Below are 502255 nucleotides of genomic sequence, written 5' to 3' on the forward strand. Positions count from 1 at the left end.
ATTCAACCAAGGCATCTGGCTCCTTACAGCCCATTGTGAACCAGTTTGCTCTCTCACTGTTATCTTTCAAAGCAGCCTAGTTCAGTTAAGACATTGTTGAAAGAATACAATTTTTCATTCCCTAGGATCTACTAAAATATTCAATTTCTAATAATTATATTTTAAGCTTTATGTAGAGAAAGAAAGGTACCATTCTAGAAATGTAAAAAGGCAGGAAGAGGAAGCAAATAGATTAAACCATTGAGTTTAATTCAATAATTTTATTTCCATATTCTATCCTAACAAACACTTTTTTGTTTGCATTTTTTAAAACAAGAGACTATCAGCAAATTTATTTGGTCTGGATTTAAAGCAGGTCAACAAGAAATAGCCTGCTGAATGAACTTCTTAACAGAAAGCTTCCCTGAATAGGAAAAGTTTCAAAACACTAATAAAACAGAAAACGTAATGGGGACAAAGAATTTTTAAAAAATCACACCTTTCAAGGACATTGTGAAGTATATCCTTGCTGGCTATTTACATTAGCTATGTAAAGAAAATACAAGCAAATAAATATTCACAACACATGTTAAGAATTAAGCAAATACTTTTGAAATGACTGATCAAAGAAACAAAACTTGTTCAATGGAATAAGGATCAGTAAGTAACAGCATCAGTAATTTATTCTAAGCAACACGCAATTCTTGTAAAGTATGAAAGAGGAATGTACGTAATACAATGAGTGAATGCCACTTTCTGTTGTTAGATCGTATTCTCTATTAGTGCATTAACAGGACTGACTACATTCTATTCACATAGTGAACACATACTAAGCTAAGCAAAATCTAGCTTAATCATATACAATAAATATATTTTTTATATTTGTTATTTACAAACTCAAATATTCAACAATTCATAATTTATACATTTTCCTCTATTAACATTTACTAAAATAAACTGTTTCAAACTATAGTTTCTTCATTATTATTTAGAAGTTGCAATCAAGTTGCATTGATAAGTTGCAAGGTGCAGTAAAAGAAATTGGAAAATATCTAGATTTTACCTTAAAATTAAGAATGTAATTACAAAAGCAATTTTGGAATCCATGTTTAAAAATAAGTGAAATCTATCACCTAGTTTGAAGTGGCTGTCAGTAAATAATGACAGACACATACTTCAATTTAAAATAAGGCTGATGCATATAAATGATTCCCTTCCAAACTCTGACCCACAGTTTAAAAGCACACTTAAAAAAAATATTCTGCCAATTTCCCAAGGACAGCTTCTTGCAACACACCAACGACTCTAATTCTTAAATCTCAAATGCCATGTATTAAACAGATACTTCATTTGAAATCTAATCCATAAAAGCAGAATTTACATTTTGAGATACATGAAATTTGTTGTTTGTTGCTTTTTATGCTTACACTGCAATAAATAAATATTCATGAATTTATTAATAATGTAAACAAACTTAGAATCTTAAGTTATAAAAGCAAGTTCACAAATTCGATGTCAGACTTCAATCTTTGAAATGAGTTTGTGGAATCCTGAGATCATTTTGGAATCTGCTTAAACAACAGAATTGCCGTTGCCTTTTTCGGAAGAAAGCATTTCTATTCCTCTTGCAAAAAGTCTTAACAGCTGGCAGTGAACTCTGTAAACAAAGAAAATCGAGTTATTAAGAACATGTTCATTACCTTTCAACAAGATTAGTGAGGAAATGTGAAAATGACAAAAGGGAAAATAGTTAATGATAAGGACCATTGACTATAACACCTTTCACTGAAGCAAGTGTTTCCTTTTAGTGTCATGGATATCAAATTAGCTCCAATATGGCATTTGATGCAAGTACTATGTTCTTCATAAATTGTAACATTGGTGTCATATTGTTAGCAGGCAACTTTCAGAGCTGGCAAAGGCAGTCTGTAGTTTCAGTGTGCAACACACATCTGATGCACATAAATACTGTCAAACTCGAATGTTCAGCAACAGGAGGGGATCACCAATGATCAGCATAGTGATGCTGCCTCAATTGCTACTCATTATTACTGCCATTCTGACAATTGTTGATGGTTTGTAGATTTCTTTTATGCTGCAGATTTTTACAGGAAAGAGCATGGCAGATGCTGATACAGCATCACTACAGATGCTGTACAGACCTCATAGGATTTGCAGAACTGAGACATTCCTAAGGATGGGTGCTTTTGGAGGCGTTCCCTTAATGAGAAGTGTGATATGTTATAACAAATTAAAGAAATGGAAAAGGGAGGGGTAGAGGGGAAGAATGCCACATCTCAGCCTGCTCAGAGAGCAACATTACTATCTGCAAGTCTTCAAGGAATAAAACGTATGCTTCCTATGTCTCAGCAAGCAAGTCCTCACTGGATTTATATTACTTTATTGTCATGTACACCAACATACAATGAAATTCCTCACTCACATGAACAGAGTAAGCAGTATTAATAGTAATAATAAATGCAATTAATAAAATCACAAGCACAAAACAGCAGAATGGTGCAAAGATTATATTGCATAAGCTGCAGAAATGCTGAAGTGACAATAACAGAATAAAAACAAAGTAGAATTCAAGAGTACAAGAATGTGGCAGTATTACTGGGAAAGGGATGAGAAGGAAGTGATTGTTTCGGAGATGTGATAGCAGTGGGGAAGAAACTACTCTTCAGTCTGGAGGTCTGGGATTTCAAGCCTCTATCTTCTCCCAGAAGGGGAAGAGTGGCAGACAACTTCGACAATACTATCAGCCTTCCCAAAGCAAGGCACTGCAAAGTGGACTGAATGGAAGGAAGTGATGAGTTTGTAAAGGACTGGATCGCGTTACTATTCTCTTCAGGTTCTATCAGTTCAGGGCCGGGCAGCTGCCATACAAGGCAGACGTGCAACCTGTCAAGATAACTTCTGGAGTGCAGCTAGAGAAGTTCAAGAAAAATCATCAAGGATATTCTGAATCTTTGGAGCCACCCAAGAAAGTAAACCAGCCCCCACCCCAGCTTCTTGACAATTCCTTAACAACTAATTTCCCTCACCTTGCTGACGTTTTGGGCTGGGTTGCTGTCCTGACACCACAACAAAAGGTTCTCTTCTAAAATTTATAACTACTCCAGTCACAAATGCAATTTCAAATTAGGTGGGGCTAAATTGTCAAGGGCTGTTAAGCACAGTGAACAATTATACATTGGTTTGCTTCCAGGCTAAAGTTGAAAAAACATCTGTATATTCTTGTAATGTGTGTACTGGGCGTTGCTGCTGCTTTCTTTTCAAAGACAGCCGATCATATTTCATTTCCTCTTCTGAGTAGGCAGGTGATTGGCATTGCACAAAGTTCTGAAATGATAACTGCCTTACTATGTTACACAATGCCACAGAACACAGTTAGCATCCTGAAATACATTACAAAAATAGGGATTCCAGTCCCATACATGACCTTCCTATAACACATTGTGCAGTGTTTCAACAACATTCATGATCCCTTTCTTTTGTTGCAATATATTTGAGTCACCAACCAAATCAGCTACGAGGGTTGGCTTCTCATGATTCAAGATTTATGCGCCTGCATGCACACACATATGCATACCAAGGGATTGTCCTCACAAAATACAGGTCTATTATGTTGAAGCAATCCTGCACTTCGAAAAACATTGAAGGATTGAATAAACTGCGTTTCAAGATTTGTAGAGGTCTGCTGCATTCTAAAAAATCTTACCATGCAAGTAAGGACAGGACAAAGGAGACATTCAGACAGCAACATTCTGCCACGATTGACAGTGAAACACTAATCTGATGACAATCTCGTGAAAAATGTCAATTCCTGTAAACTTTTACTGAAATCAAAAGAAATTTTGCAGAAATCATCTGCTTCTCTTCTTCGGCTGTCCATCAATTTTCAATGTTGACTGAGGCTTGGGCAAGGTTGTATGGAAGACTGGCAGTTGCCCATGCTGCAAGTCTCCCCTCTCCACGCCACTGATGTTGTCTAAGGGAAGGGGACTAGGACCCATACAGCTTGGCACCGGTGTCGTCGCAGAGCAATGTGTGGTTAAGTGCCTTGCTCAAGGACAGCCTCAGCTGAGGCTCCAACTAGCGACCTTCAGATCACTAGACCGACACTTTAACCACTTGGCCATGTGCCACACAGCAATCTTTAAATATTTTTAAATGCCACCGTACATCAGGAACACACAAAATAAAACTGTCTCTTATCAGCTGCCTTTGGGGTGGGCTGTAGCAATATGCCTCTTGGTGCTGCCCAGACGTTGAGTGCTCAGGGGGGGGCAGGGGGCTTTCATATCTACTCCAATTGAGTATAGGGACAAGAAACAAGACAGACAAGAAAAGTAAATTAATTGTGTTCATGCATTTGCCTGGAGCCTTGTCTTCTGTTCTCCTCCTTCCCCCCTCCCCCATTGAATCACTCCTAGGAAATTATGTCTTAGAAGCTAGAATCCAGAAAGTAGAAGGATGCTATCCATTATTGAAAGCTGCAGACAATCTTGGAGGAAAATGTCAAGAAACCAGGCTTAGAAGGCATAACTTTGTACCTTATCATCAGCTAACATGAAGAACGAACAACATATTTGTATTCAACCCTCTCAGGAATATGTCTCAGCAATTCCAGTAATCTGATGAAAGACAGATTACTGGTATTCTAAGACATCTTCAAGTCATAAGACATGCTGATAGCCAAAGCTTTAATGGAGCAATCTGCATCTTCAGGGCAATACACGTGCTACTCAAGCAATGGGAGGCTTGATTGTACTACATTACAAGATGAAATGCAATGCTGCATGATCTAATATCCATGTTAATGGAATTGGCCACCAGCTCCATACCGGAAAGCGTGGTTTCCAAGTGCTGTAATTATCTCTGCACAGTTGACACTAGGCCTAAATGTCCCTTAACACTGCATTACGTTTTTCCGCCAGGCTTGCCAATTCACTGGGCATTTCATTGTGCATACTCTATCTTTCTCTTGTAGGTTGTTCTTTCAAAATGTTTGATACTCTTGCAGTGGAACTCTTCAGTAACCCTGGTCTGGCAGAATTTGACATCAATATTCTCCTTTCCCTTTGCCACATTTGAATGAATTCATGGCACAAACCTCAAAATTTGCAATACATCCTATAAGCCCACTTCAAAATTATCTTATCTAGCCAATATCTTAGCTGGTATAAATTGCTGTTATACTGACAAATGATGACATTTTTAATGCAACTGTCATTTTGTTCCTTTACCAATGCTTGGTCAGTGTGCTGTTCTTAATGGGGAAAGAGTCACGAACACAACAGGTGCAAGCAGGAAAGATGTCAATAAGATTGAAGATGTAGAGAAAATTTACAAGGTGTTGCCAGGATTTGAGGACTTGAATAATAGAGAAAAGTTGAGTAGGTTAATACTTCAGTGTAGAAGAATGATGGGAGATTTGGTAGAGGTGCATAAATAGGGTAAATATAAGCAGGCTTTTTCCACTGAAGTTGGGCAAGACTAGAACTAGAGGCCTGGGTTAACGATGAAAGGTGAAATGTTTAAGGGGAACACAAGGGGCAGCTTCTTCATTCAGCATTGTAAGACTGTTGAACGAGCTGCCAATGTAAATAGTGGATGCAGGATCAATTTCAAGATTTGAGAGAAATTAATATAGCTGTCTGCAAGGAGTTTTTATATTCTCCTCGTGACTGTGGGTGTTTCCTCCCACAGTCCACAGATGTACCAGTTGGTAGGTTAGCTGGTCATTGTAAATTGTCCTGTGATTAGGCTAGGATTGAATTGAGCAAATACTGGGAGACGTGGCTATTTGGCACCTATATCAATAAATAACATTTGGATGGGGACATGGATGGGAGGGGCATGGTCCCGGTGTAGGTCAAAGGGACCTAGGTAGATTAGCAGTTTGATGCAGACTAGATGGGCTGAAGGGCCTGTTTCTGTGCTGTAGTGTTCTATAACTCTATGACTGAGTGGAGAGATGATAGCAAGTAATAAAACACGTTTACACTACAGTACTTGCAATTTGTACTGTACATTACTAGAAATTGTGGTAGAAATGTAAAAAAATGCTTTCACTTTGAGAATGCCAGACCTTCCTATGGCTTTAGTCCATAATTAAAGGTATCATATCCTATGCTTTGAACTCAACAACCAGTTGGTCTTGGTAAAGGTCATTCTATTAATTGAGCCCGTAGTTGAGCCCACACACCCTCTCCAGTTCTGTATCTATTTCTCCCCTTGCTAGTGAGGAGAAAGTATGCCCCTGAGTATTGATTAATTATATAAATCACTAAATAGCTAACAATGTGTGCAAGCTGTGAGATGTGAGGGGAAACCTACAGTTGAATTAGATGTATGACTATACACTATACTATATTACACACACACACAAAACAGGTAATGAATGATGGCAACAACTGTTGTTGGGATTCTGCCAGCATGTCTGAGACCTAAGGGGCAATTGTGAAGAAACTGGATTTGAAGATGAACTCAATGACATTGAGCACAGGATAAGGTCACTGAGATGAGTGCAGGTCTTTCTTCTCAGTTTGGCTTTGAACCCCATTAATACATGCCATTGCAGTACTTAACTGAGAATATTCTGGTTCCCTGGAGTTAAAACCTCTCTTTCCTACTTTGCACCACCTCCAAAATACCTCCAGGGTAGCACTGGTAAACCACTCATGTGTTGCATCAGGATTACAGCTTTTCGATGTTGATTAGTTTATCAATGACTCCAGCACTTATTCAATGCATCACAGCTTCCCTTAAGCGTTGCTAGTCATTCAAGATGCAGGTATACAGTATGAAGTGTATAAATTGGGCAGTAAGCACTGGCTGCTTAAATAAATTATTCAAAAAAGAACAGACATGAATTTGACATGCTACCTGCATCAGAAGCAATAGCTGTGGCTTAACTGAGTTTTGGAATTCCCCAATCCCATTTTCAGGGATTGTTGAATTTAATCTCAGGGCATAATATCCTTTTATGATTAGTAATATGTGCAAATATATGAGAAGCTTTCCAAACAAGTACTGAGCAACCAGTGCTTGCTTATAGATGAGAAACACTGGGTTGCTATCTCCTATTATATACTTTCAAGTTCTCCCATAAATGCACCAAAGTCTGCGTGCACCAAATTGTAATGTAAATGTGAACATGCAAACAAATCACATACAAGTGAATGATCAAAACAGGCAGGTACAGTCAGTACTGTAGAAAGAGCTTTCAGTACACTTCTCGGTTACACTAGTGTTCAAAGACACTAATTTGGTTGTTACAGTGCAGTTTAATAATGCTATCTTTGATGAGAAAACAAATTGCTAGGCAATAATTAATTTCAAAGGAACAAAAAAAATCAAAGACAAAATGCATCAGCTTACCTATTCTAAAACCAGTAGAGAGAAATGGAAATAAATAAATGAATCATAAGCAAGTTAAAGCATCTCAAAGTGTAACCTTATGTCCTCATCCTGAGAGGTGGAAATGGATAAGGCTGGCCAATAGGCCTTTGGTGAAGCTGTATAGGCTGATGTCATGTACAGTGGATACAATGAATTGAAGAAACTTGATCTCCAACCATACCATTGACTTTGTACAACGAAGATGGGAGGTCATTAATGGCCTTTGCTCCACTAGGAGCCAAGGGCCCAAGAAGAAGAAATAAGTTAAGATACATTATAATAGCTTTTTAAACTGCAGAACAACACATGGAAACAGGAAAGGGGCTGCAAGACTTGGTCCTTTCCAACCAATTTTAATGGCTTTATAAATCACATAATAAAGTGTAGGCAATCAGTACTATATTCCACAGCAGCTGAACAAATACAATATATGTGGATTTATCATTGATTTGAAAATTAAAAGAGATGAGCAGATGGGTTTTTGCATCTGTTAGTCTTGTCACATAGTATGCAAATAAATTCACTCCAAGTGCATTATACAGTATTTCTCAGAAATCATGGTTGAGGGCAGTGTGCTCACTTCACCATTTACATCTAGCTCATAGGCTCGCAGTGATAATTTAGGCACAAGAATAACTCAGTTATTCAGATTATGAAAGGTGAAATCAAATTTATGAAGACATGAAATATGTACTGCATTGATTTAAGTCAAACATCACACATTAATGAATAGTACCACAAAGTCAACAATTTCTCATGAAGACAACAATCAGGTGGTTGGCTGACAAAACTGACAATATATTAGGAAATAAGCGAATAGCCTACCTCACTTCAATGGCTGCATGCTCAATTATCTCTCCATCACAATCCCAACAGCTAGTAAGCTGCACACAGCTACAGGTGGGATGATCTCTACAGAAATGTCCAAAGAGATTTTTGCTAACTTCCTGGATATCACTGTCCTCCTCATCACAGTATTTTGGAGTAAATTTGAATCTCTTCACTCTGTATACCTCGACAAAAGCAAGGTCAAACTGAAAATATCAAAAGAACTGTGTTCAGCATGTTAAGACTTTATAATAAACAGGCATCTCAAAATATACCACAAATATTTAAGTGAAATATTGATTTAAAAAGTCTGAATAGAAAGAGTTTCTATAGTAGTTTTTCCACCTCATTATAACTGTACTTGAGTATCACCCAATTCACTTGACCCAGTTGTCTCTTCACTTACACAAAACCAACTTCTATCTTTCCTTCCTTTACCATTATTTTCCCCTATTTTCCCCAACTTGGAAGTATTTAGGCCTGCAAAGTGTCACATGTGTCTAATATACAAATACAGAGGAGCTTATGGATGCACACTGGTGCATAAAAACAGGCATGTGGATGCCTTTTTCATGATTTTGTTCCAAGTGCATCTGGCTACATATGCAGAAGGAGGTTTTCATAATACCTGCAGGACCTGCTTTGCCATTTGTTAAAAGGGGTTGATTCTCAAGTCAGTCTTAAACGTTAGCCTGCAAGCAACTCCAGCGCGATCCTTCGCTCTTCCCCATCTCCATCACTAAATAAACCCTCTCTACAATACACCACCTTTACCAAAGCTCTACCTGACCTTTGTACTGGTTGTACCTTTCTAATGTCTTGGCCTATCCTTTTACTACCTTCTAGGACATGAACTTTGGCCAGCCTCTTCAACTACCCCCACCCACCCAATAAACATTACCCCTTTGACCTACCCTTATTTGGTCTCCATAACACAGCAATTCCTCACACCAACCTCAAAACTAACTCTCTATGTGGTCAGGCATGGCAGGGAGAGTTTTCTTCCTTCTCCCATCTGTGTGAGATGTGGGACTTTCGAGAGACTTTGAACTTTTTTTTTTACTGTGCCCATGGCCTGTTCTTCATCAAGTTATGGTCTTGTTGCACTGTTATAACTATATGTTATAATTATGTGGTTTTTGTTAGTTTTTCCAGTCTTAGTCTGTCCTGTGTTTCTGTGATATCACACCGGAGGAATATTGTATTATTTCTTAATGCATGCATTACTAAATGGCAATAAAAGAGGACTGCGTGTCCTCATAATCTAATCTAAAAGAAACATTGAACAAGATATAAAACTCAGCTGGTCAGGTAGCATCGGTGGAATGGAATAGCCGACATAGAAAGGAAGGGGGCAGAAGCCCTGGATCCCTTCCCTCCACTTATGAGCACAAACTTCACCATCCCTATTAGGTGAAGGTATTCCCGCACCCTACCTTCCTAACATTAATGATTCCACTTGATCCAATCTCACCGTTGTAGAAGTGTCTGCCTTTGGGCTCTCAGCTAATGCTGTCTAAACTGCTAGGTACTTCCAGCATTTTGTTTTTTAATTTCAGATTTCCAGCATCTATAGTTACTTATTTTTCCCACCTTTCCTTCAAATTCTGTTATTGCACAATGCAGGAGTCAAAAGATGCTCAGATGTGCTGCAAGGCCTACTCAGTATTGTACGATTTTTTTTAAAGTAGAAAGTGTCATCTTTCAAAAAAGCGTTCATGAACTACATTTACTCCTATTTTATTTACTTATTTTTTAAACACTTTATACACTTTCTAGGTTTTAAACTTAAATTTCTTAAACATTAAAACATATTACAAGGTAACAGACTCTATTGCAACAGAAACTTCCCTACAATGGAAAAAAAACAATAGTTTGTCGAAATACTGAATGTACGCAGCATGTCTTTCAGCAGCCAATTCCCCAAACCGTTAAACCTTTCCTCTGTATTGATTAAATTACCTAGAGTCTCAGATACCAGCTCAGGAAAGCTTTGTTTCAATTGGTTAAATTGCAGCTTGTAAATTCTATCAAAACAGTATCAACTCCTTCCTAATATGACAACATGGAGGCAAGTTTTCATAAGGATTAGAAGTGCTTACCATAAAATATTCAATGTTTACTGCATTTCACAGTCAATTTTATAAAACTTTTTGAATTTCATATTGTGAGGAACATAATACTAAAAGAAAAATTCAATACATCTCTACCTGATCATTGCTGGTTGTGTGCCTAATGAGATACCTGAGGAAACTGAGCCTTGAACATTTGCGAACTACAATGAGGTCCATGGTCCCATCAGCTAAGTGTGCAGCAGGCGAAAGACCCTTTGGAGATTTTGGACATGCACAACTTATATTTGCTGAATTTATAGCTAGGAACTTTCCTTTAATCACTTTCCATTGCTGGTGATCATCTAAATCAAAGAAACAAATTTTCACATGAACTACCAAGTTGCAGATTACAATCTCTATAGCCATTGTTGCATCAGGCCATTTTATTTTATAGAAAGACACCATGTAACCAAAAAGGTATTAGATAATAAGAACTTCATTACTGCAAATGCTAGTGTTGCAAGAATGATCAGAAACAAGTAATTTTCGGTAAAAATAGAGATTTAAAAATGATTAAACAATGTTATCCATGATCCAGAACACTGGACAACAAAGATTTTGCTTCCTGTATACTTTTGGGTGTAGCTTACAGATTTTGGGCTGCTGATCCTAAAAATCACCAAGAAATTTCCCAATCATGCACAATTTTTTTTGGAATTGCCTATATTTGTTATTTCAAATCATAATTCAAGTCAATTAAAATGTTACCTATAATGCAAGCTGAAAAGTTTTCTATCTTGTACAGGCATGCCTAGGCAGAGCAGATGCTGCATGGCAGGATAGGCTTTAGAAAGGCTATAAAAACGCCATGCACACACTGTTCTGTGCATTGCGCTTACATGTATATTGGTTTGTGACCACATTGATGCACATGCTCTACACGCAGAGCATATTGTGTGCACTCATCATAATACAATAATTGTATTTTCAAGAGCTTTTGTGATAGCAAAATGTTTTGCCAATGTTGCAACAGCTGTGATGCTTAAATCTCAAAGACAGAGCATGACTCCCCTTATTAAAAACTACCAGCTCTACTTTAGGTGTAAAATTGGTGACCAAGACAAAGCCTGGGCTCTTCACATTTGTTGCTGAACATACAATTTGATCTTAGAGCTTGGCTCAGTGGTACTTGGAAGTCAATGCTGTTCGCTGTCCTGATGATATGAAGAGAACAGAAGGATTATGTGACAGACTGCTACTTCTGTCTGACAAGTGTCTTTTGTTTCTCTGCTAAAAACAAGAAAACCATGGAATACCCCAATCTCCCTTCAGCCATGAGACCTATGCCGCATGACCATAGTCTTCCAATACCGAAGCCACCAGAGATACAGGAGTCTAACAAAGGCTGATAAAGATGCCATGATGCACAAATCACAAATGAAAAACAACAATAACACTAAGAGGTTTTGATTCCCTTGTGTTAAGTGAGCTTCATGTGCTAACTGAATTGAGTTAAATGACTTGGGTTTGTCAAAGGGAAAAGCAAAATTTATTGGGTTCAAGACTGCAGGGATGAAATCTGCTGTCACCAGGCACAAAAATTTCTGTGAAGAACTTCGATATTTGAGACAGATGTTTCCCAGAATAAATGATGTCAAGATTAAGGAAAACATTTGTTGGTCCACAAATCAAACAGGTCATCAATGATAGGCAATTCCAAGAACTTATCATGGGACTGGAGAAAATTGCATGGAAAGCATTCAAGAATGTTGTTGAAATCTTTTTTGGCAACTACAGAGCACCAAACTATGTGCAGCTGGTTGACAACATGCTTCAGGCATACAAGTAGTCTGAAATTATATTTGTGTTCAGCTTTAAGCGGTCTATCATAACCACATAAGATTTCTGAGGAAGCAACATTTTCGTAAAAAAATTGTTGCCTAGTATTGTTATAGACAACCCCCATTTCTCAGTAATGTGAGGCCCCTTTTCCTACCGAATCCCATGTTATAAAAAGAGATGCGTTCTTATGCGATGTTTTCTCCCAACAGCAATGACTCCTCAGGTGTGAGGTTTAAAACCAATGGAATTATGAAACTCTTAAATTGCAGTAATTTTTTCCTAGCTTAGTTCAACCAAGAAAATGGAAATATACACTTTGATGTATATTAAAATAAAGCAGTTCTTTCTGTGGTTGGTAACCCATCTGTACAGTAATCTCCAGCCAGGGGATCAGCAGGATTGTTTTAATTTAATGTATTGAAATTTATTTTATTCTGTGAAGTACACCCCACTTCATGGAAAGACTGACAAGAAAAATACAGGAAGTAGAAAATAAACAGAAAAACAATATGAAAAAAGTCCGAATTCCTGAAACAATGTTTATAAACAACCTGGTTAGAAATTGTGTTATTGAAACATAGGACTGATCTAGATTGGTAGATCAAAGCACAGTTTGACTTACAGGCAAAAATTGAAGAGCAGTGATGCAATGGATTATAACAAATGAACTGGAGTTCACATAGTCATTTACAAGCAGATTATCAGTGCTCTTGGAAAAGACCTCCACAACTGAATCAGTATTCCTCAAAATTCATAGAGGCCTCAATCTACATTTTCATGAAAACTAACAAGATGCAATCACATCAAATACTTAAAGTAAGGAATTTGAACAATACATAAGGCATCCAAATTGAATGTAGGCTGAAGAGAAAGGGTATGGCTTTGATTAATTAGAAAGTATTAATAAAAAAAGATTGCCTTGTCTGTTTCTAAAGCAAAACTCTTAAGTGGACTCCTGTTTAACCTGCACCTGTGGTATTTACAGAAATGGATCTGTTTGATTACTGCTGAGAAGTTTTAGGTATATATGTTTTTTTTTCTATACAAGTTCCATGGAAATTTGTATTCCATCTCTCAGAATTTTTGATGGGGATGTGTGAATTTCTTTCTACCTAAGATGATGTAACACAATGGTTGTCTGTATTGCCATTATAACAGATTTAAAGTCATACAACATGGACACAGGTCCTTCAGCCTGCTATGTCTTACCAACCATCAAGATTAAGATAGTAATTCAATTTTCCAGTCATGGCATTTCTGTACTTAACTAAATATTTCTTAAATGCTGTGAGTGTATCTGCCTCCATCATCACTCTTAGGTTGTGTATTAAGGATCTGAACTATCCACTGAGTGAAAAAAAACCTCTTCCTTTAAAATTTCCTACATGTTACTTATACACTCCCATTATAGTACACATTTGCTAACGTAAAACACTTTCCTTCTGTATCCTAGCCATGCTCCTCGTAGTTCTATATTCATCAGAAAGACATCAGCCTTTTCTGGTCTAGAGAGAAACAAAGCCAGCCTATCCAGCCCCACCTCATCGCTGAAACCCTCCATCCCACTGGATACATTTTGGTGAATCTCCTTTCCACCCTCTCTAGGGTAATCACATCTATCTGATAGTGTTTTGACTAGCATGAGACACTATTCCAAATGTAGTCCAACTGATGTACCGTATGACTGCACCATGATTTTCTAGATTTTATATTCTAGTCATAATTAACTGTGTGTCTTTTAATCACCACATCTAGCACAGCAGTTAGTGTAATGCTTTACAGTGCCAGTGATCCGGGTTTAATTCCCACCACTGTCTGTAAGGAGTTTGTATTTTCTCCTCATGACTGTTGTATTTCCTTCAGGTGCTCTGGTTTCCTGTCAAAGTCCAAAGACAAATGGTTAGTCTTAGTAAGTCCTGAGCAGGCTATGTTGGCACTGGAAGCATGGGACACTTGCAGTTGACCCAACACATTCTCAGAGTGTGTTAGTCATTGACGCAAACAAAGCACTTCACTGCATAATTCAATGTATATGTGACAAATTTACTTATCTAATTTACCCTTGTTTATATATGTAGAGTCTTGTTTTGTTTTTTTTTAATTTTCTAGGGCCCTAGTCCATTATTCCTCCAAAAATGGAGACTCTCACATTTTTCAGGATTAAATTCCATCTACTATTTCACTTCACATCTTCTCAATGTGTCAATATCATTCTGTAGGGCCAAAATCTATCCTTACTATCAATATCACCAATCTTCGTGTCATCTACAAAGCTACACTGACATCCAAGTCATTAGAGTATGTGACAATAACCAAGGGCCCTATCACTCAACAACATTTTACACCAGTGGTCATAGGCTTCTAACCAGAAAGTCAACCCTTGACCATCACCTTCTGCTTTATATCATTAAAATAATTCTGAATCTCAGACACCACTTGCCCTGGATCCCATGAGCTCTTAATGTTTGGACCAGCTTTCCATGTTGAACACTGTCAACAGTTTGACTGCAGTTCATCTGAACTACATCAATCATACTGTCCTCATTGACACACACACAAAATGCTGGAGGAAATCAGCAGGCCAGGTAGCATCTACGGAAAAAGTACAGTTGACATTTCATGCCGAAACCCTTCAGCAGGATTGGAGAATAAAGGCTGAGGAGTAGATTTTAAAGGCCTGCTGAATTCCTCCAGCATTTTGTGTGTTGCTCGGATTTCCAGCATCTGCAGGTTTTCTCTTGTTCGTGATACTCATTGACATATTTAGTCATCTCCTCAAAAAAAAATTCAAACAAGTTTATCAGATATGAATTTGAAACAGTAAAGCCATTGTGACTATCCCTGCAGAACCTTTGCCTGTCCAGGGTTGGATTAATCCTATCCCTCAGAACTTATTCCACTAATCTCCTTTTCATTGATGTTAGAATTACCAGCTTATAATTATATGGCTTATTCATGCTGCCAGAAAAAATATTACATTCACTGTGCTCTAGTCATCTGGATTTGAAAAATTCTGTCATTTTCCCACAATCTTCTCGCTTGCCTCTTGGAATACATCTCATTGTGCCCTGGGGATTTATCATGCTTTAACCTGTTAAGACATGTAACAGTTCTACTTCACTGGCAATTTGTTCTAGAATTGCACTGCCTCACTCCCAATATTGTTTTCTATAGTGAATAAAGATGAGCAATATTCATTTAAGACTTCACCTGTATCATCACCTACTGGACTGTAGTCGGGGATTCTTGTAGGCAGAAAAAGAACTAAGATGAATTGATTCCTTAAATTCATTTTATATAGTACAAAAGGTCTGTGGACTCAACACGGTTATCAGGCTTAATGTTATCAACTGTCATAGACCTATCCATAGCACGTGCTGGTAACAAGATTTGAGAGTGCATGGATAAGCCTATTAGCTACTTCATGTGACCAGAGAAGTTTGTAATCTTACCACTATTAAGAAATTTGAATTCCCTTTCTTTTTTTGATGCCTTCAGTTGCTCTCCACTGTGCTGACAGATACGACATCTAAAAGAAGAGCATCCAATATTAAGGTCAGAATTATGTTTTCATATACTGGCATGCAAGAACATACATTGGAGCAAGCTGGATATGGAGTTCATGGTAGTCTCATTATGCATTTCTATCAATACACCGATACAAGGATGTAAATCTGGTAGGATTTGGGATTCCAAACAATTGTAACAGTAGAAAATTTTTTTTAATATCCAAATGGCCTGGTTTCATAAAATGTTTCATTACATTGGTGTTGCATTAAGAACGAATTTTCATAGACCATAGTGTGCAAAAGCTTGGGGGGGGGGTGGGGGTGTGTGTGTGTGTGTGTGTGTGTGTGAGAGAGAGCAAGCGCACGCGCGCGCACACACATACGTACACACACACACACACACAACACTTATATACGCAAGAGAGCAAGGGTGCCCAAGACTTCTGCATGGCATTTGTCAATGTGGAGCAGAGAGCGAGTTTATAAATCTGGTGGGAGCAAAGGATGTTGGGAATGCCGAGGGTGGGGCACCATGGGAGGAGTGCCAGGGGAGGGGGGTGGCACATGTGCAACCACATCCAGCCTTGAGACACCAAACAAGGTTATTTGATTCCAAATAATTAGTTTATTGATCATTGTGGAATGTCTCTCTACTGCTTCCCACTCTGTCCCCTCTCCCTTACCCTTTTCCCAACCACAATTCCTCACTCCCTGCCCCCTTCCCACTCAGACGCAATAGAGACCCATATCACAATCAGTCACATCATGAAGTGTGTTTTTTTTTGGTGGCAGCATTACAGTGCAATACATAAATTACAGCATTGTGCAAAGTTGTAATATTTACTACTTGAACATAAATTACTTTCCACTCAAGTACATTATGTCTTAATTACTTACAAACAACTTGACTGGCACTGGATAATTACTTACTATGCCTCTGGTTCTAATTATTGTTTATGATTCAACTTCTGATAGTCTCTTTGTTTTATATTTTTCTATCATATTTCATTCCACCTTACATTATTTTCTATTAATAAATTCACTTATATGGTTTAAATTTCACATTTCCTGATAGAAAAAAATTGCAGGTTGCAAAACAATTGTTCTCACAATCACTCTTGATTCAGGATTACAACACAAAACGTGAACTATCCCTTTGCCTCCACAGATGCTGCTTGACCCACTGAGTTCCTCTAGCAGTTAGCTTTGCACAACAAACTGTTCATTCCATCCACAGGTCCCAGATCCCCTACAGATGTCGGCTACTGCTTTCTCTGATAACCGCAAATCAAAGAACAAGTAGCTAGTGTCACTTGTCTGACATTGATCAGACCATTTTATACTACTGCTGACTTTAGAAAAAGATAACTGAGAAGCACCAAATTAATGTTTAAGATTTCACCTTTTGTTTGAAGTAATTACTCCAAAACAATCTAAAGTTACATATATTTAAGAATGCAATTTGTTTTTAGAATGCAGTAACCTTCTCAACCATGTAACCTTTTGACAGGTTTGTTAGTTAGCAGAAAGCAATTCATTGATGAGATCTCAGCAAAAATATACAATTTAAAAAAATGGGCAAGATACATGTTTATTAGTCGGGAAAAAAGTTTGGCAGGGAGAACAAGGTAAGACTACTCACCCAGCTGCACATGGTCTCTGATCTCTTGGACTACCAAGCGTTTCAGTTGCTGGTAAATAAGAAATTACTCCTTCATAGCACTGGTGAGTTAGAAAAGCCTTAAAACCTACATGGAAAAATAAGTTAAACTGTGATAACTTGGGTTTTGGGACTGTAGATTTTAAATCACAAATTGATGTGAATGAATACAGAGCATTCACACCAGGACCACCAGACTTCAGAAATAGTTACTTTCCCCCAGCAATAAGACTAATCAAAACCTCCAACCACTAATCCCCCCTCCACATCCTCAACTGCCACTACTTTATAATTTTCTGTCAGTCACCTTATGTACAGATGGTTCTGTAACTAGTGTTACTTTATGGACATACAATTAATGTAGGCTCATATTTACATATCTCATTTAAAACAAAATCATTATTGCTTTCTTTATCTTGTGCTTTTTGGAGCCGAAGTAAAATTCATAAGCCATACATTTCACTTCTTTTGCCTTTTATATTTGTTTTTCGCCTTGGATATGATTCGGGAACTATTGGAACCTGTGATTTGTTGTTTAGAGATTGTTTGGGTCTTCCAGTGCTCTGTAGTCTCTGAGAGGATTCCAGGAGAGGCAGCATGCACGACCCTCTAGGTGGGCAGGCTGTGGGATGGGGTGCCAGCCAATGTTTGACTCCATTTCGCCAATTAAAGCTTCCACTGAGCGCTGATTAAAGCAAAAAGGGAAGCTGAGGCATTGAGGCGGGTTCAGAGGGTGAGCACTGGCTACCTGTGTTCTGATCAATCTGCTACCAGAGAGGAGACAGTCTGCCACTGTAACTGGAGAGCATTGCCCAGGTTTTCTGCACTTTGGATGTGGACTTGCACTAGACTTTATATTCAGTCTTAAGTTTTTTTTTAAATATTGTGCTTTTTTTTTTAACCCGATCTTTCTTGTTTTTTTTTTGCGCAGGAGGGGAATTTGGGGGTTGATAAACCTGTTTCATTTTCTTTGTTTTTTTCCTTCAGGAAGATGGGATTTGGGAATTGATGATCATGCTGCCTTTCTTTTCTTCCTTGGTTTCATGGCTACCCGGAGAAAAAGAATTTCAGAGTTGTATACTTTGATAATAAATTAACCTTTATTTCATTCATCTTTCCTGTTGTGTACTGGAAATAATATACAATCATGCATCTAAATTCCATTTTCCTTCCTTGTCATAGGCTTTTCCACTGGCAAAAAATTGTTATTGCATTTAACACAGCAAAATAACCCAAATTAGAAGGGAAAATAGATAACAAACCAAAAGAGCTGAAAAACTGTTCTGAAGTTTGGTGAAATATGAAACAGAAATTGAGAGTTAAACAAGGAGGGAAAAAAAAGAGGAAATTCAGAGAAGGGACAGCTGATAACAGTATCAGCATAGTGCAAAATGGAAGGGATGGAAAAGTGGACAGTTCAGGTAAAGATTAAGAGATGGAGTAAGTTACAAAAATAAAGAAGGGCAAGACCATGAAGCAATATGGAAACAGGAGTGAGAATCTGTAAAATAGCAATTTTCCACACTCAGACTAATGCAAGTTAGCAAGCACAGATTAATAGGATTTCATGAAAAGGTATATACACTGAAGTTTTGGACGGACACCCGCTTTTAGGATGTAAAAGTGGGCAGAGTGGAGAACTTACTGATAGTTGACTCCAGAGGTTACAAAAGAACCGATATCTTCAGCAACAAGTTTATTTAGGTAATGACTGAGAATATATCCTCGACATCAACAAGCAATAAATATACTAAACAGGAAGTAGATGATGTTTTAGAGCAGAAAACTGCACAAAAGCCACTTTTAGTCACAAGTAGAACTGAAGGAAACAGAAATGATACAATCATGACAGTTCTTTCAGAGGTGCACAATGTTACAACTAACACAAACTGGCATCTAGAGCAAGAAAAAAAAATGTCATATCAAATGTAATTACCAGAAAAATCGTATCTTGATGGACCCATCCAACGATTCTTTTCACTGTCTGATACTGTATCACCATAAAATCCATATCCTAATAGAGATACTGAGTATTTCAAAAACATATTTTTATGATGTACTGAACTGACATCAATGGGTTGTGAATCACCTGTGGGGAAAACAATAACAAAGTACAAGAATTATCTCAAAGAAACCTTTCAACTCCAGAAAGAACAAACATTATGTTGTTAAATTTGGCTGTATTTGTCTTTAATGTGGTTCCACATTGCACTAAATCTGACAATTGAACAATCCGTTAAAAGATTAGAAATATTAAGAACAAATTAAAAGTGGGGATAAGCTGAAATATTTTTACTACTGTAGGAATGAGATTATTCTAAAGAAAATGTGATAGGCACTTTTAGAAGTTTAACTGCAAGCTGGCTGTTATTCAGATCTACATATGCCAATATAAAGGATTTTCACAAGAAAGCTATGCTATTGATGAAAAGGTGATCAGATCATGGGAATACATTAAGGAGAAGTGAGAGGATGCTAATGTTTGGGAGGAGCCATCTTTCAACTACCTGATGGTAATGTAGTGGCAGTGGGATGCATCATTTCCTTCAAATTTTCTGCAATCTCAATGTCTTCAACCTATGCTATAGTTTCATACACTGGCAGCTGAAGCAGTTAAATCAATACATTTTAGAGTACATTTTTGAATTTTTTAAGCACAAAATGTATTAAAATCAACAAGATAGGACACTCAAAATTTAGAGATTAGTAGTGAATGAAAATTAGAAAATAATCTGGAAGGAACAGAACATTTTGCAACTAGTTTTAATATGAATATAATGTCAAGCAAAAGGAGCAATGTTAATTAAAGCCTTGCATTTAAAACAGTGACATTCAAGGGGATGGAAAATAACTTGTTCACAATACATTATTAATTGGCAAATCTACATAAAATACAGTACAAAACCAAACATGAAAGGAAAATCTTCTTGGTAAAACAAAAAGCCTCAATAAAATGTGACAGAACTGAAAATCTAACACATTGTTAAAACTATATAACCAACAAAAACATACAAGAAAAATTACAAATAGAAAGCATGAAAGGAAAATGCTGACCCAACAGCCAAAGATGCAAATGGGAATCTGAGTGATAATATAGTACGACATTCAACTAAAGACAAATGTCATTCATACTATAGTAATTAGATATAACATGAAAATATATGTTCACAGTAGAGGACAACATTAAAATAAAAATAGAACAGGGAAAATAAAATTAATTCAAGGAAAGGAACCTTGTGAATTCAGTAATGCAAGAAAATAGAAAAAAGAAAATAACAAGACTTCAGAGAAAAATATAAAGTGCTTGATGGGAATGATAGGCTAACATTAACTGACTTCCTCTCTAGGAGGTGAGTACTGCCACAATATATTGTTAACTACCGACGAATGTTGCTTATGTGAATATTTGATTAAGACATTTGAACAAGTCTGCTTTCTGAAAAGCAAAAATAAATGGTATTTGCAGGCAAGCTTGTGATATGGACTGGTATTTAGTGGGGAGGTTGGAGAAGTAGTACCACAAATTAAATATCATCAAACTGGTGGAAATTTCTTCAAAGATTTACCCAGGTATGGCACTTTTTCCAATCATTGACTTTAACATGTTGGCAAGTACCCTTTCGCACACTATTTCTATGCCGATCATCTATATTAATCCCACTTGCCTAAATCAATTCAATATCCATCTATGACTTGCTTATTCAAGGACTTGTCCAGATACATTTTAAATCCAAAATATATAGCATTCATTTGTCAAGGTAAGCCCAGTAATTTAAAGTTATTTTCAGGAAAATGGACCTTTCATAAAACTTTTTAAAAAGCTGATCTGTATTTTCTGGCTATTTGCATTTCAGATTACATCTAACATCAAGATACCAACCTACAATGATGTGTAAGGCAGAAGTTACTGGATCATTTGTTCCAACTGTTGCATAGCAGATGCAGTCTGTAGAACCTGGAATAGACAACACGTCTTAGTTTAATTTTCCATTTCTTTTATTTTGCTGTCATGATTATAATAACAGAAGTTTTAAAACTCAGGATTTTTGTCAAAGTGAGATGATGTTGCTCTAACTTAAATTAAGGTGGCGAAGTAATTACATCAAAACAACTTCCTTGATTGGCATTATTCAAACCAACGAGGAAGAAATTAATGTCAGATCTGATTCTTGGAAAGGAGGTGGGTCAAATGGACCAAGGTAGGATAGTGGTTAGCATAATGCTTTATAGTACCGGCAACCTGGGTTCATTTCTCATCACTGTCTGTAAGGTGTTTGTACATTCTCCCCGAGACCGCATGGGTTTCCTCTGCATGCTCCAGTTTCCACCCCCAGTCCAAAATGCACTTGTTGGTAAGTTAATTGGTCATTGTAAATTGTCCAGTGATTAGACTAGGATTAAATTGAGGGGTTGCTGGGCAGCTCAGCTCGAAGGTCCACACTGTATCTCAAAAGAAAAGTGTCAGTGGAAGAATATTTGGAAAATAGTAACCATCAGATCAAAATGTTTAGATGAATAGTAGAGACTAGAAAGCAGAAAATAGCAGAATAACATAACTGAAGGGCTAAGTTCAAAGGGATGTGACCAGCATAAAGTGGAACCAAATTAACAATAAATAAATATGAAGTAGACAACTTTAAAGATGAAATGCTTCAAACAGTGGCTAGATTTATATTACTGTGCAAAAGTCTTAGAGAGATATGATCTGCACAGTACTGTTACTGTAAAAATAAACAAATTTAATGACATATCTGAGTGAAGATAAACCTGATTCTGATGTGGGTCTCTATTCTGGATGAGTGGGACAGGGCAGGGAGAGCAGAATTATGTTTGGGAAAAGGGGAAGGAGAGGGAAGTATTACAATGACATTCTAATAACCAATGAACCAATTACTTAGAATCAAATAACACTGCTTGATGTCTCACGGCTGGGTGTGTCTGCATCTGGGCCACACCCCACCCCTGGCACACCTTCTCTGCCACCTGTCCCACAACTCTCCCGTGGCACTCCATCTTCATCATTCTCAACATCCTTTGCTTCTGCTAGATTTACAAACTCGCTCTCTGCGCCACATTGACAAATACAGTACTGTACAAAAGTCTTAGGCACCCTAACTATAAACTCATTTGTCTAAAACTTTTACACAGTACCCAAGGTTAATGGATAACAAAATCAAAGCCAGACCTGAGTGGGCAAGATTTGATTGCTGTCAGTCTGTATTTATTTAAAAGGCGAATAACTCCTTTGAGATCCAGACTCAATACTGAAAGCTGAGAGTCCAAATCAAAGAACATCTGGGGCTAGCAGAAAGTGAATGAGAACTAAAACTAACATAAACAAGAGCCAAAAATCATCCTTAATAGGCAAGTAAATACAAGTGGACAGTAAGTAAAAGCTCGAGGCCAATTAAAAAATGTGATCTATGCACAGAGGCAGAGGCATAACTAGAATATTAAATGAGTTCTAATGGCAGAGGATGCTGCCAAAAATCTCAGAAGTGATAGTGATAATGGACCAGATGTGGTGAAAATTTTTTGAACAGGAACAGCACTGATTGGCATTGTTTTAAGTAAGGTTGCTGAGGAAGATGAACACAAGCTTACCATAATTATCTTTCCCATGAAACTTACCAACGAGATGAAAAATGGCAACCATGTTCAGAAAATGGGTAACAAAATCCCTAGACCTGTTTAAGCTAAGATGTGAGGAGGAACAATCAGGGAACAAATAAATAAGCACTTGAAGTTTAAGCAAATAAGAGCCAGAATTGAGTTTTTAAAAATGACAAATCCATGTTTGACTACCATAACTGAATATTCAGCTAGCATAACTGTTAAGGTGATTAGAGGAATGTGGTCATTGCCATGCACATAATTTTTAGAAAATCTTTGATAAAGTATAACATACAAGGCTTACTAGAAAAAAATGAGGGTTGTGGTATTCAAGGATCGAGAGCAGCATTGATCAGAAATTAGCAGAAAGCAGAGTTATGACAAACAGCTGTTTTTAAACAGGAGATGGCAATGAAATGCTGTTCCACAGAAGCCAGTGCTGGGATCAGAGGTTTTGCATCACTCCCATACAGAATGCAAAGGGCAGCAATTACAAGTTTGCAGATGACATGCAGAAGGCAGCGAGGAACACAATATCATTCACTGACAGGCTGGTAGAATGAACATGTATTAGATTAAATTTAGAACCGTTAAATACTTCCAGGACCTAACGATCCTGCTTTCATTCATCCTGCCAAAGTATAAGTGCAGAGAATTTTCTAAGCACGGTACAGCAAGTGCAGCATATGGTATTCTGAGATTCAGAGGTACAGCCTATAAAATCAAGGAAAAAATGTTGAACCTAGTTAAACTACCACTGCAATACTACATCTGAAACTGGTATCTTACATTAAGGAGGTTGTGAAGAGCCTAAAGAGGTGCAGAAAGGGTTTACTAGAATGATGGACGCACTGTAATTTTGAAGGTGGGCTTTTCCTGTTGAGCAAAGAAGCGAGTGCTGGGATTTGATTGAGCTGTGGAGGGAAATTTGAATGCGAACAGCATCATGGCTGGTGTAAACAGAGGGAAACCAAATAAGATGGGACTCCTATTAGAAATCAAATAGCAGCCTGAGTGTGGAGGAAAACATTAAAATGTCCTCCTGCTCAATCATTAACAGTTTCCTCTTTCAGCAGATGTCACTGAAACCTTTTTCAACTACATCCTAATTCAGATTGTCTCGTTCAATCATTGACATCGACTCTTGAAAAAGCAACAGCGTTTAAGAAATTTAAAAAGTTTCACTCTTTTTGGCTCAACCAGCTCTGCACTAAACTGGGAAATCTTCCCTTTAACATTTCTTATGATCCACCTTGAACAGCCATAACTTTAAACTCTGCAATTCACTCATTAAACACTTCCTTCTCTCAAGTTCTCTGCCCTCCTTTAAGAATGCAGAAAGGGAAGATTCATGTGGTACATTGTCCCTTGTTTCCTAGATTATGATTGAATTGTACAATAATATATGGAAGATAAAAGCACAAATTTATAGATGTTATATATTCTACATTGTGTTTTTAAAGGAAATGTTGACCTTTTGTGCTGTTTTTTTTATATAAGAAATACTTCTCACCTGCTGGGATAATTCCAATCCTCAAATCGCATGGAACTAGTTCAGCATTGGGATGATTTTGATTAATGCATGCATTCTTCTGTGTCCGACCAATCACACCATGCATTACCTCACTGAACATACCATCTCCACCGACAGAAACAATCCTGGCAAAAAGACAAAAGTCAAAGAATACTCAGGTCAAAATTTGATTAATATGCCCAATATATTTCAAATGCACTTGAGTTTTTCCAGGAACACATTAGCCTTACTAAACTACTCATTATCAAATTAAGCCAAGATCACCACTGGTTATTTTAACAGTGAAATAGTGGACAGAAAAAAAATTGAGAGAGTAGAAAGGAATGAGAGAAAAAACTAATCTGGTGCTTGCATTAGAACTGAGTGATGCAGAGTAAAACAAAATACAAGATACACAAGACTATTTATGGTTGTTATTTTGAGCTTGCTAGCTAAAACACATTATTTTGAAAGGCCTTGGATTACATCTTTTTTTCTAAAATGGTGGTTCAGTCATTTGTAAGTGAACACTCACCCATCATATTTCTCTAGATCAGCTTCCAACAGATAGTCTCTGGCATGGTTAGCACATTCAGTAACTGGAAACAATAAGAAAAATTGCTCAAAAGTTTTAAAACTACATTCACAATAAACTGAAAATTTTTGTTCAAGTTTTTCCAGCACAAGCTGTTCCACCAATAAGTTTCAAAGGAACAACAAAGGCCCATAATTCAAACACATTCCACCAAAGCTCTGAACTGACCATAGAAGTGAAGAAAGTTTGTACGAGGGTAGCGCATTGAGAATTATAGCAATGCCCTTGAAAGAATGTTAGTCTTAAATGATGACAGCAACCTTGCATTCTGGTAAACATGGCTCCACACAATACCTGGACTATTCTACCTGGTTTGGTTTCACCAGGGTTCCTTTTTGTTTTAAAACAGCAGCCAAATCTTCCATTCCACTTCACTGACAAGCTCAATTTGTGGTTGTCAAATGGAGCTAGCCAGCTCAATATTAATGAGGGTTGTGGTACAATATCAGTTGTTTCTGATCATTCACTCTTTTCAAGTGATTGGTCAAAGACACACCTGATATTGGACCTGGGATCTCACCAGCACTCAAGGTGTGTTCCCAGGAATTAGAACACTAATTAATTGCACTAAAAGAGGTCACATTACTCATATTGTTATGTTTTACTTCCAATAGTACAAGAGGCCATTCAGCCCAACAAGATTATGCTGTTAGTTTTCCCTGAGTCCTATTCCTCTACTTATTTCCTGGCCCTAAGCACACTCACGTGCCAATGAACTCCCTTGATGTCCCTGCCATCTACACATATCAAGAGCAATTTTTAGTACAAAATTAACTTAGCAACCATTATCACTGAGGGATGTGAGATGACGGTGGAGAACGTGAGGAAAATCAGGGAGAAAATCAGGCAGAAAATCAGGCGCAAAATCCACCTAAAACCCCAGATTGCAGCACTAATTGCTGGCTCATTGCACCACTCGAGACATTATAGTATCTTATCGCAGTGCTCAGTTGCTGCACCTGCTACCCTAGCCTGCTTAACACTAGTCCACAGAGGCAGCTTCACTACATTGAGTTACTATTCTAGCCTTCACACCCAGATTCCCAGAACACAACAGCATGCAAGGTGGAGCAGATAGAGGGTTGCACCAGATTTCCGGTGCAGCAGTGCAGGTCCTGAACATATCTTTTGTTTTACAACATGAGGAGTTTATACATTAGTGTTTGGATGTATTATAGTAAATGAACAATCTGCACAGCAATTCTAATCTAGATATCAGTATAATCAAACTAAATCACACTTAACAAACTGATTGCTATTCCATCATTCCCTGATGCAATTTACTCTACTCAAGCAAACATTCAGCACAGTGGGGCAAAGATACTATTTTGTCCTGTTCTAACCCAGCAAAAAGTCAATTCAGTAGCTCTATAGCTGGTTTAAAAAAAACAAATAATGTTTATTAATATATATTGAAAGATGAATAATGAATAGATGGATAATAAACTAACTGGATTATATTATCTAACTACTAGTTGCTGCAATAAATGTTATTACTTATATGATATACTATATAAAAATTTGTATATAGGACATGCACATTTACACAAGCATAATAGGCCTGCTTCCAAAATCAAATCCCTGATGATTAATGAAAAAAAAGGTTAAAATATACCAGTAAGCAAAAGCTGTCATTTTACTAGCCTAATTTAAGATTAACAAAGAGTAGGTCATGGTTTCCTTCAAATTTTGTGAACTTGCAAACCTAATTGTTTTTTAGGTTAATTATGAGGACACTCAGTCCTCGTTTATTGTCATTTAGAAATGCATGCATACATTAAGAAATAAAAACAATGTTCCTCCAGAGTGATATCACAAAAAAAAGGACAAACCAAAGACTAACACTGACAAGACAACACAACATAATTATATATAGTTACAGCAGTGCAAAGCAATACCATAACTTGATAAAGAGCAGACCATGGGAATGGTAAAAAAAAGTCTCAAAGTTCCAATCGACTCCCGATAGTCCCCGATAGCAGGCGGCAGAAGGGAGAAACTCTCTCTGCCATAAACCTCCAGGCACCAACAACTGTTGATGCATTGGAAGCACCCAACCACAGCCGACTCTGAGTCCATTCAAAAACTTCGAGCTCCGACCAGCCCTTCAACACCAAGCACCATCTCTGCCGAGCATTTCGACCCTGCCCCGGCCGCCGAGCAACAAGCAAAGCTGAGGATTCGGGGCCTACCCCTCCGGAGATTCAGGATCACACAGTAACAGCGGCAGCGAAAGAGGCATTTCAGAAGTTTCTCCAGCTGTTCCTCTGTTCTCTCATGTCTGTCTCCATCAAATCAGAATTGTGCATGGCACCCTACTTGACAGATTACAGATATCATTCACCGGAGTGGCCGCGCAAGCTGCGTCACGTCGCCATCTTCTCCTCTGTAGAAGATGGGCTGTACGTTTTAAATTTGTCTGGGTTTTGTGTAATCCAGCATTTTTAAACATGTAAAAAAAATTCTAAAAGGCAGATGAGTAAAATAAATAGCTAACTAGAAATGGATTCATTTAAAAATTAATAAAACAAATTAATATCAATGTTAAACAAGTGGACTTGAACATATGAAAACAAGTATTGATATGGAAAGCAGAGTTGGTGAACAACAAAGAGATCCTCAGAGACCACATCCTCAGTAAATAACCTCATCCGCAGGAGCTTTCATTCAGAGTTACTGAGCTGGAGTCAGAGATACAGATCCTATGATGGATCCCCAGGCAGTTACAAAGCTCACAATACTCACTTGAATTTGGCAAAGAGAGAGAACAGTGAGACAATAAGTCCAACTGATTTGGGACTCATGGATATGGTGATGCAGGAGCCTCAGCTTTTTATCCAATTTAACAAGTATAAGGCAATCATCACATAATAGTAAAGATGACACAAGAGATATTACAGATGCTGGAAATCTACAGCAATACAAATAATGTGCTGGAGGAGCCCAACAGGTCAAGCAGCATCTATGAATGGGAATAAACAGTCGATGTTTTGGACTGAGACCCTTCATCAGGTAGAGATAGCTATTTTGACTACAGTATATGACTAAGTAAGGGAATTAAAAAGGAATATGGTAGTGGTAGGGGCAGTACAGTCAGGCAGATAAATGCTCTGATGCCCAAGTCTTGAAGACTGTGCTTGTTGCATTTCTGGTTCTGGAGTGTAGGACATCTCCTCTGGGCTGCAGATAAATGGTTCGCAAGTGGAATTTCTGGTTACCATGGCACAAATAGATGATGTAGGTAGGACCAAAGAACAGGTTTAATGAGGACCCAGAGGAAACTGGGTCAATTTACATCCACAACCACAAAGGTAATGATCTCTAGATTACTTTTGAGCCTCACAAAGATTGACATAGGTAAACGGATCAAAGAAATGAAAATGAGGAGCAGAAATTCATGAGAGAAAGGATTTTGATCCATGGGGCATAGGTATCAAGAAGTACTAAGGAGAGGGAGCAAAAAGGTGGGAGCAGATGTCATGAAAGGAGGAGAAATTCAAACATCGGTTCTCTGCCGCTCGGCTGACAGCCCAAGACATGACATCGGACACTTAGGAGCCATAACTAAACATTTCAAGCACAAAATCACTGCACCATAGGTAAAACCAACAAAAGTTTAAGATCACGCATCCACACCTTGCCAAAACCAATGCGAGAGTGGTGGGAGACTGTGAAGCGTGCGCACCTGACTTGTATTGGCGGGAAAGCGGTGCATCTCATCCCAACAGTGAGACCGTGAAGCTAGTGCACCTGACTTGTATTGGCAGGAAGGCAGTGCTGCTCGCATAACTGTGAATTTTGGACGCATATAACAGGACGATGGTAGAAATAGGTTCCTCGCATAACTGTGAATCCCCATAGTCTGAAGACGCATATAACGAGGATAGGGTGTAGTTGTTATAAAGCAAACAGGATAGGGAATTAAAAATTCCAGGGTACTTGACAAGTTAGAGACAATATTAACAGAAAAGGCAGCAGGAAAAGGTAAATCTACTAACAAAGGGTTACTTCCAACAGGTTTCAGGAAGGGCTCACTGCAGATCAGAATTATCTTGGATGCTGATACAGAATAACAAAAGGTTAGAAAAGCCTGATGTAATTTATTGACTGAGGCTGATGTGATCTTAATTCAAGAGAGAAGACAATGAAGGCAGAATAGTTCCCATTTATTCCATTGATTAACTTTTGTGGAAACTTAAGAGGTGGGACATAATGTTACAGTAAGGAAGGGAGTTGGCTTTGTCACAGCTTTGCTTGGACCTGGATCACTGGTTAGAAGAGTAAGTTATTCATTGTGATATACTGGGGTAGATCAAAAACCCCAAACGCATTGAAATCAATCAAAGTCCAAGACTTTGCTATCAGTTTAATTTATTTCCATATATGTACGTACCTATATGCACAGACAAAATGATAAACTTACTTGCAGTAGCATCACAGGCACATGGTGTCATACAGTACTAATTACAAGACAAAGTTATCACAATTGATTTTAAAATATTTTATGCTTTATAAATTAAAAAGTATTTTATCAATTTACATCGTAACAGAACAAACTTTACAATGTGCATCACTCTTCAAGACTTCCTCACAAACCAAACAGTATACCCCACAATGCAAACCAACATGGAATGCATGCACAATTGGAATTGGTGGACCATGTCACCACCAAATATCCCCAAAGACCCATCTCCCTACTCACTCCCTAGCATGGCTCCAAGAACTTCTTATCATCCCAAGTCAGGAGATCAAACCTAGTATTTTGCTGGCCAGATACTTGTACTACCATGGCACACAAGTAGACTGAGAATATTTTGAGTACAAGATTCAATGATTCCTTCGGTGAAGCTTTTCAAAAAGACACCAGACTTCTATATTAGTTTCAATGAAGGACAAATTATGTGATTCCAGTTGCAAATCCATGCATGCCCTCCAAAACTGCCGTTGATAATCAAAAGTCATATCAGGATACCACTTAAGTCTCTGCCCTAACCATTAAAAGCAGTAGCTCCTTCATATTCAATGCCAAACTCAGAGGATTTTGCCGGTATTTGATCACCAACTGTTGTTATTACCATTTCAACACCAAACTGATTCCTTTTGCTCTGGGTACACATATGGATTAAGTAACTCTTATATAGCACTAAACACTGACTTGCTAGCCTAATACCATAGGCACAGACAGTAGCAGCTATACTTTGGTGCTTGATCTGGGAAACATTTGTTCTAGACAGGCTTCCAACTTACAGGAGGCAAGTGCCGCAGCACTTTGTGGACAGCATATGATAGAGGAAATATCTGGACACACCAATGCTATCTACAAAAGATGGCTCCAATTTGTGCATGATATTTTATTGTACACCTAGGATTCTTCGATATGACTGTACCAACACAAGCTCTGTCCAACCATTGCATTACCTTATGCTAATCCCAAATGAACATGACGTTCTATACACTTACAATGACATAATGCTAAAGTTCAAATTCCATGCAAAACTTGTACTAAGTCCAAGACCAGAGCTTCTGCTGCATTGATGTGATAACTAGCAGTTTTCCACAATCATTTAAAAGATCATTAATAAGTGACCAAATGCCAAAACTTTGTTTATATTGGCAGGTCTCATTTGTTCCACAGTGCAGGCCTGCTATTAATACTTATACTAATTTCAGGAATGACTCCAATTGCCTTCCAGTTATGGTGGGAGTGTTGCAACAGACTAGGTTGCACTAATGCAACACTAACTAAATGTCAAATGCAACTTCTAGCTGAACAATCTTGAATCAAAAAAAGAATTCAAATGTGAAATTATTACCACATCAAATCAATATTCCAGAACTGTTGATAAATGACAGAAGTCAACGCAAGCTAGAGAATGGCATCACAGCCAGACAATGGAAAAGTTGTTAGTACAATTAAACTGACCATGTTAGTTGCACAAAATAATTAAAGAAACTAAATATAACAATGGTTCGATGGGAGGAGAAAAAGATGTTTGTTTCAATTCATTAAAAACTTCCAAAGAAGCTACCTGCTCAGTATGTATCAGTTTCCTCATTTACACATCCAAAAGGTGATTCCCACCTCAATCAGAACAAAAGATAGATGAGAGCTTCCAGTCTAGGATTTATCTGGTTGGGGGATGAAGTCAGATAAGAGATATGTGCATGCTCACTCCCACTCCCCTCATAACCCAAGAATTATCACTCCTGAAACAACAGTCCAACTTCCTCAAAATGCTCCAAAGCAGCATTAATCACAAAAGAACTTTTTTTATATTAGTCACACACTGTATTGTGAGTGGAAGAGACAAACAAGTCTAGAATATCTGGTAAAATTCCTGACATGGAATGATTTTACTTCATAATGCTCACAATCAAGCAAATTAGTATATAGTGCTGGAAAAAGGAAAATAAAAATATTCATATACTTTTGTCCAGTAAATTTAAACAACCTTCTAATGGCAACATTTATTATTAATGCAAAAGGGATAAGACTAGATACAGTTGTTGGCTTTATGCCTTGTTGTACAATGGAAACCATGTTTTCTTCCGCAATGTATAATTTATCTCATAGCAAAATGGGAATGACACAAACTAGTATTTTCAGCAATCTTACAATTCCAGTCACTCCCCATCAAACTCTCTTCACATTGCTAGCGCATGCTGTCTAAAATACTTCGTGGCAAGGTAGGAAGTCAGAAGCGTATCAAGTACTAGGAGTCACAATGAGAATCACTTATTCTAGCAGTGATGATCTTTTATAATCATTGCAAATGAGCAGTAAGAGAATACATAGAAAATATGCACAAATGATTCAATTCATTCTTATAGAAATATTAAGTCACCATTATCAGGCATTAAGAATATCCATGAAAAGCTTGCAGGAGCCCACCAAGTAGCACTCAGTGTTACACTACCATTCAATAAGATCATGACTGATAGTTTCCTTCAGCATCACACTGTACTAATCCAATTTTCCTCGATTTAACTTAAAACAAAATCTATTGATTTCTGCCTTGAATATTTAGGGGGAACGTAACTCCAATGCCCTCCAGATTCTTAATTATTCTCCATATGATGGAATTTCTTTTCAATTTTGTGAGATTCCTCATTCTAAACCCTGCTTCTGGACACTTTAGTCCCAAATTTACCTCAATTTATTTTATATATTTTTTTAAAATATAAATTTCAATAAGATCACCCCTCATTCTAAACTCGAGAATATTGTAGATCCAGTCTCATTAATATCTCCTCACATAAACCTGCTACCCCAGGAATCAATCTGATAAGCTTTTGCTAATGTCCTCTATGGTTAATACATTCATACTTCCTTTCGTGGTGAGTTTAGGCACACACGCAATATTTCTGAAGTCCTCATCAGGGCACTTTATAACTGAAGCAAGACATACTAAAATCCTCTTGCACCAATGCCAAGCTCACCACTTTTCTTCTCAACTGCATCATGCACAAAATAAAGCTCCTTTGAAAAAGCAGAGCTGTTTCAAAAAATAAAACCTGCATATTCTGGTAATTTAAAATTAGAAAATGCCAGAGAAACTCAGGTTAGGCCACATCTCTGGGGAGAGAAGTACAATTAATGTTTCAGTTTGAAGATTGTTCAGTAGAATGAAGAAATTTTTTGGTATGCATTTGTATAATATCTGATGGTTCAGGATGAAATTCATTATTAACCTGGTTTGTCCACTTACCATCGTAAACTAGTATTTAAATGCTCAACATGTAGACAGTAACTTACCAATCACATCTGCAGTAATGGAAGCCAATTGAAACAGAGGAGACACCTTCTCATCATAGATTTGCTTTCCAAGTCGCTTCCCTCCAAAAGGATTAATAAATACAATTAAGTTCTTTGGTCTCATAGCTACAAAAGGAAAAACAAAGTGCAACTTTAGGAATCATTAGTTAACTATAAAAAAAGCTACAATAACTTGAAATTTAATTTACTTGTCAAATCAAAGTGAAAGCATTGGTTATTGGCATTTCTTGTCAGGATCTCAAATCTTTAGATTTTTGTTTTAGTATTAACATAATTTATTGCTGGGTAACAGAGAAATTAGTAAATTGCAACAAAAACATGACAGTCAACCTAATATATCGTGAACAATATTTCTGATGAAAAGACTGAGCAAGTCAAACATAACAAAAAGCAAAGTATTCATTTAGCAATGTGTTGAATCAAGTAAAAGACAGGAAACATATACAGGAAGTCACCCATTTGGAGAGGTGCTCTGCAAACATCTTTGACTACAGTAAATCAATAAAATGCTGATGTGATGCCATTTGCTTTCATTTCCTGACAGCAATTATGTTGTTTTGGCTGTAAATACATTTTGGCATTTTATAACAAAACAAGCTATTATCATTGTTTAGATTAGAGATACAATTGATTTTGAATGTTTTGTTGCCAGCAAACAAAAAAGGCATCTACCGTATGAGGCTAACACAAATTGAAATTTGTCTTTATTTTGAATTCATGTTAATCTGAAGAGCCTATTTAGTGGCTATCTGATTCATTATGCCTGATGAACATTATGAAGGTGCAAAAACATGAGTCTACTCACACTCTCCCTTCTAGATGAATGGATCAAATTTGTAAGGAAAAAAGGAAAACAGACCGTGACAGGAAACTTGAAGGCACGAAATAATGTGGGAAATGCTCAGTGGAAATGAAATCTATTCATCTATTGGATGAAATAACCTGTACAGCCTGATGCAAAAGACCAACAAACACAACGAATGTGGAAGGATATGTGAAATGCTACAGTACAGAGCTACATATTTTCTATAAACACACTCTGCTTTTAAATAATTTGAAGAAGGAAAAATATATCCAATTAAAGTAGTCACTGGCAGCCACGAATTCAACCCTGACAAAGATGTGGTTGCAAATATCATTGAAACAGTTATGGATCGTGGGTTGGAATGGAATCTGGAGAATTTATTTCGCGATACAGCATGGAAAAGGCCCTTCAAGCCACACCGTCCAGCAACCCCAATTAACCCTAACAACCTAATCATGGGACAATTTAGAATCACCAATTAACCTACCCAGTAGGTCTTTGGAATGTGGGAGGAAACCCAAGCATCCAGGAAAATTCCATGCACTCCACGGGGAGGACGGTCAGAGACTCCTCACAGAACAGTGCTGGAATTGAACTTTGGAATACCATGAGCTGTAATCGTGTCATGCTAAGCACTACGCTATCATAGCTACCAATTTTTAACAAACCAAATGCTGTGTACAAATATCAGACCATGCTAGCAAGAGAGAAATAATGCAGTTGAAGAGAATTGGAATCCAAATTAAAAACAAATCTCATCAATACTCCATAAAGGCAAGGAGCCACCCTAGCAAATGTCTTCCTCAATATCTTTGAACATTAGCACTCTGACTGCCAGAATTTAATCTGACATTCACAAGCTAACTTCATGGATCTTAGCAAATTACTTGTCATTTAGGTGTGCATAATTATATTCAACTTTAACATGTGAATTGATGGAATCCAGTTGCCCTGATACCTTTTCTCCATGAACACAATGGTCTGGTGAAGCCTTTTACCATGGTCATCACTGACAGAACCAAGATTTGCAGAGAACAAATCTAAATGGGAATGTAGGAAATGAATCTTTCATGACATGCTGTTTTTCATAATTTTGTATGATTGAAGCATGCTGTCAACCAGCTGCACGGAGCTTGTGTGTAGTTGCCAAGAAAATTTTCAATAACATCCTTGAATGCCTTCCATCTGATTTTCTCTCATCCCCTTCTAGAAGTTCTTCTAATTGCCTGTCAGTGATGGCTTGTTTGATTTGTTGACCAACAAAAAAAATGTTTTCCTTAATCCTAGCATTAGTTATTCTGGGAAACATCTGTCTCAAATATCAAAATCCTTCACGGAAACGTTTACGCCTAGTGACAGCAGATTCCATCCTTGCAGAGTTAAACCCAGTAAATTCTGCTTTTGCCTTTGACAAACCCAAGTCTCTGACCAGGTCATTTATCTCAGATTGAGTTGTCAGATGAGGCACACTCAACATAAATAGTTCAAAAACTGTATCAGTTATCGGTGTCATTTTCCATTCTTGGCTCGTGCATCACGGCATCTTTGCCTGCCTCCCCTAGACTCCATGTGCTGTTTTTCTAAACCCAGTCCTGCTGTGCAGTATCTGCAGATGCTGGAAATCTAAAGCAACATGCACAAAATGCTCGAGGAACTCAGCAGGCCAGTCAGCATCTATGGAAAAGGGTAAACAGTTGATGTTTTAAGCTGAAACCCTTCATCAGAATTGGAAAGGATAGGAAAATGTCAGAATAAGAAAGAGGGGATGAAGGGTAGAAGTAGTACAAAGTGTTTGGTGATACATGAAACCAGGTGAGGGGTTGGAGTCAAGTAAACAGCTGGAAAGTTAATTGGTAAAAGAAATAAAGGGCTGAAGAAGCAGGAATCTGAGAGGAGAGGATAGAAGACCATGCAAGGAAAAGGAGGAGGAGCACCAGAGAGAGGTGATGGACAAGTAACGAGCAAAGGCAAGGGAGGGAAACAGGAATGGTGGAGGAGAGGCAATTACCAGAAGTTCGAGAAATCGATGTTCATGCCATCAGACAGAATAAATATAAGGTGTCGTTATCCCAACCTGAACGTGGCCTCATCCTGGCAACAGAGGAAGCCATGGACTGACATGTCAGAATGGGAATGGGAAGTAGAATTGAAATGGGTAGTCACCAGGAGATCCCACCTTTTCAGGCAGACAGATCGTAGATGCTCAGCAAAGCAGTCTCTTAATGTATGTCGGGTCTCACTGATATATAGGAGGCCACACCAGAAGCACCGGATACAGTAGATCACCCCAATAGACTCACAGGTAAAGTGTCACCTCACTCCAGTAGGACCATTTGAGGCCCTGAATGGTAGTGAGGGAGGAGGGGTAAGGGCAGGTGTTGTACTTGTTCTGCTTGTAGAAATAAGCACCGAGATGAAGATCAATAGGGAAGGACGAGTGGACAAGGGAGCTGCGTAGAGAGCGATCCATGCAGAAAGTGGGGGTTGGGGAGGGGAATAAAGATGGAAAGATGCACTTAGTGGTGGGATCTTGTTGGAGATGGCTGACGTTATGGAGAATTATGTGCTGGACACAGGCTAGTAGGGTGGAAGGTGAGGATAAGAGGACCGTTATCCCTGGTGTGGCAGTAGGAGGATGGGGGAGGATGCGCGCTATGGAAGAGATGCGACGAAAGCAACATTGATGGTGGAGGAAGGGAAACCCCTTTCTTTGAAGGAGGTCATGTCTGTAGTTCTGGAGTAATCCTTTTCCCAAGAGCAGATACAACAGAGATGAATGGATTGAGAGAAGAGGATGGCATTTTTACAAGAGACAGGGTGGGAAGAGGTATAGTCCAGGTAGCTGTGAGAATCAGTGGGTTTATAGAAGATATCAGTAGCTACTATCTCCAGAGATGAAGACAGAGAGAGATCCAGAAAGGGGAGGAAGGTGTCAGAAATAGAAAACTCTTCAACTTACAGTGTGTGCATCGATTTAAATAATGAAATGAAATACAATACAATACCAAATATAGGCATTTTCAAAACAGTAGTGCCTGATAAGGAAATGTTGTGGCAAGATTCATGATCAGCAGCCCCAAATCCACAAGATACACCGAAAAGTATTCAGAAAGCAAACTTCATTATCCAGAGTAGTTCACTGAGGCATGTTCATTTTTCTTTAGCATGAAATCCCATTTAATAAAGTTGTTAAAACATTTAGGATTTGAATTATACAAGAATGTGACAGTAGTATAAAACATAAAATGGAGTTGAAAAACATTGGCCTTAATTGTAATTACAAAGTGACATTGACAGAAACTACTGCGTTCTGCTGGCACGTGGTAAACTCAGGTATCCAGAGGTGCTGTTGTTAACCGCCCATCTGGTGCACTATGAAAGTCCTTACAGATTGAAATCTTAATTAAATTTGAACGGCAGAGCCCCTGTATGGGGATGAATGGCCGCCCTTAACCCTTGTTCTTAGGCTCACTGAACTGAATTAACCAATTTTTCACAGTGAAACTCTTGAACAAGTTGAGCCTTGTTGAAAGATTTGTAACTGAAAAGTGACTTTGACATTAAATTTGACTACTGCACTGCAGCTCCAGGGTTTCAAACTCAGGTGTTATCTGCTTGGAGCTTGCACTTGTTCCAAGACCATATGGATTTCTTCAGGGTGCTTTGGTTTCCTCCCACATTACCATATGGGGTAACATATGGCCACAACCGAGTTAGCCAGTGTACCTTATGTTACTCTAGAAAGACAAGTATAAAGCAAAAAGAATGAAACTGGAAGTTAATGAGCATATGTAAGAGAACAAGCCACCAGAATACAGGGAAAATAAGGAGTGGAAATAGGACTAACGGGATTGATTCACAGGATCTGGCACAAGGCTCATGTTGAATAGCTGTCTTCTTTCTAATTAAAAGGTGCAAGGTAACACCACAGCTTCTATGCTGATTTCATTGGAATGTTCCACTCTTTACTTTGGTCAATTGAAAGTGTTTAAAGATTTCAATTCAAAATTACAGCTACTCATTTCCTGGTTTGCTGACTGTAAAAATACTTTTAAGTCTTCCATTAGTCCCCTAAAGCCAACAGCAAAATTAAAGCAATGCTAGGGAATGACATATCCGCGTCACTAAGACAGATGCATCATGCACACCATTGAAGGCAACTACAAATGCTGTTGAGTAGAAAATCTATGCAGCGCTTACAGTGGAAAAAGTAACATTTCAGATTTATATAACTTCTGCAAAGCCAAAAGATGGAGTAACTTTACACAATTTGTAAAATAAAAGGCATTTGACAATTTTATCATTATTCCACAAAAACACAGTACCTTGTAAATCCAACTGTTCCTCAACAACTTGTATCCATTGACTACAGAGTTGGCGATCACTGCTGCTAAAGGTTACCTCACTATACAACCAGTGGTGCTCTTTTGATCTCTTCACATGATATACTAAAACATGAACACAGAAAAATGCTATGATCTCACCTGTAGACATTCCAATCAAGCTGAAAGATAATTTTGTACAAATACTTCTATGACTGGTTAGATGAGGGACCCTTTGGTTTATGGTAGGAATCCATGGCATTAAAAAAAAAGGTTGGGGGCTCCTGGGTTAGGTATTTTCAAAACAATGCCGGTAATCAAACTTTCATTTTAAAATTATGAATATTCAATGAATTCATACTTCTACACAAAAGAAACATGAAACAATATTAAGACAGAGGCACAAGAGTCTGCAGATATTAAAAACCTGGAGTAACACACAAAATGCTGGAGGAACTCAGCAGGTCAAGCAGTATCTATGGAGGGAAATGGACAGTTAACATTTTAGGCCTAGACCTTATATCAGGGCAGGTAAGAAAGAAGGGAAAAAAGTTTAAAGAGGGGAAGAGATTGGAACAGAAGCTGGTAGGTGAAGGTGGATCGAGGTGAGGGGTGATAGGCAGATGAGGGAGTGATAGAAGGAATATGATAAAGAGCTCGGAGGTGCCAAATGAAGTGACAGAGGGGTAGAATCTGATGGGTGAGGATAGTGGACCATAGGATCAAGGGAAGGAAGAGAGGAGGTGATAAAAAGGAAGAATATATTGGTGATGGACGGATTGAGAGGGTGGGGGTGAGGGGAAGATGGAGTGAGGGGACCAGTGGAATAAAGGGGATGAAAAACGAAACAATGGGGAGTGTGAGTAACCTGAAGTTAAAGAGACTAAGTTAGAAAAGTTAGAGAAGACCATAAGACAGAGGAGCAGAAGTAGGCCATTCGGCCCATTGAGTCTGCTCCGCCATTTTATCATGAGCTGATCCATTTTATCCTATTTAGTCCCACTGCCCCGCCTTCTCACCATAACCTTTGATGCCCTGGCTGCTCAGATACCTATCAATCTCTGCCTTAAATACGCCCAATGACTTGGCCTCCACTGCTGCCCGTGGCAACAAATTCCATAGATTCACCACCCTCTCACTAAAAAAATTTCTTCGCATTTCTGTTCTGAAAGGGTGCCCTTCAATCCTGAAGTCATGCCCTCTCGTACTAGACTCCCCCATCATGGGAAACAACTTTGCCACATCCACTCTGTCCATGTCTTTTAACATTTGAAATGTTTCTATGAGGTCTCCCCTCATTCTTCTAAACTCCAAGGAATACAATCCAAGAGCGGACAAACATTCCTCATATGTTAACCCTCTCATTCCCGGAATCATTCTAGTGAATCTTCTCTGTACCCTCTCCAACGTCAGCACATCCTTTCTTAAATAAGGAGACCAAAACTGCCCACAGTACTCCAAGTGAGGTCTCACCAGCACCTTATAGAGCCTCAACATCACATCCCTGCTCCTATACTCTATTCCTCTAGAAATGAATGCCAACATTGCATTCGCCTTCTTCACTACTGACTCAACCTGGAGGTTAACTTTAAGGGAATCCTGTACGAGGACTCCCAAGTCCCATTGCATCTCAGAACTTTGAATTCTTTCCCCATTTAAATAATAGTCTGCCCGTTTATTTTTTCTGCCAAAGTGCATAACCATACACTTTCCAACATTGTACTTCATTTGCCACTTCTCTGCCCATTCTTCCAATCTATCCAAGTCTCTCTGCAGACTCTCCGTTTCCTCAGCACTACCGGCCCCTCCACCTATCTTCGTATCGTCAGCAAACTTAACCACAAAACCATTTATTCCATAATCCAGATCGTTGATGTACAATGTAAAAAGAAGCGGCCCCAACACTGATCCCTGTGGAACACCACTGGTAACCGGCAGCCAACCAGAATAGGATCCCTTTATTCCCACTCTCTGTTTCCTGCCAATCAGCCAACGCTCTATCCACGTATGTAACTAGTAGTAGTCAGAGACTACAAAACCAGAATATGCCAAATTGATGCTAGGTACAGATTAAGTGTGGTTCCTCTGATCTATGTCTAGTCTCAATTTGGCAATAGAGGCAGCAGTGGACAGACATTTTGGTGTGGGAATGGGAAGCAGAATTAAAATGGCTGAACATTGGAAGATCCTGGCTGGCACAGCAGTCTGAATGAAGGTGTGCTCGACAGAGTAATATAACCTCAAGATGTGAACACTTATAATGAGGGAAGATCTTTAACTGAAGTAGCAGCATTCCTATTGGCTTCGCTCTAGAAAACAATTCCAGGAATGCTCAAGTGACCATGATACCTCTGGACAAATCCGGTTTGTCCACTGAAATCATTGGGAAGAAGCAGAAAAACAAGTAGACTTTTAAAAACTTAATGAAGTCAGATTGAGTAAATTTAATTGTTTCAAGAATGCACAAATGTTATTAATGGGAAGAAATAAAGAGCTGTGCACAGTTGTGATTGTAAATTGCACTGTTGCATTTGAACAGTAAAACTTAGAGATCCAGTCTTACTCAACTCCACAGACCCTATATTAGTTGGGAGTTACTGATATCATATCATACATATTTATCATCACTCCTCAAGTATTAACATATCCAATATATCGTTCTTAAGTCAAAGGTTACTTACAGTGGTTAAGGGGGTTTGCCAGATCATCTCCTATAATGTGCTTCAAGTCGAAAAAAAGTAAACACAATTGGTGCCATATATGCAAGTTGCAAATAATTAAAAATGTTAAGCCTGTTTAAAGTTGAAAGTTAAATAAAAATCAAATAATCCTTTTTCACCACTCTCTTCAACCCACACAAAAAGAAGAATGTTAAGTAGTAAATAGATAAATTAGAGACCAACATCTTTTAAATAAAGTGAACAAGATTTTTAAGGCAGATAAGAGATGTGTCACTTTTCTTGATCTATTATCAGAGAAATGTCTGGAAAATGGACACGCTAGGCACAGAACCAGGGTTACAAAGAGCAAATTTGCAATAAACATTATGATTGTGAAATTAGGTGGAAGAATGGAATTAAAAATATCAAGTCTTGAAGTTACAACTGAATTATCTGGAAGTATACAACTATATAATCATTTGTATTGATATAGATGTATCTTCACAGAATCTTGCTTAAAATATTTAAACAGAATGCGAGTCAAAATACAGCAGGAAGTTTAATTTTAGATTTTTGCCCAGGCCTCGATTTTCAAACAGCTCTGTGTACTATCATTGAAGGATTTTCCCCACCTCAAAATGGGAAATAGTGAAACTAGACAAATGTATTGATTGAAATATGGACAGATGTACCTGTGAAAGCATGGAACATTTTCTCATTGGAAACAGAAGGCATTTTTTGCCATCGTCTGCATTCTTTATTTATCACATCTACTTCAGTTTCACGAACAGCGATGATCTCAGGTACAGGCACAGAACATTTTTCTGCATGAAAAGAGATTACATTTTGTTAACATGCTTTTCTACAATATCATTGTATGATCAAATGTACACCACCAACTGCAATTAAATTTTGCTGAAGTCATTGATTTCTGAACATGCAACAAACAGAGAATCTGCCATCAGGGCATCAAAGTCCCGAAGCTACCAGATGATCAGACTTCTATTGTATTTCATGTACTCCATTTAAAGCTGTGGGCCACAAAAAAGTGTTTGATTTCTTCATCATTTTCTGCCATCAGGAAACAACTAAAATTATTGTTATTTTAGTTACATATCCTGAAAGAGGTCCACCATGTTTATGAATAAAAACAAAATAAACTTTGTTCTCATCCTCTCCTTGGCAGATAGACTGAAGGTAGCTGTTTTCTTGAATTAATGGTGCAGAAGACTCCAATTGCATTGTTATGTGTCCAGAAGTTAATAATGCATTTATACCCCATCCATAATTTGGAGAGAGAAGAAATAAAGGCTCTTCCTGATAAAGAAATTGCTACCTTGGTTAACATAATGGCTGCTAGCATTGATAGAACAACTGCAGAGTCTACAAATACTAAATGGAAACATCAGATTAACAATGTGACAGATATCAGATTTCAAGGCACATCAGCAATGCCTAAATAATAAATGCAAATTATCAATTTGAAACTCAAAATGCAGGAAATAATGTATAAGTATTCTAAATAAAAATAAATAAAACTTGGATGTGGTGACAGAATATAAAAACCACACCAAAAGCAACTGAGGTAGTTCAGTTCGAGTGAATGCCATGGGCTGCCCTCAGTCTGTCCACATTGGTTCCCTTGTTTACTGCAAGAACTCCCATAGTATTTTTAAGCTCCAAGGTGAACATTAACCCAAATCTGATGAAAGGTCATGGAAGTGAAATATTAACTCTCTCCACCATACATGCCGTTTATGATACTGAGTACAGTGAATTCTGGTCAACTGGGACACATCGGAACTTGAACAATTCGGCCCATATCTGTCAGTGCCTCAATTAGCAAAAATTTCATGGATATATTTAAAAAGACAAACCACTGTTTAACTGAGTAACAAATTATGTATTTAAATGAAATGCAGAGCAAATTAGAACACTATCAATACTACTACAGCAGCGGTCCCCAACCACCGGGCCGCAAGGCATGCGCTACCAGGCCGCGAGGAAACGATATGATTTGGCGATAGGAGTCAGCTGCACCTTTCCTCATTCCCTGTCACGCCCACTATTGAGCCATTATGCATGCGAGGTCAACCCGCGCGTCATCCATTTCAGCGCGGGAAGGAGATCAACTCGAGCTTGCAAATGATGACGGGTTGAAAAGTATGTTTGACATAACATCTCTGCCGGCATTCTGGATCAAAGTCAAGGCTAAATATCCTGAGATAGTCAGGAAAGCACTGAAAACGTTGCTTCCATTTCCAACATATCTCTGCAATGAATGCAACGAAAACTAAATTGTGGAATAGAGTGGACATAAGGAACCCCCTTCGAGCATCGCTGTCTCCCATCACCCCTCGATAGGACCGTGTTGTTGCAGGAAAACAAGTATTCAGCCCAGGGCTCCCACTGATTCAGCGATATTGGTGTGTAGTAATGATTTTATATGTTCATACGAGGAAAATATGCGCTGTGTTTAATATCCAAACGTTACTTAAAATGTTATGATGCTATTATAAGTGACTTATATAACCATATAACAATTACAGCATGGAAACAGGCCATCTCTGCCCTTCTTGTCCGTGCCGAACGCTACTCTCACCTCGTCCCACCGACCTGCTCTCAGCCCATAACCCTCCATTCCTTTCCTGTCCATATACCTATCCACTTTAACTTTAAATGATAATATTGAACCTGCCTCTACCACTTCTACTGGAAGTTCGTTCAACACTTAGTACAAGCTCCCCTGTCCTCCCCTAATAATTGTCTTATCGCTATATTCATGCGAGGAAAATATGCACTGTGTATTTAATATTAAATTCGTTAGATAAACCCTTTTAGAAAGGAAATTGAGTGTATTAGCCACTTATCACCTATACTCCGGTCGTGATTAACACCACCCCCCCCGAACAGAATCGGCAAAAACGATTTAAAAAAAACTGGCGCGTACACGCATGCACAAGTTACGCATGCGTACTGGTGCCCGCGCAAGGCTTCATGGTCATTGTAGTCTTTCTCGGGGTAAACCCAACATATTTGACTGCTACTCTTGTATGTTGGCAACCCTACCCCCGCCGGTCGGCCGGTCCGCAAGAATATTGTCAATATTAAACCGGTCCGCAGAGCGAAAAAGGTTGGGGACTCCTGTACTACAGTACTGTAAAACTGTATTAGTTCCGAAGTTATCGATGAAGGAATTCATCCAATGCACGGCTGCACATTTTTTTTGATGATTGTAAATGGGGGTGGGGGTCGACCCAGACTCCTATTACAGGTAATGGACTGCCTTTATGTGAAGGTTGCATCCTCCAAATCTTCATTTTCCTTCTAACATTCAAGTTGATTGTCAAAACCTTCAAATTCTTCCTAATTCACAATAATGAACTCATTTCTATTTCACTCCTGACCATTTCCGGCTTTTCCAGGATCGAATGCTTGAATCTGCAGTGTGCAAATCAATTCTGAATTGCCAAATATCAGTGACAGGAATTACTGCTTTTTGAACACAAACCCACACAAATGACATTTAATAACTGTTCACTTTAAGCACAGTGTAGTATCTAACAGCCACACGAGTGCATGAAACGGATCGTTAGAAACTGTTCAGCAACAGTCTCCTGTCCCAATTAAGGAGCACAATGTCACAAATAAACAAAGGAAATTCCGCGGAACAAGTGCTACACATGTCCTTACACTTCCTCCCTTACCACCATTCAGGGCCCCAAACAGTCCTTCCAGGTGAGGCATCACTTCACCTGTGAGTCGACTGGGGTGATATACTGCGTCCGGTGCTCCCGATGTGGCCTTTTATATATTGGTGAGACCCGACGCAGACTGGGAGACCGCTTTGCTGAACATCTACGCTCTGTCCGCCAGAGAAAGCAGGATCTCCCAGTGGCCACACATTTTAATTCCACATCCCATTCCCATTCTGACATGTCTATCCACGGCCTCCTCTACTGTAAAGGTGAAGCCACACTCAGGTTGGAGGAACAACACCTTATATTCCGTCTGGGTAGCCTCCAACCTGATGGCATGAACATCGACTTCTCTAACTTCCGCTAAGGCCCCACCTCCCCCTCGAACCCCATCTGTTACTCATTTTTATGCACACATTCTTTCTCTCACTCTCCTTTTTCTCCCTCTGTCCCTCTGAATATACCTCTTGCCCATCCTCTGGGTCACCCCCCCTTGTCTTTCTTCCCGGACCTCCTGTCCCATGATCCTCTCGTATCCCCTTTTGCCTATCACCTGTCCAGCTCTCGGCTCTATCCCTCCCCCTCCTGTCTTCTCCTATCATTTTGCATCTCCCCCTCCCCCTCCAGCTTTCAAATCCCTTACTCACTCTTCCTTCAGTTAGTCCTGACGAAGGGTCTCAGCCTGAAACGTCGACTGTGCCTCTTCCTATAGATGCTGCTTGGCCTGCTGCGTTCACCAGCAACTTTGATGTATGTTGGTTAAAGGAAATTCCGGCTATTTTCTCATTAGATTTTTGTTCTTTAAGAGTTGCGTCAAATAAGCAGTTGCCCTAACTAACCAAAGGCCCACTTAACCAGAATTCACTGTATTTTAACATTTGCTTCAATTTACAATTTCCACTATAAAAAGAGCATTTTGCTAAATCATTATTCATCAATATGTTCTCTACATGAGAGTAACTAGTATGTAATGAACTTTAATTTCTTCTATTTAATTTCTTCTCATTAATGGATGCAAACACATTGGAGGGGTGAGTTGTGCAGCATGCTACTGTACTAATCAAAAATTCTGAAAGCACAAATGACTGAACAGTTCAAACATGGTGTTTTTGGACGGCAAAAACAACTGTTGATAGAACATTTAAAAAAAACCAAAGGAATCAGTCATCACCCAAACATGCCAGACTCTTCCAATCCAATCAATTCAATCTCATATCTCTGCTCTACATCTGCAGCCATATTTATCCTGATATCTGTTCAAGCCCAAATGACTGCTTCCACACCCTTGCAGGCAGCAAGTCCCAGATCATAGCTTGTAAAGAGCAGAATAGTAGAGAATAAAATTGCAGTCAAAATCTGCTGATGTTTGCATAATGGTATACTAGAACTGCAAAAACTAAATGCAAGCCTTTTGCTAAGCATCCTACACCAGTAACAATATATTTCAGGCCAAACAATATATTTTCAACTCCTCCCCCCCCCCCCCCCCCCCGGGCAAATAGGAACCTCCTTTACTACCAAAAATATTAAAAGCCATTTTTACAACAGGGAATATAATTAAAATACTTAAACCACTACAATACTTCTTACAGATTATAGCTACTTTGTCTCAATAAGAATTCTAAGCGATAACTGAATAACAGAACATTAATGGCCAGTTTAAAAAAAACAGGATGTCCACAATATTTTAACCAGTAAGTACTTTAAATAAATGAATTATAAACTGATTAGTCAGCTTAACTACTGCTTTCATCTATGCAGAAAAAAATAAGTGGAGCTTTTATCTAAAAACATGCCAACTAAAACAACCTAATGAAGACTTAAGCTTCTTTGAAAATGTTGGTTGAGGGAATCAAAATTGTTTTAAACATTGGAGATAACTCCTTGCTCTTTTTCTTGTAAAAGTGCCTTAGGATATTTTGCATCCTCTGGGAAAGCAAACAATCTCTTTTTAATGTCATGCACAAAATATGGCAATGTTTCAAGTGTATCAAACATACATAGTGAATTAGCAGAGTTTTTGATAGAGTCTCCTCCAAGATGACTACAACCTTGTTGTGCTTTGGAGGTTTGCATGCCTCAATGATCTAGAGAGCTACATTGGGTGGAGTCAGGGTTTTGAGCTTTGGCTCTTGGTCAGGTCACCCAAGCCAAACAGCTCAAAGGTTAGAGGGCAGATTAAGAATGGCCCACTGATCTTCCAAGTTCTGGGGATCAGCTCAAGGCTAACAACTCTGACCTTGATTGGTAAAACAAAATTGTTACAGGAACAGCAATGTAGAATTTTTCTACATCTGAGTGCGACAGTATTCCTGAGTCTCCACCCGGGAATTGCCACGACTGACAGTAGTGAAAACCAAGAGGAAACTGCTGGCGTGATGAAGAATGCTCTGAATGTCAATGAAGATGGAGGACCTTCATTGCTGCCCTAAACACCAGTGGTGATAACAGGCAGCAAGTTGATTGAGACTCTAGAATGGGCATTTAAATATCCTACTGGGCAAAAATATGCTTAACTGTGCTACAGTTGACAAAAGGTATTTCACAATATTTTACAACCAGAAGGTCTGTTCTTTACCTGCAAACTTATAATGCACCTATGTACAAAATAGACTGTGGGATACCTTAAACCTGAAATAAGGGAAGTTTATTAATCCCACACAAAACATTAATTCATAGAAAAGTAATAAATCAAAATGTTTTCATAATCATGTTTATTCAGGCAAGCATTCTATCAAATGCAGTATGTTCTAGTTTAGTGCAGAAGTATAGCTTGTATGTACTGCAGGAAGGTTTTGCATACCCAAATTTATGAAACCAATAAAATAATTTACTGTATTGTTTAATTGATCTAGTGCCTTCAGAAGTGTATTTATTAGGGGCAGGTGGTGAACAGGACACTGAGCTGCAGGTGGTTTTTTGCCTAGATTCCATGATAGCTTATTGCAAATCATTGTACATGGCTAAAATATGTTTGTAAAAGTAATTGCTTTAACCTACACAATATAAATAACATAAAGTAGTTGCCTTTTTGTAGTATTCATGCATTATTGAACTTTTGGCAAATTAATTTTTCACAACATACAATGTGAATATAAACTGTACAAGGTTTAAAATGTGGACTCAGCCACTTACAGATTGTTCACATGAAATGAAATAACGTCCAAAAAGCATTCTTATTCACAGTGGAGTGTTAGTTATTTGGAGCAAATGTAAAATTTTTATTATTATTGTAATTGATCTTCATAAAACTTAACTGGACAATGTGCTGACAAAAGTAGATTGATAAACTGAATATTTAAACTCTTGATGTATTTGGGCCAGTCAGTACCCAAACACCAGAAACATTCATCAACTCTACAAGTCACGTTGCAATGATTTGCCTGGGTTACTACACTTCCCAATGCCACAACTTCAGTCCAGTGGGAATACCACTGCCAGCAGGTTCCCCTTCAAGATGCACACCATCTTGAAATAGAAATGCTATCCTGACTTTGCTACTGGGTTTAATTTCTTGGAATTTCCTACTGACCTTTTCAAACCAATAAATACCACAGCATTCTAGATAAACATTGTAGTTCTTCTATTTTAGATTGGAATTAATGTCAGGACATGATAATGCATACTTAGAAATGTCACCAATTTATCTCAGTGGATCAAAGAGAAAATATTTCTGAATAAAACTTGCATCTTGCAAATAACTGCAGAACAAATGAAGTGAATTCAAGCAAATTAGTTGTGGAAATTTGGTGTGAATTTCTGCATTAAATTATGGTCAAAATAGGTAGTTCTCCTTCCTTTATTTCAAATGTTTACTTCTTTAAAAAATCTTTCTCCTTGTCCCTCTCTCTCTCCCACCCAGCCACACACAAAATATTGCCTGACAATTTATTTTTTCAGGCAGAGGCTTCTCAGTGGTTTGCTACTTCCACCTTGCACTTCTCCATTAGAGTTACATTAGAGACAATAATGAGCCACTTTACATAAACTGTCTGGAAAACAAATCTAGGGCCTTAATGGATTAAATGGCCCAGTATGCTGAATTACTGAGAGAGCTTTTAGTCTTTTCCGGAGTAGAATCCGATGATTCATCCAAGTTAGCCAACATTAAAATATTTTGTATAAAACATTTTAAGGTCATGAAATACAATTTAGAAACTAAAAAAGTTCAGTTTTCATTTACGAAACATTCATACCAATATGAAGTCAAAATCCCCTTATGCTCATGCAATATATAGATCAAATGGCAACCATTCAGAGCCAAACATATTCTGATAATTAAAACATTTATTTTTATCTACTGGTTTTGATCATTGGCAACACTTCGTTTAGGGGATGAAAAATACCAAGTGTTGGGTGTACTTGGTAGATCAAAGCGTTAATTATCTCGTTTTTATTTATAATCATTAATCTGCTTTGCAAAGTGTAGAAAGCTATGCAGACAGCATGGGAAGCTAAAACAAAGGGAAACATGAAAGAGCATTTTAGATTGTATCAATGTATTCATTGTTAAGTAGAAAATTTTGGAAATTAATGCAAACAAATGTGGAAAATACAGCTGATATTTGCACTGACGTGAACTTCTTTGAAGCGCCTAAAGTTTCCTAAGCTGTTATCTAAGTATACAGTGAGAACAAAAGCAATTGTGAAGTGTCATTTTGGGTTCACGAGAGAGCACTGAACCCAAAAAGCGCAACTGAAGCAGAAACTTGAGGAAGTTGGAGCGTACTCAAAAGTTCATGGAATAAAGTCCAGTTATATTTATTGCCCACTTTAAAAACACCAACTTTACTGCTTGATGATGGGGATTTTGAAGCTTAACACTTAACTACAGGACATTCCAGGCATCTCCATCCATTTTTGTTTGTTCTCCACAGAAAGTTGACATGGAGCTTCAGCCGATTTTCCCGCTTCCCACAGGGATCAAACATATTGACTCCCGGTCGCTTGCACTTATTAATAAAATGAAACACTACTTCTTTTGATTATAAACAAGTCGCCAACAGCAACCCCGCTCTCCCCACACCCCAAACCTTCCCAATCGAGTAACAGCTGCTCAACGTTCCCCTGCCGTCCCGTCGCCGATAGGCACCGATACCTACGAGGGTGGGAGCTCAGTGGCATCGGCGGCTGGTGACTCACCTCCTCCCGCTGACGAAGGCTTCCTCGGCCGCAGCGGCTGCCAGGAGAACACGGACTTGGTTAAGGTGACTTGGAATGGTCGGTCATTGACCAACAAGTGCGAGAGCAGCAGCGGGGGGCACCCATCCATGGCTCGCCGGCAACGATCGTCACAGTTTACGACCGATGGCAGTGACCTTGTGGAAAGGGTGCGAGGCACCGGCTTGCTTTCACTGTCAAGAAGCGATCATCGCGAAACTGATTCCGCCGTCGCTCCCGTTGCCCTCAAGCCGTTCTTCCAGCGGTTTTCCACACCGTCCTCGCCAGATCCGTTGGCGACGGCCACACGTCATCACGCAGACCCGTAAATGAGCACGCGCTTGGCTAACTGCCTTCGGAGGAGGGGCTTGATTTGGAGGCGGAGCTTGAACTGAAGACGAGTCTGATCCTCAAACAACCTTGGAGGTGGAACTGGAGGTGTACCTGAACCCCAGCTAGTTGGGTTCTCTTGCTAAGGGACGGGTTGCAATGTGGGTAACCTGTCAGCTAATCATCATCAGGTGCCGTGCCCAGTTTGAGCTTTAACTGCCATGGCCCACACACTCCTGTTTCGGGTCAAGTGGATCAATTCATTGGTATTCATTTCCAATTCTCTGGCTGCTGTCTCCATCATCATTTGTCTTTTCTTCCTCTTGCTTTCTTCCCTTCAATTTTTCCCATAATTACCATGCATTCTAACTCCTCTTTCCTAATCACATGTCCAATGAAGTTATGTTGCCTTTTCATGATCTCATACATTATTTCTCTTTTTGTGTTTGCTCTGTTCATGACATCCTCATTAGATATTCGTTTCGTCCATGATATTCTTTGCATCCTCCTCAAAAGCCACACCATTGCAGCTACAATTCATTTCCCATGTTACTAGATATTGTCCAACATTCTGAGCCATATAACATAACTGGATAAATGTAACATTTCAGTACACTGAGGCGGGTTGTCATGCCTAGTTTAGTATTGGTCAGTATACTCTTCATTCTTGTAGAGGTGTCTTTTGCTATCCCTATTTTTCTTTTGATGCCCAAGTCGCACCTGCCATCTGATGTCACCCAGCTTCCTAAGTAGTAAAAGTTCTTTACTTGTTTTATGTCTTCCCTGTTTATTCTCAGCCTGCAGATAGAATTCTCCTTCTTTTTGGATATCACCATACATTCTGTCTTTTTGAAATTGATAGATAGGCCCATTTTTGCACTTTCTTCAACAACTATATCAACTAAGTTTTGTAGTTCTTCCTCTGTACTTGCAATTAACACAGTGTCATCTGCATATTGGAAAATATTGATGTTTTCACCGCCAACTTTGATTCCCAAGATGGCTCTTATTTTTTGTGATATTGTTTCACTGTACACATTAAATAAATCGGGGAGAAAACGCACACTTGTCTAACGCCTCTCTCGATTTTCGTGAACTGACTCACTTCTCCATCTATTCTTACAGCGGCAGTTTGTTCCCAGTACAGATTTCTGATTAGGTGGAGGTCTTTCGAATCTAGACCTAGAGTTTTCTGTAATATTTCAAATAACTTATTGTGCTTCACTTTATCAAATGCTTTTGTGTAGTTGATAAAACAAACAAATCTTTTTGCACTTGAATAGCTTGTTCTGATAGTATCCTTAACATCAATATTGCGTTTCTTGTACCTTTATCTTTCACAAAACCACATTGTTCTTTGCCTATTTCAGCTTGTATCTTACTTTTAGCTCTTGTCATCAAAATTCTTAAAATGTCAGCTGATAGGAAAGTTTATTTTGCAGTCAAAAATACCCTAACCACCATCATTTATGTCTGCTTGTTACTAAGTGCAGCTTCTATCTTAAAGTTCAGCAGGTCAGGCGGCATCTGTGGAGCAGAAGACAAAATCATTGAAAGCTCCAAAATCTAATCTGGCAAGTCATGAATAGTCTCCTCATTCACCCACTTCTGGATTTGCAAAACTATTGTAATTGTGCCTGCAGTGGTTTGGTGAAATGGCTTTTATCAAGACCAAATATCAGTTTTAAGATACCAACTCATTACCTTTCTCTGAACCATGACCCCAACAATGAACATAAGGCTGTTGTCTTCCAGAGAGTAACTGAATTCAATTTTTTCCTCATTTTCCAGTGTCTCAATTCCTTTTGTGCCACGTCCCCAAACATACCTTTTCTCCCACCACCCCAAGATTTACAATACTGTCTCAATGGATCCAGTATTTCATCACTCTGTTGTGCTACATAACTACACCAATGCAGAGGAGGCTGCATCGGGAGCACTGGACAGGATAGAAGTCTCTAGCAGATTCGCTGGTGAACTGTTGCTTCACCCGGAAGGACTGTTTGGGGCCCTGAATGGAGGTGAATGGGCAGGTGTCGCACTGAGACTGCTTGCAGGGGTAAGTGCTGGGGGCGGCGGGGCGGGGTGGTTAGTGAGTAGGGGTGAGTGGATGTGGGAATCATGGAGGAACTATCCCTGCAGAAAGCAAAGAGAGCAGGTGAAGTGATGATATATTTGTTGGTAGTACTCCTTTGGAGATGGTGAAGTTGTGCAGGATGATGTGTTGGATGGGATGCCCCCTCTCTGAACTGGTACAACTAGTATATTGATGACAGCATTGACTTGATTCACGAATTTGGCAGCTCCAAATTCGATGTGTCACCTGAATAGTCGTGGTCTCTGTCTGATCCAGACAGCCCATTTATTCTCTCCATCCTTTCCGTCTCTGCAATTTAACATATTTCCTCAGTGTAACTGATCCAGTGAAGGAAATGAAATGTTAATTCTAATTCTGTCTCCACAGATGCTCTCTGTCTTGCTGGGTATCTACATCAGTTTTTGTAACAATCATTTACCTTTGTTGATAAAAGCTATTGTGTGCAATTATGGTCACCCAATTACAGGAAGGAATTTGGGGATTTGGAGAGAGTGCAGAAGCTGCGGCCGGATGAGGCAACACTTCACCAGTGAATCTGCTAGAGTTGTCTATTGTGTTCAGAGCTCCCAGTGTGGTTTCCTGTACATTGGTGAGACCCACCATTGAGGAAGTGTTTCAGCCCAAAACGTCAGCTGTTTATTCATTTCCATTTATTTCCATCTGTAAGAGAGAGTGGACAAACTTGGGTTGTTTTCTCTGGAGCAGCAGAGACTTGGGGGAGATTTCATAGAGGTTTATAAGATTATGGATGGCATCGATTGAGTAGATAGACAGAATCTTTTTCCCAGGTTTGAAATGTCTAAGACAAGAGGGCATGCACTTAAGGGTATCAACATCTCTGAAGATCTATCCTGGGTTCAACATTTTGATACATTATGAAGAAGGCATGTCAGTGGCTATATTTCATTAGGAATTTAAAATTTGGAATGTCACCAAAGACTCTAGCAAGTACTTACAGATGTACCATGGGGACCATGGTCTGGTAAGGAAGCATTAGTACACATGACTGGAAAAATACTGCAGAGGGCTGTAAACTCACTAGTTCCAATGTTGGCACTAGTGACCCCACCATTGAGGACAATTTCAATTGGTGATACCTCAAGAAGTTGGCATCGAACATTAAGGACCTTCACCATCCAGCACATACTCCCTTCTCATTGTACTATCAGGGAGGAGGTACTGGAGCCTGAAGACACACACTCAATGTTTTAGGAACAGCTGCTTCCCCTCTGCCATCTGATTTCTGAATGGACCATGAACCCATGTGCACTGCTTCACTTTTTGCCCTCTTTTTACACAGCTTATTTATTTTTAAAAGTATTTCTTATTGTAACTTATAGTAATTATTTTGTATTGTATTGCTGCCGCAAAACAACAAATTTCACAACATATGTCAGTGATAATAAATCTAGTCCTGATTCTGATTCTGATAACCAGGTTTTTATAGAGCTGCAACATTACCTCATGGCTCTAGAACTCAATCCCACAACTAATGAATGCTATGTTCCTTCTTAACCACCCTACAATCTGCACAGCAACTTAGAGAAATCTGTGGGTATTGTCTCAAGATCCCTTTGTTCCTCCAGACTGCTACGAATCCTGCCATTAACCCTGTTATCTGCCTTTAAGTTTGACCTTCCAAAGTCCAGTTCTGCATCCTGTCAATGTCCTGTTGTAACCTTTTACAACCTTCTACACTATCCACATCACCTCTAACCTTCACGTAATTACCATCGTTCTCTGTAAAAAGCCTACTGTACGTCTGGCATCCCCCTCCCCCCATACTTTCCTCCAGTCACCTTAAAATTATGCCCTCCCGTATTAGCCATTGCCCTCCTTAGTAACCCACCCTTCCACTTCACCATCTGTCATTTATAAAATTCACAAAGAGCAGGTGTCTTGAAACAGATTTCTGCGGAACACCAGCAGTCATGGTATTCATGCAGGCAAAATACTTTCCATCTACTACAGCCCTCTGCCTTCTGTGAGCAAGTCAATTCTGAATCTGCCAGCCAAATTTCTATGGATCCCATGCCTCCTGACTTTCTGAATGAGGCTATCATGGAGAATCTTGTCAAACAGTGTACAATAAAATCCATATACACCACATCCACTTCCCTACCTTCATCAAATTGTCTTGTCACTCCATTGAAGTATTCACTCAGGCTCATGAGGCATGACCTGTCCAATGCTGACTATCCCTGTTCAGACTATACATCCACAAATGCTTATAAATCCTGTCTCGAGGAATCCTCTCCAATATTTTTTCCGCCACTGATAAAAGGCTCGCCAATCTAATTCCCAGAATTACCCCTATTATCTTTCTTGAACAAAGGAATAACATTTGCCATCCTCCAGTCTTCTGACACTACCGCTGTGGCCAGTGAGGATGCAAAGGTCATTAAGTTCTTCCCTCGCTTTCTGTAGTAGCCTGTGATATATCCCATCCAGAATATGGAACTTATCTATCTGAATGTTGTAGAAAAGTTCCAGCACATCCTCTATCTTAATGTCAACATGTTCCAGCATGTTCTACACTGTCTTCACAACTGTTAACATCCCTCTCACTGGTGAATACTGAAGCAAAGTATTCATTAAGGACGTCGCCTGCTTCTTCCAATTCCAGGCACAGATATCCTTTTTTGTTCCTGATGGTCACTCTAGTCATTCTCCTGTTCTTCATGTATATGTAGAATACCTTAGGATTTTCTTTAATCCTACTCAGCATGGCTTTCTCATGTCCCTTTCTATCTCTCCTAAATCCCTTCTTAAGCTCCTTTTTAGAGCCCTGTTTGATCTTTGCTTCATAAACCTTTAGTACTCTTCCTTCTTCCTCATGAGGAGGTCCAATGAGCTGATTATCCCGCTCCTGCTTCTGATTTGTATCTTCTTATGTTCAAGACCCATTAACACCATTGATTAGAATTAATGCATACTGTGGGAAACTGTGGACTAGAATGAGATGAGTGAACATAAGAACCTCATTAAACCACATAGACCATGGAGCTCTCACCACTTAATTAGATACCTCTCCTCTCTGTTTTCTTAACCCTCAGCCCATTTACAGACTAAACATCCATCTAGCGTTGCTGTGAAATATGTTTAATGAATTGGTCTTAACAGTTTCGTGAACTGAAGAATGCAGAGGTTTACAATCCTCCGAGAGAAGAATTTCATCCCTGTCACCATCTTAAATGGATGATCCCTTAACTACATTTGCTCTCTAGTTATAGATTCTCTTGTGAGATGAAACATTTGATTGCCATCTATAGTATCCCGCATGTATGCTCAAAATATTATGTTTCAAAAAGATCACCTCTGAAAGCTGCACAGGTTGGTAGGATGGTATTGAAGTCAATTCAGATGAGCAACAACATCTCCTCCACTATTCCCCTCAGCACAAGCACACTACAAGGCTGCTTGCTTAGCCCTCTGCTCTACTTGCTTTGTGCTTATGACTGTGCGGCTAAGCACTCCTTCAATGTCATATTTAAGTATGCGGTCAACACCACTATTATAGGCTGAAACAGAGATGGTGACGAATATGCATTTGGGGGGAAATTGGAAATCTGGCTGAGTGGTGCCACAACAACAAACTCTTACTCAATATCAGCAAGACCAAGAAGCTGAATATGGACTTTAGGAGGAGGAAGCCAGAGGTCCATGAGCCAGCCGTCATCAGGAGAGGTTCAGCAGCGTTAAATGCTTTGGTGTTATCATTTCAGAGGATCTGTCTTGGATCCGGCATGTATATGGCATTACAAAGAAAGCACAGGTTTCTGTAGGATGCTCCAGTTTCCTCCCACATTCTAAAGATATACTGGTTGGTAGGCTAGTTGGTCATTATAAATTGTCCCATGATTAGACTAGGTTGAATAGGGGGTTGTGGGTGGCGTGGCTTGAAGGCACTGGAAGGGCCTGTTTTGTGCTTTGTCTCAATAACATAATAAATAAATTAGCACAGTATCATAGAAATTTACTGCATCGACAGAGAATTCTGAAGGGTTTCGGCCCAAAATATTGACTGTACTCTTTTCCATAGATGCTACCTGGCCTGCTGAGTTCCTCCAGCAGTTTGTGTGTTCTGCTTATACATTCTTGACTACATTAGGCAGATCTTGCCTTTCACATGTCCAACAGGAATACACAGGACTGACAGCCTGTTCTGAGTTCTGTCATGGGGAGATGTTATCAAGTGAACAAAGGAAAAGATTCAAGGATATACTCAAACCTTTATTGAAAAATATACAACATCTCCACAAACACTTGGGAATCTCTGGCCCTTGATCACCCAAGGAGAAGGAGCATTCATGATGATGTTGTGAAGCTTGTAGGCGTTCATCAGGTGCATACAGAAATCCTGCATATGCAGTGGAAAGAACAGACCACCACAAAAACTATCCATCTATATGTCCCATTGTCTCTGATTCCAAGATTGGTGGAAGCAGTTATGTTTCCTGCATTGGTCATACTAGCTTCCTCAGTGGTTAGAAAACTGGGGTGAAAGTCAGTCATTATTGATCCTGAGGGATTGCTTAAGAAAATAAAAGTATAATGAAGACATTTGAGATTACAGATACTGGAAACTAGGCAAAGAACAAACCATAGGAGGAACTCAATAGGTCAAGTGGCATATGTGGAGGAAAAGAAAAAGTGGTCCATACTTTGGCTTGAAAACCTAAATCAGTATTGAGGGTGTTGAGGGAAGTTAGCCCGTACAAAGAGATGAGACTGATCTGTCTGGTAGGTTATAGGTGGAACCAAGTAGGATGAGGGATGATGGGCAGATAGAGGCAGGTGGCAAAGACACAGAAGGGAGAGTTTTAAGATGGTGGCTGCCTAGTAATAGTTGGAAATGGATGGGGTCATGGAACCTGATGGTTCAGGAGAGAGGAAAAGTATGCCAAGGGAGAAGTTTTTATAAGAGAGATAGGGACAGGTTATCACCATCAGTATGTGCCTTGTCATATGATGTAGGGGATCATGGTCTTGCCATAACCATGGTTGTTCTTGGCAATTCTTTTCCACAGAAGAGGTTGGTTGTTGCCTTTTTTTCGGCAGTGACTTTATAAGACGTGTGATTGCAGCCATTATCAATACCCTTCAGCGATTGTCTGCCTGGTGTCAGTGGTCACACAACCAGGACTTGTGATATGCACCAGCTGCTTATACAACCATCCATCACCTATTCCCTTAGCTTCTCGTGATCCTGATTGGGGTGGGGGGGGGGGTGGCTAAACAGGTGTACACCTTGCCCAAGGATGGTCTGCAGGGGGAAGAAGCGCCTTACACCTCCTTTGTTGGAGATGTATCTCCATGCCAGAGGTATGGGTGGTTTTCGCTGAAGAAGGTATCAAAATATTTCACCTCATCCTCAGCAAACTAACTCTTGCAGATAGTATTCGTAGAAATGACTGCAGCACTGAATTTGTGGAGAACACAATCCTATCTTCCCACCAATGACCCTGTTATACTCTATGCTGAATCAGATGGACTCTGGAGAGATCTGGCTTGTCAGAAATAAGCAGTAGAAAGGTATACTCCTGCAGTCTATATCCTCACAGCCTGCCCTATTTCCCTCACAGGAATTACAATTGAGCCAGGGAATTAACAACCATTCAATGTGGAGTCCAGAAGAGCATGCCATGAGCTGCACCTAGAAATGAGGAACCAATGTGGTAACACTGTAGCTTTGGACTACATGCATGCTAAGCAGCAGGACAGCATGCAATGGGCAGAGTGAGATGATCCAATGATCAGCAAATTGGCTCCAAGTTCTGGGACCTTGCCACATCTAGTTGCGAATGTTGGTGGGCAATTAAACCATTAATGTGAGTGGGAGGTTCTGGGAACATCTTCAACAATGGCATATGCCAGCATGTGAGTTCCAAAGGTGAGGCTTAAGCATTTACAACCATGTTTCCCCAGAAATGCCAATTGGATGATCACCACCACAAAGCATCTCCTGAGATCACCACCACCACAGCAGACCCTCTTCAGCCAATTCAAACAATTTCATATTATATTAAGACAAGATTGAGAGAACAGGATATTGGAAAGGCTGCAGGTTGAGACAACGTCCTGGCTGTAGTACTAAAGACCTCAGTGCCTCTAGCCAAAATACAAACTGGCAGCTATCTAACAATGTGCAACATTGTGTGACAACATACAGCTCCTGATAACCAGGACAAATCCAATCTAGCTAATTACCTCCCAATAAATTTACTCTCAATCATGAGCAGAATATCATGTGCTTCCATTTGCCTATCACACATGACAATATAAGAAGTAGAACCACAAATGGTCATCCAGCCTGTGAGCCTCCTCTGCCATTCATTAGCATCATAGCTGATCTTATACAACAGTACTTCATGTAATTCTTAATTCCTTTAAAGTTGAAAAGTCTATCAATCTCTTTGAATGAACACAATGATCAAACCATCTTCAAAGTTCGAAGTAAGTTTATTATCAAAATACACATATGCCATCATATGCTCCCCGGGATTCATTTTCTCACGGGCATTCACAGTATCTGCAATATGTGGACCCAGGCCCTAAACTCCTCAGCCATGGGAAACATCTTCCCTGAATTAAGTCTCAAAAACTTTAACAACATTTGTAAATTTCAATGAGATCTCTTCTCTTTCTTCTAAACTACTGGTTTTCTCAGTCTCTCCTTACATGGTAAACTTGCTTTCCTGGAACTGGGGGAATGAACTTTTACTACTCCCCTGGGAAAGGAGACCAAAACCGTGCATAATAATTCTGGTGAGTTTTACAAAATCAAATGAGACATCTTTGTTCCTGTATTCAAATCATTTCACAGTAAAGACAGCCATTGCATTTGCTATTAATTGTTTAATGTACCTGTGCTTTGGCCATGGCACTTGAGTGGGATGGAGAGGGAGAAATTGATGTTGTTGTGGAACATTAAATTCATAAAATCAGATTACAAGCCTTCCCAGTTTGATTCTGAATTGGTCAATTCCAAACTAACCTGTGAATGTTAAGGGTACATGGAATTCAGAAGAATGAAGGGGGATATCATTGAAACTTATCGAATGTTGAAAGGCTTCAGTAGAGTGGATGTGGAGAGGATGTTTCCTCTGGTGGGTTAGTCTAGGAACAGAGAACATTGCTTCAGAATAGAGGTACGTCCATTTAGAATGGAGATGAGGGAGAATTTCCTCAGCCAGAGAGTGGTGAATCTGTGGAATTCGTTGCTACAGGCGGCTGTGGAGGCCAATTCATTGGGTATATTTAAGACAGAGCTTGATAGATTCTTGATTAGTCAGGGCTTGAAGTGATACGGGGAGAAGGCAGGAGATTGAGGCTGAGAGGGAAATGAATCAGCTATGAAGAAATGGTGGAGCAGACTCAATGGGCCAATTTGCCTAATTCTGCTCCTATATCTTATGATCTTATGGTCTTATGTTTGAGTAGCAAAACTGGAGTTTCAGTTCATTAATGCTTCAAGGCGGGTATTTGACTTGGGGCCTGTTTATTTCTCTGTGGGTGCTTCACAATTGCCTGCGTGTTTCCAACACTTTCTTTCTATGGTTCAGATTTTCAGCATCTGTATTTTCTATCTCTTTACAATCCTTGGCCAGTTCTGATGTCATTATTTGTTTGTGTCTCCACAGATGCTCACTGACTTACGGTGCTTTCCCAACATTTTCTTGCTTTCAGGTTTACTGTAACTGCTGTGCTGCACAGATCACAGATTGCAGCATTTTTTTTATTTAGGCTTTTTATATGTGTTGACTCCCTACTTATCTCCTCCAGAGAGATTAGCTCCCATCAACATTGACATTCCCTTTGTCCTCTTCACCTCCTTCCCCTTCTCCACAACTTAAAACATACTTATTTTCTATTTTTATTTTATACTGTAGAAGAGTTGCTTGGGGAGGTCTCTCTGCAGCATGTCCTAGATAGACTGTCACACTGAGTCCTGCATTTGGAGCAGGTTGAGAAAGCTGCCGTTATCATCAGATCAGAAAGACATGTGAAGGAGAAAGGATAAAAGAAATGAGAGCCATATCAGAACAACGCCCTGGTATATCAATAATTTTGCTTATTTTCTTGAATCTGAGACGGAGAATACACTGATTGGGGTCTTCAGTTATATTTTTCCTCACTCTGACTATCTCACATCAGGAATACATGGACATTTCTGACGGCGAAGTTTCTAATGCTGCATGGGACCAAGCTGCATAATAAAATGGCATTCTGATATAATCCAAGCATAATTAATATCTCCTGTTTAATTCTTACCTGGACGGCTAACTGAGAGTTATTTTCTTTGAAGTTAATTTAAAAATCATTTCAAAATGTGCACCCCAAGATGTTGTGAACAGCACTGGTGGAAAACTGCGAAGCTCATGCAGAGATCTTTAAAATACCCATATATGGTGTTATCTGAGTAGTTCAGCCTATGAGAGCTTTCCTGAAGGCTGTGGTACTTAGCATTTTGTAAATACAGTCTGGCTTAATTTCCTTACTGAAATTATAGTGAGTATTATTATAACAGATAACTGTCCAAATATGCTGACATTCTTATCTAGAATGGCACGGTATTGTAGTGGTTAGCACGACGCTTTACAGTACCAGTGACCCAGGTTCAGTTCCTCTGCTCTTTGTAAAGAGTTTGCATGTTCTCGTGGGTTTCTTCTGGGTGCTCTGTTTACCTCCCACAGTCCAAAGACATACCAGTTGGTAAGTTATTAATTGTTCTGTGATTAGGCTAGGGTTAAGTCAGCGGTCAGCGGTTGCTGGGTGGCGAAGCTCGAAGGGCCGGAAGGGCCTGTTCCGTGCTGTATCTGAATGAATGAAAGAAAGAAAAAATAAATAAATAAACAAATAGATTAATAAGCACGGCATCATAGAAATTTAATGCACATATGCAGATAATTCAGCCCATTATTCATGTTTTTGCTGAAAATCAGCAATCGTGTCTTAGTCTCCGCCTCTGTGGCCACTTTATTAGGTATACCTGTACACCTTGTTAATGCAAATATCTAATCAGCCAATCTTGTGACAGCAACTCAATGCATAAAAGCATGCAGGCATGGTCAAGAAGTTTAGTTGCTGTTCAGACCAAATGTCAGAATGGTGAAGAAATGTCAACTGAGTGACCTTGACTGCGGAATTGTTGTTGGTGCTAGATGGAGTTGTTGTGTGTTTAATATTTCCAGTCCAAAAAAAGGTAGCGAAATCCATGAGTTCATAAAAAGTAAGTACCAGATGATAATAATAATAATAAAAAACAGAAATGGCTGTCTATGTTGGAAAGATAGATGCCTTTGATTGCACAACAGACAACTGGGTGATATATACTAAATGAATTGAGCAAAGTCATTGCTCCCGGTTGCCAAGAAGAATGGGTCTGACATGATCTGTGGTGATTTTAACGTCACAATCAACCCAGTACTGAAAGTAGTTCAATACCCTTTGCCCAGGATAGAGGATATCTTTGCAAACCTTTCTGGAGGGTAACTTCAGCAAAGTGGATTTATCTCACCATAAACATTCACAAAGGGCTTTATTGCTGTAATAAGCTTATTTTTGGAGTACCACTTGCACCTGCATTCTGGCAGAAAGCTATGGAACAGGGGCTACAAGGCTGCCCAGACACTCAGTATTACCTGGATGTTACTGATAAGGATGACTAGGAACATCTCCAAAATCTCAAGACAGTGTTTAAAAAAATAGAGGATTATATGCAATAGGTGTGAATTCTTCAAACCAAGCATCACTTATTGTAGTCACACCACTGATACGCAGGAATTACAAGTGTGCTGAGAAAATTCAAGCAGTGATGGATGCCCCAAGGCCAAAGGATGTGTCATGGTTTGGATTTCTCAATCACTGTAACAGGTTCCTGCCAAACCTGGCTACTGTGCTCCACTCCTTGAAATCATTACTACAGATCTGGAAGAAATGGCAATGGATGAAGCAATGTGAGTTGGCTTCCCAAAAGGCAAAGGAAATTACACTGTCAGTTATTGTACTCTCACATTGTAATCCATATCGTTCAGTGAAGTTTGCCTGTGATGCCCTGCCTTGTGGTCCAGGTGCAGTCACGTCACATGTAATGAGTGATAAAGTGACCGGACGAGATGTACCCCAGGCTACTGTGGGAAGTGGGGGAGGAGATTGCTGAGCCTCTGATGATGATCTTTTCATCATCAATAAGGATGGGAAAAGTACTGGAGGACTGGAGGGTTGCAAATGTTGTTCCTTTGTTCATGAAAGGGAGTAGAGACAACCCAGGAAACTATAGATCAATGAGTCTTACTGTAGTGGTTGGAGAAGGTCCTAAGGGGCGGGATTTATGAGGATTTGGACAGACATCATCTGATTAGGGATAGTCAACATGGTTTTGTCAAGGGCCGGTCATGCCTTACGAGCCTGATTGAATTCTTTGAGGATGTAACAAAACACATTGATGAAGGTAGAGCAGTGGATGGACTTTGTCATGGTGAGCACTAGCAACGACTGAACCCAGATGAGGAGGAACGTCAGAGTCTGTCACGGTGGGCACTGGCAATGACTGAGCCCAGGTGTGGAGGAACGGCAGACTCCCCTGCAGAGCCAAAAAACAAGAAGTGATACATGGGAATTCCAACAGAGGATCAGACGCATGACTGAGTGACACTGTGAGAAAATGATCATTCTCAACACAAGGTCTCCGCAACAAGTGCTAAACGGGAAGCTGCATTAAATAATCATAGAAAGTGGAAAACCTGTGCTGCTCACAATTAACTCGACAAAATTACACATAAAGCACAAGGGCTTAACGGTGCTTGATCAGACTGAATTAGTAAATACAGGTGCTCGAGAAACCTGGGAGCCCAATGCTCTATGGCATGCCACTGAGGTCTGTAGGGCTCATGACACTAACTAAAGTAACTGGTAATTTCATGAAGAAATGACCACATCAGCATGGGTTATATCAAGCTAATGGATGAGATATGAACACTATCTGCGTCAGAATTCATTCATGTTCATTCCTCATAAGGCATAAATCAGAATTGCAATATATGTCAGAAACACTGTATTGTAATCATTAACCCTTTCACCAAAGAATTTTTTTCCAACAAAATACAAGGTCAAATTTAAATGCATATTGCCATGAAGAACCATAGGGTAGTTACTTAGATAGTTAATTACCAAAAATACATTATATTTCTTTGCTGCCAATCTTTAAAGGTGTGTCATCTGGCCAGAGTTGTAATATTCTACTTTTACAAGAAGCATAGTACCTTTTGGTGCTTGTTGCAGGTCAGAATCGTAATGTACTGCTTTTAAACTTGAAGGCTTAAGTACTGTGTGTTGTTCTGTTGCGTTGTTCTGATGTAACACTAACTGAAGAAACAAAAAAAAAAGCATCAACCTAATATTACAAGTAGATTTTATTTCATGTTATTCGCACTACTTCCACATTCAGCTTTATTTCTCACCCAGAAGGGAATCCCTAAGTGGCCCTCCCTTAATATCGGACCGAAGAGTTAACATGAATTTTGAGCTAATCTCTTGGTGTTACCTTGCATTGTGAAATTCACTGACCAATGAATTTCAGACTTAATTTATATTATTAAAAACATACGTAAAATGAAACAAAGCTCCTCAGTGAGTTCATTTACAATATTTTTCTTTCTTGAATCATATAATGAAAATAACAATTTTTTACAAAATAAGAAAATATTGGTTAAACATAAATATAGCCATCAAATCAAAAATATTTTTCCTCATCCATTTGGAAAGAAGCACTTTTACATCAAAACGTAATGAAAATATTTTGTTTTTTTATGCTTGGCCTATGGACTACAATGACCTAGTTGTAGTTCTCAAGGGCTTCATTATCAAAGCATTGCATTTCTCCTTAGAATACGGAGCACTTCAGAACTTCAGAATCTTTAATTCAAAAGATATGAAATATTACTGCTGATCTGTGGTGCTGAATTGTTTGCAGTTATATATATCTGGTGAGTGGATTAACTTTTATTTATTTTGTTATCTTTTACTTTCTCGCTTAGCAATATCTCGATATGGTTTTGAGCTTCTCAATGCTGCTTTGTCCATTTTCCATGTTTGTAAGGCAAACTCTCACTGGGAAAATGTATTGGAATGGTATACCTTACAGTTCTGGCTCTTAAAGTAGTCCAGATGAAAAAAATGTTCTATTGCTCCCAAGGATACAATGGAAGTCATAAAATCTTTTGCAGCAAATTAATCTGGCTAACAGAGAAGGTGGGGAAGGGGGAATAGGCGTAACAAAGGTAAATGCCCTATCTGAGACATTGCCTTTGTTATACCTATCCTCTCCCACTTACTCTGCTACTGCTATAAATTTGTTTTACCTCCTTCCGATTACGAATGTTGAGTCCAGGAACTGAAATGTTAACTGCTTCTGTTCCAGCAGAACTTGCTCACTGCTTCTAGCATTTTCTGCAGCTTACTGCATGGGTACAATGAGGCCAAAGAAAGCTTAAGGAATACCCACATCATCTTCTGTCAGGCCATTTTGCAGCCTTCCAGACTCAGTATCAAATTGTCTAATTTCAAATAAGTTATATTCTTTGCCCATTTCAGTATTGTCCATTTTTGTTTCAAATCATCCAGCTGTAATATTGGCTTAATTTTACTCACAACGACTTCCATGAGATTTTCAGGGCTCATGATTCTTTGTCACCACTTGATTGTTGGTGTTGTCAGGGGAGCTCCAAATCCTGACTCACTTGTGAAATCACCCTGAGTCCTAGGCAGCAATGATGATTCCCAGTCGAGGGGTGAACTCCAAAGAACTGAGTGCAAGGCACCCCAATAAATATGAATTTCACAAGCACAGAGAGACACACAGAGACAGACAAACGTTATGATCTTTTATTTTCGTGCCATTATCTCAGCATGGTTTCTTCCATTCAAACAATACATGCATTCTTTAACACAGTGTTCAGCGTACCCTTATAAACCAATTAGACACTTTAATGGCCACTCCTTATCTATCAGTCCACCTATGTTTTTGACTTAACATTCTTACAGTTACAAAAGAAATTAATATTACACATAAATAAGCTCAAATCCAAAAAAAAGAATCTATCAAGCCAACTTGACAGACACTAAGAAAGTATCCATCAAACTAGCTCTCAAAGTGAACAAGTCATTAACAGTCATGCTCATGTTAATGGTGCCTGAGACTAAGAAAGAATCCAGCTGCTATCAGCAAACATTAGACATTAACAAGCCCACAGTGTTTCCCTAGCACAGGCACACTATATACTGTGAGCACACAAAGAGTTAAACTGTCATTTTGAACTGTCCAGAGATTCTTCCAGTTATTGACAGAATTTAATACAACACAAAAGGTGTATAAAATCACAAGAGCCTAGATAGAGTGAATGTATTCAGTCTTTTTCCTTGAATTAGGGAATCAAGAGCTAGTGGGCATAGGTTTAAGGTGAGAGGAGAATAGTTTAAGAGGAACTTGAGGGGCAATTTTTTTTTGCACAATGAGTGGTATTGATGAGGAATCAACTGGCAGACAAAGTGGATGGGACAGGTACAATAACAACTTTTACAGACAATTCAGCAATTCCATGGATTGGAACGGTTTAGAAATTGTAGCCCAATGCTGGCAAATAGGACTCGCGTGGGTGGAGCATCTTGGTCAGCATGAACCATTTTGGGTCAAAGGGCCTGTTTCTCTGCTGCCTGACTCTGTGCTTCTGTGAATCTGTTTTAAGTATTTTTGTTCTATATAGTAAGAAGTGTCCTCATTTTGCACATAGTCCATATTTTGTGATCAGTGGCAAACTGCATCACACAGCGTGGGAAACAAAACCAGTCATTGTGGTGAGGGCTTCCACATTGACAAGGCATTATGTTGAGATGGTGTAGTGAGATGGAAGATGCAGTGCTGCACGTGGGGACAGGACAAGTCCTCCTCATGAACAGCTGAGAAAGATCCTACCGTCGATTAAGCTGTTCCCACGATTAGCTGGCTGTCAAAGCTGCCTTTATTGTACATTCCCATTTCTGACTTGATTTCTTCCCCACCACATAGTTAGTTACTACTCCAGTCTCAATTCTATTTGCCATTTTTTGCCCACTTCAGTGTTCCGTGAACTCCCAGATTTCAGAATATGATAACATATGGAATGAGCAGGTGAAAAAATTCATGGATGTGCTCAAAGCTTCCTCAAAGAGGTTTGACTTCCCCATTAACTCCTGGGAACCTGAAATGGAGGAGGAGTATTCAGGATGCCACTGAGAAAGTCAATATCATGCATCATGAGCACAAAGAATCTATTCATTTGTATTAGAAGGAAACCACTGCTGTGGAAACAAGGGTTCAGATTTCTGGACCTTTGGGATCTCTTCTGGGGAAGGTACAATGTGTACGAAAGGGATGGGGTGCACCAGAACCCCAGGAGAACCAATATTCTCGTGGGCAGGTTTGCTAGAGCTATTCATGAGTGTTTAAACTTATTTAGCAGAGGGATGGGAACCGAAGTGATAGGGTTGAGGATGGGGTAGTTAGTATACAAACAGAGGCAATGTGTAGGGAACAACAGGAATTCTTCAGATGCTGGAAATTCAAGCAACACACATCAAAGTTGCAGGTGAACGCAGCAGGCCAGGCAGCATCTCTAGGAAGAGGTACAGTCGACGTTTCAGGCCGAGACCCTTCGTCAGGACTAACTGAAGGAAGAGTTAGTAAGAGATTTGAAATCTTTGATTTGAGATTTGTGATCTTTCAAATCTCTTACTAACTCTTCCTTCAGTTAGTCCTGATGAAGGGTCTCGGCCTGAAACGTCGACTGTACCTCTTCCTAGAGATACTGCCTGGCCTGCTGAGTTCACCAGCAACTTGCAATGTGTAGGGAGACTGGTAGCAGGGAGAAGCTGAAGATAGGGCAAAATTGCAGTCAATGGGATGAGTTGCATTGTTAAAGGGGGACTAAATCAAAAAGGGTGATGAATGCAAGACTGAAGGTGTTTTGTTTGAATGCATGTCGTATACAGAATAAGGTAGATGAACTTGTAGCACAGTTATAGATTGGCATGTATGACATTTTGGGCATCATGGCTGAAGGAAGATTATAGCTGGATATTTAACGTCCAAGGATACACATTGGGTCAAAGGCAGAGACAGGCAGGCAGAAGGGGTGGTATGGCTGTATTGGGAAAAAATGAAATCAAATCATTAGAAGGAGCTGACATAGGACTGGAAGGTGTAGAACCACTGTGGCTACAGGTAAGAGACTGCAAGGGTATAAAGACCCTGATGGGAGTTATATGCAGACCTCTAAACAGTAGCAAAGATGTAGTCTATGAATTACAACTTACTCACTTGTTGCCCATTACATTGCTGGCGTTTGGGGCAGCAATAAAGTCCTCTATTTCTGTCTGTCCTTGACTATCTTTCCTATTGTACTCTAGATGTGGGTTCAGCATCCTCAGTCACACTCAGATGTAGAAGGATTCTACATTGCAGTTAGTGCAACAATATTTTTTGACTAGTCAGGATTGTTATCCCTGAGCTGGATCCCAAACCTCAAGAACCAGTGGGCCACTGTTTGTCTGTCCTCTACCCTTTGACCTTTAAGGCATGGGTGACCCTACCAAGAACCAAAAGTACAAGGTGCAAAATTGCAGCTAACATAGCTCTCCATGTCACTGAGGCACACAAGCATCCAAACCCTAGACCAAGTTTGTGGTCCTCTTGGAGGATAAATTGAAATGGGAGATAGGAAGTTTATGCCAAAAGGGCAATGTTACAATAGTCATGGGAGATTTCAATATGCGCGTCGATTGGGAAAATATGGCTTTTTGGAACAGCTCATAGTAGAGCCCACTAGGAGCTCAGCTATTCTGGACTGGATTTTGCAGAATGAACTGGAATTGATTACAGAACTTAAGGTAAAGCTACCCTGAGGCGAAGTAATCATAATATGATATGACAGAATTCACCCTGCAGTTTGAGAAGGAGAAGCCAAATTAGATGTATCAGTACCTCCAGTTGTACAGTACTGTCAGTACCCAGAACCAGCTGGAGTCCATGTTCAGGGCAGTGGAGTCAGCAGTGAGGATGCGGAGGACGGGGTGGCAGAAGCAGTTACAGAATGTTGGTGGGTGCTCTGGGACAGCTGGAGTGATTGAATCTGGGCCACATGATTGGCTACATTGGCAGAAAGCAACTCCACTGCCCTGAACACGGTTCTGGCTGTCAGGGCGCTAGAGCAGGGACCCAATCACAGACCAAGTGCTGAGCACACTGTGATATTTATTGAGTAACATATCCAGAGGGGCAACAAAGTTGGCATCAAAGTTCAGGATTTAAAAAAAAAATCCAGAGAAATCCAAGAATCAGAATCAGGAAACAGGCAGAGTCAAAAACCGGAACAATCAAGATAAACAGGCAAAATCAGGATCAGCAGACAGGCAGGGTCAATACTCAGAAGGACAGAGTTCCGATATGAATGCTGGAAAGGCTCAGGAAAACTCTCTGGCACAATCTGCCAAAACACAGGACTAAAATACACTGAGAAATAAACAGAGAGGCAGATGATAGGTGGAGCGCAATGAGACACAGGTGGCAGCAATACAGGTAATAATGGGAAATAGGTGAGAGGTAGAGTAATCAGTGATACAGGGGCCAGAGTAGGGCATGGGCAGGGACAGGAGCACATGGCAATATGAAAATACAGAATGACGGCTGGGGGAACGCACAAAAAGACAGAGTTCAACTGGAGGTACTGACACAGTGATACAATGGAGTAAAGGGGATTACGGAGGCACGAGGGAGGAGGCCTGGCCAAAGTTAATTGGAAGGAAGCACTAGCAGGGATGATCACAGAACAACAATGGTTGGATTTCTGGGGCAATTGGGAAGGTGCAGATACATTCCAAGGAATAACAAGTATTCTAAAGGCAAGGTGACGTAACCATGGCTGATAAGAGATATCAAAGTCAACATAAAAGCCAAAAAGAGGGTATATAATAGAGCAAAAATAAGTGGGAAGTTAGAGGATTAGGAAGCTTTTAAAACCAATCGAAGACAACTAACAAGTTATAAAGAAGGAAGAGATGGAATATGAAGGTAAACTAGTCAAAAATAGTAAAGAGGACACCAAAAGTTATTTCAGATATATAAAGTGTGAAAGAGAGATGACAATTGATAACGGACTGCTGGAAAATCATGCTGGAGAGATAGTATTGGGGGAATAAGGAAATGGTGGATGAATCAAATAAGTATTTAGTGTAAGTATTCACTGTGGAAAACACAAGCACTATACCAAGCAACACACATAAAACTTGCTGGTGAACGCAGCAGGTCAGGAAGCATCTATAGGAAGACGTACAGTTGACGTTTTGGGCCGAGATCTAGCACTATACCGGTAGTTTGAGAGTGTCAGGAGGCAGAAGTGAGTGATGTTGTCATTACTAGGGAGAAGTGCTTGGGAAACTCAAAGATCTGAAGGCAGATAAGTCACCTGGACCTGATGGTCTACACCCAAAGGTTCTAAAAGAGAAAGCTGTAGAAACTGTAGAGGCATTAGTAATGATCTTTCAAGAATCAATGGATCCTGACCTGGTTCTGGAGGACTGGGAAATTGCAATTGACACTCCATTCTTCAAGAAGGGAGAGAGGCAGAAGAAAGGAAACTATAGGCTAGTTAGTCCGACCTGAGTGGTAGGGAGGATGTTGGAGTCAATTGTTAGGGATATGGTTTCAGAGTACTTGGAGGCACATAATAGGTTGTAGTCTGCATGATTTCCTTAAGGGAAAATCTTGCCTGACATATCTGTTGGAAGCAACAAGCAGGATAGACAAAGGAGAATTGGTGGATGTTGTGTACTTGAATTTTCAGATGGCCACTGACAAGGTGCCAGACATGAGCCTGTTTAACAAGTTAAGAGCCCATGGTGTTAAAGGAAAGATACTAGGTAGAGCATTAGCTGATCAGAGGGAGGCAAAGAGTGGGAATAAATGAAGCCTTTTCTGGTTGGCTGCTGGTGACTAGTGGTGTTTCTCAGGGGTCTGTGTTAGCACACTTTTTTTTATGTTATATGACAATGATTTGGATGACAGAATTGATGGCTCTGTGGCCAAGTTTGCGGATGACACTAAGACAGGTAGAGGGGCAGGTAGTTCTGAGGAAGCAGAGAGGCTACAGAAAGAGTTAGAAAGATTAGAAGAATGGACAAAGAAGTGGTATATGGAATACATTGTTGGGAAGTGTATGGTAATGTACATTGGTAGAAGAAATTAAGATTATTTACTCAACAGCGAGAAAATTTGAAAATCTGAGGCACAAAAAGACTTGGGAGTCCTTGTGTGGGATTCCCTATAGGTTGCTTTACAGGTTGAATCTGTGGTGAGAAATGCAAATACATTGTAAGCATTCATTTTGAGAGGACTAGAATATAAAAGCAAAGATGTAATATCGCAGCTTTATAAGATACTGGTGAGCCCTCACTTGGGGTATTGTGAGCAGTTTTGGGCCCCTTTTCTAAGAAAAGATTTGCTGACATTGGAAATGGTTCAAAGGAGGTTCACAAAAATGAATCCAAAAATGAAGGCTTATCATATTTGGAGTGTTTGATGGCTCTGGGCCTGTACTTGCTGGAATACAGAAGAATGAGTGGGATCGCATTGAAAGCTATCGAATGTTGTAAGACCTCAATAGAGTGGATATTTCCTATGGTCTAAGGCCTGAGGTCGCAGCCTCAGATTAGAGTGATGTCCATTTAGAACAGAGGTGAAGAGGAATTTCTTTAGCCAGAGAGTGGTGTATCTGTGGAATTCCTTGCCACAGGCATCTGAGGAGGCCAAGTCTTTGGGCATATTTAAGGCAGTGGTTGACAGATTCTTGACTAGTCAGGGCATGAAGGGATATGGGGAGAAGGCAGGAGATTGGGGCTGAGAGGGAAATAGATCAGCTGTGATGAAATGATGGAGCAGACTCGCTAGACCACTTGGCCTAATTCTGCTCCTCTATCTTACGGTCTCATAGAAACCACTGACATCAGAATTGTTTGATGGATGCATTGTTTCAACTTAAAACAATGACAGTTCCATTTCACCCACAGATTGTGCTTGACCTGCTGAATTCTTCCAGCAAACTGATGCTCTCAATTCCAGGATCTCCAGTGTCTTATTTTCCATCTGTGGAAGAATCTGGCATTTGCCATTGCTCTTAATGCACCACACTGCCCACAAAACTGGAATGGAATCAAGTCTTCCTGAATCCACAGTATGATGGATATTCATTCCTTGGCAGTGGGCCTCTTGGTTGTTTGCTAATCTTGGCTTTCTGAACACAGCATCTGTGACTTGTAAGATGAAACACAGATGTAAATAAACTTCCAACAAGTTTGTTTAGTTCCTGGTCGTAAATGGGAGTCAGTCATCAATAGAAATTACTAATCAGCTTGAAGTTAAAAACACAACTTTGCAAACAAACTTTGTAGCTAGAAGACACTCTTTGTTGGAAAAGTAAGATGCTTGCTCCCAGCATCCTTTCTTACTGGTCATGTGTAGAGTACAAAACAATGGGTTTTTAAATTGGTGTTGTTTCAAACAGAAAAATTGACTTAAATTGCTTAGTTCAAGGGAGTTTGCAGAATAGATGGCTATATCATTTAGCACATCAATAACTGATGTTATAGCTGTAAGGTTTTATGTAATCAAGGAAGTTAGCTTTACTTAAGTTAGATAGTGGAATCAAAGGTTATGGGGATAAGGCAGGAACTGGATACTGATAGTGGATGATCAGCCATGATCACAGTGAATGGCGGTGCTGGCTCGAAGGGCCGAATGGCCTACTCCTGCACCTATTGTCTATTGTCTATTTACAGCATTTATGAAGTCATCCAATTGGGAGAAAAAGGGTATAAATGTAGAAAGCAGTTCAGGCTTATCCGAATTGAGGTAAGAAACATCAAGAAGAAACCTGGAAGAAACATAGGGTGAACTAGAATTCATTCCTCCAGCTTCAGTTTCCGCAACAGATGACTTATTCATCTGCATCATGGTATGTCTTTTCAGTTTATAGGAATTATACCTGTATTCGTAAGGCCAGTGATGTTGTGGGGATGGAACTGGACTCTCTCACGGTGGTGTCTGAAAAGAGGATGCCGTCTAAGTTGCATGCCATCTCGGACAATGTCTCCCATCCACTACATAATGTACTGGGTGGGCACAGGAGTACATTCAGCCAGAGACTCATTCCACCGAGATGCAACACAGAGCGTCATAGGAAGTCATTCCTGCCTGTGGCCATCAAACTTTACAACTCCTCCTTTGGAGGGTCAGACACCCTGAGCCAATAGGCTGGTCCTGGACTTATTTCATAATTTACTGGCATAATTTACATATTACTATTTAATTATTTATGGTTTTATTACTATTTATTATTTATGGTGCAACTGTAACAAAAACCAATTTCCCACAGGATCAATAAACTATGACTATGACTATTATGGACATCCTTAATCCTTTGTGCTTTATGTTTTTAGAAATTATTTGTGTTTTGGAAATGGTTTTTGTGTCAGAAATAGCTTGTAATTTGGAAATGTTTAAGATAGAAATCCACTATGAGTTTTAAATGTGTTTCAAGATTGTTGTTGAATTTAAACATGTATCGCTGAGAACAAATGAACTGTGTTTTAAATCACTTTGTTCACTGGAAGTAAACTTCTGCTTGTTTGGGAGAGGACCTACCACTTGCATTGTGGGTATTGGCAATGAAACTCACTGTGGTGAACAAACAGGGAAGTGAAATTTTCTTTTTAACATTGGGTAGTTACAATATAATTTCCCTTTAGTGAGAGTACTTGTGGCTATTTATATCCAATAGGGCTTACGGTCTTTGTTTGAGTTTAGAATTTCATGGTCTGCAAACCCAATACCACCACATCAGTGGCTATCAATGAAGAAAGTTATATTATTGTTCAATTTGCACAAACCCATCAAAAGATTCAGAAAGCACTCATTAAATCATCAGCAAAATCGGCTTCAGCTTTGGACCTTTTGCACTCGTGTCTATGTGGACTAGCAGAAATGGAGACACAAGAGACTGCAGATGCTGAAATCTGGAGCAATACACAAAATTGTAGGGAACTCAGCAGGTCAGGGCAGCATCTCTGAGAGAGAAATCGTCGACGTTTCAGGTCGAGACCCTACACTCTCTTTACAGACTACAGATGCTGTCTGACCCGCTGAGTTCATGCAACGTTTCGTATGTGCTGAAGTTGGACGCCTAGTTGTAGTATTACTCAACATTGCGGAAACGAAATTAATGACAGCAGTTTGTCAATAAAGACAAACGTACCGGGAACCTTGAAAAGCTACATTCCCACTGACGTCACGAATCGGGCCGCCCACTTTGTGACATCACCGATCGTAGATGGGAACATTGACAGAAGGCAGCGTCTAATTGGTGCGGCGGTTACCTTGGAAATTCAAGCCAATAGAAAAGATGTTTCTTGGGAATGGAACATGGCGCTCTTGTAGCCGTGAGCCAAGCGGCTGTAGACTGGAGTAAATGTGAATGGTCGTTGTCAGGGGACAGCTGCGCCTGTGTCCGGCACTTGGTGGGACTGGACGCTTCTTCCAATGGCAAAGATGACAAGTGACGGCGGAAAGAAGCAGTTTTGGAAGCGGAATGTTTCCAAAGTTCCAGGCAGGTCAGTGACGTGTTTAGTGGATGACCGGGCCGGACTGAAGCGAGTGGTCCCACGGACTGTGTCGCTGGTCAGCGGTCCAGCCGATCTTCGGTACCAGGCTTCAGGTGCACTGCCTTAAGGGTGATCGTGTTGGGCGACTTTTAAGTTTTGTGGCGCTGCTTGGAAAGTGGCTAAAGTTTTAAAAATCATCAAGTCAGAGCACCTCGAAACTTAAGCATAGATCTATCAAAATTTAGTAGATCGTGTGTCAGTTAAGCACCGTGTGCTGTGTATTTTCCGTGGCCAAAAATGAAAGAAAGGCAGAGGTTAGGCTACTTGTCTGTGGGTTTATAGAAAGGATTTCGGAAGTGAAAGTTGGAAAGTGGAAGCTAGTCATTTAATGTTCTTCAAACTCTCATGGAAACATAACAATTACTTATATTTATGCGATTACTTTCTATAGTTAACGAGGCTATAGGTAATTGGCTCGTTCAGTGTCAAGATCAGTTTAAAGATGAATTTCGTGAAGAAATATTGATGAAGTTTACCTGAAGATGCAAACGTTTTTGGAGTAATAAAATGTATATTAATTCCAAAAGTTTTGGGTAGTAGTTTGTGAAGTCATGATTGTCATTTGGTGAAACAAATTGTGGATTCTGAAGGCTTTGGAGTTGGAGAATCTGGATGTAGTTTGGGGGATGCAAACTGCTCATTAGTTTGTCAAATCAGTCATCCAGTGGTCATTAATGTCAGATGAAGAATGCAGGTGCTCATGAGTTTTTATCCTTTTTTTTCAGACTCCTTTCCATTATTCTAGTTAAAAGTTGTTAATGGTTTTCCATGATGCAAATTTAACATATGCTCAAGTATTTTCTCTATTCCTCGCAGTGAAGAGAATCTCCATTAAGTAACAAATACATTCCTTTTATATAGTGGATATTCAAGTGTTAGTCAGGGGAGATGTGCTCTCTAGCTTTAATTTCCTTGACCATGTTATTACACAAGGACCTGACATAGGAGCAGGTATATGCTCTTTCATGCCTTCTCTGCCACTTTGTAAGACTGATATTGGTCTCCTTAATTTGTGCATGGGCACCAGAAACATTTGAATTTCATAAGATCTAATTTGGTTTTGAAAATAGTAAATAACCTGTTCTGGGAATGAGAGGAGAAATCCATCCTTGTCTTATTCTTGAGAGAGTGACACTTCATCCAGTAACAGTAACCTCCAGTTCCAAATTCCTCCACCAGCAGACATGCCCTTGCAGCGCCTACTCTATCAACCCCTGTAAGAAGTTTGCATTTGCTGATGAAATTGCCTGATGCTTTTATACACTCTGGATGATGTAGGCCTTGTCTACATGATGTATGACTCCTCAGAAAATAAGACTTTAATTCCTGGAGTCAAACAAGTGAAACTTCAGTATGCTACAAGTTTCAGGAGCCTAATGTCAGGATATCTTTTATGACGGTGAATCCTTGCAAAGTGTCAGACCCCAATTTGACGTGGTAGGTTAGTGAAAATTGGTGTCAAGTAACTGGCTGTAGTGTTCAAGGCCATTTTCAATCTCTTGCTGTAGTTGGAGATTCTCACCTGCTTTGAAAGGTCAACAATTGTGCCAGTGCCCAAGGAGACCGGGATGAGCTGCCTCAAAGACTGCTGCCCAGCAGTACTCAGATATACTGTGATGAATCGCAGTGACAAGTTGGTCATGGTTAAAATTGACTCCTGCCCGAGCAATGATCATACAGTTTACCTACTGCCACAACAATAGACAATAGGTGCAGGAGTGGGCCATTTGGCCCTTCGAGCCAGCACTGCCATTCACTGTGATCATGGCTGATCATCCACAGTCAGTATCCAGTTCCTGCCTTATCCTCATAACCTTTGATTCTGCTATCTTTGAGAGCTCTATCCATCTCTTTCTTGAAAGCATCCAGAGACTTGGCCTCCACAGCCTTCTGGGGCACAGCATTCCATACATCCACCACTCTCTGGGAGAAAAAGTTTTTCCTCAACTCCGTTCTAAATGGCCTACCCCTTATTCTTAAACTGTGGCCTCTGGTTCTGGACTCACCCATCAGTGGGAACATGCTTCCTGCCTCCAGCGTGTCCAATCCCTTAATAATCTTATATGTTTCAATAAGATCCCCTCTCAGCCTTCTAAATTCCAGAGTATACAAGCCCAGTCACTCCAATCTTTCGACATATGACAGTCCCGCCGTCCCGGGAATTAACCTTGTGAACCTATGCTGCACTCCCTCAATAGCAAGAATGTCCTTCCTCAAATTTGGAGACCAAAACTGCACACAGTACTCCAGGTGTGGTCTCACCAGGGCCCTGTACAGCTGCAGAAGGACCTCTTCGCTCTTATACTCAATTCCCTTTGTTATGAAGGCCAGCATGCCATTAGCTTTCTTCACAGCCTGCTGTACTTGCATGCTTGCTTTCAGTGACTGATGTACAAGAACACCTAGATCTTGTTCTACTTCCCTTTTTCCTAACTTGACTCCATTTGGATAATAATCTGCCTTCCTGTTCTTACCACCAAAGTGGATAACCTCACATTTATCCACATTAAACTGCATCTGCCATGCATCTACCCACTCACCCAGCCTGTCCAAGTCACCTTGCATTCTCATAACATCCTCCTCACATTTCACATTGCCACGCAGCTTTGTGTCATTGGCAAATTTGCTAATGTTACTTTTAATTCCCTCATCTAAATCATTAATATATATTGTAAACAGCTGCGGTCCCAGCACTGAACCCTGCGGTTACCTCCCCGAGTCACCCACAGGCCTACAGTGGGTGGAACTTCTGGTTTCCCACTCTGCTTTGAAGCATTTAGGTGACATGTCAGACTGTTGTTTATCAGTTACAGCTCAACATTCAACACCATCGCCCCCCTCAATACTAACCAACAAGCTTCAAAATCTGTGCCTCTGCAACTTGATCCTCGAACTCCTTTCCAGAAGCTACAGTCAGATTGGTAATTACAATTTGGGTGTTCAACCAATGTGCGATAGACAACAAACTGTGCAAATAGAAAAAGAAGGAAGTGATAATAATAAACAAATAAGCAATAAATAGCAAGAACATGAGATGAAGAGTATTTGAAAGTGAGTCCGTGGGTTATGGGAACATTTTAATGAAGTTATCCTTTCTGGTTCAAGAGCCTGATGATTAGGCGTAATAACTTTTCCTGAACCTGGTGGTGTGAGTTTTGAGGCACTTGCACCTTCTTCCGGATGGCAACGGCAAGAAGAGAGCATGTCTTGGGTTGTGGGGGTCCCTGATGATGATGGATGATGCTTTCCTGTGACAACGTTTTGTGTAGATGTGCTAAGTGGTGGGGAGGACTTAACCGTAATGGACTGGGCCGTATCCACTAATTTTTGAAGGATTTTCTGTTTAAGGACATTGGTGTATCTATACCAATCTGTGATATAGACAGTCAGTTTACTTTCCACTGCACATCTATAGAAGTTTGGGAAAGTTTGCATGTCATGCCAAACCTTTGCAGACTCATGAGGAATTAGAGGTGCTGGGCCCAGGACAGGCAGGTCCTCTGAAATAATAACACTGAGGAATTTAAAGTTATTGACACTCTCTATCCTCGGTGTTTATTTTTGTAACTTCAAGTAACTTTTGTTCTGCACTGTATTTTTACTACGAAACAACAAATTTCACAACAAATGTCAGTGTCAATGAATCTGATTTTGATTCTGTGTTTGATCTTGCCATTTTTTTGTGCATTTTTGTCACAGTTACTTAATTTTTGTATTCCATCCTATTTGCAATAAAGACCAACATCCCATTGAAGTTCCTGGTTACTTGGTGTTACTTTTCGATGATTTTAAGTTACACTTCTCCTGCTCTTAAACTTTTCGATTATTTTAAGTTCCCTGGCCCCCACCGCTTTATTTTCACCATGAATGTCCAGTCCCTATATACTTCCATCCCCCATCAGGAAGGTCTCAAAGCTCTCCGCTTCTTTTTGGATTCCAGACCCAATCAGTTCCCCTCTACCACCACTCTGCTCCGTCTAGCGGAATTAGTCCTTACTCTTAATAATTTCTCCTTTGGCTCCTCCCACTTCCTCCAAACTAAAGATGTAGCTATGGGCACCTGTATGGGTCCTAGCTACGCCTGCCTTTTCGTTGGCTTTGTGGAACAATCTATGTTCTGTGCCTATTCTGGTATCTGTCCCCCACTTTTCCTTCGCTACATCGACGACTGCATTGGCGCTGCTTCCTGCACGCATGCTGAGCTCGTTGACTTTATTAACTTTGCCTCCAACTTTCACCCTGCCCTCAAGTTTACCTGGTCCATTTCCGACACCTCCCTCCCCTTTCTAGATCTTTCTGTCTCTGTCTCTGGAGACAGCTTATCCAATGATGTCTACTATAAGCCTACTGACTCTCACAGCTATCTGGACTATTCCTCTTCTCACCCTGTCTCTTGCAAAAATGCCATCCCCTTCTTGCAATTCCTCCGTCTCCGCCGCATCTGCTCTCAGGATGAGGCTTTTCATTTCAGGACGAGGGAGATGTCCTCCTTTTTTAAAGAAAGGGGCTTGCCTTCCTCCACCATCAACTCTGCTCTCAAACACATCTCCCCCATTTCACGTACATCTGCTCTCACTCCATCCTCCCGCCACCCCACTAGGAATAGGGTTCCCCTGGTCCTCACCCACCACCCCATCAGCCTCCGGGTCCAACATATTATTCTCCGTAACTTCTGCCACCTCCAACGGGATCCCACCACTAAGCACATCTTTCCCTCCCCCCCCCCCGCTTTCCGCAGGGATCGCTCCCTATGTGACTCCCTTGTCCATTCGTTCCCCCCCCATCCCTCCCCACTGATCTCCCTCCTGGCACTTATCCTTGTAAGCGGAACAAGTGCTACACATGCCCTTACACTTCCTCCCTTACCACCATTCAGGGCCCCAGACAGTCCTTCCAGGTGAGGCGACACTTCACCTGTGGGTCGGCTGGGGTGATGTACTGCGTCCGGTGCTTCCGATGTGTCCTTCTATATATTGGCGAGACCGGACGCAGACTGGGAGACCGCTTTGCTGAACACCTATGCTCTGTCTGCCAGAGAAAACAGGATCTCCTAGTGGCCACACATTTTAATTCCACATCCCATTCCCATTCTGACATGTCTATCCACGGCCTCCTCTACTGTAAAGATGAAGCCACACTCAGGTTGGAGGAACAACACCTTATATTCCGTCTGGGTAGCCTCCAACCTGATGGCATGAACATCGACTTCTCTAACTTCTGCTAATGCCCCACCTCCCCCTCGTACCCCATCTGTTACTTATTTTTATACACACATTCTTTCTCTCACTCCTTTTTCTCCCTCTGGCCCTCTGACTATACCCCTGACCCATCCCCTGGGTTCCCCCCCGCTTGTCTTTTTTCCCGGACCTCCTGTCCCATAATCCTCTCATATCCCTTTTGCCTATCACCTGTCCAGCTCTTGGCTCCATCCCTCCCCCTCCTGTCTTCTCCTATCATTTTGGATCTCCCCCTCCCCCTTCCACTTTCAAATCTCTTACTAACTCTTCCTTCAGTTAGTCCTGACGAATGGTCTCAGCCTGAAATGTCGACTGCACCTCTTCCTAGAGATGCTGCCTGGCCTGCTGCGTTCACCAGCAACTTTGATGTGTGTTGCTTGAATTTCCAGCATCTGCAGAATTCCTATTGTTTACTTGGTGTAGCTTTGTTTTCTTGATATAAGGGATAAACAACATCAAATAATCTAGTACCATTTAAATAATTTGTTTTTCTGTTTTGCATATTGCAGTAGAAACCCAATGTTATTATGCATTACCTGTTATGACCCAATCACTTAACCTATTTATACCCTTTGCAAATCCTGTGTCCTCTTCACAATTTGCTTTCCTGTGACTTGTTTATGTCAGCCAATCTTTATACAAAACATCCAGTCCCTTCATCAAATCACCGGTTATGGATTGCTTGTGTGAACATCACTTCATCTTATGGGCAGCACAGTAGTGTAGCAGTTAACAGCAGCGATACAGGTTCAAGTTATTTATTGAGATATGGTGTGGAATAGGCTCTTATGGCCCTTTGAGCCACGCCACCCAGCAATTCCCCGATTTAATCCCAGCCTAATCATGGGACTGTTTACAATGACCAATTAAACTGCCAGCTGGTATGTCTTTGGACTGTGGGAGGAAACCGGAGCACCTGGAGGAAATGCATGCAATCATGGGGAGAACATACAGGTAGCTGTGGGATTGAACCTGGATTGCCTGTACTGTAAGGCATTGTGCTAACCACTATGCTAGCTGCCCCTTCCTTGTTTATAAGGAACTTGTACATCCTTGCCATGACTGCTTGGGTTTTCTCCAGCTGTTTCTGTTTCCTCCCACATTCCAAAGACGTATTGGTTCCTAGGTTAATTGTTCACATGGGTGTAGTTGGGTAGTGTGAGCTCACTGGGGCAGAAGTGTCTGTTACTGTTTTATATCTTTAAATTTAAAAACAATTCTGCTTTTCTTCAGTTAAGCAGTCCTTTAAGCTAGGAAATTATCCTAAGTAATTTTTTAAAAAAGGATAACTTTGGTGTTTAGAAGTCCAAAAACAGCCATTGATTTCCTGATGTCCACTTGCTAGTTCCAACCTTGAGGAATGCAGTTAAATACAATTACCCTTTCATAAATCCATGTTGACTTAAGCTGATGCGATCACGATTTTGAAAGTATTGTTACAACCTTGGCAATATATTGTAGTATTGTTGTTAATGTCAAATGGTAGGCACACTATCTACATGATCCCTTGCGCCTTTACCAAATGTGTTCTTTTATGATGATTGGACTTTTTCTTGTCAAGATCTTGAGGAAGACGAGAACTAGTATGTTCACCATATCTGTGACCACTTCCTTGAGAACCTTGGGATGGAGGCCATTGTTCGAAGTTCAAGATACACATATTATCAAAGTATGTATACATTATACAACCTTGAGATTAATCTCCTGACAGGCAGGCATGAAACAAAGAAACCCAGAAGAACTCATTTTTTAAGAAAAAGATCGACAAACATGGAGGGGAAGAAAAACAAATCATGCATATAGTGTTCTGAACTGAAGTCCACAAAGAGAGTCTGCCCGTAGTCCCTTAGTTTAGTGCAGAGTTGAGCAGTGAGCTGATCCAGCTCAGGCCATGACACCCTGACCTTTGAAATCTAGCCTGGCACCTAAACTGATGTACAGTCATCAGGTCAATACACATTGGGACCTGGGTCCCGCTGCCTCAATTCAGCCGGGACTTGGCCTTTTCAATTCGGCCTGGCACTTTAATCGATCAAATCTCAAGTCTTTCTCACTCTCGGCGACCGCCCTGTTGCATTGCCTCACCTCACCTCGGCTGTACCACATTGAAATGCCTCCAAGTCCAAAGGGAAGTACAGACTATTGCTTGCAATTGTTTGCAAGAAAAAGTGTGGTTAACAAAGTTGGTTGTTTTCTTTGATTTTAGCCACCAGCCAGAAGTCGCTGAGGTTCACTGGATGTCCAGTGGACTTACATCAGCTCAACTAATTTGCTGGGTACCTCTTCTCTCAAGAATGGTTGTTCTTCATTCTCCTTTTGATTTCCTATTTTTTTTGTAATTTTTGTCTTCTACTGTGAAGATGGCTATGAATTATTTTACATATTTGTCATTTCTTTATTTTCCTTTTTAAAAAAATTATCCTCTCACACTTCCTTCTCACAAAATCAATACATGTGCACACTTGGGATGTACTCCTTGTGTAATCACTGTGTGCTGCAGTCTTCTGGTTTTGTCATGTTGGCTTGGGTACTCAAAGGGCTCAGTCAAGTCCAAGGCATATGAGGATAAGATAGGGCAACTCGGGGTGTATGGTGAAATTTGTCAGTGTATTAATAATGCTTTTGGCATAATAAATAAGGGGCATGGTGAGAAAGGAGTTTGATGTGATTGGTGGGTGGAAGAGGAGTGTAAGATGACTGGTTGTGCCAGGTATGGTGAAGCTGGGAGGCTTTGGCAGGTGAATGACAGATGGAGGTAGATAAAGATGGTGGGGTGGGGGAAGAGGGACAGAGACAGCAAGGTGGTGGAGGTACAAAGAAGTGTAAGGTGGAGACAGTTGCTGGAGGAAGATGAGTAGAAACACAAGAGTTACCACTGCTGGGCTCTAAAGGACATAATGCTTGCTTTTGGGTGGACTGAACCTTTGGGTCCGACTGAAGTGGCAGGTCCCGAATCTGAAAGCCAACAATGAATTGATGTTTGGCTGATTTAAGTGCTGAGCCGGATTAAAAAGATTATGGTGTCGAGGCCGAGGGTGGCGGACTAACCAGTGTTCAGCTCATTATGCGAGGCTTTGCTTGCTTCAGTGCTGAACTGACTTTGCAGCTGTAAACTGCAGTCATCGGCGTTCACTTCAGAGCTGAACCTGGCTCTGGCGGTAGCCTGCAGACATCAGGCTCCTGGACTGGCCACAGTGCTAAACTGGCTATGTGGCTTTGGACTTGCTTTCAGGGACTCTACGATTCATGTTCTGTGGATTGTTTGTTTGCTTGTTTTGATTTGTTTGCACAATTTGTTCTTTCTTGAATATTGGATGTATGACTGTCTTTGTGATGTGGGGTATTTTGTAAATTGTATTGTGTTTGTGATTTGTGGCTGCCTGAAAGAAGACTAATCTCAAGGTTGTATATGGTGTACGGTAGTGGTCACCAACCTTTTTAAGCCCAAGATCCCCGACCTTGACCTTAGTGAAAGGCAAGATCTATCTACTAAATCGTTTAGAGAAAAAAAACAGCTCAGATTGTTCTTCCAATTTGAGGTCTTTTATTTGGGTCAATTGTATTTGAATTACACAAAATACTTTTGTCAAACTTTCAAATTAATTCAAACAAGAAAACACTGTAACTAGCATATCAAGCAGGCCATAGCTGTCTTTCTTTAAGAATATTACAATACTTCACACCTTGAATTCTAAGTTTCATTATTTAATTTTATTTCAACAAGAAAAATAAATGAATAAAAATTGACTGTTGCACTCAGTGTGATGACTGGGGCTGAATACTTTCTGCTAGTTCCCTGAAATTTGGCTCATAACTACAGATAGCCAGTCTGAGACAGTCTGTGAGGTGTCTGTCAGTATAACAGCTCCCATACTTATATTTAATAATTTTCCTCTGTGAAGATGCAATTTCACATAGATAAGTTGACCTGTGTCGTTTTTGTTTTTAAAGTCATTAAAAACAGTCTCTGCGGTAATGGCCATTGCTCCCTTGAATAAATCACCATCTGTAAAAGGCTTCTTGTGTTTAGCCAAAAGGTGACTTATACGAAATGATGCTTCAATAGCAGCCTTATTTTGAGCAGCAGGTTTTGTGAAAAACGATTGCTGGGCCTTCAACCCTGATTTCAGCTCCTCAACTTTCCTGGCACGAATTGCGCTCTTTGGGGGGTAGGTGTCTTTAAATTTCTGGTGGTTGGTGTTGAGGTGCCACTCCAGATTCCCTCTTTTAGTCAGTGCTTGTGTTTGGTGGCACAACATACATACACACTTGTCTTTCACCAAGGTAAATAGAAATTCCTCTTCCTATTCTGGATGGAATTTGTACATTTTCGCCTTCTTTCGTGGAGCCTCCGCCATGCAGTCAGGACTTCACGAGTGAGTGCTGTATATTGATGTTTGCGACAGTCTGTACTCTTATCTAATCTGATTGGTCATTTTGATGCAGCACAGGCTACGCTGAAAACGCAGTTCATGGTGGGGGAGCTACACACATGCGCACTGGGCAGAAAGAACGGAACTAAACCCCCGCAACCCGGAAACAATCTCTCTTTACAAACAGCTTTCAGTAGCGAAAGTATTGCTATATTACCATTATCCTAATTAGTATTACTTATTTTTATAATGCTCACATTAGAACAGTATTTGTGTATTTAATTTTGATTTTTTTCGGGATCTACTGGGAAAGTCTTAAAGATCGACCGGTCAATCGCAATCGATGGGTTGGCCACCACTAGTGTACGTACTTTGATAATCAATGTACTTTGAAAAATTGGAATCTCTAGGCAATTTCTCCCTATAGATGATGCCTGACTTTCTGAGTCCCTCTGGCATCTTGTGTGATGCTTCTGGATTATTGATTTGTTTGCAGCTTCTTAAACTGTTAAGTATTTAGAGTGAGATGTTAAATGAAGTACTAAATATGATGAGTTGGGAATGTGCTATTCAGTTTGTCTTTAAAACAGGGAACAGTCTAAGGGAATTGTAGGAAGTCAGTTCTGAGAGGTGAAAGCTGGGGACACTAACTAAAATTTAAAAATAATGTAACGGGATGCTAACTTTATGGATGGTTGGCTGAGATCTGTTGTTGTGATTCCTGTGTTACAGGGGAACTCGGAGTTCAGTGTCCTGGGGATCACCAGTTTTTAAAAAAACATAAGATATAGCAGAATTAGGCCACTTGACCCATTGACTCTTCTCCGCCATTTCATCATAACTGATTTATTCTTCCTCTCAACTCCCTTCTTCTGCCTTCTCCCTGTAACCTTTAGATGTCCTAATTAATCAAGAACCTATCAACCTCTGCTTTAAATTTACCCAGTGGACTGACCTGATCAATTGTCCGTGGCAATGAATTCCTCAGATTAAACACCTTCTCGTTAAAGAAATTCCTCATCATCTCTGTCCTAAATGGGCGTCCTTCAGTTATCAGGCTGTGCCCTCTCATCCTAGTCTCCCTCACTATAGGCAGCATCCTCTCCACATCGACTATGTCTTAGCCTTTCAATATTTGATAAATTTTAATGAGATTCCCCCCCCCACCACCACCAATTCTTCTAAACTCCAGTGAGTACAGCCCCAGAGCCATCAAACACGTCTCATACATTCACACTTTCATTCAGAATCGGTTTTATTATCACCGGCAAGTGATGTTAAATTTGTTAACTTAGCAGCAGCAGTTTAATGCAATACATAATCTAGCAGAAAAAAAATAATAAATACAATAAAATTAATAATAAGAAATAAAGATTTATGTTGAGTAGATTAAAAAAAGTGCAAAAACATAAATACTGTATATTTAAAAAAAAGTGAGGTGGTGTCCAAAGATTCAATGTCCATTTTGGAATCGGATGGCAGAAAGGAAGAAGCTGTTCCTGAATTGTTGAGTGTGTGCCCTCAGGCTTCTGTACCTCCTACCTGAAGGTAACAGTGAGAAAAGGGCATGCCCTGGGATTGTTCTGGTGAACCTCCTTTGGACCCTCTCCAATGCCTGCACATCTTTTCTTAGATAAGCGGCCCAGAACTGCTCACAATATTCCAAGTGCAGTCTGCTGAATGCCTTCTAAAGCCTCAGCATCAACTCCCTGCTCTTGTATTTTAGTTCTCTTGAAATGAATGTTAACATTGTCTTTCCCTTCCTTACCACTGACTCAACCTGCAAGTTCACCTTGAGGGAATCCTGCATGAGGTCTCCCAAGTCCCTTTGACTTTTCAATTTTCTCCCTGTTTGGAAAATAGTCTATACTTTTGTTCCTTCTATCAAAGAGCATGACCATACACTTCCCTACACTATATAGGTGTACCCTGCTTTTTGAACGTTCGCTTTATGAAACCTCGCTGTTACGAAAGACCTACATTAGTTACCTGTTTTTGCTAACAGAAGGTGTTTTCACTGTTACAAAAAAAGGCAGTGCGCGCCCCGAGCAGCTAAACTCCTCCCTCGGAACTGCGTTCTTGCTGGCATTGCTTAAATACGTGCCTGAGGTGCAAGGTTAGCAAGGTGAGTTCTCTTTCTTTTTAAATCTTTTTATTGAATAAGTATACAAAAGGGTAAGCCATATAGGCACTAATACACTGTTAGAATATAATAAAATTACAGGAGATATTAATACAGAAAAGAAAGTGATACAAACAATGTAATTTAAACATAACATACTAAGGTAACATAATAGTATAATAGAAAAAAAAACCCACCGTGCAACTAAATTAAAAGCAAAGCAAAGCAATGGGCTAACTTGGAACCAAATAGAGTTAAAGAACTTAAAATCACGTCCTCAAACCCGACCTCCATTAAAAACAGTAAAAAAAAAAGAAGGGTATATAAATATGGAGCAAAAAAGAGAAGAAAAAAAAATTACATTAAATGAAAATATTGAATAAAAGATCTCCAGGTCTGTTCAAATTTAAGTGAGGAATCATGAAGATTGCTTCTAATTTTCTCCAAATTCAAGCATAATATCGTCTGAGAAAACCAAAAAAAGGTGGTTGGAGCGTTAAGCTCTTTCCAATATTGTAAGATACATCTTTTCGCCATTAAAGTAAGAAATGCAATCATTCTACGGGCTGAAGGAGAAAGATTACTGGAAATTTTAGGTAGTCCAAAGATAGCAGTAATAGGGTGAGGAGAGATATCTATATTCAATACCTTCGAAATAATATTAAAAATGTCTCTCCAAAAAGTTTCCAAAGTAGGACAAGACCAAAACATATGAGTTAAAGAGGCTATCTGCCCCGGACATCTATCACAAAAAGGATTAATATGAGAATAAAAGCGAGCTAATTTATCTTTGGACATATGTGCTCTATGAACAACTTTAAATTGAATTAGGGAATGTTTAGCACAGATAGAGGAAGTATTGACTAATTGTAGAATCTGCCCCCAGTCATCCACGGAAATAATAGACACCAATTCCTGTTCCCAATCTACCCTAATCTTATCAAATGGAGCTTTCCTAAGTTTCATAGTAATATTATAAATCATAGCTGATGCACCTTTCTGACATGGATTAAGGTTAATTATAGTATCTAAAATGTATGTAGGAGGAAGCATTGGAAAAGAAGAAAGTATAGTACTTAGGAAATTTCTAACTTGTAGATATCTAAAAAAATGTATTCTTGATAAATTATATTTATTAGATAATTGTTCAAAAGACGTAAGGGAACCATCCAAAAACCGTGAAATACCCTTAGTCTTCCAAATTTGAAAAGCACGATCCATAAAAGAGGGAGGAAAAAATATGTTACCTAAAATAGGAATCGCTAGCCCAAATTGGTTAAGATCAAAAAATTTTCTGAATTGGAACCAAATACGTAAGGTATATTTAACTATCGGGTTAGATACCTGTTTATGGCGTTTCAAATCAAAAGGAAGAGAGGAACCTAAAATAGAGCCAAGTGTATAGCCCTGAACAGATTGTAATTCCAATGCTACCCATTTAGGAATGGATAGTATATCCTGGTCAAGTAACCAAAATTTCATATGTCGAATATTGATTGCCCAATAATAGAATCTAAAGTTAGGTAATGCTAAACCTCTATCTCTCTTAGCTTTCTGTAAATGTATTTTACCGAGTCTCGGGTTTTTATTTTGCCAAATAAATGAAGAAATTTTTGAGTCAACTTTATCAAAAAAGATTTTGGAACAAAAGTCGGTAATGCCTGAAATATATATAGAAATTTTGGCAGAAGAAACATCTTAATTGCATTAATACGACCAATCAAAGTTAAATATAAAGGAAACCATTTAGATGAAAGTTGAATAATATGGTCAATTAAGGGTAAAAAGTTAATCTTAAATAAATCTTTGTGTTTACAAGTAATTTTAATCCCAAGATATGAAAAATAATTATTAATCAATTTAAACGGAAAGTTATGATATAAGGGAAGTTGTTTATTAATCGGGAAAAGTTCACTCTTACTAAGATTTAATTCATAACCTGAAAAGAGACTAAATTGTGCTAATAACTCTAAAACAGCAGGGATGGATTTTTGAGGATTAGAAATATATAAAAGTAAGTCATCAGTGTAGAGTGATATTTTATGGGACTTTAAGCCCCGAGTTATCCCAGTAATATTTGGAGATTCTCGAATGGGAATTGCAAGAGGTTCTAATGCAATATCAAATAATAAAGGACTAAGAGGACAACCTTGTCGAGTGCCTTGAAAAAGAGGGAAAAAGGTGAGCTTAGAGAGTTAGTACGGACCGAGGCCACAGGAGAATGATATAACAGTTTGATCCAGGATATAAATTTCGAGCTAAAATTAAACATTTCAAGCACCTTAAATAAGTAAGGCCATTCTACTCTATCAAAAGCTTTCTCAGCATCTAAAGAGATAACACACTCAGGAACATTTTGTGAGGGAGTATAAACAATATTTAACAGTGTGCGAATGTTATAAAAAGAGTAACGACCTTTAATAAAACCCGTTTGGTCTTCCGAAATAATATAAGGAAGTACTTTTTCTAATCTGTTTGCTAATAACTTAGAACAAATTTTAGAGTCAACATTTAATAAAGATATTGGTCTGTAAGATGCACATTGAGCAGGATCTTTATCCTTCTTTAATATTAGAGAGATTGACGCTCTATTGAAAGATTCGGGAAGTTTACCAAGATTTAATGAAGCGTCGAAAACCCTACAGAACCAAGGGATTAATGAAGATGCAAAACATTTATAAAATTCTATGGTAAACCCATCAGGGCCAGGAGCTTTCCCCAGGTTCATAGAGGAGATAACATTCTTAATCTCATCAGTAGTAATGGGAGTATCTAGCATAGAAGACATATCCTGTGAAATCTCAGGGAAGTCTAGGTTATCTAAAAAATCATTCATATATTTAGAGTCTCGAGGAGACTCTGATTGATATAAGGAAGAATAAAAATCAAAGAAAGTTTGATTAATCCCCGCATGATCAAGTATCAGTCGATCATTTTGATTATAAATCTGATTAATTTGAGATTTAGCATAATTAGACTTCAATTGGTTAGCCAACAGTTTGCCAACTTTGTCACTGTGTACATAAAATTCACTTCTTGTTTTCTTTAATTGGTTTACAATCGAGGACGAAAGTAATAAACTGTGTTCCATTTGAAGTTCAGTTCTTTGTTTATATAACTCCTCAGAGGGAGCTGTAACATATTTCTTATCAATTTCCTTAATCATATCCACAATTACCAACTCCTCCTGCTTCAGCTTCTTCCTCAAAGCAGCAGAATACGAGATAATCTGACCGCAAATATAAGCTTTAAACGTATCCCAAAGAATATTCACAGAAATGTCCTCTGTATAGTTGATTGTAAAAAAAAGATCAATCTGTTCATTCATAAAGTTAACAAAGTCCGAGTCCTGAAGCAACAGCGAATTAAAACGCCATTGTCTATTATTTTGTGTATTGGCCTGAATTTTAATAGAAAGCTTAAGTGGAGCATGATCCGAAATGGTTATAGAGTCATAATCACATTTAATCACTGAAGAAATAAGACAAGAGTCAATAAAGAAATAATCAATTCTTGAATAGGAATGGTGAACATGTGAAAAAAAAGAAAAATCTTTTTCCTGAGGATGCAGAAAACGCCAAATGTCCGTCGACCCAGAATCAGAGAGGAATGAATTAATCAAAGTTGCAGATTTATTAGGTAAGGTCCGTAGAGGAGCCGAACGGTCCAAAGCTGGAGATAAACAGGTATTAAGATCTCCGCCCCAGATCAATGAAAACTCATTCAAATTCGGGAACTGATTAAATAATGATTTATAAAATTCCGGACAGTCCATATTGGGAGCCTAAACATTAACCAAAACTACCTTTTTATTAAATAGTAGACCACTAACCTGTAGAAATCTACCATTCGGATCAGAAATAATATCTTGTTGTATAAAAGTAACTGAGGAATCTATAAAAATAGAGACACCTCGAATCTTAGCGTTAGAGTTCGAATGGATCTGTTGTTCCTTCCAGGATTTAAAAAAAACGTAGTCTGCCCCCCCTCCACACATGGGTCTCTTGTAAAAATAAAATTTGTGCTTTAAGTCTCCGGAACACTTTAAAAACTTTTTTCCTTTTAATAGGATGGTTAAGACCATTAGTATTCCAGGAGACGAAATTAATAATAGACTCCATAAACCCTAAAGTCAACCTGCAACAAGGAGGATTGACGATAGGCTCGACCCACGAACCCGGAAAGGGAACAGAACAAGCAAGAGATACCGGGAAGGAGAACACAACCAATACTTCAATAGTATACATAGCCCAAGAAGAAAAAAACTAAAACGTGAAGCCCCTCCCACCACCCTCCACCCCATGACCTCAAGGCTAAATCGAACACAGACCAGCCAGAAAGAAGCAAGCACTAAAACTACCCCCATGACTTCCGATAGACGCTCCCTAAAAAAAAGTGTAAATATAAAAAAGATCAGCTAGTTATAAAACAGTAAAAGAATAAAAAAAATTAAGTCAGTTAAAACAAACACTTAATATAACAGAGAAAAAGACAGAAAATATAAAAAAAACTGCAACAAACCCCAGACCCTATGAATAAACAAAAAAAGAAATAAAATTATTAACATAAACTAGTTATGAAAACCTACAAAAAAAAATTTAAAAACTACAAAATTTAAGGCTTCAAAGGAAATACGTAGAATGACGCTGAGGGAATAACCACCCAGAATCCCCTGGGAAAAAGAAAGGAATGACGCAGATAGAAAGAAAGTTTAGCAACCATATTAATTAATCAAAAATAAACTTTTCTGCCCATATAAGGCAAAAAAAAATTAAGGCCGACAGATTCACAACCTCCGATCAAACGGAGATAGTTAAAAATTACGATTAAGATGTTGAAGGTGAAAATTGATCCAGATAACTCTGGGCATCCGATGGAGATTCAAAAAAACGAAGGGCTCCATCCAACGTACGAATCTTTAAACGTGCTGGGTAAAGCAGCGCTGGTTTTAAATCCATCTTGCAGAGTTCCGACATCACAGATCTGTAACAAATCCGTTGATCCCGAATTGGTTTACTGAAATCCTCCACGAATCGGAACTTAAGATCCAAAAAATCAATGTAACCTTTAGGTCGAACGAAACGAAACAGTTTCTCCTTGTCTTGAAAGTAATGAAAACGTAAGATGACATGTCGAGGTTTATCTGACTTAGAAGAGTATGATGGAACTCTGTGAACACGATCCAATAACGGTGGTTGGTCAGGAAATACAGTAGGAAATGCGTCTTTTAAAAGTTAAGAAAAATACTTCCTAGGGTTATCAGATTCGACAGTTTCACGCACCCCAATCATTCGAAGATTCTGCCGTCGCATTCTGGATTCTAAGTCAGAATTTTTAAAAGTCAGAAAGTCAAGTTTCTTCTTCATTACCTTAATTGTTTCTTTGATTTTCTCCATCTTGAGTTCATTTTGTTGCGTGGATTTTTGAAGATCAGATATAACCGACTGACGTTCCGTAATAGATGTTTGAATCTTATCGATTGAATCGGCAATTTTCTGGAAATTAATTGAAATTTCCGCACGAATCAGCTCCGTAATAGAGGTTGAAATTTCCCTTTGAATTAGATCCGATATAGCTTTCAAAGTCACCGGTGGTTCAGTCGAAGGAAAATCGGTACCTTTTGGTCTAACCGGAGGTTTGCCGTCCTTCCCGTTTTTTCCATTCTTTGACGTAGCAGACCTTAAAAGCATCCGATTATCAAAGAGCCCAATTTATTTCAAAATATTGTAAAAGTCGGTGCCTTAATGGTTAATTAAAATATAGCTGATCATAAGAAAAAAAACTCAGAGGTAATGGAGTGAGTCAAGAACACGACTTCACTCCATGAGCTCTACCGGAAGTCCCCAGCAAGGTGAGTTCTAAGGTATCGGAAAAGCCTAAAAGAGCTCATAAGGGTGTTGCACTTAGCGTAAAACTAGACATAATTAAGCGTTTTGATCGTGGTGAATGAAGTAAGGACAAAGTGAGTTTGGCTTGTGGAAGTTGTCGAAAATGATGTTGAAGAGGTTTTGGCATCCCATGACCAAGAGCTGATGCAATTGGAAGAGGAAAGGATAACAATCGAAACCAAATGCAGTAGCGAACAGACCGAAAGTGAAGTCATCCAGGAACTGAACGTGAAGCAACTGCGTGAGATGATAGAAAAATGCGTGAGGATAAGCAGCCAAGCATACTGTCGTTTTTCAAGCCTTCCACATCAGCCACAGCAGATGATGAACCTCGACCTTCGACATGTGCTGGGTGTGTCCCAGCTACCACTGTACCGCTGCATTCTTTGTGCATCGGTATTGTTTGGTGGCCTGGAGGTTGGGGACCACTGCACCACCCCAACCTCCGACGACTCAGCCTAACACACTATCATCAGTGTGCTCGACGCTGTCTTCCCGATTCCAGTAAGTGATACTACACTGTACATACATTATTTCTACTTTATATAGGCTGTGTATTTTTATGTGTTATTTTGTATGATTTGGCAGCTTGATAGCTTAAAGGTTACGGAGAGAGTGTTTCTGCCAACAGCGCTTGCGTGAATTTTCGCTATGGAGAACAGTGCGGCAATGATTGTAGAAAAGTATTTCTACTTTATTTAGGCTGTGTACTTATCATATCATTCCTGCTTTTATTATATGTTACTGTTATTTTAGGTTTTATGTGTTATTTGGCATAATTCGGTAGGTTATTTTTTGGGTCTGCGAACGCTCACAAATTTTTCCCATATAAATAAATGGTAATTGCTTCTTCACTTTACGACATTCTGGCTTACGAACCGTTTCATAGGAACGCTCTACCTTCGGATGGCGGGGGAGACCTGTATTCCATCTGCCGCTTCTTTGCCCATTCCCTCAATCAGTCCAAGTCCTTCTGCAGACACCCTGCTTTCTCACACTATCTTCTGCTCCACCTTTCTTCATATCATCCACAAAGCCATCAAATTCTTTATCCAAATTATTGACATATACTGTGAAGAGAAACGATCCCAACACCAGCACACCCCTAGTCACCGGCAGTTAAACAGGAAAGGCCCTCTTTATTCCAACTCTTGGCCTCCTGCCAATCAACCAAATTCTATCCATGCTTGTATCTTTCCTGTATTACCATAGGCTCTTATCGTGTTAAACGGCTTCATATGCCGCACCTTGTTAAAGGCCTCCTGAAAATCCAAGTACACAACATTCACTGACTCTCCTTTGTCTATCCTGCTGGTTATTTACTCAAAGGAGCCCAACAGTTCAGTCAGGCAAGTTTTCCCCTCGAGAAAACTATACTATTTTATCATGTGCTTCCAAGCATCTGGAAACCTCTTTGTTAATAGTAGACCCTACCATCTTTCTAACCACTGAAATCAGGCTGACTGGCCTATAATTTCTTTTCTACTCCCTGCTCACTTCTTGAAGAGTGGAGTAACATTTACAATTTTCCAGTCCTCCAGAAGCATTCCAGAATGTAGTGATTCTTGAAAGAGCATTACTAATGCCTTCACAATCACTTTATCTGCCTCTTTGAGACCCCTTGAATATAGTCCATCAGGTCCAGGTGACTTATCTACCTTCGGTCCTTTCAGCTTCCCACGCACCTTCTTCTTAGTAATAGCAAAAACACTAACTTTTGCCCCCCTGACACTGTTGCATTCCTGGAAATCCGCTAATGTCTTCCACAGTGAAGACTGATATAAAATTTTCAAGTTCCTCTGCCATTTTTTTCACCCCCATTACATTCCATCATTATTTTTCAGTGGCCCAATATCCACTCTTTTACTCTTTATATATCGGAAAAACTTTTTGTATCCTTTTTTATATTATTAGGTAGCTTAGATTCATATTTTATCTTTTTGCTCCTTATGGTTTTTTTAGTTGCCTTCTGTTGATTTGCTGTTGAACTTCCCAACCCTCCAACTTCCCACTAATTTTTGTTCTATTATATGCCCTCTCTTTTGCTTTTGTTAGCTTTGACTTCCCTTGTCAGCCAAGGTTGCCTCATCCTTTAGGAAATTACTTCTTTGGGATGTATCTATCCTGCACCTTTCGAATTGCTCCCAGAGACTCTAACCTTTGCTATTCTGCTATATTCCCTATTAGTGTCCGTTTCCAGTTAACTTTGGTCAGCTCCTCGTTTGTGCCTCTGGAGTTCCCTTTACTCCACTGTAATAATGATGCAAACTGCAGGGTGAACTCTATCATACTGTGATCACTGCCTTGTAAGGGTCCCTTTATCACATCTGGGTCTTTACATAGCACCCAATCCAGAATTGCCATTCCCCTGATGGCCTCAACCACAAGCTGCTTGAGAAAGCTAATTTATAGGCATTCTACAAACTACCCCTCTTGGCATCCAGCACCAACCTGATTTTCCCCATCTTCCTTCATATTGAAATCCTCCATGACTATCGCAACATTGCACTTTTCACTTTGCCTTTTCTGTCTCCTGTTGTAATTTGTAGCCCACATCCTGGCTACTGTTAGCCCTATATATCAGGTTCTTTTACTCTTTCAGTTTCTAAACTCTACCCGAAAGATTCTGTATATTTCAATCCCATGTCACCTCTTTCTGAGGATTTGATTTAATTTTTCCCAACCGAGCTACCCCATCCCCTCTGCCCACCTGCCTATCCTTTTGATATGATGTGTATCCGTGGATGCTAAGCCCCCAACTGTGATCTTCCTTCAGCCACGACTCAGCGATGCCCGCAACATCATACCTGCCAACCTCTATCTGTACTACAAGATCATTTACTGATTTTTGTATAATGGTGGCAGCCATTATGTTTTCCTATTCCTGTCCCCACACTGACCTGTCAAGTCCAATGTCTTCTGCACTATCAATACCAATGTGAGGTCAATCACCAACTTGAACAGCACTTCATAGACATATTCTTCAGTGTTTTACAGTCCAATGGTATGAACATTGTAATTTCCCATTCAAACTAACTCACTCTACCTATACTCCTTTCTTTGTGCTTCTCATGTCATTCCACCAACCCTACCCCTGCTCCCCCCAATGTCAATTAGTTTATTCCTTCCTCTCACCATAAACCTCTGCCTTTGCCTTTTTAATTGGGAGGCAAGGTGGAGATGCATCTTTAGCAAAGGAGGTGTAAGGTGCTCCTTCCCTCTGCTAGCCTGCAGGTCACACCTGCCTAACACCATCTCCACGCCCCCCCCCCCAATCAGGGTCACGTAAAGCAGTGGGAGCAGGTAGTGGATGGTCGTATGAACAGCTGCTGCATATCACAAGTCCTGGTTATGTGACCACTGACGCCAGGCAGACAATCTCAGAAGAGTGTTGATGATGGCTGGGGTCACCCATCTTATACAGGCACTGTCTCTTAGAAGGCAATGGTACACCACTTCCATAGAAAAATTTGCCAAGAACAATCATGGTCAAGATCATGCTTGGCCATGTTTTACGGCACGGCACATAATGACTGAATGCACCATGGGGAAAAACATTTTGGCTGTCTCCCTTATCTATGACCCTCAAACTGTAGATCATAAGAATTCATGTATCCCATAGGGAGATTCACCAAGGTACTCGAAGTTGACAGCAAAGCTTGCTCTGAGGAAGGTGAATCAACTACCTTGTTTGTTGAACTGGCTCCCTTGGTAATAAAACTTAGAACAAGACAGGAACTGGCCTTTTGGTTCACCATGTGTATCATATGTCCATGTTAATTTGAACAAATCTCATTTGCCTGCATATGGTCTACATACTTTTTATGTACTTGTTTAAAAGCCTCTTAAGCATTCCTTTTAGATCTGCTTCCACCAGCATTGCTATCGGATGTATTTCTCTCACTACCCCCTAAATATCAGAGTTCACAACTGATATTCAATGTATCACGAGGGAAGATAATGCCATGACTGATTACCTTTCACTGCCAGTCCCATATTCAGAGGTTGACTATGCCAGTATGGCAACAGACCAAACTACTGACCCAGAGCTCCAGGCTTACTGAACAGCAGTCATGGCCTGCGGACAGCTGACATTAAGTTTGGGGAACCTGCGGTTCTCTCTTATGCGATGTCTCAACTGGGCAGCCTTGCCCCATAGTGCCTGCAAACTGGAGGTGACGGCTTATGACTCCATACAATGGCCTCTTGCATTCAGGGTGGAAGGCCTCACAGAAACTGGTTGCACTAAAATTCGTGTGGCACCACCTTAGAAAGAACATGTGTGGTTGGATTGCAGTCTGTGTGGATGCCGGCAGGCAAAAATTAGCCATCATACTCCAGGTGCCCTTGGCACCTTTGAGTTCCTGAGCAATGGTTTGACCATGTCAGTGTGGACCTTGTTGGTCCTCTTTTCCTCCTCCTGACATTTCACATGCCTCCTTACCACGGTGGCCGGAGGTCGTTTCTCTAGCTTTGACAATGTTCACAGGCATGGCTCAGGCATTCATCAGCACCCGGGTTGCTCAGTTTGGCACCCATCTGATATTTCTTCTGACCATGGTCCCCAATTCATATCAGATCTCTGGGCTGCATTGGTCTAAAACCTTGGCATTAGACTACATCACTGCCCAATGAGTATCACCCGTGGTCCAATGGCTGATGTGAGTTGTTTCACTGCTCCTTAAAGACTGCTGTCAGGGCTTCCCTGTCTGATGAGTGTTGGCATGAGCGTCTCAAATGGGTCCTGCTGGGACTCAGAACTGGTCCAAAACAGGACCTGCCGTTGTTTGTGGCTGAGTTGGTATATGGGCAACCGTTATGAGTGCCAGGTGATTTTATTCCTGATGTCATGACCGCCTGTTTGGCCTCTAAACAATGTTCCATCCTCCTCAGTAAAGTCAGTTACGCTTGACCAAAGTGCAACCCCTCTCACTTGCATTAATTAAACACTATATGCTATTTTTCTAACTAAATTTCCAACTGATCTAAATTGAACTAAATCCTTTGATAACTTTCTCACTATCCACAACACTGGCAATTTCATGTCATCTACAAACCTACTATTCTGTCAACTTGAAATTTTGTTCAAATCATTGCATGTTACCTCACAAACTGAGGTCCCAGCATGGATCTCTGCAGAACGGCACTGTTTGCAGGTCTTGAGTCAGAATAACATCACTTTTCTAGTACCCTCTGTCTTCAGTAGCCAAGCCAATTTTGTATGCAATCTATCAAGTAACCATGAATCCCATTTGCCTTAATCTTTTGCGTCAGTCTGCAATGATGTCAATGTTAAAGTGTCTGAATTGTTGTGCTGTAATAGCTGGATGTAGCTTAAAGTTGGAGCTGTGCATCTTGGTGCAAATGTTTCAAGCTTGAGCTTTCAGAATGGTGATTGGCCCTTTTAATCTGGTATTGCATTTGCACATGAACTATTGGTGGTCTTGATTCAGAGATGAGCGACCAGAATGTTAGACAATAAGTTCTCTATGATATCGGTATTCATGGGTGTCTTTAAGCATATCTCTTTGAGCGTTCTTGTTAAGTGCCCTCCTAACTTTCTAGTTGAACTTCCTATTATTCTGCCTGTTTAAAAAGTTGGGAGATATCTCTAAAACTGCAGCATTCTTGGAATTTGTTTTCAGGAAGGTTTGCATGTACACAATTAGAGACTTCAAATGAGAGGAAACCAAAGGTTTAAACTGTATACAGGTTTTTTTTAAAAAACAGAAATTATGTTTTTGGTGCTGCATGGTTATGCTTTGATTGAACCAAACAAATTATTCTGCAGTAGTTAACAGTGAGTCTATTGTGTGTGCTACTGTGCTAGGCTGTGCCAGGAAAATGAGGTAAAGCTGAAGGGGGAGGGGGACAAATAAATTGGACTTTTTAAATTGATGTTTTTAATATAAGTGCACTTATTAACATATTTAAAAATACTTAATAAATGTACAGTAAGAGAGCTGTATTTTCTTAAATCACGGTATTAATAGAGTAATTCTAAAATTTTAAAAATTTAATTAAGCTATTCAGAGCTCCATGAATAGCATCAGGAATAAGGGTAAAATATTTCTCACATTTTCTTTCTGATATTTTAGAAAATAATGTTTGGAATCTGTGGTAAAACATGTACTGAGGGACAGTGAAAAGCTTGTCTTGCATGCTTTTCATACAGATCAGATCATTACACACTGTATTTAGGTAGTACAAGGTAAAACAACAGAATGTAGAATAACATGTAACAGCTATGAAGTGCAGTGTCGGTAGACAATGAAGCATGAGCTCATAGTGAGGTAAATTGAGAAGTTAGGAGCTCATCTTATTGTACTAGGAACCATTCAGTAGTCTTATTCAGTGAGATAAAGCTGTCCTTGAGTCTAGTGCTATGTGCTTTCAGGCACTTCTGCCTGGAATGTGAGGGTCACTTCCCGAGGCCAGCATTTAATATCTGTTTTTTTCGCGTGTGCTGCCTGCATGTGTGCGCATCTGCGTGTGCGTGCGTGTGTCCGTGCGTCTGTGATGATGTCTTTTTCATGGCTTTTTACAAGGCGCAGAGAGAGAGAGAGAGAGATATATACATATACATACATACATACATACATACACACACACACACACACACACACACCCACGCCACTCCTCACACAAACATTTTCGCAGTATTTTTCCCTTTATTGTACGAGGTCCAGTTGCGATCTTGACACTCAACCTGGCACGGTTGGAAAGCGTACTCGGGAGTGGACCCGACTGCTTTCGAACCCGGGAACCTCCGCTCCCAGGTCCGGCGCCGATGTCATTGCACCACCAGCCAGCCCTTAATATCTGTTTCTAATGATCCTTGGGAAAATGGAGCTCGCCTGTTGTAGTGTTAACATTCTTTTGACGAAGGTATTTATATCGTGCTGATTGGTAGGGATTTCTGTGAGTCAGACCCTGAAGGAACAGTCATGTATTTCCAGGTTAGCATGGTGTGTGATTTGATGAAGAACAAGTAGATTCTCATGTTTGTGTGTCTGTTGACCACGTCTTCCTGAACACCTTGGAAATGTGGCTGAAGCAACCTTGATGAAAAATTGTAGATTTTTTTTTGCAAATGATGCATGCATGTTTCTGCTATTTAAAATATTCATGGGGAGGCTGAATGTTTAGGGTGCCTTTTTCAGATGCCTTTTTCTTGGGCAGTGCCTATGGAATTTCATATGCTTCCAACTTGTGCAGTGTCGATGGTAGAAAGGCTTTGAAGGTTGAAAGTTGTTACCTGCTGCAGGAAATCTAAGCTCTGGATTATGTGAAATAAATATTTGTGTAGTTTGTTCAAGGTAGCTTGCTGTTTGATTTCCAGTTCTTTGGTCTCACTTTTGGGGAAACGAAGGCATTTTGCATTTCCATTGCACATTTTTGTTGGCCTTTGAAGATACATATATGTTGATGATTTGACTGACGAGACCCAGGGAATTGAAAATTGAACTAGTTTCCAACAATTTTGTTACATCCATTTTAAAATTTGACTTTTGTATGTAGAGTTAATTTAAAGAATAACATTACATCATGCATTATTTTTTTAAAATATGTACCAAATTGATCTCAAAACATGGATGAGTGAAGCTTTCTGGATGGTCTGAGTGTTAAGGACAAGAAGACAAATATATCTGTTGTGAGGAAGGAAGAAAGTCATTGTGAAATTTTAGCAGGGATAAGAATGTCAATATGCTTTGAGGAAGGGAAAAGAGGTGCCATTATGTGTTGGGTGGGTGTACAGAATGTTTTATTACCGGGCTGTTGGGAAAAGAAAAATGAATACATATATAGTTGATAATATTACCTGAAAGACTATCGTATAACCATGGTTTGTTGTTTAATTTCCTGTGACATTGCACTGATCCTATCACTTTTACTTTGCAGTATACAACATGTTTATGGAGCTCAGCATCCTCCAATAGATCCTCTGTTGCATTCAAAGTAGGTGTGAATTTTAAATTTTAAATTATTTTAAAATTGAAAATATATATAGGACTGCATAGCCGGATACAATGCTTGCCTAGACTCATTTGTTTAGATATCTGTTTCTTTTAAAGACTTGAAAAACAAACAAGGCATTGGGGGAAAACTCGGAAGGGCTTAAACAAGAAATTAGGAAGGCTAAAAGAGACCATAATGTCCAAGGCAAGTAGAATACATAGGTGTTTTACATTTAGATTAGGAGCAAAGTGTACATCACTCAGAGACAAGTTGTGTGTGGGTTTGGAGAAAGTGATTGAAGTCCTTAAATGGTATATTGTATCTCTAGTCGCTAAAGGGGACAGTATAGATGATGGTGAGTCTATGTGGCTATCTTGCATTTTAGAACATTGTCACCATTAAAGAAGAGGAGGTAGGGAAATACGAAGGTGGTTAAGTCCCCAGTACCTGATGGGATTTATCCAAGGATACTGAGATAAGCAAGGCTAGAGCGTGCTGCAGTCACAATAGAGAACTTTGGAATCCTGTTAAACCACAGGCAAGGTGCCAGAATACTGAAAAATACACAATGTTGTTCTAATGTTTAAGAAGAACAGCCGGGCAAACCAGGATTTTGTATGCCAGTGTGCCTTAAATCAGTGGTAGTGAAGAGTAAGGCATAATATTCTTTGGGACTGGATTTACAAGCATCTTAAAAAGCATGAACTTAATGAGGGACAGTCAGTATGACAGTGTGCAATGTCCTCTCTCACAAACTTGAATGTTTCGAGGATTATCAAATGATTAAGGAAAGTAGGGCTGTAGATGTTGTCAACATGGACTTCAGTAAAAGATATGACAAAGTCCTCATGGTAGGTTGATCCAAAATATTGACAAATTTTTGTTTATTGGATTGGTCATGGAAAACGGTAGTGGGAGAAGACTGAAGGTCTGTGACCAGTAATATTCCACAATGATCAGTGCTGGGACTTGTTGATTGTTCCACATATTAATGATTTGAATGAAAATGTGAATAGTATGACTTGTAAGCCTGCAGTAACCACAAATTGATGGTGTTAAGGCTTGTAAGGAATCTTGACAAAGGATGCAGCAGGGTATAGGCCAGCTGGAAATGTGAATGGAAATGTAACAGATGAAGTCTAATCTAGACAAGTGTGAAGTGTTGTACTGTTAGAAGTCAAATGTTGGAGGAAAGCATATAGTAAACGGCAGGATATTTGGAACTTTTGATGTACAGCAGGGTCTTTTGGTGTCTCTAAAAGAGGCAACACAAGTGAATAGGGTGGTAAAAGTGGCTACACCATGCTTGCCTTCATCGATTATGCATTCATTCATTCATTCATTTTGTGCCATGCCGTATGATATGGGTGATCGTAGTCTTGACCATGATTGTGGGCAAATTTTTCTACAGAAGTGCTTTGCCATTGCCACCTTCTGGGCAGTGTCTTTACAAGCTATGGAGCTATGAGGGAGGAGCTGGCCAAAGTTCAATGGAACAATACCCTAGCAGGGATGACAGTGGAACAACAATGGCAGGTATTTCTGGGAATAATGCAGAAGGTGCGGGATCAGTTCTTCCCAAAGAGGAAGAAAGATCCTAAGGGGAGGCCGTGGCTGACAAGGGAAGTAAAGGACAGTAGAAAAATAAAAGAGAAGTAGTATAACATAGCAAAGATGAGTGGGAAGCCGGAGGACTGGGAAACTTTTAAAGAGCAACAGAAGATAACTAAAAAGGCAATACGCGGAGAAAAAATGAGGTATGAAGGTAAACTAGCCAAGAATATAAAGGAGGATAGTAAAAGCTTCTTTAGGTATGTGAAAAGGAAAAAAATAGTTAAGACCAAAATTGGGCCCTTGAAGACAGAAACGGGTGAATTTATTATGGGGAACGTGGATAGAGCGTTGGCTGATGGGCAGGAAACAGAGAGTGGGAATAAAGGGATCCTATTCTGGTTGGCTGCCGGTTACCAGTGGTGTTCCACAGGGGTCCGTGTTGGGGCCACTTCTTTTTACATTGTACATCAACGATTTGGATTATGGAATAGGTGGCTTTGTGGCTAAGTTTGCTGACAATACGAAGATAGGTGGAGGGGCCGGTAGGGCTGAGGAAATGGAGAGTCTGCAGAGAGACTTGGATAGATTGGAAGAATGGGCAGAGAAGTGGCAAATGAAGTACAATGTTGGAAAGTGTATGGTTATGCACTTTGGCAGAAAAAATAAACGGGCAGACTATTATTTAAATGGGGAAAGAATTCAAAGTTCTAAGATGCAACGGGACTTGGGAGTCCTCGTACAGGATACCCTTAAAGTTAACTTCCAGGTTGAGTCAGTAATGAAGAAGGCGAATGCAATGTTGGCATTCATTTCTAGAGGAATAGAGTATAGGAGCAGGGATGTGATGTTGAGGCTCTATAAGGTGCTGGTGAGACGTCACTTGGAGTACTGTGGGCAGATTTGGTCTCCTTACTTAAGAAAGGATGTGCTGACGTTGGAGAGGGTACAGAGAAGATTCACTAGAATGATTCCGGGAATGAGAGGGTTAACATAGGAGGAACGTTTGTCCGCTCTTGGACTGTATTCCTTGGAGTTTAGAAGAATGATGGGAGACCTCATAGAAAGATTTCGAATGTTGAAAGGCATGGACAGAGTGGATGTGGCAAAGTTGTTTCCCATGATGGGGGAGTCTAGTACGAGAGGGCATGACTTAAGGGTTGAAGGGCGCCCATTCAGAACAGAAATGCGAGGAAACTTTTTTAGTTAGAGGGTGGTGAATCTATGGAATTTGTTGCCACGGGCAGCAGTGGAGGCCAAGTCATTGGGTGTATTTAAGGCAGAGATTGATAGGTATCTGAGTAGCCAGGGCATCAAAGGTTATGGTGAGAAGGCAGGGGAGTGGGACTAAATGGGAGAATGGATCAGCTCATGATAAAATGGCGGAGCAGACTCAATGGGCCGAATGGCCGACTTCTGCTCCTTTGCCTTATGGTCTTATGGAACAAGGAAATGGCAAACAAGTTGAACAGGTACTTTGGATCTGTCTTCACGAGGGAAGACACAAACAATCTCCCAGATATAATAGTGGCGATAGGACCTAGGGTAATGGATGAATTGAAGGAAATTTATATTAGGCAGGAAATCGTGTTGGTTAGACTGTTGGGTCTGAAGGCTGATAAGTCCCTGGGACCTGATGGTCTGCATCCCAGGGTACCTAAGGAGGTGGCTTTAGAAATCGTGGACGCATTGGTAACCATTTTCCAATGTTCTGTAGATTCAGGATTAGTTCCTGTGGTTTGGAGGGTGGCTAATGTTGTCCCACTTTTCAAGAAAGGAGGGAGAGAGAAAACAGGGAATTATAGACCGGTTAGCCTGATGTCAGTGGTGGGAAAGATGCTGGAGTCAATTATAAAAGATGAAATTATGACTCATTTGGATAGCAGTAACAGGATAGGTCCCAGTCAGCATGGATTTACGAAGGGGAAATCGTGCTTGACTAATCTTCTGGAATTTTTTGAGGATGTAACTATGAAAATGGACAAGGGAGAGCCAGTGGATGTAATGTACCTGGACTTTCAGAAAGCCTTTGATAAAGTCAAAGGCGATCTGGAAGACCGTGTAGGAATCTGGAGCAGCAGCTGGATGACCTTCGACTCATAAGGGAGAATGAGGCAGTCATAGATGAGAGCTACAGGGAGGTAGTCACACCTAGGCTGTTGGAAGCAGGTCGTTGGGTGACAGTCAGAGGGGGGAAAGTGAAGGTGAGCAGACAGGTAGTGCAGAGCACCCCTGTAGCCATTCCTCTGAATAATAAGTTTACTATCCTGGATACTGTTGGCGGGGACGACCGACCAGGTGTGAGCCATGGTGGCAGGGCCTCCAGCACTGAGTCTGACCCTGTGGTGCAGAAGGGTGGGACGAAGAAGAGGAGAGCTGTCGTCGTTGGAGACTCTATAGTCAGGGGAGCAGACAGGAGATTTTGTGGACGTGAGAAGGACACCCGCATGGTTTGTTGCCTCCCGGGTGCCAGGGTCCGGGATGTCTCTGACCGGGTGCACGACATCCTGGTACGAGAGGGAAAGCAACCAGAAGTCGTGATACATGTTGGGACCAACGACATAGGCAGGAAGAGGGATGAGGTCCTGAAGTGTGAGTTTCGGTAATTAGGCAGAAGGCTGAGGAACAGGACCTCAAGGGTGACGTTCTCAGGAGCAGTGTTTTAGATTTTTAGATCATTGGGATCTCTTCTGGGGAAGGTGGGACCTGTACAGTTTGGATGGGTTGCACCTGAACTCGAGGGGGAGCAATATCCTTGCAGGTAGGTTTGCTAGCATGGTTCGGGAGGGTTTAAACTAATTTGCAAGGGGGATGGGACCCAGAGCGATAGAGCAGTGAAAGAAGTGTATGGAGTAAAGCCAGATCTAACATATAGAGAGGCTTTGAGGAAAGAGAAGCAGAATAAACAGTGTAAAGACAGTAAGGTAGAAGGGCTGAAATATGTGTACCTCAATGCAAGAAGCATCAGGAACAAAGATGATGAACTGAGAGCTTGGATACATACATGGAATTATGATGTCGTGGCCATTACAGAGACTTGGCTGGCACCAGGGCAGGAATGGATTCTCAATATTCCTGGATTTCAGTGCTTTAAAAGGGATAGAGAGGGCGGAAAAAGGGGAGGAGGGGTAGCATTACAGGTCAGGGATACTATTACAGCTACAGAAAGGGTGGGTAATGTAGCGGAACCCTCTTTTGAGTCAGTATGGGTGGAAGTCAGGGACAGGAAGGGAGCAGTTACTATATCGGGGGTATTCTATAGGCCCCCTGGTAGCAGCAGAGGTACAGAGGAGCAGATTGGGAGGCAGATTTTGGAAAGGTGCAAAAATAACAGGATTGTTATCATGGGTGACTTTAACTTCCCTAATATTGATTGGCACCTGATTAGTTCCAAGGGTTTAGATGGGGCAGAATTTGTTAAGTGTGTCCAGGATGGATTCCTGCCACAGTATGTGGACAGGCCGACCAGGGGGAATGCCATACTAGATCTAGTACTAGGTGATGAACCGGGTCAGGTCACAGATCTCTCAGTGGGTGAGCATCTGGGGGACAGTGACCACCGCTCCCTTGCCTTTATAATTATCATGGAAAAGGATAGAATCAAAGAGGACAGGAAAATTTTTAATTGGGGAAAGGCAAATTATGAGGCTATAAGGCTAGAATTTGCAGGTGTGAATTGGGGTGATGTTTTTGCAGGGAAATGTACTATAGACATGTGGTCGATGTTTAGAGATCTCTTGCGGGATGTAAGGGATAAATTTGTCCCGGTGAGGAAGATAAAGAATGGTAGGGTGAAGGAACCATGGGTGACAAGTGAGGTGGAAAATTTAGTCAGGTGGAAGAAGGCAGCATACATGAGGTTTAGGAAGCAAGGATCGGATGGGTCTATTGAGGAATACAGGGAAGCAAGAAAGGAGCTTAAGAAGGGGCTGAGAAGAGCAAGAAGGGGGCATGAGAAGGCCTTGGCGAGTAGGGTAAAGGAAAACCCCAAGGCATTCTTCAATTATGTGAAGAAAAAAAGGATGACAGGAGTGAAGGTAGGACCGATTAGAGTTAAAGGTGGGAAGATGTGCCTGGGGGCTGTGTAAGTGAGCGAGGTCCTCAATGAATAATTCTCTTCGGTATTCACCAATGAGAGGGAACTTGATGATGGTGAGGACAATATGAGTGAGGTTGATGTTCTGGAGCATGTTGATATTAAGGGAGGGGAGGTGTTGGAGTTGTTAAAATACATTAGGACAGATAAGTCCCAGGGGCCTGATGGAGTATTCCCCAGGCTGCTCCACGAGGCGAGAGAAGAGATTGCTGAGCCTCTGGCTAGGATCTTTATGTCCTCGTTCTCCACGGGAATGGTACTGGAGGATTGGAGGGAGACGAATGTTGTCCCTTTGTTCAAAAAAGGTAGTAGGGATAGTCCGGGTAATTATAGACCAGTGAGCCTTACGTCTGTGGTGGGAAAGCTGTTGGAAAAGATTCTTAGGGATAGGATCTATAGGCATTTAGAGAATCATAGTCTGATCAGGGACAGTCAGCATGGCTTTGTGAAGGGCAGATCGTGTCTAACAAGCCTGATAGAGTTCTTTGAGGAGGTGACCAGGCATATAGATGAGGGTAGTGTAGTGGATGTGATCTATATGGATTGTAGTAAGGCATTTGACAAGGTTCCACACGGTAGGCTTATTCAGAAAGTTAGAAGGCATGGGATCCAGGGAAGTTTGGCCAGGTGGAATCAGAATTGGCTTGCCTGCAGAATGCAGAGGGTTGTGATGGAGGGAGTACATTCAGATTGGAGGATTGTGACTAGTGGTGTCCCACAAGGATCTGTTCTGGGACCTCTACTTTTCATGATTTTTATTAACGACCTGGATGTGGGGGTAGAAGGGTGGGTTGGCAAGTTTGCAGACGACACAAAGGTTGGTGGTGTTGTAGATAGTGTAGAGGATTGTTGAAGATTGCAGAGAGATATTGATAGGATGCAGAAGTGGGCTGAGAAGTGGCAGATGGAGTTCAACCCGGAGAAGTATGAGATGGTACACTTTGGAAGGACAAACTCCAAGTCAGAGTACAAAGTAAATGGCAGGATACTTGGTAGTGTGGAGGAGCAGAGGGATCTGGGGGTACATGTCCACAGATCCCTGAAAGTTGCCTCACAGGTGGATACGGTAGTTAAGAAAGCTTATGGGGTGTTAGCTTTCATAAGTTGAGGGATAGAGTTTAAGAGTCGCGATGTAATGATGCAGCTCTATAAAACCCTGGTTAGGCCACACTTGGAGTACTCTGCCAGTTCTGGTCACCTCACTATAGGAAGGATGTGGGAGCATTGGAAAGGGTGCAGAGGAGATTTACCAGGATGCTGCCTGGTTTAGAAAGTATGCATTATGATCAGAGATTAAGGGAGCTCGGGCTTTACTCTTTGGAGAGAAGGAGGATGAGAGGAGACATGATAGAGGTGTACAAGATAATAAGAGGAATAGATAGAGTGGATAGCCAGCGCCTCTTCCCCAGGGCACCACTGCTCAGTACAAGAGGACATGGCTTTAAGGTAAGGGGTGGGAAATTCAAGGGGGATATTAGAGGAAGGTTTTTTACTCAGAGAGTGGTTGGTGGGTGGAATGCACTGCCTGAGTCAGTGGTGGAGGCAGATACACTAGTGAAGTTTAAGAGACTACTAGACAGGTATACGGAGGAATCTAAGGTGGGGGCTTATATGGGAGGCAGGGTTTGAGGGTCGGCACAACATTGTGGGCCGAAGGGCCTGTACTGTGCTGTACTATTCTATGTCTATGTTCTATAAAGTCCCACATAGGAGATTAGTGGGCAAAATTAGGGCACATGGAATTGGGGGCAGAGTACTGACATGAATTGAAAATTTACTGGCTGACAGGAAACAAAGAGTAGCGATTAACGGGTGCTTTTCGGAATGGCAGGCGGTGCCAGTGGGGTACTGCAGAGTTCAGTGCTGGGACCGCAGCTGTTTACAATATACATTAATGATTTAGATGAAGGGATTAAAAGTAACATTAGCAAATTAGCAGATGACACAAAGCTAGGTGGCAGTGTAAAGTGTGAGAAGGATGTTATGAGAATGCAGGGTGACCTGGACAGGCTGGGTGAGTGGGCAGATGCATGGCAGATGCAGTTTAATGTGGATAAATGTGAGGTTATCTTCTTTGGTGGTAAGAACAGGAAGGCAGATTATTATCTAAATGGAGTCAAGTTAGGAAAAGGGGAAGTACAACGAGATCTAGGTGTTCTTGTATATCAGTCACTGAAAGCAAGCATGCAAGTGCAGCAGGCAGTGAAGAAAGCTAATGGCATGCTGGCCTTCATAACAAGGGGAATTTAGTATAGGAGCAAAGAGGTCCTTCTGCAGTTGTACAGGGCCCTGGTGAGACCACACCTGGAGTATTGTGTGCAGTTTTGGTCTCCAAATTTGAGGATGGACATTCTTGCTATTGAGGGAGTGCAGCGTAGGTTCATAAGGTTAATTCCCGGGATGGAGGGAATGTCATATGTTGAAAAATTGGAGTGACTGGGCATGTATACTCTGGAATTTAGAAGGATGAGAGGGGATCTTATTGAAACATATAAGATTATTAAGGGATTGGACACGCTGGAGGCAGGAAGGAAGCATGTTCCCGCTGATGGGTGAGTCCAGAACCAGAGGCCACAGTTTAAGAATAAGGGGTAGGCCATTTAGAACGGAGTTGAGGAAACACTTTTTCACCCAGGAAGTGGTGGATATGTGGAATGCTCTGCCCCAGAAGGCAGTGGAGGCCAAGTCTCTGGATGCTTTCAAGAAAGAGATGGATAGAGCTCTTAAAGATAGTGGAATCAAAGGTTATGGGGATAAGGCAGGAACTGAATGCTGATTGTGGATGATCTGCCATGAGCGCAGTGAATGGGGGTGCTGGCTTGACGGGCCGAATGGCCTACTCCTGCACCCACTGTCTAAGACGGGTGACCCCAGCCACTATCAATACTCTTCAGAGACTGTTTGCCTGGTGTCATTGGTCACGCAACCAGCACTTGTGCTATGCACCAGCTGCTCAAACGACTATCCACCACCTGCTCCCATGGCTTCACATGACCCTGATTGGGGGTGGGGAGGGGTGCTAAGCAGGTGTTTCGCCTTGCGTAAAGTTGACCTGCAGGCTAGTGGAGGGAAGGAGTGTCTTACACTTCCTTTGGTAGAGATGTATCGCCACCCTGCCACCCAGTCACCCAGTCAGTTGTTAGTATTAATGTTGGGAAGTCATTGTATAGTATTATTGAACTTTTGTTAGGCCACATTTGGAGTATTGTGCTGTTTTGGCTGTCACATGATAGGAGGTGTATGAAGAATTTAGAGAGGGTGCAGAAAAGGTTCAGTGGATGTAGCTTGGAATGCAGAGTTAACAACTATGAGAGAAGAACTTGGATAGTTTCCTCTTGAGCATCAGAGATGGAGTGGTGACCTAATGTGTTTGAAAAATGCTGAGTGGCATAGATCTGGTAGTTACTCTTTTTTTTCCTGGGGTGCAAATGTCACATACTGGAGAGCATTAGGTTTAAGCTGAGAAGGGAAAAGTTGAAAGGAGACATTCGAGCTGAGTTACTGTTTTACAGTTTTCAATGCCTGGCAGGGAAGGTAGCAAAAGCAGTTATTAATATAATGTTTAGATGCTTTAGGCATATAAACGGGTAGGGATTAGAGGGAACCGGACCATATGCTTCTCTGACATCCTGAGATAAATACTACTTGTATATGTGTGATTGAATTATCAGCTGTTTAACCACTTTTTTATATCTACCTTTGCCTTCATCTACTTTTACATCTACTTTGCCTTCATCTATTTTGTCTCACTTTGCTGCTTCTCTTGGATAGCACTTGCCCACAATCTGAAATCGAGTTGGAATGAGATCAAGGACTTATTTAATTGACAGACAGCATCTTGTTAGCTGCCATTTTCTCTTCTCCAGTTGCCAATATTTTACGATGTTATCCAATGTCAAATGTTTTTTGATATTACTGAGAAATGCACACCTCTGAGTGGTCTGACCATTTAAAAAAAATGCAGATACATGTATTATACTTGGTTAGTATAACTCAGTATCAATTACAGCAAATAGCCTTGTGAAGCACTCAGTATACAACCTCCTTTGATTAGCTTTAGTCTTTGTGTAATAAAGTAATCTAGTAATCTGGACACTTGTCTAGGTTAAAGGACGTGACGAAGGGTCTCGGCCCAAAACGTCGACTGTACTTCTTCCTATTGATGCTGCCTGGCCCGCTGTGTCCCACCAGCATTTTGTGTGTGTTCCTGTACTCAAAACATTGATTCATGAAGGCCGTTAGGCTGAAAGCTTTCTTTACGACCCTATCTACCTGTGATGCTTTCAAGGAATTATGGATCTATATTTCCTGATCCCTCTGTTTTATCGCACTCCTCAGTGCCCTTCTGCTTACCATGTAAGGCCTACCATAGTGCAACACCTCACATTTGTCCCCATTAAATTCTATCTGCCATTTTTCAGTCTACCTCATCAGCTGGTCCAGGTCCCACTAGAAGCTTTGATAGTCTTCCCCACAGTCCGCTACACCCCCGTTCTTGGTATCGTCCACAAATTTGTTGATCCAGTTCACCACATTATCCAGTTTGTTGATATGGAGGACAAACAGCAATGGAACTAGTGCACATCCCTGCAAAAAAAAGTCACGGGCCTCCAGTCAGAGAGGCAACCATCTGCAACCACTCTCTGGGTTCTTTGTCAAAGCAATATCTAATCCAATTTACTATCTCACCTTGAATACTGAACCTTCTTGACCAACCTCCCATGCCTTGCTAAAGCCCGTGTAGACAACATCCACTGCTTTTTCTTCACTTAACTTTTCTGGTAGCTTCCTTGGAAAACTAAGATTGATTTACCATGCACGTAGCCATGTTGACTGTCCTTATCAGTCTCCCTGTCTATCCAAATACTTGTATATCCAGTCCCTTGGAATACTTTCCCGCAGGGTCTGCGGGAAAGTATTATTAGGCCCTGGGGATTTATCCAGCCTAATTTGCCTTAAGACAGCAAGCACCTCCTCTTCAAATTTCAAAGTACGAGGGGTGATTGATAAGTTCGTGGCCTAAGGTAGAAGGAGTCAATTTTTGAAAACCTAGCACATTTATTTTTCAATATAGTCCCCTCCTGCATTTGCACACTTAGTCCAGCGGTCGTGGAGCATACGGATATTGGACCTCCAGAAAGTATCCACAGATGGATGATTGATAAGTCTGTGGCCTAAGGTAGAAGGAGATGAGTTATACAACTCTCGCTACATGCACATGCAGTTCAACTCGGAGTGATTATGCAGAAAGTTTGAAGTTAATAACTCATCAGGGGTGATTGATAAGTTCGTGGCCTAAGGTGGAAGGAGATGAGCTATTAATTAAGTGTGTAAATGTAGGTGGGGACTATATTAAAAAATAAATGTGCTAGGTTTTCGAAAATTGACTCCTTCTATCTTGGGCCACGAACTTGTCAATCACCCCTCGTAAAATTTATTATCAGTGTACATACATGCCACCACACACAACCCTTTCTGCGGCATACTCAGCAAATCTATAGCATAGTAACTGTTATAGATTAAACAGGAACAAACTGTAAATGCAGATGTAAATAAATAACAAGCATGAAATACCAAGATAAGAGTCCTTAAATGAGTGTAGTTATCTCATTTTGTCCAAGAGCCTGATGGTTGAGGGGTAGTAACTGTTCTTGAACCTGGTGGTGTGAGTCCTGAAGCACCTGTACCTTCTACCTCATGGCAGCAGCGAGAAAAGAGCACGGCCTGGATAGTGAGATTCTTTGATTATGGTTGCTGCTTTCCTGCGGCAGTATTTCATGTGGATGGAGGGTTTTACCTGTGATGCACTTGGCCATATCCGCTACCTTTTGTAGGATTTTCTGCTCAAAGGCATTGATGTTCCCATACCAGGCCTTAATGTAACCAGTCAGCATGCTTTCCGCCACGCATCTATAGAAGTTTGCCAAGGTTTTTGATGACATGCTGAGTCTCCGCAACTCCTGAAGAAATAGAGGTGCTGTCATGCTTTCTTCACAATTAGATTTGTATGATGGGTCCAGGACAGGTTTTCTGAGATAGTGACTCCCAAGAATTTTAAAGTTGTTAACCCACTCCACTTCTGATCCTCTGCTAATTACTGGCTCATGGACCTCTGGTTTCCCTCTCCTGAAGTGTACGATCAGTTCCTTGGTCTTATTGACATTGAGTGAGAGACTGTTGTTATTACACCACTCAGCCAAATTTTCAATCACTCTCCAGTATGCTGATTCATCACCACCTTTGATACAGTCCACATCAGCAAGCTTGTATATGGTGTTGGAGCTGTACTTGGCCACTTTTCTGTAATCTATATAGGGTCCATGACCTTGCTGCTGCAATCCTGAGATTACAGCCTTGGAGTTCCTAAGTAGCAATCCTGAGATCACAACCCTGTAGACCCTGTCCTTTAACTTAGCATTTAACTCCCTGAACTCACTTTGTAGGGCCTCGCTACCCCTCCTACCCATGTCATTGGTACCTCTGGCTGCTCACCTTCCCCTATCACTACAGCTCACCTATTTTCCCCCTTCACTTCTGAGCCCCAAAGCCAGACTCAGTGCCAGAGCCCTGACTACTGTTGCTTTCCTGTGCTAGGTCATTCTTCCCCCAACAGTATCCAAGGTGATATCCCTGTAACAATAGACAATAGGTGCAGTAGTCCATTCAGCCCTTGGAGCCAGCACCACCATTCACTGTGAACATGGCTGATCATCCACAATTAGTACCCTTTTCCTGTCTTCTCCCCATATCCCTTCACTCCGCTATCTTTAAGAGCTCTATCTAACCCTTTTTTTTTAAAAGAATCCGGAGAATTGGCCTCCACTGCCTTCTGAGGCAGAGCATTCCACAGACCCACAACCCTCTATGTGAAAACGTTTTTTCTCAACTCTGTTCTAAATTGTCTACCCCTTATTCTTAAAGCTGTGGCCTCTGGTTCTGGACACCCCAACATCGGGAACATGTTTCCTGCCTCTAGCGTGTCCAATCCCTTAATAATCTTATATGTTTCAATCAGATCCCCTTTCATCCTTCTAAATTCCAGTGTATACAACCCCAGTCGCTCCAACCTTTCAACATATGACAGTCCCGCCATCCCAGGAATTAACCTCGTGAACCTACGCTGCACTCCCTTAATAGCTAGAATGTCCTTCCTCAAATTTGAGACCAAAACTGTACACAATATTCCAGGTGTGGTCTCACCAGGGCCCTGTACAACTGCAGAAGGACCTCTTTGCTCCTATGCTCAATTCCCCTTGTTATGAAGGCTGGCATGCCATTAGCTTTCTTCACTGCCTGCTGTACCTGCATGCTTGCTTTCAGTGACTGATGTACAAGAACACCTAGATCTCGTTGGAGAGAGCACACCCACTTCAACTCTGCTTCCCACTCCCATTCAGATATGTCCATATGTGGCCTCCTCTACTGCCATGATGAGGCTAAACTCAGGTTGGAGGAACAACACCTCATATACTGCCTAAGTAGTCTCCAGCCCCTTGGTATGAGCATAGAATTCTCCAACTTCCGGTAATTCCCTCCCCCTCCCTTCCCCTATCCCTATGTCACTCTGCCCCCTCCCCCAGCTGCCTACCACCTCCCTCTTGGTTCCACCTCCTTCTACTACCCATTGTGTTTTCCCCTATTCTTTCTTCACCTTTCCTGCCTATCACCTCCCTGCCTCCCTTACCCCACATCTTTATCTTTCCCCTTACTGGTTCTTCACCTGGAACCTACCAGCCTTCTCCTTCCCACCCTCCCCCCACCTTCTTTATAGGGCCTCTGCCCCTTCCCCCTACAGTCCCGACGAAGGATTCCGGCCCGAAACGTCGACCGAGCTTTTCCACTGATGCTGCCCGACCTGCTGAGTTCCTCCAGCGTGTTGTGAGTGTTGCTAGATCTCGTTGTACTTCCCCTTTTCCTAACTTGACTTCATTTAGATAATAATCTGCCTTCCTGTTCTTACCACCAAAGTGGATAACCTCACATTTATTCACATTAAACTGCATCTGCCCACTCATCCAGCCTGTCCAAGTCACCCTGCATTCTTATAACATCCTCCGCACATTTCACACTGCCACCCAGCTTGTATCATCTGCAAATTTGTTAGTTACTTTTAATCTCTTCATCTAAATCATTAATGTATATTAATGCATACTGAGGGGAATAGCCACAGGGGTACTCTGCACTGGCTACCTCTCCCCTTCTTCCTCTTGATGGTTATCCAGTTACCTGTCCTGCACTTTGGGTGTAACTACCTCCCTATATGTCCTGTTAGTCAACCCCTCAGCCTCCTGAATGATCTGGAGTTCATTCATTTCCAGTTCCAACTCCTTAACACAGTTTGTTTGAAGCTGCAGCTGGATGCACTTCTTGCAGATGTAGTTGTCAGGGACACTGGAGGTCTCCCTGCTGTTCCACATCTGTAATAAGAGTATTTAGCTGTCCTGCCTGGCATCCTCATTGATCTAAGTGCACAAAGATAGAAAGAATAAATAATTACCTTTGGCCTAGCATTTCCTTGCTAAAGCTTTGATGAACCAAAGCCTCAACTTCCTACTCCAACACTGGCCCACGGGACTGTGGCATGCAAAATGTGTCACATTTGCTTCTTTCAAACTCTTTTTCCAAGAAATCTGGTGTCTCCTCAGGACCATGGGGTGTAAATGATGGAAGTACTTTGAATGCAAATATTACAACATATAGTCTGGATCTAAAAAGAAAAATCATGCTGCATTGAAAAGCATGCAATATTTATGATTTAACAAAGTTAAATAAGTAAGATAATGAACATCTATGATACACTAGTGAAACTGTACATTGTCATTCTTGTTAATTAGAATATTGTAACAGTGTATCTAAAATTATGTTTCTTGGTCAACAGTATACTCAAAGCAAATTCAAAGCCTCTTTCAGTGTCGATGAGGACAAAGAAGGTTACGACTTTCCAAGAGTTTGAGAGTATAACAAGTGATGCTTGGGATGTTGGGGATGATGACGATGACCTCTTGGCGATGGCTGCTCAAAATCTGAATACTGACGTTGTCATGGAAACAGCAAATAAAGTAATTCAAATACACAGCAAATTACAGGAACAGAAACAGCAGGACAAACCAACGGAGACAAATCCAGAGCAATTGAACGATTTGGAACAAGCAGACAGCAAAAGGGAAAATGTGAAGTCTAATTCTGGCTTGGAGCTTGATACGTCAACAGGTAACTTTGAGTTCTTTTAAATACTATTACGTTTAAATTGAAACTTTGTGAAGTGGAAGATGTTATGTTTCCTTCCATGTGTTTCTCCAAAGACTGGGCTTACTTGGGCTCTTGGCTCCCAGTGGAGCATAGGCCATTGATGATCACCCATCTCCCTCGTCCTCTGAAGTTGATGGTGTGGTTGAAGTTCCTCAATGCTTCTGCAATCCATTGCATGCACTGTACAGGGGATTGGCCTATACAGCTTCACCAGAGCCATGTTGGTCGCCCTTACCGGCTTCCACTTCTCACAATGGGGACATAGGGTTGGGCTTTGAGGTGCTTTCTCTAAAGATGCAGGCCTCATTTCCTTCAGAATGTAGGGTTTGGGCTGTAAAATCATTACTGGGTGAAATGAATACTGAGTAACTGAAAGCAGTTATAGTTACTTATGGGCATAAGAGACTGGACTTAATTCACAATTGACCTCCTTTACTGCACATTTAACTCCTACAATCTGTTAAATCTAGATGCTTTAATATTTGCATTTTCTGAAGGATGTTTGCAGCTATAGGGCCTGCTTTATTGAGCTTTTAATGTCCTTAGCTCAAACATTTGCAATTGTTGTTGTTTTGATTTTTTTTTCACAAAATAAACTTTAATTTTTTTTATTAGACTATGAGGAGGCAATTCTGTCTTTTGGCCCTGTACTGTCTGTTTGTCCCATTTTGCTCTAATTATGGAACTAAACAATTCTTAATACTTGTGTAACAAAGTTAAATAAGAAAGACAATGAAAATCTATGTGTGGTGAGGTGGAGATGCATCTCTACCAATGGAGGTGTAAGGCACTTCTTCCCTCCGCCAGCCTGCAGGTCACCCTTGGGCAAGGTGTAGCACCTGCTTAGCCTCCCCTCACCCAATCTGCATCACATGAAGCCATAGGAGCAGGTAGTGGATGATCGTATGAGCAGCTGGTGCATATCACAAGTCCTGGTTCTGCGACCACTCTCGCCAGGCAGACAATCTCTGAAGAGTATTGATAATGGCTGGGGTCACCTGTCTAGTAAAGGTACTTCCCAGCAGAAGGCAATGGCAAACCACTTCTGTAGGAAAAATTTGCCAAGATAATGATCACGTATGTCATGCAATATGGCACATAACGGACGTATGAATGTAAATCTGTAACACTGAGTAACTTTACATTGTTATTCCCATTCATGTAAAGGTTGTTCCAGCACATCTAAAGTAATATTTCTTGGACAGCTGTCAGAACAATCACATCTATCTCATTTCCATCCTTCTTCCTCTGTCAGCTACCGCACTAAACCATTTTTTTCTACAACCCAACAACAGGAGAGTTAATTTGCAGTAACCAATGAAACTATCATGTCTCTGGATGTGGGAGGAAACAGGAACACCCAGCAGAAACACACATTAGAATGACATGCAAACTATGCATAATAACACCCAGCTTCATGGTTGATGGTGGATCCCTGGAATTGAGAAAGCAGCACTAACCACTATCTGTTTTACTGTCAATACAGGTTACAGTAAAAATATTTAAATCATGTTTTAAGTTAATTATTGACTACAAGATTGCATTTTTATGTTAGAACAATTTTTGAAAACCACTGATCCAGTAGTTCATCATCCCACCAGCGAGTGATTAGTCTTTCTCAATGTGACTGGAAGAACACTATGTGGAATATATCTGGACATTTCAAACCAGTTTGTTGTTCACACAGACTCTCATAATGCATCTAAAATGTACCTGCAAGAGTTGAATTTATTTTAAATTTGGTATATTTTTCATTAACTAAATTGAGCATTTTTACCCTCATGGTCCAGAAGCTATCAGTGGAAAGCATCAGAAAACTAAGTTTACAATGTAAAGCATTCAGAATGTTGCTCCCATTACTCCAGCCCATCTGGACAATGTTTCTCAGCCCCTGCATGCCACCTTGGCTGAACAGAGGAGCACTTTTAGCAACAGACTAAGACAACTGCGCTGGTCCAAAGAGTGCCATATGAAGTCATTCTTATCCTTAGCCATCATGCTCTATAATGAGTCAACCCATGGATGGGAAGTGATTACCCCTCCTGTTAGACTGTTAGAGGGTACTATTTATTCTTTCTACTTACCTTCTAATATTTATATATCTGTGCACTTGTAATGTTACTGTGACACTGTAATTTCCTTTGGGATCAATAAAGTATCTATCTCTCTAAAAGGTGTATGGGACACAAATAAGAGTAGTAAGTTGATTTTTTTTTTGGTTGATTGGAGTCCTGCCTTCTGTAACTCCCGTGCTCTTGTCTTTATTTGTAAGAGAAGACTAGCAAAAGGCAGTAAATAATATCAGAATTACTGTGTGTCATTGAGTACTGAAACGGCAGTCTTGCAAATGTATTACAGATGGAAAGACTTTGGACTTCTGAGATATGGGGGAAGCTGAAATAATGTACTCAAATTTCTTTACCAACTTGTAGTTTAAAAAAAAAAATCACAGGGACATAGCAACTTGAATTTTCAGAAATGTGAGCTTCAAAGTTGGATATAGAATATGTGGTTTAGAAAAAGAACAGACAAGGGTGTGACATGTTTAAAAATAAGGAGAAAGAGAACTAAAAGCATTAGGTGGCTCTTAAGACCTTGCATTTAAATATAAATGATTTTGATGAAAATCAATTAAATATTGAAACTAGTTAATGTTATTTTTTTCTGTTATTAATCTTAGTTGGAGTTGCAGTACTTGTATTGGGTTTAAGATGATACCAGCTCACCAGGCAGGCTTTCTATTTTAAAAATAGCTCAGCAGCCACAGGGGGAAGATGCTGCTTGTACTTGCAACCTCTCTGGATAGTTTGGTTAGGTGTCAGCACAAATGCCCTACCAGCTGGTTGGCCAAATTTAAAATTTGATAGTGGAGGGTTTTGTAACAGGGACAGATGGGGAGAAAACTTTTAGTTCAGTGGATATGAAGTGCAACTCACCTTTTCCAAGTATTCTTTAGTGAATAAGCTGGAGGACTTGGAGCTTAGCTTCAGAACATGCAGCTGTGTCTGTAATACATACAAAGCATACGCTTTGGCTCGCAGTGTTTGCCAACCATAATGCCAAATTAAAGTAATCCCAGCTATTTGCACTTTGTCTGTATTTATCCAATCCTTACATTGTAAATTTTGCTGTCCTTCCTGTTTCCACCATTTCATCTGGCAGAGCATTCCAGGCATTTCCCACCCTGTTTAATAAAAGAAAAAACTAGCTTCATTCATCTCCATATCTTTAAGCTGTGAGGGAAAAGTTTAAAGCTATTCCCTCTAGTATTTGACATTTCTACCCTGGGTAAAAGATTCTTTCAAATCTCTCCATACCTTGTATAATTTTATCGACTTCGTCAGGTTGTGCCTCCACTTCCAATACACCAGAGAAAACAATCCAAGTTAGTCCATTAGTGTTGCCACTTTCAGGAATCTACTGACTTGTACCCAAGTCCCTCTGTACGTCAGTGCTCCAAGGGTCCTGTCATTTATAGCATACTCATCTTTTTTTTTGTATCTGGTCTCCCAAACTGCAGATACTGTAGAAGTTAAGTAGTTTCCCATTTGTCCTGTAGATCAACTTCACTCCAGCTGGAAGCTTGTGGTAGGTGACCAGTAGCAATGCAATGGAGAAAAATATGGTATCATTGGGAGAATGAAGCAGACTTGCTTAACACTAGCCTTCACTCAATGGCTCAATGTGGATATGTAATTTAGGATCAATACTTGTATGGCAGCAGGTACAAGATCAATTTCTGCTGGCAGCCTAATTGAGAAGGATGCTCTATAGTTCCTCTGTAGTGACCAAATTAAAGATTCTTGTGAGCTCACGTAAAAAGTTGTTTGATGATATTCTGAGTATTTCATTTGGGAGTTGATGCATGGTATTCCTGTATGTTGTGCATGTTGATGGATGGAATCTACACTGTGGTTTGAGAAACAACTTGTCTGTCATATGAAGGCACCCATGGAGGATCTTAATGATGACCTAATGTGGAAACCTCTCTAGTTATCACAAGAGGTTTAGTCATTATTTGAAGATGGATATATTTATGGCATATGTGCGGTCCCCTGGCGTATCCTCCCATTTCTGGCCATCGGCGATTAGATTGTTGAATTGCAACCAATGGCCCTCTTTACCAATTTTTAGAGTTCATTGGAGCCATCTGTGCACCTCGTCTTGTTTTGTATTCAGTTGATTTATGGCCTTTTGCTTTTATTGGTCTTGAGTGCAAAGAGGTTGAATTGGAATGACTGCTGTGAAGTAGAGTCAAAGATGGCACATTTCGAGGGTGGAGTTACGATTGATTCTTTGAAGTGTTTTCTCCAGCAGTCACCTGCTCTTTCCACTGATCAAAATTTAAAAACACAATGGGTTTTCTGCTGAACCTCAGATTTCAGGTGCTTGCAGAATTACTGCTCAAGGTGTGGCAGTATTTGTAGCTCAAGGACACTCTGTGTTTGGTATTATTTTGCTCCCATACCTCTTGATCAATCTCGCCATTCCTGGTGTTTTCCAATTGAAAATGCAGAATCCCTTTACAGGCTGATTCTGGAGGATTTCAGAGCAGTCCTGGAATCATGGGTACTTCTCAGCTTTAGCAAATAAAAGGTTGTCTGTGAGTTACTTTCCTGTGGGAAATTCACAATTATTTGTGGCATCATTTCTATTGTCACCAGTGTATTGGAGGCCGGCTGATGGAGATGAGGAGACTGGCAGCGGTATATCTAATAGAAAGAACATCCACAGGGAGAGAACCCTGGACAAGGAGGCATTATTTTAAAGCGTGGGTTGGTCATTAAATGACTTCTTCTCCCAGACCATATTCAATCTCTGGAATTCTTTGCTCCAGAATGTTTATGGAGGCTATCTTATTAATAGTGTTTGAGGTGCAAGTAGATAATTGCATTAAATATTTGGGAGATTGACATATTGGACACAGAGGAGGGGTTGAGGTCTAGGGAAGATCAATGATGATCATATTAATAGGCTTGAGAGGCCTAGTGGCCTATACCTGCTATTTTTTGTGTTCCAGTGGTAGAGGTAAAAATCCTTGAATTTTAAATGTACTAGTATAGGCACTTGATGCAACCTGCTACGCTCTCTATTTCTGTCTCCCCCTATTCGTTGACATGAGTTGTAGATAGTTGTGTGCAAGCTCCACAGTTCAGCATTCATGCATGCTTATCCTGGAGTTCTGAACTTCCGGAGTGATGTGGGGAAATGATAGTTTACTTCAGTCAGTTTAAACTGCAGGGGAAGGGTTGCAAAGAGGGGGTGGAAATGTCTGGATTAGTGTAGAATGAGATTCAATAAAAGTTTGTTTTAAGACAAAATATATTTGTTTTGGTGTAATCGCCTGCCTCTAGACCATTATAATTTAGCATTTCTGTGCATGTGTTGAATTGCAATTTCTGTGCATGTATTGAGACTTAAGTGAAAAGCTTGTCTAGCATTCTCTCCATACAGATCGTATCATTACATGGTGCATTGGGGTACAGTACTGGTAGGTTAATTGGTCATTGTAGATTATCCTATGATTCATCCATGGTGATATTGTGGTTTGCTGCGTAGTGTGTCTTGAAGGTCCAGAAAGGTCTATTCCACACTGTACTCCGCATTCTTTTATTGTTTTACCTTGCTTATTCATTTAGAGATGAAGTGTAACAACAACAACAGGGAAAGTACAGTACAGAAAAACCAAGCTGGGGGGGTGAAAGGGTATAACAGGAATGGTAGAATTACAGGAATTGGTAGAATCTAACCTTGCTGCTTGCTGGACTGTGCATTCAGTATTGTGCTTTGTTAATTGATATGGTGCTAAATTGGAGTAGAAATGGTGTAGCAGTTTGTGATAGGTGATGCCCAATGGGAAACATAAGGTTTGAACTAAGATGTTCCCCAGTGTGCCTGCTAATCCACATGTTCTTCCCATGAATGTATTAGATTTTTTTTGTATATTAGAGGAGATTTAAGCAATAAATATAGATTATGAAATTGAAAGATGTTGCTGATTTTTTTTTTGTGGGGTGGAATTCTGGCCTATTGGTTTATTTCTTTTGTTTCTGGGACAGAATTTGTCATTGGAAAAGTAATGGTATTGGTGGTGGAGAACTGACTTACTTGTTCAGGGAACTGGCCATTTTAATGTTGAGGGTTGGTGGTGATATGTTGAAATGCTGGAAATGGCAACAGAGAAACTATTGCAAGTGGATGCTGGTGGATTAGAAGACGGGGAAAGCCTGTTATGCTTTCTGCAAAGGAGGATAAGGGTGAGACTACAATTTGGAGTGATATAGAAATGTCTATTCCATCTCTCTAAACCAAGGGTTCCCAACCTGGGATTCATGGACCCCTCAGTTAATGGTAAGAGCCTATGGCATTAAAAAAGGTTGGGACCTCCTGCTCTAAAAGATGCGGCCCTCATGTACAGGAGGGTAAAATGAAGGAATGTGGCATTGTTGGAGCAGATTTAGCTCACTGGAAGAGCTCAGGTGAGGGTATAGGTTTTTTGTCAGTTATAAGCAGGTATGATTTGGAATGCACCACCAGATCAGTTTAGATACAAAATGGCACAGTAACATTTAGAAGAAATTTTATTTTGGTGTAATTAAAAAAATAATTGGAATGGCATTGGGAAAGTCAGCCTAGCAGGTTGCTCTTACGGAAAGGTCAATGAGTGAATGGTGGTTTACTGCCTGATTCAAAAATATACTAAGGGCACATTACACTGTGAGTAGTCCAAAACAACAATATTCTAGTTCATTCACTGATTGCATGGAAATGTGTGCAAAACAACACCACCTGTGAGATCAAAGTCTCTGACATAAGCTTCTCTATTAGGATATTTAACAGCAAATAGTGTTCCAGAAGTTGCTGCCAGTTTCACAGAATAAATACACATGTGCTGACAGTTTTGTTGTGATTCCAACAGCAAAATCCCACTATATTTGTACTGCAAACTTGTTTACTTGATAAATGACAAATCATATAAAATCTAAGGCTTGAAGTTTTTGAAGCATGACCCTGACAAACACATGCCACCAAAGCTTCAATAATCTCTCCTATTTTAATGGGTGTTTCTGTTGGAATGTGATGGTAGACTGCTCAATCAGCCTTTGAAAACCTTAATTTGCATGGAAATTAGTTTAGTAATAGCACTATTCATATCAAAGGGAAGGGATAGCTTGGAGTTCAAAAATGATGTGTGGTCTGCAGTAGAAGTTGGGGTTAGATTTGAAATTCTATATTAAAAGTTATTTTGTTTGAAATTCTGAGTGATGTATTTTTGTTTGTGTAAATATATTTTTATCAATTTGCAGGTTTAAATTATCTTGAGAAGACCTCATCACAAAGGCAGTTGTCTGTCCCTTCTCGATCACCAACTCTTTCGGCAGACCAGAATCCCTCAGATGGCTCACTAATGACTGAAAGGGAAATAACTCGATTAGAAAAATTCAAGCAGCTGTTGGCAGGCTCAAATCCTGATTTGGGTAAGCCTTAACTCTGAAGAGGGCATGTGAACACAAATAAAGATTCTATTCTGCGATAATCAAATTTAGATGTAGCCTATTTCAGTGAGGACATTCATTCATTTAATCTTCACCCATTTATTTTAACATTATCAGAACAAACTAGAGATATCAGAATTACTACAAGTGAAGGACATCTAAAGGCTTACAGTTGTGCAAAAGTCTGAAGCACATATATGGCGAGGGTGCATAAGACTTTTGCATAATACTGTAGCAATTTTATGTATTGCACTGCACTGCTGCTGCAAAAAAGAAAACAAGTTTCATGACGTGTGAGTGATGATAAATCTGATTTTGATATGGGTTTCTATTGTGGACTGAAAGTGGGAAGGAGGCGGGGAAAGGAGAGGGGCAGGGAGCAGGAAGCACCAGAGAGACATTCTGTAATGACGAATAAACAAATTATTTGGAATTAAATGATCTTGCCTGATGTCTTAGAGCTGGGTGTGTCTGCAGCTGCAACACCTCCGGCCTCTGGCACTCCTTCTCTGCCACCTGTCCCACACCTCTCCTGTAGTGCTGCATCCTCAACATTCCCAACTGCCTTTGCTCCTGCCAAATTAACACACTCTCTCTCCACTCCACATTGACAAATACAGTACTGTACACAAGTCTTAGGCACTCTAGCTATGTATGTGTGCCGAGGACATTTTTTCACAGTACTTTATATTTGGAGGCTGGGAACAAGAGAGACTGAAGGTTTTGGAATGCTGGAAGAACTTGTTGGGTCAAGCATTATCTCTCCTGATGCAGTGTTTGCCCAAAATGTTGACTTGAACTTAATACTTTTGGATGCTGTTTGATCAATTGAGTTCTTCTAGCATTTTTTTTAACTGTGTACATTGAGGTTGTTGGTCATTTAGAGCAATTAATGAGATAGAAGCAGCAATAATAAGTCATTCACAAATATTTATACTTGCTATGAAAGTATTTGGTCAGCTTTAATCAGTAAAGGGCATTAATTTTACTTTGTGGGAGAGGGGAGCTATGTCCAACATTTGGTTCTTAGTGCTTTATATTGTGTTTTCGTCACTAAATAACTAGTTTCATAGGTCTGTTGGTTCTGAAGAAATAACCAATTTGGAAATTACGATTATGTGATTAAATGTCTGTCTATTTTAATGTTAGTTATAGGTTGGCAAAATTAAAATCTTAAAGCCAGCCATGATTTCATGTTAGGAATATTCTAGTTTTATAGAATTCTTCATTGGCCTTTACATCCTGCAAATGTATCAAAACTGGTTGATTAAATTCCTCTTTGAGCCCAGGTACAGTTCAGAAAACCACATAGTGCATATGTGGAATCCTCAGAAGCTATACAACTAGCTGTATCTTGCATATAAATTTTACTCCTCGATTGCTCTTTTTTTTCTTGTAGCATTTTACTTCTAAGATCATCACTTTCAGAAATAAAAGGGTGTTTGGAGTTTGGATGTTCTCTTGCGAATGTGTAGATTTTCTCCTACGTCCTCGTAAAAGAGCCGTTAGGAGAATTAGCTTTTGTAAATTAAGCCTGGTGTAGAAAAGTGACAAAAAAAAACTAAAGGGGACTTGTAGAGCATGGAAATTTGCCCTTTGGCCCATCTTGACCACTGTGCCCATCAAGCTGGTTCTGTTTATCTGCATTTCACTCGTATCACTCTTTTAAAAAAAAAAGGAGGGGAGGAGAAGATGGTGGTGTGATGCAGCACACGCGGCCACTCCGAAATGATATCGTATTTGCAAGTAGGATGACATGCACAATCCTGATTTGATGGAGGCAGACGTGAGAAGCACGGAGGAACATCTGGAGAAACTTCTGAAATGCCCGCTTAGCTGCCACTGCTACTGTGCGATCGAGAATCTCCAGAGGGGAAGGCCCCAAATCCTCGGCTTTGCCTATTGCCTGTTGCCGGGGCTGGGGTTGAGGCGCTCGGCAGAGATGGTGCTCAGTGCTCAGTGTCGGAGGGCTGGTCGAAGGCTCGAAGTTTTCGGACGGACTCAAGAGTCGGCTGTGGTCGGTACTTCCAGGGTGCTGCATCGGCAGGTTTGCGGCGCTGGAAGCTCATGGCAGGGAGAGTTTTTCTTTCTTCTCCGTCTGCGTGAGATGATGGGACTTTCGAAAGACTTTGAGACTTTCTTTACCGTGTCCATGGTCTGTTCTTATCAAATTACAGTATTGCTTTGCACTGTTGAACTATATGTTATAATTATGTGGTCTTTGTCAGTTTTTCAGTTTTGTTTGTCCTGTGTTTCTGTGATATCATTCTGGAGGAACATTGTATCATTTCTTAATGCATGCATTACTAAATGACAATGAAAGAGGACTGCGTGTCCTCATAATCTAATCTAATCTAATAAAAAGCCCTTCTAGTCACATGGTTATCCAGTTGATGGGCATGTGAGAGAAAATATCTTGCAGGGAATGAGGGGGAATGGAACTGATGGGATTGCTTTGCTTGAGTTGGCATAGGCAAAATGGATTAAAAAGAACCTGCCTCTACCACTTTTATTTGAAATTCGTTCAACACTTACTTCAGGCTCCCCTGTCCTCCTCTGATAATTGACATCACTATATTCATGCAAGGAGAATATGCGCTGTGTGTTTAATATTAAATTCGTTAGATAAATTGAGCGTATTAGCCACTTATCACCTATATTCCGATCGTGATTAACACCCCCTCCGAACAGAATCGCCAAAAACGATTTGCAGAAAAAAGAAATCGGCAGGTACACGCATGCGTACTGGTGCCCGCGCAAGACTTCATGGTCATTATAGTCTTTTTGGGTAAATGCAACCTATTTGACTGCTACTCTTGTCTGTTGGCAACCGTACCCCCCCCCCCCGGGTCGGCCGGTCCGCAGTGCAAAAAAGGTTGGGGACCTCTGTTATAAAGCAAAAACGTATACGACAGACGGTACTGACTGGTTACATCACAGCCTGGTATGGAAACACCGATACCCTTGAACAGAAAACTGGAAAAAGTAGCGGATATAGCCTAGTCCATCATGGGTAAAGCCCTACCTCACCATTGAGTACGTCCACACAGAGTGCTATCACAGGAAAGCAGCATCCATCATCAGGCACTCCCAACATCCAAGCCATGCTCCTTTATTGCTGCTGCCATCAGGAAGAAGATACAGGAGCCTCAGGTCCCACATCACCAGGTTCAGGAACAGTTATTATCCCTCAACCATCACGCTTTTGAACCAGAGGGAATAATTTCACTCACCCCAATACTTAGCTGTTCGCACAACCCATGGACGCTATAAACACACTCTCTTTATATTTATTGCTGATTTATTTATTATTATTGGTTGTTTGTTTCTTTTTGTATTTGCACAGCTCATCTTTTGCACATTAGTTGTTTGTCTTTGTGTACATTTTTCATTGATTCTACTGCGTTTCTTTGTATTTACTGTGAATGTCTGCAAGAAAATGAATCTCAGGGTTATATATGGTGACATGTATGAACTTTGATAATAAAATTTACTTTAAACTTCGAAGTCCTCAATCAGTTCCTTAGTCTGATACTGTTATGATACTTGAAATGCTCCTTGAGACTTAATATTTAAACTTATTACTTTTGATAATTTGAAAACTTTATTCATTTGTTTTTCTCTTATGCTGAATAGAATTAGAATAATTAAATTGGGCATATCCAAACTTTTGGAAAACAATAGTAAATTGGTCACTAAGTATATGGATGTGAGTTCTTTTATTACTGTAAACTGATTTTTCTCTATTATGTTCATAGATCATCAGGACTCCAATGCTGAAAATCTCATCTAACAATTTTTTGTTTACTGTCATCTTGTACACCGTTACCACTATAGTGCAAGCTGTGTTAGACCCAGCGATATGAAATAAGATGGGATGAAGGTACCCTAAGATAGCAATAATCATTCAGTTTGCGGGAGAGAAGAAGAGGTTCAAATTGAGTATTTAAAATGAAGGCAATTTATGAAAGCAGACCTAACTTGCTAGTTTATGTCAGCAAAGTGAACAATTCAGTTAGTCCTCGAGTGCAGACAGAAGCAGCTAGGAAAGTAGTTGATATGGTGGTATTCATTTTTCCAAATCCCCAAGATTTTGGGTAAGCCCCCCAGCAAATTCTCCAACTCTGATCATTGACACAAATACCAGATTTTATTTATATTTTGATGTACATACAGCAAATCAAACTAATCTTTTATATTTCCTCTAAAACCTTAACTGGTTGCCTTCCCACCTTTCCCCCTCCATTGCTCACTCCTCTCCACCGTGCTGGGGAATGAAGCACAGCACTCAAGTGCAATTGCCAGTTCTTCTGTGCATGGTGTATTTGTACATCAGATGCTTTAAAGCAGTAGTCCCTGTGCAGAACAAATCTGTGGGCCTCTGTGAAACAGTTCTTCAGTTTTTCCACATTTCCACATGAGGTAGAGTCCTGGGGGACTTGCATCATTGGAGTAGGTTCTTCAGCCCATTGAATCTAAATTAACCATCGATCAGTCATTGTCATAAATCCAGCACATCCTTTTTGTTTCCTCCTCTCTTGCCCCCAGTGAACTCCCACTGATTATCCAGCCACTCATCTGCACTTCAGGTTATTCACCGTGGACATTCAAGAGATTCTGCAGATGTTTTTTGGACTTGTTCTTCTGTAGGGGTGCATTCCATGGAACAATGCCCAACTGAGAACACAAGCACATATGTATTTAAATCTATTATCTGCTCTTGTTTTTTTGAAAAAGGAATTTCAGGCATGAAAATATGTATTGTTTGATGAAATGAAGTTGGGTCAGATGTACTATAGTCAGAGGATGTTGTATTAGAACCAAGCCATTCCAGTAGTAAAAATAGTAAGCCTTTACCCATCTCAATCTGGGAATTTCACAATATTTTGTTTTTTGTAAGCAAGGAATTGTCGCTTTTAAACTTGCAAATTAAGCCTTTTCGGCAAGCTTTCCTATACCCAATATTTGATTTTTTTGGAGTGTTTCATTCACAACTTGGCAGTGAACATAGTATAGCTTAATTGCTGGACAAGTGGAGAAAAATCAGATAGCCCTCATTAAATTTTATAGGTAAATGTCATTGAGTTTTACTATTTTTAAAATTTCTACAAGTAATTGCTTTAATGTTTACGTTGTTTTAAAGGAATTGCTCCCGATGCTTTTTTCCTAATCTTTGCTCTGCTTTGTAGTCAATATGCTGCTTTTAATTGTTGCATTTGTTTTTATTTCTGGGATCTGGACTCAGCCGTCTAAACTATTTCCAACTATCTTCATGATTAACCACATCCCACCTTTGGAGGTATCAGAGTGATAGTTAGATTTTCTTTTATTGGATAGTGTGATGCAAATGTTACTTCTTGCCTATCAGTTCAGAGTTGGATATTGTCCATACCTTACTGCATCATTCTCTGAGGAGCTGCGCAAGAAGCTGAACCTTGTGCAATCAATCTGCTTCAGACATAATGGTAATGTGATGGATGATGCTTGTTACCTTTGTTAGATTTGGATGTGGTCTGAGTCCGACGTTGGCAATTGGTGCACAAGGTTAGAGCTTTTTGCAAATTGGATGTAAAGTTGGTGGAAGAGGCCTGTTCAGCCCAATATTACATGACATTTTTGTGTGTTAAAGATCAAAGGACAATTCTATAGTTGCTATGTTTCTACAATGCTTCCTTAGAATTACATATAATTTTCACACCTCCTTTGCACCCATACTCCAGACATCAAAAATGCATTGCCTGGTTTACTGTTGACTCCACTCCACAGCTCCAGGAAACTGTTGTCCAGGGCTGCATTTTAAATGTAATCTACAATCCACATTTAGGTCTAAAGATTGGTTGCTGAAGTTAATATTTTGGTATATAACCTAACTCCAGAATATGCTTTAACAGTGACTGTCCCATAATTATTGATCAGGTGGGGGGGCTTGGTTTTTGAGATTTGTCATCCAAAGAATAATTCAGAATTTACCTCAATAGTGAATTACACTTCTTGTGAGAGAAGGGAATATAAAAATGAATTAAAGCTTTTTCAAATTTTATTTTTTAAACTTGGCAGATTTTACAGTTGCTGCATAAAAACTTCATCTTTGCTTTGATTGACCAAATTTGCACTTTTACTTATTAACAATACACATTTCTTTTTAATGTTTTCTTTAATTGTGTGTACACTCTGAGTGAATCCCAAATATAAATGAAAGTGTGCAAAGCTTGCCTTAACCTATTTCTCATCCACTCATCTTAATATCTCCTTGTAGAGCATTTGTCAGATTTCTTGATGATGCTCCTATGAAGCACTGACACTGTACAAAATGTGGTATTTAAATGTTGAAAACCTGATATCCTGATGGAACAGCTCCAGTAATTTGCTGACCTGCTCTGTTTTATTGGTAATTGAGAAATTGTCTGTTTATAACTGCAAACAGTGTCAGCGGTGCAGAGTTAAAGTTCAAAGCTTCATTCCTCTCTGTCAAATTTATGACAGAATTAGAACAAGAGGGTTGGCAGATCCAGTTACTTCTTTGATTTTTTTTTTGCATACACAGGAAGTTAACATGAGATGATAAATGGTGGCTCTGAATTAACTTCATGATTGGTATTGATAAGGAATCTTTGAATTGGGTGGAAAAAGCCACATTTGGGATTTCTCACAAAGGCACACCAGTTAATTGTACCGCTCATGGCAGACTCAGTTTTATTAATCACAGCCTGAGGTTTTTTCTATCTTCCTGTGGGTTACTGTAAATAAAGTTACAGGATGGAATTCTGATAAATGGTGCTCATCATGGCAGTGAAGTCGCATAATTTTTTCATGTCTTGCATAGTCTACTGTTCACAAATGAGATGTCACTGGTAGAGTATTCATATCCAAGTTACATTTTAACTAAAGAGTTCTGATCCAAGAAAACTTCTATTTTCTATAAAGTTAATTCACAGACATACAGAAAAATTATTTTAGTTGACAAACTATTGATGCTTTGAATTTGCTGAAACAGATTATGGTGTTATGACAAATTCCATCCATTCCTTATTAATCTCCGCATCTTGGGTTCTGATCAGAATATTTCTGGGCCTATAGCAACTCACATACAAGCTCTGACATTTGCAAAATAGGATCATAATTGAATAGACTTTATTACTTGCATTCTTTCAATACATGAAGAGTAAAAACTTTATGTTACATTCCGTTCAAATGTGCAAATTCCATTTAAATTCAGTAGTAATGTATAATAAATATATACAACAGGATAGTCAATATAACATAGAAATACAGCAGCATTGGCATGAATTAACAGTCTGATGACCTGGTGGAAGAAGCTGTTCCTGGAGCCTGTTGGTCCTGGCTTTTATGCTTCAGTGCAGACTATATTTGTAAAAAAGAAATTACATTTAGTTCAACTGTTAAAAATAAATTCATAACAAAACTGTAATTGTCATAATCTGTAGTCTTTTTATCAGATGGTATACATTGTTTTTTTAGAAGAAAATAAAAATGAGTTTATTTTTTCAATCTTGTGCTCACAATGCCGGGACCTGTTTCTCTTGAGAAATACAGCCTCTCAAATTTATTTATCCTCTTCAGTCTAACTGCTATGTAGAAAGTTCCATGTTCTTTTTTTTTGAGTAAAGAGGTTTCTTGTGAATTCCCTTTGGTCATTGTTTTTCATGATTATTATTACAGAGAAAACATTCCCTCTGTTCACAACCTTTTCCCTTTGTCATTTTAAATTGTAAGTAAATTTTTAGTCCACTGTAAGTCGCTTCTCTTTTGAGGAGAATGAAAATAACTAGTCCGTAAATACTTTGCTGATAGAGTCTTGCATTTCTTTCTTTTTCCAATATTTTTATTGATTTCTATATAGAAGAATACAGAGTCCAAGAGAATACATATTTTTTCTTTTGTTTTACAATATAATGATACCAGATACAGTATATTGAATCACATTTACAAACTCCTTACTCTATATTCATAAAGATTAGATTAATTCGTATACCAGAATGTAAACAATTTTATTAAAAAAAAATCTACACCCACTACCAAAATCAAAGCTGTTTGGGGAAAAAAAAAGAGGAAAAAAAACTTAACAGATAATAAAATATGCTATTAACCAACTTCTGTACTTATTAGATTATGAGGACACGCTGTCCTCTTTTATTGTCATTTACTAATGCATGCATTAAGAAATAGTACAAATGTTCCTCCAGTATGATATCACAGAAACACAAGACAAACCAGGACCAAAAAACTGACAAAAACCACATAATTATACCATATAGTTACAACAGTGTAAAACAATACCATAATTTGATAAAGAACAGACCATGGGCACGGTAAAAAAAAACCTGAAAGTCTCTTGAAAGTCCCATCATCTCACGTAGACGGTAGAAGGAAGAAAGACTCTCCCTGCCATGAACCTCCAGCGCCGCAAACTTGCCGATGCAGCACCCTGGAAGCACCCGACCACAGCCGACCCTTGAGTCCGTCTGAAAACTTCGAGCCTCCGACCAGCCCTCCGACACCGAGCACCAAGCACCATCTCTGCTGAGCGCTTCGACCCCGGCCCTGGCCCCGGCAATAGGCAAAGCCGAGGATTTGGGGCCTTCCCCTCTGGAGATTCTGGATCGCGCAGCAGCAGCGAAGCGGGGATTTCAGAAGTTTCTCCAGATGTTCCTCCATGCTTCTCACGTCTGTCTACATCAAATCAGGATTGTGCACGGTACCTACTTAACAAATACCAATATCATTTCGGAGCAGCCGCGTGCGCTGTGTCGCGATGCCATCTTCTCCTCCCCTCCTTCCTTTAATGAGAAGTCAAAGATTATGAAAATAATTTAAAAATCATTGCATTTCTGACCTTTCCTTGTCAACCTATTGTACACCCTCTAAAGTAGGGGTCCTCAACCTAGGGTCCACGGACCCCTTGCTTAATATTATTGGTCCATAGCATAAAAAAAGTTGGGAATCCATGCTCTAAGGTGTTACTATCCTTTCTATGAGGACGACAGTTATGTGTTGTGTTCTGTGTATGGCTTAAGTTTGAGTACTGTCTTGGCTTTTGCACATTTTCTCATGTTTGTGATTTGTTAGTTTTTGTCTGTTTATGTATATTTTTTCATAAAAGTCCTTTTGTATTTTTTACGGTAAATGCCTGCAAGAAAGCAAATCTCAAGGTACTATGTAGTAACGTATATATACTTTCATAATATATTTGAACTTGAGATGGACAAGGAAGGGAATGGGATATTCCCATAGATTTTTCTCTCCTTGTGTGCTAATTGTTAATACTAATTATGATTATGAAGACACATAGTTCTCTTTTATTGTCATTTAGTAATGCGTGCATTAAGAAATGATACATTATTTCCTCCGGTGTGATATCAGAACAAACCAAGACTGAAAAAACTGCAAAACCACATAATTATAACATATAGTTACAAACAGTGTAACAATACCATAACTTGATGAAGAAGTCCATGAGCACAGTAAAGTTCAAAGTTTCTCAAATGTCCCACATCTCACGCAGATGGGAGAAGGAAGAAAAACTCTCCCTGCCATGCCGACCACAATCCGACTCTGAGTCATCCGAAAACTTCGAGCTCTGATCAGCTCTCCAACACCGAGTACTGAGCGCCATCTCTGTCCGAACGATTCGACCTCCTTCTCGGTCACCAAAAGCGGGCAAGGCTGGGGATTTTGAGGCTTACCCTCCGAAAGTTTCCCAACCACACAGTAATGACAGCAGCGGATGGGCGTTTCAGAAATTTCTCCAGATGTTCCTCTGAGCTTTCACGTCCATTCTCCATCAACATTAACATAGCATTAGCATAGAATTCTATTTGGAGTACAAACTTTTGCAATTAATCATGCATATCTCCAGACAGGCAGTTTTTGTTTTGTGTCCACTGTCTTGGCATAACTTGCCTATTCCTTCTTGAAACAGAATCAGGTTTATTATCACTAACATATTTCATGAAATTTCATTTTTTTTTGTGGCAGCAGCACAGTGTAAGGCATATTATAAAATACTTTAGTCACAAAAATGAATACCTCCTCAACTGAGTAGAACATATTCCAGGTGATGAGGGTATTTAATGATGGATTCTGCATTCTTGAGGCACTGCCTCTTGAACATGTCCTCGATGATGGATGGGGTTGTACCTATGATGGAACAGGCTGACTTTATAGCCCTCTGCAGCCTCTTGCAATCCTATTCATTGGTGGTTCTTTCCGATGTAAACGGTCAGAATCCTCTCCACTACACATCTGTAGGAATACAGGTGCAGGTATAGAATCCATACAAATTGATGCTAAGCCCTTGTATAGTAATTTAAAGTTTATTATTATAACGTACTGCTGCCGCAAAACAACAAATTTCACAACATTTGCCAATGGTATTCATTAAATTTGATTCTGATTTTGGTTCATGTTCTGTGCTCTTATCAACAATAATTTTAATGCTGGCAAATTAGAATTAATATTTAACTGAGATATAAATGCATATGTATGTAGTTCAGATGTGGCTTCATGCATACATCTGCACTTTTAGGGAAATCTATCTCAAACATATTTCCAAGGGATGTGTACATCCAAAGCAAGTGTTGAATAGTTAGTTGTTGTAAATGACAAAGGCAGGATAAATGTTTAGAAACTGGACAGGATAAGGTCGTCTCAAACCGGCGTGATAATGGGAGTGAAAGTGACTGGAGTCCTTTGTATGATGTAGAGTATGTAGGACCAGAGCTTTGGGAGCATCAAATGGGATGCCCAGACTGGGACTCTATTCTGACTGAATTCTATGATTTGAAGTGTTGCTTTCAAGGATTTGTTATATCTCATGTTCTTAGTATTTGCACAGATTATCTTTCACATATTGGCCCCATCTCCAATGGGATCCCACCACCAAGCACATCCCTCTCTTCCAGCCCCCCCACTGCACTTTCCACTTCCCGCAGGGATCACTCCTTACACGACTGATGAGAAGGCGGGGGAGTGGGACTAAATGGGAGAATGGATCAGCTCATGATAAAATGGCGGAGCAGACTCGATGGGCCGCATGGCCGACTTCTGCTCCTTTGTCTTATGGTCTTATGGACTCTTTTGTCTTTCCTCACTGATCTCCCTCCCTGGTACATCCTGGCAAGTGGAACAAGTGCCACAACCTACCCCCCTACGCCTCCAACCTCACTACCATTCGGGCTCCAAATAGTCCTTACAGGTGAGGCAACACTTCACTTGTAAGCCTGTTGGGGTCATCTACTGTATCCAGTGCTCCCAGTGTGGCCTCCTGTATATCGGTGAGACCCGACGTTGATTGGGAGACCGCTTCACTGAGCACTTTTGCTCTGTCTGCCACAAAAAACGGGATCTCCCAGTGGCCACCCACTTCAATTCTACTTCCCATTCCCATTGCGACATGTCAGTCCGTGGATTCCTCTACTGCCGTAAAGAGGCCTCACTCAGGTTGGGGGAGCAACACCTGAGATTCTGTCTGGGTAGCCGCCAACTTGATGGCATGAATGTTGATTTCTTGAAGTTTTGGAAATTGCCCCCCCCCCCCCCCCACCATTCCTCATTCCTATTTCCTTGTCTCACCTTATCTCCTTACCTGCCCAACAGCTCATTCTGGTGCTCCTCTCCCTTCCCTTTCTTCCATGGTCTTCTCTCCTCTCCTATCAGATTCCCCCTTCTCCATCCCGTATCTCTTTCACCAATCAACTTTCCAACTCTTTACTTCACCCCTCCCCCCTCCCAGTTTCACCTATCACATTTTCCCCCATCTTCTTAAGGCTGATTTATACTTGTGCGTCAAATCGACGCCATAGGTACGGTGTAGCCGCGAACCCTACGCAGTACTCTACGCCAGCCCTATGCTGTGGCCTGACGTGCACCTTTCCCAAAATGTAACTACAAGTCGCAGCAATGCAGACCACAACAGCTGTGGTTGGTTCGCTTGGTAGCATCGCATTTCCTCCTACGCTGCAGTAGCTTCCCATTGGGTGACTGAAGGGCAGGGAAGGAACTCTGGCTGCAATGCTTTCCATAAAGCTTTACAGACCCCCGAAATTATGGAGGACACATTTCGCTTTTACGAAAAAAGACGCTCACTTTAAACTTGTTTACCCCGAGAAAGACTACCATGACCATGAAGCCTTGCACGGGCAGGTGTGCGCGCATGTGTGACATGCGCGAATTGCAGAGCGATGCAGACACACCAACGCACAAGTATAAATGCTCATAACGGCGTAGCCCTCTTGCGTAGGCTACGGCATAAACTGGTACACAAAAGTATAAATCTACCTTTACTCTGACTTCTCCTCTTACTTTCCAGTCCTGATGAAGGGTCTTGGTCTGAAACTTCGACTGTTTACTCTTCTCCATAGATGCTGCCTGATCTGAATTCCTCCAGCATTTTGTGTGCGTTGCTTTGGATTTCCAGCATCTGCTCATGTTTGTGATTTTTCAGTCTTTGTTTATTTATGTGTTGTTTTACATAAAAATCCTGTAAGTGCTGCAAGAAAACGAATCTCATGGTAGCATGTACACTTGCATAATATATTTACTTTCCACTTGAGTTAGGATATTCCCATAGACCTTTCTCTCCTTATGTGCCATTTGTTAATTCTAATTAACATTGAATTCTATTTAACATTGAATTCTATTTTGAGTACAAACGTTTGCAAATTATCTTGCATATCTTCAAACTGGCGGATTTTGTTTTATGCTCCTGATATGATCTTAAGCCAATCATTGTTGTTTTTCCTTTTCCAAACGCAGAAGAGTTGAGAAAACTCAGCTGGTCTGGAATCCCAAGGCAGGTCCGACCAATAACATGGAAGCTACTTTCAGTAAGTGTGATGATGCTTTTTAATTCTTTTCCCTTTAATATCCAAGAGGTATAAGCTATGGATGCAAATGTGTTTAAGGGAGAATTGTTTTTTGCTTATGATTAAATCTTATAAATTTACTAAATCTATTGGAATTGTGTCTAGATTTTAGTCAAGGCTTTTTTGAGTAGATGACTAGAGATGGGTGTGGAGAACACTCAGTAAACGCACTCCTTGCACATGGGCATTTACACACACACAAACATTGCCTTGTCATTCTGGTTTTGTTGCGCTGAATGTTTTTTCCCAGTATATTCTCACAGTGGGTACTAAACTGAGTTGATGCACTTGGGTTGACTTTATGGTACCTCTTCTGCCATACACAGTGGAATATTCCAATGCTTTAGATGTGTATGTATTGTATACTGTATTTAATGTAGATACTACTGTTTTGTAATATGATTCTAACTACATTGTGGGGTACATCATATTCCAAGAGAATTAAGTTAAGATGGTATATGCTAGTGCCAAATAAAAAGGAGCTCATCTCCTTCAGAGGGGGAGAGATCAGGGCTGTCAGGAGTTCACGCTAGACATAAAAATAGTATGGAGCTATTATTGTGTTTTCTGGTAGATTTTTATTGTTAATATTAGCAGTTTTCTTTTTGCTATTTTTGCAAGTTTGATTTTTGACACACCTAATAAACACACTCGCACAAAAGTGCAAAGCAACTCCAGCCATTTTTTCCTGTGGTCATAAGCCACGTATCTAATAAGGTGTTTTTCAGTTTTTTAATCTACTTGGAGCTAATGCGTATTGGTGTTAATTTAAGTGAAGGCTGAGCTTCAACATTTTCAATTGTCTCAACTAATCTGAATTTGTGAATGATTCATTGTGTTGGGGTAGAGGACTCGGCAAATGTGCAGATGATGGAATTTGCAATGAAATTTAGGAACTAGTGACTTGTTTTGAAGATGTCATGCTTGAAGCTACCTGATTTTGAAGATTTTTTTTGTTGGTAAGACAATCTTGGTGCAGTTTATAAGTTTGCACTTGAGTTTCGGTATGACATTTGAAACTACAATTGTCCTGACTTGGATAGCATTATACAGATGTGCACCTGCATTCAATCATTTGGTTACAGCACTTCTGTTTGGTGAACTGTTTATGCCAGTCTGCATCCTAATAAAGGAAAAGCCCTCTTGCTTCATAAAGTAGAAATGGATTTTTTATTTGCTTTGTGTTAAGAACTGTTCTTTGAATAGAGAAACATAGAAACATAGAAAACCTACAGCACAGTACAGGCCCTTTAGCCCACAAAGCTGTGCTGAACGTGTCCTTACCTTAGAAATTACATAGGGTTACCCATAGCCCTCTATTTTTCTGAGCTCCATGTACCTGTCCTGGAGTCTCTTAAAAGACCCTATCGTATCCGCCTCCACCACTGTCGCCAGCAGCCCATTCCACACACTCACCACTCTCTGCATTTTTTTTTCGAAAAAACAACTGACCCCTGACAAAATACTGTTAGCTGGCTGACTAAAGAAAAGTGGTTCTAACTTTAAAGTGCAAAACTTCAATGCTAAGTTGCTACCAGACTGATAGTTGTATTCTGTACTCCATAGCTAGAATAACTCAGCAGTTGAGAAAAAATGTCTTTAGTGGATGAGATGTTATTTCTTGTTAGATTTTAATAATTTTAATAAAATTCATGATGTCAAAAAAAGAGAATTTTCTAATGCTAATCTTTAATTTTCTACATTAAGATATCTATTTATTATTAGAGTTTATATGTGCAAAATATGGATATGTACTTATGAATAGACTAAAATATTTTGAGTTATTTCTTGAAAAGCTTCGTGTTGCACCTGGGTCATTAAACCAATGTTTTAAATTCTCCAGTTTTGGCCACCTACTCCCATGTCCCTTCATCTCTCCTTCAGATTCACCCAGATCGTCTGACACCCTTCTTTCCAATGTTTCTCAACCTTTTAGCTCTTGATTTGTTTGCACCACATTCTAGTGTCTACAGTTTTTTGTTTCCAATGACTGTATTCCATCAGCTTTTCAGGAGCACTACGGTAGATGGGCACCAGTTTACCGGCAGTTCAAAAAGCAAGAAATGCAACTAAGTAATTTATTAATAGCACTTTTTTTGTGGAAAATTGTGGTAAACAAGCACCACGAATAATTAGAGGCGAACGAAGGTGAGGCTGACTTGAGAGTTGAGGCATGAAGATGCAAGATAATGTCGGAGCGAGGTCAAGGCATGTTCGAGGAAAATTGGACAGAGTGAGGTCAGACGTGGTCAAGACAGAGATGGGGTGTGTGAAGTGGAGATAAGTTGAGCCTGTCCAACTAAACTGAGTGAGATCTGATCGATCTAAGTGCCGGGTCGATTTAGAAAGATTAGTATTGTGGCGGCCCAGAGCACATGGATGTGCCAGGGGCCGGCTCCTAGTGCAATGGATTACTGGTGCTTGATCAAGTTAAACACTGGCCTGGATGGATTAAAAAAGTTGGGTGTTGGGGACTGGAGGCGACAATGGAGCTGGTTCTGCTTGCTGCCCTGTGATCTTTACTCTGCTGTCCGCAGTGCTGAGGCTGTGGCCTGCTCTGAGCTTCACGGCGATTTGCCCTGCTGTGTAATGAACTGAGGCTGAGGCTATCGGCCTGCTCCGTCTACGCTGGGCTTTGTGTCAGTGGACTGACTTTAGTTCTGAATGATGTTGCTTGCTTTTTTTTCTGTTTGCATGATTTGTGTATTTTTTAAAGATCTCTGCACATTGGGTGTTTGTTAGTTTTCTTTTGGGTTGTTTTGGTTTTGTTGTTTTGTGGCTGCCTACAAGGAGATGAACCTCAGGGTTGTATAATTTGATATAAATGTACTTTGAATTTTAGTAAATGATGCATAAAGACAGCCAGATTTGTCTGTAATCTGATAGTTTAAAGGAACACTTTGGTAATAGAAGTAATTGTATGAATTTTGCCAGCTGATGTGCATTACAATGGCCTTAGTTAGTTGTAAGATGAGATAACTATCAATTTAATATGATGAATCTCTGTATCTCAATGTAGGCTGTAAATGGGATGATGCAAAACAAATTTCTACCGATGTTGATTCATTCAGCAGTCATTGTGAGTGTTTTGAGCTGGTACATGAAAATGAACAACTGCTTAAATAGTCAAAAATAAATGTTAAGCAACACACAAAAACGTTGCTGGTGAACACAGCAGGCCAGGCAACATCTATAGGAAGAGGTACAGTCGACATTTCGGGCCGGGACCCTTTGTCAGGACCAACTGAAAGAAGAGCTAGTAAGAGATTTGAAAGTGGGAGGGGGAGGGGGAGATCTGAAATGATAGGAGAAGACAGGAGCGGGAGGGATGGAGCCAAGAGCTGGACAGTTGATTGGCAAAAGGGATATGAGAGGATCATGAGGCCCAGGGAGAAAGAAAAGGGGGAGGGGGGAAAAAGCCCAGAGGATGGGCAAGGGGTGTAGTGAGAGGGACAGAGGGAAAAGAAGGAGAGAGAGAAAAAGAATATAAATAAATAATGGATGGGGTGGTGGGGGGAGGTGGGGCATTAGCGGAAGTTTGAGAAGTCAGTGTTCATGCCATCAGATTGGAGGCTACCCAGATGGAATACAAGGTGTTGTTCATCCAACCTGAGTGTGGCTTCATCTTTACAGTAGAGGAGGCCGTGGATAGACATATCAGAATGGGAATGGGACGTGGAATTAAAATGTGAGGCTACTGGGAGATCCTGCTTTCTCTGGCGGACAGAGTGTAAGTGTTCAGCGAAATGATCTCCTAGTCTGCGTCGGGTCTCGCCAATGTATAGAAGGCCACATCAGGAGCACCGGAAGCAGTATATCACCCCAGCCGACTCATAGGTGAAGTGTCGCCTCACCTGGAAGGACTGTCTGGGGCCCTGAATGGTAGTGAGGGAGGAAGTGTAAAGGTATGTGTAGCACTTGTTCCGCTTACAAGGATAAGTGCCAGGAGGGAGATCAGTGGAGAGGATGGGGGGGGACAAATGGACAAGGGAGACGTGTAGAGAGCGATCCCTGTGGAAAGCGGGGGGGGGGAGAGGAAGATGTGCTTAGTGGTGGGATCCCATTGGAGGTGGTGGAAGTTACAGAGAATAACATGTTGGACCCGGAGGCTGGTGGGGTGGTAGGTGAGAACAAGGGGAACCCTATTCCTAGTGGGGTGGTGGGAGGATGGAGTGAGAGCAGACGTGCGTGAAATGGGGGAGATGCGTTTGAGAGCAGATTTGATAGTGGAGGAAGGAAAGCCCCTTCCTTAAAAAAAAAGGAGGACATCTTCCTCGTCCTGGAATGAAAAGCCTCATCCTGAGAGCAGATGCGGCGGAGATGGAGGAACTGCGAGAAGGTGATGGTATTTTTGCAAGAGTCAGGGTGAGAAGAGGAATAGTCCAGATAGCTGTGAGAGTCAGTAGGCTTATAGTAGACATCATTGGATAAGCTGTCTCCAGAGACAGAGACAGAAAGATCTAGAAAGGGGAGGGAGGTGTCGGAAATGGACCAGGTAAACTTGAGGGCAGGGTGAAAGTTGGAGGCAAAGTTAATGAAGTCAACGAGCTCAGCATGCGTGCAGGAAGCAGCGCCAGTGTAGTCATCGATGTAGCGAAGGAAAAGTGGGGGACAGGTACCAGAATAGGTTTGGAACATAGATTGTTCCACAAAGCCAACAAAAAGGCAGGCATAGCTAGGACCCATTCAGGTGCCCATAGCTACACCTTTAGTTTGGAGGAAGTGGGAGGAGCCAAAGGAGAAATTATTAAGAGTAAGGACTAATTCCGCTAGACGGAGCAGAGTGGTGGTAGAGGGGAACTGATTAGGTCTGGAATCTAAAAAGAAGCGTAGAGCTTTGAGATCTTCCTGATGGGGGATGGAAGTATATAGGGACTGGACATCCATGGTGAAAATAAAGTGGTGGGGGCCAGGGAACTTAAAATCATCAAAGTTTCAGAGTGTGAAACTAAATAAATCAAAAATAAATGTTAGTCTGGAGGAAAGAAAGCACATTACCAGTGCTACCTAAATATTTTTTAACATACTCGAATCTGACAAGCTGTTAAAAGCTATAATTTTCTCTGGATGTCCTTCATTTTTATTTTCCAGGATTTGCAGTTTATTATTTTCTGTGCTTTTGATCATTCCCTTCCCCAATCAACCACCAAAATGTTTGTGTTTACCTCAATCCTTGACACCATGGTATTCCTTATCTTTATCTTTTCGAGCAAAGATATAAAGAACCCATTGTAAACACGAGGAATTCCGCAGATGCTGGAAATTCAAGCAACACACATCAAAGTTGCTGGTGAATGCAGCAGGCCAGGCAGCATCTCTAGGAAGAGGTACAGTTGACGTTTCGGGCCGAGACCCTTCCTGGGTCTTGGCCCGAAACGTCGACTGTACCTCTTCCTAGAGATGCTGCCTGGCCTGCTGTGTTCACCAAGAACCCATTGTACTCAGCTTATCTGTCTGAATTGGGTTGAGTTGTTAAGCTTGGATGGTGCTATTTAATGTTAAGTATTGAATGAATTGCAACTTTTTATCAGGTTCATAAAATGTTGATGCCTTTGGTATGGTAGTGTGCATTCCCAATTGCTTTTGCAATGGAGACCTTTCAGATTAAATTCATAGTTCTGGAGGTATTGACTAGGTTGGGTCAGACCCTAATCAGAATCAGGTTTATTAGAAACTGAATTAGAATCAGGTTCATTATCACTGTGATATATTTTAAAATGTTTTTTGCAGCAGCAGTATAACGTAAACACAAGTGTAAGTTACCAAAACCAAATATTGCAAAAGAGGAACAATGAGGTAGTGTTTATGCACTGCTCAGAAATCTGATGGCAGGGAAGTAGTTCCTAAAAATGTTGAGTGTTGGATTTCTGGCACCTGTACCACCTCCCCAGTATTGGTAACAAGAAGAGGGTAATACCTGGATGTTGAGAGTTTTTACTAGTGGATTCTGTCTTCTTGAGGAACTACCCCTTGAAGATGTCCTCGATGGAGCTGGCTGAGTCTACACCATCTGCAGCCTCCTTTGATCCACCAGACGTTGTGGGGATTTGCATAGGTGTAGCCTTGTTCTCCCTTTCAAAGTGTACATAAAAGGTGTTGAGCTCATTGGGCAGTGAAACATCACAGATTTCTTTTTAAATCTTTTTATTGAATATGTATACAAAAGGTAAGCCATATAGGCACTAATACACTGTTAGAATATAATAAAATAACAGGAGATATTAAAACAGAAAATAAATGATACAAACAATGTAATTTAAACATAAAATAATAAGGTAACATAATAGTATGCTAATTTTTATATATATATATATATATATCAATAGAAAAAGGAAAAAAAAACCCCAAAAAAACCACCGTGCAACTAAACTAAAAGCAAAGCAAAGCAATGGGCTAACTTGGAAACAAGTAGAGTTAAAAGACTTAAAATCACGTCCTCAAACCCGACCTCCATTAAAAACAGTAGAAAAAAACAAGAAGGGAATATAAATATGGAGCAAAAAGGGGAAGAAAAAAAATTACATTAAATGAAAATATTGAATAAAAGATCTCCAGGTCTGTTCAAATTTAAGTGAGGAATCATAAAGATTGCTTATAATTTTCTCCAAATTCAAGCATAATATCGTCTGAGAAAACCAAAAAAAGGTAGATGGAGCATTAAGCTCTTTCCAATGTTGTAAGATACATCTTTTCGCCATTAAAGTAAGAAATGCAATCATTCTACGGGCTGAAGGAGAAAGATTACTGGAAATTTTAGGTAATCCAAAGATAGCAGTAATAGGGTGAGGAGAGATATCTATATTCAATACCTTTGAGATAATATTAAAAATGTCTCTCCAAAAAGTTTCCAGAGTAGGACAAGACCAAAACATATGAGTTAAAGAGGGTATCTGCCCTGGACATCTATCACAAAAAGGATTAATATGAGAATAAAAACAAGCTAATTTATCTTTGGACATATGTGCTCTTTGAACAACTTTAAATTGAATTAGGGAATGTTTAGCACAGATAGAGGAAGTATTGACTAATTGTAAAATCTGCCCCCAGTCATCCACGGAAATGATAGAGCCCAATTCCTGTTCCCAATCTACCCTAATCTTATCAAATGGAGCTTTCCTAAGTTTCATAATAATATTATAAATCATAGCCGATGCACCTTTCTGACATGGATTATGGTTAATTATAGTATCTAAAATATATGTAGGAGGAAGCATTGGAAAGGAAGAAAGTATAGTCCTTAGGAAATTTCTAACTTGTAGATATCTAAAAAAATGTATTCTTGATAAATTATATTTATTAGATAATTGTTCAAAAGACATAAGGGAACCATCTAAAAATAAATCCAAAAACCGTGAAATACCCTTAGTCTTCCAAATTTGAAAAGCACGATCCGTGAAAGAGGGAGGAAAAAATATGTTACCTAAAATAGGAATCGCTAGCCCAAATTGGTTAAGATCAAAAAATTTTCTGAATTGAAACCAAATACGTAAGGTATATTTAACTATCGGGTTAGAGACCTGTTTAAGGTGTTTCAAATCAAAAGGAAGAGAGGAACCTAAAATAGAGCCAAGTGTATAGCCCTGAGCAGATTGTAATTCCAATACTACCCATTTAGGAATGGATAGTATATCCTGGTCAAGTAACCAAAATTTCATATGTCGAATATTAATTGCCCAATAATAGAATCTAAAGTTAGGTAATGCTAAACCTCCATCTCTCTTAGCTTTCTGTAAATGTATTTTACCCAGTCTCGGGTTTTTATTTTGCCAAATAAATGAAGAAATTTTTGAGTCAACTTTATCAAAAAAAGATTTTGGAACAAAAATCGGTAATGCCTGAAATATATATAGAAATTTTGGCAGAAGAAACATCTTAACTGCATTAATACGACCAATCAAAGTTAAATATAATGGAAACCATTTAGATGAAAGTTGAGTAATATGGTCAATTAAGGGTAAAAAATTAATCTTAAATAAATCTTTGTGTTTACAAGTAATTTTAATCCCAAGATATGAAAAATAATTATTAATCCATTTAAACGGAAAGTTGTGATATAAGGGAAGTTGTTTATTAATCGGGAAAAGTTCACTCTTACTAAGATTTAATTTATAACCTGAAAAAAGACTAAATTGTGCTAATAAATCTAAAACAGCAGGGATGGATTTTTGAGGATTAGAAATATATAAAAGTAAGTCATCAGCATAGAGTGATATTTTATGGGACTTTAAGCCCCGAGTTATCCCAGTAATATTTGGAGATTCTCGAATGGCAATTGCAAGAGGTTCTAATGCAATATCAAATAATAAAGGACTAAGAGGACAGCCTTGTCGAGTACCTCGAAAAAGAGGGAAAAAAGGTGAGCTTAAAGAGTTAGTACGGACCGAGGCTACAGGAGAATGATATAACAGTTTGATCCAGGATATAAATTTCGAGCTAAAATTAAACATTTCAAGAACCTTTAATAAGTAAGGCCATTCTACTCTATCAAAAGCTTTCTCAGCATCTAAAGAGATAACACACTCAGGAACATTTTGTGAGGGGGTATAAACAATATTTAACAGTGTACGTATGTTATAGAAAGAGTAATGACCTTTAATAAAACCCGTTTGGTCTTCCGAAATAATAAAAGGAAGTACTTTTTCTAATCTGTTTGCTAATAATTTAGAAAAAATTTTAGAATCAACATTTAATAAAGATATTGGTCTGTAAGATGCACATTGAGCAGGATCTTTATCCTTCTTTAATATTAGAGAGATTGACGCTCTATTGAAAGATTCGGGAAGTTTACCCAGTTTTAATGAAGCCTCGAAAACCCTACAGAACCACGGGATTAATGAAGATGCAAAACATTTATAAAATTCTGCGGTAAACCCATCAGGGCCAGGAGCTTTCCCCAGGTTCATAGAGGAAATAACATTCTTAATCTCATCAGTGGTAATGTGGGTACCTAGCATAGAAGTCATATCCCGTGAAATCTCAGGGAATTCTAGGTTATTAAAAAAATCATTCATATATTTAGAGTCTCGAGAGGACTCTGATTGATATAAGGAAGAATAAAAATCAAAAAAGGTTTGATTAATCCCCGCATGGTCAAGTATCAGTCGATCATTTTGATTATAAATCTGATTAATTTGAGACTTAGTATAATTAGATTTCAATTGGTTAGCCAACAGTTTGCCAATTTTATCACTGTGTACATAAAATTCACTTCTTGTTTTCTTTAATTGGTTTACAATCGAGGACGAAAGTAATAAACTGTGTTCCATTTGAAGTTCAGTTCTTTGTTTATATAACTCCTCAGAGGGAGCTGTAACATATTTCTTATCAATTTCCTTAGTCTTGTCCACAATTACCAACTCCTCCTGCTTCAGCTTCTTCCTCAAAGCAGCAGAATACGAGATAATCTGACCAGGAATATAAGCTTTAAAAATATCCCAAAGAATGTTCACAGAAATATCCTCTGTATAGTTGATTGTAAAAAAAAGATCAATCTGTTCATTCATAAAGTTAACAAAATCCGAGTCCTGAAGCAACAGCAAATTAAAACGCCATTGTCTATTATTTTGTGTATTGGCCTGAATTTTAATAGAAAACTTAAGTGGAGCATGATCCGAAATGGTTATAGAGTCATAATCACATTTAATCACTGAAGAAATAAGACGAGAGTCAATAAAGAAATAATCAATTCTTGAATAAGAATGGTGAACATGTGGGGAAAAAAAAGAAAAATCTTTTTCCTGAGGATGCAAAAAACGCCAAATGTCCGTCAACACAGAATCAGAGAGGAATGAATTAATCAAAGTGGCAGATTTATTAGGTAAGGTCCGTAGAGGAGCCGAACGGTCCAAAGCTAGAGATATACAGGTAGTAAGATCTCCGCCCCAGATCAATGAAAACTCATTCAAATTCGGGAACTGATTGAATAATGATGTATAAAATTCCGGCCAGTCCATATTGGGAGCATAAACATTAACCAAAACAACCTTTTTATTAAATAGTAAACCACTAACCAGTAGAAATCTACCATTCGGATCAGAGATAATATCATGTTGTATAAAAGTAACTGAGGAGTCTATAAAAATAGAGACGCCTCGAACCTTAGCATTAGAGTTCGAATGAAACTGTTGGTCCTTCCAGAATTTAAAACAACGTAGTCTGTCCCCCCCTCCGCACATGCGTCTCTTGTAAAAATAGAATTTGTGCTTTAAGTCTGTGGAACACTTTAAAAACTTTTTTCCTTTTAATAGGATGGTTAAGACCATTAGTATTCCAGGAGACAAAATTAATAATAGACTCCATAAGTCCTAAAGTCAACCGGCAAAAAGGAGGATTGACGATAGGCTCGACCCACGTACCCGGAAAGGGAACAGAACAAGCAAGAGATACCGGGAAGGAGAACGCAACCAATACTTCAATAGTGTAAATAGCCCAAGAAGAAAAAAACTAAAACGTGAAGCCCCTCCCACCACCCTCCACCCCAGACCCCAAGGCTAAATCTAAAACAGACCAGCCGGAAAGAAGCAAGCACTAAAACTACCCCCATGACTTCCTATAGACGCTCACTAAAAAAAAGTGTAAATATAAAAAAAGATCAGTAAATTATAAAACAGTAAAAGAATAAAAGAAGTAAATCAATTAAAACAAACACTTAATATAACAGAGAAAAAAACAGAAAATATAAAAAAACCGCAACAAACCCCAGACCCTATGAATAAACAAAAAAAAGAAATGAAATTATTAACATAAACTAGTTATAAAAACCTACAAAAAAAGTAGATTTAAAAACTACAAAATTTAAGGCCTCAAAGGAAATACGTAGAATGACGCTGAGGAATTAACCACCCAAAATCCCCTGGGAAAAAGAAAGGAATGACGCAGGTAGAAAGTAAGTTTAGCAACCATATTAATTAATCAAAAATAAACTTTTCTGCCCATATAAGGCAAAAAAAAATTAAGGCCGACAGATTCACAACCTCTGAACAAACGGAGATCGTTAAAAATTACGATTAAGATGTTGAAGGTGAAAATTGATCCAGATAACTCTGGGTATCCGATGGAGATTCAAAAAAATGGAGGGCTCCATCCAACATACGAATCCTTAGACGTGCTGGGTAAAGCAGCGCTGGTATTAAATCCATCTTGTAGAGTTCCGACATCACAGATCTGTAACGAACCCGTTGATCCCGAATTGGTTTACTGAAATCCTCCACGAATCAGAAATTAAGATCCGAAAAATCAATGTAACCTTTAGATCAAATGAATCGAAACAGTTTCTCCTTGTCTTGAAAGTAATGAAAATGTAAGATGACATGTCGAGGTTTATCTGACTTAGACGAGTATGATGGAACTCTGTGAACACGATCCAATAACGGTGGTTGGTCAGGAAATACAGTAGGAAATGCGTCTTTTAAAAGTTGAGAGAAAAACTTCATAGGGTTGTCAGATTCCACAGCTTCACTCACACCAATCATTCGAAGATTCTGCCGTCGCATTCTGGATTCTAAGTCAGAGTTTTTAAAGGTCAGAAAGTCAAGTTTTTTCTTCATTATAGTAATTGTTTCTTCAATTTTCCCCATCTTGAGTTCATTTTGTTGCGTGGATTTTTGAAGATTAGATATAGCCGACTGATGTTCCGTAGTAGATAATTGTATTTTATCGATTGAATCGGCAATTTTCTGGAAATTAATTGACATTTCCGAGCGAATCAGCTCCGTAATAGAGGTTGAAATTTCCCTTTGAATTAGATCCAATATAGCTTTCAAAGTCACCGGTGGTTCAGTCGGAGGAAGATCGGTACCTTTCGGTCTAACCGGAGGCTTGCCGTCTTTCCCATTTTTTCCATTCTTAGACATAGCAGACCTTAAAAACATCCGATTATCGAAGAGCCCAATTTGTTTCAAAGTATTGTAAAAGTCGATGCCTTAATGGTTAGTTAAAATATAGCTGATCATAAGAAAAAAAACTCAGAGGTACTGGAGCGAGTCAAGAACACGACTTCACTCCATGAGCTCTACCGGAAGTCCTCCAGGTTTTACCTTGTTGACAGTAATGGTATGTAAACCCCACTGCAGCTGTTGTGCATCTGATTGTGTCTCTAATATCTCAAGGAATTGCCTTTTCACTCTCACAATGGCTTTCTGTAGATTGTATCTGGACTTGCTGTTGGGTTCTGGATTGCTATTCTTGAATGTCACAGATTTGGCCCTCAGCAGACAGAAAATCTAGTTCACCCAAGGCTTTTGCTTTTGTAGGACTTAGAACATTCTTGAAGGCACACATACTTCTACGCTGGTCTTGATGCAGTTGATGACGGCTGTGACACAATCATTCAAATCTGAAGATGAATTACTGAATATAGTTAGGAATTCAAAGGAGTTCTGTAAACACGCTTCTGCCTCCCTTGAGCATACCGTTGCTGTCCTCACCACTGGTTCTGTGGTCCTCGGTCTCTACCGGTATATTAGGAGTAGAAGTACAGTCATATGACTGGATTTGACAAAGTGCATGTGCAGGATGGTGCGATGAGCGCTCTTGATGGTGCTGTAACAATGATCAAGTGTGTTACTCCTCGGCTTTCACAGTGGTATGCTGGTTGGAGTTCCCTGCGATGACCGGGAGCCCGTCAGGGTGTGCTGTCTCTTGATTGCTGATCACTGTGCTCAGCTTCTGTAGCTTGATGTCTGTCAGGGTTAGAACGTGGACTGCTGTCAGGGTGATGGTGTAGAACAGCACTGGCAAATAGAATGGATGGTGCTTAACAACCAACTGTTACAGATTGACTGAGCAGGACTGGAAAGAGAGCTGCCAAGTCTGTGCACCATGAGTGAATCCTAAAATAAACGCCGCTGTGTCTGCCTTTACCTGGTGCTGCTGTCTGCTGTACTTGGTGGATGACGAAGTCCTCAGGCTGGAGCACTGAGACCAGAGTTGCAGAGGTGAGCCATGTCTCTGTGAAGCAGAATACATAATAGTCCCTGGTAACAGTCCTAGTGCTGCAGTCTTGCTCTGAAGTCATCAATTTCATTTTCCAGAGATGGCAGGACATTAGTGAATCAGATAGATTTTTGCAATAATCCACTGCATTTCAGGGTTGCAATTGTTGGATCTGTTCATATAGCCAAGCTCAAAATAATTAATTGCCGTATTAAGGTTTGTACTTGTGTCTCAAGATTAATGCTATAGGAATTGAGGTATTGCACCATCGTATACCTCAACTTTTCAAAGTGTTTTTTTTAAAAACAAATACCTTTTATATTTGGGGAAATATTTGTAAATGTAATTCAGTTATCTGGATATACACAAACTTATAAGTTTTCCTAGCAATATGTTGTGTTCTCAATAGGAAGCAATATTAGTTGTAAGCTCCAGACAAATATTAATGCTGCCTTTTAGTTTCTGAACAGAATTTGAAGCTGTACTGCCTTTAATTCCAGTTTTAAAAGTTTGTCATGAGTAATTGTGAAATTACTGTAAATGCCTTTAAAAGGCACCTTGAAGATGTCCACATTTTAAACCTCTGGCAAGAAGGATATGATAGATGGATATTCTGTGTGCATTGCCTCTTCAAGTTTCCAGCCAGGGTCATTTAAATGATGAATTCAACTAATACATCATGATGTACTGCAATTTATATAGGCACAGCTGTGAATTTCGATGCAATAATTAAGAAGCACCTTGTGGTTAGGTGTTTGGGAGCAGTGAAAAAGAAAGCAGGCTGGTTTTGGGTGTCATCATTGAGAAGAGATGTTGGCATTATCAAAGGAAAGACAGCCATGTTGATAAATAGTGTTTAATCCTAAAAGACATTAGTGGAATAATTAACTTTATCTACTGTGGTCTTTTAAAGTAATCAGCGGCTGAGTTAAATGTGATTATGATCGCCTTGCTTTTATCCCTTTATAGCGGTTACTTGAAAACAAATCAAAACTGCTTAGACACTCAGTGAGGAGCTCGACACCGTATGACATGCTTCCAAATAACTGACTTCCAATTTAGCAAAATGTATGTTTGATCCTTTATTACAAAACCAGCAAAGAAGAACAACCTTGTATGGCGATATTAGAAATTAGCATAGCCAAAATTCACAAAATAATGAAGTAAGCAGAATAAGAGTAATTAGTGTTCAAATTAGCGGTCAACAAAAAAATCATTCATGTCCCTGGTTGCCTCTAACTAAACTAACTAACTAGGACAAAGTGTGAATGTGTAAATATACTCATTTGCTTAGGTACACCCCAAACGATGTGACAAATTACCATAACCCATAAAACATGCAATGCAAAATACAATACAGACAGACAGAAAATACATGTGTGGTTCTTACACCTGAATTGGTTTTAACACTTGGAAACTTCATTCTAAGGAAAAGTTGTTCACACTTCAAAATTGAAATAAACTAATTAAGACTAATTACCTGTTTTATTTTTTAAATTTTTTTCTTAAAAAATAAAATAGTTATATTTAAAAAAAAATCTACCCTCACTACCAAAATGAGCTGGTTGGTTTTAAGAAAAAAGAAAAAAGAAAAATACCTTACCATATGATATAATAATAATAATAATGGCTGAGATCCATACTTTAATAGCAGTTCAAAGATTGTGAAAATAATTTGGAAATGGTCCCCATAACATTAGAAAATCATGTTTAGAATCAGGAGTCGTACAACAGATCTTCTCTAGATCAAGGCACAACATAACGACAGATAGCCATTGAATATGAGTGGGCAGGGCAGCCTCCTTCCACTTGAGCAAGATCGCCCTCCTGGCCATAAGAGACATAAAGGCCAATACCCGCAAATAATTAGATGGATTCAATTTTGTAGCACTATCCTCAACAATACGAAACAAGGCAGTCAAAGGATTGGGCTTAAAGCTGACATTGAAAAGTGCAGAAAAAGTTTGAAATACATCTTTCCAAAATTTTTCAAGGCTTGGAAGTGTCCAAAACATATGAATTAGTGTGGCCACTCCATTAGTACATCTATCACAGTCGGGAAATATCTGCATAGAAATGGGAAAGCTTGTCTTTAGATATATGAATTCTATGTCCCAAGTTGAATTGTGATAAAGAATGACGAGCACATAATGATGAAGAATTAATCAATTTTAAAATAATCTTCCAGCTCTCTTCAGATATGAAAATCTGTTAATTCTTTTCCCAATCTCCTTTAATTTTATGTAAAGAGGCCTTTTTCAGTCCCAACAGTAGACCATAAATGTAAGATATTGAACCGTTATCAAAGGGTTTCAGATTAAAAGTTGTATCTATTATATTCTTAGCTGGACTTACAGGAGCCTTTGATATCAAAAAGGATACCAAAAGAATTTTCAGATATAACAAGAGTAAAAGAAAGGTGAGAGTAAATATTGGACAGTTGAAAAAAGACCTTGAAATGCAGTAATGGGGGACAAGGAATTGGCAGGCAAACTGAAGGTATTTTGAATCAGTCTTCACAGTGAGCAGTATGCTGGAAGTTCGAGAGTGTCAGGGCAAAAATGAGTGCAGTTGCTTTGACTAGGGAGAAGATACTTGGGAAGCTGAAAGTTCTGAAGGTAGACATATCACCTGGATCATATGAACTGCACCCTGGGGTTCTAATTTGTGGATGAATTAGTAATGACCTTTCAAGAGTCAATAGATTCTGGCAAAGTTCTGGAGGACTGGAAGATTGCAATGTCACTCCACTCTTTTAAGAAGGGAGGGATGCAGAAGAAAGTAAATTATAGGCCAGTTAGCCTGACTTCAGTGATTTGGAAATTGTTGGAGTCCATTATAAAGGATGAGGTTTTGGGGTATTGGAAGGCATAAGATAAAAAAGGCCAAAGTCAGCATGGTTTCCTTTAGAGGAAACCTTGCCTGACAAATCTGTTGGATGACTTTGAGGAAATAACAAGCGGAATAGACAAAGGAGAATCAGTGGGTGTTGTGCACTTGGATTTTCAGAAGGCCTTTGACAAGGTGTAGCACATGAGGCTGCTTAGCAAGATAAGAGCCCATAGTATTACAAGAAAGGTACTAGCTTGGATAGAGCATTAACTGATTGTCAGGACGCTAAGTATGGGAATAAGGGGAGCCAATTCTGATTGGCTGCCATGTGCCACATGAGTCAGTACTGGGACCACTTCTTTTTATGTTGTCTGTCAATGATTTGGATGACAGAATTGATGGCTTTATGGCCAGTTTTGCACATGATGTGGTAGGTGGAGGGGTAGGTAGTGTTGAGGAAGCAGGGAGACTGCAGAAGGACTTAAACAGATTCAAAAAATGGCAAAGAAGTGGCAGATGGAATAGTGTTGGGAAGTGTATGGTCATATAGTTTGGCAGAAGGAATAATAACATAGTCTATTTTCTAAACAGGGAGTAAATTCAAAAATCTGAGGTGCAGAGAGTCTTCGGAGACCCCACGCCTGGAAGATTCCCTGAAGATTATCTTGCAGGTTGAGTTGGTGGTGAAATGTTAGAATTCGTTTCCTGAGGTCAACAGTATGAGAGCAAGGATCTCGTGCTGAGGCTTGAGGCTTTATAAGGCTTCAGTCAGACTGCACTTTGAGAAGTGTGAGCAGTCTTGGGCCCCTTAACTGTGAAAGGATGTGCTGACATTGGAGTGGGTTCAGTGGAGGTTCACAAGAATTATTCTGGGAACAAGAGTTATCATATGAGGAGCGTTTGATGGCTCTGGGCCTCTCCTCACAGGAATTTAGGAAAATGGGGGGGGGCGGTGGAATCTCATTGAAACCTATGGAATGTTGAAAAGCTGAGATGGAGAGTATGTTTCCTATGGCTGGGGGAAGTCTAGGACCAGAGGGCACAACCTCAGGATAGAGGAGCAGCCATTTAGAATGGAGAGGAGGAGGAATTTCTTTACCCAGAGGGAGGTGAATCTGTGGAATTCGTTACTACAGGTGGCTGTTGAGGCCAGGTCATTGGGTGTTTTTAAAGTGGAATTTGATAGGTCCTTGATTTGTAAAAGGTTACAGGGAGAAGGCAGGAAAATGGGGATAAGGTGGAACTGGATCTGTCATGATGAAATGGCCAAAAAGTTCTATTTTAACTTCATCAGTCCGCAGGACTTGTTTCCAAAATCTATCAGGCTTGTTTAGATGTTCCTTTGAACACTTTGAATAGAACTTTTTGGTCGCAATGAGCAAAGGTATGTTTGGAGAAAAAAGGGTGCAGAATTTCATGAGAAGAACCCCTCTCCAACTGTTAAGCACGGGGATGGATCAATCATGCTTTGGGCTTGTGTTGCAGCCAATGGCACGGGGAGCATTTACTGGTAGAAGGAAGAGTGAATTCAATTAAATACCAGCAAATTCTGGAAGCAAACATCACACCATCTGTAAAAAAAAAGCCGCAGATGAAAAGAGGATGGCTTCTACAACAGGATAATGAACCCAAACACACCTCAAAATCCACAATGGACTACCTCAAGAGATGCAAGCTGAAGGTTTTGCCATGGCCCTCACAGTCCCCTGACCTGAACATCATCGACAATCTGTGGATAGACCTCGATAGAGCAGTGCATGCAAGACGGCCCAAGAATCTTTCAGAACTAGAAGCCTTTAGCAAGGAAGAATGGGTGAAAATCCCCCAAACAAGAATTGAAAGACTCTTAGCTGGCTAAAAAAAGCATTTACAAGCTGTGATACTTGCCAAAGGGGGTGTTACTAAGTACTGCCACGCAGGGTGCCCAAACTTTTGCTTTGGGCCCTTTTCCTTTTTTGTTATTTTGAAACTGTAAAAGATGGAAATAGAAATTTTCTTGCTTAAAATGTTAAAGAAATATGTCGTCTTTAAATTTATGCCTTTTGGAAATCAGTTTATCTTTTACTCACTTAGCTATTCACAGTAACAGAAATTCTGATCAGGGGTACCCAAACTTTTGCATGCCAGTGTATGTCTAATAACTATTAATATTAACTGTTTGCTTGATGCAGTTGATAACATTTCTTCTGAAGGACACAGTTTCTTTGCTGCATTCTGTGTACTTGGATGCCATATCATCTTCTCTTTTTCCCTCCACCAACCACCTTTTGAAAAAAACTTTATGATTATGAAATGTCCTAATGTTGATATACATCTTTGAATGTCTTAACAAACATTCAAACAATTTGGTATGCTATCTTTTTAAATAAAAATCCTTGGCCTATTGATCAGATATGATGTATTTTTGACATGTTACCGCATTTTTTGTTCATTCCTGTTTTATCCTGGTTTGATTCTGGCAGATGTAAAGGCTAGCTCTGTTGTTGTTGGCTTAGGAAGCAAGTGTGTGGACCTTGAATCTAGGCAAAATGCCTTTGTTTCTAGGACCCTTTCTGTGAATAATGATGATGGAAGCTCTCAAATTATGACCATTTTCATCTTGCTTAAGAACGATAGCTGTTAGTGAACCTTGCAGCACAGGAACATGACCTTTGACCCAGAATGACAAGGTGAACTCGTCCCTTGTGCACATAATCTATATTCCTCATTTCTGCCTACCTGAAAGCACAATGAATGCCACCTTTGAATCTGCTTCCACTACCACTCCTGGCAGCACATTTCAAGCACCTACCAACTCTTGTTTATATGTTTTAAAAAAACAAAAAGAATAGAATTAAGCTGCAGAAAGTTGTAAACTTAGTCAGCTCCATCATTGGTGTTAGCCTCCGTAGGATCCAGGACATCTTCAAGGAGCGATGCCTCAGAAGGGCAGCGTCCATCATTAAGGACCCCCATCACCCAGGTTATTCCTTGTTCCCATTGCTACCATCAGGAAGGAAGTGCAGAAGCCTGAAAGCACATACTCAATGATTCAGGAATAGCTTCTAAACTTAAAGCAATGCCCACAAATGTTCAACATTTATTCTATGAAAAAGATTCTATCTACCCAATCTATGCCTCTCTTTTGTGAACAGTGAACTCCAGTTCCCCCCCCCCCCACCCCACCCAGCCTTCACTCCAGAGTAAGCAATCCAAGTTTATTTAACCTCTAGGAGAGGAGAATTATCTGGGGAACAGATGGTTCACTTTTGATTTCTTGAAATACATTGCAAACTCATGTTTTCTTTGCCGCCCTTTTAAATTTTATCTTGTTTTGCTGTTGAGGCAGAGGTCACCTGCTGAAGAAAGTTTGGATACTGTTGACATATCTGCTGTTTGCTCATAGAGTTTAGTTAAATTAGAAAATAAGTGGAAACATTTTTAGGTATGTTTAAAATGCTTGATAGAGGTGCAGGTGGATTACTTTAAATTATCCTCTGTCCTTGTAACTCATCAGCAAAATTCTAAACTCATCATGCAACGGTCTTTAACATCACTTTTAAATATGTGCTACTTGCAGAAAAGTTGATGATTTTTTGATAAACTGCTGTCATGAAAGTACAAAATATGTCATAAAAATGAGATGTTAAGGAAGTTGAGCTAGGTTTGGAAATTGAATCTCAAGATTTTGCAACAAAACTGAAGAGTTTCACAAATTTAGGTTCTGGAGAAGATCCTTAAACACAGTAATGCAATTCTTCACTTCAAAATGATGGAAGTAGAGAAGAGTAGTCCTTTTTTTAAAAAATAGAATGTAGCGTATTGATCACAATAATAAAATAAGGAAAATGTAGTGAATACTTTTGGGTGGTATTAGAGATGAGCCAAGAGAGAATCTGCCAGAGAACAGTCTTCTTCTTGTGTTCAATGAATTGCTGTATATAGCAATAATTTTATTAAAATGCACATGTAGTAGAGGTAACAATTTTAGATGAGTGAATAATGTTTTAAAATTGTAATGAAATGTACTTCATTGAAAGGGTAATAATATGAAAAATGTTTCAGTTAGGCTACATTTTTAAATTGCATTAAGTTTGCACAGATATTGTGTGAAGAATGGCAAGTTTGTGTGGTAGGACTAACGATGGAGTCACCTAACTAAAGCAGTAATAACTACTGTTTGCTTTGAAAATGGAATAAAAAAACCACAATGTTAAAACTCTAATTATTTAAAATCTATTGATTTGTGAACTTGAATAGAGCCAGAATGAGGGCTTGGCTCTTGAGAATTGAGCTGAGATGTCATTTCTTTATGTATTGAATTTTACACTTCCAATAAACTACCAATAGGTAGTGGATATTCAGTCATGGAGTGTGTTCAAGATGCTCTGTTATGAGCTCTGTCATGGGAGCAGTTTATGAAGTGGAAGGAGGAAAAGATGCAAGAACATTCTTGAAGCGTCCTTGATAACTCCAGTGAGTCCCTTGCTTAGGATCAGTCAAAATAGAGAAGGAACATTGGGGATGGACCATAAGATATAGGAGCAGAATTAGGCCATCGAGTCTGTTTGGCCATTCAATCATGGCTGATCCTTTTTTTAAAATCTCCTCTTCAATCCCAGTTCCCGGCCTGTTCCCCATAACCTTTGATCCAATCAAGAACCTATCAATCTCTGCATTAAGTACACCCAATGACCTGTCCTCCACATCTGCATGTGGCAACAAGTTCCACAAATTCACCACCCTTTGGCTGAAGGGAGCTTGGAGTCCATGTGCAAAGAAAGCACAGTGGCCAGTGTGAAGCAATAGGAGTATGCCACCTTGTGTATCACCTACTGCTGAAGGCATAGAACCAGTGTGGAAGCAAGTTACCTCCTGTTCTAAATGACTATGCGGATATCTGATTTAGGTCACTGAACATCAAGGGAATTAGGGGAATATAGGATGCAGTGGCAAAGTCATCCACCTTGGTTGAAAAGAGTAAAGACTGAGACTGTCCCACTTTCATTAGGGAGGAGGCGACATAGCATCCATGCTAGGGGTACCATATTCAAAAGCAGTTACCTTCTCCAAGCAGTAGGGTTGATCAACACCTCCACCCACTAATTTCTCCGCTACTTTATTATTTCCCATCACTCACCTTGTGTACAGCCTCTCGTCACATTTTACGGACATGCAATCAATCTATCTATATAAACTATCTTGTGTTTATTGTGTATTTCTTAAAATTATTGTTATTGTGTTCTTTGTCTTCTGTGTTTTTCTTTGCGCTGCATCAGATCCGGAATAACAATTATTTTGTTCCCTTACACTTGTGTTTTGGAAGTGACATTAAACAATCTTAAATCCTGGTATTGAACAGCAAGTTGTTAAAAGGGCTTCGTGGTCAGAGAGTCTTGAGTGGCCATAAACTGTATAAATATCTTAAAGTCATTAAGGCACATCAACCAGGGGTATTTATTGTCAGATGATCTGAGTGCATTTTGCTCCTTTGTTATGGAACTCAGTTGAGAATGTGGTGACATGTTGGAAAGTTTAAAAACAGCAGATACTGTGAAATGGAAATTAGAACAGTTTGCTGGAGGTATTCAAAGGTTGTGCAGTATCTGTGAAGTTAACCTTTTCAGGTTTATGGTCTTTTATCTTCTGAGTATCTCCATTTAAAAAAAAAATTCTGAAAGGTCTCCCTGTCCACGGAATATTAGACTTGAAATTGAGAGCGTTCAGCAAAGAAGGTTCGACAGATTGATTTCTGGGACAGCTGCTTTGTCATTTGAGAACTTACGCATGAAAGGGTCGTATCCTGTTTGATTGGAAGAATGACAGATGGTCGTATTGTAACTTGTTGAATTTTTAGAGCACTTGATGAGGTAGATACAGGACTGATGTTTTACTTGACCAGACTGTGATTTCTGGCTTTAAGCAGCCTTGGAGCAAAGGATTACTTATTCAGGACTTGAACGAAAAGCAATTGCATTACCAGAAGTTAGTGCACATTTGGATAACCTTGTGGGAAATTAGAGAAAATAAAAGATGTAGATAGATATGGCAATTCTGGCTCAGTGGCTGCATCCATTCAAGGTGGAAATTGCTTGCATTTCTATATCCCACACTTCTCTTTTTCCTGCATCCCTGCCCCATGCCTTTCAACTTGTCATTCTCTGTATCCAGCACATCATTTTCACTATATCTGCCAGCTGTAATGTTATCCCAATCATCTGTTACATCTTCCCCTTTCCATCCATGTCTGCTTTTTGTAGGGACCACTCTCTTTGTGGCTCTGTTTTGCTCATCCTCATCATGCCCCCCGCCCCCCCGGGACCTTTCCATAATACTTTTCCTGACCACCTCCCTCACCACGGATTGAAACAGCCCTTTCAGGTGAGGCAGAGATTCACATGCATCTCCAAAATCGTCTAGTGTATTCAGTACTTTTAATGTGGCCGTCTCTACATCAGCGAGACCAAGTGCAGAATTACTGAGTACTTTGCTGAGATTTTCAAGAGATTGGGGTTTGGAGGAAATAGTGCTAAAATAAAACATAAGCTATAATCTTATTAAATAGTAGGACAGATGCAAGGGGCCAAATGGCCTACCCCTTTTATGAGGGGATTTGAATATTAGGAGCGTTCTGACAAGCTGCATCTCCATTTGGTGTGGGAGCAACAGGGCATCAGGCCGGAAGTATTTACAAAGCACTGTGATAACAGCGAAGAGGATCATGGGGGTCTCTCTGCCATCCATCGGGGACATCTGTTAGGAGCACTGTGTATGCAGGGCCCTTAATATTATCAGGGGTTGCACGCATCCATGTAGCATCCTCTTTGATATTCTACCATCAGACAGAAGACTGTGATGCATAATGACAAGAACTGACAGGATAGGAAACCAGTTCTTCCCTCAACCAACACACATAAAAGTTGCTGGTGAACGCAGCAGGCCAGGCAGCATCTCTAGGAAGAGGTGCAGTCGACGTTTCAGGCCGAGACCCTTCGTCAGGACTAACTGAAGGAAGAGTGAGTAAGAGATTTGAAAGTTGGATGGGGAGGGGGAGGTCCAAAATGATAGGAGAAGACAGGAGGGGGAGGGATGGAGCCAAGAGCTGGACAGGTGATAGGCAAAAGGGATACGAGAGGATCATGGGACAGGAGGTCCGGGAAGAAAGACAAGGTGGGGGGGGAACCCAGAGGATGGGCAAGGGGTATATTCAGAGGGACAGAGGGAGAAAAAGGAGAGTGAGAGAAAGAATGTGTGTATAAAAGTAAGTAACATTTTAATTCCACATCCCATTCCCATTCTGACATGTCTTATCCACGGCCTCCTCTACTGTAAAGATGAAGCCACGTTCAGGTTGGAGGAACAAAACCTTATATTCCGTCTGGGTAGCCTCCAACCTGATGGCATGAACATCGACTTCTCTAACTTCCGCTAATGCCCCACCTCTCCCTTGTACCCCATCTGTTACTTACTTTTATACACACATTCTTTCTCTCACTCTCCTTTTTCTCCCTCTGTCCCTCTGAATATACCCCTTGCCCATCCTCTGGGTTCCCCCCCGCCTTGTCTTTCTTCCCGGATCTCCTGTCCCATGATCCTCTCGTATCCCTTTTGCCAATCACCTGTCCAGCTCTTGGCTCCATCCCTCCCCCTCCTGTCTTCTCCTATCATTTTGGATCTCCCGCTCCCGCTCCCACTTTCAAATCTCTTACTCACTCTTCCTTCAGTTAGTCCTGGCGAAGGGTCTCGGCCTGAAACGTCGACTGTACCTCTTCCTAGAGATGCTGCCTGGCCTGCTGCGTTCACCAGCAACTTTGATGTGTGTTGCTTGAATTTCCAGCATCTGCAGAATTCCTGTTGTTTACGGTTCTTCCCTCAGACCATTAGACTTGTGAACTCTCTGCCACGTTGCATATGAAGTGTCACCGGATAATTTGTACTGTACCCTACAATATTTTATTTATACACTTTGTCTATGTGTAATTCATTTATTTTTAGATTTAATTATTACTTGCCTGTGTTATATATGTGTTATGTGTACTACTGTGATTTACACCGTGGTCCAGATAAATGTCTCGTTTTCGTGGAATACCTGTATATAGTTAAATGCCAATAAACTTGAACTTCATTATTCTGCATGCGTGCAGAAGTCTGTGTGGGTGCACCTTCTGCTGTTTCTAATGTTCTTGTGTTCATATCAATGCCAGAAAAGTTGTTGGTTAGTAACTAAGATTTTTAACTAACTTATGTCATGGGTTTCATGGTTAATCAATAATTAGAACAACTTTGCATCCTTCGATGAATTTCACTTTAGTATTGGCATTGCACACTTTGCAGAAAGTAAGGTATGTTTGTTAACATCATGACTACTCATTTTAAAGAGACTATGCGGATGTCAGACGTGGATGTCTGCTTGGCATGTTCAGTCTTCATTCAAGTGAATGCATTTGCTAGACTTGACAAATCTAATCTTGTGCAGGTTCAGTGGGCAGGTTTTTCTAATGCAAGTGCTGAAAATCTGTGTAAATTTGCACTCCTTTCCGGGACTCCTTGAACTTGAGTGTACCTGTGGTGTTTTGCGCTCAGAACTATTGGTATTTCTGTTAGTATTTGTTTCTAGTGTTAGTATTTCAACTGTCTGGCTATAAACTTTTTACATAGTTGGAAGCAAATCCTAATCTGTTTCTTTCTTGACAGATATTTTGTAATCTTTTTCTTGGAAAACAGTGAATTTATTCTATATTTCATCACTTCCAAATGTGCACAATTTAATTTGCGTTGTGAAAATATTAAGGTTGTGCAACATGCATGGATCACAATTAATTTGCTGTGTTGTTTTTTAGGGCTACTTGCCTGCAAATGTGGAGAGAAGAGAAAGTACACTACAAAGGAAGCGGGCCGAATATTTTGCTTTTGTTGAACAGTATTACGATTCCAGAAATGATGAGCATCATCAAGACACATACAGACAGGTATTTATTGTCATATATGTTTAAATTGATGCATGTTTTATTACATTTCTCAGAGTAATGTACAATCTATGGTGCAGTCGTAACTTTCAGTTTTGAGAAGTTTGCCATAACCTTGAAACATGCTTTCTAGTGCAGGAAACTTGGGTGAATTGAGAGTGATGGTAATAGAGTTGTAGTATGGGTTGGGATAGTCAGCAGAAGGTAAGGTAAGTTTGTTAACATTGTGACTACCCATTTTGCAGAGATTATGTGGATATCAGAAATAGATGTCAGCCTTCCAAAAAGAAGCATGAAGCAGAATTCACTGAGCTTGGCAATTAGCTTGCAGATATTTCATCACCAGTTGAGGTGACATCGTCAGTGTGCAATTGTTAGTGGTTTATTGATGTTTTCTAAGAACCCCTAAGAGCCAAAGAAATTTGAGCCAGTAGAATTCAAAGATTAACTGAAGGAATAGCCAATCAGCACAGAGGGAAGTGAAAGGGATCCTGTATAAACACAAGCACTCCCAGAGAGAAACACCAACAACTGTACACTGAGGATGTTACCTCAACTGGTGATGAAACGTCTGCAAGCTAATTGCTAAGCTCGGTGAACACTACAACTCAAGCGCCTCAAACTGAGCTACCAATGTTCACCACCATCTTAATGAAGCAGAAATGGAGAAGTTTGCTTACCTATCTTGGGCAATAGAGAAGATTTGCACTGTTAACTGCAGTTTATTATGCAACACGCACAAAATGCTGGAAGAACTCAGCAGATCAAGCGGCATCTATGGAAAAGAGTAAACAGCCAACCCTCCTTCAGGACTGGAAAGGAAGGGGAGAAGTCAGAGTAAGAAGGTGGGGGGAGGGGGAGGACCTTTCCAGTCCTGAAGAAGGTTCTCGGCATTAAATGTTGACTGCTTACTCGTCTGGCCTGCTGAGTTCCTCCAACATTTCATGTGTGTCACTTTGGATTTCCAGCATCTGCAGAGTTTCTTGTGTTTGTGAGTTTATTATGCAGTTTAGGTACAGAAAATGGAATCTATTTTAAATAACTTTGTTTCCTAAAATAAATATATATATTTTCTTTAAACAATCAGATTGCCATTGATATTCCCCGCATGACACCTGAGAGCTTAATAATGCAACCAAAAGTACAAGAGGTAAGATCTTTGGAATTAAAATAATTTCTTTTAATTTCTCCTTCAATCATTCCTGAAACTAAAACTCTAATCGATGGCCATATAGTTTGTTCTTGCAGTTTGTCATTTGATCAAACGTGATACTAAATTCTTGCAATGATTTAAGGAACGTCAAGAATATACAACACTGATTGTTCTGCCTTAGTGCATCACCTGATTGCAACATCTGCATCATTTTTATATAAGTAATGAAATATGATTTGAGAGTCATCCATTAAATTTCTTCTTGCCTGCATATTAACGCTTGACTGAATGAGCATATTGATATTGTATGCAAGTCTCCCTCCTATTACTAACATCTCTATTGATCAGGCCATGGGTGAGAGGACAAGCAGAAGAATTGCATCAATTCTTCTACCATCATAAACCAGATTGGCTTTGAGAAATCCTGTCAGTGGTACTGGAAATCTATTGAGAAGAATTGTAACTTCGAATCAGCAGCTTCCACATTGTCAAAGACGTCATTCAGTTTCATTTCACAATCATAATTTTGGATTTCTGTAGTTAGCCATAACTTGATTGATAGTTCCACTTGTTAATATTCCCTCAAATCCAAGTTGCAGTAGCATACAATTATACCAAGTGTATTTTCTGTTTTGATTTTCTTTAGTGTTCTTTTCTGTGACATAATCACTGTAAGAGGCTCCTCAGCCTACGGTGTTTGTGCCTACCCCGATATCAGTTTAAATTAATCTCATCTGCCTGCATATGTCTATATCTCACTACGCCCTTGCTGACTGTTCACGTACTTGTCTAAAATGCCTTTTCAAGATTGCAATCATATCTGCCTTCATATTTCAGGTACCTACCACTCTCTGTACTATTTGACCAACCAAGACTTGCCTCAGAAATCTCCTTTGAAGTTTATCTCTCACCTTAAATCTCTGTCCTCTCGTATTTGATATTTATACTCTGGGCAAAAGCTCTACCTACCCTTTCTCTGCCTCTCATAATTGTACGTGTGTCAGGTGATTCCTTGACCTCCGAGGCACGAGAGAAAACAATCCAACTCACCATGTAGCTCTAAACCAGGCAACATCCTCATGAACCTTTGATGCCCTCTCTCCAGCAACTCTGCATCCTTCCTGTAATACAGTGACTTGAAATGCATAGAAACTTCATGTGTGGCAGGAATCAAAATCAGAATCAGGTTTATTATCACTGGCATGTGACGTGAAATTTGTTAACTTAACAGCAGCAGTTCAATACAATACATAATCTAGCAGAGAGAGAGACAGAAAAGAAATAATAAAATAAAACATAATAACTAAACAAGTAAGTCAATTACATCAGGGGTCCCCAACCTTTTTTGCACCACGGACCGGTTTATTATTGACAATACTCTTGCGGACCGGCCGACCGGGGTGGGCAGGGTTGCCAATGGACAAGAGTAGCAGTCAAATACGTTGTGTTTAACCCGAGAAAGACTACCATGACCATGAAGCCTTGTGCGGGCACCAGTGCGCATGTGTGTACGTGCTGATTTTTTTTTCTACAAATCGTTTTTGGCGATTCCGTTCGGGGGGGCGGGGGTGTTAATTGTGACCGGAATATAGGTGATAAGTGGCTAATACACTCAATTTCGTTTCTAAAAGGGTTTATCTAACGAATTTAATATTAAACACACAGCGCATATTTTCCTCGCACGAATGTAGTGATAAGTCAATTATAAGTCACTTATAAGTCAATAGCATTATAACATTTTAAGTAATGTTTGGATATTAACACACAGCACATATTTTCCCCGTATGAACATATAAAATCATTGCAACACACCAATATTGCTGAATCAGTGAGAGCTCTGGGCTTGTTTCCCTGCAACAAGACGGTGCCATCGAGGGGTGATGGGAGACAGCGATACTCGAAAGGGGTTCCTTATGTCCAGTCTATTCCGCAATTTAGTTTTCGTTGCATTCATTGCGGAGATATGTTGGAAATGGAAGCAATGTTTTCAGTGTTTTCGTGGCTATCTCAGGATATTTAGCCTTGACTTTGATCCAGCATGACAGCGGAGATGTTATGCCAAACATACTTTTCAGCCCGCTGTCATTTGTAAGCTCAAGGAGTTAATCTTCTTCCCGCGCTGACATGGATGACGCATGCGTAATGACCTCACGTGCGTTCTAGCTCAACAGTGGCTGTGACAGGGAATGAGGAAAGGTGCAGCTGACTCATATCACCAAATCATATCGTTTCCTCACGGCCCGGTAGCACATGCTTTGCGGCCCGGTGGTTGGGGACAGTTGAATTATGTATATTGAATAGATTTTTAAAAATGTGCAAAAACAGAAATACTGTATATTTAAAAAAAGTGAGGTAGTGTCCAAAGTTTCATTTAGGAAACGGATGGCAGAGGGGAAGAAGCTGTTCCTGAATCGCTGAGTGTGTACCTTCAGGCTTCTGTATCTCCTACCTGATGGTAACAGTGATAAAAAGGCATGCCTTGGGTGCTGGAGGTCTTTAATAATGGATGTTGCCTTTCTGAGACACCGCTCCCTAAAGATGTCCTGGGTGCTTTGTAGGCTAGTACCCAAGATGGAACTGACTAGATTTACAACCTTCTGCAGCTTCTTTCTGTCCTGTGCAGTAGCCCCTCCATATCAGACAGTGATGCAGCCTGTCAGAATGCTCTCCATGGTACAACTATCGAAGTTTTTGAGCGTATTTGTTGACATGCCAAATTGCTTCAAACTCCGAATAAAGTATAGCTTATTATGACTACATCAATACGTTGGGACCAGGTTAGATCCTCAGAGATCTTGACACCCTGGAACTTGAAGCTGCTCACTCTGTCCACTTCTGATCCTTCTATGAGGATTGGTATGTGTTCCTTCGTTGTACTCTTCCTGAAGTCCACAATCAGCTCTTTCGTCTTACTGAGGTTTGGTGCTAGGTTGTTGCTGCGGCACTATTCCACTAGTTGGCATATCTCATTCCTGTATGCCCTCTCGTCACCACCTGAGATTCTCCCAACAATGGTTGTATTGTCAGCAAATTTGTAGATGGTATTTGAGCTATGCCTAGCCACACAGTCGTGTGTATACAGAAAGTAGAGCAGTGGGCTAAGCACACATCCCTGAGGTGCACCAGTGTTGATTGCCAGCGAGGAGGATATGTTATCACCAATCCGCATAGACTGTGGTCTTCTGGTTAGGAAGTCAAGGATCCATTTACAGGAGGTACTGAGGCCCATGTTCTGTAACTTTCACAATCAGGATTGTGGGAATGATGGTATTAAATGCTGAGCGATAGTCGATGAACAGCATCCTGACATAGGTGTTTGTGTTGTCTAGGTCAGTGGTCCCCAACCTCCGGACCGTGGACCGGTACCAGGCTGCGAAGCATGCAGGGGTGCAGTGGTAGCCAGGACGCACCCAGCACTTCTTTAAGAAAAAAGCCGAAATAAACAAGCTAATTAATAAGGTGCGGCCTGGCATGTAAATGTCGGCCCAGATCAGAGGCGATTGCCAATTGCATGAAATTACAGACTAGATATGTTACTGATGTGAAATTTTCAGTTATCTTTGCCAAACAAGGAAATAGGAAATCTGGATGAAATGCAAGTGCCCAGTAAAATAATTGCATTCTACACAGTCGTTTGCTTGCAATTATCCCATCCAGAACTAAGAGGAGGAAAACCACATTGTGGTGCATTTCATTTAAAATAGAGCAGAAACATTGAAAGTATCCAGTAGAATGCTATTGGGTGCTGATCTGCTTCTTTGTATTTTGCCCAGTGCTTTAATTTCAATATATTCAAGATTGTCCTGATTATTGACAAGGGTCTCACAAACACTGCTTATTCTGAATATATCTGCCTACCTTACTATAACACTTACTAAATATACTTTAAAACTTGAGATAAAATTAATGTTTAGTTTGCAAATAATAAACAAAGTTTAGATATGTGCTGTAAATAAGGAGTGGGGAAAGGTGGATGATTCTCAAGACTATTTCATCATTATTTTTGATTATTTTAAAAACAAGTGTAAAATGATAGCAAAACTACTATATCGTTTTTGAGTGTTGATATTATTGATTCATCCTTATCTGCAAGTATGGCAAGCTTGGACAAAATTCCATTCATTGTTAAATGGTTACTTTTGCTTCAGAGTGTACTTGAGGAGAAGTTAACCTTGCATTTTGACTTGAGACTCTTCAATATTTCTGAATAAATAGCACTGCTCTGTTCAGCTGAGATTCCTTTGCTTTGAGCCCCAGCTAAATGCTAACAACCTCTTTCACTGGCTGTGCCGTCAATAATAATTTGGCCTCTGCTGCTATCTTCTTTCTATATCCACAGATTCACATTGATATTCCAAGAACTAATCCTCTTATTCCTCTCTTTCAACAAGCTTCTGTGCAAAAGGTGAGAGAATTAATAGATGATTAGCCAGTGGTGCTTGAATGGTGTGGAATACAAAATAATTTAACTGAATTCCGCCCCCCCCCGACTGATTTGTAAGATAATCTATTTGGTTTTACATGCTGACATTTTGATATCTGCATGATTATCTTGTGATAGCTTGTGCACTATATTATAAAGGAAAAACGGAACCTTGTTAATCAAGCCAGATGTGGTATCACTGTTAGCTGGAGGACAGTAGATTTTTTACCTTCTCATGCACCACTGGTCTATCAAGCTGCCTGCTGCACATACCGATTTCAGTATATTGGAAAATTAATTCAAATAAGCGTTCTATATCAAATGGAAGAGTCAATGCATCGTTATTTCTAACTAGCATTTGATTTGTTTAGTTTGAAATTAATGGTTTTGTTTCTTGCACTGGTCTTTTGGGTACTAACACAGAAACAAAGTGATTGTGCAACTTCCATATTTCCTTTTATAACTGTCGTTATCTTTAATATGATTAAGGAAATGTAAGTAGATCTTGGGAAATGGAATACAAAGCAGTTATCTTTAAAGTACTTGTTTATGCACTTGCGTAGTCATTTAAAAAGTTTCAGATGTCCCTAACTTCCTTACTACTTCAACTTCCTTATAAGTGCAGTATTTTAAAATAAAAATGGATAACAAGCCTAAGCAGTTCAGTTGATTGTATAATCCACACCCCCTGCTTTGTCCAGGGGCTGACTCAATCTGTTTTTCACAGTGCAATGAACTAATAATAATGAATCATGTGGAAATAGAATACTGTGCAAACAACATCTTCAGTTCAATAAAACTATTCCGTAAAGTGCAAGTGCTTTAAAAATAATGAAATGAGAAGTTTCCAAGTATCAAAAAATACTATAAGTGTCAGTAAACAGTAACAAAACGAAATCAAGTCAATATTTGGTGTGACCACCTCTTGCCTTTAAAACTCTTGTCATTTCTCTTAAGTACACTGTCGAGCAGTTTTATTGGAAATTCAGCTGGTAGGTTGTTTCAGGCAACTTGGAGAATTTGCCACAGTTAATCTGCAGGTTTTGGCTACAATTGGAAGAAAAAGTTTGTGAGCCCTCTGTAATTACCTGGTTTTCTACATTAATTGCTCTTAAAATGAGATCTGATCGTCATCTAAGTCACAATTAATAGATGCACATAATCTACCTAAGCTAATAACACAATCAATTGTACTACTTCTCGTCAATACTGAATACACCATTTGAACAAACACAATCTGGATTCAAGAATGTATGTGAATGTCTGCGGTAATGCCTTCTACAAAAGCTTTTTGGGGTCAGGTATTCCAATCAATGAGTTGGGATTGGAGGTGTGGGTTGCAGAAGTGACCTGCCTTCTTTAAAAAAAAAAGACACAAAGTCAGGTTATTGACAGATCCTGCTCTTCTCAAAAAACATCTGTTTTGTGCACCATGCCTCCATCAAGACAACTTTCAGAGGACCCTGGAAGAAGAATTGTGGAGATACACAAGCAGGGAAAGGTTACAAAAGCATTTCCAAAGACCTGAGTGTCCATCAGTCCACAGTAAGAGAAATTATCTCCAAATGGAACAAATTCAGTCCTGTTGATACTTTTCCCTAGGAGTGGCCATCCTGCAAAGATTATACCAAGAGCACAACATGCAATGCTGAAGGAGGTAGAAAAGAACCCAAGGGTAACAGCAATAGACCTGCAGAATCTCTAGAACTTGCTAAGGTCTCTGTTCATGTGTCCATGATGAGAAAAACACTGAACAAGATGGAGTTCATGGAAGGACACCATGGAGGAAACCAGTGCTCTGCAAAAAAAAAATTGCTGCACATCTCAAGTTTGTAGAAGACCACCTAGATGTTCCAGAACGCTTCTGCGACAATGTTCTATGGACAGATGAGACAAAAGTCGACCTTTTTGGCAAAAATGCACACCACTATGTTTGGAGGAAGAAGGGCACTGCACACTAATATCATAACCTCATCCCAACTGTGAAGCATGCTGGAAGGAGCATCTTAGTTTTGGGCTGCTTTTCTGCCTCGGGTCCCGGACAGCTTGTAATTGTTGAGGGGACAATGAATTCAAAATCATATTGACATTTTACGGGAGAATGTCAGGGTAGCGCTCCATCGCCTGAAGCTTAATAGAAGTTAGATGATGCAACAAGATAATGATCCAAAACACATCAGTAAGTCTACAACAGAATGGTTTAAAAAGAAGAAAATTTGTTAGTGTCAGAGTTCGGACCTTAACCTAATTGAGATAATGTGGCATGACCTGAAGAGGGCTGTTCATGCAAAGTATCCCTGAAATATTGATGAACTACAACAATTTTGTATGGAGGAATGATCTAAAATACCTCCTCGTCATTGTGCAAGTCTGATCAGCAGCTCCGGGATACGTTTTGTGGAGGTTATTGCTGCTAAAAGGCGTTCTACCAGTTATTAAATACAAGGGTTCACATACTACTTCTGGCCTGGACTGTGCATGATTAAACAATGTGTTCAATAAAAACATGTTTAGTACAATTGTTTCTGTGTTATTAGTTAAGGTAGATTGTGTTTGTCTATTATTGTGACTTGGATGAAGATCAGACTGCATTTTAAGAGTAATTAATGCAGAAAACCCAGGTAGTTGCAAGGGGTTCATAAACATTTCCTTGCAACTGTATCTCGCTTGCTTCTGTCTCTCCATTTAATCTCAGACACCGCCAATGATGTTGAGATCAGGGCTCTGTGACGGCCATACCATCTGTTGCAGAACTCCTTGTGTATATAGTTCTTTACACCCTTAGCCGTGTGTTTGTGGTTGTTGTCCTGTTGTAGAATGAAGGTGGGACCAATCAGACTGCTCCTTGACGGTACTGCGTGATGGATGAGAATTGCTTCGACTTAACCGCATTGAGGATTTCATTAATTCTGACCAGATCACTAACTCCATTTGCAGAAATGTAGCCCCAAGCCTGCAGGGAACCGCTGCCATGCTTCACTGTTGGCTTCAGACACTCATCCATGTAGCGCTCACCCGCTCTCTACAGTCAAAATGTTCTCCTGTTTGAGCTGAAAATTTCAAATTTTGATTCATCAGTCCAGAGCACTTGCTGCCAAAAAGCCATTCCTTCAAGTAGGAAACAAAGCCAAGAGACTCGCCTACGCACAAAAACACAAGGAATTGGGTGTTGAACAGTGGCAGCAAGTTCTCCAAGTTGCTTGGAACAACGTAATAAAACTGCCCGACACTGTACATACGAAAATTGATGCAGGTTTAAAGGCAGAGTGGTCACACCAAATATTGACTTGATTTTGTTTTTATTGTTTACTACTCTTTCGTGTAACTTTTGATATTTATAAACATTTAATTTCATTATTTTTGAAAGAATCCTTGGTTCACAGAATTTTTTTTTACAGGTGCCTAAGACTTTTGCATAGCACTGTATATTTCGATTCTAGAAATATTTCAGAGGTAACCAGAGTAGTGGCACAAATTGTTGTTCAGCATCAAACCAAACATTTTCTGTGGGCTTGTCTTGTGAGTCAAAAGAAAGGTTCCAAATTAAAGTAATTAAATGAACTTTCTATAGAGACATGGAATTGTTGAGCTGTTTCCCCTGTTTAAAAGGATTGTATTTAAAATCCCCTTGACATGATACTCCTGCGGCTATTGATATACTCAAATAGCAGTATCATCTATCTTTGATGCCCTATTTCTCTGAAAGACGTTTGTTCACTTCCGCTTTGGTTAATTTGCTACTAATAGGGCCTTGTGTTTTGTATGTTGTGTATCTGTGATGCTGTTAATTGACTTTCTGCCGATCTGGGTAATTGAAGTAAAATTGGGGTGTTGTGTATCTTCTATCTCTCCCCCCTGTCATCACCCACTTCCATAAATAATTGCCCAGAGATGCAACAATCATCAACAGTTGCTTTTTTCAACTCCAGTCATTCTGGTTTCAGTGACAGCTGTCAGTTTAATGAGCCCAGTGATGCCACCACAGACTGAACTGGCAGGCTATTTGTGGCAGATGCTGTGGACCAACAAGATGGACCCTACTCCCTACTCCCTACTCCCTACTCCCTACTCCCTACTCCCTACTCCCTACTCCCTACTCCCTACTCCCTGCAACAGCATCAGTTTGCTGGTTGTGGATGCATTTGTTCCAGATGACATTGATAGGAGTGACCAATGTTTTTGGAAACAAAGTACTGTCCTCGCCATTCCACAGCATGATGTGGAAACACTAGGGTGATTATATTATTTTATATATATGGAATCTGTAATCTTGCGTCTCCAAGGCTCATCCCTTATTATTAACTGTGATTTAGTGCAAAATCTCAAATTGTGTCAGGTGCAATACCTAGAATACCTACAATTGAGATGGCAAACCAGCAATAGCTCAAGACAGGATTATATGCATGTGAATACACAAATACAGTTTGCTGAAGGGGGTAAATTATACCATACTTATAAACCTGATTTAAAGCTCTGCAGGCCTGCCAAATTCAGTTGTGGCATTGCTGAAAAACATTAAACCTTTGTGTACCATTTAGTTTATAATTCCCTCTTTTTTCCCCTCCAAAATGGCTACTTCACACTTTTCCACATTTCATTAGTCTGTATGTCCTTGGGTTTGTTAAGCATTATTGCTGGCTATTACATTTCCAGGTTACATGTAGTATGCAAAATTTGATCATGTGCTCTGTAAATCCATGTCTTGGCATTCATCGTGTTTATCAGAGAACTTAGTAATAGTCTCAATGCAGATACCTGGGAATTGCTGGCATACATTTTCCTCCATTGCCATTGTTGGTTTTTAGTCTCAAGCTAATTTTGTATCCATATCTCATGCTGATTAATTTTTGTTGATGTCTATTATCTGGCTTTCCATCAAATGGCTTTAAGTTCCATATTCTGAAAATCAATCACATCACCTTCATTATTTCATTAGAGGAGTGTAGCAGCATTCTAGTTGAGATTTTGGATTAGCATTTTGAAAACCATTGATCCAGTCACATGAATTAAACACTGACATAGAAACATAGAAAACCTACAGCACAATACAGGCCGTTTGGCCCATGAAGTTGAACCGAACATGTCCCTACCTTAGAAATTACTAGGGTTACCCATAGCCCTCTATCTTTCTAAGCTCCATGTACCTATACAAAAGTCTCTTAAAAGACCCTATCATATCCGCCTCCACCACCGTTGCCGGCAGCCCATTCCACGCACTCACCACTCTCTGCGTTTTAAAAAAAAATAGAAATAAATTACCCCTGACATTTCCTCTGTACCTACTCCCAAGCACCTTAAACCTGTGCTCTCTTGTGACAGCCATTTCTGCCCTAGGAAAAACCTCTGACTATCCACATGATCAATACCTCTAATCATCTTATACACCTCTGTCAGGTCACCTCTCATCCTCTGTCGCTCCAAGGAGAAAAGGCCGAGTTCACTCAACCTATTCTCATGTAGTCATAAGGCATGCTCCCCAATCCAGGCAACATCCTTGTAAATCTCCTCTGCACCCTTTCTGTGGTTTCCACATCCTTCCTGTAGTGAGGCGACCAGAACTGAGCACAGTACTCCAAGTCGGGTCTGACCAGGGTCCTAGATAGCTGCAACATTACTTCTCGGCTCCTAAATTCAATTCCACAATTGATGAAGGCCAATACACCGTATACCTTCTTAACCACAGAGTCAACCTGCGCAGCTGCTTTGAGAGTCCTGTGGACTTGGTCCCCAAGATCTCTCTGATCCTCCACACTGCTAAGAGTCTTACCATTAATACTATATTCTGCCATCAAATTTGACCTACCAAAATGAACCACTTCACACTTATCTGGGTTGAACTCCATCTGCCACTTCTCAGCTCAGTTTTGCATCCTATCAATGTCCCGCTGTAACCTCTGACAGCCCTCCACACTATCCACAACACCCCCAACCTTTATGTCATCAGCAAACTTACTAACCCATCCCTCTATTTCCTCATCCAGGTCATTTATAAAAATCACGAAGAGTAAAGGTCCCAGAATAGATCCGTGAGGCACACCACTGGTCACTGACCTCCATGCAGAACATGTCCCGCCTACAACCACTCTTTGCCTTCTGTGGGCAAGCCAGTTCTGGATCCACAAAACAATGTCCCCTTGGATCTCATGCCTCCTCACTTTTTCAATAAGCCTTGCATGGGGTACCTTATCAAATGCCTTGCTGAAATCCATATACACTACATCTACTGCTCTTCCTTCATCAATGTGTTTAGTCACATCCTCAAAAAATTCAATCACGCTCGTAAGGCACAACCTGCCCTTGGCAAAGCCATGCTGACTATTCCTAATCACATTATACCTCTCCAAATGTTCATAAATCCTGCCTCTCAGGATCTTCTCCATCGACTTACCAACCACTGAAGTAAGACTCGCTGGTCTATAATTTCCTGGGCTATCTCCACTCCCGTTCTTGAATAGGGGAACAACATCCACAACCCTCCAATTCTCCGGAACCTCTTCCGTCCCCATTGATGATTCAAAGATCATCGCTGGAGGCTCAGCAATCTCCTCCCTCGCCTCCCACAGTAGCCTGGGGTACATCTCATCCGGTCCCGGCAACTTATCCAACTTGATGCACATCCTCTTTCTTAATATCTACATGCTCAAGCTTTTCAGTCTGCTGCAAGTCATCACTACAATCACCAAGATCTTTTTCCATAATGGATACTGAAGTTAAGTATTCATTAAGTACCTCTGCTATTTCCTCCAGTTCCATACACACTTTCCCACTGTCACACTTGATAGGTCCTATTCTTTCAAGCCTTATCCTCTTGCTCTTCACATACTTGTAGAATGCCTTGGGTTTTTCCTTAATCCTGCCTGCCAAGGCCTTCTCATGGCCTCTTCTGGCTCTCCTAATTTCCTTCTTAAGCTCCTTCCTATTAGCCTTATAATCTTCTAGATCTCTAACATTACCTAGCTCTCTGAACCTTTTGTAAGTTTTTCTTTTCTTCTTGACTAGATTTACTACAGCCTTTGTACACCACGGTTCCTGTACCCTATTATAACTTCCCTGTCTCATTGGAATGTACATATGCAGAACTGCACACAAATATCCCCTGAACATTTGCCACATTTCTTCTGTAACTTTCCCTGAGAACATCTGTTCCCAATATAAGCTTCCAGGTTCCTGCCTGATAGCCTCATAATTCCCCTTACTCCAATTAAGCACTTTTCTAACTTGTCTGTTCCTATCTCTCTCCAATGCTATTGTAAAGGAGATAGAACTATGATCACTATCTCCAAAATGCTCTCCCACTGAGAGACCTGACCAGGTTCATTTCCCAATACCAAATCAAGTACACTCTCTCCTCTTGTAGGCTTACCTAGATGAAGAAACCTTCCTGAACACACCTAACAATCTCCACCCCATCTAAACCCCTTGCTTTAGGGAGATGCCAATCGATATTTGGGAAATTAAAATCTCCCACCACGACAACTCTTATTATTTCACCTTTCCAGGATCTGTTTCCCTATCTGCTCCTTGATATCTCTGTTACTATTGGGCGGCCTATAAAAAACACCCTGTAGAGTTATTGACCCCTTCCTGTTCCTAACCTCCACTCACAGAGACTCTGTAGACAATCCCTCCATGATGTCCACCTTTTCTGCAGCTGTGACACTATCTCTAATCAACATTGCCATACCCCCACCTCTTTTGCCTCCCTCCCTGTACTTTCTGAAACATCTAAAACCCGGCACTTGAAGTAACCATTCCTGTCCCTGAGCCATCCAAGTCTCTGTAATGGCCACCACATCATAGCTGCAAGTACTGATCCATCCATCCAAGCTCATCTGCCTTGTTCACAATACTCCTTGCGTTAAAATAAACACATCTCAAACCGTCGGTCTGAGTGTGTCCCTTCTCTATCACCTGCCTATCTTCCCTCACACACTGTCTCCAAGCTTTCTCTATTTGTGAGCCAACCGCCTCTTCCTCCATCTCTTCAGTTCGGTTCCCACTCCCCAACAATTCTAGTTTAAACTCTCCCCAGTAGACTTAGCAAGCCTACCCACCAGGATATTGGTCCCCCTGGGATTCAAGTGTAACTCGTCCTTTTTGTACAGGTCACACCTGCCCCGAAAGAGGTCCCAATGATTCAGAAATCTGTATCCCTACCCCCTGCTCTAATGCCTCAGCTTCGCATTCATCCTCCACCTCATTCTATTTCTTTACTCACTGTCAACGTGGTACAGGCAGTAATCCTGAGATTACTAGCTTTGCGGTCCTGCTTCTCAACTTCCTTTCTAACTCCCTGTAGTCTGTGTTCAGGACCTCTTCCCTTTTCCTACCTATGTCATTGGTACCAATATGTACCACGACCTCTGGCTGTTCTCCCTCCCGCTGCAGGATATTGTAGACGCGATCTGAAACATCCAGGGCACTGGCACCTGAGAGGCAAACTACCATCTGAGTTTCATTCCTACGTCCACAGAATTGCCTGTCTGACCCCCTAACTATAGAGTCCCCTATCACTACTGCCTTTTTCTTCCTTTCCCTTCCCTTCTGAACCACAGGGCCAGACTCTGTGCCAGAGGCACAGCCACTGTTGCTTCCCCCAGGTAGGCTGTCCCCACCAACAGTACTCAAACAGGAGTACTTATTGTCAAGGGGTACAGCCACGGGTACTCTCTAGTACCTGACTCTTCCCCGTCCCTCTCCTGACTGTTACCCACTTGTCTGTCTCCCATGGCCCTGGTGTGACCACCTGCCTATAACTACTTTCTATCACCTCTTCACTCTGCCTGACCAGACGAAGATCTTTGAGCTGCAACTCCACTTCCCTAACCCGGTCCCTTAGGAGCTGCAGCTCGACACACTGGGTGCAGATACGGCCTTCTGGCAGGTTGGGAGACTCCAGGACTTTTCACATCTGACACCAAACACAGAACACCAGCATCATACACATATTTCCTTTCCGCAATTAACATAGGTAAACCTATTTCGCCTCGTCCCGTTACTGCCTAAGCCCGTTGAGCCAATGCCCTATCACTCTGCTACCCTCTCACTCCGCTGCCTGCTGGATATGGCGGTCTTTTTTAACTTTTCCTGCTCTTTGGAAGTCTGAGAATTTGAGTTGAAGTAATTACTCTAAAATAAAAGTGTGATTCATAGTTGGATTGGGCTTCACTTGTGTCAAAAGTCAAAGGAAGTTTATTATCAAAGTACATATATGTCAGCATATACAACCCTAAGATTCTTTACCTTGCGAGAATATTGAATAAATCCATAATAGAATAAGTTAAAGACCGTACAGTGCAACACACACAATGCTGGAGGAACACAGCAGGCCAGGCAGCATCTATGCAAAAGGATAAACAGTTACTGTTTTGGGCCAAGACCCTTTATCAGGACTGGATAGGAAGAGGAGAAGTCAGAGTAAGAAGATGGGGAGAGGGGAGGAAGAAATAAAAGATAGGAGGTGATGGGTGAAACCGGGAGAAGGGGCGAGCTGAAGTAAAGAGCTGGGAGGTTGATTGGTGAAAGAGATGAAGGGCTGGAGAAGGAGTAATCTGACAGGAGAGGACAGAAGGCCATGAAGAAAGGGAAGGAGGAGGAACACCAGAGGGAGGTGATTGGCAGGCAAGGAGATGTAGTGAGAGAGGAGAATGGAGAATGGTGACTGGGGGGAAGGGCCATTACTGAAAGTTCGAGGAATTGATGTTCATGCCATCAGGTTGGAGACTACCCAGACAGAATATAAGGTGTTGCTCCTCCAACCTTCATTCTATGTAGGGTTTTGCAAGCAGAACAAGTGCTACACCTGCCCCCACACCACCTCCCTCACTACCATACAGGGTCTCAAACAGTCTTTCCAGGCAACACTTCACCTGTGAGTCTTTTGGGGTTATGTATCTGCCTCTCCTGGTGTGGCCTCCTGTATATCATATGAGACCTGATGTCAATTGCGAGATGGCTTCTGTCTGCCAGAAATGTGGGGTCCCCTGTGGCCACCCATTTTAATTCTACTTCCCCTTCCCATTCCAACATGTCATTCCATGGCCTCCTGTACTGCCATAATGAGGCCACACTCATGTTGGAGGAGCAACACCTTGTATTCTATCTGGGGAAAAGACCATAAGACATAGGAGCAGAATTAGGCCATTCAGCCCATCAAATCCACTCTGCCATATGATCATGGATCCCATTCAACCCCATACACTTGCCCTCTTGATGCCCTGACCAATCAGGAATCCATCAACTATTGCTTGAATATACCCATGGACTTGGCTTCCACCGCAGTCTGTGGCAGAGCATTCCACAGATTCACCACTCTTTAACTAAAAAAATTCCTCCTTACTTCTGTTCTAAAAGGTTGCCCCTCAATTTTAAGGTTGTGCCCTCAATTTCTGGATACCCCCTCCAGAGGAAACATTATCTCCATATCGACCTTATCTAGTCCTTTCAACATTCAGTTGGTTTCAATGAGATGCCCCTGCATTCTTTTCAATTCCATTGAGTACATGCCCAAATCTGCCAAATGCTCCTCATGTTCACCCCTTCATTCCCGGAATCATCCTAGTGAACCTCCTCTGGAAACTAGTGCAGCCTGACTTAGTGTCTTATAAAGCTTCAGCATTATCTCCTTGTTTTTATATCCAATTCCCATTGAAATAAATGTCAACATTGCATTTGCCTTTATCACAGACTCAACCTGTAAATTAACCTTCTGTGAATCTTGCACGAGGACTCCTAAGTCCCTCTCCACCTCTGATGTTTGAATTTTCTCCCCGTTTAGATAATAGTCTGCACTATTGTTTCTTTTACCAAAATGCATTATCATACATTTCCCAACACTGTATTCCATCTGCCACTTTTTGTCCATTCTTCCAATTTGTCCAAGTTCTGCTGCAATCACATTGCTTCCTTAGCACTACCTACCCCTCCATCTATCTTTGTATCATCTGCAAACTTTGCCACAGTGCCATCAATTTCACTATCTAAATCATTGACAAACAATGTGAAAAGTAGTGGTCCCAATATTGACTCCTGAGGAACACGACCAGTCATTGGCAGCTAACCAGAAAAGGCCCCTTTATTCCTACTCACTACCTCTTGCCTGTCAGCTATTCCTCTGTCCATGCCAGTATATTTCCTGTAATACCATAGGATTTTATCTTGTTAAGTAGCCTCATGTAAGGTACATTATCAAATGCCTTCTGAATATCTAAGTAAATGACACCCACTACCTCTCCTTTGTCCACCCTGCTTGTTACTTCCTTGAAGAACTCTAACAGATTTGTCAGACAAGATTTCCCTTTGCAGAAACCACTCTGATTTTGACTTATTTTATCATTAGTCTCCAAGTACTCTGAAACCTCGTCCTTAATAATGGACTCCAACACGTTCCCAACCACTGAGGTTAGGCTAACTAGCCTATAATTTCCTCTCTTTTGTGTTCCTCCCTTCTTAAAGAGTGGAATGACATTTGCAATTTTCCAGTCCTCTGGGACCCTGCCAGAATCAAATGATTCTTGAAAGATTATGACCAATGCATCCATTATCTCTTCAGCTACCTCTTTCACGTCTCTGGGATGTAGTCCATCAGGTGATTATCCACCATATGACCTTTGAGTTTGCCTAGCCCTTTTTCCTTTGTAATAGCAATGGCGTTCACTCCTGCTCCCTGACACTCACAGACCTCTGGCATATAGCTGGTATCTTCCACAGTAAAGATTGAAGCAAAATACTTATTCTGTTCATCTGCCCTTTCTTTGTCCCCCATTACTATTTCACCAGCATTATTCTCCTGTCTTCTAACCTTAACTCTCACCTCCCTTTTATTCTTTATATAACTGAAAAACTTCTAGTACCCTGCTTTATATTATTGGCTAGTTTGCCTTCCTATTTCATCTTTTTCCTTCTTGTAGCTTTTTTAGTTGCCTTTTGTTGGATTTTAAAAGCTTCCCAATCATCAAACTTCCCACTCACTTCTCCTACCTTGTATGCCCTTTCCTTGGTTTTTATACAGTCCTTAACTTCCTGTATCAGCCATGGTTACCTATCCCTGCCATTTGAGAACTACTGCTTCTGTGGGACATATCTATCCTGCGCCTTGTGAACTATTTACTGAAACTTCAGCCACCTCTGTTCTGCCATCATCCCTGCCAGCATCCCCCTCTAATCCACCTGGGCAAGCTCCTCTCTCATGCTCCTGTCATTCCCTTTATTTCATTATGATACTGATACATGTGACTTGTGCTTCTCCTTCTCAAATTGCAGTATGAATTCAATCATATTGAATAGGGGTAGTGGAGGTATAATTTGTCCATCTGTGCTGATCACCTCATCCTTGACTAAGCTGTTCCACTGTGAGCATGATCTGTTATGAGTCAATATGATGCTTTCAGATCAGGTCATGCACAGCACATACCTCCGTCACACTGCTCAGGTGTGTTTCTGGAGTACAGGGGCTAGCGGCCCTTGTGCCTGTTATCACTGAGCAGCAGTGAACCATCTGATTGGCCTATCAGAGTTCTCTTTGGGAACTAGCTGACTTGATCAGCATTTCTGATCTGGCTGTTGTTCACGATTGCACTTAATTAAAAAAAATTATGATTACTGCCTCCTAGGAGTTCCTGTACGTTAAGCTGACTAATAATATCTGGGTTATTACACAACACCCAATCTAAGTTGGCCTTTCCCTAGTAGGCTCAAGCACAAGCTGCTCTAAATAGCCATCTCGTCGGCATTCCCTCTCTCATGATCCAACTCTGACATGATTTTCCCAATCCCCTTGCGTATTGAAGTCCCCCCATTACAATTGTGACATTACCCTTATCACATGCCTTTTCCAGCTCCCTTTGCAATCTCAACCCCACATCTTAGTTACTGTTTGGAGGCCTATATATGATTCCCATAATGGTTTTTTTTTTAACCCTTGCAGTTTCTTAAATCCACTCGCAAAGACTTGACATTCTCTGACCCTGTATCACATCTCTTACCAATAGAGCCACACCACCACCTATACCTTCCTGCCTGTCCTTTCGATACAAAGTATATCCTTTGATGTTAAACTCCTAACTATGACCTTCTTTCAGCCACGACTCAGTGATGCTTACAACGTCATACCAGCCAATCTCTAATTTCGCCATGAGATTGTCCACCTTATTCCGAATGCTATTCCTGCATTTTTTGCTCTTATGAATTTTTCCTCTGTGGTACAACTTAACTCTTTGCTCTGTCTGCAGTTGTACCCAATCATTGGCTTGTCCTTCCTTAAATTCATATTGAATATTACATCATCTATTTGTAAACCTGCCGGCTCATCCTCAGCTCTATCATACTGGTTCCCATCCCCCTGCCATTTTAGGGCAGCCTCCAGCCTTATGGTGTGAATATCGATTTCTTGATCTTCCAATAATTGAACCCCCCCCTTCACCATTCCCATTTCCTTTGCTCACCTTATCTCTTTACCTGCCTATCACCTCTCTCTAATGCTCCTCCCCTTTCCTTTCTTCCATGGTCTTCTGTCCTCTCCCATCAGATTCCCCCTTCTCCAGCCCTTTATCTCTTTCACCATTCAACTTTCCAGTTCTTTACTTCACCCCTCTCCTGGTTTCATCTATCACCTGCAATCTTGTATTTCTTCCTTCCCTCTCCCCACTTTCATACTCTGACTTCTCGTTTGTTTTCTCCAGTCCTGATGAAGGGTCTTGGTTCAAAACGTTGACTGTTCCCATAGATGCTGCCTGGCTGGCTGAGTTCCTCCAGCATTTTATGTGTGTTGCTTAGACTTCTAGCAACTGTAGATCTTCTCTTGTTTGTGGAAAGACAGCACCAATTTTGACATTCAACCAATGTGCAAAAGACAACAAACTGTGTAATTAGAACAATTAATAATAATAAATAAATAAGTAATAAAATTGAGAATATGAGATGAAGAGTCCTTGAAAGTGAATCCATAAGTTTTGGGAACATTTCAGTGCTGGGGCAAGTGAAGTTATTCCTGTTGGTTCAAGAGCTTGATGGTTGAGGGAAATAACTGTTTCTGAACCTGGTGGTCTGAGACCTGAGGCTCCTATACCACCCTCCAGATGTCAGCAGTGAGGAGAGAGCATGCCCTGGATGGTGGAGGCCCCTGATGATGGATGCTGCTTTTCTGTGACAATGTTTTGGGTAGATGTGTTCAATGATGGGGAAAGCTTTACCTGTGATGGACTGGGTCATATCCATTACGTTTTGTAGAAATTTTTGGATAAAGGGCATTGGTGTTTCCATAGCAGGTTGTGATGCAGCCAGTTAATATACTCCCCACTTCACACCTATTGAACTTTGTCAGAGTTTTGGATATCATATTGAACCTTCTCAAACTCCTAAGGAAGTAGAAGCACTGCTGTGCTTTCTTCGTATTTGCACTTGCTCAGGACAGCTACTTTGAAATAATAACATGGAGGAAATTAAAGTTGCTAACCTCTCCACCTCTGATCCTCCCATGAGGATTGGCTCATGGTCCTCTGGTTTCCTCCTCCTGAAGCCAATAGTCAGCTCCTTGGTCTTGCTGACATCGAGTCAGAGGGCGTTGTTGTGCACCACTCAGCTAGCTTTTCAAGTGGTGCAAGCTGAATCGCCACAATAACTGATTGCAAAAACGCACAAGCTTTCAGGAAAGAAATTGGCTTCCTTTTCTGGTCTGCCTTGTGTTTGACTCCAGACCTATTAATGAGGTTGATTTTGAAATGTTCAGTGTTGAGTGTGCCGTTCAATTCACCGGGAAAATTTAATGTTCCAAAATTTCCCTATCAATATTATGCTGACTAACATGGGCAATATACCATAACTTTTTTATAATAAGTTTGCAACATTTGTAATTCTCCAGTATATTTGTCATGTCTGTCTCTATCCAGGTAATAAGTTTAAACTTAATTTTATGTCAAAGATTTAGTGACCATGTGATCAAATAAAACCTATATGCTTTTGATGCCTCAAAGCCATATGAAATCACGCTAGCAGTGTGAATAGCTAACATTAATTAAATGCTTCAGATAAAGGCTGGCCTTGCCTCATTGTTATTTGTTAAATATTTATTAAAATTCTTAGTATTCAAAGAGTTAAGTGGTTTGTAAAATTTCAGACTGAATCTAAGTCTCTGCATTCTGAGTTTCCCAGGTGGTGCAAGATAAATAACCACTGTTTGTAACTATAAATCTGTGTGAGTGAAATAATGAGATTAATACAAAATGTTTCTTGTTGGAACTTAATTTATCTTTTTAATTTATTCATGAGCCAATATAATTCTGTGGTAACAGTTCGTTCACTGTGTGAGCTCTAAGTTTGTTTAAGAATGATAGAAACCTGACTACAATCTTAAACCAGCAAATGTGAGAGAGAAGCCTTTGCTGTTTCAACAGGTTTTATTTAAATTGTTTATGTAAAACTTAGAGCAAACTTTTTGTATTTATTGCTGTTTTAAAAAAGTTTCCTGTAGCAGTTTTTAAACTATACCACTATTTTTGGGAATATGGATTTTCATTGGATATTTAGCTGGTGGGAATATGAAATGAAGAACACTATAAATAGTGCTTTCGTGAGGGACTGCCTCATGATATTAGTTTTCCACTCAGCAAGTTCCAGCTCAGTGTTGGACACCTGTTGACTTTTGAAGCTGCTGTTAAATTTGTGCGTATTTTTTGCACATTAACATTGATGTATATGCACAGTGCTAGTGAGCAAGATTAATTTGTACTATATTTTAAAATTCTAATCACAATTTAACATTAAATTGTGTGATCTAAATAGCTAGTTATAATGAATCCTTGGTCTAGTAAGTAATACGTTAAATAAATCATTATGGAAATAGATGAACTACTATGCAAATGTGATGATGTATTAAAGTCACCAATAAGTTGGTAATGCTTAAATTCACCAATGCAATAGACATCTCTATTGTTATTCATTTTGGGGAAAAAACAAATAAATGTACCTGTTCCATTCAAAAGTATTTGCTTTGTTCTAGTTTCTTCAAATTCTTTTCCAGATCTTTGAGCGTATTCTTTTCATCTGGGCGATTCGACATCCAGCTAGTGGCTATGTCCAAGGGATAAATGACCTTGTGACTCCTTTCTTTGTAGTCTTCGTTTTTGAATATATTGGTAAGTTTTCAGGACTGATTTAAGCTTCCTTTATTTCTGATGTAAGTACCTGTGTTACATTAGCAATGCAATACATGATGTGTAACAAATTCTTCTGTAAAGCCATTGGGAAAATTATTAAAAGAAGTTGTATCAGAAAAGAGAAGACTTTTGACTAGAAAAGTTTAGAAACAAAGCTTCTATTTGGAAAACTATGTTCTACCACATTTCAGATTCAAAGTACGTTTATTATCAAAGTATGTATGCAGAATAAAACCCTGAGAATGGTCCTTCCCCACACCCTCATCCCCACCAGACAGCCACACAACAAAGAAAACTCTTAACCTGTTCAAAGAAAAACATTTACCACTGCCTCCCTGGTTTGGTATAAATTTTTCTTCTATCTCTGAAAATTAAAGCCATTGTCTAAAATCAAATTTTGTATTTAAAACTGCTGACTTCAAGACAGACTGCCAAAAAGTACAATACTTTTCTTCATACATCCTGTATTAATTTGTTTGTTCATATATATAAAACAAGATTTAAGTTTTTTCCAATAATGAATTCTGTCAGTCAACTCTGTCTGTAAATAAGATGGCTTTGTACATTTTCAAAGCATGTATTTAGATATTTTTAAGTATGCTTCAGAGAGTTCATCACGCTGCTTCATCGAGATATTAATGGTTTGTCTTATTCATATGAAATGGGAAGGATGATGTGCCCTTGTGTAGTTTGAAAGGGTATTTCTCACTTACTGATTTGCAGGATACTGTTTCCCCCCTTGTTTCTTTTCATTTTTGACATCGTGGGAGGCCTTAAATTGCTTTGTGACTAATGATAGCTTCTGGCTAATCATCTATTCAGTAGGGAGGAAACTGACTCCAGAGGACCCCCACAAATCTCATTTCAATTTTCATTTATGTATAGAAAATTTCTTAATTTACCTTAATTAGTTCTATCAAATCAAATTTTACCTTTTGAATTTTAATTAAAAATGTCAAGCCACTTAAATTTGTCGTTTCTTGTTTTTTTTTAGAAGAAAAGTCTTTTTGTAAAACCTAAGGTATTTTCATCTGAAGTTCGTCCAGCCTGAAGTGTATATTTCGTAAAATTTGCAGCTGTAAAATGGGCTATTCAGTCCTTAATGATTTTATTATATTTTTTATAAAGGTTGCTCAAATTGTATTGAGGAACTTTTATATGTTCAATAATTCGGATGACATTCATGTTATAGCTGTTAGGATTATAATAATTCACCCTTACAGAAATGATGAATCAGATTATTGATTAATTGCATTTGTCTCTGTTTCTTAACAGAAAAAGCCAGTTACCAAACTGACCACATAATATGATGGGGTGGGAAAGATTAGATGAGTAAAGCTTGCATAGCAAATGAAGACTGGAATGAATTGTTTATTTTCATTTCGAAAGGCTGATTTGTACTTGTGCATCAAGCTTGTGCCGTAGCCTACGCGTTGTGAGCATTTATACTTCTGCGTCGGTGTGCCTGCGTCGCTCTGCAATTCGCGCATGTCGCGCATGCACACACACCTCCCCATGCGAGGCTTCGTGGTCATGGTAGTCTTTCTCGGGGTAAACAAGTTTAAAGCGAGCGTCTTTTTTCGTAAAAGTGAAATGTGTCCTCCATAATTTCGGAGGTCTGTAAAGCTTTATGGAAAGCATTGCAGCCAGAGTTCCTTCCCTGCCCTTCAGTCGTCCAATGCGAAGCTATTGCAGGGTGGGAGGAAGTGCGATGCTACCAAGCGGACCAATCACAGTAGTTGCGGCCTGTGTTGCCGCAACGCGTAGTTACATTTTGGGAGAGATGCGCGTCAAACTACGGTGTAGTGATCGCGGTGACGCCATACCTACGGTGTTGATTTGACGCAGAAGTATAAATCAGCCTTTACTGTTGCAAATTATGCAAAATATGCATTTGTCTAAAGTTCTACTTATAAATCAAAATATTTAATTCTGCCTAAAATATTGACGAAGAATTCATCCCTGAAAGAATCCACTTAAAAAGTGAAAAAAAAAAAGAACTCTAGTTCTGTGTAACTAGTTTCCTTGTGTTTTCATCAAAGGGGAGAAAATGGCTAGGCCTTTAAGCAAATTACTATTTTCTTTTTAACAGTTGAACTTGGATTTTTACATGCAGATATGGAGTATATAATGAATCCACTTGTGCAATAGCAGTGATTTAGTATGACGGGTGGAATAAATTTCCACAGACTGGCACTCAGATGGAGGATTTAAAGAACATGCTTAATATTTAAAGCAAAATGGAGGGATGTGAGAGCAGTTGTGAATGCACCAAATAACATCTGTGAAGAGTGCTTATTGGTTTTTGCATAATAATAAAGTTGACCCATTCCTGCAGTCTTACAGTGCTTCAATTTACATGACAACTTTTTCAGAATTTTCTGTTGTGGATGCTTTAACACTAAATGTGTCCATTCAAGGGAAAATTCCGCAACCAATACTTAAGCACTTTGCAATTGGGACAAAAGTTAGTGTGGTTGCATTTATATTAAATTCATTTTTACCACCATTGAAATTTGTGTCCTTGGAATAAACTGAATGCTAATTGCAAGGGTTTTATTAATTCTAAGTTATAGGAAGGTAAACAGGTAAAAGAATTATTTTGAGCATGGTGTCTAGCTCATTAAAATGTTTTCAATTAAGTTAGTTATCACGGGAAAGTTACTACGTGTTAATTGAACTTTAGTTTGATAAAAATGGACTACAGGTTAATTCTAGTAACAGTGCTTGGTAGAAATTGAAAAGACCCATTCAGTGGACAAGTGAGGATAGTATTTTCTTTATTACAATAAGCTTTTGCATCTTGCTGTCTGTTATGCTGCTGGTGTTTAGGGCAGGAATAAAGGACCAGGTGGTCAAAGCTTTCATCATAGCAGTAGCTTCTCTTGGTTTTCGCTATTGTCAGCCATGCAAGTTCTGGGTGGAGACTCAGGGATACCATTGCATTCAGATGTAAAATGAATCCTTCATTGCTGTTTCCGTAGCAGTTTAATTTTACCAGTAAGGGTTGTTAGCCCCGAGTTGAAGCCTCGAACATGGAGGACCGGTGGACCACTCTTAGTCTGTCCTCTACCCTTTGACCTGTTTGGCATGGGTGACCCTACCAAGAGTCAAAGCATAAAGCCCTGACTCCACCCAGCATAGCTCTCCTTGTCATTGAGGTACACAAGTCTCCAAACCCTACAACAAGGTGGTGGTCCTCTTGGAGGAACCTCTTGCTTCACTATATCAGTATCCAGACAAAGTAAGGAAGACAGTCTATCAATGATAGTCTCTATGGTTATCGGAATTGCCCTATATTCAGTATTATTTGAATAACCTGCATGGTGTGTCATTTACAAAGCTCACTTGCAACCAGCATTTCAGTTTGAGAAGCCAATTTGGCACAAAACAAACTTTGAAATCAATGACCAACCTTTCCAATATCTTACCAGAGCTGGCTAATTCTGATGAAAGTTCATCAGTTTATAAATCTGCCTGCCTCAACATCTTTGTAGGTGCTGTCTTATGTGCTGAGTTGTTCCAGCAATTTTTATTTCAGACTTCCAGAAAGGACTACCAGAAAAGTGGCAGTAGGCGGGGCCGGGGTTGCGGAATGAACAAAATAAAGAGGGGTAGGGAGGGTAATGGAGGAAAATGGTTCTGGAAATTAGAGAAATCTGTGTTCCTGCCATTTTGTTGGAGGCTACCTTGATGGAATATGAGGTTGCTCCTCCAATTTGAGTTTGACCTCAATGTGTCATGTGTTAGTATGGGAATGGGAAGTTAAAATAAAATGGGTAACCACCAGGAGACGGCGGCGGTGGACAAAGCAAAGTTGCACAACAAAGTGATTCTCCAATATGCATCAGATCTTACTGATGTAGAGAAGGCCGCACCAGGAGCACTTGATACAATAAATGATCCCAATAGGTTCACAGGTTGCGTGCACCTTAACTGGAAGGATTGCTTGGGGCTCCGAATGGTGGCAAGGGAGGTATAAGCAGGTGTACTACTTGTCACATCGCAGGGATAAGTGCCAAGAGGGATATTATTGCGGAGGGGCGAGTGGCCAATGGTATCACATAACGAGTAATGCCTGTGGGGAGAGTGTGAGGAAGGGGAAGGTGTGCTTGGTGGTACAGTTCTTTTGGAGATGGAAGATGTGGAGAATGGGGTGCCTTGTGGAGTGATAGGTGAGGACAAGAGGAACCCTACACATATTACATGGGGGGGGTGGTTGGGAGTAAGAGGAGACTTGCAAGAGATGGAGGAAACAGATGAGAGCAGCATTGGTGGTTGTGGAAATGAAACCCTATTTTATGAAAAAAGAGGACTTCTCGAGTGTTCGAGGAGGGAATGCCTCATCCTGAAAACAGGCATGGCTAAGGAACTGAGCGAAGGACAGGATAGTTCAAAGGTTCAAAGTAAAGTTATTATCACAGTACATATATGTCACCATATCATCATCAGGTGCCATGCCCAGATTGATTGAGCTTTGACTACCATGGCCCACACATTCCTGTTTCGGGTCAAGTGGATCAGTTCATTGGTATTCATTTCTAGTTCTCCGGCTGCTGTCTCCATCATCATTTGTTTTTGCCTTCTTTTTGCTTTCTTCCCTTCAATCTTTCCCATAATTACTGTGTATTCTAACTCCTCTTTCCTAGTCACATGTCCAATGAAGTTATGTTGCCTTTTCATGATCTCATACATTATTTCTCTTTTTGTGCATGCTCTGTTTATGACATCCTCGTTAGATATTCATTTCGTCCATGATATTCTCTGCATCCTCCTCAAAGACCACATCTCTGCTGCTTCAATTCGTTTCCTCATATATGTCACCATATGCAATCCTGAGAATCTCTTTTTCTTGCCGGCATTCACAGTAAATACAAGAAACCCAATAGAATCAGTGAAAGTCCACCCCCAGTAGTATCAACAGCAACCAATGTGGAAAAAGCAACAAGCTGTACAAATACAAAATTAAATAAAAGCTAAAATTATAAGTAAATTAGTGATAAATATCGAGAGCATGAGTTGCAGAGTGATCATAATCACTGTGAGAGCCAGTAGATTTGTAAAAGATATTGGTTGATAATCTATCTCTGGAGATGAAGGCAGAGAATGAGAAAGGGAAGAGTGATGTCAGAGAATACCAAGTAAATTTAAGGGCAGACTGGAAGTTGGAGGCAAAATGGATGAAATTGACAAGCTCTGCATGGATGCTTGAAACACCATTTATGCAGTCTGCAGTCGTCAGTGTAGCAGGGGAAGAGTTGCGGAGCATTACTGGTGTAGGCTTGGAACATGGACTGTTTCATGTAGCTGATGAAATGGCAGGTGTAGTTGGGGCCCATATGAGTGCCCATGATAAAACTTTGGTTTGGAGGAACTGAGAGAAGCCAAAAGAGATTACTAAGGGTAAGAGCCAGTTCCTGTCTTTGGTTTTTGATTTACAGTTGAAGGTTTAGGCCAGTATGCCATGCATCTGGTGAATAGTGATGGATATGGACATTTTCAAAAGCTGTCAATATTAAATTATTCTGAAATAAATCTAAAATAGAATCTGAAGCTTAAGTTCTTGACCTTTCGATTTGTTTTCTTAATTGCACTTGATTTTGCAAGGGCATTGTGTCAAGAGAAAAACCTTTGCATCTAAATTAATTGTTTACTGAATTTGATAGAAGAATTGTTTAACTTAACATGCATGCTATTTAAAGAAATGTTTGTAAAATTCATCTTTTTATAACCCCATGTAAAATATATGTCCAATCAAGAATGCCAGTTTAAATGCAGACCAAAATCAGATATTTTTAATTTGTAGAACTGTAGTTTGCAACTTTATCCATGCTCATTACACTAGTAACAGGTGTCGAATGACATTAATTACACACAAGTCTTGAGGAAAGTGACCCAGTGGGAAAAAAAAGATTGGTCCCAAGTGTGCAATAACAGGGGGAAGAAAATCATACATTTGAATTTCTAATTGGTCTTTGCATTCTAATTATAAAGTGCTTTAGCTCAAGAAAGTAATTATAAAAATGGCATTCATTCCTTTAAAAAAAAGATTCTAATGATCATTGCATCAGGGTTGTGTTTTTGCATGTTGATACATTTATTCTTACTTTTAAATTGCAGATATTTGAATTGAATTTTCAAGGTCTAATGTAATCTTGGTTAACCTGCTGATAGTGGCAAGAATTGGAATGTTGGATACAATTTGGGAATAGCAGTGATTCTCATTTTCAAAGTTACTGTTCTATAGATCCAATGCCTGTTACCTTTACCATCTGTCTGATTTCAATTCAATGTAATTTTTGCTTGTAACTTTAAAATGGAGCAAAAATGACGAGGAAGAATGTATAATTTCTTTATATCTCAAAATGTTAAGTTATTGGAAAATATTTAAGCTGCTTTAATTTGATCCTGACCAAAAACTCATAGTCAGTCATTTCTAATCTTGAAGAGTTTACTTTTGGGGTAATTTTCTGAAATATTATGAAATATATCTAAATTTGATATGTCATGAGAGTTATCAGATGTGCTGGGTGCGTCCCGGCTACCGCTGCACCACTGCACCACTGCATGCTTTGTGGCCCGGTATCGGTCCGCAGCCCAAAGGTTGGGGACCATTGTACTAATTGACCTTTCTGTGATGTATCCTATCTTATCTTTCACTGTTAACATACTGAAGTAGTTGAGAAGAATTGAACAGTTAAAGGAATGTTTTAAAAATAGCAAATCCAAATATTTATTGAAGCTTGTGTATGTATATTTTTATTGTAAAGTGGGGAATTGTTTTAATACAGCTAATGGTGAGGTAACATCTTTAAGCCTGAGTGATTTGGAAATATTGAAATAAGAAGAATGATTCAGTGCCAGTGCTCCAAAGGCTTCCCAGCCCAACCTCTCAGTTCAAAACATCTTGAGGATTTAACCTTGAATCCTCCTCCTTCATTTACTTGGTTTATTCTTAATGGTATTGGAACACATAGTACTTTATCTCTTGTACACCATCACTCGTTTCCTGCGCTGTCTCTCTGTTGTTGTCCTTTGCAAATAGTTTTTGTATGAGAAATAATTTTCTTAAGCACAATATTGGAAAACTGAACCCTTTTTTTGGCTTTCACCAGATTTTTTTTGGAGTCAAACTCTCCATTCTCCCACCCTTGCTTTTGGCTGAGTACATGGCCAATGACTTGATGCAATCATCCCAGACAGACATACATGGGTTAAAATAACATTTGAGCTTTTATTTTTAAAAAAAGTTGTCTGCCACTCGAGGAGGTGCTGTCTTATGGATGAGTCCCTGTTTACTGCCTCAAATCAATACAAACGATTCAAAGCAGGGCAGTGGTTTTCTCTCAGCTGAGAACACCAACAGATTATCAGGTCATTATCATGGATTGGAACTTCCTGTGTGTGCAAATTGCTATGCTTTCCACTGAGTGTTTTGGACACCCTGTGGATATGAAATTCACAAGTTGTCAGTAGTTGCACTATCTGTGATCCTGTAAGTTCATATAAGGTGTGTGTAATATGTTTGTAACATTTCCTGAACCTACCCCTTTCTCTCACAAACAAGAGAAAGTCTGGAAGTGGCCTTCCTTTGCTCGTTCTGTGACCGCACCTTCTCAACTGGTAGCTGCCAACCAGCCTCCTGGTTGTGTCTGAGCAGTTGTTCTACCCCTCCTTGTCAGTGATGTAACTTTTGCAATTGTATTTGCTGTGCAATTCTAATTACACTGATTATAGCTGCAAAAATGGTTCAATTTGGTTTGTTTTGCATGTTATGAGTAAAGTTACGTGGCATAATAGGGGAAATTTTTTTGTGCACAGCATGTTTAATACCCTGCTGCAGATTATTTGGGTTGTTTCCAAAGGGAAATCAAAGTTAAGACTTCTATTTAATTAGTCAATTCGTCCTTGGTCCTGCAGTGTCCTCTAAAAATTGGTATCAACCTGGTGTTTGTTTTTGGCTAAAATGTTTAGCTGTACTTGATGAGGAAAATAATAAGTGTGCTTATAATGTTAAGAAAAATCCTGACAACAAGCCTATGCGCAATTAATTTCTAGTGCATACCATTGTGGCATCTCTAGAAAAGGTTAATGACTTATTGCCAATAAAGAGAAATTGAATGCATTTGGATAAGTGAATTGCACTTCATTTATTTCAGCGCAAAACTGATATTCTAGACTTGGAGAAGAATAGAATTTAAACTGTTTTTTAAGTGCTTCAAAATTAAATTGAGAATAATTAGCATCGTTTCGATTGGAGAAATAAGAACTTTGTAATTATCTGAATTGGAATCTCACTTGGATGTCATATCCTATGTGTGTCTGTGTGATTTATCTTCAGATAAATACTGTCATTTCATTTTATCTTGTCTATCTTCTGCAAGAAGATATAGGAACCTGAAAGGCTGGATGTATGTATGTTGATACAGCACCAAATCGGCCCTTTGAGCTATGCTGCCCCATTGCCCCACGGGACAAGTTACAATGGCCAATTAACTTACCCAGGACATCTTTAGACTGAAGCAGCCGAAGAAAATTCACACATTCCGCGGGAGGTTGTGTCCAGACTTAAAACAGCTTCTTCTCCACTGCTATCAGACTCCTAACTAGTAGTCTCTTTTGCACTCCCAGTACCGATAGAACTGCAACATTTCTGTACTCTTAATTCTGCTTCTTTTGAATATTCTCCTTCTGTCATTTCATTTTTGTTTCTTTTTCACTACTTCAGATTGCACTACCGTTGTGATATTTTGTGCTAGTAGGTATGTATTGATGCAGATACAAAGAAGTCACAACAGTGACTATATTTCATTAGGAATTTGAGGATCAGAATAAGCTGCAGAAAGTTGTAAACTCAGTCAGCCTCATCATGGGCAATAGCTTCCGTAGTATCCAGGACACCTTCAAGGAGTGATGCCTCAAAAAGGCGGCATCCATCATTAAGGACCCTCCTCACCCAGGTCATGCCTTGTTCCCATTGCTACCATTAGGAAGGAGGTACAGACGCCTGAAGTCACACACTCAACGATTCTGGAACAGCTTCTTCCCCTGTGTCATCCAATTTCTGAATGGGCATTGAACCCATGAATGTTATCTTACTACTTTTTTTCTCTCTTTTTGCACTATTTATTTAATTTAACTTTTTAAATCTATATATACTGTAATTTACAGTTTTTATGTATTGAAATATATTGCTGCTGCATAACAAATGTCACAACATATTAAACCTGATTCTGATTTATTGCTTTATTTATTACTAACTTTTACACTGTTTACTCTGTAAGCTTCATATGATCAAGGAACTTCAATGCACCCTGGTGTACTTGAATAATCTAATTTAATGGGACTAATGGTATTGCTCCCCTGGGAGCTGGCATGGGGCTGATCTGCAAAGTGGCTGCCTCCTGTGATTTTATAAGGAGAAAATAAAATCAACAATAGAAGCAATAAAACGTGAAATTATTTCTGATGATGCCACTGAGTATTGTTGCCAAAACATCTAAACCAGCCATTTATCTCACTGTTATTGGAAGCCCTGAAAAATGCAACTTGGCCAGCACTTTCAAAGAACAACATTCATTGTTTATCCCTTGAAGGCAGAGCTGAAGCACTAGCCTTTAACCAAAATGAACCATATAATATAATCTATATGATCTACTGTATAATTTGGGTGGTAGGATGGAGATGCATCTCTACAAAAGGAGCTCCCTCTTTCCTTTCTCTGGCCTGCAAATCACCTTTGGGCAAGGTGTAGCCCTGCTGAGTTCCTGATCAGAGTCATGTGAAGCCGTGGGAGCAGGTGGTGGATGATCATATGAGCAGCTGATGCATATCACAAGTTCTGGTTTTGTGACCATTGACGCTAGGCAGACTGTCTTTGAAGAGTATTGATAATGGCTGGGGTCACCTGTCTTGTAAAGACACTGCCCAGAAGAAGGCGATGGCAAACCATTTCTGTAGGAAAAAATTGCCAAGAACATTCATGGTCATGGAAAGACCATGATCATCCATGTCATATGACATGGCACATAATGAATGAATATAATCTTTGATTATGTCGTTGGGTAAGAGGTTTTATGATTTAGACCTAGGAATAAAGGTTTGGTGAGCTATTTCAGATTCATTTATTTACCACGTGTATCAAACCATACAGTGAAATGTGCATTTGTTTAACAACCAATGCAATGTAAGAAGGTGCTGGGGGCAGCCTGCAAATGTTGCCACATGCTCTGGCACCAACATAGCATACCCACGATGTTCAACAAAACAAAATAACAACTCAAATGAGCCCCTTTACCGCCCTCCTTCCAACCCACCCACTCTCATGGTTGGGCCTCCAATACCAGGACTGGCTGCTTCTGGGCTTCCAACTCCTAATCCTTGACCCCAGACTCTCAGACATTGGGGTTCCAACTTCCAGTCCCTGGTCCAGACTCTCAGACCTCTGACCTCCAGATACACTCCCTTTAGGCCTCTGCCTCAGGACTCGCCAACTTCTGGCTTCAGTCACTGGACAACTGACCTCTGGTTATCAAGCCCAGATCTCATTGATCCTTGGCCTGCTGACCCAACATCTGTCCACAGGGATCACTCGCCTTCAACTGCAGAGTACTCCAACCTGGATTACCACCACTGGATCTTGCCTGCCCCTGACTCTTCATTTACTGCCCGAGATCTCTAACTCCCCCTCATTCCTGTCCCTAAACCCCAACCTTTCTCCTAAATCCCCAACCTTTCTCCTAAATCCCCAACCTTTCTCCTAAATCCCCACACTGACCCCCAAACTATCCCTATAAATGTAAAAGAACAGCTAAATTGAGCCATGACTTCATTGGACATTGCAAATCAGAGCCACCTTGACTGGAAATTACATGCATCCAAGTCAGGATGCAAGGAACTTGAAAGTGGTGGAATTTCAATGTACCTCTGGCCTTGTTTGTTTGGGCAGTAGACTTCAGTGCTTTGGAAGGTGCTGTTATTTAAAATTAACTTTGAAATTAGAGTGTTCGAATTTTCTAAAAATAACTATACAGCCATATTAGTAGGAGATATCTTTGCAGTGGTCTTAATATTCACTATCCATCGCCCCAATTTTTGAGAGTGGATCCAGTAAATGTTTTCAAAATAGCTTATGGTAGGTCAAGTTTGATTTGTTTTGTGGACAGTTATGAATGAGTCCAGAAGAAGGGTCTCAGCCCGAAACGTCAACTGTTTCCTTTATTCCATAGATGCAGGCTGGCCTGCTCAGTTCCTCCAACATTTTGTGTGTATTACAGTGGTAATTTGTACCTCAATAAGACTTAGCAAATTCCTTAAAGCATGATCTGCTGAATCTCTTACCTTGAAATTGTGCTTGGATTACTGAGGTGGGATTTGAACTGTAAGGTATAGTCTCAATGTTGTTTGAAAATGTTGTTATATGCTCTTCCATGTTAATATTTTTCATGTTGTTGCTTTATTTTTTTCAATGGACTAGATGTGCTCAGACCATTGTGACCCTGCCTGTCAATTGAAGTTGGTACCTGTAGACTTCGGCTATCTATTTTCATCTGTGCTGGAGATGGGTGATTAAATCTCTGCAATAATTAGGCCACAAGCAGTGTAGTCCACCATTTCTATTCTGGATGCCCCAACTAGGTTTATAGGGGGCCATATTGGGGGAAAATATAAATACCCTTTAAATTTGTCTGATCTTCAGAAGTATATTTAAATTATAAAAACGGATGTCAATTTATTTTCTTTTTTTTTGGCGCGTGCGTGCGTCCGTGATGATGTCTTTTTTTCCATGGCTTTTTACAAGGCGCGGAACAAAAGAGTGAGAGACTGTGTGGCGTGCCACTCCTCACACAGACAATCTCGCAGTATTTTCCCTTTATTTTACGAGGTCAAGTTGCGATCTCGACACTTAACCCAGCACGGATGGAGAGCGTACTTGGGAGCGGACCCAACTGGTTTCGAACCCGGGAACCTCCGCTCCCGGGTCTGGCCCCGATCTCATTGCGCCACCAGCCGACCCGTCAATTTATTTTCAATTAATTAAAAGTGCATTAAACTAAGTATTTTAATATATCTTAAAACATTTAACATAAATTAAAGAAATAATATGCCGTACACTTCCGAATTTAGGGGTTAAGAATCCCAGTTGAAGTGAATGAGATTCTAAATTCAGTGTGTGGTCTGATATGGTAAATGATATGAGAAGCTCTATTTCATACAGAATGAAACTAGGGAATGTCAGTAATAGAGCAGAGTGACTGATGCAGAAAGGGTTGTCACTCATTAATCCTGGGCTTTGAATAGGTTCACGAAGATCAGAAATTTCTAGAATGGCTGAATGCTGGCGGTTCTTTCAGAACCATGGCTATAACCAGTAAGATCCTCTCCTGCATGGTTTCAGTGAGGAGTGCCGATAACGTGGAGCATTTAGTTTGGAGAAATAGGTATGTTTGATGGTGTGAGACCTGAGTTAACATCAGTTAGATGTTCACTCGCCCAGGATGTTGTGCTGATTTTTTTCTGCCATTTTAATTGTAAATTAATTAACACTAATGGGCTCACTTGTTCAGGTGACATCTTCCAATTATCAGGAGTCAATTTCACATAACATTATCTCAAAATCTTGTCAATCTGAATTCAAAGTTCTGTATTTTAGAAGAGCAAAACTTCAACTTCAATTAATCTTTGTTTAATTGTGCAAGACTTCAATGCATGAAGCTAATAGTTTTCAATCCCAGAAAAAGTGAAGAACTAGAAGCTGCACACCATTATTGCTGACAGCCACTTTAAACTGTACACCTTTTGTGCATACACCATCTCTAATTAGATACAGTGATTATGCCAAAGTAAAAGTTCCAGAAGATTTTTTTGCTCTTTTAAACACAACTAGCTCTGTGTTACTGACATTGTAAGGTGAAGATCATTAATTATTACTCAAGAAGGTGCATGGGGAAAAGTTAGAGAAATAACACATGCCAGATCTGTAGTGTGCAGTTCCCATTGGAGTACATTCTTTCTTATAACTGCATTAATTGCAATTAGCGATCGACTTCAAAATTCTAATAGTTTGACATCTAAGGAAGGGCTTGGCTGGTATTCAATGACTTGTGTTACTGTGGAATATCAGAGCTGCTATTTTTTGTTTTTCTCCTTTGTGAATTTCTTGGGCATTGGAGCTATTGAATAGTGAACTGCTTCTATGGTTGAATAATCAGACCAGCGTATTTTTGAAAGACTGGCAAACATTAAAAAGTGATGAGGCTTCTGCTTTGGCAAATCAGTTTTTGATTTATAATTCGCATACGTTCATGAACTTTAGAAACTCAAGAGTTTTACTTGTTTCCGATTTCCACTGAAATCTTTTGCTACTACTTTTATACTTGTAACTTCAAAACTAAAATCGTGGGAGCAGACAACTATCTTGTCTCTTCTTGGAATTATTGCTCGAACAAAAGCTGCAACTGGAAGCAATTGATAGATTTTCCACAAAATAAAATAAAAATTACATGTAGGGCCTGGAGGGGAGAAACAGTTTTCTCCAGCAGTATTTTCTATGATCTAGAGTAAGTAGAAAACTAGAGTGGAGTCAGAGAAAGGAAGAAAATGATCCATTCAGCATGAGAAGTATTAGAATTTAAAAGAAGATGATTTTTCATCAAATTCATTAGTGTCCTACCGCTGCCACGTGAAAAGTCAATTTAAACCTATGCTCCCTGGAGCCCAAGTGAACCATGCTTGGGACTCCAATAGCTGATCACAATTTATTTATCCTGTTGGGCTTTTATAATATTAGGCTTTCATGGTTAAGCTTCATTTAAAACAAGTTTCTCCTGCTGTAGTGGCTCGACTTCAGGGTTCAGGGAAATCCTTCTTGGACCAATCAATTATAGAATGCCTCTGTTTTGTAATACTTTATTGACATTTATTGAACTCTTACCAGTAATGCCCACTTAATGAAAACTACACACAGAGTTTATTTTTCATCTCTTAGATATTAACTTATCAAAGTGAAGGATGTTGTAAGGAAGTTAATGAAAATGCGGAGAATCTCTGGACAGAATTTTAAAGTACTGTCTTGGTGTCAGTTTCACAGCTTAGGTTAACTTCTCTTGGCAACTTGATGAATCTTTAGAATAACTATGTGTATTCTGTAGGTTATTGACATATTCACCAGGCTTTGTTGTTATTTGGCGTTGCATGCTGAATAGATGCTAGAACATCCAAAATTCATTTTTGCTGTCAGGTACAGAAGATTAAAGCACATGGGATCAGAGTAACGTTGTTAAATTGGGTTCTTAATTAGTTTGGTGAAAAGAGGCAGTGGGTAGTGGCAGGGAATTGATTTTCTAATTGGAAGTCTAACCAGTGGTGCACCCCAGGTATAAGTGCTAACACCTTAGTTACTTGTAATAAAAGGTGGGGATGAGAATGTAAGTAATCTGATTCGTAAATTTCTTCATGACGAGAACAACTTTTGTTGCCTTCTGGACTCCAACAATTTTTAACCATTCAGAACGACATAGATCAACTGGAAAGTTGCATTGTTCAGTAACAGATGGGAATTTCAGCCAGTATCTGTGAGGTAATATATTTTGGGGTAGTTGCTGGCTTATTCACTACATGGGCTTTAAAAGCATTGCTATGTGGAGGGTTCTTGGGTTGCAAGCTCATAGTTCCTAACACAGGTGGATAGGGTAGTGAAGAAGGCATTTAGTGTTCTTGCCTTCATTGGCTGAGACATTTGAGAATAGGTGTTGAGAAGTCATGTTTTAGCATGTTGGGTAGGCTGCACTTGCAGTTCTTGAACCTTGCTTCTGATTTATTTGTCTGTTGACGAAGCCTGACAACAGAAGTATCCCTGCTGAAATTTGCAATGTTGACATGGCAAGTAACATTACAGAGATAGACTGCGGCATCTGGACACCAAAGCAATGTATTTGCGAAAGATAAAAAATAAATGTCCAAGCACATTTACAAATGATTAAACTCATCCCATACCCAATCTTCTAAAACATCAATGCATAATGATGTATCGATGATACTACCCTATTATCTGAAATTAGATCTTTAAGAAACAGGAATGTCAAAGAAAAGATTCAAGGTAATAAAAAAGTTCAAAAAGTAATGATTCAGTGGAGGTACTAGAAAGTTTGAAGTTGTTCGGGCAAATTTTTAAAAAATGGATGATGTATGAGCATAAGCACGTGAGTTGATATTAAGCACAACAAGTTAAGCTTAATCATTATGTAGAAGCCTAATGCAAGCAAAATAAAGAGCATCTTTTATTCCACCTGAGCATGTTGCAGCCTTCTGAGCCCTGTAGGGTAGCATGCTTTCTCGGTCTGTTTCTCATTATTGTTAAAAGTCAAAACCTGCATTGTGGAAACAAAAACGGAACTTGCCAGAAGCATTTAAGTTAAAGCAGCATTTCTGGAAAGGAAAAAAAAATGAGAAAGTGGGCAAAGTCCTTAATTAGTGCTACACATCAGTGTACACCAAGCAGGACATGGATGATACTGAGATCAGCATATTGATATAGGGCATGTCAAGATAACAAAGGAGGATGTGTTGTGTCTTAAACTTTAAACATTAAGGTTTATAAGTCCCCAGGGCCTAATGTGATCTGTGCCAAGATGCTGAGAGAGGCAAGAGAGGAGAATATGTTGGATGCTTTGACAGAGATCTTTGTATCATCTCCAGCCACTAGTGAGATTGCAGAAGACTGGAAGATAGCCAGGGTAGTTGTTTTGTTTAAGAGGGGCAAGAGGGATAATTCAGGAGATGGAAGATCTGTGAGCCTTGCATTGATAGTGCAATACTTTTTTGTTTTTTTATTGGAGAGACCGCACAGGATAATTCAAACTGCGCTGCTTAGGAACTGCCCAATTTAATACTAATTAAGGGACAATTTACAAGGACCAGTTAACTTACCAACCAGTATGTCTTTGGACTGTGCGAAGAAACCAGAGCACTCGGAGAAAACCCATGCAGTCATGGGGAAAACATGCAACCTCCTTACAGACAGCGGCGGAACAGGATTTATTTGCTCCTGAAAAACTTGAGCTGTTAGGAGTAATCGGTATGGCTCTGTGCAGTGGTGGTCCTGCCTCACAAAGTTTATTGAATGTTTTGAAGAATTAGTAGATAATTTATAGCTGTGGTTGGATCCCCCTGGCCTTAAATCTCCTCATTTAACTACCTAACTTAGTAGCTTCAAAGAGTCTCTTTAACTTCTCTTTTAGCTATCCCTCTTACTATTTCTTCCTCTATCGACAAGGCATTTGTATTGTTATGTTTCCGTTGGAGCACCCTGCAATATCTTTTTTGTTTTAAGTACACTATTAAGAACAGTCTGTTAATAAATTTAGTCACAGCTGACTTTTTTTTCAATTATCAGTTGTTATTCCTATGCTCCCATGATGGTTTAATTTACAAATCTCTTTTGTTGCTCTTTCCAATGAAAATGTATTTAAACAAGTAAAAGGCGTTTTCATAATTATATTGAGAGTTGAGGTGGTCGTTTCTTAACAAATAAATTGCATATTGGAGGAAGCAACAATGGTCTCTTGTATATATATCTGTTTTACCACAGTTATCATTTTTGTTATTTAAGAGGTACCTAAACAGTTGGCTTTGGATTTGCTTCTGAAATGCCATATTGTAGTATTAAATTTTGAGAAGAAAAAAAATTTCAAGTAGTCATTTCTTACTGGTATTTGCACTTTCATTGGTCCTGAAAAATTCAGAATTTTGTGAAATTAACCCCAGAAATGGTCTGATGTGAGCACCCTCTGGTGGACGTGTTAGTGAATACAGCATCAAGAATCTGTGTAATTAATAATAAAAAGTGTAACTAGTAGTACTTCGTTTTATTTACTTTGGGATCTATTTTTCAAGCATTAGATGGTCTTCGTTTTAAGTGTGCAGTCTGAGTGAAGCACATGTCTTTCATTCATACTAAATGGGCTTTAAAAGGGATCACCAGGGGAATGAATAGGTTATCTGCTGCAATATTACCTATTGCAGAAGAGTGATGCTTTTATCAATATTTTGTCCTCAGATAGAAGAGCATATCTTTTTGCGAGGAGAAAGTAGCTTATACATGAGTTATTTGAAGAAAGAATTAAGTAGACATAATCATTGTGATTGGATGATAAACATATGCAGTAGATATTGCACTTTTGGAAAACAACTTGAGATTCCAAACTTCGAAGTACATTTATTATCAAAAAATATATATATTATAGAACCTTGAGGTTCATCGCCTATCAGGCAGCCACAAAACAAAGAAACCCAAAAAAGCCATCAAAAAAAAAGCCTGTCAAACACCCAATGTGCAGAGGGGGAAAAAAAGCAAATCATGTAAACAATAAACACAAGCAAAATAGCATTCTGAACCGAAGTCCACAAGAGAGTCCGTCCACAGATTCTTAGTTTAGCTCAGAGTGGAGCAACGAGCTGAACTGGCTTGTCCCTCTCCTCGGGCCCTGACACCATTTCATTTGTTATATTGCAATCTAGAGCTTTGCGAACATCGACAGGAACACATCCCTAACTGGACTGTAATATGCCCAGTGTATGAAATAATCACAATGCTTGTACTCTGGTAGCCGAATGGATGAAATGCTGAAATTCTACTATATGGTGTAGTTATGTAAATTAGCTCATTTATAATTGTGCTGATAATTCAGAAGTCAGACTAGTGTCCATTTATTTTTGGAATGTTCACCTATGGCCACTTTATAGGGACTTAACTTCCGAGGATTTTACTCTTGGATTGTGGTCTTTATGGTATGGTTTTCCACTATGGTAAAGTCCATTAATGAATTCAATAAATAAGACGGTCTGTCAATAGGTTATCTTCATCTTTTGACCTTTATTTCAATCAAATGGACAGTACATATCCAATAATTCTCTTAAGATACTTGTTAAACCACAAACCCAGTTATAATAAAATAATACAGAGTGCAGGAGTGTGGCGTGTTTGTTGTCCTGTTTTATTTTCTGTGCCATAGTCATATGATAGCATTACAGTTTAAAGTCACTGAAAAGCTGTTCAGGAGTTGTGTATGAGGTCAGCATGATAATTTTTTCTAATTATATAGGCTTTGTTGATGAGATGTGGGTAATTAGTGGCAGCACTTGTCATTAAATGGCATCCACCCCTGGGAAATGATCTCTTCAAGTACAGAGAAGCAACATGAAAATTAATCTTTTTACAGTCAAACTTTGAAACAAAGCAAATAAATCACAACATGGATCACATTATTTCATTTAGCATGTGTATACTCGAATAACTTCAAAGGACTGAAGAAAATGTAATAAATTTGCATTTAATTTTTCAAAATGGCATTCTATAGAGTTCCTTCATTTACTTCTTAGTAATTTAATTGTTTAATATTTGCATTTGGGTTTTTTTGGGGGGGGGTCTATTGTGTGTCCGGGGAGAGGTAGCATCTCTGGTGAAGGGGCTTGTCATGTCCATTCCGGGGCACCTCATTCATATTTGATCCCCACCGGACACTCAGTTCTCACATGTGGCTCTAGGTAACTGCTTGCATACAACAGTGGCCACACCTTGGTACACTGTTCCGACAGGTGAGCTGAATCAGGTTAGGGCCTCGTACCTTGGTGAGTTAGGGACACGCCTGTCCTAGCATGCATAGACAGGTCCAGTAGACTCTGCGGATGAGATCCAATGGCCAGGAAGGCAGTTCTGCAACACTTTGTGGAGAGCGAAAGGCATGACAAGGCACTGAAGAAGTCGCGGTCATCCTCTGCAACGAACGAAGACCCCAATTGTGACAACTACACGTACCACTGGACCCAGACTTCTGAGATAGAGAGAGTGGAACTGCCCTGGTGCAACGGTTTTTCCGCTTTATAAACTCTCCGACGCAGGTCTTTTTGTGCTCTGTTGTCATCGGATACGACAGACATTTAGTCACTTAAGCTATCTTTTGTATTTATCTGAAAACATTTCAGAGTTGGTGGGGTTGAGTGGTAACGTCATGAAATATTTTGCATTGGATTTAACATCATTGAATTTCTTAAGTGTTTGCTGTGTTTCTTTCAAGAAAATAACTTTATTTAGAGATAATTGTAAATTATACTTGAGTTAATTATTTTTCCTAGTTTTCATCTGATCTGTTGCTTTGTATCTCACGAGGTTATAATGAAAATCTCTTTTGAAATTCAGAAGCATTCAAAGGTTTTCAAGACCATTCAAAATTGATTGGTTCAATTATAACCTAAAAACTAGGACATTTAAAAGATTAAGATTCATTTCTCTCTGGGAAAAGCAGTTTCTCTTCATCATCCAAAATCTATTCCTCTGAAGCTTGAGGCTATGTCCCCTAGCTCCAGTCTTACTTGCCAGTGGAGACTACTTTTTCGCCTCTAGTTTTGTATGATGATTATGTAATCTATATGATTACCCTCTCATTCTTCTGAATTTTGGGATGTATAATCCCAAATGACTCAATCTCTCCTCATAGGCTAACCCCCTCATCTCTGGAATCAAGCTGATGAACAACCTCTGCTCTTCCTCCAAAGCCAGTATATTTTTCATCAAGTGAGAAGACTAGAACTGTTTGCGGTACTCCATGTGCAGCCTCAGTGCCCTGTACATTTGCAGCATGCAAACCTCTCTGCTTTCAAATGTAGTGAAACAATGAAGGCCAACGTTCCATATGACTTCTTTATAACCCATTGCACCTACAAGCCAGCCTTTTATGATTTATGCACAAGCCCTCCCAAGTCTTCTGCACAACAGTATTCTTTCACCATTTAAATAGTAATAATAATTAATGATCTATTTTTCCTTTGAAACTGGATCAAATAATGTGGCTCATTTAAAGAAGTGCAAATTGGCCAAGTATTTTCTTACATATACTAGTTTGGAATTTTACCTGACCACTTTGGACCTTGTCACTGTGAAGGCTGCTGTAAAAATTCATGTTGTTCTTTTCCTGTGAACATTTTAACCTTAAATATTTTTTCAATAAAGGATTCTGAATCGTGCTTATAAACCATTATTTTGTCCTCAGTTGGGACCTCTTCTGCTGAGATTTTGCAGCATTCTGTTTTCAAATTCCTGCACTTCTACCTTTTTGTTTTTATGTGGGATTTTTGTTTTTGTTTTGAATCTATGAGGACAAAATTCTTCTTGGTCCTCTCATTCCTTGATGAATTTTGCTAATAATGTAATTTTTCTCAAATAAATGAGTATACCCAGTCTTGAAAGTTCATTCAAGGGGTGTGGTCTTTGCAGACTGAGCCAGCTTTTAATTGTCCATCGCTAGATGCCCTTGACAAAGGGAGCTTCCACCTTGAACTGCTGCAGTGCTTGAGATGTGTGTATACCCACAATGCTGCTAGGGCGATTTCCGTGATTTTGAACCAGCGATGGCTTTGGAGTGGTGATGTATTTCCTAGTCACATGGTGTGTGGCTCCAGGTGGTGGTTGTCCTTGCTTTTGTGCTGTTGTCCTTCTACCTATCGAAAGAGCTATCTAAGAACACTTGATGAGTTACCATGTTGTATCCTGTAGATGGCACAAACTGCTGCTACTGTGTCAATGATCAAGTGAGTGAATGGTTGTGGATGGGGTGCCTATCAAGTAAGCTATTTTTTTCTGTGTGGTATTGAAAATTGAAACAAAGAGGTCTTCCTTCTTCAAAGAAAGGGGCTTTCCTTCCTCCACCGTCAGTGCTGCCCTCAACCGCATCACTTATATTTCACGCATGTCTGCTCTCACCCCATCCTCCAGCCACCCTATCAGGGATAGGGTTCCTCTTTTCCTCACCTACCATTCCACCAGCCTTTGTGTCCAGCGCATAATTCTCCACAAATTCTGCCATCTCCAATGGGATTCCATCACCAAACACATCTTCCCCTGCCCCCCCGCTCCCCCCCCACTTCCTGCTTTCTGCAGGGATTGCTCCCTACACGACTTCCTTGTCCATTCATCCCGCCCCACTGATCTCCCTCCTGGCACCATCCATGCTAGCAGAACAAGTGCTACACCTGCCCCTACATCACCCCCTCACTACCATTCAGGGCCCCTAACATTCTTTCCAGGTGAGGGGACACTTTACCTGTGAGTCTGTTGGGGTCATTTACTGTGTTCAGTGCTCCCGGTGTGGCCTGTACATCAGTGAGACCCTACTTAGATTGGGAGACTGCTTCGCCCAACATCTACACTCCATCTGCCAGAATAAGCAGGACCTCCCAGTGGCCTCCCATTTTAATTCCACTTCCCATTCCCATTCCATCCATGGCCTCCTCCACTGTTGTGATGAGGCCACAGTTAAGTTGGAGGAACAAAACGTGTTCTTTCTGGGTAGCCTCCAACGTGATGGCATGAACATTGATTTCTCAGACTTCTGGTAATGCCCCCTCTTCCTCTTCACCATTTCCCCAGCCCCTTTTCCCTTTCTTTCATCTTATTTCTTTGCCTGCCCATTGCCTCTCTCTGGTGGTCCTCCCTCCTTTTCTCGCTTCCATGGCCTTCTGTCCTCTTTGATTGGATTCCCCCTTCTCCAGCCCTGTATCTCTTTCACTAATCAACTTACCAGCTCTTTACTTCATCCCCCCCTCCCATTTTCACCTATCACCTTGTGTTTCTTCCTCCCCTCTCCCCACCGTTTAACTCTACTCCTCATCTTTTATTCGTCAGTCCTGCTGAAAGGCCTCGGCCTAAAACGTTGACTGTACTCTTTTTCATAGATGCTGCCTGGCCTGCTGAGTTCCTCCAGCATTTTGTGTGTGTTGCTTGGATTTCCAGAATCTGCACATTTTCTCTTGTTTGTGATTGGAACATTTCAACCCAGTCTTCAATATTTATCAAATCTAATTATTGCTGGTGGATGGCAGAGTAGAGACACATCTCTACCAAAGGAGGTGTAAAGAGCTCCTTCCCACCACTAGCCTGCAGGTCACCCTTAGGCAAGGTGTAGCACTTGCTTAGCACCCTCCACCCCAGTCAGGGTCACGTGAACAGTTGGTGATTATCACTCCTACCAGTTATGCAGCCACAGATGTCAGGCAGACAATCTCTGAAGAGTATTGATAGTGGCTGCGGTCACCCACCTTGTAAAGACACTGCTTAGAAGAAGGCAATGGCAAACCACTTTGGCAGAAAAATCTCTCAAGAACAATTGTGGTCATGGAAAGACCGTGATTACCCATGTCATATGACATAGCACATAACGAATGAGCGAATTATTGCTGAATACATTTGAATCAGTATTTTGGGCTGACTTTCTTTCACTCTTATGTGAAGGTGTCAGTTGTACAGGTATATGTCAGACCTGACTGGAGATGTATTTTCATCTCATCTGCTGAGTTGTTGAGTCATCCTGAACAAGACAAATTCCTACTAGTAGGAACATTTGCACCTTTTAAATTTGGCACTGGAACAATCCACATTTAGTGAATAGTCATCCAAGCCCCTCTCCACATCACTATTTGTACAATGAACCAGCATTCTTGGGATGCTGAGGAAATGGGAATGGGACATGGAAGATTGTACTCCCCATTGATATCACTGGGATCACAGACTCTCATGGCCCAGGATCTGATGTTTCCCTGCACCTTAGTGAGCATAGAGCTGGATGATCTTGTTAGAATTGCTTGTTTTGGATTCCACATGGAGGCCAGCGGCATGGCTTTCAACAGGCTTGGCGCACTGAATGTTGACGGTCAACATGTGTCAAAGTCCAACACTGACTTAGGTTTTGAGAAATTTATTCATTTGAAACAAATCTGAATATCTCAGCCTCATGGATATTATTGTGCATTTGCTAAGTGCAGCTAACTGGCCTCTGTTAACTTGTGTTGTAACCAGTAGTTTGTTCTTCAACGCCAGCATGGCTAGAAGCAAAGTATCCGCTGGAGAATTTCACTCGGAAGAGTGAGTACGTGTGGTATTGACACGGTAGCTCTGCCAGGCCCATGAGGCACACAGTGCAAATCAGAGCAGAGAGCACCAGTCTCTAACAGCAGCAACCTAACTGCTAAATGGAGCGGAGAAACTAAAACTAACGTTATGAGAAGATCAGCTGGTGTTGAATCATGTGGTAAGACCTGTGTGCTGTTGATATGACTTTTCATGGTGGAAGGGATCCTTAATTGCTCACATTGACAATGCAAAGACAGTACTTTTGAGCTCAACAGTAAGATTGCGCTTAGCTTTATTTCTGTTTTCCAATTCTGTATATTTTTATTTAGAGATACAGGACAGAATGAGCTCAATGAGCCACAGTGCTCAGCAACCCATTTATTTAACCCTAAACTAAGGATAATTTTCAATGACCAGTTGACCTACTAACTGGTACGTTCTTGGAATGTGGGAGGAAACTGGAGTACTGGGAGGAAACCCATGCTTTTACAGGGAGGATGAATAAACTCCTTACAGATGGCATTGGAATTGAACTTTAATTCCCTAAGTTGTAATAGCATCATGCTAAAAGTTACATATATGATCCATCCAAGATGGTGCTTTGTTTTCTTTAGCTTGTAAAGCTTTATATATATGTAAAGTTGCAAGAAAAAGTTTGTGAACCCTTCGCAGTTACCTGGTTTTCTGCATTAAGTAGTCGAAAAATGTGGACTGCAACTAGGTTTAAGGTGCCAGGAGCTTGCATTTGTCCCTTTTATCCGTAGAAAGTTCCACTGAGCTTAGTAGCTAAGCTGCACGTGAAGGCTAGGAGCTGGACTTGGTTGTCAGACGTTATTTGAGACGCACACCATTGAGAGCATTTAATAGGCAATCGGAGCGTATCCCCACTATCCCCCGGCTATGACCATCCATAAAGTTATTGTCTTATGAAATGTCAGTGTTAAAAACAAAAACATTGAAGCTTTTTGTTTTATTTTGTTGTTTAAGGTTCTAAGTTTATTGGATTACTCATGTTTGTTTACAGAGAAACAAGAAATAAGATTGCAGAGAGGAGCTATGCTGTGTTTCTTTCTCCCTGTTTCCCCCTACCCACCCTCACCGGCAGACAGTCTCATTTGAAGCAAAGGAAGCCGGTAGGCTTGAGAGCTGCATCTGGATGGAAGCTCGCCATTTGCTGGTGATGCATGGTGACAACAAATAATTCAGTTTCCAAAGAATGCATGGATCTCTGATTGTGTTCTGGTTCCAATTCCCAGTCTGTGGTGATAAGGGCAAGATTAGTGATTTGAATTGCCTGCTGTTTGGTTTGAATGGAACAGTTAACAGAAGCCAAGGGCAGCAGTCTCTCTGTGCAGTTACAGAGCAGCCTTGACCAGTGAGCTGTGCTTGTCTTTAAAGCTTACTGCAATTCAGAAATTGGTGTATGTTGTTAAAGAAGTAATATTTATAGTGACATACATTCTTTCCTATCTGCTAAGTGCACCGATATACAAACCCCATTTCCAGAAAAGTTGGGATATTTTCCAAAATGCAATAAAAACAAAAATCTGTGATATGTTAATTCATGTGTACCTTTATTTAACTGACAAAAGTACAAAGAAAAGATTTTCAATAGTTTTACTGACCAACTTAATTGTATTTTGTAAACATACACAAATTTAGAATTTGACGGCTGCAACACACTCAACAAAAGTTGGGACAGAGGCATGTTTACCATTGTGTTACATCACCTTTCCTTTTAATAACACTTTTTAATCGTTTTGGAACTGAGGATACTAATTGTAGTAAATTTGCAATTGGAAATTTTGTCCATTCTTGCTTGATATAAGACTTCAGCTGCTCAACAGTCCGTGGTCTCCGCTGTCTGATTCTCCCCTTCATGATGCGCCATACATTTTCAATAGGAGATAGATCTGGACTGGCAGCAGGCCAGTCAAGCACAAACACTCTGTGTCTACAAAGCCACACTGTTGTAGCCCGTGCAGAATGTGGTCTGGCATTGTCCTGCTGAAATAAGCATGGACGTCCCGGGAAGAGACATCGCCTTGATGGCAACATATGTCTCTCTAAAATCCTAATATACCCTCAGAGTCAATGGTACCTTCACATACATGCAACTCACCCATTCCGTGGGTACTGATGCACCCCCATACCATCACAGATGCTGGCTTTTGCACCTTTCGCTGATAACAATCTGGATGGTCATTTTCATCTTTGGCACGGAGAACTCGACGCCCGTTTTTTCCGAAAACTAGTTGAGATGTTGTCTCATCTGACCACAGCACATGGTTCCACAGTCTTTCGGTCCACCTGAGATGAGCTTGGGCCCAGAGAACTCACCGGCGTTTCTGCATAGAGTTGATGTATGGCTTCCTCCTTGCGTAATACAGTTTCAAGTTGCATTTCTGGATGCAGCGACAGACTGTGTTGAGTGACAATGGTTTTCCGAAGTACTCCCGAGCCCAGGTGGCTATAATTGTCACAGTAGCATGACGGTTTCTTAGGCAGTGCCGCCCGAGGGCTCGAAGATCACGCACATTCAACAGTGGTTTCCGACCTTGCCCTTTACGCACTGAGATGTCTCTGAATTCGCTGAACCTTTTCACAATATTATGTACTGTAGATGTTGAAAGACCTAAATTCTCTGCAACCTTGCGTTGAGACATGTTCCTTTTGAACTGACTAACAATTCTCTCACGAATTTTGGCACAAAGGGGTGAGCCACGACCCATCCTTGCTTGCAAAGACTGAGCCTTTGATGGACGCTACTTTTATACCCAGTTATGATACCTCACCTGCTACCAATTAGCCTGCTTAATGTGGAGTCTTCCAAACCGGTGTTACTTGAATATTCTGTGCACTTTTCAATCTTATTTTTTAACTCTGTCCCAACTTTTGTTGAGTGTGTTGCAACCATCAAATTCTAATTTTGTGTATATTTACAAAATACAATTAAGTTGGTCAGTAAAACTATTGAAAATCTTTTCTTTGTACTTTTGTCAGTTAAATAAAGGTTCACGTGAATTAACATATCACAGATTTTTGTTTTTATTGCATTTTGGAAAATATCCCAACTTTTCTGGAAATGGGGTTTGTATATGATGCACTTCATTTCTCTTTACAGGTTTCCCCTGCTATCCGAAAGTGCAGCGTTCCTATGAAACTGTTCGTAAGCCGAAATGGCGTAAAGTGAAGAAGCAATTACCATTAATTTATATGGGAAAAATTTTTGAGCATTCCCAGACCCAAAAAATGACCTACCAAATGACGCATAAAACCTAAAATAACACTAACATATAGTAAAAGCAGGAATGATATGATAAATACACAGCCTATATAAAGTAGAAATAATGTACGTACAGTGTAATTTCACTTACCAGAATCGGGAAGACAGCGAGCACACTGGATGTTTGGAAGGTGGTGATGGTGGTGATGATGGTGTGTTAGGCTGAGTCGTCAGAGGTGGGAGGTACAGGAGACTGGGTTGTAAGAGGAAGAGGAAGACTAAAAGACACCACTTAGCTACTAGCAGAACCAATGGTAACATTGGCAGCTTTCAAGATTCTTTCTCTGTGTGTGTAAATAGTGCGAATGATGGACGCAGGCAAGTTCAATGCACGCACAATGTCTTTATTTTGTTCACCACGATCGAAACGCTTAATTACGTCCAGTTTTATGCTAAACGTAACACCTTTACAAGCTCTCTTAGGCTTTTCTGATACCTTAGGACATATATTGCTAACGGATGCACAAAATAAATCGAGACAAAGCACAGATGCTCACAGACACAGTTCAGAGCTATGGCGGCTTGATGCTGAGTGTAGTTCCTGGGGAAGGAGCCTGGCGGCGTCACTCTCGCTGCTCACAGTGCGCGCTGCCTCTATAACGGCTCACTGCAAAACAAATGCTGAACGCTATTTTCGCTTTTCGCCTTTTTTCGTAAAAGCTAAAATCCTCTTGGGATTTCTTTCAGTTAGCGAAAACAGGTACTAATGTAGATCTTTAGTAAAAGTGAAGTGGCGTAAAGCAAACTTTCGAGAAGTGGGGGATATCTGTATTTGCAAAGGAGTTGTTTTCTTGTCGAAGTGCAAATGGCCAGTTTTAGCTGATCTTTTTGAATTACACCTCAAAAGTGCATCAAAGAATTTGAAATCATTTATGGCGTGATGTCATTCTGCGAGTTTTAGTAAGTGTTGTCAAGGCGGATGCGGTGGAATCAGTAATCTAAGCATTATTATTAATATTATAAAATGAAAGTGCCTTGTGAAAGCTACTTTAAAAAATGTGCTCTGACTATTCAACAGGAAGTTGGAGGCTCTCAAGATGTAATGACTTGCTGAGTATTGTGCATGAATTTAGTGGCTATTAATACAGTAGAATTGGCAGTGAATTATAATTTCTGACAAATGACAATATTGCATATTATTCTGGGCCACGTTGGATAAATTGTTCTTTCAATTGTGATACTCTTACAATAGACAAATACTTCATCGGGCATTCAATATTGTGTAAGTTTATAAGTGCCGTTCCAAAATATGGAGGGTAATATTTTAATGGTATATATCTTCAACATGAATCATAGGTTTGAAAATTATTGTCTAAAGTAGTACCATGATGTGGGTAGGTTATACCTGAATAGTTTTTGATCTTATGAAAATGGTGTTTATGTGATTTACATGTTTGATTACTTTTATCTTTTATGGAACAAATTGGCTACCTCCTATACTACATAATAAACATGAGAAAGTCTACACATGCTGGAAATCCAAAGCAACACACACAAAATGCTGGAGGAGCTCAGCGAGTCAGGCAGCATCTATGGAAATTAATAGACAGTTAACATTTTGAACCAGGACCGAGAAGGAAAGGGAAAGAAGCGAGAATAAAAAGGTGGGGGGAGGGGAAAGAGGCTAGCTGAAAGGAGATAGATGAAGCCAGGGGGGTTGAAAGGGTAAAGGGCTGGAGAAGGAATGTGATAGGAGAGGAGAGTGGACCATAGGAGAAAGGGAAGGAGGAGGGAACCCAGGAGTAAGTAATAGGCAAGTGAGTAGAAGTAAAAGTGAGGTATAGAGGATGGGGGGGGGGTGGCAGTGGAATGCGTTTACTGGAAGGAGAAATCTATTTTCATGCCATCAGGTTGGAAGCTACAGTACCCAGAGGGAATATAAGGTATTGCTGCTCCACTCTGAAGGTGGCCTCATCTTGGGACAAGAGGAGATCATTGGCCAAAATATTAGAGCGGGAATGGGAACTGAAGTGTTTTGGCCACCAGGAAGTCGTGCTTATGGTGGATGGAGTGGAGGTGCTCGACGAAGTGATCTCCCAATTTCCAATGGGTAAATTAGGGGACCACTTCCTCTATTTCTACCCCCCCCCCATTCCCCACTCTACCCTTTTACCATTTCTCACCTGCCTATCACCTCTGCCTGGGATCCCCCCTCCCCATCTCTTTCTCCTATGATCAACTCTCCTCTCCTATCAGATTACTCCTCTCCGGCTCTTTACCTTTCCCACTCACCGGCTTAACTTATCACCTTCTAGTTTTCCTCCTTCCCCTACCTCCATCTTTTTATTCTGGTGTCTTCCCCCTTCCTTAATCCTGAAGAAAGGTCTCGGCCTGGATTGTCGACTATCTTCATTTTCATAGATGCTGCCTGACGTGATGAGTTCTTCCAACATTTTTTTGTATGTTGCTTCTACCGCCTGTACTGTTATTTTCTCTTGTGCATGTGACTCATTTTAAGGAAAAGCCTTCAAGGTGACGTTTCAAATGTGTTGATCGCCTATATTTTTCAGGCAAGAGTGTATATTACATTTGGCTTGTTGCGGCTGATATCTCGTCAGTGTTCTCGGCATTTGCTGGGTATCATTCAGCATTTGGTTACCAACTCAACCATTGCAGATCTTCATTTGGATTACCAATGCACAGTTCTCTAGTTCCTTACGAATATTTGATTTTATCAACTAAAAAGCAACAAATCAGTTTGAGATGCTGTGCTCCAAGAAACCCAAAACAAAGTTTCACTTAACATCCTGGAGTTATGGCTTTGAGGGTGATAAGGTTGACAAGGTAGTTTTAGAAGGGAGAAATGTATTTTATATTTGGACAGATATATGCAGGAATGCCCAGAGGAAGATATGTAGATTGGAGTAGCAAGTTGTAAAGAAGCAGAATAAGACTCTTAAAACTTGGGCAGGTGAACTTTTATAGTTCAGAAACATGAGGACACATCCTGAGAAAGATGATCCAGATTTTATTTTAATAATGGTAGTCCACAAAGAATGACAGTTTGCTTGTCAATAATTATAAATCTCTCAAAGTGGCAATATAGGTCCACAAGTAATCATAGAGGCTGATGAAATATTTGCTTTACTTGCAATACACTTAAATGCAAATTAGAACACATTTCAGTAGACTCTGGGTTACGAGATAGAAATAAACAGGCTGGAAATTCTGGAAATGTGTTACGAAAGCAGGAAATACTGAAACACTCAGCAGGGCAGGCAGCATCTGTAGAAAAGGAAACGGAATTGACATTTCAGTCCCTTCTTAAAATTGGCTTGTTTTTTTCACCGCTATTCCACATTTGAAATTGTAGACTCAGTTGGGAGGTATATATAAAGCAAAGGTGATTTCTGTGATAACGTGAGGCTGAGACTACTTTGGGGATATCCTCTTCATAAACCTTTCTGATAGATTAATGACGAATGCCCATCAGTTCAAGGTGAATCTGTGGGGAGTTAATTAGATCATTAGACATGCGAGCAGAATTAGGCCACTCAGCCCATCTGAATCTGCTCTGCAATTCCATAATGGCTGATTTATTATCTCTATCAACCCCATTCTTTTGTCTTCTCCCCTAACCTTTGACACCCCGACTAAACAAGAACCTATCAACCTGTGATTTAAATATATCCAATGACTTGGCCTCCACAGCTGTCCATGGCATTGAATTCCACAGATTCACTACTGTCTGCCTAAAGAAATTCCTTCTCATCTCTGTTGTAAATGGACGTTCCCTCTATCAGACTATGCTGTCTGATCCTAGGCTCACCCATTATTGTAAATGTCCTCTCCATAATCACTATATCTTGACCTTTCAATATTTAATAGGTTTTAATGAGATCCGCCCTCTTATTCTTCTAAATTTCAGCAAATACATACCTAGAGCCATCAAACGCTCATGTGTTAAGCCTTTTATTCCCAGAATTATTCTGGTGAACATCCTCTCCAATGCCAGTACACCTTTTAGATACAGGGACCAAAACTGTTCACAATACTCCAATCTTTTATTCATGTTAGCATCTTTCCTATAATACCATGAGCAACCCCATGTGCGGCACCTTTTTAAAGGCTGTCTGAAAATCCAAGTGAACAGCATCCACTGACTCTCGTTTGTCTAACCTGTCTGTTAGTCCCTCAAAGAATTCCAACAAATTTGTCAGGCACGATTTCCCTTTAAGGAAACCATGCTAACTTTGGCCAGTGTTATCATATCCTTTGTAGTACCTCAAATCCTCATCCTTAATAATGGACTCCAACATCTTCCCAACCACTGAAGTCAGGTCTAAAGTTTCCTTTCTTTTGCCTCCCTCCCTTCTTAAAGAATGGTGAGATGTGTGCAATTTTCTAGTCATCTGGAACCATTCCAGAATCTAGTGATTCTTCAAAGATTATTACTAATACCTCCACAATCACTTCAGCTACCTCTTTCAGAATCCAGGGTGTAGTCCATCTGGTCCATGTGACTTTATCTACCTTCAAATCTTTCAGCTTCCCAAGCACCTTCTCCTTATTATACATGATAAACAAACATCAGGACTGGTCAGCACTGACACCGAGTAAATTGTTGACTTGGGTGTTGGTAGACGAAGTTTTGTTTCACATGCCTCTGTTGACCCTTAATGGAACATGAAACATTAGGTTTTCTGTGACTGCACCAGTTTCCTCCCATGTTCACTGTTGTATGGCTCGGTCACTAAGAAATTGCCATAAGTGCAGAGGTGAGTGGTGGTATCTGGGAGTAGTTGTGGCACCCTGCAACTCAAAATGCACTGCACAATTTACTTTGCTCTTTCAGGAGTAATACTTAGATTTGAAAATTGAATAATTTTATGATATAATTATATAAATAATTCTGTACTGAGAGCTTTCTTTAATTTCGACTCAGTTATTATTTCTTGCAGGCCTACTGAGTTTCATAATGTTCTAAACGTTTTTTTTTTGTTTTCTTCCCCCCTCCCCCCCGCAGAAGGAGAGGTGGAAAATTTTGACGTTTCCAGTTTGCCTGATGAAGTGTTGCAGAATATTGAAGCTGATAGTTTCTGGTGCATGAGCAAATTACTTGATGGTATTCAGGTAAATTGATGCCTCCTGTCCTGTATTAGTGAGGATAACTGATGAATTTTATACTTAAAAATATATTGAGGTTGTAAATGAGCTAACAGAAATTGGGAGGTCCTTATTCCTTATAGTCACTGGATGCACAGTAATGAGGAGCATGATAAATAGGTTTGTTTTTCTATACAGAGATTCTTGTCATTTTATTGTGAAATGTTGAAGTAGGGTAGCATTTTTCTGTCCCCTCCTATGGACTAATAAATTAAATATGCATTTGATTTCCTAATAAAAACAAGCACTTCATATCAGTAAATTTAATTAATTGATATGACAGCGTTTTAATCTTTTAACTTCTTTGCATTGTTGTATGCTTTGAATTTAAATTAACATTCAAAAGGCTCATCGAAAGTATTTTTCTAGCATCAAGGCAGTACCTTTTGATGTGGTTGTTTTAATGGAAAATATTTGTTTTTGAGAGTTCTGTTGATATAGAAATTCAGTCCTACACAATGCAATTTGTCTAGAATTTTGCTGCATTGCAGGATTCTCTACCCATTAAATATTTTGGGAACAACTTTGTCTGATTGATAGCTTCTGTTCCTCTTGCAAAATCTTTTGGAATGGTGCTGAAACTTAGCTTTTCCTTCTTATTTTATGAAATCAGTTCTGGCGTAGAAGAGAATTAGGCCATACAGTCCATTGAATATTCTGCTAATTGATTATGGCTGTTTTATTATTCCTTCTCAGCCCTGTAGTCCTGCTTTCTCCTGTGACCTTGGACACCCTTAATCATCAAGAAACTATCAATCTCCACTTTAAATATATTTGATAACTTGACCTCTATGGCTGTGTGTGGCAATGAATTCCACAGATTAACCACCTTCTGGCTAAAGAAATTCCTCCTCATATCTGTCCTTTTATTCTGAAGCTGTCTCCTATCTCGTCTCTCCCACAAGTTTCCTGATGTTTACAGTTTACAGATCCTATTTAAGGTTATTGTTCTATAGATTTGCCAAGTATGCCTGCAGAAAGAGAGTTGTATGTGGTGACGTGTATGTTCGCTGATAATAAATTCTACTTTGAACTAATGGAAACATGCTCCCCATGTCCACTGTATCCAAGCCTTTCAATATTCAGTAAGTTTCAGTGAGATCCACCCTAACTCCAGCTCAGAGCCATCAAATGCTCTTTTCATCCCTTGGATCATTCTCTTAAACTTCCTCCGGACCTTCTTCAACACTGCCATGTCTTTCCTTTCTAGCCCAAAACTGGTCCCAGTTCTCCAAACGTGGTCTAACTAATGCTTTATAAAGCCTCAGCATTGCATTCTTGCCTTTATATTCTCATCTTTTCAAAATGAATGCTAGCATTGCATTTGCCTTTGTTACCATGAGCTCATCGTGCAAGTTAAATTGCAGGAAATCCTGCACTAGGACTCCCAAGTACCTTTGCACCTCTGATTCCTGAATTCACTACGCCTTTATTCTTTCTATCAAAATACATGATCATCATGGTGGCATCTGTTAGTCTCGGGAGACCATGGATCTGTGCCTGGAAAGTCTTGCTTCAGTCTGTGTTGGTAGAGCAGTGTCTGTTGTGGCTGTAGAGTCCCACAAGGGAGTGACAGTCTCGGCTGTGGCGACTGCACTTGAAGGCGCTGTCCTCCAGTGTTGTCTTGGTGCTGTTTTTCCGACGAGTGTGCTTTTCTTCAGCACATGATCATACGCTTCCCTACACTGTATTCCATTTGCCTATTCTCCTAATCTGTGCAAGTCCTTTTGCATACTCCCTGCTTCCTCAACACGACTGCCCTTTCACCTATCTTTATATCATCTAATGTCTGGTATGCTCAACATGAAAATTAACACTAAAATCATATTGCTATGTTTAATCCATTTTTCTTTTGGTTGTAGTTATGCAGCCATGCCCTCTGCAATCAGCACTGAGCTACTGATTTGATATGATTATAACTTCTTGCACACTCCCTTCGTAAATGAAAGTGCTAAAAGTGTTTTATTTTTAAGAGCATAGAAATCTAATATAATCTTTGTCCTTGGTAACTAATTTGTATGCCCAATTACCCCTTTCAGAATTCCATTTTTGTTCTAATAGATCTTTCTCTTTAATTGTAGTGCTTCATTATTTTGTGATAACTGGTGTGGAAACATTAGATCTTCTTACAGTCAGCAGTTTTGAGTTTGTTCTCAAAACGGTGTCTGTCAGGTTTTATTCATATAGCAGTTTACTGTTGAGTATTATATCAGAATCAGGTTTAAAATCACTGGCATATGTCGTGAAATATGTTGTCTTTGTGACAGCAGTACAATGCAATACATATTAATAGAGAAAAAACTGAAATTACAGAAAAACTATAAGTAAGTAGTGTAAAAATAAAAATTAAAAAAGTAGTGAGATAGTGTTCATTGGTTCAATGTCTATTTAAAGATTGGATGGCAAAGAGGATGAAGTTGTTCCTGAGTTGTTGAGTGTGTGTCCTTAGGGGCTTCTGTACCTCTTTCCTGATGGTAACAATGAAAACAGGGCATGTCCTGGGTTATGGGGGTCGTTAACGATGGATGCCGCCTTTTTGAGCCTTCAAGATGTCCTGGATACTACGGTGGCTGGTGCCCATGATGGAGCTGACTAAGATTATAACTCTTCAGCTTACTTTGATCCTGTGCAATAGCGCCAACCCGGTGATGCAGTCAGTTAGAATGATCTTCATGACACATCTGTAGAAATTTGCAAATGTTTTTGGTGATGTACCAAATCTTCTCAAACTGCTCATGAAATATTGCCTCTGTTGAGCCTTCTTTGTAGTTGCATCAATATGTTGGGCCCAGGATAGATCCTCAGATGTTGACACCCAAGAGCTTGAAATTGCTCACTCTTTCCACTTCTGATCTCTATGAGGACTGGTGTGTGTTCCTTTGTCTTACTCTTTCTGAAGTCCACAATCAATTCTTTGGTCTTTCTGACATTGAATGCAAGGTTGTTCCTGCAACATCACTCAATTAGCTGATATATCTCCATCTGAAATTTTGCCTACGCTAGATGATACTTGAGCTTTGCGTAGCCACACAGTCACGGGTGTAAAGAGAGTAGAGCAGCGCACATCCCTGAGGTGCGCCAGTGTTGATTATCAGTGAGGTGGAGATGTTATTTTCAGTCTTTGAGGTGGATGGCAAAATGCACCGTTGTTTGCATTTTAATTAGAAAAATATTTCTCATATAAAATGGTTACCAGAAATGAACTGTCACGTTATAAAATACAAGAGAAATATCTCATATTTAAATTTGAAAGTATTGTTTTACCATGTCTTAATGTGAATAAGTAATATGTTTTGGGTTTGTTTTAAACAATGACTTCAAATATGAGATCAAAATGAAATACATTAATTTAAAATATAATACAGTGTAATAGACATAAATTGTAAGTGACAGTCATGAATTTCAGATACTGATAATCTGAAATAAAAATGCTAGAAACTCTTAGCAGCGAGGCAGTGTTTGTGGAATGAGAAACTGATTTAATGTTTCAGGTGCAGAATCCTTTGACAAAACTAGGCAAGGGTGAAATGACACTGATATCAAGCTGCAAGTCAGGAAGGGGGAGGATTGACAAGATGGAGGGAATTGCTTTGATAGGTGCAATATGAGGATTGCAAATGGCAGCAGTTAGGGAAAGAAATTTTTTTTTTCATAGAAGCAAAATAGGAGGGCTTTTTGGAGAATGAGAACCCAAACAAAGAAACATAAAGGCTTAAGGTCAGATTATGTTCAAAGATTCAAAGTATAGTTATTATCAAAGTATGTATGCAGTATACAACCCTGGGATTTGTCTTCTCTATAGACAGGCAGAAAATAAAGAAAACCACAAAAACCCATTCAAAGAAAAAAAAACAAACCTCCCTCATGCTAAAAAAAACAAATCATGCAAACTGCAACCATAAAATGAGCAAGAAACACAGAATATAAAACACAAAATCGAAAGAGTCCAGGCATATTCAGTTCAGCTCAGTTCATTATCTGCAGACTGCCCCAGTCAAAATCACCCAATATAGCAACTAAAACAGGGGTGACCAGAAACCAAAATCACATCATAACGTGAGCTACAAAGTCCAATCCACAAACTGCATTAATGAATGAGCAAAACTGTGCAGTTGGATGTCTTGGCCTATAAGATATAGCTGGAGAAAGCAAGTTAACGGAAGTTGTAGAAATCAGTTTCAAATCCAAAGGGCTGGAAGATGTTCCTCAAATTTGCATTAGGTTTTGTTAATAACGGTTCTGAAGGTTGTAGGCAGGTTAGATTTGGAATGCATGAAGAATTAGTGTTTTCTGTTTACAGTATTGTCAGTTTCTCAGGACATTTTTTTTTTAGCTAATGCTAATACTTTAAGCTTCTCATTTACTCTTGACATGAGAGAGCAACCGGGGAATTATAGACCGGTTAGCCTAACATCGGTGGTGGGGAAAATGCTAGAGTCAGTTATCAAAGATGTGATAACAGCACATTTGGAAAGCGGTGAAATCATCGGACAAAGTCAGCATGGATTTGTGAAAGGAAAATCATGTCTGACGAATCTCATAGAATTTTTTGAGGATGTAACTAGTAGAGTGGATAGGGGAGAACTAGTGGATGTGGTATATTTGGATTTTCAAAAGGCTTTTGACAAGGTCCCACACAGGAGATTAGTGTGCAAACTTAAAGCACACGGTAGTGGGGGTAAGGTATTGATGTGGATAGAGAATTGGTTGGCAGACAGGAAGCAAAGAGTGGGAATAAACGGGACCTTTTCAGAATGGCAGGCAGTGATTAGTGGGGTACCGCAAGGCTCAGTGCTGGGACCCCAGTTGTTCACAATATATATTAATGACTTAGATGAGGGAATTAAATGCAGCATCTCCAAGTTTGCGGATGACACGAAGCTGGGCGGCAGTGTTAGCTATGAGGAGGATGCTAAGAGGATGCAGGGTGACTTGGATAGGTTGGGTGAGTGGGCAAATTCGTGGCAGATGCAATTTAATGTGGATAAATGTGAGGTTATCCACTTTGGTGGCAAAAACAGGAAAACAGATTATTTTCTGAATGGTGGACGATTAGGAAAAGGGGAGGTGCATGGAGACCTGGGTGTCATTGTACACCAGTCATTGAAAGTGGGCATGCAGGTACAGCAGGCAGTGAAAAAGGCGAATAGTATGCTGGCATTCATAGCAAGAGAATTCGAGTACAGGAGCAGGGAGGTACTACTGCAGTTGTACAAGGCCTTGGTGAGACCACACCTGGAGTATTGTGTGCAGTTTTGGTCCGCTAATCTGAGGAAAGACATCCTTGCCATAGAGGGAGTACACAGAAGGTTCACCAGATTGATTCCTGGGATGGCAGGACTTTTGTATGATGAAAGACTGGATCGACTAGGCTTATACTCGTTGGAATTTAGAAGATTAAGGGGGGATCTTATTGAAACGTATAAAATCCTAAAGGGATTGGACAGGCTAGATGCAGGAAGATTGTTCCCGATGTTGGGGAAGTCCAGAACGAGGGGTCACAGTTTGAGGATAAAGGGGAAGCCTTTTAGGACCGAGATTAGGAAAAACTCCTTCACACAGAGAGTGGTGAATCTGTGGAATTCTCTGCCACAGGAAACAGTTGAGGCCAGTTCATTGGCTATATTTAAGAGGGAGTTAGATATGGCCCTTGTGGCTAAAGGGATCGGGGGTATGGAGGAAAGGCTGGTACAGGGTTCTGAGTTGGATGATCAGCCATGATCATACTGAATGGCGGTGCAGGCTCAAAGGGCTGAATGGCCTACTCCTGCACCTATTTTCTATGTTTCTATGTATTCCTCCATGAGATCTAGAAGGGTTTTTGGTGTCCTCTGTAAATTCAGACTTTAAGTACTTATTTCTTTTTCCTGCCTCTCCCTTGTTTCTCTCGAGAATTGTGCGTGTAAGGGGGCCCTTGTTAAATAATGTACTTTTTTTTCAATTCAATAGAAGATCTTACATACTGTTTTTATAATTCTTATTAGCTTAAAATCTGTCTATTTTCTCTTTAGCTTGTGGAAGTCTTAGTTGCCTTTTACTGCAAAGTAAGTGTCAAATATTATCGAGATTGCAAGTGCACAGCAGCATTACATTTCACAGTGATTACAGAATGTCGCTGCCTCTGAGAAGACCACAACTTTTTCCCTTGGGTTTGGAGGATTGTGTGTTTCAATGACCCAGAGAGCTATGCTGACTGGGGTCAGAGCTTTATGCTTTGGCTCTTGTAGGGTCACCCATGCCAACCAGGTCAAAGAGCAGAGGCAAGACTAAGAGTGGTTCATTGGTCCTCCAGGTTCGGGGGTTCAGATCAGGGCTAACAACTCTGACTGGTAAAACAAAATTATTACATAAACAGCAATGAAGGATTCCTTCTACATCTGAGTACAATGGTATTCCTAAGTCACTGCCTGGGACTTGCATGACTGATGGTAAATGAAGAGGAAGCTACTGATGAGAAGGAAGCCATGAACGCTGCCAGAGATGGAGGACCTTTATTGTTGCCCTAAACGTCAGCGCGTATCGAGCAAAAGAAGAACAAAATGTCACCATTTAACCTCTCGTCTCTACACGCTGTACGTCTAAGAAATCTGCCTGGTGCCATTCTCTCACCCTTTTAAACACTGCGATGGAATCTGCCTCTAGCAAGATCTCTGGCAGTATCTTTCAGATGTTAACCAGCTCTGTGTGTGTGTGTGTGTGTGTATGTACACGTACACATTATATTTCATTTTTAATACTTGTACTTTTGCTTATCATCTTTGTTCTGAACCTTTTAAGTTCTTGACCCCACTTTCAATTGAACAGTTTTTCTCCCTCTCTCTCTCTCCTTTTCATATTTTTAAATACCTGCAGCACATGCCCGTCTATCATCCTTTGTTCGATAAGAACAATTGTTATCCATACAACTGAGCTCCCCTTTCCTAGAATCATTTCTGTAAGTATCATTTGTATTCTGTCCAAAGTAATTTCCCAAGATGTGTCATCCAGAATTAGAAGCAGTACTTCACTTGTGATCAGAGTAGTGTTTCATAATCCCAAGAGGTTCTGCAGATGCTGGAAATCTTGAGTGACATGCACAAAATGCAGGAGGATCTCAGCAGGTCAGGCAATATGAACGGAAGGGAATAAACAGTCAACCTTTCAGGCGGAGATCCTTCATCAGGACTGGAAAGAAAGGAAGAAGAAGCCATAATAAGAAGCTTGGGGGATGGGGAGGAGCAAATTGGCAGGTGATAGGTTGGGGTAAGGGGAAAGGTGGGTGGGGAGGGGAGGTAATAGACGGAGATGTAAAAGGCTGAAGAAAAGTGAATCTAATAAGAGAGGATAGTGGATCGTAGGAAGAAGGAGGGGCACCAGAGGGAGGGGATGGGGAGGTGAGAACAAGAGAAGGGGTGAGAGGGGGATCCCAAATGAGGAATGGCAAAAGAGAGAATGGAGAGGGAAAGAATTTACCTGAAGTTAGAGAAATTGATGTTCATGTGATTATGAAGGTTACCCTGATAGAATTTGAGTTGTTACTTCTCTTACCTGAGTGTGGCCTCTTTGTGGCAGCAGAGGACACCATGAACAGACATGTTGGAATGGGAATGGACAATCAGATTTATACGAGTGGTGTCTGGGAGATCCTGCCATTTGTGGTGGATGGAGTGAAGACGTTTAATGAAGTCGTATCCCTAATCTACACTGGGTCTCACCGATGTTGAGGAACTGGACCAGCTACAATAGATGACAGGTGAAGTGTTGCCTCACCTGCATGGATTGTTTGGGGCAAACCCACATGTTCATGGGGAGGACATGCTACTTCCGTACCGACAGTACTGGAATTGAACTCTGAACTCTGCCCCAAACTGTAATAGTATTGCACTAACCACTGTGCTATTGTAGCGCCCCATTCTGCTTCTCCTACTCACCTGTTCTCTTCTCATCACCTTCTTCTGGTGCACCTTCTCCTTTCCCTTCTTCCGTCGTCCACTGTCTTTTAATCTAAAATTCTTCTTTCTTCAGCCTTTTACTTCCACTTGTCCCCTCCCAGCTTCTTCCTTCACTCCTTCCCCCACCCACCGACCTTCCCCTTCACCTGCTCTCACTATCACCTGCCAGCTTGTACTCTCCTCACACACACACACACACTTTCTTATTCTGGCTTCTGCCCCTTTCCAATTCTTGGCCCAAAGTAATGACTGTTTATTCCCTTCCACAAATGCTGCCACTAGTTCCTCTAACATTTTATGTGTGACAGTTTTATACAATGCCTTGAAAAAGTATTCAGCTGCAACAACTATTTTCACATTTTACTGTCTCTATTTCCAGATCTAAAATACAGGTTTCCCCCGCCATCCGAAGGTAGAGCCTTCCTAAGAAATGGTTCGTAAGCCGAAATATCGTAAAGCGAAGAAGCAATTACCATTTATTTATATGGGAAAATTTTGTGAGTGTTCGCAGACCCAAAAATAACCTACCAAATCATGACAAAATAACACATAAAACCTAAAATAACACTAACATATAGTAAAAGCAGGAATGATATGATAAATACACAGCCTATATAAAGTAGAAATACTTCTGTACAACGATTGCCTGCACAGATTCTCTGTAGTGAAAATCTCACGCAAGCACTCTTGGCAGAAAATCTCACGCAAGCGCTGTTGGCATAAATGCGCTCTCCAGTAACCTTTAAGCTATGAGGCTGGCAAATCTACCAAATAACATGTAAAAATACACAGCCTTTATAAAGTAGAAATAATGTACGTACAGTGTAGTATCACTTACCGGAATCGGGAAGACAGCTTGCTGAGTAAACTGATGATGGTGTGTTAGGTTGAGTCGTCGCAGGTTGGGCGGTGCAGTGGCCCCCACCCTCCGGGCCACCGACCCGATACATTGCCGCGAATAACGCAGCAGTAGCCGGGAGGCACACAGCACATCTTTAAGAAAAAAGCCGAAATAAACATGCTAATTAATTAGGTGCCGCCGACATGTAGTTGTTGGCCCAGATCAGAGGCGATGCAATCGGAAATCGGCACTGATCTGGGCTGACAATTACGTGTCAGCAGCACCTAATTAATTAGCTTGTTTATTTCGGCTTTTTTCTTATAGATGTGCTGTGTGCCTCCCAGCTACCGCTGCATTCTTCGCGAATCGGTACAGTATCTGTCCGGGGCCCAGGTGTTCGGGTGGTGGGACACGGGGGTGTCATCTCATCATCGATCAGGGCAGGCAGCTCATCTTCTCCTATGACTGCCCGCCTCGATGTCGAAGATCAAGGTTCGTCGTCTGCTGTGGCTGATGTGGAAGGCTTGCTTGACTGCTGAGCCTCGCGCATTTTTCTATCATACAGCTGTTTGTAAGGACTCAACCATCCTGCAAATATTTCCTAAACCTACGTACCCTTTCAAAATTAAAGTCGTACTTTATCATTGCAGCGAAAATCTCACGCAGTTGCTTCACATTCAGTTCGCTACTGCATTCGGTTTTGATTGTTATCCTTTCCTCTTCCAATTGCATCAACTCTTCATCTATCAGTTCTTGGTCATGGGATGCCAAAACCTCTTCAACATCATCTTCGTCAGCTTCTACAAGCCAAACTCACTTTGTCCTTACTTCGTTCACCACGATCGAAACGCTTAATTATGTCTAGTTTTACGCTAAGTGTAACACCCTTACAAGCTCTTTTAGACTTTTCCAATACCTCAGAACTCATCTTGCAAATTCATCTGCTCACAGACACGTGTTTAAGCAATGCCGTTCTGAATCCGGGGGAGAGCGGCTGTTCGGGATGCGCCCTGCCTTTTACCACGCGCTGATTTTTTCGCGTGCTGATTTTTTATCGCGCGCTGCCTTTCTTCGTAACAGTGAAAACACCTTCTGAAAGCGAAAACAGGGTACTAATGTAGGTCTTTCGTAACAGTGAGGTTTCGTAAAGCGAACGTTCAAAAAAGCGGCGGACACCTGTATATTGAAGTATGATTTTTTGAGCTAATATACGAAACATTGTGCATCATGTCAAACCAAAAGAAAATTTCCAAAACCTGTCAACAATTGACTAAAAATTAAAAACCAAAATTGAGGCTGAAACTGTGTTCATCTGCTTTGTAATTACTATTACACTAACTTCCCTCAGTAGCAATATATTGCCTTACTAGCTCACCAAATTTGTTGAAGTAGAAAATTGGTGGATCACCTGTTTTCAGTGAATTCAATAAAATACTGTAAACACTCCCTCTGTCTGAAAGGTCTAACAGAATGTTAGATTTTCAACAGACCAAATCAAATTGAAACAAAAGAGTATTCAAGACAAGTCAGTGAAATGATAATAGAGAAGCACACATCTGGGGGAAGGTATAAGACCTTGGAGTTCAATGCAGTTCATTGTGGAAAAGTGGAAAACATATGAAATCTCAGCGGCACTGCCTAGGTCAGGCCACTCCTGTGAACTTAATCATCGGAGAAGAATGGCACTTGTAAGAGAGGCTATGTGACGCCAACAGCACTCTGAGTGAGCTGTGGAAGTCAGTGGCTGCAAATGGAGATTAAGTTCATGGCTCTACAATCCCTTAACGCCTTACACAAAAAAGGATATTTCTGGAAGAGTGGCAAGGAAGATGCCCTCGATAAAACAAAATGCATCTCTTTGCTGTAAAGGCTTTCCAAAACGTCACTTAAAAAGAACTGTAAAGATGTGGAAGAAGATCTTGTGTTCCAATAAGACTAAAGTGGAACTTTATGGCCTCAACACTAAGTGGTATGTCTAATACTGTATATCAGCCAGGTAACACCATCACTACTGTAAAGTATGGTGGAGATAGCATCATGCTATAGGGATGCTTTTCAGCAGCAGGGACTGGGAATCTGGTCAAGATTGATGGGAAGAAGAATACTCTGAATACAGACAGATGCTGGATAAAAACCTGTTAGCTTCTGCCAGAAAGCTTAAACAGGGGATGAGGTTTGTTTATTTTAGCAGGACAATGACCCAAACCACACTGCCAGAGCAACCATGGAGTGGCTTCAAATGAAAAAAACATTGTTGTCCTTAAGTGGTACAGAGTCCTGACCTTAACATCTGGCAGGACCTCAAGTTTGCTGGCCACTGCTGCTCCTCAACTAATATAACACAGCATGAATAATTTTGTAATGAGGAATGGGCAAATCATGCTCCATCACATTGGGCAAAGCTAATAGACACTTATCCGAAAAGGTTGCTGGCTGCAGTAGCTGCGAGATGTGTTACAACTAGGTACTGAGCAAAGGCGGATGAATACTTTTGAACTGTTTTCATTTAAGTTTTTGAATTTTTAGCTTTCGTGCTTTACAATTTTCCCTGTTATTTGGTGCTCTATTGTGAAAAAGGGAGCATCTGATTCACAAATAAAAATTCCCAGTTAAATTGATCAGAATTTCTGGTTATATTAGCCATTTATGTTACTAAAGGGATGCGGGCTAAATACTTCCTTCAAGGCACTGTAAATATTCATCATAAACTTCCTTTCTCTTAATGTTCTCTGCTTCTATATATAAATCTTCTATTTTTTTAAAACCACATTTACTACCTAAGTTCTCCCTTTCAATGAATTATGCCTGTATAATCTCTGTTCTTGTACTCTTTTTAAAATTGTGGCCTCTGGTTTCTTAGCATTAAGTTTTATTACTATCTTTCTGCCTATTCTATCATCTTTGAACTTCCTCAAAGTTCACAGAACTTCTAAGTTTTGTCATCTGCAAATTTGCACTGCAGCCAGTACATCCATGTCTAAATGGCTAATATGTTAGACAATAAATGGTTATTGTACCAATTGTGCACATTTCCCTCCAATCATCAAATAATCCTTGATGACTATTGTCTGTTTCCTGTTACTTAACCAGGAACCAGGATGTTTGTGCAACAATAACATCCTTTTCTTTGGTCTTCAATCCTGGTGACAAACCTATTGTGTAGCACTTTATGTGACACCTTTGGAAGTGCATCATTGACTTTTCCCTTTTTGATCTTATCTGTTATTTCATTAAAAAAATCTGACATTGATTAGATTAGGCGCAACTTTCCTTTGACAAATTGGCTTTCTCTAACTAACTTGCATTTGTCCAAATGGCTAATTTTGAAACTGATTGTTGTTTCTAGAATTTTCCACACTCCGAAACTACTCTAAACTGGTTACTATATAGTTACCAGGACTAAACTTTCAACTCAGTTTGAGCAAAGACATGGCATTTGCAATTTTCTGGCCTCACAGCTTTGAGGTACTTTTTCGCTGGTCTCCTTGATTCCGTATCCTTGGCTACCCATGGAGCTCTGACTTTAATTTATGAATCCATCTCCCTCACAGAAATGTCTCTGATCTACAGCTGAAACATCTTATACCCTTGCCTCCCTTATTGTCCACCTTTGGTTTTAATTTACCTCAGGCAAAATCTGCTTCCTCCCCCTGAAGTTGGCCCTTGACCATTTTTCTGTTACTTCACACTTTTTCTATGTATGCAGCCAAAGATTCTTTTATCCCTTGGCATTTATTCTTGGATACTTTATCAGCCATTTTGATGTCAAATCATAAAATCTCCCTGTGAATTGCTTTGAGATATTTGACTATGTTAAAGGTGCTATATAATTCCAAGTTACGACTATATATGAGAAGCTTTTCGGCTGTTGAAACAGTTGTGTGCTTTGTATAAAGGCAATGTTTATGTTGCAACATTGAATTACATTTTTTTCATGTTTGTTGTTTGCAAAATCAATTGAGTTGGTTAAGGAAATAATAAGGTAGCATGTTTGTGAGAAATGGATCAGCCTTAGTTTTGCAAATACAGTAAATTCCAATTAATTGGACCATTGATTAATTGGAATAACCTTAAAAGAATAAAAACTAATGTCCTTCCAGGTGAGGCGACACTTCACCTGTGAGTCAGCTGGGGTGATATACTGCATCTGGTGCTCCCGATGTGGCCTTCTATATATTGGCGAGACCCGACACAGACTGGGAGACCGCTTTGCTAAACACCTACGCTCTGTCCGCCAGAGAAAGCAGGATCTCCCAGTGGCCACACATTTTAATTCCACATCCCATTCCCATTCTGACATGTCTATCCATGGCCTCCTCTACTGTAAAGATGAAGCCACACTCAGGTTGGAGGAACAACACCTTATATTCCGTCTGGGTAGTCTCCAACCTGATGGCATGAACATCGACTTCTCTAACTTCCGCTAATGCCCCACCTCCCCCTTGTACCCCATCCATTATTTATTTTTATACACACATTATTTCTCTCATTCTCCTTTTTGTCCCTCTGACTATACCCCTTGCCCATCCTCTGGGTTCCCCCCCACCTTGTCTTTCTCCCTGGACCTCCTGTCCCATGATCCTCTCGTATCCCTTTTGCCAATCACCTGTCCAGCTCTTGGCTCCATCCCTCCCCCTCCTGTCTTCTCCTATCATTTTGGATCTCCCCCTCCCCCTCCCACCTTCAAATCTCTTACTAACTCTTCCTTCAGTTAGTCCTGACGAAGGGTCTCGGCCTGAAACGTCGACTGTACCTCTTCATAGAGATGCTCCTGGCCTGTTGCGTTCACCAGCAACTTTGATGTGTGTTGCTTGAGAAAATAGTCAGGATTCCCTTTGTTATTTTGGACACAACGTTGTTGCCAAACAGTTTCTAACTAATGTCATTTGTGTGCACTTGTGTGCTGTTAGTTACTACACCTTTGTTAAAGTGAACAATTTTTAACTTGTGTCACTTGCACTGGTTTATGTTCAAAACAGCGATTTTTGTCACTGATAGGTGGTGAGAAATGTGAGAAAGTTCAGAGTTGTTTTGTTCATTGTAGGTTTCATGCATTCTTGCTTGGAGGTGCCAGAAATGGGCAGGAGAGAAAATGAAAGTATTTCACTTATTCATTAAGTTAGGTTCTACAAAGAATTTGCAGGTATCAACAATCATCTTGAATGTTAGTCATACTTTATTGATCCCGGGGGAAATTTACAATGAAAGTAAAGATATGGAGGATGCAATCATGAAAAGCATTGTATGAAGGTAGTCCATTATCTGCACTGGGTGTCTGTGTTCATTTATAGTCAATGAAAAGAGCATGACAGCGTACACAGGATGAGTTCCTATGTCATTAACTATTAGGAACTAGCACAGTTTTCTAACACAGTTGCAACACACAGAAAATGCTGGAGGAACTCAGCAAGTTAGGCAGCATCCATGGAAATTAGTAAACAGTCAACATTTTGGTTCAAGACCCTTCTGGATTTGCTGAGTTCCTCCAGCGTTTTGTATGTGTTGGTTTGGATTTCCTGCATCTGCAGACTTCTTTGTGTTTATAGTACTGCTGTGGTATAGGTAGTACAAACGTATTTTAATTTGTTCTGTGTTTCATTTAAATGTATAATTTGTTACTCAGTTAAATTGTAGCTTATTCTTTTTTTATATAGCCTTTTAACTATTTCCATGAAACCAGTTAATTAGGACAGCCGCTTAATTGGGCCGAAATGTACTGCTCCCTCTGTCACAATTAACCGGAGTCCACTGTTTCGATAAATACATTAGCATTTATAAACTCCAACAGTTGTACTGTATATTCTCTGGGGTTAGCCTTTCAATTTCCAGAGTTCTCAGCATGGTATAATAAAGCATCAAAATGACAGCATTATGTGCTTTGAATGACAACATCAAATGATTTGTTTCAAATTTTAGAATAGTAATCTTTGTGTCACATTTGAGTACAACAGTACATAAGATTGCTACTTCACTTATAACTGTGCTTCCTGGAATGCAGGCTTTTATTGTGTTGCTATTGACAGGTGGCTTTAAATTGTTATAGATGCTAACAGCTGAAGCGTAGATATATTGGCACCAAATTAGCTTCAGTTCATGCACACGTTCTTTGAAGCTTTGGAAATTCCATTAATCTAGCATCTCCTGCTGAGCAGTCTTCTGTGGAATCTTAACGATCTATATCAACCATCTATTCACCTCTACAATGCAGAAGACACTTGTGTAATTCAAAAATATTGATGCTGACTTCTTTATTGTTATGCCATTTTTTAGAAACCATGATCTTTTGTTTTTCTCATTTCCTGAACAGTGTGTTTCCTTTCTTGGCAAATGTTTTGTATTGATCTTGCAGGGGAAGCTACAGAAATGCAAATCTTTGCTGAATGCTTGGAAACGTGTATTGCCATGGCCTTTAGTACAAGTAATTGTGAAACTTTGTTTTTCAAGGACAACTACACATTTGCACAGCCAGGGATTCAGAAGAAAGTGAAAGCTTTACAGGAGCTTGTAAGTCGGATCGATGGTAAGTCTAAATTGATGTCGAATTCCTAGTGAATGGAACAGCAATATGTTAATACTGTTGGGTTTAGGGAGAAAACAGAAATGAAGTGCCATCCTCAGTCAGTTTAGAACATTATGCCCTTTGTAGGACCACTGCTGTATGTCATTTAAGGAGAATTACTATAGCATGGGCAAGTTTTGTTACTTTATGAATGCATTACAATCAAACTTCAAAGGTATTTTTTTGTTTTAAATGTAATGGCTGCAGAAGAAAAGCAGTCTGCATTAAATTTACTGACTCTTAATTCGGCAGGAAGTCACATCAGCTGTGTTTTAGTTCCCTCACCACTGAGCTTTGTGCAGTCATGCATCCCTGTCCTATTGTGAGCAATGAAATTGTGCAGTGGATCAAATTAAATATGGACTCTGCAAATTTATAATATATTAAACAAGTTAGATAATTCTGAAGGGAATTTTGGATCAGTCAGTCTGGGTGTTTGGAGATTTTTTTAAAGATGTATTTGCTATGATGGATTTGCTGTTCTGAACAATAGCAATAATAGCTGCTCGAGTCAAATCATCATTCCTCATACCTCCCAATCCCTTTGTCATTGAGAATTTTTCATAGAAGACAATATGGGAGACTAAAGTCATTTAGTTATTCCCTAGATAAAATATTTTGGCTAAAGCAAAGGAAGATGTACGCTCAATGGCCACTGTATTAGAACCTCCTGTATCTAATAAAAGTGAATACTGATTGTATGTTTGTGGTTTTCCATTGCTGTAGCCCATCCACTTCAAGGTTTGATGTGTTGTGCATTCAGAGATGCTCTTCTGTACACCACTGTTGTAACGCATTGTTATTTGAGTTACTGTTGCCTTCCTGTCAGCTTGAACCAGTCTGGACACTTTCCTTTGACCTCCCTCATGAACAAGGTGTTTTTGCTCACAGAACTGCTGCTCACTGAATACTTCTTTTTGTTTTGTTTTTTGCACCATTCTCTGTAAACTGTAGAGATTGTTGTGTGTGGAAATCCTGAGAGATCAGCAGTGTCTGAGATATTCAGATCATGGAGTTAATAAGATGGGAGAATTTAATGCTGGCTTAAAGACTGATTTGGGAAGAATGGATTTCTGTTGACCTGGAGTGACTGTATTGAAATATAGAGTATAGGTCTGGTTTCCCAATCAAGGGAAGGATATATTTGGCAGTGGGATTGCAGCCAAGGCCTATCACACTGATTTTTGGAACAGTGTATTTTCTTGTATATTCAGCAGGCTGAGTCAATTTTCTCATGACTTGAGAATAATGGGAAGTGATCTCATTGAAACACATGGTTTTCCAGAAGAGTTAGACGGGATACATATAGAGTTGATGTTTCTCCTGGCTAAATTGTCTGGAAATGAGGTATCACAGTCTCAAAGTAAATGGTTTGGCCTTTCAAGACTGAGATGAGAAGAAATTTCTTCACTCAGAACGTAGTTAATCTCTCAAATTCTGTGTCCTATGGGGTATGGAGGCTCAGTCTTTAAATAAATTCAGGATAGGCTATTAGATTTTTTAGACGTTAGGAAAATCAAAATGTGATTAGAGGAGGGGTGAATTATTGGATTCTGAAGCAGGTATGAAAGGTAAATTGACCCTTCTAGTTGTTCTGTGATCCAGTGATTTACTTTTGATTTTAAGTTGTGAATTTAAAATAGAGTGAGGCAAGAGAACAAATTATTAATAATTAATAATAGAACAAATTAATGCCTTTGAAGATTATGGAATTGAAAAGCTTACTGATTTAATCAATGACATTTATGAGACTGGAATAATACCAGAAGAGATGAAAAGAATCAGTATTTATCACTCTTCCTAAGAAAGCTGGAGCAATAGAATGTGAATTACATAGGACCATAAGTTTAATGAGTCATATCACCAAGATACTTAAAAGAATTTTGATGACAAGAGCTAAAGGTAAGATACAAGCTGAAATAGGCAAAGAACAGTGTGGTTTTGTGAAAGACAAAGGTACAAGAAACCCAATATTGATGTTAAGGATACTATCAGAACGAGCTATTCAAGTGCAAAAAGATTTGTTTGTTTTATCGACTACACAAAAGCATTTGATAAAGTGAAGCACAATAAGTTATTTGAAATAATGCAGAAAACTCTAGATCTAGATTCGAAAAATAAGAGACATCTTGGGAATCAAAGTTGGCGGTGAAAACATCAATAATTTCAGACATGCAGATGACAGTGTGTTAATTGCAAGTACGGAGGAAGAATTACAAAACTTAATTGACATAATTGTTGAAGGAAATGCAAAAATGGGTCTATCTATCAATTGCAAAAAGACAGAATGTGTGGTGATATCCAAAAAGAAGGAGAATCCTATCTGCAGGCTGAGAATAAATGGGGAAGACATAAAACAAGTAAAGAACTTTTGCTACTTAGGAAGCTCAGTGACATCAGATGGCAGGTGCGACTTAGACATCAAAAGAAGAATAGGGATGGCAAAAGACACCTTTACGAGAATGAAGAGTATACTGACCAATACTAAACTAGGCATGACAACCCGCTTCAGAGTACTGAAATGTTTATCCAGTTATGTTATATGGATCAGAATGTTGGACAAAATCTAGTATCATGAGGAAATGAATTGTAGCAGCAGAAATGTGGTTTTTGAGGAGGATGCAAAGAATATCATGGACGGAATGAATATCTAACGAGGATGTCATGAACAGAGCAAACACAAAAAGAGAAATGATGTATGAGATCATGAAAAGGCAACGTAAGTACATTGGGCATATGATTAGGAAAGAGGAGTTAGAATGCACGGTAATTATGGGAAAGATTGAAGGGAAGAAAACAAGAGGAAGACAAGACAATTGATGATGGAGACAGCAACCAGAGAATTGGAAATGAATACCAATGAATTGATCCACTTGACCGGAAACAGGAGTGTGTGGGCCATGGCAGTCAAAGCTCAAACTGGGCATGGCACCTGATGATGATGAGGCAAGAGGAATGGAGAAGTTTCTCTTCTGAGGATTGATAATGGAAGCATTAATTCATTTGTCACTCAGACTTGATAAGGTTGATGCCATTTGTACTTCTAAAGAAGCTTTGAATAAATATTTGAAGCAATTCATAGAATATGTAAAGAGTACGATAGTTGCATTAAGTTTGGATTGCTTGAACAAAGAGTTGGGTCAAATCCAAGAGCAGATTGGGTTTCTCTCATTCAAAGATATCTTGAGGAACATGTGTTTAACATTGTTTTTCAAAAGATTATTGTAACATGCAACCTTTCAAAGATGTACTTCTATGATTGTGGATTTGTGTATCTACATGTCTGATGGATATGTTTGCCATAAATTTATTTTCGTAATTATGAACTTCATGTTTGTTTTTACTGCAAGATGATAAATCCCATTGATTAGTATTTACATTCTCATTAGGGATACCTGGTGGTGTCTTTTTTACAGTAAAGATTTAATGTTACTTTGACAAGAATTGGAAGTATATTTAATAGTAATCAAATATAAAACACACAAATATGGACATTTAAAGGTCTAACATGTTTATAGGAGATTGCTTATCTTAAAGGCATGCAATAGAAGAATTTGCTATAGGGAGCTGGAAGAGATGAATGTTATGTAAGGTGTTTGTGCTGTAAAGCATTTGGTTTTTCTCCATCTTTTTGAATAGTTTAAACTGCACGAAACAAGCATGGTGTATAATACCTTCAGCCTTTTGAATTGATAGAAGGTATAGTGGGAAGTGTGTGTAAATTCTGACATGTCAGCTGGTGGCAAGATGTGGATGACAAAATGATAAATGATCTAATTGCTTGCTATCAACCAGCATGTTAGCTTTGAGATTCATGTACAGAGGCACATAGGGCCTTCTTACTATCAACATTCTCTCTGTCTTATCATTTAAAAAAAAGTTATTTTTGTAATTTTCCTGAAGAGTGGATACCTGTATATTCCAGATTGTTTTTGTCCATTCACTTGACCTGTCTGTATTCCTTCCAGCTTATTTATGTTCTTTTCACACCTAATATTCCCAATATAATAGCAACCAATATAATATGGATAGGAAAAATGTATTTCTTTTAAAATTTTTATTTTTATTGAAGGAATGACACAATGCAGAATGTATAATGGATTACATTTTCCTCCATTTTGCTTTAGTATCGTACCCTCAAAACAAACCTCCCCCCCACCCGCCCTCCCCGAACATATCATGGCAGCTAATATATTTACAACACAACAATTCACAAATACAAGTACGGACATTTCACAACCATACCCCCACACTACTCCAAGACGATGGCTCACACACATCTGCAACATGTCAGATGATCCAAAATACAATCATGTTTACAATTCATCAACCACCCTGTGAGGTAAATTATAAGCGTGTTAAATGGGAGGCAACTTCCCAAGTGCAATCAAATGCCCTCAACTAATAAGTAATTCCTTAAGACTCCCAAAATATGATAAGAAAGGTCCCTATTTCGAATAGAACTTTTTCACAGACCCCCTCAAAGTGAATTTAATCTTTTCTAATTTCAGAAAAAACATTACATCTTCTATCCAAGCAGCAGCAGTTGGGGGAGTGGCAGATTTCCAAACCAGCAAAATTCTCCTACGGGCCAATAGCGATGTAAATGCAGTGATATCCGACTGGCTTGCATTTAAACCCAAATCATCATCTGCCACACCAAATACAGCTATAAGCGGGCAAGGTCTCAGTGTCACCCCCAAAACCTCACTGATAATTTTAAAAACCAGTGCCCAATAGTCATCAAGCCGAGGGCGTGACCAAAATGCATGTACTAAACCAGCCGGAGAGAAGGAACACCTGTCACAGCCAGCGTCTGTCCCAGGGTATATGTCTGCATGTCTGGCTTTACTTAAATGTACCCTGTGTAAAACTTTAAATTGTATGAGCCCCAGTCTAGCACATGATGACGAGAAATGAATCCTATTCAATACTTTTGCCCAATATTCCTCAGCCAGATCCATACCGAGCTCATCCACCCACCTGCTCTTAGTTTTGTTTAGTTCTTGAACTCCCAAAGACATCAGCTGAGAGTATAGTTCAGAAATCAGCCCCTTATTGTTAAAGCTAAGAGTGAATTTTTCCCGTAACATAGCAGGTGGTAGAACAGGAAAAGAGGGAAATTTTTCCTTGACAAAGTGGCAAATCTGCAGGTATTTAAAAAAATGATTATGCAGAAGGCCATACTTACCACGCAGGTTATCAAAACTATCAAATATGTTATCAGTATACAAATCCTTAATGCGCTTAAGACCGTTCAAACCCCATTGTCTAAAAGCTGAATCGAATGTGGAGGGAGGAAATAAATGGTTTTTATGAATGGGGCCCAAAACTGAAGCTGATATGAATTTATAGTGGCAGCGAAATTGATTAAAAATTTTGAGGATGGAGAGCACGACCGGGTTAGATGTGAATTGAGAGGATTTCAATGGTAAGGAAGAATACACCAAATCTGGGAGAGACGAGGAGTGGCAAGACCGTGACTCAAGCAGGCACCAGATTATATCTGGCCGGTGAAGCCAAAATAATACTTTTTGAATGTTCGATGCCCAGTAATAATGAATAAAGCTGGGAAGACCCATTCCACCTACGTCACGACTTCTTTGAAGAGTGCGCTTATTAACCCTTGGGACCTTAATTCCCAAATAAAGGTTATAGCTTGATCGACTGATTTAAAAAATAACTTAGATAAGAAAACTGGCAAACACTGAAACAAATAGAGAAATCTAGGAAGTATAGTCATTTTCACTAACTGAATTCTCCCAGCTATAGTAAGGGGTTAACTGCGCCATCTCTCGAAATCAGCCTTCATTTGGCTAACCTGAGGCCTGTAGTTAGCTTCAAACAGAGATGTAAAAGAACAAGTAATATGTATTCCTAGGTATACAAAACCATCTTGAGATAAAGGAAAGGGCAAGGATTCCTGTCGGATCTGTAGGGCCAAGTTATTCATAGGAAAGCATTTGCTTTTTTGAAAGTTCAGTTTATAGCCAGAGAGGCTCCAAATTGACCTAATAATAACACAATAGCAGGACTACTACCTATAGGGTCGCTAACATAAAGTAAGAGGTCATCAGCATATAGGGAAATACGGTGTTCCATGTCCCCTCTTCTAACACCTTGAAATAATGTAGTTGACTTAAGTGCAATAGAAAGAGGCTCAATTACAATTGCAAAAAGAAGAGGGGACAATGGGCAGCCTTGGCGAGTGCCACGTGTTAATGGGAAATAGTCAGATCGAAAATAATTTGTCTGTATACATGCTAAAGGCGAGTGGTATAATAGCTTAACCCAAGCTATAAATATTCTGCCAAATCCAAATTTCTCCAAAACACTGAACAAGCATGCCCACTCCACTCTATCAAACGCCTTCTCCGCGTCCAAGGCGATAACAACCTCTGGACTTGGAGAATCACTGGGTGAATAAACCACATCAGCCAGTCGACGGATATTAAAAAAAGAATAGCAATTTTTAATAAAACCTGTTTGATCATCTGAAATTATCTTGGGAAGGGGACGTTCTAAATGACATGCAAGCACTTTAGCCAAGATTTTCACATCTACATTCAAAAGTGAGATGGGGCGATATGATCCACATTGAGTCGGGTCCTTGTCCTTTTTAAGAAGTAGTGAAATAGCTGCCTGTGAAAGAGAAGGGGGTAAGGAGCCGTTCTCCAAAGATTCCTGAAACACTTCTAGAAGGACGGGTATGAGCTTATCCTTAAATTTCTTATAAAATTCTATTGGATAACCATCAGGACCTAGGGACTTACCACTCTGCATAGCCATAATGGCATTATTAATCTCTTCCTGCCCAAGAGCCCGATCTAGGTTCTCCACTTCCTCTGGTTCAAGAGTTGGTATTTCCAAATTATCTAAAAAACGTTCCATATTTGTTTTATCTGAGGGGAACTCTGAGGCATACAGAGAGGAATAAAAAGTTGCAAAGATGTTATTAATCTCTTTTGGATTGCTTGTCAAGTTCTGGTGCATGTGTCTTATCTGGGGAATAAGTCGTGATGCAGCTTGACGTTTCAACTGATGAGCCATAAGCCGGCTCGCCTTGTCACCATATTCATAATAGAGGCCACGTGTCTTAAGAATGAATTGTTCTGATAGGTTTGTAGATAGAAGATTAAACTTCACTTGCAAATCAACCCGGCTTTTATATAATTCCGCAGTGGGTGCCTCCGAGTATTTTCTATCCAGGGCCCAAATAGATTGCAATAACACTTGCATTTCCTTCCTACGTTCTTTATTGGCATGTGAAGTATAAGATATTATTTGACCCCTCAAGTAAGCTATTAAAGTTTCCCAAAGTAAAGAGTATGATACTGACTCAGTTTTGTTAGTCTCGAAGAATGTGTCAATGTTATCCGATATATAACTACAAAATTTCTCATTAGAAAGCAAAAGGGGGTTAAGTCTCCACAGAGGCCGTTCTCTAACGTTTAAAGGAAAACATAGGTCCAGTTTCACGGGTGAGTGATCAGATATAACTATAGCAGTGTATTCAATTTGTCTAATTATAGGTATCAAGGAGTTATCTATAAAGAAATAGTCTAGCCTGGAATAAGAGTGGTGAACATGAAAGAAGAAAGAGAATTGCCTAACTGATGGATTCAAAAATCTCCAAGGATCCATATAACCATTTTGTTGCATAAACATCGAGAAGGCCTTTGCCATACCAGAAAATGTTCCCCTAGGGCAAGACCTATCAAGCAGTGGGTCAATAGCACAGTTCAAATCTCCGGAAAAGATTAGCTTGTGTGTATTCAGGTTAAGTATTAATGACAAAACCTTATTTGCAAATTGGACATCGTCCCAATTAGGAGCATAAACATTTACCAGAACAACAGGTATCTGAAAGAGAGAGCCAGAGACTATAATAAAGTGACCATTAGGGTCACTGATTACATCAGATGGTGTGAACTGCATTCTTTTGGTGATTAATATTGCCACCCCCCTGGACCTACTATTAAATCTGGAATGAAAAACCTGACTAATCCATGCTTTACGAAGTCTATTATGGTCCTCCACTCTTAAATGTGTCTCTTGTAGAAATAGTATATCTGCTTTTAATTGTTTCAGATGAGAGAAAACTTTAGCTCTTTTAACCGGACCATTGAGCCCCTTTACATTCCAAGAAATAAACCTCACAAGGTGGCCTCCATCAGCAGCACTCATATTAACCATATCAAAAGACACACAGGGCCTACAATCCAAAACAGTGTGAGGGCATAAGTTGCACACAATAACGCACAATGAAAAGAAAGTCTGATCAATCCGTAACACACAAAAGAATAAGCTGCCATGGTAATCCCCCAAAACGCTCCCCCCACCCCTTTACGCAAACAAAAAAACCCAGTTAACCCCCGAAACCTAGATCTACCTCCCCAATTGAGGATGATCGCAGGCAGTACCCAACAAAAAACTTCCAAGGCGTTCCCCATACAGCCCAACTTTCAATCTAATCTAGGGTGGCTCCCCTCCGTAAAATTTATCCTATCACTTATACTACCTTTAATATAACATATAGGCTAAAGATAACACAGGTCAAGCTAAGCATTAAAAACAAAAAAAAAACACTAGGCAACTTAAACGCCCAAAATACAAATCCCAAATATTTACATTTTGCTGGTTGAAAGTTTTTGTTAATCAGTTTCGGCAGCATAGCAGTTCGACCTGATCGCGTTCCACAAATTAAACTGGAAAAAATGAACAGAGAAGTGGATTGTGAAAATTAACAGTTTGCCTCGGCATGAGGCCCCTTCAATGCTGCATGAATAACCTTAAAAAAAAGTCATTGCTCTTCTCGTTCTTCTTCTCCCTAGCGCGAATGGTAAAACTCTTTGGCCGCCTCTGGTGTATGGAAATAATGCTTTTTACCTTCACGCATGACCCGGAGCTGGGCAGGATACAAGAGGCCGAACCTGACCCCTTTCCCGTAAAGCAGGGATTTCACCTCCTTGAAAGCAGCTCGTTTTTTACCCAGCTCTGCCCTAAAATCTTCATAAAAAAACACGCGGTGTCCGTGCAAATACAGCTCCTGCTTCCGTCTATTGATGATGCGTTGCTTATCTTGAAAGGAGTGAAAGCAAACCAGGAACATTCTTGGTCTCGTTTGCTTGGCTCCAGAGACACCGGATGGTTTATGTCCGACTCGGTGAGCACGCGAAAGTACGAGAGGACTTGGGAAAAAATTTGTCCCCAGCACTTCGTCAAAAAACTCGGTCATAAATTTAACAGGGTCCGAACCTTCCAAATTTTCAGGAATGCCGACCACTCTCAAATTGGATCTCCGCGACCAATTTTCGAGGTCATCTAGCTTTCCCTTCAGAAATGCGTTTTCGTTCTGCAACGCTGCAATGGCGGCTTCGGCACTCACCAGTCGATCACTGTAATCATTCAGGCTGTCTTCAACCCCACGAATGCGTTCGTCGTGTGACTCGTAAGCAGACATAATTTGTTCCATGGTAGCAGTCACTGGTGATAAAGCATCTTCAAGTTCTCTTTTTAAGGCAGAATGCACTGCTTGTGTCATGTCAGAAATAAGTACTAAACGAAGCCTCTCCAAGTCATCAGGTAGCGCAGGTCCGGGTCCAGCTCCAGCAGCGTGCTACGGCGCCATTACTGTAACATCAGTCCGCTTGCTCGAGGCTTCGCTATCTTTTTCCCCAGTTTTACTTCGAAGGTACATTCTACTTGCCATTTCAATGTCCAGCTATGTCCCGCGTTGTTCACAATGGTAAATATTCAGTTATCTCGAGCATACAGCAAAGATAAACAGGTAGATTTTTAATAAAAATCGGGAGCCACACTCACACGCACCAACTCACTCCATACTCGACCCCGGAAGTCAGGAAAAATGTATTTCGATAAAAGCTCCACATGATGTATTTGAATGGTGAATGAGTTTAATGGGCTGAATGGCCTATTCGCACCCCTTTATCTCACATTCTCATAAATTGTTTCTTATCTCTGAAATGGAAATACGAAATGAACAATCCTAATTTATTCTTGTTTGATTGGAACTGGATAAGAGAAGATTGAAAATTGTTATTCTTGAAGAATTTTTGATAGAGCATCTAGGGAGAAAAAGTATCCATTAACAGATAGTTTAGTAAATAGTAAATACATAAATCTTTGTCCACTAATTACATTAATCGATTTATGTGTCCACTTAGTGCTAAACTAGTAATTAACAGAAAGAAAACTGATGTAGGAGATTCTTTTTTTCCTCCGCGCATAAGGAATAGAAGCAGGAGGAAACAATTCAGTCCTCTGAGCCTGATTCAGCAATCAAAAATATCATACGGATTGTCTGCCTGAATAACATTTTCCTGCCCAATATCTGTTGATTCCTCCAAACTTAGAAGAGTAGGGGCCTCCCACTCTTGCTCCTCCCTCCCCCCCCCCAATGTGACAGCATAGCTATATCCAGATTAGTGTGCTGAAATTTAGCTGCAAGATTAGATGTATTTTAGGTAAGCAGAGCAGAATTGTGCATTATTATCAACATATGATATTACAAAGACTGTGTAGTATTTGCTTGTCTGTCTATTTATTTATTTATAACATACATTTGGAGCAAGACAAATTTGCTCTTGTGCTGAAAACTTTTTGTGGCAAAGGCCAATGTACTATTTGTCTTTCTAATCATCTATCGCACCCACATGTTATCTTTCAGCGATTGCTGTATACTGAAACTCATCCAGGTTCTGTTAAACTTCAACTTTGACCAACGTCCTCCAAGAGGGCGGCTGGGAGGCCTGAGTACCTCAATGACCTGGAATACTATGTTGGTTGGAGTTGGGGCTTTATGCTTTGGCTCTTGGTAGGCTCACCCATGCCAAACAGGTCAAAGGGTAGAGGACAGACGAAGAATGGTCCTTCAGGTTCCGGTGTTCAACCCCGAGTGGTAAAATACAACTGCTCAGGAAACAGCACTGAAGAATCCTTCAACATCTGAATGTCATGGTATTCCTGAGTCTCCACCTGGGACTTGCATGACTGATGGTGGTAAAAATGGAGAGGAAGCTACTGACGGGATGAAGGAAGCTCTGAACCATATATTGAGGATCTTCATTGTTGCCCTAAATGCCAGCAGTGTAACAGGCAGTAGGTAAGTAAGTTTGCCCTATATTTCATGCTTCAGATATTTTTGTTTTATCTATTGAAGTGGATGCCCTCATTTTTCCCCACATGTTGTTGTCCATTAACTCAACTTAGCTATCATCTTGAGGACTCTTTGGTCCCCCTAACACTGCTCAAATTCCCACATTATTTTGTGCCACCAGCAATTTGGAAACATTTTAATTTCATTCGAACCTTTGGGCTCATGTAACATTCCCTGCTGTGCACAGTTGTGGCATTCTGACAACCTGAGAAAGACTGTGCATTTCCCCTCTATTTTCTGTCTGCTAGTCCATGTGCTGTATTAAAAAAAACTCATCCATTGATCCCACCCATCCTCCAGCATATTAGGAAATGGGACTATTTTAGATGGGCATCTTGGTCGGCGTGGACCAGTTAGACCAAAGGGACAGTTTTTGGGTTTAGGATTCTACTGTTGCTGATGTGTCCTCAGTGGAATGGAATATCCTACAAAAGGTAGTGGTTTTGGCCCAACACATCAGTGGTAAAGCCCTCCTAATCATTGCGCTCTTCTACATGAAATACTAGTCGTAGGAAAACAGCACCTATCATTAGAGATGCCTACCATCCAAGTCATGCTCTTTTCTCATTGCTGCCATCAGGTAGAAGGTACAAGAGCCTCAGGACTTGCCCCACCTGTTTCAAGAACAGTTACTATCCAACAATCATCAGGCTCTTGAATAAAAGGGGATGACTACACCCACTTGCCCCATTATTGAAATATTCCCACAGACTAATGATCTTACTTTAAGGACTCTTTATCTCATGTTCTTGTTATTTATTGCTATTTATTTATATTTGCACTTTGCAGTTTGTTGTCTTCTCACTCTGGTTGATTTTTCATTAATAGTTACTATCTGTATATTTGCTGACTATGCCCACATGAAAATGAATCTCGGGGTTGTATGTGGTGACATGTATGTACTTTGATAATAAAATTTACTTTGAACAAAAATCCAACAGGTTAATCATACATTGATTTTGTTTCCATACATCTGTACTAACTTTATTTTCATATTGTTTTCTCAGTATCTTGATAGTATGATTTCATTACAGATTTTGCTATTTTTCCAGCTGTTGATGTTGGACTAAATGGCTGATAGTTCTTTATTTTGTCTCTTCCTCGTTAAAAAGTGGCATCACATTTGCGCCTCTTCAGTTTTCGGGCAATATTTTAGAATCTAGCCAGAAAATTGTCGGGTGGTGAGCCTGGCATCAGTAGTGGAAAAGTTATTTGAAGGTATTCCAAGGAACCAGGTACATAAATATTTGGATAGACAGGGACTGATTAGGGATAGTCAACATGGCTTTGTGCATGGTAAGTCGTGTCTAACCAATCTTACAGAGGTAGTTACCAGGAAAGTTGATGAAGGCAAGGCAGTGGATGTTGTCTAATGGACTTCAGCAAGGCCTTTGACAAGGTGCTGCATGGAAGGTTGGTCAAGAAGTTTCAGTCGCTTGACATTCAAATGAGGTAGTAAATTGGATTAGACGTTGCTTCACGGGAGAAGCCAGGGAGTGCAGTACAAAGTTTCCTCTCTCATTGGAGGCCTGTGACTAGTGATGTGCAGCAGGGTTAGGCTCTGGGGTCATTGTTGTTTGTCATCTAAATCAACAATATGGATCATAATACACCCTATCCTCGTTATATGCGGGGGATACGTTCCTCGAAGTTGACGCATAATGTGAATAATTATTTAAATGGAGAAAATAGGGATGCGTTCTGGAGGGCTTCCTAAATATGTTTTATCTGTAATTTATTCACATTTTCATACCAATACGACACAAAAGCAGTACTACAAGACAACATTTTTAATATATAAAAATAATTTAAGGTAATATTCAATGTAATAAATCATAGGAGGTTAACATCCGAGGGTGTACAGTACTCACCAACAGTGGCAGGTGTGTTCACTCTGGGAGATAAGTGGTTGTTGTGGTGTCGGGCAGCTTTACACGGATAAGGTGGATGGTTGTGGTCGTCAGGATCATATCAAGCACAGCAAGGGGTGAAGGAAGACTCACAGAACTCTTAGAACTGCCAGCAGCAGAAAGTGTTACCTATTTGAATAAAGAGGTGAGGCTTGTTTGCTTGGCAGCATTTTATTTTAAATTTGCTTGTAGAGAAGAAGGGTTGACGGCAGGGAACGACTGAAATGCTGACTCCATTCTAAATGTGGGTCCATGTCCATCGCCATTTGTGCTAAGTGTTCCGACTTCCACCATTCCCTCACTGTTGGTAAACTCCTGGGATTTTCAAAATCGTCTGTTGCTTGCAGCATCTGAGAGATAGTTCGCGGTAAAAAAAATACGCACGCCTTGAATGTGGATTACACCTTGGTTGAGTGGTTGAATCAGCGATGTTGTGTTAGGCGACAGGAAACGCACTGTTATGTTAGGATGAATGCTGTCCAGATGTTTAGGATGCGCTGGCACATTGTTAAGCAACAGAAGAACTTTAAAGGCAAGATTCTGTTCCCGACAGTAGCGTCCCAGAGCTGTGTTACCTTCAGCTGATGTCGCGCTGTTTATAATTTCCAACTTTTTTTCAAGTGTTAAAGCGGTTCTCTGCCGCTCGGCTGATGGCCCAGGACATGGCATTGGACACTTAGGAGGCATAGTTAAATATTTCAAGCGCAAAATCACTGCACCATAGGTAAAATCAACAGAAGTTTAAGATCGCGCATCCACACCTTGGCAAAGCCAATGCGAGAGTGGCAGGAGAGAGATTGTGAGGCGCGCGCACCTGACTTGTATTGGCGGGAAAGCGGTGCTTCCCATTCCTGTAAGGTGTGTGCATATGACTTGTATTGGCGGGAAGGCAGTGCTCCTCGCATAACTGTGAATTTTGGACGCATATAACGAGACGTTGGTAGAAATAGGTTCCTCGCATAACTGTGAATCCGCATTGTCTGAAGACGCATATAACGAGGATAGGGTGTATCTTTAACTGAATCAGCATATTTATGGATGATACCAAGATTTGGGGTGTAGTGGACAGCGAGAAAGACTAGTAAAATTTGCAGAGGGATCTGAACCAGCTGGAAAAATGGACTGAAAAATAGCAAATGCAATTTAATGCAGAGATTTGTGAGGCTGAAGTATGCCTGTTTCCAACGAGTGGACAGTCGCAAGGCTGTGGGACTGGATGGCATCCCAGGGCAGATACTCAGTGTGCATGGCACAACTGGCAGGTGTGTTTACAGACATTTTTAATCCCTCCCTGTTGCACTCACCTCAGTAATAAGCAAATACTTTTGAGAGGCTGATCAAGGACTACATCTACAGCATGCTACCACCCACACTGGACCCCTTATAATTCGCCTACTGATACAACTGATTGACAGACGACGCAGTAGCCACAGCTCTACACACTATCCTTACACATCTGGAGAAAAGGGATGTTTATGTGAGAATGCTGTTCTTGAACTACAGTTCAGCATTCAACACCATAATTCCCTCAAGGCTTGACAAGAAGCTCAGAGACCTCGGCCTTCACCCTGCTCGTGTAGCTGGATCCTGGACTTTCTGTCAGTTTGCCGGCAAGTGGTAAGAGTGGTGCCCTCACCTCTGCCCCTCCCACCTTCAACACAGGTGCCCCTCAGAGCTGTGTATTAAGCCAATCCTTTACTCTCTGTACACCCATGACTGTGTCGCCACCCACAGCTCCAGTCTGCTAATTACATTTGCTGATGGCACTACTCTCATTGGCCTAATTTCAAATAATAATGAGGCAGCCTACAGAGAAGAAAGAAGTCATCACCCTGACACAGTGGTGTAAAGGAAGCAATCTCTCCCTCAATGTCGCAAAAACAAAGGAGCTGGTTGTGGGCTACAGGAGGAATGGAGACAAGCTAGCCCCTATTGACGTCAATGGATCTGGGGTTGAGGGGATGAACAGCTTTAAGTTCCTCTGCATAAATATCACCGAAGAGCTCACGTGGTCTGTACATACCGGCTGTGTGGTGAAAAAGACACAACAGTGCCTCTTTCACCTCCGACGGTTGAAGAAGCTTGGTATGGGCCCCCAAATGCCAAGAACTTTCTACAGGGGCACAATTGAGAGCATCCTGACTGGCTGCATCACTGCCTGGTGTGGGAACTGTACTTCCCTCAATCGCAGAACTGATCAGAGAATGGTGCGGACAGCTCAGCGCATCTATGGATGTGAACTTACCACTATTCAGGGGACTTACAAAGATAGCTGAGTAAAAAGGGCCCAAAGGGTCACTGGGGACCCGTGTCACCCCAACCACAAACTGATCCAGCTGCTACCATCTGGGAAACAGTATGGCAGCAGGACCAACAGGCTGTGGGACAGCTTCTTCCACCAAGCCATCAGACTGATTAACTCATGCTGACACAAATGTATTTCTATGTTATATTGACTGTCCTGTTGTACATACTATTTATTATAAATTATTGTAAATTTCACATTGCACATTTAGATGGAGACATAACGTAAAGGTTTTTACTCATGTATATGAAGGATGTAAGTAATGAAGTCAATTCAATTCAATTCAATTTAAGTGTGAGGTGTTTCACTTTGGGAGGACTAACCAGCGATAGGTCTCACATGGTGACCGGTCAGACAATGAGGAGTACAGGAGAATAGAGGGATTTGAGAATACAGATCATAATTCCTTCTAAGTGGTGTCACAGGTAGAAAGATTTTGGCATGTTGGCTTTCCAGGAGTTGAGATTTTATGTTGAAATTATTTAAGACATTGATGAGACCTAATTTGGAGTATTGTGTCTCATTTTAGTCACCTACCTATAGTACAGGAAAGATGTAAATAAAATTGTGCAGAGAAAATTTACAGGGATGTTTTTGAGACTTGAGGACATGAGGTTGCATTGGTTAGGACTTTATTCTCAAGAATGTAGAGGATTGAGGAGAGATTTGATGGAGGTATACGAAATTATGAAGGGTATAGATGGAGGTCAATGCAGGCTTTTTCCCCTGAGTTTGGGTGACTTACAGTTGGAGGTCATGGATTAAGGGGGCAATGGTGAGGTGTTTAAGGGGAGCCTGAGGGGGAACTTCTTTCCTCAGAGGCTGGTGAGAGTGTGAAACATGCTAAACATGGTGGATGTAGGTTCCATTTCAACATTTAAGAGAAATTTGGATAGGTACATAAACGGGTGGGATATGGTCGATGGGACTAGACAGACTGACTAGATGGACTGAAGAGCCTTTTTCTGTGATGTTCCATGACTCTTTGACTCCTAAGTGATTGAATTGTGTGGGACTGGTTTCCTTGAAACAATGAGGCTGAGGAGTCACCGTAAAGAGGTTTATAAAATTATGAGAGTCATAGATGGGATGGATCATCTTTTTCCAAGGATAGGTGAGTCAAAAACACAGGGCGTAGGCTTAAGGTAAGTGAGGAAAGATTTAAAACAAATCTGAAGGACATGGTTTTCACACAAAATGTGGTGGGTATATTGGTATGTGTGCGGAGATGAATTTCTCGTTAATTTACTGTTTAAGTAGTAATGAGAAGAGAGTATGTCCTGGATGGTTGAGTCCTTAATGATGGATGCCACCTTCAAGGCATTGCCTTTTGAAGATATCCTCTGGTGGGGAGAGTTGTGCCCCTGATGGTGCTGGTTTAGTCCACAACCCTCTGTGCATTGGAGCATCCATACGAGGTGATGATTCGGCAAGTCAGAATGCTCTCCACCGTATCTGTAGAAATTTGTTACAGTCTTTGGTGACATATAAATCTCCTCAATCTCCTGATGTTGAACTCCTGGTGGGCCGTCTTTGTGATTGCATCAATGTGTTGAATTCAGGATTGACGCTCTGAGATGTTGACACCTTGGAACTTGAAACTGCTCACCTTTTCCGCTGATGACCCCTCAATAAGGACTGCTGTCTGTTCTCCCAACTTCGCCTTCCTGAAGTCCACAATCAATTCTTTGGTCTTACTAACATTGAATGGAAGATTGTTGTTAGGATGCCATGCAACAGCCAATCTAACTCACTTCTGTATACCTCCTCATCGCCATCTGAGATTCTGTCAGCAACAGTAGTGCCTTTGGCAAATTTATAGCTGCTGTTTGATCAGTGCCTTGTCACACAGTCATGAAGGTCGAGAGAGTAGAGCTAAGCAAAGGTGCTAAGCAAACATATTTGGAGTACATCTGTATGTCAATGAAGAGGAGATGTTATTGACTGTGGTCTCCTATTGAGGAAGTCAATAATCCAGTTTCAGAAGGACATCGAGATTTTGAAACGTGTTCATTAGTAGTGAGGATATGCCGAGCTGTAATTGATAAATAGCAGCATGACGTATGTATTGCCGTTGTCCAGGTGCTCCAAAGCTGAGTGGAAAGCCAGTGACATTGTGTCTGGTTAAGATTTGTTGCGGCATTAGGCAAATCAAGTTCAAGTTTACTGTCATCTGACTGCAATATACACAACCAAATGAAACAACATTCCTTCTGACCATGGTACACCCACAAAGCATATATCACACTCAGCACATAAAACAAATTATTACCACCAAAAAGTTAATAAAAAATAATTTGAAGTACATGTAGGGCAGCACAGATTAATAATAAAGAGTACAGTAAACAGCTCTCTGTCCTAGTGACAAGACCTCGGTGGTGGCAGGGTATTCACTATTACAGCCTGAGGGAAGAAACTGTTAACCCGTCTGGCAGTCCAAGTCCTAGAACTCCTGCACCTGCTTGCTGATGGTCGTGGGTCAACGAGATTGTGGGATAGGTGGTAGGGATCCTGAAATTGCAGTGGGTTCAGGTGCTTGCTCAGGCAGGAGTTAAGTCTCGCCATGACCATCATCTGAAAGCATTTAATCACAACAGATGTGAGTGCTACTGGGTGATAATCATGGAGGTAGCTCACCCTGCGCTTCTTAGATACTGGTATGGTGGATGCTCTTTTGAAGCAGATAGGAACATCTGTGCAGCAGTAAGAGGTTGAAGATGTCTTTGAATGCTCCAGCCAGTTGGTCGGTAAAGGTTTGTAGTACTCTACCACGTACACTATCGGGCCCTTTCACCTTGCCCATATTCGCCCTCTTGAAAGATATTTTGATCGTGGCCTCTGACACACAGCTCACAGAGTTGCCAGGTGCTGTAGGGATTCACAAAGGTGTAGTTTTATTCCTACTTTCAAAGCATGCATAAAAGGTGCTGAGCTCATGGGGAAGTGAAGTATCGCAGCTATTTATGTTGTCAGTTTTTGCCTTGTAGGAAGTAATGGCATGTGAATCCACCCAGAGCTGCTGTGATCCATTGGCGTCTCTAACTTACTGTAGAATTGCATTTACTCGATGACCTTCCATAGACCTGTTTACACTTTTATTGTCATGTATTCCAAACACAAAAGTAAGCAGATACTATAAATATGAAATTAAAAAAAAACTATAGGAAGGATGTTGAGGCTTTGGAGAGGGGCAGAAGAGGTTTACCAGGATGCTGCCTGGATTAGAGGGCATTTGCTATCACAAGAGGCTGGGGAAACTTGGGTTGATTTCTCTAGAGCGCCAGAGGCTGAGGGGAAATCTGATAGAGGTTTACAAGATTGAGAAGCATAGATAGAGTGGTCAGAGAGGATCTGTTTCCCAGGATTGTGTTATCTAATACCGTAGGCCATGTGCTGAAGATGAGAGGGGGTTGGTTCAAAGGAGATATGAGGGCTAAGTTTTTCACTCAAAGTCGTGGTTGCCTGGAATGCGCTGCCTGGTATGGGGGTAGAGGCAAATACATTAGCGACTTTACGAGACATTTAGATGGGCACATGGATGTGAGGAAGATGGAAGGATATGGACATTGTATAGATAGGAGGGATTAATGTTTGGCTGTTTTTGATTTGTTTTTTAGCTTGGTCAGCACAACATTGTTCCTGCACTGTTCAATGTCTCTGGTCTCTTCAATCATGCCAACTTAAAAACAGTCTTGCCGAAGTTAGAAACATAGAAAACCTACAGCACAATACAGGCCTCTCGGCCCACAAAGCTGTGCCGAACATGTCCTTACCTAAGAACTACCTAGGCTTTACCCATAGCCCTCTATTTTTCTAAGCTCCATGTAGCCATCCAGGAGTCTCTTAAAAGACCCTATCGTTTCCACCACCACCACTGCCGCCGGCAACCCAGTCCATGCACTCACCACTCTCTGCATAAAAAAAAAACAACTTACTCCTGACATCTCCCCTGTACCTACTTCCAAGCACCTTAAAACTATGCCCTCCTATTTCAGCCCTGGGGAAAAGCCTCTGACTATCCACACAATCAATGCCTCTCATTATCTTGAACACCTCTATCAGGTCACCTCTCATCCTCCGTCGCTCCAAGGAGAAAAGGCCGAGTTCACTCAACAGTTCTACCAGCATGTCAACTTTGTAAACAGAGGAGAGAATATATTAGACCTGGTTTATACCAACATTCAAGGAGCCTACAATGTTATCACCCTTGCTCACGAGTTAAGCCAGTTCACAGGGAGACCAAGACCTGGCCAAGAAAGGCCAGCACTACAGGACTGCTTCGAAAGTACGGACTGGAGCATAGTCAGGGAGGCAGCTACCTACAATCATCTCATCAACATTGATGAATATGCTGGATTGGTAACTGCTACATTGGAATGTGCATTGAAGACGTTATCGTGATTATACACTATGCTATCAGAGCAAGCCAGAAACAATAGCTGACTGCAGAGATGCATGCCCTGCTGCCTTCAGATCGGGGGACAGGACAACTCCACGGTCAGCAAGAGCCACGCTCTCCCATGCCACTAGGAAAGCAAAGTGTAAGTACACACAGAAAATCCACAGACACCTTTATGATACCAGGGACACACAGTGCACGTGGCAGGGTATTCAAGCCGTAACTGATGTACAAGTCACCCTGCGCATTAACAACAGTGACACCGCCCTTTCTGACAGGCTGAGTGATATCTGTGCATGATTTGACTAATTGAATGATGTGATATTGAAGAAAGCCCTCTCTCTTTCTGAGGAATGGGCACCCTGTCTGGCCTCAGTCAAGGTGAGGAAGACGTTTGCCAGGTAAACCTACACAAAGCTGAAGGGCCGGACAACATGCCCAGTCAGGTGCTGAGGGACTGTGTGGCCCAGCTGACAGAGTTCTTAACAGACATCTTTGATATCTTGATGAAACACTCCACTGTCCCTGCAGGCTTCAAGTAAGTCACCATCATTCCGGTGCCCAAGAGAGCAATGGCAACAGGCCTAAATGATTACTTCCCAGTGACACTGACTTCAACAATCATGAAGTGCTTTGAATGGCTGGTAATGGATCATATAAAATGCCACCTTCCAGCTACATTGGACCCTTTCCTGTTTGCTTATTGCTCAAATGGCCCACTGATGATACCGTAGTCTCAGCACTCCACCCTGTCCTGTCCCATCTAGAAAATAATGTCACGTATGCCAGGATGTTTTTCATTGACTTCAACTGGGCATTTATCACAATCATCCCTCAGAGTCTGGTGGGGAAACTGTCCTTGTTGGGGTTCAGCACCCCTCTCTATAACTGGATGTTGGATTTCCTGACAGAAAGACCCCAGACAGTCTGAGTTGGCTGCAACATTTCAGTGAATGGTAGGGTACTGAGGAATGTGGTAACACTAAGTGATCTGGGAATACAGGTCCATAATTCATTGGAAGTAGATAGGCAAGACAGGTAGATAAGGTTGTGAAGAAAAGCTTTTGGCACATAGACCTTCATAAATCAAAGTATGAGTATAGGACAGAAATATGAGGAAATCGTGTCCTGATGAAGGGTCTCGGCCAGAAACATCGACTGTACTTCTTCCTATAGATGCTGCCTGGCCTGCTGCGTTCCACCAGCATTTTGTGTGTGTTTATTGTGTACATGAGATGGGATATTATGTTGAAGTTGTATAAGACATTGGTGTGGCAGCTTTGGTCACCTACCTACAGGAAAGATGTAAATAAGCTTGAAGGAATACAGAGAAAATTTACAAGAATGTTGTCTCTGGAGGATGTGTGTAATAAGGAAAGATTGAATAGGGGTTAGGACTTTATTCCTTGGAATATAAGAGATTTGATAAAGGTATAAAAAATTATGAGGGGTATAGATAGGGTAAATGTAAGAAGGCTTTTTCCACTGAGGTTGGGTGGGACTACAACCAGAGGTCATGGGTTAAGGGTGAAAGGTGTAAAGTTTAAGGGGAACATGAGGGGAAACTTCTTCACTCAGACTGTTACGAGAGTGTGGAACAAGCTGCCAGCATGTGGTGAAATTGAGCTTGATTTCAACGTTTAAGTGAAGTTTGGATAGATACATGGATAGTAGGGGTGTGGATGGCTATGGTCCAGGTGCAGATCAATGGGAGTAGGCAGTTTAAGTGGTTTTCAGCATGGACTAGATGGACTGAAGGGCCTGTTTCTGTGCTGTACTTTCTGTAACTATCATGCTGAGCAGTGCTGCTTGCCAAGTTTCTATGTTCAGCATTGCAATTCAGCTCAAATTGCATCATCAAGTTCGCTGATGATACTACAGTGGTTGGCCTTATCAGCAACAATGATGAGTCGGCATACAGAGAGGAGGTAGAGAAGCTTGTCAAATGGTACAAGAACAACAGAAGATTGTGGACTTCAGGAAGGCACAGGTTGACGACTCTCCATTGCACATCAATGGCTTTGCAGCAGAGAGAGTGAAGAGCACGAAGTTCCTTGGTGCACACGTAGTGGATGATCTGATCTGGACCTCACTAGTCAAGAAGCCACAGCAGCGTCTTCACTTTTTGAGGAGATTGAGTTGTGCAAGGCTCCCTGTCCCCACTCTTCCCCTGTGCGCGTGCGCCAGTCGTGCATGCAGCCTGGTACAGCTGTCTTGATCTATTCTTACTTTCTTCTTCTTACTTTTTAATTTACGTTATTTTTTTCTCATGGTAACACGTCGAAGCTGCACCCTCTCTAACATGCTGGTAGAGAGAGTTTTATTTGGGTTCTCTTTAGCGCTGGAAATGGTTGCATCCCGACACGCGGGACAGAAGCAAGGTTGCATTGTGTATTTCACAGACCAGCAAAGACCGGCTGGCTTAGCGACCAGAGCAGTGGACACCCCTGCTGAAATCTGGAGGAAAACACACAGAGGGGGATCACAAAGCCGAGGAAAGGAGACTGGGTTGAGTCAACACTGACTTTTGGAGAAGAGGAGTTCGGTGTGTAATACCGTTCCGACTGACCGGAAGTGCACTGAGAGCGGTAAGCGTAAAGGAGTTCGGTGCTTACTGTTCTGGCTAACAATGGATGGTGCAATCTGGGGTATATTATGATTGAGGAGCGTGTTTGCAGACTGGATATTGATCTTTTCACTGTTGGACTCCGGCCACATTCCACCATGATACAACACTTGGCGGCACGGGAGGTCGTTCCTGCCTGTGGCCATCGAACGTGCAGCTCCTCCCGTGGAGGGGCAGACACCCTGAGCCAAATAGACTGGTCCTGGACTTATTTTCCATCTGGCATAGTTTGCATTTTGGTGTTTGATTGTTGGGGTTTTTTGTATTGCTATATTTACGCTCTGTTCCTGGTTGGTGCGGCTGTAACGAAACCAAATTTCCCTCAGGATTAATAAAGTATATCTATCTATCTATCTATCTATTCCAACAACTTTCTACTGGAGCACCAACGAGACTGCCCTGTCTAGTCACCCTCTTCCCTATATGTGACATTTACCAGGACCGTTGCAGATGAAGGACTTAAAGCATTGTTGAGAATCCCTACCACTCATCCCTCAATTTCTTTGACCTATTGCAATCAGTAAGGAAGTACAGAAGCATCAGGACTTGGCCTGCCAGACCGGGTAACAGTTTCTTCCCTCAGGCTGTGAGACTAATGTATACCCTGCCACCACCAAGATCTCGTGACTAGGACAGCGAACTGTTTACTGTTTACCTGTGCTGTGCTTTACTACATGCATTTTGAATGATATTTTATTAATTTGTAGTATAACGTTTTGGTTTCTGTGCTGTGTGTGATATATGTTGTGTGGATGCACCGTGGTCTGGAGGAATGTTGTTTTGTTCGGTTGTATATATGTACAGTCAGATGACGTTGAACTTGAACTTGCTCTAGGAGTCAATGCAGTAAACATTTTTGATTATTTAAATAGGTATGGTTATTGCTTGATGAGAGTTGAAAATTTGCTTAAATAGAGCACTTACTGTTCGTTGCTGAGTCTTTATAGATTCATTACCTCATCTGATTAATTGATGCATTGTGTTCACTGATTATCAAAGCACTTATTAATGTACATAATTAGTTTTCAGTTATGTTAAACTTCTGCTTTCATGTGTAATCATAAAGTCATTAATGGTCATTTATTGGTACATAAATATGTTCAATTAATCATTTCCTGTATTTACTCACGAAAGGTCAGTGAATATTAAAATGCGTATCTAATTGATTTCACCTGGGAAATGAAATTCAATGAAGAGGATGTTACAGATAAAGATGTTTGCACATGGATTAAAGTTGAAATGAAATTGATTTGTTTTGCTTCGAATGTGGTGGTGAACTCATTTTCGTGTTCCATCACTTAAGGTAATGAGTATGGGTATAATCTGTTCGGCTCAATTATTTCATTGCTGAAGAACGAGATCCTTCAGCATTCTGGTATTTGAGGCTAGAACAGAAAATAAATTTTAAAGAGATTAATTTCCTTTATTCTTGAAGGAATTGAAGTAAAAATATACACACATTTGCAGAACTTCTGAAATGTGACTTCTTTTCTTTGAGAACCCCCACACCCTGAGATTGTGCTCCCCATTCTTAAAATAATAATGGGGTTTAGAGCAGTCAGTTTAGAATTCAATGAGCTTTAATTACACTGGTTAGTAAATTATTTCAAAAGTGTTGCTTCCTCAAATTTTTTTTTGTTTATGCTAGACTACTTGGAGCTGAATACAAATATAATTACGGACTACTTGTATCATGTAGGAATTTGGGGAAACAAGGAATTAACTTTTATTGAATATAATGCTTTTAATTGCATAACAGTGCTGGCACTTCGCAATATTTCAACTAATCTAAAGTTGTTTTGTTGATGATATTCATTTGTACTCAGTGTCTGAGGTTTCTCGCATAAGTGTCTAACAATAATAAGCCAGCATTGATGGATTCCAGTTTCCCTGATCCCGGTTCTCTATGACTGCAATGTCCTTGTGAAACCTTTCACTGTGCTCGTTGCTGACAGTGCCAAGATTTGCAGGGAAGAAGTCTAAATGGGGATGCAGAAAATGAATCTTTGGTGACGTGTGCACTTCATGGTTTTGTACGCTTGAAGCATTTTGTCAACCAGCTGCAAGTAGTTTGGTGCTCTGAAGTTGCCAAGACAATTTTCAACAACATTCTTGAATGCATTCCATGTGATTTTCTCTTGTCCCACTAGAAGGTCTTTGAATTTCCTGTCATTGATGACCTGTTTGATTTGTGAGCCAACAAAAATTCCTTCCTTAATCTTGACATCAGTTATTCCGAGAAACAGCTCTCAAGTATCGAAATCTTCAGGGAAATATTTGTGCCTGGTGACAGTGGATACCATCCCTGCAGTCTTGAACCCAGTAATTCTGATTTTACCTTCAACAAACCTAAATTTCTGACCTTGTTATTTAACTCTGATTGAGTTATCAGATGAGGCTCACTTGACATAAAGGGTTCAAAACCTGTCTCAGTATCAGTGTCATTTTCCATTCCTGGCTCGTGCATCATGGCATCTTTGTCTGCCTCCTGTAAACTTCTTCAGGTACTTTGGTACTGGAAGACTATCCTCATATTCCATGAGTGACATGGCTGAAGGAAGATTGGTGTATTCCATGGATTTCTTGTTTTTAACAGAGAACCCAGACACACTGGTCAGACAGAAGTATCAGTCTATCATATGATCGTTCTGCTCTCGTCATATCATCGGGACAGTGAATGGCATTGACTTCTGACTACCTCTAAGCCAAGCTGTAAGATCGACAGCGCATGTTGCGCAACAAATGTGAGGGGCCTAGGCTTTGTCTTTGTCATCAATTTTACACCCAAAGTAGAGCTCATAGGCTTTCTTAATAAAAGAAGAGTCATGCTCCGTCTTTGAGATTTAAGTGTATACTCGCCACAAATATAACAGAAATTATTGTGGCTGTTGTAACATGGATGCAATATTTTGCTACCACAAAAGCTGCTGAGAATACTTTTACTTTATTATAATTACATACAATATGCTATGCGTGTAGAGCATGCACATCAATGTGATCATAAACAGATATACATGTTAGTGCAAAGCATAAAGCATATGTGTGTGATGCTTTTATAGCCTTTCTAAAACCTGTCCTGCAATGTAGGCTCCACCCTGCCTAAGCATGCCTGGACAAGATAGAAAACTTTTCAGCTTGCTTTGTGCGCAACATTTTAATTAACTTGAATTCTGAATTAAAGTAACAAATATGGGCTATTATAAAAAATGGTGCGTGATAGGGAAATTTCATGATGATTTTCATGATCAGTAGCCCAAAATCTGTAGGATACACCTTCAGGAAGCAACGCCTTTGTTGACTAGTGTTATGTACTTTTAACATCCAAAGTTTATTCATTTTTCTCCATGATAGACTAACCTGTAGGTAAAAAGGAATGTAACTATAATTTTATAAATTTTATGCAAGTAAGTGAACTGCAAAATGAACAACCTTCTGTCAAGATCCAAACAGGGATTTGAGCCCAACTGACAAAGCTAGAAAAGAATCAAAGTCCCTTTGGAATGCCTCCCTCCATAGTTCCAACTTCACATTCTAACAGCAGCCCACTTCTGCTGCCTTTCCAATCTCCATAAGTTGATCTCGTTCAGTTGATCTTTGAATCCATCCCATCCTTGTCTTGTGGAATTAGCTACCCATTGTGACTACCGTTTTCTATCTCGTCCACTCCTTTATTGATAGCTGCAGTTCCTCTGTGGCTCTCCATTGTTTCAGCTGTTTTCAGTCTTCTTGTTCGTGAAATTTAATTTTTATCAGTTATTTCCAGTACAAAGGCCTTGATACTTTTCTCCCCCTTCAACTGAATTCAAGCCATCACCAAGCTGTGACCAACTGAACTTATTTGTCTCAATGGATAACTTCTCCCTAATTCCACTTAAATTCTAAACAAAAACTGTGGCTTAGAAAACCAGATTGGGCACTCTTTTTTTTTTACCTCTTTATGCTCCAGTTCTTTGCTCCAATATGATTGAAGTCTTGTCCCACACCTCTTTTTCCAGAATATTGATGTCTGCATTGGTGCTGTTTTCTTTTCTCATCCTCCCAAACCTTGTTTAACTTCTGCAGCTCCTGGGTTACAAACCTGGAGAGTTTCACAGCTACATTGGCTGTAGCTCCTCCTAACCCAACATCTTTAAGAATTCTATTTTATTCTTCCAGTTTTTCTGTTTTATCAAAGTCATATTGCATACTAATATTTCTGATGCACTTTTTTTCCCTCAAAGGAGGATTCTTTGACAGGCCTTCTAATTATTTCTGTTCTGTTCTTGAATTTCTGCTTTCATCTTTTCCTCTCCTTTCTAGAAGCATGTCAGAATTCCTTTGTGCCCAGCTTCCACCAATGGGTACGTTTATCCATTTTCAATGAATCAGCCTCTACTATTGTCTATATATTCATAGTGATGCCACTATCAAACACATCATCCGGTCACCTTTCAGCAACTTTTTTTTTGTGTTTTGTCTCCTTCTTTATCATCCACTTCATCCCTTTCCCTTCTTTTTGTTACACTACCTTGTTTGAACAGAAGACCTGAAACACATCCCCCTTTTCCACTTAATGTTCAGGAACTAAGCACTATTTTTAGCATTACTTCCAATTTATTGTACTGTGTTCACTATATAGTCCTTTCTGAAGGTAAAACAAAATGCATATTATTTGGGTCTACTTCGTGGAATGCCTTATTTGATCTGTATTATCATAAATTCCATATCTGCAGTCATGTTTACTTCAATACTCGAAGCTCTTCATCTTTGATTTCTTCCACCACAGCAATCTATAATATGTTGAAGAAGCGAAGAAAGTTAATAAGTAACCTTACATCTTTTTGAGTCCTAGTTAATCAAAGAGTCAATGAACTCTTCTAACTCTGTCTGTTTCTTCAGGATACTTGTGGTTGCAATAATGGTGGACATTCCAAACAGTTAAAAACATTAATCAACTTTTCTGCATGCAACTGACAGGCATAACCATTCAAATTCCTAAAGTTTTACTCAATTAGTGACCAATCAGAGCAGAGTAGTTCAGAAAAAGGAAATGTGAAGGAGTCCTGATACGTCATTTCACCTTGAAACATCAACAATTCCTTTCCTTCCACAGATGTTGCTTAACTCATCGACTTCCTCAAACAAATTGTTTGAAGGGTATACTGCACTTGTAATCTAACGTCATCTTTGCAGTGATGAACTTGAGTTGGACTCTTACAAAGTTGACTGGTAATATGAAATTCAATACTTTCAGTTTAATTCAATAATTTGTAAGTAGTTATCAAGATACTTTATCAAAAGGAAAGCAACTGGAGTAGGGATTTCAACATCACTTGTTTCTGGAGAACATATATAGCCAATATTAACTCTTGGAATGGCAAGCCCCCTAAACAATGTAGAAGTATTATCTTCATTATAGGAGCATATGAAAACGCATATGCTGTACACAAATTGGAAATTTCCTCAAAATGTTATAGAGAGGCACTGTCTGGTATAAATATAACTTACAAATGGATAAAATCCAGCTCTTGTACTATTGTACCAGTTAATTTTAATCTGAACATAAACAGAAAGAGAAAAAAAAAATACATTAATTTGCATACCATTTAGAACAACTGGAATTGATAAAGACCATAATAAGACCATAAGACAAAGGAGCAGAAGTAGGCCATTCAGCCCATCGAGTCTGCTCCGCCATTTTATCATGAGCTGATCCATTTTATCCTATTTAGTCCCACTGCCCCACCTTCTCACCATAACCTTTGATGCCCTGGCTACTCAGATACCTATCAATCTCTGCCTTAAATACACCCAATGACTTGGCCTCCACTGCTGCCCGTAGCAACAAATTCCATAGATTCACCACCCTCTGACTGAAAAAATTTCTTCGCATTTCTGTTCTGAAAGGGCGCCCTTCAATCCTGAAGTCATGCCCTCTCGTACTAGACTCCCCCATCATGGGAAACAACTTTGCCACATCCACTCTGTCCATGCCTTTTAACATTTGAAATGTTTCTATGAGGTCTCCCCTCATTCTTCTAAACTCCAAGGAATACAGTCCAAGAGCGGACAAACGTTCCTCATATGTTAACCCTCTCATTCCCGGAATCATTCTAGTGAGTCTTCTCTGTACCCTCTCCAATGTCAGCACATCCTTTCTTAAATAAGGAGACCAAAACTGCCCACAGTACTCCAAGTGAGGTCTCACCAGCACCTTATAGAGCCTCAACATCACATCCCTGCTCCTATACTCTATTCCTCTAGAAATGAATGCCAACATTGCATTCGCTTTCTTCACTACTGACTCAACCTGGAGGTTAACTTTAAGGGAATCCTGTACGAGGACTCCCAAGTCCCGTTGCATCTCTGAACTTTGAATTCTTTCCCCAGTTAAATAATAGTCTGCCCGTTTATTTTTTCTGCCAAAGTGCATAACCATACACTTTCCAACATTGTACTTCATTTGCCACTTCTCTGCCCATTCTTCCAATCTATCCAAGTCTCTCTGCAGACTCTCCGTTTCCTCAGCACTACCGGCCCCTCCACCTATCTTCATATCGTCAGCAAACTTAGCCACAAAGCCATCTATTCCATAATCCAAATCATTAATGTACAATGTAAAAAGAAGCGGCCCCAACACTGATCCCTGTGGAACACCACTGGTAACCGGCAGCCAACCAGAATAGGATCCCTTTATTCCCAGTCTCTGTTTCCTGCCAATCAGCCAACGCTCTATCCACGTATGTAACTTTCCTGTAATTCCATGGGCTCTTATCTTGTTAAGTAGCCTCATGTGTGGCACCTTGTCAAAAGCCTTCTGAAAATCCAAATATACAACATCCACTGCATCTCCCTTGTCTAGCCTACTGGTAATTTCCTCAAAAAATTGTAATAGGTTTGTCAGGCAGGATTTTCCTTTAAGGAATCCGTGCTGAGTTCTGCCCATCTTGTCATATGCCTCCAGGTACTCTGTAACCTCATCCTCGACAATCGACTCCAACAACTTCCCAACCACCGACGTCAAGCTAACAGGTCTACAATTTCCTTTTTACTTTCTTGCCCCCTTCTTAAATAGCGGAATGACATTTGCAATCTTCCAGTCTTCCGGAACCATGCCAGAATCTATCGACTTTTGAAAGATCATCGCTTATGCCTCCGCAATCTCCACAGCTACTTCCTTCAGAACACGAGGGTGCATTCCATCTGGTCCAGGAGATTTATCGACCTTTAGCCTATTCAGCTTCCTGAATACTTTCTCTGTCGTAATTGTGACTGCGCACACTTCTCTTCCCTGCCACCCTTGCTATCCTGCTGTCTTCCTCAGTGAAGACTGATGCAAAATACTTGTTCAGTTCCCCTGCCATCTCCTCATCTCCCATTACAATTTCTCCAGTATCATTTTCTATCGGTCCTATATCTACTCTCACCTGTCTTTTACTCTTTATATACGTGAAAAAGCTTTTAGTATCCTCTTCGATATTATTTGCTAGTTTCCTTTCATAGTTAATCTTTTCTCTCTTCATGACCTTCTTGGTTTCCTTTTGTAAGGTTTTAAAAACTTCCCAATCCTCTGTCTTCCCACTAATTTTTGCTTCCTTGTATGCCCTCTCCTTTGCTTTAACTTTGGCTTTGACTTCTCTTGTCAACCACGGTTGCATCCTTTTTCCACTCGAAAATTTCTTCTTTTTTGGAATATACCTGTCTTGCACATTCCTCATTTCGCGCATAAACTCCAGCCACTGCTGCTCTGCCGTCTTTCCCGCCAGTGTCTCTTTCCAGTCAACTTTGGCCAGTTCCTCTCTCATGCCACTGTAGTTTCCTTTACTCCACTGAAACACCGACACTTCAGATTTCGGCTTCTCTTTTTCTAATTTCACAGTGAACTCAATCATGTTATGATCACTGCTTCCTAAGGGTTCCTTCACCTCAATCTCTCCAATCACTTCCGGTTTATTACACAATACCCAATCCAGTACAGCCGATCCCCTAGTGGGCTCAACAACAAGCTGTTCTAAAAAGCCATCTTGCAGACATTCTACAAATTCTCTCTCTTGCGATCCAGTACTGACCTGATTTTTCCAATCTACTCGCATGTTAAAATCCCCCACAATTATCATAACACTGCCCTTCTGACAAGCCTTTTCAATTTCCAGTTGTAATTTGTAGTCCACATCCCTGCAGCTGTTTGGAGGCCTATAAATAACTGCCATCAGGGTCCTTTTACCCCTGCTATTCCTTAGCTCAACCCATAAAGATTCTGCACCTTCCGATCCTATATCACCTCTTTCTAATGATTTAATATCATTTCTTACCAATAAAGAATGTCTTGACTGAACGTCCTAAAGGTCAAACTCAATTTGTTTTTTGAAGTAACAAGAAGAAACTTAAAAAAAATCCAGAAATCTTTCAATGAGCTATCCATTAAGAGGTATTGAACAAATAAAATGATGAATAACTAGGTAATTTCATCACAGAGAGCAAAATCCAAATGGAAGCTAATCAGCCTAGGCAGAAGGTGATTCCACATGAATCAGTTTTGGAACTTCAAATAATCACAGTTAATGTAAATGATTGGACTCTAAAGTAACTTTTAAGTTTGTGAATAACCCAAATTTGGGGGCATAATATGTGCTGGAGAATGCCAACCAATTAAAATATATTGATAAGCTTACAAAATTTACATAACTTTGGCTTATTAATGTGAATAACTGAGTTATTACATTTTGTAGGAGAACAGAAAAGAAATCCCATAAAAATGTCAAAAATTATTTATATAAATCAGTAAAACAAAGGGGTGTTTGATTGGAAATGCAGAGATCTATAATACCATATTTTTAAAAAGAACCTAAGCAAGGTTTATATCTGATGAGATAAAAATGATAAATAGTGGCTCAGCACTAGCTCCCAGATAAGCTTTGTCAATTTGGTGAGCAAATTATAAGCCTATTGTCTTAGTCTTAAATAAATGTGTCGTATTGAGACTGCCAATTATGATTAAGCTGTATTGAGCACTTAGTTCAATTTATGTAATCTTGGATTTTAAGCAATTGTTTCCACAGAATGGGCCTTAAAAATATCTTTACATCCCACTACAAGCATAGTTCATAAAGAATCATTTCCAAATAGTGAGTGCCAGCGAAGTTTTGTCATTTGAATTTAAGTAAGGGTGATGGTGGTTGCTGTGGTTCAGGAAGGCTCATACTTTTGTTTCCATTTTGATATATGCAAACCATTCTAGTCGTGGTTATCACTGACCTTTTTTTTTACCCTGATCTTTAGTGCCGCCTTCAAGTTATAAATCATATGTCAAAGTTTTTTTGTATATTTGGGTGCAGGAAAGGACAGCCAGACTTTTAAGAACTACTGACGCTGTTCCACAGTGCCAGTGGAAAAGCACCAAAACACTGAAATTCTTATATTTGCAGGGTTTGAATTTTATTTTCAAAATAGTTTGGTACTCAGTGCCTTTTTTGATCTTAGTGTTCTTGCAAATTTGGGAATTGTTAATTTAGTATGAATTGCATATGATATTCAACATCCATTTCTAGAAATCAATGAGTATTCAGAGAACTGAAATATTGTATATGTGTGACTGCATGTTTATTCTTGGAAGTTAAAGTTAATTTTCAACTTATCATTCCCAGTGCCTGCATCTATTTGAGAAAACATCTGTGCCTTATGATAGCAGAGATTGTAACTATAAATCGAGAGGTTCTTTAGTGTAAAATTTCCAGAATTTAAACAAAAACCTAAGGGGATCAAATGGAACTTAACCACAATATTATCGATAATTTATAGCTGCCAATTCCGAAAACCTATACCTTCAGTTAAAATAGTGTTACCAATTCTCAGAATTCCTTTACCACGCTTACAGTTTCTATTTTGTATTTGCATTTACAGAATTCAAAAATGCACATTAGAAGCGTTAGCACAACATATCTTGAAATGTAGATTTTTTAAAGTCAATATTTTGGAATAAGTGGCATGCCTGTCAAGTTTTTTCATTGTTCATTACTGTATGATCTATTTAACAGCTTACGGTCTGCTTTCATTTTAATTAATACAAAATTCTGATCACCTTCCATTTCAGCAAGTATGACAAAATATTGAAAAAGTACGTTCCTTGCAATTGTTCAGTGCATAATTCTAGTTATTATTGTCTAACTCAACAAACTCTATGAGAAAATCTGTGCTACTTTCCCTTGTTAATCTATGCTCTACAGTTGCTTTGTTTTATCCTGGTTTTCATTAATATTTGCTCAGAACCTCTCACAATCCTTGTTTGATAGCTGTGTATTGCTATTCCTTATTTCCTCTTGCTTGTAAATAATGACATGATGTAATTCTCCTTCTCTCCCCAATTCAGTAGCTTCATCCAGTTGTAAGATGTGTATTTAACATGTACTGGCTGTATAGCTACATTGGCTATTAGAATTCCCTTTAGATACAAACAGTCTCACATGGCAGATTATTGATAGTTTTGTTTTGTATTGAGTTGTTTTGTGCCGGAGCATTTTTTCTGAATCATGTTGGAACTGGTTTTCTTCATTCTCTGGTTAATTATTTCCAGTGCATTCATTTGACAATCTTTATGTGTTTGCAGATTCACAGGGTGATGAAAGCTATTTATTTTATATGGATTGCTCTAAGCATGAGGAAATTTTATTTCCAATAGTATAGACTAAGAGAACAGGTTTTTTACTGTCAACGATATAGCTGGAATTTAAATACAGTAATATCTGGCTTCAAAGTGGATCTTTTTAGAAAGAAATGTCCTTTAAATTGCTGGTTGATGAATGATTGCATTCTTAGTCAAGTTCACCTTTTAATTTGGGATTAGGATTAGACTTGATTACAATACAATGAATACTTCATAATTTTTTCCATACAAATCGAGGGGGCTAGACCGTGACAATTTATTATAAGGCTTTTAACTTGAATTCATCTTTTTATTTTAAATATTGATAATTAATCACCATGGCTGAGATATTCATAATTCAGCTGCCAACCCTATTTCACAAATAAATCAATGTGTAGATTGTGTTCTTATAAATGTAACTATCATCAGGTTGCATTTTAGTTAGAGTCATTCTTTTCTAGCAAAACAAATGTTTCAAATATGATATGGTCAAAGGGAGAACATCCGAGCATGTTAATAGTTGAAGTGAATGTGAATTGGTTAGTTACAAAACATGAATGTGACTTTTAAAAATAGTCATCACCCTTCCCGGAGAAAAGTTTAGAACATAGGACCCTCAAACCCTGCCTCCCATATAACCCCCCACCTTAAATTCCTCCATATACCTATTTAGTAGTCTCTTAAACTTCACTAGTGTATCTGCCTCCACCACTGACTCAGGCAGTGCATTCCACGCACGAACCACTCTCCGAGTTAAAAACCTTCCTCTAATATCCCCCTTGAACTTCCCACCCCTTACCTTAAAGCCATGTCCTCTTGTATTGAGCAGTGGTGCCCTGGGGAAGAGGCGCTGGTTATCCACTCTATCTATTCCTCTTATTATTTTGTACACCTCTATCATGTCTCCTCTCATCCTCCTTCTCTCCAAAGAGTAAAGCCCTCGCTCCCTTAATCTCTGATCATAATGCATACTCTCTAAACCAGGCAGCATCCTGGTAAATCTCCTCTATACCCTTTCCAATGCTTCCACATCTTTCCTATAGTGAGGCGACCAGAACTGGACACAGTACTCCAAGTGTGGCCTAACCAGAGTTTTATAGAGCTGCAACATTACCTTGCGACTCTTAAACTCTATCCCTCGACTTATGAAAACTTAACACCCCATAAACTTTCTTAACTACCCTATCTACCTGTGAGGCAACTTTCAGGGATCTGTGGACATGTACCCCCAGATCCCTCTGCTCCTCCACACTACCAAGTATCCTGCCATTTACTTTGTACTCTGCCTTGGAGTTTGTCCTTCCAAAGTGTACCACCTCACACTTCTCTGGGTTGAACTCCATCTGCCACTTCTCAGCCCACTTCTGCATCCTATCAATGTCTCTCTGCAATCTTCGACAATCCTCTACACTATCTACAACACCACCAACCTTTGTGTCGTCAACCCAACCCTCTACCCCCACATCCAGGTCGTTAATAAAAATCACGAAAAGTAGAGGTCCTAGAACAGATCCTTGTGGGACACCACTAGCCACAATCCTCCAATCTGAATGTACTCCCTCCATCACAGCCTTCTGCCTTCTGCAGGCAAGCCAATTCTGAATCCACCTAGCCAAACTTCCCTGGATCCCATGCCTTCTGACTTTCTGAATAAGTCTACCGTGTGGAACCTTGTCAGATGCCTTACTAAAATCCATATAGATCACATCCACTGCACTACCCTCATCTATCTGATCCATCAATCTGTGCTTTTTGCAAGAGTGAAAGTTCTGGTGTTTTGTTAAACTGCGTACTCTGAATTTTAGCTGGTTTTTTAGGCTGCCAACATTTTAATCCAGAGTAACAGCTGTGTGAATTGATCAAATCAATAATATGATGGAGAAGTAAAACTGATGGCCTTGATTTTCCCAGAATTTGTTTGAAGATATTGTGGCTTGTCCATATTAAGGAAAAATGCATGTATTATTTTGAGGGAAGGTGTGCTTTTGCTTGAGTAAAGTGTATACATTTGAATACGTGGGGGTGATAATATATACTGGATGCTCATTGACAATGGGAATCGGACGATAGGCGATGGATGAATACAAAAGTACAGATCATTAAGTGTTATGAATTTACATAGACCAGTGCAGCACCGAACAGGCCCCACAGCCCATGATGCTTTTCCAACCTTTTCACCTCCTCTAAGATCAATCTAACCCTTTCCTCCCACATATCCCTCCATTTTTCTTTCATCCTTAAATGTCCCTAATGTATCTGCCTTTACCACTACCCCATATTCCATGCAGCTACTACACTCAGTGTAAAATAAAAACTTGGCTTTGACATCCCCTCTATACTTTGTTCCAAGCACCTTACAATCATACCCCTCGTATTAGCCATTTCTTGCTTGGGAAAACATCTCTGTCTGTCCACTCAATCTATGCCTCTTATCATCTTGTATATCTCTATCAAGTGATCTGTCATCCTCCTTTGCTCCACAGAGAAAAGCCCTAGCTCACTCAAGCTAACCTCATAAGAAATGTTCCCCAATCCAGGTAGCATCCTTGTAAATCTACTTTGCACCCTCTCTAAAACTTACACATCCTTCCTGTAATGAAGCGACCAGAACTGAACACAATATTCCAGGTGTGGTCTAACCAGAGTTTTATCGAGCTGCAACCTTGCCTAGCAGTTCTTGAACTCAGTCACCCAACTAATGAAGCCCAACACACCATAGACCTCCGTAATCATCCTATCAACCTGCACAGCAACTTTGAGGAATCTGTGGATGTGTACCCCAAGATGCCTCTGTTCTTACACGGTGCTAAGAATCCTGCCTGTATTAACCCTGTATTCTGCCTTCAAGTTTGACTTTTCCAGATTGAACTCCATCTATAAACTTATAAATCTAGCTCTGTATCCTATCAATGTACCTTTGTAGCTCTCAACCACCTTCTACACTATCCACAAGACTATTAACCTTTGTGTCATTTACATCCTTACTAACCCACCCTTCCTCATCCAAGTCATTTATCAAAATATCAAAGAGCAGGGGTCCCAGAACAGATCCCTACGGAATACCACTCGTCACCAGCCTCTAGCCCTGTCAAGTTCATATATATACCATCCCTTTTGTACAGGTCATATTTTCACCAGACGAGATCCCCATGAATCTCAAATCTGAAATCCTGCCCCTGCACCAATTCTTCAGCCAAGCATTCATCTGTCAAATCATACTATTCTTACCCTCACTAACATGTGGCACAGGCAGCAATCCAAAGGTTACTACCCTGAAGGATTTGTGTTTCAGCTTCTTGTATTCCCTCTTCAGGATCTCATCTCTTTTGCTGTCTACATATGTCATTGATATCAATGTGGACCACGATTTCTAGCTGCTGACCCTGGCACCTGGGAGACAACATACCATCCTGGAGCCTCTTTTATGCCCACAGAATTTCTCTCTTTTCCCCTAACTGTCGAATTTCCTAACACCACCGTTCTCCTCTTCCTCCTCCCCTCCGAGTTTCAGTGCCAGAGACCAGATCGCTATGCTTTCTTTGAGCTCCCCTCCCTCTCCTCCACCCCCCAAACAGTATCCGAAGTGGTATACTTGCAATTGAGGGGAATGGCCACAGGAATACTCTACACTACCTGTCTATTCCCTTTTCCCTCTCCTGACAGTCATCTAGCTCTCTGCCTCCTGAAACGTAGAGGTAACTATCTCCCTGTGTAACTCTGACCTATCATCTCCTCATTCTCCCAAATGAGCTAAAATTCATCCAGCTCCAACTCAAGTTCACTAATACGATCATTAAGGAACTATATGCAACCAGATCTCCTGCACCTTGTGTGAGGAGTACATCACTGACCTGGGATCCATTCTCACTACTCCAGCTAGTTACAATTTTACAATGAAAGGGAAATCTGACAGAAACCTCAACTTTTCCTCCACCTTTCTCGCCAAGTTCTCTTGAAACAAAGCCTCATGCTCCCTACTCTAAAGATGCCCGCTGCACTTTAATGTCACTGCTTTTTAATGATCCTTGCCAAGTGCCTCTGGAGAAAATCCCAACAGACCCCACTCGCCTTTTCAATCTGCTATGGAACTCCACAAGGAATGATTAATGCACTATGATTTTAAATCTGTGTGAGCAGGATGACTGCTGGATTTAGATTTGAATAAGAAATTTAAAATGTATGAAAATATAAAAGTTGGGACGATATGTTGCAGTTTTATAAAACATTAGTTAGAGTGAGTGGAGCATTGTTTACAAGTTTGATCTTTACACTATAGGAAGGATATGTTTGTGCTGGATAGAGTGCAGAGGAGGTTCACCAGGATGTTGACTGGATTGGAGGACTTTAGTTATGGGGAAAGATTGGATAGTCTGGGCATGTTTTTCCTGGGGTCTAGGAGGTTAAAGGGGTGATCTGATAATGGTAACTAACATTATAAGAGTTACAGATAGGGTGAATGGTCAGAGCCTTTTTTCCTATTGAAGGAGTATCAAAAACAAGAAAGCGTAGGTTTAAGGAATTTTAAAAAGGTTTTGAGTGGAAAATTTTTAGAGTGGTTTGTTCTGACTGACTGAAACTGCAACTCAGAAGCTGCAACTGAGAAGTTTGGAAGTCTTTATTTGCACATCAAAACTTCAGGGGAGAGAGTCCATGAGAGTCTTACTCTCCCGACGCAATGTTTTTACTTCTGCAGCACTAAGATAACAATAAGCGATTAACTATAGTTTAAATTGCTATAATTGCCTATTTAACTTTACATTGAACACAGGTCAATTTGTAAAATTATATATTCACAATGATAGCACGAGCTGAAGTCCCTTGAATATTCAAAACCAGTGTCTGTTCCAAAAGCTTGGTATATCCATTTTGTTACAGTGTTGAAGGATACAACTTACTAGAAGGTTAAATGACAACACAGATCTGTCCTGAACTGTGCCTCAAGTGACAGGGATACATCTTTAATAATATTCTAATAGTGGGAGCATATATCTGTTGTAAAACACACATGGAGCAGGAACTCAACAGGTTAGGCAGCATCTTTGGAGGGTAATAAAGGGTTAGTGTTTCGGACTGAGTCCCTTCATCTGGGCTGGAAAGATGCTCTGAATTTCCAACATTTGCAGAATATCTTGTGTTTATGATGTAAACCTTTCATTGTTTTGTATATAGTTTCAATGGGAGCTGTATCAGAATGTTTTACACCCAGTAACTAGTTTCGCTAACAACAAAGTATCAGATGGAAGTTAACTAGTGTACAGGTTTTATTTCTTGAAAACTGGATATCATTTTAGTTTATAATCCATAATTATGCTATCCATAATTTCAAAACTGCAGAATTATCCCTAATATGGATCTTGCTGCCAAAGGAGATAATGAAATTGGATACAGTCACTTCATGAAACTTTAGGGCCTTCCATACTTTGCCTTTCTAATATAGGCAAATGAGTTTAGTACACAGTACTGTGTAAATGTCTTAGGCATGTATATATAGCGACAGTGCCTCAGATGTTTGCATGGGGCTGTATTTGCAAATGTAGAGTGCAGAGCAAGGTTATAAATCTAGCAGGAGCAAAGGACATTGGGAATGGCGATGGTGGAGCACCGCAGGAGGAGTGCGGGACAAATGGCAGAGAAGGAGTGTCAAGGGCGGGCACACCCAGCCCTGATGCACCAAGTTAGGCAATTTGATTCCAAACATTTGGTTTACTGATTATTACAGAATGTCTCTCTGGTGCTTCCTGCTCTTTCTCCTCTCCTTTCTTCTTTTTCCCAACAATTATTCTTCTCTCCCTGCCCCTTCCCACTCTCAGTCCACAATAGAGACCCATATCTGAATCAGTGTCTCTATTTTACATTTTTTTTTTGTGTGGCGGTAGTACAGAGCATTACATAAAATTACTACAGTACTGTGCTAAATTCTTAGATGCCCTAGCTATGTATGTGTGCCTAATACTTCTGTATGGTATTGTAGATGAGCAAAATAGTTGACATGATTGTGGTAGGCAGAAGGGCCCAATTTGTTACTGTACATCTGACTCTGTACACAGATGTGAAGTTGGGAGATCACAGCACATTAAAGGGTGTTGGAAAAAGTGAGTGAGTTGACAATGAGGTAATGGGTGGTTTTGTGAAGTGATATTTAGGATGTGATAGATATTCACTTTCCAAGGCCCTAGTTTTTTAGCACAGGGACATGACATTTCCAAAGGGTTAGGATTGTCTGTGATAAAGTTAAACTTTTAACAAATATTCTTCGCTTTTTTTTGTTGTAAACAAGAATCCTTCTGGACGATCAACAATGGTGCACCCCAGGGCTGTGTGCTGAGCCCACTGCTCTACTCCTATACCTAGGACTGTATGACTAGGTATAGCTCAAATGCCATCTATACAATTGCTGATGATACAACCATTGTTGGTAAAATCACAGATGGAGATGAAAGGGTGTACAGGAACGAGATATATCAGCTAGTTGAGTGGTGTCGCAGCAACTATCTTGCACTCAATGTCAGTAAGATGAAAGAGTTGATTGTGGATTTCAAGAAGGGTAAGATGAGGGAACACTAACCAATCTTCATAGAGGCATCAGAAGTGGAGTGTGTGAGCAAATTGAATTTTCTGGGTGTCAAGATCTCTGAGGATCCAACAAATCGATGCAGCTATAATGAAGGCAAGGTAGTGGCTATATTTCATTAGGGGTTTCAAGAGATTTGATTTGTCGCCTAAAGCATTCAAAAACTTCTACAGATATATGATGGACGTGATTGGGAGCTGAATGTCCAAGGATACACAGTGTATAGGAAAGATAGGAAGGTAGGTAAAGGGGGTGGCGTGGCCCTGATGGTAAGCAACGATATCAAATCACTAGAAAGAAGGGACATAGGATCAGAAGAGATAGAATCCTTATGGGTCGAGTTAAGAAATGGCAAGGGTAGAAAGACACTAATAGCAGTTATATACAGGCCTCTAAACAGCAGCCGGGATGTGGACTACAAGTTACAGCTGGAATAGAAAAAGCATGTCAGAAGGAAAATGTCAAGATAATTATGAGGGGTTTTAATATGAAAGTGGATTGGGAAAGTCAGGAAGGTACTGGATCTCAGGTGAGGGAGTTTGTAGAATGCCTACGGGATGGCTTTTTGGAGCAGCTTGTCCAGAAGCCCACCAGGGGTTCAGCTGTTTTGGATTGGGTGCTGTGTAATGAACCTGAGGCGATTCGGGAGCTGGAGGTAATGGAATCCCTTGGGAGTAGTGGTCATAATATGATTGAGTTCAGTTTCAAATTTGAAAAGGAGAAGCTGGTATCAGGTGTATCGATATTTTAGTGGAACAAGTGGTATGAGAAAGGAACTGGCTCAAGTAGATTGGAAAAGTAAGCTTAGATGGAGGGATGGTAGAGCAGAATTGGATGAAATTCCTACAAGGAATAAGGAAAGTGCAGGAAAAATATATTCCAAGAAAAAAGAAAATCATGAATGGAAAAATAGCACAAATGTGGTTAACAAGAGAGGTTAAGGCTAAAATAAAAGCAAAAGAGACAGCGTACAAGGAAGCAAAAATTAGTGGGAAAACTGAGGACTGGACGACTTAAAAACTTACAGAAGGGAACTAAGGAAGTCATTAGGAAAGAGAAGATGAATTATGAAAGAAAATTGGCAATTAACATAAAGGATACAAAGAGTTTTTTTAAATATATGAAGAGTAAAAAAGTGACATGGGTAGATATAGGACCGATTGAAAATGATGCTGGAGAAATGATAATGGGTAACAAAGAGATGGCAGAGGAACTAAATGAGTATTTTGCATCAGTCTTCACAGTGGAAGACATTAGCAACATACCTGATAGCCAGAGGTCTCAGGGAATAGAATTCTAGAGAGAAAGTGCTTGGGAAGCTAAGTGGACTAAGAATAGATAAGTCTCCCGGACCGGATGAGGTGCACTCACGGGTTCTGAAGGAGGTGGCTTTGGAGATTGTGGAGGCATTGGAAATGATCTTCCAGGAATCAATAGGCTCTGACATGGTTCCAGAGGACTGGAAGGTCGCAAATGTAGTTCCGCTGTTTAAGAAAGGAGGGAGGCAGTAAAAAGAAAATTACAGACCTATTAGTCTGACATCGGTAGTTGGAAAGTTATTGGAGTTGATCCTCAAGGACGAGGTTATGAAACACCTCGAGGTGCATGACAGGCTAGACCCAAGCTAGCATGGTTTCATGAAGGGAAGATCCTGCCTCACCAACCTATTGGAATTTTTTTGAGGTAATCTCAAATAAGATTGATAAGGGAGAGGCTGTGGATGTTGTGTATTTGGATTTTCAAAAAGCTAAGGTGCCGCATATGAGGCTGCTTAATAAGATGAGAGCCCATGGAATTATAGGAAAGATATTGAAATGGGTGGAGCATTGGCTGATAGGTAGAAAGCAAAGGGTGGGAATAAAGGGATCCTATTCTGATTGGTTGCTGGTTACTTGTGGTGTTCCGCAGGGGTCAGTGTTGGGGCCACTTCTTTTTACAATGTATATCAATGATTTAGATTATGGATTAAATGGTTTTATGGCTAAGTTTGTGGATGACACCAAGATAGGTAGAGGAGCAGGAAGTGTTGAAGAAATGGAAAGGTTGTAGAGAGACTTAGTCAGTTTAGGAGAATGGGCAAAGAAATAGCAGATGAGATACAATGTTGAGAAATGTACGGTTGTACATTTTGGAAGAAGAAATAATCGGGCGGATTATTATTTAGATGGGGAGAAAATTCAAAAATTGGAAGTGCAAAGGGACTTGGGGGTCCTCGTGCAGGATACCCTAAAGGTTAACCACCAGGTTGGATCAGCAATAAGGAAAGAGAATGCTATGTTGGCATTTATTTCAAGAGGAATATTGTATAAGAGTAAGGAGGTGTTGATGAGGCTCTTTGGGGCACTGGTGAAACCTCATTTGGAATACTGTGTGCAGTTTTGGGCCCCCGATCTTAGAAGGGATGTTCTGATGTTGGAGAGAGTTCAGAGAAGATTTACAAAGATGATTCCTGGAATGCAGGGGTTAACATATGAGGAGTGCTGGTTGGCTCTTGGACTGTATTCAATAGAGTATAGAAGAATGAGAGGGGATCTCATAGAAACATTTCGAATGTTGAAAGGGTTGGACAGAGTAGATGTGGAAAGGCTGTTTCCCTTGGTGGGTGAGTCCAGGACAAGAGGCCACAGTCTTAGAATTAGAGGGTACCCATTTAAAACAGATGAGAAATTTTTTTAGCCAGGGGGTCGTGGATTTGTGAAATTCGTTGCCACATACAGCTGTGGAGGCCCGATCACTGAGGGTGTTTAAGGAGGAGATTGATAGGTGTCTAATTAGTCAAGGTATCAAGGGATATGGGGAAAAAGCCAGAAACTGGAACTAGATGGGAGAATAGTTTAACTCATGGTGGAGTGGCGGAGCAGACTCGATGGGCCGAATGGCCTACTTCTGCTCCTTTGTCTTGTGATGTTGTGATATACCGTGGAGAGCATTCTGACAGGCTGCATCGCTGTCTGGTGTGGGTGGTGGGGCTACTACACAGGACGGAAAGAAGCTACAAAAGTTGCAAAGTTAGTCAGCTCAATCTTGGGTACTAGCTTCCTTTGTGTCCAAGACATTTTCAAGAACTGCTGCCTCAGAAAAGTGGCATCCATTGTTAAGGATCCCCATTACCCAAGACCATGCCCTCTTCTTATTGTTATCATCAGGAAGGAAATGCAGAAGCCTGAAGCCACATACTCAGCAATTCAGGAACTGCTTCTTCCCCTCTGCCAACTGATTCCTAAATGGACATTGAACGCATGAACACTACCTCCCTTTTTTTACACAAACGTATATTATCTATGTTTTGCACTGTTTTTATTCTGTTTAATACACATATATAAACTTAATGGAATTGATTTATAACTGCCTTTCTTTCTTACTATATTATCTTGTATTGCATTGTACTACTGCTGCTAAGTTAACAAACTTCAAGACACGTGCTGCTCAGAATAAATCTGAATCTAATTCATTCTCCAGTTCTTAATGTACATTGCAAGCAGCAATTGTTTTGAATTTGGATGCACAGCTTCGCAAACTGCCTGCTAAGAGGTCTGCTTTGCAAAATGAAGTGACCAAGAGACTTCCTGTCTCCATTAACCAAATGCAAGACAATGGAATTATGTCAATTAGCACTTAGTATTTCCAAATTAGGATCTTCAGGAGGGTCACCCCTCAAAACAGTATTTGTGGATGTGTGGGATCTTTGTTGCCAGAAATTTTTAAGACCATCTGTGTGAATTACTTTGTCCCAGCAAAGGTATCTGGAAAACATCACATGCAGATTTTGTATTCTGGTAGAAAATAATATAAGTATCAGAGTCTTGATGAAGGGTCTTGGCTTGAAACTTCGACTGTTTACTCTTTTCCATAGATGCTGCCTGGCCTGCTGAGTTCCTCCAGCATTTTGTATGTGTTGTTTGGATTTCTAGGAGCTGCAGATTTTTCATGTTTCTGATAAACATCAGAAAGATTGGGGGGCGGGGGTGGGAGCATTGTTAAAGAATGACATGGAGAAAGAAGAATTAAAATTCACACATCAACCTTCAATTTCTGCGATAGACGACTTGTTCGCCTGCAATTTGTTTGTATGTTTTCTAGTTTGTAAGAATTGTACCTGGCAGTGGCAGAGAATTCCACAGATTCACCACTCTCTGTGTGAAGAAGTTTTTCCTAATCTCGGTCCTAATGGCCAACTAATTTATCAGCCCGTACGTATTTGGGATATAGGAGGAAACTGATGCACTTGATGTAAACCTGAGCAGTAACCAAGGGAATGTGCAAAGTGTGCACAGGCAACACCCCAGAGGTCAAGATTAAAACTGGGTTACTCCAGATTTCATGAGCTTTATTTAAAGATAAAGACCAACATTTTAAGAGAAATTTGTATTATTTCGAACAGTTGTACTATGTTCATTTTTGAAGTTATTATAAAACATATGAGGAAATTGAGCAGGTAACTTCTGCAGCTGAATGCAGATGCTCCAAGATCTAATATAGGTGTTCACAAAACCATTACTACACCAACACTTCATGCATTTCTTTGAACATTTGATAAATCTCTAAGGCTCCTATTTAAAACCACAGCAAGTGTAAAACATGCAATTACAATCTTGTGTTCTCTGAGTTCTGCATAATAATCTTTCCCAGTGCATCAAATGATATTATCTCTGTCTGTAAAAGAATTACCACTTGTTATTGAGAAATAGAGCAGGTATTAAACTATTACATCTGATAGAATTTTTTTCAAATATAATGGCTATTCTAGATATTGGTGTATTTTTGAAGTAATTGTCATGTTAACAAAAAACATTCTGTCAGTCCCCGAGGAGTTTCAGAATAGTCACCAAAGTAAAAATTATTTGGAAATGCTTATTTATTTATGGAGAAATATTCTGGCTTCCACAAACATTATTGATCCTGAGTTCTTTTATGTGACACAATGTGGGCATTGGAAGAATCTTCTACTAGTATCATTGAAGACCTTCAGCTTATTTTTTTTTTGCAAATGATAACTATGCTATTATTGTTATTTATGAATTGTGATTATGTCAGTAGTGTTAAACATGCCTTGATTTTTCATTTGTAGTTGTGGCAATTTTAATTGCAAGACTCCATCCTGTTGCAAAAGTAATTCGGGTTTTAAATTTGTTAACTATTTTCTGATGGAACAAAGTGGTTAACATCTAATAATTTCTGAATTTAACACTGAAAATTTGTTAATTTTGTGAGTAAATTGACAAGAACCTATCGTTTTGACTAAGCACTGGTACTTTAAAAGTGTAATATAGATTAGGTATGGCTTGTTCTTGTAGCATGATAAGAGTTCATGGGTGAATTTTATAAGGATTTTTTTTTTCAAATGTTCATTTATTTTATACACTAAAAGTTGTAACATTACTAAATTAATAGTAAAGGTTATTCGACTATTCTAACATCAAGAATTTGTAAGTGCCGATGACCTAATATAGATTGGTTATATATTAATAATTGTTTTTGTTATGTCTATTTAAAGTACATAATCAAATAGTTAAAAGTTGCTCCATTAAAAATTTGTATATGTTCTGTATTATGAAATTGAATTGTGTGATATAAGATGATAGTAGCTCCTTTTAATATTAAAACATCTATACGTTTCCATTATATATATAAATAATCCTTAAACTACTTAACAAAGAGAAGCAGATATAAATCTTGAATTTGTTGCATTTGCCTCACATAGTTTTGTCCAATATTTTGACAAAAAGATGACTTAAAAGTTTAAACAGGAATATATTTCTGATTGGAAATTATTTTCCCATTAGATAACATGCTTTAATTATTGTTATAATTGACAGTTTTGTGCAAATGTTCTATTTACTGATTCTGACACTGGGAAAAATGGAGTACCTTTTGAAGAAATGTCAAGTATTAATTTGTTATTTACAGAGCGAACTAAATATCTTGCCCATTGATTGCAGCAAAGAAAACAGATTTATTTGTTACTTGTGCTTTTATTGATAATTGTCCAAGCATTTTGTTATTCTATTGCAGTCAGAAAAGCAACTAAGTAAAATAGTGATTTATTAAAACTTCTGTTATATATATCTTTGAAGTGTGAATGATTTAATTTCTATCGGTTAAACTACATTTAGTGGAAGAAATAGCATGTTATGATTTTCACAAGTCTCACTAAGCCAGAAATACAGAAATCTTAGGATTTTTTTGATATTTTAATTTAGTTGTAAAGCATCATGTAACCATTAATAGCTAGCTCATTTATGTCTTTTTCACGGTACATGATACATTTTGACAGCTTTACAGACTTTTATGATGTATGTAAATGTTTAAGTCTATGTTCTGGAGATTCCAGAATGCTGTTGTGACAACTTGGCGCAAGTGTTTCGAAGCTGAAAGATGAGAATTCCATGAGTAGTTTTTTTTTCTAAATTGCTCTGTGCTTGTTCATATTTGTTCAGATGATTTCTTTTTGCTTTTATTGAGCCATAAATATGGTCAATGAAGTCACTTTTATTATTACTGGATCATTTGTTGGTAATTACCTTTTCAGCTGAAATTTATTTCACTTTGACATTTGTTTAGAGCTATATAGCACAGAAATGGGCCCTTTACCCCACACTGTCCTTAACGATTATGGTGTCCACCCACACCGTAGGTTCCCAACCTTTTTATTCCAGTGGACCCCTACATTAACCAAGGGGTCCATGGACCTCCGTTTGTGACCCTGCATCTACACAAATTCTATTTGAACATGTTAGCTCTGTATCCTTCCACTCTTTTTCTATTTGCGTCTATTTATATTGCTCTTAACTGTAGTAATTATATCTCATTTTATATATCTGGCATTATGTCTTGCAGCGTGTCACAGACGTCAATCATTTTCTGCAAAAAGAACATTTAACCCTGAGATCCTGTATCCATTTATAGTCTGTGATTGAATTTTGCTTCATGCTCACTGCAGGTTTATTGACGGTTGTAACCCTATTTGATCAATGGATGTATTCCATTGGTGCTGATATTCACAGCTAATTCAACAAATGATTGTGATTGTTTATTTGTAGATCCAATTGTTCCTTTTCCTCAGTTTTAGGGCATCTGCAGTAATCCTAGTTTCAGGACTTGGATTATCCATGACGAAATTCTGATAATTATACAGACAACTTTTGCTAAGATGCTGATAGTATTTGAACTTCCAGTACCTCATGTTTAGTCCCCAGCATCAGAATGGATTGGACAAATTTACTTTTTTGTGGTGTTCTGTGATGAATGAATAATTTGCAGAATATGCGGTGCATCATTTACCTTGGTCAATTTTTTTTGTTGCTTTTTCTTTCTGTGTGGGGGTTGGGGTAATTGATGTCTTTCTTTCAACTACTTCTATGGTTTTCTGTATTTTATGGCCATCTAGAGAAGACAAATCATTGAGTTGTATTCTGCATACATACTTTGAAACAAAATGAACCTATGAACCTTGGGATTTTCACATTATTTTTAACATATTTTAAAGTAGTAAGTACTCCCTATCACATATTGCCTGTATTTTAGCTTTAACTACATTGTTTAATTTTGAAAAGGAATTTTGACTGAGGTTCATGCTTAATAATTATTTCCTGTTTTGTCCCTTTGAAAGAAAAGCTTCTTTGCATAAAGAATGCCATTCATTGTGCCTTCTATTACTTCCATACATTAGAAGCACAGTACAGTATTTCTGAAAACCATGGTGGTGTGTTGTAGAAGAGGTTTTAAGTATCTGTAGTATTGTTTTCACCTAGTAATGTTACTGCAAACCAATACAAGGTTCTTGCTTATTTGCAGTATCCATTAGAATTGAAGGTAATTTTGCATTGGATGTAATGTTCAAGGTATTGAAGTGGTTAATTGGGAACATTGCATGTTGGGATAGCTGGCATATAGAGTAATGGTGTGTAGTCCATCTGGTCATCAGAACTAGGTGGGCTGCACCCCAGGGTTCTGAAAGAGGTAGCTGAAGAGATTGTGCAGGCATTGGCAGTGATATTGGATTCTGAATGGTTCTGGAGGACTGGAAAATCACAAATGTCGCTCCATTCTTTAGGAGGAGGGGGGCAAAAGACAGGAAATTATAGGCCAAAGAGCCTAGTTTTGGTAGTTGGAAAGATTTTAGAGACTACGAGGATGAGGTTTTTTGAGCAATCTAAAGTCGGCCTGATCTCCTTAAAGGGAAATCTTGTCTGACTACTCTATGAGGAAATAACAGACAGGATAGATAAAGGAGAGTCAGTAAATGTTGTCTGCTTGGATTTTCAGAGGGCCTTTGTCAAGTTGCCACACCCGTCTACTAAACGAGATAGGAGCCCATAAGCATTACAGGAAAGATAAATAGCAATATCAAAAGATTGGCTGACTGGCAGAAGGCAAAGAGTGAGAGTAAATGGAAGCCTTTTCTAGTTAGCTGCTGATGACTAGTGATGTTTCACAAGGATCAATATTAGGTCTGCTATACTTCACATTTATATTATTATTAATATAGTTAATATATTATTTATTAATGATCTGCGTGACAGAGGTGATGGTTTTGTGTCCATGTTTGAGATATTAGAAAGATAGGTGGAGACTCAGGTCATGTTGAGGAAGCAGGTAGTGTGTAGTAGGACTTGAACAGATTAGGTGAATGGACAAAGAAGTGGCAGATGGAATACAGTGTAGAAAAGCGAATGATCATGCACTTTGTTAGAAGGAATAAAGACATGGATTATAATCTAAATGGGGAGCGAATGAGACATCAGAAGTGCAAAGGGACTTGGGAGTCCTAATGTAGGATTACTTTAAGGTTAACTTGTAGGTTGAGTCGGTAGTAAGGAAGACAAATGCAATGTTAGTTTTCATTTGGAGAGGACCAGAATATAAAACTAGGATGTAATGCTGAGGTTTTATAAGGCATTTATCAGTCCACACTTGGTGTATTGTGAGCTGTTTAGGGCTTCTTATCTGACATTGGAGAAGTTCCAAAGGAGGTTTGAGAATGATCCTGGGAATGAAAGGGTTGATGTATGATGAGTGTTTGAATACTTTGGGCTCTAATCACTGGAGTTTAGAAGAATGAACGGTGATTTCATTTGCAGTCTTCCAAAATTTGAAAGATCTTAATAGAGTGGACCTGGAGACGAAGTTTCCTATAGTGGGAGAGTCCAGGACCAGAGAGCACAGCCTCAGAGTAGAAGAACATTTGTTTAGATCAGAGATGAGGAATTTCTTTAGCCAGAGGTTGGTGAATCTGTGGAACTCATTGCCATGGATGGTTGTGGAGGCTGATTCATTCTGTATTTTTAAAGCAGAAGTTGATTACTCCTTGATTAATAATGGGTTGGAGGTTCAAAGTTACGGGTAGAAGGCATGAGGATGGAGTCGAGAAGGAAAGTAAATCAGCTGTGATCGAATGGCAGAGTGGACTTCATGGGCCAAATTGCCTAATTCTGCTCCTATGTCTTATGGTCATATCATGGCACATAGTATATCTATTGTATGACAGAAATGTAATTCTGTCCCACCAATTAAGTTACACTACCAGGCTGGGATAAGAAACAGGAGTCTACTCAAATTCCCTCTGAGATAACCCACATAATCACAAAGAACTTCAAAACCACTCTGTGTTAATGTGTTTAGAAATAATGTACAGTAGCTAGCTTCAGAATGGTCTCTATGGCAGCAAGGATAACCCCACCGTAACCTCCAAGGTTGTCTCCATGGTAACCAGAAGCCTGAGTTAAAACAAGGACTGGCATGGAGCATAAAAATCAAATAGTAGTAATGTATTAGGAGATGATGTTGTGTGATCAATGTCTCAAGTAAATGTGGGCAATGAGGAGAGTTAATTAACAGAGGACAAGGTAAGAAACAAAGCATTTGAGGTAACTGGAAATGATGCGTCTGTTTGTGGTACCATCACCATAGTAACAAATGCCTTAGCTGCATAAAGGGATGCTCTGGGCTTGAGATCACCAAACCCTGATCAAAGGCATATGATGATCATACAGTGAAGATGATGTTAGAAGCCATTGATCTCATTTTGGTGGGCTCTGATTTCTAAAATGGTATGAAATGCTGGACAATACAATTGGAAAATATGTGAATTGGAATTATGAGGTGATTGGGCTCTTTTCATTCTGCAAGTGAAAGATTCATGAATAAAAACTTCCCTGTTTGCCCTCTCTCCACAATAGTATCACTGTGTTGTCAGTATTCTGGAATGTTAATTATGTTAACCTTGATACATTTGTAATTTAAGGAAATGTTTATTGTGGGAATGTGATCAAGATCAATGTATGCAGTTGAGGAACAAGAAAGCTAATGGTAAGAATGCTAAGGAGAGTTGAGATGAAATATAGTCATCCAAATTGATATGGTGGTTGGTGCTTCACCATTTCTGTAGCATTTTGGATGAAAGAATTGGAATCAAAGTTTGAGTCTTGGCTTGTGGAATCAAATGGACCAAAGGCATAATGTAGAGGATGAGTGTGATTTTTTTTTTAAAGTGGATTCATATCTTAAGGATTGAATATTTAATTGATAATTAAACTTTATTCAAGATTTCGGTAACAGACGGTAGTTGACAGTAATGTGATAGCAAACTATTTGTTTTCAGAACAACACGCAAAATGCTGGAGGAACTCAGCAGGACAGGCAGCATCTATGGAAAAGAATACAGCCGATGTTTCAGGTCAGGATCCTTTGTCAAGTCTGGATATTTTTCTCCAGTCTGGATGAAGGGTCTTGGCCCAAAACATTGACTGTACTCTTTTCCACAGATGTTGCTTGGTCTACTGAATTTCCCCAACATTCTTTGTGTGTTGCTTTGGATTTCTAGCATTTGCAGGCTTTCTCGTGTTTAAAGCATATTGTCGAATGTGTTATTTGCATTGAGGATGGGCTGGGGGCAGCCTGCAAGTGTTGCTATGATTCCGAAGCCAACAGAGCATGCCCTCAACTTACTAACCCTAACTCGTAAATCTGTAGAATGTGGGAGGAAGCAGGAACACATGGAAGAAACCCTCACATGGTCACATAGAAGCTGCTTACAGACCACAGTGGGAATTGAACTCTGATCTTGCTCCTGGCACGGCAAAGCACTATGCTAACCGCTATGCTATTGTGCCACCCTTAATAGCAATTGGATTATAAAGCAATTGTATGATCTTGCATTTCATACCATTTTAGAACTCAGAGCCCACCAAAATGAGATCAGTGGCTTCTAACGTCATCTTCACTGTATGATCATCATATGTCATAAATGTGCATGGACATTTAAACCTGAAACGAAAGAAAAGAAATTAACTTTTTTTTTAGTTGCTAACAACTAGTTGCTGTTCTCCTATTTATTAGATTAGATTATGAGGACACTCAGTCCTCGTTTATTGTCATTTAGAAATGCATGCATTAAGAAATGATACAATGTTCCTCCAGTATGATATCACAGAAACACAGGACAGACCAAGACTAAAACTGACAAAAACCACATAATTATATAGTTACAACAGTGCAAAGCAATACCGTAATTTGATAAAGAGCAGACCATGGGCATGGTTAAAAAAAGTCTCAAAGTCCCGATAGCCCATCATCTCACGCAGACGGTAGAAAGGAGAAACTCTCTCTGCCATGAACCTCTAGCACCGCAAACTTGCAGATGCAGCACCCTGGAAGCACCCGACCACAGCCGACTCTTGAGTCCGTCGGAAAACTTCGAGCCTCCGACCAACCCTTCCACACCGAGCACCGAGCACCATCTCTGCCGAGCGCTTCGACCCTGCCCCGGTTGCCGAGCAACAAGCAAAGTCGAGGACTTGGGGCCTTCCCCTCCGGAGATTCTGGATCACACAGTAGCAGCGGCAGGGAAGCAGGCATTTCAGAAGTTTCACCAGATGTTCCTCCATGCTTTCACGTCTGTCTCCATGAAATCAGGATCGTGCACGGCACCCTACTTGACAGATAACAGATATTCAGACAGTATATTTATTACATTCAGGCAGTTATTTAACAGTATATATATTTTTGTTCCTTTAATTATGTGAGTTGAGAAACTTTCTCTGGTGCAAGCTAGAAAGTCATTTGTAGTCATGTTTTTTATGCAGTGCCAAAGGTTTGTGTATTGCCTTAAATATAAGTAAGATTGTGGGCACTTTAAAAGCTGAAATCAGAGCATTTCAATCTCAGTAGATTTATGGAGGATTTAAGGAAAGAAACCAATTTAAGCAATGAGTGGAATTGTTATGTAATTGCAAGCTAGAAATGCAAGCTATAAAGTCAATTAGTAATTCTTTTCCCTTGATGAATTATTGGGTAATGGTGACAGCTAGTGTATTTAAGCCATACAGACCAGAAAATCCTTTGACCTGCTCAGTGTGATGAATGAGCTCATGGCAGAAGGGAGATGAAATCTGGCCTAATTGCCACTGGTTTTGGAGGAGAAAGATTAATCTTGGCTGCTGCTCTTTATCACTAGAGAGTGATAATGCATTGTAGAGACAGAGCATGTGTATATTGCTTAATATCAGAAGGTATGATGCTTTGGCAGTGAAAGAGTCTGCTGGCAGCTACCATGATTCTTGCTAGATGCATGCTCATTTGAGCAAGATAGCAGCAGGGTATTGCTATACCATAACAAGAGTGAAAAAGGATGCAAATAAAAAGGAATATATCTCAAATTTTAAAAATGTGGAGAATAATACCACACCTTGGTGTGGTACAGTGGCGTGGTGGTTAGCACAACACTTTACAGTACCAGCGACGTGAGTTTTATTCTGGCCGCTGCCTGTAGGGAATTTGTATGTTCTTCCCTTGTCCATGTGGGTTTCCTCCGGGAGCTCTGGTTTCCTCCCACAGTCCAAAGATGTACCGGTTGATAAGTTATTTGGTCATTGTAAATTGTTGCATGATTAAGTTAAGATTAAATTGGGGGTTGCTGGGTCTTGTAGCTTGAAGGGTTGGAAGAACGGAATCTGTGCTGTCTCTCAATAAATAAATAAATTTACAGAAGACCTGTATTTTTGATATGATGAGTGAGCAGCATAAAAAAAGTTTAACTTTTTTCCTTGCAGAACAAGTACATAAACACCTACAACAGGCAGAAGTTGAATACCTGCAGTTTGCTTTTCGATGGATGAATAATTTATTGATGAGAGAACTCCCGCTGCGGTGTACCATCCGGCTATGGGACACCTATCAGGTGAGTTCATCTTCTCTTTACAGTCCATTACCCACTCTTATGAAGCACCTGCGTCAGTTGCATGAATCCTGGAAAAGCATTAACTGCTTTAAGTACAGTACCTTGTATGTATCATTAATTGACCAAATTAGATGTTACTAATATTTTTGAGCTGACATAAACATTGATGTAGAATTGGAAGCACGTTTAATAGCTGTTTGTTACAGTGAAAATGTGGAGACAGTAATTAACTTCTTTAGCTTAGCTGTGTTATCTTTTATGGAAAAAGTTAAAATACTTTTAAATTGGCATTACAAATAAGTATAAAAAGGAAGACTGCCTTTAAGGCATGGTCTTCTATCACCTCAAAGTTCTTCATAGATAATGAAGTTCTATTGAAGTGTGGTCACTGCTGTATTGAAGGAATAGTTCAGTTCCTTGAGTGAATGGAGTATTTTAGTGACTGGTGTAAAATGTGACAAACAGGGGTGTATTGTGACATTTCACTGCTTCAACTTTGCCTTAACTGACAGAAGCATTTAAAAAAAAATCTTGATGCAGGAATTCTTGATTCTGGAGAGAAACAATTCATTGTTCTGAGCAGCATGTGAAATGAAACAAAAGCAGAAAATGGCAAGTGCACTCAGTCAGATAGCTGCTAGAGAAAGAAAACTTTAATGTTTTGCATCTAGGATCGTGTATCAGAATTAGGACAGAGAGAAAACAAGTTATTTTTAGTTAGCAGAGAAGGCAGGGATAGTAGAACAGAGGGTAAGATCTTTGGGGTGAGACCAGATTTATAAATATGGCATTTAAAGAGCAGTTAAGGTCTTCTCCATATAAAGTGTTGCCAATTATGGAATGTGCTCAGCAGGATAGAATATACAACAAAAGAAAAAAAAAAGGAAAACAAGAAAATCTGAGGCAGAATGATAGATGGTAGAAATATTCAGATCTTCAATAAAGAAAGAGAAAAGGAAATTAGCTCAAGTTGGAAAATCTGAGTTCAGAAACCTGCAATGTGCCATATGGAATTGTTGTTGTTCTTTAAGTATGCATTGGATCTCATTGGGAAAGGTCCCTAGAAGGGAGGAAAGAATCTCAATCTGATTTTGTTTCAGATATCCAGCATCTGCAATTTTTTTTGATTTCCCTCCCAAGCATCAGAGTATGAGGTCAATATTCTTTGAACAGCCCATGATTCCTGAGCAGTTCAGAGGTGAAAGGGGAGATTTTTGAAGGGTATCAGAGGGGCAAAAAATTTCACAAATTTGTCACGAATCAGAACATTATGACCAGTAGCTTGTGACACGCTCTGTGAGTTTCTGAAGATTGCCTTCTATCTGGAATGGAGTTCTGGTTTAAGATGGTGCTGGTGAATCTCAGTGTCTTCTTGTTGGTGGTTAAGGAAACCAGGAAAACAACTAAATACTTTGTTAACCACTGTTTTTCTGGCAAACGATCATCGCAAGCAATAGTCTGTAACTTCCCTTCGAACTTGGAGGCAATTTGCTGTGGCAGAACCAAGGTAAGGCAGCAGGCCAGTCGCAGAGAGCAAGCAAGACTGTGGTTTGATCAAATTAAACGCCAGGCTGAATTGGAAAGGTTGGGCACAGGTTGAATCAAAGTGTTGGGAGTCCAACCCCAGAAGTGAAAAAACTGTTGTTTGGACGACAATTTAGGTGCCAGGCCAGATTGAAAAGGCCAGGGTGTCGGGGCCTGAGGGGCGAGGGAGTGTTGAGCAGTTCAGCTCGCTGCTTTGCTCTGCGCTAAACTAAGGGCCTGTCAACAAACTCTTTGTGGACTTCAAGTTGGAACGCTATTTGCCCGTGTTTATTGTTTGAATGATTTGTTTTTTGTCTCTGCACATTGAGTGTTTGACAGTCTTTTTTTATGCTGTTTTTGGGTTTCTTTGTTTCATGGCTACCTGTAAGAAAATGAATTTCAAGGTTATATAATGTATACATACTTTGATAATAAATGTACTTTGAACTTTGAACTTTCCTTAGTGGCTGTACTTTATTACTTTATTTCTCTCATCAAACTAAAGGGATTTCTGGTGCTGTCACAAATATGAAAATCACTTAACTTTTTTTGTGATTTTTAGCAGCTATTGTGGTGGTTGCAGACCTTAGTTTTCCCTCGCATTGTAATCCTAATACTTTAGTAAAATTTGAGGTCAAGTCTAGTTTGTACTTGCAGTTTATTCAAATATATAGTCATCTGTTCAAAGTAGATTTATTATCAAAGTACATCTATGTCACCATATACAACCGAGGTTAATTTTCTTAGGGGTGTACATAATAAATCCAAGAACCATAATAGAATCAATGAGAAATCACACCCAGTGGACATACAGCCAGTGTGCAAAAGACAACAAACTACAAATACAAAAAGAGGAAATAATAATAATAAATAGTTAAGCAATGAATATTGAGAACATGAGATAAAGAACCTTTGAAAGTGAGCCCATAGGTTGTGGGAACATTTCAATGATTAGAAAAGTGAAGTTGAATGGTTCAAGAGCCTGATGGTGGTTGGGTGGTAAACTGTTTCTGAACCACCTTCCTGATGGCAGCAACAAGAAGAGAGCATGCCCTGGGTGATGGGGGACCCTAATGATGCATGCTGATTTCCTTTGATAATGCTCCGTAGAGACATGCTCAATGATGAGGAGGCTTTGTCCTCCACGGACTGGGACATAACCACTACTTTTTGTAGGATTTTGTGTTCAAGAACTTTGGTGTTTCCATAGCAGGCTGTGATGCATCCAGTTAATATACTCTTGGCCACATACTGTTTGTCAAAGTTTTAGATGTCATGCCGAATCTTTGCAAACTCGTAAGAAAGTAGAGGCACTGTCGTGATTTCTTTGTAATTGAACTTACCTGCTGGGCCCAGGACAGGTCCTCTGAGATGATCTGTCACCGCTGACTCAAATCCACTGTGTTCAGATTGCCTTTAATGCTTCTATCCTCTCTCATTCACTGCAGTTCTCAGGAGTGAGTGGTGTCTATGCATGAATTCCTTTAGCATGAGTGACAGTTGGATATCAGCTACTCAGTGAATTGGCAGACAAAGCAGAAAGAAAGGCCAGAGCAATAGCTGCATAGATGTTGAGCTTACATACATGCACACAAATACACATCTTTCCCCATTTCCTTAGCTGACCTACTTCCACCTCACCACCACCTCCTCCCCACCCAGCCGCATTTCTCAACAATCTTTCCCTTTCCTCAGTTCTCCTCTCTTTCAGCTCTGGACTCCTCCACTGACTCATTTCTCTTGAATACATCATTTGGCATCATCAATAACATGTTGATCATTGCAATTGCCTGTTTCAGCTTGTATAAATTTATTATGCAAATAGCTGAGAATATTATCCTATTAAGTTTTGCTAGTTTCAGGCAGAATGCTGTCCAGTTCTCATCAACCTTGTTTTCTGTTTTTAAGCCAATTTCCAATTTTGCCAGCTCATTTCCATTAATTCTTTAAGACTTAATCATCCTTTAAGTACATCAAGTAAATTACACTTTCTGGATTCACCCTGTCTACTAATAAGGCTAATTTCTCATAAAACTCCATGGCATATGTACAAATTAACAGTGTTTTTGAATATATGACTGCTAGATTCCTTTTGACCTTTAGACCAATTTTGATGCCTTCTAGCAAAGGATTATGAAGAATTTACCTAGGGTCTGCGAACAGACAGAATGATATATCATCTCTGTCATGTTTTTCTCAAAATATAAAAGTAAGATTTTCCCTCTTCCTTTCCAGTCCTGATGAAGGGTCTCAGCCCAAAATGACAACTATTTATCCCCTCCTTCATGCTGCCTGTTTTGCTAATTTCCTCCAGCACTTTGTGATTTGCTGAACATTTCTGGCATCTGCAGAATCTCTTGTTTGATTTTTAGAATTGGTTACCTGTAAGCCCTTAAACATAGACCTTATAATAGGACAGCACAGTATGGGCCTTTTGCTTATGGCGTTGTGCTGACCTTTGAACCTGCTCCACAATCAATCTAACCCTTCCCTCTTACATAGCCCACAACTCTCCATTTTTTTTTCATCCATGTGTCTAAGTGACTTAATTGCCTTTAATATATCAGGCTATACCAGTAGTCCCAGCAGTTCATTCCAGACATTTACCATTCTCTGTGTTCAAAACAAACTATCTCTGACATCTCCCCTAAACTTTGCTCCATGTACCTTCAAAGGATGTCCTCTGGTATTAGCTATTGCTGAACTGGGAAAAAAAAATGCTGGCTGTCCACTCTATTTATGCTTCTTATTATATTGGGCACCTCCATCATGTCACCTCTCATCCTCCTTTGCTCCAAAGAGAAAAGCCTAACTGACTCAACCTTTTCACATAAGACATTCCCTAATCTCTCTATGCCCTCTTGAAAGCTTCTACATCCTTCCTATAGGAAGTGACCAGAACTGAATACAGTACTCCAAGTGTAGTCTAACCAGAGTTTTATAGAGCTGCAACATTACCTTGCTCTATCTCCCACTAATAAAGGCCAACACGCTATGCACCTTCTTAAACACCCTATCAACTTGGGCAGCAAATTTGATGGATCATTGAACGTGGAACCCAAGATCTCTCTGTTCCTCCACACTGCTAAGAATCCTGCCCCTGCCATTTACCTTGTACTCCACCTTCAGGTTTAACCTTACAAAGCATAGCATTCACATTTTACTGGATTCACTCCATCTGCCACTTATGGGCCCAGCTCTGCATCTTGTCTGTGTCCCGTTGTAATGTACAACAACCTTCTAAACTATCCACAATCCCACCAAGATTTGTACCATCTATAAACTTACTAACCCACCTTCATTTATGGTAATCACAATGAGCAGGGGTCCCAGAACAGATCCCTGGGATTATCATTGGTCACCAGACTCCAAACAGAGTACGTTCCATCTGCTACCACACTTTGCCTTCTGTGGGCTTGCCAGTCTGAATCTAAGTTTGAATCCAACTGCCAAGTTTCCCTGGAATCTGTGCCTCATGACTTTCTGGATCCCTAATGATGAGCATTGTGTATAATTCACTGACCAGATGAACAGTCAATAACACTTTAGTACATAATTGTTGAGGCAGGTCACTAATTTTGTTGGAAGGCATAGTATTTAGTATTCCTCTTGTACTGAAATATACCCATTATTTCCTTTATTTATAAAATGATTAGATTCCATTTTGCTCCTGAGCACACACTTTTTGCTAATGCCCAGCTACTAGGATCTGTGTAAGTTTTTCTTTTTTTTCCTTTTCCTTTTGTTTTGTACCTTACTAACTTAGAAACTTTTTTCCATTAGTGAAGTTCTTGCCTTTTAGGAACTTTGACTGGCAGCTCCCAGTACTTTATTGTCTTTTTAACAACATAACATATAGAATAAAAGCAGGCGAAGTTCAGACAAGCTTACCCTGCATTCAATAAGATTGTGGTTGATGCTATGCCTCATAGGAAGAATTATTCTGAATAGCTCTAAGAGTGAGAAATTAAAATCAATACAAAATGGTATCCTTAGAGTAGGTTATATAGAAATATTAATCAGGTAATATCTTGAATATATGTCTCAGAAATTGAGATAATGTTAACATAGAAACGGAAAATGCGGCCAGTTTAACAACATGAACTCGATTAACCTTTACCGTTTTTTTTCTACTGTGGCAAACTTGCTTGATCTGCAAGTCAATATTTCTAACATTCGCTGTTAATGTTTCAAACATTTGTGCAACTCTGATTTGTAATTATTAGAGAAATACTAAATTTCTTGATTTCCTCCAGCAGTGTGTGTGCATGTGGTGTGTTTTGTCTCTTATTGTGAAGAAAAAAATCATTCTTGCCATTGATACTCTTTGAATTGTCATTTATCAACTAAATAGTTTGATAGTTATTCCCTGGCCCTGACTGCCTCACTTTCATCATGGATATTCAGTCCCTGTACAATTCTAACAGCCATCAAGAAGGCCTTGAAGCTGTCCACTTCTTTCTCAACAAAAGATCCAACCAGCTCTCCCACCACCACCCTCCATCTGGCCGAACTGGTCCACGCCCACAACAATTTCTCCTTCGGCTCCTTCCACTTTCTCTGGACTCAAAAGGTGGCCATAAGCACCCGCATGGGCCCCTGCTGTGCCTGCCTTTTTGTTAGCTACATAGACCAGTCCTCATTTGAAGTCTTCCTCAGTAATGCTCCCCAGCTCTTCCTTCGCTACATTGATGACTGCATTGATACTGCTTCATGCATCCGTGCTGAGCAACAATTTCATCAACTTTGCCTCCAACTTCCACCCTGCCCTTAAATTCATGCGGTCCATTTCTGATAGCTCTCTCTCTTTTTTCGATCTCTCTGTCTCCATTCCTAGAGGCAGATTGTCTACTGACATCTTTCGTACACCTACTAATTCCATAGCTATCTTGACTATACCACTTCCCACACTGTCTCCTGTAAGAATGCTCTTCCTTTTTCTCAGTTTCTTCACCTTCACTGCATCTGTTCCCAGGATGAAGCTTTCCTTTCCAGTACATCAGAGACGTCCTTCTTCAAAGGGCAGGATTTCCTTTCCTCCACTATTGATGCTATCCTCACCTGTATCTCCTCCATTTCCCTGACATCTGCACTCATTCCATCTTCCTGCCATTTTAACAGGGATAGAGCTCCTCTTGTCCTCATCTACCACTCCTTGTGCCATCGCATCCAACACATCAATCTCTGTGATGTCCGCCATCTGAATCAGGATCCTAACCCCAACATACCTTTACCTCCTCCCCTCACTCTCCGCTTTCCCAGGGATTGCTCCCTCCATGGTTCCTTTGTCCATTTGTCACTCCCCACCAATCTCCCACATGGCACTTGTCCTTGCAAATGGCAAAAGTGCTACATCTACCCATTCACCCACTCCCTCACCTCCATTTAGGGCCCTAAACAGTCCTTCCAGACGTGGCAATGCTTCGCCTATAAATCTGTTGGGGTCATCTATTGTATCCAGTGCTCCTGATTGGTGAGACCCAATGTAAATTGGGGGACCACTTTGTTGAGCACCTCTGTTCCATCCGCCAAAAGTGGAATTTCTTGGTGTCCACCATTTTAATTCCTTTTCCCATTTCCTGTTCCAATATTTCAGTCCATGGCCTCCTCTTTTGCCATGTTGAGGCCACTCTCAGGATGGAGGAGCAACACCTCATATACCATTGTGGTACCCTCAAACCTGATCATCAATTTCTCCTTTTGGTAAATAATTTTTCCCTTCCCCTTCATTCATTCTTCTTCTATTCCCCATTCTGGCCTCTTACCTCTTATCCTCGCCTGGCTATCACCTCCCCTGGGTACCTCTCCTCCTTCCCTTTCTCCCATGATCCACTCTCCTTTCCTATCAGATGCCTTTTATCTAGCTCTTTATCCTTCCCACCCACCTGGCTTCATCTTTCACCCTGTAGCTATCTTCCTTTCTCTCCCTGCACTTTTTATTCTGGCATCTTCCTCTTTCCTGTCTAGACCTTAAGAAGGATCTTAGCCTGAAATGTCGACTATTTGTTCTGCGGATGCTGCCTGGCCTGCTGAGTTTCTCCGGCATTTTGTGCATGTTGCAATGGATTTCCAGCATCTGCAGCATTTCTTGTGTTTTTGATGGTTATTGACTACTTTTTATGTTAATCTCACACAGTCCCATTTAGCTGTCAGCCCCATGCAGACATACCTACATTGTTTCCAAATCCAGCAAGAATTTTATTTTAAAATTCTCAATCATGTTTTCAGAAATCACATTGATTAACTCCTCCCTCTCTTTGTAACCTTGTACAATTCCAGTCTAAAGAACGTCCCTGATCTTAAGACAGAAACAATTACAGATGCTGGAACCAGAAGAGCAAAGCAGAATGAATGCTGGAAGAACTTGGCAGCTCATGCAGCATCTATGGAAATCAACAGTCCTGGTTGAGACTCTGTATAGGGATTGAGAGGGAACAGGAGTGTTGCCAGTACATAGTGTTACGTAAAGAGTTTGTGGATCGGTTGTGATAGTTGCTGGTACGTCATAGCTTGAGGCCGATGGGGGGAGGGATGATGGAATGGTGGAACTAGGTATGGGAAGGATGGAATTGATGAACAGAGGGGGGCAAAAACTAAATGATGGGCGGAAGTTTGTGAGGGAGGAGAGCACTGAAGGGAGAGATTACCTGAAATACAAGATGTTGTTCTCTAAGTCAAAGTTTGTGTGCAATATACAACCCTGAGATTTATCTTCCCACAGACAGCCATGAAACAATGAAACACCATGGAATCCATTCAAAGAAAGCATTAACGGCCAGTGTGCAAAAAAAGCAAATCACGCAAACGGCATAAAAAGAGCAATAACACACAGAATATTAAACGTAAAACTGTGGAGGACTTGAATGATTCTAGGAATGTTCAGTTTAGTTTAGTTCCTTTTAACTTAGTGCTGTGCTGTTTGTTGATTGCAGAGCCAGTCTGCCCAGATCAAAATCGTGCAGAATGCCAATAAAAAAGAAGAGTAATCAAAACGTAGAAATGCAAATGACTTGAAGTGTAGGGTCCTCTAACAACAAATCCAATCCATAAACCACGCCAATAACAATAACTCAGGCAGAGGAAAAGTATCTTGATGTGGGAATGAGAAGGAGAGTTCAAAGTACATTTATACTTTATAAATTATACAATCTTGAGATTCATTTGCTTACAGGCAGCCATACAACAAGAAACTCAAAAGAACCCAATTTTAAACAAAGACCAACATCTAATGCAGAGAGAGAGAAAGGAAACAAATCTCAAATCACACAAACAATAAAAGCAAGCAACAGCATTCAGAACTAAAGCGAGTCCATAGACATGAAGCCTGGTACAGCCAGAGGAGGCTCATGGTCTCAGCTTCAGTTCATCACGCAGTGGGGCAAATTGTAGTAAGGCTTACAGACAAGAAGCCTGTAGCAGCCATAGCAGGGCATAGCCTCAGCCCCAGCCCCAGTGCCACGGCTTGCAGAGAGCGGAGTAAACATCGTGGAGCAGCAAATGGCCTGACCCTTGTGTCCGGTCCTGACACCCTGCCTTTGCAGTCCATCTGGGCTGGTATTTAAATTGTCCAAACACCGGGTTATCCCCCACACTAGGACCTGGGCCCTGCTGCATCAGTACGCTCTGGGTCTGGACCCCGCCACCATGTTCCGGCCCTTATCTGACCTTTCCAAATCGGCCCAGCGTTCTGATTGATTCTATCTTGTTCTCGGTTTAGGTAGGTGGGCTCTGAAACAACTCCTCTGTACCCGCTCCAACTCTTACTCCATCTCAAAAGTGCCTTGACCATGCTCCAACTTTGCATCGCATCCGCACGCCTTGACCCTCAAGTCAGTCTCGCTTTCGCTTGCTTCTTCATTGTTTGTGGTGTTAGTTCACCACTGTTTTGCACTGGAAGAGTGTTTATATTAATAAAATATTTAATTGTATTTCTTGCTTTATGATTTACCAGTGAACTGTCATCCAGCTTCAGTAGCGCCATCTTAAACTGTAAGTTAAAATGATATGCACTAGCCGTTGAAAGGAGCATAGTGGCTTTGCAAAATGTAGCTTACGAACCAGTGAATTTTCTAATTTCATGTAACCCACAGTTCAGGTGTTCTCCTATATACACATTTGCCTTTTTTTACTAGTTTTCTTGTCACTTTGTTACTCCCTTCCATTCCCTCCATCACTCAGTTAGTTCTACTTATCATTTATCTGCTTGCTATCTGGTTCCATCTATAAGTACCAGCCTCTAATCCCACCAATCTCATAGTGCTATATGCAGGCAATCTTTTCACTTCATTCTCAGTCATGATTTCAAGCCTTGAGTTTAATCACATTACTGCTGGGAGCTGTTCATTTTGTCATTGTAGCAAGAAGGCTTTTATTGTTGAATTATTTTGAATTATGCTACCAAGTTTCTTTTCAAAAGCTGTATATTCATTAGCTACAATAATTTGTTAAAGCTATAATTTGACCAGCCAAATTTTCTCTGAACAGCTTTTACTATTTCCAAATAATTCAATACATACAACCTCATTACAGTCTAATCTTGGTTTACTTTTTCTTATTGACTTACTGGGCAACTGGGAACAGTTGTAATATACTATGGTTTATAAATAATATTTTAATCCAATAATTATAGACAAATGAAAAATTCTTTTATGTTATGTTGTAGGGATGTTTGAGGATTTTTGTTTTTACAATGTTAAGGGCTTAACTACTGCATAATTTAATTGTTCCAATCAATAAGTTTGGAATGCAGAGGTGAAATTTTTTGATTGAATCACAATCAAAAATTTAATCAGAATGAATTGTTTTGGACAAGATGTGAAACAGCAGACAATTCGAATCAATTATGAAATAAACTTTAAATTTCAGATTTTATTTATATGTATTTTAAGATTTTAGCTCATATTCTGTAACTTTCTTCTGAAATATATTTCCATTGAGGTGTATTTTAAACCTGAGCGCGTAGGCAATCAATTTAAATTGCATTTCAATTTCACCTTTCATTTAGTGATCATCATTCTTACTGCAATTCTTTAGAATAATCAAAACTATCACTTATTAAAGCAGAAAGTTTATTTTTAAACATGCATTTTGGTTTGTATATCTCATGAATACCAAGTAAAGATTGAGGAGAAATTTGTAATTCCACCTGTACAACTGTATATTTAAAGAATTCTTAGTGCTCAATAGCAGCTGACACATCAGGCCCAGTACATTTTGGCCCAATTTAGCGACTACCCCAATTAGCCAGTTTCATGGAAATCATTAAAAAGGTATTATTTAACTGAATAACAAATGATCTATTTAAATTAATGCTACCAATAACACTACTGTACTATGATACAGTTTTTGTAATATTTATCGACAGAGGAATTCATCCAATGTATGTTGCTGTGCTCTTTTGATTGATTATAAATGAACAAAATTAGTGCAGACACCGAATGCAGAGAATGGACTGCCTTCATACAATGCTTTCAATGATGGCATCCTTGAAATCCTCATTTATCTTGTAACGTTCAAGATGATTGTCAATAACTTTAAATTCTTCATAGTCCCTCACTATCTGAAGTAGAGAGATTGTTTCATTTTCATTCCCAGCTGTTTCTGGCATCTCCAACCCTTGAATGCTTGAAACTGCAGTGAGCTATAGTGCTGTTGGGTGAGGAGTTCCAAGATTTAGACCCAGAAATGATGAAGAACCACCAATATATTTACAAGTGAGAATGGTGTGTGACCAAGCAGGAAAGGTTCAGTTGGTGGGGTCCCATGCACTTGCTCTGGCTTGGTGAATAATTGTAGTAGATATCAACCCTGAAGCTATCATAATCCAGTGGTAGAGTGACTGAATGTTTTGGGTCGTTAATGTTTGAGCAACAATCAAATGAGTTGCTGTATTCAGGATGATGTCATACTTCATAAAAACTCATTATGGATGCAAACAAAATTCCATCATGTTCTTGAGTTGTATCTTGTAGATGGTAGAACCTCCTGGGGAGTCAGGAGATGCCATTCTTTTGATTGCCACTTATGTGGCCTCTCCAGCTGATTATTCTTTTGAGTTATGACATACCCACTCTTAAAAGCGTGACCGTGGACTCTAGGCGATGGCAACTTCAGAACATCCTGACGTCCTCTTGTAGACTCTCTCTTTTTGTAGGTGGCCACTGTTTGCTATTTTTGTGGCACGTCTATTATTTGCCATTTATCAGTGTATGTCTTAATGATGTCTATGTCCTGCTGCATGCAGGCATGAGCTGCCTCAAAGTTCAAAGTACATTTATTATCAAAGTATGTATACCATATACAACCTTGGGTTTCGTCTCCTTACAGGCAGCCACCACAGGCAGCCACAAAACAAACCCAATAGAATCCATTTTAAAAAAGACTATCAAACACCCGATGTTAGAAAAAAGAAACAAATCATGCAAACAATAAAATAAGCAAATAACATTCAGAACTGATGTTCACAGAAGTGAGTCCATGGCCATGAAGCTAGTCACAACCCATCCAGGAGCCTGTTAGTTGTAGGCTTTAGTTCAGTGCAGAGATGAGTAAACCTCGCGGGCAGTGAGCTGAAATGGCCTGTCCTTCGTCTCCAACACCCTGACCTTTTCAATCTGGCCTGGTACTTAAACTTGGTAAACGTTGGGTCGTTCCTCACTCTTGGACCCAGCTCCTTGCTGCTTTGATACACTCTCAGCCCTTGGATCCGCCACCTTAATTCAGCCCATACCCGACCTTTCCAATACAGCCCGGCAATTAAATCAGTCATACCTCGGCTTGTTCCCTGCTCTCCGACCCTGGCCCTGCCACCTCAATTCGGCCTGTATATGCCATGCTGCAACCGGTCCTGCTCCTTCGAGATTTCAGTTCACACTGCAAAAATCCCAGGTCATACCGGCAGTTCAAAAGCTCAACTCTGAACTGGCTTCATTTGCTGATGACTGACAAAAGAAATGGATATTTTGCAATCAACATCAGCCATGCTGTTGTGATGCCTGTTCCAGCCCGAACTTCTATGTTTGTCAGGGCTTGGTATGTGCAGGCCTGTAATAGGTAGGGAGTAGTGAGCACAGGTGACCACAAAATTTCAGGCTTTATCAGCTCCATTGCCTCCTTGTGATCAATTTAATTGGTAAATAATTTTCATTGTCTTGTTTGCAGCAATGCTGTCACATCATATAACATGGCTACAAAATTTCTATCTTCATCTGTTTTTCCTTGTTTCATTGAACCTAACTTGGTTGGTATTTGTCCATTCACATTACATTTGCATCAGTCTGTGTCTCATCCAAACTTATAATCTTCTTTAGAAATCTCATTTGACACCTACTTTGTGACAGATTCTACCATTTAGTAAGTGACATCTGAAAACTAATTTTTATGTTGCTTGCTTAATGCAGAAATACTAATTTCTGATTTGAAATTGGAAATAATGTTACTTATTTGGTAATGCTTTTTAGAATATACGTATTGGATATAAGATCTTTAAATTTCTTAATGACACTTACATTTACAGATGATTCCAACCAGGAAATTACAACTAGATAGCCAAGAGATTGCCTTTATTGTCAAAGATTATTTCTTCTCATGGACTCATTTGATTGAGAAGAGTATTTCACTCAAAACAGAATTTTTTTTCAGGTGAATAATACCATAATACTAATGATTTTATTATTTGGAAGGATATGGGGAATTTTAAACCTGTCATCTCAACATTTGGCAATAAGTATTTTCTAAGTAAAGTTGATTTTTTTTTCCCTGTGAAGATCTGAAGAATCTTAACAAATGTGAAATGGTGAAAGGTCCGTTACCTTCATTGGCAATCAATGACATTGACAAAATGGTATTATGATGAAAACAATTTTGTTTTTCTAAGCTGATTAATTAGAACTGTTCAAGCTATTTGTACATTAAACTGTAATAGGTTCATGATCAATTATTATGTTAACATTTGCAGTAACAACACTTGCCCACATATTCCCTCAAAAATTTTTTTTCAAATATATGTTATTTGGTGCAGATTTTTATATGCTAGGCAAGGGATTTGTGTGGTTTAACTCATCAAAATTTCTTGGATTATTTCTTAATAGTAGGTTCAGTGAAACACTGAGCTGTTGTCGTAACACCCCAGCTTATTTGAAAATAGCTGCCTTCATTACCACAAGAGTAAGAAGCGAGTATTCATTGTTTTATTGTAACATATTTAGTTTTCATCTTCACATTGACATTAATGTGGTATGTTTATCACCTTCCTCCCTTTACTGCTTTTAGACTGTAATAAATTGCATTACTGCAAAAATAATGTTGAAGGAAGTTATACTCGTAAATGGTGCTAAGGCAGACTGAGATTAGATCTTTCTGTAAGTGGAATGCATAGAATTTATGGCTGCATCAACTAAACTAAGCCAATGTTCTCAACATCTCAGCAAACATTTGTGCGCATTAACTGTATTCGTCACCATTATAAGATATCTGTCACATTACACTGGGCAACAAAGATTTTCTTCATGAATACTTTTGGATGTATCTTAAGGATTTTGGGCTGCTGATCATGAAAATCTCCATGGAATTTCCCTATCATGCACCATTTGTTTTTTGAAATTACCTATATTTGTTATTGCAATTCATAATTCAAGTCAATTAAAATGTCATCCACAACGTAAGCTGAAAATTTTTCTCTCATGTCCATGCATGCCTGGGCATGCTTAGGCAGGGTAGATGCTGTATGGCAGGACAGGTTTTAGAAAGGCTATACATTTCCGTGAAGGATTTTGGTATTTCAGAGGAATGTTTCCCGGAATAACTGATGCCAAGATTAAGGAAGGTACTTTTGTTAGTCCACAAATCAAACAAGTCATCAATGACAGGCAATTTGAAAAACTTCTCATGGAACCGGGGAAAATTGCACGGAAGGCATTCAAGGATGTTGTTGAAAATTTTCTTGGCAGCTATAGAGCACCAAACTACTTGCAGCTGGTTGACAATGTGCTTCCAGCATACAAAACCATGAAGTACAACATGTCACTAAAGATTAATTTTCAGCATTCCCATTTCGACTTATTCCCTGCAAATCTTGGTGCTATCAGTGACGAGTATGGTGAAAGTTTTCACCAGGATATTGCGGTCATGGAGAAACGGTATCAGGGCAACTGGAATCCATCAATGCTGGCTGATTGTTGTTAGACACTTAAAGTGAGAAGCCTCAGACACGAAGTAGAAATGAAAATTATCAACGCAAGAGTTTTAGCTTAGATGAAAATTTAAAAAACAATTATTGTTTTTTTAAATAAAGAGAGCATACTATAAAGGAGGTTTGTGCAGTTCATAACAAATGTATCAAATGTACAATTCACATCTATGAAAGAGTTGCACCCATAGTACAATCATGCTTTGGTTACCTCCCTGCCTCGACCCACCCCTCCCAATTCCCATCTCCAAGCCATCATGGCATTAGCAAAAAAGGTTGAACAGAACCTTAGTTCCCACAGAGCTGCATTGGTATAGAGAAGGTGTATTTTTCTAATACATAGACTGTTGTATGTTTACAAGTCTGGGTCCATAGAATTTTACCAGGAAATGCTGGAGGTCAGGGATTTATGTGCAGAGGAAAGGAAGAAAGGATAGACATTTAGTTTGGCTGGGAATTCTGAAAATATTCAAGAAAGGGTTCCCACACCTTTTGGAACTTTATATCCGAGTTGAGAATTGAATAATGGATCTACTCCAGGTATAGACTGGACATGATGTCCCTGAGCCACTGAGCGTGGGTGGGCGGGGCAGCATCCCTCCACCTGAGCAAGACTGCGCGCCTGGCCAAAAGAGAGGCAAAAGACAGTGTGCGACGTTTGGTCAGACTTAGGTGCATGTCCCCCTCTCCGGAGGTGCCAAAAAGAGCAATCAAAGGGTTAGGTTCCAAATTATAATTAAGTATTTGGGATAGAGTTTGGAAAGCATCTTTCCAGTATTTTTCCAAGTTAGGGCATGTCCAGTACATGTGAATAAGGGAAGCCTCACCCCTTTTGCATTTGTCGCAGCAGGGATTAACATATGGGCCCTGTGTACGAACTTGAACGGTAACAAGCAGTGGCGGGCACATAAAGAGGTTGAGTTAACTAACTTAAGAACTGGATCCCATACATCGTCTGACAGTGAGAAATTTAAATATTGCTCCCAGGCAGTTTTAATTTTGTCAAGGGGGCGGGTTCCACACTGCCAGTTTCAAGAGCAGTTGTTGCCCAGTAATCATCGGGTTCCTGGATCACCTTCACTTACTTCAGGGCTGAACTGACTCCGTGGCCTGTGGACTCACGTTCAGGACTCTGCAGTTCATGTTCTTAGTATTATTTGTTTAATTTTTTTTGTAATTTGCATGACTTGTTCTCTTTTGCACATTTGATGTTTATTGGTCTTTCTTATTGTGTGTCTTTTTGTGAATTCTATTGTGTTTTTCTGTGTTATATAACGTGTGTTAGATCTGCTATCACTCATTTTAAATCGTCTTCAAAAGTTAAGATGCCCCTTATCTGCAAGGGCTCTAAATGTTGAGCATGTAACTGATAAATACAGTAACTTAGTTGATTTTAAATGGTTTAGCTTCTACTAAAGCTTACTAAAGAAGATGGGGGTGAGGGGTCACTCCCTCCAACAAGCAATTAAGTCCTTGTCAAATGCAGCAGAAGAAAGCAGCAATTGGATTTGGACTAAAAGGAAAGACAAAAACTGGGCTGCAAGATGAAGACAGGAGGGTATGGAACTGAGGGGGGGTGTATCTGGGATGCCAGGTAGCACCACTTGGCCCCCTGGAGATGTCGTGGGCTTATCAATGAAACATCAAAGAAGGAGGGTGCCCACCTGATGACCCCGATGACGTACCTACCCTCCCTCCTTGTCACAACTCCAAGCCCACTGCCAACATCGAGAGTGCTGACTTACCATAGGGATTGAAACATCAAGTCCTGGTAGCTTTACTACTTACCAAGTTATTCTGAGTGAGGTTTCTACCTTTATAATTCCAAGTCTGGGTTCTTTTATCTTGACTTTCAGCCTTAATTAGTTGCCGGTTATCTACCATCCATCTATGCACATCACTTCAGAAGGCAGTGACAACTCTGTCGGAGTAAAAGAAAACTTTTAAAAGTCTCTCACTATCTCTTCTTTGAGTTAGTCCTGACGAAGGGTCTCGGCCCGAAACGTCGACTGTACCTTTTCCTATAGATGCTGCCTGGCCTGCTGTGTTCACCAGCATTTTTTATGTGTGTTGCTTGAATATTCCAGCATCTGCAGATTTCCATGTGTTTGCGTTTCTTAAAAGACATTGTATCTTCTGTTTTTCAGCTGAATAGTGCAAGACCAAAGAAGAACATTTACGCTCCTTTTTCAGTTAACATAAATAATGCAGCACAAGAGTTGGATAGATTATTGCCCCCTTTATACCACAGCAGAAGAATTGCTGCATAACTTCGTCAACGAGATTGTTCATTTTGGTTGATTAAAATACAGGTGCACATTCCTTTATCTGAAATTCTGAAATCCAAAAAGCTCCGAAAACCGAAGTTTTTTTCGTCAACAGCTGAGGTCACTCAGGTGTGACGTGGCAGCACTAGCAGAGGCTGCCAGACTTCAGCTGTGGCTCAGCGCTTGTACTGGTTACACGTACATTTGCTGTTCGCTGATATTTTGTGTTCACTGTTGATTTTGTGTTTAATTTCACTGTGAAAATGTCAAAAAGAGCTGCAGATACCCCTATGGGTAACAATGAGAAAAAGAGAAGGAAGCATCTATCATTATCAATAATGCAGAAAGTGGAGTTATTGCAGAAGCTTGATTGTGGTGTGTCTGTGCGGTGTCTTACTGAGGAAAATAGTGTTGGAACTACCACTGTATATGATTTAAATAAACAGAAAGACAAGTTACTGAAGTTTTACAGTGACAGTGACATTCTACATTTATTCCAATAAGTCATTTACCATGTGTTTGATTCGGTTCGTTTGAAGCTGTATATTTTTATGTTTTATTGAATGTTTTTGTTGGAAATAAAAATTTTTCTTGTCACTATTCCCCAAACAGTACAGTATAACAACTATTTATATAGCAGTTACATTGTATTAAGTATTATAAGTAACCTAGAGATGATTTAAAGTATACGGGAGGATGTGCGTAGGTTTGGTGCGCCGCAGGGTCCTAAAGTCCACCGCATTCACACAGGTTAAATAAGGGACTTGCGCATACATGTTTTTCGGTATGGGGGGCGGTAGGGTCTGAAATCCGAAAAATTCTGAATTCTGAAATGCAACTGGCCCCAAGGATTTCGGATAAAGGATTGTGGACCTGTACTACTTTCTGATGTAATCTGACACATATCTTTTAATATTTGCTGGGAGAAAAGGAACATATTAATTGTCATAACTTAGAAAAAATAAATGCATTTGACAAACAACCAGGCTACAGAAATTGCAAATGCATAATCTTTTGTGACAAAGCGGTTTAAATGGAGAAAATTAGGTGGCCAAAGATTGAAAAAAAAAACTGCACAATGTAGATTCCATATGATATGAACAGCAGAAATATTTATATTTGGGGGTAGAAATAATCAATCTAATTGCTCATAGGACTGGACTGTGAAAGTAAGTATCTTACAAAATATTTCATGTAAGTTCTTTGCATGAAGACATGGTATTCATGCTTCATTACAAACAATTCTTGTTTTCATGATCATTGTCCTCAACATGCAATCGTTACTTCAATATTCACTTTTATCTTGAGTATGAAGAGATTGTACTTAAGTACTCAATATAATAATGAAGATGGAAGCAAGTCCAATCAATTTCACTTTCTGTCAGTACTAGATTGTGTCGGAAAGGAAAATGAAATATTGGAAACTCAGTAGTTAGGTCAATTTCTTTGCAAAGGAGCAGTTAATGTTTCAGATTGAAGATCATTCACCTGAACTCTGTCTTTTTCTACAATTCCAGATTGATTTCCTGAGTATTTGTGCACTTTGTTGCAGATTCCCAGCTCTGCATTTTTTTAAAATTCTTGTTCACATTGTGTATTTGAGGTTGTGATGTTTCTGTATAGTTTCTGTGTGATGACTACTTAAACACAAAAAAATTAAGTAATGTTTGTAAAATCATGTTACTTGTGAAATTTGGCAAAATTATGTTTTTTTCCAACAGAATTATAGAGTAGTACAGCATGGATGCAGACTCTTCAGCTTACTAAGCCCATCCTGACCACAGTGTCCAACCAGCTCTTCCCAGTTTCTTGCACTTTAAGCCCCACACCTCCATATATCTACCCGAATGCTTCTTAAATGATCCTACTCTACCTGCCTCAAACATCCTTCTTCTGGCCCGAAACGTTGATTGTACCTCTTCCTATAGATGCGGCCTGGCCTGCTGCGTTCACCAGCAATTTTTGTGTGTGCTTTTGGCAGTTCATTTGTTTATCAGCATCTTCAAAACCTTATGATGCTTTACTGTTGGAAGCACTGGCTATTTTACTGTGACCTATGAGACACACTGGTGGAAAAAATGGGGTGTTTTTAATGCTGACTTGATATATTTGTGAAAGAAACTGCCAGGTTTTTCTGAGAAGTTCCATCTGTTCCGTATGGATCTGCCAGCAATTTTTCACACATGCAACTGATTGTTTAAAAATAAATGAAGAAGCCTGGACTTTCTATTAAAGTTAATAATAATTATGATGAAGGCACAGCAGTGTACCCACTTCCTAAGGAGATTGAGGCAAACGAGGCCCCCTCCCCCAATCTTAACTGCATTTTATAGGAACACTATTGAAAGCATCCAGACACATTGCATCTCCATTTATCTCCAGCTGGTATGGAGCAGCCGAGTATCAGTCCCAAAGCTCTTACAAAGTACTGTGAGAATGGCTGAGAGGATCATAGGGGTCTTCCTACCATCCATCGGGGACATTTATCAGGAGCACTGCATATGCAGGGCCCTTAGTATTATCAAAATTGAACATTGGATAAAAAACACTCCTCATGCTTGAAATCTGAAATAAAAATGATGAAATTATTACACATGCCATTCATCAGTTGTGCGGAGAAAAGAAACAGTATTTGTGCTGCAGATGATGACCTTTCATCAAAAAATTGTAAATTATGATAAAGATTGATTATTGAAATGGTTGAGTCTTAAACACTATGAAGATGAGATTCATAGGTCCCATGGAAGTAGAATGGGGAATTAAAGCTGTTGCGTTTTCTAGACTGGGTGTTTTAGATCACTGAAAGGGAACGAGTAAAAAGGCGGGTGTTGCATGCAAGGGGACATTGGATATTGGTGGAGATGGAAGAGTGAACTATGGAATCACATAGGAAATGGACCCTATGCAATGCTGAAAGATATGTGTAGGGTGATGGGAAACAAGTTTTTCATGGTAGAATAATGCTGCAAGTAGTGGAAGTTATAAAAATTGATCCATTGAATGCACAGGCTGGTGGTGAAGACAAGGGAAACCAGGGCGTAGAAAGTCATAAACAAACAGATGTGCTTGAAAGTACTTTCATTTGCAGTGGATGGGAAACTATGGTCAAGAATAAGTGAAGGATTTTGAAAAAACTGGAGCTGTCAGAAAAGATGGATTGCAAGTGGAGAAACTGGGTGAGTGGAACAGTGCAAGGGTTCCCAACCAGGGGTCCACAGGACCCCTTGCTTAATCATATTGGTCCATATTATAAAAAAAAGGTTGGGAACCCCTGGTGTGCAAGAAGTTGCGGGAAACAGTACTTACTCATTTTTCATTTAACCAGAATTCCACATAATTGACAGAGTTCAGAAGTATCTTTGTTGCACTTCCCCCACTCTTCTTGCTCTTACTATGCTTGCTCTGGTTGGACGATATTGAGGGCCATAGCACAGTCTGCTGCCCAGTGATAAATCACCCTAAGCAACAAGATTTGTGTATTTGTATGTAAGTCGTGGAGATCCTGATGCTCCAATCAATTATGCAAGATAACTAGTCTAAATGCAGTTTGGCCGTCATTATCCCACAGAAATGGGGCCAATATCAACATTAGCTTTTGTACAGAAGTAGCAGTTTATGATTTAATTCTTTATTTTTATATAAAGCATGTTCACTTTATGATCTTAGCCATTGAATTTTGGAAAGGATTTGGGATAATATGTCTATTAAACAAGTTTGAAGTTACAATATCTGCAGGGGTTCTGTGAGAGTTTCAATTGTGAAGATTAAGCTTTCTCTGTATAACATATAAACAGCTACTCATTTTTGTTGTTTGCTCCTGTGCTGCTCTAATTGGTGCTTTAGTCATCTGATAATTTTTGCACAATCAGCCATTTAGTAGAAGCTTTGAATACTCTGTAGCAAATTTTATACAATGAGAGTTAGTGTGTGACCTGAATGGAAGCTAATGTATGAAAACTTTTCTGGCAATATTATAGTTGCTAAATTACATTTGTGTTCTTTAGCATTTGTTTCATGCTTTTTCTCTGAATACCGGCAAGGCTGGAAGCCTGGTATTTTGTTGAATGATGAAGGGACCAGTGAGGTTCCCAAACTAGTATTTTTTCTATCTTTCAGGACTAATTCTTCTTTAACTTAATTCAATATGTAATTCCAGAACAGGCTTCATCTCTGTAGGTGCACTGCCTCTTACTAACTTCAAATTGGGATTTATTTACTCTATCTCTTCCCTCTTCGCCCTCCAGAATCTCTTATTTTCCATCCCACTTAAGCATTTGTTTTATTTTACACTGTGTTTTGCATGGCTTGTCATAACTGACTCATTTGATTTATGTTTAAGATGTAAGAATTTCAGTTAGCTTTAAAAAAATAATTTATTGCAGAAGATATTGAAGGAAAATTGGATATTTTTCTCTCAGGCAATGTTTACTGATCAGCAATGCTGTGGTTGAAAGGCATGCCGAAGCACAGTTAGGACCATTCTTCAAAGGGGATTGGGTATTCACTTGAAAATATTTGCAGGCAAGCTGGTGTTAGGACGCATTCTTGTTTGTTGTAGCCACTGGCAACTTTTGTGCTGTATTTACCTTCTTTGCCTGATTTAAAATCTGCTATCACTTTTTTTTATCAGTCAGATCTTAAAAATAATTTGCCTATCTTTTCCTTTTCATTCCTGTACAAAGTTTGCCTTTCAAAATGTTAAATACCTCATTCCTGTTCAGATACAGATTAACTAAAGGCACACGAAAGGCTGATATAATTGCATTAAATTGATTTCTCTTTCTGTTGATCTGCTAATTATTAGAGCAAATCTCTGGAAAGGTTAATTCAGTCAGAAAGGGGGCACTGTTTATGACTGATGATGCAGTTGATTCTTTACCATCTAAGTTTCAACCCTACAACCAACAACAGCACAGTTCTACCCAAGACAAATGAGAACAATGCTTAATCTCAGCTCTTTAGTGGAGGGGTTCCCAGCCTGGGGTTCATGGAAGCGCAGTTAATGGTAGGGGTACATGGCATAAATGTGTTTGGAAACCCCTGCTTCAATGGTATGCTGATTTTTCTTGCAATTGACTTTCTTTAAATGGTAGCATTTCTACACCCCACCCCCAAAGATACAGAAGCATTTAGGAAACTTATAATATTTGTTAAAATACATGATAATTTGTTTCACCAATGATTTGTGGAGATTCGAGAATTTTTAAACTTGCTGTGATTTGGCGTGTTTCATCAAACTTGCTATTTGTTTTCATTTCAACATTTTTCAGTTGAATATTGAGATTGGAACTAAATTGATAATGACAGACAAGACTGACTCAAAATCATTGTTTGAAGACCAAAATAAAACTAACTGCTTCATTGTTCAGTTCAAAGATGCAGTTAGATACGCCATTATTTCTTTTCCCAAATTAATTCAAGGCTTAATGTAAAGAGTGATCTATTTATTAAACTATCCGTTTTTAAGGTTGTACTTGTTTGGTTTTAAGGATGAGGGGCTTCTGGCAAGTTTTACCATATTACTGTATTTTCTTGATCTTCAGTTCTGAATTTTTTCAGGTAACAGCACTGAGTTTGTAGAATTCATTACATTAAATGATTAAAAGCATTATGTAAAACAATGCAAAGCTGTCTCCATAAACTAAATGTCCACCTTTCAGATATTCATTACCTTGATGGTTTAAAATAATGTTTATTGTTAGTGATGCCCGTAGTTGTTTACTATCCTGGCATTTATTTGAATTCAATATCTTGGTGATATTGAACATGCTTATGACTGCAGTGCAGGTATTCAATAGTGAATTTGCCATGTGTTACTTCCAGAGTATTATTTTGTTTTAGTATCAAGTCATTTTTCCAAATTTTGAACCTTTATCTGTAGGTGCAGTCGTGAGTATCTGAGATTAGCTGCATGAACTGAACAAAAAGCTTATGAGACCAGATGACAGGAATAGAATTAGGCCATGTGCCCCATTGAGTCTGCTTCACATTCCATCATGGCTGATTTATTATCCCACTTAACCCCATTCTCTTGCCTTCTCCTGATAACCTTAGACGCTCTGATTAATCAAGAGCCAATCTACCTCTGCTTTAAATATACTCCATGACTTGACCTGAACAATCATCGGTGGCAAAGAATTCCACAGATTCACCACCCTTTGGCTAAAGCAGTTCTTTATCTCGGTTCTAAAGGGACATACTGTATTCTGAGGCTGTGCTCTCTGGTCCTAGACTCTCCCACCTCAGGAAACAACCTCTCCACATCCACTCTATCTAGGCGTTTCAATATTTGATAGGTTTCAATGAGATTCCCCACCCCGCCCCCCCACCAATTCTTCTCAATTACAGTGAGTACAAGCCTACAGCTATCAAACACTCCTCATATGTTAACCCTTTTATTTCTGGAATAATTCTCGTGAATCTTCTTTGTACCTTCTTAGATAAAGGGTCCAACACTGTACACAATATTCAAAGTGCAGTCTGAGCAATGCCTTATAAAGCCTCAGCAATACATCATTGCATTTATATTCCAGTTCTCTCAAAATGAATGCTAGCATTGCATTTGTCCCCCTTACTACCAACTCAACCTGCAAGCTAACCTTTAGGGAATCCTATATGAGAACTTCCAAGATCCTTTGCACCTCTGATTTCTGATTAGAAAATAGTCCATGCCTTTATTGCTTCTACCTCAGTGCATGACCATACTCTTCCCTATATGGTATTTCAGCTGCCACTTCTTTGCCCAATCTGTCTAAATTCTTTTGCAGACTTCATGATTCCTTAATACTATCTGCTTTTCCACCTACCCCCCAACCAAGTGTCTTTTTCACGTCCACAGAATTTCCTGTTTGCTCTTCTAACTATGGTATCCTCTATCACTATTGCATTCCTCCTCTCTCTGCTTCGCTTCTGAGACACAGAGCCAGACTCAGTGCTGGAGACCCGGTTTCTGTAGCTTCCCCTGGTAGGTCATCTCCTCGAATGGTATCCAAAGAGGTATACTTATTATTGAGGGGAACAGCCATAGTGTACTCTGCCCTCAATGATTGTTCCCTTTCCCTCTCCTGCCTGCCCCCTGCAACTTGGGGGTGACCACATCCTTGTAGCTCCTACCTTTCACCTCTTCATTTTCCCAGACATCCCACCCTGTATAACCTCATTCCAGGGAGGTAGCACCATCAATTTGCGGGAGACTTCCGGGAGAGGTGGGATGTCTGTAATAGAGTAGCTCCTTTGCAGCTAGCCAGCTAGTTTAAATTACGTTAGCTATGCTAATGAACGAATGACACCTGTTAAACTCACCTCAATACGTCTTTTACAGTCTTAACCCACCATGGACAATAGAAAAGTCACTGTTGCAAACAGTGCAGCGAGCAACACTAGAAAAGTCACTGTTGCAAACAGTGCAGTGAGCAACACTGTTATGATTTTGACCCCTAATAGGCAGGGGTACACTTTAGGGTGGTCTGGGGTGACTTACGTTTTATATTTTTTTTGGAACACTCTCTGTCTCGTGGTCGCTCTTGTGCGCACTCTCTCTCTCTCTCTCTCTCGTCGCTCTGGCTTGCTTTCTCTCTTGCTCGCTTGTGGTCACTCTCGCGTGCTCTCTCTCACGCGTGCGCGCTCTCTCTCTCGTGGTCGCTCTTGCCCGCACTCTCTCTCTCTCGTGGTCGCTGTCTCTTGCTTTCTCTCTTGCTCTCTCTCTCTTGTGGTCGCTCTCGCGCTCTCTCTTGCTTTCTCTCGCTCGCTCTCAAAAAATTGATTTCCGTGACATTACATATAATTTGTGGGCATCAGGGAGCCACTATTAATATACGGGCGACTCCCGGAACTTCCGGGAGAGGTGGGATGTTCGTTTTCCCGTATGAGATTAAGGTCATTGACCTGCAGTTCCAGTTCCCTAATGGTCTCTAAGGAGCTGCAGCTCAATGCACTTCATGCAAATGTAGTTATCAGGGAGATTGAAGGTCTCCCAAAGTTCCCACATCTCACACAAGAACATACCACTAACCCTGTATCCATTCTCACCGTGCTAATTATGTACCAATAGACAAGGAGAAATCCTATTAGAAAGTTATGTAGAGCCTCCGACTGTTTCACCTAAGCCTGATGAGTCAAAACCTGACCACTCTAATACTGGCCCACTCGATCAGCCCTCCAACAGTAGTCACTCTGCTTAAACCTAGCTGCTTTTTATTGGGTCAGTTCCCACTCTCTCACTTGCTGCTTCGAAGTATGACTACAGGAAAACCCCATATACACAAGATGTGCAAGAGTAAAGTGAAATGTTTGTGTTTGTTCTTTGTTTCATCATACTAATTTTGGACAATGAAGAGGGAACTACAAAGCAGATTGCTTTCAATGGGAGTAAGTAACAATTCATTTTTCTTGTAGTCCGAACCGGAAGGATTCTCTCACTTCCACCTGTACGTTTGTGCTGCCTTTCTTGTCCGGTGGAGAAAAGAACTATTGGAAGAGAAAGACTTTCAGGTGAGAGCCTGCTTTCTCTCTATACACTTAAAAATTCCAATCCTTGATTAGTGATGATAATTGTATTTGTCACTAGTAGAGCTCAAAAGATCTGGAACTGTCAAATGTTGAACCCCATAGATTGCTTCTTTAAAGCAATGAATGTAGTGGGGTAAGATTATTTGTTAATAAAAGAGTATTTCATTTAAGACTCTATTTTAATATCATTATACTGAAAGGTGAATTACCAGCCCACGACCATAGTTAGCACTTGTGAGGAAATAGTTCGTTTTAAGAGTTTCAGATTAGATTGAGGGAGATATTTATCTACAGTTTGAAAAGTGCTGAATTGTATAAAGAAAATGTAGTCCTTCAGAGAAAATACCTATCCAATAATTCGTACTGTATGCTGTTTAATTCAACTCGTTACATACAACTTAACTCTTAAAAAGCCCCTGTTGCATCCAACCCACATCCAAGTCTCTGGTTTTCATGTCAGAGTCTCCCTCTCATCGGCTCTCAGTGCATGGTATCTTCCCACCTAATCCTAAAATCTACTCTTAATTTTTATAGTGAATTCTTCAATAAAATCAGTCACTTAACAGGATTGGAGCAGTGAACTACACTGTATTTTGCTTTTACAGAGAAAGTGACAGCACAAAATTTTGCATGGATGATTTAAATATTTTAAAAAAATAAATATGCCTTTTGCCTTTGCAAAATGTTTCAATTAATGAAAGTAATATCATGTTTCTGTAGTTTTATGAAATTACCCTGCAGTGGATTTCACTTTATTTCATAGCATATCTTTAAAATTGACATTTCCTGGATGACAGCTGTTGAAAGGATGTGTGTTCGAATGCAGTGAACTACTGTCCAGGAATTTCATCTGTTTAAGGGCAAGAGTTGTAACATATCAGTGATAGCAGTCAAGATTTCATGTTCAGTCCTGCTGTGAGCTGTAATCTGTTAAAACAAGTCTGGAATCCTTATTGTAAAGGTGATTTTACTCTCATTTACTACTAACTACAGTAGTATCATAGAATTGTCTTCAGAACTAGGAAGCTTATTATACGTTTTTGATATGGCATAGACATTTGTGAAGAGTATATGCTGGAACCAACTCACCTAATTGGCAAGAATTTTCAGAGAATGAGGATGGGGAAATAGTTCTGGGGTATAGGGAAATGCTGGAAGAGTTAAGTGGATTGGTCTCTACCACTGAAAGTACTATGTACACCCTATTGGTATTAAAAAATGTTAATTAAATACAGTACTGTGCAAAAGTCTTAGACACCCTAGCTCTATATATATATATACACACACACCTAAGTCTTTTGCACAGAACTGTATTTTACTTGTGTTTTTCTTAAACTTGCTCATCAAACTACCTTTGAACTTGTAAATAATCAAAATATTCACAGAAGAATAAAGATACTTTACCAGTGGATGAACTCTCATTAATTTATCTGAGTTTATTCAATCTTGTTCTTTGTATTGTTATTTAATTGTGCACAATTTATTTAAGAATGCTGTAGTATTTCGTGAAAACGTATGACAGAAAGCGTCAATGGTAGACATTATGTCTATCCTTAAGACAATTGTGCCGAGAAAGTAGACATTATAAAGTGGCAAAAGAGCAGACAAGACACTGCTTGACTCACTTCCAGCAAAGATTACATTAGCTTTATTTGTCACATGTAAATCGAAACAAACGGTGAACTGCATCTTTTGCATCAAATCAAATCAGCAAGGATTGTTCTGAAGAAATCTGATAAGAGAGGAGAGTGGTCCATAGGAGAAAAGGAAGGAGGAGGGAACGGTGGAGGGGGGGGGGTGATAGGCAGGTGAGAAAAGGTAAAAGGCCAGAATGGGGAATAAAAGAAAAGGGAAGAGGGAGGGAAACTTTTTTTTAGCTGGGTGGAACAAGTGTTGTCACACTTCTGGCACCAACATAGCATCTCACAAACCACCATTGTTACTAGAGAAACTAAAGCAAATTAATGGAGCTAAAAGCTAAGAAGTTCCCTCCTACTAGGTTGCATCATCGTGTATGCATTAATTGCAATTATTTTATCGTCCCTAAGTATTGGAGAAATAGCAGAGGATTGGGCAGGTTCAATATTATACGTCTATTCAATAAGGGAGGAGGCAAAGAACAGGTAAGAATAAGAAAAATAATAAAATTATGAACATGAGAAATTCTGTAAATGCTGGAAATCCAAAGCAACACACACAAAATGTTGAAGGAACTCAGCAGGCCAGGCAGCATCTGTGGAAATGACCAAACAGTTGATTTTTCAGCTAAGACCCTTCTACAGGACTGGAAAGGAAGGGGGAAGATGTCAGAATAATAAGGTGAAGGGAGGAGAATGAGGATAGCTGAAAGATGATAGGTGAAGCCAGGTGGGTAGGAGAGTGGACCATAGGAGAAAGAGGATGAGGAGGGCCACCAGGGGAAGGTGATGCATAAGTGAGAGGAGGTAAGAGGCCAGAGTGGGGAATAGACGAAGAGTGGAGGGGGAGGATTTTTTTTTAACCAGAAGTAGAAATCGATATTCATGCAAATAGGCTGGATAAAAATCAATTATTAATTATTTAATAGGAGAACATTTGGGTCATGACAGTCTGGTCGAGCAGTGTCAGCATGGTTTTGTGAAAAGATAATCAAAGTTACCAGAGGTTTTTGAGAAATTTTGACCACAGTGGCTGGAGGTGAACCAGTAAACTTCCAGAAAGCATTTGACACAGTCCCTCACAAATGGTTGAATTTGAGAATGAGTACCATGCTGTTGAAGATCGATACAGCCTGGTTAACAAGCAGAAAGCATCACATATTTTGAAGAACCATTAAATCATTTTGAGGTTGAGGTCACTTGGAACCAGTGGAGTTCCACAAAGATTGGTGCTGGAACCACAATTGTTTACAATAAATATACATTGGTGGATGAAAATAAATCCACAGCAGCCCAAATTTGTGAATATCCTGGTGCAATTGTTCTTTGTGGAGCAATAGTTAGATCACATCCAGAGTCTTTTGGCCTTCCTATTTAAGGAATAATATAATTTCATTGGCTGATACCACGTTTAGAAGAATCGTCCAATGAAGAAAGGTTAAATAGGTTGGGTTCCAATCAGTGAAGCTTAAAGAACAAGAAGTAATCTTATGGAAGCACACACATTGCTTAAGCAGCTCTGGATGTGATAAAAGCTGAGTGGATGATTCTTCTCAGGGTAGGGTTCAGGACCAGAGAACGTGGTATCAAAATAAGGGACTTCCATAGACCAAGATAAAGAATTTCTGCTGAATATATTTGATGATATTATTGAATATCTTTGGCTCTCCCTGCCAGAGAATTCTCTGGGGGTAAGGACCTTATGTAATCAGCAAGGGAAAGTGAATTGAAGGAACATCAGAGCAGCTGTGATCTTGTTGCATGCCAGAGGAGGTTTGAGGAGCAGAATGGCATATCTCTGTTTCTACTTGTTATGGATTTATGGTTTGATATGCCCTACAGTATGGGTCTTATTTTTCTTAGTGTTTATTTCATTACATTTCAAGGTCTCTGGGTAATTCACCCTTTTTAAGGAAGCTAGTTTTCATCTATTTTCATATAATTCACTGCACAGATTTTGCATTTTTCATTTTACTTAGATTGAATCAGTGAATTGGCAGGTTTGGTTATGTGGTTAATGGTCCTGTCTCTGTCCCGATGGCTAACTGTGAGTAGATCAGTGATGCCTGGATTGCAGTGTTTGCATTCTGCCACCATCAATGCTAATTAAACCACAATCTACCAAAAATACTGGCTACTCCTAGTTTTTATTCAGTGGCATGAATTTAATTTGCGTATGTAAATTTCAATAGTCTCAATTTCTTTTCATTTTGGTTTAATTTTTTTTAAAAATCTACTGTTATAGTGACCATAAAAATAAAGTTTTTGTTGATTACTTACTGAACAACCAGAATTGTTGTTCCCTGGGACTCAGGAAAACTTAACACAATTTCAAATTTATTTGCTCCTTCAAGTTTGTAAGTTTTAGAATTCAAGTTATCAGAATATGCCAGAAAGTAGAGCAACACCTTGTGTTGATCATTATTAAAGCTGCAGCAGTGGGGTTCTTTAAAAAATGTTCAGATAGCATTAGAAAAGATCATCATTAAAAATCACTTTGTCATGCACAAAGGAGAACTAGTGTGTTGCTCACCTCGTCTCTTCATTGGAGAAACCAGTTACAAACTAGAAGGCTGCTTTGCAGGTCACTTTTGTTCAATTGCAGGGACAAGTCAATAACAAATTAAGCAATTCGTGTAATTTGTATTTTTATGTTTCTACTTGGCATCTCAGGATCACAAGGATGCATGAAACCTCCATTGTGTTCCATTTTGAATTTGCCAGGTTCCAGATGATGAAAAGAATTTGCACCTTGTTAGTAAGGAATAGTCCTGAGAATGTAAAATGGCTTTGTGTATGTAGTGTGTAATTTGGGTGACAATTAATCGTCATGATGATGGGTCTGTCATATGATGAAATGTTAAGTAGGTGAGCTGCATAATCTTGAGTTGAAAGGAAAGGGAAATTATTAAATCAAAATTTTTAAAAAATTCAGGAGCACACACAAACTGCTCGAGGAACTCAGCAGATTAAGCAGCATCTGTGGAAATGAATAAATTGTCGAAGTTTTGGGCTGAAACCCTTTTTCACAGTGAGCGGGACACATAACAACAACCCGCTGGTTTACGATGTTAAAAGACCATTTCGTTGCTTTCTTTCGTGCTCTGTGTCAGAAGATCGCAAAAACCTCAGGTCTTCAGGCCCACGGTGAAAGATTTTCCAGCCTCCTCGATGACTCACGAGTCTCCTACTGTGACACTGACCCTCAATCCGCCTGTCTCCAGAGCCCTGAGATCTTAGGCTTCTGAACACAATCGAGGCTCTCAGGTCAAATCCTTGGCATGCCGAGTAACAGCCAGTCGTGGAACCCCGAGAACGGGCCCCATTCCCACAAAGAACCGAAGCCAGCGTGTAACTCCAGGTTAGGGTCTTCAAAAGAACCCTGAAAGGGAAAACTAAAGATATTAAAGGTGGAAATAGAGCTATGTCCGAAGATGCAAGCAAAGGAGTTGCAGTTAGGCGCCATTGTCCCTCCTAGCTCCGCTAATGAGAATTTCTGACATTCAGCAGATAGCAAAGTTTGGAGTGCATTATCCAAGAGGACTTGGGAGATTTTGTTGATGAAAATATTGAAGATAGAAATCAAGAGAGTTGTAGATTCAGAAGAAGTCCAGAGATATGGAGTTATTGTAGAAAATGGAAATAAGATAAACAATTATTTTTGGCTGTATTGAATGACAAGGTGGATGTGAGGCCCTGAGTAGACTAATCTTGTTTCTGTTTCTTAGGTTTTTCTTTTGCAGAGATAGTAGAAGCTGAATTTTGACTTGTTTGTGTTTGGTTTAAGACAATTATTAGCAGTACATTGGAAATTCAGCTCGGCTTGCTGAAGCTGTTATGTTATTCTTGATTTGGGCAAAGGACTTTGCATTTGGTGTAGAGAGCCTACATGTGGTTAGATGGATTGGTCAGTAAGTTGCATAAATATTATAGTATGGAATGTGTATGCATTTTCTTAATAAAGTTGCAGCTGTGCTGTCGTCCATGTTCAGTGTTTTCCACAAGCGTTTGGATCACATGGATCAGCTGCAGCTCTTGCACCATGATATATGTCCTCCAGACCCATGTCACACATTGCTAAGAGGGGAGATCTATAATGGTGTCACCAGCAAATAAGTTTTTCTCAAAGCCACCTGTAATGCCTTGCTTAGGATTCAGCACCTGGCTGATTTGCGACTTGTCAGGCTTGAAACCGGTTTGCTTGCTTGTTATTTTCATGGAGCAGGTAACTTGAGATAATGAGCTCTTAATATTTGTGGAGGTAGCAATTTGAGGAAATTAATGAAAAACTCTTGTAAGAGAGAGGTTGTTGTCCAGCGTCAGAAGTGTGATATTGCAATTTTCTCTAAATTTTATGCATACAATGGTATGTCGCACATGGGTGGATTAATCTCAGCAGCTACTCTGTCATGACTGACCCCTTCTTCACATTTGTAATGCTGAGGTTTTATGAGGCATTTGTCAGACTGCACTTCGAATATTCTGAGCAGTTTTGGGCTCCTTATCTAGGAGAAGATATGCTGGCATTGGAGAGGATCCAGAGAAGATTAAAGAGAATGATCCCAGGAATGAAAGGGTTGACATGTGAGAAGCACTTGATAGCTCTGGGTCTGTACTTGGAGTTTAGAAGAATGAGGAGGATCTCATTGAAACTTATCGAATACTGAAAGGCCTATATAGAGTGGATGTGGAGAGGAAGTTTCCTATAATGGAAGGAGTGTAGGATCAGAGGGCACAGACTCAGAAGTGAGGGACATACATTTAGAACACAGATGAGGAGAAATTTCTTTAGTCAGAGGGTTGTGAATCTGTGGAATTCTTTGCCACAAGCAGCTGTGCAGGCCAAGTCAACGAGTTTATTTAAAGTGGAGATTGATAGGTTCTTGAATAATCAGGGGATTAAAGGTTACAGGAAGAAGATAGGAGGATAGGGGTTGAAAGAGATAATAAACCAGCCGTGATGGAATGGCGGAGCATACTCGATGGACCGAATAGTCTAATTCCGCTCCTGTGTCTTATAGTCTTTTTTTAAAATATCTGTTGAGTGCATGTGTTGTCAAAGACCTTCATATCATTGATTTTGTTTTTATCCCATTTGTGTTGCTGTGAAGAGATCTTCAAGGTATTTCTCCTTATACTCTTCTTGTATGTTTCCATTTCTTAATTTGTCATGTTTAAGTAATTGATGTACTAGCAAGTTGTCTTTAATATTGTCATGTTGCTCTGCTTTTGTAGATCATCACTCAGTTTCTGAGATGTCAATCAAACTACCTTGCTGTTTTATGTTACATATAAGTTCAGAAGGGTGTGTTAGTGAGTGATTAGATGGAAAATAGATGGAAAGTAAATGGAAATGTTATGTCACATACAGTATCAATGAACTGGAGACACAAGAGACTGCAGATGCTAGAACCTGAAGCAACAGATCTCCTTTCTATATCACTCTGCTGTTATGATCAGTTGTAAGCATAATGACTTCTGATCATTCCTTCACTGCTTTTTGCAGATTTGAAACTTGTATCAAAGATAGTTTTTTTTGTACGTTCCTTCTTAATCCCAAACATATTAACCATCCCTCCTGAGTAAGGCCATATCAGTTTGCAAGTAATCTCATTGGTTCTCACTTATTAACCCTGCAGTTTCCAAATGCTAGTTGTAGGAGCCATGCATCTGTTCTCTATCTGCATCGTAATCTGTGGGTATTATGGTAATGTCACATGAATGGGGATGTGGTAAATGTGAAGGCAATAATTATATCTTCATGCTTTGTTCATTGTAGTTTGTAGCTTGGGACCAACAGAGGTCATATCTTTAGCTGACCGCTCAATAACTTGCAATTAAACTTGGCTTACACTTGGGTACATTTAAGTTTTATCACTTCAAGATTGTATGTTTGCAAATTGCTAATAAAGGATTGAATACATATCCTTGACTTTTGGAGCAATTGTCACAGGAGTGAGGGTGCATCATCCAGGAATAACAAATCTGGTGTCGCTGGCAGCAGCAATTATTTTGGTTTTGGTTTGGCCACTACACTAGTTATGAATCATCAAAATCCAAAACAACACACACAAAATGCTGGAGGAACTCAGCAGGCCTGGCAGCATTTATGATAGATGATATGATAGATGCTGCCTGGCCTGCTGAGTTCCTCCAGCATTTTGTGTGTTGCTTTGCATTTTAAGCATCTGCAAATTTTCTTGTGTTTGTGATCTCTTTATTAGACTGATTCTGTTCACTTAAGAATACAAATTCCATATTTTTGTTATTAATACCTTGCTGAAATCATCCCATCAACAAACTGAACTAAACAAAACAACCCAAATGCGTGCATTAAGCAAAGCAACTGAAAATTTGGATAATGTTCTATTTTTAAAAGAAAGGGTGTTTGCAAATTCCAAGTGTGAAATTTTTTGTTATATTTTTGAAGTTGATTTTTTTTAGGATATTAAGTAATTTGCTCCAGTTACATAATTTTCCTTGTACTGTGCCATATTTCTATGCTATGAAATTGCAGAATGTGGTCCTCTGGGGGGAGAAGAAGTGCAAAGTTACTTTTTTCTTCAGGTAACTGGTACTAAAAGTGAAGTCACTAAATGCCTAGATATCAGTCTGACTTAATTTAGAAGCAATGCATATGGCAACAACATTACTCAATGCTCAGTATTTCTTACTAAATCATTTTGGCAAGAAGAAAATACAACCCATTAGGGAGCCATGCCTTTTTTTTGATATTAGTTGCATGCCATTGATAGTAATGTTATTGTTTACCATAGTGAATAGTATTACATATCAAAGGAAAATACAACAGTAAGCTAAAAAATTTCAGGCCGCCCTCAGGGTGAAAGAGCAACACCTTATATTCCGTCTGGGTAGTCTCCAACCTGATGATGGCATAAATTTCTCCCACCGATTAAAAAAGAATATTCCCTCCCCCCTTCCCCTCTATTCCCCTCTCTGGCCTCTTACCTCTTCTTAACTGCTTATAATCTCCCCCTTTCTCCTATGGTCCACTCTCCTATCAGATTCCTTCCTCTCCAGCCCTTTATCTTCCCTTCCCACCTGGCTACGCCTAACACCTTCTAACTATCCTCTTTCTCCTCCCCCCACCTTTTTATTCTGGTGTCTTCCCCCTTCCTTTCCAGTCAGGAAGAAGGGTCTTGGCCTGAAATATCAACTGTATTCAGTTCCATAGATGTTGCCTGACCTGCTGAGTTCTTCCCATCATCTTTTGTGTGTTGCTCAGGTAAAATATTCCTGGAACAGGTTGCTTTTCTTTTCTTTTTCAATCTTTTTATTAATTTCAAAATATAGAAACAAAACATAGCAATAATACAAATAGTAGGAGATACATTGTTACACTTAGGAAAAGTAATTGTAAAATCAAATAGTGTAAGTTAACAAAGTTCCCAATCATGTAGAACTGACAACGGATAATACAAATAAAAAAAACTGGAAAAAAAAATCCTGAAAAAGAAAAAAAACAAAACCAAAAAAAAAAACAAACCCCATCCCCAAAGAAAAACAAAATTAATCAACTAAACTAAAAGACTTGGGCAAAACTAACAACTTAAAAATGGAAAAGAAGAAAACGTTAGTGTCGACGACTCCCTCCCCCTCCAACAACGGTACAGAGAGATAAAACAAGTTTGGAAATGATCAAATTACATCAAATGAAAATGCTGAATGAATGGCCTCTAAGTTTTTTTCAAACTTAATGGAAGGGTCATAAACTGCACTTCTAATTTTCTCCAAATTCAAACACACCATAGTTTGTGAAAACCAATGAAATACCTTAGGAGGGTTAATCTCTTTCCAATTCAACAAAATGGACCTTCTAGCCATTAAAGTGAGAAATGCAATCATCCTTCGTGATGAAGAGGTTAAATTATTTAAATCTATCATTGGTAGTCCAAAGATAGCAGTAATTGGACGAGGTTGTAAGTCTATGTTCAGGACCGTTGAAATAATATCAAAAATATCTTTCCAATATTTCTCCAACAAGGGACATGACCAAAACATGTGGGTTAAAGAAGCTATCTCGAAATGACATCTGTCACATATTGGATTAATATAAGAGTAATAGCGAGATAGTTTATCTTTGCACATGTGAGCCCTGTGCACTACTTTAAACTGTATCAACCTATGCTTAGCACATACAGAGAATGCATTCACCAACTGAAGAATTTTTTCCCATTTTTCAGTTGGTATATTAATCTCAAGTTCTCTTTCCCAGTCAGGTTTAATTTTATTAGAAGCATCAGGACATAAATTCATAATTATATATAATTGCTACTACACTTTTCTGAGAGAGATTTAAATCTAGGATTTTTTCCAAAATGTCCATTGGATATGGGTGTGGAAAATTAGGGGAAACAGTAACTAAAAAGTTTCTAATCTGTAAATATCTAAAAAAGTGAGATCTGGGTAAGTTATATTTATTAGAGAGTTGATCAAAAGACATAAAAAAATTATCCAAAAATAAATCGCGAAAAGATATTATACCTTTGGTTTTCCAATCAAAGTAAGCTTGATCCATCGTGGAAGGTTGAAAAAGAAAATTTGATATGATGGGACTTGCTAGAATAAATTGATTAAACCCAAAAAATCTTCGGAATTGAAACCATATACGTAAAGTATGCTTAACTATTGGGTTATTCATTTGTTTATATAATTTAAAAGAAGTAAAAGGAAGTGAAGTTCCTAAAACCGAACCCAAGGAAAACCCTTGTAAATGAATTAGATTCAAGATTTACCCAATGAGGGTTTAAAGATACGTCCAAATCTCATAACCAAAATTTTAAATATCGAATATTAATTGCCCAGTAATAAAATCTAAAATTTGGGAGGGCGAGCCCCCCCTCCTTTTTAGATTTCTGTAGATACCTTTTACCTAACCTAGGACTTTTATTCTGCCAAATATATGAGGAAATTTTTGAATCTACGTTATCAAAAAAAGATTTTGGGATGAAAACTGGAACCGATTGGAATATATACAAAAATTTGGGTAAAATGATCATCTTAATAGCATTAATCCGACCAATCAAAGACAAAGAGATTGGCGACCATTTGGTAAATAAAAGTTTAATCTGATCAATTAAAGGTAAAAAATTAGCTTTAAATAAATCTTTATATTTTTTTGTAATTGTTATCCCTAAATATATAAATGAATCAGTAACCAATTTAAATGGTAAACGTCCATAAGTAGGTACATGCTTATTTAAAGGGAATAATTCACTCTTATCAAGATTCAATTTGTAACCAGAGAAGTTACTAAAATGAGCTAACAGATCTAAGATAGCAGGAATTGACTTCTCCGGGTTAGAGATGTATAACAACAAATCATCTGCATGTAATGATAATTTATGTATTTAGTTTCCACGGGTAATACCAACAATATTTGGCGAGTCACGAATAGCAATTGCTAAAGGTTCAAGAGCAATATTGAATAGTAAAGGACTAAGAGGGCAACCTTGCCTAGTGCCACGAAAAAGACGAAAAAAAGGAGATCTATAATTATTTGTACAAACCGAGGCTACCGGGGAGTAATATAACAATTTAATCCAAGATATAAATGTCAATTTAAAATTAAATTTCTCGAGAACATTAAATAAATAAGGCCATTCAACTCTGTCAAAGGCTTTCTCAGCATCTAAAGAGATAATACATTCCGGGGTAGTAAATGAGGGGGTATAAACAATATTTATTAACCTCCTAATATTAAAGGATGAATAGCGATTTTTAATAAATCCGGTTTGATCCATAGAAATAATTTGAGGTAACACCTTCTCCAATCTAGTTGCTAGAATTTTTGAAAAAATTTTTGAGTCTACATTCAGAAGAGATATCGGTCTGTATGATGCGCAATCAGTAGGGTCTTTATTCTTTTTAAGCATTAAGGAAATAGAGGCTTCGTAAAACGATTGTGGTAATTTACCTAAACTGATTGCCTCCTTGAATATTCTAGACAACTTAGAAGAAAGAATGGAGGAAAAAAATTTTTAAAAATTTCACTGTAAACCCATCCGGACCGGGTGCTTTACCGGAATTCAATGATGAGATTGCAGTTATTATTTCTTCCTCTGAAATGGAAGTTTCTAATGATAGGGACTCTTCGGTTGATAATTTCGGAAAACTCAATTTACCTAAAAAATCATGCATGAAATTAGAATCATGAGGAAAATCAGAGTGATGTAAAGAGGTATAAAATTCTTGAAAGGTTTGGTTTATCCCAACATGATCAACTGTGAAAGTATCATCCTGTTTGCAAATCTTAGTAATTTGACGTTTAACCGAATCAAATTTCAATTGGTTAGCCAGTAATTTACCTGATTTATCGCTATGAATATAAAAATCACTTCTAGTTCTCATTAATTGATTTTCGATTGAGGATAATAAGCTATGTTCCAATTGGAGTTCAACTCTGTGTTTGTACAGCTCCTTACTGGGAGAAATAGCATATTTTTTAGACTTCTTTAATTTTATCAACCAACAAAAGTATTTCATTGTTAACACGTCTTTTCAAACAGGCCGAATAGGAAATAATCTGACCACGGATATAAGCTTTAAAGGCATCCCAAACAGTTCCATTGGAAACTTCTTCCGTAGTATTAGTTGAAAAGAAGGAAATCAATCTGCTCCTTTATAAATTTGACAAAGTCCTGATCTTGAAGCAAAATAGGGTTAAACCGCCATTGTCTGCTAGTACAAGAGGTGTCCATTAACTTGATGGAAAGTTTCATTGGAGCATGATCTGAAATAACAATACTGTCATAATTACAATCAACTACATATGGAATCAAACGAGGGTCAATCAAGAAATAATCAATTCGGGAAAAAGAACGATGAACATGTGAAAAAAAGGAGAATTCCTTGTCATTTGGATGTAGAAATTTCCAAATTTCTGAAATCCCAGAATCCAACATAAAAGAGTTAATAATAGTAGCCGACTTATTCGGTAAAGCCGGACTAGCTATGGATCTGTCCAACATGGGATTCAAACATAAATTAAAATCACCGCCCATTATCAACATATACTCATTTAAGTTAGGAAAGGAAGTGAATAAGTGTTTAAAAAATTCAGGATAATCCACATTCGGAGCGTAAACATTAACCATAGCAACCTTTTTATTAAAAAGTACCCCAGTAATTAACAGAAATCTGCCATTAGGATCTGAAATAATGTCTTGATGAATAAATGTAATTGAAGGATCAATAAAAATTGAAACGCCTTTAATTTTGGCTTGAGCATTTGAGTGGTATTGTTGTTTTTTCCAAAACTTAAAGAAGCGTTGATTGTCCTCTTTCCTTACATGAGCCTCTTGTGCAAAAATAATATGAGCATTCAGTCTTTGGAACACTTTGAAAACCTTTTTCCGTTTTATTGGATGGTTTAAACCATTTGTATTCCAAGAGACAAAATTAATAGTATGAACCATAATTGAGAATTAACCCTTTGGTGAGTAAGGGGTTAACCATAATGTGAGCTCATGAAATCGGAAGAGGAATACATGATTAGAAAGGAACTGGAAATCTCGACACTGCGGACATCTTTGTAGTTCTGAATCAGCCCAATAGAAAAAATTAGAAAAGAAAAAGGCTATCCCATCCCCCAACCCCAAGAACCCCGAACTAAGCCAAAGAAGGCTGAAAAAAGCTCTAACTAAAACTAATTCTAACCCCATTTCTGCAGGGGGCAACTCCAAAAATATATGTTAAATAGGTGACCTCCTAGAGACTAATATATGTAAAAAATAACCAGTATAATAATTAGTCTACATAGTAAAAATTACTAAAATATATGAAATAAAAAAATCTTAGTCAATACGTATAATTGGTTATAGACGAGTAAATAAAAAATCGTTTCCAGAAGGAAAAAAAGGATTATGGGAAGAAGAAGCATAAGAACATGGCGTCCTGAAAAAAAACAAAGGAGGTTATACAAAAAGAAAGACAAGTCGCCATTTTAATTATGCAAAAACCAAAAATAGGAAACATATAACTAAAAATGATCGTCAGATCAGATCATTAATGATAACGAAAAAGGAAAAGTTAAAGCAAAAGATTAACTAAAGGAAAATGATGTTATTCACAGGAGATAAGTATTCTATATAAGTTATAGAATAACAACTATAGTAATAAACAAAGAACAAAAATCTTGGACTTATAAAAGACCTTCATCGCACGGTAGTAAAAGGTTTATTTTTCAAAAAATACCAGAAAGAAAAAAAAATTGGTGCTGGAAGCACCTGACACAGATTAAGAGAGGGTGTCTGTATCAGATGGGAAATTATCATCCAAAAAGCTTCGAGCAGCAGTTGTAGAGTGGAAGACACAACGATTTCCATCGGGAAGAGAGATTCTGAGACGTGCAGGATACAATAGTGCCGGTTTGAGATTTTTTTGATAGCATTCCGACATTAGAGGTTTAAAAGTCAGTCGTTCCTTCATCACTTCAGGACTGTAATCTTGAACTATCCTGAAGGAATGCTGGCGATACTTGATCATCCCTTGTCGACGAGCAATCTGGAGAAGTTGTTCTTTAACATTGACATAATGGAAACGAAGAATAACTGGTCTGGGTTTGGAAACAGCCGCTGCCGACTTTATCCACGGTATACGATGGGCGCGGTCGAGTAATGGAGGATCGTTGGGAAAAACTGAACCGAAGGAATCCTTTAAAAGTTGAGCAAAGAATATTGCAGGGTCTCCAACCTCAACATCCTCGGGTAAGCCAATTAAACATAAGTTTTGTCTTCTCGATCGATTCTCAAGATCAATAACTTTGGATTTAAGTTGTTGGAGTTGTTTAGTAGTCGAAGCTAGATTCTTCTCTAAGATCTCAACTTTTGTATCCGTCTTCTGAGACTTAGTATCCAGTTCAGAAATTTTTGCATCGTGTTTTTGAACATCAGAATCCAGGGATTTCAAAGAGTCCGTGATTGATTTTAAATCTTCACTGAGGCTTTGACGATGTTGTTCAAATTGAACAGTTAAACTTTCAGATAGTTTTATCCGATGCTGCTCAAACATTTCCTCCATAACTTCGTAAGTTAATTCCGTTTGTTTGGAATCGCCTTTCTTCTTTCCTCCGTTCCCATCAGCGTCTTTCCCATCTTTAGTTCTAGATCTCGTACTCATTTCTCTAAGCTCAAGAGTTACAGTTGACAAAAGGAAATCAATTAATCAGTAAATCAAGAAGATAAAGTAAATCTTCTGGTGTACTTAAAGTTGATTAGATCAAGGAGATCATAGGTTAAAAAAAGGATAATGAGATTGGAGCGAAGCCAAAGAGACGACCTCACTCCATGAGCGCTCCCTGCAGAATCGAACAGGTTGCTAGTGAAAGTACGCTCTTAAAGATTGTCATTCAGGAGCATATTTAGCAAATGGTGGTTGTGAAAGCAACACACACACAACGCTGGAGGAACTCAGCAGGCCAGGCAGCATCTATGGAAAAGAATACCGTGGATGTTTCAGGCGGAGACCCTTTGGCAGGACACTTCAGTCGACGTTTTGGGATGAGACCCTTCAGCAGGACTTCAGCCAGGCCTGCTGAGTTCCTCCAGCAATTTGTGTGTGTTGCTTGGATTTCCAGCATCTGCAGACTTTCTCTTGTTGGTGGTTGTGAAAAGTTAGTTTTCCAATACAAGTGTACAGTGGGGTTCCCCAGCAGTTGGCAATGGGCCTGCTGTTTTAATGATTTGGGTGTACACGGAACAGTTTTCAAAATTTGCAATTGACACCAAATGTAAAAGCCTAGTGAGCTGTGGGGAGGATAGTAATCCCTTTCAGAGGTATCAATAGGCCAATGGAATGGGCAAATAGGTGGCAGAGAAATTCCATTTTAGTAAGGAGATTGAAAAGTGGCGATGTAATCTACATTGTCGACATTACCTGTGGGAATCAATGGTGGAAAGAGCAGCTTTAAATTCCAGTGTATTAAGATATTGGATGACTGTCCTGGGCCCAGAACATATATCCAATTATAAGGAAAGCGCTAAACATCTTTACTTTCTTAGAAGGTTAAAGAAACTTAGCTTGGTCATTGAACACTCTGACAAACTTCTGCACATGTACTGTTAAAAGTATCCTGATTAGTTGCATTATGGTATGGTATGATAATACAAATGCATGGGGATGTAAAATTCTGCAGAGAGTAGTGGGTTCTGCATACTATATCACAGGCACATCTCTTCCCACCATTGGTAGTATTTCAAGAAAGCAATGTCTGTTCTCAAAGATCCCCACCATGCAGGCTATGTCTTTTTGCAGCTACCATCACACAGGAGGCATAAATTTCCCATCGTGTTTAAGAACAGCTACTTTCCTTCATCTGTTCAGTTCTTGAACTAATCAGAAAAATCCTAATGTTACAGTTCAGAACCCTTATAACCACTTTGAACTAAAATATACTTTTTCTTCTGTTCTAGTTGTGTTCTTTCTTGTAAAAAATTGTCAATAATTTATGTTTTCTTGTACATGCTGCTTATATCTATGCTCTGTGAAGCAGCTGCAAGTGATTTTTTTTATTGCAACTGTGCAGAGGTACTTGTGCATATGAATATTAGAACATCAGCTTCAGTTTTGGTAAAGATCTGAAACATTTTGAGAGGGGCAAAGATATTTTACCAAATTGGTGACAGAGATTGGATGTATAGGTAGAGTATGCAAGCTGTGGTTATTCTCTTTTGAACAGTGAATATTGTGAGGTATCTGATAGTATTTAATATCATGAGAATTATAATCTGTGTGGATAGAAACTGTTACCCTTTGTGAAACAATTACTAAGTCAGAGAAGTAAAATAACAGTGACTAAAGAAGTAAGGCAAAAATGACAGACAAAATGCTGGAGGAACTTAGCAGATCAGGCAGCATCTGTGGAAATAAATAAACAGTTGATGTTTTGAGCCAAGACCCTTCTTTAGGACTGGGAAGGAAAGGGGGGAAGATGCCAGAATAAAAAGGTGGGTGGAGAGGGAAAGGAGGCTAGCTGGAAGGTAACAGGTAAAACCAGGTGGGTGGGAATGGTCAAGGCCTGGAGAAGAAGGAATCTGATAGGAGAAGAGAATGGACCACAGGAGAAAGAGAAGGGGGGGACCCAGGGGGGAGTAATAGGCAGGTGAGAAGAAGTAAAAGGTCAGAGTGGGGAATAGAGGAAGAGGGGGAGGGTAATTTGTTAACCAGAAGAAGAAATCGGTATTCATGCCATCAATTTGGAGGAACCCAGACGGAATATAAGGTGTTGCTCCTCCACCCTGAGGGTGGCCTCATCTTGGTACAAGAGGAGACCATGGACCAACACATCAGCATGGGAATGGGAATCAGAATTAAAATGTTTGGCCACTGGGAAGTCCTGCTTTTGGCAGATGGTGCAGAGGTGCTTAAACAAATACATTTTTGTGAAGTGAGTGGTTAGGTTCTGGCTGTTGCCTGGGGTCTTAGTGTGGAGGCCCATTTAGTTTTTAGCATTGAAGAGAAATTGGGTAAATGAAAAGTACAATGTACATGGGCCCCTGTGGAGAGTATGATGTAGTAGGACAAAGTGGATTAATTTTATGATGACTGGTGTGTACTGAATGGCCTCTTTCATTCTGTAATCCTTCTGTGTTTCTGAGAATTGCTGGAAGATATAATTGTTACTGATACAGCATGATTGTTTTCAGAACATTTAGAAGTTGATAATGGTGGATATTATGATGCCTGTAATTTGTGAACATTACCAACAAACTCACAGATTTGTCTTATATTGCCTCAAAGATTTCACACAAGTTACAAGCAGGAAGGGCATTCCATTTTACCTTTCCTACTCATGACTTCTTGTCTACCTGCACCTGAGATCCAACAGTTTATAGAAATGTTTCTATCATGGGGCCTCTTATAACTGCCAAAAGTAGCAAATTCTTAATTTTTAAGACGAGCTGTTCTTTAGAATTAATTGTAGATTGATTGTTGTTGAATAAGAGTGTAATGTTAAGTTTCACCCAATGCAAAATCTGGGCTTGATAATTAGAGCCTATTTTAAAAAAAACACAAAATCTTACAGTTATGTATGATATGGTATTTGTTTATAATTGTAAACTGCCGTGTTTCTGCTTTCACTTAAACTGCTTAGCAGACAATACAAAGCTCCGGGGGAGGAGGATAAATTTACTGATGATATTTACAGTGCAGTAGTATAGAATACTAGAAACATTTATCTCCTTCTGAAAGTTGGAGAAACCTAATAAAAGAGAATAAATGAATTAACAAAAAAGGCAATTTATAACAAACCAGTGAGCAGACTAGACATTTGTTGACTGTGTACCATTTTAACTTCACTTTAGTGAAAGCAAACACTTAAGGTTGATTTATGGTTCGAACTGATCTGCCAACATAGCAAGTATCATATGTTGGCAGATCAGTTCATCTGCGAATTTCAGAAGTCTAAGATGACCTGGGACTCAAATTCTACTCCACCTGACTGTCCACTCTATTGTATTCTTCACTTAGCCCCATGGCAAATAATGACATGCTAAAGAAAGGGTTTGATATACTTTGCATCCACCCTTCAATTTTATGCCAGAGAGCGCTGATGTACTGTTTGAAAAAATATGTGTCTGACTTATTTTACATTTTTTTATTTGCCTGTATTTTACTACTTGTTGAATTAAATACATTTATTTTTGTTTCACTTCTTGGATCTATTTAATTTTAAATGACAGTGATTTGTGTACTGTTGGAAGTTATCATGCATTCTGGGAATGGGTTCTCAGGGGCAATAGCACTTTTGACCTACTTATCGTTTGCAACTTTGGCCACCTTGCCAGATCCCTGTTGGATCTTGAGGGTTATTTCCACATTAGGGGAAGTGCAATTAACCACTGGACTAATTGGTTGAGGTGTACTAACTTTTACAACCAATTGTAGTGTACTAACATTGGATGCAGTGTACATTCCATCTCTGGCTAACGTCAAGTTGGCACTGGAAGAGCTGAACACTGTTATCGACAGTCATGAGACAGCGCACATTGATCACTGTGGGGAACTTCAACCAAGCCAGCTTGAAGAAGTCTCTGACAGACTATCACCAACATGTCACCTGTGGAATCAAAGGAGCCAACACACTTGACTACTATTGTACCTACTTCAGGACGCCTGCCTTGCCATCCCACATCTGCACTTTGCCAAGTTTGATCACCTGGCTGTAATTCTACTCCCATCATACAGCCAAAGAGTGAGGGCCACAAAGGTATGGTCAAGGGTGGAGGAGGAACATGCACAGGACTAGACCATATTCAGCGATTCATCTTTGGATCTTAATGAATGTGCTGCAGTTGTAACCAACGTCATCAAGATCTACTGAATGTGGATGAGTGTCTGTCTTCAAGAACATAACTAAACCAGAAGCTGTGGCTGAACTAGGAGATTCAGAGTTTTCTGAAGGCTAGATCTGTGGCATTCAAGAGCAGGGATAAAGAACTCTACGAGAAGTTGAGGTACAACGTATGGAAGGCCATCGTAAGAGTGAAAAAGCAATTCTCTATGAAGTCAGAGCATGTCATTTGTGACAGTATTTACATGCAATTACTTCCTGTAAGATGAAACCGAACATTATAAATGGCTGTGATGCTTCTCTCTGATGAGCTCAATACCTCTTATGCATGCTTTGACACGGAAAATAAACTACTCAGCTGTGAATCCCTACAGCACCTGTGACCTTTGATATCTGTCTGGGAAGCCGACATCAGAACATCTTTCAGGAATGTAAACCCTCACGAGGTGTCAGGTTCTGGTAGTGTACCAAGTAGTGCACTAAAAACCGGTGCCAGCCGACTATCTGAAGTGTTCAAGGACATCTTAGGCCTCAGACTGTACAGTCAGAGGTTCCCACATGCTTCAAAATGGTATTAATCTTATCAGTACCTGAGTAGAGCTAGGTGAGCTGCCTCAATAGTGATTGCCAGGTAGAAATCTCATTTACTGTGATGAAATGCTTTGAGAGGTTGGTCATGGCTAAAGTTAACCACTGCCTGAGCACTGGATCCACTGCAATTTGCCTACCACCACAGCAGATTTACAGCACATGCAATCTCACTGGCTGTTCACTTGGCCTTGGACACCTGTACGTGCATAAGAGGTATTGAGCTCATCAGAGAGAAGCATCACAGCCGCTTATAAGGTCAGGCTTCTGCCTATTGATCACAGCTCAGGGTTAAACACCATCACTCCCTCAGTACTAATCAACAAGCTTCAAAACCTAGGCCTCTTACTGGATCCTTTGTTTCTTCATCAGGGGACCACAGTGAGTTTGGATTGGAAATAACATCTCCACACCACTGACATTCAACACAGAAACACCTCAAGGATGCATGCTCAGCCCACTTCTCTACACTTCCTACGCAATGGTTGTGTTGCTGGGTATGTAGAGCTCAAATACCATCCATAAATTTGCCATTTACACAACTGTTGTTGGCAGAGTCTCAGATGCTGATGAAGAAGTATACAGGAGTGCGATATATCAGCTGATTTTGTGGTGTCCTAATAAAAACCTTGCACTCAATGTCAGTAAATCCAAGGAATTGATGGTGGACTTCAGGAAGGGGAAGTTGGGAGAACACACAGTACTCCTCAGTGCCGTGTCATTGGTGGGAAGGGTGAACAGCTTTAAGTTTCTAGGTTTCAACATCTCAGAGGATCTATTGTGGGCCCAACATATCGATGCAATCACAATGAAAACATGCACAAGGCACTACTTCATTAGGAGTTTGAGGAGATTTGTTACATCACCAAAGCATCTAGCATATTTCTACAGATGTACTGTGGAGAGCATTTTGACTAGTTACATCACTGGCTCATGGTACGAAGGCTCATGGACAGGATCAAAACATGCTGTGCAGGGTTGTAAACTCAGCCAGCTCCATTATGGGCACTAGCCTCCATAGCATTGAGGGCATCTTTAAAAAGTGATGCATCAGTGCAGCAGCATCCATCACTAAGGATCCTCACTATCCAGGAAATACCTTCTTCTCATTATTACCATCAGGGAGGAGGTACAGAAGCCTGAAGACCCACACCCAACATTTGAGAAACAGTTTCTTCTCCTCCACCATCAGATTTCTGATTGGTCCATGAAAACCACCTCACTATTTTGCTCTATTTTAGCACTGTGTTTTTAATATTTTCTCATGTAGATTTTTTTTTAGTGTATTGCACCATACTGTGCTGCAAAACAACAAATTCCATGACATAGGTCGGTGATAATAAACCTGATTCTGATTCTGAAACGTTAGATGACCCAGCCAGTCGTGTGTTACTTCAAATGAAAGTAGGTGTTGTACATAAAAATACCTTTTTCTTCTGTGTATCATACAATGTGCTTCAGGCAATGTTAATTAAAGATTTATGGCTGATATAGGAAAAGGCAAAATCATCTAAGTCTTTCATACTTCAATTCAAATGACCTAGATGATGAGTTATAACTATTAATCACCCTTCATTGAATTTGAAGACCAATATTTATTGCTTATTCCTAATTGCACTTGAAGAGTTGGCCACATTTCTGAGACCTGAAGTCACAAATACTACAGGTAAATGCAGTAGAAGTCCTTCCCTAAAATACTAATTGATAGTTTACTGCCATTGATATGAACAATTCTAAATATATTTTTTAAAGTCTTGATTTATAGTACAGTACTGTGACATAACCATCATGCTATTGTCACTATTAATATCGGCCATGGTACTGGAGACAGTTTCCCTCCAAATGTGAGTTTTTCATCTCTCTTGGACGTGGGTGAAGTCTCTTTCAACACCACACTGGAAACCATACTCTACTGGCCACTTCTCAACAATGTCCTGGCTTGTTTGCCTCTCATTTATGTTCAGACCTCTGGAAGGAGAGAGGGATCTAAATGAATGACATACGAACTCAGAGGTAAGAACGCTAACTACTGAGCCATGAAAGATCTACACAGCTGGCAGAGTTCTTCATGTGAATTCATTGGTATCTTTCACATTATATACATTGGCTCATTTCTAGCAGTTAGTGGTGAGCTGCCCGTGTGTGCCATTGATTTCAGAAATGCATTTTCACTTAGTTTTTTTTCCCACATTGATCCAATAAGAACTGACAGAACAAATCTGGCTCCAATCTCAGAGAAAAGGCCCATGCGTAACTCGTAATTATTGGTATTCTGGAGGTTGAGAAGGTGTTGAAAACAAGCTCTTCCCATGTAGTTGATGAAATAAACTCTCAGTTGGTTAAAATCTGTCACTCTGGCTTAATTAGCTATCAAAGTATTACATATTTCTAACAATAAACAATTCCTAAACGTATTCCAACATCATTCAACTGAAAATTCTTGGAAGACTCAATAGGTTAAACAGCATGAGTGGAGGGAGGAATAGTCAATATTTTAGGTTAACTGAAAATAGAGATACAGAGCCATAGAAAAGTACAGCATAGAAAGAGGCCCATCGGCCCATCTAGTTCATGCCAAGCCATTTAAACTGCCTACTCCCATTGACCTGCACTGGAACTATAGCCCTTCATATCCCTAGCATCTATGTACCTATCCAAACTTAAATGTTGAAATCGAGCTTGCATCCACCACTTGCGCAGGCAGCTCATTCCACACTCTCACAACCCTCTGAGTGAAGAAGTTACCCATCATGCTCCCCTTAAAACTTTTCACCTTTCACTCTTAACATATGACCTCTAGTTGCAGTCCCACCCAACATCAGTGGAAAAAGCCTGCTTGCACTTACTCTATCAACGTCTCTCATAATTTTGTATACCTCTATCAAATCTCCTCTCAATCTTCTCCATTCCAAGGAGTGACATCCTAACCTATTCAATGTTTCCTTATAACTCAGATCCTCCAGACCCAGCAACATCCTTGTAAATTTTCTGTACCCTTTCAATCTTATTTACATCTTTCCTGTGGGTAGGTGACCAGAACAATACTCCATGCTAGGCCTCACCAATGTCTTATACAACTTCAACATAAATCTCATCTCCTATATTCAGTATTTTGATTTATGAAGGCCAATGTGCCAAAAGCTTTCTTTACCACCCTATCAATCTGTGACACCACTTTCAATGAATTATGGACCTGTATTCCCAGATCACTTTGTTCTACCTCAGCCCCTACTCTGGTTAGTCCTTCTGAAGTGCAATACCTTACACTTGTCTGCATTAAGTTCCATGTGCCATTTTCCAGCTCATTTTTCCATTTGGTCCATACCCCACTGCAAGCAATGATAGTCTTCCTCGCTGTCCACAACAAACCAACCTTGGTGTCATCTGCAGGTTTGTTGATCCAATTCACAACATTATCATCCAATAGTTCGAAATGAAGCATGCTTTGCTCTGGTCTTTCATTATCTTACTACTTAATTGTTAATTCCTTTGTAGCCAAACAATTAATTGTTTGTATTTTGTATTTCTACACATGTACATGTAATTGTTTAGTACATTTCCTAGAGGCCACAAAATGTATATTAAATTGTTTAGTGTGCCCTTCTTTGGTGCTACATTATTTGAATAGGGGCTTTCTGATAACTTGACTATTATCTGTAAATTTCAATGGGTTTTTTCTTATCAATGCATATTAAAAGAGCTGACTAGGCAGCAGTGCCATCTTTTTTTTTGCTCTTCTCTCTCTTGACTTACTAGACTGCTATCACTGTCTGTTTTAAATGTCCTTTATTCTATTAACACTTAATAAAAACAATTGTGAAACAACAATTTTTGTGGATCTTTCTTGGCTTCCAAAAGAACCTTCGGTTTAAAAACACCAGAAGCCAACAATTTGGAGTAGTTGACAGGACGCTTTCAACGAATCAGGATCAAACTCCAAATCAGATTGATTATCACTGGCATGTGTGGTGAAATTTATTAATGTAGCAGCAGCAGTATAATGCAATACATGATAATATAGAAATAAATAAACGAGCAAATCAATTATGGTAAATAGTCTTCTGTACCTCCTTCCTGATGGTTACAATGAGAAGAGGGCATGCCCTGGGTGATGAGGGTCCTTAATAAAGGGCATCACTTTTCTGAGGCGCCACTCCTTGAAGATCTCTTGGGTTCTATGGAGGCTAGTCCCAAGATGGAGCTGACGAATTTTATGATTCTCGATAGCTTATTTTGGCCCTGTGCAGCACCTCCCCTGTATCAGACAGTGAGGCAGCCTGTCAGCATGCTTTCCACAGTACAGCTATAGAAGTCTTAGAGTGTTTTGGTTGACAAACCAAATCTCCTCAAACTCCTAAAGAAATATAGCTGCTTTAAGGATAATTTAAGGACTTAGAGGAATTGTAGACAAAGTGGAATTTTTTTTGGTGCCTGAACTAAATGAGAGGTAAGTTTTCTCTCTAATTCCAATTTGTCTGAGAGAAAAATGTAGTTCTGGCTTCAATACATCATCAGATGGAAGTTAGGAGTGCAGAAACTTCTACATTGCTAGTTTGAAAAAAACGATCTGTAAAAATTAAACATGGAAGCTGGTGGCAGCACATGCAGGCTGGAAGAGCGCTAATTAACTATGCAAGGTGTGCCACATGCAAGCCGGTAGAGTGCTAATTAAATATGCAAGCAGGTAGAGTGTTAATTAAATACATGCATGCGGTAGGGTCATGTGCAAGCTGGTGGAGTATGCAAGAAAATTTTGGATTGCAGGACAACCTGTTAAAATTTCAGTTGCGATCTATTAATATTTCAAGATCACAGTCAAAGTAATAGAAGTACTTACAATTAAGGTTGAATGAAAACAATGGTGAAAGTCATGAACCCAACTACATAATCTCCAGTTACAGGGGAACTAATAACTGATGGTCTGAGCATTTCAGCCTCCCTGACGCGACCCAGGCAGGGTTGATCAAGCCCGGCTTGTGTTTACCCCATGGACGAGGATACCGAGAGGCATGTAATTCTGAGGGTAATGATATTTTTAAACATCATTACCTGGCATCTGTATGTCTGGGCTTGCATGGGTTAAATTGACAAATTTGAATAAAACATTCCAGTTTAATGAGATTAATGAGAAAATCTGGATGGAATATACCGTCAATGTTTAGTCTAATGGAACATGGCTCTTGGATAATATTGTGAGAGTATGGGATAAGATCCAGAAAATGACTTCAAGCAAGAAAAGGACTGACTGGGGGATGGCAGTTTTAATGCAGTTAATGAATTATGAACATACTTAGTGAGGAGAACACACTGTCGGCTTGATCGAATGTGTGAGCAAATGCAAGAGTGAATTGGCAAGTAAAGATGTTTACTAATTGAAAGATACATGAAATTTGAATTAAAATACAACGAAGTATGATATAGACAGTTAAAAGTCTAAGGAATAAATCTCTGCATTAACTGAATGAGCAAAAGAATAACATGGTAATCAAATTGAAGTGCAATGTAAAGAGCTCCAACTGGACTGAGTCATTTTCAAAGAGCAACACGCACAGAATGCTGGAGGAATTCAGCAAGCCAGGCAACATCTGTGGAAAAGAGTAAACAGTCGCCATTTCAGGCTGAGACCCTGAAATGAAGGGGAGAAGTCAGAATAAGAAGGTGGGGGGAAGGGAGGAGAAATCAAGGTGGCAGGTGATAGGTAAAACCTGAAGAGGGTGAGGGGTGAAGTAAAAAGCTGGGAAGTTGATTGGTGAAAGAGATAAAGGAGATGAGGGAATCTGACAGGAGAGGATAGAAGACTGTGGGAGAAAGAGAAGGACGAGGAACTCCGGAGGGAGGTGATGGGCAGGTAAGGAGATAAGGTGATAGAGGGAAACAGGAATGGTGAAGGAGAGGAGGGGGGAGCAATTACTGGAGATTTGAGAAATCCATGTTCATGCTGTCAGGATGGAGGCTACCCAGATGGAATATGGGGTGTTGTTCTTCCAATCTGGGTGTGACCTCACCTTGTGGCAGTTGAGGAGGCCATGAACTGACATGTCAGAATGGGAATGGGAAGTAAAATTGAAATGGGTGGCCACTAGGAGATCCTGCTTTTTGTGGCAGATGGCGCAAAGGTGCTCAGCAAAGTGGTCTCCCAATCTTTGTCGGGTCTCACCAATATACAGGAGGCTATACTGGGAGCACCGGATACAGTAGATGACCCCAACAGACTTGTAGGCGAAGTGTCGCCTCACCCAGAAAGACCGTTTGAGGCCCATATGGTTACCACAATTAAGTGCTCCTGCCCTGTTTAATCCATTTGTACACTTACAAGCGGACTACATTACTTTGCCAAAGTGTCAAGGATACTTTGTCATACTGGTAAGAGTGCACGTATTTCCGAGATGGGTGGAAGCTACTCTAGCAAGGGAAGCCATTGCCACGCACACAGCCAAAACTCTGAATAAGGACTGTTTTCCTAGATGGGGATTGTCATGTGACATTAATTCTGACCGTGGTACACATTTCACTGGGAGTGTTTGTCAGGAATTATGTCAGCATTGATTAGTCTTTTCATTGTTCACATCACCCAGAGTCATCAGGACAAGTTGAATGAATGATTGGAACCTGTGCAAAAGTCTTATGCACACATAAAAAAAATTCTGTAAAGTGAAGATACTTTCAAAAATAATGAAATGAAAAGTCTCTAAATATGAAGAAATACTATTAAGAGCAGTAAACAGTAAAATAAAACTGATATCAGAATTTGGTGTGACCATCATTTGGCCTTTAAAACTGCATCAATTTTCTTAGGTACACTGATATGCAGTTTTATAAGAAAATTGGTTGATAGGTTGTTCCAAGCATCTTGGAAAACTTACCACAGTTCTTCTGCAGATTTTGGCTGTCTTGCGTGCTTCTGTTTCTCCAGATAATCCCAGACAGCCTCGATGATGTTGAAATCAGGGCTCTGTGAAGCCCTACCATCTGTTGCAAAACTCCTTGTTCTTTTTGCTGAAGATATTTCTTTATGACTTTGGCTTTGTGTTTGGGGTCATTGTCCTGAACGCCAGGCACTGCAAGCAAGAGATACCCGACAAAGACAACAAGCACTGTGGTTAACTTGACCCAGTGCCTACGCTACTGGCCTGCAATGAGCAGATCACTAACCAGCCAGAAGACTTCAAGCAAAATCCACAACTGCTGGACATTATGAAGACTTCAGAAAAAAACTTTGGATTAAAGACATCAGAATCTAACAACATATCTTTAAAATTTAAGTGTTCTCAGCAAGTGACAAAGGTGATTGATGAGATAAGGGCAGGGAATAAATGTACGGCATTTGATTTGCTGATCCTCGGTGTTCTGCAAGGATCAGTACTGGGAATCTGTAGATTGGTTTGTTAATAACTTTGCAGGTGACCCAAAAATTGGCAGGGATCTGGACAGACAGTATAGCAGGATATAGATTAGGTAGGAGTATATCAGTGGACAAATGGTAGTCTGGACAAGTATGAGCTATCACACTTTAGGGGGTCAAGTGTAAGAAGATTAAATGGCAGAACCCTTGAGAGCATTAATGTACAGAGGGAACTTGGGGTGCAAGTCCATAGATCCCCAAAAATAACAATATATCCAGCGGGACCTCACCCCAATAATTTGCTGTCCTATCTGGCCCCACCTCTGAAAAGCCCAATCTGTTTGGCGTTCACTCCTATATTGGCTGAAGTGACTGCCTTCTGACATTCTCTGTTTGTCTGTCTGTCAGAGTTCAATGTTTGACTCTTAAGAGTACAAAAATTCCAGTTAATGACAGAGCAAATATGCCTGTGACCATGCTTGATAGTCTAAGTGACAAAATTTAGTTTGGCCTCTCAGCTCTCCTCAGTCTCTGGCAAAAGGGTGCAAAATAACTGAGCTGTATGTGCCTTCTTTATGCTTGGCTGCTGCAATTGAGAACATCTCATACTTGCATCACTGTAAATCATATCTTGAGCAGCCAGCCCCCTGCTCTGGGTCAGCATCTGTGCTCTGCCTTCAATGCTGTTTGTTTACAAAGCTGTCTATTTAACTTTGTACTGATTATTGCTTGCAAATTCCATTAAGAACTGAAGATTGTTTCTCATTCAAATTAATATCTACTATATTTGCATAATTCTGTAAGTCCTGAATCCCTTACAATTACCAGTTAGCAAGATGAATCCCACAGTCCACACCCACAAAGGATGGAATGTAATACCAGATACTAGCAATGCATAAAGCACAGCTATTGCCTTTTCTTCTGCCCCTCTATCTCTGTATGGCACGCCTAAAAGCTCATGTGACCAAAGTTCAGCTCAAACTTTGCTGCTTTTCAATGGTGCATTTTTTATGTAGTAACATCCACGTGCAGTGCTTTGAAATGTCTCAATATATTGAAGAAGTTATTTAATAATAAGGCTTTGCTTTTTAGCTGACCCTTTGTATTTGGAATGCTTTGCTAACTCTTTTTTAATTGCAGAAATCGGCAAAGAGCTGAGCAATTTAGATTTGGAATTGGTGATGCGTGTTTCCCCAAAATAGGCACATGTTCTTGGAAATGGTCCAAGTTTTCTAAACCTGATATTAAATGTTAACCACGGCCAATATTTTCAGAGTCATCGAGTTGTATCTTCCCTTTTATTTAAAAAAAACTCTAAAAATGAGTATAAACATAATTAACAAAAATATAAAATATTGACTATTTACATCTGGGGTGGAAAATAAGCAGCCATGATGCTGTGTGTATAGCACTGTAGAATATGAAAAATAATTCATCTGGTTTCAGTGGTGGTCCTTCGTGGTTGGGTAAAGTGCAACTTAAGATGGTTAATAATGTGAGCCATTAAAGTAAAGATTGACCACCTGTCTCTTTAATAACTATGAAATGTAACTGCAGTTAAGTTTGAAGTTGCTTGTCTAAATTGGACTGTAGTGCTTTCTCCTTGGGTTTTAAAGTCAAACTTACGTTATTGCTTATATTTCTATTGCTTCATGTTTTTATCTACCTCTCATTTGAAGGCAGACCAGTATATATCAGGACACCTGAATCAAGTTTGAGTTTACTGATCTTTCAACCATACATGAATACCTATGAATGCAGCCAAACAAAACACCGACACTCCAGGGCCAATGTAAATAACACAGTACCAACAGTCATACGCAGCACAAGTCATATTTAGCACATATAAGATAGCAAGCACAAATAAGGTATCAATAAAATACAGTCACACAAATAAATATAGTCCAAGACCCTGAGTGCATGAATGTTGCAATTGCTTGCAGTCAAACACAATATGGTTTGTCTTCTGCTGAGTGAATACTGGAGACAGCGCAGAGCTCAGCTTGGACATTGCATCATACTGCCCCCAGTACGTTAGCAGAGCAATCCTTAACACCTCTCCTGTGGGTGGCTGTAAGTAGGTGACACCGTGGCTCGAGACATAGTCCTCGCTATGACCGAAGACATGAAGCTCCCCCACCATCTGCTGCTACCGCCCATTGATAAATCAGTGAATCAGGACTCGCAGCATTTCATGTTAACAATGTCTAGCAATTGCAGGAAAAGCGTTAAGACAATCACTGGCTGTTAAACTGTGCACCGCCTTCATGCACTGACTCCTCTGACACCGGCAGCAGCACGATCTGCACCAAACTTGGTAAGATGGTGACGTGTTCAATTGCAGCGGCTTCTACAAGGTCAACCAAAGGTGTTATTGTTCTTCTCAAACTTTTTTTTATGATTGGAGAAGCTGTAGGAGCTGGATCTGGTGCTGATCATGCTGCTGCCTGCATCAGAGAAGCGTCAGAGGGGTTGGAGTAATGCTGTTTCATTTGGCTGTATTCATGGGTATTCACATATGGTTGAATGACAATTGTCCAGCTTCTTCAGTTCTCAGTAAGCGAGCAATTTGCTGATGGGGGTAGACCTGCAGTACTTCAAGTTCTTAATGTCCAACAGGGTCTTGCGTTCATAAAAAAATACATTTAAAACACCTTTAGTTGACCCTGTAGATGCCGCTGTGACCAAGCACGCTGCCATCTTACCGGAAGGTAGGATCAATACTGTTGTCTAGCTTCAGTTACTTTAAAAGGATCACAGAGCATGTTCACTTAAACAACAGTTTTATTTCATATTAAGACCATAAAACTTAAGAATATCTTTAAAACTAAATCTAATCAGCTTGCAAATTGTTATATCCTTGAAGAAAGATTGCTATAGTTATATGCATTGCAGAATAACAATGTCCAACTTTGTTTGATCTATAGTTGGAATACAGCTCCATAGTTTTTGATCTGTTTTCATGGTGAAGACATTGACCGCTGGGCTTCCTCTAGAGGTCACTCTTGCTACTTTAAGCTTGAGTGTTTTCAAAATGAGAAGCAACTGTAACATTGAAAGTATTATTCTGAATATCTTAACAGTGCCTTTTAGATGTAGTTCATTATCTTCAGATATCATCCATGTTTGAATGACACATAATCCATGTATATTTTTACATGGTGTATTTGTATGGTACACACAGTGAGATTCTGCCGAACATTAATTGGTTATGGTGCTTGTGATTCTCTAGGTACATTACCTTCATACATTTTAATCTGTTTGGCCCATAGCCTGTTGAGAACCTCTGCTGTTCTCATGGCTGCATATTGTTGTACCTGAAACCTAGTACATATCCCTGCCTTGTGCTGGCACTCCTGCACCACTGAAGTACCCACGGCTCGCTGTAAGGCTGTGGGAGAGGAGCAGAGTGCAGCGCTGAGATGTGGGGTCAGGGTCTGCACTCTGGTAACATGATGAAAGTCGGCGGTTGCTGGTGACTGGCTGGATCACATTGCCTCTCATCACCTTTTGGAGGTTTTGGTGGCTACTGTAGCCCCTCTGTCTGGCTGCACAATCTCAAGGATCACTGACCACCATTGAAATACACACAAAATACTGGAGGAACTCAGCAGGCCAGGCAGCATTTGTAGAAATGAAAACAGTTGACTTTTCAGGCTGATACTCTTTATTGGGATTGGAAAGGAAGGGAGAAGAAGCTAGAGGAGGCTTCCACCATTAAGCTTCTTGCCATAGAGAAATCTCTAGGCAGGCAAGTGTAAAACAACTTAAAACAAAGAGCACAGACACAACAGCTTCCATCACATCCAACAACAGGTAAGGAGAGAACCTGTGTAGTCAACGTAGCGTGGCCACACCGTGGTGCTGCCAGAACCCAGTTATTGTCTGTGCTCTCTGTTCAAGTGGGGACACAGTTCTGAATCTCATATCTTAGCACTCAGTCACTGCACTACTCACCCAACAACAGCCCTCATAACGTGTGTAACTTACTGCTGTATTCATATCCAGATTCCCAGCTCACAGCTTCCTGGTGCAGAAAGGATAGAGATTCACATCAGACTCTGGTAGCCTGCATCAGCAGGATGGGCAGTTTTCAGTGCAGTTTCTTTTTGCACTGGTGATAGATTAGTGAAGAAGGCACATGGCTTGGTTGTCTTTATCAGTCAAGGTACTGAGTTCAGAAGTCAGGAAATAATGTGGCAACTTAATAAAACGCAAGTTGCCCCATTACAGAAATTATGTCGAGGCTTTGGTCAGGGTGCAGAAGATATTTACTAGTGTGCTGCCTGGATTAGTGGACAGGGGTGTTTGGACAAACGTGGGTCGTTTTCTCTAGAGAAATGGAGACTGAAGGGAGGTGTGATTGAGGAGTGTAAGGGTATGAGTGGCAGAGATTTGACGGGGTCTTCTTCCCTTGGTTACAACATTTATTACTAGGGGGTAATCATTTAAAGCAGGGTTTCCCAATCATTTTTATGCCATGGACCCCTACCAGTAACCAAGGGGTCTGTGGACATCAGGTTGAGAACCTCTGATTTAAAGTGAGAGGATAAGTTTAAAGAATATGTGCTAGGCATTTTTTTTTACATAGAGAGTAGATGCTTAGAATATGCTGCTGGGGTAGTGAGTGCGAGTACAATAGAGTGATTGAAGAGGCTGTTAGATAGGTACATGAATGTGCAGAGAATAGAGTACAGGCAGAAAGTATTAGTTTAGTTAGTAATTTAATTCCTAGTTTAATTAGTTGGTACAACATCGTGGGCCAAATGTCTATGCTGTTCTATGTTTTACAAATAATTCTATTATTAGTGCTTTTTGAGTTGTTACTGATGGAAATGCATTCTGACCACTAAGCAAAGTACAGGCATGCAAGCAATATTGTCAACGCTGTATGTCGCTCAAAGCAATTCAGACAATAAAATATACTGTAAAAGTAGCAGGTAACTTACTCAGTAGAAAATAGGCAATATTTTACACTTCTACAGTGTACTGTAATTTTTGAATAACATTTTTAGCACTTAATTATGTGGAAGATTGAATGCAATGGAGATGCCCTGGAGACTAACTGAATTTGCTATAATTTATGAGTATGACTTAATCAAAGAACACAAAAAGTTAGGGCTTGGCTTTACCAATCCAAATAAAAGTTTTGAATTGTTAGTTTTATTAGAGCCGAAGAGCTACTCTTAGAACTGAAAATTGCCTAATGTCGATGTGGAGTCTATTTCATAAAATCATGGAAAGCTTATAGCACAGTTGATAATCATTTCCTCAGTGAGTCTCTATGAGTTGAGATAGAATTAGTTAGTTTCCTTTAAATTTCCAGAAGTAGATTTGTAGAGCTATAGGTTACAGTTCTTAAAGTGATCTTACAAGTACTTTTAATTGTGGCCAGGGTTTCTGTCTCCACCACTCTTAGAGGCAGCAACTTCCAGAATCTTACCACCTTCTATTTCAAAAAGACATTTCCACATCTCCCTTCCAATTCTTCCACATAAAAATATGTGAAAGAACCTATTATCCAAGCCTCAGCTGAGGATAATAGGTTCTTTTGATTTATTTTAACTGTGTCCTTCATAATTTTATGTACCTCAATTAAATCTCCTCTTCTGTTCAAAGAGAACAACTCTAGTCCTGGTGTTGGGTCTAAACCCAACACCCTGGCTCTTCATTCCTCTTCATAGATGCTGCCTGACCTGATGAGTTCCTCCAGCATTTTGTGTGTGTAACTTGAACCTGTCCAATTTTCTGTTTCCAGCAACATCATCATAAACTTCCCCTGCACTCTCTAATGTGGGTATTACTTCACTGCAGGGTAGTGACCAGAACTATACATGGTACTCAAGCTGTGGTCTCACAACTATGATATATTATTCTTGCATAACTTACCTGCTGGTGTCTGTGCCAAAGGGAAAGCATCCTCAATGCTTTTCGAACTATCTTACTGGATTTTTGGCATATTTTCCAAAACAACCTCTCAGTATCCTCTCATTTATTATCTTCCCTTGTCTCATTACAGTTCCCCAAAAGTGTTATCTCACATTTCTCCATATTATAGAGTCACAGAGCATTACAGCACAGAAACAGGCCCTTTAGCCCAACTGGTCCATGGTAACCACAACATCCTTCCTGCTATTCCCTGTCACCCATATTCAGCTCATAACCTTCCAAGCTTTTTCGCTCCATATACCATTCTCAACGCTCTTAAATGTAGCAATTGTACCTCCTCAACCATTTCCTCTGGCAGCTCATTCCAGGTACTCACTACCGTGTGCGTAAATAAGTTGCCTCTTGGGTCTCTTTTAAATCTCTCCTCTCTTGTCTTGTATCTGTGTCCTCTAATTTTGGACTCTCCAGCCCTGAAGAAAAGACTATGACTGTCCACCCTATCCATACCCCTTGTGATTTTATAAACTTCAATGAGATCACCTTTGTTTCTCCTATCATCCAAGGAATACAGGTTCAGCATGGCCAACCTCTCCCTATAACTCACGCTTTCTAGTCCAGGCAGCATCTTTGTAATCTCTACTACACCCTCTCTATCTTGACAATATTTTTCCTTTAACATGGTGACAAAAACTGTACACAGAACTCCAGTTGTGGCTCACCAGTATCTTGTGAAATGGCAGCATAATAATATGCAACGTAAATTAAATCCAATTATCCACTTTTCTGCTCAACTGAATTGTCCATTGATAGCCCTTTGAATCTTAATTGCTCCTCCTTACACTCAAATGTGTGAACGGCCTTTCATTTGTGCCCTGAAGTCTGAATTATTAAAATATATTTTCCAGAGTAAGTACTGATCCCTATGGAACCTCAGTGGAACATAAAACCTGGAGAAAAGCCATTCATACCCTGGTATCCATTCCATCATTCAGTAGTATTGTGGGTGATCTTTTGTCTTAGCACTAATTTCCAACATTAATTTTTTAATCCTTTGATTCCTGTAATACCTTAAAAAAATCGCTGTCTCTCTATACTTGGCAGCTGAGCCTCAACCACCATCACATATTGAATTGTACAGATTCATCACACCATGTTTTATTCTGAATGACCAACTCCTGAATTTGGCATTGTGAACTCTTGTTCTAGATATTATAGAGAGGGGGGTTTGATCTCTGCATTTATACCTTAAGGTGCCCTTCATAAACTCTGGAGGGTTCAATAAGATCACATCTCATTTTTCTAAGCTCATATAAGCCTGATTTGCTTGATTTTTCTGCTGTATTTAATCTAATTCTTAAATCATTTTAAACAACAAGTATGACTTGATCAACTGTGCACCCCTTTCTGAGAATGCAGCTTGCAATTTTAATAGGAGAGCTTCGGACTGTACAAGGTTTAGCTGACCAGGACCTGGTTTCATAGAACACACTGACTCAGAGTAAAGATAATTCATTGAGTTTGGCTCAACAGAATTGTCATGTTGTGCCCTGCTAGGTTATGCATTGAGATGTGGTGCATTCTTATCATTGCTTTACATTACTGTTTCATTCAAAAAACAATGAGTATGGACATTATACATTACACCAAATGGTTTGTAGTGTGTTATAATTTTTGAGTATTGTAAATCACTGTGCTCATTTTATCAGTCTAGTGTCTGTATACTCACAAAGTTGAAGAAAAAAAATTATTTATACTTACCATAGTCTGTCCCATGTTTTGGAGAATTGAATTATGCTGAGAAAAACACGGTAATGGTTAGCACCACAGTATTATGGCTCGGGCTGTCAGTGTTCGGAGCTTAATTCTGGCGCCATCTGTGAGGCTAAGTAATCTTCTAATTCTGATCTTTTTTCAGCTGCTAGAGAACTTGAAGTCTTTTGCCTTAATATAAAATACATAATATTAAAAAATTACATTCTTAGAATTCAGATCAGTGAAAAAAAAGTTGGAGTAATTCTTACCAATTTTAATACTTGAGAGCAGAATAAAAACTAATAAATTGCTTCATAATAAACTGCAATCTAATTAGTAAATGGGTTTCAATCCATTCTGTGAGTGCCTTTCTGTTCCAGTGAAATTCTGGGTGTCATTGTTTAATAATCCATAAGCATTTAATTACATTTTTAAATTCATTTTTTAAGTTTTGTGTTCTAAAATCTAATTTCAGCCCACTGGGAGATGCTGTGCACATAAATGATTTAGCACAGCAACCTTGGATTTGAAATACTTGTTAAACTTCTCACTACTGACAGTCTGATATTATTTCATGTGTTGCAAAGGCTAGAGTGAATTATAAGGCAGTGCCATAAATAGTCATGTATAAAATGGAGAAAGCATTGCATTATGTGCCAAACTATAATGAGATAATTCTGAGCTTCAGATATATGTCACAAAAATAACATTACATTCAGCTGGTTCAGTATTATCACTTTTATTATGGCAAGCATGAATTATTTCTAAAAGGAACCAATTGAATGGGGGGAAGCGTGTCTGGTTTGTAGATTGATGAAATCACATTTGATTATTCATTCAAGAATGTCTTCAGATTAAATTTCAATTTTTTGCCAGGTGTTTTGATTTTTATACAAGTTCTTTTGAGTAAAGATCACAAATTGCCCTTGTTCATGCTGTTATAGAAAAGATGTAAAAGTTTGCTAGAGTTTTTCAAAAGAAGCAATAGTTTGAATATTCAAATTAAGATCAATTCACGTACTATTGAAGATTAGATAGCAGAACGGTTCAGTCTGAGGAAGAGTAGAGATTTATTGTTAGCAGATGTCATGTTTCCAGTTTAACTGTACACCAGAGTACTTTAGAAGTCACTGACAGTTCCTCTTACATCACCCACTGTTTCTCCCATCCCCGCCCGTGTGGATCTATCATTGTTGTCATCAGTGCAACAGAGATTCATTCACCAGATCAAGTATTGAAATGACTGGATTGTTATATGACGGGGGGTTAGACTGATTAGGTTTGTATCCATCAGAGTTTCAAAGAATGAAAAGGGATCTAATTGAAACTTAGAAAATTCTGATAGTGCTAGATAGGCTAGATGAGGGAAGAATTAAAATAACAAGGGTCACGGTCTCATGTTACCTGAAAAAGCATTGGGATTGGGATTGGGATGTGAAATTTCTTCATTACTCAGAACCTGTGGCATTTACTAAGTGTATTTAAGAAGTAGATAGGTAACTTTCTATAATAGTTATAGGGAGAGAGCAGGAAAACGGTAATGAGGTTGGAGATCTATTGAATGGCATAGCAGATTGGAAGAGCTGAGTGGTCTATTCCTATGTTCATGTCGTATGGCACAAATTGATGAAAAATGCACTCTGATGTAAATGGATGCCACAAGCTTTTAGCACAACTTAATTCTTTGTGTTGAAAAACAAAGAATGCACAGTAAGTGAATTCTTGTGATTTTCAGTGGTGAGAAAATTGGATGATCTTGTCAATTAGTGGACACAAATAATCCTAATGCTGTGTAGAGGGTAATTATGCATTTCTTTGAGCTTCTGAGCACCTGTTGTGAATGAGGTTGCAAAAACTGTTTTGTTTCAAAAAAGCAAGTCCCTGCATAGTACCTCTATATTTAATGACACTATAAGTTGGTGTGCCAGAGAAAGATGTAACCATTAAACAGCTGCAAAGAAAAACCTTTGCCAATTAGCCAAACTATGATTCAGGGCTTTGAATACCTTGATTTTCTAAACAATAATTATGTCAATTATTTATTAATTTGCTTAAATGTTATTAATCAGTTTTAGACACTGTAGTATACTTCAGCATGCTCAATTAGTTGAACAAAAAGTTACTCCCTTATACTTACCTCTTGCAGCTGTTCTTTTCCAATGAAATGAATGGGTGCAGGAACAGTGAGCTGAGTATTCATCAATTAAATTCCTCAATGTAACCACTGGGGAGCTGAAGAAAGCTCATCCAATTTGGATCATTGTTGGGAATTTTCAGAAGAACTTGGACAATGTTTGGGACTTCCCATCCACAAATGCAACTGCCAGCAGTCTGGTATGAACTGTTGGCACATCCCAACCAGTCTTGGTTTCTGCATCTTGTTTTGAAGTTGCAGATCAGTGGGAGATTTGTTTTGTAGAAATGTCATTAACGTTCTGACAACTGACTTCTGATTCTGCCTGTTTTATCCCCATGAGGATTCATATTAAAATAATTACCTTAAAGCAAGAATATTATTTTTCTATATTTCTCAATTCCTTATGTTCCTGGACAAGTAGTCGAGAGGCTGGAATCATAACCCGGAGGCATTAGTTTAAACCTATCACAGTCAGGTCAAAGTTCTTTCTTTGCTAAATCTGTCAGTAAACTCACCATTAAAACAAATGAAAAGAAATTGCAGACTTCATGTCTGAATGTGGTTAATATATTTCAGCAATTTAAGAGCTTGATTGTTGTAGAGTTGTTGGGATAGGAAGTCACTGTTATGTTTTCAATGTCCAGATGAAATATGTTTGGTAATTACTTTATAATAGGAATTAACTTATACCATTCATGAAAAGATTCAAGAAGTGGATAAAAATTAAATCAGACACTTGAAATTTTATTTTGCAATGTGACAAGATAGATGAGTTTTAAGTTTGAATCAAGAGAAATATGTTTGTTATATCTCGTAAAGTAATTTTCTATTCTGAGGGAAAAGCAAAAAAGTTAAACTACTCAGGTCAGTCAACATCTGCAGAGAGAATAACTGAGTTAATATTGAAGACCATTCATCAGAATGAGGAAAGATAAGAGATCAAACAAGTAACAGAGAAGTAGAGAGGACAGAGGGGGATAGTCATGTGATTAAGTGACACAAATGGTTGAAGGATGATGAGTAGCAAAATGTGCAGGTGTGTCTGGAGAAGTGCTCATGGGAGATGTGTTATCTGAAATTTCTGGAGATGAAGGGGTGGGAGTAAAAATTAACTGCTGGGTCAGCCATTGCAGGTACATATATTTGAAACTTTTGAATTTATTATTGAGGACTGAAATCTTTAACATGATACAATTCTGTTCTTCAACATTGAATTGAGCTTTGTTGGAATGGTATGAAAGATCAAAGACATAGATATGACTAAGTTGAAGAATTCAACCAACATACAGCACAAAGCTCATGGTCACTCTTGTGAAATGATTGGTGATCTTCTGCAAAGAAAACTGATCTGTATTCTCTGAAAGAACCCACAACAAGACCATTTCTAATATCCATTTTTATTGCTTATTTCCACACAAAAGTTAGAGTCTGTACTGCTGAAGTATGTGGTAAGATTATAGTTTACACTTGGAGTTCCAAAGGTTTTTACATTTGACCTTGAAATGCTGATTAAAGAAGCGGTAATCATTTGAGGAAGATGCAACCTAACTTCTAAGTTTAGTTTAAATCTGTACAGTCTGAAGTAGCAATTGCTGTACATAATTCTGGAATGTAAATAGAAGCAGGAATAGGTGATGGACAGCCCATCGTGCCAGCTCAATCCACCGTATATCGCTCAGCATTCAAAATAAAACCGGTTAATATTTGATGTAAAACTGTGTCCAACATTGTGTGACAATTACTTATTAATTTTTTGCCATGAATGAAATGTTTCTGGTGTATTTGGGTATAATTCAAATGACATGGGTTTTTTGATAAAGCTGAAAATGGCATTTTAGCAAGCCATTGGTGCTTGTGGGAAAACTGTGCCCAGCTTATTAAGGATGTGTATAATCAAAAGATCCCTGTGGGATATGTAGCTGTTGAGAGTCATAAATTGGACATACAAATTTGCCTGTGTAGTCTGCAACTCGATAGTATACATTGTGTTTTCCAATTTCATGCAACCCTTGCCTCTTGATAAATTTGCTCTCTTTCTGATTCATATCGGGCTCTCTGATATTTTTGACCCTTTCCTATACCTGCCACCTTCCATTCTGCACCCCCCCCCCCACCAGCCCTCGTTACCCATGCTTGTTCCCTCCCCCTCTTGGTTCCATATCCCAACTCCCTACACACTTTATCCATATCCCCTCCACCATCACCTTGTATTCGTCCTTCATCTCTCCCATTATCACCTTCCTTCCTGATCAGATTCCAGTGCTTGGAGCCTTACATCTCTGCTTAACATCCTCCAGCTGCTGTCTCCATGTACACCCTCCCCTCTCCCCACCAAACTGCCCCTCTGCCCCTGTGCCTCTCAGCTCTACCTTTCCCCACCTGGATCCTGCCAGCCAGCACTGTTCTTTGATCTACCTGTCACCTACCAGTCCCAGTCTCACCCCTGCCCCTCACCTCTCTATTCCAGCTCTAGATGATATGATGGTAATACAAATCAGACATGAAGAATTAAGGGATTAATTCAACAGTTTTGAACATGCTTCTGTTATTGATAAACTAATGAATGAGCAATTAATACTCTGAAAATGTAAAAAAAAATTTATAAGTTTCAGCATGATAAATTATATTTAAACCATTTTAGAATTAAAATTGGACTATTGGTCTGTTAGGCCATAAATGGGATGGTCAGGATATTTTCTTTGGAACTGCAAATTTATTTTGTGATTTTAATAGTTAATTTTAATACAGTCTGGCACCTGAATACATGTTTTATGTCTCTGCAGATAAAGTGAGTTTCACTAAGCCATCAGACTGCTTTGGGAAAAGATGAGGTGTAATTTGAGTTCCTAGTCTCAGAATGCTTCCAGGCTATTTCAGGCTGCAAATGCCATTTAGTTTAGAACTGGACATTTGACTAATTTGAGTTAAATGTCCACACGGGGGTGGGGGGGGAAGAAACCCTCCACACTCTACTTCAGATTTCAATCAATTTAAAACCTTCATAAGCCTTGATAAACACAGAAGAGTCTGCAGATGCTGGAAATTGAGAGTAACACACACACACAAAATTCTGGAGGAACTCAGTAGGTCAGATGTTTGAGAAGACCCTTCATCAGGCCTTGGTTCTTTTCATTTCATTTGTGGGTTAAACAGAAGAGTTAAAGCAGTTAATGCCAAAGTTGGCATTAATGTAATGTCAGGGGAGCTAAATTACTAATTAATAGCAATTATGAAAAAATTAATTTCCTCCTGATTCGAGACTAACCTTTGTGGTTCCAATAATTTGCCACTATTTCTGATAACAAGCCTTTTGACCTTTACTCACTTTATCATCTATAATGGAATAAATGAGAATTGTTGTAAACGAGCTGTTAGGAGTACTGTACAAATCTGTTTTACTGTGAAGGATGAAAGTAGGATGCTGCATGTGAAGTCTGAAAGGAAGAGGAGGGCAGAACTATATGTTACTCCAAAAGCTGAAAAGTAAAAGAATAAGCAAAATCAACAATGAACAATGAATCAACAATGAATATTTAATTAGCTATGCTTCTGATGAACCGGTCCTTTCAGCTTCACCATGTAATGATTCTCTAAGGGTTAACGCTTGAATAGCCATCTGTGGTGTTAAGATTTTTAATGTTTTACTTCTCACCATTAGCAGCTCTGTGTTAGAAGATTGTAACAGCTTTACGGGATATAATTAATAACAGGGCCACTAGCTATAACAGAGTAAATCTGCTGATGCCTGCACAAAACAAATCTACTTAGCTGGAATGTATGGCGTTAAGCAGTATCCCGTTAACAGTGCTAAAAAAAAAAGCTGAGTATGAAATCATTTATTGGCATTGTACATGGTTGTATTGTCCAAAAATATGTGAAACCTGTCATACTTTAAAATTTTGCTAATGGTTACTAAAAGGTAGATTGATGAATGGAGCCATTGTATTGCAGTCAGGAACATAACTAAGCAATTTTGCTGATTTACCTCCCAGTCATTGCTCTACCTATTTCACTAAGCTGCAGTCATGGTAAGAGGGACAATTTTTAATAAGAAATTGTCCTAGTTCTGCTAAATTCCACAGTAATATATTACCAACTATGTTTTGTAGTTGGAGTGGAAGTGAAAACAATCCAAGGCTAGCATCTATAATCTGAGCAGGTAAAATTAGAAATGAAGTTTCAACTTCCTATATATCTGCAGGACAATGAGATGTAACTTACTTTTGGAAGGCAGATGTAATATGAATTTACTGCACTTTTTCATGATTTATTAAAAATGAACAACATCTGTACTGTAATTTTATTTTTGTTTTTGATGGGTTACATGTGGATAAATTTGAGTGAATTTGAGATAACAGTGCACTAAAGAATGAGAGACATTCTCAAAATTCTTGACTTTAATGCGGAGACTGTTGTCTTACATTCAGTGAAGTCAGGTTGATTGAGGATTTTGTTTTAAATCCCACCTGGGAAATAGCATCTGGTACTGTAGGTTATTAAGTCTACTAATTTTTGTATTCCTTCAAATGATGATTAGGTTTGTCTTTCTGCGTGTGAGTGTTTATGCTTCTCTATGAAGTTAAAAGCCTCTAATATTTAACTAGCTTCCCTGGAAAATATGTTTGTTAACTTCAGTGGCTAAAACTTCACTTTTTGCCCTTGATTTGAGGATGATGTCCACGATTAATTGATGGGCCCCGAGTTAATCCTAACATTGACTTTCAGAAACAGAAAGTCCATGAGGAGAAATTTGACCACTGACAGGAGTTGCTGTTCCTTTCCTGTGCAAATCATTTTTTATTTGATGTGCGAATTATTCACCTGTGATACAAATGTGCTTTATCAATAATTTTGCCAACACTGAAAATTATATTGTGGCGAGCCCTTCCCAGCTTGTAATTTCTGTGTTTCCGTTAGGTATGCCATCATTGTACCCGCTTTTGTTTATTTTCTTTGACCATCTTGCAGTATCTGAACAAGTAATATTTAAGGAGAGTAGTAAATATGAACTGATCTTGAATATTCAGAATTAAGGAATTCACATGACCCATACTATATCTGGCTGTAACTTAATATTCAAATCTGCACTTGATCCTCGTTGTTTTGCCCTACCCATTTTACAGTACTGTGCCTAAGAAGTTGTCATAGTACTGTCTTTGTCGACATGGAGTGGACAGTGCGTTTGTGAATCTGCTGGGTGCAAAAGATGTTGGGAATGGCAAGGGTGGGAGTGCCGTGGGAGGGTTGTGGAACAGGTGGAAGAGAAAGTGCTGGGGGGGGGGATGTGGTGCGAGTGCAGACACACCCCGCCCTGACACACCAGGCAAGATCATTTGATTCCAAACAATTAGTTTATTGATCTTTACAGAATTTCTCTCCTGTGCTTCCTGCTGTATCCCTTCTCCCAACCATGATTCGCCTCTCCCTACCTCCTTCCCACTCTCAGTCCACGATAGAGACATGTGTCAGGATCAGGTTTATCAGCACTCACGTATGTCATGAGATTTGTTTCTTTGCGGCAGCAGTACGGTGCGATACATAAAATTACTACAGTACTGTGCAAAAGTCTAGCTATATGTATGTGCCTAAGACTCTTGCACAATATTTAATTTTCAGTGCTGCATTTCATATTAATTCCAACAGTTATTTTGACATGAAAATCAGAAATAAAAATGGGTAATGCCAGAAACAATGAACAGGTAAAGCAGCATCTGTGAAAGAGAAACCTAATATCTCAAGTCAAGGATTATTCATCAAAACAGATTATTTTTGACTTGTTAGTCATGTCTTAAATAGGAACTATTTCTAATTTCTGTTTCTAATGTTCAATTTACACCTGTCTTTTATTAGTCAGTTATGTGAAAGTTATTTACTCTTTCAAGCTGCTTTTAGTCTGAAGAACTGCATTTATTGCAGACAATATAATCCTAATTTTTGAAATACTTCTTTATAATAATTTTCTCCTGCTCAGGTATGCATCTTTAATTCACAGAGGTGTTATTTTTATTGATTTCTTAATTTTTATATTTGGGTAACCAACATTTCATTCAGTGGCCTTTTCTTTGACTTGTATTTTTTTTTTCCAAATTCATCAATGTGCCACCTTTTTTATTTCTATTGTGTATATGGATTTAAATTTGTGATTTAAATTATTTAAATTGATAAGTGCTGATGTTAAATCCATGTTATGTTTCCTGTGATTTCCATGACTTTTTTGGTAACTCCATGAAGTTATCACTTGGAAGCACATAAATTAGCTATTTTAATTTATGGAATATTACAGCCGACTAGTTAAATTACTGGATTTGCAATAGAGAAGTACTAACCAATGATGTAAAACACAAGTTCAAATCTCTGTGATGGGCAATCTAAACTCAGTTAATTAAAAATCTGGAATAAATGCCACTATCAGTGATGGTGATCATGAAAATACCGATTTGTCATAAAACTCATTTGATTCACTAATTTCCCTTGGTGGAGGAAATCTATCCTTATCTAGTCTGGTCAGTATATGATTCTGGACTTGCACCAATCTGTTAAATGCCTGCAAAATAGCATATCGGATGCAGTTCAAAGATAATGATGAAAGATAAATGCTGATCTTGCCCGTGGTATGCATGTCCTGCAAATGAATAGTAAGAATGCCTTGGTGTGATTAAAACTTCTCTTGTCAATTCATACATCAGTTGATTATAGATTGACGGTGCCGATTTCTACAGGTTAAATTTTCACTCATCATGATATTAATTAAAACTGAGCTTCTTATAACAAGCTGTTTCAATACAGAAGCAAATATTACTGAAATGCCACCATTTTTTTCATAACTTTGTAGTCAGTTTTTCCACAATATTCATATTGTGAATGATGCCTGCTTTTGTAGGGAAATGCTCGAGATTGGTCAAGCAATATCATATTACAGGTTGAGTACCCCTTATCCGAAAACATCTGAAATCCGAAACCTCTGAGTGCTGACATGATGTTACCAATGGAAAGTTCCACAAGATGCTGGGAAGATTCCCAGGAGATGCGCAGGTCTCTGCACCTCTCCGACGGTTCAGAAAAGTGACCTCACATATGTGATAAACAGAAGTTAATGGAAAATAGAAAAACACTGCATAAACCAGAAAAATCATGTATTGAAAGAGTGGATTCGTCAGTGTTGGAGTGCACATAAATTGCTTAATGGTATGCTGATCATGAAACAAACAAAATCCTATCATGGTGATCTGAAAATTGAAGGTAATTGTGAATATTCAGCAGGCTAGCTGCAGAAATTTAAGAAAAGGCGCAGCATTAATTTTTGAAAGATTTTTGGTGATAACGTGTCTGCTGATCATGAAGCAGCAGAGAAATTCATTGATCAGTTTGTCAAAATTGTCGCTGATGAAAATCTAACACCCTGAACGGCTGCATCAGTACATATATGTGGTGAACGAGTGCAGGGACAAACACTGCTTATTGATAGCGCATAAATTCGGAGTCGGGAATGATGGCGATTCCAACCTATCTCATTATACATTCCAAATCTGAAAAAATCTGAAATCCGAATCACTTCAGGGCCCAAGCACTTTGGATAAGGGTACTCAACCTGTTCTTATTAGAAGCTGTTTATGTTAAACCTACTCCTACTCATGCCAGCATGAACACAAAACTAGATACACATACAAAAAGTTGGAAATGTGTGCATTTTTGGACCACACATTTGGGAATCCAAACCATTCCAGGTAACATTCAAAGTTGGTGCAGTCTTTCATCGATTATATTACAGCCCAGTCCATCATGGGTAAAGCATATCTGATTGAAATGTTATTGCAGGAAAGCAGCATCCTTCATCAGGAACTACCACCACCCAGAACATGCTCTCTTCTCGAGGCTGCCATAAGGACGAAGGTGAAAGAATCTCAGGACTCACACCACCAGGTTCAGGGACAGTTATTACCCCTCAGCCATTATGCTCTTGAACCAAAGGGGATAACTTCACTCAGCTTCACTTGCGCCATCCTTGAAATGTCCCCACAACCAATGGACTCACTTTCATCTTATGTGTTCAATATTTATTGCTTATTTATCTATTATGATTGTTTCTTCTCTTTGCATTTGCACAGTTTGTTGTCTTCTGCATTCTGGTTGAATGCCTTAGTTGAGTAGTCTTTCATTGATTCTATTACAGTTATTATTCCAGAGATTTGTTGCGCATGCCCACAAAAAATGAATCTCAGTATAGTATATGGTGACACGTTTGTACACTGATAATAAAGTTACTTTGAATTTTGAAGTTTGGCTTGACCCTTGGAGTCTGAATCTCTACAGCATTAGTAGTACCACAATGCCCTAATACAATATCAACAACTGCTGACATGCTTTTTTCCCTCAAAGTTTCATGGTTTCATGTGTATTTTGTCAGGGTTGCATGGTTGAGGGAATAATCCAGATCGGTGCAGTATTGGTGTTAACTTGCCTAAGCAATTACTCAAAGGAAAGAAATGGCATTTAATAGTTTTAGATTCATGATGAAGTCAAGTAGAGGAGGCAGTCAACCTGTGCTCTTTGTAAGAGCTGATGTACTAAAGCACATGTTAATCAAAGATGGAGATTATCCATATGCTCAGTCTACAGTTTTCTTCTACGATAAAATTACATCTCATTAACTTTCTTGTGTGTAGTATGTACACAAATATTCTCCCTGCCCATTAAAGTTTGATTCGTTGTGATGCATGAAAATTTAAAACTGGTCCTCTTGTGATTAAGGAGTCTCAGTAGATGAGCAAATAATATTGAAATGTCACACCATTCTTTTCCAAGCTCTTGTTAATCCTTGGTGCTCCAGTTCCCTCCTACGTCCCAGTGATGTATGGTAGATAATTTGCTTGCTGTAGAAAGTTAAAAGGACATGACCATGATGAAGGTGAATGGCAAGAAAATAGACTGGAGTTGATGGGCAAATGAGAAAAGTTTTAGTCATGGAATTCACACAGAGTTCCTAGTTCCTATAGCAGGTAATAATCAGATATACTTTTTTTCTACATGGTGGATAAATATGTTAGGAGAAACTTCTTGGATACATATGCCAACAGAGTATTAGAATGGAAAGCTGGTCTGTGGTTAAGAAATTGCATATGGCACAAGTCCATCAACTGAAACATGTTGGAATGAAAGTTATTAAATTAATTCAGAAGCCAGTTAACAGATGGTTAGCAAACAGAAGAACATGAGTTTATATCATCAATAAATGGATCAAAGTGAGTTGGATGTCACACCACCACCTTTTATAAAATAACATATCTATTTTGTCATGAGCAATGCTATTTGCATTGGCTGTAGTGCAGGGATTTAGCAACAGCCTTTCCTTTTAGCGAGGTAAAGTACATTCCCAAAAGAAAACTTAACACCTTCATTCCTTACATAATTTTCTTCATTTAGATATGATCTTAGTGGAATGAGCCACATAAGTCAAATTGAATCACACTTTTATATTTTAAATATTCAATTTTCTGATGATCTATTTGACTTGTTCATCACAAAATGCTTAATCCATATTCTTTCAGGATAGACTTCAGCAAACATTTCTGCCTTGTGAGTGTCTACACTCTGTCAACTACTTTATTTTTTTGCTGAAGTTCGTGCATCCTGCTGCTTTTGCTCTTTGTTGCAGATGTCTAATGCTGCTCATGTGGTTAAAAAACTCTTTTTGGATGGCTGAGAGACAATTTGGACATGTATTTTACACTAGAAACTTCATGTGAATTTTCTAGTGTAAAATATACAGTATGTCCTTTGGACACCCATATTAATAGTTTACCAAACAATCAGAAAATAGGAGGAAATTTGCTAATTTAGGTTCCTCAGCCCTTGCATTCCAGATGAATGCCAGCTCGAGCCATGTTGGGAATTTTAATTTCTGTTTTGTTAATAGAAGCATGAATTGGGATTCACTATTTTTAAAGGTATTAAAGACAAACTCATCCTAAATTTCTGATTTTGAAAAAGGGTCAATCTTGTATAAATTGGTACCTTTTTTATCAAGATCTGTATTTCTATTTCTTTTTATTAAATATATATTTTGTAATTGCTTGTGTAAGCTGGTAAATAACAGCAAGTCATTTACAATAGATATGACTCCAATCTGCTAAAAGTGAAAATTCCTGGTGGCCAAACATTTTAATTCCGATTCCCATTCCCATTCCGACATGTCGGACCATGGCCTCCTCTTGTATTCCATCTGGGTAGCCTCTAACATGATGGCATGAAGACCGATTTCTCCTTTCGGTAAAAAAAAATCCCTCTCCTCTGTTCTATTCACCACTCTGGCTTCATACCTCTTCTCACATGTCTATCACCTCCCCACTGGGTTCTCTCCTTCCCAGTCTCTTATGATCCGTTCCCCTCTCATATCAGATTCCTCTACAGCCCTCTATCTTTCCCACCCACCTAGCTTCACCTGTCACATTCTCGCTATCCTCCTTCTCTGCTCACCTTTTTATTCTGGCAGTCTTCTCTCTTACTTTTCCGTCCTGAAGAAGGGTCTCTGCCCAAAATATTGATTGTTTATACGTTTCCGTAGAGGACTTCCTGGGTTCTGCCAGCATTTTGTGTCTATTAATTTATAACCAATATTTATGCAGAATATGAATTCACTGAGTTTTACATGATCCATTAAATCGTGGTGTATAACAATTGTTGAATATACTGATAGTCTCAAAAAGACACTTTACATATGTACCATATTTACATTTTAAATACGTGTTTGCACTCAGATTTTAAAATATCTATTATTGCGATAGGTATCTTTAAGAGTGAACCAGAGCTGAAGACTTTAGTTTAAAATTTAATCATGGGTACCCACTTGAAATAAAGTCATAAAATACTGCCAAGTAACTGTTATGGAATATTTCTTGAGGCTTAAGGTAAATGTTTAAGTAATTATGCAGCTTTTAAATTGCTCTGAGTGATAACACTCTTACTTCTGAATCAGAAGGTCATAGTTTCCAAATTCGTGTCAAAGTTATGAGCAAATAATCATCAATTGCACTGTAGAGCTAAGAAATTTCTATTGAGTCTGAGGTGTCATGAAATCATCGTGAAGTGATGTTTGTTTTCTATATGGAATTAAAAAGTTGCGTAGTTGTATTTAAAGATGAATAGAGGTATTAGTGTTTTCCTGATGGATAGTTATCCCTCCATTGTCCTTGTTTAATCTCAACTGGTTACTTACATAAACGTATATAGGATTTACCAAAATGAAATGTTTGAATCTTGGCTTTGGGACGGTCATTGAGTATGCAAGGAAATATGTCTAATCTAATTTATTAATTCTGATATGTGTTACTTGAAAGAAAAAAATCTTCTGCCTCCTTGAAAATCTGCTACTCACAGTCATGGAAATATGAAGTGACATAATTGAATAAATGAGCAAGAAAAAGTATGGAAGGGATTTCCACTTTGTCTTGATCTGGATCCACACCACAAAGGATCAAAATGCCTGCATTACCAGATGGTATCTAGTCCTGCAGCCCTTCTATTTCACAATCCATCACAGAGCGGGCAGCAGAATGTCACTGCATTCTCTCTCCCGTTTGCCCAACTTGGGGAAACAAGAAGAGAGTGGAGGGTAATGTGACAGAGCAGGTCTGCCACAAGTAATTTTTCCCTCCTCTTCCCCACCCCCCCATCCATTGCCCCGTAATTCTCATTATCCCGTCTGGCAAAGCTGACATTATGATTATCAGGTACACTCACTAGGGCTAAGGAGCAGCTTGAACACTTTTGGTTGTACTTGTGCACTCCAGGACAGTGGCATTTAACACATCCTGTTTGTTGTTGCTAACCGTTTGCAGGGGGGGACCCTACTGATGGTGGGGTATCTTTAAAAAGGTGCCTCTTTGTGGTGGCACGTGCTTAGTGGAAGAGTTATTTTTGGGGGACGGGGAGAGCTGGATCCTGGAAAATGCTGAGCTGTTGATTGATTTTGTTGCACCATGTCATTGTGGTCTTTTGTGATTAATGTATTTATGGACGTTTGTGATTGTGAAGAAGGATGTGAAATCCTGTGGTTCGGTTTTTGTGTAATTGTTCAGGCTCATGGTAACAACTCCCCTGCATTCCAAAGAATGGACTACCTCTTCTTCTAGAGTAAGGAGATCCCTACTTAAAGGCTCATTTTGGTGTAAGTGGAGAAGAGAGTAAGGGTGTGGTAAGGTGAGGTGTAGTATTTAGACTGATATTTTAGAGCTGTGGTATTAAAGGTCTGATGGTATATATCTGTATTTTCTCTTTTGTCATTTTAGTTATTTTGCTATTTTTGCACATTTTGTTTTTTTTACCTCTGGCACAAAATAAACATAGAATGTGTGATTGTGGCCTGCCATTTGATCTTTAAAGTCCACATCTTCATAAGGGCACACGACTCTCACCAAAACCCATGGTGTGACACTGACTTAAGTGTCCTTGTTTACTTTGTGTGTTAAGGCCAGGTACGTTACGGATACTGCAGCATCTGTTGTAAAGCATTTCTGTCGGTAAACACATTGGTGAGTGTCCAATGTGGCAGGAATGGAGAATTTGATGTTTGCAATTACCTAGCTGTTCAAAGTACTTCATGATGATTGGTGTCAGTGTCACTGAGCAGTAATTTAATTCTGAAGACGTAGACTTCTTTAGTGCAGGGATCATGGTGGCTGATTTGAAACATGTGGGGACAGCAGCCTTGATGAGTGAAGTGTTGAAGATGTCTGTGAAGTCATTGAGCTGGTGTGCACACTCCCTGAATACTCGGCCTGGGATGTTGCCTAGCCCAGCCACATTATGGGGGTGACTCTCTACAGAATCCTTCTCACGTCTGCTGCTGTTACAGACAGTGGCTGCTCACTTGGAAGGAGGGTAACTGTCGTGGCTGGCACCAGTAATAGGCTCAGAGGCTAAATGCTTTTCTGTTGATCCTGTGTCCTATGAAAAGAAATTTGAATGATCAAAGAAGCATGAAATAAAAAAGTGAATGGAGTTTTGTGTTGATGTTTTTGTAGGAGTTCCAGTATATTTAGAAAACAGCTTGAAAAAGTGGTCAAAACAGCATGAACTGGTTTGGGAAGTTCTTGATCATAAGTCATTAAAATTATAGTTTTTTCTGTTAATAATTTTGGAGTAATTTTAACATTTGCTCTTTGCCTTTTAGTTTAGCAATATCTTACTTAATTTAGTGTAGATAGACTTGGTTTGTATGTATTAACTTATTCTAAAGAGAGCATGCTGACTATCCTCTTAATCTAATGCGTACTTAAACTAATCAATAAAATCAGGTTTGCAGATGTGTGCAACTGTCATGTGGAGTGACCTTTTGACATGTGATAATCAGAGAAGATAACTAACAATAAGGGGATACTGTATTGTACTAGGCTTAATATTGCAGGTAGTTATGTAAAAAGATTGCATTTTGAATTAAGAGTATGTAAGAATATTGCTTCTAGTTGTACCATGGTTATATCAACATCCAGTATTTGGGAGAATGAAACATAAAAATCTACAGCACATTACAGGCCCTTCGTAGCCTACTCTAAAAACTGCCTAGAATTTCCTTTCCTCAAAGCCCTCTATTTTTCTAAACTTCATGCGCCTATCTAAAAGTCTCTTAAAAGACCCTACTCTATCTGCCTCTACCAGATTCGCAGGCCGTGCATTCCATGCACCCACCACTCTTTGTGTGAAAAACTTACCTCTTCAAGCACCTTAAAACTATGCCCCCTCGTGTTAGCCATTTTAGCCTTTCTGTAACGAGGTGACCAGAACTGAACACAGTACTCCAAGTGAGGTCTAACTAAGGTCTTATATAGCTTTTCCTTTTGAAAATTTCTCTCAAAGAGGTCATTGTTTAGGCAGAAAATATAATTGAGTAAACCAGAAATTAAGCTGTAAATCCTTCTCACTAGACAGAAAATTGTTCTATTAGTGCAGTACCTATACATCCCATTTTGTACTATCACATGATTGGTTTTGTTGTTCTTTGCCTTGGATTCCAAACACTCACTGGTCTGTGCACCCTGCTGTACTCTACTTAGGCTGCATAGTGATGTGCTAGGAGCCCATCATGTCCCTTAAGTAACAACCCGTACAGAACTGTTCAAAACAAAATTGTTCAAGTGATGAAGTTAGTTATTTTTATTTACTTATTGACATACAGCGTGGAATAGGTCCCCTGACCCTTTGAGCCACCCTGCCCAGTGATTTAATCCTAACCTAATCACGGGACAATTTACAATGGCCAGTTAACCTATCAACCGCTATGCCTTTTCGCTGTGGGAGGAACACCTGGAGGAAGTCCATGCGGTCACGGGAAGAACGTGCAAACTCCTTACCAGCAGCGGTGGGTATTGAACCTGTTTTTCTGTACTATAAAGCGTTGTGTTAACCACCACACTACTGTGCTGCCCTAAGCTCCATCACAAATATTAATAGTCATCCTATCAATTGGCATCCTTATTTTTTTTTGAGTTGTTGCTGTTGTATATTTGGCATTGTGTTGTAAAGCTGAATGTTTGTCCCTCATAGGCAACCATGGCATGTAGAGGTGGCAGCTTACTCCACACTGAACCATGCAATGGTGCGATCGTGTTAACGTTTACATTGCTGTTGGAGAAATGAGTCCTCAGTTAGCTTCTTGGAACAGTGAAGGGGAGATGATTTTGCCAGGTTCCCAATACGGCAGCAATTCATCTTATATATAATTTTCTTTTTAGTATTAATTGCACCAACATATCCTGAACAATAAATGATGAACCAGTGTACAGGTGTCCCCCACTTTTTGAACGTTCGCTTTACGAAACCTCACTGTTACTAAAGACCTACATTAGTTCCCTGTTTTTGCTAACAGAAGGTGTTTTCACTGTTATTAAAAAAGCAGCGCGCGATAAGAGGCAGCGGGCGATAAAAAGGCAGCGCGTGCCCCGAGCAGCCACTCTCCCCCGGATTTGGAATGGCATTCTTGCCAGCATTGCTTAAACACCTGCCTGTGAGCAGTGTTACGTACCTCGTAACTGGGTTGCCAAACCAGCAGAAATGGATCACTCAGTTGGAGTCTGGATTACCAGAACTAAGAAAGTTTTATTAAAGAAACAAGCAACACAGTAATCGAAAAGAATAATAAATGCAACAGTTCAGCAATGTTAACCACACATGTGCACAGAATTAAGATAACAGCATCAATCAAGCTCTATCGTTGTCTAGGGGTAAATGACCAAATTTCAAAGTGACTCAAAGTTCAGTCCAGTTTAGTAGTTCAGTTCGCAGTAATCGTTGCCATGGATGGACAACGTGGGGGAAGAGAGAGGGAGAACAGGAACAACTATTCATACATGACTTCACTCACAGACTGGCGAGATGGCTCACAAGCAACTTTTGGGCAGGTCCTTGGTGATGTCACCTGAGGTCACCGACTGTGACCCCTCCTCCAGATGCGGTCGATCCTCTGCAGTGAACCCGGCACCCAGGCAAGGGCGGACACACACCGGGTTCCCGCTGATCGTACCTTTCCACCCTGGCCGTTGTCCGGTACTTCTCACCCACTCGTGAGAGGCGCACCGCTTCCAGGGTCTCGTTACCTCGGGTGGCGTGTGTGTGCCTTAGCGAACTGGTCCCTTTTTATCCCCCTGCTGGGGTATCGCCTGTCCATCACTTCAAACAGTTCAGGGTTCAAAGGGGGAGCCGCTCCAGACAGCTCTCTCTCTCCCACGTCCCTTCATTACACATCTCCAGACGCTGCTCCATTGTTCCTTATCTCTCCTTCCCCTGAGGGCAGGTGGCAGACCACTTGCTGATGTCACTGATGCTAACCCAGGCCAGCAAACATCTTAATTTTATGTGTATTCTCGTCACAGCAGCTGTTAGCAAGATGAGTTCTAAGGTATCGGAAAAGCCTAAAAGAGCTCATAAAGGTGTTACACATAGCGTAAAACTAGACATAATTAAGCGTTTTGATCATGGTGAACGAAGTATGGACAAAGTGTGTTTGGCTTGTGGAAGTTGATGAAGATGATGTTGAAGAGGTTTTGGCGTCCCATGACCAAGAACTGATAGATGAAGAGCTGATGCAATTGGAAGAGGAAAGGATAACAATCGAAACCGAATGAGTAATGATAAAGTACGACTTTAATTTTGAAAGGGTACGTTGGAGGGCATATTTGCAAGATGATTTGAGTCCTTACAAAGAACTGTATGATAGAAAAATGCGCGAGGCTCAGCAGTCAAGCATACTGTCGTTTTTCAAGGCTTCCACATCAGCCACAGCAGACGACAAACCTTGACCTTCGACATCGAGACAGGCAGACATAGAAGAAGATGACCTGCTTGCCCTGATGGAAACAGACGACACTCCAGTCTCCCACCACCCCAACCCCCAGGCCGCGGACAGATACCGGTTCGCGGAGAATGCAGTGGTAGCCAGGAGGCCCCCAGCACATCGTTAAGAAAAAAGCCGAAATAAACAAGCTAATTAATTAGGTGCCGCCCGACAATTACGTGCTGAGCGGCACCTAATCAATTAGCATGTTTATTTCTGCTTTTTTCTTAAAGATGTGCTGGATGCCTCCTGGCTACCGCTGTACCCCTGCATGCTTTGCGGATCGGGATCGGGTCGCTGCCTGGAGGGTGGGGGCCACTGCACCACCCAAACTCCTACGACTCAGTCTAACACACCATCGTCAGTGTGCTCGATGTCTTCCAAATTCCCGTAAGTGATACTACACTGTACATACATTATTTCTACTTTATATATGCTGTGTATTTTTACATGTTATTTGGTATGATTTGGCAGCTTCATAGTTTAAAGGTTACTGGAGAGCGCTTGTGCCGTGTTTCTGCGAACAGCGCTTGCGTGAGATTTTCTGCTGACGGTGCTTGCATGAGATTTCTGCTACGGAGAACAGTTCAGGCAATGATTGTGGAAAAGTATCTCTACTTTATATAGGCTGTGTATTTATCATATCATTCCTGCTTTTACTGTATGTTAGTGTTATTTTAGGTTTCATGTGTTATTTGGCATGATTTTGTAGGTTATTTTTTGGGTCTGTGAACGCTCACAAAATTTTCCCATATAAATAAATGATAATTGCTTCTTCACTTTACGACATTCCAGCTTACGAACCGTTTCATAGGAACGCTCTACCTTCGGATGGCGGGGAAACCTGTAATGTGAAAATAATTTTTATTTTTTTATATTATATAAGAAATATAGTTTGAATTTTCTCTGAGTTGCTTGTACACTAAGCAAAACAGAATAGTTTTTATTATTCAAAATTACCTCTAGCCTCATGAGAATCCCTTTTAATGTTTACCATATCATTAGTGGTTATGTCTTCAACAATAGAACTTGCACCCTCTGGGTTTTCCAGCTCTGATAATTATTTCTTCCTCTTAACATTCTCCTTAGTCTACCCCTTTGAAATCCCCTATATTTTTGACATCATCCTCAAGCTTCTGTGACACTCTCTTTTACTTCAAAAGTACAAGGCAGAATATAGAGAAAATGGTTGGTGACACACTGGTCAAAATAGCATTTTCAGACTGTAGTTTGAAATACATGAAAATCCGTTTTGAAGCATAGATATTGGTCAGGAGAAAATACACCTTAACTTTTCCTTTGCTGTGCTCATTTAGATTAAAATTGTGAGGCTGTCAATTTTAAAATTCAAATAGTCAGCAAGCTGCTGTGACTTCTTATTTCTCAGCAGTGTGCACTTTCTAACAAAAAAGCCCACTTGTTAGAAAATTTGAGACTAATTAAAAGGAATTATGCAACAGTTCTTCACAAGTTTTATATTAAAAAAATCTAAAGTTTTTGTCATGTCACAACCCTTTTCTTTCATTATTTTGAGAGATGTCATTCCTGCTTGTTGATCTATTTAGTTATTGACAGAAGGGCTAGTGAACTATACAGCTATCACAATCTCTCCAACTTTAGTGACAATTTTCTTTGGCATTTGACAGGATTTTCAAACTAATAGCAGGATTGTTAAGGCAGTTTTGAGCAATAGCTGCTGACAGAGATGAACTGATATTGGAATGTTAGAGTTTACCTAACCCCAGAGTTCTGAAGTTACAGTAATTTTGAGGGAGATGAGTAAGAGTCAATGAGTTCTGATGAAAGGTCATTGACCTGAAATGTTAACTCTGTTTCTCTCTCTCCACGGATGATGCTCTGCTGAGTATTTACAGCATTTTTTTCTCTTTTTATTTCTCAAACAAAGGAACTTGTTCTGTCCACAGTTCAAATTATTGCTGTGGTGAAGAATCTAGTGACATTTAGAAATGTCGATGAAGCACTGATGAAAACAATCCAGTGAGTGTGGAATGCCAGAGAACGATTGGGTTTGATAAGCTAGTGGGAAAATTGATTTCTGGTCCACTTAGGAGGACAAAATGAATATCTGCCTTAAAATGTGATGGCTGTACTCTGTCAGTTGAATGACCTTTTGCCTACAAGTTATTTAAACTTTATATATAGAATGATGTTCTGTATTCTCTGATCATCTGTGAGGTGTATTATGAAGGTTCAAAATAATCTCATATGCCAGACTGCTGTTTGTAGACTTCAGTTCAGCGATCAACACCATCATACCCCCAAAACTGGTGAGGAAACCCTCCTCGCTGGGTCTCAACACCTCCCTCTGCATTGGATACTAAACTTCTGAACAGTAAGGCCACATTCAGTCCATGTGGGCAGCAACATCTCTCGTACCGTTATGCTGAGCATTGGCACTCCCCAAGGCCGAGTGCTCAGCCTGCTTCTGTTCACACTGCTGACACACGACTCTGTCGCAGGATCCAGCTCAAACTGTGTCATTCAGTTTGCATATGACACAACGGTGGTTGGCCTTATCATCAGAATGATGACGAGACAGATTATGGAGAGGAAGTGGAGCGGCTGGTGGATGGTGTGAGAACAACCTAAGTCTGAACAAGGAAGTCATTGTGGACTTCAGGAAGGTGCAGACAAACTATCTTTCTCTGCGAATACATGGTTCCTCTGTAGAGAGAGTTAAGTGCACCAAGTTCCTGGGAGTTCACATCATGGACATCTTCACCTAGTCCTTTAATATAACCTCTCTGAAGAAGAAGGCACAGCAGCACCTTCATTTTCTAAGAAGACTAAGGCAAGCAAGGCTCTCCACCCACCCCGCCCCCCCCCACCAACCATCCTGACTGCGTTTTACAGGAGCACCATTGAGAGCATCCTGACAAGTTGCATCTCCATCTGGTATGGGAGCAGTCGAACATCGACCTGAAGTCCTTACAAAGGACTGTGAGAACCACTGGGAGGATCATAGGGGTCTCCCTACCATCCATTAGGGACTTTTTTCAGGAGTGCTGTGTATGCAGGGTCCTTAGTATCATTAAGGATCCCACCCATCCATCCAGCATCCTCTTTGACTTTCTACCATCAGGCAGGAGACTACGATGTATAAAAACAAGAACAGTCAGGATAGAAACAGTTTCTTTCCCCAGGCCATTAGGCTTCTGAACTCCCTGCTGCATCGGATCCAAAGCGTCACTGGTTAATCTGTTCTGTACCTTGCAATATTTAATATCAATGCACTTTAGTTTTTTATTTATGTTTGATTCATCTATAGATTTTATCCTTACCTTCATCAGTTACCATGTTTTATGTGCTTTACACCCTGGTTCGAAGAAACATTATCTCATTTCTATATACATTATATACATGTATAGAGTTAAATGTCAGTCAACTTCACTTGAAAAAGTGGGGGGAAAGAGAAAACTGCTGTGCAAGCTAAAAACAAGAGATAATCTGCAGATGCTGGAAATCCAAGCAACCCACACAAAGTGCTTAAGGAACTCAGCAGACCAGGCAGCATCTATGAAAAAGAGTAAACAGTCGGCGCATCGGGCCGAAATCCTTCATCAGTCCCTCAAATATCGACTGTTTACTCTTTTCCATAGATGCTGCCTGGCCTGCTGAGTTTCTCCAGCATTTTGTGTTGGTACTGTCCAAACTACTTGAGTTATTTAGTTGCTCAGCCATAGCTAATTAATTTAGATTCTGGCTACACACATCAAAGTTGCTGGTGAACACAGCAGGCCAGGCAGCATCTGTAGGAAGAGGTGCAGTCGACGTTTCAGGCCGAGACCCTTCGTCCTGACGAAGGGTCTCGGCCTGAAACGTCGACTGCATCTCTTCCTAGAGATGCTGCCTGGCCTGCTGCGTTCACCAGCAACTTTGATGTGTGTTGCTTGAATTTCCAGCATCTGCAGAATTCCTGTTGTTTGCTTTTAGATTCTGGCTGTTCCTTTTTCTTTCTTGTTATGTATCCTAACAAATGTTACGCCTTAATTTTGAGCTGCTGCTTTTTAATGCATAAGTGTTGTACTTTGGCTTCACGCCCTAAAGCCCCAAAGCGATGGTTGGCATAAATTCTTTATATGTAGAAATCTAATTTGACAGTGTTCTAATTTATTTGTTCTTGGATGTATATAACATCAATGTTTACATTGTCTTTATCTTTTGATGCTAGGCTATAGCTAAATAAATTTCTACCAGAATTTTTCCCAATTTTTATTACATACAACTTCAGAGGGATTTGTTTTTCTCTTTTCAGCAAATGCCCTTTAAGTTATCTAATTATTACAATTTCAGTTTATCATATTTCTCTTTATAACTTAATTATCTTTCCCCCATCACCTAATTTGAAACCCAGAGTTGAAAGCATCTTTTAGGAGTGTTTAAATGATTACATACTTTATAAAGAAAAAGCAGCTCAGGGCCTTTTGGGACTTTTCAATGGGCTTCATTCATTGCTATTTATCAGTGCTTGGCAAAGACTAATTAAAAAAAAGTTAGGTTTAAGCAGAAGAGTGACCATTGTTTGAGTGAGACAGTGCTAGAGTGATTCATTTCAGGCTTCGGCTCAAGAGGCTTATGCAAGAAGAGGCGAAGGCTCTAGGTAAGTCTTCTTCTATCTATTAAAGCATAGCTAGTGCAGTGAGAATGGGTTGAGGGTTAGCGATGTGTTCTTCATGGGAGATGCGGGTGCTCTGAGAGCTTCCCTGATAACTACATCTACATGAGGTTCATCCAACTGCAGCTTTTTACGAACCATGCTCGAGAACTAGAGCTGCAGCTGAATGACCTCCAGCTCACACGGAAGAATGAGGAAGAGATAGATAGGAGTAGTCACAACTAAGTTGTAAGAGGCAGTTGATTGCACGTCTGTCAGGAGAGGAAAAGAGAATGGGCAGTGCGTGCAGAGTACACCTGAGGCTCTTCCCCTCAATAATAAATGTAGTACTTTGGATACTGTTGGGGAGGAATGATCTACCGGGGAAAGCCACAGCGACCAGGTCTCTGGCACTGAGTATGGCTCTGTGGCTCAGAAGGGAAGTGGGTTAAAGAGTAGTGCAGTAGTGATAGGGGGTTGAAGAGCAGGCAGGAGATTCTGTTGATGTGGAAGAGTTACGGAATGATGTCGCTGATCTGGTCCATGGTATTCAAAAGGGGGAGGGCAAACAACCATAAGCCATGGTGCATACTGTATTGATACCAATGACTTAGGTAGGAAAAGGAATGAGATCTTGAAGAGAGAATATAGGGAGCTAATAGAAAATTGAAAAGCAGGACCTCAAGGGTAGTTATCTCTGGATTGCTGCCTGTACCATGCCCCTAGTGAGGGTAAGAATAGGATGATTTGGCAGATGAATGAGTACTTAGGAACTGATGCAAGAGACAGGTTTTCAAATTTCTGGATCATTGGGATCTCTTCTAGGGAAGTTATGATCTGTACAAAAAGGTTGGGTTACTTCTGAATTTGAAGAGGATCAATATCCTTGCAGGCAAGTTTGCTAGAACCGTTTGTGAGGATCTAAACTAATTTGTTAGGGGGTTAGGAACTGGAGTGATAGGGTAGAGGATGGGGTAGTTGCAGTATGTCGTGAGACTGAAGAAGGATAGGCAGTTAATGAGGCAAAATTGAAGTCAATGGGGCGGGTTGAAGTGTGCCTTTAAATGAAATAGTTGGTTCAACAATTTAGAAAAGTGAGGATAAAGTAAAAAAAAAAGAAAATGAGTGCAGGTGAACATAGAACATAGAAAATAGAACACAGAATAGTACAGCACATTACAGGCCCTTCGGCCCACAATGTTGTGCCGACCCTCAAACCCTGCCTCCCATATAACCCCCTACCTTAAATTCCTCCATATACCTGTCTAGTAGTCTCTTAAACTTCACGAGTGTATCTGCCTCCACCACTGACTCAGGCAGTGCATTCCATGCACCAACCACTCTCTGAGTAAAAAACCTTCCTCTAATATCCCCCTTGAACTTCCCACCCCTTACCTTAAAGCCATGTCTTCTTGTATTGAGCAGTGGTGCCCTGGGGAAGAGGCGCTGGCTATCCACTCTATCTATTCCTCTTATTATCTTGTACACCTCTATCATGTCTCCTCTCATCCTCCTCCTCTCCAAAGAGTAAAGCCCTAGCTCCCTTAATCTCTGATCATAATGCATACTCTCTAAACCAGGCAGCATCCTGGTAAATCTCCTCTGTACTCTTTCCAATGCTTCCACATCTTTCCTATAGTGAGGCGACTAGAACTGGATACAGTACTCCAAGTGTGGCCTAACCAGAGTTTTATAGAGCTGCATCATTACATTGCGACTCTTAAACTCTATCCCTCGACTTATGAAAGCTAACATCCCATAAGCTTTCTTAACTACCCTATCTACCTGTGAGGCAAATTCCAGAGATCTGTGGACATGTACCCCCAGATCCCTCTGCTCCTCCATACTACCAAGTATCCTGCCATTTACCTTGTACTCTGCCTTGGAGTTTGTCCTTCCAAAGTATACCACCTCACACTTCTCCAGGTTGAACTCCATCTGCCACTTCTCAGCCCACTTCTGCATCCTACCAATGTCTCTCTGCAATCTTCGACAATCCTCTACACTATCTACAACACCACCAACCTTTGTGCCGTCTGCAAACTTGCCGACCCACTCTTCTACCCCCACATCCAGGTCGTTAATAAAAATCATGAAAAGTAGAGGTCCCAGAACAGATCCTTGTGGGACACCACTAGTCACAATCCTCCAATCTGAATGTACTCCCTTCACCATGACCCTTTGCCTTCTGCAGGCAAGCCAATTCTGAATCCACCTGGCCAAACTTCCCTGGATCCCATGCCTTCTGACTTTCTGAATAAGCCTACCGTGTGGAACCTTGTCAAATGCCTTACTAGATCACATCCACTGCACTACCCTCATCTATATGCCTGGTCACCTCCTCAAAGAACTCTATCAGGCTTGTTAAACATGATCTGCCCTTCACAAAACCATGCTGACTGTCCCTGATCAGACCATGATTCTCTAAATGCCCACAGATCCTATCTCTAAGAATCTTTTCCAACAGCTTTCCCACTGCAGACGTAAGGATCACTGGTCTATAATTATCTGGACTATCCCTACTACCTTTTTTGAACAAGGGGACAACATTCGCCTCCCTCCAATCCTCCGGTACCATTCCCGTGGACAACGAGGCCATAAAGATCCTAGCCAGAGGCTCAGCAATCTCTTCCCTTGCCTCATGGAGCAGCCTGGGGAATATTCCGTCAGGCCCCGGGGACTTACCTATCCTAATGTATTTTAACAACTCCAACACCTCCTCTCCCTTAATATCAACATGCTCCAAAACATCAACCTCACTCATATTGTCCTCACCATCATCAAGTTCCCTCTCATTGGTGAATACTGAAGAGAAGTATTCATTGAGGACCTCACTCACTTCCACAGCCTCCAGGCACATCTTCCCACCTTTATCTCTAATCAGTCCTACCTTCACTCCTGTCATCCTTTTGTTCTTCACATAATTGAAGAATTCATTGGGGTTTTCCTTTACCCTACTTGCCAAGGCCTTCTCATGCCCCCTTCTTGCTCTTCTCAGCCCCTTCTTAAGCTCCTTTCTTGCTTCCCTATATTCCTCAATAGACCCATCTGGTCCTTGCTTCCTAAACCTCATGTATGCTGCCTTCTTCCACCTGACTAGATTTTCCACCTCTCTTGTCACCCATGGTTCCTTCACCCTACCATTCTTTATCTTCCTCACCGGGACAAATTTATCCCTAACATCCTGCAAGAGATCTCTAAACGTCAACCACATGTCCACAGTACATTTCCCTGCAAAAACATCATCCCAATTCCCACCCGCAAGTTCTAGCCTTATAGCCTCATAATTTGCCCTTCCCCAATTAAAAATTTTCCTATCCTCTCTGATTCTGTCCTTTTCCATGATAATGCTAAAGGCCAGGGAGAGGTGGTCACTGTCCCCCAGATGCTCACCCACTGAGAGATGTGTGACCTGACCCGGTTCATTACCTAGTACTAGATCTAGTATGGCATTCCCCCTAGTCGGCCTGTCCACATACTGTGACAGGAATCCGTCCTGGACACACTTAACAAACTCTGCACCATCTAAACCCTTGGAACTAATCAGGTGCCAATCAATATAAGGGAAGTTAAAGTCACCCATGATAACAACCTTGTTATTTTTGCACCATTCCAAAATCTACCTCCCAATCTGCTCCTCTGTATCTCTGCTGCTACCAGGGGGCCTATAGAATACCCCCAGTATAGTAACTGCTCCCTTCCTGTCTCTGACTTCCACCCATACTGACTCAAAAGAGGGTTTCTGCTACATTACCCACCCTTTCTGTAGCTGTAACAGTATCCCTGACCAGTAATGCCACCCCTCCTCCCCTTTCCCCCCCTCTCTATCCCTTTTAAAGCACTGAAATCTAGGAATATTGAGAATCCATTCCTACCCTGGTGCCAGCCAAGTCTCTGTAATGGCCACGACATCATAATTCCATGTATGTATCCAAGATCTCAGTTAATCACCTTTGTTCCTGATGCTTCTTGCATTGAGGTACACATGCTTCAGCCCTTCTGCCTTACTACCTTTACACTGTTTATTCTGCTTCTCTTTCCTCAAAGCCTCTCTATATGTTAGATCTGGCTTTACTCCGTGCACTTCTTTCACTGCTCTATCGCTCTGGGTCCCATCCCCCTTGCAAATTAGTTTAAACCCTCCCGAACCATGCTAGCAAACCTACCTGCAAGGATATTGCTCCCCCTCGGATTCAGGAGCAACCCATCCAATCTGTACAGGTCCCACCTTCCCCAGAAGAGATCCCAATGATCAAAAAAGCTAAAACCCTGCTCCCTGCACCAACTCCTCAGCCACGCATTCAACTGTCATCTCCTCCAATTCTTACCATCACTGTCACGTAGCACTGGCAGCAATCCTGAGAACGCCACCCTTGAGGTCCTGTTCTTCAGCCCTCTGCCTAGTTCTTGAAACTCACACTTCAGGACCTCATCCCTCTTCCTGCCTATGTCATTGGTACCAACATGTATCACGACTTCTGGTTGCTTTCCCTCTCGTACCAGGATGTCGTGCACCCAGTCAGAGACATCCCGGACCCTGGCACCCAGGAGGCAACAAACCATGCAGGTGTCCTTCTCACGTGCACAAAATCTCCTGTCTGCTCCCCTGACTATAGAGATTAATAAAAATACAAAATGTTTAGAAAGGTAGATAAGACAGCTGGACCAGATGGTCTGCTGGACTAGGGTTCTGAAAGAAGCAACTGAAGAGATTGTGGAGGCATTAGAAATGATCTGTCAATAATCAATAGATTGTGGAATGGTTCTGAAGGACTGGAAAACTGCAAATGTCACTCCACCCTAAGAAGGGAGGGAGGCAGAGGAAAGTAAATTATGGTCTGACATCAGTGGTTGGGAAGATGCTGAAGTCCATTATCAAGGATGAGGTTTGGGGTACTTGGAGGCAAATGATAAAATAGGCCAAAGTCACCATGGCTGCTTAACAAGAATTGCCATGGTATTACAGGAACAATACTAGCATGGATAGGTGGTTGACTGGCAGGAGACAAAGAATGGGAATAAAGGCGTCCTTTTCAGGACGGCTGCTGGTGACTAGCGGTGTTCCACGGGGGTTGGTATTGGGACAGTATTGAGGGTGATCTCATTAAATCCTATTGGATATTGAAAGAGCTAGATAAGGTGAACATGGAGAGGATGTTTCATATAGTGGCGGGGGGGGAGGGGTGTCTAGGACCAGAGGGCACAGCTTCTGAATAGAAAAATATCCCTTTAGAACAGAGTTGAGGAAGAATTTCTTTAAATAGATGATGGAGAAGCTGTAGAATTCATGGTCACGCATGGCTCTGGAGGCATGTCACTTGATATATTTCAAGTGGAGGTTGATAAGTTCTTGATTATTCAGAATGTTAAAGGATACAGGGAGAATGCAGGAGATTATAAATCAGAGATAGTGAATTAGCCATTTGAAATGGCAGAGCAGACTCGATTGGCTGAATGGCCTAATTCTGTTCCTGCTTCTTAATGGTCTTATATTAGCTGGTGAAACTCTAAGCCTCACAATAATGTTGCATTTTATTTAGAAATCTGTACATTCTTCAAAGGGAAATAATGCTTAGTCTGAATAGTTCCTCTTTTATTAATATTTTTAAAGTAAGAGCTATTACTTTATTGTTCAATTTAACTCTAGGTTGTGTGCTGAAGGCACTACAGCTTTACAGATTTGCATTGATTTTGTGTGCATTATTTAAGTGTTGGCGCTGTCTTCTGAGTTATCAATTTTTATGTAAGTTTATAAGTAACCTTCTAAGATGCATACACACCATTTGTTTTGAGCATACATATCTCAGAATATTAGCAGAGTTAGACATTTTGGGAAGTAACAGTGGCCATGACTTTTGACTTCCTCCTCCTCAAGCAATCATTAAGGAACAAATCTGACTTCTTTTCACTCAAGTTATTTATAGGCTGGAAGGCAGCAGCGTACCAGCCACCCTGTGGTTTTGATGAGACCTTGGTCCAAAGACAGTGATCTTTAAAGTAATGTGCATATTAAGCACCACTGCAGAAACTTGATGTATATCCAAACATACACTTTGTTTGCTGACTAGCTCTGACTGAACACGTTTGTACATAGTCACCTTAGACAAGCTACAGAAAATGCACACTTCTCATACACTACGATTTTTCACATGATGCACGCACCTTGCATGACTGCGCACAGATGCAAGTACCTGCCCTTGCTGTGGTGTTGGGCATGAATATGTGCCCCTATAGGATCTGGCAACTTGATAGCAGAGTGGCCTTTGTTAAATATATGCAATAATCTGAAGGAAAGATCTTCAATTTTTTCTTTGAAATTGTTACTGTGTATCTGTTGATATCTGGACTTTGGTTCCGAAGTGCATTATTAGGATCTGGTAAAGTATTCACTTTTCCAATATCATCCTCTACAATATTCATACTGGCCTTCATCCTCCTTTCATGTGAAGTAAACTTGAGCTTTAATTAACGAATACAGGTGTCCCCCGCTCTTCGAACGTTTGCTTTATGAAACCTCACTGTTACGAAAGACCTACATTAGTTCCCTGTTTTCGCTAACAGAAGGTGTTTTCACTGTTACAAAAAAAATCAGCGCGCGATAAAAGGCAGAACGCGCCCCGAGCGGCCACTCTCCCCCGGATTCGGAATGGCATTCTCGCCGGCATTGTTTAAACACGTGCCTGTGATCAGCGGTTAGCAAGATGAGTTCTAAGGTATCGGAAAAGCCTGAAAGAGCTCGTAAGGGTGTTACACTTAGCGTAAAACTAGACATAATTAAGTGTTTTGATCGTGGTGAACGAAGTAAGGACAACATGAGTTTGGCTTGTGGAAGCTGACGAAGATGATGTTGAAGAGGTTTTGGCATCCCATGACCAAGAACTGATAGATGAAGAGCTGATGCAATTGGAAGAGGAAAGGATAACAATCGAAACCGAATATAGAAAGTGAAGCAACTGCGTGAGATTTTCGCTGCAATGATAAAGTATGACTTTAATTTTGAAAAGGGTACGTAGGTTTAGGGGATATTTGCAGGATAGTTTGAGTGCTTACAAAGAACTGTATGATAGAAAAATGCGCGAGGCTCAACAGTCAAGCAAGCCTTCCACATCAGCCACGGCAGACGATGAACCTCGACCTTTGACATCGAGGTGGGCAGTCATAGGAGAAGATGAGCTGCCTGCCCTAATGGAAACAGACAATGACGAATGACACCCCAGTGTCCCACCACCCCAACCCCCAGGCCGCGGACAGATACCGATTCGCGGAGAATGCAGTGGTAGCCGGGAGGCACGCAGCACATCTTTAAGAAAAAAGCCGAAATAAACATGCTAATTAATTGGGTGCCATCCGGCACGTAATTGTCGGCCCTGATCAGAGGCGATGCAATCGTCAATCGCCTCTGATCTGGGCCGACAATTACGTGCCGGGCGGCACCCAATTAATTAGCATGTTTATTTCGGCTTTTTTCTTAAAGATGTGCTGTGTGCCTCCCGGCTACTGCTGTACCCCACCACCGAAACTCCAACGACTCAGTCTAACATACCATCATCAGTGTGCTCGGCGTTGTCTTCCCGATTCCTGTAAGTGATACTACACTGTACATACATTATCTCTACTTTATATAGGCTGTGTATTTTTACGTGTTATTTGGTATGATTTGGCAGCTTCATAGCTTAAAGGTTACTGGAGAGAGTGTTTTTGCCAACAAAGCTTACATGAGATTTTCAGTGTGTGCGCCATATTTTTGCCGACGGTGCTTGCGTGAGATTTTCGCTACAGACAACAGTGCGGGCAATGATTGTGGAAAAGTATTTCTACTTTATATAGGTTGTGTATTTATCATATCATTCCTGCTTTTACTATATGTTACTGTTATTTTAGGTTTTATGTGTTATTTGGCTTGATTTGGTAGGTTAGTTTTGGGTCTGCGAACGCTCACAAAATTTTCCCATATAAATAAATGGTAATTGCTTCTTCACTTTACGACATTCCGGCTTACGAACCGTTTCATAGGAACGCTGTACCTTCGAGTGGCGGGGGAAACCTGTATTTCAATTGTCTGTCTTGGCACAAAACCATGCCCTGACAGGAATAGCATATCCAACATTTATTATTTTTTGTTGAAAGAAAGCTTTCCAGCTGAATACAAATTATTAACAAACAAAAGGACAGAGGTAATCTTAGGCTCCTCAGTTAAAAAAAAAGTAATTGTGATGAATTATTCTTTTTTTTTTGTTTCCAAAAGTAGCCTCATGTATCATATTTCCATGGTTCAAGAAATTTAGAGGATATCATTGATTGTCATTACCAAGTGGTTATGGGCCCTGTATCTCCTCTAAAATGATTAGTTAATCCATTTCTTTAAATCTAATGTGTTATCATGTGTGAACAAGCACTTATTATTTGTCTTTATAAACTTTTTAAAGAAATTTATCTTTGTAATCATAAATTATTCTTCAAAGAATTGGTTGATGTGAAAATGAAGAGAATGTATTTAGGGTGCTAATTCCATCGTATCGATAGGATTAAATAATAGTGTAACAGTCAAAAAGGAGGGAATGCTGCTTCCATTTGACTCTCCCAGATAAAAATATATTTTGCAAATGAATATAAGTCTGTCTTCAAAAGCCACAAGAATATGTTGAAAATGGTTATGCCTAGGTAGTGATAATAATTGTAGTGAATTGATGTGGAGACAGGACTGACAAATACTGCAGATGCTACAAATGTAAAGTAAAATGGGAAATGCAGGAAATGATCAGCAATTCAGACAGCATCTCTTAGTCATTGAACAATGCAGCACCGAAGTGGGCGCTTTAGCTCACCAAGGCCACACCAACTAACACTGTTACACTAATCCTACCCCAGTCTGTTTTCTCTGTACATTTTATGATATGGTCAGTTCTTTCCCCCCAGGTTTTACTCTACACCAGTTTCCAGTTTTCCTTTATCAGGGCTAAGTTGCGCACCAAAGCAAATGAGGAAGACTCACTTCCCAGTCTCCATTTTCATGTCATGTCTTTTTTTCTTAGCCTCAGTTCATCAGTTGATACAATGGTTGATCATTGTGGCAAGATCTGGCAAAACTGTTTTGCAAAGATTTGGATTTCCTGCTTTCCCAATTCTTTCCAATTTGACCAGTTGCAATCCATTTTCATCTGTTGTTTAGCCCAAGGTATGCTGCTTTCTCTACACATACAGATAAGAGTATGCTGCTTTTGCATTTTAAATTAAACACCTGGACACTTCCAATATTTTCTTTATTCGTCTGGTTATTAGTACATCTCAATTTCCTTGACATTGTCTGTTGTCACTAAAAAGCTCTAGAGTGATGTTTTCACACTCCAAGGCAGTTTAGTCTTTGAATAGATCTTGAATATAGTAAGTTACAAACATTGAGTCTCCTTGTCCACTAGGCATATCTGGCTGCTTGAAGCTTAGCTGCATGGTAACTCCGTATCTCAATCCTGTGATATAGGCAATAGGTACCACTCATAAGGTACAGCGCCACCCTAAAATCATCAAATCATTAAATAGTTTTGTCTGTTTTAGGTGTTGCTGAGTCACTCTGGATTTTCTTTACTACTATTTATTTATCCTTTACGTTTCTTGCCAATGCCTATAATACTATCACTTCACCACAAGACTGAAAAAAAAATGGTTTCTGCCATGAGTGATTCATGGGTGAGGCCTCACACTTTGTGTGGAATCAGTATCGATTTCTTTTGGGGCAGCATGGTATTGTAACAGATAGCGCAATGCGGTGATCTCCAATCGCGGTTCAATTCCCACTCCTGTTTGCATCTTCTTCCTGTCACTGTGTGGGTTTCATCTGGGTGTCCTGGTCTCCTCTCACATTCCAACAACTGACGGTTAGGGTTAATGAGTTGTGGGCATGTTATGTTGGCGCCAGAAGCATGCCGACATTTGCAGATTGCCCTCAGCAGAATCCTTGGACTGTGTTGGTCATTGGTACAAACCGACTCATTTCACTGTATGTTCTGCTGTTTCAATGTACATGTCACAAATAAAGCTAACCTTTAAAAGCCAAGCCTTACACTGTTTGGGTTTTCCACCTGGCTTGATTTGGATCATGGCAGCATAATATCTGTCAACCTATCCCCATTGTATACCTATGTAGCTTTTAAAGCATCCATACTAAGCATTTGCTTTCAGCCAAGCTTTAATTTTCGGAGTTAATCTTTGCCTATCAGTGTTGGCTGATCAGTGTAACTAACTATAACATTTGGTTTCTGTTTGCTATTGTGACTCAATAAAACATTTTTATCTGGCTGAAGCTTTCAGTTTTTCACCTGAATGCATTTTCCATTTCCTTGTACTTTTCATTAGTGATACTTGGCCACTGTGAGGCACGAGCTCATCACCATCGCAGAGACTGCAGCATGTTTTTTCCCTGTGAATATTATCAATAGGCTATAAGATGTAATGAGACACTCAGCAATGCTGCTTGAAAATCTAGGAACTACAGATGCTGGAAATCTAAAGGAAAACACGCTGGAAAAGCCCAGCCAGTCAAACATTATCTCTGGAAACAAACAGAGTTAACGTTATGCTGAATGAATAGTGATTAAGACTGAGTCTGGCAGAGGCAGAGAGAGATAGATGTGAACATTTTGATGGCACCTTGAAGATCCTTTGCTGCATATCTTGTGGGATTTGCTCATTTTTGCTTTAGGTTATATAAACGCTGTAGGTTTGCACCTCTACAATAACAATCTTGCTCAGTAAACACCAAGGTGCCCTCTGCACTCTGCTGATAATATTAGATCTAGGTCTGAACGTTAGACATATTAAGATGAATGCTCCTTGCTGTACGTGGACTTAGTGACTAAGTGACCCTGAAATAATCACTGTTCTTATCTAATATGTTCAAAACAGCTTTTACTTTCATAAAAAATTACTAAATTATTCCTGTATTTGTAGTTTTCTTCCGATAACTTCCTTGCATGTAATGCAACATGAATGGAAGTGTTATTTCCTTGATAACATCACTCAAGTTGCAATTTAAAAAAAAATTGAGATAGGTCTTTGCAGTCCTTTGAGCCACCTAGTAATCTTCATTTAACCCTAGCCTAATCACAGGACAATTTACAATGACTAATTAACCTAGCAATAGATATGTCTTTGGAATGTGTGAAGAAACCAACGCGCACACAGGAAGGAAAGTACAGACTTGCTAACAGGCAGCAGCGGAAATTGAATCCAGGTCGCTGGTACTGTGTCACATTGTGCTAACCACTACACTATCCATGCCGCTCATAATTTTATATTATTATGCACCAGCAGCAATAGATATGAAATTGAGTCAGGTTTTTATAAATAACCAACAAAATTTATTAACCTGTACTCAAAAACATAGAAAAGTAAACAAACGACTAACTGAAACGGAAGTTAACAGTGTTATGCATTTATAGTTAGAGACAATTCTTAACAGATCTTACTTAAGCACAGTCTTAAAGTGGTAGTTTAAGAAGTCCAAGTGATTGCTGAAATAATTAAGAGAGACTTCCTGAACCAGCGATGAAGCGACTCCTGAAGAAAAGACGAACCTGCTGACGCAGATCCCAGCTGGGAAATGCCTTGTTCGAAGAGATAAGGAAGAATAAGATTTCTCACAGTAACTGACCTTTCACCAGAGGTGGCCACCACACAACACCCAAGTCCATGCCGGGGTTAACCAAAAGGGTGTGTCACAATACCTGTATGGACCATACCAAATGTCAATCGCGTTCAAGGCACATAGAACGCCGTTGATTTCTACCCAACTCTTTGGGTTCGTACGAAGCCGGCAATCTCCCTCTCCCTCTCCCTCTCCCTCTCCCTCTCCCTCTCCCTCTCCCTCTCCCTCTCCCCCTCCCTCTCCCCCTCCCTCTCCCCCTCCCTCTCCCCCTCCCTCTCCCCCTCCCTCTCCCCCTCCCTCTCCCTTTCCCTCTCCCCCACCCCGTCTTCCCCCCCTTCTACAATTACGTAACCACCAACTGTGACTCCGCAACAAAAACAACTACTCAACAAACTGCAGTCTCCCCTTTTATACCAGTTGGAACATGCCATCACGTGACATCACATCACCCCAATATTACGACAATTACATCATGCTCACGAGATACTCAAGGGACAGGTAACAATATGATGTGAGATCCTGTGTGCTTAGCAGCTTTAAAGAAATAGGTTACATGGCAACCAAAATGGGTTCAGAGTCCATTGTCCAAAAATCTTTCTCAGCCCTGAAGTTGTCAGAAACTTTCTTACCCCTGTATGTTCACCTCTGAATTCACCCAACTGCCCCTGCTCTCTCTGTACTACTCTTAGTGAGAATTGAATGAAACCTTGCCCAAAGTATTGACTCAGGAGTCTCTCAGACTGCACTGTTTTCCATTTCACCTGTGCAGTTTAGAAGTTGTATTCTGTCCAGCTCAGATTTACCAGTAGTAAGTAATAAGAAAGGAACTTCCGGTTGAAGATGGTGCTGGAGATACCCAGTGAATCTTATTAGTGACAAAAAACAAAACAAAGAAAATCACTAAATAGCTTCTTGTTAATAATGCTAATGGAAGGTGAGGCACAGGCAAGAAATAGTCGAGGAAAGTGGAAGCGAGGTGAGGACCAGTTCTAATTGGCTGTTCTCGCTGCTTCATGAAGTTTACTCAGCTCCGCAATGAACAGAGACAGTTCCAGTTGCAGTGATGCCCGGCTTTGTGTCTGTGGTCTCATGGCGTTTACTCGGCTCCGCGATGAACAGAGACTGTGGTTTGTTCTGGCTGCAGTGATGCCCGGCTTTGTGTCTGTGGTCTCATAGCATTTACTCGGCTCCATGATGAACTGCAGCTGTGGCCTGCTCTGGCTGCAGTGATGCCCGGCTTTGTGTCTTTCATAAGACTTCAGTTCTGAAGCTATTTGCCTACTTCTATTGTGTGCATGATTTGTTTATTTTTTCTCTCTCTGTGCATTGGGTGTATGATAGCTGCCTTCTTTTAAAATGGGCTCTTTTGAGGTCTCTTTGTTTTGTGGCTGCCCGTAAGGAGACAAATCTCAAGGTTCTACATACTTCGATAATAAATTTACTTTGACTAACACTCTGCCTCGTGTGCAAGTCATTTGAACATAGAACATAGAACATAGAATAGTACAGCACAGTACAGGCCCTTCGGCCCACAATGTTGTGCCGACACTCAAACCCTGCCTCCCATATAAGCCCCCACCTTAGATTCCTCCATATACCTGTCTAGTAGTCTCTTAAACTTCACTAGTGTATCTGCCTCCACCACTGACTCAGGCAGTGCATTCCACGCACCAACCACTCTCTGAGTAAAAAACCTTCCTCTAATATTCCCCCTTGAACTTCCCACCCCTTACCTTAAAGCCATGTCCTCTTGTATTGAGCAGTGGTGCCCTGGGGAAGAGGCGCTGGCTATCCACTCTATCTATTCCTCTTGCTTGACAAAGTCTTTGTTGCCACCTTGCTTTTCATGAGGTTCAGTTTTTGCTTTCTTTCGACCAACCTATAGTGTGTGTGAATTGTGATCTGGTTAGTTGTTTAGTTCTGGCAATACTGATGATCTTGGAGAACTGCTAAGGTGTGCATTTGTTTATTCAATTCTTTAACCAGCGGTATGCATATACACACCTGTCATACTCATGTCAAGTATTTATATAATATACTGGGATATAAAACTGTAGTGTATATGTGAAAGAGGAACTACAGTATAGCAATACCATCAATTTTCACTACTTGATGAAATACTATTACTTGTCACTGACTAATGTACAGTGTAAATATTCAGATCCTTGCATTCCTCCTACTGTATTTATCTTTATGGAGATTATAGAGATGTTGAGTGACTGTAATCCCTTTGTATTTATTGATGTCAGTGCTTCTCAAAAGGTTGAAAGCTTTATTTGAAAGACTCAAAGAATGTGAAGTCCAAAATAGCTGAGGCAGTGATTTGTGCTGCCTCGAGCAAATATACATTCAGTCATCTCCAGCTCAGTTTCTCCCCAAGGTAAATCTGGCAAGTCATGAAATAACTGCTGAAGTAAGCAAACTAACAAGGCCATAATCTAGATGTTCCTCTTAACTGCTAAACTCCATCTGTCATCCAAAAGGCTTGTTGATGATGCTGCCTGGGCAGTAGCCATGATGGTCTGTCTAGCAGACACAATTGTATGCTAAATCACATGGAAGATTAGTGGTTAGGTTGATCTCAACCAGACTGTAATAAAGAAATTATGATTATTTTTTATGTTCTTTGGGTTGGAGAGAGGAAGAAGCATGATATTAGCATTAATGATATATTCTAGGAATAATTATTGACCTGCACAAAATATTTCTGTCAGAGTATTTTCTTAGGTTACGAGATGCTGTTGTACATCTTTTATGTGTGTATCTTCAAAGTTTCAACCTGTATTAAGGATTGTTTGCTGGAGGAAATTTCTGTATCCTAATTCCATTGCCACTGCATTGATCTAAGTAATCTAACTTTATGAGTGAACTAACTTTTGAGTCATAGACTTACCATGACAACAGGGGCGGATATTTATTCTAAATTCCCACAGCTTTCAGTAAAACAGTCCAAATCCTCACCCCATTTTATCCATGGACTAACTCTTTTTCTTGTACCTCTCTAACTGTCTGCTGAAATCAGTGACTGTTTCTAATTCTGTGCTCCCATAGCCAGTTAGTCCCAAGGCATTATTTATTTAGAAATACAACACAGAACCGACCCTTCCTGTCCTTCAAGCCACTTCGCCCAGGAACCCACTGATTTAACCCTGGTCTAATCACAGGACAATTTACATTCACCATTAACCCACGTACCTGTACATCTTTCTAATTGTGGGAAGAAACCAGAACACATGGAGGAAAACCACGCACACACAGGAAGGAATGTACAGCTTGCTTACAGAAGACATCAGAGTGAACTCTGAATTCTGACGCCCTGGGCTGTAATAGCTCACAATAGCTGTTACACTACATATTTCTGTAATATGCTTTTCTTCACACATTTTACAATATTGCTTTCCCAAAGCCTTATCTGTGTCCCATGGTCCTTCAACCATAAACTAATGGAACAGATTTTCCTTGACTACCTTATTCAAACTTGATTACACTGCTCTCAAATCAAACAGTGAGCAAAATCCCTCATCTCTGAAACCGTTCAGGTACGTTTTCTCAGCGGCATCTCCACAATGCACTATCTAGCACTGGACACAATATTCTACTTGTTGCCTAGCCCAAGCTTTAAAAAGATTGTAGCTTCCCTACTTCTGTATTCAAAACTACTTTTCATGAAGCTGAAGATCCCTTATATTTAGCAAACTTCTATGTGGCCCTTTTTGATTTCATTAAAGCCTTTCACTGTTAATTGAGAAGAACTGTGAAGCACCCTCCCACATTTTGAGGCCATGAAACCTCATCTCAGTCCTCATTTTGCAAGCCATGATCCAAACCAACAAGTCCACAATGATAGGTTATTTGGGGGAAACAAGGAAATCAATGGTCCTGCTTTTTAAAAAATATCTTTCTTGCTGACTTCACTGAGTGGAGCTAATCTACAGGATAACAGGAAACTGTTCGATAGACAAGGCTGACTATTGTCACTTCAGCCGCCGTAGTTAAACTTCATTATGCCGATGATGTTTGTGTCTGCACACATTCAGAAACCAAACTCCAATCCATTGGTAGTTCATTCACTGGATCATTTGATAAGATGGGCCTCAAACTCAACATCTAAAAAGCAAAGATCCTCTATTATCTGTCCATCACTGAAATCTGACAATAATGGTTCCTGGTGAAACCCTGGAAAAAGTGACCCCCCCATCTGAAAATTGTCCCGGTCCACAAAAAGGCAGCGTCCATCATTAAGGACCCCCATCACCTAGGTCATGCCTTGTTCTCATTGCTACCATCAGGAGGTACAAAATCCTGAAGGCATGCACTCAACGATTCGACTACAGCTTCTGCCATCAGATTTCTGACTGGACATTGAACCCAAGAATACTACCTCACTGCTTTTTTTCCCTCTTTTTACATTATTTATTCAATTTAACTTAAAAAGATATATATACATATACAGTTGCAAGAAAAAGTTTGTGAACTCTTTGCAATTGCCTGGTTTCTTGCATTAATTACTCAAAAAATGTGGTCTGATTCGTCTAAATCACAATAAAACAAACAATTCGATGACATCTCATCAATGCTGAGTACATCATTTGAAGAATCACAGTCTAGGTTCAAAAAAAGTATGTGTAATGCCCTCTATTTGGAGTCGGGTGTTCCAATCAATGAGATAAGATTGGAGGTGTGGGTGCCCTATCCTATAAAAAAAGACACTCAAAGTCAGGCTACTGACAGAGCCTGCTCTTCTCAAGAAAGAACTGTTTATGTGTACTATGCCTGATTAAAAACCGCTTTCATAGGTCCTTAAAATAAGAATTGTAGAGATGCATGAAGCTGGAAAAGGCTACAAAAGCATTTCTAAAGACCTGAGTGTTATCAGTCCACGGTAAGAGAAATTGTCTACAAATGGAGAAAATTCAGTACTGTTGGTACTCTCCCTAGCAACGGGCATCCTGAAAAGATCACCCCAAAAGTACAACATGCAATACTGAAGGAGGTGAAAAAGAACTCAAGGGTAACAGCAAGACTTGCAGAAATCTCTAGAACTTGCTATAGTCTCTGTTCTTTTGTCCACTGTAAGGAAAGCACGGAACAAGAATGGTGTTCATGGAAGGACACCACAGAGGAAACCACTGTTCTGCAAAAAAAAACATTGCCGCAGGTGTCAAGTTTGCAGAGACTACCCGGATGTTCCGCAACACCTCTGGGACATGTTCTGTGGACAGATAAGACAAAAATTGACATTTTTGGCAGAAATGCACACTGGTATGTTTGGAGGAAAAAGGGCACTGCACAGCACCACCAAAACCTAATTGCTATTGTGAAGTGCGGTGGAAGGAGCATCATGGTTTGGGGCTGTTTTGCTGCCTCAGGGCTTGGATAACTTGTAATCATTGAGGGAACAATGAATTCAAAATTGTATCAAGACACTTTACAGGAGAATGCCAGGGTAGTGGTCCGTCACCTGAAGCTTAATAGAACTTGGATGATGCCACAAGACAATGATCAGAACCATGAGTAACTAAACAACTGAATGGTTTCAAAAGAAAATTTGTTGTTTGGAATGGCCAAGCCAGAGTCCAGACCTTAATGCAATTGAGATACTGTGGCATGACCTGAAGAAGGCTGTTCATGCGAGGTATCCCCGAAATATTGATGAACTGTATGGAGGAATGGTCTAAAATTCCTCCTCTCAATGTGCAAGTCTGATCAGCAGCTACTAGATACATTTGGTGGAGGTTATTGCTGCTAAAGGAGGTTCTGCCAGTTAGTAAATACAAGGGTTCACATCCTTTTTTTCCAGCCTGGCCTGTGAATGATTAAACAATGTGTTCAGTAAAGACATGAAAAGTACAATTCTTTGTGTGTTATTAGTTTAGACAGATTGTGTTTGTCTATTATTGAGACTTAGATGAAGAGCAGACCACATTTTATGAATAATTAATGCAGAAAACGAGATAATTACAAAGGGTTCACAAACTTTTTCTTAGAACTGTATTTACTGTCATTTTACAATACTATTATGCATTATAATGTACTGCTGCTGCATAACAACAAATTTCATGACTTTTGCTGATAATATTAATCCTGATTCTGATTCTGAAAAGATAGGCAGGCCAACAGTATACTTTAACCAGATCAAAATTGGCTCCTTTGAGCATGCCAAGTCATTGACATATCCATCAATAGACTCCAAAAACAACCCCTCTTTTTCAGGCTGCTTCGCAGGATGGCATTACTTGAGGAAAATACTCAAGTGTGCTCTCAAACACTCTTTGGGTGGAAATAATTTAACATCCTCACTGGTTTCCAGGAAGCCATGGCCCATTATCACTCAAAGTAGAGAAGGTCCATTTAGTGATGGCAATAAGAGCCTTATGGACAGATTTTAGGAGAACAAAGAAGCCTAGTGCAAATGGCAGAAATGACACATCCTCTTAAATCACAATTCCATTAGCATCAGACGCTTTCCGAACAATGTGGGAAAAGTCTGAAGTTCCCACATTGTCTCCTCAGATACCTCAGAATCCACAGAACTGAAGTGGAGGCAAATCAATCCTGATCCCAAGGGATTGCCTAAAAAGGATATCTTCCAACTTTAAAGATATGGGATATGAACCCAGACCCTCTGTTCGGGTACACTCTTTAGAACAATATCATAAGGTTTGTATTGTTTCTCTTCATCTCTTCTGCCAGGGTGTACTGCTTTACATTGCACTGTATTAAATTTCATCTGCTTCTCTGCCTATATTGCTTGACTGCTTATGAGCTGTGGCGTCTGATTGAATACACCTTCACATTTGGTGACCTCAGAAAATTTTGAAGTGTGACTCTATTTTGTTTTTTAATAGTCAACCATCATAATATTTTGACAGCTGCTGATTAGCACAAACCAATCTCATCAGAACCATTACTTCGACCCAGCTACTGCCCTGATTCCCCCTTATCCTTGAAGGAGGGAGATGCAAATTTAAAATAATATAGCTGGTGACTGTTTTAGCTATTGAGCACAAGAGCTGACTGGAATCCATCAAGCATTCTTAGTCCTCTTCTCAAAGTGTGGTAGAGTAATACAGCAGAGAAGCAGGCCCTTTGGCCGAACTAGTCCATGCTGACCACAGTGTCTTCTCTGCTAGTCCCAGTTGCATGCATTCAGCCTATAACCTTCCAAGCCCCTCCCCTCCATGTATCTATCCAAATGCCTCTTAAATATTGCATTTGCACCAGCCTTGACCACCTCCTGCGGTGCCATTCACTGCCCTCTGTGTAACGAACTTACCTCTCAGGTCTTTTTTAAATATTGCCTCTTTTATCTTGTATCTGTGCCCTCTAGTTTCGGACTCATCAATTCTGGAGAAAAGATGATGACTTATCAATACACTTCATGATTTTATAAACTTACAGTACTGTACAAAAGTCTTAGGCACATATTTATAGCTAGGGTGCGTAAGACTTTTGCACAGTACTTTATATTGGTTAAAATAAGAAGATGATTGGGAAACAGAAATAAGGGTACTTGGCTTTGTGTTAGCTCATTAGTATTAAGTGTTATTTGGTAACTGGAAAGACATAATATATAGTACTATGCAAAAGCCTTGGGCATCCTACTGATATATATGTGCCTATGACTTTTGCACAATATTGTTTATGGCTTTAATCCCTCATTGTACTGCGCTCCAGAGAATGAAGATCCATCTTGGTTAACCTCTCCCTGTAACTCATATCTTCTAGTCCATGCAGCATCCTTGTAAACCTCTTCTGCACCCTCTCCCGCTTGACAGTGTCTTTCCTCTAACAGTGTGACGACTAATTCTCCAGGTGTGAGTTTACCAATAACTTGTACCATATACCTACAATATCCCTAGTCCTAAACTCAGTGTGCTGACTGTTGAAGACTTGCATGCAATACACTTCCTTCACCATCCTGTCTACTAGTATGGCCTATTTCAGCAAACTTGTGTACTTGTATTCCAAGGTCCCTCTGTTCCACAACATAAATCAGTAACCTGCTATTCATAGTACAATTCTTACTCTGGTTTTACTATCCAAAATGCATCACCTCATCCAAGTTAAAATTCATTTACCATTCCTCATTTCATCTCCCTAACTGATCAAATTCTCTTTGCAATTTACCGCAACCTGCTTCACTGTCAACAAGGATCCCTATTATAGTATCTTCAACAAACTTGCTAATTGTGCCACGTACATTCATATCCAAGTCATTCACATGAATAATGAATAACAGTGGTCAGATACTGACCCCCTAGAGCTCCCCACTAGTCACAAATAGTTGGAAAATCAACTTTCTAACATCACCCTCTATTTCCAATCATCGAACTAATTCTAAATTCACCTCGCTAGCTCCCCCAAATCCCATGTGACCTGCCATGTGGGACCTCGTCAAAGACCCTGCTAAAATCCATATAGGCAACGTCCATTGCCCTACCTTCATCTTTTGACAGTTTCCTTTTCAAAAAGACTCCAAATGATTCACCGGAAATGACCTCTCATGCATAAAACCATGGTGATTATTCCTGATCAGGCCTTGACTATTCAAGTGATGGTAGATCTTGTCCCTCCAGAATACCCTACAATTGAAGACAGGCTTACTAGCATGTAGTTCCCTGGCTTGTCCTTGTTATCCTCTTGAACAGTGGAACAACATTATCCACTCTCCTGTCTTCTGGAACTTAGTCACTGGCTAATGATAAAGCAAATATCTCTACAAGGGCCTCCACGATTTCTTCCCTGACATCCCTTAGGATCCAGGGTTGAACTTGATCAGACTCTGTGGTTCCACACATAGATTACCCCAATGATTTTTAAGAGGAGCTATTCTTTCTGTACCTACTTAATATAACTGAAGAACCTCTTGAACCCTGTCAATCTTTAACCCTGTCTACCAAATTCATCTCATACCCTCTTATTTGCCTTCCTGATTTCCCTCTTAAGCCTGCGCTAAAAATATAGTATATTTCATTCACTACCTTAAATACAATGTATGCTTCCTTGTTGTTTTCATAGTTATTTCCCATTGGCCAGTGTTCCCTGAACTTGGTATGTCAACCTTTCACCCTAACAGGAACGCGTTGCACCTGGATTTGCCTTAAGTAGTCAACCAGTCAACCCTAATGAGATCCTGCTTAATGCCCTCAAAGTTGGCCCGACTCCATTTTAGGACTTTAATGCGTGGGCCTGTTCTATCTTTTTACATAACTGGTTTAAAATAATAGAGACGAGAAAATCTGCAGATGCTGGAAATCCAAGCAACGCACACAAAATGCTGGAGGAACTCAGAAGGCCAGGTAGCCTCTATGGAAAAGAGTTCAGTCGAAGTTTTGGGCTGAGACCCTTCAGCAGGACCGGAGAAAATAAGATGAGTCAGAGCTGGGTGGGGGGAGGGGAGTGGAGGGATTATGTGGCTGTGGTAGTAGGTGTGAGGTGGTAGTAGGTGTGAGTGAGCACATGGTCTGAGTCAGAGGGGAGCAGGGAGGAAGGGTTTCACTGAACTCCTGCCCCCTTTCCCCACCTTCTAACTCTGACTCCTCATCTTTTTTTCTCCAGTCCAGTTGAAGTGTCTCGGTCCGAAACCTCGACTGAACTCTTTTCTGTAGATGCTACTTGGCCTGCTGAGTTCTTCCAGCATTTTGTGTGTGCTGCTTAAAACTAATAGAATTGTGGTCACTGGACAAAAGTACTCCCCAACTACTACTTTGGTTACTTGGCTTGTTTCCTGACAGGATATTCAGTGTTTTCCCTTTCCGAGTAGGTTCCTCTATTTGTTGGGTGAGGTAACTATTTTGGATGCACTACACAAATTCTGCCTCATCCACCCTCTTTGCACTTTTGTCCAGTCAATACCTGGAAAACTAATATTTCCCACTCGCACTACTTACTATTCTCACAACTGCATGCAATTTCTCAGCACATCTGCTCCTCAAGTTCCTGCTGACTACTGGGGGATATCTATAGTATACCTCTACCAGGGTGACCATCTCTTTATTTCTGAGTTCTACCTAAATGGCCAAAGCAGTTGTCTATTCCAGTTGTCCACGGTGTAAGCCAATTCCAGGTGGCTTCTCTATTGTCTTAGATCTACTTCTCCCCTGCCACACTGGCTCCAATGAACTAATGAACAACTTAACAGTGAGATTGATTCCATCTAGTTGGCCTCCTCTGCAGATTTTGTCCCTCCTCTTGCACATTTGGCTAAATTGTCTCTCCAGTTTTCTTAATTCTCTTTCCTCCTCTCAGACGTTTCATAAGCCATCTGGTTCAAAAAAATATTATTTAGCTTGGTATTAAATTTTGTTACATAACTCCCCTTTGAAGCATTTTGGACAGTTATTATATTAAAGGTACCTTATGAATACATTTTTATGGCCGATGTTCAAAGTTTAATGGGACAAAGTCACCCTTAGTAACTGGCATCTGAATTTACTGATATTGTTATTTGCATTTTCACCATTCAGGCAAAACTTTTGCAGTGTAAAGTTGCTGTTAGTTTCGGTTCATTTTTCATTAACTATTAATCAATGAGCTTGCATACTTCCAGTTCTGTTCTGAATTTCTTTCTTGAACGTTTGAAGTAAAGAAGCGATTACGACCTCTGCTCCAACTGCCACAAGCGGAACTTCCTGGTGGCCAAATATTTTAATTCCCATTCCTTTTTTTTTGGCGTGTGCCTGCGTGCGTGCGAGTCTGTGTGTCTGCGTCTGCGTGTGCGTGCGTCCATGATGGTGTCTTTTTCATGGCTTTTACAAGGTGGGGAACAAGAGGGAGACTGTGTGGTGAGCCACTCCTCACACAGACATTCTCGCAGTATTTTTCCCTTTATTTTACGAGGTCGAGTTGCAATCTCGACACTCAACCCGGCACGGATGGAAAGTGTACTCAGGAGTGGACCCGACTGGTTTAGAACCCGGGAACCTCCGCTCCCGGGTTCAGCGCCAATGTCATTGCGCCATCAGCTGGCCCATTTAATTCCCATACCTATTTCAGTTCTGACATGTCAGTCCACGGTCTCCTCTTGTGCCAAGATGAGGCCGCCCTCAGGGTGGAAGAGCAACACCTTAGATTCCATCTGGATAGTAGCCTCCAACCTGATGGCATGAATATCGGTTTCTCCTTTCTGTAAAAGCCTGACTTACAATAATAATTATAATATGACATACTGTTGCTTAGGACAGCTATTATCATGCTCATAAGTTCTGGTGTCATTTAATAACTGATACCTTTGTCATGGTCCCGACCGTTAATCCCTCATATTCTCCTAATTCCCTTTTCCCCATGTTCTCCCGGGCCTTCTGATTGCAGCACACCTAACTCTTATCTACCTGCAGCATAAATACCCCGGCTTTGTTTCCACTCATTGTCAGATCGTTGTTTCAGCCAGTGTGGTAATTCACGTTCCTGGCCGCTTAAGAGTGTGTATTCTAAATTTTACTTCAGTACCGAGGTTTGCCTGTGTAACTCTGTCTCTCCGTGTCAAGATAAGTATTCCCTGCTGCCAGCCTTTCCTCCTGTTTGCCGTTCAACTCCTGCAAAACTCCGTGTCAAGATAAACACTGCCTGCCGCCTACCTTTCTGTTCATCCTCCTGCTTGCCGTTCAGCTCCAGCCACGCTCCTGCCTTCGTCTGCATCCTAACTCTATCTCCATGCTAGTGTCCTGCGTTTGGGTTCATCCGTTCTCCGCAACAATCTTCCAAACTAGTTCATAATTTCCCAGAGGTTTCATCCCACTTTGGGTCAATTGATAACATTCCCGCATATGCTAAAAGGCCATCTGATTAAATGCCATCTGGGACTTGAACGTAGGCTTGGTTTTGTATTTTATTATGTTATTGAGATACTCCATTGCTTGTAATCTCATTCAGATGGAATGTTAAATTTAGATATTGGAGAGATGAAAGTTAGTGCACAAACATCAGGAGCTCCAGAAATACTAACTAGTATTTTTTACACGTCAATGTCATCCCCTGTGGGATTGTCTCAGGTTTTCCAATTATTTACACAGCAATCAATGGATTTCCCTGAAAAGCTTTGAACTTGCATTAACACTGCCTATATAAGCATCTTTCTTTCTTATAAAGAGGAGATGAAGTTCACACTAATGCACACTATACTATTGATAGGGTCTAAGCCTTTGCTATCGATAGGTATTGCTATTGATTTGATCGTGTGCCTGTTTTAGTATTGTATGCGCAAACTTGATCGTATTATTTATTTTGATCTTGCTGTTCCGCTTTTATGAGGTATCACAGCCTGTTTATCTGTTAGAGGCATCATACAAATGCATGTTTATTGATACCAGTTAAAATTCAGCTGTTTTGTGGAGTGTCTTCGATTCAGGTCAGCATCTTGGATTACTTGGCTCCTCCAAATAGAAAATAGTCCAGTTTGTGTGAATTTCAAAGGGATCTCCGCAGGCTCCATTCGAAAAGGAGTACAAATTAAAGTTCTTCATACAATTTGTCAAAATACTTTGTCAGTCTCTGAAACTATAAAGAGCTTTGCCCATTTAGAAGTCCATTGGTTTAACTGATGTTGTTCTATTTATAAAATTAAAATGATGGATGGTGTCAGAAAGGATTTTGGTTTAGAGAATAATTTAAGCACAAATATGGACTAATTGACAGTTCCACAGTCAGGGGCCTAACAGAAACATACAAATGAGTCTGAATAGATTGTTGTACAGCACTTCAAAAAGAGGACTACTGAAAATACATATATTTAAAGCTGTTGCCCTGTGATTTGTTTAGTTACAATGTCTATTTTTTTTATTTAAAATCCATAACACGTGTTTTTGGGTTTTTTTCTTTTTTCTCTGTTCATAGTCTATTGGTGCAAGGTAATACTGAGCACCTTTTTATGTGCAATGTTCAAACTGGGTCCATTAGTTTGTAACTATTACTTTAGGGGTCAGATTCACCGTTATTTGTCGGGTTGTAGAAAACATACCAGTACAATTACAATGGCCCAGTATTTTCTGTCAGTAGCAAAGTCACTGACCTTGGCGAAAGTTACCCCCTGAGGCCTGACTATCTCTCTGGAGTGTTTCCCCTTTCCCTGAGCAGTAGCTCTCAGGCAAGTCATATCATCAAGCATAGTGAACGGGTGGTTGAAGAATACTTTCAACTGGCAAAGAAATAAAATGTAGAATTTGCAAGTCAGATATACCTTCAATATGACAATATGAATATGGGACAGCACACTATCGTAGCGGTTAGTGTAATGTTGTTCTGGCACCGGTGATTGCCGGTCGGGGTCCAATTCCCTCCCTTGTAAGGAGTCTTTAGGTCAGGGGCTCCCAGAGGGTTAATGGTAGGGGTCCATGAATAAAAAAGGGTTGGGAATCCTTGCTGTAAGTTCTCCCTGTGACCATGTAGGTTTCCTTCTGACTCTCCAGTTTCCTCCCTCATTCCAAAAGCATACTGTTAGGGTTAGTGAGTTAGCCCAGCACAATCCTCACTGATTTGTTTTGACATAAATGATTCATTTCACTGTATGTTTCAATCTGCATGTGACAAACAAAGCAAATCTTTATCTTTATGTGCATGAGAATAAGAAACATAAGGAAGTATCATCAAACATTGTTTTGAAAAATTAAGAAATAGTGAACTAACATAATTGTCGGAAGCAATGTTGATCTATCACTTTAAAATTAGAGTTTGTTCAACAATAGTTCATCACCTGGTATGATACATCATAAAGCAAGCTGAGCTTTTATTGTGGCAATTTTTAAGAAGGAAGTATCAGAATCAGGTTTAATATCACGGTCATATGTTGTGAAATTTGTTGACTTTACAGCACTAGTACATTGCAATACATAATATAAAAAAAACTGAATTACAGTAAGTATATACAGTTGCATGAAGAAGTTTGTGAACCATTTGCAACTACCTGGTTTTTTGCATTAATTACTCTTAAAATATGGTCTGTTCTTCATCTAAGTCACAATAATAGATAGACACAATCCACCTAAACTAATTAAAACACAAATAATTGTACTTTTCATGTCTTTATTGAATGTATTGTTTAATCATTCACAGTCCTGGCTGGAAAATGTATGTAAACCCTCATATTCTTTTCTTTTTCTAATATTTTTATTGATTTCTATAAAGAAGAATACAGAGTCCAAGAGAGTACATATTATAAAACAAAAGAAAAAATATAGTAATACCAGATACAGTATATTGAATCACATTAGCAAATTCCTTACTCTATATTCATATAGATTAGATTAATTCGTATATTAGAATATAAACAATTTTATTTAAAAAAAGATCTACACCCACTATCAAAGTCGAAGCTGGGGGTAAAAAAAAAGAAAAAAAACTTATCAGATAATAAAATATGCTATTAACCAACCTGTACTTTAACAAGAAGTCAATGATTATGAAAATAATTTAAAAACGCCCCCACAAATTTTGAATATCTTGGTTAGATTCAGAAATTAAACAACGAATCTTTTCTAAATTTAGGCATGCCGTAACATCCGGTAACAACTGAGCATGATCAGGCCGAACAGCACCCTTCCATTTAAACAAAAGCGCCCTCCAGCCATAAGAGAGATAAAAGCCAGAATGTGCAAATCAGATGTCTTCAAAATGATACCAATTTAAAAATCTCATTCCAAGTTTCTTCAGAAATTAAGGTCTGTAAATCTTGTTCCCAAAGATTTAAAAAGTTCTAGTTTAACTTCATCAGTCCACAGGACTTGTTTCCAAAATGCATCAGGCTTGTTTAGATTTTCCTTTGCACCTTCTGAATAGAACTTTTTGGCTGCAATGAGCAAAGGTATGTTTGAAGAAAAAAGGGTGCAGAATTTCACGAAAAGAACCCCACTCCAACTGTTAAGCACGGGGGCGGATCGATCATGCTTTGGGCTTGTGTTGCAGCTAGTGGCACAGGAAAATTTGCTGGTAGAGGGAAGAATGAATTCAATTAAATACCAGCAAATTCTGGAAGCAAACACCACGCCGTCTGTAAAAAAAAAACGAAGATGAAAAGAGGGTGGCTTCTACAGCAGGATGATGAACCTAAAGACACCTCAAAATCCAAAATGGACTACCTCAAGAGGAGCAAGCTGAAGATTTGGCCATAGCCCTCACAGTCCCCCGACCTAAACATCATAGAGAATCTGTGGATAAACCTCAGAAGAGCAGTGCATGCAAGACAGCCCAAGAATCTCATAGAACTAGAAGCCTTTTGCAAGGACGAATAGGCGAAAATCCCCCAAACAAGAATTGAAAGACTCTTAGCTGGCTACAAAAAGCATTTACAAGCTGTGATACTTGCCAAAGGGGCTTTTACTAAGTACTGCCATGCAGGTGCCCAAACTTTTGCTTTGGGCCTTTTTCCTTTTTTGTTATTTTGAAACTGCAAAAGATGGAAATAAAAAAAGTTTTCTTGCTAAAAATATTAAAGAAATGTGCCATCTTTAACTTAATGCCTTCTAGAAATCAGTTCATCTTTTACTTGTTTAGCTATTCACAGTAACAGAAATTTTGACCAGGGGTACCCAAACTTTTGCATGCCACTGTGTGTATATGTGTTTGTGTGTTTATATATTTAAATATATTTAAGTAGCGCAAAAATAGAAATAAAAAAAGTAGATAGGTGGTGGGTTCAATATCCATTAAGAAATCTGATGGCAGAGAGGAAGAATTTGTTCTTGAATTGTTGAGTGTGTGCCTTTAGGATTCTGTACCTCCTTCCTGATGGTGGAAATGAGAACAAGGTATGACTTGGGTGATGGGGGTCCTTAATGACGGTTGCTGTCTTTTTGAGGCATTGCTCCTTTAAGATGTCATGTATATTGCGGAGGCCAGTGCCCATGATAGAGCTGGCTAAGTTTACAACTCTGCAGCATACTTTCATCCTGTACAGCAGCACTCCCCCCACCCGACATACCAGACAGTGACGTAACCAGTTCGAATGCTCTCTGCAGTACATCTGTAGAAATTTGTGAGTGCCTTTGGTGACATACCAAATCTTCTGAAACACCTGATGAAGTATAGCTGCTGTCATGCCTTCTTTATAGCTGCATCGATATATTGTGTGCAGGTTAGATCCTCAGACATATTATCACACATTCTTCTATCGTCTTACCCTTTCTGAAGTCTACAGTCGGTCCTTTGGTCTTACTGATGTTGAGTGCAAGATTGTTGCTGCGACACTACTCAACTAGCTAAGCTAGCTGGTATATATAGTAAGATGAATTTCTGCCAAGTGCTTCAAGATATTCATGTTTAACAGTTTTTATGTGAAGTAGATGTTGCTGTCAGTTTCAAATTGTAATGACAATTAACGCTAAATTTCAGTTTCATTAAATCTGGAAAATATGGTATGTAAGTCAATACAGTGAATTAGTTTCTGTTTGTTGCATTTCTTGCTTGGTTTAAGTGTGTCTATATGTGGTTCCAGTATCTCAGTGTTTTGGGGTGTAATCTTTTCTCAATTGTAAACATAAGAACATAAGAAATAGGAACAGGAGTAGGCCACCCGGCCCATCAAGCCTGCATCACCATTCAATAAGATCATGGCTGATCTGTCCGTAAATGCAGCTCCATCTACCTGCCTTTTCCCCATAACCCTTAATTCCCCTACTATGTAAAAATCTATCTGACTGCATAATATTCTATCATTGTAGCATAGAAATGCATCTCCATTCTAGCCCAAACCTATTCCAGACCTTTAATTGCATAAATTTGATTTCTCCAGCTTGTTAAAAGGGGAATTAGCAATGTGCAAATTGTTTGTTGACAACATTAATTAGAATAAACTGAATTGGTGGTGTGGAATACCTATTTCTTCAACTTCTATAAAGGGAAATGTTTCCTTTGATATTAAATGTATGGCTCCCAATTTGCAGTGTTCATTTTGTAGAAAAAATTTCCAACATTTAGTGATGATATGTATATTGTGACATCTGGTTATTTCTGTTGTGCCTGGTTTAAATCTAATTTTATATTGTGGCCTCTTAATTTCAGAGGCATGTAAAATAACGGCTTTGCAAATGCATTCACACAAAAGAAAAACTGAATTCAGGAAAATTGGGTAGCCGCCTTATCTAGTGAATTAGATGCTCTATTATCCTTTGATTGCAATTAGACACCATGTCACATCATTCACTTATTTCGCTTATCCCTACACAAAATATTGAAACTCATCTTTGCACTGCATCAATATTAATGGTGGGTTTTAATGAGATCCACTGTTACTTGAACTGTGTCTAAGCTCTCCAAAGTGATGATTTGCTGCTATCTTGAAACTTCTAAGTAGTAATTAAATATTAAATTCATGAGTCCAGCTTCAGCTAGATGCAGCAGTGAATCATGTACTTAGTACATTATCCTCTGGTTTTATTGCATTAGGGTAGAATATTGGATACAAAATTCCTACCTAAAAATCCATTATCATGCAATCCTGCATAGGTAACAGCCTATTTGCGACTGTTTTTGCAGCAGAGTACATTGACACCAATAAAGAATAATCCACGTAAGAGCCCTTAAGTCAGGGGTGTCAAACTACCAGCCCGCGAAGGGGTCCAATCCGGCCTGCGGGATGATTTGGGGGAAAAAAGTATATTCACGACCATTTATTATATATCTGTATGACAGTCGCTCTCTCTGCCACCGCTGTCTGTGCTGCCTGCTGCACTGGCAGCTTGTTGTGTGTACTTAGAAAACAACAGGCGGCAGTTAACCACCCGCTGTGCATAAGCACCTACCACCCTGCACTGAAGACCACTAGGGCCCCACTTACATCGTCAGACACAGTATAAACACGCAGAGTACTCAGGTAAGTAACACCTGTAGCAAGGCTGAGACTGTTTGCTGCTGTGGTTCAAAATACTTTCCAAGAAAAGAAAAGTTGACATCGAAGGTCGGATATTGAACAATAATTGGTAAGATCGTTTTTCCTTCTGTGAGGTCAACGGCAAACCTGTGTGTCTGATATGCTCGCAACAAGTGGCTGTGGCAAAAGAGTACAATATCAAACGACATTGTGAGACGTCACACGGAGAAAAATATGACAAGTACGCAGGACGACTCAGAACGCAAAAGGTAAACGAGCTAGAAGCAGCTCTGAGAAATGGCAATTAGTGTTCACCAAAAGTTGAGAGACTCATGATGGAGCTGTCAAGGCCAGCTATATTATTGCCAACAAAATAGCTGCTGCGTCGAAGCCATTATCAGAGGAGGTATTCATTAAGGCATGCATGCTGATGGCGGCTGAGTTGGTGTGCCCTGAGAAGAGACAGGCTTTTGATAATATCAGCTTGTCAAGAAATACTGGTAGAGAGAACCGGGGACCTTGCAGGAGATTTGAACAGTCAACTAAAAGGCAAGGTGAAGTCATTTATTGCCTTCTCAATTGCAAATGATGAGAGCACCGACGTGACTGATGTAGCTCAATTGGGAATATTTATTTGTGGTGTTGATGCATCTTTGACCGTCACTGTGAAGTTTGTGGAGATGGTGCCCATGACAAACACCACGATGGCGAACAACGTTTTCTCCAGCCTCGTCGAGGCCTTGGACAGACTGGGGGTTAACTGGAGTCACGCTGTCAGTGTGGCAACAGATGGCGCATCTTCCATGGTAGGGAAAAAGGCAGGAGTTGTTGCGAAACTCAGAGAGAAAGTTCAGAGAGAGAATCCAGAGCAGGAATTCTGGAATTTTCATTGTATTATACACCAAGAGGTGTTATGTAGCAGGAGCCTGAAAATGGACAATGTCATGGATGTAGTAATCAAAACGGTTAATTTTATTAGAGCCAAGGGACTCAACCATCGGCAATTTGACACTATTTTGTCCGAAAGTAATATTTGACATGGCCTACCCTACCACACTGAAGTCCGCTGGTTGAGCAGAGGGGTTGTGCTCAGGCGTTTTTTTCAATTACGTGTGGAAATTGGACTATTCATGAACGAGAAAGGGAAGCCAGTGGCAGAGTTGGATGACCCAGACTGGCTTCATGATCTTGCATTTTTGGTGGATATAACAGAGCACTTAAATGTGCTTAATGTTAACATGCAAGGCTGCAACAAACTTGTTACGGAATACGACGACAGCATTTGTGCCTTTCAAATTAAATTAGGCCTGTGGGAGATGCAACTCTCCCGGAGCAACCCAGCTCATTTCCCCTCTTTGCAGTCTCTGCGTGTCGCTCATGGGAATAATGACAACATGGACAGGGACAAGGATAAAATATCACGGCTGAAAAGTGAGTTTCAGGATCGTTTTCAAGTCTTTACTCAGCTCAAGAAGGAATTCTCACTATTTTGCTCACTGTTTGCTGTCAACGCAGCATCAGATGTGCCAGAGGAACTCCAAATGGAACTAATTGAAATTCAGTGTAACTTGTCTTTGAAATATAAATTTGACACTGTGGGTCTGGACTCATTCTATCAATACCTGGGACCGATGTACCTCAAGATGACAGACTTTGCCTCAAAGATCCTTTGCATGTTCGGGACAACATATCTCTGTGAGCAGGCGTTCTCCATAATGAACATTAACAAATCCAAACTGCACTTGCAGTTGACACATAGATATCTAAATGACATTATGAAAATCACAGCTGCCCAGAAACTGGTCCCTGATGTTGACAGGCTGGTTAAAGCCAAGAGATGTCAGGTGTTTGGAAGCAGCAAGTGAAAAATGAGTGACACTGTTCGATGCACTGCAACATGTAAGCAAAATGCATTATGAAATATTGAGTGTCGTAATATTGTGATTCATTCATTTTTTGACTATTCTATTATTGTAAATGTGATCACTTCAATAAAAATTAGAGGCCAACTGTGTTCATTGTCTGAGTTTGATTGCTGGAAGCAGGCTAATAAAAATTAGGTGCAGTTGTGTAGCCTACATTTACAATTTGTTTCGTTAGGTCTACATTTGTGTCTGCTAATGTTCGATTTCAAATGGTTTATTAATGGAAAGGGTGTGGCTCCCAAAACAATCTTAGCCAAAATAGCATCGTTTTTTCTCTCTCTCATCACAACTTTCTTGTAGCCTACAACTGTAAGTTAATACCAATCATAAAAATAATGCTTGCTAGGCAATCTTCTTTATAAGAAACAAAATTCATAAAGTGAAACACTTTGTAGTTATAGCAGAGACTGAGACACCTGAGAGCAGGTTGAAAAAACGAAGGCAATGAAAGCTGTGGGAGTACGTGCGCGTGCACAACTGATCCGTCCCGCATGAAGTCGCATTTTGCCCAATCCAGCCCGTGCCCTAAAATAAATTTGACACCCCTGCCTTAAGTGTTTGGTAGAGATCAATTGAGGATGGTAAGGAACAGAATGCGGTGAGAAAGGTGTAAGAGCATATGGATATGTGGATTCAGAGCAACACACGCAAAATGCTGGAGGAACTCAGAAGGTCAGGCAGCATCTATAAAAATAAATAAACACTCAATGTTTCAAGCCAGGATTCTTCTTCAGGACTGGAAAGAATGGGGAAGACGCCAGAATAAAAAGGGGGAGGGAGGCTAGCTGGAAGGTACCAGCTGAAGCCAGATGGGCAGAAAAGGTAAAGAGCTGGAGAGGAGTAAATATGATAGGACAGGAGAGTGGACCACAGGAGAAAGGGAAGGAGGAGGGGACCCAGGGGGAGGTGATAGGCAGGTGAAGAGAAATAGAAGGCCAGAAATAGAGGAAGAGCGTGGGGGAGAGAATTTTTTTTCCCAGATTCAGAGCATTTCTGTGCACACACAGTGTGTGGTTAGCTGTCTGTGTGCATGCCTCTTCTTATGCATGGTTTTTATCATAATATTGCATGTCACTTCCAACGAAACTTCTGCGAGCATGAAGCTAAACTAGAGAACTGTTCCACCTAGGCTGACTTCTGCAATCCAAAACAAGAGAATATCTGCAGATGCTGAAATCCAAGCAGTGCACACAAAATGCTGGAGGAACTCAGCAGGCCAGGCAGCATCTATGGAAAAGAATACAGATCGATCTTTCGGGCCGAGACCCTTCAGCAGGACTGGAGGGAAAAAAGGTGGGGGGAAGGAAGGGAGAAACACAAGGTGATAGTTGAAACCAGGAGGGGAAGGGATAAAGTAAAGATCTGGGAGGTTGATTGGTGAAGGAGATACAGGGCTCTTCGACTGTACTCTTTTCCACAGATGCTGCCTGGCCTGCTGAGTTCCTCCAGCATTTTGTGTGTGATTCTACTATCTGAGTTACCTCAACCTTGCTCATTAAACTGTAGTATGCAGACCATCTTTGCATATACCTAGAGACTAAGCTTCAAGCCATCATTCACTCATTCACCAAAGTATATGGGAAGATGGGCTTTGCACTCAATGTCTGCAAGACAAAATTGCTGTAGGAACCTCCATCTCCACTTGCACCACCACTCGCTAATAATGGATTTAATTGAGACATTGGAAGACCTGGACCACTGAAATCCATTATCAGAGGGTGGTGTTATAAGTGGGGATAGAGGTTCCTACTGCAACTTCATCTTGCAGATGCTGAGTTGAATGTCTATCTTCGCGTATGCTTTGGAGACACTTCTCAGTGAGGGGAGACTTTGATGACAAAAGTCACATTAGCTTTGGATGTGCCAGCACAGCCTTTGAACAATTGAGGAAAAGTGTGTTGGAAGTTAACAACCTTAGATTTGGCACAAATAGCCTAACAAACATCTGTAGTCCCTACCCACCCATGCTTCTGACATTTGAACAATCCTACAGAAGGCACGTCAGTGCACTGGAAAGCTGCCATCAGTGCTGCCATCGCAATATCCTCCAGTTCCACTGGCAGGATAAGTAAACCAATATCAGTGTCCTCTTCCAAGTCAGTATCCCTGTACAGAGGTCATTGTTACACTCAGCTGACTCCTTTGGGTAGGTTGCATCCCTTACAAGCGTGCCATTAGTACCATAAAGCAGGCATTCAATTCAAAGCTCTACCATGGGAAAAGAATACGATCAGGCAGAGGAAAAGATCCAAGGATGTGTTCACAGCCTTCTCAGGAAAAATGTAACATTCTTGCTGATGCCCGGACATCCATGGATTCTGGTTGCTTCAAGTTAAAGAGCAGTATTTGAGATAGTATAGAGAATGTGGATTTTTGTATTGAGAGCACACACAAGTCTTGCATAAACAGCAGGAGGAGTACCTGATTTCTCAAGCTATCCACCTTCTCATCCTGTGAGGCAGCACCAACTCCATCAGTGGTTCCACATCGTTCTCTTCAGAACCCACAAAATTTTCCTTGATCTGAGGAACTCCATTCGAAGCTGGTGTTCATTTTAAGCCCTTAAATCACTGCTTGGTTTTAAATCGTCTTGGATCTTCTTGCCTTTGGAGCAAAGTTCATCTCTAGCCAGGTAGTGTGAGCATGAGCTGCATGAGCTGACTAGTTAATCATCAGGTCTGTCCAAGGATCCTAGTTACTGAAATATTAATCTGTACCCTGACTTTGTGTCCCATTTTATTACTAATCTGACTGCATTCAATTATTTAACCATTTAGTAATGTTTACAGGTTCATAAAGGAGAATGCAAGAATTGATATATTGTGCATTTTAACAGCAGTTTATAAAACACAGCTGAGACCCATATTATCCCCTGAGGCCCTGGCACAATCCAGAGATTCAAAGTATATTTATTATCAAAGTATGTGCGCGATATACAACCCTGAGATTTGTTCGCTACAGGTAGCCATGAAACAAAGGAACACCATGGAACCCATTCAAGAAGACATCAGACTCCCAGGAGGTGAAAAAAGAACAAATTGCGCAAACGGCAAAAGGCAAGCAGACAACACTTCGGGAGTCCAGGAGTATTTAGCTTAGTTCAGTTCAGCACCATGTCACTAGACAATGGTGGCCACAGGGCAAAGCCTTCTTTGCGGAAGCTCTACAATCTGTATCAATCGCCCTGTCTAACTGCTGAAGAACAGCTAAAAACAAAGTGTGTCCATGCCCACTTTGTAGGAGATGGGGCTGAACTCTAGCAAGGGTTTTAGTAACTGGGATCACCCTAGGATTTATCCCACTTCTGCAACTCACTGATGGGGTAGACCTGAGGTACTTTAATTCTTAATGTCCAGTAGAATTCTTGTGATAATTAAAAAGACGTTTAATAGAGACAATAACACCTTTGGTGGGTCCCGTAGAAGCCGCCGCGACTGAGCACACTGTCATCTTACCGGTTCATCTCATCTGTAACAGTTCAAGAGCTGAGAAGTGTGGAAACCAAGTATAGACTCATGTTTATCCAAATAAATACTGACTGACTATCTTGGGATTTTATTGGCAGCAAGCTCTATGAAATTTTCAGAGTCAAAGTGGAGTTTGATCTTGCATCAGATTAGTAGAAATTCTTGTATAGGCTCCAAGTTTTAAAAAGGATAAAAATAGTGTTTTGCCCCATTTTCCTGTTGAGGTGGTTCTGCCTCAAGACTAGTTGTGTAGCCAAATATGAAAAGGATTTGTACCTGCATTAACCTTAGAAATTCCCTTCATGGTGGAGTAAATTGCCTCCAAGTATTGTTGCAGCTGTACAGGTGTCCCCCGCTTTTCGAACGTTCGCTTTACGAAACCTCACTGTTACGAGAGACCTACATTAGTACCCTGTTTTCGCTTTCAGAAGGTGTTTTCACTGTTACAAAGAAAGGCAGCACGCGATAAAAGGCAGCACGTGCCCCGAGCAGCCGCTCTGCCCTGGATTGGGAACGGCATTGCTTAAACACGTTGCATTGAGCAGCCGTTAGCAAGATGAGTTCTAAGGTGTCGGAAAAGCCTGAAAGAGCTCGTAAGGGTGTTACGCTTAGCGTAAAACTAGACATAATTAAGCGTTTCGATCGTGGTGAACGAAGCAAGGACAAAGTGAGTTTGGCTTGTGGAAGTTGACGAAGATGATGTTGAAGAGGTTTTGGTATCCCATGACCAAGATCTGATAGATGAAGAGCTGATGCAATTGGAAGAGGAAAGGATGACAATCGAAACCGAATGCAACCGAATGCAGAAAGTGAAGTAACTGCGTGATATTTTCGCTGCAATGATAAAAGTACGACTTTAATTTTGAAAGGGTGCGTAGGTTTAGGGGATATTTGCAGGATGTTTTGAGTCCTTACAAATAACTGTATGATAGAAAAATGCGTGAGGCTCAGCAGTCAAGCAAGCCTTCCACATCAGCCACAGCAGACGACGAACCTCGACCTTTGACATCGAGGCAGGCAGTCAAAGGAGAAGATGAGCTACCTGCCCTGATTGACGATGTGATGACACCCCCGTGTCCCACCACCCCAACACCCGGGCCCCAGACAGATACTGTACCGATTTGCGGAGAACGCAGTGGTAGCCGGGAGGCACACAGCACATCTTTAAGTAAAAAGCCGAAATAAACATGCTAATTAATTAGGTGCCACCTAGCATGTAATTGTCGGCCCAGATCAGAGGCGATGCAATCGGCAATCGCCTTAGATCTGCGCCGACATTTACATGCCGGGCAGTACCTAATTAATTGGCATGTTTATTTCGGCTTTTTTCTTAACAATATGCCGTGTGCCTCCCAGCTACCTCTGCGTTCTTCGCGGCAATGTATCGGGTCGGCGGCCCGGAGGGTGTGGGCCACTGTACCACCCATCCTGCGACGACTCAGTCTAACACACCATCATCAGTGTGCTCGGCACTGTTTTCCCAATTCCGGTAAGTGATACTACACTGTACATACATTATTTCTACTTTATATAGGCTGTGTATTTTTACGTGTTATTTGGTAGATTGGCAGCTTCATAGTTTAAAGGTTACTGGAGAGCGCGTTTATGCCAACAGTGCTTGCATGAGATTTTCTGCCGAGAGCGCTTGTGTGAGATGTTCGCTAAGGAGATCTGTGCAGGCAATCGTTGTAGAGAAGTATTTCTACTTTATATAGGCTGTGTATTTATCATAACGTTCCTGCTTTTACTGTATGTTACTGTTATTTTAGGTTTTATGTGTTAATTGGCATGATTTGGTCGGTTATTTTTGGATCTGCGAACGCTCACAAAATTTCCCCATATAAATAAATGGTAATTGCTTGTTCGCTTTACGACATTTTGGCTTACGAACCATTTCATAGGAACGCTCTATCTTCGGATGGCGGGGGAAACCTGTATTATAGGAAATACATAGACTGTAGTGACACATAGAGCAATTAAATGCTAAATTGACAGGGATTTTCCATTTGGAGTAGAAGGCAGCATTTTTATTCAATAGCATGCAGTAGAAAAGTGGATAAGTATGTGAAAGCAGTAAAACAAGCTATATCCTTCTGTTAACACAGGATTCAAAATCGCATCTAAATCTCTTAATTTTAAGTCCCATTTCTTTCAGTAAAAGACCCATTGATTTACCTTCAAAACTACCCTTCAGTTTTAGTATAGTGATTCTAAAAATGAAGGCAGTATCTTTCCTCCTGATTATAATTCATCCAAACTGTTTTCCCAAACCTGTCGTAGTTCATTGATCCATCCTACTGCTGCATTCTGCATCCTGTGTACATAGGTTATCGCTTACTGTCTAAATTTCTGATTTATAACTATAAATGGCACTCATTGATGTGAAATCCTGTGTCCTTTAAAACTTCGGTTTTAATGTTTTTTAATCATTTTTAATAACCATTTGCTTGTCCTGTGAATCTCTTACCTATCAAGGTATATCTGTGCCTTCTTTTGCATTTAGAAAACATTTAATTATTATCCTTCATGTTTTCCATTGTATCTGACCATTTTATTTGTTCCCAGTTTTTTAAATGCACTAGAGTACATAGTGTCATAACAGGTAGCTTCAAAGTTCCAGTAACCTACATCTTCAATATTGATATTCTTCTTGTCACTGCATTGGATTGTTTTGTTTCCCACACATCCCAAAGATGTGCTGGCTCATTGGTCACTTGGCTTTTATTTATTTCTCCCCGTTTATCTGGTGATTGGAGATCTATGGTGAAGTTAGAGGTTCCACAGAAATAAGTGGAGGTTGCTCTGAGAGCTAGCATAGACTCAGTGGCGCAAATATGTTTGTCCTCTGTCATGGCAACTATGAGAAATATTACAAGCATCTTATTTCTATCATATATATATAGCTTTTTAAAATGATTACATTTTTCTTCATGCTTTCCTGTTCAACCCACTATATTGATTTCATACCTCATTTTAGACTCCTCAAAGTCTTAATAGCCATATTATCTGTTCTGTTTTCACATCAGCCTGAAAGCTGATCCATTGACCCACCCACCCCCCAAAACAAAATTTATTTGGTCTATCATCTTATCCTCTTCTGTCAGTAGGAATGAATCCAGCAATGTCTTCCCTTGTGCATTCTCTTGCCTTGTTTTCACAAAAGAATTCTTGAAGTATTTTGATTAATTTTGTACACATATTGTTCCAACTGTTAGTCCTAATCTTTGTTGTGATTGAAATCTCTTTGTTTATTATTTCTCCCATCAACATTTCTCCTTTTTGTCTTCTGTATCAACTCTATCAAATTCAAATTCTCTGTGAATTGCCAATTCTTTCCAAATAGATGTTCTCTTGCTTCTTTCTGTCATGCTCTCATCATCATTACATGCCAAATTGTATGTCGTAGGTAATTTTTGTTGAATATTTTGAAGTAATAGAGTGGACAGGGATCATGTAGTTGATCTGGATCATTTAAATTTCAACAAGGTCTTTAGTATGTTATCATATAGAGCAGTCATGACAAACATTGGATCATGTGGAATGAGCGATCACAGACAAGAACTGTTATCGTGATGTCATCCGTTATTATAAACTAGATAAAAACTTTTCAGAGAATGCAAAATTACTTTCAAGGTTGATAATAGAATGAGGGAAGACAGGAGTGATCTAGGAGGGATCTTCAAAATTACAAAAGGATTTTATGGGGTAAATCAAGAGGCAGTGTTTTCTTAACAATAGAAAACCATTTATTGGAGCTTAATTACATCAAGTTCAAGTTTAATTGTCATCCAACCATACATGAATACTCATGAATACAGCCAGATGAAACAGTGTTACTCTGGGGCCAAGATGCAAAACACAGTAGCAACAGTCACACATGGCACAAGGCACATTTAGCACAAAGATTGACCTATTATCTTTGTAGAGGAGGATGACCACACATTTTTTGTGAAATCAGGCAAACATGGGTATAATTAGCTTTAGTTTAGATGCTTAAATTTGAGGGTCGCACTGTAATGTGGCTTCATTAAACTCAGTTAACTGACCAGGAATAGTACTTAATGATAAGTTATTTCTACTTACTATTCTTTGAACTATTGTACTATATAAAGATGATGGGCATTAAAATCAGGTATGCATGTCAAAGCAAATAATTTTAGTCTTTGATATGAGCAGCTGGATTATCAATTGAACCTTTCTGGAAGTGACTTCTAGACATAATAATTTTCAAATATCTGAGGTTTCCCCCGATCCTGACAGTACAGTTCCGGATCCAGTTTGCAGTACGGTTGATTTATTGTTCTAATTGTATCCTAAGTTTCAAGCGTCACCTCCACTCTTTAGTACTTAGCTGTGCACTTGTTCACTGTTCCTTGAAGGTTTTCCAAAATGCTGATATTAAAATTCTTTCAGTTTCAGAACAGCTGATTTTTGAAGTTTATTCTTTTTTATTATTATTTGTTTCAGGGACTTATGATCCTTCTGCAGAATTTACCCACAATGTACTGGGGCAACGAGGAGATCAGCATTCTTCTGGCAGAAGCTTACAGACTGAAATATGCATTTGCAGATGCACCAAATCACTACAAACGATAAAACCAAATGCAAAGAGAGAAGTGTAAATGTGAAAGCTCTAGTTTTTCATCTATAGTCTCAGATTTTGCTCATTTATTGTAAAGTAACCCCATTAACTTGGCATGTTGTACCCATTGCAGAAGGTGAAATCTTTTATCATTTGGAAACAAAAAGCATAAATTAGTATAATGTATATTTGTCACAATAATTACACCAAATTGCAGGCAGAGCTTTAAGCAAATTGCCTATGTACATATGGGGAAAATGATAGTGAAGGGATGGAATATGTTCCTTTGCTTAATAATAGGTTATTTTCAGTATAATGGTAATGAGGCTTTCCAGGTTTTCCTATGAGGATTGGTTTTGTTTTTATCTGTCTGCTTAATTTTCAGCCTCTGAACTCCGCAACACTGTTCATTCGAGATTCTGCCAGAATGCAGACTGTAGAATGTATGACTGTGCCACACAAAATATACAGTTGGAAAAATTCTGGGTTACTTTATGAATTTTGGGGAAGGACTTCCATTTCAGAATTAATAACATTCACATATTTAGCATAACTGAATTCAAATAAGTTGATTCAACTATGATTACAAGATCACTGTTGACTTATTGTAACTGTTTACAGACGTTGAAATAGTGCCTGACATGAAATGTACCTATGATTTCTCTATTACTAAATACATGTAAATCCTGTAATGGAATATTGTATTATGATCTTATAAACCTTTAACATGGAGATTGATTTAAGATTGAAAATTAATAGTGTTTCAAATAGTTTATTTTTTCTATCTGTAATGTTTCCCCCTTAATCTACCATTCACTAACATCCCAAAGACTCCATGATAACACTTAATGCCTGTGACTGTCACATAATTGTAATTATTAAAAGTAATTCATAACCTTTGTCATACCATTTTCTTGTTATTTTTGTTTTTTCCATTCCTTCCCCAAAGTCCATTTCAAATAGAGCTGTGTGAAGGTGGTGCCCACTTTTAATAAACTCTTGGCTGTAGGAATGGAATTTTTCCGATCCAATTAAAAATGTGCAGTTCAGAGCCTATTTATGTACATGTTATTTACATTATTGTAAATAGAAATGTGATCTGTAACTAAAATAAACAAAGGATAAAAAACAGTTCTGTTTAAAAACATTGGCTTCACCTAATAAATAAGTTGATTTGCTGTGAACAATATCTGCTGTAAAAAGTTTGTCCATTAACTTTACATCCTGAAACTTCATTAGCTGATTCAAAAGCTTATTTTCCTCACTGTTTTCAACATATTACCATTGTAAAAATGTCTATGAATTACTGAATTATTTAAAATTCTTTTATTGAATTGCAGCAATTTTGTTCTATTTTCAATCATTAAAGTGTTTCTGATTTCCCTCGTGCTTTTTAAACATCTCCACAACCACCATCGGTGGCTGTTGTTTCAATTAAAGGGTTGGTGATGTTCAGCTGAAACATGTTCTATATAAAAGAGAAAGTGATAAACGGATGTGAAAGTGTACTTGTGTTAGTGAGGCAGAATGACTATTTGGTAATTATAGTTGAGCCGATATCTTGTTAATTTTATTTTTAAAAAGCAATCAAGCCAATAGCTTTATTTGACTGATCTTTTTAAAAAAGTGGTTGAAGCCATTTTTCAGCCAAACCCTCCAACCTGATGCCATGAATATCCAGTGAACAAAAATTCCCCCCTCCTCTATTCCCCACTCTGACCTTTTACTTCTCATCTATTACTTACCCTTGTGTCCCCTCTCCCTTCTCTTTCTCCTATTGTCCACTCTCCCCTCCTATCAGATTCTTTCTTCTCCATCCCTTGACCTTTCCCACCCACCTGGCTTCTCCTATCACCTTCCTGCTAACCTCTTTTCCTTTCCCCCCACCTTCTACTTCAGGCATCTCACCCATTCCCTCTCAGTCCTGAGGAAGGGTCTTGACACAAAACGTCAACTGTTTACTATTTTCCATAGATGCTGCCTGAGCTGCTGAGTTCTGTCAGCATTTCGTGTGTGTTGCTCCCTTTGTATCTGCTACTTTTAGAGAATGCCTTACAGAAGTTAATATATGTTGAAGGCAATCATGAATGCATTTAAATAATGTTTGGAAGATAATGTTTTTCAGTTTGTGAAATAATAAACCGTCCAGCTTCTCTACATTGCTGGGCAAGCAGAAAGTAATTGAAGGCAAATTCTACTATATTTTTATCTGAATTTTAAAAAGTTTTATTTTAAACAAAGGAAATATTTAAACTGTTTCTTGAAATATTGTGTTAAGATTTACTTCTGTTGCCTTGGGGTGGAAAATAACTAATAAAGATTTCCGATCTACTTCTGTTTTATGGTGACTTGTGCATTGAAGCTACTTGGCAGAGATGTTAAATCATGGTAGCAGTCATTTCTGAGTTAGTGACCATTGGGAAATTGGGCATCATACTTCCAGCTGCAATTCACCTCAATGAGGTTGATGTTTGTGCAGAATGTGTTTTCTTTTACTACAAGCAGTGATTAGAGCTCTTGGAAACAATTTTCAGGTGTGGGCTATTGTTTAAGGAAAACAAGAGGAGAAGGAAAGACAGCCATTAGAGGATCTGAACTGTTCTGCATCTTCCAGCTCCTAACCTCACTTCGCAATGACGTATGTCATGTAGGATGATTTTCTGAAGTTCTGTGTACAGTTGCAGCCATTTTTTTAAACAAATCATGTGTAGTTTCTAAGCACGCATCTCTGATCGGGTTTACCCATAGCAGCATATCCAATGGGCCGTATCCCTCACTCTGAGCAGTTTAATCTCACTTTCACAATGATTCTCACCCTGCAAAGGAGTGTTGCAGGAGTGCTGGCAAAATAGGAGGTTTCAGAGGGATAGTTTTAGTCGGGTAGAGAATGATATTGCTCTAAAGAATGTGGAGTGTTTGATCTAAGGATAAGTCCTTCAGTAGTTTATCCGGGTGTAGCTCCATGGAAGCTTGTATGGCCTGACATAGACTGGCATTTGTTAGAGGTAAAATGAAAAGGAAAATATAAAACTGATTTGGTAAGTGCATTTAACTGTCATATGATGGAAAAGTATAGTGATTATACTCAGATTTATACGGATGGTGCTAAGGAACCTGAAACAGAAGTGACAGGGTTTGGGGTGGCTATACCAGCAAAAGAAATTGGAATCAGCAGAAGAACATCTAATAAGTTAGGGGTGTATACAGTGGAGATGCTGGCAGAGTTGGTTGCGTTGTGATGGGTGGAGAAAGCCAGACAAGTCAAAGTGTTGATATGCTCAGATTCATCCTCAGTTCTAGCAAGTTTTAGGTCTTTTCACTCAAACAGTCGGCAAGATGTACTTTATGAAGTCCTTCAGCTAGTCACAAGAATTGCAAATCAGGGAGGTCAGGTAAAATTTCTATGGGTTCCAGCACATGTAGGGGTAAAGGGGAATGAGAGGGTGGATGAGTTGGCAAAGAGGGCGTTAAAGAAAGAAAATATAGAAATGTACATTAGTATCAATAAAGCAGAGGTTAAGTGTGTAATCTGGAAAAAAATCAACCAAATGTGGTAAGAAAGATGGGACAGGGAGGGGAAAGGGAGGCATTTATATCAAATACAAAAGAGTGTTGTAGGTACTGGGGTAGGTAGTGGATACAGAAGAGAGGAAACTGTGTGGACTAGGTTAAGGCTGGGGCGCTGTGCATTAAGCAAAACATTGAAAATGATAGGGAAACACCAGACAGGATTGTGTGAGTAATGTCAGGAAGAGGAGTCTGTGTGTAGTTCTGAGTTACAGGAAGTTTGGGATACAAAGAGAGATAATAATCAATCTAAGGGAATTGTGGGTGCAGGAATTCACATTAAAAGGGTTGCTGGGCATGGGTGAGAGAGCACAGGTCAGGGTATTTTTAGCTTTCTTAAGGGGTACAGGGTTTTTTTATATAGGATATGACGGATAAGCAGGAATAGGGTACTAGGATGGCCAAAGATGGGAGGATAAAGTGTAGGTTAGGGTATGTGTGTGTGTGTGTGATTGGGTGAAGGGATTTAGAATGTAAGTCTATTGCACACTCTGGAGCAGATGGTGGCGGTAATGCACCACTAAGCTGGGTGCCAACCGCCGTAAAAGAAGACGGAGAAGAAGAGGAATCTCACTTCCACGGCAGCCTTTGATGCTCTGCACTGTCCTGGAAAGTGTTCATTATCTCAGAATAGTAACAGTGTGACGTGTTGTCAATGATTTAATAGTTCCATTTAATATATCAGAGACCATATACAAAGTACAACCTGAAATTCTTACTCCTGGCAGACGAGACGGAGAGAGGTATCAATCCTGCCACTGTGAGAGGGGGAGAGCAGCAGCTCGCAGTTTTGATGTCACAGTGTCGCTTCTTATTTCGAGTTTTTCCAACTCGAGAACTGGCAGCAAACTTAAAGTCAGACCAGGTTTGTGGAAAAGCAATCCAGCTAGTTCCACCCTATTGCTTACAAGCCACTCCTTCCAGATACTTATCCAATGATAAATTAATGTAAATAATACAGTTAAATCTGCTTCCACCATTACCCCTTAGAGAGAATGCTTTCTGATTCTGATCACACCAAGTAAAATAATTGTTCCAACTGCCAATTCATCTTTAGCTCCCTGGTTGATGAATAGGAACCATTTCCTTCCACCTACTCAGTCGACAACCTGTTTGGCTTTTCAATTCCCCTATCAGATCCCCTTACAACCTCTCAGTTCCAAAAATAATAATCACAGCTTTTCCACTAGACCTGTGGAACTGAAGTCTCTCCTAAAGTGTATGGACTCATGTGAGACTCCAACTGTGTCTGAACCTATGTTTTATAAAGGATCATCACGATTTTTTTTGCTCTTGTATGTCTAATACCAGAGGGCATACATTGAAGGTGAGGGGAGGTCGATCCAAGGTGATGTGAGGATGCATTGCCTGGTATGGTGGTAGAGACAAATACATTAGAGGCATTAGAGAGATATTTGGATAAGCACACAGATGTGAGGAAGATGGAGGGAAATGTACATGATGTAGGTAGGAGGGATTAGTGTTTGGGTATTTTTGATTTACTTTTTGCTGGTTGGGCACAACATTATGGCCTGTTCCTGGACTGGACTGTTCTGTGTTGTACTCTATGCTTCTATTGCAGTTTATTGCTTGTCCACTCTCACCCCTGCCAGTTTCAACAATCCATGCATATTGATGTACAGATCTCTCTGTTCCTTGTCAGCCTTGTTCTATATGGTCTTGACTTGTTTCCCAGCACATTGTGGTTGCAAGCTCTGCAGGCTGCTCCTGGTGGGAGCAATGCAGATGAGTTTTTAGTGCACAATTCGGGGAAGAACTCATATTTTTTCAGCTACCTCTTTTTTTTAATGGGTTATTGGGATCTGGTGTTAGCCTTGCCAAAAAGGGATGAAGTCCAATTTCTAGGCCAGTAATTTGCTATCATGATCTCTCACTGAGATATGAAAATATTTTGAACTCACAATAGGCAGCACAATGTCATCTACTGAAATTAAACGTAAGCAGTTTTTTTTTAACATTCCAAAATAAAGGATTATCTGATCTCCTGATTTAGTTAAAGTTCTGTCATGTAAATTCAGTGGTGTAATTGATTGTTCAAGTCCTGCTTTTCCACTTGCTCAGCTGCAGGGATCCCCTGTAATGGCTTCCTCTTGTCTTTATGCTTCCTGTGGGATTCAATAGCAGACTGAGCATGTAGTCCTGTTAAACAACTTCCTTGTTCAAACAATTTTGAATAATGTGATATTTACTGTCATGCTAAGGTTTTTTTGTGATGTTTCAGAGAGTATAGGTATGCTTCATATCAGTTATGAAGTGCTTTTATTTAATAGTCACTGATGTAGTTTATTCCACAGGTACAGGTAGCTGATGCAGTAAAAACAATTGCAATATGCATTGATGAGAAAATTGAATCCTAAAGCATAATAAATAATGACACCCTGAGATTTAAATCCGTAAAACAGTACTTCATTGAGAATTTGATGAGTTCTTTCAGCATTTTGCGTATGCTGAGTTCGTCCAGCATTTTGTGTACACCTCTGCTCCATCCGCCAAAAGCGGAACTTTCCAGTGGCCAAGCATTTTAATTCCTATTCTCATTTCTGTTCTGACTGGTCATCCATGGCCACCTCTTGTGCCACGATAAGGTTACCCTCAGGATGGAAGAGCAACCCCTTTTATTCTGTCTGGGTATCCTCCAACCTGAAGGCATGAATGTCAATTTCTCCTTCCAGTAAAATAAAATTTACCTTCCCCCTCCCCTCTTCTATTCACCACTCTGGCTCCTTACCTCCTCTATATGTCTACCACCCCTCCCTGGTGCCCTTCCTCTTTTCCTTTCTCCTATGGTCCACTCTCCTATCAGATTCCTTCCTCTCCAGCCCTCTACCTTTCCCACACACCTGGCTTCACCTATCACCTTCTAGCTACCTTCCTTCCCCACACCCCGGCTCTTTTTATTCTGGTGTCTTCCTCTTATATTTCCAGTCCTGAAGAAGAGTCTCAGCCAAAACATCCACTGTCCGCTTCCATTGACGTTGTCTAACCTGCTGAGTTCCTCCACCATTTTGTGTGTTTTATTTCATTGACAATAGTTTGCGTAGGCCATGTTTTATTTTGATGAAGAAATTTGTTCATGTCAGCAATAATATAGTGATATAAAGATGTAATTCTAATCTACACATATATGCACATGCCTCTAAAGTTTTCTTTTTACTTTTTTTGCGGGGGGGGGGTTTGAGCACCTCTTGTTATCACTGTTATTGAGACCCATCATTTTGCTGATGATTGAAAGTAGACTTGTAATTAAAAGAACTGAGCTTGTTCTGCTTTTCATTTCTCTAAGATCCTTTTTAAGACAGGAGCAGAACTAGGCTATTCAGCCCGTCAAGTCTGCTCTGCAATAATTGATTGTAGCCAGGCACTCTTCTCCTGAACATAACCCTTCATGCAATGAAAATCAGCACATTATTTGCCTTCTCTCTTGCTTGCTTTCAAAGACATGTCCAAGAACACCCAGGTCTCTTTGTAAAGTCAACACTTCCCAATCTATTATCATTTAAATAATACTCTTGCCTTTTTCTTTCATACCGTAGTAGATAACTTCACGTTTATCCATGATAGAGTGCATTTACAATTAGTTGCTTATTCACTCAACATGTCTAAATCACTTTTGTGTCTCATAATTCATAGCCCACCCAGTTCCATGTCTTATTGGTAAACTGGAAAATATGATATTTAATTCCATCTGTAGTGTTCTCGTCCAGTGTGTTGAAACTCTGACTAAACACCAAGTTAAACCAGAGCCAATGAAGACAGAGTCGTAGTAAGGTTAACCACTTACTGTTCACTCTTCCACATTAACATCGTATGGTGAAAACTGTTGATAAAAAAATACAAACATATACAGTGTCTGTTTCATTCTGGAGACCACGCGTGCTCTCTTCTTTCAGTGAGTGTCTCCAGCTTCCCCGAGTAGGGAGCGAGGAGGGTCCTGTCAAACCGCTGCCGGGCTCGAGCCCACCCCGCGTTTAAAATTGAAAAGCCGACACACACGCCACCCGAACCGCCACTTCCTTTAACAGAAACCGTGTTAATATTTTTACTTCAAATACTTTCATAGGAATTTATGGCGTTGCTTCTATAATGTTTCTTTGTGGGTAGAAACGGAGCTCTTCACGATCATGTTACACTCATGGTACCCACTTTTACACCTTCCCAACCAGAGGTTACACATGAGACGCAGCGAAACTGGAGGTGACGTCATCACGTGCCGCGATATACCATAGACAATGAATTTACCTTTGTTATACTGTAACTTAATTATCAACCTTTAACTTTAACTAGAAAATAGTTACAAACAAATCATTTAAAGCGTAGACCCAACAAAGTCAAATAAATGCCTTAAGGGCCACACACCATCATTAACATACATTGTGAATAGTTGTGTCCCAAGTACTAGTCCTGTGTCACCTTAAAAAAAACTTCTAATTTCTGACAGTAGCTAACAATATTTTGTCCAAATGTCATGTTCGGTTTCAAAATCACATGGTGCAGCTTCATAAACAAAGACCACTCTCTATTCAACCAGCACATGGCTGGGAGTCATTTGGGAACCAAATGGTCGGGAAACTGATTATTATATTTGTACAGACAATGGTTTGTTCCTTATCTTACACTTCATACTTATGACTGTATGGATAAGCACAGCTCCAATGCCATATTCGTTTGCTGATGACACCACTGTTATAGGCTGAATCAAAGGTGGTGCTGAATCAGCATACTGGAGGGAGATTGAAAGTCTGGCTGAGTGGCGCCGCAATAAAAACCTCTCACTCAATGTCAGCAAGATCAAGGAGCTGATTATTGACTTCAGGAAGAGGAAACCAGAGGTCCACAAGTCCCAGTCCTCATCTGAGGATCAGAGGTGGAGAGAGTAATCGACTTTAAATTCCTTGGTGTTATTATTTCAGAGGACCCTTCCTGGGCCCGGCACGCACGTGCAATTATGAAGAAAGTACAGCAGTGCCTCTACATCCTTCAGGGTTTGTGAAGATTCAGCATGACACCTAAAACTTGACAAACTTTTATAGATGTGGTAGAGAGTATATTGACAGGGTGCATCTCAGCCTGGTATGGAAATGCCAATGCTCTTCAACAGAAAATCCTACAAAAAGTAGTGGATATGGTCCAGTCCGCCATAGGTAAAGCTCTCCCCGCCACTGAGCACATCTACACAAAATGTTGTTGCAGAAAAGCAGCATCCATCATCAGGGACCATTACCCAGATCATGCTTTCTTCTTGCTGCTGCCATCAGGAAGAAGGTACAGGAACCTAAGGTCTCATACCACCAGGTTCAGAAACGGTTATTGCCCCTCAACCATCAGGCTCTTGAACCAAAGGGGATAACTTCATTCAACTTCACTAAAATGCTCCCACAACCTATAGCCTCTTCATCTCATGTTCTCAGTATTTATTGCTGATTTATTTATTATTATTATTTCTTTCTGTTTCTATTTGCACAGTTTGTTGTCTTGCACACTGGTTGAATGTCCAGTTGGTGCAGTCTGTCATTGATTGTATGATGGATTTATTGAGTATGCAACAAGAAAATGAATCTCGGCATTGTATATGGTGACATACATGTATGTTCTTCTTTTGCCCATTTTGCTGCTGGCATTTAGGGCAGCAATGAAGATCCTCCATCCCTGCTGTCATTCATAGTTTCCTTCATCGTGTCAGTCATGCAAGTCCCGGGTGGAGACTCAGGAATACCATCGCACACAGATGTAGAAGGATACTTCACTGTTGTTTCCATAACTTTTTGTTTGTTGAGTCAGGAATATTAGCCTGAGCTGAGCCCCTGATTCTGGAGGATTGGTGGACCACTCTTAGTCTGGCCTCTACGCTTTGACCTATTTGGCATGGGTGACCCTACCATGAGCCAAAGCATAAAGTGCTGACTCCAGCAAACATAGCTCACTGGTCATTAAAGCTTGCAAGCCTCCAACCCACAACAAATTTGTGATCACCTTGGAGGAACCACGCCCTCCCCCACATACATGCGCGAAAAGAGAGCATTGTGCATATGGCAAAAAAAAGCAAAAAACACAGCATATAAAACACAAAATCAAATGAATGTAGGCATATTCAGGCATATAACACACAAGATGCTGGTGGAACTCAGCTGGGCAGGCAGCATCTACGGAAAGGAATAAGCGGCTGATGTTTCAGGCCATGACTCTTCTTCAGGACTGGAAAAGATATAGGATATCTACATTGCAAAAGTCTTAGGTACATGTATATAGCTAGGGTGCCTAAGACTTTTACACAGTACTGTATTTGTCAATGTGGAGCAGAGAGTGAGCTTGTAAATCTGACAGGAGCAAAGCATGTTGGGAATGGCAAGGGTGGAGCCTGGGGGTTGGGGTGTGGGACAGGTGACAGAGAAAGAGTGCCAGGAGTAGGGGTGACATGGCTGCAGCCACACCCAGCCCTGAGACACCAAGGAAGGTCATTTGATTACAAACAAATGCTTTATTGATTAGTACAGAATGTCTCTCTGGTGTTTCTGGTTACCTGGGTCATTGGTTAATTGTGACTGCCATTTATTTGGAGTAATTCTTAAAGAACAAAATCTAAATTGAGAAAATAACCAGGATTCCCTTTGTATATTTGCAGCACTATGCCACTTAACTGGGGCAGGAGACTTGATAACTAGCATCAGTTGCATGTACTTGTGTGACCGTAGACACTACACTGTGCTTAGAGTGATCAATTTTTAAATAGTGTAAGTTGTGTGTGTTTGTGTTCAAAAACCAGTCATTTTTGTCATTGGTAGTTGGCAAGAAATATACAGTAAGACAATTCAAAACTGTTTTACTCGCTGTTGTTTCAAGCATTCAGACTTGCAGATGCTAGAAACGGCCAAGCGTGAAAATGAAACAATTTCACTACTTAAGCCAGTTTGTAATTGTGAAGGTATTGGCAATCATCTTGAATGTTACAATGAGTATGAAGGTTTTGAGGATGTGATTGTATGAAGGCAGTCTATAATCTGCACTAGGTGTCTATGCCAATCCTCTTTATTTACAGTCAATCAAAAGAACACTGAAGGAATTCCTCCGCTGATAATTTAGGAACTAACACAGTTTTATAGTACTAAAATAGTATTGATAGTGTTTTAATTTGTTTTGTATTTCATTTAAATACATAAATTGATACCCAGTTCAATTGTAGTTTGTCCTTTTTATACCTTCCGGTCTTTTTTATACCTTTCACTCCTTTGGTTGAGATCTTCTGGATAGATCATGAAACTTCTTTTATTTCTTTTATGTCTTTTGAAGCCTGTGATTCGCAGTTTGGAGATCGTTTGGAGTGCTCCAGCGCTCTGCAGTCACCAAGAGGATTCTGAGAGGCAGAGGCAGCATGTGGAACTTCATGGTGAGAAGGCTGTGAACTGATGTTCGACTTCATTTTGTCGATTAAAGTATGAGGGAGATTGAAACCAATTGGAGTTGATGTTTTCTTTTTGAACAGATCCCATGGTTTTTCTTTGTTTCACGACTGTCTGTGAGGAAGGCAAATCTCAGGGCTGTATACTGCATGTGTACTTTGAATCTTTGAATCCTATAGCAGAACTTACCTTTTCTGGTACAAACATAGACCTGAAATTGCTGAATTGTTGAATTCCAGGTGGAAGATGAGCATTCAGTGGTCTTTGTTAAAACAGTGCTATAAAGCACAGATAGAGAGTTCTGACAGAGAATTGATCTTTATGATTTCAACTGGGATGCTGTCAGTGCCCCTATCTTCTGTTGCTCTCCCGTTGTCCTGGTAATTTTTGATGTTGAGTGCATCGAATTGGGTATAGAATCAGGAAGAAAGGAAATTATTTGCTTTGAAGTGGTTTGACACTCTACAGCGATGGAGAGATACAGAACAGTAGCAGTCTGTTTAGTTCTTCGATCCGCACCTACCTTCAACCACCCATTCCACACATCCTGCATTAACTGATTTTCTTATTTTTCCCACATACTCTTCAACTCCACCAACTCCCCCCCCCCCCCACAAAAAAATCTCTCTCTTATTTGCAGGTACCAAGGAACCTTCCAATTTGCCTTGTCTCTGGGATTTGGGAGAAAATTCGAGCACCCAGAGGCATATCCAAACTTCACTATATTGAACTGAGGTGGGTTTGAAGCTGTAGCGCTTACTTGAAAACAAACCAAAACCACTGAGAGACTGAGTACGGGAATCGACACTGTATGATGTGCTTCCAAAGAACTGAGTTCCCAGTGAAAAAGTATGTTTGATCCTTTCTTACAAAACCATCAAAGATGAACGATCTGATAGTGATTAAAAAACTACCGATACTAAATTAGCAATAAGTAATTAGTGTTCAAACTAGTTTACTTAAACGGTCAACAAAAAAAAACACCCCTCCCCAACACACTCCCTCGCAATGTAAATAAACTATCTAAGACAAAGCGAGAATATGTAACTATGCTCATTTGCTTCTACCACGCCCCAACCCACGTGGCAAATTACCGTGACACATAATAAACAAGCGGAACAAAAAACAATATAGACAGAAAATAGATACCTGGCTCCTGCAGAAGCTTTTAAATATAGCTTGCTACTAAACTTGGTATCATAAACAGTGAAAAGGCTGCAGGAGTGTTAATTGTAATTCTATGCTCAGGAAAAGTGATTTTTAAAAAAAAACAACGCTATTATAAATAAAGGAGATAACTTTAAGTTCTGTCTGTAATTTAAGCTCTCCTCTGTGCCTATAGTTATTGTTATAACTCGAAACTACTGCTTTCTTCATTCATCTTCTGAAAGGTAGGAAATGGACCTTCTGAAATTAAAGGAATTTGTTCAGTCTGTACAGACACTGAGATCAACAGGTAGACTAGCTGCAATGTAATATTTAAGTAATTCTTTAAATCAAACCTTTTTCAGTTGATATTGAAAATATGAATTAGCTAGGATTATGTTTTTCTGAGTCAGTGCCTTGGCATAGAGGATGACTCAGTGCCATTTTGCAAGAGTAGGCAATTAACAGCTAGCAGTAAGTTTGCCTATGCTATGGTACCTTAATTTAGTTTGAGTGCAAATTTCACCTTAAACTTAGCTATTAATTGTTGGTGAAAGTGTTATAATTGCCTCATGGATGATGTCCAGATCACCAGGTGGGAGAAACTGAGAAGTTGTTTTCTTTTATGATTGACTTTCCACCAATGAGAGAGGAGCATATGAGATTGAGCTGCAAACCTCTTCCTGCTATGTTATATTTACATGGCATTTTAATGAGAATTAACAGTGCAATGACTGAGCTGTATTATAGGTGCCCCGGATCTGAGCCGTACCCTCCAAATATCCAGACCTGCCTCTCGGTTTTTTTGCACTACCTTACTTTCCCTTTTCTATTTTCTATTTATGATTTATAATTTATATTTTTAATATTTACTATCAATTTGTACTCCAGGGAGTTCGAGCACAGAATCAAATATCGCTGTGATGATTGTACGTTCTAGTATCAATTGTTTGGCGACAATAAAGTATAAAGTGTAAATGTGTATTGAAAAGAGGGAAGGGTGTTGTGTATCGTATCGTTATATAGAATTTACTTGTTTTTTTGGTTTTTTTTATTCAACTTTCAAACTTGATTACATAGAATAATATCTACCCTCCCCCCTCCCCTTAACCCTTCCCCCCGTAACATACCCCTACCTAAAAAAAAGAAAAAAAGAAAGAAAGACTGCCTGGATATTGGAAGGTCTCCATATGCTCCATGGGATTCGAAATAAATTTAATATATGTATTTGTTCCTTTCCCCAAAGGACCAACATCTTTATCTTCGGAGCACCTATATATACAATCCTATCTTTTGTAAATAAGGGCGACAAATATTCAAAAATGTATCATATTTATTCCTTAAATTATAAGTAATTTTTTCAAGTGGAATACAGCTAAAGATTTCATTATTTCAATGATCCATACTTAAATATGAATCCGATTTCCAAGTAACTGCAATAGCCTTTTTGGCTACTGCCAATGCAATTTTTATAAATTCTTTCTGATATTTATTCAATTTAAATTTCGGTTTTATCCCTTCAATGTCACCTAATAAAAATAATATTGGGTTATGTGGAAGTTGTGTTCCAATAATTTGTTCCAATAAAACTCTTAAATTTATCCAAAAAGCTTGAATTTTGAAACAAGACCAAGTAGAATGTAAGAAAGTACCAATTTCTTGATTATACTGAGAACATTGATCAGATAAGTTTGGATTTAGTCTATTTATTTTTTGCAGTGTAATATATAATTGATGTAAAAAATTATATTGTACTAATCTGAATCGAACATTTATTGTATTTGTCATACTGTCAAGACAGAGTCTTGACCAACTTGTTTCATCAATATTAATATTCAAATCCGTTTCCCATTTTTGTCTTGACTTATGGATTCCTTGTTTATGTGTCTGTTTTTGAATCAGATTATACATAAAAGAAGTAAATTTTTAAATTTTTCCTTTTTGAATTAAAGTTTCAATTTCATTCGGTTTCGGCATTAACATTGTTTGACCCAGTTTATCTCTTAAATAAGCCCTTAATTGAAAATAACAAAAAAAAGTGTTATTTGATATTTTATATTTATTCTTTAATTGTTCAAATGACATCAATATACCTCCTTCATAACAGTCTCCTATACATCTAATCCCTTTTAGATACCAATTATATAGAAGTTGATTATACATTGTAAAAGAAATAAGTCTATTTTGAATCAAAGGTCTCCTTGCTAATAAAGATTATTTTATTTCATCATCAACATTTATCTTATTCCATAAATCAATCAAATGTTTTAATATAAGAGGTTCTTTCTTCTCCCGTATCCATTTAGATTCCCATTTATATATAAAATCTTCCGATATATTTTCTCCTATCTTTTCTAATTCTATTCTAATCCATGCCAGTTTTTGTTCGTCAAAAAAAGATGCAATAAATCTAAGTTGATTTGCTTTATAATAATTCTTAAAATTTGGAAGTTGTAACCCTCCTAAGTCAAATTTCCATGTCAACTTTTCCAACGATATTCTTGACATCTTACCTTTTCAAAGAAATTTCCTCACACATTTATTTAACTCTTGAAAAAATTTCTGCGGCAATTGTATTGGTAGTGTTTGAAATAGATATTGTAATCTAGGAAATATATTCATATATGTATATTCAAGTAAAAAGACTTTACTTGTTAAAACACAAAATGAAATATGTGGGCTGTGGTTTATTTCACAAATGCACATTTGTACTGCCTTTAAGCTGATCGATACTGAAGTCATAGTGAATCTTAGGGCATTTTCTTTGTTCAGATTAGACACACTGATTCATTATATTTGGTTAGGTACTGAGGAATGTGCAGGTGAGACTTCACACAGCGCAGTGACTGAATGGTCACATGGTTCAAAGTTCAAAGTGCATTTTAATATCAAAGTACACATACATCACCATATACAGCCCTGAGATTCATTTTCCTGTGGGCATACTTAACAAATCTGTAGAATAGTAACAATAACAGAATCAATGAAAGACCATCCAACTAGAGTGTTCAACCAGAGTGCAGAAGACAACAAACTCTGCAAAAGCAAATAAGGTGTCCCCCGCTTTTCGAACATTCGCTTTACGAAACCTCACTGTTACGAAAGATCTACATTAGTACCCTGTTTTCGCTTTCAGAAGGTGTTTTCACTGTTACAAAGAAAGGCAGCGCGCGATAAAAGGCAGCACGTGCCCCGAGCAGCCGCTCTGCCCCGGATTGGGAACGGCATTGCTTAAACATGTTGCATTGAGCAGTCGTTAGCAAGATGAGTTCTAAGGTGTCGGAAAAGCCTGAAAGAGCTCGTAAGGGTGTTACACTTAGCGTAAAACTAGACATAATTAAGCGTTTCGATCGTGGTGAACGAAACAAGGACAAAGTGAGTTTGGCTTGTGGAAGCTGACGAAGATGATGTTGAAGAGGTTTTGTCATCCCATGACCAAGAACTGATAGATGAAGAGCTGATGCAATTGGAAGAGGAAAGGATAACAATCGAAACCGAATGCAAAAAGTGAAGTAACTGCATGAGATTTTTGCTGCAATGATAAAGTACGACTTTAATTTTGAAAGGGTACGTCGGTTTAGGGGATATTTGCAGGATGGTTTGAGTGCTTACAAACAACTGTATGATAGAAAAATGCGCGAGGCTCAGCAGTCAAGCAAGCCTTCCACGTCAGCCACAGCAGACGACGAACCTCGACCTTCGACATCGAGGCAGGCAGTCATAGGAGAAGGTGAGCTACCTGCCCTGATGGAAGATGAGATGACACCCTCGTGTCCCACCACCCCAACACCCGGGCCCCGGACAGATACTGTACCAATTCGCGAAGAACGCAGCGATAGCTGGGAGGCACACAGCACATCTTTAAGAAAAAAGCCGAAATAAACATGCTAATTAATTAGGTGCTGCCTAGCACGTAATTGTCCGCCCAGATCAGAGGCGATGCAATCGGTAATCACCTCTGATCTGCGCCAAAATTTAAGTGCCGGGCAGCACCTAATTAATTAGCATATTTATTTCAGCTTTTTCCTTAACGATGTGCTGTGTGCCTCCTGGCTACCGCTGGACCCCTGCGTTCTTCGCGGCAATGTATCGGGTCGGTGGCCTGGAGGGTGGGGGCCACTGCATCACCCAGCCTGTGACGACTCAGTCTAACACACCATCATCAGTGTGTTCAGCAAGCTGTCTTCCTGATTCCGGTAGGGGATACTACACTGTACATACACTGTATATTGTCTGTGTATTTTTACGTGTTATTTGGTAGATTTGGCAGCTTCATAGTTTAAAGGTTACTGGAGAGCGTGTTTACGCCAACAGCGCTTGCGTGAGATTTTCACTACGGAGATCTGTGCAGGCAATCGTTGTAGAGAAGTATTTCTACTTTATATAGGCTGTGTATTTATCATATCATTCCTGCTTTTACTATATGTTACTGTTATTTTAGGTTTTATGTGTTATTTGGCATGATTTGGTAGGTTATTTTTGGGTCTGCGAACGCTCATAAAATTTTCCCATATAAATAAATGGTAATTGCTTCTTCGCTTTGTGACATTTCGGCTTACAAACCGTTTCATAGGAACGCTCTACCTTCGGGTGGTGGGGGAAACCTGTAGAAGAAACAATAGTAATAAATAGATAAACAATAAATATCAAGCACATGAGATGAAAGTGAGTCCATTGGTTGTAGGAGCATTTCAAGGATGGGGCAAGTGAAGTTACCCCCTTTGGTTCAAGAGCCTGGGGGTTGAGGGGTAGTAACTGTTCCTGATCCAGGTAGTCCTGAGGCTCTTGACCCTTCTTCCTGATGGCAGCAGTGAGAAGACAGCATGTCCTGGGTGGTCGGGGTCCCTGATGATGGCTGCCGTTTGCCCGCAACGGTGTTTCATGTAAATGCACTCAGTGATGGGGAGGGCTTTACCCATAATGGACTGGGCCATATCCAATATATTTTGTACGAATTTCCATTCGAGGGCATTGGTGTTTCCATTACAGGCTGTGATGCAGCCAGTCAATATACTCTCCACAACACATCTATAGAAGTTCATCAGAATTTTAGATGTCATGTCGAATCTCCAAAAACTCCTCAGGAAGAAGAGGTAAGCAGTAAGTTTCATGTGCTCTCATTATCACAATGGGGCCATCTCTGATGAAGAAAACAAGTTGGATGGATCACATGAAAGGAAACTGCAGAGACCAGCAATGGATGTAAGACAATGTATATACTCTATGGTATTTATAGAGAAAAATATGCAGTCAATGCTAGAATTGTAGATTGCATAATGGAGGATATTTTGGTGATAAAGAAGCCTATGGTGTTGTGAGCAACTGTTATTTCATTATATTATTAGCAAAAGCTCTGGTCCACAGATTTTGACCTTCCAATCACTGGGTGGTTTTGTAAAGTCTCACTGGTTGCCCCTTTCTGTGTATTCGACACATTAGAAAAAGTAAGTAGAGCTGGCTCACTTTGATTAAAAAAACATTTTAAGTTATCATTGCAAACACGAGGAAATCTGCACTAGTCCTGACAAAGGGTCTCGGCCAGAAACGTCGGCTGTACCTCTTCCTATAGATGCCACCTGGCCTGCTGTGTTCATTTGAATTATCTTGTTTATTTTAAAGAAATATAATTTGCATTTTCTTCTTTCAGTCTCTGGCTACTTCCTCTTCCTGGCTTGTAGAATACTACTTAGCCCAGAGACCTGATCTGACCCAGTGCTTCCTGGGAAATGTGTCCCCTCCTTGTTCCCCTCCACAGGCCGCAGCTGCTGGAATGTGGAGCAGCAAACAAGGTGCTGGATAAACTCGGAGGGTAGTGACTCTTTGGAATTCTCCTCCTTGGAATACTGTGAAGGTACAGTATTGTTTGCTTTCAAAACAGAGACCTATAGATTTGACAGTAAAAGCAAACATAGAAAGCATTGAGCTCATCTGGAAGCAAAACCCTGCTGTCTCCTCTGTTGTTTGATTTAACTTTACAAGAGGAAACACCAATGCCCTTGAATGGAAAGTACGACAAAATGTAGTGGATACGGCCCAGTCCATCATGGGTAAAGCCCTCCCAACCACTGAGCACACCTACACAAGGTGGTGCCACAAGTTAGCAGCATCCATTGTCAGGGACTACCACCACCCAAATCATGCTCTCCTCTCGCTGCTGCCATCAGGAAGAAGGTACAGGAGTTTCAGGTCTCGAACCAGCATGTTCACGAACAGTTATTGCCCCTCAACCATCAGGCTCTTGAACTTCACTAAGATGGCTCTTGAACCAATGGACTCTTGATCTCATGTCCTCAATATTTATTTCTTATTTATTTATTTATTTATTTATTTATTTCTTCCTTTTGAATTTGCACAGCTGGTTGCACACTCTGGTTGAATACCCTGGCTGGGAAGTCTTTCATTGATTCTATTATAGATTTATTGAGTATGCTGACAAAAGCTGAATCTCAGGGTTGTATATGGTGACATATATGTAATTAGATTATAAAATTTACTTTGAACTTTGAACTTTTTATATCTCTGGATAATAGAACAAAAAGGGGTCAAGGGGATACAGTTGGGGCTTTACATCATTTCTAGAGTCTGCTGTCTTTTGCAGAGATGGAAATATGAAAGAAACATGTCTCAAAATCCAGGGTTGCTCAGGCCACTCTTTGTGCCACCATGCTGTAGATCCCTGTGTTACCCTTACTGAACTTTACAGCTTGTAAAGTACTTCTGAACAGCAGTTACTGTTGTCGTATAAGAACATAGAAACATAGAAAATAAGTGCAGGAGTAGGCCATTCGGCCCTTCGAGCCTGCACCGCCATTTATTATGATCATGGCTGGTCACCCAACTCAGAACCCTGCCCCAGCCTTCCTTCCATACCCCCTGATCCCCGTAGCCACAAGGGCCATATCTAACTCCCTCTTAAATATAGCCAGAGCAGCCAATTTGTGAACAGTCCATTGCAACAGTCAGGAGTGTGTTAATGGTCAGATGTTCTTTCTTCTGAAATATTGGTCAAAGGATCAAGGACAGTGAGACACTGAGTTAACTCTCCTTTTCTTTTTCAGTGAAATGCCTTAGTTTCTTTGATCCACAAAGGGAGCAGATCCACAGTGAAACATCTTACAACATAGAACTTTGCAGCACAGTACTGGCTCTTCATACTACAATGTCGTGCTAACCTACTCAAAGATCAATCTAACCCTTCTCTCCCACATAACCCTCCATTTTTCTATCATTCAGGTGCCTGTCGAAAAGTTTTTAAATGCCCCTTTTGCATCATGAAAGGGTTAATGTATGAGGAGTGTTTGATGGCTCTGGGCCTGTGCTTGCTTGAGCTTAGAAGAAAAGTGGTGGTGGGGGGGGGGTGAAATCTCATCGAAACTTATTGAATATTGAAAGGCTTGAATAGAATGGACGTGGAGAGAATATTGCCTATAGTAGGGGGAGTCTTGGACCAGAAAGCAGAGGTGTTGGAATAGAAGGATATCCCTTTAGAACAGAGCTGAGCAGGAATTTCTTCAACCAGAGAGTGGTGACTTTATGAAATTCATCACCACAGATGCCTGTGGAGGCTTAGTCTTCAGGTATATTTAAAGCAGAGTTTGATAGGTTCTCAATTAGTGAGGGTGTCAAATGTTAAGAGGAGAAGGCAGGAGAAAGGGGTTGAAAAGGATAATAAATCAACCATGATGGACATCAGAGAAGACTCAATGGGCCAATTGGTCTAATTCTGCTCCTATGTCTTACGCTCTAATGGTATCTGCTTTGACCACTACCCCTGGCAGGGAGTCCATGAACCCACCACCAGCTATGTAAGAAATTACCTCTGATATTCCCCCACACCTTCCTCCAATCACACTTAAATTATGCCCCCCCCCTATATTAGACATTTCCGCCTTGGGAAAATGTCTGTAGCTGTCCACCCTATCTATGCCTCACATCATCTTGTGCACCTCTCCCACAGGGCTGGACTGCCAGACTACCCTGTGGGAGAGGTGTGCAAGGTCAAAATCAATTGTCATCTGAGGGTTCGACTTTGGAGTGTTATTGAATGATGCTGGAAAGGATCATGAGGGCTGAGGGTGTTGGAGTAATGGGATGGGAGGAGAACTCCAGATCGGTTTCTTTCTGAGAGCTAAAGCTGTGAAGGGCACAGCTGGTAAACACCTCTCAAACTCATCCGTCACATTGTGATATACTCCCCTCTCCTCCAACCACTTTGTGGAGGGGAAGGCAAATCTAACCAGACTGCAATACATGATCATGCATGTGTATCGCAGTTTCCTGGGGGGAAAAGAAACAGACACACTAAACAAGACTTCATTATCCATTCTCACATGCCTTCTTATTACTGCAGGCAGCATAATAAAATCTATTGCAAAAATGAGGAGAAAATAGTACACTGCAATAAACGAGCTGCACATTTAAAGAGATGGGGATGTTACATGCCTAAGAATTAGTGCAACATTTTGACAAAATAAAATGCTATAATAATTCAGCTGATTTTGTATTGCAACATAAGTAGAAAGAAGGTTATACATATTGCAAACCCATAATCCTGTATCATTTGTTATGTCACCGAGGAAGTTCCATCTGGATCTTGCTCCTTCATTATAACTGCTTGCAGATGCATGTTCACAGTACATTGTAAATTATAAACTGATTTTAAACAAAATGTAACAAATTGAAGCAATTAATTTCAATTGTGCTCTGTAAGAGCATAATTTACAGTTACTGCCTCAGCCTGCACACCATATAGTAAATCTAAATGACCTTAATCTCGAGTTTTCTGAGCAAAATTAGTATTCACAACAACCTAAATGGTTGCACAGCGAATCCATTATGGTGCAGTTGGCTTGTCAAGCAGCATAACGTAATGGATGGAATATGCAAGTGAGAACAAGCACAAAGCTATATTCACAAAAATTACAGGCATCGTACGCTTGTTTTTTTTAAAAAATCCATTCAACAATATCCTAGTGTAGTGAGGGGAAGTCAGCTGCAGCTGTTTCCTGTCCAGGGAACAGTGCTCAGATGACCTAGTGATGTCAGTATCTTGCTGCAGTTCAATACCTGGTGAGAATTTATCATGTTAAAGGTGCTCTGTAGGCTGATCTGTTGCGGCCGAGGATGGGTCCAAAAATTCATGTAAAGTTTGAGGAAATACACATGCAAGCACATGCTTTCTTTGTGACATTAAGCATGCGTATGCCTCACTGCTCCTGCCAAAGGTGGCAGCTTCAAAGTCCTGCGTAAACCTCAGCAGCCAGTCATAGTAGGTAAAGTTGAAAAGTGCATTAACTCTTGGCATGAATTTTTATGACTGCAGTGATTTCAGGTTGTGCTGGACCTTGTCAGGAGATCCCAGAAAAACTGCTGGTATCAAAGCAGCAGGGCCCAGGTTCGAAAGCAAGGAACGGCCCACTGTCCGGACAATTTAAACGCCATGCCAGATTGAAAAGGAGCGTGTGTCGGGGCTGGTGTTCAGCTCCCTACTCCATGAGTTTTACTCATCTCCGCACTGAACTGAGGTTGTGGTCTGCACCTTAAGGCCTCCTGGATCGGCTATGACTGGCATTATGGCTGTCGACTCACTTTCCTGCAATTCCATTTTGAATGTTATTTGCATACTTTTATCATTTGCATGATTTGTTTTTCTTTCTGCACATTGGGTGTTTGACAGTCTTTTTTTAATGGGTTCTATCTGCCTGTGGGAAGATGAATCTCAAGGCTGTATATAGCATACATACTTCTATAATAAATGCACTTTGAATTTTGGATAATTACCGGTAGGTTTTGGAATTCTTGTAGTGAGTGAGCAAGTCCCAGATTTGCTGGTGAAGACCTGTTGCAATAGAATTATATCCTAATGGAGTGTGTTCGTGCAGAAGGACCTCACCGTCATTGTCTTATAACTGTGCTCTCGTCATTGCTCTTGAATCCTGTTCCAGGTGGATCCAGTGACATGGTCTATGAGCTCTGTCATTTGGAGGTTGTAGTGTGCGGGACAGAGCAGGAGAGTGTCAGTTTAAATTTGTTTGAATTACTTATCACATCAGCCAGTGCCGCCTTCTGGACACAGTGAAGGGAATGGTAATGCAGGCACTGAGTGGGGGCACAGCTCAGGAAAACCCAGGTGTAATACTTATCAGTATTAATACTTAAATTATGACCTCGATTTGATTAGTAACAAGTATTTCCCATTCACAATGAACCTGCCACAGTTAACAACTTCTAAAAGCGAGCAACTGTTTGCATGCAAGGTGCATCTGATATGCTTACAGCCACAAACTTTTACTGACAGCCCCTTAGAAATTAATGTTGCAACCGCCAAGCCTCAAAATATTCTAATTAGCACACTGGCCTGGATATTGCAGGAAGATGTCAGCAGTTCCACCTAGACTGCAGGGTAAGTACAATCCATGTGCAAGTCCTTCCAACTTTGGGATTCCTGGATTTACATAAAGACACAAATATGTCTAGCTTGCACTTGCTGGCTGCTCTTCTTCGGTCTCAGTTCCGCTGTGCTCTGACGGAGAACCTCTCGTGGTGTCCGAGGGCAGAAGGCAAAACCCCCACCTGCACCTGTGCTATGCCAAAAGGGATCAAGGTAAGTATTAGACAGCGCATATTTTTAAAACAAGAGAATTTATTTAAAAATTATGTCATTTGTCTTCATTTTCTGCTTATTTATTAATTTTTAATAATCAATAAAACTTATGTATAATTTCTGAAAATGAGATTTATTCTGCAGCCTTTAAACCCTTGACAGTTAAACAATTCTTCATGCGCTCAAGTGCAGTATGTCTTATTTATACACTAGCAATACTAGTAATTTGCCTTTCTTCAATACTATTTATACTTTTTTGGAATTTGACTAGTATCATCCCTTTTCATGGTTTCATTCCTTGTCTCTCACCTCTCCAGAAATACTGATGAAACATAGAAACATAGAAAACCTATAGCACAATACAGGCCCTTCGGCCCACAAAGCTGTGCCGAACATGTCCTTACCTTAGAACTACCTTGGCTTTACCCATAGCCCTCTATTTTTCTAAGCTCCATGTAGCCATCCAGGAGTCTCTTAAAAGACTCTATCATTTATGTCTCCACCACCGCCGCCGGCAGCCCATTCCACGCACTCATCACTCTTTGCGTAAAAAATTACTCCTGACATCTCCTCTGTACCTACTTCCAAGCACCTTAAAACTGTGCCCTCTCGTGCTAGCCATTTCAGTCCTGGGGAAAAAGCCTCTGACTATCCACACGATCAATGCTCCTCATCATCTTATACACCTCTATCAGGTCACCTCTCATCCTTCGTCGCTCCAAGGAGAAAAGGCTGAGTTCACTCAACCTATTCTCATAAGGCATGCTCCCCAATCCAGGCAACATCTGAACTTCATTCAAATGTTCATTCTTTTAATCTGGTCTGCAACGTCACATCCCAAACTGATACTGCATTACATGGATTTCTAATTAGGCTACCAGGGATCAGAAATGGCCCAGCTGACCACTTCCATCCTCCTAAAATCAATGTGAATATCTTGCTGTGTATTTTCAGGAATTCAACAGCGAACTGCATGTTCAGTCCCAACCGTGGCCAAGACACTGATCACCAGTTTGTCAACTCTTGTGGTCCCATTTAGTGGGCCACTGACACTATTCAAACAAAATTTATTGACATCATAGTTCCAAGGTCCATTCTAGGCTACGTTTTAGATGGTTTCAGTTAGCAGAACTCTTTCTTCTGGAGAGAGCAAATGTTATACATTAGACAAGGTGAATTGATGCTTTTTGAAGTTCTCCAGATACTTGTGTGTTTTCAACAGTCCCCAGTGACAATTTTGTGAAACACCTGAACTTATTATAAATACCTCTTGTTGCTATGTTAACAAATTAAAAAGGGAGATAATATCAGTTATTAAATTAAAAAGAGTGGATATTGATTGCTCGACATTCATTAGGTGTTCTATGTAATAGGAATAATTATATTCAAACTCAAAGCTAATTCAAAGTATTAATTCACTTTATAGTTTCAATTGCTTCAATTTGCAACAGTGTTGCTCTTTAACTAATTTGCTACCTGGTAATTTCATACTTGTATAAGATGACTCTCCTGAGGATTAGAGAAGCAGATCATATCAGCAGCACTCTGGAGGTCCTGACCCACCATTCATAACACTTTACTTTGCAGATATCAGAAATTAAGATTTTAATTATCTGATCTCTGTTCATTAAGTAGTTAATGCTGATTCTTCACTGTTTACGATTTCAGTGAGCACAGAAAGGTTACGTCTGCATAGAATTTTCCAGCTGCCGTGGTAAAATGTGGAGAACATAATCTATCTTTAAGTCACACCTTGACCAGGGCATTGTTAAATCGATACCTGCCTTTCTCAGAATTTATCTTCCCAAGTTCAAGCAGGCTTGTCAGTGATTGTTTCAGGAAATGGAGGTTATAGTCTGGCCACTAAGGGGTGAAGAGAAAAAATAGTGTCGTTAAAGAAACACGCATGTGAACGACAATGAAGCACAGACTTGATTTTGTTTTTAGTTTCATCTCTTAGAGATGAAATATAAAGGGTTCATAGAGGTTATGGTAGAAGTTATCCTGTCTGAAGGATCTAAAATCCCTTTAGCTTGACCTTTCTTGTTGATCTGCAAATTTTCCCTTTCAAGTACTTACTAAATTCAATTTTGAAATTTATTACTGAAATTGCTTTTACCACTGTGTCAGGCAGTGCTTTCCAGAGCAAATAGCACACGTATTAGAAAATATGTGGATCTGAGAAAGGTTCCATATTTTCCAGTGGATTTAATCCAGTGTTAATGCTGAACAAAAGCCACCTTCCACTCTTCAGCAGGCAAAGCACTCAAAAGCTATTTCATTTCATTTTGCATTATGTGTATAAAATTACCCTTGCGTGCATCGAAGCTATTCTCAAATATACACATAAACAGGAATAAGTAACACCCTTTTGTATTGAAATTTGGCCTGTCCCCTAAAACCCTCACGAATTTTTATAGATGCACCGTAGAAAGCATTCTTCTAGGGTGCATCACAACCTGGTATGGAAGTTGTCCTGTCCAAGACCGAAAGAAGCTGCAGAAGATCGTGAACACGGCACAGCACATCACACAAACCAATCCTCCGTCCTTGGACTCACTTTACACCGCACGCTGTCGGAGCAGTGCTGTCAGGATAATCAAGGGCACGACCCACCCAGCCAACACATTTTTCGTCCCTCTTCCCTCCGGGAGAAGGCTCAAGAGCTTGAAGACTCGTACGGCCAGATTTGGGAACAGCTTCTTTCCAACTGTGATAAGACTGCTGAACGGATCCTGACCTGGATCTGGGCCGTATCCTCCAAATATCCGGACCTGCCTCTCGGTTTTTTTGCACTACCTTACTTTCCATTTTTCTATTTTCTATTTATGATTTATAATTTAAAATTTTAGTATTTACTAATTTTTACTATTTTTAATATGTAATGTTTGTAATCCAGGGAGCAGGAAGTGCAGAATCAAATATCTCTGTGATGATTGTACGTTTTAGTATCAATTGTTTGGTGACAATAAAGTATAAAGTATTACCTGACTTCTGTTTATTATTCTGTTTATGTCTGCGAGCTGGAATTCCTAACTGCAGGTGTGTTGCAAAGGAGGCTGCAGTGTTTACCTCCGCACTCAGCTAGATTTTCAAATGGTTCAAATATATCTTATGGTCGTAAGGTCTTAAATGGTTCAATTTAATAATAGAGAATAATATCACTAGATATTATCACTAAACTAACATCACTAGATTCTTTTTCAGAGAATATATACAGTTTTCAGCCTGAAATTCTTACTCTTTACAGACATCCACAAAACAAGAAACCCCATACAATGAATGATAGAAACATCAGAACCCCAAAACCCCCCTCCCCATTGCACACGCAGCAGTAGAAGCATCGAACCTCCCCCTCCCCCCACTTGCAGCAGAAGAAGCACGAACACCCCCCCCGCCACCATGCAAACAATAGCAGAAGCTCCCCAAAGAGACCTTGATCTACGTTTGTAGAGTCCATCAAAACTACCTTGCACTTTGGTATCTCAGACAGGCTCTCTCTCTCTCTCTCTCTAGCAAAGGAGCGAAAGGTTGCTCTCGCAACAACGAGAGCAGAGACCAACAACTCGCTGTTCCGATCTTGCAACCTTCCACGCTGCTTCTTCAAGGCCCCTGACTCAAGGACCGACAGGCTGTCCCTCTCCATCGAAACAGAGAAGGAGAGAGAGAAGGATCGCTCAAATGCAGCAGCCTTCTTCCAATAGCCACGACACTGCCTGCTGTCCCGATGTTTCAGTCTCCCCCGACTCTCTGGTCAGCGAAATCGTCAAGGAACCAGGTCATTTACAGGGCCTCTCCCCAAAGGTACACATCTTCCAAGCTGTTCCTGGAGACAGCAAAGTACCAGGCCGGACAGCAGATCTAAAAACGCACCACTTGTGAAGAACCATAGATTGAACTGTAGATCATGGACTCTGACAGAACTCCAATCACTGTGAAAAGGCACAAAAGACATAAAAGAAGAAAGTAAACTGATTCATGAACAAACTGGAAGAAGTTGCCTGACTGCAAAATCTGCTGGCACAATCTTTCCCAGCTCCTCCTCCCAGCAGTTATCCATTTGGTTGGCTTCCTGAGATCTCTACTTGCACTGAAGGTGATTTTCAACCATTGTGATTCTTCTCCTCTGCATCCAAGATCTGCCTTTAGTGCGGGGGAGCTGTTGCACACCAGTTATCATGTGGTCTTGACAGGGAGATCTTAGTCTAATGGGAATGTGGTCAAAGTTGATTGGTGGTCAGCCTCTGCTGCACAGTCTCGCCACACATATGTAGCAGTTTGTTAATATTTTTATTTTACAGTCTTTCTCTACGATCACTGCAACCCTGTCCCTCCCCTATTTGTTGTTACTTGCAAATTTCAAAATTATACTAACACTTGGCAAGCCCAATCATGGATTTACATCATCAATGAGAAAGATTATTGCGGAACACTCTCCTACCTCTCTGAGTGACTGTCTCTGGGTTGCTTACCTGTACATCTTTGGACTGTAGGAGGAAACCAGAGCATCTGGGGAAAACTCACTTGGGGAAGATGGACGGAGGCTCCTTACAGAGCAGTGCCGGAATTGAACTCCAAACTCCCAAACACGCCGAGTTGTAATAGCGTTGCGCTAACCACTATACTACCGTGGCTCACAATAAGTACTCTTTTAAGTGCATTAATTACTGCCAAAAGGAGAAAAAATAAAGATTATGTTATTGCTGATTTATAAAGAACAGAGGTCTGCCTTTCTTCTGTGTACAGGAAAATGCCATTGCAACCTCACTTCCACATTTCCTTGTCCTTCACATTTCATACCCTTGCTTAAAGTGATCCCCATATTTTAAAGAGTGACCCCTCATTCTACAAATGTGTAAATGTTTAAAGAATGAACTATAGTTCACAAGAGCTGGTGGATGTGAGGGAACGCTGTTCACCTACATCATAATGCAGTTAATGACCTGCGGGTTGATGACAAAAATGCTGTTGCTTCCCTGTTGGCCAGGAATATCTGAGCAGTTGGTGTTCAAAGTTAAAAATAATTTTATTATTGAAGTGCATATATGTCACCATACACATTTTGAGATTCATTTTCTTGCGGGCATACTCAATAAATCTATAGAATAGTAAGCTTACAGAATGAATGAACGACCACCCAACTAGGATGCTCAACCAGAGTGCAGAAGACAACAGAACGTGCAAATAGAAAAAGAAGAAATAATAATAATAAATAAATAAAAATTAAATACCAAGAACATGAGATGAAGAGCCCTTGAAAGTGAGTCCGTTGGTTGTGGGAACATTTCAATGATGGGGCGAGGGAAGTTATCCCCTTTGGTTCAAGAGCCTGATAGTTGAGGGGTAGTAACTGTTCCTGAACCTGGTGGTGTGAGTCCTGAGGCTTCTGTACCTTCTTCCTTATGGCAGCAGTGAGAAGAGAGCATGTCCTGGGTGCTGAGGGTGCCTGCGTTCGGTGGAGTAGAGGAAATTACAGTGGTATGAGAGAGGAATTGGCCAAAGTAAACTGGAAGGAGCTGCCGGCAGGGATGACAGCAGAGCAGCAATGGCATGAGTTTTGAGGAAAAATGTTGAAGATGTAGGGCAGATGTATTCCAAAATCCAAGAAATACTCAAATGGCAAAATAGTACAACTGTGGCTGACAAGGGCAGACAAAGCTAAGGTAAAAGCAAAAGGGAGGACATAGAACAAAGCAAAAATTAGCTAGATAGAGGATTGGGAAGCTTTGAAAACCTACAGAGAGCAACTAAAAGAATCATTAGAAGGGAAAAGATGAAATATGAAAGCAAGCTAGCAAACAATATCAAAGTGGATAGTAAGTGCTTTTTTAAGTATGTAAAAAATAAAAGCGAGATGAGAGTGGATATAGCAACGCTAGCAAATGAGGCTGGGGACATAATAATAGGGGACAAGGAGATGGCAGATGAACTAAATGAGTATTTTGCATCAGTCTTCACTGTAGAAAACACTAGTAGTGTGCCAGACGTTGTAGTGTGTGAAGGAAGAGAAGTGAGTGCAGTTTCTATTACAAGGGAGAAGGTGCTCAAAAATCTGAAAGACCTTAGGGTACATAAGTCACTTGGACCAGATGAACTGCACCCTAGGGCTCTGAAAGAGATAGTGTTAGAGATTTTGAATGCATTAGCAATGATCTTTCAAAATTCATTGGACTCTGGCATGGTGCCAGAAGACTGGGAAATTGCAAATGTCACTCCACTCTTTAAGGAAGGAGGAAGGCAGCAGAAAAGAAATTATAGATCTGTTAGCCTGACCTCAGTGGTTGGGAAAATGTTGGAGTCAATTGTTAAGAATGAGTTTATGAAGTACTTGGTGACACAGGCCAAGATAGGACAAAGTCAGCATGGTTTCCTTAAGGGAAAATCTTGCCTGATGAACCTGTTTGAATTCTTTGCGGAGATTACAAGTAGGATAGTTAAAGGGGATGTAGTGGATGTTGTATATTCAGACTTTCAGAAGGCCTTTGACAAGGTGCCACACATGAGGCTGCTTACCAAGTTAAGAGCCCATGGTATTCCAGGAACTGGCATGTTTAAAGCATTGGCTGATTGGTAGGAGGCAGTGAATCGAAATAAAAGGATCCTTTTCTGGTTAGCTGCCGGTGGCTAGTGGTATTCTGCAGGGGTTGGTGTTGGGGTTGCTTCTTTTTATGCAATGTTAACATTCATTTCAAGAGGTCCAGAATACAAGAGCAGGGATGTGATGCTGAGGCTTTATAAGGCACTGGTGAGGCCTCACCATGAGTATTATGAACAGTTTTGGGCTCCTCATCTAAGAAAGGTTGTGCTGGCATTGGAGAAGGTCCAGAGGATGTTCACAAGGATGATTCCGGGAATGAAAGGATTATCATACGAGGAATGTTTGATGGCTCTGGGTCTGTACCCACTGGAATTTAGAAGGATGAGGGAGGATCTCAATGAAACCTTTCGAATGTTAAAAGGCCCAGGCAGAGTAGATGTTTAAAGGATGTTTCCCATGGTCGGGGAATCTAGAACAAGAGGGCACTGCCTCAGGATAGAGAGGTGTCCATTTAAAACACAGATGCGGAGAAATTTCTTTAGCCAGAAGGTGGTGAATTTGTAGAATTTGTTACCACAGACAGTTGTGGAGGGCAGGTCATATTTAAGACAGAGATCGATAGGTACCTTGATTGGACACGACATCAGAGTTACGGGAAAAAGGGACGGGAAAAGGGGTTGTGGAGGGAAAAAAAATTATCAGCCATGATTGAATGGTGGAGCAGACTTGATGGGCCAAATGGCCTAATTTTAGCCCCATGCCTTACAGTCTTATAATGGATGCTGTTTTCCTGCAACAACGCTCCTTGTAAATGCGCTCAATGATTGGGAGGGTTTTACCCTTTATGGGCTGGGCTATATGCACTACTTTTTGTAGTTCAAGAGCTTTGGTGTTTTCACACCAGGCTGTGATACAGCCAATCAATATACCCTCCACTACACACCTATAGAAGTTTGTAAATGTTTTAGATGTCGCACAAAGTCTCCAAAAACTCCTAATGAAGTAGAGGCACTGCCAAACTTCCTTCGTAATTGCACTTACGCACTTGGTCCAGAACAGGTCCTCCGAAACAACAACACCGAGGAATTTAAAGCTGCTGACACTCTCCACTTCTGATCCTGACATGGCTGAATTTGGCACTGAGGTGGAAATATATGGATGAATAATCAACAGCAAGAGGTTGTAAGCTCAGCTGAGAATTGGAGCAGGAGAAGAAAATGTCCTGAGGAGCCAAAGAACATTTCAAGGGGAAGACAGTATCAGCAACAACAATTTGGCTTTTCCTGTTGAGGGACTGGAGGAGATGTTGGGCAGGTAGTAGGATTGGCCAGGGGAAGTAAAGTGATGGATTGGATTTTGGGGACAGAGGGCTGGTGGGAAATGATAGAGCACAGAGGCCATCTGATCACTGGGGTCAACTACCAATGTTACATCCTTGCCGTCTACATTTAGTTGATTCGCAAGCCAGAGCAGTCTGATATGGAGTGAAAGCTGTTGTCCATGCAGTAGGCTCCCCCTCTCCATGCAGCTAATGAATCCAAAGAAATGGCAAAGACCGTTAGAGTTTGGCACCAGTGCTGTCACAGGAGTTGACAGTCAGCATTGAACTCAACATAGGACTGCCTTAGGGAGTCTAGCTCCAGATGTTTTTTTCAGGATTTACACCCTTTGATACTTCAAGTTCTGAATGAATTTTTAAAAAGTATTCTCTTTCTTAACTGCTTCAAACAAATCTCAACCATTCTAGTCTTTAATGTTGCCTGATCTCTGATTTTCAGGACAGGTGTCAATCACCAGACTAACTCTTTCGTAACTGGCGCATTGACAGCTCACTAGTACCACCCCAGTGTCAATGCTCTGCCATGCCCAGAGAGCTCTTGTCAGTAAGACAACACTGCCTGAAATGAGCACTCTATTCCAGAAAGACCGAGAAAACAGTTCACAGATGTCCTTAAAAACCTCCTCAGAAAAAAATGTAACATATTTATCCACTTACTGTAGAGGAGTTCTTGACAGTTCTTCATGGCAGAGATAGAAACATAGAAACATAGAAACATAGAAAACCTACAGCATAATACAGGCCCTTCGGCCCCAAAATTGTGCCGAACATGTCCCTCCCTTAGCAATTACCTAGGGCTATCCATAGCCCTCTAATTCTCTAAGCTCCATGTACCTATCCAAAAGTCTTTTAAAAGACCCTATCATATCTGCCTCCACCACTGTTGCCGGCAGTCCATTTCATGCACTCACCACTCTTTGAGTAAAAAAACTACCCCTGACATCTCCCCTGTACCTACTCCCAAGCACCTTAAACTTGTGCCCTTCTGTGACAACCATTTCAGCCCTAGGAAAAAGCCTCTGACTATCCACACGATCAATGCCTCTTATCATCTTTTACACCTCTATCAGGTCACCTCTCATCCTCCGTTGCTCCAAGGAGAAAAGGCCAAGTTCACTCAATCTGTCTTCATAAGGCATGCTCCCCAATCCAGGCAACATCCTTGTAAATCTCCTCTGCACCCTTTCTATGGCTTCCACATCCTTCCTGTAGTGAGGCGACCAGAATTGATCACAGTAGTCCAAGTGGGGTCTGACCAGGGTCCTATATAGCTGCAACATTACCTCCCGGCTCCTAAATTCAATTCCATGATTGATGAAGGCCAATACACGTATGCCTTCTTAACCACAGAGTCAACCCGTGCAGCTGCTTTGAGTGTCCAATAGACTCGGACCCCAAGATCCCTCTGATCCTCCACACTGCCAACAGTCTTACCATTAATACTATATTCTGCCATCATATTTGACATACTGAAATGAACCACTTCACACTTATCTGGGTTGAACTCCATCTGCCATTTCTCAGCCCAGTTTTGCATCCTATCAATGTCCCGCTGTAACCTCTGACAGGCCTCCACACTATCCACAGCACCCTCAACCTTTGTGTTATCAGAAAACTTACTAACCAATCCCTCCACTTCCTCATCCAGGTCATTCATCCAGGTCATTTATAAAAATCACGAAGAGTAATGGTCCCAGAATAGATCCTTGAGGCACACCACAGGTCACCGACCTCCATGCAGAATATGACCCACCTACAACCACTCTTTGTCCTCTGTGGGCAAGCCAGTTCTGGATCCATAAAGCAATGTCCCGTTGGATCCGATGCCTCCTTACTTTCTCAATAAGACTTGCGTGGGGTACCTTATTAAATGCCTTGCTGAAATCCATATACACTACATCTACTGCTCTTCCTTCATCAATGTGTTTAGTCACATCTTCAAAAAAGTTCAAACAGGCTTGTAAGGCACGACCTGCCCTTGACAAAGCATGCTGACTATTCCTAATCATATTATACCTCTCCAAATGTTCATAAATCCTGCCTCTCTGGATCTTCCCCATCAACTTACCAACCACTGAAGTAAGACTTACTGGTCTATAATTTCCTGGGCTATCTCTCCTCCCTTTTTTGAATAAGGGAGCAACATCTGCAACCCCCTCAATCCTCTGGATCCTCTTCCGTTCCCATTGATGATGCAAAGATCATTGCCAGAGGCTCAGCAATCTCCTCCCTCGCCTCCCACAGTAGACTGGGGTACATCTCATCCGGTCCCGGTGACTTATCCAACTTGATGCTTTCCAAAAGCACCAGCACATCTTTTTTCTTAATATCTACATGCTCAAGCTTTTCAGTCCCCTGCTAGTCATCACTACAATCACCAAGATCCTTTTCCATAGTGAATATTGAAGTAAAGTATTTATTAAGTACCTCTGCTATTTCCTCCAGTTCCATACACACCTTCCCACTGTTACACTTGATAGGTCCTATTCTTTCACGTCTTATCCTCTTGCTCTTCACATACTTGTAGAATGCCTTGGGATTTTCCTTAATCCTGCCCGCCAAGGCCTTCTCATGGCCCCTTGTAGCTCTCCTAATTTCCTTCTTAAGCTCCTTCCTGTTAGCCTTATAATCTTCTAGATCTCTAACATTACCTAGCTCTCTGAAATTTTTGTAAGCTTTTCTTTTCTTCTTGACTAGATTTATTACAGCCTTTGTACACCATGGTTCCTGTACCCTACCATAATTTCCCTGTCTCATTGGAACATACCTATGCAGAACTCCACACAAATATCCCTTGAACATTTGCCACATTTCTTCCGTACCTTTCCCTGAGAACATCTGTTCCCAATTTAAGCTTCTAAGTTTCTGCCTGATAGCCTCATAATTCCCCTCACTCCAATTAAATGCTTTTCTAACTTGTCTGTTCCTATCTCTCTCCAATGCTATTGTAAAGATGATAGAATTATGATCACTATCTCCAAAATGCTCTCCCACTGAGAGATCTGACAACTGACCAGGTTCATTTCCCAGTACCAAATCGAGTACAGTCTCTCCTCTTGTAGGCTTATCTACATATTGTGTCAAGAAACCTTCCTAAGCACACCTAACAAACTCCACCCCATCTGAACCCCTTGCTCTAGGGAGGTGCCAATCAATATTTGGGAAATTAAAATCTCCCACCACAACAACTCTGTTATTATTACACCTTTCCAGGATCTGTTTCCCTATCTGCTCCTCGATATCTCTGTTACTATTGGGTGGCCTATAAAAAGCACCCAGTAGAGTTATTGACCCCTTCCTGTTCCTAACCTCCACCCACAGAGACTCTGTAGACCATCCCTCCATGACGTCCACCTTTTCTGCAGCTGTGACACTATCAACAGTGCCACGTCCCCACCTCTTTTGCCTCCCTCCCTGTCCTTTCTGAAATATCTAAATCCCAGCACTTGAAATAACCATTCCTGACCCTGAGCCATCCAAGTCTCTGTAATGACCACCACATCATAGCTCCAAGTACTGATCCACGCCCTAAGCTCATCTGCTTTGTTCACAATACTCCTTGCATTAAAATAGACACGTCTCAAACTGTCGGTCTGAGCGCGTCCCTTCTCTATAACCTGCCTATCGTCCCTCACACACTGTCTCCAAGTTTTCTCTATTTATGAGCCAACAGCCTCTTCCCCAGTCTCTTCAGTTCAGTTCCCACCCCCCAACAATTCTAGTTTAAATTCTCCCCAGTAGCCCGCCAGGATATTGGTCCCCCTGGGATTCGAGTGCAACCCGTCCTTTTTGTACAGGTCACACCTGGCCAAAAGGAGTCCCAATGATCCAGAAATCTGAATCTCCGCCCCCTGCTCCAATCCCTCAGCCACCCATTTATCCTCCACCTCATTCTACTCCTTTACTCACTGTCACATGGCATAGGCAGTAATCCGGAGATTACTACCTTTGTGGTCCTGCTTCTCAACTTCCTTCCTAACTCCCTGTAGTCTGTTTTCAGGACCTCTTCCCTTTTCCTACCTTTGCCATTGGTACCAATATGTATATGATGCTGCAGGAAAACTTCCAAACACAGAGTCTCTTCAATAAGAGTGTGTCGACGCTAAATGAAAGCAGCAGAAGAGATGTATAAGAACTGAAACCACCCACACCTTCAAATACCACTTCAAAGTTTGAAGTAAATTTATTATAAAAGTATGTATATGCCACCATATATTATCCTGAGGTTCATTTTCTTGGAGGCACTCACAGAAGAATAGAGAAATGCAATAGAATCAATGAAGAACTACACACAAGCGAAGACAGACGAACAACCAATGTGCAAAAAACAGCAAACTGTGCAAATGCCAAATAAATAAATAAATAATGCTGAGAACTTGAGTTGTAGTGTCCTTGAAAGTGAGTCCATAGAACACCGTCTTGGCTCTTCCACATGAGTCAATGATCAGTTCAATATTGTGGTGGGTGAAGTCATCCATGCTGATGGCTGATGGCTGATGATTGAAGGTAATAACTGATCCTGAACCTGACAGTGTGGGACCTGAAGCTCCTGTAGCCCCTGCCTGATAGCAGCAGTGAGAAGAGAGCATGGCCTGGATGGTGGAATCCTTGATGACGGATGCTACTTTCTTCTGGCAGTGCTTCTTGTAGATGTGCTCAGTGGGGGGGAGAGCTATATCCACCACTTTTTGTAGGATTCAGCATGCTTGGGCATTGGTGTTTCCATACTAGACCATGATGTAACCAGCCAGAATAATCTCCAGTGTGCATCGATAGAGGTTTGTCAAAATTTTAGATGACATGCCTAATTTTCACAAACTTCTAAACAAGTAGAGGTGCTGCCATGCCTTCTTTGAAATAGTACTTCGATGGTGATTCCACGGCAGATCCTCTGAAATGAGGAATTTAAAGCTGCTAGCCCTCCTCACCTCCGATACCCTGATGAGAACTGGCTCACGGACCTGCGGTTCCTTCCTCCCGCACTCAATAATCAGCTCTTTGGATTTGCTGACGTCGAGTGAGAGGTTGTTGTTGTGGCACCATTCAACCAGATTTTCAAATGCCCTCCTATATGCTGATGCATCTTCACCTCTGATTCACTTGCCCAACTTGTGTCAGAATCTCTGAATCCCACATAGCCACTCCAGAACCCACGGCACTGTAATGGAAATGAGTTTTCCTCAACACAAAGTGGAAGAATTACAAGAACAACAACTGCTTCTCTTTCCCAAGTCTCAACGCACTGACTTTTCTCATTAGGAGTTAAACAGCTGCAATTAAGTGCGTGTTCACTTTAGTTTTTACAAAGAAGTCCATTTCTACTGGATTCCACCTGTATAGCCCATGATATAGAAAACAGAGCTGTAACACTAAAGTTTATAAATAACTGTTCTGCTATTCATTGTTTTTGTAACAGTGAACCAAGGGTATAAAACCAATAACTTTTTTTGTTGCTTTGGATTTCCACATAGATGAAAATTAATTCTAAAAAAAATAAAATTCATATTTTATTCATTCCGAAGGGGAATATTTCCATTACATTGAAGATGAGAATGGGCCCCTCAATGACCAATGGGGGCATCTCAAAGACCAAATGGGAGTAAAGGAGTTGGCAGATGAACTAAATGAGCATTTTGCATCAGTCTTCACTGTGGAAGACACGAGCAGTGTGCCAGATGTTGTCGTGTGTGAAGGAAAAGAAGTGAGTGCAGTTTCTTTAGCCGGGGAGAAGATGCTCAAAAATCTGTAAGCCTGAGGGTACATAAGTCAGCCGGACTAGATGAACTGCACCCTAGGGTTCTGAAAGAGGTAGCATTAGAGATTCTGGACGTATTAGCAATGATCCTTCAAAAATCATTGGACTCTGGCATGGTGCCGGAGGACTGGAAAATTGCAAATGTCATTTCACACTTTGAGAAAGGAGGAAGGCAGCGGAAAGGAAATTATAGACCAGTTAGCCTAACCTCAGTGGTCGGGAAGGTGCTGGAGTCAATTGTTAAGGATGAGGTTATGGAGTACTTGGTGACACAGGACAAAGTCATCATGGTTTTTTTAAGAGAAAATCTTGCCTGACAAACCTGTGAGGAGATTGCAAGCAGGATGGATAAAGGGGATGCAGTGGATGTTGTATTTTTGGACTTTCAGAAGGCCTTTGACAAGGTTCCACCCAACTGGCTGCTTACCAAGTTAAGAACACATGGTATCACAGGGAAGTTACATGGTTAGAGCATTGGTTCATTAGTAGGAGGCAGCAAGTGGAAATAAAAGGATCCTTTCCTGGTTGGCTACCAGTGACTAGTGGTGTTCCACTGGGGTTGGTGTTGGGATCGCTTCTTTTTATACTGTATATCAGTGATTTAGATGACGGAATAGATGGCTTTGTTGCCAAGTTTGCAGATAATACAAAGATTGGTGAAGGGGCAGGTAGTGTTGAGGAAACAGGTAGGCTGCAGAAAGACTTAGCAGATTATGAGAATGGGCAAGAAAGTGGCAAATGAAATACAATGTTAGAAAATGCATGGTCTTACACTTTGGTAGCAGAAATAAATGCACAGACTATTTTCTAAACAGTGAGAAAACCCAAAACTCTGAGATGCAAAGGTACGTGGGAGTCCTCATGCAGAACAGCCTGAAGGTTAAATTGGATAGCTATTTGGACAGGAAAGGAATGGAGGGTTATGGGCTGAGTGCAGGTTGGTGTGACTAGGTGAGAGTAAGAGTTCGGCACGGACTAGAAATGCCGAGATAGCCTGTTTCCATGCTGTAATTGTTATATGGTTATATGGTTAACTTGTAGGTAGAATCGGTGGTGAGGAAGGCAAATGCAATGTTAGCATTCATTTCAAGAGGTCTTGAATACAACAACAGGGATGTGGTGCTAACGCTTTATAAGGCTCTGGTGAGGCCTCACCTTAAGTATTGTGAACAGTTTTGGGCTCCTCATCTAAGAAAAGACTTGCTGGTATTGGAGTGGGTCCAGAGGAGGTTCACAAGGATGTTTCTGGGAATGAAAGGGTTACCTTACGAGGAACATTTGATGGCCCTGGGTCTGCAATCTCTGGAATTTAAAAGGATGAGGGGGGATCTCACTGAAACCTTTCAAATGCTAAAAAGGCCTAGACAGAGTAGATGTGGAAAGGATGTTTCTCATGGTGGGGGCGTTTAGGACAAGGAGACACAGCCTCAGGATTGAGGGGTGTCCATTCAAAACAGAAATGTGGAGAAATTTCTTTAGCCAGAAGGTGGTTAATTTGTAGAATTTATTACCACAAGCAGCTGTGGAGGCCAGGTCATTGAGTGTATTTAAGGCAGAGTTTGATAGGTTCTTGATTGGACACGACATCAAAGGTTACGGGGAGAATGCCGGGGAGTGGGTTTGAGGAGGGGAAGAAAGGATCAGCCATGATTGAATGGTGGAGCAGACTCAATTGGCCAAATGACCTAATTCTGCTCCTGTGTCATATGGAATTATGGTCTACCTTGAGTGGAGTTGCAGGAGATAAACAAGGTACTGGATTTACCTCTGTTTTTACCGTGGAGAAAGATATGAAGACTTAAGAACTAGAAAATGTAAATGGGGGTGGATGTCAGGAGATAGTCCACATTGCAAAAGAGGAGCACTGGATATCTTAAAAGATATGAAAGTAGAAATATCTCCAGGGCATGACCAGCAAAATACAAGAACACTAGGAGGCTAGAGAAGACCTGGAAAAAACCCTGAGATGCTTGCTTCATTATTAGCATGAATGAGGTGCCAGTGGACTGGAGGGTTGGGAGTGTAGTGCCTTTAAGCACTAAAGGCATCAAAGAAAGACCTGGGAACTATAGACCAGTAGGTCTAATATCTGTAGTGGGGAAGTTACTGGAGTGGATTCTGCAGGATGAGATACACACTCACCAATCCTCATTAGGGTGTCAGCAGTGCAAAGAGTGAGTGGCCTCAAGTTCCTGGATGCCAACATCTCAGAGGATCAATCCTGAACCCAACATATTGATGCAATCATGAACAAGGTGTACCATTGCCTATCCTTCATTAGGAGTTGGAGGAGATTGTTGCGGAACAACGAATTGTATGACATGCCAGTGATAATAAACCTGTTTCTCATTCTCATATACATCAGGAAAGACAGGGGTTGATTAGGGGTAGTCACAATGGCTTTGTGCATGGAAGATCTTGTCTTAAAAGCTTGATTGAGTTTTTTGGTGATGTGACCAAAAGGGTTGATGAGCACAGCACAGGAGATGTGATTTACATGGATTTCATTAAGGTCTTTATAAGTTTCCACATGGTAGTCTGCTCTAGAAGGTGAGGTCACATGGAATGGCTAATTGGATACACAATTGGCTTGATGATAGACAGCAATTGGTGATGGATGGTGGAGGGTTGTTTCTCTCAGAATGGAGATCCAAGGGGAGTGGTGTATCTCATTTCAGTGCCTGGCTCATTGTTGTTTGTTATCCACATCAATGGTTTGGATAAATGTGTACAAGATACTGTTTGTAAGTTTGCAGATGACATTAAATTAGTTAGTACAGTGGACAATGAAGAAGGCTATCAAAAATTACAGGGTGATATTCATCAGCTAAGTAAGTGGACAAGGAATTGCAAATGAAGTTTAATTTGGATAAGTCCAAGGTGTTGCATTTTGGAAAGTTGACTCCAAATCTGATTTTCACAATGATTGGCATTGCCCTGGGGAGTGTTGTAGAACAGAGGGACCTTGGGGTTGAAGTACGTGGCTTACTGAAAGTGGTGTCACATGTAGACAGGGTGGTGAAGAAGGATTTTGGCATGCTGATCTTCATAAAACAGTGCACAGGGTTTGGGTAGGGGAAAGAGGCTAGCTAGAAAGTGATAGGTGAAGCCAGGTGGTTGAAAAGGTCAAGGGCTGGAGAAGAAGGAATCTGACAGGAGAGGACAGTAGATCATAGGGGAAAAGGAAGGAGGAGAGGACCTAGTAGGAAGTAATAGACAGGTGAGAAGAGGTTAAAGGTCAGAGTGGGGAACAGAGGAGGGGGGAAAGGGGAATTTGTTCACCTGAAGGAGAAACTGATACTTTTGCCATCAGGTTGGAGGCTACCTGGAGGGAATGTAAGGTGCTGCTCATCCACCCTGAGAGTGGACTTGGCTTGGCTCAAGAGGAGGCCATGAACTGACATGTCAGAATGGGAATGGGAACCAGAATTAAAATGTATGGCTACCGTACTGGTTGTGGCAGATAGTGCAGAGGTCCTCGACGAAGCAGTCCCCCAGTTTATGACGAGTCTTGGTATAGTCGTGGTATGGTTGTACAGATGTTGGTGATGTAGGACCTAGTGTATTGTGTTACATTTTGGTCACCCTTCTATTGGAAAGATGTCATTAAACTGGAAAGTGTGCAGAAATGATTTATGAGAATAGTGCCAGGATTTCAGGGAGAGGTTGAACAAGCTAGGACTTTATTCCTTAGCGTGTAGGAGACTGAGAAGTGATCTTACAGAGGCATAAAATGAGGGCTATAGAGAGGATGAATGCATTCAGTCTTCTTCCCTGGGCTGAAGAATCAAGCAACAGAGGGCATAGGTTTAAGGTACATAAAGCGTGGTACAGTATCTATGTGGAATGAACTGCCAGTGGAAGTGGTTGAGGCAGGGTCAATAACAAATTTTAAAAGACATTTGAACAGGTACAGGAATTAGAAAGTTTGAGTAGTTTATGGGACAAATACGTTTGTATAATTAAATGAGACAAACTTAGACAGGATACCTTGGTCATCATGAATGAGAAGGACCAAAGGGTCTGCTTTTGTGCTGCATGATTCTATGACTTGTTATTTGTAAATTATCAATTACACTTTATGTATCTTATTGTCCGAGCCCATTTCATTTAAAATCCATCAAGATCTTAACAAATTACCTGGAAAGGGTTACCTGTCGGCTTTCATTGTTTTGAGTTGCTTTCTTTTCCAGCTATCCGTTTTCCTCCATCTGCTTGCTCAAGATCCATTAAATATATAATATATATCATAGATATTCAGTAAATAAGAAAAATGTGCTTTGGTGTTGGGGAAGCAAGCTGTGTTGCACAGGTTTTAACTTTATGATAACTGTTAATTGCAACTGATCCTCTCATTATCTGTTCCCATTGTGTGATTTTATACTTGTGATTTAAAGATCAATAATAATAGCAAATGTTACAGTCTTATAGTGCAGTATGATAATTATTAGCACAAAACAACCAAGACAGATTGAGTACTGCATGCAATTTAGCCACAAATTATTTAGCAAAAAACCACAATTTTCTTTCAATCTTTATATTCTTGTCTGTGTAATTAAAAAGATGGAGTAATTAATATGCTTTCACAAACTCGTAGAACAGGCAACAATCAAACCCAATTATTAATAAATAAATGCATACATTTCAATATAACTATATATAAATGTAAACACTAAAATTTTGCAACCTAGTTAAAACCCTCACCATAAATTAAATTGAATTTTTGAGAAAGACTTCCATTAGTCTGGTGGATTAAAACTGAAAAGCTTTCAATGTTAACTTTTATATTTAAATATTCCAAAATGCTATATCATTATTTTAAATTAGAAACTGAATTAATAATTAAATAATAATTGAAAGAGAGAAATTGTAATATAGCTTCATGAAAAATAGATAAATATGAATAAATTGGACAGAAAATTAGATAATTTAAATGTAAATACATTAATTGATCAATTGAACAGTTTAATCTAAGCTAAAGACTTTTAAATTTATATTAAAAAAATCATTGCATTCAACTTGTCTTCTATTATTTTCTGTCATTAAATTGAATTGTTCTACGGAAATAGCAGCTGTCTTTGCAAATCTTTGGCCGTAATGAAACTTAATGAAGCTTCAAGCTGAAATGATACTGAGTGAAGTAAAAATGGTGATGAGGAGAGCTCCCTGCTATGTGTATAGTAACCAGAAAGCGCTCGTATTTACAAATCTCACAGTCCAAAATCACAATCACAAGTCCAAAGTTCTGATCTGGTCAACTTGCTTTTCAGAATGCAGTGTTGAGCTGGGGTGAAGAATTGTACTTTCTTGTAGTTTGAATTTCATATGCTTGCTTGTATTTTTATGCAATCATGTATAAACATGTAATTGTTTAGTGATTTTTCCTACAATTACAGTACAGATGCTTCTGTATTTTTCTAGAAACTTCTTAGCTTTTGGTAGCAGGGGTCATGCCACTTGAATCTGGGTTTATATATTATAGGCTAATTGTTATCATGAGAACTTTGTTACCTCTAGTTGGAGTATGAGACGACTACAGCTGTTTTTACCTTTGTCTTCTTTTCATTGTTCTCTCAGCTCCTCTTTCTTGTTCGCTTTTCACTCTTGTTACATTTAATAAAATGGCTGTAACCAATAAGTCTTAAGCTTCATTCTTGACTGTTAGGTGTTCCAACTTCAAAATATTAAACTAATCCAAAGGAAGGCACCAGAGTCCAAAATGTGAGAGTAACTTTGTGTTTACTTTAAGCGAGGCCCTGTGTATCACTTGGTAGTGTCATACCGTATACAATTCACCTTTTTGTACATATAGCCTGTAATGAATTATTTAAATAAACAAGAATGCTTAATCAACATATATATATATACACACACACACAATATTACTGAAATAGTACTTAAATATTAAATACACAACATTAACTTCCGAAGAGCCTTTGGATCACAAAAGTATCAAGATCCAAGAGTAATTTTTAAAATTTTTTGAGACCTGCCGTGTGCTAAAATCTTTCATGTCCGTTTCAAGTGAATGGACTTTTAGTTCATGTGATGCAAACTCTTGCAAGTCAGTTCACATCATCTTCTGACTTTGCCTTTCCCTGGTTGCATGTCATCTGAGAAACTCTTCAGTTGTTTTCACTCAAGCAGTAACGTTCAAAGAGAAGTATGTTAGTTAAGCTACTGCCTGTTACGTCACTGGCCTCCATCTCTGTCTGTCCTTGGTCATCTTCTCTATTGTGCTCCAGGGTCCTCAATTCTGCCTTCATGGTATGGTGCCAAGTTGTCTTTGATCTCCTGTGTTTCCTCCATCCTTCAGGGTTCCAATGAAGTGCTGTCTTGATGATGGAGTTGGCCTCTCTTCTCATCATGTGCCCAATCCATTAACTTTATTTTCGCATGATGATTGTGACCATGTTCTCTTGGTGAAACTGAAGGAGTAGGATGTGGTTGGAGATCTTTCTTGGCCAGAAAATACGGAGGATCTACCGAAGGCTCATGGCGTGGAATGACGACAGATTGGCAGGGTCGTTCTCTGTCGTGCGCCACCATTCTGACCTGTACAAGTGTGTGGACAGGACACAGCTCTGGTACAACTTTAGCTTGGTGTGGATGCTGAACTTGGTTGATCCCCATATGTTTCTCATTGATCTGAAGATGCTTCTAGCTTTGCTGAGTCAGCACTGGATGTGGTCCTTGGTTCCACCATCCTGATGAACAATGCTGCCCAGGTAGGTGAATCTGTCAGTGCGGGGTAAGTCGATGCCATATGCCTTGACAGGAAGACGAGACTCGACACTGAGGGTCATAGTCTTCCTCCAGCTGACTCTGAGTTGAACCTGTTCATCAACTGTGCACAGGCGCTCAGTATTTTCTTGCATGTGTTGGTGTGTATGTGATAGTGATGGGTGGTCATTTGCAAGGTCGAGGTCTTCTAAAGTAGAGAAAAGAGTCCACCAAGTACCTCAAAGAGAAGCATGTAGATAGTTTAGCTCTAGTGGTAGTACCTGGACTGTCCTACTTACTGTATTTTGACACATTTAAATTAGTGTAATTTCAAATGCATAGAGCGATTTTGATCTGATTTAATTGGTATTGACCAGTGATAGGTTGCAACTTCTGGTCGAACACAAGTGACAGTACTGGAAAACTCATCAGATTAAGCTGCTCCCGTGGAAAGAGAAACTGCTTAATGTTTCAGGTCAAAGACCCTTCATCAGAACAGAGAAAGAGGGAAAGCAAATTAGTTGAAGTAGTGAAGAAAGTAAGGGAGGTGAATGTGTGGAACAAAGGGAATGTTTGTAATCAGGGGAAATGTTGTGAAGTGACGTTAAATGGAAAGTAAAACTTCCTTGTCTGTGTAATCAACACACATCAAAGTTGCTGGTGAACGCAGCAGGCCAGTCAGCATCTCTAGGAAGAGGTGCAGTCGACGTTTCAGGCCGAGACCCTTCGTCAGGACTAACTGAAGGAAGAGTGAGTAAGGGATTTGAAAGTTGGAGGGGGAGGGGGAGATCCAAAATAATAGGAGAAGACAGGAGGGGGAGGGATGGAGCCAAGAGCTGGACAGGTGATAGGGAAGAGGGGATACGAGAGGATCATGGGACAGGAGGTCCGGGAAAAAAGACAAGGGGGGAGACCCAGAGGATGGGCAAGGGGTATATTCAGAGGGACAGAGGGAGAAAAAAGAGAGTGCGAGAAAGAATGTGTGTATAAAAATAAGTAACAGATGGGGTACGAGGGGGAGGTGGGGCATTAGCGGAAGTTAGAGAAGTCGATGTTCATGCCATCAGGTTGGAGGCTACCCAGACGGAATATAAGATGTTGTTCCTCCAACCTGAGTGTGGCTTCATCTTTACAGTAGAGGAGGCCGTGGATAGACATGTCAGAATGGGAATGGGATGTGGAATTAAAATATGTGGCCACTGGGAGATCCTGCTTTCTCTGGCGGTCAGAGCGTAGATGTTCAGCAAAGCGGTCTCCCAGTCTGCGTCGGGTCTTGCCAATATATAAAAGGCCACATCGGGAGCACTGGATGCAGTATATCACCCCAGTCAACTCACAGGTGAAGTGTTGCCTCACCTGGAAGGACCGTTTGGGGCCCTGAATGGTGGTAAGGGAGGATGTGTAAGGGCATGTGTAGCACTTGTTCCGCTTACACGGATAAGTGCCAGGAGGGAGATCAGTGGGGAGGGATGGGGGGGACGAATGGACAACCCCCTCCCCCTCCAACTTTCAAATCCCTTACTCACTCTTCCTTCAGTTAGTCCTGACGAAGGGTCTCGGCCTGAAACGTCGACTGCACCTCTTCCTAGAGATGCTGCCTGGCCTGCTGCGTTCACCAGCAACTTTTATGTGTGTTGCTTGAATTTCCAGCATCTGCAGAATTCCTGTTGTTTTTGTCTGTGTAATACTGTGTTAATGTTATTGAATCTGGGTGGATGTTAGATAGTTTAATGAATCTGGGTGCAAAAGAATTTTGATCAGCTATCATTTCATTGTCTAACTTAGACAATATTTCATTAAACTTCTGAACTGCGATCACTGCAGTTCGCAGCCTGTAATTTCCCTTTTAATTATCTTCTTTTGAACCGACTAAATGATCTAGCGCTGGGGGATTCGACGCAGGAGAGCCGTGAGAGTGCAGGTACGACCGAGGTGGCCTTGGCTGGGGCTGGGCACTGTGTTGATGGCATAAAATGAACCCGTAGTTGGCTCCATTACTCTGCACTGATTAAAGCGTCGAGCAAGATTAAAACTGTCAAGGCTGAGAGCAGAAAACAAACAGGTATTCAGTGGCATCTGCCTGCATTTGACCAGTCTCTCTCTCTTCTTGATACCGCCATCAGGCGGGAGGCACAGGAATCTTGGGTCCCATGTTGCCAGGTTCAGGAGCAGTTGTTGCCCTCCTGAACAGGTTTCACTTACTTCAGCACAGAACTCACTTTCAGGAACTTTGCAGTTCCTGTTCCATGTGTTCCAGTTGACTTTTTTTCCTCATTATTTGCGCAATTTGATCAAGGTGTCAAGGCCGAGGGCAAAGGACGAACCGATGTTCACCTCACAACCACATGAGATTTACTCACTTCAGTGCTGAACTGACTGCAGCCAGCAGCACTCGACTCAGCTCCGAGCTGGCTCCGTGCCTGTGGACTCACCTCTGGGGCACTGCAGTTCACGCTGGCTGTGTTATTTCAATGTTTGCACAAATTGTATCTTTTTTCCGCAAGTTGGGTGTTTGATGGTCTTTGCTGTGCGGTGTTTTTTTTAGGTTCTATTGTATTTCTTTGTTTTGCAAGAGGATGAATCTCAGGGTTGTATACAGTACACCTACTTTGATAATAAATATACTTTGAACTTTGAGTTATCTTATAATATTACAAGTTTTAAGCTGTGAGTGATCTGTGAAGTGAAAATGGAGAAAAAAATGGCGCCCATCGCCAGAGGAAGTGAGCCTTGAGCTAAAAGGTAGAAATCCTATGCAGTCAAGGGAAAAGTGGTAAATTAGATTATAAACTGGTGCTGTAGAAGAAAGCAAAGGATAATGATTGACAGGAGATTTGTTGGCTGGAAGACCACATGTTTTGGGCTTCCTCAGGGATAAGTTTTAGGTCCCCTGCTTTCTGTGGTAAGGGCAGATGATCTGGACTTAAATGTAGAGTACAAAGTTAAGGATGATGCCGAAGTTATCAAGAATGGTGTGATAGAAAGGTGACCTAGGCTGCAGGAAGCATTACTGAACTTGCTATATGACACACAGAGGTGAAGATGTTGCATGGGCTAAAGAGATCAAGTAACCTGGGTCCTTATCTTTGGAGCAACACACACACAAAATGCTGGAGGAATTCAATAGGTCAGGCAGCATCTATGGAAAAGAATACGGTTGATGTTTTGGGCCGAAGCCCTTTGGCAGGACTGAAGAAAATAGCTGATGAGTAGATTTAAAAGGTGAGGGGAGGGGAGAGACAAACACAAGGTGATAGGTGAATCCTGGAGGGGGAGGGATGAAGCAAAGAGCTGGGAAGTTGATTGGTAAAAGAGACAGAAAACCATTGAAGAAAGAAAAGGGGGAGGAGCACCAGCGGGAGGCGATGGGTGGACAAGGTGATAAGGTGAGAAACGGAAAGGGGGGTTGCAAATGGAGAGGGCGAGTGGTTGGGGGGGCATTACCAGAAGTTTGAGAAATGAATATTCATGCCATCAGGTTGGAGGCTACCCAAACGGAATATAAGGTGTTGTTCCTCCAACCTGAGTGTGGCCTCATCAGGACAGTGGAGGAGGCCATGGATAGACACATAGGAATGGGAATGGGAAGTAAAATTAAGATGTGTGGCCACTGGGAGATCCCGCTTTTTCAGTAGGTGCTCGGTGACGTGGTCTCCCAATTTGGGTAGCCTCCAACCTGGGTGTCTGGTGGAGACCACAGGTAACATTCACGATGATCGTTCATACCTTCAAATTCTTTGCAGTTCCTAACTTGTTGAAGTAGTGAAATCATTTCGTTTTCACTCCGGGCCATTTCTGGCATCTCCAAGCCCGAATGCTTGAAACTGCGGTGAGCGAAAGAGTTCTGAATTGTCTTACTGCTTATTTCTCGGCAACTAACAGTAACATAAATCACTGCTGTTTGATCACAAACATGCTCAACTGACACTATTTAAACACTGTTCACTCTAAGCACGGTGTAGTGTCTAATAGCAACACAACGTGCATGCAACTGCTACTAGTTAGAAAACGTTCGGCAACGGTCTCTTGCCCTAATTAAGTGGCATAGTGTCCCAAATAAACAAAGGAAATCGCGTCTTTCTTTTAAATTTGTTCTTGTTCTTTAAGAGCTGTCTCAAATAAGTGGCTGGCCCGATTAAGCGATGGCCCAATTAACCGGAACTCACTGTATATTGGAACGTGTCATTGGCGACAACAACCAACACAGACTGAATATTGCTGGCGGCAGTCCACAAGTGTCACATGCTTCCAGAGCCAACACAGCATGCCCACAATGTAACAACCCTGACCCCTACATATCTGGAATGTGTGAGGACCCTGGAGCACCCAGAACAATCCCACATGCTCATTGGGAGTACCTTACAGACATTGGCGAGAATTGATCTTCAAATAGGTTAAAAGATTGCCCATACACCGTGGGCCGAAGGGCTTGTGCTGTGCTATACCGTTCTATGTTCTATGTACTATCTCGATCCTGTCTTCGCTGTCATTTTACAAATGGAATTAAATTAATGAAAAATTAAATGTTTATTCCATTGTATAACTTCAATGTATTTTACCTTTATTGCATTTTCTCAGATATTCTATTGCCAATGCACCCGATAAATCTTAAGGTAAGGCTAAATCAAGTAGTATTCTCAATGGTGAATTAAAACTACAGGCTCAGGCAGTTAAGAACAAATTTAACAATTTATATTATTGGATAAATTGTTATATGAAACAAATGTGATTCTATTAGTTGAAGACCTTGTCAGGAACGAACACAGATCAGAATCAGAATCAGAATCACTTCTTTTCACAGACATGGCTCCTCTGACGAGAGAGTTTATTGCATCATGTTCCTGGGAGTTCACATCATGGATAACCTCACTCGGGCACTCAATATCACCTCCCCTAATGAGAAGGCACAGCAGCGCCTCCACTTCCTGAGAAGATTGGGGCATGCAAGGCTCCTCCCACCCATCGTAACTGAATTTTACAGGAGCACCACTGAAAGTGTCCAGACGAGCTACATCTCCATCTGGTACAGGAGCTGTAGTCGGACCGGAAGTCCCGACAAAGGGGTGTGAGGGCAGCTGAGAGGATCATAGGGGTCTCCCTGCCATCTATTGAGGACAGTTATCAGGAGGGCTGTTTATGCAGGGTCCTTGGTATTATCACGAAACCCACCTATCCATCCAGCACCCTCTTTGATATTCTACCATCAGGCAAGAGACTCCAATGCATAAAGACAAGAAAGGTCAGGATAGGAAACATTTTCTTCCCTCAGGTCATTTGGCTTCTGAACTCCCTGCTGCATCACATCGGAAGTGTCACTTGGCAATATTTAATTTATGCACTTTATTTTGTTCATTTACATAAACCAGGATGCTGCCTGGTTTAGTGAGTATGCATTATGATCAGAGATTAAGGGAGCTAGGGCTTTACTCTTTGGAGAGAAGGAGGATGAGAGGAGACATGATAGAGGTGTACAAGATATTAAGAGGAATAGATAGAGTGGATAGCCAGTGCCTCTTCCCCAGGGCACCACTGCTCAATACAAGAGGACATGGCTTTAAGGTAAGGGGTGGGAAGTTCAAGGGGGATATTAGAGGAAGGTTTTTTACTCAGAGAGTGGTTGGTGTGTGGAATGCATTGCCTGAGTCACTGGTGGAGGCAGATACATTAGTGAAGTTTAAGAGACTACTAGACAGGTATATGGAGGAATTTAAGGCGGGGGGTTATATGGGAGGCAGGGTTTGAGGGTCAGCACAACATTGTGGGCCGAAGGGCCTGTAATGTGCTGTACTATTCTATGTTCTATATGTTATGTGTAATTCATTTGTATATTTAATTATTACTTTCCTAAGTTATTGTGTGTTATGTGTGTTATATGTAGTGTGCTTTCCACCCTGGTCCGGAAACACGCTGTCTCATTTGACGGAATACATGTATATAGTTAAATGACAATAAACTAGGCATGACTTGACTTTATTGCCAGTATGTGAAACATACCAGAATTGATTGTAGTTTGGTGCCAAATATTAAACACAGGGCGATACCATAACAGACAACACACAACCAACAATTTATAAGACAATACTGCATACAGCCATGAGTAATCAACAGTTAGTGCAATTGTCAGTAATCAAACTTAAATATAGACTAAATATTTATCAACAGGCCAAGGAGATTGGGAAGGACCATTTAATGTTTGCTGTGCAGGGACAGTTATAGTATTACACCAGAGTGAGTTTTGTTCCGAGGCTGGATAGCTACAGGAAAGAAGCTTTGGAGATGACATGTAGCCCTTGTGGTGATGGATCTGTAGTGTCTCCCTGGTGAATAGGTGACTGCTAGGGTGTCTGAAGTCAGCAGTAATTTGTTCAGCTCTTTTCTTTGCTCTGGCGATGAACAGTTGTAGCTGACAGCCAATGATCTTCTCCACTGAGTGAACCACTCACGACAACCTGATCTTGGAGTGGGAGGAGGCAATGGGGAACCAAGCAGCGATGGAGGTGGTCACAGCACCCTCAATGATGGCTCAATAAAAACTCATCAGGATACTCCCTGAGATGTTAGGTTTCCTAAGCTGGCTTTGGAAGAGAAATCTCTGCTGGGCTTTCCTAGTGATAACCGTAATGTGCTTGTCCCACTTCAATGCATCGGTAACGGTAGTCCCCAGGAATTTGAATGACTCAACCACAGACAAAGCCTGACCTTTACTTTCCAAAGGAGGGGGGCAGGTAGGAGGCATTCAGTGGAAGCCAATCCTCATTTTCGCTGTCTTGATAGCATTAGGCTCCTGGTTGTTACGAGCACACCACACCGCAAGAAGGTCTACTTTTCTTTGATAGCAGGTCACATCATTATTAGAGATGAGACCAACTATAGTCATGAAATTAAAATTTATTATTTGCAGTGGAAACATGGAACCTTGTGGCCTAAGGTGCCTCCATCACCTCTAGCTTTTCAACCTGAGAAACTGCCTGCTCTAATCTTACTTTCTTTTACTCTAATTCCATTTTCTGTTTCATCGAACCCAAGACAAATATCAATGGGCTGGTAATCAGTTTACTTCACTTCGCCAAATAAAAAGCTGTACAAAACAATTTAACAGGTTTCCATCTCCACAAATCAATTTTTGAAATATAAGTATTGAAAAGGGGAAGGTTGCTTCTAATAGAGCCGTAGAAATGATAACAGACTGCAGTAACCCTAACGTACCTTGAGACGATAAATAGAATGAAATTTTTGAACCTAATATTGATGCAGTGACCTGGAAAATGATATTGCTCTGTACACATGGTGCAGATCTTAAAACAAAATTGATGCAATGTCACATTGCTCTTATTTGACAGTTTCCAGATTGAAAAGAACAAGAATCATGAGCATGGATAAATGCAAGCTTAGAAGTTTACAGCATGTGCATGGAAAAGATTCTTATTAAGGTTTGAATATTTAGAAACAAGAGAAAATCTGCTGATGCTGAAAATCCAAGCAACACACACAAAATGCTGGATGAACTCAGCAGGCTAAGTAGCACCTACAGAATAGAGTACAGTTGATGTTTTGGCCTGAGACGTCGACTATACATTTTTCCACAGATGCTACCAGGCCTGTAAAGTTCCTCCAGCATTTTGTGTGAGGTTTGAATATTTATATTGTTAGCTAAGTAAGTTGAATCGAAAATCCTACAAAAAGTAATGGATATGGATACGGGTAAACCCTCCTACACATTAAGCACATCTACATGAAGTGTTGTCACAGGAAAACAGCATCTGTCATCAGGGATCCATATAATCCAAGACATTATCTCTTCTTGCTGCTGTCATCAAGAAGAAGGTACAAGATCATCAGGACTCACACCACCAGATTTAGACCAACAAGACCATAAGACATAGGATCAGAAATAGCAACACACATCAAAGTTGCTGGTGAACACAGCAGGCCAGGCAGCATCTCTAGGAAGAGGTACAATCGACGTTTCAGTCCGAGACCCTTCGTCAGGACTAACAGAAATAGACCATTTGGCCCATTGAGTCTGCTCCGTCATTCAGTCATGGCTGATCCTTTTTTCACCTGCTCAGCCTCACTCCCAGGGCTTCTCCCGGTTAACATTTGATGCCATGTCCAATCAAGAACCTATCAAGTTCTGCCTTAAATACACCCAATGACCTGGCCTCCTTAGCTGCCTATGGTAACAAATTCCACAAATTCTCCACCCTCTGGCTAAAGAAAATTTCTCCAGGTCTCTGTTTTAAATAGAAGCCCCTCTATCCTGAGGCTGTGCCCTCTTGTCCTTACCTCCCCCACCATGGGAACCATCCTTTTCACATCTACTCTGTTTAGACCTTCCAATATTCAAAAAGTTTTAATGAGATGTCCCCTCATGCTTCTAAAATCAAGTGAGTACAAACACAGAGCCATCAAACATTCCTCATATGATAACCCTTTCATTCCCGGAACCATCCTTGCGAATCTCCTCTGGACCCTCTCCAATGCCAGCACAGCTTTTATTAGCTGAGGAGCCCAAAACTGTTCACAATACTCAAGGTCAGGCCTCAGTGCTTTATAAAGCCTCAGCATCACATTCCTGCTCTTACATTCTAGACCTCTTGAAATGAATGCTAATATTGCATCTGCCTCCCTCACCACTGACTCTCCCTGCAAGTTAACCTTTGGGGTGTTCTGCACAAGGACTCCCATGTTCCTTTACATCTCAGGTTTTCGGATTTTCTCCCCATTTCGAAAATAGTCTGCACATTTATTTCTTTGACCAAAGTACATGACCATGCATTTTCCAGCATTGTATTTTATTTTCCACTTGTCCTAATCTGTCTAAGTTTCCTCAACACTACCTACCCCTCCACCAGTCTTCATATCATCTGCAAACTTGGCAACAAGGCTAACTATTCCATCATCTAAATTATTGATATACAGCATAAAAAGAAAATGGTCCCAACACCAACCCCTGCGGAACACCACTAGTCACTGGCAGTCAACCAGAAAAGGATCATTTAAATCCCATTCACTGCCTCTTACCAATCAGCCAATGCTCTAATCATGCCATTAACGATCCTGTAATACCATGGGCTCTTAACTTGATAAGCAGCCTCACATGTGTCACCTTGTCAAAGGCCTTCTAAAAGTCCAGATATACAACATCCGCTGCATCCCCTTTATTTATCCTACTTGTAATCTCCTCAAAGAATTCCAACAGGTTCGTCAGGTAGGATTTTCCCTGAAGAAAAACATGCTGACTTTGTACTATCTTGTCCTGTGTCACCAAGTACTCCATAACCTCATCCTTAACCATGGACTCCAACATCTTCCCAAACACTGAGGTCAGGCTGACTGGTCTACAATTTCCTTTCTGCTGCCTTCCTCCTTTCTTAAAGAGTGGAGTGACATCTGCAATTTTCCAGTCCTCTGGCACCATGCCAGAGTCCAATGAGATATTGAAAGATCATTGCTAATGCCTGCACAATCTCTACCACTACCTCTTTCAGAACCCTAGGATGCAGTTCATCTGGTCTGGGTGACTTAGGTACCCCAAGGTCTTTCAGCTTTTTGAGCACCTTCTCCCTTGTAATAGAAACTGCACTCACTTCTCTTCCCTCACACCCTTCAATAACTGGCACACTGTCGTGAAGATTGATGCAAAATACACATTTAGTTCATCTGTCATCTCCTTGTCCCCTACTATTGTTTCTCTGGCCTCATTTTCTCCTAGTCCTAAATCCACTCTCTCCTATCTTTTATTTTTTACATACACTTCTATATTGTTTTCTAGCTTGCTTTTATATTTCACCTTTTCTCTACTAATGATTCTTTTAGTTATTCTGTGGAGGTTCTTAAAAACTTTCCAATCTTCTTTCTTCCCGCAAATTTTTGCTTTGTTGTATGTCCTCCCTTTTGCTTTTACATAAGCTTTGACTTCCCTTATTAGCCATGGTTGTACTATTTTGCTATTTGAGTATTTCTTCATTTTTGGAATACATCTGTCCAGCAGCTTCCTCATTTTCCCCAGAAACTCATACCATTGCTGCTCTGCTGTCATCCCTGCCAGCATTTCCTTCTAATTTCCTTTGGCCAACTCCTCTCTCATACCACTGTAATTTCCTTTCCTCCACTGAAATACTGCTACATCAGACTTTACTTTCTTCCTATCAAATTTCAAGTTGCCATCAATCATATTGTAATCACATATTGTGATTTAGGAACATCAGGGCTCTTGAACCAAAGCAGATAACTTCACTCAACTTCACTTGCCTCATCATTAAAATGTTCCTACAACCAATGGATTCACTTTAAACGACTCGTCATCTTATGTTTTTAATATTTATTGCTTAATTATTTATTATTATTATTTCTTCTTTTTGTATTTGCACAGATTGTTGTTTTCTGCTCTTGAGTTAGAAACATAGAAACATATAAAACCTACAGCGCAATACAGGCCCTTTGGCCTACAAAGTTGTGCCATACATGTCCTTACGTTAGAAATTATCTAGGGTTACCCATAGCCCTCTATTTTTTTTGAGCTCCATGTACCTATCCAGGAGTCTCTTAAAAGACCCTATCATATCTGTCGCCGGCAGCCCATTTCATGCACTCACCACTCTCTGCGTTTATAAAAAAAACTTACCCCTGACATCTCCTCTGTAGCTACTTCCAAGCACCTTAAAACTGTGCCCAGTCATGCTAGCCATTTCAGCCCTTGGAAAAAGCCTCTGACTATCCATACGATCAATACCTCTCATCATCTTGTACATATCTATCAGGTCACCTCTCATCCTCCATTGCTCCAAGGAGAAAAGGCCAAGTTCACTCAACCTATTCTCATAAGGCACGCTCCCCAATCCAGGCAACATCCTTGTAAATGTCCTTTGCACCCTTTCAATGGTTTCCACATCCTTCCTGTAGTGAGGTGACCAGAACTGAGCACAGTACTCCAAGTGGGGTCTGACCTGGGTTGAACTCCATCTGCCACTTCTCAGCCCAGTTTTGCATCCTATCAATGTCCTGCTGTAACCTCTGACAGCCCTCTGCATGATCCACAACATCCCCGACCTTTGTGTCATCAGCAAATTTACTAACTCATCCCTCCACTTCCTCATCCAGGTCATTTATAAAAATCTCTCTTAAAAAAAGAGTTGGTGTGATCTTTCGTGTATTCTGTAAAGGTTATTATTCTATAGATTTATTGAGTATGCCTGCAAGAAAATGAAGCTCAGGGTTTTCTATGGTGACATATACGTACTTTGATAATAAAATTAACTTTGAACTTTGAAGTTTTATTTTAATAAATTGCCATTTTGGGAGCATTCCAGATTATTTCAAGAATTTAATTTAATTCTTCTAAATATGAGAATTTTTCAATATTTATCAGTTACATTCAGAATTACAGTATTGTTTGGGTTATTTTCTACCTGAGAAAGACAACCAAAAAATATAAACACATTGTCCATTTATACTTCTTAAACTTTAAACTGGACCTTTAATAAAGAACAACACAGGAAATATTGCTCAAACTATAATATCACAAATCCCTGCTCTTCCTCAGTGAGAATCAATTGTATGTTCAACTTAACAACTTGAAGCTCAACTTTTGAAACAGGAGACTGAGTTAGATATCAGCCTTTATTTATTTACACAAATGATACAATATTCCCTTCTTCTCACTACAAATGTTTCATACTGTTTTGGGAATTTGCCCTCTAATGTTACATACTTTTCCTTACAGATAAGCTTTAACTAAGCTTTTACAGACATTGTAGTTCTTTATATTCTGTGCAGCCATGACATTTCAGCCACCATTCTCATCCTCATTCCTTTCATTCTCTCAGACTTTGGCACACTTTATCATCCTGGGGTGTTTTGTTCCATTTTTCTATTTACATGGCACTGCTCTCTCAACTTTCCAATTTCACTCCTTTATTATTTATATTATCATCATTATGCCAGTATTGTTTTTCCACTCTTCTATCAAAACCATTGAGATCCACACTCTATCCAATTGCATGTCTAATAATTAAATATCGATAAGCGCTAACTTCTGCCTGGTTAATAAATACAAAGTTGATAGTGTTCACTTTGATACCTATCTCTCTTAACCGGACTCCGGTACAACCAACTCAGGTAAGAAAAGAGGTATGAAATCATAACGTACTTCTTCAACAAGCTCTGGTTTGTCTAAAATTCTTTCTGAAAACTCTCAAGGAACAAGTCAAGTTTATCAACAAATCTAATGTGCACAAAAGCCAAATAAAAGTTACTCCAGACAAAACCCGACCATGTTTTTGTTGCTCTTAAAATAAGCATTAAGGTGACAATTGGTCAGTTAAGTGTTGTGTTATGAACAACTGCCCAATTTTGATTGGTCAGTGGATTTAAATCTAAATAAAGGAGTCCCATTGTATGGCACTGGAGTAAGACCACAACTGCTTTGTTCTAAAACATGAGAGGTATAGACCATTACTTCAGAAATGATTATGCCCTACTGAGAAAAGGTTTGTATATATTCAGACATAACTTTCCCCAAGTATGTACTTTGTGTCATCCCTCCCTGTCACCGATTGGGCAGGAAATAGGGCATTCATGTGTTAAATCCTGAATTGTCCAGGCATTTAATTGACAAATCCAACACTACATAAGAGCTTTTGGCCAAAACATTGCATTTACACCCATGTTAAGTTGAAATAGAGACACAAGAAGAACAAACCTACATTCTGTGGGGTTTAGAATGTGAGGGGGTTCACATTCAAATTCATGAAATTATTCCAGGGTGTGAGAGTGTGTTTCTCACAAATTCCATTTCTCCTGCCTTTTAGTCTCGATCTATCAGAACCAGAATCAGGTTTTAATATCACTGGCATATGTCTTAAAATTTGTTGTCTTTGTGGCAGCAGCACAATGCAATACATGATAATAGAAAAAAAAATACAGTAAGAATATATACATATATTAAATACTTAACTAAGTAGTGCAAGAATAGAAATGAAGAAGTTGTGAGGTGGTATCCATGGGTTCAATGTTCATTCAGAAATTGGATGGCAGAAGGGAAGAAGCTGTTCCTGAATTGTTGAGTGTGTGCCTTCAGGCTCCTGTACCTCCTTCCTCATGATAGCAATGAGAACAAGGTAAGACCAGGGTGATGGGAATCCTTAATGATGGATGCCGCCTTTCTGAGACATCACTCCTTGAAGATGTCCTGGATACCACAGAGGCTAATTCTCATGATGGAGCTGACTAAGTTTCCAACTTTCTGCAGCTTAAAACTAGATGTATAAATTATACAACCTTGAGATTTGTCTGCTTACAGGCAGCCACGAAACAAGATATCATAAACCTAGGAACTGTCATCATCATTTGGAGTAGTGAATGTGCTGTGAATCTATTGAATTTGCTAAGTCATAGACTATAGATTTATTGAATATAAGCAAGACAATTTTTGAGCAATCAAGGGATTGGGGTTAGGGTTGGAAAATAGGTAAGGTCAAGGTGCAGTGAAGAATTGACTGAGTGACTGAACATGCTGGAACAGTTGCTTTCTCTTATATCCTTTAAATAATGAGGTGGTCAGCACAAAGTTCAAAGTACATTTATTATCAAAGTATGGGTAAGTTATACAAAGTTTGCGATCCTCTGCTTGCAGGCAGACACAGAACAAGAAGCCCGAAAGTACCCATTAAAAACAAGACTAACAAACACTCAATGTGCAGAGAGAGGAAAAAAAATACAGATCATGCAAGCAAAGAAAGCAAGTAACAGCATTCAGAACGAAAGTGAGTCAATAGACATGAAGCCCAGAGCAGATGAGTAGGCTCACAGCCTCGGCCTCAGTGTCGCTGAATAAAGGTTGTAGAACAGTGAGCAGAATTGGCCTCACTCTCACCTCTGGTCCCGACATCCTGTCTTTTCAGTCCGTCTGCCCTGGCATTTCAATTGTCCAAACACCAGGTCATTCCCTACGCTAGCACCTGGGCCCAGCCGCATCGATAGGCTCTGGGCCTAGTCTCTATCGCCACTTTTCCGACCTGTACCTAACCTTTCCAAATTGTCCCAGAGCTCAGATCAATTCAATCTCGCTCTTGGTTTAGGTGGACAGGCTCTGAAAATCCCATGCTCCGACTTTTCTCCATTCCACTTGCTACAACTCTATCTCCGACTCCGACTTCATCTTGAACATGCCTCAAACACACTCCAACTACTTCTCCCTGAGTATGCCTCGACCTCACTCCGACTTTGCATCACACCTGCACGACTCAACCCTCGGGTCAGCCTCTCCTATAGTCGCCACTTCATTTGCAGTGATAGTTTACCACAGAAAAAGTGTTTTTCATAAAGCATTTAGTTGTATTTCTTGCTTTGTGAACCACCAGTAAGCTGTCATCCAGCTTCCATAGTGCCATCTTAAACTGGAAACATTAAACAAGAATCCATCCTTGTGACACATGTTCTTGCATCATGCTGGCAAACAAAATCGAGCACTCAATAGAAAATTTTCATGGAAATCTTTTCCTGTGGTTGTACCATGGGATAGACAGGTTTTCCAACAACAGGATCACAAGCATGATGGATTATCAGTCATCTTGTTATCACTCTCTAACATGTTTCCTCTCTTTAGATGAAACTGCAATATTCTAAAAATATTACTTCTTCTCCTGAGTTCACATAGAGAACGTGTCTTTAGGAGTGGGGTGGGGTTTATCTTGTTAATAATAATTGTGTGCTCTGTAATGACCATTGTTCTGACCAGACAATTTTAACCTACAGTATATTCAACAAACAAATGCCTCTTTATAGTCATCTAATCTGTCTTTTTTTTGGCTTGGCCTGCTACCGTAAAACCCAAGTAAATATGTGGTCAAATCCCTTTCTATAAAGAATGTAAAAAGAATATAAAAATATAAAGAAGGTAAAAAGAATCTTAAGAAAGAAATTAGAAAAGCTAAAAGAAAATATGAGGTTGCTTTGGCAAGTAAGGTGAAAATAAATCCAAAGGATTTCTACAGTTATATTAATAGCAAAAGGATAGTGAGGGATAAAATTGGTCCCTTAGAGAATCAGAGTGGATCGCTATGTGTGGACCCAAAAGAGATGGGGGAGATTTTGAACAATTTCTTTTCTTCAGTATTCACTAAGGAGAAGGATATTGCATTGTGTAAGGTAAGGGAAACAAGTAGAGTAGTTATGGAAACTATGATGATTAAAGAAGAGGAAGTACTGGTGCTTTTAAGGAATATAAAAGTGGATAAATCTCTGGGTCCTGACAGGATATTCCCTGGGACCTTGAGGGAAGTTAGTGTGGAAATAGCTGGGGCTCTGACAGAAATATTTCAAATGTCATTAGAAATGGAGATGGTGCCGGAGGATTGGCGTATTGCTCATGTTGTTCCATTGTTTAAAAAGGGTTCTAAGAGTAAACCTAACAATTATCGGCCTGTGAATTTGACATCAGTGGTGGGTAAATTGATGGAAAGTATTCTTAGAGATGGTATATATAATTATCTGGATAGACAGGGTCTGATTAGGAACAACCAACATGGATTTGTGCGTCATGTTTGACAAATCTTATTGAATTTTTTGAAGAGGTTACCAGGAGAGTTGACGAGGGTAAAGCGGTGGATGTTGTCTGTATGGACTTCAGTAAGGCCTTTGACAAGGTTCCACACAGAAGGTTAGTTCAGAAGGTTCAATCGTTAGGTATTAATATTGAAGTAGTAAAATGGATTCAGCAGTGGCTGGATGGGAGATGCCAGAGAGTAGTGGTAGATAACTGTTTGTCAGATTGGAGGCCGGTGTCTAGTGGTGTGCCTCAGGGATCTGTCCTGGGTCCAATGTTGTTATATATATTAATGATCTGGATGATGGGGTGGTAAATTGGATTAGAAAGTATGCAGATGATACTAAGATAGGTGGAGTCGTGGATAATGAAGTAGGTTTTCAAAGCTTGCAGAGAGATTTAGGCCAGTTAGAAGAGTGGGCTGAAAGATGGCAGATGGAGTTTAATGCTGTTAAATGTGAGGTGCTACATTTTGGTAGGACTAATCAAAATAGGACATACATGGTAAATGGTAGGGCATTGATGAATGCAGTAGAACGGAGGGAACTAGGAATAATGATGCATAGTTCCCTGAAGGAGGAATCTCATGTGGATAGGGTGGTGAAGAAAGCTTTTGGTATGCTGGCCTTTATAAATCAGAGCATTGAGTATAAGAGTTGGGATGTAATGTTAAAATTGTACAAGGCATTGGTAAGGCCAAATTTGGAGTATTGTGTACAGTTCTGGTCATTGAATTATAGGAAAGATGTCAACAAAATAGAGAGAGTACGGAGGAGAATGTTACCTGGGTTTCAGCACCTAAGTTACAGAGAAAGGTTGAACAAGTTGGGTCTTTATACTTTGGAGCGTAGAAGGTTGACAGGGGACTTGATAGAGATATTTTAAATTATGAAGGGGATAGATAGAGTTGACATGGATAGGCTTTTTCCATTGAGAGTGGAGGAGATTCAAACAAAAGGACATGAGTTGAGAGTTAAAGGGCAAAAGTTTAGGGGTAACATGAGGGGGAACTTCTTCACTCAAAGAGTGGTAGCTGTGTGGAACGAGCTTCCAGTACAAGTGGTAGAGGCAGGTTCGATGTCGTCATTTAAAGTCAAATTGGATAGCTATATGGACAGGAAATGAATGGAGGGTTATGGGCTGAGTGCAGGTCGGTGGGACTAGGTGAGAGTAAGAGTTCGGCACAGACTAGAAGGGCCGAGATGGCCTGTTTCCATGCTGTAATTGTTATATGGTTATAAAATTACTTAGTTTTCTTTTGCTGTATTCCTGTGTTAATTTCTTCATTCAATGCCATCTATCACACATACGGATCAAAATGACTATAATCAAGTCAAGAAAAGATATTTAGGGGAAATAAACTTGCTTGATCGTTGAATAGCAGCCTTATCTCTTTATTTTTAATTATCATTGTACAGTGGATTCCAATTAATTGGGACACAACAGGTACACTACATTTTGGCCGAATTAAGTAGCTTCCCCAATTAGCCGAAGTTTCATGGAAATCATTAAAAAGGTATAAAAAAGACAAATTGTCATTTAAATGAGTAACAAATGATGTATTTAAATGAAATTGAGAACAAATGAGAACACTACAGTACTATAGTAGTACTGTAGTGTTTTAGTTCCTAATCGTTATCAAAGAAAGAATTCAAAAAGTGTACGCTGCTATTTTCTTTTGATTAACTGTAAATGAGCATCAGCGCAGACATCTAGTGCAGATAATGGATCACCTTCATACAATCCTTTTTATGATGGCACCCTCCAAATCTCCATTTTCATTGTAACATACAAGGTATTTCTTGATACCTTCAAATTCTTCATTGTTCTTAACTTGTTGAAATAGTGAAATCGTTTCATTTTCTCTCTGGGCTGTTCCTGGCATTTCTCTCTGAAATTGCAGTGAGAAAAACAGTTCCGAATTGCCATATTGTTTATTACTATAAGTGAAAGAAATCACTGCCTTTTGAATGCAAACACACACAAATGATGCTATTTAAAAACTGTTTGCTCTAAGCATGGTGTAGTGTGTAATGGCCATGCAAGTGCACGTGACTGACACTAGCTAGAATGTCAGCAATAGTCTCCTGCCCCAATTAACCAGCATAGCGTCCCAAATAAATGAAAGGAGTCCTGGCCATTTTCTCGATTAGTTTTTATTATTTAACAGTTGTCCAAAATAAGCGGCTGACCCGATTAACTGATGGCCCAATTAACTGGAATACACTGTACCTAACTTTTATATTTTTCAATAAATTTTCCACTTCATCTTAATAAATATACTTCTGTTGACTCAGTAAACCATGCACTTACACACCTTTATATTACCTCTAAGTGCCAGCTGGCTGATTTTTTTTCTCTCTGTGATATTGTTTGGATCTGCTTACACCAATGTTCTTAATTTCTGTGCAACTAACATTGATTCGACCCTGTGAAACACTTAGTGTATGTTCCAGAAGTTTGACAGTGAACATTTGTCTTCAACACAATGATGTATTATTCATTGTTTTTGTTTCCTCTCATCCTTAATCTTTTTTTTCTATAATTTAAAAAACTACAATCCTCGTGGATTTCAATAATCTTTCAGTTAAAACTTGTTTATCAGTTTTGCTTGAGGGGACAAGTGATCTTTAGTAGCCAAGGTTTTAATATTCTTGTCTTTTACGTCCCATTGCTTCGAGGAATACATCCAGCTGCTCTGAAAAAGTGGAAGAGCTGTTGGGTGGCCAGGTCAGCAAACAAGATCACATCAAAATGAAACCTTCAATGATGTTTGATCAAAAGCTGAAAAGAAAGGTCCAAATTTCAGGAACACTAAGTCTATTTGATTTTAGGGAGACTCCTTCCCAGGTTCAGAGTTCAAAGTAAATTTTATTGTCAAAGTACATATATGTCATCATGTACAATTCTGAGATAATTTTCTGTGAGCATGCTCAATAAATCTATAGATTCAAAGTAGTTGGTGAATGCAGCAGGCCAGGCAGCATCTCTAGGAAGAGGTACAGTCGACGTTTCAGGCTGAGACCCTTCGTCAGGACTAACTGAAACAAGAGCTAGTAAGAGATTTGAAAGTGGGAGGGGAAGTGGGAAATTTGAAGTAGCCTCCAACCTGATGGCATGAACATTGACTTCTCAAACTTCTACTAATGCCCCACCTCCCCCTCGTACCCCATCCGTTATAATGTTATAACATCACCCACTTTTTGTATTTGCACAGATTGCTGTCTTCTATATTCTGATTGAATGCCCTAGTTGGAGGGTCTTTCATTAATTCTGCTGTAGTTACTAACCTATAGATTTAAAAACGCAATCACAAAGAATTCTGCAGATGCTGGAAATTCAAGCAACACACATAAAAGTTGCTGGTGAACGCAGCAGGTCAGGCAGCATCTCTAGGAAGAGGTGCAGTTAATGTTTCGGGCCGAGACCCTTCGTCAGGACTAACTGAAAGAAGAGCTAGCAAGAGATTTGAAAGTGGGAGGGGGAGGGGGAGATCCAAAATGATAGGAGAAGGCAGGAGGGGGAGGGATGGAGCCAAGAGCTGGACAGTTGATTGGCAAAAGGGATATGAGAGGATCATGGGACAGGAGGCCCAGGGAGAAAGAAAAGGGGGAGGGGGGGAAACCCCAGAGGATGGGCAAAGGGTATAGTGAGAGGGACAGAGGGAGAAAAAGGAGAGAGAGAAAAATAATGTGTGTATATAAATAAATATAGAAGACAACAATCTGTGCAAATACAAAAAGTGGGTGATGTTAATTAATAGTAAAAGTGCTAATAATGAACAATTAACAAACCTTCAGAATTTTGAAGGAGGAGAATAATAAAAATGATTTGTGGTGCACACTTTATGTTTCAGGTCAAAGACCCTTCAATATCAACTGTTTATTCCCCTCCATAGATGTTGCCTGACTTCCTGAGCTCATTCAGCATTTTGTGTGTGTTTCTCAGGATTTCCAGCATTTGCAGAATCTCTTATGTTCATGATTTGTAACAGACTGGTATACAATGTCAACTTTGTTTTCAATGTGATGGATGTATTCATGAAGGTACAAGACAGAAGAACATGAATAAAATGAAAGCCCAGTGGGCCATTCGACCCACTCTACCTGCTCCCCCATTCCATTACACCATTTTCTACCTAGCACCTGAATCCATATTCTTTGATTTTTTTGAATCACTATCTTGATTTTGCTGAATGCTTGTACCTTCTTCATATATCATCAACATGTGCCATGTGGTGTAACGTGGGCGATAATGGTCTTCCCATGACCATGACCGTCCTTGGCAAATTTTTCTGCAGAAGTGGTTTGCCATTGCCTTTTTCTAGGCAGTGTCTTTACAAGATGGGTGACCCCGGCCATTATTACTACTCTGCAGAGATTGTTCCCATCTGACATCAATGGTTCCATAACCAGGAATTGTGCTATGCACCAGCTGCTCATACAACCATCCACAGCCTACTCCCATGGCTTCACGTGACCCTGATCAGTGGCGGGAGGGGGCGCGGTTAAACAGTTGCTACATCTTATTCAAAGGTGACCTGCAGAATGGAGCACCTTACACCTCCTTTGGTAGAGACAAATCTCCACCCCGCCACCCAACTGTCATGTATGGAGAATTCTATTGATCTCTGAATGTAGAGATACCCTCTCATTTTAGTCCTGAATGACAGGCCTCTCTTTCTGAGTTTGTGATCTTTGATTCTCAAAACCCCATCAAAGGGAAAAAGCAACACGACATCTATTCTGCAGAACTGCTTAAGAATTTTGTATGCTTCAGTAAAATTGCCTCTCATTCTTCCAGATATGAGAATATGCTCCAGGCTGCTTAATCCTTACACATGGGACTAACCCTCTATCCCAGGAATCAAATTGGTAAATTCCTCTTGCACTCACTCTATTGCGAGTATATCATTCCTTAGATAAGGAGAACAAGTCTTTACAAAATATTCCAGGCGCTGTGTAACTGTTCATAGTCATGTGTTCAAATTCTCTTTCAATAATGGTCGTAGTCATACATTATTTGCCTTCCTAATTACTTATTTACCTGAAAACTAACTTATGCACAAATACATCCAGATCCATCTCCACACCATCACCTTTCAATTTCTCACTACTGAAAAAATTCTAAACCTTTCTATTTTTTCTGCCAGAGTGGGTGACAGCACATTTATCATGTTATATTCCATCATATGATCATTCATCGAATCTACCTACATTACCCTGAAGCCTCTCTGCATCCTCCATCAAGCTCATATGAATCTTCAGCAACTTGGATTTATTCCAATCTGTTTTCTCATGAAAAATCACTAAAGTTGGTGATGAACAGCTGGGCCCCACCACTGACCCCTGTGGTACCAATCAGTCTCCTGACCTGGAAGGGTCCTATGATGGAGAGCACTCGGTACGCGCGCACACACGCGCACACACACACACACACACACACACACACACACACACACACACACAAATATTGCCTTGACTTTTTGCTGTTGCTGCGCTGAAAGCTCTCCCGACCATTGAGCACATCGACATGAAATGTGGGAAAATGGCATTCATCATCAAAGATTCTCACTACCTAGGCCATGCCCTTTTCTAGCTGCTGCCATCAGGTAGGAAGGTACAAGAACCTCAAGACTCATATCACCATTTTCAAGAACAGTTACTACCCCTCAGGCTCTTAAAAAAAAGGGGATAACTACACTCAACTATTGAGATGTTCCCACAACCAATGATCTCACTTTAAGGACTCTTTATCTAGTTATTTCATTTACTCTTTTATTTATTCCTATTTATTTACTTGCACAGTTTGTTGTCTCCTACACTCTGCTTGATCTCAGGGTTGTATGCAATGACATATAAATAAAATAAATAAATAAAGGCATCCGTTGGTCTTGCGAGACCATGGATCTTCACCTGGAAATTCTTCACTCTCCAGGCCGCAAGCCTGGACAAGGTTGTATGGAAGACCAGCAGTTGCCCATGCTGCAAGTCTCCCCTCTCCACGACACCAATGTTGTCCAAGGGAAGGGCATTAGGACCCATACAGCTTGGCACCAGAGTCGTCGCAGAGCAATGTGTGATTAAGTGCCTTGCTCAAGGTCACAACACGTTCCCTCAGCTGGGGCTCGAACTCATGACCTTCAGGTAGCTAGTCCAATGCCATAAACACTTGGCCACGTGCCCACATGACATATATGTACTTTGATAATAGTATTTACTTTGAACTTTGGACTTTGAGTGAACTCACTTCAGTACCTTCCCCTGTATTTTCTTATAACAGATCCTTAATCAGGTTGATGCACTCAGATTGGCTCTATGGTGCCTTTTCGACCATACACCATTTCCTTAGGGATTGGGATGTATAAATGTGTATATGTTGTTTGTATTCCCTGTTTAAAGTAGATACTCCTGTTTAATTTGTAATATGATTGCAACAACATTGTGGGATGTATCGTATTCTAATTCACGTGTAGTCTGAAGTTAACTTTGTTGGTAATTAAAGATGGTATGTCCTGGTGCCTAATAAACAGGGCTCTTCACTCTCAGTGAGAGAGAGAGATTAGGGCTGTCAGGAGTTCACACTGGACAAAAATAGAATGGAACCATTACTGTGTTTTCTGGTAGATACCTTTTTGTAAATATTGTCAGTTTTCTTTTCACTATCTGCACTTACTTTGTAAGTTTGATTTTTGATGCACCTAAGAAACACCCTTGCAATAAAGTACTAAGTGACTCTAGCCATTTTTTTGTTTGGGCATAACCCATGTATAGAAACATATAGAAACATATAGAAAATAGGTGCAGGAGTAGGCCATTCGGCCCTTCAAGCCTGCACCGCCATTTATTATGATCATGGCTGATCATCCAACTCAGAACCCTGCCCCAGCCTTCCCTCCATACCCCCTGACCCCTGTAGCCACAAGGGCCATATCTAACTCCCTCTTAAACATAGCCAATGAACTGGCCTCAACTGTTTCCTGTGGCAGAGAATTCCACAGATTCACCACTCTCTGTGTGAAGAAGTTTTTCCTAATCTCGGTCCTAAAAGGCTTCCCCTCTATCCTCAAACTGTGACCCCTCGTTCTGGACTTGCCCAACATCGGGAACAATCTTCCTGCATCTAGCCTGTCCAATCCCTTTAGGATCTTATACGTTTCAATCAGATCCCCCCTCAATCTTCTAAATTCCAACGAGTACAAGCCCAGTTCATCCAGTCTTTCTTCATATGAAAGTCCTGCCATCCCAGGAATCAATCTGGTGAACCTTCTTTGTACTCCCTCTATGGCAAAGATGTCTTTCCTCAGATTAGGGGACCAAAACTGCACACAATACTCCAGGTGTGGTCTCACCAAGGCCTTGTACAACTGCAGTAGTACCTCCCTGCTCCTGTACTCGAATCCTCTCGCTATAAATGCCAGCATACCATTCGCCTTTTTCACCGCCTGCTGTACCTGCATGCCCACTTTCAATGACTGGTGTATAATGACACCCCGGTCTCGTTGCACCTCCCCTTTTCCTAATCGGCCACCATTCAGATAATAATCTGTTTTCCTATTTTTGCCACCAAAGTGGATAACTTCACATTTATCCACATTAAATTGCATCTGCCATGAATTTGCCCACACACCCAACCTATCCAAGTCACCCTGCATCCTCTTAGCATCCTCCTCACTGTTAACACTGCCACCCAGCTTCGTGTCATCCGCAAACTTGGAGATGCTGCATTTAATTCCCTCATCCAAGTCATTAATATATATTGTAAACAACTGGGGTCCCAGCACTGAGCCTTGCGGTACCCCACTAGTCACCACCTGCCATTCTGAAAAGGTCCCGTTTATTCCCACTCTTTGCTTCCTGTCTGCTAACCATTTCTCCACCCACACCAATACCTTACCCCCAATACCGTGTGCTTTAAGTTTGCACACTAATCTCCTATGTGGGACCTTGTCAAAAGCCTTTTGAAAATCCAAATATACCACATCCACTGGTTCTCCCCTATCCACTCTACTAGTTACATCCTCAAAAAATTCTATGAGATTCGTCAGACATGATTTTCCTTTCACAAATCCATGCTGACTTTGTCCGATGATTTCACTGCTTTCCAAATGTGCTGTTATCACATTCTTGATAACTGACTCCAGCAGTTTCCCCACCACCGACGTTAGGCTAACCGGTCTATAATTCCCTGGTTTCTCTCTCCCTCCTTTTTTAAAAAGTGGGGTTACACTAGCCACCCTCCAATCCTCAGGAACTAGTCCAGAATCTAACGAGTTTTGAAAAATTATCACTAATGCATCCACTATTTCTTGGGCTACTTCCTTAAGCACTCTAGGATGCAGACCATCTGGCCCTGGGGATTTATCTGCCTTCAATCCCTTCAATTTACCTAACACCACTTCCCTACTAACACGTATCTAACAGGCCCATTTCATCCTGCTCTCTCTGTAAGGTTTGTTTATTTTCAATGTCTACTTTCTTAATTTACTACTATTTCCTTATTCTCCAATGTAACTTCTCCTGTCTCAATCTGTTTATTTAAGTATCTAATGGACTATAAGTAAAGTTCTTACAGTCTTTTTATTTATGTTTCTCTTGTACTCTACCTTCCTTGGTGGAGGAGTCTAGGACAAGTGGTCACAGCCTCAGCTTAGAGGGGCGTCAATTTAAAATAGAGATGCAGAGAAATTTCTTTAGCCAGAGGGTGGTGAACTTGTGGAATTTGTTAGCACAGGCAGCTGTGGAGGCCAGATGATTGGGAGGATTTAAGGCAGAGCTTGAAAGCTTCTTGATTGGACACGGCATCAGAGGTTAGGGGAGAAGGCTGGGGAGTAGGGCTGAGGAAGGGAAAAATGGATCAGCCATGACTGAATGGCAGAGCAGACTCGATGGGCTAAATGGCCTAATTCTGCTCATTTATCTTATGGTCTTTTCCTTAACCCTCCTTTGCTAAATTCTGAAAAAATTCAGTGCTTGAACAGGAAAGGATTAGAGGGATATGGGCCAAACATGGCTGAAGGAGCCATGTATCTATTTATTATTGGTCCGGTTGTATTAGTATTGTGCATCTTCATTCTGGGTTAAACATAGAAACAAAGAAACGTAGAAAACCTACAGCAGAATATAGGCTCTTCAGCCCACAATGCTATGCCAAACATGTACTTACTTTAGAAATTACCTAGGGTTACCTCTATTTTGCTAAGCTCCATGTACCTATCTAAGAGTCTCTTAAAAGACCCTATTGTATCCGCCTCCACCACCGCTGCCGGCAGCCCATTCCACGCACTCACCACTCTCTGCATAAAAAACTTACCCCTGACATCTCTGTACCTACATCCAAGCACCTTAAAACTGTGCCCTCTAGTGTTAGCCATTTCATCCCTGGGAAAAAGCCTCTGACTATCCACATGATCAATGCCTCTCATCATCTTATACACCTCTGTCAGGTCACCTCTCATCCTCCATTGCTCCAAGGAGAAAAGGCTGAGTTCACTCAGCCTATTCTCATAAAGGCATGCTCCCCAATCCAGGCAACGTCCTTGTAAATCTCCTCTGCACTCTTTCTATAGTTTCCACATCCTTCCTGTAGTGAGGTGACAAGAACTGAGCACAGTACTCCAAGTGGGATCTGACCAGGGTCCTATATAGCTGCAACGTTACCTCTCAGCTCTTAAACTCAATCCCATGGTTGATGAAGGCCAATGCACAGTATGCCTTCTTAACCACAGAGTCAACCTGCGCACCCCAAGATCCCTCTGATCCTCTACACTGCCAAAAGTCTTACCATTAATACTATATTCTGCCATCATACTTGACCTACCAAAATGAACCACCTCACACTTATCTAGGTGCCACTTCTCAGCCCAGTTTTGCATCCTTTCGATGTCTTGTAACCTCCGACAGCCCTCCACACTATCCACAACACCCCCAACCTTTGTGACATCAGCAAACATACTAATCCATCCCTCCACTACCTCATCCAGGTCATTTATAAAAATCACAAAGGGTAGGGGACCCAGAACAGATCCCTGAGGCACACCACTGGTCACCGGCCTCCATGCAGAATATGACCCGTCTACAGCCACTCTTTGCCTTTCTGTGGGTAAGCCAATTCTGAATCCACAAAGCGAGGTCCCATTGGATCCCATACCTCTTTACTTTTTCAATAAGCCCTGCATGGGGTAACTTATCAAATGCCTTGCTGAAATCCATATAAACTACATCTACTGCTCTACCTTCATCAACGTGTTTAGTCACATCCTCAGAAAATTCAATCAGGCTTGTAAGGCATGACCTGCCTTTGACAAAGCCATGCTGACTATTCCTAATCATATTATGCCTCTCCAAAAGTTCATAAATCCTGCTTCTAAAGATCTTTTTCATCAACTTACCAACCACTGGTCTATAATTTCCTGGGCTATCTCTACTTGCTGTCTTGAATAAGGGAACAACATCTGCAACCCTCCAATCTTCCAGGACCTCTCCTGTTCCCATTGATGATGCAAAGATCATTGCCAGAGGCTCAGCAATCTCCTTCCTCGCCTCCCACAGTATATATAGGGTATATCTTATCCGGTCCCCACGACTTATCCAATTTGATGATTTCCAAAAGCTCGAGTGCATCCTCTTTCTTAATATCTACATGCTCAAGCTTTTCAATCCACTGTTAGCCATCCCTACAATCGCCAGGTATTCATTAAGTACCTCTGCTACCTCCTTCGGTTCCATTCACATATTTCCATGGTCACACTTGATTGGTCCTATTCTCTCATGTCTCATCCTCTTGCTCTTCACATACTTGTAGAATGTCTTGGGGTTTTCTTTAATCCTGCTCCCCAAGGCCTTCTCCTGGCCCCTTCTGGCTCTCTTAATTTCATTCTTAAGCTCCTTCCTGCTAGCCTTATAATCTTCTAAATCTCTATCTTTACCAAGTTTTTTGAACCTTTCATAAGCTTTTCTTTTCTTCTCGACTTGACTTTCAAAGGACTTTGTACACCATGGTTCCTGTACCATACCATCCTTTCCCTGTCTCATTAGAACATACCTATACAGAACGCCACTCAAATATCCCCTGAACATTTGCCACCTTTCTGCCGTACATTTCCCTGAGAACGTCTGTTCCCAAGTTTATGCTTCCAAGTTCCTGCCTGACAGCTTCATATTTCCTGTTACTCCAATTAAACGCTTTCCTAACTTGTCTGTTCCTATCCCTCTCCAATGCTATGGCAAAGGGGATAGAATTGTGATCACTCTCCCACTGAGAGTTCTGACACCTGACCAGGTTCATTTCTCAATACCAGATCAAGTACAGCCTCTCCTCTTGTAGGCTTATCTACATATTGTGCCAGGAAACCTTCCTTAACACACCTAACAAACTCCACCCCATCCAACCTTCTTGCTCTAGGGAGATGCCAATCAATACTTGGGAAATTAAAATCTCCCACCATGACAACCCTGTTATTATTACACCTTTCCAGAATCTGTCTCCCTATCTGCTCCTTGATGTCCCTGTTACTATTGGGTGGTCTATAAAAAACACCCAGTAGAGTTATTGACCTCTTCTTGTTTCTAACTTCCACCCACAGAGACCCAGTAGACAAACCCTCCATGACTTCCTCCTTTTCTGCAGCTGTGACACTATCTTTGATCAACAGTGCCATGCTCCCACCTCTTTTGCTTCCCTCCCTGTCCTTCCTGGAACATCTAAAGCCTGGCACTCTAAGTAACCATTCCTGCCCCTGAGCCATCCTAGTCTCTGTAATGGCTGCAACAATATAGCTCCAAATACTGACCCAAGCTCTAAGCTCATCTGCTTTGTTCATGATGCTTCTTGCACTAAAATAGACGCATCTCAAACCATCAGCCTGAACACATCCCTTCTCCAACACCTGCCTATCCTCCCTCTCGCACTGTCTCCAAGCTTTCTCTCTTTGTGATCCAACCGCCCCTTCCTCCATCTCTTCAGTTTGGTTCCCCCCCCCCCACCAAGCAATTCTAGTTTAAACTCTCCCCATTAGCCTTAGCAAACCTTCCTGCCAGGATATTGGTCCCCTTTGGATTCAAGTGCAACCCATCCTTTTTCTACAGGTCGCGCCTGCCCAGAAGAGGTCCCAATGATCCAGACGTCTGAATCCCTGCCCCCTGCTGCAATCCCGCAGCGACACATTTATCCTCCACCTCACTCTATTCTCATGCTCACTTTCGCATGGCACAGGCAGTAATCCCGAGATTACTACCTTTGAGGTCATGCTTCTCAACTCCCTTCCTAACTCCCTGTAGTCTGTTTTCAGGACCTCCTCCCCTTTTCCTACCTATGTCGTTGGTACCAATATGTACCACGACCTCTGGCTGTTTACCTTCCCACTTCAGGATATCATGGACGCAACCAGTAACATCCCAGACCCTGGCACCTGGGAGGTAAACTACCATTCGAGTTTCTTTCCTGCAACCACAGAATCGCCTGTCTGACCCCCTAAGAGTCCCCTATTACTGCAGCCTTCTTCCTTTCCCTACCCTTCTGAGCCACAGGGCCAGACACTGTGCCAGAGGCGCGGCCACTGTTGCTTCCCCCAGGTAGGCCGTCCCCCTCCAACAGTACTCAAGCAGGGAACTTATTGTTAAAGGGGACAGCCACAGAGATACTCTCTAGTATCTGACTCTTGCCCTTCTCTCTCCTGACTGTTACCCACTTATCTGTTTCCCGAGGGCCCGGTGTGACTACCTTCCGATAACTCCTCTCTATCACCTCCTCACTTTCCCTGACTAGACAATGGTCATCGATCTGCAGCTCCAATTCCCTAACGTGGCCCCTAAGGAGCAGCAGCTCGATGCACCTGGCGCAGATGTCGCCGTCTGGGAGGCTGGGAATCTCCCAAACTTCCCACATCTGACAGCCAGTACAGAACACCAGCCTCGCAGAGATACTTCCTGTTTCTATTCCTCACAGGTAACTTACCTCGCCTTGATCTGTTATCGCCGAAGCCCGAATGAGCCAAAGCTCTACCACTCTGCCTCAGATCACTCCTTTGATAACCACTCTGCTAGGCGGTGTCTCCCTTTTATACCTGAACCTTCCCTGCTATCTATCTCACGATTGGTGCTCTGATTATAGCCGCTGATAGGCCAGGCACAATGGAAAAAGGTTGCGAAGATCTCTTTTTAAATAACCGCTGCCAACATGTGAGAAATCCCTCTTGGTAAAGCTCTGATAGGTCACGTTAAGGTAATTTGCTACGTGGGTTTGTGTGGCGGTTATTGGGAGTGGTGTGTGGTGTTGGGTGGCGGTTGAAATAAACAAATATAGTCACCTGTTCACCTGTTTTGGTGGCATAGAAAGGGGGGAGTAGGGAGTATATTCGTTCCTTGATTGCTCATCTTTGACCAAATAATTTTATTAACATGAGAAAGTCTGCAGACCATAGGCAGGCTTAGCTATGTTTCACCTGTTTCAACTGACCCTCCCAGGGACCCCCAACTGACATGCAAAAATTTAATGCGCAGCTCCCAGACGCCACAATATTCTCCTGCTATTGCCAGCCGAACCACCAGTGGGCACTCGCTGACTGACATCTGAGAAAATACATCAAAATATTTATTTCACTTGTAAACATTGCTCCTAGCAAAGAAGGCTACTTTTCAATGAGAGGAAAATGAAACGCTCCTATTCTAGTGGTGCTGAAAAACGGAAAATATTAGACAACAAAACAAAACGTCTAACTAGTCTCCCAAAAGTTACATCTTTCTTTGGTCCAGCGTCTGTAAAAGGCCCGCCGACTGCAGTTGCTGCTGCACCATCGTCACAGCGTGGGACTGCAGTGCCAAGTGACAGTGTAAGCGGTACAGGAGATGTTGGTAATCAGAGCAATGAAAATGAGAAGAACAATTCTACTCAAACAGATGGTGATAATGATGACCAAACTTTGATTGGTGAACGAGCACCACAGCATGATGACAGTCCTACAACTGAGACAGGTGAGGGAGATGCCACCACCAGCACACCAGACAGAGAGAAAGCCCCACTAACATTCACAGAGACCGATCCGGCACGTCGGCCAATGCATATTACCAGTGACCAACGGATCGACATTGTTAGGAGAGGTCCCATTCAGTTACAGGACATTAACTTTCCACAGAGCCAATCACACCGTCGTTTTACCAAGGACAGATATCTTACGAAGATGAAAAATGGAGAAACCATTCATAGGTCATGGTTAGTGTACTCAGAATCATCTGATTCTATCTTCTGTTTCTGCTGTACCCTATTTGGCAAACAAAATCACAGTCTCACTTGCGGAGGTTACAGAGTGTGGGAGTGACTCACTCTCACACTCCAGGATCATGAGAACTCAAATGCGCACCGTGCCAACATGATAGCTGGTGCGAGCTGGAAACGCGCTTAAGAACGCACAGTACCATTGACAACACGTACCAAGAAATGCAAATGCTGGAAAAAAAAACACTGGAATGATGTCATGAAGAGGCTCATTGCCATAGTCTGTCACCTTGCAGAACAAAACCTTGCTTTCCATGGCTATAATTCCACTCTACATGAACCAAATAATGGGAACTATCTAGGTCTGGTGGAGTTGCTTGCCGAGTTCAACCCAATGATGAGCGAACATGTCAGACGAGCAGAGAAAAAAGAGATTGCTGACCACTACATGAGGAAAACCATACAAAATGAGTTAATCACACTTATTGGAGACAAGACACTGGAAGCGATAACAGAGAGAGTGAAACAATTACGTTACTACTCGGTGCTAATGGACTGCACCACTGACGCTGCACACATAGAGCAGCTCTCTGTGACACTGCGCATTGTCACATGCCAAGTAAAAGTCGGAGCTACTGTTAGTGAGCATTTTGTCGGTTTCCTACCAGTGCCTGACACAACAGGTTCAGGCCTAACCAACGTTTTCTTAATGAATATGGAGAAGTTAGGATTAGATATCTCAAAATGCAGGGGGCAGGCATATGATAACGGGAGCAATATGTGGGGGAAAATAGCGGGCTGCAGAAGAGGGTGCTAGATATTAACAAAAAAGCACTGTTCATGCCATGCGCCAGCCACAGCCTAAACCTAGTCATTGTCGATGCTGCAAAATCAACAGTGAGTTCTTTGGGGTGCTACAATGTCTATACACACTATTCAGCTCATCGACACAGAGATGGGAGCTTTACAAGGAGAACGTGCCACAGATGACCCTCAAGGCCATATCCAACACGCGATGGGAGTGCTGCGTGGGAAGTGTGACAGTCCTGCGCTACCAGGTTCCCTATGTTGGCAACGCGCTCCTGTCACTGATTGAACATGCCACACAGAAAGGTGACAGTGAAACCACATCTGCAGCCAGAGGCCTAGAAATCTGGTACAACGTTTTACATGAGGTGAGTCATGTCAGCAAGTTGTTCCAGGGCCCACAAGTGGGAATCGATGTGCTACAGTGCGAGCTGGAATATTTTCTGAAATTTCTCAAGGAATACACAGAGAACGCCCTTTCATCCACCCAAACAGATGCCTGAGACATAGCTGAAGAGATAGGAATGCCAATGGTCTTTCCTACTGCACGAAGCAGAAAACCAAAGCGCCAGTTCCAGTATGAGTCCCAAAGTGCAGACCCTTCCCCGAGAGTGGCACCCGAGGAATGGTACAAGAGAGAAGTTTTCCTTCCACTAGTGGACTCTGCCATCACAGGCATTAGTGAGTGCTTCAAGCTGATGGAGTCATTTTACAGACTGTTTGGCTTCATTTATGGAAGAGAGGAAATGAAAAAAGCCACCCAAAGTCGCACACTGAAAGACAGCTGCGTAAACATGAAGAGGACACTTGGTGATGTAGATGCTGAGGACCTTTTGCATGAGGGGTCGGCTGCTGTCAGTGCCGTGCCTGCAAAAGAAACACTGGCCTGCAGATTCTGAGCTACATTTACAGCAACAATCTGGTTGAACTGTATCCTAACCTCACCATTGCTCAAAGACTCATGCTGACACTGCCTGTGACCGTAGCGAGTAGAGAGAGAAGTTTTTCGAGGCTAAAGCTAATCAAAACGCATCTGAGGACAACTATGCTCCAGGAGCATCTGTCAGCTCTTGCTCAGATATCAATTGAGCATGAAATAACAAGATCGCTGGACAAAGATGAGCTCATTAAAGCATTCTCAGCACTCAAGCACAGGAGGGCGGTGAAGCTCTAGTGGTAAGTCTTATAACACATTTTCAGCAGAAATAAAGTTTATAATTAAAATAATAAAATAAACCACGTATTTCACTCAAAATGTGTATAGGCAATTAGGTGGCGTTTCCACAAATCGTAATTTCTGTCTCCCGCTTGCATCCCCTCTCTCTCTCACGCCCCTCCTGTTCGCTCTCCAGGCCTTACGTGAGCTGTCCGTGATGCTGAAAGAGCGCGAGACGCAGTTTGTTGTAAACTTCCAGTAGTTAACTTTCAGACACTGTTCATTGAATAAATATAGTGTGAATTTTCACTAAATATGACATTGCTTTTGTTATTAATTTCATTAGAGGGAAATTGTCCAAGCTGTTCTTATGTCAGCTGATATCTAACACATAGTGCCGTTCAATGCAGACTAGTTGCTGAAAAGGGCGAGGCTTCTCACTCCAAGGCAAAAAATGTCATTGTTTCAGTTTTTAATTAGGAGAATTGTTTGGAGTATGTTGAGCTGTCTGTCCATTATGCTGAAGGTGCATATAATGTATCAACTTTTAAGTCCGAAATTATATCATTATTGATGCAAGCCAACTTGAAAATTCTCTTTTTTTCTTTCTTTTTTTTTGGGAAGCGGGTGTAGGGCCCCACATTAACTCTTGAAACGGGCCCCCAGATGCTTAAGGCCGCCTATGCTGCAGACACTCGAAATCCAGAGCAACACACACAAAATACTGGAGGAACTCAGCAAGTCAGGCAGCATCTACGGAAATAAATAAACAGTCAGCTTTTCCAGCTGGGACCCTTCTTCAGGAATAATTTTATTGTTTGATTGTAATAAGGGATTAAATGTACTTTTTCAACTCGGAATTCAGCTAGTTGAGAGTGCGTCATGCAATGAGATATTCTCTCACGTAGCCTCTCAGTGACTTTTAGTTTGTTTTCAAGCAGTCACTACGATGGCCGCATGGGACTAGCTTGGATAGCCATCTTGGTCGGCAGGGTCCAGTTGGGCCCATGAACCTGTTTTCTTGCTCTGTGAATCAACTCTTTATCCTTTGTTTACTGGGCTTTTGTGCCATTAAAGGACATATCTTTGTCATTTGTTGTAAATTATAAGACCACAAACCATAAGAGATAGGAACAGAATCAGGCCATTTAGCCCATCAAATCTGCTCTGCCATTTCATTACGGCTAATTCATTTTCCCTCCTGCCTTCTCCCCGTAACCCTTCATGCCCTGACCAATCAAGAACCTATCAACCTCTGTCCTAACTATACATAAAGGCTTGGCCTCCAAAGCTGCCTGTGGCAAAGAATTCCACAGATTCACCATTCTTTGGCTAAAGAAATTCCTCCTCATCTCCATTCTAAAAGGGCAGCCCTCTATTCTGAGGCTGTGTCCTCTGGTCTTAGACTTCCCTGCCATCGGAGACATCCTCTCCACATCCACTCTGTCAAAGCCTTTCACCACTTGATGGGTTTCAGTGAGATCCCCCGCTCAATCTTCTGCATTGTGTATTCTACAATTATTGTTTCCTGTCATATCTTTTAATATAGTTTCTCTTTGCACCATAACCAATTAATTCACTTTGTTTAGATTTAAGACCCTGGTGTCAGATAGAACTTAAGTGGTTTATTTTCATTTAAGTGGCAAGTAAATTGAGATGACTAACTCATTAGCAGATTTAAGTTCTCTGTCTTTTTATGGCCTTGGTTCCTTAAGGTTATTATAGTCTCACTACCCATTATATGCTCCCAATGGCGTGTGTCTCAGATAGCCTCTGACAACCAAGTTCAGCTCCAGGCCTTCACATGTGGCTTAGCTTCTAAGCCCAGTGGAACCACTTCTACTCCCAGTGGAACAGCTTCTACTGGCAAGAAGAGGGGCAAAGGCGGGTTACCGGCATCTTAAAAACTGTGCTTTGAGCAGATGGGGCCCTCCAGCCGTGGTTGACAGCTCACCTAGGAGAAGGAAAAACCTTCTGATCTCAAACCTTTGCTGCCTTGCAGCTTTACCCACTCCTGAGGAAGGCTTCAGGGGTAAACTCTGAGGGGAAAAGTCCAGAGCTAGAGTCCCTAAGACAGTTCTATATTGAGTTCAATGCCCACAGGCAACTCCTGTGATGCGGTTGGTGCCAAATAGTATCTATCTCTGCCACTGTTTTGGGTTCATTGGATGTGTGGGAGGGGGAGCTTGCTCCATGGGCACCAGCTTGCTCTCCTTATTGCACTGCCCTGCCTTGCATACCTAGACATCTGGAACGCAATGTTCCTGCTCAACCCAGACCAATGGAAGCCTCAGCAGCAACACACACAGTAGGCTGACACTTCAGAAAACTGTATTGAACTTGGATGATATTTCCAGTATGTGGAGTAAATGAATAACCACAAGGGAAACTGGGTAAGCTTGGTTTATATTCCATGTATAAGAGGTTAAAATATCACCTGCTTTGATATTTTTCTCATATGGTAATAAAAAGCAGATAGTACCGAATTCTTCTGCTTTACAAAGAAGCCGACACAAAAGTCAAACACAGGTAATGTAAGAATAATGACAGAGCACAGTCTCCCATATTCACAAGGAGTCAGAGTGACACTGCTCAAAATTATTTTGTCTTGCAGTGTTACAAGCAAAAACAGAAATTCATCCAGTGAGATTTCATCGTGTTGAGACCTCAGTTCCAGAGGGGAAATTGTTTTATCCAACCCAGACCTTGCTTCGCTGTAAGGAATTCACCTTCCATAGATAGATTCCAACACAAAGTGCTGTGTTCTGAGAAGTTATTTATGCTCACTTTTTAAAATTGCAGGAATCATTTAAAACATGCTGCAGAAAGTGAAAATGAGTTCAGTCATCATTATTATTATATGAAGTTCATCAATCCACATCAATTTCAGAATCAGGTTTAATATCGCTGGCATATGGCGTGAAATTTGTTGTTACGCAGCAGCAGTGCATAATAATATAAAGTGTGAATTACGCCAAGTATATATATTTAAGAAAATTAAGTTAAATAAATAGTGCAAAACAGTAATGAGGTAATGTTCATGGGTTCAATATCCATTCAGAAATCGGATGGCAGAGGGGAAAGAGGCTGTTCCTGAATCATTGAGTGTGTGCCTTCAACTCCTATACCTGCTCCCTGACAGTAGCAATGAGAATAAGGCATGTCCTAGGTGATGGGGGTCCTTAATGATGGATGCCACCTTTTTGAGGCATCGCTCCTTGAAGATGTCCTGGATGCCAGTGTCCGTTATGGAGCTGATGGAACTTACAGTTTCTTAAGTTTTATTGATTATATTCTCTCTAGATTCAAATGAAAGGTATCACTTTTCATTTTTCTTTTTCATTGTGTTCTGATATCTGGACTTAAATGTTAATATACAAGTAGATGTTGGAAACCCAATCCTACACATAATCACATATTAGCATAATCATCATAAGTAAAATCATGACTGGATATAGGTTAATCTGAAATCAGATGTCGTAAATGTGTATTAAACACAGAATTTACAATTAAGAGCATGCTGGAACACACTTAAAGTCTCTTGTTCTTGGCTTTCTTCAAAATAATATCTGAAGGGTGTTTTTATTGTGATCTATTGATATTCCAATCTGCGCCTTGTAAGGCATGAAAATGCCCGATGCAGGCCTCTCATGGTCTGAGTCGACGTCCCCCGTCCCCCATTGATATTGACGCAGAGTGAAAGACCAGCAGAAATGGAAGACCTTTGCGGAGGCCCTATGTGCCACCTAGGCACTAAGGGTTCAGATGACGACAATTGTTATTGATGATGTTCTATTGACAACTGGGTGTCGAAGCAATCATAAATTTATCCCGGCATAGTGCTTTTTACATTTTGTTTGGTGTGTGATCCAGGTTTGTCAATGCATGCTTATTGTGCTTATTTCTGAAGATTTCCCCCTACAATTAAATGTCTTGAAGGAAGATTTGGCCACAGAATTAGATGACTTGAAATTTGTGAACATTAACAAAAGTAATAACTTTGAAAAGGTAAATGAAGTGAATGGTGAAGAAAATAAGTGAAGAATTAAGAAATGTAGAGGGTAATTCTGAATCTTAACTTTTACTGATTGAACATAACGATCAACCTTCAAATCAGAATGGAACGAAATGATTGGTCAGACACAATTTCAATCAGCTTTGAAGCAGTATCATTAATATCACCAAAAGCTGTTTTAACTCATATTATGATGTGTATCCTCTTGTACAATAAAGAAGAACTCTCAATGTTGCAATCTACCTTGTCATGCTACTTGCAGCTTCTTGTCTACCTGCACTGTACTTTCTCCATAACTCTATTCTCTATTTTGTTACTGATCTTCCTTTTTGTAGTTCAAAGATATTCAATTCAGGTTGAATTGGTATTCAACCATACATGAATGCCATGAATACAGTCAAGTGAGACAGCATTACTCTGGGGCTAAGGTGCAAAACACATGACGAGCAGTCATACACAGCACAAAGCACACATACAGTCACGCAAAAAAGTTCTGATCCTGAGTCCATGAATGCTGCAGGTCCGCAGCTGACCACAATACAGCTTGCCTTCTGCAAGCAAACACTGGGAAGCAGCACCAACCCCAGCTTGGACGCCGTACCACACCCTCCCCCCCAGTGGAGAGCACCTGCTCTGATGCCTCTCTGGATTGGCTGTAAACAGCCAACACAACAGCCTAACACCCTGACTCCACGAATGCCGTAGAAACCTGCAGTCGACCACAACACAGCTTGTCTTCTGATGAGTGAATACTGGGTGGAGTGAGGGCAACACTGACTCCAGCCTGGACATCGTGCCACACTGCCCCCTGGTGGAGCCATCTGGTTTTGACTGGTAAGCACATCTTACTAGATATGCTAACAACAGGAATTCTGCAGATGCTGGAAATTCAAGCAACACACATCAAAGTTGCTGGTGAACGCAGCAGGCCAAGCAGCATCGATGCTGCTTGGCCTGCTGTGTTCACCAGCAACTTTGATGTGTGTTACTAGATATGCTTATGTTTTGAAACTATCTGTTATCTGAGTACATATGATAAAAATAAACCAATCACCAGTTATGATTATATTTAGCATTATCTTGCAACATAGGACTGGACTGTTTGTCCCACTGGATCTATGCCATCTTTAGAATAATCCTATCAATCCCATTTCTTCCCTATTTCCTTGTAGCCTGTTTCATCTCACGTGCCTATCACCTCCCTCTTGATTCCCCTGCCACCCGTGTACACAAGGGGTAATTAACCATAACCAATTGACCTACCTGCCAGTGCTTTTTAAAAGTACTCCGATGTTGGATATAAGTAACCTTTTCATTTGCTTCAAAAACCCGAGATGGAAATGTAATTTTACTGCACTCTGAGATGAAACATTCCTGATTGATATTGTTGCCAATGTGAACTGCTGCAAGTGCCATTAATTTTATCTCCTAATTTGCATATTCTTGTTCTTGGCGTTCCACTAGTTGAATGACAGGTTTCCTTGGTATTGATACATTATATTACCTCGATACACTCTATTACCTCGATACAGGATATTACCTCGATACAGGATATTACCTCGATGGATTGGATAGCTCCATTCTTTCTTTGTCCCTCAGCAATCATTTCACTGAGAGTTTGAAAGATGAAATGCTCCTACGAGCACACCATTTAAAAAAAATCTGACTGTGAAAATGATTCGGTTATTTAGTTGATTACACAGTATTCTTACTTGTACTGTTAATTAGAAATCAGGACCTATTGTGCTGGAAAATGGGCAGGTGAAGTGCAGGGCACACACTTGTTCTTGTGGACAAGGGAAATGTGAAAGCAATGCTGTTGGCTGTACATAGTAAGTCAGGTGTGCAGCCAGTGCCACCACGCGGTTTCCGAGGCAAGGATTGCAGGTCAGCGTTCCAGGCTTTCCAGTGTCTTTTTGAAGAACTCAGCCAAATTGATGAACAAGAGAAGAAAAGTCTTTTACAGCCAGGAAGCACGTCCTCCCTTGCTCCCAGTAGTAGCTCTGCGGGAAGAGTTTGCAGGGGGATTTGGGATCAGAAACTTTGATGTTAATACAAAAGGAAGTTAATTGATTTCTTTAGACATGGCAAAGCATGAATCTTAACTCTCAGCATTTGTCAATTTATGTCTGTGCCTGAGCCAACTGCAGACTCACTGGACATAATAATCTTCTCCTACAGTCTCAACACCACATCCAGTGCTGACTGCTTGTCCCCATGCTCATACCTCCTTGTTATGTTTCATAACTCCAGAAACAAATTGAAAGAAAAAAAAACACAGGAGCTGGGATACTTGCCTGCTTAGTTTTCCTTTCCTTTTCTTTCAGTGAGGCATTTACATATGATGTGGTGACTTAATGACGTTTGCCATTCACGTACTTCATATATAGAATCCATGATGAATTATGTAAATGAACAAAGAATGCTTAATCAAACAATATATTTGCAATATTACTCAAATATCACTGAAATATTAAATGCACCACATTCTGCCATGCTTAGGTATAAACTCCAACTCTATATCGAATACATCTCCATTCAACTGGTAACTTATTGCTTGCTAGTCACCCTCTGTATACATGCCATACAATTACCATATAGACATCCACAGCATTGTAAATTTTTAATTATTCCATTCAGGCCTAAAGATTTAACCACTATGGAGGCTTTCTTGCTCTTGTGGGATAACATCTTTCTTGACAGGGGTTGGGGGCACTCTGCTTGGCTGAGACTTGTGGTTGTGGAACAATTTCAGGTTCTGGGTCATCTTCTGTGATGGTTGTAGGAGCTGACTCTGGGACAACAGGAAGTAGTTCTGACAGCCCTGGGCACCTTTCTTCTCCAACAATTGACTCTGACTTCCTCACTGATCAATGTGCCCTCTCTAGATGTAATCAGATGCAATCTCCACTGTCCAGTGGTCCAGTTCTGTGCTTCATCTTTCCAAGTACCCACATTTGATCACCTCAGCAGTCCCTCGCCAGAACTACTTGTCCAGGAGTGAAACATCAAACTTTCTTGTTTGAGGAGTGCTCAATTTGCCTCAGCTGTTTCTCCTGCATACTCCCTCTGAGACTGAAAGGATGAAAGGATAAACTATCTTTATTGTCATTGCATAGTACTATTTGTCATGCACCAATACAGCGAAAACGAGTTTGTAACTTTCATACTCAATGCTATAAAACGACAAATAAAATAAATAAACAATAAATAAAATCAAGTAACCAGCCAGTACAAGCAATGTCCAGCAGTACAAAAGTGCAACTCAGACACATGACAGCCATAAAACCAGTATTAATATAACAAATTTATGGATGATGCTTGATCGATTGGTTCAGAGCAATTATAGCTCTGGGGAAAAAAGCTATTTTTCAGTCTAGAAGTGCGGGCATAGAAAATCTTATAACGTCTGCCAGATGGAAGATATTCAAACAGGTGATTGCATGGGTGTGTATTTGTGTTTGAGGAGATCCAAACATGAGAGCAGGGGATGACCCAGGAGCAGCGTAGCTGGTGTGTTGTTTGTTGTGGAGTGTGTTGCACTGCAATTGCGAAGAAGAAATTGGTGAGCTTCTGATTCAGTGTCAGTGTAGTGTCTATGCAGAGTGTTCTTTAGACTTTGGACAAACCTTTCCGCCAAAGCCATTTGTAGCTGGATGGTACAGTGCAGATGTAATATGTCTTTCTCCATTCAACAAACTGAGGTCCATTGTCACTGATGAAGTTTTCTGGAACTCCAGTCCTTGAGAAGAGGCTTCTCAACACATCCACAGTGTGTGAGGCTATTGTGGACACTTCTGACCACTTTGTTTCTGCGTTTACTACTACCAAGATATTTTTTCCAATGAATGGTCTGGCAAAATCCTCCGCCATTCCCAGGGAGGGAGAGATGCTGCCCTCGGCATCTTCTGGAAGTATTGGCACCCCGAACAGTGCATGGTAAGCTGCTTAATCTGCTGATCAATTCCAGGCCACCAGACAAAGTTTTGAGCCAACACTTTCATTTTGACCATGCCTAGATGACTGGCCTGTAGCTCCTTCAAAATTTTAGCCCTCAGCTCGAACAGTAAAACAACTTTCAGTCTCCATTAAGAGCAAGTTCATCTTGGCAGTGGTAAAAAAAAAAATGGGGGATCTGGAATTTCTGCCGCCCATTCCAGCAACTTTGGTTTGCCATTTTGACCTGAGGCAGTGTGGGGACTTTACTGGCTTCCCTTTAGATCATCTCTGCTAAAATAGGGAGAGTTTTGATTTGCATTAGGGAGAATATGTCAAGAGGAGTTTCCTCTTTTGTAAATTCTTCCGTTATTTCCTTTTCCAAGAGTAAATGGGATAATCCATCAGCATTTCCATGATTAATGGTCCTCTTGAATTCGATCTTGCAATTACGTCTCCAAGAAACAGAGCCCTTCTCTGTATTTGTACTGCTGTTGTTAATGGAACTCCCTTCTGTGGATTGAAAAAGGACAACTGCGGTTGATGATCAGTGATAAGGGTAAACTCTCTCCCATACAGGTACTGATTGAAAGATTTTACACCCCAAGCCAGACTAAAGGACTCTCTGCCAAACTGTGCATATTTTTTTGTTCTCTGCAATGGCAAGGAAATGTGATGCAAAGGCTTGGGACATTCACTTCCATCACTCATTACATGTGACATAATGCAAGGCGTCACAGGCAAGCTTCACTGGAAGATGTGGAACATAATGTGTGTCTACAGTGTCTGGCATCACCATTTCCTTTGTCTTTTTTAAATCTACTTCACACCATTTTGTCCATTACCATTTCATCCCGATCTGTAGTAATGAGCTCAAGGAGTGGAGCACAGTAGCTAGATTTTGCAGGAACCTATTATGATAATTGACAAATCATAAAAAGGACTGTAAAGGTGACATGTCCTTTGACATTAGAGCATCAACCACTCCTGGAACTTTCTCAGCACACTTGTGTAAATCTTGTGCTTCAATGGTGTGATCACAGTAAGTGATTATTGTTTTAAAAAAATCACACTTTGAAACATAATCTTCTAATATTGTTAACACTATCTTGAGATGTTGGAGATGTCCTTTGTCATCCTCACCGGTAACAATGATGTCATCCAGGTAAGACTGAGTGCCTGGGCAGCCTTGCAACACCTGGCTCTTAGCTTTCTGTCCATGCTACTCCAAAAATAAGCCTATTATAGCAAAAATGCCTTTTATGAGTGTCTATGTTGAGAAACACTTTGGGCTCTTCTTCCAACTCTCTCTGTAGGTAAGCCTCAGCTAAGTCCACTTTGCTGAAGTGTTCTCCACCAGAAAAATAGAGGGAATTGATCTACTTTCAGTACTGGATTGATAGTGACCTTCAAGTCACCACAGAGCCTGACAGAACCATTTTTCTTGGGCACAGGGAATACTGGCATTGCCCACGGACTCCAATCAATCTTGAAAAGAATTCCTTTAGTCTTCATGTGATCTAGCTCATGGGCTATTTTATCGTGGATGGTATAAGGAACTGGACAAGCTTTGTAAAATTTTCTTGTTGCATTTTCATTTAACACATTTTCACTTGATACATTGGAGTTTTCCAATGCCATCCTTGAACACGGCTGTGGCATCATCATAAGTATATGATGGTGATGGGAGGAGAAGGAGAAGATGGCGGCACGACGCAGCACACGCGGCCGCTCCGAAATGATATCGTATTTGTAAGGAGGTACCGTGCACAATCCTGATTTGATGGAGACAGTTGTGAGAAGCACGGAAGAACATCTGGAGAAACTTCTGAAATGCCTGCTTCGCTGCCACTGCTACTGTGCGATCGAGAATCTCCGGAAGGGAAGGCCCCGAATCCTTGGCTTTGCCTATTGCCTGTTGCCGAGGCCGGGGTCGAAGCACTCGGCAGAGAAGGTGCTCGGTGCTCGGTGTCGGAGGGCTGGTCGGAGGCTTGAGGTTTTCGGACGGACTCAAGAGCCGGCTGTGGTCGGGTGCTTCCAGGATGCTGCATCGGCAAGTTTGCGGCGCTGGAAGCTCATGACAGGGAGAGTTTCTCCCTTCTACCATCTGTGTGAGATGATGAGACTTTCGAGAGACTTTGAGACTTTTTTTATAACGTGCCCATGGTCCATTCTTATCAAATTATGGTATTGCTTTGCACTGTTGTAACTATATATTATAATTATGTGGTTTTTGTCAGTTTTTTTAGTCTTGATTTGTCTTGTGTTTCTGTGATATCATTCTGGGGGAACATTGTATCATTTCTTAATGCATGCATTACTAAGTGACAATAAAAGAGGACTGCGTGTCCTCATAATCTAAACTAATCTAATCTAAAATATATATATATATTTTGCGTGACTGTATGCTTGCTTGTTATCTTGAATTGCTGCGTGTGCCTTGTGCTGTGTTGTGCTGTGAATGTTTTGCATTTCATTCGGCTGTATTCAGGTAGTGTTGAATGATCATTAAACTTGGACTACCTTTTTAACTTCATTTTCAGCTGACTCTTTTGTAGGGGTTTTGGCATGCAAATGCTGTACACATCGCCAATCAAGTTGTAGTTGTCTTAGCTAATCACAGCCCTACATACAAGCACAATGTGGCAGGTTGGTTGTTGTATTTCACATTATGAATGTCATTCCCACAGGACTGACCTTTTCTCCAGTATAAGTTCTTAGTTGGATATCTGAAGGCTTGGAAATGTCGTTCAAACTTATTTTGTTGAATTATGGAAACAGCTGAGCCAGTGTCCAATTTCATTTCATTTCATTCGCCATTCACTTCTGGTGTAAGCCATATTGCTCGTCTCTTGCTAGTTTTCATATTGTAAATCTCAAGACTATTCAGCCCTGTGTCACTTCCATCATTTTCAGATTTTTCATCAACAACATGCTGATCAGTGCTCTTTTTGAAATGGCAACTTGACTTTTTAGCTTTTTCTCTTCCCTGTGCAGTCCTTGTACTTTTGTCTGACGTACTCTTTGTATGTGTCCTACTTTGTACAGTCTCTGCAGTTTCGCCTTAGAGGAGTTAAACTTCTAAGCAAATTGTATACTTTCCACCTATTGCAGCCAGTAATAGTGGCACTCATTTTTCATCAGCTATTCCATTTGTTTCAAAATACTGCTCAATTTGTTCAGTATATGTCATCCAGTTATCTGTTATGCAATCAGATGTGTCTATCTTTCTAAATTGAGCCAGACATCTCTGCTTTTTTTATTTATTATTAGTATCACCCAGTACTCACTGCTTATGAACCAGTGGCCGTATTTCTTCTATTTTCCGCCGTTAAAAAAAACTTAAATGTCTCTCTCCCCTTCTGAAGAGAATGTGCTGCACTTCAACAGGTAGGTAGATATCCCAGATTCATTTTAAAACTTTCTTATCACCACTGTTATGTTTTGTAGCTCCAGAAACTAATAGAAAGGAAAACACATGTAATGCCCTTGTTAAGGTTTCTACTGCTATGCTGCAGATGTTTCATTTTAGTAGTTTTCAGCAAAAGCAGTGTGTTCTGCTGGTAGAATGTTTAGTTTTCGGCTAAAGATGAGGAGTCATGTTGTTCAGCCTGGGAGTGTTGTGTCGGCCAATCAGGATGGTGGGATCAGGACAATATTCTATAGAAAGAGCGGGGCAGAGAGAGGTTTCTGAAGGACAGTTGTCTGGTTTTGGCTCTTTTGGCAGAGCTGCAGAGCAGGGCAGAAGGGAAGATGCCACAGACTGCTGTTGGAAGGAGAGTACCCATTGCAAGCAGTGTTTTGTGCAGATGAATGGATGCACGGAGGAGAGAAATAGCCAGTTTGATTGAGATGGTTTTCTAGGGGTTTTCAAAAATGTAGCAGGTGTTTTCACACAGACCATGGGTGCAGTGCGTGAATAAGAGATACACCCTCAATACTCCAGTACGAGTTCCAGTGGTTAAGTGCACATTTGACTGGTTTAACTGTAATGGGCCTTTTAATTTATTTTTTTCCTATTGATTGTTCGATAAAGCTGAAATTGGCAAATATACATTCTTTATAATTTCATGCAGTGTACAATCTGTTGTTTGTTGCCGACCTATAATTGTGTAAGGGCAGTAATTGCACAACAAGTTGCTCAAATTTTCCTGTTTGGTTGAACCCCAAATCATACTGACCCTAGACGTATATTGTTTATAAAGGCAGTCTTCTCACCACTGGGTCCCGTGGCTGTTAGCCAAGTTTGCATCTGAGCTGTTACGTACCCCGTAACTGGGTTGCCAAACCAGCAGAAATGGATCACTCAGTTGGAGTCTGGAGTACTAGAACTAAGAAAGTTTTATTAAAGAAACAAGCAACACAGTAATCGAAAGGATAATAAATGCAACAGTTCAGTGATGATAAACACACATGTGCACAGAATTAAGATAACAGCATCAATCAAGCTCTATCGTTGTCTAGGGGGTAAATGACCAAATTTCAAAATGACTCAAAGTTCAGTCCAGTTCAGTTCGCAGTAATCGTTGCCATGGCGAGGGACAACGTGGGGGGAGAGAGAGATAGAATAGGAACAACTGATCATTCAGACACGGCTTCACTCACAGACCGGCGAGATGGCTCACAAACAGCTTTTGGGCGGGTCCTTGGTGATGTCACCTGAGGTCACCGACTGTGACCCCTCCTCCAGATGCGGTCGATCCTCTGCAGTGAACCCGGCACCCAGGCAAGGGCGGACACACAGCGGGTTCCCGCTGCTCTTACCTTTCCACCCTTGTCGTTGTCTGGCACTTCTCACCCACTCGTGAGAGGCGCACCGCTTCCAGGGTCTCGTTACCTCGGGTGGCGTGTGTCCCTGTCTTAGCGAACCTGTCCCTTTTTATCCCCCTGCTGGGGTATCGCCTGTCCATCACTTCAAACAGTTCAGGGTTCAAAGGGGGGAGCCACTCCAGACAGCTCTCTCTCCCCCGTCCCTTCATTACACATCTCCAGACGCTGCTCCATTGTTCCTTATCTCTCCTTCCCCTGAGGGCAGGTGGCAGACCAACTGCTGATGCCACTGATGCTAGCCCAGGCCAGCAAACATCTTAATTTTATGTGTATTCTCGTAACACTTCCCCCCTTTTAAGGATTTTTACCGGGAGGTAAAAATTACAAACATGACTACATTATTGGATACACACAGAAATATGCATCTTTATCAGTTATTTGGCTAATACAGAGAATTTGAAGCTGTCAACACCTTGACAGACAGTCATCACATTTTCTGTTCCTTTTACACGTGTTATTAATAATCCCTGAGACCAGGCTCCAACTCAGCAAACTTCATAGTGGCCAAAAACACTGATGAATTGCGACCAATGTAACCTCTCATTTGGTTTTGTCCCGGACCACAATAACAAGGGTCGTCCCATTCCGACTCAATTTTCTCTCGCAAGGGCTTAGTAGGAGGGGGACGGGTATTGACCGCAGAGTTATTGCAAAACTTCCTGCAGTACCCCACCATCTCCAAGAGCCTTCTGAGGGCCCTCTTGTCTGTCGGGGTTGGGAGGTCAGCGATAGCCTGCACTGTAGCTTGCATCGCTGCCAGCTGCCCCTGTGTCACCACAATTCCCAGGTAAGTGACCCTCGTGTGGCCGAATTCATTTTTTTCAAGGTTCACTATCAAACTGGCTTCAGACAGCCGTGTTAAATTGCCAATACACACCTCTGTGTTCATCAGCCCTTTAGTCACTGAATTACTCGAAAAATATGGGTGTTGTTTACTTGGCCGCCCTATTGTAACCACAATCACCCAACGTCCCAGTTCTTTGCATTTCCTCGGGACAATCAAACACATAGGTGCGAGTCGTTTAATTACTCCTTCTAAAGATTCGCTTTGTTCGGGGATTAAGGGAGAGACCTTATCAGTAGACCTGGCCAAAACAATAGCCTTCTCTCATCTGACCGATCCCATCCTAATCTTTTCAAAATGGTTCTTTTCTCTTATCAGGGGGCCCCTAGCTTCATTGATTTCCACGCTAACACCGACTAGGTTTGTTAGCATATCAAAAGCCGGTGACCGTCTCAGTTCGCGTCGGTCATGATCAATAACATTTTTCCCCCTGGGCAGCCGGTAAATCTCTTTCATGATTCCACCCACTGTTTCCTCCAGCACCGCAAAATGTCCACCGGGGGGTACCTCGTGGGCCATGTTAAAAACCTCATCCCCATAATTCTTTTGCACCACCCCCCATTCCTCATCTGCGGATACTGTACTTGATTTACCTTTCTTCCTTAGCACTTCCTCCTCCGCACAATAGCTTGTCAAGGCTGTGTCAGAGAGAGCGGTCTCGGCAAAAACCATCAGCCCCTCATCTCGCTCCTGCGTCTGCACAAATTCTTTCCTGGCTACTGCTACGTCCGTCCTAGCTCCCTCACTACCTCTTATCTCACTACACCCTGTCTCATACAAGGTTGGCAGAAACGTTTCAGCCAAATTTACCACCACAGCTAAATTCACTACCGCAGCCCTATGATGAACCTGTGAGTCCATGGGCGGGGCCTCCATGCTGGCAGGCTGACCTGTCAATCTCACGACTGGGAACACGATTCCTCCGGCGATGTCATTACCGAGCAAGACTTCCACGTCTTTCATCGGTAATTCGGACCTCACCCCGATCGTGACTAGTCCAGAGATCAGGTTGCTCTGTAAGTGTATCTGGTGCAAAGGGACTGACTCTGTCCCTTCCCCAACACCTTTGACCTCTACCTCCCCAGTCTGGGTCTCTGAGCTAAACTCTAATACACTCCTCAGTATTAGTGACTGACACGCTCCCGTGTCTCTCCAGATCCGCACTGGAACTGGTTTTAACCCCTCCTTCACTGACACCAGTCCGGCCGAGATAAACCTCTCGCGCCCTTCCTGGATTTTTTCAGACCTGTCCTTCCCTAGCGGTTCGCTTAACAGCTCAATACAGCCATTCAAAATTTCCGCTTTTCCTTTCCCCGTCTCCTTCCTTGGGGCAAAGCACCTGGACGCAAAGTGTCCGACTTTCCCACAATTATAACAGACGACCCCAGGAGACTTCCTACCAGACTGCTCCCGGTCTACCTTATCCTTCTCACTAGTCCCCGGCTTACTTTCTGACTTTTCCGGCGGACTCTCCCCTCCGTTCTGACTACCCTTCTGGTAGCCTTTACTGGGGGCAAACTTCATTTTATGCGTCAACGCATACTCATCCGCTAACTTAGCAGTTGCGGCTAACGTGGCTGCCTCTTTCTCATCGAGGTAGGGTCTCATACCCTCAGGGACACAACCTTTAAACTGCTCAATCAGAATCAGCTGCAGCAGTCTGTCATAATCCCCCTCTACCCCTTTCGAGGCGCACCAACGCTCACAATATGTTTGCATCTCACGAGCAAACTCCAAATATGTGCGGTCCCACCGCTTCCTCGCATTCCGGAACCTCTGCCGGTATGCCTCCGGGACCAACTCATAAATCCTGAGGATGGCCTCTTTCACCACCTCATACCTCTGGGCATCTTCCGCGGACAAAGCGGAGTAAGCTTCTTGGACTTTCCCTTTCAGTACACTCTGAAGTAAAACAACCCACTTATCCCTCGGCCAGTCCTGACTTATAGCCACTTTTTCGAAATGGAGAAAGTACCGATCCACGTCGGTATCGTCAAATGGGGGAACCAGCCTTACCTCCTGGGTCGCCCGGAACCCTCCACCTTGGTTCGGCATGAGCCCCTGCTCGGCCCTTATCTTTAACTTCTCCAGCTCAAATTCCCTTTCCCTCTGTTTCTCCTCTCTCTCCAACTGTCTGTCCCTCTCTCTCTCTTCTCTCTCCACCTGTCTTTCTCTCTCTTGCCTTTCTACCTCTTTCTCTTTCTCCAGCCTTTCTAACTCTCTCTCCTTCCTTTCTAACTGTCTCTCCTGCCTTTCTAACTGCTTCTCTTCGTGTTCTAACTGCCGTACCCCGAACTCGTGCTCGAGTCTCAGTTTTTCAAGCTGTACCTTGTACCGCGTCTCCAGCAGGTTTTTCAATAGACACCTCCCCCAGCTCACCTTGGGGAAACACACCTTTAGATACATAGTGCTCTACAATAGCTCTGTGTATCTCCTCTCTCCTCATTGTCGACTTCACCTTAGCAAGATTCACCCGTTTGGCCACAGCTATCAATTCCGATTTCCTGGCATCCTCTAATGCCTCCAAGGTCGGCGCCTTTATAAATTCCTCAACCTCCATTTCTGCTGTTTGTCTTTTCTTTCTTTCGGGAATTTTAACCCAATCAATTTACTCCGTCCCAAATTTAGCGTTCAAAATCCCGGACGAGAACCCCACTTATGTTACGTACCCCGTAACTGGGTTGCCAAACCAGCAGAAATGGATCACTCAGTTGGAGTCTGGAGTACTAGAACTAAGAAAGTTTTATTAAAGAAACAAGCAACACAGTAATCGAAAGGATAATAAATGCAACAGTTCAGTGATGATAAACACACATGTGCACAGAATTAAGATAACAGCATCAATCAAGCTCTATCGTTGTCTAGGGGGTAAATGACCAAATTTCAAAATGACTCAAAGTTCAGTCCAGTTCAGTTCGCAGTAATCGTTGCCATGGCGAGGGACAACGTGGGGGGAGAGAGAGATAGAATAGGAACAACTGATCATTCAGAACACTGCTTCACTCACAAACCAGCGAGATGGCTCACAAACAGCTTTCGGGCAGGTCCTTGCTGATGTCACCTGAGGTCACCGACTGTGACCCCTCCTCCAGATGCGGTCGATCCTCTGCAGTGAACCCGGCACCCAGGCAAGGGCGGACACACACCGGGTTCCCGCTGATCGTACCTTTCCACCCTTGTCGTTGTCTGGTGCTTCTCACCCACTCGTGAGAGGCGCACCGCTTCCAGGGTCTCGTTACCTCGGGTGGCGTGTGTCCCTGTCTTAGCGAACCTGTCCCTTTTTATCCCCCTGCTGGGGTATCGCCTGTCCATCACTTCAAACAGTTCAGGGTTCAAAGGGGGGAGCCACTCCAGACAGCTCTCTCTCCCCCGTCCCTTCATTACACATCTCCAGACGCTGCTCCATTGTTCCTTATCTCTCCTTCCCCTGAGGGCAGGTGGCAGACCAACTGCTGATGCCACTGATGCTAGCCCAGGCCAGCAAACATCTTAATTTTATGTGTATTCTCGTAACAGAGCCCAGTGGGAGGGCTACACGCAGGGGTTAAGGTATTTGCACCACCTTTTTTTTCTTTCCTTTTGTTTAGTGAGGCGCTCACATATGATGTGATGGTGTAATGATGTCCTGTATGCCATTGTTGTGTACTGTTCAGCTCCAGCAGGTCTTCAAATAGACAGAAATAAACCACAACAAATTGAGAGTGGATCACATTACTAATGTTTTATTATTTTACTTGCAAGAGGAAACTACCTCCAAACATTATGCTGGAGAACAGCTTCCGATCTTATGTTTCAACCAAAGCATTTTTATGTTCTTTATTAAATGAGAACAGTAATCATGATGCTCCGTTACATTCCTCCATTACCTTTATCTTATCTTGTTCTGACATTTGCTCTTTTGAAGCCCCATCCCGTTACCTTCAGTTGTTAAAGCATCTTCTCCAGTCATAAAACAAATCAGCTGTCATATATAAAAAAAACTTCCTCCCGTAAAACACACAGACATGTGTAAGTTTTCCCATACAACCCAGCAAAACTCCTGGAGTTTTATAGACTCCATCTTGTTCACATTACATGTTACCAAAGTTACAAATTCATGAGGAATTTTGGATTACAGATATATTTCAAAGGTTTCAATAGGTACATTTAATGTCAGAGAAATGTATGCAATATACATCCTGAATTTGCTTTTCTTCGCAACCATCCATGAAAACAGAGGAGTGCCCCAAAGGGTGAATGACAGTTAAATGTTGAAATGTCGACTGTGCTTCTTCCTATGGATGCTGTCTGGCCTGCTGTGTTCCACCAACATTTTGTGTGCGTTGCTTTCATATCTTCCAGCTGGGTCTCTCCGGTGACTTTCTTCACATTACAACACATGGCATAAAAAAAAGATTGGGAACCCTTGCTTTAGCAGGAGGAAGGATGGAAGGAGGAAGTAAGTACTGGGCCTACTTGACAAGGACCTGTGGCTAGGGCAGTAATAAGCTAAGGTGGTATTTCATGAAGGGGGAGCACACACAAATGTTCGGCTGTAGATAACTCAGAGACAACTTTTAACGGCTCAGCTGATTGTACGTGGAGAAGACAAAGGAAATCACCTCACAGATGACCTCATTTGGTCCTTTAATATTACCTCCCTGGACAAGAAGGCACAGCAGCGCTTCCACTTCGTAAAGATTGAGGCAAGCAAGGCTCCCACCATCTTAACTGCGTTTTCCAGGAGCACTATTGAGAGCGTTCTGATGTTGCACCTCCATCTGGTATGGGAGCAGTTGAGCATTGAACCAGAAGTCCTTACAAATAGTCATAGTCATAGTCATACTTTATTGATCCTGGGGGAAATTGATTTTCGTTACAGTTGCACCATAAATAATAAATAGTAATAGAACCATAAATAGTTAAATAGTAATATGTAAATTATGCCAGTAAATTATGAAATAAGCCCAGGACCAGCCTATTGGCTCAGGGTGTCTGACCCTCCAAGGGAGAAGTTGTAAAGTTTGTTGGCTACAGGCAGGAATGACTTCCTGTGACGTTCTGTGCTGCATCTCGGTGGAATGAGTCTCTGGCTGAATGTACTCCTGTGCCCAGCCAGTACATTATGTAGTGGATGGGAGGCATTGACCAAGATGGCATGCAACTTAGACAGCATCCTCTTTTCAGACACCACCGTCAGAGAGTCCAGTTCCATCCTCACAACATCACTGGCCTCACGAATGAGTTTGTTGATTCTGTTGGTGTCTACTACCCTCAGCCTGCTGCCCCAGCACACAACAGCAAACATGATAGCACTGGCCACCACAGACTCGTAGAACATCCTCAGCATCGTCCGGCAGATGTTAAAGGATCTCAGGCTCCTCAGGAAATAGAGACGGCCCTGACCCTTCTTGTAGACAGCCACAGTGTTCTTTGACCAGTCCAGTTTATTGTCAATTCGTATCCCCAGGTATTTGTAATCCTCCAACATGTCCACACTGACCCCCCGGATGGAAACAGGGGTCACCGGTACCTTAGCTCTCCTCAGGTCTACCACCAGCTCCTTAGTCTTTTTCACATTAAGCTGCAGATAATTCTGCTCACACCATGTGACAAAGTTTCCTACCGTAGCCCTGTACTCAGCCTCATCTCCCTTGCTGATGCATCCAACTATGGCAGAGTCATCGGAAAACTTCTGAAGATGACAAGACTCTGTGCAGTAGTTGAAGTCCGAGGTGTAAATGGTGAAGAGAAAGGGAGACAAGACAGTCCCCTGTGGAGCCCCAGTGCTGCTGATCACTCTGTCGGACACGCAGTGTTGCAAGCACACGTACTGTGGTCTGCCAGTCAGGTAATCAAGAATCCATGACACCAGGGGAGCATCCACCTGCATCGCTGTCAGCTTCTCCCCCAGCAGAGCAGGGCGGATGGTGTTGAACGCACTGGAGAAGTCAAAAAATATGACCCTCACAGTGCTCGCTGGCTTGTCCAGGTGGGCGTAGACGATGGCATCCTCAACTCCTAGTCGGGGCTGGTAGGCGAACTGGAGGGGATCTAAGTGTGGCCTGACCACAGGCCGGAGCAGCTCCAGAACAAGTCTCTCCAGGGTCTTCATGATGTGGGAGGTCAATGCCACCGGTCTGTGGTCATTGAGGCCGCTGGGGCGCTGTGTCTTCAGCACAGGGACGAGGCAGGACGTCTTCCACAGCACAGGAACCGTCCGGAGCCTCAGGCTCAGGTTGAAGACATGGCGAAGTACTCCACAAAGCTGAGGGTCACAGGCTTTGAGCACCCTGGTATTGATACCACCCGGTCCTGCAGCCTTGCTTGGGTTGAGACGTTTCAGCTGTCTTCTCACCTGTTCAGCTGTGAATCCCACCGTGGTGGTGTCATGTGGGGAAGGGGTATAGTCATGAGAGCAGGGTGGGGGACTGTGGGGAGGGGTAGGAGGGGAGAGTGGTATATGTGTTGGTTGGGGGCTGACAACAGATGGTTCATGTGTGGGATGGGCAGGGGGAACCTGAGAAATGACCGTGAGAACAGCTGAGAGGATCATAGGGGTCTCCCTACCATCCATCAGGGACATCTATCAGCAGCACTGCATACACTGGACCAGCAGTATCATTAAGGATCCCACCCGCCCATCCAGCATCCTCTTTGACTTTCTACCATCAGGCAAGAGATTGCAATGGACAAAAACCGAAACAGTCAGAATGAAAAACAGTTTTCTCCCCCAGGCCATTAAGCTTCTGAACACCCGGCCGTATCGTATTCGAAGCCTCACTAGTTAATCTGTTCCATACCTTATAATATTTAATATTATTGGACTTCAGTTTGTTATTTATGTGTGATTCATTGGTAGATTTTATCCTTACCTTCATAAGTTATCGTGTATTATGTACTACTGTGCTTTACACCCTGGTTTGGAGAAATATTGTCTTGTTTCTATATATATTATATGGTTATGTACATTATATACATGTATATAGCTAAATGACAATAAACTTGACTGCAATTGACTTGACTTGAAAGGTCTGATGGTGTGCAGCAGAAAATGGTGCGGTTACCAGAACTATAACTGATCCCTTAAGATCCTGATCAACTCCTAGTCTCTCTCTATAGAAGTTCAGCATCCATCCATCTGCCAATGCACAGTGTGGAAGAACGGAATCACTGGACCTGGTAAAAAGGCAGATTCTGAACTGTTCTGGTTAAAATCAGATACAGATGGAATTGAGATGTCCTTTCGTTTTCTGGGTTTGGTGTTTTCGTAGTGAAGTTGGAGCTTGGTCTATCGGCCAGGCTAGACTGAAGGATGGCAGTGGTCTGTGTGTGTTGACAGAAGCCAGGCTCCTGGTGCATTGGGAGTGGGAGGGTTGAGGCTCACGTAATGAGTTATGTTGCAGGACCAGGGACAGCTGGGACGCAATGACGTAGGCTGATGATCCACTCATAGCAGCTTCAGGGGACACACAGCCGACTTGCACATTCACAACGCTTAGGTCCAGCAAAAATAAACCCTGTCAACAGGAGAGCCCTTTGAATTAATGGCCTGATTAAAGGCGAATCAGTGGACTGGGGCAGGATTTAAAAAAAAAGAGAGTCATAGCAGGAAGCTGGTCACAGATATTCATGAAGCACTAATGTGATCTCAAGCAAGCTTAAGACAAAATTAGAAATGCTGGAAGAGCTCAGCCATTGGATAGCTCTGTTGTTTCTTTGTCCCTCAGCAGTCATTTACCTGACAGTTTCAAAGATTAAATGCTCCTGAGAGAACACTTTTTTTTTAAATTATGGGCTGCAGGTTATTGAGTTGATTACACAATATTCTTATTGTGTAAGAATACACAATAACCATACTTCTGGTACCCTCCTGCCGATAACCAAGACCATGAAATAAGGTACAGTTAGAAGATGGTTTCTTGACGCTGCAATGAAACTTAAAATCTCTGAGCTGGCTAGTTTATTTGAATTCCCATTTGACCAAAACCACTCAGTAAGTAAAATGATTGATTCTTTCAACAATAACTTGACAGATATATTAAACACTGTGTCACCAGTTAGGGTTAGAAAGAAATTACCTTGTGAAATGTCACCACGGTTAAACAATTCTGTCTGCAAACACAAGAAATCATTGGGAGTGAGTTTTCAGCAGGAGTCTTTGATAGGGCAGCAGCACAGATGCAGTAGAAACGTCCCACGCAGATCCGGAGCGGAGCTTGAAAAAGCAGCCAATTTTCAGCAGCAGTTCAAATCTGTGTTGTTGGCCAGAAAGAACTACAAGCTACAAATCAGTGAACAAGAATGAGGCCAGGGCACTGGAAACGCACAAAACAAAGTCTTTGTTCTTGCCATGTGGGTGGCAGGAACGGAAGCAGCCATTTTGTGACTGTCCTTGCAGCTGCCATTTTTGTGAACTGTTTGCTTTACCGATGCTAGCTCCAGGATAAGTTAATCAAAACAGCTTGATCACAAGGAGTTTCTGCTAATGACTGGCTAAATCTGACCGTACTCTGATAAGAAGCTGTTTATTATGTAAAATGGAAGGTTTGCAGAAGGAACATCCTATGATCTGGTCATCTGGGCCCAGTGTTTGGCTGACTGAGACTTTGATTGGAGTACTGCACAGACACAGTAGAAGCACTCCTGCGCAAGGCCGGTGAAGTGTTTTAAAAGGCAGGAATATTTTTCAATAGGAGGGTTTGTTTGGAGTGCTGTGCAGATGCAGTAGAAGCATTCCCGCGCAGGACCGGCGAAGAGCTTTAAAAAGCAGGAATTTTTCTCAGCAGGAGGCTTTGATTGGAGTACTGCACTGATGCTGTGAAAGTGTTCCCGCGCAATTCCAGCAAGGAGCTTTAAAAACTGAGTATCTATAAAAGAAGGGTACTATCTAGCGGAGAGGTCATTATGGGAGCGGTCATTGTGGGAGTGGTCTGAGTCAGAGTGGCAAGGCTTTGGTGAGAACAGGTGGAGTTAAGCTAAGTAGGAAAGTCCATTCCTTGTTTCTTATTTAACACTTCAGAAAATAGGGAGTGTGTCTGCAGAGCCAGTGTTCTGTTCTGGGTGTCAGATCTGGGATTTCTGGGAGACTACCAGCCTCCCCGATGGACACATCTGCACCAGGTGCATCGAGATGCAGCTCCTTAGCAACTGTGTTAAGGAACTGGAGCTGCAGCTTAATAACTTTAGGCTTGTTAGGAAGGTATAGAGGTGATAGACAGGAATAGACAGGAGTGACAGGGAGGTACTCACCCCAAAGCAGCAGGAGACAGATAAATGGGTGATTGTCAGGACAGGGAAGAGAGAACATCAGATAGTGGAAAGTACCCCTGTGGCTGTTTCCTCTACAATAAGTACTCCATTTTGAGTACTGTTGGTGGGGGAACGATCTACCTGGGGGAAGCGACAGTGACCATACCTGCGACACCGAGTCCGGCCCTGTGGCTCAGAGGGGTACAGACCTGTAGGGGATGCCAGCAGTAATAGGGGATTCTATAGTTATGGGGACACATAGGCCATTCTGTGGATGTGAAAAGGAAGCACAGATGTCAGCTTGCCTCTTAGGTGCCAGGATCCATGATGTTTCTGAACGTGTCTATAATATCTTAAAAGGGGAGGGTATGGAAGAAAATTAAGAAGAAAATTAAATTTTGACTTAACTTTTGTTGTCAAGCTTGACAAGATTGGGCTCATGAGAGTGACAGGATATTATTTTACCTTTTATATGTATTGTTATCGATATAGATATTTGAGATAATTCTCCTCTTGTTTGTACTTTTTTTCAAAAATTAATAAAAAGATTGATAAAGAAAGAAAGAGAGTGACAGGATAAGACACAGATACTGCCCTGCTTGCACTAGCTGACAGAGACTAACAACAGATCATGCCAGAAATGAGGTATTGTTAACCCTTGTCAGAGACTGCCTGGCTAACAGAGGAACTGAATGTTGACCGAGCGGAAACATTTGTGAACTCGCTGACACCTAACAAATGCTTCTTGAAATCGCTGTTTGGCTGTTGGCTATTGCCCAAAATTTACTGTATAAATTTAACGTGTCACCTGACGTTGGTGGAGTTGTAATGCAATGGCTCCTGTGATAACACATTAAAGAATTAACCTTATACTGAGGTCTGTGTTTATTTCTGTTTGATGACAGGGTAAATGCTCTTCCAGTAAAACAGGGTAGATTTTTTGAAAGAGGGTGAGCAGCCAGAAGTTGTGCTACATATTGATACCAACGACATAGGTACGAACAGGGAGGAGGTCCTGAAAATAGAATACAGGGAACTAAGGAAGGAAATTGAGAAGCAGGACTTCAAGGGTAGTAATCTCAGGATTGCTGCATGTGCCACGCGACAGGGAGGATAGAAATAGAATGAGGTGGCAGATAAATGCATGGCTGAAGAATTGGAGCTGGGGGCAGGATTCAGATTTTTGGATCATTGGGACCTCTTCTGGGGCAAGTGTGACCTGTACAAAAGGAACAGGTTGCACTTGAATCTGAGGGGGACCAATATCTTTGAGGGCAGGTTTGTTAGAGCTGTTGAGAATGGTTTAAACTAATATGGCCGGGGGATAGGAACCAGTCTGATAGAGCTGAGGATGAGTCAGCAGGTTTACAAGTAGACAATGGGTATAATATGAACGTAAGGAAGGACAAGCCAATGATTAGCTACAAATGCAGATAGAGCAAAGAGATAAATTGTACCACAGAGGCAAAATTCAAAAGAATGCAGCACTGAAGGTGCTGAATTTAAAAGCACGTAGTATTTGGAATAAGATGGATGAACTCATGGCACAATTAGCGAATGATAAGTATGATGTTGTGCATATAACTGAGTCCTGGCTGAAAGAAGGTCATAGTTGGCAGCTTAATATCAATGAATATACTTTTGTATCAAAAGGACAGGCAGGAAAGCATAGGTGTTTGTGGCTCTGTTGGTAAGAGATGCAATTACATTTTTGGAAAGAGGTGACATAGGGTCAAAGAATGTTGAATCTTGTGCGTGGAGTTAAGAAACTGCAAGGGTAAAAAACACCATTAT

At 40.3% G+C, this 502255-nt stretch overlaps 2 protein-coding genes and 1 long non-coding RNA gene across 6 annotated transcripts; 1 reads left to right on the forward strand and 2 right to left on the reverse strand.

The window, feature by feature from the left end:
* Nucleotides 1-258: 258 nt before the first annotated feature.
* cerk (ceramide kinase) lies at nucleotides 259-49732 on the reverse strand. Its single transcript, XM_063072579.1, has 13 exons — nucleotides 49408-49732; nucleotides 41260-41391; nucleotides 37911-38033; nucleotides 32760-32885; nucleotides 24944-25007; nucleotides 24409-24554; nucleotides 21163-21237; nucleotides 19219-19371; nucleotides 17265-17370; nucleotides 15566-15642; nucleotides 10428-10633; nucleotides 8215-8423; nucleotides 259-1636 (listed from the first exon to the last, which is right to left on the reverse strand). The coding sequence occupies exons 1-13, from the start codon at nucleotides 49535-49537 to the stop codon at nucleotides 1552-1554; spliced, it is 1632 nt and encodes a 543-aa protein (XP_062928649.1). The 5' UTR covers nucleotides 49538-49732; the 3' UTR covers nucleotides 259-1551.
* Nucleotides 49733-73309: 23577 nt separating this feature from the next.
* On the forward strand, nucleotides 73310-405129 carry tbc1d22a (TBC1 domain family, member 22a). Of its 3 annotated transcripts, XM_063072580.1 has the most exons (14): nucleotides 73313-73549; nucleotides 99123-99179; nucleotides 113705-114036; nucleotides 121383-121553; nucleotides 134346-134416; nucleotides 159040-159168; nucleotides 160253-160315; nucleotides 164658-164723; nucleotides 180757-180871; nucleotides 212045-212151; nucleotides 227401-227476; nucleotides 280173-280300; nucleotides 305672-305767; nucleotides 402684-405129. In XM_063072580.1, the coding sequence occupies exons 1-14, from the start codon at nucleotides 73479-73481 to the stop codon at nucleotides 402810-402812; spliced, it is 1611 nt and encodes a 536-aa protein (XP_062928650.1). In that variant the 5' UTR covers nucleotides 73313-73478; the 3' UTR covers nucleotides 402813-405129. The 3 variants fall into 3 exon arrangements, with proteins under 3 accessions (XP_062928652.1, XP_062928650.1, XP_062928651.1); XM_063072582.1 differs by lacking the exon at nucleotides 305672-305767 and having other exon boundaries at nucleotides 73310-73549; XM_063072581.1 differs by lacking the exon at nucleotides 164658-164723 and having other exon boundaries at nucleotides 73319-73549.
* On the reverse strand, nucleotides 314510-397331 carry LOC134359189 (uncharacterized). Of its 2 annotated transcripts, none has more exons than XR_010021059.1 (3): nucleotides 397171-397331; nucleotides 340314-340496; nucleotides 314510-318175 (listed from the first exon to the last, which is right to left on the reverse strand). It is a non-coding gene; the product is annotated as an uncharacterized LOC134359189 (long non-coding RNA). The 2 variants fall into 2 exon arrangements; XR_010021058.1 differs by lacking the exon at nucleotides 314510-318175 and adding an exon at nucleotides 332194-332382.
* Nucleotides 405130-502255: the final 97126 nt, after the last annotated feature.

This window comes from Mobula hypostoma, chromosome 20, assembly GCF_963921235.1.
Source record: "Mobula hypostoma chromosome 20, sMobHyp1.1, whole genome shotgun sequence".
Lineage (NCBI taxonomy): Eukaryota > Metazoa > Chordata > Chondrichthyes > Myliobatiformes > Myliobatidae > Mobula > Mobula hypostoma.

Coding starts and splice junctions, on each gene's coding strand:
- cerk (XM_063072579.1), bottom strand. CDS start 49,537: ATGGATGGGTGCCCCCCGCTGCTGCTCTCGCACTTGTTGGTCAATGAC. Junction 15,643..17,264: donor CAGAGACCATGTGCAGCTGG/GTGAGTAGTCTT, acceptor CTCTTCTTTTAG/ATGTCGTATCTGTCAGCACA. Junction 10,634..15,565: donor ATTCAAATTTCTTAATAGTG/GTAAGATTACAA, acceptor TCTTTGATTTAG/ATGATCACCAGCAATGGAAA.
- tbc1d22a (XM_063072580.1), top strand. CDS start 73,479: ATGGCAAAGATGACAAGTGACGGCGGAAAGAAGCAGTTTTGGAAGCGG. Junction 99,180..113,704: donor GATCCTCTGTTGCATTCAAA/GTAGGTGTGAAT, acceptor CTTGGTCAACAG/TATACTCAAAGCAAATTCAA. Junction 227,477..280,172: donor GCTTGTAAGTCGGATCGATG/GTAAGTCTAAAT, acceptor TTTTCCTTGCAG/AACAAGTACATAAACACCTA.